This window comes from Bufo bufo, chromosome 2, assembly GCF_905171765.1.
Source record: "Bufo bufo chromosome 2, aBufBuf1.1, whole genome shotgun sequence".
Lineage (NCBI taxonomy): Eukaryota > Metazoa > Chordata > Amphibia > Anura > Bufonidae > Bufo > Bufo bufo.
The window spans coordinates 540,659,013-541,208,423 of record NC_053390.1 but is presented as its reverse complement, the minus strand read 5'-3'; the positions used below and the strand labels follow the sequence as shown (position 1 = coordinate 541,208,423).

At 43.4% G+C, this 549,411-nt stretch overlaps 5 protein-coding genes across 8 annotated transcripts; 2 read left to right on the top strand and 3 right to left on the bottom strand.

Annotated features, from left to right (window-relative positions):
- Window positions 1-69,826: 69,826 nt before the first annotated feature.
- On the bottom strand, window positions 69,827-143,328 carry LOC120991673 (protein regulator of cytokinesis 1-like). 3 transcript variants are annotated; one of them, XM_040420472.1, is made up of 14 exons: window positions 143,199-143,328; window positions 125,767-125,899; window positions 124,705-124,827; window positions 113,471-113,704; window positions 111,360-111,530; window positions 99,684-99,833; window positions 97,707-97,854; window positions 85,581-85,717; window positions 84,678-84,773; window positions 84,273-84,419; window positions 84,081-84,170; window positions 80,401-80,493; window positions 73,746-73,850; window positions 69,827-70,294 (listed from the first exon to the last, which is right to left on the bottom strand). In XM_040420472.1, exons 1-14 carry the CDS (start codon window positions 143,219-143,221, stop codon window positions 70,229-70,231), a joined length of 1,716 nt encoding a protein of 571 aa, XP_040276406.1. In that variant the 5' UTR covers window positions 143,222-143,328; the 3' UTR covers window positions 69,827-70,228. The 3 variants fall into 3 exon arrangements, 2 of the variants coding, with proteins under 2 accessions (XP_040276406.1, XP_040276407.1); XM_040420473.1 differs by lacking the exon at window positions 73,746-73,850; XR_005776756.1 differs by lacking the exons at window positions 69,827-70,294; window positions 73,746-73,850 and having other exon boundaries at window positions 84,269-84,419.
- An 8,534-nt stretch (window positions 143,329-151,862) lies between these two features.
- Window positions 151,863-401,163, top strand: IDUA (alpha-L-iduronidase). The gene is made up of 14 exons (XM_040418033.1): window positions 151,863-152,074; window positions 157,790-157,930; window positions 278,714-278,796; window positions 279,549-279,656; window positions 298,929-299,024; window positions 306,122-306,324; window positions 316,046-316,225; window positions 376,911-377,127; window positions 387,245-387,460; window positions 388,570-388,691; window positions 390,590-390,715; window positions 391,131-391,207; window positions 391,345-391,445; window positions 400,952-401,163. Exons 1-14 carry the CDS (start codon window positions 151,944-151,946, stop codon window positions 401,047-401,049), a joined length of 1,899 nt encoding a protein of 632 aa, XP_040273967.1. The 5' UTR covers window positions 151,863-151,943; the 3' UTR covers window positions 401,050-401,163.
- On the bottom strand, window positions 182,139-276,045 carry SLC26A1 (solute carrier family 26 member 1). Of its 2 annotated transcripts, XM_040418031.1 has the most exons (5): window positions 275,848-276,045; window positions 245,531-245,645; window positions 225,902-225,913; window positions 221,480-222,129; window positions 182,139-183,743 (listed from the first exon to the last, which is right to left on the bottom strand). In XM_040418031.1, the coding sequence occupies exons 4-5, from the start codon at window positions 222,098-222,100 to the stop codon at window positions 182,217-182,219; spliced, it is 2,148 nt and encodes a 715-aa protein (XP_040273965.1). In that variant the 5' UTR covers window positions 222,101-222,129; window positions 225,902-225,913; window positions 245,531-245,645; window positions 275,848-276,045; the 3' UTR covers window positions 182,139-182,216. The 2 variants fall into 2 exon arrangements, with proteins under 2 accessions (XP_040273965.1, XP_040273966.1); XM_040418032.1 differs by lacking the exons at window positions 225,902-225,913; window positions 245,531-245,645; window positions 275,848-276,045 and adding an exon at window positions 223,524-223,574 and having other exon boundaries at window positions 221,480-222,126.
- A 2,714-nt stretch (window positions 401,164-403,877) lies between the features above and the next one.
- LOC120991672 (purpurin-like) lies at window positions 403,878-434,170 on the bottom strand. The gene is made up of 6 exons (XM_040420470.1): window positions 434,093-434,170; window positions 424,249-424,366; window positions 419,758-419,894; window positions 419,509-419,621; window positions 406,856-407,068; window positions 403,878-404,778 (listed from the first exon to the last, which is right to left on the bottom strand). The coding sequence occupies exons 2-6, from the start codon at window positions 424,363-424,365 to the stop codon at window positions 404,768-404,770; spliced, it is 591 nt and encodes a 196-aa protein (XP_040276404.1). The 5' UTR covers window position 424,366; window positions 434,093-434,170; the 3' UTR covers window positions 403,878-404,767.
- Window positions 434,171-437,915: 3,745 nt separating this feature from the next.
- On the top strand, window positions 437,916-538,145 carry LOC120990963 (rod cGMP-specific 3',5'-cyclic phosphodiesterase subunit beta-like). The gene is made up of 22 exons (XM_040419854.1): window positions 437,916-438,395; window positions 449,208-449,360; window positions 456,022-456,111; window positions 462,286-462,426; window positions 467,601-467,675; window positions 468,668-468,732; window positions 470,826-470,892; window positions 473,832-473,879; window positions 476,200-476,349; window positions 478,566-478,709; window positions 480,471-480,536; window positions 491,220-491,366; window positions 497,932-498,039; window positions 498,221-498,330; window positions 505,658-505,745; window positions 507,269-507,369; window positions 519,219-519,326; window positions 519,536-519,599; window positions 524,812-524,886; window positions 527,075-527,158; window positions 530,440-530,596; window positions 538,096-538,145. Exons 1-22 carry the CDS (start codon window positions 437,925-437,927, stop codon window positions 538,143-538,145), a joined length of 2,562 nt encoding a protein of 853 aa, XP_040275788.1. The 5' UTR covers window positions 437,916-437,924.
- The last annotated feature ends 11,266 nt before the right edge of the window (window positions 538,146-549,411 follow it).

Here is a 549,411-nt window from a genome sequence, read left to right as displayed (position 1 = left end):
CGCCAAAACCAGAGAGGGGGAGGGGTCTGCCTTTATGTAAAGTCCTGTTTAAAGCCCACAGTCCGAGAAGATATAAGTGAGGGACATGAACATGTGGAGTCACTGTGGGTAGAAATACATGGAGGCAAAAACAATAATAAAATACTAATAGTAGTCTACTAAACTAGATAGACAAGGCGGCAAATCATAATGAGGTTGTTAATATGGGGGACTTCAACTACCCAGATATAGACTTGGCACCCGGGGCGGGTCCTTTCTCTGTCACCCTTCCCCCCCCCCCAATACTTGACCACATACCTCTTACATCCTGTCATGTAGACATTCTCTTTACTCTTCTCCTCCGTTAGACCGCCATGACAAATTCTTTCAGCGGCATCTCGTCTCTACAGAGTTTGTAACACAGACACGTTAGATTTCTCAATTTTTCCATTAACCTCCCCATCCTGGTGTCCCCACAGTGTCATCCTGCTGCCACCCCAATACTGTGCCCATTGTGCCCCCCAATGCCCCAGGTACTATACTGCTGAAAAAATAGTGACCCCAGTAGACATAATTGCGGTCATTTATCAAACTGGTGTAAAGTAGAACTGGATTCCCAAAAGAGCTGTCAAAAACGAAAGGTGGAATCTGATTGGCTGCTATGGGCAAGTTCTACTTTACACCAGTTTGATAAATTACCCTAAATGTCCCTATAGTGTCCACAGCAGTTATAATGTCCCCTAGAGTGCCCACAGTAATAATAACAACACCCTATATTGTGCTCCAGGTAATAATCCCTGTATAGTGTCCCTAGAATTGCCCCTACAGTGCCTCCCCAATAGCAACACCCCCCACAGTAATTTCCCACACACTGACTCCATATAGCAATTTCCCCCACACTGCCCCATATAGTAATTTGCCCCACACTGCCTCCATATAGTAATTTGCCCCACACTGCCCCATATAGTAATTTGCCCCACACTGCCCCCATATAGTAATTTGCCCCACACTGCCTCCATATAGTAATTTGCCCCACACTGCCCCATATAGTAATTTGCCCCACACTGCCACCATACAGTAGTTTCCCTCACACTGCCCCTCCACAGTAATTCCCCCCCACTGCCCCCATATAGTCATTTTCCCCACACTGCCCCATATAGTAATTTGCCCCACACTGCTCTGATACAGTAGTTTCCCCCACACTTCCCCCATACAGTAGTTTCCCCCACACTGCCCCCATACAGTAGTTTCCCCCACACTGCCCCCATACAGTAGTTAACCCTACACTGCCCCATACAGTAGTTTCCCTCACACTGCCCCCCACAGTAATTTCCCCCACACAGTAATTTCCCCCACACTGCCCCATATAGTAATTTCCCCCACTCTACCCCCATACAGTAATTTCCCCCACACTGCCCCCATATAGTAATTTCCCCCACACTGCCCCCATATAGTAATTTCCCCCACACTGCTCCCATACAGTAGTGTCCCCCACACTGCTCCCATACAGTATTTTCCCTCACACAGCTCCCATACAGTAGTGTCCCCCACACTGCCCCCAAACAGAAGTGTCCCCCACACAGTAGTTTCCCCCTGCCCACCTTATGGGAATAAAAGATTAAGGAACAAAAAAAACAACAATGTGGATAAATAGAAATGTAAAGAAAGCAATAAATGACAAAAAGAAAGCATTTAAATCACTAAAACAGGAGGGTGGCAAGGAAGCACTGAAAAACTAGGAAAAAAATAAAATATGTGAAAAACAAATAAAAGCAGCCAAACTAGAGACCGAGAGATTAATTGCCAAAAAGAGCAAAACTAACCCTAAAATGTTCTTCAATTATACAAACCGGATTCCAAAAAGTTGGGACACTAAACAAATTGTGAATAAAAACTGAATGCAATGATGTGGAGATGGCAAATGTCAATATTTCATTTGTAATAGAACGTAGATGACAGATCAAATGTTTAATCCGAGTAAATGTACCATTTTAAAGGAAAAATACGTTGATTCAAAATTTCACGGTGTCAACAAATCCCAAAAATGTTGGGACAAGTAGCAATAAGAGGCTGGAAAAAGTAAATTTGAGCATAACGAAGAGCTGGAAGACCAATTAACACTAATTAGGTCAATTGGCAACATGATTGGGTATAAAAAGAGCTTCTCAGAGTGGCAGTGTCTCTCAGAAGCCAAGATGGGTAGAGGATCACCAATTCCCACAATGTGCAGAAAGATAGTGGAGCAATATCAAAAAGGTGTTACCCAGCGAAAAATTGCATCAACTGTGCATAACATCATCCGAAGATTCAGAGAATCTGGAACAATCTCTGTGCGTAAGGGTCAAGGCCGTAAAACCATACTGGATGCCCGTGATCTCCGGGCCCTTAAACGACACTGCACCACAAACAGGAATGCTACTGTGAAGGAAATCACAGAATGGGCTCAGGAATACTTCCAGAAATCATTGTCAGTGAACACAATCCACCGTGCCATCCGCCGTTGCCAGCTGAAACTCTACAGTGCAAAGAAGAAGCCATTTCTAAGCAAGATCCACAAGCTCAGGCGTTTTCACTGGGCCAGGGATCATTTAAAATAGAGTGTGGCAAAATGGAAGACTGTTCTGTGGTCAGACGAGTCACGATTTGAAGTTCTTTTTGGAAATCTGGGACGCCATGTCATCCGAACCAAAGAGGACAAGGACAACCCAAGTTGTTATCAACGCTCAGTTCAGAAGCCTGCATCTCTGATGGTATGGGGTTGCATGAGTGCATGTGGCATGGGCAGCTTGCATGTCTGGAAAGGCACCATCAATGCAGAAAAATATATTCAGGTTCTAGAACAACATATGCTCCCATCCAGACGTCATCTCTTTCAGGGAAGACCCTGCATTTTTCAACAAGATAATGCCAGACCACATTCTGCATCAATCACAACATCATGGCTGCGTAGGAGAAGGATCCGGGTACTGAAATGGCCAGTCTGCAGTCCAGATCTTTCACCTATAGAGAACATTTGGCGCATCATAAAGAGGAAGGTGCAACAAAGAAGGCCCAAGACGATTGAACAGTTAGAGGCCTGTATTAGACAAGAATGGGAGAGCATTCCTATTTCTAAACTTGAGAAACTGGTCTCCTCGGTCCCCAGACGTCTGTTGAGTGTTGTAAGAAGAAGGGGAGATGCCACACAGTGGTGAAAATGGCCTTGTCCCAACTTTTTGGGGATTTGTTGACACCATGAAATTCTGATTCAACATATTTTTCCCTTAAAATGGTACATTTTCTCAGTTTAAACTTTTGTTCCGTGATTTATATTCTATTCTGAATAAAATATTAGAAGTTGGCACCTCCACATCATTGCATTCAGTTTTTATTCACGATTTGTATAGTGTCCCAACTTTTTTGGAATCCGGTTTGTATAAATGATAAAAAGTATAAATCTGAAGATGTCGTCCCTTTACAGGGTAATGAGGGGGGAGTTGCAGAGAGCGACGAGGAGAAAGCAAAGCTGTTAAATATTTTTTTCTCCAATGTATTCACTAAGGAAAATAAACTGTCAGATGACATGCAGAATGTAAAAGTAAATTCCCTATTAAAAGTGCCCTGTCTGACCCAGGAAGAAGTACAGAGGTATCTTAAAAAGATTAAAATAGACTAATCGCCAGGACCGGATGGCATACACCACTGTATTGTAAGAGAATTAACTAATGTCATAGCCAGACAATTATTTCTGATATTTAAGTACTCTATACTGAAAGGGAGTGTTCCACAGCAGTGGTCCCCAACCTTTTTGCACCAAGGACCGGATTCATGCAAGACAATTTTCCCAGGGATGGGGGGGGAATCTGGTCGGCACTGACTGATTCACGGGCATACAAAACACAGGATGCGTATTAAACTATATAACACTATGTATGAGGTGGCTGGGGCCAAGGTGACATTATACTGTAAGGGGCCACAAGGTGACATTATATTGCATGAGGCCACAAGGTGACATTATACTGTATGAGGTGGCTGGGGACAAGGTGACATTATACTGTACGAGGCGGCTGGGGACAAGGTGACATTATACTGTACGAGGCGGCTGGGGACAAGGTGACATTATACTGCATGGGGTCCTTAGTATAAATAATGACAAATAGTGACATTATAGTGACATTTTACTGCATGGGGCAACAATCCCCCCCCCCCCCCCCTCCCCCATACAATATCTATTCAGTGTCTGCATGGCATAAATAGCTGAGGGCTTGCTGGGCTTTGTAGTGCATTTAAGGTCATAGGTTGCTTCTTTAACTAACTTATTGTATGATGCAAACACAAAGCATCGCCTACCTCAGGCAGTGACAGTGACAACCCCATGACAGCAGCTAGGGCCCACACAGCACACAGGGCCGTGCACTGCAGGTAGTCACCAGCCCCAGTAATGTACAGCAAGCCACACTAACCTGAAAACACTACACTTCTGACTGTGGTAAGCCCCGCCCCAATCCATTTATTGCCAATCAGCATTTGTCTTACCACTAACTAATCAGTGGGCCTGTTATAGCTGCTCTCACATCAGGTGTACATGAAAGAAACACTGGGATTGGCTGGGAGCAGCTGACTGAGGGATTGTCATACTGGTATGGAGATTGCCAGCTCCAGCATTTCTCCTTGTCTGTATTGCTGCAGCCCGACAAACAATCATTCAGGGCCCGGTCCTGGGCCACGAACTGGTGGTTTGGGACCACTGTTCCACAGGATTGGCGCATAGCAAATGTGGTGCCAATATTCAAAAAGGGTCCAAAAACAGAGCCTGTAAACTATAGGCCGGTAAGTATAACATCTGTCGTGGGTAAACTGTTTGAAGGTTTTCCAATGCTATTTTGGAGTACCTTAATGAAAATAAGCAAATAACGCCATATCAGCATGGCTTTATGAGGGACCGGTCATGTCAAACTAATTTAATCAGTTTCTATGAGGAGGTAAGTTCTAGACTTGACAGCGGTGAATCAATGGATGTCGTATATCTGGACTTCTCCAAAGCATTTGACACTGTACCGCATGAAAGGTTAGTATATAAAATGAGAATGCTTGGACTGGGAGAAAACGTCTGTATGTGGGTAAGTAACTGGCTGAGTGATAGAAAACAGAGGGTGGTTATTAACGGTACACACTCAGATTGGGTCACTGTCACTAGTGGAGTACCACAGAAGTCAGTATTGGGCCCTATTCTCTTCAATATATTTATTAATGATCTTGTAGAAGGCTTGCACAGTAAAATATCAATTTTCGCAGATGACACTAAACTGTGTAAAGTAATTAACACTGAAGAGGACAGTATACTGCTACAGAGGGATCTGGATGGATTGGAGGCTTGGGCAGATAAGTGGCAGATGAGGTTTAACACTGACAAATGTAAGGTTATGCACATGGGAAGGAGTAAATTTCAAGTCACCCGTACATACTAAATGGTAAAACACTGGGTAACACTCACATGGAAAATTTAGTGAACAGCAACCTAAGCTGTAGAAACCAGTGTCAGGCAGCTGCTGCCAAGGCTAATAAGATAATAGGTTGCATCAAAAGGGGCATAGATGCCTGTGATGAGAACATAGTCCTGCCACTTTACAACTCACTAGTCAGACCACACATGGAGTACTGTGTACAGTTCTGGGCTCCTGTGAACAAGGCAGACAAAGCAGAGCTGGAGAGGGTTCAGAGGAGGGCAACGAAAGTAATAACTGGAATGGGGTGACTACAGTACCCTGAAATATTATCAAAATTAGGGTTATTCACTTTAGAAAAAAGACGGCTGAGGGAGATCTAATAACTATGTACAAATATATCAGTGGTCAGTACAGAGATCTCTCCCATCATCTATTTTTTCCCAGGACTGTGACAAGGGGACTAGTGATGGACGAACATCAGCCGGGATGATTCGCGAACGCGATCAAATGTTCACAAACCGAAAGTTTGCGGTGGGACGCATTCACTTTAATGGCAGGCGAACCTGAAAAACCTTCAGGTCATATTTGCAGCCACCAAATACTTACTAGAAGTGCACAAATCGGCCCACAACATGGACAGTGACATACCAGAGGGGGATCAATGGCAAAAATTTCCACAAAAAATATGTATTTTAATCAGGGGCCATTTTTATGCGTCTTAAAGGGAAACTCTCAAAAATGTGCCTTGCTGGAGCCTAGAATTTTTTTTATATTAGGCCACGGGAGTACAGGCCCCAAACATTAGGCATTCATCGGACAGAAAACATCAAGTGATTATGTGGCTGGAGGTATATTAGACGGTCATTGGATATCAATTTTAGTGCAGGCCAGTGGAGTACAGGCCCCAAACATTAGGCATTCATCGGACAGAAAACATCAAGTGATTATGTGGCTGGAGGTATATTAGACGGTCATTGGATATCAATTTTAGTGCAGGCCAGTGGAGTACAGGCCCCAAACATTAGGCACTCACTGGACAGAAAACATCAAGTGATTATGTGGCTGGAGATACATTAGGCGGTCACCGTATAACAATTTTACTGTTGGCCAATTACATTAAAGGCTCCAAAAATTATGCATTCAACGTACAGAAAAGATCAAGTCATTATGTGGCTGGAGGTATATTAGATGGTCCTTGTATATCAATTTTACTACAGGCCAGTGGAGTACAGGCCCCAAACATTAGGCACTCACTGGACAGAAAACATCAAGTGATTATGTGGCTGGAGATACATTAGGCGGTCACCGTATAACAATTTTACTGTTGGCCAATTACATTAAAGGCTCCAAAAATTATGCATTCAACGTACAGAAAAGATCAAGTCATTATGTGGCTGGAGGTATATTAGATGGTCATTGTATATCAATTTTACTACAGGCCAGTGGAGTACAGGCCCCAAACATTAGGCATTCACCGGACAGAAAACATCAAGTGATTATGTGGCTGGAGGTATATTAGACGGTCATTGGATATCAATTTTACTGCAGGCCAGTACAAATACATGTGAAATACATATGTTTAAAAGAACTAAAAATATAAAATTGGATTAAAAACATGGCTATCGAAATCCCACTCTTGAAAAAAACAATGGTAATAGGTAAAATTCAATTAAACGTGGTCGTCACAGGTGTTGAATTCCTCCGAGATCCATGCCTCATTCATTTTTAGAAATGTGAGGTAGTCCACACTGTCGTGAGCTAGGCGAGTGCGCTTATCGGTCACGATCCCCCCTTCTGCGCTAAACGTCCTTTCGGACAGGACACTCTACGAGGGGCAAGCCAAGAGTTCCATGGCAAATTTTGCCAGGTCTGGCCACAGGTCAAGCCTGCACACCCAGTAGTCAAGGGGTTCCTCGCTTCTCATAGCGTCCACATCGGCTGTTAACCCGATGTAGTCGGACACTTGTCGGTCTATGCGTTCCCTGAGGCTGGATCCGTAGGGCGGCTGTCAATGGGTTGGCTGCAAGAATGATCTCATATCTGAAGTGACCAACACATCTTCAAACCGCCCTCTTCTTGCATGCGCGGTAGGATTGGTACTCGCAACTGTTTCTCTGTGGGTGGAAATTCCTCTGCCAGCGCCTGCAACAGCAGAATGCAGCATCTCTCGAAGCAAGGCCTGGAAATGCTGCATTCTGACAGCATTTTGTGATGCTGGTAACATGTCTGCCATTTTGTGTTTGTACCGGGGGTCTAAGTACGTTGCCACCCAGTACTGGTCCTTGCGCCCTTTATGCTTTTTATACAGGGGTCCCTCTTCAAACACTGGAGCATTAAGGCCCCCATTTGCACTAAATTGGAAGCGGTAGAGCGGCCTGGCTCCTGCTCATCGCCCAGGAGAATGTCGTCCTTGGTCTCCTCCCCCCATCCACAGACAACACCAGTGAGCCCAGAAAAGTTTAAAGCCTGCTCTTCTTGCTCTTCCTCCCCCCAGGCAACATCCTCTTCTGACTCCTCTTCAGACTCCTGCTAACTCCCCCCCTGGGAATTCATTCAGCATTGCGACTTCCTCGTCTTCCAGCTCCTGCTCCTCGACGGCTTGATCAATGACACGACCAGAAAGAAGGCATAAGGTACGATGTCACTGATGGCGCCCTGGCTGCGACTGACCAGTTCGGTGATCTCATCAAATGGCCGCAGAAGTCTGCGTGCGTCGCGCATGAGCAGCCACTGGCGCGGTGAAAAAAATACAAGCTCCCCAGAATCTGTCCTGCCGCAGAGTTCGTACAAGTAGTCGTTAACGGCACGTTTCTGGTAGAGCAGCCTTTTAAGCATATACAAGGTGGAGTTCCAGCGCGTCGGGCAGTCACAAATCAGACGTCTGACGGGCAAGTGGTGTCGCCGCTGAACGTCAGCAAGGCGAGCCATGGCAGTGTAAGGTCTTCTAAAATGGCCAGAGATTTTCCTGGTCTGCCGCAAGACGTCCTGGACCCCAGGGTATTTGGCAACGAATCGCTGCACAACTAAGTTCAGGACGTGTGCCATGCATGGCACGTGTGTCATTTTGCCCTGTTTCAGCACACTCAGCAGATTGGCACCGTTGTTGCACACCACTTTACCAACTGTCAAATTGAGGGGGTTAGCCACTGATCGGCCTGTGACCGCAAAGCTGAAAGGAGTGCAGGACCGGTGAGGCTCTTGGCTTCCAGGCACAACAGCCGCAGCACAGCATGGCAACGTCTCATATGGCACGTCGAATAGGTTCTAGGGAGCTGGGGGGGTGCAGCGGAAGAGGCAGTAGCAGTGGAAAAGGAGGAGTCAGCAGAGGAGGAGACGGAGGATGGAGTAGGAGGAGGAGAAGAAGAGGCAGGCCTGCATCCAATCCGTGGCGGTAACACCAAATCCACACGGGTGACAAGGGTTGCATGCTTGACAGCTGTCAGAAGGTTCACCCAGTGGGCAGTAAAAGTTATGTACCTTCCCTGCCCGTGTTTGGTAGACCACATGTCTGGGGTCAGATGTATATTGGCACCGACACTATGTGCCAGAGATACATTCGCTTGCCGCTGAACATGGCTATATAGCTCTGGGATACCCTTCTGGGAGAAATATTTCCTTCCGGGGACCTTTCATTGCGGTGTGCCAATGGCTACAAATGGCAATGGCTCCGAGTCCACCAGTTTATATGGCAGTAGTTGGCGAGCTAACAGTTCTGACAAGCCGGTGGTCAGCTGTTGGGCAAGAGGGTTATCCGGCATCATCAACTTTTTACGTTCGAACATTTCGGCCACGGAAGCCTGCCTTTTGCCAGGTGAACGCAAAGACGGCACGGTGGAATGTGGAGTGGAGGACAAATGGGAGGAGAGAAGAGAAGCAGGATGCAGGACTTGGAGCGCCGGGAGTGTGGCTTTGTGGGTTCTGACGGTGTTGCTCCCATTGGGCTTGGTGATGGGAGGCCAGGTGCCTTCTTAAGGAGGTCGTCCCTACGTGAGTGTTGAGCTTACCGCGACTTATGCGTTGACAGCACAGGCTGCAGATGGCAACACTCTTGTCAGCAGCAGACACGTTAAAAAAAGCCCACACTGCGGAGCCTTGTGCCGGCGTCCTGGGAGCGGCAGATGTGACCATGCATGGTGGATGGCTCGCTCCAGATACATTTTCAGTCTGCTTTTTGCCTCCTGTGCACTGCGAGTTCTGCCTGCTTCTCCTACTTCTACCCCCTATCTGCTGCTCTGTCTCTCCCTCTGAACTCCCCTCCTCTTCCTCTCTTGTGGGCACCCACGTGACATCCATCGACACATCATCATCGTCACCTTCACCACCACTGACATTAGAGATCTCAGAGTAGGCAGCAACAGCGGGGACCTCCGTCCTTGGGCTGATCTGGGTATTGTCGTCAGACCGCTGGGTGGCGGCCGTTGCTACCTCCTCTCTCTCATCCGATGCCAAGAATGGCTGCGCATTGGTAAAGTCTGGGAATTGATGGGAAAATAATTCCTCTGACTCGAGTGGAGGGGCTATGGTGGTGGTGGTGTCTTTGGGGGTGCACACAGCAGAGAGTGAGGAGGGTGCAGATACAGAGAATGAGGAGGATGCAGAAGCGGAAAGCTGAGTGAGTCACTCAACCAACTCTGGTGCATCCTTTGACGCAATCGCACGGACCTTCTCCAACTTCCCACTTAGGCTCCGGCCTGGTGTACCTGCCCGACCCCTACCACCCCTGCAGAATGGCCTGCCTCTTCCTCTGCCTGTCATTTTCAAAATGACCCTGTGACAAAGTCCCTATAGAAGAGCAGTATTTGTGGAAGCAGGTATATAGAACCCCTAATGATTATTTGCTGGAAGCAGGTATATCAAACCCCTTAATCAGTTTTTTTAGGGGGCAACAGGTATATCACACCAGTTGCAATTAGTTATTCCAATAGCGTTTGTCCCTCTGTATAGCTGCAGTATCGCAGCAGAACCACACACAGTTGCAATTAGTTGTTCCAATAGCCTTTGTCCCTCTGTATAGCTGCGGTATCTCAGCAGAACCGCACACAACTGCTTCACAATACAAATGCACTATATAGAAAGTATATCATAGGTATATCACACCCCTTCCTCAATCAGTTTTTTTGGGAGGCAACTGGTATATCACACCAGTTGCAATTAGTTGTTACAATAGCGTTTGCCCCTCTGTATAGCTGTGGTATCTCAGCAGAACCGCACACAACTGCTGCACAATACAAATGCACTATATAGAAAGTATATTATAGGTATATCACACCTGACGTCAGAGCACTCACTGGCGTCACCCAGCTGCTAAGCAACGAGCACATTGCTCTTCCCTACCTCTCGGCCGCCCCACATGACCGGACACTGCGCTCCACTGACTGGTGCGCTGCGTTCCATGCGTTAGCTGCGCCCGCTGGTGGGGCGTGGTGTCTTGGTCACGTGACCGGACCATGTGACTCCGGGAGGCGGTCGGGAGATACAGGGCGTGCTTTTTGCTGTTAAAAACAGCGTCCATGCGGTCATTTGGCGTGCAGCTGAAGACATCATTTCGGCTGCCCCAGAGGTGCCCCCCAACAACTTGTGGGGTCTTCCACCTAATAGGACCATTGCTGTCCTGCTCCTTTGTACCCTTAAGATCCACTGATCTCAGGTATGTCGCTGTTTTGTCTCATCATAGTTCTCAGCTCGTGTGAACCTCTTTTTATGTTGTCTAGATCCACATGTTGACTATATTCTTCCTGCAGGATTGCCTTTTGCATATTTGGATTTTTCCCCTGATGATAGACCACTTGAAACGTGCCACGTCGGGAACTATCCTATAGGGCATAATAGGGATACCTCCCTATTTTAGGGTAAGGTATCCGGACAGGGCCGCCCCTTGCGGGGTAGGAACTCTGTATAGACAGGCAGGTGCACAATAGCAATGCCCCCATCCCCAATCAGGGATCACTAGGGATATTAGTTCCCTGCACTGTCTACATCTCCAAACAACCAACGACCACATCCAACAACCGGCACAGGTGTATTTCTTCCACCATGCTCGGTTGATCCCTATCAGGGTTGCGTCGGAATGGTAAGATTGTTCCATACTTTTTAAGCCATATCCTCATTATCTGTACGTGGCGCTTTTTCTCTTAAAAGGTATACTAGTGAAAGTTATATTTTATGCTCCCTCATATCCATGATTGTTTTTCAAATTGCTAGTGGGAGCACCCCTATCTAACCACCACTACCCTACACATGTTTTTTTCCTAATTGTTGAATAGCATGGCAGGCTTTCTATCGACAGGTTTCGACACCAACAATTGGTTGGTGGAGGCAAAATAAATTTTTTCAGAAAAACAATTTGAACAAAAGAAATATACTCCTTTTCAGGCAGCTTTTAAAGACCTCACCACAACATATAAAGACCAAATCACCTCTTGGTGGGAGGTACAAGGTTTAGAGAATTACCTGAAATACAAAATAGTGCCTCGGGGTCTCCGCATCCCAATACTACCGGCGCCATGTTTCAGGAATCCCGGATTCCTGACTAAGTGGGAAAAGGAGGCTACCGATAGTTCCCTGCGTTTAATGCAATTATTACTCATAGAGGAGAAAAACAGTCTAGAACAACATAATAAAAAGTTGAACGAGAACATAGAAATAGTTCAGACCTTCTCTCAGGAACCAGAATTTGTGAATAAAGAAAAACAATAGCAAAATACCCTTGAAAAGTTTCGATATCACTTAAAAGAAAGGAAGCACCGTCAGTTCGTTAGGGACCTAGCGGACTTTAAAGAGAATAGAATTTACACTTCAATAACCCAAAAGAATATCACTGGTGGCCTCACTGACCCGTCATCTACTGAGACTGATCTCTCATATTCAGACAAAGAAAGTGGATATAATACCCGCAGTAGATAAGGAGATAGAGGAGGGGTACCGGCCGAAGTCGTTATAGGGGCAGATACAGGCGTCAGGATTCTCGTTTTTTAGGCCCCAGCAATCAGGGCACAACCAATCTTGGCACCACCAACTAGGCCCCAGTGTATCCCCTGAGAAATCGCTCACAACCACCGAGACCCGCAAGTAGTGAACCTCTTTTCATGGCCTTTAGATCAGACTGAGATCCGAGTTCTAGAACTGGGCCTGTCCTTTGTGCCGACACCGAAGTTTAATAAATTCCACATAATGAAAGACATAAATCTATTCGTGCGGAAACTTCGGTGGCATAAACACTTTCGGCACCAAGACAGGAGGCAGTGTCGTGAACTCGGCATACCCTTTGATATTCTGTCTGATGTACGTCTTCTCTTTGATCTAGGTAACGAGCTTCCACTAAGTGAAGGCACTGGTCCCTTCTCTAACCTTAAACTCAAAAGCAACAAAATGCCTCCTCCCACCAGTGAGGTCTCCTGTATAGACGTATTTTTGGATTTGGTGACTACTCAGATTGGGGAGTTGACCTCTTCCAAACAGAGATCCAATTGTGATCGTGCCATGGCCATTGTATTCTCCAACCTGGAACATGATCTGTCGGTGGTAATCAAACCATCTGACAAGGGGGGCAATGTCGTGGTGATAGATAACGAACAATACCGACAGATGTGTGAATTAATACTGAGGGACCCTAACACCTATGAGATTTTATCTCGAGATCCCATTGAGGAATATAAACATGAGCTTAGGGACATCTTGGATGATGCCCTTAAATACAATCTGATTACAAGGGATGAATACAATTTCATGTTTCCTACATTTCCTAGGCAGGCAACATTCTATTGCTTGCCCAAGTTACATAAAGGGGTATCACCCCTTAAAGGGCACCCCATTGTATCAGGGGTAGGCAATTTGTGTCAGAATGTGGGCCTATACATAGATCAGATCTTGGCCCCTTTCGTTGTAGCTCTACCATCCTACACACGCGATACTACGGACCTATTAAAACGTCTGAAAGGGGTCCACGTCGACGCTAATGGCCTAAATGCCAGCATCGACGTGGAAGCGCTCTATTCTAGCATCCCTCACGATTTGGGTCTAAAAGCCGTACAATTTTTTTCTCCAAACTCGAGGTTGTCAGTACCATGCCCACAGTCACCTAATTCTTCAGCTGCTTGAATTCACTTTGACCAGAATTTTTTTTTCATTTAATGGGCGGATATACCACCAGCTCAGGGGCACTGTGATGGGGAGCCCATGCGCCCCATCGTACGCAAATCTGTTCCTGGGCTGGTCGGAAGCAACTCTGGTCTTCACAGATGATAGTGTCCTCCATACCGAGCCCATAGGACTGTGGGCACGGTATATTGCCAACATTTTTGTCATATGGCATGGCAGTAAGCGGTCCTTTGAGTCCTTCGTGAAGGACCATAACAAGAATGAGGTAGGGCTCCGTTTCACATACGAATCAGATGAATGGGCCCTCCCCTTTCTGGATGTCCTGATCACCAAGAACCAGATGGGTGAGTTGAATACATCTGTATATAGAAAACCTAACTCGACCAACTCACTCCTCTGATGGGAAAGCGAACACATCACTTAAGATGGAACTGTTCCAGTAAGAAAGAATTCTTACACCAAGCAGCTGATCTTCGCCAAAGATTCTTGGCAAGAGGCTATCCTGATCGTGTGCTTAAATCAGCATTTAAATCAGCCCTATTGGAAGAACGTTCTACTCTCCTCACCCCCAAACAGAAACCAGTACCATCTAACAAACTGATTCGCCTGATAACCTCGTATGATGGCGAAGCCAAGTCCATTAAAGGCATAATCAACCAACACTGGCACATCCTTTTGATGGATCCGGATCTGAAGGAGGTGCTGGGAGATTCTCCAAGCATATCCTACAGACGAGGAAGGAGCCTACGGGATCGATTGGTTCAAAGCCAATACACCCCACAACCATTGTCGGGCTGTGCCTGGCTCCAGAACCCGAACCGGGGCTGCTATCGTTGCAGCTGTTGCATTGCCTGCCCATACATTAAGACTGGCAAATAATTTATGAGTAATGTTACTGGTAGGGAGTTTGCCATTCGTGACTACATCAACTGTAAGACCTGCGGGGTTATCTACCGGATTGTCTGCCAGTGCGGAAAAGAATATATAGGCAAGACAATCCGGGAATTTCGTGGGAGAGTAGGGGAACACCTCAATGATGTGGCCAAATTCAAAGACACTCCTGTGGCAAAACACATCTACAACTCTCACAATGGCTATGGATGTCTTTCTTTCATGGCCATTGACAAAGTAAATCCACCATCAAGGGGTGGTGATTGGGATAAAATTATATTACAAAGGGAGGCCAGATGGATATATGATCTTAAGACCATGGCCCCCTCAGGTCTTAACGAGCAGTTACATTTTGGCTGTTTTTTATAATGGGCAACCTTCCCATTTGACCTCTATAGTTTCCCCACCAATCAATCACACTAGACACCCCGATATACCAGGGGGAACAATAGGGCATACATTTTTTCGAACCTAAACAGCTTAAGTACCCATTGAGGGAATCTTGCCTATAGCCCCTCTTCCTCCTCTCCTCCCCCCCCCCCATTATTTATTAATGTTCGCTACTCTTTTGTTCATGTCCATAAATATATTTGCTCTTCGGCATGCTAATATATGAGCATTTATGCCTCTTACCCTGACCGCCTGCATGAAATGCTTTCTAAATGTTTATACAAGCGTTGGCTATCATGCCCGCTCTGTTGCAGCAGGCACCTGACGTCATAGCACTCACTGGCGTCACCCAGCTGCTAAGCAACGAGCACATTGCTCTTCCCTACCTCTCGGCCGCCCCATGTGACCGGACGCTGCGCTCCACTGACTGGTGCGCTGCGTTCCATGCGTTAGCTGCGCCCGCTGGTGGGGCGTGGCGTCTTGGTCACGTGACCGGACCATGTGACTCCGGGAGGCGGTCGGGAGATACAGGGCGTGCTTTTTGCTGTTAAAAACAGCGTCCATACGGTCATTTGGTGTGCAGCTGAAGACATCATTTCAGCTGCCCCAGAGGTGCCCCCAACAACTTGTGGGGTCTTCCACCTAATAGGACCATTTCTGTCCTGCTCCTTTGTACCCTTAAGATCCACTGATCTCAGGTATGTCCCTGTTTTGTCTCTTCATAGTTCTCAGCTCATGTGAACCTCTTTTTATGTTGTCTAGATCCACATGTTGACTATATTCTTCCTGCAGGATTGCCTTTTGCATATTTTGGATTTTTCCCCTGATGATAAACCACTTGAAACGTGCCACGTCGGGAACTATCCTTTAGGGCATAATAGGGATACCTCCCTATTTTAGGGTAAGGTATCCGGACAGGGCCGCCCCTTGCGGGGTAGGAACTCTGTATAGACAGGCAGGTGCACAATAGCAATGCCCCATCCCCAATTAGAGATCACTAGGGATATTGGTTCACATCCAACGACCACATCCAACAACCGGCACAGGTGTATTTCTTCCACCATGCTCGGTTGATCCCTATCAGGGTTGCGTCGGAATGGTAAGATTGTTTCATACTTTTTAAGCCATAGCCTCATTATCTGTACGTGGCGCTTTTTCTCTTAAAAGGTATACTAGTAAAAGTTATATTTTAAGCTCCGTCATATCTATGACTGTTTTTCAAATTGCTAGTGGGAGCGCCCTTATGTAACTAACACTACCCTACACATGGTATATCACACCTCTGCCTCATTCAGTTTTTTGTGTGGGGCAACTTGAATATCACACCAGTTGCAAAAAGTTGTTCCAATAGCGTTTGTCCCTCTGTATAGCTGTGGTATCGCAGCAGAACCGCACACAACTGCTGCACAATACAAATGCACTATGATATACTTTCTATGTTAGAAAGTATATTATAGGTATATCACACCCCTGCCTCAATTAGTTTTTTGGGGGGCAACTGGTATATCACACCAGTTGCAATTAGTTATTCCAATAGCGTTTGTCCCTCTGTATAGCTGCAGTATCGCAGCAGAACCACACACAACTGCTGCACAATGCAAATGCACTATGATATGCTTTCTATGTTAGAAAGTATATTAGAAGTATATTACACCCCTCAGTATGTCACACCTATCGATAGCACACCTATACCAGTCCTTAAAAGGACTTTTGTGGCCCTATTAGCTAGCATTTGGTGTCCCTAACAGTCTGTCCCTGCTCCACACAGGAACCTCTCCCTACACTGGCAAAAGACTGAATGTAAAATGGCGGCCAGATAGGGTTTATTTATAGGGTAGGGGGTATGTCCATGTACTGAAGCGTCTCAATTGGCTGTCCTGTCCCACCTGATGGATGTGTCATGGGTCAAAGTTCGTCACAATGCAAAAGATTATGGCACCGGCGGACATCACCATATGTTCGCCTGTTCGGCGAACCGCGAACGAGCAAAGTTTGCCGCGAAACGACCGCAGGGCGAGCCGCAAGGCCATCTCTAGAGGGGACATCCTCTGCGTCCGGAGGAAAGAAAGTTTGCACACATACATAGAAGAGGATTCTTTATGGTAAGAGCAGTGAGACTATGGAACTCTCTGCCTGAGGAGGTGGTGATGGTGAGTTCACTAAAAGAGTTCAAGAGGGGCCTGGATGTATTTCTGGAGTGTAATAATATTATAGGCTATAGCTACTAGAGAGGGGTCATTGATCCAGGAAGTTATTCTGATTGCTTGATTGGAGTCGGGAAGGAATTTTTTTCCCCCTTAAGTGGGGAAAATTGGCTTTTACCTCACAGTTTTTTTTTTGCCTTCCTCTGGATCAACTTGCAGGATAACAGGCCGAACTGTAAGGGCAGATGTCTTTTTTCGGCACTTATTACCTATGTTACTATTATGTCACATTACAGGGATGATCTACTTAGCGATGTAACAGTACAGGAATTATACACAGTGATATCAAAGTACAAAGATAATGTACACAGTGATGTCACAGCACAAGGATAATTTAAACTGTGATGTCACAGTACAGGGATAATCTACTTAGTGATATAACAGTACCAGAATTAGGCCTCATGCACACGACCGTATTTTTTTGCGGTCCGCAAAACGGGGTTCCGTTTTTCTGTGATCCGTGACAGTTTTTTCGTCCGTGGGTCTTCCTTGATTTTTGGAGGATCCACGGACACGCCTGGCCAAACGGATCTTTCCTGAATTACAATGCAAGACAATGGGGACGGATCCGTTTGACGTTGACACAATATGGTGCAATTTCAAACGGATCCGTCCCCCATTGACTTTCAATGTAAAGTCAGGAGTTAATATACCATAGGATCGGAGTTTTCTCCAATCCGATGGTATATTTTAATTTGAAGCGTTCCCATCACCATGGGAACGCCTCTATGTTAGAATATACCGTCGGATTTGAGTTACATCGTGAAACTCAAATCCGACAGTATATTCTAACACAGAGGCGTTCCCATGGTGATGGGGACGCTTCAGGTTAGAATATACTAAAAGAACTGTGTACATGACTGCCCCCTGCTGCCCCTCCTGTAGTTAACACATTGGTGGCCAGTGTGGCCGGCCCCCCCCCTCCCTCCCCTGTAGTTAACTCATTGGTGACATGACCTGTCACTTACCAGTAGGAGGAGCTCCCGGCCGGACGCAGACATCGCAGCTCGCAGGCAAGTATAATGGTTCTACAAATTGCTAAGTAACCATGGCAACCGGGACTGCAGTAGCGTCCTGGTTGCCATTGTTACCGATCGGAGCCCCAGCGATTAAACTGGGACTCCGATCGGTACTCTCCGCTGCCACCAATGATAGGGGGGAGATTTTAATTAGGAGGGGAAGGGAGGGGAGAAGGCCCACTGGCCACCAACGAGTTAACTACAGGGGAGGGAGGGGGGGGCCCACTGGCCACCAACGAGTTAACTACAGGGGAGGGAGGGGGGGCCCAGTGGCCACCAACGAGTTAACTAGAGGGGAGGGAGGGGGGCCGGCCGCACTGGCCACCAATGAGTTAACTACAGGGGAGGGGGGGGCCCACTGGCCGCCAATGAGTTAACTACAAGGGAGGGAGGGGGGGGGGGGCGGCCGCACTGGCCACCAATGTGTTAACTACGGGGGGGGCTGCCCCCTGCTGCCTGGCAGCACCTGCCAGGCAGCAGGGGGCAGTCATGTACACAGTTCTTTTAGTATATTCTAACCTGAAGCGTCCCCATCACCATGGGAACGCCTCTGTGTTAGAATATACTGTCGGTTCTGAGTTTTCACGAAGTGAAAACTCAGCTCTGAAAAAGCTTTTATGCAGACGGATCTTCGGATCCGTCTGTATAAAAGTAACCTACGGCCACGGATCACGGACACGGATGCCAATCTTGTGTGCATCCGTGTTCTTTCACGGACCCATTGACTTGAATGGGTCCGTGAACCGTTGTCCGTCAAAAAAATAGGACAGGTCATATTTTTTTGACGGACAGGATACACGGATCACGGTCTCGGCTGCAAAACGGTGCATTTTCCGATTTTTCCACGGACCCATTGAAAGTCAATGGGTCCGGGGAAAAAAAACGGAAAACGGCACAACGGCCACGGATGCACACAACGGTCGTGTGCATGAGGCCTTATACTCAAAAATAAGTTCAGTGCGCCTGCAGAAACCAAATTTTTAGATTTATTACTTTGCTCAGTATTTACACATAATTTTCCATTACTCCAGCATTGTGAAATCATATGTTATTTCTCATATGAATTAAGTGACAACGTTTCGGCCACTCATTTGTGTGGAAGAAAGGAAAACTAGTAGAGAACAAGAAGATAGAATGGTACAGAGGGTAGAGTCAAGGACAGATAGTCAAAGACAAAGGTATAAATAAAGTAGAATGGAAATAATAAAGTAGTAGATCAATCAGTCCAATTTCTATAGAGAGGAAAGGAAGTATTTGGAGGAGACATGTATCCCAATAGAGAGTGGTTACAGTATATACGTGACAGGTAATCGAAGTAGAATATTGTTGTGTGTATATGGAATAGTATATGTGTGTATGTGTGTGTAAATGTATGTATGTATGCTAGATAGTATGTAGGTATGTGTGTGTGCCATAACATAAGTGTGAGATTATAGTATCTATGTCACATGTTATCACATCACTCCATTCTACATATCTAATTTCCCTCCCTTTCTATAAACCCACATATATAGACATACACATGTACACATAACGTTCTTTCCGTTATTACCTATCCATACATAAACAATACTACTCATTTACAGTGGGATACGAAAGTTTGGGCAACCTTGTTAATCGTCATGATTTTCCTGTATAAATCGTTGGTTGTTACGATAAAAAATGTCAGTTAAATATATCATATAGGAGACACACACAGTGATATTTGAGAAGTGAAATGAAGTTTATTGGATTTACAGAAAGTGTGCTATAATTGTTTAAACAAAATTAGGCAGGTGCATAAATTTGGGCACCACAAAAAAGAAATGAAATCAATATTTAGTAGATCCTCCTTTTGCAGGAATTACAGCCTCTAAACGCTTCCTGTAGGTTCCAATCAGAGTCTGGATTCTGGTTGAAGGTATTTTGGACCATTCCTCTTTACAAAACATCTTTAGTTCATTCAGGTTTGATGGCTTCCGAGCATGGACAGCTCTCTTTAAGTCACACCACAGATTTTCAATTATATTCAGGTCTGGGGACTGAGATGGCCATTCCAGAACGTTGTACTTGTTCCTCTGCATAAATGCCTTAGTGGATTTTGAGCAGTGTTTAGGGTCGTTGTCTTGTTGAAAGATCCAGCCCCGGCGCAGCTTCAGCTTTGTCACTGATTCCTGGACATTGGTCTCCAGAATCTGCTGATACTGAATGGAATCCATGCGTCCCTCAACTTTGACAAGATTCCCAGTCCCTGCACTGGCCACACAGTCCCACAGCATGATGGAACCACCACCATATTTTACTGTAGGTAGCAGGTGTTTTTCTTGGAATGCTGTGTTCTTTTTCCTCCATGCATAACGCCCCTTGTTATGGCCAAATAACTCAATTTTAGTTTCATCACTCCATAGCACCTTATTCCAAAATGAAGCTGGCTTGTCCAAATGTGCTTTAGCCCACCTCAAGCGGCACTTTTTGTGCTGTGGGCGGAGAAAAGGCTTCCTCTGCATCACTCTCGCATATAGCATCTCTTGTGTAAAGTGCGCCGAATGGTTGAACGATGCACAGTGACTCCATCTGCAGCAAGATGATGTTGTAGGTCTTTGGTGCTGGTCTGTGGGTTGACTCTGACTGTTCTCACCATTCGTCGCTTCTGTCTATCCGAGATTTTTCTTGGTCTGCCACTTCGAGCCTTAACTTGAACTGAGCCTGTGGTCTTCCATTTCCTCAATATGTTCCTAACTGTGGAAACAGACAGCTGAAATCTCTGAGACAGCTTTCTGTATCCTTCCCCTAAACCATGATGGTGAACAATCTTTGTCTTCAGGTCATTTGAGAGTTGTTTTGAGACCCCCATGTTGCTACTCTTCAGAGAAAATTAAAAGAGGAGGGAAACTTACAATTGACCCCCTTAAATACTCTTTCTCATAAGTGGATTCACCTGTGTATGTAGGTCAGGGGTCACTGAGCTTACCAAGCCAATTTGAGTTCCAATAATTAGTTCTAAAGGTTTTGAAATCAATAAAATGACAACAGTGCCCAAATTTATGCACCTGCCTAACAATTATAGCACACTTTCTGTAAATCCAATAAACTTCATTTCACTTCTCAAATATCACTGTGTGTGTCTCCTATATGATATATTTAACTGACATTTTTGTAACAACCAATGATTTATACAGGAAAATCATGACGATTAACAAGGTTGCCCAAACTTTCGCATCCCACTGTATATACAATTATCCTTCCATCGCATGTGACATAGATACTATAATCTCACACTTATGTTATGACCATATATTCCACCTGCACACACACATACCTACATAATATCTAGCATACATACATACATACATTTACACACTCATACACGCATACTATTCAATATACACACAACAATATTCTACTTGGATTATCTTTCACGTATATACTGTAACCACTCTCTATTGGGATACATTTCTCCTCCAAATACTTCCTTTCCTCTTTATAGAAATTGGACTGATTGACTTTATTATTACTACTTTATTATATTACTATATTATTTCCATTTCCATTCTCCTTTATTTACCTAAGTCTTTGACTACACCGCGCAACAATGATTTTGATACTGAGAGTAAAACATGTGATTTATACTAAAATGAGCGCGCTGATTCCAAATATGAACTCGGAATTTGCCTGACACGTCTAGATTTTAACCCCTTAAGGACCCTGGGATTTTCCATTTTTGCGTTTTCGTTTTTCACTCCCCGCCTTCCCATAGTCCTAACTTTTTATTTTTCCATTCACATAGCCTTATGAGGGCTTATTTTTTGCGGGACAAGTTGTACTTTCTAATGGCACCATTTACGGTTGTATACCATGTAGTAGAAAGCTGGAAAAAAATTCCAAATGGGGTAGAATTGGGAAAGAACGCAATTCTGATAAAGGTTTTAATTTTAATTTTTTTACACTGTACACTATGCGGCAAAATTTACCTGTTATCTTCATTCTCAGATCGTACGGTTACAACGATACCACACTTGTATAATTTTTCTTGCGTTTTAATACTGAAAAAATAATGAAATCCTTTGAGGGGAAAAAAAAATTTATAACCATATTCTGACCCCTATAACTGTTTTGTAGTTATGTGTACGGGGCTGTGTGAGGGCTCATTGTTTGCAGGACGATCTGTTCTTTTCAGTGATACCAATTTGAAGTGTGTGCAACTTTTTGATCACTTTTTATAAAACAATAATGAAGTGACAAAAATTGGCAGTTTTTATTTTTTTTTCCCGTTATGCCATTTGCCGTATGCCATTAATATTGTTATATTTTAATAGTATGGGCATTTTTGCATGCGGCGTTGCCCATGAGGTTTATTTTTTTTATTGTTTAAGTATTTTTCTTTTCTTTTTAAGGAAAGAGGGGTGATTTGAACTTTTTTTTTTTTTTTACTTTAAGTCACCTTGGGTGACAATAACTGGCAATCATTATATAAACACCATTGAACGCTTCATTTGCACTATACGAATACAATGCTGCCACCTAGTGGCCTGTATTGGTATAGTCATCTAATAGGCACCGAAGCCTGCTTGAGGCTTCAGCCTATTAGATCAATGTAACAGGTTCCCCGATCTCAGTCAGGGAACGCTGTTACCAAAGCAGAAGTGCGCAACTTTCGCTTCTGGACTGCGCAGATGCCGTGGTCACATTTGACCACGGCATCTGAAAGGCAAAATGTATGCGATCAGCCTTATAAAAATGTAAATGAACCCTCTTCCCCATTTTAGCATCGCTGCATCCCAAAATGCTATTAAAATATAAAACTGTTTATCCCTTAAATGGAAAAAAAAAATGGCCCATTTGCCATTTTTTGGTCACTTCATCTCCAAAATAGATTGAATAAAAAGTGATCATAAAATGTAACGATTTGAAATTATTATATTTTTTTTTAAGTATTAACAAGAAAAACTATAATAATTTGGTATTGCTGTAATCGTACTCACCTGCAGAATGAAATGAATGTGTCAGTTTTACTGTAGAAAGGGTGCTTTAAAAGGAAACCCATGTAACTATTGCAGAATTGTGTTTTTTCTTTTTCAATTCCCCCCAGTTATTTTTTTTCCAGCTTTTCATTACATCATACTCCATTATATGCAATATATAATGGGCAGGGGAAAAACCGGACTGCTAAGTCTGGGGATATTCCTGCAGATAGTTCCCTATGTGTATTTGGTTCCTCGCTTTTACAACACATCCCCACCCTCTCTGGCCATACATACATACATATGCAAATTTTTAGATGCCACAGTAGGACATTAAAAGGTATTATCCAAATGTTTAAAACATTTTTTTAATGATCCTCCCCCTTCATGTGATTAAGTACTTGACCAATGTTAATGTTGAAAATATTCCTACTGGGCTAGCGCTGTGCTTTCTGTGCTTCCCAGTGTAAATACGTTGCGGGCACTTCCTGGATTACATGCTGTACATTCAGCACATTATCGTAGCCTGGTTACAACCTGCGATGTATGGCCTTGGACACTGATTGCTCACAGAGCCTTAGGCTGCCTGACTGCGCAGATGCAACCTACGTACATCGCAGGTTGTAACTGCCGAATGTACAGCACGTGATCCATGAAGTGCCCGCAATGTAATTACACTGGGAATATTTTCAACATTTTCACTGTTAAAGTGCTTAATCACAAGAATGGGGGGAGCATTAAAACATTTTAAAAAATTGCCCTTTTAAAATGGCAATCGTACTGTCCAATAAGAGAAACAGGGTCCAACTCCTATAATAAGACCCCCCCCCCCCAATGCCTGGGCACCTCATATAGATTATACTTACCCCACCCCCTGGCACCTGCGTCGCTCTTGATGCCCCCACAGCCGCTGCATGTCCCCATCGCATGGATCATAACATCCGGAGATGGGGGGAATAGCCAATAGTAAGCCGCGATGGGAACAATCCTCTCTAGCATTGTGGGTGACGCTAGGGAGGCTCATTCCCATCGTGGCCTGCTATTGGCTGCCTTCCCCCATCGACGGATGATTTGATCTGCATCACAGGGAGATGCAGCGGCGGCCATGCAAGCATAAGGAGCAACGCAGGTGTCGGGGAGTGGGGTAAGTATAACCTGTATGAGGGGCCTGGGCTTTAGAGGGGGCATTATAGGGGTTTGATAACCCCTTTAAATGGTGCCTTGAGACGAGTAGAACCTTAGAGGGGGGTTCAGAGCAGAAGACATCTCTATGACATTTTTTATGCTTTAATAGGGCTCATGGACAAAACAGATAGTTGTCGTGAAACAACCCCTTTAATATCTGCCACCAGCCAACCCTAGTTCCCAGCCAGTTCCTCACTGTTTAATCTTTAGTTCTAAAGTACATAAAAAGCCTGGAGAACACAGATGTATTGAAAACAGGGAACTTAGAGGGTCAACTCTTTTACATCTGAGACTCTCCCTGCAGGTTATTGGGAGCTGTGCACAGTGAAAGGCACATTCTCGCACCTTTGTATGCAGATGTTATAGTCTATTACACTATATGTAATATTCAAAAACTGAGACATAAAGCATACGTTTCCTTCAACTAAATCTTCCTCTTAGAATTAGACTTTGCTGTCTATTAATGGCAGGAAAGTTAGGAGGATATAGCGTTTACATTTCTCGCCACTACAGATACTGGCTAAGAGATAATGGAGAATGAGAAGGGAAGTGTAACGGTGTGATGAATAAGTGTAGACATATCTGGGACACTCGTTGACTAAGCTGCTTTGGCCAACGGCGAAATGACTGCTTTGGTTGTATTTAAAGGAGAAAATAGTGAGATAATGCAATAATGCTTTCCCGGGCTGTGTACTGTAGAATTATATGAGTCTCTGTATGAATTCTCTGCATTTCACTTCTTTACCACCACCGTCAAATTTAAGGACAGTATATTTTTCTAAAGAAGCTGTCTTACGTGATTTAGCTTCCAACTCGTATTATTTCCCTTATTATAAGAGTCAACTATAACTTTTAATTTTGTATAGAAATACATTGCTTCTTTATGTGCGGCATAAAAGGGGGTGTCCCTCAATGGACTTCGCCTGCCAATTATGGGAAAACCCTTCTAATAAACCTGTGTTTTTTACAAGGTGCATTACTTTGGAGCTGATATGGTGTTTTTAAACATTTTCAGTGAGTAGATATACACTGACGAGCAAAAGGGTAACAACGTTTTGAACTTTTGACTTTCAGGCTCCATATCTCACCATCCACTACAGCTTCAAACATGAAACTACCATCATTTTATAGACAATCATCTTGGCTATTTCATACATAAACTTGACTATTTAGCATATGATTAGTTATGCAGATTCATGTAACTGCCTCGTTACTGTTTTACTCCTAAAATTCTAAATTTTTATTATTTTGTTAGTATTTTGTAAATCCACCTTTGGCTTTTAACACTGCCTGAATCCTTTTGGGCATGCTCTCGATCAGATTCAAGCATATCTCGACCGAAATCTGTTCCCAGGTCTCTTCTACACGTTCCCAATATTGGTGCATACTGGCCGACTCACTTGGGTACGAATACAGCTTTTTCTTCAACTCTACCCACAAGTGTTCAATTGGGTTGAGGTCTAGAGACTGTGGGGGCCAATCCAGCACTTCCACTTCATTGTAATTGAACCATTTCTTCAAAAATCTCGACGTATGATTCGGGTCCTTGTCCTGCTGGAACACTATGTAGTACTTTTCATACCCATATTACTTGAGTTTGTCGGAGACTCTTATATAGCTCAGCAATGAGACCACCATTGATCCTGGTCAAGTATCTAACCCCTTTGGCTGTGAAACAACCCGATATCATCAGGCTTCCTCCACTGAACCTAACAGTTCCTTCAATTTCTCAATCCGTTAGCCCCTTTTCTCTTGTTTCTTCCAGAAACACCCATCACTAGTGATGAGTGGACCGGTGGATGTTCAGGTTCGATGGATTCGGCCAAACCTTGTTTCAAAGTTCGGTTCGGGTTCAGAACTTGACCCCGAACACTGAACCCTATTAAAGTCAATGGGGACCCGAATTTGGGGCTAAAAAAAGGCTGTAAAAAAGTCATAGAAAGGGCTAGAGGGCTGCAAAGGGATCCAAAATGGGGGTAAGGGCAGTACAATTGCCCTGCAAACAAATGTAGATAGGGAAATGACTTAAAATAACATAAAATACATAAAAATAAAAAATAATAATCTTGAACCAGGAGGCGGAGGTCCAAGTGGAGTAGGAAGTTGAGTAGGCTGTGGATGTGGCAGTGTAGGTGGAAGAAGTGGAAGAGGCAGCCAACACTGTTTCTGTTTTGTTTTGGTTTTTTAAATGTGTCGGTCAATTCTGTGTGTGACCTTTAGCCATTTTTTTTTGGGTGTGGCTGGTATATTTCTCTACTCTGCAAGTATAAGACATAATAATCTTGAGAGAGGAGGTGGAGGTCCGAGTGGAGAAGGAGGGGATGTGGAGATATAGGTGGAAGAGGAGGATGAGGTGGGGGAGGAAGCCAACACTGTTTCTGTTTTGTTTTTTTCCATGTGTCCGTCAATTCTGTGTGCGAACTTCAGCCATTTTTTGGGGTGCGGCCGCTATACTTCTCTACTCTGCCAATATAAGCCATAATAATTTTGAGCCAGGAGGCAGAGGTCCAACGTGGAGTGCAGGCAGAAGAGGCGGAGGAAATAGCCAACAATTTTTTTTTATTATTATTATTTTTCTTTATTTTTCTTCCTTTTTTTGGTTTGTGGAGCCCTACCAATCATCCATCAGAGCCCAGTCTATACTTCTCTACTCTGCCAATATAAGCCATAATAATTTTGAGCCAGGAGGCAGAGGTCCAACGTGGAGTGCAGGCAGAAGAGGCGGAGGAAATAGCCAACAATTTTTTTTTATTATTATTATTTTTCTTTATTTTTCTTCCTTTTTTTGGTTTGTGGAGGCCCCAAAAATTGGGAAATGGCACATTGCCTGAAGAACTGCCACGCCATGGAACTCATTTGAGCTGGGTTTGGTGTGCTCTGTCCTTCGGCACGGTGGGCAGTAGCAGACATACTGGTTGGGGGCCGGACGCTCTGCTTTTGCACCCTGCTCCCTCTTTTGCTTTGTGACCGGCGCCCCCACCTCTTCCTCCAAACTGCACAAGTCACTCAGATGACCTGGATGCCATGTCAGGTCTAGGACCTCGTCATCCTCTACATCATCTTCCATCCACTCCTCACCCCTGCCCTCCTTGCCGGTTTGCACAGTGCATAAAGCAGCAGGAGTGGACACCTGTGTTTCGTCATTGTGGCGGAACCCGCCTCGCCACTGGGCATTGGAGAGGCCTGGCTGCCCGCCTCCTACCTGCTGACTATGGCCCCTGGTAAATTGGTACGTTTGAATGCAATATTTGGACATGTGGTATTTTATATTGCTGCTACTGGCCCTTTAATGGCCATCCGTGGACATATTATGACTTTTAGGAACAATGACCCTTTAAGACTGTGTAGCAGATTGCATTCAGGCTGTCTTAAATATTATGTGTGTTATTATGGGTTCGGTTAAATTGTATTGCTGTGTGTTGTGGACTGTATATATCTTGCCCTGGCTGTAAAGTTTGCTATGTTACAGGCATTGTTGTTCTGTGACTCTTCTCCTCCCCCTTTTTCCTGTCCCATTGTTTCTCCAGCAATGTGTTGTCGCAGGGACACCAGTTTAAACCAGCTGCTCTGTCCCTCCTCCATCTCCCATCAGCTCGTGCTATTGTCTGGCCCCCACCCTTCCTTGTACCAGAGTCCTCTAGGTACCCTATTGTATGTAAATGAGGCTGTTGGGTTTAAAGTAGGTGTGCTATGTCTAAATAAAGTCAGTTCCTGTTTTAACCCTCAAGATGAAGTGTCGTCTCATTCTTGGGGGAGGATTTATTGCATGCTGTCCCAGTTTGACTGCTAGGAGTGTAAACCTATTCGTATGGTTTCCTATTCAATTGTCTACAGCATTCATATGCTTGAAGAGGATTTATAGGCTTCTTCGGTTCGGTGATTGTGGTGTCTGCCAGAGGGCTTGGAAACCTCAGGAAACGCTAGGAGCATCCGTCAACGGAGGTACTCAGTCGGGGTGCCAGGTGATCCGTTACAGTCTTCATCATGAGAGACGTGCTGTGGTGGTCCTCTCACGTCCTCATTCTCAAACATAAGTGGTTGGGCATCAGTGCACTCAATCTTCTCCACTTCTGGGGCAGAGCTAGGTGGATGGTGTTATTAATAAAAAAAAATTGCTTTCTGTCATCAACACAATGAACAGACTGATTAAACCTCCTATAACAGTTAGACGGATGAAAATGCAGTGTTATTCATATAAAAAAAAATTGCTTTGTGTCACCGTATCACGGTAGGTAAGATAAGGGAAGGAAACAGAACAAGGCAAAGCAAACAAAACAACTGACTAGGCCCCTATGGAACAAAGGGGTCACCTCCTAGCAATCCCTAAAACACTTTCCCTAAGCTGCTATGCCCGTGTGCATATCTCGATGGTAGATATGCACATGCCCACGTACCTAAGACTATAACACACTGAACCAAACCCTCAGCTGTAGGGAAGAGGGAAAGAGGCACCCAGCTCCTTCAACAACCGCAGGAGCTAGCGTCACCCTAGAGGCCTAGTCAAAACAGACACAGAAGGAACAAGGGAAAAGGACTTATCTAGAGATGTGTTGGAGCAGACGATCCACCAAATTTCCAGAGCTCACACAAGGCAGAACTATAACCCGCAAAGGCTATAGGGAGAGGAAGGAATAAATAGCCTCACCAATTACCTAAAGAGCAACCCCTGGGATGAGGTGGGATTCTGCTCAAACCCACAACAAAACAAACTGTCAGATCGAGTCACGTGCAGCAACTCTGACTGATCTCCTCAGAACACCCACAGGGCAGGGCGTGACACACCGACACAGTTAACAGATGGATTAACTATTGTATTTCTGCGTCACAGAGGCAATTGAAGTGTTTTGCACCCATTAAAATAGCTATATGTCACCAACAAAATTAACAGACGGATTAACTATTGTATTTCCGTGCCACAGGGGCAATTGGAGTGTTTTGCACCCAAAAAAGTAGCTATGTGTCACCGACACAATTAACAGATGGATTAACTATTGTATATCCGTGTCACAGGGGCAATTAAAGTGGTTTGCACCTAAAAAAATAGCTATGTCACTGACACAATTAACAGATGGATTAACTATTGTATTTCCGTGTCACAGGGGCAATTGAAGTGTTTTGCACCCAAAAAGTAGCTATGTGTCACCGACACAATTAACAAACGCATTAACTATTGTATATCTGTGTCACAGGGGCAATTGAAGTGTTTTGCACCCAAAAAAATAGCTGTATGTCACCAACACAATTAACAGACAGATTAACTACTGTATTTCTGTGTCACAGGGGCAATTGAAGTGTTTTGCAAACGAAAAAAATAGCAATATGTCACCGACACAATTAACAGACAGATTAACTATTGTATTTCTGTGTCACTGGGGAAATTAAAGTTTTTTGCACCAAAAAAAAGGTATGTGTCATGACACAATTTACAGACTGATTAACTATTGTATTTCCATGTCACAAGGATAATTAAAGTGTTTTGCAGCCAAAAAAATAGCTATGTGTCACTGACACAATTAACAGACAGATTAACTATTGTATTTCCATGTCACAGGGACAATTGAAGTGTTTTGCACCCCAAAAAATGGCTATGTGTCACCGACAGAATTAACAGACAAATTAACTATTGTATTTCCATGTCACAGGGAAAATTGAAGTGTTTTGCACCCCAAAAAATGGCTATGTGTCACCGACACAATTAACAGAGTAATTTACTCTCCTATTATGGTTATACGGATGAAAATGCGATGTTATTAATTTAAAAATTTGCTTTGAGCCCCCGACACAATTAACAGACTAATTTACTCTCCGATTACAGTTAGACGAATAAAAAAATGCGGTGTTATTAATTTAAAAAAAATATTTGCTATGTGTCACTGACACAATTAACAGACTGATTAATTATAGTATTTCCATTTCACAGTGGCAATTGAAGTGTTTTGCACCCCAAAATATAACTATGTGTCACCGACACAATTAACAGACTGATTAACTATTGTATTTCCGTGTCACTGGGGCAATTTAAGTATTTTGCACCCCAAAAAATAGCTATGTTTCATGACACAACTAACAGATGGATTAACTATTGTATTTCCGTGTCACTGGTGCCAAAGAGTAGTATTGCACCGACCAAAAATGACTACAGGTCACCTTGACTTAAAAACACGATTAAGTATTGTATTTCTGTGTCACTGGTGCAAACGTGTTGTATTGCACCCACATAAATGTCTACAGATCACCTAACACTGTTCCTCAATGCAGCAGCGTCCTGTCCCTACACTAGTCAGAGCAGAATGGTGGCACACCATGTGATCCGCCCGAACACGAACACAGATTTTGCCGCCAATGTTTGCGTTCGGATACCCGGACACCATAATGTTCAGTACGAACCTGAACAGTGCAGTCCAGGTTCGCTCATCCCTACCAATCATCCATCAGAGCCCAGTCTATTGAATTTCATCTCATCGCTCCAAATCACCCGTTTCCAATCTTCTACTGTACACTGTTTGTACTTTTTTGCAAACTCAAGCTGACGCTTCTTCCTGATCACGTCTGTGATCTCACTATTACGAAGCATACAAGTCACCTCCACTGCCATGTTTGTTGCGCCAGAACTGATAGACCTTGCGATGAGCTAACTTGTTGACTCTGATATTTTGCCTGGACATCCACCTCTTGGCTTTGGAATGGATGGACGAACTTCATTTCATATTCTTACAACTGTCATGGCACTCACATGATGTAGTTTGGCAATGTTCTTGGTCAAGATACCGCTATCGATGAGCTGGATGATGCTGTTTCTCTTTTCTTGGGATATCTTCTTCATGGCTGCTCCTGGATTTGAACCAGTAACCTTTGACTTGGTAATCAACCTAGTAACACACTATTAAGGAATGTGAGAACAGGTTGTAATTTGCAGTATACAAGAAGAAAATATTGTTCCACCACCAGGAGCAAAAAAAACTGTAACAATGCAGTTACATGACAAGAATCTACATAACTAATCATATTGTAACGGATCTCCTGGCACCCCGACCGGGTACCTCCGTCGATGGATGCTCCTAGTGCTTCCTGAGGACTCCAAGCACTCCACTCGACACCATAACCGCCACAGACCCCACGAACCGCCGAAGCTTGGTTGAGGTATCGCCGTCTCCTACCCACCCTGGACCTATGACAAGGCTCCAGGCTCGAGTGGGTGAACCTCTCCTAAATCCAGAGAGCAGGAACAGCTCTTACAAGAGCTGTAGTTATAGCCAGGGGAGTATAGCAAATCTTCAGCGCATAGCAATCCCCAGTGTCGATCAGTTACCCAAACACCAGCCTCAACATGATAAAGGGTAAAACAGGAACTCCCTTTATTGAAGATCAACTCAGTATATATACAGTTCAAGAAGTCTAAAAACATAATGCAATCAACCATTAACAACATGCAAACAGACATCTTCACCCCCTCCATAATGAATGAATAGGAAGAGAGGAGACACATGTGATGGGATTGCCTCCTGAGTGTATCATAGGGTGATCTACTCATCTAGGAGTTGGCTGCTATTATAATCAACTATCTTAATCCCATCACTAACACAATCAGTGGGAGTCTCAGTGCAGAGTTAACCCTTTTTGTGTTGCTGAATCCACACCATGCCTTTTTAATGGGCAATAGGAAATATGTGGCATATAAATTACACACATAAATTAGGGTTCATAGTTCCTTGTAACCCCAAAAGGTCTTAGGGGGTCTCCATAGTTCTCGGTCCATAGTCTGTAGGAAGGAGGCTGGCCCTCAGGCTTCTCCAGCAGCCCCAGTGACGGTTCAGTCCGTCACACATATGATAAATAATTGCAAGTCCAATTTACAGTATCTCACAAAAGTAAGTACACCCCTCACATTTTTGTAAATATTTTATTATATCTTTTCATGGGACAACACTGAAGATATGACAGTTTGATACAATGTAAAGTAGTCAGTGTACAACTTGCATAACTGTAAATTCGGTGTGCCCTCAAAATAATTCAACACATAGCCATTAATGTCTAAACGGCTGGCAACAAAAGTGAGTATACCCCTAAGCGAAAATAGCCAAATTGTGCCCAAAGTGCCAATATTCTGTGTGGCTACCATTATTTTCCAGTGCTGCCTTAACTCGTTTGGGCATGGAGTTCACTAGAGCTGCACAGGTTGCCACTGGAATCCTCTTCCTCTCCTCTATGATGACATGTAGTGCCCTGGAGCAGGGGTACTTTGACGTTTGGACATTTGTGGACACTTGCCTATTTCCCCTTAGCAAATTTATAAACTTCTTACTTTATTTCACTTGAAATGGTTAACTTCCACTGTTTATTACTGTGTAACTGAATTTATATATATATGTTGTGAGATATATCCTGTTCATCTGCACTATATTTGTGAGGCTCTGTGGAAAAGGTTAATGAATTCTGAGACTTTTGGGACTTTGAATAAGAAGCTGGTCATTTTCTACAGCTGCCATAGGGTTTAAAGAAGAGTATATTTTGGAGGGAAAAATCCAGACTTGTTTACCACCAACACCAGACATACTGACCTTTTGAATGTCTGGTTTTAGCTCTGTTGTTATGTCTGGAAAAGTGTTTTGTCTGGAAAAAATGCTATGTCATTGCCATTGAATAACTTGAAGCTGTAATTTTAATCTATGTCAGACGGGAGTGGTAACTTTGTAATTGTTTGTGCTGAGTTTCTCCACTCCACCCCTCCCACTAGAAGGTTCCAGTCTAGTTAAAAACTGTATATAAGGAGAGGAGTCAGAGCCCCTAGGGTTCTTTATTTAGGGACCAGTGCTTGGAGAAGAAGACTCAATCTAGTCTGCATGAGTGACCAGAAGAAGACGCTGAGATGAGGAGTCTGAGCCACAGATCATAGGTCACCAACCCTGTGACGAAGGAGCAACCCAGACTACTGAGCTACAGACCATGGGCCTCCAGCCTTTGACCAGGGTACCAACCTTCTGAGAGAGAGGGGGACAGCTAGCTCATGCGTTTCCTCAGCATCAAATTCTTCTTTTGCCAGGGAGGAGACTGGAGAAGCCAGCCCTATGTCTCACCTGTATTGTTTTGCACCTGAATTCCAGTAAAGAAGCACACTGGTTTACTACAGACCCTGACTCTCTGGACTTATTTACCATTGGGGTGCACCACGTCTTACCAACCCTTCTGGAGAGCAGCAACACGTGGTGAAACCTAAACGGTGTCTGGGGGACCCAGCATAGGGTTGGGGCCACCCCAAACCTGGCCACTGCAGACATCATTGAGCTGGTGCATGTTAGAGACCTTGTGGTCCTCAACCTTCGGTTTGAGGATGCCTCACAGATGTTCCATAGGGTTTAGGTCTAGAGACATTCTTGGCCAGTCCAGCACCTCTATCCTCAGTTTCTTTAGCAAGGCAGTGGTCATCTTGGAGTTGTGTTTGGGGTCGTTATCATGTTGGAATACTGACCTGCAGCCCAGTTTCCAAAGGGGGGGGGATCATGCTCTGCTTCAGTATGTCACAGTGTATGTTGTCATTCATGGTTCCCTCAATGAACTGTAGCTCCCCATAACCGGCAACACTCATGCAGCCCCAAACCATGACACTCCCACCACCATGCTTGACTGTAGGCACGACACACTTGTCTTTGTACTCCTTACCTGTTGCCGTCACACACGCTTGACACCATCTGAACCAAATAAGTTTATCTTGGTCTCATCAGACCACAGGACATGGTCTCTCATCAGACCATAGGCCCCTGTCACCCAGGCACAGCAGGGGTTCATTCACGGCAAAAGGGGATTCATGTCACCCAGCAATAGAACAGAGGATTTTGAGAGATTTAGGCCCCTGTCACCCAGGCACAGCAGGGGTTCATTAACGGCAAAAGGGGGTTCTTGTCACCCAGCAATAGAACAGAGGATTTTGAGAGATTTAGGCCCCTGTCACCCAGGCACAGCAGGGGTTCATTCACGGCAAAAGGGGGTTCATGTACCCAGCAATAGAACAGACGATTTTGAGAGATTTAGGCCCCTGTCACCCAGGCACAGCAGGGGTTCATTCACGGCAAAAGGGGGTTCATGTCACCTAGCAATACAACAGAGGATTTTGAGAGATTTAGGCCCCTGTCACCCAGGCACAGCAGGGGTTCATTCACGGCAAAAGGGGGTTCATGTCACCTAGCAATACAACAGAGGATTTTGAGAGATTTAGGCCCCTGTCACCCAGGCACAGCAGGGGTTCATTCACGGCAAAAGGGGGTTCTTGTCACCCAGCAATAGAACAGAGGATTTTGAGAGATTTAGGCCCCTGTCACCCAGGCACAGCAGGGGTTCATTCACGGCAAAAGGGGGTTCTTGTCACCCAGCAATAGAACAGAGGATTTTGAGAGATTTAGGCCCCTGTCACCCAGGCACAGCAGGGGTTCATTCACGGCAAAAGGGGGTTCATGTCACCCAGCAATACAACAGAGGATTTTGAGAGATTTAGGCCCCTGTGACCCAGGCACAGCAGGGGTTTGTATACGCCAAAAATGGTAAAATGTCACCCGACAATTGAAAATAAGAATTTTTTCAATTTAGGGCACTAAAATTGGCACTTTTTTTTATTAAAATGGCTCTAAAATAGTCCTTGAAAAGGCTAGAGGGATGTAAAAGGCAGTAAAATGTGCTTAAGAGCATGGCAACTGCTCTGCAAACGAATGTGGATAGGGAAATAACTTAAAATGAAATAAAGTAACAAAAAATTATAAATTATTAACCTGCAACTCAGAGAAGGAGGTGGATATGGAGTCGGAGGTTGAGGAGGCGGTGAATGTGGTGTTGTAGGTGGAGGCAGCAATGGAGGAGGAGGAGGTAGCCAACAATGTTTTTTTTTATTTTTTATTGGTAGGTAGCCCCCAAAATATTGGGACAAATTGGGACAAATAAAAAAAAAGAAAACAAAGAATCATTGCACTTGACTTGAGTACAAGAATGTATGTTTGATGGTGGTATAAATGTCTATTCTGCACAAGGTACAGACAAGACTTGTGGGATCCAAGCTTGGTTCATTTTAATGAACGTGAGCTTGTCCACGTTGGCTCTGGACAGGCGGCTGCGTCTCTGTCTATAATGACGCCTCCTGCCGTGCTAAATACACGTTCAGAGAGTACACTGGCTGCAGGGCAGGCCAGCACCTCCAAGGCATACAGGGCAAGCTCTGGCCATGTGGACAATTTGAAGACTGTTGAATGGGGCAGAACCATCAGTCAGTACGTGTAGGCGTGTGCACAGGTACTGTTCCACCATGTTGTTTAAATGCTGCCTCCTGCTAACACGCTCCATATCAGCAGTTGGGGCCAGTTGTTGCGGCGAGGTGACAAAGCTTTTCCACATGTCGGCCATGCTAACCCTGCCTTCTGAGGTCTGGCGCTGACACAGCTGCATTGGCGACCTCTTCCTCCTCCCCTGCCTTCGCCTTGTGCTTCCACTTGTCCCCCGGGGCCAGTCGAAAATGCTCTCAGGAGCGCATCTTCCGATCACGCTCCAGTGATTAAGGACGGCACATTGTCTTTGTAACGCGGATCCAGCAGTAGTCAGCACACGTTAAAATGTGGGCAACTCTGCGCAGGCACTGCAACATGTAGTCGCTCATGTGTGCCAGGCTGCCCAGAGGTAAGGACAAGCTGTCCTCTGTGGGAGGCGTATCGTCTGCGTCCTCCGTATCCCCCCTGCCACGCACCAGTGATGGGCCCGAGCTGCGTTGGATACCACCCCGCTGTGAACATGCTTCATCCCCATACTCCTCCTCCTCATCCTCCAGTAGTGGCCAAATTTGTACCTGGCCTCTGTTGATGCAAAAATCCTCTTTCTGAGCCACTTCTAAAAGACTGGCCTGAAAGTGTTAGAGATGACCCCTCTTCCTCCTCCTCATCCTGGGCCACATCCTCTTCCATCATCGCCCTAAGTGTTTTCTCAAGGAGACATAGAAGTGGTATTGTAACGCTGATAACGGCGTCATCGCCACTGGCCATGTTGGTAAAGTACCCAAAACAGCGCAACAGGGCACACAGGTCTCGCATGGAGGCCCAGTCATTGGTGGTGAAGTGGTGCTGTTCTGCAGTGCGACTCAACCGTGCGTGCTGCAGCTGAAACTCCACTATGGCCTGCTGCTGCTCGCACAGTCTCTCCAGCATGTGCAAGGTGGGGTTCCACCTGGTGGGCACGTCGCATATGAGGCGGTGAGCAGGAAGGCTGAAGTTACGCTGTAGAGCAGACAGCCGATCGGCGGCAGGATGAGAACGCCGGAAGCGCACACAGACGGCCCGCACTTTATGCAGCAGCTCTGACATGTCGGGGTAGTTGTGAATGAATTTCTGCACCACCAAATTCAGCACATGTGCCAGGCAAGGGATGTGCGGTAAACCGGCTAGTCCCAGAGCTGCAACGAGATTTCGCCCATTATCGCACACCACCAGGCCAGGCAGAAACCACTCGTCGGTCTGTTGTTCTATACCCCGCCACAACTCCTGCGCGGTGTGGGGCCTGTCCCCCAAACACATCAGTTTCAGAACAGCCTGCTGATGTTTACCCCTGGCTGTGCTGAAGTTGGTGGTGAAGTTCTGTCGCTGACCGGATGAGGAGGTGGTAGAAGAGGAGGAGGAAACCGAGTAGGAAGAGGAGGCAATAGGAGGCAAAGAATGATGCCCTGCGATCCTTGGTGGCGGAAGGACGTGCGCCAAACAGCTCTCCGCCTGGGGCCCAGCCGCCACTACATTTACCCTGTGTGCAGTTAGGGAGATATAGCGTCCCTGGCCGTGCTTACTGGTCCACGTATCTGTGGTTAGGTGGACCTTGCCACAGATGGCGTTGCGCAGTGCACACTTGATTTTATCCGATACTTGGTTGTGCAGGAAGGGTACGGCTCTCCTGGAGAAGTAGTGACGGCTGGGAATGACGTACTGTGGGACAGCAAGCGACATGAGCTGTTTGAAGCTGTCCGTCTCCACCAACCTGAATGACAGCATTTCAAAGGCCAGTAGTTTAGAAATGCTGGCATTCAGGGCCAGGGATCGAGGGTGGCTAGGTGGGAACTTACGCTTTCTCTCAAAGGTTTGTGATATGGAGAGCTGAACGCTTCCGTGTGACATGGTGGAGATGGTTGGTGACGGAGGTGGTGTTGTTGGGGGCACATCCTCTGTTTGCTGGGCGGCAGCTGCCAACGTTCCTCCAGAGGCGGAGGAAGAGGCCGAGGCAGCAGCAGAAGAGGAAGCAGGAGGGGCCTGAGCCCTTTCTTGGTTTTGAAGGTACTTACTCCACTGCAGCTCTTGTCTCGCATGTAAAAGCATGGTCATGCAGGTTGTGCTAAGGTTCAGAACGTTAATGCCTCGCTTCAGGATCTGATGGCACAGCGTGAAAACCACTCGGGTCTTGTCGTCAGCACATTGTGTGAAGAAGTGCCATGCCAGGGAACTCCTTGAAGCTGCCTTTGGTGTGCTCGGTCCCTGTTGACGGTGGCCAGTAGCAGGCGAACTGTTTTGGCGACGGCTGCTCTGCTTTTGCACCCTGCTCCCGCTTTTGCTACGCTGTTGGCTCGGTCTCACCACTGCCTCTTCCTCCGAACTCTGAAAGTCAGTGGCACGACCTTCATTCCATGTGAGGTCTAGGACCTCATCATCCCCTGCATCGTCTTCCACCCAGTCTTCCTCCCTGACCTCCTTTTCGGTCTGCACACTGCAGAAAGATGCAGCAGTTGGCAACTGTGTTTCGTCATCATCAGAGACGTGCTGAGGTGGTATTCCCATGTCCTCATCAGGAAACATAAGTGGTTGTGCGTCAGTGCATTCTATGTCTTCCACCCCTGGGGAAGGGCTAGGTGGATGCCCTTGGGAAACCCTGCCAACAGAGTCTTCAAACAGCATAAGAGACTGCTGCATTACTTGAGGCTCAGACAGGTTCCCCGATATGCACAGGGGTGATGTGACAGACTGATGGGCATGGGTTTCAGGCGCCACCTGTGCGCTTTCTGCAGAAGACTGGGTGGGAGATAATGTGAACGTGCTGGATCCACTCGGCCACCCAATTGAATAGCGCCTGTACTTGCTCAGGCCTTACCATCCTTAGAACGGCATTAGGCCCGACCAAATATCGCTGTAGATTCTGGCGGCTACTGGGACCTGAGGTAGTAGGTTCAGTAGGACGTGTAGCTGTGGCAGAACGGCCACGTCCTCTCCCTGCACCAGAGGCTCCACCAACACCACCACCACGACCACGACCGCGTCCCTTATTAGATGTTTGCCTCATAGTTAGCGTTCACAAAGCAAAGTAAAAAGTGGTTAAGTATGTTAAAAATAATTAACCGCCAATATAAACCCTGATGTAGGGTATTGCACTCTATATTTATTTTTTTTACTCTATATGACAGCGGTATTTCTGGCCTAAATGTGACAGTCACTTATGCTTGTCTAATCCCAGATGTGCAGTATATTAGAGGGTTTTTTCACCCTAACCAAAAAGCTGTATTTCTGTCCTAAATGTGACAGTCACTTATGCACGTGTAATCCCAGATGTGCAGTATATCATAGGCTTTTTTCACCCCAGTATGCCAAAGCCGCATTTATGGCCTAAATGTGACAGTCACTTATGCATGTGTAATCCCAGATGAGCAGTATATTAGAGGGTTTTTTCACCCTAACCAAAAAGCTGTATTTCTGTCCTAAATGTGACAGTCACTTATGCTTGTCTAATCCCAAATGTGCAGTATATCAGAGGCTTTTTTCACCCCAGTATGCCAAAGCTGTATTTCTGGACTTGCAGATAGCCTGTGCTGGTGCACTATCGTTGCATAAAATGGCTGCCGATCATGTATTGATATTGACTAACTGAAGAAAAAAAAAGTACAAAAAAAAGTAACTGAGTACAAAAAACAGTTCTTGATAAGATTTCTCCCTGATCTCTCCCTGTACAGCAGCTGCAGCCTCTCCCTACACTAATCCGAGCAGAGTGACGGGCGGCGCTACGTGACTCCAGCTTAAATAGAGGCTGGGTCACATGCTGCAGTTGGCCAATCACAGCCATGCCAATAGTAGGCATGGCTGTGATGGCCTTTTGGGGCAAGTAGTATGACTCTTGTTGATTGGCTGCTGTGCAGCCTTTCAAAAAGCGCCATAAAAATCGCCAAACACCGAACCCGAACTTTTACGTAAATGTTCTGGTTCGGGTTCGGGTCTGGGTGCCGAAAACCCTAAAGTTCGGTCCGAACCCAAACTTTACAGTTCGGGTTCGCTCAACTCTAATCATATATTATAAACCACATCATACTGTATATGTGATACAGTAGATATCAACTGATAACAGCTACAGTTGCAAGAAAAAGTATGTGAACCCTTTGGAATGATATGGATTTCTGCACAAATTGGTCATAAAATGTGATCTGATCTTCATCTAAGTCACAACAATAGACAATCACAGTCTGCTTAAACTAATAACACACAAAGAATTAAATGTTACCATGTTTTTATTTAACACACCATGTAAACATTCACAATGCTGGTAGAAAAAGTATGTGAACCCCTAGACTAATGACATCTCCAAGAGCTAATTGGAGTGAGGTGTCAGCCTACTGGCGTCCAATCAATGAGATGAGATTGGAGGTGTTGGTTACAGCTGCCCTGCCCTATAAAAAACACACACCAGTTCTGGGTTTGCTTTTCACAAGAAGCATTGCCTGTTGTGAATGATGCCTCGCACAAAAGAGCTCTCAGAAGACCTACGATTAAGAATTGTTGACTTGCATAAAGCTGGAAAGGGTTATAAAAGTATCTCCAAAAGCCTTGCTGTTCATCAGTCCACGGTAAGACAAATTGTCTATAAATGGAGAAAGTTCAGCACTGCTGCTACTCTCCCTAGGAGTGGCCGTCCTGTAAAGATGACTGCAAGAGCACAGCGCAGACTGCTCAATGAGGTGAAGAAGAATCCTAGAGTGTCATCTAAAGACTTACAAAAGTCTCTGGCATATGCTAACATCCCTGTTAGCGAATCTGCGATACGTAAAACACTAAACAAGAATGGATTTCATGAGAGGATACCACAGAGGAAGCCACTGCTGTCCAAAAAAACCCATTGCTGCACGTTTACAGTTTGCACAAGAGCACCTGGATGTTTCACAGCAGTACTGGCAAAATATTCTGTGGACAGATGAAACCAAAGTTGAGTTGTTTGGAAGAAACACACAACACTATGTGTGGAGAAAAAGAGGCACAGTACACCAACATCAAAACCTCATCCCAACTGTGAAGTATGGTGGTGGGGGCATCATGGTTTTGGGCTGCTTTGCTGCGTCAGGGCCTGGACAGATTGCTATCATCGAAGGAAAAATGAATTCCCAAGTTTATCAAGACATTTTACAGGAGAACTTAAGGCCATCTGTCCACCAGCTGAAGCTCAACAGAAGATGGGTGTTGCAACAGGACAACGACCCAAAGCATAGAAGTAAATCAACAACAGAATGGCTTAAACAGAAGAAAATATGCCTTCTAGAGTGGCCCAGTCAGAGTTCTGACCTCAACCCAATTGAGTTGCTGTGGCATGACCTCAAGAAAGCGATTCACACCAGACATCCCAAGAATATTGCTGAACTGAAACAGTTCTGTAAAGAGTATTGGTCAAGGATTACTCCTGACCGTTGTGCACATCTGATCTGCAACTACAGGAAACGTTTGGTTGAAGTTATTGCTGCCAAAGAAAGTTCAACCAGATATTAAATCCAAGGGTTCACGTATGTTCACTTTTCCACCTGCACTATGAATGTTTACATGGTGTGTTCAATTAAAACATAGTAACATTTAATTATTTGTATGTTATTAGTTTAACCACTTAAGGACCACAGGTTTATACCCCCCTAGTGACCAGGCCCTTTTTTACAAATCGGCACTTCACAACTTTAACGGTTTATTGCTCGGTCATGCAACTTGGCACCCAAATGAATTTTACCTCATTTTCCTCTCACAAATACAGCTTTCTTTTGGTGGTATTTGATTGCTGCTGACATTTTTAGTTTTTCTGATATTAATCAAAATAGACCGCAATTTTCTCAAAAAAAGTGTATTTTTAAATTTTTCTGGTAAAATTGTTCAAATATAATTACATTTCTATACAAGTTTGTGTCAGAATTTATTGTGCTACATGTCTGATAAAAAAAAAATCCAATAAGTGTATATTTATTGGTTTGCGCAAAAAGTTATAGCGTTTACAAACTATGGTACAAAAATGTGAATTTCCGCATTTTGAAGCAGCTCTGACTTTCTGAGCACCTGTCATGTTTCTTGAGGTGCTAGAATGCCAGGATAGTATAAATACCCCCCAAATGACCCCATTTTAGAAAGAAGACACCCCAAAGTATTCGCGGAGGGGCATGGTGAGTTCATGTATGATTTAATTTTTTTTCACAAGTTAGCGGAAAATGGCACTTTCTGAGAAAAAAATAATAATAATAAAGTTTCCATTTCTGCTAACTTCTGGCAAAAAATTATTGCCCCTCAGTGAATACCTTGGGGTGTCTACTTTCCGAAATGGGGTCATTTGTGGGGTGTGTTTACTGTTCTGGCATTTTGGGCGGGGCTAAATTGTGAGCAACCCTGTAAAGCCTAAAGGTACTCGTTGGACTTTCGGCCCCTTTACGCACCTAGGCTGCAAAAAAGTGTCACACATGTGGTATCACCGTACTCAGAAGAAGTAGAACAATGTGTTTTGGGGTGTATTTTTACATATACCCATGCTGGGTGAGAGAAATATCTCTGTAAATTGACAACTTTGTATAAAAAAAATGTAAAAAGTTGTCATTTACAGAGATATTTCTCACACACAGTATGGGTATATGTAAAAATACACCCCAAAACACATTGCCCTACTTCTTCTGAGTACGGCGATACCACATGTGTGACACATTTCTGCAGCCTAGGTGCGCAAAGGGGCCCAAATTCCAATGAGTACCTTTAGGATTTCACAGGACATTTGGATTCCAAACTACTTCTCACGCTTTAGGGCCCCTAAAATGCCAGGGCAGTATAAATACCCCACAAGTGACCCCATTTTCGAAAGAAGACACCCCACGGTATTCCGTAAGGGGCATGTCGAGTTCATAGAAGTTTTTTTTTTTTGGCAAAAGTTAGCGGGAAATGATTTATTTATTTTTTTCTTACAAAGTCTCATATTCCACTAACTTGTGACAAAAATTTTTTTTTTTACATGAACTCGCCATGCCCCTCACAGAATACCTTGGGGTGTCTTCTTTCCAAAATGGGGTCACATGTGGGGTATTTATACTGCGCTGGCATTTTAGGGGCCCTAAAGCGTGAGAAGAAGTCTGGAATCCAAATGTCTAAAAATGCCCTCCTAAAAGGTACTCATTGGAATTTGGGCCCCTAAAGTGTCACACATGTGGTATCGCCGTACTCAGGAGAAGTAGGGCAATGTGTTTTGGGTGTTTTTTTACATATACCCATACTGTGTGTGAGAAATATCTCTGTAAATAACAACTTTTTCCATTTTTTTATACAAAGTTGTCAATTTACAGAGATATTTCTCTCACCCAGCATGGGTATATGTAAAAATACACCCCAAAACACATTGCCCTACTTCTTCTGAGTACAGCGATACCACATGTGTGACACTTTTTTGCAGCCAAGATGCGCAAAGGGGCCCAAATTCCAATGAGTACCTTTAGGATTTCACAGGACATTTGGATTCCAAACTACTTCTCACGCTTTAGGGCCCCTTACGCATTTGGATTCCGTGAGGGGTATGGTGAGTTCATGTAAGATTTTATTTTTTGTCACAAGTTAGTGGAATATGATTCTTTGCACGAAAAAACAAAAAAACTAAAATCTTCTATGAACGGCCAGTGCCCCTCAAAAGTGATCTTTATAGCGCCGCAGCGATTTTACGGTGTTTTTGCAGTAATCAGAAAAAAAAATATTCTGTCACTGCGGTGGGGCGGACTGAACGCAAGTGTGCGCACAAGATCAGGCCTGATCGGGCGAACACTGCGTTTTCTGTAGAGCCTATAGAACATGTCCTATTCTTGTCCGCAATTGCGGACAAGAAAAGGCATTTTCTATATAGTTCTGGCAATGTGCGAATCCGCAAAATGCGGAAAGCACATTGCCGGTGTCCGTGTTTTTTGCGGATCCGTGGATCTGCAAAACACATACGGACGTCTGAATGGAGCCTTACAGGGGGGTGATCAATGACAGGGGGGTGATCAGGGAGTCTATATGGGGTGATCAGGGGTTAATAAGGGGTTAATAAGTGACAGGGGGGGTGTAGTGTAGTGTGGTGATTGGTGCTACTTACAGAGCTGCCTGTGTCCTCTGGTGGTCGATCCAAGCAAAAGGGACTACCATAGGACCAGGTAGCAGGTATATCAGACGCTGTTAACAAAACAGCGTCTAATATACCTTTTTGGGGTTAAAAAAATCGCATCTACAGCCTGCCAGCGAATGATCGCTGCTGGCAGGCTGTAGATCAACTTCTCAGCTGCGCGTCACTGTGAACGCGTGCATGCGCGCGCGCGCTCACGCAAAATCTTGGGTCTCACGAGATGACGCCTTTCGGCGTTAGTGTGACCTGAGAGGGCCGCCGCACTCACGCCTTTCGGCGTTAGTGTGACAGCAAGCGGTTAAGGAGACTGTGATGGTCTATTGCTGTGAGTTAGATGAAGATCACATCACATTTTATGACCAATTTGTGCATAAATCCATATAATTCCAAAGGGTTCACATACTTTTTCTTGCAACTATATATACATAGCCATATATTGGACTTGAATGTGGAGAGAAGAAGGGACCAATTGGATCCAACATATATATACAACCATAAATGGAATGTTGATTCTAAATGTGATGTACCATTTTATTCCATTTTAAATTATTTAATTTTTTAATTAGTTTAAACTGGTTTTTGTTACACTGGTAATCTATTTTTAGGTATTGTGTAATAATAAATAATATTTTTATAATAGATACACTTGATGTCCCTGGGTGGTTCCAAATGAAGAGTGCCTGTCTATAGCATTATATCATTATTATATTATTATCTTTGATGGGGTGAGTCATAGTGATGAGCGGCAGGGGCAATATTCAAATTTGTGATATTTTGTGACTATTTGGGAGAATATTCCTTCGAGAATTCGCGATTATTTTCTTGATTGCGAAAACCGCCAATGTAATATTCATGTAATGCGCGCGCAATACAGGAGTGGGTCACTGTTGCTACATTTTTCAAGCTGCTAGAAGTTTCCTGAGACTGGAGAAAATGGTTGGCACGGCAGAACATTACAATAGCTTTATATGCAGATAGAGTGCTCTAATATATTCGCGATTGCGCAAATTGGCAATTAATGATGCGCCTATTTTTGCGCAATATGTGCAAGTTCACATTTTAGCAGGTATGACTACATATTACTGATTGGTGCACTAAGTATTGTTGTGAACTTGTCACATCACAGCACTATGTCTGTAGCATGTCTGTATGGACAGCAGAACCTATTACACTAACACCCTGCACTGGAAACTATCAGCTACACTATATCACGATCTAACCTACACTGACTATCTGCCACTAACTATCTGTATTATATACACTGCTCAAAAAAATGAAGGGAACACAAAAATAACACATCCTAGATCTGAGTTAATTAAATATTCTTCTGAAATACTTTGTTCTTTACATAGTTGAATGTGCTGACAACAAAATCACACAAAAATAAAAAAATGGAAATCAAATTTTTCAACCCATGGAGGTCTGGATTTGGAGTCACACTCAAAATTAAAGTGGAAAAACACACTACAGGCTGATCCAACTTTGATGTAATGTCCTTAAAACAAGTCAAAATGAGGCTCAGTAGTGTGTGTGGCCTCCACGTGCCTGTATGACCTCCCTACAACGCCTGTGCATGCTCCTGATGAGGTGGCGGATGGTCTCCTGAGGGATCTCCTCCCAGACCTGGACTAAAGCATCTGCCAACTCCTGGACAGTCTGTGGTGCAACGTGACGTTGGTGGATAGAGCGAGACATGATGTCCCAGATGTGCTCAATTGGATTCAGGTCTGGGGAACGGGCGAGCCAGTCCATAGCATCAATGCCTTCGTCTTACAGGAACTGCTGACACACTCCAGCCACATGAGGTCTAGCATTGTCTTGCATTAGGAGGAACCCAGGGCCAACCGCACCAGCATATGGTCTTACAAGGGGTCTGAGGATCTCATCTCGGTACCTAATGGCAGTCAGGCTACCTCTGGCGAGCACATAGAGGGCTGTGCGGCCCTCCAAAGAAATGCCACCCCACACCATTACTGACCCAATGCCAAACCGGTCATGCTGGAGGATGTTGCAGGCAGCAGAACGTTCTCCACGGCGTCTCCAGACTCTGTCACGTCTGTCACATGTGCTCGGTGTGAACTTGCTTTCATCTGTGAAGAGCACAGGGCGCCAGTGGCGAATTTGCCAATCTTGGAGTTCTCTGGCAAATGCCAAACGGCCTGCACGGTGTTGGGCTGTAAGCACAACCCCCACCTGTGGACGTTGGGCCCTCATATCACCCTCATGGAGTCTGTTTCTTACTGTTTGAGCAGACACATGCACATTTGTGGCCTGCTGGAGGTCATTTTGCAGGGCTCTGGCAGTGCTCCTCCTGTTCCTCCTTGCACAAAGGCGGAGGTAGCGGTCCTGCTGCTGGGTTGTTGCCCTCCTACGGCCTCCTCCACGTCTCCTGATGTACTGGCCTGTCTCCTGGTAGCGCCTCCATGCTCTGGACACTACGCTGACAGACACAGAAACCTTCTTGCCACAGCTCGCATTGATGTGCCATCCTGGATAAGCTGCACTACCTGAGCCACTTGTGTGGGTTGTAGACTCCGTCTCATGCTACCACTAGAGTGAAAGCACCACCAGCATTCAAAAGTGACCAAAACATCAGCCAGGAAGCATAGGAACTGAGAAGTGGTCTGTAGTCACCACCTGCAGAACCACGTCTTTATTGGGGGTGTCTTGCTAATTGCCTATAATTTCCATCTGTTGTCTATCCCATTTGCACAACAGCATGTGAAATTGATTGTCACTCAGTGTTGCTTCCTAAGTGGACAGTTTGATTTCACAGAAGTGTGATTGACTTGGAGTTACATTGTGTTGTTTAAGTGTTCCCTTTATTTTTTTGAGCAGTGTATATGAGCTAACTAACTATCTAATGTAATGACACAGCAAAGCACAGAGCACAGCAATGACACTGCTGTCTCTCTCAGAACTCCATAAAACAGCAGAAAATGGCTGCTGGGGTGGATCTTATATAGTAAGGGGTAGGCAACTTTCCTATTGGTTGCTAGGGATGTTGCTAAGCTCAGACAAAGATATTGCAGCCTTCTCATTGGCCCACAAGCAAGAAGGGAGGTTACTGCTGAAAAAAATTCTAGAATATTCGAAGATACGAATATATAGCATTATATTCTAAATCTTTGCAAATTCTCGAAGTGGCGATTTTCGCGATAAAAATTCGCGATTCGAATAGTCACGCCCAACACTAGTGAGTCATACAGACAGAGCACCTTTATTCAGAACAGCCAAAGTGGTGAGCCGCTAAAATATATTTATACAATATATTAGAGATAACTTTGATCGTTTAACCCCTCAGGCACCAGGGTCAATAGTGAAGAAGGGGACTCCCTCTGTATGCCCATAGTTATAAAATAGTCGAGAAATCGCGGAGTGTATAATAATTTCTGTGGTAGTCTTTTCCCGTGAAAAATAAATAAATAAAAAGGTGTATGTACCCTAAAATCGTACCAATAAAAACTACAGCTCGTCCCACAAAGTCATGAAAACAAAATTCACAAAAAAAATTGGCTGAATTATGGTTTTTCTATTTCACCCCACAAAGAATAGTTTATTTGTATTAATAAAGGATATATTACATTTAATGGTGCTATTAAAATACACAACTTGTCCAACAAAACAAGCCCTCATACATCTATGTGAGTGGAAAAGTAAAAAGGTTATGGTGCTTGGAAGGCAGGGAGGAAAAAAATCTAATTAAAAGACTAAAATTGTCCTGGTCCTTAACTAAATACACAGTTTGTATGCCACACTCATCTATGTAATGCCTCATTCACACAGTCAGTGTATGGTCAGTAATTTCCATTATTGATTTTGAGCCAAAACCAGGTGAGGCTTTAAACTCAGAACAGGTGCAGATCTTTCCCTTATACCTTAAAGGGATTCTGTCACCTCGTTTTAGCCTATAGAGCTGCGGACATGCACGGTTAGATCGCCGCTAACATGTTCGCAATATACTTGCCCCATATTTCTGTGTGCTTTTATTGTGTTTAAAAAATGATTTTATAGATATGTAAATGAGCCTGGTAAGGAGCCCGAAGGGGCTGTACTAACCTTCTTGGAGCCCAGCCACGCCCCCTGTGAAGGAGCTCAGCACCGCCTGCGTCCTCCGAATCTCCTCCTTGCTCACAAAGTTAGATTGCCGTAATCTCGCGATGCGCAGTTCCTTCCCTGAGGCTGATGCCAGCACAGGGAAGGAACACTATGCCGGGACTGCGCTTGCGCGAGCTCGCGCATCGCGAGATTACGGCAATCTAACTGTGAGCAAGGAGGAGATTCAGATGACGCAGGGGCCACATGGGCTCCAAGAAGGTTAGTACAGCCCCATGGGCTCATTACCAGGCTCATTTACATATCTATAAAATCATTTTTTAAACACAATAAAAGCACACAGAGATATGGGACAAGTATATTGCAGCTCTATAGGCTAAAACGAGGTGACAGAACCCCTTTTAGACTGTGGAGGCTCCAATCCTGGTTTTGGCTCACAATCACTGATGGAAATCACTGACCAGAACACTAACGTGTGAATGAGGCTTAAGCCTTAAGAAATACTTAACCGTGACTATATCTAGCTATATAGAGACTATGGGGGAAACTTACAGTTAAAATCAGAAGTTTACATACACTATATAAAAAGACACATATGCATGTTTTTCTCAATATCTGACATGAAATCAGAATCAACCTTTCCTGTTTTTGGTCAATTAGGATTACCATAATTATTATTATTTGCCAAATGCCAGAATAATGAGAGAGAGAATGTTTTAAGGCATTTTTATTACTTTCTGCAATGTCACAAGTTTACATACACTAAGAATACTATAGCTTTAAACAATTCTGGACTGCCCATATGATGATGTAATGTGTTTGGAAGCTTCTGTTAGGTTTGTTGGCAACATCTGAGTTAATTAGAGACACACCTGTGGATGTATTTTAATGCACGCCTGAAACCCACTGCTTCTTTCTGTAGTATCATGGGAAAGTCTAAAGAAATCAGCCAAGATATCAGGAAGAGAACTGTGGACTTGCACTAGTCTGGCTCAACCTTGGGTGCAATTTCAAGATACCTGAAGGTGCCTCGTTCATCTGTACAAACAATTATACGCAAGTACAAACAAGATGGGAATGTCCAGCCATCATACCACTCAGGAAGGAGATGGGTTCTATGTCCCAGAGATGAACATGCTTTGGTCCGACATGTGCATATCAACCCAAGAACAAAAGCAAAAGACCTTGTGAAGATGATGGCGGAAGCTGGTAAGATTGTGTCAATATCCACAGTGAAACGAGTACTGTATCAACATAGGCTGAAAGGCCACTCTGCCAGGAAGAAGCCATTACTCCAAAAGAAACATAAAAAAGCCAGATTAATGTTTGCAAATGCACACGAGAACAAAGACCTACATTTTTGGAGACATGTCCTGTGGTCTGACAAAACTAAAATTGAACTTTTTGGCCATAATGAACATCGTTACGTTTGGAGGAAAAAGGGAGAAACTTGGAAGTGCCACAAACCAGCGGGTGTGAACCCAATGTGTCATGTGTCCTACCTCCTCTTAGGGCTTTGTCTAAGTGAACCCCTCGATCTTCAAAGTACCCTTGATGGTGGGGATAGACTTTCCCGAGGGGAACACTAGGTCGCTACCTCTTGAGGAGGATAGGCACACGAGGCAGCTGGTCCAGGCGGACCAGGAGGTACCTGAGAAAGGTACCAGAGGTACAGGCGTTGTCAGCAGTCGTAACCAGGAGCAACAGGACCGAAGGATGAGGCAGAGGCGAAGTCAGACAGGCAATAGGTCAGGGCAGGTGGCACAGGTACAGGTCAGGCAATCCAGAGAGTCAAGGTGAGCAGGCAGGGATCAAACAGGTAGCAGAGTCCAGGAATACAAGTACGAGTCAGAAACACAGGAACACAAGCGGATATCAGGAACCTTAGCAGGACACAAGGACCTTGACACTGAGGCCTCTGGGAAGGGGGCTGAGCCACTTATATATGTGCAGGAGGGCTAGGATTGGTTGGCGAGGTCACATGATCCAACCCATAAAACACAGGAAGTGACACGCACTGACCCTTAAGGAAATTCTGCAGGAAACAAGCAGCAAGCATGCTGTGGCCAGGACTCAAAGGAAACACTGGCAGCAGATCATCGCTAAACACGGCGCCCGGGACCGCGTCAGTTAGCAGGCGGACAGCGGCGCACAGCAGCCACTGTTACATTAAGCCTAAGAACACCATCCTAACTGTGAAACATGGGGTTGGCAGCATCATGTTGTGGGGTTGTTTTGCTGCAGGAGGGATTGATGCACTTCACAAAATAGATGGCATCATGAGGAAAGAAGATTATGTGGAAATACTGAAGCAACATCTCAAGACATCAGCCAGGAAGTTAAAGCTTGGGCGGACATGGGTCTTTCAAATGGGCAATGACCGGAAGCATACTGCCAAACTGGTTACAAAGTGGCTTAAGGATAACAAAGTCAATGTTTTAGAGTGCCATCACAAAGCCCTGATCTCAATCCTATTGAAAATGTATGGGCAAAGCTGAAAAGTTAGGCGCGAGCAAGGCAACCATCAAACATGGCTCAGTTACACCAGTTTTGTCAGGAGAAGAGTTGAGCGGACACCTGGATGTTCGGGTTCGACGGGTTCGGCTGAACTTCACAAAAAAGTTCGAGTTCAGGACCAAACTTGACCCCGAACCCGAACACCATTGAAGTCAATGGGGACCGAACTTTGGAGCACTAAAATGGCTCTAAAAAAGTCATGGAAAGGGCTAGACGGCTGCAAAAGGCAGCAAAATGTGGTTAAAAGCATAGCAAGTGGATAGGGAAATGACTTCAAATAACAGAAAATACGTAAAAATAAAAATTATAATCTTGATCTAGGAGGAGGAGGTCCATATGGAGTAGTAGGAGGAGGCGGTGGAGGAGGAGGAGGTAGCCAACACTGGTTTTTAGTTTTGTTTTTTATTTTATTACTTTTTTTTATTTTTTTTATTTGGGTAGACCCCAAAACATTGGGAAATATAAAAAATAAAACAAAGAGAAAGTGCGCTGGATTACAACAATGGCTGGGTGAGGCCGGTATACATGTCTATTCTGCACAAGGTACGGACAAGTCCTGTGGGATCCCTGCCTGGTTCATTTTAATTAATGTGAGCTTGTCCACATTGGCTGTGGCCAGGCGGCTGAGCTTGTCTGTGATAACACCCTCCTGCAGTGCTAAACAAACGTTCAGAGAATACATTGGCTGCAGGGCAGGCCAGCACCTTCAAGGCGTAAAGGGCAAGCTCAGGCCATGTGCCCAATTTAGAGACCCAGAAGTTGAAGGGGGCAGACCCATCAGTCAGTACGTGTAGGCGTGTGCACACATACTGCTCCACCATGTCGCACATCCCCGTGCCGTCCACGATCCAATTGGATATCTTCACTATCAACTTTCGATGTTCTTTTATGCGCCTACCATGGTGATCACGGGTAACGGGGAATCAGAGTTCCATGCCGGAGAGGGAGCCTGAGAAAGGGATACCATATCCAAGGGAGGTCAATGGCTAAAATGTGATCGAGCGGAAATGTGGGACAAGTTATTGAAGCAGAAGCATCCAAGTAAAGGAGGGGGCGCACGGCAATTACCCACTCCCGACTCGGGAGGTAGTGACAATAAATAACAATAAAGGACTCTTAAGATGCCCTGTTATTGGAATGATTAATAAAAAATTACAGGGAATGTCACTGCAGTATTTTGGATTAGGAAACGTTAGACAGGAGAGGCCCTGCTGCCGCTTTGTTGACTCTAGATAACTTCTGCCTGATCGCACGTCCCTGTGACGTTCACGATCCAATTGGATATCTTCTCTATCAACTTTCGATGTTCTTTTATGCGCCTACCATGGTGATTACGGTTAACGGGGAATCAGGGTTCCATGCCGGAGAGGGAGCGTGAGACAGGCATACCACATCCAAGGGAGGTCAATGGCTGAAATGTGATTGGGCGGAAATGTGGAACAAGCGGAAGAATCGAATGAAAGGAGGGGGCACGCGTCAATTAAAGACGAATTTTAGAAATGGTAAAATGTCACCTGAGAATGTAACAGACGATTTTTAGAAATTTAGGTCCCTGTCACCTATGCAGAGCAGGGGTTTATTCACGGCAAAAATGGTAAAATGTCACCCAAGAATGTAACAGACGCTTTTGCACCCTGCTCCCGCTTTTGCTCCCGCTTTTGCTGTGCTGGTGCCTCTGTGCGACCACCGCCTCTTACTCCAAACTTTTCACGTCACTCGCATGACCTTGATTCCATGTGGGGTCTAGTACCTCATCATCCTCCACATCATCTTCCACCCACTCTTTACCCCTGCCCTTCTTGTCGGTCTGCAGACTGCAGAAAGCTGCAGCAGTTAGGCACCTGTGTTTCGTCATCATCAGAGACATGCTGCAGTGGTCTTCCCATGTCCTCATCCTGAAACATAAGTGGTTGGGCATCAGTGCACTCAATCTCTTCCACTTCTGGGGCAGGGCTATGTGGATGGCCCTGGGAAACTCTGCTAGCAGAGTCATTAAAAAACATAAGAGACTGCTGCATGACTTGGGGATCAGACTGCTTGGCTGATTTGCAAGGGGGTAAGGTGAAAGACTGATGGCCATGGGCTGCAGGTGCCAACAATTCGTAGAGCCGCATTTAACCTTACCAAATAACGCTGAAGGTTCTGTCGCCTACTCGCACCTGAGGAAGGTGTTTCACTTGTGCGTGTAGCTGGCACAGATCGACAACGTCCTCTCCCTGCAATAGGAACTCCACCAACACCAGCAGCACCACGACCAGGGCCACGTCCCTTATTTGACACTCTCCTCATTCTTTGCGTTCACCCACCAAACTAACAGATGGTTTATGTTAGGTGACAATGTAACCACCAAGAGGCAACAATTAAGTTCACTGACAGTAAGGCTGTGCCAGTGTCATAAAGAGAAAACATTTCTTGAGGTCACACAACAGTGTGACAAGCGAATTTTATATAATTACTTCACGGTCACAAAAAATGTGAATTTGTCAACCAACAATGTAACAGCAGTATTGACTGGTTGTATTGGGCTGTCAGAAATGCAGCAAAGTCTGCAAATGTAGTATCTAGCACAAAATAGGTGTTTTTAAAAAACTAAAAATATATAACAGCAGTATTTAACGGTTGTATTGGACTGTCAGAAATGCAGCAAAGGCCGCAAATGTAGTATCTAGCACAAAATGGTTGTTTTTTTCAAACCAAAAATTTTACAGCAGTATTTAACGCTTGTATTGGACTGTCAGAAATGCAGCAAAAGCCGCAAATGTAGTATCAAGCACAAAAGTTTTTTTTTTTAAAACCACGATATAACAGCGGTTTTTAACGGCTGTATTGGACTGGCAGAAATGCAGCAAAGGACGCAAATGTACTATCTAGCACAAAATGGGCGTTTTTTTAAAACCACAATATAACAGCAGTATTTAACGGTTGTATTGGACAGTCAGAAATGCAGCAAAGGCCGCAAATGTAGTATCTAGCACAAAAAGGGTGTTTTTTTCAAACAAAAATGTAACAGCAGTATTTAACGCTTGTATTGGACTGTCAGAAATGCAGCAAAGGCCGCAAATGTAGTGTCTTGCACAAAAATCATGTTTTTTTTAAAACCACAATATAACAGCAGTATTTAACGGTTGTATTGGACTGTCAGAAATGCAGCAAAGGCCACAAATGTACTATCTAGCACAAAAAGGGTATTTTTTTCAAACCACAATATAACAGCAGTATTTAATGGCTGTATTGGACTGTCAGAAATGCAGCAAAGGCCGCAAATGTACTATCTAGCACAAAATGGGTGTTTTAAAAATTAAAAATATAACAGCAGTATTTAACGGATGTATTGGACTGTCAGAAATGCAGCAAAGGCTGCAAATGTAGTATCTAGCACAAAATGGCAGTTTTTTTTAAAACCACAATATAACAGCAGTATTTAACGGTTTTATTGGACTGTCAGAAATGCAGCAAAGGCAGCAAATGTACTTTATGGAAAAAAATATATGATTTTTTCACCCACGGTGAAACAGATGGATTTACTGATTCTATTTCACTATCAGATTTGCAGTGCAGGCCGCAATGGTACTTTATGGGGAAAAAAATAAGATTTTTTCATCCACAATTAAACAGATGGATTTAACAAGTTTTTTTTCACTATCACAAATGCAGTGCAGGGCGCAAATGTACTTTTTAGCAAAAAAATATAAATTTGTCCCCCCAGAATCTAACAGATGGATTTACTGAATTGATTACACTCACATATGCAGCACAGGGGTACTTTACAGAAAAAAATGTGAATATGTCACCCTCTGGGTCCCTGAACTCACAGACAGATTAACTATACTATTTTCCCTTCCCTTGGCACATATGCAGTGCAGGTGCACTTAAAAAATGGGTATATGTTGCTCACTGAACTAAAAGAACAGGATTAAATTATTGTCCCTGGCATATATGCAGTGCTGGTGCACTGAACTTGCACAAAATGGCCGCCGACGCCCACCTAACTAACAGACGGATAAAATTTATTTTTCTGTGTCACTGGGCTCAGGGCAGGGTACAAAAATGTTGCATTGCACCCACACAAAAAAATCGCTGTAGATCGCAGAGTTAACAAGTTCTGATATCAGATAGATTCTTTCCTATTCTTCCTCTCACAGCAGCAGCATCCTATCCCTAAACTAGTAAGAGCAGAGTGACGTGCAGCGCTACGTGACTCCAGCTTATATAGAGGCTGGGTCACACGCTGCACTGGCTAATCACAGCCATGCCATTAGTAGGCATGGCTGTGATGGCTTCTAAGGGCACATGAGTTAAACACTTGTTGATTGGCTGCCATGCAGCCTTTCAAAAAGCGCCATTAAATTGCCGAACACCGAACTTGAACCCAAACTTTTACTGAAATGTTCGGGTTCGAGTTCGGGTCCGGGGTAAAAAAATTCTAAAGTTCGGTACGAACCCGAACTTTACAGTTTGGGTTTGCTCAACCCTAGTCAGGAGGAATGGGCCCAAATTTCGACCAACTATTGTGAGAAGCTTGTGAAAGGATATCTAAATGTTTGACCCAAGTCAGACAGTTTAAGGGCAATGGTATCAAATATTAATGAAATGTATGCCAACTTTTGACTTTGCAGAAAGTAATAAAAATGCCTCAAAACATTCTCTCTCCCTCATTATTCTGCCACTTGGCAAATAATAATAATTATGGTAATCCTAATTGATATTGAGAAAAACATGCATATGTGTCTTTTTATATAGTGTATGTAAACTTCTGATTTCAACTGTATCAAAACTGGTGTAAAGGAAAACTGGCTTAGTTTCCCATAGCAACCAGTCAGATTCCACCTTTCATTTTTCAGAGCTCCTTTTGGAAAATTAAAGCTATAATCTGATTGGTTGCTATCGGAAACTAAGCTAGTTTTCCTTTACACCAGTTTGATAAAGCTCTCCTTATGAGACTAAAGCTGCTCAGACAAGGTTTTTTTCTAGAATACATGCCTAAAAGTCTCTCAACAATTACTACTAGTAAAAGAAGTTGCATTTTGTACTCGCGTGATCATTTCTTGCCCTTGAGATAAGCAGTTCCAGAAGAGTGCGGCAGCCACTTATCTCCTGTCTTGATTGAACCTGGCCAGTTAAATCTATCATTAGAAGCTCTTTCAGACTTTAGGTTCTGCACTCCATACATTCTTGGATCCATTTCTTATGTCTGGCTGGTTAGTAAACACTAGCGCTTGATAAATGTTTGATAGCCGTTACTTGATGTTTGTGTATCTAGTTGCGGCAGTGGCTACCACGGTTTTTCTGATCAGTAACTCTACACGTAGCTTTTCACAATTCCCAGTAAAAGTACTTGGACTAGAGTTCAAAGGTCTGAGCTTATCGTTGACGATTTACCAAAAATAAAAGGCTGATTTAACTAATGGTGCCCCCTTTTCTCGTTCCGGTACTTACACAGTAATCAGATTTAGCCAGGGAAGGTAGATTTGTGCGGAAATCTTTACAGTAAACCTATTGTAATTTCAAAAGAATGAGAGATTATTTTACTGGAGTGGCAGATTGAAATTGACTTTCTTATTTTTAGTCTCCAAGATCTGTGGCCACAACATGACCTTGTGAGGCACCACATCAAAAGCTTCTCTTGTTAATAATTCAGTCCTTAAGTGCTGTGTCCAAATTGCTTTTCGCTATTTTAAGCATAGTAAATGTCAAAACTCCTAAGCCTAAGGGACAAAAGGGAATAAAGTCGACATGAGCATTTTTTACCGGCTTTTTTCACTATGTACCAGTCTTGCGGATTTAGAAATAAACATTTAGAAGGGATTGGCTTATGTAAAGGGGTCTCAGATATCTCCTGCTTTTAACTACACCATCTCCTTCTGACTTTTCTTGGCTAGCCAGATCCTTTCATGAAAGCTTAGTGACTGCAGCTGGATGGAAATTAATTTATTTGACAGTTTTATGGTTCGCTTGAAACAATTTAAATTGCCATCAATCAGGCTTCTTTTTTTTAAGTCAGCAGTCACGTTTGACTTAAAGCCACAAGAACAGAATATGAATTTTGTCATAATTAGAATATACTCAATTAGAAGATTATTCTTCCTGAAGTCAGACTTGGTTGGGCAGATTCATTACTGCTTCGCTAAAGGGCAGAAGATGCAGATTACCAATGTTCAGACAATATGTAGAAATGAGACAAGGATCCATTTGGATTGCCATAAGCAAGACATCAAATACATATAGATTACATATTGAATAAGATTATAATTAAAAGGTGACTTGGACTTATTCAAGATGTAATCTATATGTATTTGATGTCTTGTAAATTTTATTGTTATCTGATCTGCCGACGGGGATATAGTTCTTGTATTGCAGATCTCATGGCACATGTTACTTTATGCACATGCACTTTGTTTATTTTTAGCACATGGACCAGATGTATTTAATTTAACCATGATTGTAATTACACTGTGATTGGCCGGTCACTTATGATATGCCTATATATGCCCTCATTTTCACTGTTTCAATGCTTGAGGAAGGCTCTTGTGAGCCGAAACGTCGCAAGTTTGCCATATTATGGGTGAATAAAAGTTTTTGATTTTCACTACCACTCAGGAGTGCAGTCCCACTTCTTCGCTTTATGATATTGGGTATTGCCGCCACCCTTCGTTGGACTTTGCACCCACACCCTGGATGGTGCTCCCGCTGGACTTTTTTCTTCTATATATATATATATATATATATATATATATATTAGTGTTGAGCGAAGCAAAGCATTAAAAGAGGAATTCGGTCCAAAGTTTACGAAAACTTTGAATCTAAACTAATCAGAATTTTTTTGCATTTCGTAGTAACGAATCAGGTTTTCCTAAAATGGCAGCTGCACGTGTTACAAAGCGAAACTAAGTGTAGAGAAGACATGCCCAGGAAAGCAAGATCAGCCATAATGCTGTGCAGCCAGCCAATCCGCTGATAGCCATCCCCTGTCATGTCACAGTCCTATAAAACTCTCATCCCGCACAGTCTCTGCTATTGTCCTGTTAGCTGAGCATAGAGAGAGACGAGATAAATAAAGGGGAATGTGTTATCTATATTTTTATCTGCGGGTTACATAATTGTTAAGGTTTGAAAAAGACAAAAGTCCATCAAGTCCAACCTGTAATCCTGCTATTCTGATCCAGGGGAAGCAAAAATAAAAAATATAAAAAACCCTATGAGAGAAAAATACTTCTCCACTCCAGATGTGGCAATCTGAACAAATCCCTGGATCAATGTCCATCTTACTTTTAAGGAAGGGTTGAGCCAAAGGGAAAGGGTATATAGAGCATGATTTCTATACATTGTCATAAGCTTCAATGTTATTTTGAAATTAAGTCATCCATACCTTTTTTGAAGACATCTACTGTATTTGCTGTGACCAACTCTAGAGATTCACACTACTTACTGTAAAGAATGCTTGTTGCCTCTTATGACAATCTTTTTTCTCCAGCCGTAGGGAGTGGTCCCTTGTTTTTTGAGGGAGTTTAACATAGAGTAACTTCTCAATATTTTTGTATGGTCGGTTTCCATATTTGTACTGGTTAATCATGTCCCCCATTAGAAATCTTTTTTCAAAACTAAACAAATTACCGTAAGTTCTTTTAATCTTTTCTCATAGCCAAGATCTTCCAGGCCTTTTATGAGTTTAGTTGTGTTCTCCTTTGCCCTTTTTTTCCAACTCCAGAGCATCCTGAACTTGGTGCCCTGAACTGAACAGTGCATTCCAGGTGAGGCTGTACCAATGGTGGTTAACACCAGAAAGTGACACACATGCTTTTTTCTAAACTTTTTTTATTTTTATGATTGTTGATTTTTTATTTTATTTCCTGAACATTTTTTTTTATAGGGGCTGCCATCTTGCCTGAAATGTTAACAGCATTTACAGATACCATAGACACAATCATCTGTAGGAGACTCACTGACATCTATGGGAGAGTTTTCTAGGCATACTGTCATGGATGTTGTAGGGGAGAACACCAAAAGACAACAAGAAGGAAGGGAAAAGATACTAGGCCTCACCGCTAGGGAAGGAAAAGGGTCACCACCTATAAAACCCTGCTCCTGGCCCTAACTCCTATCCATATGGGCACCTCTCGATGGTAGAGATGCCCATACACAGGAACCTAGAAAACCCTGGTGGCCCTCAGATGCCCTAATGGTAATGACAGGGCAGAGACAACCCGCTCCTTCCCTGGTGAAGGAACTAGCGTCTGGCTGAGGCTTAGTAAACAACAAAGGTGGGGGGGGAATACAAAACGCAACAAGCGGAACATTTAACTTCTAAAGGCTGATGGACAAACAGGACTTCACCAAGAACCACACTCCAGATTTTCCCAAAACCAAATGAAGCTATCCAGAGCAAGGAGTGATGGGTAAAGTCAGACTAAATAGGGGGAGGTAAAGGTCACATGATCCACACCTGAACAGGAGGTGTGGACATACCAGCAACACACAGACAAAGTGAAACCAAAAGAGGCTGTCCGATCACAAATGTGCAGATAATCTTTCAGACCTTCTCAAACCTGTCACCGGAGTGACACATACTCTGTGACCTGTGCAGGTCAGGAGGGAATAGATAAGCTGTGATATCATCTATTGTGAATGCTAGACCGTGTGTTATCTGTCTATAGAGGTGTTAATTGTCTTTGTAAAACTGCCTATGATGATAAATGATGAAAAGTCATCTGCACAGACCAAGAAGTGGCACTTAATACACTTATTGACCAGTGCAAACAAACTGCAGAAATGTAGTCTTTTGTAAAAAATAAAGTAAAAAAAAACACCAAAAAAAACCACACCAAAAATTCTTTAAAATATGTTTAACATAAAAACTTTATTTTAAACAGTACAGGGTAGATAGGGACTGCCTAGTGGAGATGAGTGGTTGTTCAATCTATGGACTTTACTAGAATTTGGTGAGTGGAGTAGCATACAATATAAATTCTAAAATAGGCCGTATGGTCTCCCACGGCACACGCCACACTTGTGGTACACGCGACCGCGCGTTATCCAAATGATGGTAAATCACTGATTGTATTCCACTAGAACATATTTCCACGTGTTGTAAGGTGATTACACTGTTTCTCCTTAGAGTAGCACCAACACTTGATAATTGAGCTGATTCACTGGAGAATCATATCCCCAAGTCCATGACACATGTGCAAGTTGCGACACAGTAATGCAACATGTGCGCCTGCGATTTATGTTATTTATATATCAGCAGTCATATGCATTAGGTCACATATCCAGTTAGTGTCCTCCTATGTGTTATTTGCAGCTTCTCATCACATGCGTTGTATAACAAGATATAACCACACTTACTCTCCTCAGTATATAAACAGCACTCCGTGATCCAATCGCTGCACCCCAGTTAACATATATACAGTCAGGTCCATAAATATTGGGACATCGACACAATTCTAACATTATTGGCTCTATACACCACCACAATGGATTTGAAATGAAACGAACAAGATGTGCTTTAACTGCAGACTGTCAGCTTTAATTTGAGGGTATTTACATCCAAATCAGGTGAACGGTGTAGGAATTACAACAGTTTGCATATGTGCCTCCCACTTGTCAAGGGACCAAAAGTAATGGGACAATTGGCTTCTCAGCTGTTCCATGATCAGGTGTGTGTTATTCCCTCATTATCTCAATTACAATGAGCAGATAAAAGGTCCAGAGTTCATTTCAAGTGTGCTATTTGCATTTGGAATCTGTTGCTGTCAACTCTCAAGATGAAATCCAAAGAGCTGTCGCTATCAGTGAAGCAAGCCATCATTAGGCTGAAAAAACACAACAAACCCATCAGAGAGATAGCAAAAACATTAGGCGTGGCCGAAACAACTGTTTGGAACAGTCTTACCACCTCATCAGTGAAGCATGGTGGTGGTAGTGTCATGGTGTGGGCATGTATGGCTGCCAATGGAACTAGTTCTCTTGTATTTATTGATGATGTGACTGCTGACAAAAGCAGCAGGATGAATTCTGAAGTGTTTCGGGCAATGTTATCTGCTCATATTCAGCCAAATGCTTCAGAACTCATTGGACGACGCTTCACAAGGCAGATGGACAATGACCCAAAGCATACTGCGAAAGCAACCAAAGAGTTTTTTAAGGGAAAGAAGTGGAATGTTACGCAATGGCCAAGTCAATCACCTGACCTGAATCCGCATTTCACTTGCTGAAGACAAAACTGAAGGGAAAATGCCCCAAGAACAAGCAGGAACTGAAGACAGTTGCAGTAGAGGCCTGGCAGAGCATCACCAGGGATGAAACCCAGCGTCTGGTGATGTCTATGCGTTCCAGACTTCAGGCTGTAATTGACTGCAAAGGATTTGCAACCAAGTATTAAAAAAAGAAAGTTTGATTTATAATTATTATTATGTCCCATTACTTTTGGTCCCTTGACAAGTGGGAGGCACATATGCAAACTGTTGTAATTCCTACACCGTTCACCTGATTTAGATGTAAATACTCTCAAATTAAAGCTGACAGTCTGCAGTTAAAGCACATCTTGTTCATTTCATTTCAAATCCATTGTGGTGGTGTATAGAGCAAAAATGTTAGATTTGTGTCGATGTCCCAATATTTATGGACCTGGCTGTATATATATATATATATATTTTTTTGCATTGAATACCGTGTCACGTATGTGCAATATCGAGTGGTGCTTATTGTACCTATACAGTAGTATTCCACTTTGCAGATATTTTTTATAAATTTTTATGTTTCCAAATGTATGCTGAATACATTTTTCCTTCCTTTTTAATGGCTGATGTCTAATAAGACTATATATTCTTCCTCTAAGTATTTAAAGAGGACCTTTCATTACAATAAAAAATCTAAACTAAGTATGCTGACAATGGGAGCGGCGCCCAGGGATCTCCCTGCACTTACTATTATCCCTGGGCGCCTCTCCGTTCTCCCAGTATAGGCTCCGGTATCTTCAGATTTTTGGCTTAACTGGGAGGAGCCTGCTCTAGTTCTCCTGGGCGTCTCCTTCTCCCAGGCTGTAGCGCTGGCCAATCGCAGCGCTCAGCTCATAGCCTGAGAGGTTTTTTTCTGGGAGGAGATGCCCAGGAGAACTAGAGCAGGATCCTCCCAGTTGAGCCAAAAATCTGAAGATACCGGAGCCTATACCGGAAGAACGGAGCGGCGGAGGAGATCCCTGGGCGCCACTCTCCCTGTCAGCATACTTAGTTTCGATTTTTTATTGTAATGAAAGGTCCTCTTTAAGTCTATAAACAGAGGTAGGTCTGTTGATCAAGGATGCAGATAAACAGACATTTCAGAGTTACTAGTGGGTTCACAAATTGTCATCAAGATTTAGTTTTCTGGCAGAATCAAAAAGTTTCTGTCTCAGGTTTATTCCTATAATATTCTAATTATCTAATAATATCTGAGATGTTGTCCTTAGACTTGGTCACCCCCCCCCCCCCCCCCTAAATTATATTTTGGTACGTATCCTGTGGTGCTGTCATGAGGGATGAGCTGGACAATAGGAATTAAACTTACCAGTAATTCGGTTTCCAGAGATTCCCTTATAACCGCACCCGTACATTCCCTCCCTTACTAACTACTCTGTAAATATTGCATATAAGATTTTATTATGATTTTAATTGGTTGCATCCATCCTGGTGTAGTAATTTGAAAAAACACTGGAGGGTGGAGGAACCTTTTAACCTCTGTTTCCTGTCCAAAGGAGGTCAAAGGGGAACAACCTCCTGTCATGAGGGAATCTCTGAAAACCGAATTACCGGTAAGTCTAATTCCTATTTTCTACTCCACTATACTAAATTCTAGCATGAACTTTAATTGGAAAGCATTGCTCCATATGACTCTGTATAGATGATTTATTGACGCCCAACTGTGCTTTTGGGATATAGAAAATACAGTCACATTATGACCACTTCATACCATACTGCTGACATCAGCAGTGCATATCTCAGGCTACTTTCACACTAGTGAAATCCGTGGCCGTTGTGTGCATCCGTGGCCGTTGTGCCGTTTTTTCCGCGGACCCATTGACTTTCAATGGGTCCGTGCAAAAATCGGAAAGTGCACCGTTTTGCAGCCGAGACCGTGATCCGTGTATCCTGTCCGTCAAAAAAAATAAGACCTGTCCTATTTTTTTGACGGACAACGGTTCACGGACCCATTCAAGTCAATGGGTCCGTGAAAGAACACGGATGCACACAAGATTGGCCTCAGTGTCCGTGATCCGTGGCCGTAGGTTACTTTAATACAGACGGATCCGAAGATCCGTCTGCATAAAAGCTTTTTCAGAGATGAGTTTTCACTTCGTGAAAACTCAGATCCGACAGTATATTCTAACACAGAGGCGTTCCCATGGTGATGGGGACGCTTCAGGTTAGAATATACTAAAAGAACTGTGTACATGACTGCCCCCTGCTGCCTGGCAGGTGCTGCCAGGCAGCAGGGGGCAGCCCCCCCCTGTAGTTAACACATTGGTGGCCAGTGCGGCCGCCCCCCCCTCCCTCCCCTGTAGTTAACTCGTTGGTGGCCAGTGGGCCCCCCTCCCTCCCCTTTAGTTAACTCGTTGGTGGCCAGTGGGCCCTCTCCCCTCCTAATTAAAATCTCCCCCCCCTATCATTGGTGGCAGCGGAGAGTACCGATCGGAGTCCCAGTTTAATCGCTGGGGCTCCGATCGGTAACCATGGCAATCAGGACACTACTGCAGTCCCGGTTGCCATGGTTACTTAGCAATTTGTAGAAGCATTATACTTACCTGCGAGCTGCGATGTCTGTGTCCGGCCAGGAGCTCCTCCTACTGGTAAGTGACAGGTCATTAAGCAATGCGCCGCACAGACCTGTCACTTACCAGTAGGAGGAGCTCCCGGCCGGACACAGACATCGCAGCTCACAGGTAAGTATGATGCTTCTACAAATTGCTAAGTAACCATGGCAACCGGGACTGCAGTAGCGTCCTGGTTGCCATGGTTACCGATCGGAGCCCCAGCGATTAAACTGGGACTCCGATCGGTACTCTCCGCTGCCACCAATGATAGGGGGGGGAGAGGGCCCACTGGCCACCAACGAGTTAACTACAGGGGAGGGGGGCCCACTGGCTACCAACGAGTTAACTACAGGGGAGGGAGGGGGGCCCACTGGCCACCAACGAGTTAACTACAGGGGAGGGAGGGGGCCCACTGGCCACCAATGAGTTAACTACAGGGGAGGGAGGGGGGGGCGGCCGCACTGGCCACCAATGTGTTAACTACAGGGGGGGGGGGGCTGCCCCCTGCTGCCTGGCAGCACCTGCCAGGCAGCAGGGGGCAGTCATGTACACAGTTCTTTTAGTATATTCTAACCTGAAGCGTCCCCATCACCATGGGAACGCCTCTGTGTTAGAATATACTGTCGGATTTGAGTTTCAAGATGTAACTCAAATCCGATGGTATATTCTAACATAGAGGCGTTCCCATGGTGATGGGGACGCTTCAAGTTAAAATATACCATCGGATTGGAGAAAACTCCGATCCTATGGTATATTAACTCCTGACTTTACATTGAAAGTCAATGGGGGACGGATCCGTTTGAAATTGCACCATATTGTGTCAACGTCACACGGATCCGTCCCCATTGACTTGCATTGTAATTCAGGACGGATCCGTTTGGCTCCGCACGGCCAGGCGGACACCAAAACGACTTTTTTTTCATGTCCGTGGATCCTCCAAAAATCAAGGAAGACCCACGGACGAAAAAACGGTCACGGATCACGGAAAGACGGAACCCGTTTTTGCGGACCGCAAAAAAATACGGTCGTGTGCATGAGGCCTAATGCAGACGTTTGGATCCGTTCAGAACGGATCCGTCTGCATTATAGTTTAGAAAAAATTCTAAGTCTGAAAGTTGTTCAGACGGATCCGTCCAGACTTTACATTGAAATCTGTTTGAAAATTGAGCCATATTGTGTCAACTTCAAACGGATCCGTCCCCATTGACTTACATTGTAAGTCTGGACGGATCCATTTGCCTCCGCACAGCCAGGCGGACACCCGAACGCTGCAAGCAGCGTTTGGGTGTCCGCCTGCTGAGCGGAGCGGAGGCTGAACGCTGCCAGACTGATGCATTCTGAGTGAATCCGCATCCACTCAGAATGCATTGGTAGCTGGACGGATGCGTTCGGGGCCGCTTGTGAGAGCCTTCAAACGAAGCTCACAAGTGGAGCCCCGATGCTAGTGTGAAAGTAGCCTCATGCCATGAGATGGCTTGGTGGGTATATAAGATGTCCGATAGGCTGTCTGCACACATCTCTCTTTGCTGTCATGGGTAAAAGTATTGTCTAAGGACAACATCTCAGATATTATTAGATAATTAGAATATTATAGGAATAAACCTGAGACAGAAACTTTTTGATTCTGCCAGAAAACTAAATCTGGATGACAATTTGTGAACCCACTAGTAACTCTGAAATGTCTGTTTATCTGCATCCTTGATCAACAGACCTACCTCTGTTTATAGACTTAAAGAGGACCTTTCATCACAATACTTTTACCCATGACAATACTCTCCCCTCCTAATTAAAATCTCCCCCCCCTATCATTGGTGGCAGCGGAGAGTACCGATCGGAGTCCCAGTTTAATCGCTGGGGCTCCGATCGGTAACCATGGCAACCAGGACACTACTGCAGTCCCGGTTGCCATGGTTACTTAGCAATTTCTAGAAGCATTATACTTACCTGCGAGCTGCGATGTCTGTGTCCGGCCAGGAGCTCCTCCTACTGGTAAGTGACAGGTCATTAAGCAATGCGCCGCACAGACCTGTCACTTACCAGTAGGAGGAGCTCCCGGCCGGACACAGACATCGCAGCTCACAGGTAAGTATGATGCTTCTACAAATTGCTAAGTAACCATGGCAACCGGGACTGCAGTAGCGTCCTGGTTGCCATGGTTACCGATCGGAGCCCCAGCGATTAAACTGGGACTCTGATCGGTACTCTCCGCTGCCACCAATGATAGGGGGGGAGAGGGCCCACTGGCCACCAACGAGTTAACTACAGGGGAGGGGGGCCCACTGGCCACCAACGAGTTAACTACAGGGTAGGGAGGGGGGCCCACTGGCCACCAATGAGTTAACTACAGGGGAGGGAGGGGGGGCGGCCGCACTGGCCACCAATGTGTTAACTACAGGGGGGGGGCTGCCCCCTGCTGCCTGGCAGCACCTGCCAGGCAGCAGGGGGCAGTCATGTACACAGTTCTTTTAGTATATTCTAACCTGAAGCGTCCCCATCACCATGGGAACGCCTCTGTGTTAGAATATACTGTCGGATTTGAGTTTCAAGATGTAACTCAAATCCGATGGTATATTCTAACATAGAGGCGTTCCCATGGTGATGGGGACGCTTCAAGTTAAAATATACCATCGGATTGGAGAAAACTCCGATCCTATGGTATATTAACTCCTGACTTTACATTGAAAGTCAATGGGGACGGATCCGTTTGAAATTGCACCATATTGTGTCAACGTCAAACGGATCCGTCCCCATTGACTTGCATTGTAATTCAGTACGGATCCGTTTGGCTACGCACGGCCAGGCGGACACCAAAACGACTTTTTTTTTCATGTCCGTGGATCCTCCAAAAATCAAGGAAGACCCACGGACGAAAAAACGGTCACGGATCACGGAAAGACGGAACCCGTTTTTGCGGACCGCAAAAAAATACGGTCGTGTGCATGAGGCCTAATGCAGACGTTTGGATCCGTTCAGAACGGATCCGTCTGCATTATAGTTTAGAAAAAATTCTAAGTCTGAAAGTTGTTCAGACGGATCCGTCCAGACTTTACATTGAAATCTGTTTGAAAATTGAGCCATATTGTGTCAACTTCAAACGGATCCGTCCCCATTGACTTACATTGTAAGTCTGGACGGATCCATTTGCCTCCGCACGGCCAGGCGGACACCCGAACGCTGCAAGCAGCGTTTGGGTGTCCGCCTGCTGAGCGGAGGCTGAACGCTGCCAGACTGATGCATTCTGAGTGAATCCGCATCCACTCAGAATGCATTGGTAGCTGGACGGATGCGTTCGGGGCCGCTTGTGAGAGCCTTCAAACGGAGCTCACAAGTGGAGCCCCGACCCTAGTGTGAAAGTAGCCTCATGCCATGAGATGGCTTGGTGGGTATATAAGATGTCCGATAGGCTGTCTGCACACATCTCTCTTTGCTGTCATGGGTAAAAGTGTGAGTTAACAGAGTTGCAAAAAGGGATGGTTATTGGCTTTCGGGCTAAAGGTGGCAGTATTTCTGAAACTGCATTGTTTGTGAACTGCCTGCATGCTATTGTGGTGAAAGTGCACTGTGAGTAATCGACATGGAAACTGGAGCACCACATGTAATTGATGTGAGAGGTGAACGTCTGCTACAAAGGTGTACAAGTGCAGACTGATATGCTACAGTGGAGCAGCTCATTGCCAAAATGAACCAGAGGACTACCAGATGTGTGTCTAAAACAACTGTTTAGGGAACCCTACTGCCTATGGAGCTCCGAAGAGGGCAAACAGTCACTGCACCTCTGCTAATGAAGTTGCAGCTGCAGAAAGTGCTTCAATTTTTGTGTCAGTATACGTATTGGGCCTCCACTGATTGGCAAAGGGTTGCCTTCTAAGATGAGTCAAGTTTCTTCTTGATCGAACAGATGGATGTTGGCTCATCAGGTGAGAAATATCAGTGAAACAAACCCTTCAACCATTGCTGGCGTAACACAAGCTGGTGGTGGCAGCATTATGATCTGGGGAATGTTTTCATAACACTCATCCATTTGGAAGGCACTCAACTGATTTGGGTATAAGTCCATCCTTGCAGATCACATACATGCCGATTGTCTTCCTTGGGGCGGATGAGGTCTTCCAGCAAGACCATGCAACATGGCTAGAAATGTCTGACTTTGGTTGGAAGAGTATGCCCAAGGCTTCAAAGTGCTTCCCCGTCCCCTAATTCCCCAGACTTGAACCCAATTGTGGGACCCCAATCTGTTAAGACTACCTCAATCGTCATGTTCTCACTATGGATCCTCCCCACACACCGTCCTGTGGGATCACTGCAGTCAGCATTGCTCCAGATACCTGTGACAACCTACCAGGATCCTATCGAGTCACAATGTTCGTGTAGCTGCTGTCCGTTCTGCAGACTGCAGTTACTCTGGTACACACTGATAATAATAGTAATGTGACTCGACTGTGTATTTTATTCATTTGCAGAGTTTATTTCAGCCACGGTATTACAGAATGCAGAAAATGTGTCTGCCTGAGGAAATATTTTTGCTAAAGCGTATACATGGTTTTGGAGTCGCATTATTTCATAGTGATTAATAACTTTCATCCGGTCCCTTGCACACAGCCTGTAGGCTTACTGTTGCAATTTTGCTTTCTTATCCTTGAGGCAAGTTATTTTTTGTGACAAATAGGGCTTCATTTTCTTGTTTCATAAATAGCCTTTTTTCTTAGCGTTATTAGAGCTTAAGATGAGAATAGCTTTATAAATTAGAGCCGTTATTACGTCAAGCATCTTGAAAACCCAGTTCTGAACTACGTTAAAGAAAGGGGGTCAACTATAGCACTATGCCAGTTTTCTGGCATAAAAAAGGTTGCATATTTTGTGACAAAATTTGCAACTTTTCCCAACACCCTTGCCAGTATGCGAAAAAGTGGGCGGGAGCTCCACCCCCCATTTAACAACTGAGAACTGGTGGACATTATGCCAGAAATCTACTCCAGCTTCAGTTGTGGTGCATGGATCTTCCTCTAGTCAGGTTATTACTAGGACTGGCATGTGAAACATCATTCTCTAAGAAATCACCCCTAATGTCTGTTTTACATCCCAATCTAGTGTGTGGTTTATAGCATAGGAGATTGGGTTATAAATAAAATGTGATAATTTTACAAAAAAGTATTTTGCAGGCCTGGACTTTCAGCCACCTATACCGCAATGTTAAATTTCTTCTGCTTCAGTAACTTTTGGTAGACTGACATAAGGATAATAATCATGCTGCGAAACTCTTCAGTTCATGGTACAATACATCACATTCTCCACCGGACAGCCTTATATAAATAATAAGCCCATGATTCTGTGTCAGAAAATGCCTCCAAAATCAGGAAATTGACACCACTCTTCCACAGTTGGGATGATGAATTTATGTTGGCATTCTGTTTATTTTCTAATTCTCACATGTGAATTCAGTATTTTTTGTATCAAAGGAACACTGAAAAATGAAATGTGGAATTTGATTGGTTGCTATAGGAAACTAAGCCAGTTCCCATTGCACCAAATTTGATAATTAAAAAAAAGGGGGTAGATTTAACTAAATAATACATGATCTGAAAAATATGTTTTTCTATGAATTCTTGGGGACAGGACCAATGAGAAGATTTCTGCTTTGCTGTACAATTAGTTTGGTCCCGGTCCCAGCAAGGATTTTCAGCTGCAGCCCAGGAAACATTCAAATAAGTGTTGAGTCTTCTTGAACAACTTTAATAGGTGTGTGCATGGCCACAATTCATTTCTCCAACCATTGTACATTATGTCGCAGCACTCCTGTCTATGAAATGCCCCAGCCCCCTTTTTTTAATAGATTATTATAATGACTTTTTGGCTGTGTGTAATGTATTGTTAAAAGGAGGACAAGTAATGGTCAGGTCTAAGTTACTGGCACAAGACATTACTATATTACACACAGAAACACCCTCTGATATCTTATATAGCCCTTTTGTCCTGCAGCATCCTACCAAGGATTGTTTAGTCTCCTACACTTATGCTAAATCTGTGTTGAACACAATGTAAAATGCAATATATTCATGTAAAGACTTGGAAAACAGATTATTAAAAAGCGTGGCAAAGTCTAAAATGTATTTCAGATCTTCCAAACACAACTCCTCAGAATAATAAAGGCACTGTAAAATTCAGAGCTATAGGTTAGAAATTCCTTGGTAACAGACATTAGAAAGGATATGAGCAACAGACACAAGAAAGAGCAATGGTCTAGCTTATTTTTTCAGTTAAAACAAAGTACATAATAAAAAAGATGCATAAAAGAGCACACGGGGTGGAACCCTCATTTTTTAAAGTCTATGTACATCATTTCATGCGCTGAGCACGAGAGAACACTGTGGCCTAGTTAAGGCCAGCTTTTTAGAGATGCCCTCCCCAGTAACACCACACGTTCAGCTTCTTAATTTAGGACACATTGTACGTTAGAGTTGCCAGCTAATACACGTTAGCAATTCTCAAGAGTGCAAACTCAGCAAAACAAGAAAGGCCATAGACATTACTCAGACACATGAGTTGGCAATAAGAAATATGGTAGAAACAGATTTAGATCATACTGGGTAAAAAAAAAAATGGTATTTATTTAAACGAGCATCATTCCATTTATAATCCAAGAGATTGACACTAATGAGCTCAAGAATATATTTGGCAACAGTACAGGGGAAAGGTGATATTGGCCTACCTGTGCATGCAAATTGACCTAACAAACTTTTTTTTTCCCTACTTTTTTTGTATGAAAAATGGGTATGGCTGAAGTGCAATTTTAATATACAATAATAATTCATATACTATACAAACTAAAACTGTCTATGACGCAATCCTGATAGCATACAAATTCAGAAACGTGGGAATTTTGACAGCTCAGGTCTCACGATTTCCTTTTACATTTTAAAAAGCTCTCGTAGCATGCTCATAGTTAACTGAACCGTAAATGGTTAACAGAAAATTAACCAGGGAACAAGGAGTTAGTCACTTTATTTACAAAAACACGAAACGCATAATGCATTGGGCAATGACACCAATATATACAATGAGTTCCCCTCCAGCCATATACATATTAGCATGATAGCATATAAAAAGGCATTAAACATGAAAAAATGTGAGCATATTTACAATGGGGGCTGCATAAAGAATTACTTGCCAGAACGGAAGTAGTCTTTAAAGCGCAACAGCTGCCGTACACTAGAAAGGTAGCCATGTTGTACTTTGGTAAGAAATGCCCTTGGTTTCTAGTTGGTGGCAATATAATGAATATTGGCGAAATGTTATTATCTACAATGAGTTTAATAAAATCATTGGAAAAAGCAACCACTGACAGCACGACTAGAGTTCAGTTCAGGGAAGGTCTCAATGACGATATTTAGAGGTTCCCGTTGACTGTGGAATTAAATTTCGTATCCTTACTGGATTTCTTGGATATTTCCTCCTGTAAAGAAACGAAGCAAAAACATTTAACAGCTAGTCCATTATAGGGAACTGGTCATGTTGTACGTGGTGTGTGACGTACAGGCAGCATGTTCTAGAGCGTGAGGAGCTGAGCAGATTGATATTCACTGACTGACCTGTATAAATAGAAATACATACAGACAGTACCGCCCACTGGACTCCCAAGGGTTCTTTTACACGTGTCCCCATATAGTTCTATAGTTTGTCTGTAGCACATCCCTGTATATATGGGGTTCTGTGCTGATGAGAAAAAACTATTTTTTTAGGTGATGCATGAAAAATGTAATTACCTAAAAAAACAAGCACTTATCAGCTGATCACATTTTTTCATGCGGCATTGGTGTGGTGATCAACTTTAAATGGGGCAGTGGTCTGAAACAAGTGTTCATTCCCATAACTGCCCCAATCCTCAACCTGTGTAAATGGGGCTAGTTGTGGCTATACAGATATCAATCTGCTCAGCTCCTCCTGCTCTATCATATTCTGCCAGGTTCCCTTAAAGAGGACCTTTCACCCGAAGCCTGGCTATGAGCTGAGCGCTGCGATTGGCAAGCGCTACAGCATAGGAGAAGGAGACCGCAGCAGGCTCAACTGGGTGGAGCCTAACTGCAAACATACCGGAGGCTATAACCGGAGAACGGAGCGGCGCCCGGGGATAACAGTAAGTGCAGGGGGATCCCTGGGCGCCGCTCTACACGTCTTTATGGTGAGTTTACATACTTTCTTCGGGTGAAAGGTTCTCTTTAAGCCTCATTCACACGTCAGTGTTTTGGTCAGTGATTTCCATCAGTGATTGTGAACCAAAACCAGGATTGGAGCCTCCACAGACATAAGGTATAAGGGAAAGATCTGCACCTGTTCTGCGTTTAGAGCCGCACCTGGTTTTGGCTCAAAATCACTGACCAAAACAATGATGTGTGAATGAGGCTTTAAAGTGAAAGTAAACTCCCAATACACTGGTAAATTAAGGTACAGTTCAACAACAACCAACCTCAAGATACAAGTTGATCCAATATCAAGAGTTATTTTTATAAAATTGTCAAATGTGTGCATGTATTGCTTCATGGTCAATTATCAGAAATGGGGTGAAGGTTCTAGACATTGCCTGTTGTCAGTTTTGCACAAAAAAGGCCTAGTTTAGAGCTTTTCTGGTTACAACTACATTGTAAACATCCCCACAAACTTGCATCTAAAGGCCTGTTTACACTGAACAGTGGTTTGAAAAGTTAAAGGGAATCGGTCAGCAGTTTTGACCATGCTAAACTGCTGACATTAGGTAGGGGCTACATACCTTTTGTGGAGCTTTTATCCTCTACCTCTGCCCAATTAGGCCCCTCAAAGTGCTAGAGGTGGAGATTCACCGTGAAGTTCTCTACGCATTGTGTTGCTTTACAGCCTTTCCCCTCTTCATTGAGTGACAGCTGTAACATCCAACAAGGAGACCACTACATCTGTCAGAGCAGCATGGAGGGGCTGTGAAACAGCTCAATGCAGACAGCACTTCACAATGAAGCGCCAACTCAAGTGAACCCAAGTTGTAAAAGTCAAGGTTTATTCTCACCAAGGCCTCATGCACACAACCATATGTTTTAAGGTCTGCAAACTTCGTATCCGCAAAACACAGATACAGGGTGTGTGCAAGTCGCCATTTTCTTTTTCCCCCTTCTATAAAAATGTCCTATCCATGTCCGCAAAATGGACAAGTATGGGTCATGTATTTTTTTGTGGGACCGAGGTAGACCTACAGATGCGGGCAGCACATTGTGTGCTGTCCGCATTTAATGCAGATCGGATGAGGAACAAAAATACAATTGTGTGCATGAGGCCTAAGGGTCCATTCACGCGACTGTAGGCAGTCCGTATTGCGGACCGCAATCTGTGGTTGCGCAACATATGGGCACAGCCCATGTGAATCCCGTATTGACTTGAATGGGTCCACAAGCCTCAAGATATGGCACGAATTGGAAGCGCTTCCATGGGCTTTTTGGTCCGGGTGACATGTCCTATATATATATTGCGGACCCATTGAAGTGAATGTGTGAATCCTGTATAGCTGTGTGGACCCAGCCGGTGCCCATGCTGCAGTCCGTGGCTTATGTTCATGTGAATGTACCTTAATCCTGATAAAACCTCAACAAAGGATATGTTATACTACTCTCCCCAGCTCCTAACTAAAGCCGTCAGCAAACAGAATGGTCAAAACTGCTGACAGATTCTCTTTAAAGCCTCATTCACACATCAGTGTCTCACGGACGTGTGTTGTACGTGTTCTCCACGGACAGCACACGTCCCCATTAACTTTAATGTGTGTATTCAGACCGTGTTTTTAGCACTGATGCATTCTCTATTGTGTCCGTTCACGGATCCATCACGTCCATTATAGTCTATGGGTCCGTGAAAACCACTTTTGCAACACGGATGCCATCCGTGCTTCACGCATCATTAAGAGATGCTTTGAAAATTATTTTTCAGCTGTTCAGTGTCAGTGAAACACGGATGCAACATGGACAGCAAAAAACAGACACAGGGACCCAACACAGATCCTTCATGGACAGCTTCACAGATGCATCACTGACCACCTGCTCACGGATTTGAGCACAGACGTGTGGATGAGGCTCACGAGTTGCTGATAAACACTTTCCACCTGTAAAATCAATTGGGCAAAAATATCCCCCCTCCAGCGGATGAATACGTTTCTTTCCACCCTTTTCGACCCCCTTACTGAATATCTATAGCTGTTCTCATTAGAGCAGCTTACACCTACTGCAAAGATGCTGACCATAGCTCCACCAAGTGGCTGCTTCTGTGAGCCCAATAGCACTAACGGGGTGTCATGGCTGCCGGGGATCTAGCAAAAGTCCCCATGTACTGGAGGCTATACAGTCACGCAAATAGGCTGAATGTCTGTGTGAGACTGACCGCTATAATAGACTGAAAGTATTTCAGTGCATTATTAAAGTGATAGGAACGCTGGCTCAAGTTCCCTTGTGTAACTAATACACTGTGGTTTTTCCACACGGAAAAACCTTGGGTATTCTGCAGCGTGTGCAGGTGGCCCAACTATACATGCTGCATGTGGTGTCAAATTAAAGAGAACCCGAGGGTCGCCTTAAGACACCAGAGTTATGCTCCAACCATAATTACTAGAATAAGAAGTTCAGAATTACAGTTTTAAAAAAAAAAGTTACATTTCTTGGATGGTTTTTCCAATTTTTATATGACCATTAGGGGGTTAATCAGGGTCTGGACAGCTCCGCATACTAACACTACAGGGGAGTTTAGATGCTTAAAACACACACACACACATTTGTATGAGGACATCCCATTACAGGATGCTGTGAAACCGCCCTCTTGTGGCAGTTTGACTAACTGACGGAATACTAGAAAGCTGGAATTGCCCAAGTAGTAACTGTAGAAAAGCATGCATTTACCTTGAACTCTGAATAGCTGCCAGGCTGGCTGGAGAATGGCACTGTCTGTTTGTTATTGTCCTGCAATGGAGTTCTCACAGGGGTATCTCTAGTTTTCAAAGGGGTCTGCAAAGCAAACTACATGATTACACTCGCTCCAGGACTTCAGCTTTGCTGAGAGCAAAAGGACTGGCACATACTGTAATAGCCAATTTATAGGAAACGGTCGCATCACCACAAGAACGACACAAAATAACAGTGTAAGGAAGGCTATAAATGACAGCAACCTCTCTTCTCAACTACAAACTAGTGAGATTAGGGATAATCCTTTAATACCAACACAGCTGATCAACCAAATGGTTATATTTTATCCTGTCTGAGAGTTTCCAAGACTTATCTGCAAAGGACAGAAGTGGCCAGAAAATACAATGACATGATCTGTACAGAATCCAAAACTGTTCTCCATGTAAATGTTCCCAAATATTCTTAGGCTTCGTTCACATCAGCGGTCAGCCTTTCCGGAAAGGACGGATTCGGCATATAACTGAGCTGAACGGAGCCTACGGACCTCAGACTATAATGGGGTCCGTTAGGTTTCCGCTCAGATGCTAATTTTGGAGCAGGCTCCGTTCAGCTCAGTTATGTGCCAAATCCGTCTGTCCTTAAACGGAGCAGGAGAACGGTGAACGCAGCCTTACCTGAAATTATACTGTTTGTTTTTTTAGTCTGGTCAGGCAAAATTGTACATAATTCAAAGAAAAAAAAAGAATGTAGGAGCAATTAAAGAATAAAATAAATTTTATAAAAAGGAGACCCGGCTGATATAGTAGTTTTATGATGCACTTGTCTAAAGTTTCTTATACAGGAGGGGAGTTAAAGGGGTTGTGCCATAAAGTAGGTTTTCACTCTAAAGTTTATCTTCATCATTTCCTCTAGCTCCCACTCCTCCATGGATAGTTCCCCCCCCCCCCCCAAATTTACCTAGTTGCAGTTTTCTTAGCCCCCCCATGCTTGAATCTTACTCCCCGCTTTATGTTTCCACTGTCCCATCATACATTAGAGGAGGGAGATGTCTCCTGACATCAGCAGCTGTGATCTTGCCCCTTGTTCTTACGAATTATGCTTCCTATGTCCTACATTCCAAGGCTCCAATGCAGGACATAACCTACAGCAACTGAATATCAAAACAGATTTTCCACAGGGTGCAATGGTAACCTAATGACCTTAGAATAGGACAGTTTTAATAAATGGTGATTATTTGGGGGAAAACGGTGATCTATGTTGGGCAGGATACATTGATGTTGGTGGTATAACCCCTTTGAGGGACTCCTGACAGGCCCTATAAACATATTTAGTTATTCCTATGCAGTCATAGATCTATTAATGTATTCCAATGATATAAGAGTACCCCCTGTCCGCATTGTAAACCATGTAAAAACAACTTTATATTCATCTGTCAATCACATTTCTTTATGCCCAAGGGGCGTTTTTTCTCGTACCTTTGTGCCCAGCCGCGCCTCAACTGTCGATTCCTACCGCCGCCCAGCTCATTATTCACTGCGCTGGGCGGCTCTTACATTCCCCGATCCTGTCAGTTCCCGCGCATGCCCGATAGAGACTTATGGGCATCGGCCTCAAATCGGACCATCTGCGCATGCGCCGGCACCCTCCCAAGCCTGTAATTGAATTAGGGATCGACCGATATTGATTTTTTAGGGTCGATACTGATAATTTGTTAACTTTCAGGCCGATAGCCGATAATTTATACCGATATTCTGGGAATTTTCATTTTTGAGAAAGAAAAAAAATTCCTACACAAATCTGCTGAAAATTAATGTTTATTGTTAACGTGTATTTTTTTTTGTAAATCTTTTTCATTTATACTCACTGTCCCCGCTGCCCTGTGCACACAGCAGCATGGAGCTGAACAGGGCAGCCAGGGCTTCAATAGCGTCCTGGCTGCCACGGTAACCGATCGGAGGAGGAGGGGATCCTGTGTCCACTGCCACCAATGATTAATACTGGGGGGGGGGGCGCACTGCGCCACCAATGTTTTTACTATTGGGATGGGGGTGGGGGGCGCACTGCGCCACCAATGATTAATACTGGGGGGGCGCACTGCGCCACCAATGAAGATAAATCTCTCAATCATTCATATACAGGAGGCGGGAGCTGGCTGCAGAATCACATAGCCGGTTCCCGACCTCTATGAGCGGCAGCTGTGATCCGCGCCACCTGAGGGGTTAACTACCGCGGACCGCAGCTACCGCTCATAGAGGTCGGGAGCCGGCTATGTGATTCTGCAGCCAGCTCCCGCCTCCTATATATGAATTAATGAAAGACTTATCTTCATTGGTGGCACAGCGGCCACAGCCCCTCCCCTCCTCTTGTCTTCTCTCTTGTCATTGGCGGCAGCGGCATCACAGGGGGAGGGAGACACTGCTTCCTTCTCCCCTGTGCTGCTGAGGGAACACAGAGAGCGCTGAGAGCAGCGCTCTGTGTTCCCCATACGTTATCGGTATATCGGCAAAATAGATGCCGATAACGTTTAAAATCCTCAATATCGGCCGATAATATCGGTAAAACCGATAATCGGTCGATCCCTAAATTGAATCCAGAGCTCTTCTCTCGGGTGACAGGATCGGGGAATGTAAGAGCCGCCCAGCGCAGTGAATAATAATGAGCTGGGCGGCGGTAGGAATCGACAGTTGAGGCGCGGCTGGGCACGAAGGTAGGAGAAAAAACGCCCCTTGGGCATAAAGAAATGTGATTGACAGATGAATATAAAGTTGTTTTTACATGGTTTACAATGCGGACAGGGGGTACTCTTATATCATTGGAATACACTTTAATAGATCTATCACTGCATAGGAATAACTAAATATGTCTATAGGGCCTGTCAGTGTCCCTTTAAATATTAGTGAAATAAAGAAACTATTTTAAACTTAAAACAAATTTTATTGAGTCTAACATCACAATGGAGGAATTGAAATTTGATTTAAAATTAAAAAAAAGGGTTTTAACTGCTGGGACCCCCACAGACCCTGAGAACCAGCGCTCTGCTATTGCCATGGTCCCATAGAGAATAAATAGAGTGGCAGGGTGCATGCTCAGCCTATACAATGTATGGCGATGTACTTGGTGAGCTGTGAAGAGGCTGAAGCACTCACCAGAGCTCCACCACAGGTCAGATTATGAAGACCTATCCTGAGAATACATCAATATTGTACTCCCGGAAAACTATAGGCCATGTAAGGTCAGTGACCTAGCAGGGGTGAGATGGTTCCAGCTCCAGGAAATCCCACCAATCAGCTGTTTGAAGAGGCTTCCTAGGCCACTGACCTCACATGGCCTATCAGCAGCTGAGTCCCATTCAAGTGAATAGGCCTGAGCTGCAATACCAAGTACAGCCACTATACAATATATGGTGCTGTGCTTGGCGAGCTGTGAGGCACTTATCGTAGCTCCACAATCACTTCAAACAGCTGATCACTGGTGGTGCCAGGAATTAGACCCCTGCCGATCTGATATTGATGACCTATCCTGAGAATACATCACCAATATTATACTCCTAGAAAACCTCATAATACGATCAAATACTTTTATATTTGACATTTAACAATAGAGTGGCCATATCCTAGGGAAATTTATTATAAATGGAGTCAGGTTTTATTACGCTGGTTCAACTTTTTTTCAAATAGGATTTTGGTTAATGGGGTTATGTCCCTGCCTTTTCCGACACTAGGGGAACTAGGCCAGGATGTCCTATATCTCTGCTGCTTTTTGCATTAGGAATAGAGCAACTAGTGGTTTTAATTGGAGAAAAGAGGGCGAATAAAAAAAAAGGTATTCACAAAAGAAGTTTATGAAGAAAACAGCGCTATATGCAGTGGATGGTTTAAAGCTTGATTGTGACAAGACAGTCCACTAAATACAATATAAAATTAGTTTCACGTGGATATTACAGAAACCCGACCGTGTGGCCATACCACGTGGAAGGGTTTACCCCATTATTAACTGGATGTACAACTATTACTACCACAAATACTTTTTACATTGCAGAATTCCACAATTTGGATAAGTGAGTGTTTAGAATTAAAATTAAAAAGAGGTAAGAAATTACCTGTGAAGTAGTAAGGATTGTCCCTACAAAAATGGAGGGCATACATCTTTGAAACACAGATACAGCATTGTGGGATGAAAGTTTGTGGTTTTGGATAAAGGAATATTGGAATGTATACCCTATTACTGTATGAATGAGTCTGCAACCGTCCTGCAATTTTGCGGAACGGGTGCGGACCCATTCATTTCAATGGGGCCACAAAAGATGCGGACAGCACACCGTATAGGCATTTTCTATTATGGTTGCGGCCATGTGCTGTCCGCAAATTGCGGAACTCAAACGGCCGGTTTCCGTGTTTTGCGGAGCGGCAAAGCACTACAGCCGTCTGAATGGGCCCTAAGAAGCAAGCATTTACACAGGTCTTTGGTCCACACATCTGGGAGGAGAATGCATGGGTGCAACTCTCTCCTTTCACTTCAATGGGAGTTATGTAAACAGCTGAGGAGTTTTCTGCGGTTCCCTCCACCCCCATGGACACTGAATGGAGCAGCAGGGTGCATGCATGATCACTGACCAGTGGGGCCACAAACAGACAAGTGGTAAATGCCCTTTATGGGACAACCCCCGTAATAAGTGTAAGCAGGCTCCTGAGTAACGAAAAAAAAAAAAAAAAAAGACTAACAACTTGCACACTCCTCAGTTTCCATGGAAACTGCACTGCACCAAAAATTCAAAGGCAGGAAGCATTTTATAGAGCAGGAGAAGCTGAGCATATAGATATATAATCTTGTGGGAAAGGATTCAGTAAAATATATACCTTTAAATCTCTACTATTTCTAGTTTCATGATCACAGGGGAGGTGTTATATGTGACTGACAAGTATCTCTGTATACACACTTGTACGGAGAATACTATCATCACTGATAACACCTCCCCCCATGTACAACTATCAGTGACTGACAGCTATCTATGTATACACACATAGGGCTCATTCACACAACTGTGATTTGGTACCGCATCCCAGCCACATTTCTTGCAGCTCGGGTGCAGACCCATTCACTTCAATGGGGCCGCAAAAGATGCAGACAGCACTCAGAGTGCTGTACGCATCCGTTGCTCCGCATTTCTATAAAGGGCCGTCCATTACATTGATTGCGGAAGGCACATGGGCGGCATCAGTGTTTTGCGGATCCGCAATTTGCAAACCGCAAAATACGGCACGTTCGTGTGAACAAGCCCTTACATAGGGGAGATGTTATCAGTTAATGATTGCATTCTCTGTGTACAGCCATCAGTGACTGACAGCCATCTATGTATACACACTTACACAGAGAATACTATCAATCACTGATAACACCTCCCCTATGTACAACTATCACTGACTGACAGCTATGTATTTATATACACTTTGAAGAAAATGCCGTCAATCACTGATACCTCCCCTGTGTACAGCTATCTCTGTATACCTACTTACAGACAATGCTATCACTGATAACACCTCCCCTGTGTACAACTATCACCGATTGACAGGTACCTATGTATTCACACTTACACAGAGTGCCATCACTCACTGATAATACCTCCCCTGTGAATAATGAAGTCAGAAAGAGTAGAGCTTTAAATGGATAAATTACAAGTTTTACAGAATCTTTTCCGAAGAAAAAATAAATAAAAAATCTGCTCAGCTCCTCCTGCTCTATAACATGCTGTCTGCAGATTGCATTGTATTTTGTGGCGATTAGTCCTCTTTAAGCGATCTGGGTTGTTTATTGCTCAACTGCCCAGAAAGCATACACCAACTTCAGCATAGTCACATTTATTGGTTTCATGGAATATATTTAAAGGGGTCATCCCATGATTAGTACAAAAATGAGAAATCAGACTTCATATAGTGCATGACAATCTATTTCTGACAAAGCCAGCACCAGCCCTGAACCTCACATGGATCCTCTCGATTTCTTTCAAGCTGCCAGCTCAAGGGTTGCGTCCTTCCTGCTGCTCTCTCCCTTTAACTGCCACAGCTTCTAACAGTATCTAGGGCTGGTGGAAGTTGAAGGATGAAACTGAGCATGTGTGACCACCTTAGCAAGCTGGACAGAGAAAGAGGAACAGCAGGTGGCGCTACACAGATACATTTCATTGAATAACTCAGTGGCTATGCTGCATTTTTAATTACATGCAATTACAAAAGTATTCAGATCCAGGTGCTGGCTTTAAAAAAGTTAAGTATATTCTGTAGGGCAAACCCTTTAAGACTTCAAAGTTAAAGGTTAGTATGCGAGCATTTTCAATGGTGCAACACATGCCATTTTCAATGGTGCAATATTGGCTCAACTTGTATGTTAGGTCCTTATGTTAGTCATAAGTTACAGCAATAGACCATGGGACATGATAACCATTAGTCGTTAGTTAGTACAAGAGACATAATTTACAGATCCCCAATGGAAAACTCCCACCAAGTTACTTCATGTTGGTGACAGAATCAAGACTAAAATAGTAACCTTCACATGGAACTGGTTATATAAAGCTTTATCCTGTGGCCATCAATAACTGGTTATTCTGTGAACATGTACTACATTTTGTCTTTTTCGTGCTTAGGGACATTTTTCTTACCTTAACTGTAGCAAGCGGTACTTTTCCGGTCATCTGGCTTACAGAATGTGAGATGTGTGTGCGAGAGAAAATTGAATTGGTTGTTCCATTCAGCTGCAAAGAAAAAAAGCTGAAGTAACTAAACATTACACCAAAATGCTCTTAACCCCTTTGTGACCAGCCTGTTTTGGGCCTTACTGACCAAGCGGTTTTCTTCCTTTTTTCATCGCCGCGTTCTAAGAGGTATAACTCCCCCCCCACCCCCGTCTATATAGCTTTATAAGGGCTTATTTAATGGGACTAGTTGAAGTTTTTAATGGCACCATTTTGGGGTACACAACTTTCTGATTAACTTTTATTAACTCTTTCTGGCAGCGAGATGGGAAAAACAGCAATACTACCACTGCGTTTTTATGTTATAAATTTTACAGCGTTCATTTTTCGGTATAAATAATGTAATATCTTTATTCTCTGGGTCAGTACGATTACAATGATACCAAATACATATAGTTTTTTTAACGGTTTACTACTTTTTTTGCATTGCCATTTCCCAAGACCCATAACTTTTTTTTTTTTTATTTATATGGAGTTGTGTGAGGGCTTGATGTTTGGGGGACGACGTATTTTTCATTGGTATTATTTTGGAGTAAATGGCGCTTTTTGACATCTTATTACAATTTTTAGGTGGCAACAGACAGCTTTTGCTGATTGCTTTTAAAATGCAATGCACTATCCCTATAGTGCATTGCATTTTGATGGCAATGCTATTCTTGCCAGAGAGGCGCAGTCGGCTGGAAATTACTTAAGGCTGGTCTGGGGCCTACATCAGACCCCAGGCAGCCTTCACACACATCGGCACCCAGCGATTGCATTTGCCTTTGTCAGCACTTTACATGCGGCGGGCGCCATTGCCCGCGGCATGGAAAGTGTTAAATAGCCTGGATCGGCACTCCTGCCGGTCCGGGCTGTTAGAGCAGGGCTGCGAGAGCCGGGGTCCCCGTTTCCCGCAGGGCCCATGAAGCGCTTAGACTGGGCCGCCGTAAAAAAGCGGCGGCCCAGCCTAAGGCCCCTTAGTGACAGTCGTAAAAAGGCGTATGGGTGGTAACTAAGGGGTTAATATACAAAAAAACTAAATTGATTATTTTACAGGGCTAATTCTTCACCTTATTCAAAAAAAATACATGGCACATAAATGTTATCAGATGGGCAGAACCATAAATCATTTTATAGGACCTGTTACCCCTGATGACAGGTCTTAGTAAATACTTGCACGTCTCATGTAACAACAATTCTGGAATATCTTTTCTTATGCCTCTATGAAGTGACATTCCTTTATTATTCCTGCTAGAAGTTATGAATTGTTAAAAGTCTGCAATAAAGGTCCAGTTGGGGGGTGTCTGACATTATCCAATCAGCGTGGCAGTATCAGATTGTGCAGGGACACACCCAGCTGGACCTTTATTGCAGACTCTTGGCAATTCATTCATAAAGTCCAAGCAGCAATAACAGGAATGGCTCAACAGTATCATAATAGTAGATGCTCCTGAATTATTATATGCAAGTAGTTAGTATAAACAGACATGTCAGAAAAGGTGACCTTTAAAGGGGTTTTCCGCTTTACTCATCAATATCCGATCAGCAGGGGTCAACTAGCAGCACTGCATAATATTCTGCATGCATGATATAGTTTCTTCATCTACCTGCATCCCTCCACTTGTAGGAACGAGCTGGAAATTGCAAGTGTTTTCTATGGTTAACAGTAGCCATCTCTAACTTACTTTCGTTGAGCATCCTGAACTGTATCAACTAAATACTCCCATGGCTAGTGATTGCATCTGAAATGTGGTCCATTAGCACTTTTATTGCACATAAAAGGTGACCAAGTGGAAATGTGAACATTTACATTAACATACGGTTAAACAAAACAAAAACGATAACTGTTATTTTTTTATTTTTTTTTGCTAAAGTGTATGGCAAGTGATAGGCAACAATTTTGCAATAGACTTTAATTTAGCCAAAACGTTTTTTTTTGGTAGAAAACTGGGGCTGAAATGGTCCTTAGCAGCACTCTTCAAAAGAGCGTTGCTAAGGGCCCTCCGTCCATTAGAAAATACGGGTTGTGCAGATGCTGTGCTTCTGACTCGTGCTTCCCTGGGAGACAGAAGGCTGGGCACAGGAGTCTTAGGAGTTAAAATTCATGTAGCAGCCGGCTCACTGCGCACAGTGATTCTACTTCCGGCGGCTGATTCATAAATTATCATCACAGGGATCGCAGGTCAGTTAATGTAATGGAGCATTAGATTGCATAGAAAGGGGGAATATAAATGTAATTTTAACTCCTAAGACTCCTGTGCCCAGCCTTCTGTCTCCCAGGGAATTACGAGTCAGAAGCACAGCGTCTGCACAGCCCGTCTTTTCTAATGGACGGATGGCCCTTAGCAACGCTCTTTTGAAAAGTGCTGCTAAGGGCCATTTAAGCCCCAGTTTTCTACCAAAAATAAGCAGTTTGGCTAAATAAAGTCTATTGCAAAATTGTTACCCATCACTTGAACTACACTTTAGCAAAAAAAAAAAAAAAAAAAATATGACAGTTATCCTTTAACCACTTGCCAACCATCCGTTGACTATATACGTCCAGGTGGTAGGTACGCATATCCTCAAGAGTATTTTAAAACGCCCTTGCAGAGACCACAGCTGCAGGTTGCCCGCCATCAGTAACAGCAGGATAACCCCATACACCATTGAGAGTTTTTTTTTTTTTTTTTTTTTACAGTGCTTGCCTTCCCCATCAATGTATACATAGTGGTCAATAAGCGGTAATGCCACTTCCTGCTCCGTTCTGAGTGGTCATATGATCATCAGGAGCTGGGAGTCTGCGCGAACTGCTGGGTTTTGGCAGAACCAAATCAGCTCTGCAGTAAGGTTGTACAGGCCTGTACAAAATCTCTAGGAGCTTTATTACCCCTGTAACTGGGGCTAATGTCAGCCCCGGTTACAGGAGGAATCGGCAATAAAAATAAATTAAAAAAATAAACACAACCCATACATGTCATATCATAATGACTCATACGGAAAGGGACATAATGTTAAAAAATAAAAAAAATTTATAAAAAAATAAAAATCGGTTTCACATGGTGCGGCCTTTTTTTCTCTCCAAATTTTCGAGGCTATAAAAAGAAAACTAAAAATATGACCGAAAATAGAAATGACAAAAATAAAGCCCCATATATCACCGAAAAAGAGGCAAACATTTACATAACCTAATGAAAAAAAGTTATGACTTTCAAAGACGCATGTATTAGAAAAAAGGAAGATGCACGTGGTCAGGAAGGGGTTAAATGGTTCGGTCTTGAATTGTCAAAGGACAATTGTCACATTGAAAATATGGTCCAATCTGCAGGCAGCATGTTATAGAGTAGGAGGGGCTGAGCAGATTAATATATAGATCTGTGGGAAGAAATTGAGACCTCCTTGCATACATATCTGTACAGAGATAGCGGTCAGTCACTGAGTAGAACCAACCACTGGATGCCTAAGCATAGAACGTGCAGGAATTAAAATGGAAATAATACAAATAGTACTGAATATTGTCCCATAAAACTATAAATCTGCTCAGCTCCTCCTGCTCTATGAGATGTTCAATGTCATAGGTTGCCTTTTTATAATCACGGTACCAATAAATATTAATTTGGTGTACTTACCTTTCTATTTTTGCTACTTGGAGTAACCTGTGAACACTGTCCGGCCGGCCGCTTGACTGGCGTTTTAAACTGTGTGGTCTCTTCTTTTTTCTGTGCCCGTAAGAAACATGAAATCAGAGGCTGCAATGTAAAACTCTAGCTGAAGGGAACAGATGTGAAGGCAGAAGAGAGCAGTAGCGCTGGTGGACTTACCCGGTCTTGTTTCTCACGCTCCTTCTGCTGCTTCAACAGCTCCCACTGACTGGTAACATAATCCATAAATCGACTGCCTTTAATTAAAAATGGACGACCTTGCTCAGTCTCCCACAAGTCTATCCGGGACTTCAGCTCTTCCTCTAGCTAATGGTACAAAAAATACAAGGGGGGGGAGAGTTATCAAAACTGGTGTAAAGGAGAACTGGCTTAGTTGCCTATAGCAACCAGATTTCACCTTTCATTTTTCGAAGCGCCTTTGGAAAATGAAAGGTGGAATACGATTGGTTGCTATGGGCAAGGAAGCCAGTTTTTCTTTACACCAGTTTTGATAAATCTCCCCGAATTTCTTTTACGCTTTATACATGGCCATGAATAACATTTTGCGTGGCATGTTCCAATTACCTTTGATAACAACTTCTGAAGCTTTGCACGTTCTTTCTCCTCCTTAAGCAATGTTCCTCCACGGTTGGAGAATCTGTTGGGGTCACATGCCTTTATCTAAAAGGTAAAGAAGGCACATAAAGGAATAATGAATACAAGTACTTCAGTTAGGCCTGTCTTTATTTCCACTCCTGCCTGCCTGGTCTGCATTTAACTTGCAAGAATCTTCCTGAATGTCCATACAAAGCCTGCAGCTGCACCGGGACGCCGTACATTAGTGCATCACGAGATCAGGGGTCAGGGCTCCCCGAGCAGCAGTCATGCTATTGCTCCAATTAGCACTATGGACCTACTATGGTATCTCCAGCCGTGGCAGACACGCATGCGGATCTGCTGTTCCACCGAAATGGGGAGAACGGGCCCCTATTTTCCTGGTGGCCCCAGCATTCAGTCCCTCTCCCCAAGTGCAGATATTCAGTGCTAACATTGTCCAGTTTTGTGGGGTTTTTTGCAGACAATTCTGCAACAATTTTATTCATCTGAATACAGTTTGCAAAAATTCATGCATCTGCTACAGAAAGAATCCTATTCAGATGTAGGGAACTGATTTGCAGTCACAAATACCTGCAATCAATCTGCCACACTTGACTATATCCTTACAGAATTGCTGCTTGTAAAAAAATGAGAAAAAAAAAAAAAAAAAAACAACAACTCACAGAAGAGACCATGCTATAAGCAAGTCACTTTTGAAAACTTCATTGCTAAAAGTTAAAATTTTGCAGAAAGTCACCGATCCTAAACTAAAAAGTTCACCTTCTATAGTCCAGTGCGCAGGAATGCAGCAAGTTGCAAAATTTGTGCAAAGCAAGAGTCTGTGTAGTGCTAGTCAGAAAAATATACCGTAAATAGTATAAAATATGCCACCTCTAATATTACAAACTGGGTCCAGCTGGTTTCCCACTTTGCCACCGCTTCCAGAATGAACTTGCATTTTTCATAGAGCATTTTCATTTTGATAATCTCTTCATCATGCTTGCTTAAAAGATCTTCCGAATAGTCATCTGCAACACAAAAGACACCAGAACGGGTTTATCAGAACAGTTACATTACCATTACATTATCTGTAATAAACCTATTACTGAAATCACTACAGCGGTTAGCTATTACAGGGGCTTGTCCAGGAGCCAGCACAGACAGGCTTAGGCCTGGGCCATACGGAGACTTTTTGCTGATTTTAACTATTGGGCGACAGCTGCAGTCCACAAGATTGCATCAAAGCCAATGCATTCCTTTGGACAGCAGCTGTCGCTTCATAAATCAAATCAGTAGTACCACAAAAAGGCACAATGTAGCTCAAGGATAACTAAACTTACCACATCATTCCAGTGTACAGGATTAACCTGTTACTGACCAGACCTGAAAGGGACAGTATCAGAAAATGACCATCACATTTTTATAATTTAAAATATTTTAAGAATTGTTAATTTCCCATGTCAATATCTAGATTTAAACAAAACCCTGCAGATTTTGCACTAGCTTCTTAGTCTATACAGTTATCTGCTTATCTGTTTTACCTGCCTGTAATATCGCCTCTGTGTACAGATAAGACAGGATCCACCATTCACAATAGACTATTGTCAAAGCTTATCTATTCTTTCCTTGTACAATGACCCCTGCACAGATCCCAGAGCATGCCTAGAAAACTCTCCATAGAAGTCAGTGATGTCCCCTTCTGACCATTGTGTCTATGGCCCATGGGGCTGCCGCAAAGCAAAGGGGTATTCCGGTTACAATATAACTTATGTTTCAGACTAATTCATCATCAATAATTACCTAATATAATGTAAATATCACATTTTTAGTTATAAAAAGTAGTTTTCTTCTCTGCTACCCACTGTGTTTACACAAATTACCATGACACCGACCTGTAGTTCTGAGCCTCTGTGTGGTCGAGCATGCTCAGTGTGTTGCTATCAGTTCTCTAGCTAAATGTCTTGTGAAACAAAGGGCGCGTTAGTGTGCTGGTGATTGTACACGGGGCGTGACTGGACTGTATATCAGGCAGCCAATCAGTAAACAGCAACACTCAAACGAGCACAAACTCACAGCAGGAAAGCTAGGGATTGTGGGGATTAAAGTTTTGTGAGGGAAGATCAGGCGCCAAGATACTCTGTCTTGCAGGCTCACACAGGAGCTAGACAAATTGATTGCAAGGTAAAATGAAACTATGGTTATATGTATAGGTATGGCTTCTGGTTGGGTTACAGCTTGCAGCCTTAATGCAGTTTTTCATAAATAAAGTTACTTTACCGGAATAACCCTTTAATGTTGGTTAAAGGGGTTGTCTCACTTCAGCAAGTGGCATTTATCATGTAGAGAAAGTGAATATAAGACACTTACTAATGTATTGTGACTGTCCATACTGCCTCCTTTGCTGGCTGGATTCATTTTTCCATCACATTATGCACTGCTCATTTCCATGGTTATGACTAGAGATGTCGCGAACATAAAATTTTCAGTTCGCGAACGGCGAACGCGAATTTCTGCAAATGTTCGCGAACGGGCGAACCGCCATAGACTTCAATTGTTTCAAGGGGACTAACACCTGGACTGTGGCATGCCGGAGGGGGATCCATGGCAAAACTCCCATGGAAAATTACATAGTTGACGCAGAGTTGGATTTTAATCCATAAAGGGCATAAATCACCTAACAATCCAATATATTTTTTTTAACAACGTGGTTTAAAACATCCAGTGTGTGTATACACAAGGTATTTGAGTGAGTGACACCCTGTAACGGTATGAGTGGAGGCCTAGCCAGTGGCCACAATACAGTCTGTGTGGGCCTGACACACACTGGCTTGCAACTGTGATTATATCACAGAAAAAGATTAAATATATATTTTTTTTATCTGCGAGGTATTTTCTGTCACACCCTGTATGAATGGTGTGCACACAGTACTGTCTGTGACTGAGCCTGCAGCCTCTCACACACGGGCAGGCAACTGCAAATTATATATATCAGACTGATGTACCAGCCCTGAAAAGGGCTTTTTGGGGTGCTGTCAGGACGCTGTCCTTACAGCAGATGAGTCTGTGGACACAGAACACTGCCCTAGCTAACGCTTTCCCTATTGAATCATCATCAGCAGCACTGTCCCTCCTCTCACTGAGAATGCAGCTTCCGAATAAATCTAAAATGGATGCTGTCCAGGAGGTGGGAGGGTCTGGGAGGGAGGGTCTGCTGCTGATTGGCTGGAATGTGTCTGCTGACTGTGAGGTACAGGGTCAAAGTTTACTCAATGATGATGTATAGGGGGCGGACCGAACATCACATATGTTCGCCCGCCATCACTAGTTATGACCACCCTGCAATCCATCAGTGGTGGTCGTGCTTGCACACTATGGGAGCGGGCTACATGACGGCTGCATCAAATTGCAGGTCGCAGCCGTGAAGTGTTTCCCTTGCATCCAAGTAAGTATGATCAGCACCATGGGTGAGCTGCTCTGGGGTCTTTTATAACCCCTTTCAATGTTTGAAGGAAAAAGCTGCAGTTTTTATTGGTAACATTTTGCGATGGCTTTTTGGTCACTTTATTTAATATTTTGGAAGGTGAGGTGGCCAAAAAAAAACCTCAGGCTATGAGCTGAGCGCTGCGATTGGCCAGCGCTACAGCATAGGAGAAGAAGACGCCGGCAGGATCAAGTGGGTGGAGCCTAACTACTTACATACCGGAGGCTATAACCGGAGAACGGAGCGGCGCCCGGGGATAACAGTAAGTGCAGCGGGATCCCTGGGCGCCGCTCTACACTCCTGTATAGTCAGTTTAGAGGCTTTCTTCTGGGGAAAGGTCCTCTTTAACTGTTTATTTGCCGTTTTCTAATTCTAGTCCCTGAACATAATTATGGGGCAGCCATCTTGCCAGAGCGGTTCTTAGCATTTACATATGTGCTTTACAGCAGCTGCCATGGGCCCTAAACAAAATGGACAGGAGGGGACCTCATTGACTTCTATTGGAGAGTTTTTTAGGCATACCCTGACCTGTGCAGAGGACAGGAGGGAGTACATAGGATCCACCATTTACAATAGGTGATATCACAGCCAGTGTTCACATTTTATAGAGGGAGTCATTACACCCATATGTCATACCAATTGTGTAGTATACATCTCTTATTTTTGTGCAGTGGGCTAGATAAGGATGACTTTTCTTCACTTAAAATTAATATTTTTTTTTTTCTTAAAAAAAACAAACAAACATCCCACTAGGGTTTTGGAACTTACTGATCTTCTAATCACTGATAGGTACAATACAGTAGCATTGTAGTTGTCAGTATTAGGGCTCATGTACACGACTGTATTTTCAGTCTGCAACAGATCCACATTTGTTTGCAGATCGCATGCATACCCATTCATTTCAATGGGGCAGCAAAAAAGCCACGCAAAAAAGGAATAGTCTCAAATTAAAAGTTAAAACTAAGAAATCTAATATATAAAGCTGAGTGTATGTGTGTATGTTCGCTAAAGCAATCCGCATCGTCGCATTTACAATCACAAAATTTGGCACACAGGTACATCAGGTGTCCGGTAAGGTTTTAGACCAGGTCTCAGCTCTGTAGGATGTACAGAGATACTCCCAAAAAATGCATAACCCAATAGAAGCTGGGTCACATGACCCTTATCAGCCAAGAAGTTCGCAGGCGGTTAGCCTCCACATACAGTTTTACTTCAGGTTTCCATAACAACCCAGCCATTTTTCTTCACTGCTGTAGGTGAGCTTTAAAGGAAATATGTCACCAGGATAATCGGTATTGAAGTAAAGCCATGGCAGAATAGCTGTGGATAACACTGTTAGGCTCCATTCACACGTCCGCAATGTGTTTTGCGGATACACGGAGTCACGGATCCGCAAAACACGGAAAGCGGCAATGTGCGTTCCGCATTTTGCGGACCGCACATTGCCGACATAATAGAATATGCTTGTTCTTGTCCGCAATTGCGGACAAGAATAGGACATGTTCTATTTTTTTGCGGAAACGGAAGCACGGATGCGGAAGTGCGGATCCGCAAATGTGGATGCGGACAGCACATTCCGTCCCCATAGAGAATGAATGGGTCCGCACCCTTTCCGCAAAATTGCGGAAAGGATGCGGACACATTTTGCGGACGTGTGAATGGAGCCTTAAGGGAGCGGAGTGCTGTGGAGGTCACAGTTCAGGGGGCAGTTGGGTGGCCATTTAGGCCACCCTGAAAATAGACTTTTTTTATGGTATCGAAACCGAATAAAAAATTTGGTATCGCAACAACTCTAAAGGAATGACGTCAGGGCAAATGCAGTGAATAAATTAACTGGTAGGCGGTGCTGGGCTCCGGAACGATTGGCACAGCCGGGCTCCAATGGATCGTGGGACAACCCCTTGGGCTCCTTCTCAAGGTAATTTACATAGCAATAACATCGCTTTTTTGACAAATAAAAGACACACAGAGCAGTAAGAGTGGGACCATTTAATACAAAACAAGGAGACTGATGGCACATATGAATATCTCTGTAGGGTAAATCCTGGTGACAGAATCCCTTTAAAACCCCGCCCCCAAGACAGCACAGTGCTGCTGTCTGAGTGTGAGCTGTTCAAAAGGACACACCCCTGATCTGGTTAGACCACGCCCCCTCCCACTCCTCAGCCAACAGGGATTGAAAAATGAAGTTAAAAAATAACTAAATCTACTTCTAGGTACAGTGCTGCTGTCTGAGAGTGAGCTGTTCAAAAAGGACATCCATGTGTCAGTCCAGGCCCTGCGCCACACGGAGGACAGGGAGTCTGAAAGCTGGACTGTCCGGCCTAAAACTGGATCTCTGGCCACCCTAGGGGCAGGCTGCTGTGGAGGTCACAGTTAAGGGATGGTCCACTATGAAGGTCACTGTCAAGGGGGTGGTGTGCTGTAAAACTCACTGTTAAAGGGGCAGGTTGCTGTGAAGGTCAAAGTGCAGGGGGTAGGCTGCTGTGGAGGTCCCATTTTAAGGAGACGGGGCACTGTGGAGGTCACAGTTATAGTGGATACGGTCGATATCTGTAATTTGTATAAAGTACATTTTTGTGGCATGAAATTTGCCATTTATACTGTTCACACTTCACAGTAAATAACCTGTAAAATTCCTCAGTGTATACAGTCATGTGGACACATTTGCAGCTTTTGCATTTTTTGTGTAGTACATGTTCAATAAAATGTACAGTGCCTTGAAAAAGTATTCGTACCGCATTCATCTCAGTAGGCTCTTTTCAGTGCTCCTGTGAGGGAAATCATACCTACTCCATTTCGTTCCTCTCTCCTCACAACGGGCTCTTCCCCTCCTTTCTCATACTCTATTATTTTCATGCTGATGCTTGCATTGTTTTTCATAATATTAAGAATGTTCTAAATACAAAGGCCAAATGTCTTGTGTTTACTTCTGCGAGAAACGTTGTAATAATTTCACTCCTTTTTGGCATAAAGCCATTATGATATGCTGTTGGTATACATACACGCATGCTGAAATTAAACTGAAGGTCACTTTATGGAGCATACCGTCTGTGATGATCTTTCTCGAGCCGCTCAACTTAACTCTTAATTTGGCCCCATCACATCGTTAGAGCTGATTTCGCTCACACTCCCATAGGAATGAATGGACGTCGGCCGCACATGTGCGGCACGCCCTTCAGGACTTTTCCAGCTGCGTTCTACGTATAGACATTTGGCGCATATCCTAGTGATATGCCCCAATGTCAGGAGATTAAAGGGGTTGCACGATCTAACAGTCACATTCAAATTGGAAAAACACTAAAGAAAAAAAAAAAAGGGACATTTTTTAAATTGTAGCTTTTCAACCCCTTAAGGACTTGGCCATTTTTTGAAAATCTGACCAGTGTCACTTTAAGTGCTGATAACTTTAAAACGCTTTGACTTATCCAGGCCGTTCTGAGATTGTTTTTTCGTCACATATTGTACTTCATGACACTGCTAAAATTGGGTCAAAAAAGTAAATTTTTTTGCATAAAAAAATACCATATTTACCAAAAATTTTGAAAAATTTGCAAATTTCAAAGTTTCAGTTTCTCTACTTCTGTAATACATAGTAATACCCCCAAAAATTTTGATGACTTTACATTCCCCATATGTCTACTTCATGTTTGTAGCATTTTGGGATTGATATTTTATTTTTTGGGGATGTTACAAGGCTTAGAAGTTTAGAAGCAAATCTTGAAATTTTTCAGAAATTTACAAAAACCAAATTTTTAGGGACCACTACAGCTCTGAAGTCACTTTGCGAGGCTTACATAATAGAAACCGCCCAAAAATGACCCCATTCTATAAACTAAACCCCTCAAGGTATTCAAAACTGATTTTACAAGCTTCGTTAACCCTTTAGGTATTGCACAAGAGTTATTGGCAAATGGGGATGAAATTTGAGAATTTCATTTTTTTGCCTAATTTTCAATTTTAACCCATTTTTTCCACTAACAAAGCAAGGGTTAACAGCTAAACAAGACTGTATCTTTATTGCCCTGACTCTGCCGTTTACAGAAACACCCCATATGTGGCCGTAAACTACTGTACGGCCACACAGCGGGGCGTAGAGTGAAAGGTGTGCCGTTTGGTTTTTGGAAGGCAGATTTTGCTGGACTGTTTTTTTGACACCATGTCCCATTTGAAGCCCCCCTGATGCACCCCTAGAGTAGAAACTCCATAAAAGTGACCCCATCTAAGAAACTACACCCCTCAAGGTATTCAAAACTGATTTTACAAACTTTGTTAACCCTTTAGGTGTTGCACAAGATTTAATGGAAAATAGAGATACAATTTCAAAATTTAACTTTTTTGGCAGATTTTCTATTTTAATATTTTTTTTCCAGTTACAAAGCAAGGGTTAACAGCCAAACAAAACTCATTATTTATGGCCCTGATTCTGTAGTTTACAGAAACACCCCATATGTGTTCGTAAACCGCTGTACGGGCACACAGCAGGGCGCAGAAGGAAAGGAATGCCATACGGTTTTTGGAAGGCAGATTTTGCTGGACTGTTTTTTTTGACACCATGTCCCATTTGAAGCCCCCCTGATGCACCCCTAGAGTAGAAACCCCAAAAAAGTGACCCCATTTTAGAAACTACAGGTTAGGGTGGCAGTTTTGTTGGTACTAGTTTAGGGTACATATGATTTTTGGTTGCTCTATATTACACTTTTTGTGCGGCAAGGTAACAAGAAATAGCTTTTTTGGCACGTTTTATTTTTTTTGTTATTTACAACATTCATCTGACAGGTTAGATCATGTGGTAATTTTATAGAGCAGGTTGTCGCGGACGCGGCGATACCTAATATGTATACAATTTTTTTGATTTATGTAAGTTTTATACAATAACTTCATTTTTAAAACCAAAAAAAGTTTTAGAGTCTCCATAGTCTAAGAGCCATAGTTTTTTCAGTTTTTGGGCGATTATCTTGAGTAGGGTCTCATTTTTTGCGGGATGAGATGACGGTTTGATTGGCACTATTTTGGGGTGCATATGACTTTTTGATCGCTTGCTATTACACTTTTTGTGACGTAAGATGACAAAAAAATGGCTTTTTTTACACCGTTTTTATTTTTTATTTTTTACGGTGGTCACCTGAGGGGTTAGATCATGTGATATTCTTATAGAGCCGGTCGATACGGACGCGGCGATACCTAATATGTATACTTTATTTTTATTTATGTAAGTTTTACACAATGATTTCATTTTTGAAACAAAAAAAAAAATCATGTTTTAGTGTTTCTTTAGTCTGAGAGCCATAGTTTTTTCAGTTTTTGGGCGATTATCTTGGGTAGGGTATGATTTTTGCGGGATGAGATGACGGTTTGATTGGTACTATTTTGGCGTACATGTGACTTTTTTGATCACTTTTATTACCTTTTTTGGGAAGTAAGGTGGGCAAAATTTCAATTTTCTCATAGTTTTTATTTTTTTTATTTTTATGGTGTTCACCGTGCGGGGAAAGTAACATGACCGTTTTATAGATCAGGTCGTTACGGACACGGCGATACCTAATATGTGTAGTGTATTTTATTTTTTTAATTTTTATTCAGTGATGAATGTTTTTTTTTTTTATCTTAACTTTTTTCACTTTTTTTTGACCCAGACCCACTTGGTTCTGGAAGATCCAGTGGGTCTGATGTCTGTATAATACAGTACAGTACAATATATATTGTTCTGTACTGTGTTTTACACTTGTCTGAACAGATCTATGCTTTTAGCACAGATCTGTTCAGCACCATGGACAGCAGGACGCCTGAGCAGGCGTCCTGTTGCCATGGGAACCTTCCCCGTCTGCCACAACTTCGCAGACGGGGAAGGGTAAGCACAGGGCTGAGGGGGGCTCTCTCCCTCTCCATCGGGGGGCTGCAAAGGCACAGCAGCCCCCCGATGGTGAGGGAGGGAGCTCCCTGACCGATGACAGCTAACTTTTTCCATACAGCGGTCCGTACGGACCGCGGTATGGAAAGGGTTAAACGGCTGACATCTTCACAGATGTCAGCCGTTTATACCAGGGTGCCAGCAATGTGCTGGCACCCTGGTATACCCACTAGAAGCCAACGATCGTTCATGGGGAGGCGGGCGGGGGATCGCGATCCCGCCTGCCGCACCGCCCGCCTCCCGCAACGCCCCCACCGCATGCGACACCCCCCAGAAACTGCAAAAAGCGCAGCAAACCGCAGGTCTGAATTGACCTGCGGTTTGCTGCGATCGCCGACACGGGGGGGTCACATGACCCCCCCCGGCGTTGTCACAGGATGCCGGCTGAAGGATTTCAGCCGAAATCCCGTTCTGATTAACCCCTGGGGCGCCGGAATACTGATTTCAAGTTAGGACGTACCGGTACGCCCTGAGTCCTTAACCACTTCCCATCTGGGCCCTTTGCCCCCTTCCTGACCAGGCCAAATTTTGCAAAACTGACATATCTCACTTTATGTGGTAATAACTTTGGAACGCCTTTATTTATCCAAGTCATTCAGAGACTGTTTTCTCGTGACACATTGTACTTCATGATAGTCATAAATTTGAGTCAAAATATTTCACCTTTATTTATGAAAAAATCCCAAATTTACCCAAAAATTTGAAAAATTCGCAATTTTCTAAATTTCAATTTCTCTGCTTTTAAAACAGAAAGTGATACCTCATAAAATATTTATTATTTAACATTCCCCATATGTCTACTTTATGTTGGCATCATTTTGGAAATGTCATTTTATTTTTTTAGGACGTTAGAAGGCTTAGAAGTTTAGAAGGAATTCTTCAAATTTTTAAGAAAATTGCCAAAATCCACTTTATAAGGACCAGTTCAGGTCTGAAGTCACTTTGTGGGGCCTACATAGTGGATACCCCCATAAATGACCCCATTGTAGAAACTACACCCCTCAAGGTATTCAAAACCGATTTTACAAACTTTGTTAACCCTTTAGGCGTTCCACAAGAATTAAAGGAAAATGGAGATCAAATTTTAAAATTTCACTTTTTTGGCAGATTTTCCATTTTAATCAATTTTTTTCTTTAACACATCGATGGTTAACAGCCAAACAAAACTCAATATTTATTACCCAGATTCTGCGGTTTACAGAAACACCCCACATGTGGTCATAAAACTGCTGTATGGGCACACGGCAGGGCGCAGAAGAAAAGGAACTCCACATGGTTTTTAGATGCCATGTCCCATTTGAAGCGCCCTGATGCACCCTTACAGTAGAAACTCCCAAGAAGTGACCCCATTTTGGAAACTAGGGGATAAGGTGCCAGTTTTATTAGTACTATTTTTGGGTACATATGATTTTTTGATCATTCATTATAACACTTTATGGGGCAAGGTGACCAAAAAATTGGTTGTTTTAGCACAGTTTCTATTTATTTATTTTTACAGCGTTCACCTGAGGGGTTCAGTCAAGTGACATTTTTATAGAGCAGATTGTTACGGACGTGGCGATACCTAATATGTATACTTTTTCTCATTTATTAAAGTTTTATACAATAATAGCATTTTTGAAACCCAAAAATTATGTTTTAATGTGTCCATGTTCTGAGAGCTATAGTTTTTTTATTTTTTGAGAGATTTTCTTATGTAGGGGCTCATTTTTTGCGGGATGAGGTGACGGTTTTATTGGTACTATTTTGTGGGACATACGCATTTTTGATCACTTGGTGTTGCACCTTTTGTGATGCAAGGTGACAAAAATTGCTTGTTTTGACACAGTTTTTATTTTTTTATTTTTACGGTGTTCACCCGAGGGGTTAGGTCATCTGATATTTTTATAGAGCTGGTTTTTACGGACGCGGCAATACCTAATATGTATACTTTTTTTTTATTTGTTTCACTTTAACACAATAATAGCATTTTTGAAACCAAAAAAATGATGTTTTAGTGTCTCCATGTTCTAAGAGCTATAGTTTTTTTATTTTTTAAGAGATTTTCTTATGTAGGGGCTCATTTTTTGCGGGATGAGGTGACGGTTTTATTGGTACTATTTTGTGGGACATACGCGTTTTTGATCACTTGGTGTTGCACCTTTTGTGATGCAAGGTGACAAAAATTGCTTGTTTTGACAGTTTTTTTTTGTTTTTTTTTACGGTGTTCACCCGAGGGGTTAGGTCATGTGATACTTTTATAGAGCTGGTTTTTACGGACGCGGCGATACCTAATATGTCTATTTTATTTTAATTTTTCTATTTTTAATTTTTTTTTTTTATTCCTTACTTGGGAAACTTTTTTTTTTTACATGTGAAACTTTATTTTATTTTATTTTTTCAACCCTTTATTTTTTTTATTTTTTTTTACACTTTTCGTCCCCCATAAGGTCATACAAGACCTCTGGGGGACATTTACTTCACTTTTGATTTTTTTTTTCACAGTTGATTTCTCCTGTAACTGGGGCTGACATAGTAGCCCCAGTTACAGAACAAATGCACCCCTATAGAGGCTGTACAGCAGCAATCCTGCGCTGTACAGCCTCAGAGCAGGGCTGATCGAGGTCTCTGAGAGACCTCGCACAGCTCCTGCACACTCCGGTCACGGCGGTCACATGACCGCCGGACCGGAACAGGAAGCGCTGTGCGCTTCCTTCTCTGCAGACACAGCGCTCGGTGAGCGCTGTGTCTGCAGCGATCGTGGAGGCAGGGACACCTGGGCACTGTCCCTGCCTCCTCTCTGGGTTGCCCTGCTGTCACTGACAGCGGGCAACCCGATCAGCAGCTGCACGATTAGCGTGCAGCTGCTATTTCTGACAGGACGTTTTAAAACGTGCTGTCAGAAATAGACGTCCACCCATAGGACGTTTATATCCTATGGGCGGACGTGAGGCGGTTAAGGACTCGGGAAATAGGGCGTACCGATACGCCCTGCGTCCTTAATGGGTTAATAAGCGTCTGCGGTAAATCTTCTTGGTTCGCAACTCAGGGGACACAATTGCATTAACCTCTTAGTGACATAATAAACTTTCACTAGTCCTGACATTACCATATAAATACCTGGCAGTGTAGGGCATATTGAGGACATGCAATAGCTTATTTTTTATTTCTATGCACTGCACTGTCCCCCCCACCGTGCCCCCTGTTCTGGTTTCCTGTCCTGTATGAAAATACATACCATCGGTACAGGAAGGAGGACACTGCCATGTTTCTCAGGGGGCGTCTCCTTCTCCCTGGCTGGGAGCTGGCTAATCACAGCGGAGATGAGAGAGAGAAAAAAGAAAAGAAAAAAAAAAAGCGGGGATCGGAGCAGAATTGGAACGGCAGCCGCAGGGGATCAGCGAGTATCTGCTCTTCCATGTTTAAACCCCTCTAAGCCCACTGCAACTAAATATTATTGTCCTGGAAAACTCATTTAAGTTAGAGGTTTATAGAAAAATATGCAATGAACAGCACTGTTGACCTTAGGAACTGGCCAATAAACCTTTTTGCAAGTGGAGGCAAAAGCAATCATGCAAATAATGTGACTATCTGCTGTCACACACAGCTGCCATCATAGCAGAACATGGCTTATTTCAGAACTTACCACAATAGTATGGGGCAAATACTTTTCTTTGCTCAAGGGTATAGAAACACATATCCCAGTAGGCCTTTAGTTCTTCTCTTATTTTCAGGACCACTTGCTTAAGATTCACCATCTTTAGTTCTTCTAGTCGTCCTAGCTCATTTTGCCACTAAAATCAAAGAACAACTGTTCTCAGCTTTTCATGGTATTAAATTGTCCATTTCTTTACATCTCAACAAGACTGAACTCATATTTAAAAGGATTTTCTGGGTTATAGATGGATATTGTTGACCTAGCCTTACAATAGGTCATCAATATCACATCTGTGGGGGTCCAAAACTCAGCATTCCTCCCCCACAGCTTCATTCTCTGTGTAGTGGTTGTGTTGGGTTACAGCAGCTTAGCTCACTTCACTTGAATGGAGTTGGGCTATGGTAACCAGGCATGGCCAATTAGACAGCGGAACTGTGTCTCCGGATCCGTCCTGATACACCTGGCACCCACACTTATCAGCTGTTTGCGACCAGTGCAAGAAGTTAGACTCTCACCGATCTGATATTAAATGGCCTATCCTAAGGGCAAGTCATCGATACCTATATGCCAATGAAAATTAAATAAAATTATTCTTACCTGTAATTGCATTTTCCACAGCACAGAAGCACTAAGCAGGAGGGTCTCCCTGCCTCCCTGGGACGGGAAGCAACTTGGAATACAAAGTTTAAAAGGCTGCTCTTCATTATCTACTCTAGTTTTAATGACAGATCATTATAGATGCCATACATTTAACCCCTTTGACTTAGTATTTTCGTTTTTCAGAAAATGGTTAATTAAGATAATACACAAGATGTGGCTGGGGAAAAAAATAAAAAATAATAATTTAAAATGCCCCCAATACTCAACATCCTCTTTCGAAAAGGTGTACTTCCTTTTAAAGGCTCTGGAAATACCCAACCTCTTACCTGGTTCTTTCTATTCTCTAGCTAGGCAAATATATCCAGTGTGATATGGGGGGCAATAGTCTTGAAAAATCCCTTTAAGTGAAGATTTAGTCTCTGAAGGGTCACCCTAAATTATCCTCAGGGCAGTCTAATTGCTGGTCTGAGAGAACAGACAGGGACGAGACATAACAGGATGGTTGCCTTTCCAGGATCTGTAGATCTTCGAGGTTGTTCAGGGTGGACATTTTGATAGTGACTTGCACTGACGAGCACCAAAGCTGAAATACCTGACACTTATTTAGAAACAATCCACCCTCTCCCCACAGAAGGCTGACTCTGCGTCACCTCCAAACGCTGAACACCAGCATTCTGGTAACATGAGAAAATTCCTAGCGCCAACTCAGAAATCACTAAATGCACCAAAGCATTAGCATCGGATGCCAAATCAGCGCCGCCTAACGCTGTGACAGGAGGGCGAAAGAATAGAGCAACTTTCGATCCGGGAGTTCCTAGAAGTGGCACGAATCCTTATCTGGACTGAAATAAATTAAAGCCAGTTACAAAGGGGCAACGAGGCAGGAGATAGCAGTGCAGAGTTCCCCCACTGTCTGCACCAGCCCTCCAGTAACTAAACTAGGAAGCTTTAAAACTGGCTGGGCAAATCATAGCTTCCGCTGTGAATGAGCAGGAGGTCTTCCTTGCATCCCAAGGGCCAGGAAACAAATGTTGAAGGTGATGGGGAGGGTCTTTTCAACTTTGTTTCCTATCCCTGGGAGATCCTCCTGCTTAGTGCCGCTGTGGAAGTGTTAGGAAAAGGCCTTTAAAATATGCAAATGGGTCAAAACAATCTGACATGCCTCTGTTACTTGTGAGAAGATGTTGCTGAAGTCTGGGAGCTCAGACCACCACCGACTGTCAACATGAAAGGGCTTTATACAAAATGCTCAAACCCTATTTAAACTGGTCATAGACATTTGTTACTGGAAACATTAGGCAGATGAATGACTTTGCTTCCAATGTTGTGCTCTTATTCTGGAAATATGGTAACTGGTTGGCTTACCATTCTTAGTTCTTCAGAAATGGACATTCCAGAAATAACTTGACATTCTTCTCTCTCCTCCTGCACAACTTGCAGCAGATTCCACAAAGAAAGAACTTTTTCTTTAACTGCATTTAATGTGGACACAAGGGCTTCCTTTTTCAGTTCAAGCTGGAATAAATACAAACAACAACAACTAGTTATAGGGAACCTGTCATGTTAAATATGGTGCCCTATCTGCAGGCAGCAGGGTATGGAATTGGAGAAGCAGAGAAGACTGACCGTTTTATGGGAAAAGATTTCATATAACTGCTCATTCTACGGTGGTCCTACTCAGTGACTGACAGCTGTCTTGTATGCATAGTCACAAGAGGAAGGCTGTGAATAACTGAGTAAGGACGCGCGTTGGACTCCTAAACATAGAAATAGCAGAGGATGAAAGAATAAAGTAACCAAGTTATACTTCATCTTTTTTCACAGAGCGATATATCAATCTGCTCAGCTCCTTCTGCTCTATAACATGGTGCTTTCAGATTGCACTGCATTCTCATGGCAACAGGGTCTTTAACTTTAGATGAATGTGAGCACACTGTAAAAAGGATCAATTTATAGTTTAGAAATCCATAGTTGCTGGGATTAAAGTGGGTGTCCGGTTTCAGAAGGAAATTGGAAAACCCCTGGAATCCGTCTGAAATAAAGAACAGGTAAGCCCTTAGCACACAGATCCCATATCACCACTACAATTCTCCATATATCCAGCTAAAGAACACCTGACTGCTGCAGCCAGTTAAATGTAGGCTGTACTGGCAGTGTGGGATCTCTCAGGTAAGCACATACCTGTTCATTATTTCAGTTTGATGCAAGGGTTGCAGTGCTCAAGACTAAAAAAAAAAAAAATTACATTTTTAGTCGACAAATCGAAACAGAATCAAAATATTGATATCGTGACAACGCTACGCCGATCAGATCGGGGTAGGGTTGTTTCGATACCAAAATTTTGATTAGCTTTCCACACCATAAAAAAGTATTGTGATACTCAATACCACACCAAAAAAAAAAAAAAAAAGCCACGTGCATTCCGCTTCTTATGAAACGTTCGGCCCATAATAGAACAGTCCTATCCTATTTTTTGGGGTGACAAGGTGACTAAAAAACGGCTAATTGCATGGTTTTTATTTATTTTTGTTACGGTGCTCACCGCATAGGAGATATTTTTCAATAATTTAATAGTTTGGACTTTCGGACGCAGCGCTATGCAATATGTTTATTTATTGTGTAGATATTTTATATGTAAAATTAGGAAAGGGGGGGGGGATTTAAACTTAATATTTTAGAGTTTGTGTGTTTTTTTTTAAACTTACTATTAGCCCCCTTAGGGGCTGGAAACCCTTGTTCTATTCACCCTTATAGAGCTCTATCAGGGTGAATAGGACCTCACACTCTCCCTGCTGCCCTGGGCTTTGTGCACACGGCAGCAGAGAGCTTACTATAGTAGCCAGGGCTTCAGGAGCGTCCTGGCTGCCATGGTAACCGATCGGAGCCCCAGGATTACACTGCTGGGGCTCTGATCAGAACTGCCACTGCACCACCAATGAAGAGGAGGTGAGGGGACCCTGTGGCCACTGAACCAAAGACTATAACACTGTGCCACCAATGTTTATTATACTAGGTGTTAACTGCAGCAGATCGCAGCTCCCTGTCATAGAGGTCGGGTGCCGGCTATTTGATTCCTGCACCCGCCTCCTGTATTTGTATTAACAGGTCAGTTATCTTCATTGGTGGCGCGGTGGCGCGGTGGCGCAGTGGCCACAGCCCCTCCCCTCCTCCTCCTGTCTCTCTTCTTATTGGCGACGGCAGCAGCACAGAGGGGAGGGAGAGACTCCTTCTCCACTGCGCTGCTGAGAAGAACATCGACGGTGGGGTAGAGAACCATCATCTCCAGTGACCCGCGGCTGTATTCAACTGCAGAGCTGCGGCGGCGGGTCTAGTCGCAAATGCTTGAGTAAGGCTCTGTGTTTTGAGCAGAAACGTCGCCTCACTGTGCCACTGTGGTTGAATAAATCTTGATTTTTTTCTACTGGATGTGCTGTCCGTTTCCATCTACATACTTTGGGTAAGCAGTGACAACCCTGGACATAGCACCCACTACGTTTTTAGTGAATTGGTGCTGCCACACTTTTCTATATATACACACATATACACACACACACACACTAGGTATCGCCACGTCCGTAACAACCAGCTCTATAAAAATATCACATGACCTAACCCCTCAGGTGAACACCGTAAAAAAAAAAAAAAAAAAAAGCAATTTTTGTCACATTTTGATCACTTGCTGTTGCAATTTTTGTGATGTAAAGGCGTATGCCCCCCAAAATAGTACCAGACTGTCACCTCATCCCGCAATAAATGAGACCCTACCTAAAAGAATCGGTCAAAAAATAAAAAAGCTATGGCTCTCAGACTATGGAGACACTAAAATATTATTTCGGTTTCAAAAATGCTATTGTGTAAAACTTAAATAAGAAAAAAGTAGACATATTAGGTATTGCCACGTGCGCAACGATCTGCTTTATAAAAAAGTCACATGACCTAATCCCTCAGGTAAACGCTATAAATTTTTTTAATAAAAACGGTGCCAAAACATCCATTTTTTGGTTACCTTGCCTCACAAAAAGGAGATAGAAACATAGAATGTGTCGGCAGATAAGAACCATTTGGCCCATCTAGTCTGCCCAATATATCTGAATACTATGGATAGCCCCTGGCCCTATCTTATATGAAGGATAGCCATATGCCTATCCCATGCACGCTTAAACCCCTTCACTGTATTTGCAGCTACCACTTCTGCAGGAAGGCTATTCCATGCATCCACTACTCTCTCAGTAAAGTAATACTTCCTTATATTACTTTTAAACCTTTGCCCCTCTAATTTAAAACTGTGTCCTCTTGTGGTAGTTTTTCTTCTTTTAAATATGCTCTCCTCCTTTACCGAGTTGATTCCCTTTATGTATTTAAAAGTTTCTATCATATCCCCTCTGTCTCTTCTTTCTTCCAAGCTATACATGTTAAGGTCCTTTAACCTTTCCTGGTAAGTTTTATCCTGCAATCCATGTACTAGTTTAGTAGCTCTTCTCTGAACTCTCTCTAGAGTATCTATATCCTTCTGGAGATATGGCCTCCAGTACTGCGCACAATACTCCAAGTGAGGTCTCACCAGTGTTCTGTACAGCGGCATAAGCACTTCACTCTTTCTACTGCTTATACCTCTCCCTATACATCCAAGCATTCTGCTGGCATTTCGTGCTGCCCTATTACATTGTCTTCCCACCTTTAAGTCTTCTGAAATAATTACTCCTAAATCCCTTTCCTCAGATACTGAGGTCAGGACTGTGTCAAATATTCTATATTCTGCCCTTGGGTTTTTACGCCCTAGGTGCATTATCTTGCACTTATCCACATTAAATTTCAGTTGCCAGAGTTCTGACCATTCTTCTAGTTTTCCTAAATCCTTTTCCATTTGGCGTTTCCCTCCAGGAACATCAACCCTGTTACATATCTTTGTGTCATCAGCAAAAAGACAAACCTTACCATCGAGGCCTTTTGCAATATCACTTATGAAGATATTAAACAAAATTAGTCCCAGTACAGATCCCTGTGGAACCCCACTGGTAACATGACCTTGTTTTGAATGTACTCCATTGACTACAACCCTCTGTTGTCTGTCACTCAGCCACTGCCTAATCCACTCAACAATATGGGAGTCCATGCTCAATGACTGCAGTTTATTGATAAGTCTTCTATGTGGGACAGTGTCAAAAGCCTTACTAAAATCTAGATATGCGATGTCTACTGCACCTCCACTGTCTATTATTTTAGTCACCCAGTCAAAAAAATCTACAAGATTTGTTTGACATGATCTCCCTGAAGTAAACCCATGTTGTTTTTCATCTTGCAATCCATGGGATTTTAGATGTTCCACAATCCTATCCTTTAATAGGGTTTCCATTAATTTGCCTACTATTGATGTCAGACTCACATGAAGAGCGAGAAAGAGATTTTACTAGTAAGTTATACAAAAATCTCCTTTTCTCGCCCATATTCATTGGGGGACACAGGAACCCTGGGACGTCCAAAAGCAGTCCACAGGGAGGGAAAACCACAGATCCATGGAAGCAAGCGTCCCTGCAGGCAGCTAAGAAACTGCCGCCTGAAAAACCACGCGGCCCAAGGCAGCGTCCATTGATGCAAAGTATGCACCTGGTAAAATCTCGTAAATGTGTGTAAGGAGGACAAGTAGCCGCCTTACACGATTGTGCAGCCAAAGCGTGATTCCTCCGAGCCCAAGATGCGCCCACGCTCTGGTGGAGTGAGCCGTGACACCTAAAGGTGGAACCCTGCCCCGGGCGCAGTATGCGTCAGCAATTGCAGACCGAATCCAATGTGCGATTTCCACCTTGGAGGCTGCCAATCCCTTGCGAGGACCGGAGGCTGCTAAATAGATCTTCAGAGCTCTGACAACGTCCAAATGGTGTAACTCCTGTTCCTTAGGGTGTGAAGGAGATTGACACAGTGAGGGAAGGAATTTCCTCATTAATATGGAAGTCAGAGACCACCTTCGGAAGAAAATAAGGGACAGGCCGGAGAACCACTTGTCCCTATGAATAACCAGGAAGGGTTCTCTGGAAGAGAACGCCGCCAACTCGGGCACCCATCTAATGGATGTGATAGCAACCAGAAAAAACTACCTTCCAGGACAGGAGACTGAATGAAAACTCCCGCAAGGGCTCAGGGGAAAGCCTGGAGCACTGAGAGGACTAATTCAGATCCGAAGGCGTTAAAAGAGGCCGCCACGGAGGAACCGTATGTGCCACTCCCAGAAAGAAGGTTCTTACATGCCCCAGAGACCAAAGGTCCAACCCTGATTGAAGGAAGGACAGGAGCCTGGGGAGAGAAACAACGAAGTGGGGGAATGTTCCGGTTCCCCAGAAACCCAGGAAGACATCCAGGTCCTGTAATAGAACCCGGGAAATGCAGGCTTCCTGGCCTGAATCATAGTGCGGATGACATCTGCTAAAAAACCTCTTTGCGTCAGAATGGCGGTTGCAATAGCCACGCCGTCAAACGAAGAGACCTTAAATACTGATGGAAGACCGGACCCTGAAGAAGGTCATCTCTGAGCGGCAGCTACCAAGGGACATCTCCTAGGAGAACGAGGTAGGCGTATCACCCGCGACGGGGCCAAGCCGGAGCGACTAGGAATGTTGGAATGCCCTCTATCATGATCTTCTGTAGAACCCTGAATAGGAGGGGGAGGGGGAAAGCATGTAGAGGAGGGGGAACTCCTGCCAAGGGGAGAGCAGGATGTCTACGCCGCATGCTTCTGGATCTCTTGCTCGGGATAGAACGGTGGGAAGCTTCGTGTAGACACAGTAAGCACACCCAGGACCAATGGGAAGGATTCCCTGTAAAAGGGGAATGGAAGGCCACAACGAATACCCCGTGCAATGCAGATGAGGGAAGGCAGTAACATAGGAGCCACTAAGGCTTGCGGGGTGGCTATGAGCCTTAAAAACTCTACCTGGAAGGGCGCTGAACAGGAGCAACTGCCAAGCTAACGCTAGGGTAGGACCCCCACCTGAGGGGGATGCCACACTGCAGCGACCACGAACTCGAGCCTTCGCGTAAAATCTGTCCCTGTGGAGGAGAACTGGTTGTAGTAGCTAAACCAGAGTGCCAGCATAAGCACCTTCCCAATAAGGAGGAGTGGTGGATAGAGAATACAGTCAGTGAAAACACCCGACTCGGTGGAACGCACGCACCATATTAGTGCAATGGTGTACGCACTACGTATTCATGCAGACAAATTCATGACCGACTGGAACAGTGGAGGCTTATGGAGATGGGGGGTCTCTGGGAAACAAGTGTTGCTAGGGAACCCCCTGAAGGCAGAGGAAGTTATAATCATGCCCCAAACCAGCACCAAAAAGAAGAGTATACAATGTGGAATAGCCACCCTATCCATTGGCAGTACCCATATGCCACTAGATGAAGAGTACCGGGCACCCACTGGTACCAACTGGTGCCACGCCCCACTTGCGAAATAAAACAAGGCATCTAGCAAGCCAGGCAAGGGGTTATACAGTATTGGTAGCCCCCTACTCCAGCAGAGGTCACCGAAATTAGTACTAGAAGAATCCGCCACTTGCGAAGGAGCTTTGCAGTAAGCACCCCAGTATGTAGTTGTAAAGCAATTACCACTCCCACAGTAGTAGCCAGCACAGTAGTAGCCAGCACTTGCCCCTTCAGCGCAAAACTGAGGGGGAGGCCTGGGACTATCCCGTAGAAGCCATGGTTCAGTTGAATTCATGGTTCAGCGACATCCAAAGATGCTTATTATTCCCCCGCTAGTGGATCACTAGTGGAAGGGGGTAATGCAACAGGAAGCACGGTGATGTGCAACACTCCGCCTATGGAAGGGATAGCGCGACAGTCGGGACCGAATCCAATGGCAGTGAAATTACCCTACTTATGGAAGGTGGAATGCATACGGCAAGTACTTAAGCCAGTGGTAGGGAAAATACTCCACTACTCCATAGTGCATATGGCGAGTCCTGTACCCCGTGGGAGTGCAATTATTGCACCTAAGTAAGGGGTAATGCCTACAGCAGACGTTGCAACCAGTGATAATGTCATTGCGCCACCTATGGAAGGGGCTAATGCATACGTCAGGTACTGAACCCAGTGAAGACACAATTCCGCCACCTACAGAAGGGGGGGAAAAAAAAATACATCCAGCACTGAAAACCAGTGTTATCGTACTTGGTCCACCTAAGGAAGAGGACAAAATAAATAAATAAAAATAAATAAATATTATATATATATATATATATATATATATATATACACACACACACATATACACCCCTTTACCATCTGGCTCCCTCGATCCTCACTAGGAAAATATTTATCCTTTATCAATTAATTTTTTTTTGTTCGAAAAAGGTTAATACAAAAGGGATGCAAAAAAATATATTATGCACTTATAGCATAATATAAATTATTTTCCGCAGCGCTTTACAGACATTAGCGTCCCACTGTTCCCAATGGAGCTCACAATCTAAGTATCAGTATGTCTTTGGAGTGTGGGAGGAAACCCACACAAACACGGGCGGTGGCAGATCTAGATGTAACCTGATGCTTTTATACATCGGGTTACAGATAAAAGCCTACTGCCACAACGCATAAATTCGTGTAGCGGTAGGCAAAAGGTTAATATTAGCTGTTTGAAGGGGTTGTGGTAATGCGGCAGCTGCCACATCCCCCTCGTTATTTACCAGGCGCAGCCCGTTTGCCTGGCATTTTAACTCACTACAGCTACCCACCCAGCGCTAGAAATCAACAGGACTATTTTTTGTATGTATGTATGTATGTATGTATGTATGTATGTATGTATGTATGTATGTATATATATATATATATATATATATATATATATATATATATATAGTACTGTATCCCGTAGAAGTGCAATGACTCTGCATATGGAGGGGGGTAAGCATACAACAGTACTGCTGGCCACCGTAGATGCAATCTTGGGAGACTGCTACGGGTGCACGACAGAGTCTGAATTAGTGATCGCCCCCCCCCTTTGGACTGACCTTCTCCGGGGAGGGAAGGTATATCCGAGGAGCATGACCCAGGGAGGAAGGGTGGGGGGAGTGGAGATAGCCGCAGAGAAAGGATGTCCTACTGTGGTCCGCTTGCACATAATTCTACCTCTCAGAACCTCGCCCCTGGCAGTTGTGAACTGCGCAGGTGGGGGCTTATCAACCAAACTACCCAGAGGGTGGAATGGGAAGTCTAGAGGTCCATGCACTGGATTGCGCAGGCAATGCATTATCACCAAACAACCTCGGAGGGTGGATTGGGAAGTGCCAAAGGTCCTCCACTGGATTGCGCAGGTGGAGTATTATCAACCAAACGACACACCCAGGGGGTGGAATGGGAAGTCTAGAGGTCCTCCACTAGAAGGCGCAGGCAATGCATTATCAACCAAACGACCCCAGAGGGTGGATTGGGAAGTTCCAGAGGTCCTCAACTGTATTGCACCGGTGGAAAATAAATCAACCAAGCTACCCCGGAGGGTGGGTTGGGAACTGTCAGAGGTCCTCCACTTATCAAGCAAAAAGGCCCCAGAGGGCGGAGTGGGGGTTCTTCAGGTGTCCTTCACTGCATTGCGCAGGCGGGGGGTTATCAACAAAACAGCCGCGGAGGGCGGATTGGGAAACTATGAGAGGTCGTCACATGTCCGGAATAGGGCACGGGCCCAGTTTGGTGCCGCACAGTCAGAGTGGATTGTGACTAAGGGGAGTAGGGCCCGTATGATGTAAACATTTGTTTTTAGTTCTCTTTTTTTTTTAAACTGGCATGCCTAGCCTCAAGTGGATAAGAGGCAGGAAGGGGTTAACTGTCCAATATGAAGCAATTTTTAAAAGCCCATCTAACCCCTGATAATCCGGTGCCGGCCTAACAGAAGTGGACGGCCAGAAAGGGTTAAAAAAGGGACTTGAAGCCCAGGGGTGGTGCTGATGGGGGCGGGGGCAGCTAGGCGGGAAGAATTCGTGCCAGCCCGCCTCCCTCCCCCTCACATACTTGGGATGGGTTGCAGCCTAGTAGGCCGCGAAGCCAGGGCCTAAAGTTCCGATGCTCGGCCAACCGGGACCCACCCCCTCTGTACTGTGTGTCAGCCAGAGGGACCCAGAGCGGTGCGCGACATACACATTCCGGCCGGAGGTGCCGCCCCGCGGTCGGGATGACAACAGGGGAGGAAGAACCTGTTGGCCTCATTTGAAGCCGGGGCCTAAATTTTTGCGGCGCCCGGAAGTTCACCCCGCGGCCGGGAACTCGTGACAGCCGGAGTCGAATACCCCGTGCTCCCATGCAAAGTAAGTGCCTCACGGCGCGAGACTCCCGCAAGGGCTCAGGCGTCCGCGATCGGCCAGAGGCATTGACCCTTTCGGAGCAGCACGCTTGGCGCCCGCTCCCGAAATGGGAGGAATATGGTGGACACTGCCGCCTGAAATAGATGGGAGTGGGAGTCGCCCTGCGCTCCAGTCTTTCGCTGGAGGTGCCCGGGAAAAAGATACATTAACCCACTATGAGCCGGAAAGCCTAGAGGGGAAGTGAGAGAGGGGGGGCGCCAGTCGTTGGATTAGAATACTCGCCGGATTAACCCCTTCTCTTCTTAGGGGTCTAGTTTCTTAGTTAAATAAAGTCCCCTGACCATTAACCCTTGATATGTCATTAGGGCGACCCAGATCTTCAAAGAGGGAGGGAGGGAGGGGGGGGGAGAGGGCTTCATACTTACCTAGTCCCGTGTACTCACGTCATCTTCATCCTCTTCACCCTCCCTAAGTGGGCCTATAAGGTCACCTTCTCCAGCAGGGTCACCTCCTCAGCAGCTGGCACTGGAGTGGCAGGAGTCTGGTATGGCGGGAGGGTCTTCTCTTTGGCAGACCTAGGTGACCCCTTGGCTGGCGGGATGCAGGGGAGCAAGGCTGCCCTGGTCCCCCTGGTCTTCTGTGGGGGAGGCAGCAGTGCGGGTGACCGGAACTGGCGCAACTCAACCCCAGGAGAACAGGGAGGCGAGGCGTCCACTGTTTTCCCATCTGAAAAAGGAAGGAAAAAAAAAAAATAAAACTAAAAAAAAAATTAAAAAACTTCAGGAGCTTCCCTGCAGAGCAGGGAGGTCTTGCCTCCTATTGACACTAGAAAAAAACCTGAAGCTCTCTCTCCAGGCTGGAGGTGGTATAGCTGCCAGGGGAGGAGCTAACAGCTTTATCTAGTGTCAACGCCTCGTAGAGGACATAGCTATACCCACGGTTCCTGTGTCCCCCAATGAATATGGGCAAGAAAAACGTAATATAGAGCAATTAAAAATCATATGTACCCCAAAATAGTACCAATAAAACTGGCACCTTATCCCGTAGTTTCCACAATGTGGTCACTTTTTTGAGTTTCTACTGTAGGGGTGCTTCAAATGGGACATGGCATCTAAAAATCAGTTCAGCTAAATTTGCCTTCCAAAAACCATATGGCGGTCCTTTCCTACTGCGCCGTGTGTCCGTACAGCAGTTTATGATCACACGTGGAGTGTTTCTCTAAACCGCAGAATCATGGTAATAAATAGAGTTTTATTTGGCTGTTAACCCTTGCTTTGCTACTGGAAACAATGGATTAAAATGTAAAATCTACCAAAAAAAGTGAAATTCAGAAATTTCACCTCCATTTTCCATTAATTCTTGTGGAACATCTAAAGGGTTAACAGTTTATAAAATCAGTTTTGTATACCTTGAGGGGTGTCATTTCTAAATGGGGTCATTTTTGGGAGGTTTTTATTATGTAAGCCTCACAAAGTGACTTCAGACCTGAACTGGTCCTTAAAAAGTGGGTTTTGGAAATTTTCTGAAAAATTTCAAGATCTGCTTCCAAATTTCTAATCCTTCTAACGTCCTCAAAAAATAAAATGTAATTTTCTAAATGATCCAAAACATGAAGTAGACATATGGGGAATGTAAAGTAATTACTATTTTTGAAGGTATTACTTACTATCTATTATAAAAGTAGAGAAATTGAAATTTGGAAACTTGCAAATTTTTTAAAACTTTTGGTAAATTTTGTATTTTTTTTTAATGAATAAAAATGTTTTTACCACTGTCATGAAGTACGATATGTGACGAGAAAACAAAAACAATCTCAGAATGGCCTGTATAAGTAAAAGCATTTTAAAGTTATCACCACAAAGTGACATGTCAAATTTGCAAAAAATGGCCTGGGCAGGAAGGTGAAAACAGGCCCGGGGTTGAAGGGGTTAAAGCAAATCTGTCATCTAAAATCCACTCTCACTATTAGTACAGGTAATATTTTTAAATCTGGTGCACTGACCAATTCAATATATTTTAAAGGTGTTGTCCCACGAGTTATTCAAAAATATGTATCAGTATATCACCACCTGCTTCTGTTCATTCTTATTTCTTTGTCCTGCTCACCGAGAAGGCCGCACATGCTCAGTTTCATCTTTCAACTGCCTGAGCTGTGATAGGGAGAGCATGGACACGCCCCCTTAGCTGCACCCCCCCCCCCCCCCCTCCCCCCTTGAGCTGTCAGCTTGATATAAATCTAGCAGAGCAGTGAGATCTCTGAATCCATGTGAGGTACAGGGCTGGTTCTAGCTTTGTTAGGCTCCATTCACACGTCCGCAATTCTGTTCTGCATTTTGCGGAATGGAATTGCGGACCCATTCATTGCTATGGGGCCGCACAATGTACTGTCCGGATCCGGAAATGCGGATCCACACTTCCTTTCCCGCATAAAAATAGAATATGTCCTATTCTTGTTCGCAATTGCGGACAAGATTAGGCATTTTCTATTAAGTGCCGGCGATGTGAGGTTTGCAAAATGAGGAACGCACATTGCCGGTGTCCGTGTTTTGCGGATACGCAAAACACATACGGATGTGTGAATAGACCCATAGAAAGATTGTCATGTGCTATATGATGTCTGGTTTTCATTTTTTACAATAATCATGGGATATCCCTTTTAAGTGCTGAACCTAGTATAGAAATACTATATAGTTAACAATATCACTAATGACCAGAAACATGCAAAAAGAAAAACACACCAAAAAACCCAAACCTGTGCTTTTAGAACCGCAAGCGCTTTGATATTTTCCGGTGTAAGGAAAAATACATCTTCATCCTCACAAATGGCCTCTTGCTCTAGAGAATTTTCAGCCTGCCGCCCCATTTCACCTAAACACTGGCGGATTTCAGCTCTCAGCGTGGAAAAGACCTGAAGACGCTTTCTCTATCAAGTAAAATGAAAATATAAGCTGCAGGTTAAAAGGGGTTGTCTGGTTTAGAAATCCCATTTTCAAAAGCACTATTAGGAATACGGTAAGAAGTATTAGGGAGTATCTGGGTTACAGACAGATTCTCTCTGGACATTTGCAGCTGGTTTCACACAAAATACAGCAGAATACATCATGATCAACTGGGATTGCTCAACCAGGAAAAACTATTTAGGAAGCAAATTTAGAATAAAAATTAAAGTAAGTCTCAATCAAACACCAGTGTACCTTCTTTAGTTTTGTGGGGAAAGAGGTGGTGGAGTTTTGGGGTCTTGTATAAAAAATTTTTAAAAAAAGAAAAAAAGAAAAAAAAAGAAAAAGAAATTTTATTTTTTTAAATCTTGACATAACATTGCCATGTTAAAGAAAAATGTGTGCGCCTGCAGCCTGCCCCCCAGAAAAAAAATAAAAACAAACATGCAATAATGGTCAAGACCAGTTTTGAATTTGCCAAAATGGTAGTTTCAGGAACAGCACATATTACAACCCCTAGACGATGTCCCTAAAGTCCAGCCTAAGTATACTTTCACACTAGCGTTATTCTTTTCCGGTATTGAGTTCTGTCACAGGGGCTCAATACCGGAAAAACACTGATCAGTTTTATCCTAATGCATTCTGAATGGAGAGCAATCTGTTCAGTATGCATCAGGATGTCTTCAGTTCAGTCCCTCTTACGTTTTTTGGCCGGAGAAAATACCGCAGCATGCTGCAGTTTTCTCTCCGGCCAAAAATCCTGAACACTTGCCGGAATGCCGGATCCGGCATTCACTTCCATTGAAATGTATTAGTGCCGGATCCGGCATTAAAACTCCCACATTGACGGATCCGTCCTTCCGGTCCGCGCAGACCTTTAAATCTGTGGAAAAAAATAAACGGATCCGTTTTCCCGGATGACAACGGGAAAGACGGACCCGGTATTGCAATGCATTTGTCAGACGAATCCGCATCCGGATCAGTCTGACAAATGCATCAGTTTGCGTCCGGATTGCCGGATCCGGCATGCAGTTCCGGTGACGGAACTGCCTGCTGGAATCCTCTGCCGCAAGTGTGAAAGTACCCTTAGTTGTTGGAGGGTCAATGATTTAGCTAGTATTCTTATGTACACAGGGAAAAGATCTGGGTGTACTTAAAGATCCATAGACTAAATACCAGCATGCAATACCAATCAGTTGCCCCTAAGGCTACATGCACACGAACGTTGTTTGCGAGTTCCGTTTTTTTTTTTTGCGAATACGATGTGGACCCATTCATTTCAATGGGTCTGCAAAAAATGCGGACAGCACACAGTGTGCTGTCCGCATCAGTATGTCCGTTCCGTAGCTCCGCAAAAAAAAAAAAATATAGAACATGTCCTATTCTTGTCCGTTTCAAACATTCTTACAATAGAGCCGCAAAAAAATAAAAAACGTATGGCATACAGCGGTCATCCGATTTTTTTTTTGCGGATCCGCAATTTGCAGATCGCAAAACACATACAGTCGTATGCATGTAGCCTAAAGCTGAATTCACAGGTTGTGACTACGAGGAGGTTTTTGCTGAAGACTTTTTTTATACCAGGGTAGTGCAGAAGATAGAAGTAGTATAGTCCACAGATAAATCCATAGTAATGCTTCCCAAGGTCTACCCAAATGGACTAAACAGGGCAACAGGCATGTGACCTCAGGTATTCGATCATCACTGTCCGTTTGGAGAAAATAGGCTCAACCACCAGAAGTGACAAGACTTCTTCAGTAGAAGAGCTGTGAATCTGTTGAAATCACCTCAAAGGCTGGTCACAGCATCAGAAAAGGTTGAGATGAATGTGTTAGAAGATTAGTGCTTCAGTAAATGTGTAGAATACATTTGGTTTTTCATTAAATCCATTAATGGTGTCACCCGCTCATTCTGCCCTGCTTACCTTTTCTTCTGCTTGCACTTTGATGTGCTCCTTGAGTTCTTCTATCTGTACAAGACTGGGGATGCTTCCAGTTGGAATATAATATGGAGTAACACAGAGATCAGAACAAAGCTCTTGGTCTTTTTGCTGTAGTATCCTTAGTTCTTCCAGTCGTTCATTCTTCTGTTTTGTGAGAATGTCTAATCTTACTCTCAAGTCCTTCTCAATCTGAAGGATAGTCAAATTTTCATCCACCTGTAAAGTTACACGAGAGGAGCATTACCACATGCATTAAAAGAAATCGTGAGATGGGAACATTTTAATCTGAAAAAAATTGAAATTCTATTTTTTTTTATTCATATATCTATAGGGGTCAGAGCTCTGTTCTTCTAAGGCCTCATTCACATGAACATACGCCATCCGGGCTGCAGATCATAAATAGCGGTCCGCAATGCATGAGCACCGGCATGTGAATCCCGTATTGTGGCACAGACTTGAATGGGTCCGCAATATACAGAAAGAGATCGGATATGTTCTATCTTTTGCAGTGCGGAGTCACAGACCCCAAAGCCCACGGAAGAGCTTCTGACTTGTGCCTCTGCTCCGTATCTTGCAGATGCATTCAAGCCAAAGGGTCCACATCAGTGATACGGAATTCACACGGCTGGTGCCTATATATTTTGAGGGTCCACAATACTGGCACAGATGGCTTACTGTCATGTGAATGAGGCCTAATACAGAGCTTCAAATGCCTCTCTTCTCATCACACAGTTGTATCTAATAGTTGTAGGTTATAGTTATGTAAGGACATGTAAAACATTACTTAAAGGGGTTCTGCACACGGGACCCCCGCCGATCAGCTGTTTGAGAAGGCAGCGGCGCTCCCTTCTCACTATTTACCACTGGCCCAGTGATGTCACGACTAGCATCAACTGGCCTGGGCGCGGCTAAGCTCCGTTCACTTGAATGGAGCTTAGTCCCGCCCAGTTGATACTAGTCGGGACGTCACTGGGCCAGCGGTAAACAGTGAGATCGGCGGGGGGCCTGGGTGTTGGACCCCTGCCGATCAGATGCTGATGATCTATCCAGAGGATAGATAGTTAAGACAAACTGTACAACCCCTTTAAGATATACTGACAATTATAATCTTTTATGAGAAGCCAGAGTCCCAGAGGCGTCTTAGCAACAGATATTTACAGCAGTCACCGGCATACAGGGAAAGAGCCATTGACTAATATTGATGGGTGTGGAGTATGCTAAAGAGATTGTCTCATGACAGACCCTTATCCCCTAGCCACAGAAAAGGGGATACGTGTCACATCGGCAGTGGTTCACCTGGCGTGGCTCCCACTGATCACAAGAATGGGGGCACCCTGATAATTTTGCCGTTTGCCATATGGGATAAATATTTTTATATTTTAATAGTACAGGCGTTTTCACATACAGAGATACCCTTGATGTTTATTTTTTAAATAATGAATTACCATTTTAATTTTGGGGAAAGGTGGTGATTTCAATTTTTATATTGTTAATATTTTTAAAAGCTTTTTTTTTATATATTTTTTTTTAAACACTTTAATAATGATTAGATTGCTTTACTCAAACTCTAATGCATTGGAGTTTATGAGTAAAGCAAATCTAATCATTCCTAAAAAGTGTTTATATATATATATATATATATATATATATATACACACACATACATACATACATACACACACTGCTCAAAAAAATAAAGGGAACACTTAAACAACACAATGTAACTCCAAGTCAATCACACTTCTGTGAAATCAAACTGTCCACTTAGGAAGCAACACTGAGTGACAATCAATTTCACATGCTGTTGTGCAAATGGGATAGACAACAGGTGGAAATTATAGGCAATTAGCAAGACACCCCCAATAAAGAAGTGGTTCTGCAGGTGGTGATCACAGACCACTTCTCAGTTCCTATGCTTCCTGGCTGATGTTTTGGTCACTTGAATGCTGGCAGTGCTTTCACTCTAGTGGTAGCATGAGACGGAGTCTACAACCCACACAAGTGGCTCAGGTAGTGCAGCTTATCCAGGATGGCACATCAATGCGAGCTGTGGCAAGAAGGTTTGCTGTGTCTGTCAGCGTAGTGTCCAGAGCATGGAGGCGCTACCAGGAGACAGGCCAGTACATCAGGAGACGTGGAGGAGGCCGTAGGAGGGCAACAACCCAGCAGCAGGACCGCTACCTCCGCCTTTGTGCAAGGAGGAACAGGAGGAGCACTACCAGAGCCCTGCAAAAGGACCTCCAGCAGGCCACAAATGTGCATGTGTCTGCTCAAACGGTCAGAAACAGACTCCATGAGGGTGATATGAGGGCCCAATGTCCACAGGTGGGGGTTGTGCTTACAGCCCAACACCGTGCAGAACGTTTGGCATTTGCCTGAGAACACCAAGATTGGCAAATTCGCCATTGGCGCCCTGTGCTCTTCACAGATGAAAGCAGGTTCACACTGAGCACATGTGACAGACGTGACAGAGTCTGAAGACGCCGTGGAGAACGTTCTGCTGCCTGCAACATCCTCCAGCATGACCGGTTTGGCATTGGGTCAGTAATGGTGTGGGGTGGCATTTCTTTGGAAGGCCGCACAGCCCTCCATGTGCTCGCCAGAGGTAGCCTGACTGCTATTAGGTACCGAGATGAGATCCTCAGACCCCTTGTGAGACCATATGCTGGTGCGGTTGGCCCTGGGTTCCTCCTAATCCAAGACCTCATGTGGATGAAGTGTGTCAGCAGTTCGTGCAAGACGAAGGCATTGATGCTATGGACTGGCCCGCCCGTTCCCCAGACCTGAATCCAATTGAGCACATCTGGGACATCATGTCTCGCTCTATCCACCAACGTCACGTTGCACCACAGACTGTCCAGGAGTTGGCAGATGCTTTAGTCCAGGTCTGGGAGGAGATCCCTCAGGAGACCGTCCGCCACCTCATCAGGAGCATGCACAGGCGTTGTAGGGAGGTCATACAGGAACGTGGAGGCCACACACACACTACTGAGCCTCATTTTGACTTGTTTTAAAGGACATTACATCAAAGTTGGATCAGCCGGTAGTGTTTTTCCACTTTAATTTTGAGTGTGACTCCAAATCCAGACCTCCATGGGTTGAAAAATTTGATTTCCATTTTTAATTTTTGTGTGATTTTGTTGTCAGCACATTCCACTATGTAAAGAACAAAGTATTTCAGAAGAATATTTAATTAATTCAGATCTACGATGTGTTATTTTTGTGTTCCCTTTATTTTTTTGAGCAATATTATATATATATATATATATATATATATATATATATATATATATATATATATATTCACCAGAGACACAACGTTTCGGTTCGCACAATTAGGGATCGACAGATTATCGGTTTTACCGATATTATCGGCCGATATTGAGGATTTTGACAGTTATCGGTATCGGCATCTATTTTGCCGATATACCGATAACGTATTTGGAACACAGATCACGCTGCTGACAGCGCTCTCCGTGTTCCCTCAGCAGCACAGGGGAGAAGGAAGCAGTGTCTCCTCCCCCTGTGCTGCTGCTGCCGCCAATGAGAGGAGAGAAGATGAGGAGGGGAGGGGCTGTGGCCACCGCTCCACCAATGAAGATAAGTCTTTCATCAATTCATATACAGGAGGCGGGAGCTGGCTGCAGAATCACATAGCCGGCTCCCGACCTCTATGAGCGGTAGCTGCGGTCCGCGGTAGTTAACCCCTTAGGTGCCGCGGATCGCAGCTACCGCTCATAGAGGTCGGGAGCCGGCTATGTGATTCTGCAGCCAGCTCCCGCCTCCTGTATATGAATGATTGAGAGACTTATCTTCACTGATGGCGCAGTGCGCCCCCCCCCCCCCAAGCCCCCCAGTATTAATCATTGGTGGCGCAGTGCGCCCCCCACCCAAGCCCCCCCCCCCCCCAGTATTAATCATTGGTCCCCTCTCCCCTGCTCCTCCGATCGGAGCCCCAGCAGTGTAATCCTGGGGCTCTGATCGGTTACCATGGCAGCCAGGATGCTATTGAAGCCCTGGCTGCCATGTTCAGCTCCATGCTGCTGGGTGCACAAAGCACAGAGCAGCAGGGACAGTGTGAGCTCCTATTCACCCTGATAGAGATCTATCAGAGAGATCTATCAGGGTGAATAGGACAAGGGTTCTAGTCCCTAAGGGGGCTAAAAGTTAGTAAAAAAAAAAAAACAACAAAAAAAACACAAAATATTAAGTATAAATGAAAAAGATTTACAAAAAAAATAAAAAATACACGTTAACAATAAAAATGAATTTTCTGCAGATTTGTGTAGGAAATTTTTTTTTCCCTCAAAAATAAAAATACCCAGAATATCGGTATAAATTATCGGCTATCGGCCTGAAAGTTCACAAATTATCGGTATCGGCCCTAAAAAATCTATATTGGTCGATCCCTATGCACAATGGAACTTTTTCAAGCAGTGATGCGAAAGGGGAGTGCACATAACATATTTATAGCATGTTTCATATCAATCAGTAACATAATTAAGTGCAATAAATAACAATTCATTAAAGTACATGTCATGATTCAAAAATACATGATTAACCACCTCAGCCCCCAGTGCTTAAACACCCTGAAAGACCAGGCCACTTTTTACACTTCTGACCTACACTACTTTCACCGTTTATTGCTCGGTCATGCAACTTACCACCCAAATGAATTTTACCTCCTTTTCTTCTCACTAATAGAGCTTTCATTTGGTGGTATTTCATTGCTGCTGACATTTTTACTTTTTTTGTTATTAATCGAAATTTAACGATTTTTTTGCAAAAAAATGACATTTTTCACTTTCAGTTGTAAAATTTTGCAAAAAAAACGACATCCATATAGAAATTTTGCTCTAAATTTATAGTTCTACATGTCTTTGATAAAAAAAAAATGTTTGGGTAGAAAAAAAATGGTTTGGGTAAAAGTTATAGCGTTTACAAACTATGGTACAAAAATGTGAATTTCCGCTTTTTGAAGCAGCTCTGACTTTCTGAGCACCTGTCATGTTTCCTGAGGTTCTACAATGCCCAGACAGTACAAACACCCCACAAATGACCCCATTTCTGAAAGTACACACCCTAAGGTATTCGCTGATGGGCATAGTGAGTTCATAGAACTTTTTATTTTTTGTCACAAGTTAGCGGAAAATGATGATTTTTTTTTTTTTTTTTTTTCTTACAAAGTCTCATATTCCACTAACTTGTGACAAAAAATAAAAAGTTCTATGAACTCACTATGCCCATCAGCGAATACCTTGGGGTCTCTTCTTTCCAAAATGGGGTCACTTGTGGGGTAGTTATACTGCCCTGGCATTCTAGGGGCTCAAATGTGTGGTAAGGAGTTTGAAATCAAATTCAGTAAAAAATGACCTGTGAAATCCGAAAGGTGCTCTTTGGAATATGGGCCCCTTTGCCCACCTAGGCTGCAAAAAAGTGTCACACATCTGGTATCCCCGTACTCAGGAGAAGTTGAGGAATGTGTTTTGGGGTGTCTTTTTACATATACCCATGCTGGGTGAGATAAATATCTTGGTCAAATGCCAACTTTGTATAAAAAAATGGGAAAAGTTGTCATTTGCCAAGATATTTCTCTCACCCAGCATGGGTATATGTAAAATGACACCCCAAAACACATTCCCCACCTTCTCCTGAGTACGGCAATACCAGATGTGTGACACTTTTTTGCAGCCTAGGTGGGCAAAGGGGCCCATATTCCAAAGAGCACCTTTCGGATTTCACAGGTCATTTTTTACAGAATTTGATTTCAAACTCCTTACCACACATTTGGGCCCCTAGAATGCCAGGGCAGTATAACTACCCCACAAGTGACCCCATTTTGGAAAGAAGAGACCCCAAGGTATTCGCTGATGGGCATAGTGAGTTCATGGAAGTTTTTATTTTTTGTCACAAGTTAGTGGAATATGAGACTTTGTATAAAAAAAATAAAAATAAAAAAAAATAAAAATCAGCATTTTCCACTAACTTGTGACAAAAAATTAAAAATTCTAGGAACTCGCCATGCCCCTCACGGAATACCTTGGGGTGTCTTCTTTCCAAAATGGGGTCACTTGTGTGGTAGTTATACTGCCCTGGCATTTTCCAGGGGCCCTAATGTGTGGTAAGTAGGTAAATGACCTGTGAAATCCTAAAGGTGCTCTTTGGAATATGGGCCCCTTTGCCCACCTAGGCTGCAAAAAAGTGTCACACATGTGGTATCGTCGTATTCAGGAGAAGTTGGGGAATGTGTTTTGGGGTGTCATTTTACATATACCCTTGCTGGGTGAGAGAAATATCTTGGCAAAAGACAACTTTTCCCATTTTTTTATACAAAGTTGGCATTTGACCAAGATATTTCTCTCACCCAGCATGGGTATATGTAAAATGACACCCCAAAACACATTCCCCAACTTCTCCTGAGTACGGCGATACCAGATGTGTGACACTTTTTTGCAGCCTAGATGCGCAAAGGTGCCCAAATTCCTTTTAGGAGGGCATTTTTAGACATTTGGATACCAGACTTCTTCTCACGCTTTGGGGCCCCTAGAATGCCAGGGCAGTATAAATACCCCACATGTGACCCCATTTTGGAAAGAAGACACCCCAAGGTATTCAATGAGGGGCATGGCGAGTTCATAGAAATTTTTTTTTTTTGGCACAAGTTAGCGGAAATTGATATTTTTTATTTTTTTCTCACAAAGTCTCCCGTTCCGCTAACTTGGGACAAAAATTTCAATCTTTCATGGACTCAATATGCCCCTCACGGAATACCTGGGGGTGTCTTCTTTCCGAAATGGGGTCACATGTGGGGTATTTATACTGCCCTGGCATTCTAGGGGCCCTAAAGCGTGAGAAGAAGTCTGGAATATACATGTCTAAAAAATTTTACGCATTTGGATTCCGTGAGGGGTATGGTGAGTTCATGTGAGATTTTATTTTTTGACACAAGTTAGTGGAATATGAGACTTTGTAAGAAAAATAAATAAAAATTCTGCTAACTTGGGCCAAAAAAATGTCTGAATGGAGCCTTACAGGGGGGTGATCAATGACAGGGGGGTGATCAATGACAGGGGGGGTGATCAATGACAGGGGGTTGATCAATGACAGGGGGGTGATCAGGGAGTCTATATGGGGTGATAACCACAGTCATTGATCACGCCCGTGTAAGGCTTCATTCAGACGTCCGGATGCGTTTTGCGGATCCGATCCATCTATCAGTGGATCCGTAAAAATCATGCGGACGTCTGAATGGAGCTTTACAGGGGGGTAATCAATGACAGGGGGGTAATCAATGACAGGGGGGTGATCAGGGAGTCTATATGGGGTGATCACCACAGTCATTGATCATGCCCCTGTAAGGCTTCATTCAGACGTCCGGATGCGTTTTGCGGATCCGATCCATCTATCAGTGCATCCGTAAAAATCATGCGGACATCTGAATGGAGCTTTACAGGGGGGTAATCAATGACGGGGGTGATCAGGGAGTCTATATGGGGTGATCACCACAGTCATTGATCATGCCCCTGTAAGGCTTCATTCAGACGTCCGGATGCATTTTGCGGATCCGATCCATCTATCAGTGCATCCGTAAAAATCATGCGGACATCTGAATGGAGCTTTACAGGGGGGTGATCAGGGAGTCTATATGGGGTGATCACCACAGTCATTGATCATGCCCCTGTAAGGCTTCATTCAGACGTCCGGATGCGTTTTGCGGATCCGATCCATCTATCAGTGGATCCGTAAAAATCATGCGGACATCTGAATGGAGCTTTACAGGGGGTTGATCAATGACAGGGGGGTAATCAATGACAGGGGTGTGATCAGGGAGTCTATATGGGGTGATCACCACAGTCATTGATCACGCCCCTGTAAGGCTTCATTCAGACGCCCGTATGCGTTTTGCGGATCCGATCCATCCATCAGTGGATCCGTAAAAATCATGCGGACATCTGAATGGAGCTTTACAGGGGGTTGATCAATGACAGGGGTGTAATCAATGACAGGGGGGTGATCAGGGAGTCTATAAGGGGTGATCAGGGGCTAATAAGGGGTTAATAAGTGACGGGGGGGGGGGGGTGTAGTGTAGTGTAGTGGTGCTTGGTGGGACTTTACTGAGCTACCTGTGTCCTCTGGTGGTCGATCCAAACAAAGGGGACCACCAGAGGACCAGGTAGCAGGTATATTAGACGCTGTTATCAAAACAGCGTCTAATATACCTGTTAGGGGTTAAAAAAAACACATCTCCAGCCTGCCAGCGAACGATCGCCGCTGGCAGGCTGGAGATCAACTCTCTTACCTTCCGTTCCTGTGAGCGCGCGCGCCTGTGTGCGTGCGTTCACAGGAAATCTCGCGTCTCGCGAGAGGACGCGCCGGCGCGTCCACCCAGAAGAGCAGGGCCGCCGCAAAGACGCAATCCTGCGTACGGCGGTCCTGAGGAGGTTAAAAAGCAAGTGAAATTCATAATACACATTTAAATGACTTGGATATGTGTATCCAAGAGCCCGTGTTGGTTAAAGTGACTGTGAATCATATTTTATATAATTCCAACAATCAACAGTGCCCAGGTGATGTGCATAATTAACTTGATTAAAAATAACTGAGCATTCGTGACCTGATCGGGATCCAAGCGGCACACGGGGGTCTGGCGTGGTGCAAACCTAGTAACGGCAGTCTTCTGTGACCTGCAAGTCAGCTGATCGGAAGTTAGGAAGTCAGGTGATCGGGATCCTAAAGTCACGTGAGGCATATTAGTACAAGTTGCTACGACAACCATCACGTGACTAAGGTCCTGCATTCTAAGGCCTCATGCACACGGCCGTTATTTTTTTGCGGTCCGCAAAACGGATTTCCGTTTTTCCGTGACCGTTTTTTCTTCCGTGGGTCTTCCTTGATTTTTGGAGGATCCACGGACATGAAAAGTGAAAAACAAAACAAAAACGAAGTCAAGTTTCTATTGAAAATTATAGGAAAAACGGACACGGATGACTATCTTGTGTGCATCCGTGATTTTTCACGGACCCATTGACTTGAATGGGTCCGTGAAAAAAATAGGACAGGTCATATTTTTTTCACGGACTGGAAAAACGGATCACGGACGCGGAAGCCAAACGGTGCATTTTCCGACTTTTCCACGGACCCATTGAAAGTCAAAGGGTCAGCGAAAAAAAAAAAAAAAATGAAAATGGAACAACAGCCGCGGATGCACACAACGGTCGTGTGCATGAGGCCTAAAGGTCAAAATTCTGACCATTTCACTCTGGTAGCTACGTTCTTCCCAAAGTGTGAACGTCATCTGGAGTTCCGGATAGTGGAGACACCATCTCTATTTGAACTATCATTATTAAACAGGCATCAGGTGCAGATATAATTGCTCTACCTTTGGGGTCATCAACATCTGTTGAGATTGTTCAATCCCACCAGCTGTATCCGAGGGCAGCAAAGGCGACACTGCACTTGTCCCAAACGCAGCGTCTAGCCCTGCTCACCCCTCCCCCAATACAGTAGAATAGAAGTATCTTTGCAGGATAGAGTTGGCAGAGTTTTTTTTCATATTTCAACTCCATAGATGAGGATGTAAAGTTCACCATGACCCAATCAGATGAGAGGATGGTGTTCTTGGACACCTTGATCACTGTCCACAACAATGAGGTTGAGAGTGGGATACACATCAAGCAGATCACGGCTTGAAAAAGGTTCCAGTGTGCGAACCGAAACGTTGTATCACTTACGTTTTTACTGAAGGAAGTGCCGTGGATTTCCTGGATTTATATTATTTTTTGAAGCCCGGATTGCTTCATCAGCCGCTGGCCCCCGCCATCACAGATTAGTGTTGTGCCGTTCACAGTTGCTGAACACTTGCTATATATATATATATATATATATATATATATATATATATATATATATATATATATATATATATATATATATATATATGCGCGCCGAAACGCCGCGTCACTACTGGGTGAATAAACAGTTTTCTTTTTTCACTATACCGGAGTGCTGCTCTATTTTTTATTTTTATTATCCTGGGATGCTTTTCCTATTGGAGCTTGCACCCAATCTTCAAATCTAAAGGTTGGTGAGATATATATACACACACACCCCCTTCTCTATTCATTCAGGAGGACTGAGGTTGCAGTACATACCATCTGGCTCCCTCGATCCTCACTAGGAAAATATTTATCCTTTATCAATTTATTTTTTTTGTTCGAAAAAGGTTAATACAAAAGGGATGCAAAAAAATATATTATGCACTTATAGCATAATATAAGTTATTTTCCGCAGCGCTTTACAGACATTAGCGTCCCACTGTTCCCAATGGAGCTCACAATCTAAGTATCCGTATGTCTTTGGAGTGTGGGAGGAAACCGGAAACCCACACAAACACGGGCGGTGGCAGATCTAGATGTAACCTGATGTTTTTATACATCGGGTTACAGATAAAAGCCTACTGCCACAATGCATAAATTAGTGTAGCGGTAGGCAAAAGGTTAATATTAGCTGTTTGAAGGGGTTGTGGTAATGCAGCAGCTGCCACATCCCCCTCGTTATTTACCAGGCGCAGCCCGTTTGCCTGGCATTTTAACTCACTACAGCTACCCACCCAGCGCTAGAAATCAACAGGACTATTTTTTTCTTTCACAAATAACGGAAAAAAACTGAACTGTTATATGTCCCTATAGACCTAGATTAGGACGGAGCAAACCCACCCTAAGCTGTAATACCAGGCACCGCTGCTACTAAAAGTGCCTAGCAGTGTCTGGGAAACAATGAAGAGAAGCAGCACAGCCCGTGCAGCATCTGGGCTGAAAGTTAGGCTCCATTCACACGTCCGGAATGTGTTTTGCGGATACACGGAGTCACGGATCCGCAAAACACGGAAAGCGGCAATGTGCGTTCCGCATTTTGCGGACCGCACATTGCCGACATAGTAGAATATGCCTGTTCTTGTCCGCAATTGCGGACAAGAATAGGACATGTTCTATTTTTTTACGGATGCGGAAGTGCGGATCCGAAGAATGTGGATGCGGACAGCACATTCCGTCCCCATAGAGAATGAATAGGTCCGCACCCTTTCCGCAAAATTTCGGAAAGGATGCGGACACATTTTGCGGACGTGTGAATGGAGCCTTAGAGATCAGTTCCATTTTTGTTCAATTATGCAGTTATGACATCAGTATGGAAACTACAGTCCAGGTCAAAGAGCTCACCTTATAGTCCTCAAAAGATAACTCATGGCTGAGAGCTTTCAACTGCTTTTGGCAGAACTGAATACTTTTTTCAATTCTATCTTTCATTTCCCGTTCTTCATGTATCATATTGTTGAACAATTCCTACGAAGCAAAAAAAAAAAAAAAAATATATAAAAATTTAACATTGGCTAAAGAAGCACTATTCTCTGCGCTTAGAAAGGTGCATGATGTAAACTGTAGTGAAGAGATTTCTTACCAGTGACCATTTGTGAGTTATAACCTTCCTTCTGATCCTCAGCTGTGTCATGTGACCAACACTCTCCAAATAACACAGCAACTTATGTGACCAGGAAGCCAGTTACTGTAGTGGACAGGCTTTTGCATAGGGCAGTGATGGCTAACCTCTGGCACTCCACCTCTGGTGAAACTACAACTCCTAGCATGCTCCATTCATTTCTGTGGAGTTCTGAGAACAGCCAAGCAAGTGTGCATCTTGGGAGTCGCAGTTTTACCACAGCTGGAGTGCCGGAGGTTAGCCATCATAGGTAGGGATGAGCGCTACGTAGAGTATTAGAATGTATTGGCTCAGTTGAGCCGAATTTACTACTACTTCGTGAGACTTCACGTAATAATTTCATAAATTGATTTCTACTGTAAAAAACCATTTCCCCAAACTCTGGTTCGGTTCCGGAGGTACCACAGTAATGACCTCGGCTTATCAGAGCCAATACATTCTAATACTGTACGGAGCGCTCGCTCAGTACAGTATTGAAACAAAGTTTTATGCGAATCGACTTTGGATGTTTTATCTGAAGTCGATTTGCTCATCCCTAATCACAGGCATAGGGCATTCCCCTATGAGTCAGAGTTGGGAATCTCTACAAAAAGTGGCTCCTGCTCATCTAGACCTTATGTTACAAGGTTGCTCTATCTTCTGAATGGATACCATGCAATTACCTCTTGCAATAATGACTGACATTAGGTTGATTGAGAAGCTAGAGGCGCAGATATCAGCCGAATGCCAGACGACAAGAGGCCACCCATAATATAAGAAAATGCAAGGCAGTAAAAGCCATTCACCTCCATGTGCTTTCGCACTTCTTCAATCCTCTGCAAACGCATCTCTTCTTTGATACCTAATCCATCCCATATGTCCATAAGAGTTGCTAGGGCTTGGTTTGTGCTGGAGATGATCGAGGAAGCCAAGACCTCACTAGATTGTGGAGAAAAAAGTAATTTAGGATCAAAACAAAATATATCAAATATAAAAATAAACTCATTAAAGTATTTACCAACTACTCCGAGGATAGGTAATAAATACTGACAACTAGGACCACCAGTGATCCTGAGAACCAGGAACCCCAGGTCCCCTCTGAGTGCAGTAGTAGTGCGCCACTCTTATCACTGCTCCATTCTGTGGGACTGATGGTGCAGAACCCCTTTAACTGCTCTTTCATTTAACTGATGATCTATCCTCTGGATAGATCATCAGCTTCTGATCTGCGGGGGTCCGACACCTCCGCCGATCAGCTGTTTGAGAAGGCAGCAGCGCCGCGGCCTTCTCACTGTTTACCGCCGGCCCACTGACGTCACGAGTAGCATCAACTAGCGTGGGCGGGGCTAAGCTCTGTTCACTTGAATGGAGCTTAGCCCCGCCCATGCTAGTTGATACTAGTCGTGACGTCAGTGGGCCGGCAGTAAACAGTGAGAAGGCCGCGGCGCTGCTGGAGCGCCGCTGCCTTCTCAAACAGCTAATCGATCAGAAGCTGATGATCTATCCAGAGGATAGATCATCAGTTAAATGAAAGTGCAGAACCCCTTTAACAGCTATGGACATCTTTGGTGGCAATTTTTTTATCAATGCATTCTGCTCATTTTGGACATTTAGTCTTTATAAAAAAATTGTAACTGTTTTTACTTCATATCTTTTACTTTATCTGCAGACTGTTGGTCACTGCTTTACAGTAAATCCATCAGAGAGGCACTCTGACAGCTTGAGCTGTAGCCCTTCTCTGTACTTTCCTAAAGGGTTTACGCAGCCAGATTATCTGGAATGAACGTTCATACAAAATGACTACCCACAAACCATCGTAATAGTATGGCGCTCGATCAGTAGAGTCCTGGCTGACCCCTTGCTGTATCCGCTGGCATAGCTGAAAACGCAGATGCCAGCAGATTGAGCCCTTAGATGGTGTGCTCAATGCAGCATTTAAGAGGCTTTCAGAAGGAGGGAGCTCCCTCTGTCTTTCCATGGGCCCCCTGCGATGACAGGGGCAGATGGTTGCCGCAGAGGCCTATAAGTGTACAAAATAAATGTGTATGAGCTGTAAGGAGTTCAGTGTTAAAAGGCTACAGATAGAACTGCTCTGACAGACTTCTGGCGGGAGAACAGCCAATTTTTTTTATCACAGTAAGGCTAGTTTCACACTAGCGGCAGGCTGTTCTGGCGGGTGATCAGCCTGCCGGATCCGTGCTGCCAGAGGTCCATTCCGGCTCCATTGACTATAATGGGGCGGGCCGGAGTTCCTGAGGCAGCACGGTAAACAAGCATCTTTGCCGTGCTGCCTCCGAAACACCCCCATTATAGTCAATGGGGCCGGAGAGGACCTCCGGCAGCACGGATTCGGCAGGCTGATCACCCACCAGAACAGCCTGCCGCTAGTGTGAAACTAGCCTTTCTGTGATAAAAAAAATTGTCTGTAGATACACCAAAAGTTAAAAATATCTACTGAAAAATGAGCAGATTAGCCCCAAAGGTGTTGTCAATTTAAATGCTAACTGGGTGTTACTGTTGTCTTTATCAAAAGAGGGTGTCCTTATACAGTCAGACACTAGCAGCAATGACTGGACAGCGTCCGGCGGTGCAAGGAGACACCCCCCAATGGTAACATCCAGTTGTCAATTTATTTACTATTTTCTAGTAGGAAAAGCAGAGAAAAAATACAAGGCAGTTATTTGAAGAAGTCAAGTAGACCTGTCAACCCCCCTGTAATCTACACATTGAACATGGTGACTGATTTGCAGGCAGCAAGTTATAGCGCAGCCTCTTGTATGTTCTCTGCCTGTAATCTCAGCTGACTCACACGTGAAGAGACGGTTGCCGGATACAAGTGAGTGAGCGGTCACACGTACTTATTATGACCACATGCTAAGTTATATAGCATGTTTCCTGCACGCTACATGGGGCATAGTAACTTGCTCTAGTGAGAGAACTTAAAGCGAACCTGTCACCATGATTTTGCGCATAGAGCTGGGGACATGGGCTGCTAGATGGCCACTAGCTCATCTGCAGTACCCAGGTCCCACAGCTCTCCGCGCTTTTATTGTGTTAAAAAACTGTTTTGAGTGATATGCAAATTACGTGATACGAGTCCTGTAGCCGGAGATGAGTCAAGCGTCAAGGAGCCCAGCACCGCCCCGCGTCCTCCGAATATCCTCCTTGCCGGCTGACGTCAGAGCTGGAGCGCCGAAATCTCGCGATGCGCGAGCTGGCGCATGCGTAGTTCGTTCCCTGTGCTGATGCCAGCACAGGGAATGAACATGATGCCGACACTGCGCATGCGCTAGCTCGCGCATCGCGAGATTTCGGCGCTCCAGCTCTGTGACGTCAGCCGGCAAGGAGGAGAATCGGAGGACGCGGGGCGGTGCTGGGCTCCTTGACGCTTGACTCATCTCCGGCTACAGGACTCATATCACGTAATTTGCATATCACTCAAAACTGTTTTTTAACACAATAAAAGCGCGGAGAGCTGTGGGACCTGGGTACTGCAGATGAGCTAGCGGCCATCTAGCAGCCCATGTCCCCAGCTCTATGCGCAAAATCATGGTGACAGGTTCGCTTTAACCCCTTAGTAACCAGCCTGTTGTGGGCCTTGCTGACGAAGCGTTTTTCTTCCTCTTATCGTCGCGTTCCAAGAGCTATAACTTATTTTTCCGTCTATATAGCTTTATGAGGGCTTTTTTTTTGCGGGACAAGTTGTAGTTTTTAACGGCGCCATTTTGGGGTACACAACTTTCTGATTAACTTTTATTAACTCTTTCTGGGAGGGAGATGGGAAAAAACAGCAATACTACCACTGCGTTTTTATATTATAAATTTTACGGCATTAATTTTTCGGTATAAAGAACATGTCTTTATTCTCTGGGTCAGTAAGGTTACAGTTATACCAAAGACAGTTTTTTTTACGTTTTACAGCTTTTTTGCAATAAACCCCCCCACCCACTTTTTTTTTTTTTTTTAAAGAAATATTTTTTTTTTCTATTGCCGCTTCCCAAGACCCATAACTTTAAAATTTTTCTTTCTATAGAGTTGTGTGAAGGCTTGAATTCCGCAGCACGACGTATTTTTCATTAGTATAATTTGGGAGTAAATGGCGCTTTTTGATCACTTGTTATTAGGTTTTTTCGGTGGCAACTAAAAACAAATTAGCAATTCTGTCTTTTTTTTTTCACGGAGTTCACCATAGGTGATAATTTATGTAGTCCGGGTCGTTGCGGACGTGGCAATACCAAACATATGGGGGAGATTTTTTTTTGTTGCAATTATTTTCATTGAAAAGCGTATTTTCAATGGAAAAAAAAAGTGTAATTTGTTAAATTTAATAAATGTGTGTTTTTTTTTTTTAACCACTTAATAGTCCCACAAGGGGACTATAACGGACAGTAATTTGAATGCTTTTAAAATGCAATGCGTTATCCCTATAGTGCATTGCATTTTGCTATTGCTATTCTAAGGCTTGTCTGGGGCCTACATCAGAACCCTGCCAGCCTTCACACACATCGGCACTCCACGATCGCATTTGCGGGGTGCCGATGGGAGACAGAGGGAGTCAGCACTTTACATGCCAAGGGCATATAAAGTGTTAAACAGCCCGGATCAGCACTCCTGCAGGTCCGGGCTCTTAGAGCAAAGCCGCGGTCCTGGGGCGGGGCTGACTGATTCACGCGCATAACAAAACACAAGGTGCATATTAAAATATATAACACTATATAACGACTATATAAACTGACTATGGTCTCTGCTGCACTGGGTCCCTATGTCAGCCTCATGCCCGCCCCTCATGTCAGCCTCATGCCCGCCCCTCATGTCTGTGTAAGATGTCAAAAAAATAGGCACCCCATAAGAATAAACTAATATCTATATAATTTCTAGCTTCAACAATCCACAAGTATGACTGTATTATATTAAATTCATGACATTGCTATTAACCACCAGTAGATGGCAGCAGAGCGAAAGCTTGAATAGCAGAGCTACAAACAGCAAAGGGGAACTGAATAACGCAGATCTTGGTTTATGGGAGGACAGGATTTACTGCTACATTTCCTGTATCCCCATACTGAAGGTCATGTGTTTGTTCATTCCAGGTAAGGGAACACAAATTCAGAGCCATAAATAGGCTAAAATGATGTAAAACACATTCCTATAATCAGCTAAGGCTGCTGGTGATGCAGTGTGAGTATATCAAATATGCACAAGTGCTAGTGAAGTACAATGAGGTTTCACATGGTACTAATATGTAGTGACTGATTACTATAGAAGCTGATGTCACTCTATGATATTATACTGCACTATTGGTTTACTGTGATGCAGATTAAATAATCCAAGAGCAACTCTCATGTTAATGGTTTAATATCTTATAGGAAAGTTATACCTGTTATTGACAATGTATTATTGAATATAGAGATGTGTATTAATATAGGAGGACAGGATTTACTGCTACATTTCCTGTATCCCCATACTGAAGGTCATGTGTTTGTTCATTCCAGAACATGTTCAATAAAATCACTTCTGTCTTCACCCAGCCTGCTCCCTTCGCACGTTGGAATTATTGACCATTAGGGGTGCACCGAAATTCCGGCAGCCGAAAATATCGGCCGAAAATGTACCTAATCCATTTCGGCCGATATTGTTACATATCGGCCGAAAATATGGGGTGTGGGATTTGTCACCCACCAAGTAGCTCACCATCTGCGGGCGGGCGGTTTACTTTAAGTCACTGCATCTTTATTTTACCTTACAATCGTGACGCTCCAGTAACAACTCTGCAGGCAGAGCGGAGGGTGGCGTAACGTCACTTACTCACGTGACGCGCCTGCTCCGCCTCCTTCATTCATAAAGTGGGCGGAGCAGGTGCGTCACGTGAGTAAGTGACGTTACGGCGCCCTCCGCTCTGCCTGCACAGTTGTTACTGGAGCGTCACGATTGTAAGGTAAAATAAAGATGCAGTGAGAGTGATTAGTCTGCTGTGAGCAGCAGGGCCGGGGCTGTTATGGGTAGGGGGATCGGTCTATGGCACTGCTATGGGGAGGGGGGGATCTGTGCACTGTTCTGCCCATAACAGTGCACATATCCCCCCCTCCATAACAGCGCCACCCACAGATCCCCCTCTCCATAACAGAGCCACCCACAGATCACCCCCTCCATAACAGAGCCACCCACAGATCCCCCTCTCCATAACAGCGCCACCCACAGATCCCCCCCTCCATATATAATATGATTTATTAAATTCATGAAAAAGAATTATTAATAAAATCATTAAAAAAAAAAGTATTTTAAAAGTATTTGGGCAAAAAGGCAGTTTCGGTTTCCGGTCAAGGGCATCCAGAATTTTCGGTTTCGGACCAGAATTTTCATTTCGGTGCACCCCTATTGACCATACTTTCAGCATATGTGCAACATCTGCCCCTCATGTCTGCCAGGTCAGCCATCAACCCCTAGTGCAAATAAAAAATAAAAAAAAAACACTTACCTCTCCTGCTCCTGGTCACCATGGCGATCCTCTTCATTCTGTTGTCGGCTGGCTGTGTATAGCGGCGCACAGTGTGAGGTCACAGAGCGACCTCACGCTGTGCGCAGCCCTGCACAGCCGATAGCCGAGGACCAGGAAGTGGCGAGTACAGATCCTTCACCGCTTCCTGGTCCTTCTGTACTAATGAAGCGCTTCCATAATGGAAGCGCTTCATTAGTACAGAGTTAAAGACTGCCCTGATCACCGCAGCCCGGCGGTTGGGGACCGCTGCTCCATGGAACTCCCTGCTCCAGGTTCTCTAGTGACAACCACCACTTCAGTGTCTGACAAGTCTGGGCTGATAGCACTATACTGCTTTCCAGGTCCTCCATTTCTCCTGACCAGTTCCCCAAAATTTCCTCTTGGAGGGCTCTGTAATGGATCTGAGCCCATTGAACTGCTGGTATACAGGCGGTCAGAGTTCCCAGTACTGACACCCCCTTCCTTATGGATACACGGATTGTTTATCAGGGTGTGAACCACTGACCTTATTTTATGAATCTTTTCTGAGGTTAGGAAGTGTGGCGAAACCAACCTTGGCACTGGGTTTTGGAGAGGCCTGTTTACCAGCCTCTTGCCTCAGGATTATGGCCCATACTAACTTTAAAGGAGAAGACAGACACAGCTTAAATCTGTCTTTGGAATGGTATTTTGTTATGTGAGGGTACCCAGATAGCTAATTTTATTGTATTCGTGTATTCTGAGTGCCATTCACCTAATGATATGCACTCAGACTTTAGCTATCTGCGGCTATGTTAAATGTCTGTGTTTGCTGTGGGGGTGTGACATTGGGTGTTTGGGTGCTTATTTCTGTCCTGTTGTCTCCACATGTGTATTGGCGATTTCCCTTTGTCCTGAGAGATAATTGAATTGCTCCTCGGGTGTCTCCAGGGCAGAGGGGAGGAAACCATGATGCATTGTGGGGATGTGTTGTGTCTGTGTATCCTGAGTGCTACGTATCTGTCCTGTGTCACAGTCTTCCTTCTGGTCCCCTAGGGGCATGTACACCAGATGGGGACCTGCATAAATACGGGCGGGTAGCCCTCAATAAAGTGTTCCTGTTTTATACCTTCATGAAGTCTTGGCTCATGTTTGGGGGATGGAATAACTACACTCTTGGGGATTGCTATATCACAATACTCCCCTGAGTATAAGCTCTTGTAAGAGCTTGCTCCTGGTTCCTGTCTCTGGATTTAGGAGAGGTTCACCCACTGGAGCCTTGTCGTTGGTCCAGGGTGGGTAGGAGACGGCGAGACCTCCACCAAGCTTCGGCGGTTCGTGGGGTCTGCAGTGCTGACTGTGTCAAGTGGAGTGCTTGGAGTCCTCTGGAAGGCATCCATCGACGGAGGTACCCAGTCGGGGTGCTAGGCGTTCCGTTACAGGAAGGATCTCTGAGACACTGAATCCAGTAAGATTCCCAGGAACTGTTGTTTCTTTTCTGGAATCAGTCTCGATTTTTCTCTGTTTAGGATCCAGCCCAGGGTTGTCATGATTTCTACCACCTGCTGGACCTGAAATAAGCATCTCTGGTAAGACAGTGCGACAATCAGAAAGTCGTCCAAGTATGGGATAAACAGAATATCCATTTCCCTGATATGGGCTGCCATCTCAGAGATTAATTTTGTAAAAATCCTTGGCGCCATCGAGATTCCGAAAGGTAATACCTGGAATTGAAAATGCTTCAGCTCCCCCTGGAATCTTAAGGCCACTCTGAGATACTTCTGGTGCCCTGAAAAAAATCGGAAGGTGATAGTAGGCATCTTTGATGTCTAAAACTGCCATAAAACAGTCCTTTTAAAGAAGCTAAATTACTGTCTTTATAGTCTCCATTTTGAAGCGTTGGTATAACAGGTATTTGTTTAGAGACTTCAAGTTTATGATGGTCCTGTATTTTCCACTTGGTTTTCTTACTAAAAACAGAGTAGAATAATATCCTGCGCCCCTTTCTTCTTCCGGACACTGAATAAGTGCACCTTTTTGAATGAGCTTTGAAACCTCCTCTTCTAAGGCAGTCTGAGTTGAATGATCTACTCACGTAATTTTGAATCGTTTCGGAGGGAACTTTTTGAACTCTAGCCTGAATCCCTCTTCTAATGGACCAGGCTGGGAGAAAAGATTGTAATCTTCCTCCCACCCTGGCGTCATTGGGAGCTGTCTTTCTTAGAGGGGGACCCTGGATTGATTTTTGAACAGGAGCCCTTTGTACCTGGAGAATTTCCATCTGTCACTCCTATTTGCTGGACTCCTATTCCTATTTCCTCTGCCTCTCTGGGAGAAAAACGTTCCTGCTTACGAAATATGTCATCCGAGGAGGACTCAAACAAATATTTCCCCCCACAAGGGATACCACAATCGATTTTTTGAGGCCACATCTCCTGACCAATTCTTCAGCCAAATAGTCCTACGAGCAGAATTAGCCATGGATGAAGCCCTAGCGGACAACCTAACTGCATCCGCAGAGGCGTCTGCCAAAAAAATCGGCTGCTTTTCCAATAGCCTTGACCGATTCTAATAATTTATCTCTAGGAGTCTTATCCCGGATCTGCGTCTCCAGCCGTTTCATCCACAATTTTTGTGCCCTAGCCGTACAGGTGAAAGCTATATTAGGTTTAAAGGATGCACCTATGGATTCCCATGTTCTCCTTAAAAAGGTGTCAGCCTTTCTGTCCATCGGATCCTTAAGATTGCCCAAATCATCAAAGGGTAGGGATGACCTTCGAGACACTTTAGCTATGGGCACATCAATTTTGGGGGCCCTATCCCATAGAGAACATTCACCCTCTTCAAACGGATATTTTCTTTTGATTACTGATGGGATAAAGCTTCTTTTATCCGGATGTTTCCACTCTCTAATCATCATAGTCTCTACATTCTTGTGGATAAAAAAAAAGGCTTTTCTTTTCTTAGTCTGCAGGCCCCCAAACATGATATCCTGAATCGAGCGAACCTCTTTTGTATCTTCAAGATTCATAGTTGACCTCACTGCCTTGATTAATTGATCTACTTCCTGAACAGGAAAAAAAAGGTCTACCACTGCATTCCTCATCTGAAGAGGATGTAACGGACTCCCTTTCACCGCTTTCAAGTCCGTCCTCTGAACTAGAGGGGTCAGAATTTCCAATTGAAAAAGATGTGTTATCTTTGGCGCTCTTTACTTGACATAAGAGTTAACTCTTCTCTAATAATTTTCTTCATACATTTGACCATACTAGGGGATTCTTCCGCTATGGTACTCTCAATACACCCTTTACATAGGGGCTTAGTGTATGAAGTATCTAGTTTAGCCTTACAGATACCACATTCCTTATGATGTATTTTCGCAGTAGCTTTTTTGGGGGTTTCTCAGTTACACCCTGGATATTTAAACAAACAAAAAATCAGGATCTCTAGAGAAAGAAGTTAAATGTAGATCACTTACATTTCTTCAGGCCCATACCCATTCCTACCATAGGTGCAGGGGTAACTGGGTCCTTAGGGTTTTCTCCAGAACTCTCCATGTTGGAAATATCCCAATAGCTCTGGATCTGAAAGACCCCAGCAAAGATCACAGGGGAGACTGGCTGGATACTGGCTTTATCTTCAGAAACTGCACACGAAACGCCAGGCAGAAGCCTATGTGCCGCTCTGGACGCTCTGCGCTCCTTCCTTTTCAAATTTGCCGCCTTTCCCTTAAGCTCCGCCCCTTCTATGCGTCACTGGATCTTTCACTTCCTTGCTGTTTCCTCTGCCCTGTGCTCGCGCCGCGCATGTCCTCGTGCGGGATGCCCGATCTTGTTCAGGTACAGAGCGGGGAGGGTTGAAGTGAGAGTAGAGAGGACTTCAGTACCCGGTATTTAGCCGTCCGTCTCCTCTCCAAGGTGTGTGGAGCGGGGTCACCCGGGATCACCTTCTCCAGCCAGCCTGCAATGTTAAAAGGGAGAAACTACTCCCTAACGAAAATAACAAACACCTGTAGGTTGTCCTCCTAGGACAGGAAACCACTGAGGAGGAGGGGCGTCTGCGAAGATTTATACCTGTGGGTTTCCTGTCCTGGGAGGTGGATCCCTCTCTCCTGGTGCTGTCATAGGACGAAGTGATAAAATGCATATGGGTGGTCACTAAGGGGTTAAAGAGACCTTTAACCTCTTAAGGACACAGGGCGTATTTCCACACGGTGATCGGAACAAGGTGCCTGCTCAAATCAGCAGGCACCTTGGCTAAATGTGAGGGGGGGGGGTCCTGTGACCTGCGGTTTGCGGCTTTTACCTTGCCATTGGGTCCCCATGTGGCTGTAAGGGGGACCCGATGGCATGGAATGCAGCGATATGCCTTCCCTAGGCATTGGCGCTGCCTTCCGGTGCCGAGCCTTTGAAATCCAGCCCCCTGGATCTCACAGGCCGGAAGCTGTATGAGTAATACACACAGTATTACTCATACTGCCAATGCATTCCAATACAGAAATATTGGAATGCATTGTAAAAGGGATTAGACCCCCAAAAGTTGACGTCCCAAAGTGGGACAAAAAATAAAAGTAAAAAAAAAAAAAAATTTAAAAATAAAGTCCCCCCCCCCCCCCAAAAAAAAATAATTAAAAGTTTCAAGTAAAAATAAACAAACGTCATTTTCCCCAAATAAAGTAAAAAAAATAAGAGAAGTTGACATATTAGGTATCGACGCGTCCGTATCGACCAGCTCTATAAACATATCACATGACCTAACCCCTCAGATGAACACCGTAAAAAATAAAAACTGTGCTAAATAAACCATTTTTTTGTCACCTTACATCACAAAAAGTACAACAGTAAGCGATCAAAAAGGCGTATGCGCACCAAAATAGCACCTAACAGTCACCTCATCCCGAAAAAATTAGACCCTACCTAAGACAAAAAAAATTAAAAAAACTGGCTCAGAATATGGAGACACTAAAACATCATTTTTTTGTTTAAAAAAAGCTGTGTAAAACGGTCCGTATCAACTGGCTCTATAAAAATATCACATGACCTAACCCCTCAGGTGAACACCGTAAAAAAAAAAAAAAAAAAACTTTTTTGTCACCTTGCATCACAAAAAGTCATACACACCCCAAAATAGTGGCAAACAGTCATCTCATCCCGCAAAAATCATACCCTACCCAAGATAATTGCCCAAAAACTGAAAACTATGGCTCTCAGACTATGGAGACACTAAAACATTATTTATTTTTTTTGTTTCAAAAATGAAATTATTATGTAAAACTTACATAAATAAAAAAAAAAGTATACATATTAGGTATCGCCGCGTCCGTGACAACCTGCTCTATAAAAATACCACATGATCTAACCTGTCAGAGGAATGTTGTAAATAAAAAAAAACTGTGCCAAAACAGCTATTTCTTGTTACCTTGCCTCACAAAAAGTGTAATAGAGCAACCAAAAGTCATATGTACCCTAAACTAGTACCAACAAAACTTCCACCCTATCCCGTATTTTTTAAAATGGGGTCACTTTTTTTGGAGTTTCTACTCTAGGGGTGCATCAGGGGGGCTTCAAATGGGACATGGTGTCAAAAAAACAGTCCTGCAAAATCTGCCTTCCAAAAACCGTATGGCATTCCTTTCCTTCTGCGCCCTGCTGTGTGCCCGTACAACAGTTTACGACCACATATGGGGTGTTTCTGTAAACTACAGAATCAGGGCCATAAATATTGAGTTTTGTTTGGCTGCTAACCCTTGCTTTGTAACTGGAAAAAAAAAAAAAAAAAATGGAAAATCTGCCAAAAAAGTGAAATTTTGAAATTGTATCTCTATTTTCCATTAATTCTTGTGGAACACCTAAAGGGTTAACGACGTTTGTAAAATCAGTTTTGAATACCTTGAGGGGTGTAGTTTCTAGAATGGGGTCATTTTTGGGTGGTTTTATTATGTAAGCCTCACAAAGTGACTTCAGACCTGAACTGGTCCTTAAAAAGTTGTTTTTTGAAAATTTCAGAGAAATTTCAAGATTTACTTCTCAACTTCTAAGCCTTGTAACGTCGCCCAAAAATAAAAAGTCATTCCCAAAATGATCCAAACATAAAGTAGACATAAAGGGAATGTAAAGTAATAACTATTTTTGTAGGTATTACTATGTATTCTAGAAGTAGAGAAATTGAAACTTTGCAAATTTTTTCCAATTTTTGGCAAATTTGGTATTTTTTTTATAAATAAAAAATATATATATATTTTTTTTTTACTTCATTTTACCAGTGTCATGAAGTACAATATGTGACGAAAAAACGATCTCAGAATGGCCTGGATAAGTCAAAGCGTTTTAAAGTTATCACCACTTAACCCCTTTACCTTTAGGTTTTTTGCAAATCTGACCAGTGTCACTTTAAGTGCTGATAACTTTAAAATGCTTTGACTTATCCAGGCCATTCTGAGATAGTTTTTTCGGCACATATTGTACTTCATGACACTGGTAAAATGAAATAAAAAAAATTCATTTTTATTTATAAAAAAAATACCAAATTTACCAAAAATTTGTAAAAAATTGAACATTTCCAAGTTTCAATTTCTCTACTTCTAAAATACATAGTAATACCTTCAAAAATAGTTATTACTTCCCCCATATGTCTACTTCATGTTTGGATCATTTTGGGAATAATATTTTATTTTTTGGGGATGTTACAAGGCTTAGAAGTTTAGAAGCAAATCTTGAAATTTTTCAGAAATTTTCAAAAACCCAATTTTTAGGGACCAGTTCAGGTCTGAAGTCACTTTGCGAGGCTTACATAATAGAAACCACCCCAAAATGACCCCATTCTATAAACTACACCCCTCAAGGTATTAAAAACTGTTTTTACAAACATCGTTGACCCTTTAGGTGTTCCACAAGAATTAATGGAAAAGAGAGATACAATTTCAAAATTTCACTTTTTTGGCAGATTTTCCATTTAAATAATTTTTTTCCAGTTACAAAGCAAGGGTTAACAGCCAAACCAAACTCAATATTTATGGCCCTGATTCTGTAGTTTACAGAAACACCCCATATGTGGTCGTAAACCGCTGTACGGGCACACGGCAGGGCGCAGAATGAAAGGAATGCCATACGGTTTTTGGAAGGCAGGTTTTGCTGGACTGGTTTTTTGACACCATGTCCCATTTGAAGCCCCCCTGATGCACCCCTAGAGTAGAAACTCCAAAAAAGTGGCCCCATTTTAGAAACTACGGGATAGGGTGGCAGTATTGTTGGTACTAGTTTAGGGTACATATGATTTTTGGTTGCTCTATATTACACTTTTCGTGAGGCAAGATAACAAGAAATAGCTGTTTTGGCACAGTTTTTATTTTTTGTTATTTACAACATTCATCTGAGGGGTTAGGTCATGTGATATTTTTATAGAGCCGGTCGATACGGACGCGGCGATACCCAATATGTATACTTTTTTTTATTTATGTAAGTTTTACACAATAATATCATTTAAGAAACCAAAAAAAATCATGTTTTAGTGTCTCCATATTCTGAGAGCCATAGTTTTTTCAGTTTTTGGGCGATTATCTCAGGTAGGGTCTCATGAGGTGACGGGTTAGATTGGTACTATTTTGGTGGGCAAACGCCTTTTTGATCGCTTGCTGTTGTACTTTTTGTGATGTAAGGTGACAAAAAATGGTTTATTTAGCACAGTTTTTATTTTTTACGGTGTTCATCTGAGGGGTTAGGTCATGTGATATGTTTATAGAGCCGGTCGATACGGACGCGGCGATACCCAATATGTATACTTCCCCCATCCACCTATTTTTTACCAATTTTTTTTAAACTTTATTTGGGGAAAATGACGTTATTGTTTATTTTTACTTGAAACTTTAATTTTTTGGGGTGGGAAAACTATTTTTTCAACTTTTTTTTTCACTTTATTTTTTGTCCCACTTTGGGACTTGAACTTTGGGGGGTATATTCCTTTACAATGCATTCCAATACTTCTGTATTGGAATGCATTGGCTGTATGAGTAATACTGTGTGTATTACTCATACAGCTTCCTGCCTGCGAGATCCAGGGGGCTGGATCTCACAGGCTCGTCACCGGAAGGCAGCGCGATGCCTTCCTTAGACATCGCGCTGCCTTCCATGCCATCGGGTCCCCCCTACAGCCGCATGGGGAACCAATTGTACCGCCGACACCCGCCGCAAACGCAGGTAAAAGCCGCAAACAGCAGGTCTGAATTGACCTGCGGTTTGCGGCGATCGCCAACACGGGGGGGTCACATGACCTTCCCTGGCGTTGCGACAGGATGCCGGCTGAATGATTTCAGCCGGCATCCTGTTCGGATTAACCCCTGCGGCGCCGCAATCGCGATTTAAACTTAGGACGTACCGGTACGCCCCGAGTCCTTAAAGAGGACCTTTCACTACTGTACAAACTAAAAACTAACTATATCAGTGGGCAGAGCGGCGCCCAGGGGTCCCCCTGCACTTACTAGTATGTCTGGGCGCCGCTCCGTTCGCCCGGTATAGGCTCCGGTGTCTGCGCTCCCTCTGACTGATTTTTTGTATGAGGCGTGTCCCTTGCTGCAGCGCTGGCCAATCGCAGCGCACAGCTCATAGCCAGGCTATAGCTGTGCGCTGCGATTGGCCAGCGCTGCAGCAAGGGACACGCCTCATACAAAAAAATCAGTCAGAGGGAGCGCAGACACCGGAGCCTATACCGGGCGAAAGGAGCGGCGCCCAGACATACTAGTAAGTGCAGGGGGACCCCTGGGCGCCGCTCTGCCCACTGATATAGTTAGTTTTTAGTTTGTACATTAGTGAAAGGTCCTCTTTAAGGGGTTAAAGTGACACTGGTCAGATTTGCAAAAAATGGCCTGGTCCTTAAGGTGAAAATGAGCCCGGTCCCTAAGGGGTTAAACATGGACTGTGTATCACTACAGCTTGGTTATAACATTTTGTTAACAGTGGGGGTTTGACTGGGAGAACCCCGACATCACAAAAAAGGGACTGTGTTGCAACTCCTTCATAGTGTTACCATACACTCTGGTTGGGGCATGTCTAATACTGAACCCCTGCTTTCTCATCATTTGCTGGGTACCATTGAATGAACCCCATTGATCTCAAATTTGTCATTTTATTTATATAGCGCCTACATATTCTGCAGCACTGTACAGACATTGCCGTCTCTCACATAACTTATTGTTCCCAGTGGTCCCATTTTTTTGAGTGTGGGGGAACTGGAGTACGCGGAGGAAAACCACACAAATACGTGGGGTAACATTATGTTTGCCGACCCTCCTAGAATGTCCGAGAGGATTCACAGATAGGCAGGAAACTCTTGCCGCACCTTCCAGTGAGCTACCCTAAGTGTGTGTGGCACTGTTATGGAAGCCGGGTGCCTGGCTCGGTTACAGCGGCGGTGTTGTTATGGAAGCACTGTGTAAGGCTCCGTTATGGCGGCACTGTTGTGGAATTCCTGTGTATGGCTGTTATGGTGGTAGTGGTCTTATGTTTAGTGTATGTCAGATAAATAAAAAATTGTCTAAACTTGCTATTTATGCATGAACAGCAGTGTGTGTGTGTGTATATATTATGGATCGACCGATATTGATTTTTTAGGGCCGATACCGATAATTTGTGAACTTTCAGGCCGATAATTTATACCGATATTCTGTGAATTTTCATTTTTGAAAAAAAAATCCTACACAAATCTGCTGAGAATGAATATGTTTATTGTTAACGTGTATTTTTTTATTTTTTTTGTAAATCTTTCTTTTTCATTTATACTTAATATTTTGGTGTTTTTTTTTTTTTTTACTAACTTTTAGCCCCCTTAGGGACTAGAACCCTTGTCCTCTTCACCCTGATAGATCTCTATCAGGGTGAATAGGACTTCACACTGTCCCTGCTGCCCTGTGCTCTGTGCACACAGCAGCATGGAGCTTACCATGGCAGCCAGGGCTTCAGGAGCGTCCTGGCTGCCATGGTAACCGATCAGAGCCCCAGGATTACACTGCTGGGGCTCCGATCGGAGGGGACCCTGTGGCCACTGCCACCAATGATTAATACTGGGGGGGCGCCACCAATGTTTTTAATACTGGGGTGGGGGCGCACTGCACCACCAATGAAGATAAATCCCTCATTTATTCATATACAGGAGGCGGGAGCTGGCTGCAGAATCCCATAGCCGGCTCCCGACCTCTATGAGCGGTAGCTGCGATCCGCGGCACCTGAGGGGTTAACTACCGCAGATCGCAGCTACTTGTCATAGAGGTCGGGAGCCGGCTATGTGATTCTGCAGCCAGCTCCCGCCTCCTGTATATGAATTAATGAGAGAGGCATCTTCATTGGTGGCGCAGTGGCCACAGCCCCTCCCCTCCTCTTGTCCTCCCTCCTCTCATTGGCGGCAGCAGCAGCACAGGGGGGAGGGAGACACTGCTTCCTTCTCCCCTGTGCTGCTGAGGGAACACAGAGAGCGCTGAGAGCAGCGCGATCCTTGTTCCCAATACGTTATCGGAAAAATAGATACCGATAACGGGCAAAGTCCTGAATATCGGCAAAACCGATATATATATATATATATATATACACACACACACACACATACATACACACACACCTACATACTCGTGCAAATGACGCCGATACCTGATAGCCGTGCAGCGGCGTGTCCCAGCGGATCGGCATGGGGTCGGGACTTCTGTGCAGCGGCTCCCAAGTCACATGCGGTTGCCTAGCACTGAGAGGAAGTTAAAGCCACTTCCTCCGAGTATTCTGGTGCATCTCCATGGGAAGGATTGCAGCAGGCCAGGTGGGTATTGTTGGGGGGGGAGGGGAATGGGCATATAATAGCGATTCCCAAGCAGTGTGCCACCAGCTGTTGCAAAACTACACTGCCCAGCATTCTGTCCGGGCATGCTGGGAGTTGTAGTTTTGCAACAGCTGGAGGCACGCTGGTTGGGAATCGCTATTATATGGCCATTCTCTCCCTTCATATGCCCATTTCCCTACTTATATTATTAATCCATTGTACAAAGGAAAAGGGTCCCCTCCCCTCCATTGGTGGCAGTGGCAGATTACACTGCTAGGGCTCCGATCGGTTACCATGGCAGCCAGGACCCTACTGAAGCTCCTGGTGGGGCAGTCTCGCGTGAACTGGCCACGCTAGCCCCCCCATCCTGGCGGGGCAGTCTCGCGTGAACTGGCCACGCTAGCCCCCCCATCCTCTAGTGGGGCAGTCTCACGTGAACTGGCCACGCTAGCCCCCCCATCCTCTAGTGGGGCAGTCTCACGTGAACTGGCCACGCTAGCCCCCCCATCCTCTAGTGGGGCAGTCTCACGTGAACTGGCCACGCTAGCCCCCCCATCCTCTAGTGGGGCAGTCTCACGTGAACTGGCCACGCTAGCCTCCCATCCTCTAGTGGGGCAGTCTCGCGTGAACTGGCCACGCTAGCCCCCATCCTCTAGTGGGGCAGTCTCGCGTGAACTGGCCACGCTAGCCCCCATCCTCTAGTGGGGCAGTCTCACATGACATGTACACAGTAGACCCCCCCCCCCCCCCGTGGGGCATGAACTGGATATGCTAGCCCCCCTAGTGGGGCAGTCTCACATGAACTGGATATGCCAGCCTCCTCTAGTAGAGCAGTGGAATACAGTACACGGGAAGGACACGTCCATGCTGCCCATAAGACTGGATTACAGGGCGGTGTTTATATACTGCACCAGGCTGGCATTCCTCCTATCCTGCGGCACGCGGAACTGCTCAGGGAAGGGCTGGCGCCCGGTCCGGTGTCACACCCACCTTTTCCTCCTGTAACGTGACATCCTCGGGCTCCCTCGTCCCCTTACTTGTGTTCTGAACCAGCGCTGTCGGTGCGGCGGGACTGTGAACACCTAGGGCTGAACGGGACACTGTAAATTTTCAAACGTCGCTCCAACGTCTCAGAGAGGACTATGATTGGTTGAGCAAAGGAAGAGGCGGGGCCTTCCGGTTGATAGATCACATGACTTCAGTGTGTGCGCGAAAGACAAAGGGGAGCAGTCACGTGACGGGGTGTGACTGCGTGTGCAGGGGGCGTGGTTTGTTCGCTGTGTGGCGGCGTCCTGGTCTACGTGTGTGCAGAGTATTACTCCTCACTAGTCACTGCATGCCTGACGGTTATCATTTGTGGTGGTTTGGGGGTCAGTTTAAAGTTTTTGAAATGGTGCACAGTAATTATATATGTCACATAAGTGCAATGTTGCGTGGAGATGTGACTTTTACAACTTTTTAAAACCTTGCACTTTCACGGCTGCATTTTTGCTGGATAGGTCATGGATTCAGCAAAAACGCATCCTGCATATAATACAACAGTCTGCATCCCTTCAGAATTAGTGTTGAGCGAACTTTGTGTTTCAAGTTTGGCGTCCAAGTTTTGGGTTATCTAAGAATTCTGTTATGGAGTCCACTACCAGGGACCGTAAGTTAACCCGAACCTTGTACGCCGAACTTGAAACCACAAGTTCGCTCGACACTATTCGGAATGGATATGGTTGTATTATATCCCAAATGAACAACTAAGCACTAAATCCATTAAGTCATTGGGCGCCAGATCCGTTTTATTTAGTGTCGGATCGGTCTTGATCAGTATCCCATGACACACTCAAAAACGCTGCTTGCAGGATTTTTCTGTCCACGATGGGAACGCAACCAAACGGAATGGAATACATTCTGGTGCACTCTGCTCCGCTCAGTACAGTTTTGTCCCCATTCACAATGAATGGGGACAAAACTGAAGCGTTTTCCTCCGGTTTTGAGATCCTGTGACTGATGTAAAAGTAGTCTAAATGAGATTCCGTGTTCTAATCTATAATCCGGACATACTTTTAACTCCACTTCTAAAAGTGTCAAGTTTCACCAATTGTCGTATGTGGGTATCACCTGTGACATTTTTACCCCACAAAACTGGCGTAGCAGATTTGATTAAAGAGGACCTTTCACCACTCCTGACATGTCTGTTTTAATAGCTTCATGTATTCCCCATGTAATAACCATTCTGGAGCATCTATTCTTATGGCTCTATGTTTGTCACGGCTGTCATGGTCTGGTGGTAGTGGACTGTGGCACTTTTGCTGGTGGCAACATGTTGTTAGCATGATTTTACACTTCCCCTTTAAGGCTGGTGTTTGGGTTTATGTACGTGGTTAGGGTGTGCAAGGTGGTGCTGGGTGAGACCTCCTGGCTCTTCTTATGTTGAAGTTGTTAGTGTAACGGATCTCCTGGCACCCCGACTGGGTACCTCCGTTGATGGATGCTCCTAGTGCTTCCCGAGGGCTCCAAGCACTCCACTTAACACCGTAAGTACTGCAGACCCCACTAACCACCGCAGCTTGGTTGGGGTCTCGTCGCCTCCTACCCACCCTGGAGCTACGACAAAGCTCCAGTGGGTGAACCTCTCTTCCTTTAGCGAGCGAAGCAGGAACAAGCTCTTAAAAGAGCTCAGTGATTATAGCCAGCGGAGTATACAGCGTATAGCAATCCCCACTGTAGATATAGCCTTTCCCCCCACACATGAGACGAGGCTCTATGTTGAGGGTAAAACAGGAGCTCTTTAATGGGGCTACATGTAAGCCTTTTATGCCGGTCTTCCAGCAAGGGACACTCCCCCCAGGGACCTTGTGGACGACTGCAACAGTTTATACATTAGCCAATCAGATGCATTTACAGTATAGAAACACTCCCAGCAATTGTACACAAACCCCCCCTCTGCCTGTGATACAATTAGGGTCCATTCACACACCCGTGAGTGTTCTGCGGATCCGCAAAACACAGACAGCGGCAATGTGCGTTCCGCATTTTGCGGACCGCACATTGCCGGCACTAATAGAATAGGACATTGTGTAATGAAGTCAGGCGGCACAGCGTACTGGTTGAGGGGTGCTCGGTTTGTGTGGAGGTAATCCCAAAATCAGAAGAATGAAAGAAAACCGGCACTCCCAAAAATCTTTGCTGGTGATAGATTTATTGGTCACTCATATGACGCGCAGCGTTTCGGCACTCACAGGTGCCTTTTTCAAACAAGAAGTGAGCAGCAGTATGAGTGCTCATACTGCTGCTCACTTCTTGTTTGAAAAAGGCACCTGTGAGTGCCGAAACGCCGTGCGTCATATGAGTGACCAAGAATAGGACGTGTTCTATTTTTTTGCGGAACGGAAGTGCGGACCCGGAAGTGCGGATCCGCAATTCCGTGTCCGGGCTGCACATCGTGGGCATTGCCTGTGACACAATTAACAAAATACAATGGGCTCTGCCTGTGATACAATTAACAAACACAATTAACTTAATCACTCACAGGCAGAAAACACACAGTTTTCCCAAAACACAGATAACACCTCAAAACCCCACATATCCCCATAAATTTATGGGCTCTGATCTGGGTGAACAACATATCCAAAAATCACCCAGATCTGAGCAGGGGTTCCCAAATTCCATGGAAGTCATATTTGACCGACCGCAAGCATGGCTTTCCTGCCCAAAAACAGTTCCACAGATTTAGGCTACTTTCACACTTGCGGCAGAGTGATCCTGCAAGAAGTTCCGTCGTCGGACAGCAAACGGACAGCATTTGTAGACGAATACAGATGCGGATCCATCTTACAAATGCATTGCAAGAACGGATCAGTCTCTCCGGATGTCATCTGGAGAAAAGGATCCGTTATATATATTTTTCACATTTTTACCTGTCTGTGGATGCACAGACCGGAAGGACGGATCCGGCATTGCTGTATTTTTAATGCCGAATCCGGCACTAATACATTTCAATGTAAGTTAATGCCGGATCCGGCATTCCGCCAACTGATTCGGAATTTTGGACGGAGATAATACCGCTGCGGTATTTCCTCCGTCCAAAACGCTGTTCAGTGACTGAACTGAAGACATCCTGAACGGATTTCTCTCCATTCAGAATGCATGGGGATAACTGATCAGTTTTTTTCCGGTATTGAGCCCCTATCACGGAACTCAGTGCCGGAAAAGAAAACCGCTAGTGTGAAAGTACCCTTAGGCTGTGCGGCCGGTCTATTTTCTCCTTCAAAGTTAGTATATGGGCCATAATCCTGAGGCAAGAGGCTGGCAAACAGGACCCTCCAAAACCCAGTGGCGAGGTTATTTTTCATTCCAAGTGTTCTTGACCACAAGCACATCAGTGAAGCTTGAAGGAAAGCCTAATTCGAGTTATTTCAAGAAAGTATTGAGTCGGGAGACTTGAAAGGATGTTTCTTGTCCCCCCTTGTGTGACTGCTGATCCTGACTAAAAGAATATGGATTCTTATTGAGATAGTAAAAATAGGTTTCTGGGCTGGGGAAGAGGTGTGCAAAAGGAAGAACAAAGTTGTTACAGTTTGATACTTCTAGCCCAGTGACCCATTAATAGTATAGCCCAAAGACTCCCAGTATTGATAGTTCTTATGTTCACAATAATCAATGGCCAGGTCATAAATGCCCTAAAAGGGCTTACTTCCTATTCCTAAATTTTATCTTTAATTCTGCTATTCGCGTTAATTGTTTGTTGTGTCATCCCCTACATTAGGAGATTTTTGTTCAAAGTCATAGCTGAGGCTACCCCGGAGATGCTCATGGGAGACCTCCATAAGGATGGGAGAACTCCGTGAGGATGGGAGACAAGGTCCACTTCGTTCTGTTGGTCCCCCTCCTGCTTACGATGCCACCTGGAGATCATCGACCATAGGGACTGACATTTGACTTTCCCATGCTAAGTCCAGTGTCATGGAGGGCTATACACTAAGCTAGGTTGTCATGGAAGCTGGCGAAGAGGATTCGAAGCATGGGGACAGATGTGCTAGGCTTTCGTTAGGGAAAGAATGAGGTCCAAAGGGGGACTGATAGAGATGTGGACTACATTCTTTAAATTCAGCTAAGAAAGATCCCACATACTTTAGCTCTCAGACAACACCTTATCTTCTCCAGAGCACAAAGGTTCCATCCTACCCAAGAGAACACGCCTCCTTGCTACATCATATATGCTTTTTCTGCTGTTAGAGAACTCCATTACAAGATGGCACCAGTAGTTAGATATTTACATAGTTCACATACCACAGTTAGTAAAACAATGCACAATTGGCAGATACCATAGTTTAGCCAATGTAACAATGCCACATGCCTCAGGGGGAATGCCTCTCTGATGTCTATATAAACTGCTGAACTTCCTGTAATAAATAAGAATCTGCTTTGACCCCAGTGTGTGTGTCACAGTTATTTTCTTCCTTGCACGTAAAACCCTTGGGTTACTATAAATTTGGAGCGGTAGAGCAAACGTAATCAGCCCGATTGAGGGCATCTTTATCATGAGCATGAGGTCAGTTTGTCTGCCTTTGTAGGAGAAGGAGCTATGCTCCTCTCTGGATGTTTCACCTGTCCGTGATGGCCTCCTTGTGGAACATCAAGGTCTTTAGCGATGTCTCCCTATCTTCTCCACTCCCTGTTACGTTTGGTGTGGGTTTGTTTTGGGGATTTGTTATGTCTAGTTTGGTGTTCTATGTCTGGTATGTTAGGTGTAATGCCCGGCATGGTTGCTAGACATCCCCTTGTTTGTCTGTGCCTCCGAAAGGGGGTCTCAGGGTTTCCCGGAGGGGGAACCACTAGTCAGTGTGCAGCTCTGCTGGGGCTGCCATGCATCCTATCCGCTTGGGGATCCAGGGAGTTTCTAGTTTGCTGGATTCTGTGTTTGGGTTTTGTGCTGTGTCCTGTGAGGTGAACGGGTTCCAGTACATCTGCATGTGGTCCAGTCGTGGTTGCAGCGGCAGGTAAGTGCGTGTTGTTCAGGGCTCTTACCTGCCGATCCAGTAGCTGTGCACTGTTTGTCCCTTCCTTAGCAACTAGGCCAGCGACTGGGATAAGAGAGCAGGTCAACAAGCAGTCAGGATAAACCGCACCAAACACAGTGTCCATCTCAGACTCAGTTTACACTCAGGGCCGCTGCCAGCAAGCATTCCCCAACCAGCACACAGCCATTACACAAACACGGAATCCAGCAAACCAGGAACTGCCTGGACCCCCTTGCGGATAGGATGCATGGCTGCCCCAGCAATGCAGTACACTGACTAGTGGTTCCCCCTCCGGGGAACCCTGAGACCCCCTTCCGGAGGCACAGACAAACAAGGGAATGTCTAGCAACCATGCCGGGCATTACACCAAACATACCAGACATACATAGAATGCTATGTACAACATGTTTGTTGTCCTGAAAATGGTCACGTTAAATGAGGTGCAAACTGTATTTCTGGGAACAGTTTGCACGGTGGACGTCATTGTGTGGAAAAACGGAGGCGTGGACTGCACTACTGACGTGCATGGGTCTGTGTGCAGTCTGTTACACACAGACCCATGCACGTCAGTAGTGCAGTCCACGCCTCCGTTTTTCCACCCAATGACGTCCACCGTGCAAACTGTTCCCAGAACGATCTTCTGTCCATCTGGTTTCATTGAATATGTATGGGCAGGCTGGATGACTGTAACAGCCAAAATGGACTAAAGTGTGTATGGACCCTATTAGACCGCACAATTTTTGGCCCAATTATTGGGAATGAATGTGTATAGGAACTCTCATTCCCAATAATTGACCTGTATAATCAATTGGCTGATGAATGAGCAAACGCTCGGCTGATGTGAAAGACGCCTGATTATCAGCAGCATATCTCCCTGTATAATCAGGGACGTGCTTCCAATAATCCTTAGAACTGATTGAGGAAGGAACGACTGCAGTGACAATTGTTCCTCCCACATTCAGTATGCATCGGCCCGTGTAATCAGGTAAGTGCAATGAGCGCCAGTGGATGTGTTATCCATCGTGGCTCGCACTGCATGAACATCAGGCAGTGTAATAGGGTCTTTAGGCTATGTCTGTGAAACAAACGTTCACCAGATGATTGTTCAACTGTTGTTCAACCGTCACCCAACTTCTATCTAATGTGTATGGCCACCTTTACATACAGTATGGACATACATGTACGTGCTAGTGCAATGATTGGCTGTAATAAGTCGCTGTGGTGCACCTTTCTTAAAAGGGTTATCTGAGGCTGGAAACGGCCCCCCCATACGCCAGGGTCCCTCACACGGATTCTACTTACCTCCCTAGCGTCACCTGCGATGCTAGGGAGGCTCGTCCCAGTCCCCGCCTGCCATTGGCTCCTCCCCTCGACACCGGATATTTTCATCCGCACACGAGAAGCAGCTGCGGGGAGCCAGGTAAGTAAAATCAGTGTGATGGGCCCAGGCGTATGGGGGGCCATTTCCAGCCTCGGATAACCCTTTAAAGGGACTCCTATAAACCGTTATGGGGCTAGGGAGACTTTTCTGAACATATCCACGTTGAACAGCAGTCCGTTGTGTTTTTCCAGCAGGCACATGTCCTGCGATCTTCATGACAGCCCCTCCCATTTGGGCTTGATTGACATCTCTTTGCAGGGGACAGTGGATGACACAAGAGCCGTCAGACAACAATCAAGCCTAGGAAGGAGAGGGTGCCGCCATGTTCACACCCAAAACAATAAGCTGAAGGCCAGAAAAGTTATAAAATATAAAAAGAAGCAAAACTCAATTGATCAATCCCCCACCATAACAGTGCTGCTGCTCCTGGAGGTCTATCAGGTCTTTCTAGTGCTGCAGCCATGACATGCCAGACTACTCCACGTGACCACAGCAGCCAATCACTAGCCTCAGCGGTCACATGGGGAAGTCACTTTTTTACGTCATTTACATGCAGCAATCTCCTCCAGAGTATGGGGAGGAGTGATCGCTAATGCTATCGCTCTTCCCCATACTGTCTTGTTGGTTCCCGGCAGCAGATCGTGTTTACACAGGACAATCTGCCACTGGGAAACCATGATGCACAAAAGATCCAATTACCTGAGGAACGAGTGTTTCGTGGTGAATTTGCACCACCAGATCATCGCTAATGTGCATTACAAGTAACGCTCGTTAGCGATAATCGGTTCAAATATTGGCCTGTGTAAAAAGCCCGTAAGAACTGTGAAGCTGTGGAATAGTCTACCACAGGACGTGGTCACAGCAGGGACAGTGAGTAGTTTTATAAAGGGATTCGATTTCTACTTGGCATTGCATTAACTAAGGTCACTGACTGCTTGCTCTAATATTTATTTGCAGTTTATTCTTTTTTTCTTTGGACTTATCCTTAGGTGTTTGTTTTTTTACAGCGACCGTTTATTGCACACATGCAACCTTCCTTTCTCACCAGTCTGCGAGTTTTTACTATATTTACAGGAGACACATAGGACATATCGTGGTCCCCGCACATCTGCTTCTTCCCATGCATGGATAAAAACATCCTGTGTCGGGACGGGGGGACGGGGCCCTCCCTAGTATCGCGGGTGAAGCTAGGGAGGCTCTTCCCCGTCACCGCCTGCCATTGGCTGCTCATCCCAGACACCGGATGTTTTATCCGTGCATGGTGAGAAGCAGCTGCGGCCGTGCAGGGATAAGGAGCGTCGCGGAGAGCAAGGTCAGTAGGTTCATTGTGAGGGGCCCGGCATATGGGGGACATTTTATAGTCTTGGATAACCCCTTTAAAGGGGTTGTCCCATGACAACTACTCATCCCCATCCACAAGATAGGGATAAGTTCTTGACTGTCGAGGGTCCGACCTTTGGAGCCCCCACCAGTTACCAGAACGGGGGCTTCAGTACTTGTACTTGGCTATCTCTAGCAGTCCCATGGAGTTAGGCTACTTTCACACTAGCGTTCGGGTGTCCGCTTGTGAGTTCCGTTTGAAGGCTCTCACAAGCGGCCCCGAACGGATCCGTCCAGCCCTAATGCATTCTGAGTGGATGTGGATCCGCTCAGAATGCATCAGTCTGGCACCGTTTGTCCTCCGCTCCGCTCAGCAGACGGACACCTGAACGCAGCTTGCAGCGTTCGGGTGTCCGCCTGGCCGTGCGGAGGCAAACGGATCCGTCCAGACTTACAATGAATCCTCAGGCTACTTTCACACTAGCCACGGGCCCCTTTCTAGTGATCGACAGCTGTCTGAGTGGGTCCCCCACCTATCCTGTGGATATGGGACAACTTCCTTGAGAACTCCAACTTCTGCAAAGAATGGAAAGATAAGAAAGTTACGTGAAAGGCAGTGAGGAAAAACGAAAATGCTAAAAAAAATAATAATAATAAGTCTGGGGTTAAAATGAATCTCTGAAACTCTTCCAAATCTGTCATATTTCTTCACGTCTTCCCATCAGAGTCCATACGTCCCACCTAACACAAGGGCAGAGGAATTGTAGGGAGTACAGCAGTCCTCCTCATGTGCCTCCACTTCCTAAACTGTCTGCAGAGCTGGGCAGATTTGGAGCAAACCATTCAAGACAGGGGAGCCTTGTTCCTTTTCTGCCCTGTCATTGGCTGCATTTTTTAAACTGCTGTGACTCCCCCCCCCTGTGAATGATATAGGAAGTGGTTTTCTTTGAAGCAGCGTCCACAGAACTGCATGCAGATTCCTATCACAAGTCTTGTAAACTAGATTATATCCACTCACTGGATATGACTTTATTTAATTTCCTTCTCGCTGTGGGCTTAATGCCCGGCATAATGGCTGGAAGTTACTTCATTAATGTAGACCCAACAAAATCCAGAAAGGAAATGAAACATTTCTGGAAAAGCACAGGATTTTGGTAAGTGCTCAATAAGCTGTGCTGATATGCCCATTATTAATTGCGTTTACAGAGCATTCTCCATAAAATTACAATATTTAATAAAAATCCTTGAGTTGAATGCCAGTCGGTCAATTCTTAGTTTTATCTTCTCCTGGAAAAGCTGGGTGAGGAGGATTTTTCTCAGAAGTGCTGCCTAGTAAAGGCTTATTCACACGCAGGTGGTTGAATTCCATGTGTAGTCAGACATCCATTCTGTTTCCGCACAGAGGCGTCCACCGCTGATGTCCATTTTGTGGACAGGACCTGCCCATCCTATTCAGTAGGTCTGCACACAGGTGCTATCCGTATGTGGTGTATTTTTCACTGATTCATTGCAACAACAAAAAAACGTAACCACAGAAAAAAACACATACACTTCCTAAACTTTGTAGATACAAAATTGTCCAAGTTTTTGCATCCCAAAAAATGGGCTTGGATGTGTGAATAGGGCAGTGATAGCAGCTTTCCAGAATCTAATAAAACTAAGATTTGACTTTAAAGAATTCTCCATAATTGTGCAAAATTTGGAGGTGAAATGGGATACAGTAATAAAAAAGATAGCACTGACCTGGTAAATCACTGCCACTCCAGGGCCTCCATTCATGTGCATCACATTGACAACTAGCGGCAGTGCTAGAATGGCAGAGGAATTGATAGGTGAGTTCTGCTGGGGTCATTTATCAAACTGGTGGAGCGTAGAACTGGCTTAGGTGCCTATAGCAACCAATCAGATCCTACCTTTCATTTTTGACAGCTCCTTTGGAAAATGAAAGGTGGAATCTGATTGGTTGCTATGGGCAACTAAGGCCAGTTCTACTTTGCACCAGTTTGACAAATGACCCCGTACGTCTTTTATTATTTTATTCCAAACTCTGACCAATCCCCGAACACCCCTTTAACAGCATCTTAAAAATTAGACAAAGGGTAAAGTCAAGAGGGGCGGAATTTATCCAGGGGCGGACTGGGAACTTAAAGTAGCCCTGGAACAAAAAATACAAGTGGGCCCCATGTGGTAGGTGGGTCCAAATTAACAGGAGGCAGGACTAATACAAGTAAACGGGCCAGCAATACCATATTGTGGCACAAAATACCGCCCTAGCAGAGGGAAATACCTCAGTACAACGCAATAACCTGCCCCCAGCAGCATCAAAAACCACAGTACATCACAACGTAATAACCCAGCAAACAAAAATACCTCCTCAGAAGCTGCCCCTCTGTGGTGACCAGCGCCAGCTGCCACATTCTGCCCTCCTACTCCAGTTGCCCTGGGATGACAATACAGTTGAATTCAGGAATCAAGGTCAACTGTGGTCACCGGTCAGGTACATAACTTCTTGATGCCCCCAGTTTCAGTTAAGGCCTCATCCACAAGACCGTGGTGTGTTTTGCAGTACCCAAATCGTGGATCCGCAAAACACGGATGGTGTCCGTGCGCGTTCCGCAATTTGTGGAACGGCACAGACAGCCTTTACATATAACTGCCTATTCTTGTCCGCAAAGCGCGGACAAAAATAGGACATGTTATATTTTTTTTAGCCAGGCCACGGAAAGGAGCGACGGATGCGGACAGCACACAGAGTGCTGTCCGCATCTTTTGCGGCCTCATTGAAGTGAATGGGTCCGCATCCAAGCCGCCAAAATGGCGGCCCGGATGCGGACCAAAACAACGGCCGTGTGCATGAGGCCTATCTCTGGGAGCGACAGATCATTATTGGTAGCCATGAGGAGAGCTCAGGCGGCCCCCTGGGCATCTGCCCACTGGGAAGTTTCCCTGTAGAGTCTATGGCCAATCCCCCCTGAATTTATCACATCCTGCACCCCAGAATTCTGGCTTTAGAAAGTAGCGGAGTAGGGCTATTGCTCCGGTGGAGAGGCGGTGTGAAAAAACTGGTGAAGCATTTCTAGAGAAAAGTTTTAGGCTTAAAGATAAGGCAGATTTATCAAACACAATGCGATAGTTGATAGCTTTGCTGCTAAGTACGCAAACTCAAGCAAAATGAACTCATGATAAATTCCCCCTAAGAACTTTACAGAGGATTTTAGGTGTATATTCTTTAGTGTACTCTACAGCGCAAACCCAACAAAAATCTAACAGGATCACGGTATAAGGCCTCACACACACACGATCATATCCCTTCTGCAGTCCGCAAATCGCAGATCCGTAAAGTATGGATGTGGTCCATGTGCTGTCTGAATTTATTTTGCAGATCCATTGTTTTCAGTGGGTCCTTGGTCCGCATTTTGGAATGGACATATGTACTGATGCGGAAAGCACACATATACTCCGTATGCTTTCCGCACCTGTATGTCCATTCCGCAAAAGATAGAACATGTCCTGTTCTTGGGTGCAAAATGCGGACCACAGACCCATTGAACTCAATGGGTCCGCAAAAAAAACAGATACAGCATTGACATCATCGTATTTTGCGAACCGCAAAATACATACTGTCAAAGGCAGGAGGCCTAAGTCAATGTGATCAGTTAAAAAATGGATCTTTCATACTGGTACAGCTTCTTTATGGTATTCCATATGGTAGTCTGAACAGACACTTAATGGTCAACAGGTATAGACAATTTCTCACTTTCCGTATACTGGACATACTTTTCACTAGGTCCAGGAAGTGGATATCAGTGGAGACTGAAGCTATGTTGGAAAGGCAGCAGTAGGGAATGATATGTAAGTATGGCTTTTTTTTTACCCTCTGTGAGCCATATATAAATGTGATGAACAGTGAGTGTGGACCCACTGTGCCAACCAATCGGTTTGACTTTGGGCAAGTCCAGGGATCTGGCCTTCGCTGCAGGGGAACCACCAGGTTGTTACCTTTTGAAATAGTCCTGGTGTGGTTGGCTGCTGACCCACATACCTAATTTGCATATTTTAAAAAAGTATGACTCAGAATTAGAGCCTCAGATCATAAAAAGAACAGTGTTTTATTCAGGTGAATCACAGCTATGTGTCTATGCAAGCAATTGGATAGGGAGTCCACTAATGACAGATTCCCTTTAAGTGCACTGGAGGTGGGACCCAGCCAATTGGTAGTGCCTCGTCTAGTCTTTGCTAGCCACCCTCCCTTTAGCTTGATTGACAGGGCCAGGGTTCTTAATCTTCATCTCACCTGGCCCTGTCAATCATGTGGAAGGCGGATTGACTAGAAAATGAGAACAGTGGAGCTAGGGTGTACTGAGTGGCTTGGGCCCATCCTTGGTGCTCTCACACATCCGTATTTCTGGGTCCGCATCCGTTCCGCAATTTTGCATAACGGTGCGGACCCATACATTTCAATGTCCCTTGCCACAAAGCAAGGGAGGGAGTGGTTGGCTCAAGCTGAACTCTGATAGGGTATTAGTGATTTGCGAATCTGCAATTTGCGGACCGCAAAACACTTACAGACGTGTGAATGGAACCTTAAACTGGCTGACATGTTGCATGTGTGCTTGACAACTAAAGGCATCTGTGTTGGTCCTATGTTCACATGTGCCTGCATTCAGTGGCATAGCTATAGGGCATCGCAGTAGTCACAATTGCAACCGAGCCCCTAAGACGCTTTATAAGGCGCAGTGCTTCTTATAAGCGAATACTAGTGAGCGTTTCAGTATGGAAGCGCTCACTAGTCTGCGGGACGAGTGTGGAGTGATGCACTGAACTCACCCCTCCTCCCTTGTCTTCTCCGAGCGCTGCGCTGCACTGTCCTGACTGCCTACAGAGAAGACCGGGAGCTTAGAATGCAGGAAGAGAACGCCAGACCTGGAGAGCAGCGGCGGTGCAGGAGAGGGAAGTGAATTTATTTATTTTGGATCTGATGTGGGGTCTGAGGATATGATATGGGGGTCAGATCTGAGGTCTGATATAGGAGTCTCAGGATCTGATAAGGGAGTCTGAGGAACTGATTTGAGGTTCTGATCTGAGGTCTGATATGGGGGTCTGATCTGAGATTCTGATATGGGGGGCTGATCTCAGGTTCTGATATGGGGATCTTGTCTGACATGGAGGTCTAAACGAAGTCTGATCTGAGGTCTGCTACAGGGGTCTGATGATCTGATATGGGAGTCTGATCTGAGGATTTGATTTGGGGGTCTGATCTGAGGTCTATTATGGGGGTCTGATCTGATGTGTGATATAGGGGTCTAATCTGAGGATTTGATATGGGGGTCTGATCTGAACAAGGGGGTATTTTTTTGTACTAGCGCTCATTATAAGGGGGATTTTTATACTGGCACACATCATAAGGCTACATGCACACGACCGTATGTGTTTTACGGTCCTCAAATTGCGGATCCGCAAAAAAAAAATGGATGACATCATTTTTTTTGCGGATCCATTGTAACAATGCCTAAAACGGACAAGAATAGGACATGTTCTATTTTTTTTGCGGGCTATGGAACGGACATACTGATGCGGACAGCACACGGTGTGCTGTCCGCATTTTTTGCAGACCTATTGAAATCAATGGGTCCGCATCCTATCCGCAAAAAAAACGTAACGGACACGGAAATACACAACGTTCGTGTGCATGTAGCCCAAGGGGGCATTTTTTACTGGCACACATTATAAGGAGAATTATTACTACTGGGGAACTACGGGGAACATGACTACTAGTATGGGCACAATGAGGCATTATTACTATTGGGTGCACTGTTAACACTATGTGCACTTAGGCCAGATAATTATTGCTATTGGTGGGACTTTGGGGAGCACTATTACTGTGGGGGGCACTCTGGCACAGTGTCAGCTTAGCACAGTTATTTTTGGGGGACGTTATGGTTACACTATTAGTGTCAGTGACACTGTTTGCTGGGCGCAGTTATTTTTTAGGGCACTGTGTACCAATAATTATTGAAGGGAGCAGTATCTGTGTGGTGCTAGCATTTTCATGAGGACTGTTTCTGCAGTATAGTTTTGGGGAGCACAGTATTAGGAGTGGCAGGATGGAGTGTTGAGAAGCTGAGGAGGATGATGGAAAAGTAGGAAACTAAGATATCTTTTAGTCAAACTTTGCAGAGACAAGAGATGGCTGAAAGAAATCATCATGGTGGTCTGGCTCTGAATGGAGAAGATAAGGAAAGTCTACATCAGAGGAGACATCACTGGATGTAAGAGTTATGTGGTACTGTATTACCCTGTATGTTTTATAGTGCTGTATGTAATGTTTTTCAAGTATGTCTTTAAGAGGGCTGGAGAGAAGGATTTAGGTTGAGAATTTGGCATAGGGGGGGAGGAGTGCCGTTTCAATATTTGCCTCAGGCAGCAGAAAGGGTAGGTGCACCCCTGCCCCTTGCCACAAAGCACTGAGGGATGTGGGGTGGTCCCAAGCTGAACTCTTGCACCAAGGCCCATGAGCCTTTAGCTACGCTCCTACCTGCATTGCCGTTACACCTAGAGCCTCCGCTTTCTCTGCCACTTTCTCTGCAAGTTTCACGCTTTCTCCACTTTGATTGACAGGGCCTGGTGTGATAACGTTTTCACTGCCTGGTCCTGTCACTCAAAGTGGAGAGGGCACAGCAGTTGCAGAGAGAGCGGAGCCTTAGGTGTAATGGCAACGCCCTTGTTGCTCCTAGAGGCTCATTTGCATATATTTAAACATCATTTTTCTCAGCAATGCATTAGTAAATCGCTTATACATGATTATAAGAATCACTTATAATCACTTATGTATTGAAAATGCTAAGCATGCATTCATTGTATTTTTTCAGCCCTCCTTTACCACACGACCAGGCAGAAACATATTTTTTGGGAAGAGACCAGAGATTAAACCTGGCATACATATCGTCTGTTCCTCATGGTGGAATTGTGCAAATCCGAATTCACTGGTTATTGGACCTTATTAAAGTTTCGTAAGTATTTGTGTACATGCATTAGCACTAGGTCATGGGATAGCTGTTGGGTAACACATTATAAAATGTATAATGTAAAAATAAAAAGTCTAGCAATCCAAACTGTATAAAGAAAAAAATGTGTGGTGCCAGCAAAGCACGTAAAAGCATTTGCCGGGCAGCATATGAGATGATTGTGGATTTTGGGTTTCAACAGACTCATTGGGGGAGATTTATTATGACTGACTTACATATATGTAAGGAATACTTTCATTTACTTACTGCCGTAACCTGGTACAAATTAGTATAATTTAGTTAATATTCACAATATATCTGTTTCATGAATTTGGAATATGCATTGAAACTATATAATTTAATTTATTTGTGGTACATCAGTATTAGGCCTCTTTCACACAGGCGTGTGTGCCCCGTGGTTGTGCTGCGGCCCGCAAAATGCGGCCCGTAATGCACGAGCATAGTCCGTGGGGCAGCCGCAGCGGCAGTTCCGCAAAAAGATAGGACATGTTCTATCTTTTTGCGGAACGGAAGTACGGCATAAAACCCCACGGAAGCACTTCGTAGTGCTTCCGTAGGGTTCCGTTCCGTGGTTCCGTTCCGCATCTCCGGATTTGCGGACCCATTGAAGTGAATGGGTCCACGTCCGTGATGCGGAATGCTCACGGAACGGCGCCCGTGTATTGCGGATCCGCAAATGCGGTCCGCAATACAGCAACGGAGCGCACCCGCCCGTGGGAAAGAGGCCTTATCAGATGTTTTAGTGCTTTATATTGTATATGTAGCTAAATATACAAAAAGCTGCAAAGTAAGGCTACTTTCACACTCACATTTTGTGCGGATCCGTCTTGGACGGATCTGTTCAGATAATACAACTGTCTGCATCCGCTCAGAACAGATCCGTTTGTATTATCTGTAACATAGCCCAGACGGATCCGTCTTTAACACCATTGAAAGTAAATGGAGGACGGGTCCGTTTTCTATTGTGTCAGATTGTGTCATAGAGAACGGATCCGTCCCCATTGACTTACATTGTGTGCCAGGACGGACCCGTTTGGCTCAGTTTCGTCAAGAGGACAGCAAAGCGCAATCAGCGTCTTGGTGTCCGCCTCCAGAGCGGAATGGAGACGGAACGGAGGCAAACTGATGCATTCTGAGCGGATCCTTTTTCCATTCAGAATGCATTAGGGCAAAACTGATCCGTTTTGGACCGCTTGTGAGAGCCCTGAACGGATATCACAAACGGAAAGCCAAAACGCCAGTGTGAAAGTAGCCTAAGAATGCTTTCGAAAACAGAAGTGAATAAAGAAAAGAGAAATGTAAATCTAATCAGTATTTGGCGTGACCAGCCTTTCCCTTCAAAACAGCATCAATTCTTCTAGGTACCTGCACAAGTTTTTGAAGGAACTCTGCCAGGAGGTTTTCCACACGTCTTGGAGAGTTAGGCCTTTGGCACACGAATGTGCTGTGTTTTGTAGTCCGCAAATTGCGGATCCGCAGAACACGGATCCCGCCCGTGTGCCTTCCGCAATTTGCGGAATGGAACAGACGGCCCATTATAGAAATGCCTATTCTTGTCCGCAAAACGGACATGAATAGGACATGATCTATAATTTTTGCGGGGCCACAGAATGGAGCAACGGATGCGGACAACACACGGAGTGCTGTTCGCATCTTTTGCGGCCCCATTGAAGTGAATGAGTCCGCACCCGAACCGCATTTTTTGCGGAACCAAACCACGGACGTGTGCAAGAGGCCTTAACCACAGATCTTCTGTGGATGTAGGCTTGCCCAAATTCTTCTGTCTCTTTATGTAATCCCAGACAGACTCCATGATGTTAAGATCTGGTCTCTTTGGGGGTCATATCATCACTTTCAGGACTCCTTGTTTTTCTTTAGGCTACTTTCACACTCGCATTTGGTGCGGATCCGTCATGGATCTGTTCAGACGGATCCGCACCGATAATACAACAGCATGCATCCGTTCAGTACCGATCCGTTTGTATTATCTGTAACGTAGCCATGACGGATCCATCTCGAACACCATTGAAAGTCAATGGGGGGCGGATCCATTTTGACATTGTGTGTTAGGACGGATCCGTTTGCCTCTGCATCGTCAGGCGGACACCAAAACGCTGCAAGCAGCGTTTTGGTGTCCGCCTTCAGAGCGCAATGGCAAAACTGATGCATTCTGAGCGGATCCTTATCCATTCAGAATGCATTAGGGCAAAACTGATCCGTTTTGGACCGCTTGTGAGAGCCCTGAACGGATCTCAGAAACAGAAAGCCAAATTGCTAGTGTGAAAGTAGCCTTACGCTGAAGATAATTCTTATTGACAATGGCTGTATGTTTGGAGTCATTGTTCTGCTGCAGAATAAATTTGGAACCTCCCTGATGGTACTGCATGATGGATAGGTATCTGCCTGTATTTCTCAGGACTGAGGACATCAATAATCCTGAAGAGATAGAAGGATTTGAGCAAGCCTACATCCACATTTTTGTGGTTAGTTCTCCAACCTCCCTGACGAGTTCTTTCAAAACCTATGTTCAAGTGTACCGAGAAGAATTAAAGGGGGCGGTCACACCAAATATTGATATGATTTAGATTTCTCTTTGGTTCATTCACTTTGAATTTTGTTAAGTGACAAAAATAAACTGCAATGCATTGTTCTCAGGGCTTGTCCTACAGGATAGCTACCGGTAGGTGGCACTAGGGATTCAGGAATACATTCTGAAGTAATTTGGTGGCACACATCAGCTTTTTTTCAGCTCTGTAAAGCCTTTCGTACTGCAGATAGGCAAATATATGTAATGATGTACTGTACATTGCTCAGTAGTTACACGGATTATTGATAGTTCTTTTAACTTACACCACAGAATTTAATGGCTATAATATTGCATACATTGACACTCGATTAAAGGTTATGGTCACCTTTGGGGGCATTTTTTTTATTATTGCATTTTATCTTGATATAAACATCATTTGTCCGATTGGTCTTTATGCAGACTTTTCACCAGTGGTCTTTGCAGCTTTTGATTGATTGATTTTTAATGTTTTTCTCTTCGGTAAGAACTGAGAGCTGCTCTGACAGCTCGACCTGAAGGCCTTATCTCTTCACTCCTGAGAGCTCATAAACACTAATTTAAGCGAAATTCTTATGAGCAAGATAAGAATTTAACTTACAGAGAACCTGTCATAGCGTGTAGACAGCATGTTATAGAGCTGGAGTAGCTAATCAGAATGAGATATAGTTTTGTGGGAAAAGTTTCATAATTTATACATTTAAATCTCTGCTCTTTCTGAGCTCAGTTGTTATAACATAACAAAAACAAATACAGGTGCACTCTGCGGTCTTACTAACCCTCGTACTGGTGTAAAATTGAGAATTAGCCAACATATCCTACTTGGAGGACATGTCTGAGCCCGAGCACCGCGCCTGAGCTCAGTTGTTAACAAGGGCCATTTTATCAGTGATCTACAGTTCATCACAGTCAGCTCACCATCTCCCAGTCACGGATCATTAGTGTGTGGAACTCCCGGAGCAAGATCCATTTGTTAATATGAGAGAAGCGCAGCACCGCAGCTTGTTTAACCACTTCCCATCTGGGCCCTTTGCCCCCTTCCTGACCAGGCCAAATTTTGCAAAACTGACATATCTCACTTTATGTGGTAATAACTTTGGAACGCCTTTATTTATCCAAGTCATTCAGAGATTGTTTTCTCGTGACACATTGTACTTCATGATAGTCATAAATTTGAGTCAAAATATTTCACCTTTATTTATGAAAAAATCCCAAATTTACCCAAAAATTTGAAAAATTTGCAATTTTCTAAATTTCAATTTCTCTGCTTTTAAAACAGAAAGTGATACCTCATAAAATATTTATTATTTAACATTCCCCATATGTCTACTTTATGTTAGCATCATTTTGGAAATGTCATTTTATTTTTTTAGGACGTTAGAAGGCTTAGAAGTTTAGAAGGAATTCTTCAAATTTTTAAGAAAATTGCCAAAATCCACTTTATAAGGACCAGTTCAGGTCTGAGGTCACTTTGTGGGGCCTACATAGTGGATACCCCCATAAATGACCCCATTGTAGAAACTACACCCCTCAAGGTATTCAAAACAGATTTTACAAACTTTGTTAACCCTTTAGGCGTTCCACAAGAATTAAAGGAAAATGGAGATCAAATTTTTAAATTTCACTTTTTTGGCAGATTTTCCATTTTAATCAATTTTTTTCTTTAACACATCGATGGTTAACAGCCAAACAAAACTCAATATTTATTACCCAGATTCTGCGGTTTACAGAAACACCCCACATGTGGTCATAAACTGCTGTATGGGCACACGGCAGGGCGCAGAAGAAAAGGAACTCCACATGGTTTTTAGATGCCATGTCCCATTTGAAGCCCCCTGATGCACCCTTACAGTAGAAACTCCCAAGAAGTGACCCCATTTTGGAAACTAGGGGATAAGGTGCCAGTTTTATTAGTACTATTTTTGGGTACATATGATTTTTTGATCATTAATTATAACACTATGGGGCAAGGTGACAAAAAAATTGGTTGTTTTAGCACAGTTTCTATTTATTTATTTTTACGGCGTTCACCTGAGGGGTTCAGTCAAGTGACATTTTTGGGGCCTACATAGTGGATACCCCCATAAATGACCCCATTGTAGAAACTACACCCCTCAAGGTATTCAAAACAGATTTTACAAACTTTGTTAACCCTTTAGGCGTTCCACAAGAATTAAAGGAAAATGGAGATCAAATTTTTAAATTTCACTTTTTTGGCAGATTTTTCATTTTAATCAATTTTTTTCTTTAACACATCGATGGTTAACAGCCAAACAAAACTCAATATTTATTACCCAGATTCTGCGGTTTACAGAAACACCCCACATGTGGTCATAAACTGCTGTATGGGCACACGGCAGGGCGCAGAAGAAAAGGAACTCCACATGGTTTTTAGATGCCATGTCCCATTTGAAGCCCCCTGATGCACCCTTACAGTAGAAACTCCCAAGAAGTGACCCCATTTTGGAAACTAGGGGATAAGGTGCCAGTTTTATTAGTACTATTTTTGGGTACATATGATTTTTTGATCATTAATTATAACACTATGGGGCAAGGTGACAAAAAAATTGGTTGTTTTAGCACAGTTTCTATTTATTTATTTTTACAGCGTTCACCTGAGGGGTTCAGTCAAGTGACATTTTTATAGAGCAGATTGTTACGGACGTGGCGATACCTAACATGTATACTTTTTCTCATTTATTAAAGTTTTACACAATAATAGCATTTTTGAAACAAAAAAATTATGTTTTAATGTGTCCATGTTCTGAGAGCTATAGTTTTTTTATTTTTTGAGAGATTTTCTTATGTAGGGGCTCATTTTTTGCGGGATGAGGTGACGGTTTTATTGGTACTATTTTGTGGGACATACGCATTTTTGATCACTTGGTGTTGCACCTTTTGTGATGCAAGGTGACAAAAATTGCTTGTTTTGACACAGTTTTTTTTTTTTTTTTTTACGGTGTTCACCCGAGGGGTTAGGTCATCTGATATTTTTATAGAGCTGGTTTTTACGGACGCGGCGATACCTAATATGTATACTTTTTTTTATTTGTTTCACTTTAACACAATAATAGCATTTTTGAAACCAAAAAAATGATGTTTTAGTGTCTCCATGTTCTAAGAGCTATATTTTTTTTATTTTTTAAGAGATTTTCTTATGTAGGGGCTCATTTTTTGCGGGATGAGGTGACGGTTTTATTGGTACTATTTTGTGGGACATACGCGTTTTTGATCACTTGGTGTTGCACCTTTTGTGATGCAAGGTGACAAAAATTGCTTGTTTTAACAGTTTTTTTTTTTTACGGTGTTCACCCGAGGGGTTAGGTCATGTGATACTTTTATAGAGCTGGTTTTTACGGACGCGGCGATACCTAATATGTCTATTTTTTTTTATTTTTTCTATTTTTAATTTTTTTTTTTTATTCCTTACTTGGGAACTTTTTTTTTTTACATGTGAAACTTTATTTTATTTTATTTTTTCAACCCTTTATTTTTTTTTATTTTTTTTACACTTTTCGTCCCCCATAAGGTCATACAAGACCTCTGGGGGACATTTGCTTCACTTTTTCTTTTTTTTTTCACAGTTGATTTCTCCTGTAACTAGGGCTGACATAGTAGCCCCAGTTACAGGACAAATGCACCCCTATAGAGGCTGTACAGCAGCAATCCTGCGCTGTACAGCCTCACAGCAGGGCTGATCGAGGTCTCTCAGAGACCTCACACAGCTCCTGCACACTCCGGTCACGGCGGTCACATGACCGCCGGGCCGGAACAGGAAGCGCACAGCGCTTCCTTCTCTGCAGACACAGCGCTCGGTGAGCGCTGTGTCTGCAGCGATCGTGAAGGCAGGGACACCTGGGCACTGTCCCTGCCTTGTCTTAGGGTTGCCCTGCTGTCACTGACAGCGGGCAACCCGATCAGCAGCTGCACGATTAGCGTGCAGCTGCTATTTCTGACAGGACGTTCTAAAACGTGCTGTCAGAAATAGACGTCCACCCATAGGATGTTTATATCCTATGGGCGGACGTGAGGCGGTTAAATGTAACCTTTACTAAATCCAATATGTTTTCATTGCCAAAACAATAGTGCACCAAGAAGAAGTTGTTGGAATCAAATTAAACTTTGTATGTGTGAAGGTAATGATAATATATCTAAATGATTCCAGTATTAGGTCAAAAGGGTACGTTTATTGGGGAAAACTGTGCAATAGGAGGCTCTACTACCCTGCTGGGTCGCTTCTAGCCTTGATAGAAGATGAGATACAGTTAAAGGGGTTGGCCAATTTCTGGCTTCTTGTAACCACTGTGTTATGTAAGATATATATATATAGCATATACTAATGTAGCCTTTGTTCAGGGGGGTAGCTAGAACTGACGGCCCCGCAGCAATCCTGGCATTGCATGTGTGCCTATGTAAGAGTGGGTTCACATCACCTTTTTACCATCTGTTTGACATATACGTTGGAAAAAGGGATACAAAAACACAGCACACCACGCTTTTGTATCCCGCAGAGTCTGGCAAAAAAAGTGTACTTTCTTTTACAATGGAATCCTTATATATGTCACTGTATGACATCAATCTGAGTCATCTGTTAAGGTATATGTTAAACGCATGGCAAAAAGGTGATGTGAACCCAGCTTAAGTGTGCCAAAATAAGCATTAGTACACAGCGGATCAACATGGCAGAGAAGGGAGGCTGCCATGTACTGTAGGCTATATTACAAAAGGCTGGTCCTGGTGGTCAGTGGTGTAAACTGTGTGCTACAAGGCTCATTTACTTTACTGGGAAATACAGGCCACACTACAGCATAATATACTGGAATCTACAGTATACACTCTAAATATATTAGCCGTCTAACCAAATAATAACACCGCCATACAATGACTTGATAACGCCTACACACAGTGACCGGATGACGCTGCCATACAGTGACTGGATGACACCGCCATATTGGATAACAACGCCTTACAGTGACCGAATGACGCCACAATACAGTGACTGGATAACACCGCCATACAGTGACTGGATAACTCGCCATACAGTGACTGGATAACGCTGCCATAAAGTGACTGGATAACACCTTTATACAGTGACTGGATAACACCTCCATACAGTTACTGGATAATGCCTCCATACAGTGACTGGATAACGCTGCCATACAGTGATTGGATATAGGGTATAAGGGGGCACAGTATAGAGTATTAGAGGGCACAGTACAGGGTATGGTAAGGGGGCACAATGGAGGGTATAAGAGGGTATAGTACAGGGGAGGAGGCACATTATAGGGTATAAGGGGGTATAGTAGAGATTAGGAGGCACAGTACAGGTGTATCCCCTTATACCCTTGTACTGTGCTACCAACAGTGTATGTTAAGGGGGCACAGTCCAGTGTAGGGTGGGGCACAGTCCAGGGTATCAGACTCACCAAAGCTGGCAGAGAGTCTGAAGCAGGAGGTTCCTGGCTCTGGCTTGCAGGCAAGCAGCAGCGGTTCTCAGAGGTGGGTGCTGGGCGGCAATTCAAAGCTGCAGCTTGGCGGGAATACAAACGTGCGGCTGGCTGGGCGGCCATACAATATGGCTGGGTGGAAGGGCGGGCAGCCATTCAACCATGCAGGGTGGCTGAGCAAGAAGGCAGGCAGCCATACAAACGTGCCTCAGAAGTAGGAACCACCCCACCACCGTCAGGGAAAGATTGGAATAGCACCAGGGCTGTCTTTAATATTGTTTGGACCCTGGGCAACCCCACAGATATTACCCCCACCCCCCTTGGACTTGTTATGCGGATCCGCTCTGTACTTGCGAGCTGCACGGGCAAGAGTTCAGTCACTTCGGTGCGCAATCCCGTCCTGCGGCGCGTGATCCCGCGAGACCCGTGATTGCGTACTGAAGTGACTGAACTCATGCCTGCGCAGCCCGCAAGTACAGAGCGGATCAGCGGAACAAGTACAAGGGGGGTGGGGGGATGATCTGTGGGGTTGCCCAGGGTCCAATCAAGATTAAAGACGGCCCTGGAATAGCCAAATAAGAAAAATAAATGAAAATATTTAATAGGGCCCTGATGCCCCCCCCCCCGCTGCTGCTCCCGGGCCCCTCCTCAGTTCGGTCCCCGAAGCAGCCGCTTCCCTGATAGCTAAGCCACTGCCTTTGCTGATATTCTGTGTCGTTTGCTATATTTCATAAGCCATGGCCCCTTTATAGCAAATCTTCGGTGCTGTCCACATAGAGGTCCTGTCCATAAGGTGGCCGCTAATAGAAGGCCATGTGACCAAGAAAATCACCTCCATGTGATGGCTCCTGCATTCAAACACACTGCACCTGCACTAAACTCCCAACAATGCAAGTGCAGATGGCAGGTGCAGTGTATCTGAACAGACGAGAAATCATAGAGAGGCGATTTGACTGGTCACATGACCCTCCATCAACAGCCATTTTATGGACAAGACCTCTCTGTGGACAGCACAAAAAATCTGTGGATCGGGAGGGACAAGGAAGTGTTGCAATCTGGGAGAGACATTCTTGGGAAAGGACAAGTAAAGGGCTCCATGACACCAAATTTCCTTCCGCTAAGTGCCTGGAAATGGATCTGGCAAGGAAAGGGGTGTGTAATTAAGGTGCCACATGTATCTGGATGGTGTAACTGTTTGAGCTGTTTATGCTTGTCAGCAGAGCAAATAATCCTCTCACTGGTGGTCTGTCTTAACCATCCAGAGCCTGTTGGGGGTATGTGCAAGCTCTCATGTAACTACTGCTCCCAACACCTGCTAACAGCAAAGTCAGAAGGCCCTAGATGATGGGCAATTAGTCAAAACAACTATTTGGCTTCACTCAATCCAGTGATGCCGCCCCTCAAAGTCTTTTAACTGGGAAAAATGTTTTTGAGTGCATAGTAGAGACAAGTCTAGCAGTCAATGATCTCTCACTACGAGGTAGACTACACAAAGCTTTTTTATAGGGCAGCGGTGGAAGCACTTTGTCCTCTTGGCCCTCTTGTGGCAAGATCAAGTGTCTAATCCGACCAGACCTCCCTAAAGGGGTGTGGTAATCACTCATCATTGATTTTACATTACATGGAACAATTCAGAAAACAATATAATAGTTGTTAATTATATGTGATCAATTGGTCAGGGGCGGACTGGGAACTTAAAGTGGCCCTAGAGAAAAAACATCCTAAAAGTGGCCCCAAGTTGTAGGCAAGTCCAAATTGACAGAAAGCAGGGCCAACACAAGCCATGAGTAAGTAGGGAAAGCAGAAGTAGGTGGATAATTCTATAATGCAGCGCAAAATAACCCACCCCCCAGCAAAGCCAAATACCACAGTGCAACATAAAATACTGCCCTATCACCATACAGAGGACAGTGATATACTTAAATTCAGGAGGGCATCTAAAGCTAATTGTTAAGTACCTGGCGGCCCCATGGGCATCTGCCTACCAGGAGATTTCCCTGTAGGGAATATGGCCATTCTGCCCCTGCAATTGGTCATGTGATAAACAAGTGTTTTAAAAGGAAGGCTTTTTGGAGCATGTATTTAGGTTATGATTAGGCTCCTAACCTCAAAGGGGTTGTCCAGGAATGAGGAGGAGGGGGGGGGGGGTGGTTGTTGGAAAACTTCGCCTCTTGGCCAGACCTATGAAGAGAAGCTTACTTACCTGCTTCCCAGAGATGGCACCTGCGTCCCTTTTAAGATGAGATGAGTGTTTTGTGACGCCATTTGCAGTGAAGCAACAAGGGCACCGGGCCCCTTTCAGTGTTATAGTGGATGGTACCCAGATGTAGGAATGGCCAAGTGGTATAGGGTGGCCTATAATGTCCCTTAATGTTTTTTGTACGTGTCACGGTGCTCCTACCTGGATACACTTTAACCCCAGGTGTTGTCGTCCGAAGCAGACAAATAGAGGATAGTTTAATTAGAGGATGGAGAAATAAATTGAGTCCAGACCTTGTGATGAAGTTCAATAACAGCTTTACTTGAATAAACGTTTCTCCAACAGTTTCAGGCTTGTCTTGTCTTGGTTCCCAGCAGGCTTTAGCATTAACTCTGGCAGGCAAACAAACTCAACTTTGCTACATTTGTTGCTCTCTGGCTCTGCTGTGCTGATGTCACGGCGCGATGTGGATAGATAACTCTACACCTGTCACGACCCGTGGTTAGGTCGTGACTCTGTGTCTTCACATGCGGTTGCCTTTGGCAATGTGGTTTGCATGTGAGGCACTTTTCCTTGGATGTGGTGTTTCCCCATTTTGGTATGCACGGGGTTAAGGTGTGTCTGGTAGGTGTTGTGGGTGTGACCTCTGGCCTCCTTATATGTTGGTGTGGTTGAGCCTGAAGGTCAGTTTGATTTTGGTTGTCAGCTTGGTGTGGAGCTCTGCTCCTGGGCTGTTTGTGATTATGTCTGTGTGAGTCACCCTTATTTATTATTATGTCACGGCGGGGAGTGGGGAAAACCCCCCACCGTGGAATATCTGTGGCTGCAATGCCAGATAGCAAGGAACAGGTCACCTTCTAATGTAACCCTGAGCTCTCCCTAGACTCCTAGCGCATGAGCCGCCTCAGAAGGTAAGGGGGCTCATGCCCACCAACCTAGGACCCTGCTATCCCTGCTACGCCCTAGGGCGGATGCACAGGTATTCTCTGCCCTGTCATCAGGCCTAGGGCGTAGCAGGAATAGCAGGGTCCTAGGTTGGTGGGCATGAGCCCCCTTACCTTCTGAGGCGGCTCATGCGCTAGGAGTCTAGGGAGAGCTCAGGGTTACATTAGGAGGTGACCTGTTCCTTGCTATCTGGCATTGCAGCCACAGATATTCCACGGTGGGGGGTTTTCCCCACTCCCCGCCGTGACAACACCAACCACAAGAGGGAAGGGAAAAGGTACTAGGCCTGGAAACTAGGGAAAGGGAAAAAGGTCACCACCTAGTGAATCCCTAAACCGAGCCCTGACTACTATAAGTATGAACAGAGCTCATTGGTAGGAATGTTCATATGCTGGAACCTAGGGCCCTATCTGACCCTAAAGGGCCCTGGAAATAGTGTAAGGACAAGAGATGACCTGTTTCTTCCCAGCTGAAGGAACAGGAGACTCCCTCAGGCCTAATACCAAAAGGTAGGGGAAAACCAGCTAGTCTATTAGATCTTCTGTCCCCTGTCCCAGAGAGACTGTGACAGCTGACAGGTTGACTGAATAACTTTGCATTAGCTCTCTGCTGCAACTTCTCTCTTTGTAGTCTGACTCTAGCTTATTCCAGGGAACTTTTCTTCCTGGCTTTAGAGGCTCCAAGCTGTGGCCTCCATATCGAGCAGAGCTGAAGATGCTCTGGCTGGCTAAGGCAAGGCACACTGCTACACACTCTCCCTTGGCAGGGGGTAAACTCAACTGACCTCTAACTAACTAGTCCCCTCCCCTCCTTAGAGGGAGAGCTAGAATGGAAAGAAGGGTTCCATTCTATATAAATGTAGCTCTGCCATCTTCTGGTGAGCCAGGTAAATGACATGAACAAGAACAGTTACAAGAAATAAATATGCACAGTGTACAGGACCTGAAATAAATGCATAAGATGACATTGTATTAGACCATAGGAGATAGTAACGGGGTGCTGAGTGGTAATACCCGCACCCCGTTACATTCCCCCTTAGTTAAATCCCAAGCCGCCCTCGGCTTGTGCTTAGGGTGTGCTCTAAGGGTACCAAGAAAAAGTTAAAGTGCTGCGTAGGAACATGTATATAAAGACTGACATAAAGACAGCTACCAATAGGTTTCTGCCCTTGTGAGTAGGGTGTCTATTCGCTGTTTTCCCTCTCGGCATAAACCAGTAAACCAAAATGTCTGCACCAAGCACTCAAATACTCCCATTGTGGATACCGAGCTCTAGTACCACCGGAAGCATGGGGGTGTCATGTACTGTAATCCCTCCACAATGCTATGAGACGCCTGCAAATAGAAGGGTGGCTTCAACCTGTATTCCCTTCCTAGCACCAAGGTCTAATCATGCTTTACGCTTCGTCATCTTGATGTCTAAACAGGTAGCTACGAAATTTTCCTTGGCAATGCACAAGGCCTTAGAACATACACAAATTAGGAGGAGGAGGAGGCAGTGCTCTCCCATACCTCCAGGAGTACTAATACCTCCAAACACATATTAGCAGTAGCAGCGGGTCACCCTTGACGATGTTAGACCTGCTTGTGACTTACCACTTGGTTCCCCCTGTGCAGCAATAATACAATACCTAGGCTTTCTAGCTAACACAAGGTAACATAAGAACCATTAGTATTAACGTCCTCAAAGGGAGTTCATATGAGCAAAAGTAAGGTCGCTAGATATCTGGCTAACAGTATAAAGTGCACAGTCCAATTAAGGTGCATACTATCACATTGCGGCACCTGCAAAAGAATACACACAATGGGCACAATACTTTAACGTTGCTGAAAACTTTAAAAGGGTTAGTGCACATACAGTATATATATACTGCAATTAAATAATGCAAATAATTAATGCAATTAAATAATGCAATAAAATCACATAAGAGTCTCTTCTTTCATGTTGGCGGATGAAATGCACCAAACGGGAATTAAGTAGTGCAAAAAGTTCCTTTGTTAATCCATGGGAAATAACGTAACATCATTATTTGTAATCCAAATGAGGTAGTAATGTCTGCAGGAAACAAAAATCCACATAAGGCAATAATGGTATTTGTAATCCACATGGGTATAAAGTAGACACACAGGTCATGAGAACCTTTTTAGCAAACGGGGCTCCCAATTAACCTGAGAAGGGGGGAAAAAAGGAATTTTGGGTGCTGTTGAGCGCAACTGGGATTTTTTTTCAGATGGGGGAGTCCTAACTAAAGATGACCATCCGGGTGAGGACAAAAAAAAGGCAGCAAAAACATAAAAACGGAGCCAACATTTCCTCACCCTTCAGGAGTAGTCAACGCCGTGGCTCCCAGAAGTCCTTGTTTTTTTTTAAATGATGTTGTTGAAGACGAGCTCTTCAGAGGAAGGACCTCAGATCCTCATTGCTGCTGCTGCAGAAATGGATAAGAGGTTTGTCCTGCCTTTGATAATCCGTCCTGGCATTAATGGTGGCGTTCTGGCGACACCTACTGTCAGATCTTGGTAAGGTCCTGGTTGTCACACTCCTCATCGCCGCCGTGACTTTCTGCTTCACAGGGGCGAATGCTCCTGCCATCATGAAGGGGTCCAGTACCTCTGACTGCATGGGGGCTGGTAGTCCTCCTCTTTAGGTGGTCTCAGGGACAACTCCGGGACGACCTTCCTCATCAGTGGCTCTTTTTTCCAAGGCAGCTGGTATGCCACCACTGTGGGACTAAATGCGAAGGAGGCGCTGGACACACATCCCAAATGTTGAATTAATGTTGGGGGTACAGGCAGTCCCGGGATGAGAGGCTTTGGTTGGGGGGGTGTCTCGGAAGTGTAGCACTCCTCCTGCGGTTTCCTGCAGGCATCTGACATGTCCAGCAGCTGCTGGGTCCTCCTGCCAGTGCTCCGGTGATGACACTGGAACCAGGGGTTTCTCTTGGAGGGTCACGGCTACAGCGAATGGCCCCTGGAGGGACTCCATGGGGGTGTACTCCACAACGTCCCCCTTGTAGAGGCTGTGGCAGGCCTGAGGAAGATAAGGGCGCTTCACAGAGCGTCGGTTTACAAAAACTCCTGCCCGGTCTCTTCATCCCTTATGAAGCCTGTCCCTCGTTCTACAGAAAACCACACCACGCTCCTTTTTTTTATCTCTAGGATCAGGTCCCGGGGCTGGGGTCGGTCCCATACGCGGACCGCCCAATCTTTTAATCGCTCTGCGGTAATCCCACATATTGCTAGGGCAGGCTGTTACCTATTTGGGCACCATCGGATTTAGCCCTTCAAATATGCCATGCTTCTTGGGCGGCGGAGTGGGAACTCCGGCCGCCCGCGCTGCGCCAGCCAGCATGGGGAATGCTGCGGACCCCGGTCTTTCCGGACCAGTTGGGATACTTGGATCTCTGGTGCTTTTTTTAGCGACTCAGGTGTTTCGTCGCCATAATACATTTCTTCCCAGTTCGGCTGAGGGAGCGCCATCTTGTCTCCTTTTTCTCTAGCACAAACTGGTGACAAAGGGGGGGCTTTTGGGGAGGAGTCTCCACTTCCCTTCCCTGCACTGGGTTGACGTTCCCTGTGGACAGGGCTGTAGTTTCCTGCTCCAGCGGATTACTTTCCAGATTCTGGGCTGGTAGAAGAAGATACGCCATCACCACTAAAGATGGCTGATTAACCCCTCGGACGCCGGCACGCACAGTTCTGCGCCTGCTGTTCCGCAGAAAATTCTGTAAATTAATTTTTTGTATATCCTATAGGCCTTGTAGTAAGACACACAGATTCATCCTGTTTGTGACGCCAAATGCGACGCACGACAGCGGCAAGGGGTCCCTCTTAAGATGAGATAAGTGTTTTGTGATGCCCTTTCAGTGATATAGTGGATGGTACCCAGATGTAGGAATGTCCAAGTGATATAGGGTGGCCTATAATGTCTCTTAATGTTTTGTGCACGTGTAGCGGTGCTCCTACCCAGATACGCTGTAACCCCAGGCGTTGTTGTCCGAAGCAGACAAATAGAGGGTAGTTGAATTAGAGGATGGAGAAATAAATTAAGTCCAGACCTTGTGATGAAATTCAATAACAGCTTTACTTGAATAAACGTTTCTCCAACAGTTTCAGGCTTGGTTTTGGTTCCCAGCAGGCTTTAGCATTAACTCTGGCAGGCAAACAAACTCAACTCTGCTACAAAGAAACCAACGTAATAGATAGACCGCGCTGACTAAACAGTGTCAAATGATAGATGTCATAATAGGTAGCACATCAAATGATGTCCCCTACTATGTGTCCACTGTTATTGATTAAAATAGTGTCCGGTGTCAGTCCAAATTGATCAACCTGATGAGTGATCAACTTACATAGATAATTTGCAAGAGATGGTCACTTGCCTGTAACGGACTGACCTACGAAGTCCTCACTAATCTTCCTGGTACTCGTACTGGAGAATAACTGTGATGTCTGTGTCTTCAGGTTTCCTCTGCAAGCGTGCGCAGTCCCGGCCGGTGACTCGTGCGCGCGAGGGAAACCCTAGCTGGTGATCCACGAGGACTTTACTTCCGTGTGACGTCACACTAAGGATGGATGCCTCCTCAGACCAAAAAACCTCTAACGCGTTTCGAAATTAACGAATTTCTTCCCTGAGGTGTGCTGACAGGATGACTGAATAACTTTGCTTTAGCTGTCTGCTGCAACTTCTCTCTTTATAGTCTGACTCTAGCTTAATCCAGGGAACTTTTCCTCCTGGCTTCAGAGGTTCCAAGCTGTGGCCTCCACATCCAGCAGAGCTGAAGGTGCTCTGGCTGGCTTAGGCAAGGCACGTCCAGCAGGGACGTGCACCTGCTGCACACTGTACCTTGGTAGGGGGTAAACTGAACTGACCTCTAACTAACTAGTCCCCTCCACTCCTTAGAGGGAGAGTTAGAATGGAAAGAAGGGTTCTATTCTCTATAAATGTAGCTCTACCATGCTTGCTGCCACCTTCTGGTGAACCAGGTTAATTACATGAACAAGAACAGTTACAAGAAATAAATATGCACAGTGTACAGGACCTGAAATAAATGCATAAGGTGACATTGTATTAGACCATAGGAGACATTAGCGGGGTGCGGAGTGGTAATACCACTCTGGGGCGTTACACACCCCACTCCTTCTTCTCCCAGCCTGCAAGGCTTGCTTGGCCATGATGCACATGGAGGATATTTAAAGAGGACCTATCATTGGTTTCTAGTAAGTGAGATAAATATCTGTACCTGCGGGGTACCCCTCTCTGTGCTGCCACCCTGCCTGTTTTTTTTTTTAAATAGCGCTCCTGCGCCCCGTTATGGCTTCTTGCAAATTTTGCGCTCAGTATGCTAATACTGAGCATCAGAGCAATGGGGAGGAGATGCAGTCTTTCTCTGTGGGCGTCTCCTTCTCCCCTTGCTGTAGCGCTGTCCAATCGCAGCGCAGAGCGTCACAGCCAGGGAGAAAAAACCTGTGCAGAAGTCATTGTACAAGGAAAGAATAGATAAGCCTATTGTGATTGGTGGATCCCGTCTTATCTGCCATTCTAATCTTGCCTGTAATGATATCCCCTCTGTGTATACAGTTGCAAGAACAAATATGTGAACCCTTTAGAATGATATGGATTTCTGCACAAATTGGTTAAAAAAATGTGATCTGATCTTCATCTAAGTCACAACAACAGTCTGCTTAAACTAATAACACACAAAGAATTAAATGTTACCATGTTTTATTGAACACACCATGTAAACATTCACAGTGCAGGTGGAAAAAGTATGTGAACCCTTGGATTTAATAACTTGTTGAACCTCCTTTGGCAGCAATAACTTCAACCAAACGTTTCCTGTAGTTGAAGATCAGACGTGCACAACGGTCAGGAGTAATTCTTGACCATTCCTCTTTGCAGAACTGTTTCAGTAAGCAATATTCTTTGGATGTCTGGTGTGAATCGCTTTCTTGAGTTCATGCCACAGCATCTCAATCGGGTTGAGGACAGGACTCTGACTGAGCCACTCCAGAAGGCGTATTTTCTTCTGTTTAAGCCATTCTGTTGTTGATTTACTTCTATGCTTTGGGTCGTTGTCCTGTTGCAACACACATCTTCTGTTGAGCTTCAGCTGGTGGACAGATGGCCTTAAGTTCTCCTGCAAAATTTCTTGATAAACTTGGGAATTCATTTTTGCTTCGATGATAGCAATCCGTCCAGGCCCTGATGCAGCAAAGCTGCCCCAAACCATGATGCCCCCACCACCATACTTCACAGTTGGGATGAGGTTTTGATGTTGGTGTGCTGTGCCTCTTTTTCTCCACACATAGTGTTGTGTGTTTCTTCCAAACAACTCAACTTTGGTTTCATCTGTGCACAGAATATTTTGCCAGTACTGCTGTGGAACATCCAGGTGCTCTTGTGCAAACTGTAAACGTGCAGCAATGTTTTTTTTTGGACAGCAGTGGCTTCCTCTGTTGTATCCCCCCATGAAATCCATTCTTGTTTAGTGTTTTACATATCGTAGATTCGCTAACTGGGATGTTAGCATATGCCAGAGACTTTTGTAAGTCTTTAGCTGACACTCTAGGATTCTTCTTCACCTCATTGAGCAGTCTGTGCTGTGCTCTTGCAGTCATCTTTACAGGACGGCCACTCCTAGGGAGAGTAGCAGCAGTGCTGAACTTTCTCCATTTATAGACAATTTGTCTTACCGTGGACTGATGAACAGCAAGGCTTTTGGAGATACTTTTATAACCCTTTCCAGCTTTATGCAAGTCAACAATTCTTAATCATAAGTCTTCTGAGAGCTCTTTTGTGCGAGGCATCATTCACATCAGGCAATGCTTCTTGTGAAAAGCAAACCCAGAACTAGTGTGTTTTTTTTTTTTTATTGGGCAGGGCAGCTGTAACCAAGACACTCCAATCTCATCTCATTGATTGGACTCCAGTTGACTGACACCTCACTCCAATTAGCTCTTGGAGATGTCATTAGCTCTTGGAGATGTCATTAGTCTAGGGGTTCACATACTTTTTCCACCTGCACTGTGAATGTTTACATGGTGTGTTCAATAAAAACATGGTAACATTTAATTATTTGTGTGTTATTAGTTTAAGCAGACTGTGATTGTCTATTGTTGTGACTGAGATGAAGATCAGATCACATTTTATGACCAATTTGTGCAGAAATTCATATCATTCCAAAGGGTTCACATACTATTTCTTGCAACTGTAGATAAGCAGATAACTGCATTAAAGTGATTTGTACAGACCAAGAAGTGTTGCCTATTATTAGGCTTAATGGCCAGTGTGAAAACTGCTGGATTTTATGGTGTTTGTTTAACCACCTCCGGACCGCCTAACGCAGATTCGCGTTCCGGAGGTGGCAGCCCTGCGCAGAGTCACGCATATACGCTTCATCTCGCGCGAGCCGAGACTTCCTGTGAACGCGCGCACACAGGAACGGAAGGTAAGAGAGTTGATCTCCAGCCTGCCAGCGGCGATCGTTCGCTGGCAGGCTGGAGATGTGTTTTTTTTAACCCCTAACAGGTATATTAGACGCTGTTTTGATAACAGCGTCTAATATACCTGCTACCTGGTCCTCTGGTGGTCCCCTTTGTTTGGATCGACCACCAGAGGACACAGGTAGCTCAGTAAAGTACCACCAAGCACCACTACACTACACTACACCCCCCCGTCACTCATTAACCCCTTATTAGCCCCTGATCACCCCTGATCACCCCATATAGACTCCCTGATCACCCCCCTGTCATTGATTACCCCCCTGTCATTGATCAACCCCCTGTAAAGCTCCATTCAGATGTCCGCATGATTTTTACGGATCCACTGATACATGGATCGGATCCGCAAAACGCATACGGACGTCTGAATGAAGCCTTACAGGGGCGTGATCAATGACTGTGGTTATCACCCCATATAGACTCCCTGATCACCCCCCTGTCATTGATTACACCCCTGTCATTGATCAACCCCCTGTAAAGCTCCATTCAGATGTCCGCATGATTTTTACGGATCCACTGATAGATGGATCGGATCCGCAAAACGTATACGGACGTCTGAATGAAGCCTTACAGGGGCGTGATCAATGACTGTGGTGATCACCCCATATAGACTCCCTGATCACCCCCCTGTCATTGATTACACCCCTGTCATTGATCAACCCCCTGTAAAGCTCCATTCAGATGTCCGCATGATTTTTACGGATCCACTGATAGATGGATCGGATCCACAAAACGCATACGGACGTCTGAATGAAGCCTTACAGGGGCGTGATCAATGACTGTGGTTATCACCCCATATAGACTCCCTGATCACCCCCCTGTCATTGATTACACCCCTGTCATTGATCAACCCCCTGTAAAGCTCCATTCAGATGTCCGCATGATTTTTACGGATCCACTGATAGATGGATCGGATCCGCAAAACGCATACGGACGTCTGAATGAAGCCTTACAGGGGCGTGATCAATGACTGTGGTTATCACCCCATATAGACTCCCTGATCACCCCCCTGTCATTGATTACACCCCTGTCATTGATCAACCCCCTGTAAAGCTCCATTCAGATGTCCGCATGATTTTTACGGATCCACTGATAGATGGATCGGATCCGCAAAACACATACAGGCATCTCCCTGGAGCCTTCCAGGGGGGGTGATCACCCCATATAGACTCCCTGATCACCCCCCTGTCATTGATCACACCCCCCTGTCATTGATCACCCCCCCCTGTCATGCTGCATTCAGATGTCCGTATGATTTTTACGGATCCACGGATACATGGATCGGATCCGCAAAACACATACGGACATCTGAATGGAGCCTTACAGGGGGGTGATCAATGACAGGGGGGTGATCACCCCATATAGACTCTCTGATCACCCCCCTGTCATTGATCACTCCCCTGTCATTGATCACCCTCTGTATGGCTCCATTCAGACATTTTTTTGGCCCAAGTTAGCGGAATTATTATTTTTTTTTCTTACAAAGTCTCATATTCCACTAACTTGTGTCAAAAAATTAAATCTCACATGAACTCACCATACCCCTCACGGAATCCAAATGCGTAAATTTTTTTAGACATTTATATTCCAGACTTCTTCTCACGCTTTAGGGCCCCTAGAATGCCAGGGCAGTATAAATACCCCACATGTGACCCCATTTCGGAAAGAAGACACCCCCAGGTATTCCGTGAGGGGCATATTGAGTCCATGAAAGATTGAAATTTTTGTCCCAAGTTAGCGGAACGGGAGACTTTGTGAGAAAAAAATAAAAAATATCAATTTCCGCTAACTTGTGCCAAAAAAAAAAAAATTCTAGGAACTCGCCATGCCCCTCATTGAATACCTTGGGGTGTCTTCTTTCCAAAATGGGGTTACATGTGGGGTATTAATACTGCCCTGGCATTCTAGGGGCCCCAAAGCGTGAGAAGAAGTCTGGTATCCAAATGTCTAAAAATGCCCTCCTAAATGGAATTTGGGCACCTTTGCGCATCTAGGCTGCAAAAAAGTGTCAAACATCTGGTATCGCCGTAATCGGGAGAAGTTGGGGAATGTGTTTTGGGGTGTCATTTTACATATACCCATGCTGGGTGAGAGAAATATCTTGGTCAAATGCCAACTTTGTATAAAAAAATGGGAAAAGTTGTCTTTTGCCAAGATATTTCTCTCACCCAGCATGGGTATATGTAAAATGACACCCCAAAACACATTCCCCAACTTCTCCTGAATACGGCGATACCACATGTGTGACACTTTTTTGCAGCCTAGGTGGGCAAAGGGGCCCATATTCCAAAGAGCACCTTTAGGATTTCACAGGTCATTTACCTACTTACCACACATTAGGGCCCCTGGAAAATGCCAGGGCAGTATAACTACCCCACAAGTGACCCCATTTTGGAAAGAAGACACCCCAAGGTATGATGATTTTTTTTTTTTGATTTTTTTTTCATACAAAGTCTCATATTCCACTAACTTGTGACAAAAAATAAAAACTTCCATGAACTCACTATGCCCATCAGCGAATACCTTGGGGTCTCTTCTTTCCAAAATGGGGTCACTTGTGGGGTAGTTATACTGCCCTGGCATTCTAGGGGCCCAAATGTGTGGTAAGGAGTTTGAAATCAAATTCTGTAAAAAATGACCAGTGAAATCCGAAAGGTGCTCTTTGGAATATGGGCCCCTTTGCCCACCTAGGCTGCAAAAAAGTGTCACACATCTGGTATCGCCGTACTCAGGAGAAGTTGGGGAATGTGTTTTGGGGTGTCATTTTACATATACCCATGCTGGGTGAGAGAAATATCTTGGCAAAAGACAACTTTTCCCATTTTTTTATACAAAGTTGGCATTTGACCAAGATATTTATCTCACCCAGCATGGGTATATGTAAAAAGACACCCCAAAACACATTCCCCAACTTCTACTGAATACGGAGATACCAGATGTGTGACACTTTTTTGCAGCCTAGGTGGGCAAAGGGGCCCATATTCCAAAGAGCACCTTTCGGATTTCACTCGTCATTTTTTACAGAATTTGATTTCAAACTCCTTACCACACATTTGGGCCCCTAGAATGCCAGGGCAGTATAACTACCCCACAAGTGACCCCATTTTGGAAAGAAGAGACCCCAAGGTATTTCGTGATGGGCATAGTGAGTTCATGGAAGTTTTTATTTTTTGTCACAAGTTAGTGGAATATGAGACTTTGTAAGGAAAAAAAAAATTTAAAAAAAAATCATCATTTTCCGCTAACTTGTGACAAAAAATAAAAAGTTCTATGAACTCACTATGCCCATCAGCGAATACCTTAGGGTGTGTACTTTCCAAAATGGGGTCATTTGTGGGGTGTTTGTACTGTCTGGGCATTGTAGAACCTCAGGAAACATGACAGGTGCTCAGAAAGTCAGAGCTGCTTCAAAAAGCGGAAATTCACATTTTTGTACCATAGTTTGTAAACGCTATAACTTTTACCCAAACCATTTTTTTTTTTACCCAAAATTTTTTTTTTTATTAAAGACATGTAGAACAATAAATTTAGAGCACAATTTCTATATGGATCTCGTTTTTTTTGCAAAATTTTACAACTGAAAGTGAAAAATGTCATTTTTTTTTAAAAAAATCGTTAAATTTCGATTAATAACAAAAAAAGTAAAAATGTCAGCAGCAATGAAATACCACCAAATGAAAGCTCTATTAGTGAGAAGAAAAGGAGGTAAAATTCATTTGGGTGGTAAGTTGCATGACCGAGCAATAAACGGTGAAAGTAGTGTAGGTCAGAAGTGTAAAAAGTGGCCTGGTCTTTCAGGGTGTTTAAGCACTGGGGGCTGAGGTGGTTAAATACAGATATTGACATGGAAAATAAAAATAACATCATCAAAAATTCTTAAAAATATGTTAAACATAAAAACGGGATTTAAACAATAGGTCATTTTCTGATGACACATTTCCTTTAAGGCAGGAATGCCCAACCCGCGGCCCTCCAGCTGTTGCAAAACTACAACTCCCAGCATCCCCGGACAGCCTACAGCTATCAGCTGACAGCAGGGCATGATGGGAATTGTAGTTTTACAACAGCTGGAGGGCCGCAGGTAGAGCATCCCTGCTTTAAGGCATCTAGCTAAAAGATATATACCATGTTATATCTGTTCTGCACAGACATGTTTTTTTATATTGGATTCAATAAAATTACATTTTAACTGGATGCAGTGCTGGAATTATTCTTTCATATTTACTGACAGCTATCTGCAAATACATACATATAAGGAATGCTATCAGTCACTGATAACGACCCCTGAACAGATAGTGGTACATGCACAGTTGCGGCTATGGTAGGATCGGACCTCTGCTTGATTTCCATACTGACCCTGAGCTGCCTGCCATGACCTTGGACTACACTGGTCTCGGCCTATCCTTGGCTACACTTTTGCCTTATACCTCAGTGCTCTGCACTGGGGTCTTTTGAGTCCCGTGGGTAAGCTCTTACCTGAACAGTGACTACTTCAAGAGGTAGCAGCCTGGTGGTTCCCCTGCTCTGAAGTCCAGATCCTAGTACAGGGGTTAAAGAGTGAATACCCGGGGGGGGGGGGGGGTTCGGGGGCACTTACATAACGCCCTTAGGTGTAACCCCAAGCTATGTCTGTTCAAATGGCACAGCAGATCTATATCCACTTAGTAACAATCCATAATACACGATTAGCCTAGAAATATCTAAAACCTGCACCGTGTGTTATTCAGCTTTCTAGGTATTCTTCCTATTTAGCCAAGATCCAAATGATATTATTGAGGACTTCTCATGAGAAGTCATATTCACATTAGAGAGGGGTGCCTGGGGCACCTTTTCTGGGAGGCTACCCCTGTATTACATTCAGTAGAAATGCTACATTGTACCTGCAGTTCAAATGTCTGACAGTTAATTAAGGGAATAACCATAGCAAGAGAAAAGGGGTTCTGTGATCTTTCCACCAGATGAGAAGACCACCATTCAGACACTTGGATGCAGCTACTGCTGGCAATCTCGCCTGATGGAACTGAAATCATAAAAGTACCATCTAACGTTCATTAATTACCATTTAAAACCTAGATTCTCACTATTTTGGAGGCTTTGCTCTGTTTGTAACCATATGTATACTGTGAGCCTGTTTTGCCACCCCACCTAGCTGCTCACAGCTCCCATTACATTAGGTGTATAAGACTTGGGTGTTCTTCTTTGGCGAGATGTGGAGCACTTGGTTTTTATTTTCAATCCAGGATGGACAATTCTGTAGAATGCGTATGTTACCAACTCATCTACATGTTGGCATAGTCGGTATGCTATATCTGCAAGTGTCTGTGTTTTAAAAGAAAACCAAGTATATGTAAAATGTAGAGATATTACATAAAACAATTTATTTTTTGAAAACATCCTCATGTTTAGTGCAGTATTATTTCATCTTTGTAACAACTGAATAGATTTTTAGACAAGTGAAGATAAAAATCATTGTAATATATTACATATATTATCTATGTTAAGTGTAACCCACTTGTTCATAGTTTAGAAACATTCAAACGTCAAATATTGTTTTTTTACTGAATTTACGTTGAATTTGGCCTTGGCCAAACAGTGATCCCCAGTTCATCTACAGCTATACAGTAGAGTCTGTTGCTGCCAACTCTTTCTCTCTGGCAAACTGAACAGCATCATGTATACTATAAAAGAGCATGTTCTTGATATCCTTGTCTTCTTTTCCAAAGTAATCTGCCCTGCGTAGGGCATCGATGACTGATGTATTACAACAGGCCAAGAGGATGCTGATTTGAACCTCTTTGTAATCTTTCAGTACTGCCTTTAGAGTGTTGATACCAGACATATCTACAAATGCTATGGAAGAACAGTCCAATATAATAGTTTTAAAGTCATTTTTCTTATTTAAAAGTTCTATGTGGATATCATGGTTATCTGAGTTTTTCACGTGTTCTCCTTGTTTTTTTCCTTTCTGTGCCTTGTTAAGTTTTTTCTCCATTTTTTTCCGTCGAATTATTTCAAGGCTGGGATCCATACCTACTTTTTTGAACAGAGCCTTCTGGAAATAGTCTTTGTTTGCATAGTGGAGAGGACATTCAAAACGGAATATCTTGGTTTTGGGAATAGGGAGAAGGTTTTCATATCTGTCACCGTCCTCATAAAAGACAGTGTCTTGTATGTGACTAAGCATAGCCGTGTGAGGTACCTGAGTGCGAACAATAAGGCATAGCATGGAAAAGACTACTCCTACCATGAGGCCTATTTCTGTACTGATCAGTGCAGAAGAACACACAGTGGCGCTCCAGACCACTGCATCTACTTTGTTCAAGCGCCATAGAGCTGGCAAGTCTTTAAATTTCCTGAGAGCCCCTCTTAAACTCACAATTATTATACAGGCCAAGACACATTTTTGTAAGGAGTAAAATAATGGTGCAAAGAAGAGTAGGACCAAGAGCACCACAACTGCGCTCACAACACTGGAAGCCTGTGTCTTGCATCCCGTTGAGGTTTTCACTAGAGTCTTGGCTAGGGCAGCACTAGTAGCAAAACAATGGAAGAATGATGGAATAATATTGCAAAATCCAATGGCAAACATCTCCTGGTTGGCTTTCACAGTGTACGCATACTTCTTAGCAAACATTTCGGACAAAGAAATGGTGAATGCAAAGCTGACAACTGCAAGAGGAATAGCATCCACAGCAATTTTACCCATGAGTCCAAAATCGGGCACTTTTGGTGGTATGAACCCTGTCGGAATGACCCCAGAGACACTTGAGCCGTATACCTCATTTAGGTTGCAGTAGTGCGATACAAGTGTAGCCACTACAATCACAACCAGTTCTGTTGGAAGAGGGATCTTAATCTTGTCTTTGTAGCGGTCTCCCAGTTCTTTGGCAGCAACTAATACAGCAATGCATATTGCACTTGTCACCACATCGCAGATATTTGTAGTCTGAATATTTCTAAATATATTAATCCAAGTTGTCACCAGCATTCCTATACCTGGGCTCCGGGGGATCTTTATTCCCAAAAGATATTTCACTTGGGCTGTTAAAATTGTAAGTGAAGCACCTGTAGCAAATCCATCCAGCATGGGCTCTGATAAATATATAGACAGAAATCCTAGGCGGAATATGCCCATGAGAAGCTGGGAAAGAAACAGATAAGAGAAGTTAATACAGATTCTTGTTGCTTTTCATTTCCTAGGATGGTTTCACACACAGTCTTTTTTTTAAAAAAGAACACTGCCATTTTTAATGCCGTTTTATTGAGCCAAGCCAGAGGTGGACTAAAAAAGACCAATATAAAGGACGGATTTATGGATCCATTTATGGCTTTTTAATTTGTCGCATGCTGGCTTGAGGTGTTCCACAATTATTAAAGAGGTTGTGTCACCAATAAATGTTATAGTAATAGAATTCTGCATTTAATTTGTTATAAAAATGCTCCAGTAGTGAGCTATTTTTTTTTTTTACTTCGTTATAATGGCGCCCCCTAGTGTTTAATCTGTATGTCCACCTACTGTGGCGGTCGCACATGCTCAGTTCCATCTTTCAACTGTATCTAATGTTAGAAGCTGTAACAGTTACAGAGACAATGGGAAGGACACTCGCCTTGAGAAAGGACACGTCCCTCTGATCTGCCGACCTGAAGAGAATATCGCAGAGCAATTGAAGCAATGCTCTTGATTAGAGATGAGTGAATCAATCCTAAGCCTCTGCCCTTTGCTCTGCTAATTAGAGCAGTGGCGCAGGCAGGAAATTGTAAGGGCCGGGCTGAATGTCTGATCCTTCAGTGAGCTGTAGCCTGTCCTCACTGAAGACGAATCTGAGCAGTGTATTGAGAGTTAGTGAAGAGGGAGGGGAGTAGGAGAGGATCCTGATAAGAGAAGAGGGAAGCATCTTTCTCTGATAAGACATATTACTAAAGGGTGTATCAGACTGGCAGATAGTCTGCCAGATCATCGCTAACGAGCATTCGTAGTTACGCTAATCAGCGATGATCTGGCAGTATTGGGCTACTTTCACATCTGCGGCAGGCATCAGTAAAGCGCTTCCGTTATTATAATACAACCGGCTGCATCTGTTCTGAACGGACCCGATTGTATTAGCTCTAAAATAGCCATGACTGACACGGCACTAAAACCATTTTAAGTCAATGGGCGCTGAATCCATTTTCTTGTGTGTCTGAGAAACAGGATCCGGCACCATTGAATTTTTATTGTGTTTCATGTCAGATCTGTCTGTCTCCACATCCCATGCTGGACAGAAAAACGGTATAAGAATGCAACCAAACGGAACTGAATGCATTCTGGTGCACTCCATTCCGTTCAGTTTTGTCCCCATTGACAATTAATAGGGATAAAACTGAAGAGTTTTCTTCCAAGTACTTAATGTAGATCCCATGACGGATCTCAATACCAGAAAGGAAAACGCAGATGTGAAAGTAGCCTTCTACCGTCGCTGGTTACCCGATGAACGAGCAAACTCGTTCATTGGGCAATCCCAATATTTCAACAGGTTTAAAAATCATTGTTTGCTGGCGGCAGATCGTGCTGTCTAATCATGATGTGCTGCCGGCAAACAATGATTCAGCATGGGGATTATTGATGGCATTAGCGATCACTCCTCCCCATAGCATGTAATAGCCGCAGTCTCTTCCACTGACAAGCAGGCGATTGACGAGAAGGAACGCTTCCTTCACAACATAACCTGCATAATCCGCCTGTCTAATACAGCCTTAAGTTTCTTAGATTTGTTTGTACCAATCATTTATGAAAAAAATGAAATTACAGTTCCTCTTTATGGTTACATTTCCATGTGAACGGTGTAAATGATGTCAGTTTATTTGTTAATGAGATGCTCGCAGTGATGCTGTGGGAGTGCAGACAGTAATGGAGTGATAAGGGAAAGGCTGCAGAGGCTGTTAAATATTGTGAGACCCACAATACCATGTTCCTCTTTATTTTATAACATGACATATTTTAAAGTCACATATCACTTATAGGGGTTATCCCGGAATTGATGTTTTTCCTGAAACCTCTGCACTCTCCAAATTTGAGTTAAAACATTGTAACTTGCTGACAAAAACACTTGCTATATGTGTATTTTCTTTGTTTTTGTCCCTCACTTCCTCCATTCTGCTGAATTCCATGAGGAAACTGGGTGGTCCAGTAGAGCAGTGCACGTGACCATCCTTTCACAGTGCAACGCTACTTTTCCTACAAGCTGTGTGTCCCATATCCCATATCCAAAGTATACATTGATGGGGATACTACTATTGGGACCACAACCTATGAAGAGAGCGGCATGTCAGGCGTACGCACTGGCACTCCATTCATCTCTATTGGACCGTCAGAGATAGCCACGTGCAGCTCTCTTCCAGTTCCTGCAAGTCCCATAGAGATAAATGGAGCAACAGTGTGCATAAATGATCTGCCACTCCATTCATCTGGGTGGCCCATTCTCATGATCCTTGGGGGCCCCTAGTGGTAGTAGTTCGCTATGCGGTAAAACTGACCTGTTAAAATCATTCTACTGGTCAGTACGATTATACAACACCTTTTTTCCATGCACTGCAATATTCTGACCCAAAACTTTTAAATACTTATGTCTAAGGAGCTGTGTGAGGGCTCATTTTTTGCAGGGCGATCTGTATTTTTTATTGACACCTTGTGATATGTATGACTTTTTCATTGACACCTTTTGTATGACTTTTTGGCTGCTGTGACCATAGAAAGTCATTTACAGCTTCCAGCATCTTTTCCTGTTTTACTCATAGAGGTTATCCAACCCCTATAAGGCCCCCCAAAATGCCCGGGCTCCTAATACTGGTTATACTTACTCCAGTCCCCAGCACCAGTGTCACTTCTGATGCCCAGATGTTTTGAGCTGCAGGACGGGGAGAGGCAGCGACGGTTGTGCGGCTCAAAACATCCGGCATTGGGGTGGGCGAGGGGGTTGGGCGTACAGACAGTAGCATGCCGGAATGGGAACAAGCCTCCCTAGCATCACCCGCGATGCAGCGGCGGCCGAATGGTCAGAAGCGACATGGGTGCCGGGGAGCGTGGTAAGTATAACCAGTATGAGGTGCCCAGGCATTTTGCGTCTGCAGACAGTTTTGGCCTTAATGACCAAACCCCATTTTTCAAATCTGACATGTCTCACTTTATGTGGTAATAACTTTGGAATGCTTTTACTTATCTAAGGGTACTTTCACACTAGCGTTTTTCTTTTCCGGCATAGAGTTCCGTCACAGGGGCTCTATATCGGAAAAGAACTGATCAGTTATCCCCATGCATTCTGAATGGAGAGCAATCCGTTCAGGATGCATCAGGTGGTCTTCAGATCAGTTGTTTTGACTGATCAGGCAAAAGAGAAAACCGCAGCATGCTACGGTTTTATCTCCGGCGAAAAAAACAGACATGCCATTTTTTCCCATAGGAATGTATTCGTGCCGGATCCGTCCTTCCAGCCTGCGCTTGTGCAGACCGGTAAAAATGTGAAAAAAGATACAAGACGGATCCGTCTGTCCGCATGACAAGCGGAGAGACGGATCCGTCCTTGCAATGCATTTGTGAGACGGATCCGCATCCGGATCCGTCTCACAAATGCTTTCAGTCAGCGGCGGATCCGGCGGCCAGTTCCGACGACGGAACTGCCCGCCAGATCACACTGCCGCAAGTGTGAAAGTAGCCTAAGCCATTCTGAGAATGTTTTCTTGTGACAAATATTGTACTTGTATTATTATCTTGATTCTGCAGTTTACAGAAACACCTGATATGTGGTAGTAAACTGCTGTATGGGAACAACGCAGAGCTCAGATCAGGGGCGTAGCTAGAAATGCATGGGCCCCATAGCAAAAAAAATGTATGTCCCCCCCCCGTGCCATCCACAGATCCCCCTCCCCTAAACAGTGCCATCCACAGATCCCCCTCCCCTAAACAGTGCCATACACAGATCCCCCCTCCCCTAAATAGTGCCATCCACAGATCCCCCTCCCCTAAATAGTGGCATCCACAGATCCTCCTCCCCTAAATAGTGCCATCAACAGATCCCCCCTCCCCTAAATAGTGCCATACACAGATCCCCCTCCCCTAAATAGTGCCATCCACAGATCCCCCTCCCCTAAATAGTGCCATCCACAGATCCCCCTCCCCTAAATAGTGCCATCCACAGATCCCCCCTCCCCTAAATAGTGCCATACACAGATCCCCCTCCCCTAAATAGTGCCATCCACAGATCCCCCTCCCCTAAATAGTGCCATCCACAGATCCCCCTCCCCTAAATAGTGCCATCCACAGATCCCCCCTCCCCTAAATAGTGCCATACACAGATCCCCCTCCCCTAAATAGTGCCATCCACAGATCCCTCTCCCCTAAATAGTGCCATCCACAGATCCCCCTCCCCTAAATAGTGCCATCAACAGATCCCCCCTCCCCTAAATAGTGCCATACACAGATCCCCCTCCCCTAAATAGTGCCATCCACAGATCCCCCTCCCCTAAATAGTGCCATCCACAGATCCCCCTCCCCTAAATAGTGCCATCCACAGATCCCTCTCCCCTAAACAGTGCCATCCACAGATCCCCCTCCCCTAAATAGTGCCATCAACAGATCCCCCCTCCCCTAAATAGTGCCATACACAGATCCCCCTCCCCTAAATAGTGCCATACACAGATCCCCCTCCCCTAAATAGTGCCATACACAGATCCCCCTCCCCTAAATAGTGCCATCCACAGATCCCCCCTCCCCTAAATAGTGCCATCCACAGATCCCCCTCCCCTAAATAGTGCCATCCACAGATCCCCCTCCCCTAAATAGTGCCATCCACAGATCCCTCTCCCCTAAACAGTGCCATCCACAGATCCCCCTCCCCTAAATAGTGCCATCAACAGATCCCCCCCTCCCCTAAATAGTGCCATACACAGATCCCCCTCCCCTAAATAGTGCCATACACAGATCCCCCTCCCCTAAATAGTGCCATACACAGATCCCCCTCCCCTAAACAGTGCCATCCACAGTATCAGGTGCCTCCCCCCCCCCCATGTGCCAGTCAGTATCAGGTGCCAACCCCCACCACAGGTGCCAGTATCAGGTCAGGTACCAACCCCCCTCCCCCCATGTGCCAGTATTAAGTGCCCCCCCCCCCCCTTCCCCCACGGCAGTAACAGTGGGTATTAAAAAAAATAAAAATAAACACTTCTACTTACCTCCATGTCAGCGATGCAGGCAGCCTCTTCCTGTGTCCCTCCCTGTATGTCCATATATGGAGTCACTGCTTGTATTTCAGAAAAGGTTTCTGCTGGGATTCGAACCCACAACCATCTGTATCAGAGGCAGAGCACCTAACCACAAGACCATAAGAGAAACCTTGCTGCTGACTGAAAAATTATGAGACTTCAACTGTTATAGCTGGCTAAGTGTACATCTATACACATGACAGCTGCTCATATATTGAGATATAGCAGAGCTGAGTGTGCTGGGATAGCTGTCACATAGAGATATAGCAGTGCTGGGGCAGCTGTCATATGTATAGATGTACACTTAGCCAGCTAGAACAGTAGAAGTGTCAAATCAGTTGCAATGCCTCCTTTATGGTTGTGAGGGTAAATGCTTTGCCTCTGATACACTCATACATTGGAGGTTGTGGGTTCGAATCCCAGACACATCAGGAGACTTTAGAATACAGTAAGATTAGAGCACATTAGCAAGGGGGCCTGAACATTAAGACCGCAGCTGTGAAGGGGGCCCTGAACATTAAGACATCGATATTTAACCACTTAAGGACCACAGGTTTATACCCCCCTAAAGACCAGGCCCTTTTTTACAAATCGGCACTACACTACTTTCACCGTTTATTGCTCGGTCATGCAACTTACCACCCAAATGAATTTTACCTCCTTTTCTTCTCACTAATAGAGCTTTCATTTGGTGGTATTTCATTGCTGCTGTCATTTTTACTTTTTTTGTTATTAATCGAAATTTAACGATTTTTTTGCAAAAAAATGACATTTTTCACTTTCAGTTGTAAAATTTTGCAAAAAAAACGAGATCCATATAGAAATTTTGCTCTAAATTTATAGTTCTACATGTCTTTGATAAAAAAAAAATGTTTGGGTAAAAAAAAAATGGTTTGGGTAAAAGTTATAGCGTTTACAAACTATGGTACAAAAATGTGAATTTCCGCTTTTTGAAGCAGCTCTGACTTTCTGAGCACCTGTCATGTTTCCTGAGGTTCTACAATGGCCAGACAGTACAAACACCCCACAAATGACCCCATTTCGGAAAGTACACACCCTAAGGTATTCGCTGATGGGCATAGTGAGTTCATAGAACTTTTTATTTTTTGTCACAAGTTAGCGGAAAATGATGATTTTTATTTTTTATTTTATTTTTCTTACAAAGTCTCATATTCCACTAACTTGTGACAAAAAATAAAAACTTCTATGAACTCACTATGCCCATCACGAAATACCTTGGGGTCTCTTCTTTCCAAAATGGGGTCACTTGTGGGGTAGTTATACTGCCCTGGCATTCTAGGGGCCCAAATGTGTGGTAAGGAGTTTGAAATCAAATTCTGTAACAAATGACCTGTGAAATCCGAAAGGTGCTCTTTGGAATATGGGCCCCTTTGCCCACCTAGGCTGCAAAAAAGTGTCACACATCTGGTATCTCTGTATTCAGGAGAAGTTGAGGAATGTGTTTTGGGGTGTCTTTTTACATATACCGATGCTGGGTGGGATAAATATCTTGGTCAAATGCCAACTTTGTATAAAAAAATGGGAAAAGTTGTCTTTTGCCAAGATATTTCTCTCACCCAGCATGGGTATATGTAAAATGACACCCCAAAACACATTCCCCACCTTCTCCTGAGTACGGCAATACCAGATGTGTGACACTTTTTTGCAGCCTAGGTGGGCAAAGGGGCCCATATTCCAAAGAGCACCTTTCGGATTTCACAGGTCATTTGTTACAGAATTTGATTTCAAACTCCTTACCACACATTCGGGCCCCTAGAATGCCAGGGCAGTATAACTACCCCACAAGTGACCCCATTTTGGAAAGAAGACACCCCAAGGTATTCCGTGAGGGGCATGGCAAGTTCCTAGAATTTTTTATTTTTTGTCACAAGTTAGTGGAAAATGATGATTTTTTTTTTTTTTTTTTTTTTTCATACAAAGTCTCATATTCCACTAACTTGTGACAAAAAATAAAAACTTCCATGAACTCACTATGCCCATCAGCGAATACCTTGGGGTCTCTTCTTTCCAAAATGGGGTCACTTGTGGGGTAGTTATACTGCCCTGGCATTCTAGGGGCCCAAATGTGTGGTAAGGAGTTTGAAATCAAATTCTGCAAAAAATGACCAGTGAAATCCGAAAGGTGCTCTTTGGAATATGGGCCCCTTTGCCCACCTAGGCTGCAAAAAAGTGTCACACATATGGTATCTCTGTATTCAGGAGAAGTTGAGGAATGTGTTTTGGGGTGTCTTTTTACATATACCCATGCTGGGTGAGATAAATATCTTGGTCAAATGCCAACTTTGTATAAAAAAAATGGGAAAAGTTGTCTTTTGCCAAGATATTTCTCTCACCCAGCATGGGTATATGTAAAATGACACCCCAAAACACATTCCCCACCTTCTCCTGAGTACGGGGATACCAGATGTGTGACACGTTTTTGCAGCCTAGGTGGGCAAAGGGGCCCATATTCCAAAGAGCACCTTTCGGATTTCACAGGTCATTTTTTACAGAATTTGATTTCAAACTCCTTACCACACATTTGGGCCCCTAGAATGCCAGGGCAGTATAACTACCCCACAAGTGACCCCATTTTGGAAAGAAGAGACCCCAAGGTATTCGCTGATGGGCATAGTGAGTTCATGGAAGTTTTTATTTTTTGTCACAAGTTAGTGGAATATGAGACTTTGTATGAAAAAAAATAAATAAATAAATAAATAAAATTTTCCACTAACTTGTGACAAAAAATTCTAGGAACTCGCCATGCCCCTCACGGAATACCTTGGGGTGTCTTCTTTCCAAAATGGGGTCACTTGTTGGGTAGTTATACTGCCCTGGCATTTTCCAGGGGCCCTAATGTGTGGTAAGTAGGTAAATGACCTGTGAAATCCTAAAGGTGCTCTTTGGAATGTGGGCCCCTTTGCCCACCTAGGCTGCAAAAAAGTGTCACACATCTGGTATCGCCGTATTCAGGAGAAGTTGGGGAATGTGTTTTGGGGTGTCATTTTACATATACCCATGCTGGGTGAGAGAAATATCTTGGCAAAAGACAACTTTTCCCATTTTTTTATACAAAGTTGGCATTTGACCAAGATATTTCTCTCACCCAGCATGGGTATATGTAAAATGACACCCCAAAACACATTCCCCAACTTCTCCTGAGTACGGCGATACCAGATGTGTGACACTTTTTTGCAGCCTAGATGCGCAAAGGTGCCCAAATTCCTTTTAGGAGGGCATTTTTAGACATTTGGATACCAGACTTCTTCTCACGCTTTGGGGCCCCTAGAATGCCAGGGCAGTATAAATACCCCACATGTGACCCCATTTTGGAAAGAAGACACCCCAAGGTATTCAATGAGGGGCATGGCGAGTTCATAGAAATTTTTTTTTTTTGGCACAAGTTAGCGGAAATTGATATTTTTAATTTTTTTCTCACAAAGTCTCCCGTTCCGCTAACTTGGGACAAAAATTTCAATCTTTCATGGACTCAATATGCCCCTCACGGAATACCTGGGGGTGTCTTCTTTCCGAAATGGGGTCACATGTGGGGTATTTATACTGCCCTGGCATTCTAGGGGCCCTAAAGCGTGAGAAGAAGTCTGGAATATAAATGTCTAAAAAATTTTACGCATTTGGTTTCCGTAAGGGGTATGGTGAGTTCATGTGAGATTTTATTTTTTGACACAAGTTAGTGGAATATGAGACTTTGTAAGAAAAAAATAATAATAATTCCGCTAACTTGGGCCAAAAAAATGTCTGAATGGAGCCTTACAGAGGGGTGATCAATGACAGGGGGGGTGATCAATGACAGGGGGGTGATCAGGGAGTCTATATGGGGTGATCACCACAGTCATTGATCACGCCCCTGTAAGGCTTCATTCAGACGTCCGGATGCGTTTTGCGGATCCGATCCATCTATCAGTGGATCCGTAAAAATCATGCGGACGTCTGAATGGAGCTTTACAGGGGGGTAATCAATGACAGGGGGGTAATCAATGACAGGGGGGTGATCAGGGAGTCTATATGGGGTGATCACCACAGTCATTGATCACGCCCCTGTAAGGCTTCATTCAGACGTCCGTATGCGTTTTGCGGATCCGATCCATCTATCAGTGCATCCGTAAAAATCATGCGGACATCTGAATGGAGCTTTACAGGGGGGTAATCAATGACAGGGGGGTGATCAGGGAGTCTATATGGTGTGATCACCACAGTCATTGATCATGCCCCTGTAAGGCTTCATTCAGACGTCCAGATGCGTTTTGCGGATCCGATCCATCTATCAGTGGATCCGTAAAAATCATGCGGACGTCTGAATGGAGCTTTACAGGGGGGTAATCAATGACAGGGGGGTAATCAATGACAGGGGGGTGATCAGGGAGTCTATATGGGGTGATCACCACAGTCATTGATCACGCCCCTGTAAGGCTTCATTCAGACGTCCGGATGCGTTTTGCGGATCCGATCCATCTATCAGTGCATCCGTAAAAATCACGCGGACATCTGAATGGAGCTTTACAGGGGGGTAATCAATGACAGGGGGGTGATCAGGGAGTCTATATGGAGTGATCACCACAGTCATTGATCACGCCCCTGTAAGGCTTCATTCAGACGTCCGGATGCGTTTTGCGGATCCGATCCATCTATCAGTGCATCCGTAAAAATCATGCGGACATCTGAATGGAGCTTTACAGGGGGGTAATCACCACAGTCATTGATCATGCCCCTGTAAGGCTTCATTCAGACGTCCGGATGCGTTTTGCGGATCCGATCCATCTATCAGTGCATCCGTAAAAATCATGCGGACATCTGAATGGAGCTTTACAGGGGGGTGATCAGGGAGTCTATATGGGGTGATCACCACAGTCATTGATCATGCCCCTGTAAGGCTTCATTCAGACGTCCGGATGCGTTTTGCGGATCGGATCCATCTATCAGTGCATCCGTAAAAATCATGCGGACATCTGAATGGAGCTTTACAGGGGGGTAATCACCACAGTCATTGATCATGCCCCTGTAAGGCTTCATTCAGACGTCCGGATGCGTTTTGCGGATCCGATCCATCTATCAGTGCATCCGTAAAAATCATGCGGACATCTGAATGGAGCTTTACAGGGGGGTGATCAGGGAGTCTATATGGGGTGATCACCACAGTCATTGATCATGCCCCTGTAAGGCTTCATTCAGACGTCCGGATGCGTTTTGCGGATCGGATCCATCTATCAGTGCATCCGTAAAAATCATGCGGACATCTGAATGGAGCTTTACAGGGGGGTGATCAGGGAGTCTATATGGGGTGATCACCACAGTCATTGATCATGCCCCTGTAAGGCTTCATTCAGACGTCCGGATGCGTTTTGCGGATCGGATCCATCTATCAGTGCATCCGTAAAAATCATGCGGACGTCTGAATGGAGCTTTACAGGGGGGTGATCAATGACAGGGGTGTAATCAATGACAGGGGGGTGATCAGGGAGTCTATATGGGGTGATCACCACAGTCATTGATCACGCCCCTGTAAGGCTTCATTCAGACGTCCGGATGCGTTTTGCGGATCCGATCCATCTATCAGTGGATCCGTAAAAATCATGCGGACGTCTGAATGGAGCTTTACAGGGGGTTGATCAATGACAGGGGGGTGATCAATGACAGGGGGGTGATCAGGGAGTCTATATGGGGTGATCAGGGGTGATTAGGGGTGATCAGGGGCTAATAAGGGGTTAATAAGTGACGGGGGGGGGGTGTAGTGTAGTGTAGTGGTGCTTGGTGGGACTTTACTGAGCTACCTGTGTCCTCTGGTGGTCGATCCAAACAAAGGGGACCACCAGAGGACCAGGTAGCAGGTATATTAGACGCTGTTATCAAAACAGCGTCTAATATACCTGTTAGGGGTTAAAAAAAACACATCTCCAGCCTGCCAGCGAACGATCGCCGCTGGCAGGCTGGAGATCAACTCTCTTACCTTCCGTTCCTGTGAGCGCGCGCGCCTGTGTGCGCGCGTTCACAGGAAATCTCGGCTCACGCGAGATGACGCCTATTGGCGTTAGTGTGACCTGGGAGCGCCGCAGAAATGACGCCTTTCGGCGTTAGCGTGGCGGGAAGTGGTTAACTAACTTGAAAATAAACTGTCGGGCCCCGAAGCAGCTGCTTCCCCGGTAGTTACGCCACCTCCTGGCTGCCGCCTGTGTGTAGTGTCTGTGTGTGTTAAAAAAAATAAATAAATGAATGCGGTCGGACGGGCCCCCCAGTGGCGTAGGGCCCCATAGCGGTTGCTATGGCGATCCCTACGCCACTGGCTCAGATCAGAAGGCGCACAACATTGTTTTTGGAGGGCAGGCTTTGCTGGAATGGTTTTCAGGAACCATGTTGCATTTGAAGAGACCCTGAGATACTCCAACAGTGGAAACTCCCAAAAAGTGACCCCATTTTGGAAACTACACCCCTCAAGGAATTTATTGAGGGGGTCAGTGAGCAATATGACTCAACAAGTGTTTCAAACAATTTAAAAACACTTGGCTGTGAGAATTAAAACTTACATTTTTTACAATAAAATGTTGCTTTAACAAGAGGTAACAGGAGAAAAAGCACCCCACAATTTGTTATGCATTTTTTCCTGAATACAGCAACACCCTATATGTGCTCGTAGAGTACTGTTTGGGGACATGGCAGCCTTCAGAAGGGAGGGCGCTGTACCTGGATTTTCTAACATGGAATTTGCTGTAATACTTTTATGGGCCATAACTTTTTCAGTTTTTTGTTGACTGAGCTATGTGGGGGCTTGTTTTTTGTGGGACAAGATGTTTTTATTGGTACCATTTTGAGGGTACTTATCACTTTTTCATCTCTTTTTATACCATTTTTTTGGAGGTGAGGTGGACAAAAATTGCAATTCTGTCAGTGTTTTTTTTATTTTTTTATGGGGTTCTCCATGCGGTATCTATTATATGATAACTTGTTCTGTGGGTCAATACAGTTATGGCGATACCAAGTTTATATAATTTTTTCATGTTTTACTTGCAGGATGACAGGCCGAACTGGATGGACAAATGTCTTTTTTCGGCCTTATGTACTATGTTACTATGTTACTACTTTTGCAGCATAAAATTTTTTTTTAAAAATAAGGCCTCTTTCACACTTGCGTTGTCCGGATCCGGCGTGTACTCCACTTGCCGGAATTACACGCCGGATCCGGAAAAACGCAAGTGTACTGAAAGCATTTGAAGACGGAACCGTCTTCCAAATGCGTTCAGTGTTACTATGGCACCCAGGACGCTATTAAAGTCCTGGTTGCCATAGTAGGAGCGGGGAGCGGGGGAGCGGTATACTTACAGTCCGTGCGGCTCCCGGGGCGCTCCAGAATGACGTCAGAGCGCCCCATGCGCATGGATGACGTGATCCATGTGATCACATGATCCATGCGCTTGGGGCGCCCTGACGTCACTCTGGAGCGCCCGGGGAGCCGCACGGACGGTAAGTATACTGCTCCCCCGCTCCCCGCTACACTTTACCATGGCTGCCAGGACTTTAGCGTCCCGGCAGCCATGGTAACCACTCTGAAAAAGCTAAATGTCGGCTCCGGCAATGCGCCGAAACGACGTTTAGCTTAAGGCCGGATCCGGATCAATGCCTTTCAATGGGCATTAATTCCGGATCCGGCCTTGCGGCAAGTGTTCCGGATTTTTGGCCGGAGCAAAAAGCGCAGCATGCTGCGGTATTTTCTCCGGCCAAAAAACGTTCCGTTCCGGAACTGAAGACATCCTGATGCATCCTGATGCATCCTGAACGGATTTCTCTCCATTCAGAATGCATTAGGATAATCCTGATCAGGATTCTTCCGGCATAGAGCCCCGACGACGGAACTCTATGCCGGAAGACAAGAACGCAAGTGTGAAAGAGCCCTAAGTTATATAAGTTATATTTTGCATAGCCATATACAAACATTCATAATGTTTTTATTTTCCGCCAACGTAGTCATCTGAGGTGGGCTATAGTTTCTATTTGTACCATTTTGAAACATATATGACTTTATGAATTTTATTCTATTTTTTTGTGGGAGGTGAGATGACAAAAACAGTAATTTTGTCATAGTTTAAAAAAAACATTTTTTTTTTACGTTCACCACAGGGTAAAAGTAACATTATCATTTTGCAGGTCAGGTCGTTACAAACGTGGCAATTCCAATTATGTGTAGTTTACTTAATTTTTTTTCATTTTTTAAGCGGATATAAGAAAAAGCTATTTATATTTTTTTTATTGGAATTTTTATTTTATTTCTTTTATAATATACACTGCTCAAAAAAATAAAGGGAACACAAAAATAACACATCCTAGATCTGAGTTAATTAAATATTCTTCTGAAATACTTTGTTCTTTACATAGTTGAATGTGCTGACAACAAAATCACACAAAAATTTAAAAATGGAAATCAAATTTCTTTTACCCATGGAGGTCTGGATTTGGAGTCACACTCAAAATTTAAGTGGAAAAACACACTACAGGCTGATCCAACTTTGATGTAATGTCCTTAAAACAAGTCAAAATGAGGCTCAGTAGTGTGTGTGGCCTCCACGTGCCTATATGACCTCCCTACTACGCCTGTGCATGCTCCTGATGACGTGGCGGACGGTCTCCTGAGGGATCTCCTCCCAGACCTGGACTAAAGCATCTTCCAACTCCTGGACAGTCTGTGGTGCAACATGACGTTGGTGGATAGAGCGAGACATGATGTCCCAGATGTGCTCAATTGGATTCAGGTCTGGGGAATGGGCAGGCCAGTCCATAGCATCAATGCCTTCATCTTGCAGGAACTGCTGACACACTCCAGCCACATGAGGTCTAGCATTGTCTTGCATTAGGAGGAACCCAGGGCCAACCGCACCAGCATATGGTCTCACAAGGGGTCTGAGGATCTCATTTCGGTACCTAATGGCAGTCAGGCTACCTCTGGTGAGCACATGGAGGGCTGTGCGGCCCTCCAAAGAAATGCCACCCCACACCATTACTGACCCAATGCCAAAACGGTCATGCTGGCATTGCTGGAGGATGTTGCAGGCAGCAGAACGTTCTCCACGGCGTCTCCAGACTCTGTCACGTCTGTCACATGTGCTCAGTGTGAACCTGCTTTCATCTGTGAAGAGCACAGGGCTCCAGTGGCGAATTTGCCAATCTTGGTGTTCTCTGGCAAATGCCAAACGTCCTGCACGGTGTTGGGCTGTAAGCACAACCCCCACCTGTGGACGTCGGGCCCTCATATCACCCTCATGGAGTCTGTTTCTGACCGTTTGAGCAGACACATGCACATTTGTGGCCTGCTGGAGGTCATTTTGCAGGGCTCTGGCAGTGCTCCTCCTGTTCCTCCTTGCACAAAGGCGGAGGTAGCGGTCCTGCTGCTGGGTTGTTGCCCTCCTACGGCCTCCTCCACGTCTCCTGATGTACTGGCCTGTCTCCTGGTAGCGCCTCCATGCTCTGGACACTACGCTGACAGATACAGCAAACCTTCTTGCCACAGCTCGCATTGATGTGCCATCCTGGATAAGCTGCACTACCTGAGCCACTTGTGTGGGTTGTAGACTCCGTCTCATGCTACCATTAGAGTGAAAGCACCGCCAGCTTTCAAAAGTGACTAAAACATCAGCCAGGAAGCATAGGAATTGAGAAGTGGTCTGTGATCACCACCTGCAGAACCATTCCTTTATTGGGGGTGTCTTGCTAATTGCCTATAATTTCCACCTGTTGTCTATCCCATTTGCACAACAGCATGTGAAATTGATTGTCACTCAGTGTTGCTTCCTAAGTGGACAGTTTGATTTCACAGAAGTGTGATTGACTTAGAGTTACATTGTGTTGTTTAAGTGTTCCCTTTATTTTTTTGAGCAGTGTATATACGTATTTTTCACTTTATAAGACGCACCTGATAAGACACACCTAGGTTTTTGAGGAGGAAAATAAGAAAAATGAAATTTTGAACAAAAAGGTGTTCTTTTGGTGGGTTTTGAACTAATGGTGGTCTGTGGATGACACTATTATGGGGGATCTGTGGATGACACTGTTATGGAGGGGATCTGTGGATGATGCACTGTTATGGGGGCATCTGTGGATGACGCACTGTTATGGGGGCATCTGTGGATGACGCACTGTTATGGGGGCATCTGTGGATGACGCACTGTTATGGGGGCATCTGTGGATGACACACTGTTATGGGGGATCTGTGGATGACGCACTGTTATGGGGGATCTGTGGATGACACTGTTATGGGGATCTGTGGATGACACACTGATATGGTGGGAGCTGTGGATGACACTGTTATGGAGGGGATCTGTGGATGACGCACTGTTATAGGGGATCTGTGGATGACACTGTTATGGAGATCTGTAGATGACACACTGATATGGGGGAGCTGTGGATGATACTGTTATTGGGGATCTGTGGATGATACTGCTATGGGGATATCTGTGGATGACACTTATGGGGGGGATATGTGGATGACACAGAAGGTATATAGCATCTTATGCTGGTCCCCTCTGTGTCTTCTCATGTCCCTTTGTAAATAATGACCCTCATTACACCGGGCCCCGCTCACAGCAGTCTTCATATGTAAAGATTAATCATGTAATCCTCAACAAGTCGCTCTGCTTTGTTAAACTACTGTAATTGTCTGTACTAGTACTCACTATCAAACTAGCAGGCAGGCCGGCAGCGTAACGTCACTCAGTCCATCACGCTCCTGCTCCGCCAGCTTCATTAATGAAGTGGGAGGAGCATAACTGAGTGACGTTACGCTGCCGGCCTGCCTGCTAGCTTGATAGTGAGACTACTGTACTACATACGATTACAGTAGTTTAACAAAGCCACAGCTTACGGCTAGTAAGCTGAACAACCAATATTTTACAAATCACCCTGCTGCCTCTTTACCGCCATGACCAACTTTACCCACTCCTACTGTGTCCTTCTCCCATACCATGTAGATTGTAAGCCCCAGGGCCCTCCCTCCGTCTTTACCAGTATGTAACTCGTCTTGTTCATGCTTAGTGCAATTGTCTGTATTATGTATTTATACTCCTTTTCATATGTACAGCGCTATGGAATGAATGGCGCTTTGATAATAAATAATAATAATCCTTACCAACACCACTATATCAGGGCTCCAGATGGCGACTAAAATGGTCGCCAATGCGACTTAGAATTTACAAATGGCGACAAGACTTTTTAGTCTTGTCGCCATTTGCGACTAGACCCGACACGCAGCTCTGCAGTTGAATACAGCAGCCGGGCACAGGAGATGATAGTTCTCTGCCCCGCCGCCGATGTTCTTCTCAGCAGCACAGTGGAGGAGGAGTCTCTCCCTCCCCCTGTGCTGCTGCTGCCAGTAAGAAGAGAGACGGGAGGAGGAGGGGCTGTGGCCACTGCGCCACCAATGAAGATAACTGACCTTTAATATCAAATACAGGAGGCGGGTGCCGGAATCAAATAGCCGGCACCCGACCTTTGTGACAGGGAGCTGCGATCAGCTGCAGTTGAGTTAACCCTTCAGGTGCGGTACCTGAGGGGTAAACTGCCGCTGATCACAGCTCCCTGTCACAAAGGTCGGGTGCCACCTATTTGATTCCGGCACCCGCCTCCTGTACTTGTATAAGAAACATTGGTGGCACAGTGCGCCCCCCCCCCCCCAACACCCCAGTATAAGAAACATTGTGGCTCAGTGGGAAGTGCCAATAAGGGTTAAAAAATAATTAAAAAAATTAACTCACCTCCTCCAGTTGATCGCGTAGCTGCCGGTCTCCTGTTCTTTCTTCAGGACCTGTGGTGACGTCACTGAGCTCATCACATGGTCCATTACCATGGTGATGGATCATGTGATGTACCATGTGATGAGCACAGTGATGTCACCACAGGTCCTTTGACAGGTCCTGAAGAAAGAACAGGAGACGATCAATTGGAGGAGGTGAGTTAATTTTTTTTTTTTTTTTTTAACCCTCATTGGCACTGCCCACTGCGCCACCAATGTTTATTATACTGGGGTGTGGGGGGGTCGCACTGCGCCACCAATGTTTATTATATTGGGGGGGTGCACTGCGCCACCAATGTTTATTATACTGGGGTGTTGGGGGGGCGCACTGCGCCACCAATGTTTATTATACTGGGGTGTTGGGGGGGCGCACTGCGCCACCAATGTTTATTATATTGGGGGGGCGCACTGCGCCACCAATGTTTATTATATTGGGGGCGCACTGCGCCACCAATGTTTATTATATTGGGGGGGCGCACTGCGCCACCAATGTTTATTATACTGGGGTGTTAGGGGGGCGCACTGCGCCACCAATGTTTATTATATTGGGGGCGCACTGCGCCACCAATGTTTATTATATTGGGGGGGCGCACTGCGCCACCAATGTTTATTATACTGGGGTGTTAGGGGGGCGCACTGCGCCACCAATGTTTATTATATTGGGGGGGCGCACTGCGCCACCAATGTTTATTATACTGGGGTGTATATAATGTTTATTATATTGACCTTCTACTAAGCATTCTGTATTAAAGAGTGCTATTATTTTCCCTTATAACCATGTTATAAGGGAAAATAATACAGTGAATAGACTTTCATCCTAGCAACCATGTGTGAAAATCGCACCGCATCCGCACTTGCTTGCGATTTTCACGCAGCCCCATTAACTTCTATGGGGCCTGCGTTGCGTGAAAAACGCACAACATAGAGCATGCTGCGATTTTCACGCAACGCTCAAGTGATGCGTGAAAATCACCGCTCATGTGCACAGCCCCATAGAATTGAATGGGTCCGGATTTAGTGCGGGTGCATTACGGTATTCTGAATGCCGGATCTGGCACTAATACATTCCTATGGAGAAAAATGCTGGATCCGGCATTCAGGCAAATCTTCAGTTTTTTTCGCCGGAGATAAAACCGTAGCATGCTGCGGTTTTATCTTTTGCCTGATCAGTCAAAATGACTGAACTGAAGACATCCTGATGCATCCTGAACAATCCTTCATTCAGAATGCATGGGGATATGCCTGATCAGTTCTTTTCTGGTATAGAGCCCCTGTGACGGAACTCTATGCCGGAAAAGAAAAACGCTAATGTGAAAGTATCCTAAAATATTAAGTTTAAATCCCCCCTTTCCCAATTTTACATATAAAATATATAAACAATAAATAAATAAACATATTACATAGCGCTGTCCAAATTATTAAATTATTAAAAAATATCTCCTATGCGGTGAGCATTCGCCATTTTTTAGTCACCTTGTCACCCCAAAAAATAGGATAGGACTGTTCTATTATGGGCCGAATGTTTCATAAAATGCGAAATGCACGCGGCTTTTTTTGGTGTTTTTTTCTTGCGCGGTATTGAGTATCGCAATACTTTTTTATGGTGACGAAAGCGAATCAAAATTTTGGTATCAAAACAACCCTACGCCGATCTGATCGGCGTAGCGTTGTCACGATACCAAAATTTTGATTCGGTATCGATTTGGCGACTAAAAATTTGATTTGGCTCCTAAATTTTTTAGTTCAGGAGCCAATGGCTACTAGGTATTTTTTTTAGTCTGGAGCACTGTATATGCCGGACTTGCATCCTGCAAATCATCAGATAAATGGGACAAACCAGCATTTCAGAGACTGCAATCCAAAGCACAGCACTGGCATGCCTCCGTCGGTGAGCCACGTCCCTGCAGCAATGATGCCTGCTAGTGTTACAGACACTGACTTCATAGATGAGGTAATCGTCTGTATTAGTACTCACTATCAAGCTAGCAGGCAGGCCGGCAGTGTGACGTCACTCAGTCAGTCACGGTCCTGCTCTGCCAGCTACATTAATAAAGTGGAAGGAGCATGACTGATTGAGTGACGTTACGATTACGCTGCCAGCCTGCCTGCTAACTTGATAGTCAGTACTACTACAGACGATTACAGTAGTTTAACAAAGCAGAGCCACTGGTTGAGGATTACATGACTAATCTCTACATATGAAGACATATTACATATTGTGAGCGGGGCCCGGTGTAATGGAGTACAGGGACTGCACCAGGCCCCGCCGCAAGTGGAACAGCAGTTGCCGGCCTCCAGCCCCTCCTCCCACCCCACTTGATAGAGCTCTGATACATCGCAGGCCGTGCTGTGCAGAATAGCGGCCGGCGATATATCAGTGTCAGCAATGTAAAAATTGCAACCTTTTCTTTATAAGACGCACAGCCATTCCCCCCCCACTTTTTGGGGAAAAAAGTGTCTTATAAAGCGAAAAATACGGTGTATATATATATATATAGTCATTTTTACACTGACAGTAAATGATGCATTCACATGTCCGCATGAATGGGTCCACATCCGTTCCACACTTCCATTCTGCAGCCCCGCAAAAAAGATAGAGCATGTCCGATTCTCGTCCACAGCCACGGACAAGAATAGGCATTTCTATTATAGTACCGGCCATGTGCGGTCCGCAAAAGTGTCCGTGTTTTGCAGATCCGAAATTTTGGGACTGCAAAACACTTGCGGACATGAGAATGGATCTTAAGCCTGATCATCGGGGGCACAAAGGAGGCCATATCTTATTTCAGAGCCTGATCTCCAAAATGGTGATCATACCCTGAAATTGGCATTTTAACACTGTCTATGCTCCAATTGTTTAGTCTGTACAGACTAACCAATCAGAGCGATCGCAGCAAGTGACCAGTCTGATTGATTGGTCCCTTGCCGGCTTCTCCCGTGTTTTTGCTATCAGTGAGAGCGGAGACTCCACTGCTGTGATACTTTATAGTGTCACAGTCCTGGTTAACAGTTCGGGTGTAGCTGTACACTGCATGCAGAATTATTAGGCAAATGAGTATTTTGACCACATCATCCTCTTTATGCATGTTGTCTTACTCCAAGCTGTATAGGCTCGAAAGCCTACTACCAATTAAGCATATTTGGTGATGTGCATCTCTGTAATGAGAAGGGGTGTGGTCTAATGACATCACCACCCTATATTAGGTGTGCATAATTATTAGGCAACTCAGAAAAGTCAAAAATAGTGAGATATCTTGCAGAGGGATGCAGCACTCTTAAAATTGCAAAGCTTCTGAAGCGTGATCATCGAACAATCAAGCGTTTCATTCAAAATAGTCAACAGGGTCGCAAGAAGCGTGTGGAAAAACCAAGGCGCAAAATAACTGCCCATGAACTGAGAAAAGTCAAGCGTGCAGCTGCCAAGATGCCACTTGCCACCAGTTTGGCCATATTTCAAAGCTGCAACATCACTGGATTGCCCAAAAGCACAAGGTGTGCAATACTCAGAGACATGGCCAAGGTAAGAAAGACTGAAAGACGACCACCACTGAACAAGACACACAAGCTGAAACGTCAAGACTGGGCCAAGAAATATCTCAAGACTGATTTTTCTAAGGTTTTATGGACTGATGAAATAAGAGTGAGTCTTGATGGGCCAGATGGATGGGCCCGTGGTTGGATTGGTAAAGGGCAGAGAGCTCCAGTCCGACTCAGACGCCAGCAAGGTGGAGGTGGAGTACTGGTTTGGGCTGGTATCATCAAAGATGAGCTTGTGGGGCCTTTTCGGGTTGAGGATGGAGTCAAGCTCAACGCCCAGTCCTACTGCCAGTTTCTGGAAGACACCTTCTTCAAGCAGTGGTACAGGAAGAAGTCTGCATCCTTCAAGAAAAACATGATTTTCATGCAGGACAATGCTCCATCACACGCGTCCAAGTACTCCACAGCGTGGCTGGCAAGAAAGGGTATAAAAGAAGAAAATCTAATGACATGGCCTCCTTGTTCACCTGATCTGAACCCCATTGAGAACCTGTGGTCCATCATCAAATGTGAGATTTACAAGGAGGGAAAACAGTACACCTCTCTGAACAGTGTCTGGGAGGCTGTGGTTGCTGCTGCACGCAATGTTGATGGTGAACAGATCAAAACACTGACAGAATCCATGGATGGCAGGCTTTTGAGTGTCCTTGCAAAGAAAGGTGGCTATATTGGTCACTGATTTGTTTTTGTTTTGTTTTTGAATGTCAGAAATGTATATTTGTGAATGTTGAGATGTTATATTGGTTTCACTGGTAAAAATAAATAATTGAAATGGGTATATATTTGTTTTTTGTTAAGTTGCCTAATAATTATGCACAGTAATAGTCACCTGCACACACAGATATCCCCCTAAAATAGCTAAAACTAAAAACAAACTAAAAACTACTTCCAAAAATATTCAGCTTTGATATTAATGAGTTTTTTGGGTTCATTGAGAACATGGTTGTTGTTCAATAATAAAATTAATCCTCAAAAATACAACTTGCCTAATAATTCTGCACTCCCTGTATGTCCGCAAGTAACCTGCAATTTGCAGCAAGGGGTTAAAGGGGTTTTCTGAGACTTTAGGCCTCATGCACACGACCGTTTTTTTTGCGGTCCGCAAAACGGATTTCCGTTGTTCCGTGATCCGTGGCCGTTTTTTCTTCCGTGGGTCTTCCTTGATTTTTGGAGGATCCACGGACATGAAAAGTGAAAAAAAAACGAAGTCAAGTTTGCATTGAAAATTATAGGAAAAATGGATCACGGACACGGATCACGGACGCAGATGACTATCTTGTGTGCATCCGTGATTTTTCACGGACCCATTGACTTGAATGGGTCCGTGAACCGTTGACCGTGAAAAAAATAGGACAGGTCTTATTTTTTTCACGGACTGGAAAAACGGATCACGGACGCTGAAGCCAAACGGTGCATTTTACGATTTTTCCACGGACCCATTGAAAGTCAAAGGGTCCGCGAAAAAAAAACTGGAAAACGGAACAACGGCCGCGGATGCACACAACGGTCGTGTGCATGAGGCCTTATACTGATGACCTAGGACTAGGTCATCAGTATCTGATCGGTGAGGGTCTGCCACCTGTGACCCCCATCGATCAGCTGTTTGAGAAGGCAGTGGCTTTTTCTAGGTCAGTGACAACACATTTTTCGGTCACATTACCTAGGTGAAGCTCATCTCCAAAGAAGTGAGTGCGATACCAAGCATAGGCGCTTTACTGTGTGTGGCGCTGTGCTTGGTAAGGTGCTCACAGGAAAATAGCACATGATCTAACCTGCGAGATCAAAATTGTAAATAACAAAAAATAAAAACGGTGCCAAAACAGCTATTTTTTGTTACCTTGCGTCACAAAAAGTGTAATATAGAGCAAACTAAAATCATATGTACCCTAAACTAGTACCAACAATACTGCCACCCTATCCCGTAGTTTCCAAAATGGGGTCACTTTTTTGGAGTTTCTACTCTAGGGGTGCATCAGGGGGTCTTCAGATGTGACATGGCAGCTTAAAATGATCCCAGTGAAATATGCTTTCCAAAAACCATATGGCTTTTCTTTCCTTCTGCGCAATGCCGTGTGCCCGTACAGCAGTTTACGACCACATATGGGTGTTTCTGTAAACTACAGAATCAGGGCAATAAATATTAAGTTTTGTTTGGCTGTTAACCCTTGTTTTGTTAGTGAATTTTTTTTTAATTAAAATGGAAAATCTGACAAAAAAGTGAAATTCTGAAATGTCATCTCTATTTTCCATTAATTCTTGTGGAACACTTAGGCCTCTTTCACACGGGCGTTGCGGGAAAATGTGCGGGTGCGTTACGGGAACACCCGCGATTTTTCCGCGCGAGTGCAAAACATTGTAATGCGTTTTGCACTCGCGTGAGAAAAATCGCGCATGTTTGGTACCCAAACCCGAACTTCTTCACAGAAGTTCGGGCTCGGGATCGGTGTTCTGTAGATTGTATTATTTTCCCTTATAACATGGTTATAAGGGAAAATAATAGCATTCTGAATACAGAATGCATAGTAAAACAGCGCTGGAGGGGTTAAAAAATATATATAATAATTTAACTCACCTTAGTCCACTTGATCGCGTAGCCCGGCATCTCCTTCTGTCTCCTTTGTTGAACAGGACCTGTGGTGAGCATTAATTACAGGAACAGGACCTTTGATGACGTTACTCCGGTCATCACATGATCCATCACCATGGTAAAAGATCATGTGACGTACCATGTGATGACCGGAGTGACGTCATCAAAGGTCCTGTTCCTGTAATTAATGCTCCTTTCACACGGGTGAGTATTCGGCGCGGATGCGATGCGTGAGGTGAATGCATTGCACCCGCACTGAATACCGACCCATTCATTTCTATGGGGCTGTGCACACGAGCGGTGATTTTCACGCATCACTTTGCGTTGCGTGAAAATCGCAGCATGCTCTATATTCAGTGTTTTTCACGCAACGCAGGCTCCATAGAAGTGAATGGGGTTTGCGTGAAAATCGCAAGCATCCGCAAGCAAGTGTGGATGCGGTGCGATTTTCACGCACGGTTGCTAGGAGACGATCGAGATGGAGACCCGATCATTATTATTTTCCCTTATAACATGGTTATAAGAGAAAATAATAGCATTCTGAATACAGAATGCATAGTAAAACAGCGCTGGAGGGGTTAAAAAATATATATAATAATTTAACTCACCTTAGTCCACTTGATCGCGTAGCCCGGCATCTCTTCTGTCTTCTTTGTTGAACAGGACCTGTGGTGAGCATTAATTACAGGAACAGGACCTTTGATGACGTCACTCCGGTCATCACATGGTACGTCACATGATCTTTTTTCTGGGATGATATTTTTGGGCTTTGGAACAGTTTTCCTAGTTATGGACCCGAGTTATAATGGTTTCTTGTCCGGGAGCTAATTAATATTTTACCTTGATGGACCACTGTATAATGTTCTGGTTAGTGGTTCTAGAAAAGTTCTTATGCATAAGGTTCATAATGTGCCATGTAGAACCTCCTACTGCAAAAAATGTTAAAAAAAATATTTTCATAAAAAATTGCCTTACTTGTATTGGCACAAGAGACTGAGATCCAACTTGGCCACCTTTGCCCATACTCATTTGGGTACTGCACAGAATGGTCTGTGCTTGCAGTGCATGTACATTAGAAAGTAGTTAGAAGAACTCAGAAATGAATAATTACATGGATACTGGTGTTTCCCTTTAAGGGCAGTGTGCAGTAGCAATGTGTTTTTTCATAAACTCAGCCTGCTCATTAAAATGCAGTGTAAACTTTCCTAACCCATTTTATATTGTATGCCATTTATCCCTGTTTATACAGTCTCTAATAATAACGATTAAAAAAATCATAATTGGTACTGATAAGTTCCTGCTCTGTGAGTCTCTAATCTTTTACCTATTATCCATGTTGAGCGCAAATGATCTTATTTGTTCCATTTTCATGAAGTACCATAAAATATGAAATTGGCACATGGCTTTGAGGAGGTAAATTGAGATTGAGATGTAGCTCTCTTGTACCTCTGACTCATTTTCCAGTCATTAGATTTGAATGGTATGGATAATGTGACTTTTTAGTGCAATAAAATTGATTGTTGTATCTTATATCATGTGGGACCTCAATAAAACTGTTGTGAAGAATATCTATGGTACTCTTAGGCCCCTTTCACACGGGCGAGTATTCCGCGCGGATGCGATGCGTGAGGTGAACGCATTGCATCCGCACTGAATACCGACCCATTCATTTCTATGGGGCTGTTCACATGAGCGGTGATTTTCACGCATCACTTGTGCGTTACGTGAAAATCGCAGCATGCTCTATATTCTGCGTTTTTCACGCAACGCAGGCCCCATAGAAGTGAATGGGGTTGCGTGAAAATCGCAAGCATCCGCAAGCAAGTGCGGATGCGGTGCGATTTTCACGCATGGTTGCTAGGTGACAGTCTATTCATTGTATTATTTTCCCTTATAACATGGTTATAAGGGAAAATAATAGCATTCTGAATACAGAATGCATAGTAAAACAGCGCTGGAGGGGTTAAAAAAAAAAAAAAAATGAACTCACCTTCTCCTCTTGTTCGCGTAGTTCCCGGTCTTTACTTCTTTAATGATGAGTTGTGGGCTAAAGGACCTTTCGTGACGTCAGATCACATGCTCCAATCACATGGTCCATCACCCTAATCTGTTTGTTTTATTTTCATAGCATTGTCAGCATTTGGTTTAAACCTTAGAGGACCTTGCGATTTTCCGTTTTTTTGTTTTCCCCCCCCCCCCCCGCCTTCCCAGAGCCATAACTTTTTTTATTTTTCCATTCACATAGCCTTATGAGAGCTTATTTTTTGCAGGACAAGTTGTACTTTCTAATGACACTATTTAATATTGCATATGATGTAGTGGGAAGCTGGAAAAAAATCAAAAAGGGGTGGAATTGGGAAAAAAAACCTTAATTCTGCCACAGTTTTATGGAGGTTTTTTTTACGTTGTTTTCTATGCTCCAGGTCAGTACGATTACAATGACGCCACACTTGTATAGTTTTTCTTGCGTTTTAATACTGAAAAAAAAATAAAAACCTTGAAAAAAAATTCAAAAATTCTCTTCATCGCCATATTCTGACCCCTATAACTTTTATGTAGTAAAGTGTACAGAGCTGTGTGAGGGCTAATTTTTTGCAGAGCGATCTGTACTTTTCAGTACAGTGCGTGTGAAGATCACTTTTTATTACATTTTTCGGGGAGGTGAAGTGACAAAAAATGGCAAATTGGCCATTTTGAATTTTGTTTCCGTCACGCCATTCGCCGTATTAGGCTACTTTCACACTAGCGTTCGGAGCGGGTCCATCTGATGTTTCATCAGACGGATCCGCTCCTATAATGCAGACGTTTGCATCCGTTCAGAACGGATCCGTCTGCATTATAACTGTGACAAAAAATAAAAAGTTCTATGAACTCACTATGCCCATCACGAAATACCTTGGGGTCTCTTCTTTCCAAAATGGGGTCACTTGTGGGGTAGTTATACTGCCCTGGCATTCTAGGGGCCCAAATGTGTGGTAAGGAGTTTGAAATCAAATTCTGTAAAAAATGACCAGTGAAATCCGAAAGGTGCTCTTTGGAATATGGGCCCCTTTGCCCACCTAGGCTGCAAAAAAGTGTCACACATCTGGTATCTCTGTATTCAGGAGAAGTTGAGGAATGTGTTTTGGGGTGTCTTTTTACATATACCCATGCTGGGTGAGAGAAATATCTTGGTCAAATGCCAACATTGTATAAAAAAATGGGAAAAGTTGTCTTTTGCCAAGATATTTCTCTCACCCAGCATGGGTATATGTAAAATGACACCCCAAAACACATTCCCCAACTTCTCCTGAGTACGGAGATACCAGATGTGTGACACTTTTTTGCAGCCTAGGTGGGCAAAGGGGCCCATATTCCAAAGAGCACCTTTTGGATTTCACTGGTCATTTTTTACAGAATTTGATTTCAAACTCCTTACCACACATTTGGGCCCCTAGAATGCCAGGGCAGTATAACTACCCCACAAGTGACCCCATTTTGGAAAGAAGACACCCCAAGGTATTCGCTGATGGGCATAGTGAGTTCATGGAAGTTTTTATTTTTTGTCACAAGTTAGTGGAATATGAGACTTTGTAAGAAAAAAATAAATAAAAAAAAAATCATCATTTTCCACTAACTTGTGACAAAAAATAAAAAATTCTAGGAACTCGCCATGCCCCTCACGGAATACCTTGGGGTGTCTTCTTTCCAAAATGGGGTCACTTGTGGGGTAGTTATACTGCCCTGGCATTTTCCAGGGGCCCTAATGTGTGGTAAGTAGGTAAATGACCTGTGAAATCCGAAAGGTGCTCTTTGGAATGTGGGCCCCTTTGCCCACCTAGGCTGCAAAAAAGTGCCACACATGTGGTATCTCCGTACTCGGGAGAAGTTGGGGAATGTGTTTTGGGGTGTCATTTTACATATACCCATGCTGGGTGAGAGAAATATCTTGGCAAAAGACAACTTTTCCCATTTTTTTATACAAAGTTGGCATTTGACCAAGATATTTATCTCACCCAGCATGGGTATATGTAAAAAGACACCCCAAAACACATTCCTCAACTTCTCCTGAATACAGAGATACCAGATGTGTGACACTTTTTTGCAGCCTAGGTGGGCAAAGGGGCCCATATTCCAAAGAGCACCTTTCGGATTTCACTGGTCATTTTTTACAGAATTTGATTTCAAACTCCTTACCACACATTTGGGCCCCTAGAATGCCAGGGCAGTATAACTACCCCACAAGTGACCCCATTTTGGAAAGAAGACACCCCAAGGTATTCGCTGATGGGCATAGTGAGTTCATGGAAGTTTTTATTTTTTGTCACAAGTTAGTGGAATATGAGACTTTGTAAGAAAAAAAAAAATAAAAAAAAAATCATCATTTTCCACTAACTTGTGACAAAAAATAAAAAATTCTAGGAACTCGCCATGCCCCTCACGGAATACCTTGGGGTGTCTTCTTTCCAAAATGGGGTCACTTGTGGGGTAGTTATACTGCCCTGGCATTTTCCAGGGGCCCTAATGTGTGGTAAGTAGGTAAATGACCTGTGAAATCCGAAAGGTGCTCTTTGGAATGTGGGCCCCTTTGCCCACCTAGGCTGCAAAAAAGTGCCACACATGTGGTATCTCCGTACTCGGGAGAAGTTGGGGAATGTGTTTTGGGGTGTCATTTTACATATACCCATGCTGGGTGAGATAAATATCTTGGTCAAATGTCAACTTTGTATAAAAAAATGGGAAAAGTTGTCTTTTGCCAAGATATTTCTCTCACCCAGCATGGGTATATGTAAAATGACACCCCAAAACACATTCCCCAACTTCTCCTGAGTACGGCGATACCAGATGTGTGACACTTTTTTGCAGCCTAAATGCGCAAAGGGGCCCACATTCCTTTTATGAGGGCATTTTTAGACATTTGGATCCCAGACTTCTTCTCACGCTTTAGGGCCCCTAGAATGCCAGGGCAGTATAAATTCCCCACATGTGACCCCATTTTGGAAAGAAGACACCCCAAGGTATTCAATGAGGGGCATGGCGAGTTCATAGAATTTTTTTTTTTTTGGCACAAGTTAGCGGAAATTGATTTTATTTATTTTTTTCTCACAAAGTCTCCCTTTCCGCTAACTTGGGACAAAAATTTCAATCTTTCATGGACTCAATATGCCCCTCAAGGAATACCTGGGGGTGTCTTCTTTCCGAAATGGGGTCACATGTGGGGTATTTATACTGCCCTGGCATTCTAGGGGCCCTAAAGCGTGAGAAGAAGTCTGGAATATAAATGTCTAAAAATTTTTACGCATTTGGATTCCGTGAGGGGTATGGTGAGTTCATGTGAGATTTAATTTTTTGACACAAGTTAGTGGAATATGAGACTTTGTAAGAAAAAAAAAATAATTTCCGCTAACTTGGGCCAAAAAAATGTCTGAATGGAGCCTTACAGAGGGGTGATCAATGACAGGGGGGGTGATCAATGACAGGGGGGTGATCAATGACAGGGGGGTGATCAATGACAGGGGGGTGATCAGGGAGTCTATATGGGGTGATCACCACAGTCCTTGATCACGCCCCTGTAAGGCTCCATTCAGACGTCCGTGTGCGTTTTGCGGATCCGATCCATCTATCAGTGGATCCGTAAAAATCATGCGGACATCTGAATGGAGCTTTACAGGGGGGTGATCAATGACAGGGGGGTAATCAATGACAGGGGGGTGATCAGGGAGTCTATATGGGGTGATCACCACAGTCATTGATCATGCCCCTGTAAGGCTCCATTCAGACGTCCGTGTGCGTTTTGCGGATCCGATCCATCTATCAGTGGATCCGTAAAAATCATGCGGACGTCTGAATGGAGCTTTACAGGGGGGTGATCAATGACAGGGGGGTAATCAATGACGGGGGTGATCAGGGAGTCTATATGGGGTGATCACCACAGTCATTGATCATGCCCCTGTAAGGCTCCATTCAGACGTCCGTGTGCGTTTTGCGGATCCGATCCATCTATCAGTGGATCCGTAAAAATCATGCGGACGTCTGAATGGAGCTTTACAGGGGGGTGATCAATGACAGGGGTGTAATCAATGACAGGGGGGTGATCAGGGAGTCTATATGGGGTGATCACCACAGTCATTGATCATGCCCCTGTAAGGCTCCATTCAGACGTCCGTGTGCGTTTTGCGGATCCGATCCATCTATCAGTGGATCCGTAAAAATCATGCGGACGTCTGAATGGAGCTTTACAGGGGTGTGATCAATGACAGGGGTGTAATCAATGACAGGGGGGTGATCAGGGAGTCTATATGGGGTGATCAGGGGTGATCAAGGGTGAATAAGGGGTTAATAAGTGACGGGGGGGTGTAGTGTAGTGTGGTGCTTGGTGCAACATATTACTGAGCTACCTGTGTCCTCTGGTGGTCGATCCAAACAAAGGGGACCACCAGAGGACCAGGTAGCAGGTATATTAGACGCTGTTATCATAACAGCGTCTAATATACCTGTTAGGGGTTAAAAAAATCACATCTCCAGCCTGCCAGCGAACGATCGCCGCTGGCAGTCTGGAGATCCACTTTCTTACCTTCCGTTCCTGTGAGCGCGCGCGCCTGTGTGCGCGCGTTCACAGGAAATCTCGGCCATCGCGAGAGGACGCGCCGGCGCGTCCACTCGGAATGAATCAACCACCTCCAGGACGCGTCTGTGCGTACAGCGGTCCGGAGGTGGTTAAAGGGGTTGTCCTGGATTGGGGACATTGGTGTAATAGTACTAGAGTGACATACATATTACATACATGCATGTCCTACCTTTGTCACATATTTCTGAAGCCCCGTTTACATATAGGAAATTCTTAGCTGGAAGTGACTGTTTTCTTATACTCTGTGACGTACCAGGTCTCTTGCAGGCGAGCCGAAGCCTCTTCTTCCAGCTGCTCAGGGAGCCCGGTGACGTCACCTGCACTGATGGGCGGGCTTTAGCGCTGCCTTAGCCAGTAAAACGGCTAGGGCAGCTCTAAAGCCCGCCCATCAGAGCCGATGACCTCACCGAACACACTGCTGGGCGGAAGCCTCCGCCCGGCAGTGTGTTATTGTAAACAAAAGAGACGCGATTTAGCGTTGGGCAAAGGAGAGCATTGGAGCATGAACTGCTCCGAAGCTCAAGTCAGGGGGGCTGTCTGAGTGAAAATGAAGGTTTGTCCGGGTTCAGCTCTGAACCCGAACAACCCCTTCAAAGGGCCACTACTGCTGGATTGTAAGGTGGCTGTAACCATGGAAACGAGCAGTGGATAATGTGATGGAAAAATGAATCCAGCCAGCAAAGGAAGCAATATGGATAGAGTTGAGCGAACACCTGGATGTTCGGGTTCGAGAAGTTCGGCCGAACTTCCCGGAAATGTTCGGGTTCGGGATCCGAACCCGAACCGAACTTCGTCCCGAACCCGAACCCCATTGAAGTCAATGGGGACCCGAACTTTTGGGCACTAAAAAGGCTGTAAAACAGCCCAGGAAAGAGCTAGAGGCCTGCAAAAGGCAGCAACATGTAGGTAAATCCCCTGCAAATAAATGTGGATAGGGAAATGAATTCAAATAAAAATTAAAAAAATTAAAATTAACCAATATCAATTGGACAGAGGTCCCATAGCAGAGAATCTGGCTTCACGTCAGCAGAGAATCAGTCTCTTCATGCCATAGCAAAGAATCTGGCTTCATGTCAGCACAGAATCAGTCTCTTCATGCCATAGCAGAGAATCTGGCTTCATGTCAGCACAGAATCAGTCTTCATGTCATAGCAAAGAATCAGGCTTCACGTCACCCACCACTGGAACAGGCCACTGTCACACATTTAGGCCCCGGCACCCAGACAGAAGAGAGCGGTCCCGTAACAGAGAATCTGGCCTTATGTCAGCACAGAATCTGTCTTCATGTCATAGCAGAGAATCAGGCTTCACGTCACCCACCACTGGAACAGGCCACTGTCACACATTTAGGCCCCGGCACCCAGACAGAGGAGAGCGGTCCCGTAACAGAGAATCTGGCCTTATGTCAGCACAGAATCTGTCTTCATGTCATAGCAGAGAATCAGGCTTCACGTCACCCACCACTGGAACAGGCCACTGTCACACATTTAGGCCCAGGCACCCAGACAGAGGAGAGCGGTCCCGTAACAGAGAATCTGGCCTTATGTCAGCACAGAATCTGTCTTCATGTCATAGCAGAGAATCAGGCTTCACGTCACCCACCACTGGAACAGGCCACTGTCACACATTTAGGCCCCGGCACCCAGACAGAGGAGAGCGGTCCCGTAACAGAGAATCTGGCCTTATGTCAGCACAGAATCTGTCTTCATGTCATAGCAGAGAATCAGGCTTCACGTCACCCACCACTGGAAAGGGCCACTGTCACACATTTAGGCCCCGGCACCCAGACAGAGGAGAGCGGTCCCGTAACAGAGAATCTGGCCTTATGTCAGCGCAGAATCTGTCTTCATGTCATAGCAGAGAATCAGGCTTCACGTCACCCACCACTGGAACAGGCCACTGTCACACATTTAGGCCCCGGCACCCAGACAGAGGAGAGCGGTCCCGTAACAGAGAATCTGGCCTTATGTCAGCGCAGAATCTGTCTTCATGTCATAGCAGAGAATCAGGCTTCACGTCACCCACCACTGGAACAGGCCACTGTCACACATTTAGGCCCAGGCACCCAGGCAGAGGAGAGAGGTCCCGTAACAGAGAATCTGGCCTTATGTCAGCGCAGAATCTGTCTTCATGTCATAGCAGAGAATCAGGCTTCACGTCACCCACCACTGGAACAGGCCACTGTCACACATTTAGGCCCAGGCACCCAGGCAGAGGAGAGAGGTCCCGTAACAGAGAATCTGGCCTTATGTCAGCGCAGAATCTGTCTTCATGTCATAGCAGAGAATCAGGCTTCACGTCACCCACCACTGGAACAGGCCACTGTCACACATTTAGGCCCAGGCACCCAGGCAGAGGAGAGAGGTCCCGTAACAGAGAATCTGGCCTTATGTCAGCGCAGAATCTGTCTTCATGTCATAGCAGAGAATCAGGCTTCACGTCACCCACCACTGGAACAGGCCACTGTCACACATTTAGGCCCAGGCACCCAGGCAGAGGAGAGAGGTCCCGTAACAGAGAATCTGGCCTTATGTCAGCGCAGAATCTGTCTTCATGTCATAGCAGAGAATCAGGCTTCACGTCACCCACCACTGGAACAGGCCACTGTCACACATTTAGGCCCCGTCACCCAGACAGAGGAGAGGTTCATTCAACTTTGGGTTGCCCCGCAATATAATGGTAAAATGAAATTAAAAATAGTATTGAATGAGGAAGTGCCCTGTAGTAGAATAATATATTGTTAAGGGGAGGTAGTTAATATCTAATCTGCACAAGGGATGGACAGGTCCTGTGGGATCCATGCCTGGTTCATTTTTATGAACGTCAGCTTGTCCACATTGGCTGTAGACAGGCGGCTGCGTTTGTCTGTAATGACGCCCCCTGCCGTGCTGAATACACGTTCAGACAAAACGCTAGGCGGCCGGGCAGGCCAGCACCTCCAAGGCATAAAAGGCTAGCTCTGGCCACGTGGACAATTTGGAGACTCAGAAGTTGAATGGGGCCGAACCATCAGTCAGTACGTGGAGGGGTGTGCACAGGTACTGTTCCACCATGTTAGTGAAATGTTGCCTCCTGCTAACACGTTCCGTATCAGGTGGTGGTGCAGTTAGCTGTGGCGTGGCGACAAAACTTTTCCACATCTCTGCCATGCTAACCCTGCCCTCAGAGGAGCTGGCCGTGACACAGCTGCGTTGGCGACCTCTTGCTCCTCCTCTGCCTTCGCCTTGGGCTTCCACTGGTTCCCCTGTGACATTTGGGAATGCTCTCAGTAGCGCGTCTACCAACGTGCGCTTGTACTCGCGCATCTTCCTATCACGCTCCAGTGTAGGAAGTAAGGTGGGCACATTGTCTTTGTACCGGGGATCCAGCAGGGTGGCAACCCAGTATTCCGCACACGTTAAAATGTGGGCAACTCTGCTGTCGTTGCGCAGGCACTGCAGCATGTAGTCGCTCATGTGTGCCAGGCTGCCCAGAGGTAAGGACAAGCTGTCCTCTGTGGGAGGCGTATCGTCATCGTCCTGTGTTTCCCCCCAGCCACGCACCAGTGATGGGCCCGAGCTGCTTTGGGTGCCACCCCGCTGTGAACATGCTTCATCCTCATCCTCCTCCACCTCCTCCTCATCCTCGTCCTCCTCGTCCTCCAGTAGTGGGCCCTGTCTGGCCACATTTGTACCTGGCCTCTGGTGTTGCAAAAAACCTCCCTCTGAGTCACTTTGAAGAGACTGGCCTGAAAGTGCTAAAAATGACCCCTCTTCCTCCTCTTCCTCCTGGGCCACCTCCTCTTCCATCATCGCCCTAAGTGTTTTCTCAAGGAGACATAGAAGTGGTATTGTAACGCTGATAACGGCGTCATCGCCACTGGCCATGTTGGTGGAGTACTCGAAACAGCGCAACAGGGCACACAGGTCTCGCATGGAGGCCCAGTCATTGGTGGTGAAGTGTGTCTGATCCGCAGTGCGACTGACCCGTGCGTGCTGCAGCTGAAACTCCACTATGGCCTGCTGCTGCTCGCACAGTCTGTCCAGCATATGCAAGGTGGAGTTCCACCTGGTGGGTACGTCGCATATGAGGCGGTAAGCGGGAAGGCCGAAGTTACGCTGTAGCGCAGACAGGCGAGCAGCGGCAGGATGTGAACGCCGGAAGCGCGAACAGACGGCCCGCACTTTATGCAGCAGCTCTGACATGTCGGGGTAGTTGCGAATGAACTTCTGCACCACCAAATTCAGCACATGCGCCAGGCAAGGGATGTGCGTCAAACCGGCTAGTCCCAGAGCTGCAACGAGATTTCACCCATTATCGCACACCACCAGGCCGGGCTTGAGGCTCACCGGCAGCAACCACTCGTCGGTCTGTTGTTCTATACCCCGCCACAACTCCTGTGCGGTGTGGGGCCTGTCCCCCAAACATATGAGTTTCAGAATGGCCTGCTGACGTTTACCCCGTGCTGTGCTGAAGTTGGTGGTGAAGGTGTGTGGCTGACTGGATGAGCAGGTGGAAGAAGAGGAGGAGGAAGCTTAGTAGGAGGAGGAGGAGACAGGAGGCAAAGAATGTTGCCCTGCGATCCTTGGCGGCGGAAGGACGTACACCAAACAGCTCTCCGCCTGGGGCCCAGCCGCCACTACATTTACCCAGTGTGCAGTTAGGGAGATATAGCGTCCCTGGCCGTGCTTACTGGTCCACGTATCTGTGGTTAGGTGGACCTTGCCACAGATGGCGTTGCGCAGTGCACACTTGATTTTATCGGACACTTGTTTGTGCAGGGAGGGCACGGCTCTCTTGGAGAAGTAGTGGCGGCTGGGAACAACATACTGTGGGACAGCAAGCGACATGAGCTGTTTGAAGCTGTGTGTGTCCTCCAGCCTAAATGACAGCATTTCATAGGCCAGTAGTTTAGAAATGCTGGCATTCAGGGCCAGGGATCGAGGGTGGCTAGGTGGGAATTTACGCTTTCTCTCAAATGTTTGTGAGATGGAGAGCTAAACGCTGCCGTGTGACATGGTTGAGATGCTTGGTGACGCAGGTGGTGGTGTTGGTGGTACATCCCATGTTTGCTGGGCGGCAGGTGCCAACGTTCCTCCAGAGGCGGAGGAAGAGGCCGAGGCGGCGGCAGCAGCAGAAGAGGCCGAGGCAGCAGCAGCAGAAGAGGTAGCAGGGGGAGCCTGAGTGACTTCTTTGTTTTTAAGGTGTTTACTCCACTGCAGTTCATGCTTTGCATGCAGGTGCCTGGTCATGCAGGTTGTGCTAAGGTTCATAACGTTAATGCCTCGCTTCAGGCTCTGATGGCACAGCGTGCAAACCACTCGGGTCTTGTCGTCAGCACATTGTTTGAAGAAGTGCCATGCCAGGGAACTCCTTGAAGCTGCCTTTGGGGTGCTCGGTCCCAGATGGCGGCAGTCAGTAGCAGGCGGAGTCTCTTGGCGGCGGGTGTTCTGATTTTGCCCACTGCTCCCTCTTTTGCTACGCTGTTGGCTCGGTCTCACCACTGCCTCTTCCTCCGAACTGTGAAAGTCAGTGGCACGACCTTCATTCCATGTGGGGTCTAGGACCTCATCGTCCCCTGCATCGTCTTCCACCCAGTCTTGATCCCTGACCTCCTGTTCAGTCTGCACACTGCAGAAAGACGCAGCAGTTGGCACCTGTGTTTCGTCATCATCAGAGACGTGCTGAGGTGGTATTCTCATGTCCTCATCATCAGGAAAAATAAGTGGTTGTGCGTTAGTGCATTCTATCTCTTCCACCCCTGGGGAAGGGCTAGGTGGATGCCCTTGGGAAACCCTGGCAGCAGAGTCTTCAAACAGCATAAGAGACTGCTGCATAACTTGAGGCTCAGACAGTTTCCCTGATATGCATGGGGGTGATGTGACAGACCGATGGGCTTGGTTTTCATGCGCCATCTGTGCGCTTTCTGCAGAAGACTGGGTGGGAGATAATGTGAACGTGCTGGATCCACTGTCGGCCACCCAATTGACTAATGCCTGCACCTGCTCAGGCCTTACCAACCTTAGAACGGCATTGGGCCCCACCAAATATCGCTGTAAATTCTGCTGGCTACTGGGACCTGAGGTAGTTGGTTCACTAGGACGTGTGGCTGTGGCAGAACGGCCACGTCCTCTCCCAGCACCAGAGGGTCCACTAACACCACCACGACCATGTCCACGTCCGCGTCCCTTATTAGATGTTTTCCTCATTGTTCCCGTTCACCACAATTTTGAGAATGGCAAATTTGGGAATGGTTTTTCAACCCAGAAAAAAAAGTGTGCTTTTACGGTCACTACAAATAACTTGGCCAGCTAAAACAGTAGAGATTTGGTTAAATAGAGATGTGAGGCCTGTTTTTTTTTGCGCTGTGTGACAGGTATAGGTTTAATCACAGAATCAGACTTCTATCAGCACGCTAGCGTGTGTTTTAGGTTTTTCTGAATGACACTATCACTAGTTCAATGTAAGATATTCTTTTTGGGATAGATTTCAAGTAGGCCTCAAATACCAGAAACTAGTTATTTTGAGAATGGCAAATTTGGGAATGGTTTTTCAACCCAGAAAAAAAAGTGTGCTTTTACGGTCACTACAAATAACTTGACCAGCTAAAACAGTACAGATTTGGTTGAATAGAAATGTCAGGTCTATTTTTTAGGCGCTGGGTGACAGGCTCAACTTGCCCCTGATGTAATATATGGCCAAAAAATAATCAGACTGTCGATGGTTAAATGCACTTCGGTGACACAGGCTCAGCCTGCAGCTGATGTAGTATATGGCCAAAAAATAACCAGACTGTTGATGGTTAAATTCCCTTTCGGTGACACAGGCTCAGCCTGCAGCTGATGTAGGATATAGCACAAAATAACCACACTATCGATGGTTAAATACACTTGGTGATAGCTTGTGCTGGCGCACCACAAGTCACAAAATGGCCGCCGATCACCCCAGAAAAAAAGTGATCTAAAAACGCTCTGGGCAGCCTCAAAAAAGTGAGCAAGTCAATAATAGCACTTCAATGATCCACAGCTGCAGATCGATCACAGAATGAAGTCTTTTGGAGGAGTTAATCTGCCTAATCTTGCCCTAACGTCGCAGCTGTAACCTCTCCCTATACTGATCATAGCAGAGTGACGCGCGGCGCTACGTGACTCCAGATTAAATAGAGGCTGGGTCACATGCTGCACTGGCCAATCACAGCCATGCCAATAGTAGGCATGGCTGTGATGGCCTCTTGGGGCAAGTAGTATGACGCTTGTTGATTGGCTGCTTTGCAGCCTTTCAAAAAGCGCCAAGAAAGAGCCGAACACCGAACCCGAACCCGGACTTTTACGAAAATGTTCGGGTTCGGGTCCGTGTCACGGACACCCCAAAATTCGGTACGAACCCGAACTATACAGTTCGGGTTCGCTCCTCCCTAAATATGGACAATCCCAATATATTAGTAAGTGCCTCGTATTAACTTACTCTACATGATAAATGCCACTTACTGAAGTGACACAACCCCTTTAATGGAACTTATGTTTTACTTACATGTCTTATACTGTATGTTTTAAATGGTGATTTATGAATATTCATTGCTGGCTCCAACCTCATATAGCCAAAAATACATATTGTAAATAATGTACAGGGAATGACCCCAGGAGTTGTCAGCTCAAATGCTGGACAACAACTCTAATATTGGTGGTCTATCTTTAGGATAGACTGCCAATATTAGATCGGTGGGAGTCCGACTCCCAACACTCCCGCTAACCATCGGCTTAAAGAGGCTGTGGTGCTCCAGTGAGTGCTGCCACCTCTTATTGTTAACCAGGCACAGTGCTGTACATTTTATAGTGGCAGTGTGCGGTACTACAGCTACATCATCTTTAGGTGAATGGGACAAAGCTAGATGTAATGCCACGCAATCACTACATAATGTACAGCATAGTGCATGCTAATGAAGAGACCACAGTGTTCGTCCGACTGCTGCAGCCCCTTCAAACAGCTGATCGTGAGGGTGCTGAGAGTCAAACACCCCCGATCTGATATCAATGACCTATACTAATGACATCAGTAATAAAGTCGTGGAAAACCCAATTAAGGCTGTACGTTATGTCAGATTTTATATTAAAGTAATTAGAGTGGCAGAGCCATAGTGAATCTTACCTGGTATATTCCAGCCGTAAGTGTAAGTGCTGCTGCAACACTGATGGCGTAGCATTCCTTTCCACATTCCATGTTCAAAGGGCCAAGAGAAATGTTGACCGTTGTAATGTTCATGATAAAATCTGTTGCATTTCCATCTTTGATATCCTTGAAAACATCATCATCCAGGTCAAAACCTGCAAGCTGCACTTCTCTATCAACAACCTGCCCAACCATCAAGCTGAGTAAGCTGAAAATACCCACAGACACGTGTCGAGAGGTCCCCATTATGAAATAAATTAAGTTGGCAAAGAAGGATGTGTACAAGCTGTAGATGGGCTTCAGACCTGCTAAGAGGGAATAAGCAATAGCCTGAGGTACCAATATGATGCCTATAATTAAACCTGACATTACATCTCCCCATGTATTTTCCTTGAAGTCGTATTTTGGAAGCCATCGGATTACAGGAAAGAAGCCTGTAAAGGTCTTTTTGGCTTTTTTAGCACTACAAGTGCAACTGTTTCTTAATTTGGTTTTTAGAGACTTTGAGATGTTCACATGGTTATTTGTTCTTCTTGCCAGATGTATATGGTTGCATGTTGGTTGTTCCACGAATTGGGTTTCTTCGGTCTCACACCTCATTTTTCTTGAGCTTGTATCATTCAACACTAAAACATAATAACACACAGATGTCACATTGCTGTATATAACCTTCCTAAAGAGTATATAGAAAAATCGGTATGCAATTTGACTTCTGACTTCTTGTGTTCTAAAACTGTCCATACACCGCTTGTCTGACAACTGTCTCTCCCACGTCCTGCAACTGATCTTCATATATATTTTTTATTTCAGCAGAGAGAGATAGTCTGCTTGTAGACACTTCTAACATACCTAATTCCCTTTTTTGCCCTATACCCATTCATCTTTGCGAAATCCCATAAAAACCTAATGTATGTGACCATCTTCAACTCAAGCATTTTCCCCACCTTCCAAGGGATAACTTTTTGTTCCCTTTTTTTTTTTTTTTTGCAGGACAAATTGTATGTTTTGCCAGCACCATTTAATTTCCCATATCATGTATTGGGACAACAGGAAAAAATTATTTGTGTGGTTAAATTGAAAAAAAAAATTATGCCACAGTTTTTTGGGGGTTTGTTTTCATGGCATTCACTATGTGTTAAAAGGGACATGTTACCTTTATTTTTATTATTTTTTTGCATCTTTTTTAACCTGTATAGACAGTGACTTAAGTCCCAGCCCCTTACATGTTCGATCAGCAGCAGGGGCCTGGCTGTTATTGACTGCTGCATCTCCTGGCATTGGTGAAAACTCAGAAGCCAGCGTATTAAACCTTTAGATGCCATGGTCAATGCTGATCTTGCCATCTAAGGGGTCTGCAGAGTATCTCTGCTCCCTGTCTTGCCCCATTGGATCCCCATGCTGCGATGGCGGGGTCCCAATGGCTGCTATGGCAGCCCAATGCCTTATACTGCCAGCTATGGAACCCCTAGGCAAACTGTCAGTGCAATACTGACAGCCTCAATGCAGTACAATACAGCATATATTGTACTGCACTGAAACAGGGATCATGTCCTGAAAATGTCCCATAGTGGGACAAAAATTAAAAGTGGGCGAAAAAATCACCCCTTTCCTATATTCGTCCTTTTAAAATTGTAAAAAATATGGGGAAAAAATAAACATTTTAGGTCTCTCTACATCTGTAACAAGTACAACCAGCTCTGTAAAAATATCACATGATCTACCCTGTCAGCTGAACGCCGTAAAAAGAAATAAATAAAAGCTGTGCCAAAACAGACATTTTTTGGTCATCTTGCCTCACAAAAACATAATATCGAGCGATCAAAAACGTATATGTACCCCAAAATTGTACCAATGAAAGTGTCACCTCATCACACAAAAAAAAAATATAGTACCCACACAAGACCATCGGCAGAAAAATACCAAAAAATATGGCTTTTAGAAAATAGTGATTTTTTTTAAATGTGCTTTGTGTAAAAGTGGTAAAACATAAAAAGAAAATTTGTTTCTCTGTAATCGTATTGACCAGCAGAATAAAGATGATGCACACCACAATAACAGAACCCAAAAAGCAATGGCAGAATTTCTAGCTTTTCTTCATCCTGCTTCCCAAAAAATGGAATAAAATGTTATCAAAAAGTTGTATGTACCCCAAAATAAAAACCAATGATGATGGCAACAAATCCCACAAAAAATAAGCCCCCACACAACTCCTTCAAGAGAAAAATAAATGCATGATCGTCAGAAAATGGCTGTACTGGCATCCCAGAGGCTGTTCAAAAGCAACATGGTGCCTGTAATCAATCTACCAAAATCTGCGCTGCAAAAGCCAAACGGTGGTATTTCCCTTCTGATCCCTGCCGCATACCCAAACAGCAGTTTACGTCCACATTTATAGTATTTTCATACCCAGTAGTGTGTCTCACATAGCACAAGCTGAGCACAACATATTGGGCACTGAAATGCCACGTGTGGAAAACTAGCAATTTTCACTTTGCACCATCTGCTGTGAATTTTTAAACAACACACGTGGGGTCAAAATGCTCACTACACCCATAGGTAAATCCTGTGATGGGTGTGGTTTCTAAAATGGGGGTCACTTCTTGGGGGTTTCTTTTTTTTATTTAATCTCAGAGCCTCTGTAGTTGTCAGCCAGTGCTGTATAAATCACCAAACTAGGCCTCAAATGCACATAGTGCGCTTTCTCTTCTGAACCACACAGTGGGCCAATACAGCAGTTTACGACTACACATGGGTTGTTGCTGTGTTCACGGGAGATTGGGTAAAAAATTGTGAGGTGAATCTTTTCCTGTCATTCCTTGTGAAAATGAAAAATTTGGGGCTAAAGTGACATTTTCTTGTATAATATGTCAATTTGCATTTTCACGGCCAGGTGTTTATAAATTCTGTGAAACGCCTGTTGCACCTCTTTAAAAATCCTTTGGGGGGTGTAAATTCCAAAATGGGGTCACTTTTTGGAGACAGGAAAAAACGATTAAAATGGAAAATCTGAAAAAAAATGAAATTTAGAAATTTCACCTCCACTTTTCTTTAATTCTTGTGGGACACATAACAAGGTTTGTAAAACTTGTTTGAATAATTTGAGGGGTGCAGTTTCTAAAATGGGATCATTTATGGGTGGTTTCTGTTATGTAAACCCCTAAAACTCACTTTGTAACTGGTTCTTTAAAAAGTGGGTTTGGGAAATTTTCTTGAAAATTTTTAAAAATTGCTTCTAAAATTTTAAGCCTTTTAACATCCTAAAAAAAAAAAAAGGACATTTTCAAAATGATGCCAACATAAAGTAGACCTATGGGGAACTATTTTATGAGGTGTCACTATCTGTCTTAAAAGAAGAGAAATTCAAATCTATCAAGTTAAAAGCATTCCAAAGTTGCCACATAAAGTGACACATGACACATGTTTTACAACCTGATTTTTTTTTGTATGCCTTGTGTTGTAATGGTAACATTAATAACAATAATAACATTGGTACACAAAATGCCATTAAAAATGCAACACGCATTGCACATGCATTTTTTAAGCAAAAAAACAAACAAACAATGGGACAAGAAACACCAGGCAATGAGGGAAAAATGCCAGACCCAGATCATGCTTCAATTGGAAAAGAAATGCAATTGACCTCCCCCAAAAAACAAACAAAAAAAAAAACACACCTTGTTGGTGAAAAACCAGTACTGCAAAAAAAATAAATCACTTTTTATATATATATTTTTTTTTTTACTTGAATCGTGCTGTTGACCATGCATGATAATTATTATTATTTTTTTCCCATTAGAGGTCTTTAACATGTGAATGTTGGATTTCTTGTACCATAGATTAGTATTGCAGTCTATGGTAATTTTGATGTCTTCCTATTAAAGAGGTTCTCGGGGCTTTTAATATTGATGACCTATCCTCGGGATAGGTCATCAATATCTGTTCGGCGGGGGTCTAACACCTGAAATCCCCGCCGATTAGCTGTATGAAGGGTAGGCGCGTGCAGTGTGCACGTGCTGTCTCCTGTCTCCCTTCCTGTTCGCTGCTGCTTTGCCATAGACGGCAGCAGTGAGCAGGAAAGGAGACGACACGTGCACACTGCTCGCGCTGTCTCCTCATACTGCTGATTGGCGGGGGGGGGGGTGCCGGGTGTCAGACCCCCACTGATCTGATATTGATGACCTATCCTGAGGATAGGTCATCAATATTGATAGCCCAGAGAACCCCTTTAAGCCATGGCAGGGCTTTATAGAAAGATTACAACGACATTCCTGGGAACTTTCACAATGTTGGTATGACAACTGATCAGAGCCCACTATCTTGTCAGGAAGGGTCCATAATCAGGAGTCTCAGTGACTAACTTCTTAGATGCCACAGCATCTGAGGAGTTAAATGTCCATGATTGGAGTTTTCTCCTATCACAGACACTCTCTGCGAGTGTCAGTTGTTTAACACAGCCATCACCTGCTGGCTATGACATTTAGAATTTTTCTTCTCACCTTCCAATCGCCATAACCTTTTTCCATCAGTGGAGATGTGTGAGGACTCCTTAATTGCTGTGAGACTTGTAGTTTTTATTTGTATCATGTTGGAGAATATTCAACTTTTGGATAATTTTTATTCCATTTTTTATAAATAACATTGGACTTTTTGGGACGATACCAATTATGTATTTTTTTTATTGTTTTTTATTTTAACCACCTCAGCCCCCAGTGCTTAAACACCCTGAAAGACCAGGCCACTTTTTACACTTCTGACCTACACTACTTTCACCGTTTATTGCTCGGTCATGCAACTTACCACCCAAATGAATTTTACCTCCTTTTCTTCTCACTAATAGAGCTTTCATTTGGTGGTATTTCATTGCTGCTGACATTTTTACTTTTTTTGTTATTAATCGAAATTTAACGATTTTTTTGCAAAAAAATGACATTTTTCACTTTCAGTTGTAAAATTTTGCAAAAAAAACGACATCCATATATAAATTTTGCTCTAAATTTATTGTTCTAGATGTCTGTGATAAAAAAAAAATGTTTGGGTAAAAAAAAAATGGTTTGGGTAAAAGTTATAGCGTTTACAAACTATGGTACAAAAATGTGAATTTCCGCTTTTTGAAGCAGCTCTGACTTTCTGAGCACCTGTCATGTTTCCTGAGGTTCTACAATGGCCAGACAGTACAAACACCCCACAAATGACCCCATTTCGGAAAGTACACACCCTAAGGTATTCGCTGATGGGCATAGTGAGTTCATAGAACTTTTTATTTTTTGTCACAAGTTAGCGGAAAATGATGATGATTTTTTTCTTTTTTTTTTCTTACAAAGTCTCATATTCCACTAACTTGTGACAAAAAATAAAAAGTTCTATGAACTCACTATGCCCATCACGAAATACCTTGGGGTCTCTTCTTTCCAAAATGGGGTCACTTGTGGGGTAGTTATACTGCCCTGGCATTCTAGGGGCCCAAATGTGTGGTAAGGAGTTTGAAATCAAATTCTGTAAAAAATGACCAATGAAATCCGAAAGGTGCTCTTTGGAATATGGGCTCCTTTGCCCACCTAGGCTGCAAAAAAGTGTCACACATCTGGTATCTCTGTATTCAGGAGAAGTTGAGGAATGTGTTTTGGGGTGTCTTTTTACATATACCCATGCTGGGTGAGATAAATATCTTGGTCAAATGCCAACTTTGTATAAAAAAATGGGAAAAGTTGTCTTTTGCCAAGATATTTCTCTCACCCAGCATGGGTATATGTAAAATGACACCCCAAAACACATTCCCCAACTTCTTATGAGTACGGAGATACCAGATGTGTGACACTTTTTTGCAGCCTAGGTGGGCAAAGGGGCCCATATTCCAAAGAGCACCTTTCGGATTTCACTGGTCATTTTTTACAGAATTTGATTTCAAACTCCTTACCACACATTTGGGCCCCTAGAATGCCAGGGCAGTATAACTACCCCACAAGTGACCCCATTTTGGAAAGAAGAGACCCCAAGGTATTCGCTGATGGGCATAGTGAGTTCATGGAAGTTTTTATTTTTTGTCACAAGTTAGTGGAATATGAGACTTTGTATGAAAAAAAAATCAAAAAAAAAATCATCATTTTCCACTAACTTGTGACAAAAAATAAAAAATTCTAGGAACTCGCCATGCCCCTCACGGAATACCTTGGGGTGTCTTCTTTCCAAAATGGGGTCACTTGTGGGGTAGTTATACTGCCCTGGCATTTTCCAGGGGCCCTAATCTGTGGTAAGTAGGTAAATGACCTGTGAAATCCGAAAGGTGCTCTTTGGAATATGGGCCCCTTTGCCCACCTAGGCTGCAAAAAAGTGTCACACATCTGGTATCTCCGTACTCAGGAGAAGTTGGGGAATGTGTTTTTGGGTGTCTTTTTACATATACCCATGCTGGGTGAGATAAATATCTTGGTCAAATGCCAACTTTGTATAAAAAAATGGGAAAAGTTGTCTTTTGCCAAGATATTTCTCTCACCCAGCATGGGTATATGTAAAATGACACCCCAAAACACATTCCCCAACTTCTCCTGAGTACGGCGATACCAGATGTGTGACACTTTTTTGCAGCCTCGATGCGCAAAGGTGCCCAAATTCCTTTTAGGAGGGCATTTTTAGACATTTGGATACCAGACTTCTTCTCACGCTTTGGGGCCCCTAGAATGCCAGGGCAGTATAAATACCCCACATGTGACCCCATTTTGGAAAGAAGACACCCCAAGGTATTCAATGAGGGGCATGGCGAGTTCATAGAAATTTTTTTTTTTGGCACAAGTTAGCGGAAATTTATATTTTTTATTTTTTTCTCACAAAGTCTCCCTTTCCGCTAACTTGGGACAAAAATTTCAATCTTTCATGGACTCAATATGCCCCTCACGGAATACCTGGGGGTGTCTTCTTTCCGAAATGGGGTCACATGTGGGGTATTTATACTGCCCTGGCATTCTAGGGGCCCTAAAGCGTGAGAAGAAGTCTGGAATATAAATGTCTAAAAAATTTTACGCATTTGGATTCCGTGAGGGGTATGGTGAGTTCATGTGAGATTTTATTTTTTGACACAAGTTAGTGGAATATGAGACTTTGTAAGAAAAAAAATAAATAATTCCGCTAACTTGGGCCAAAAAAATGTCTGAATGGAGCCTTACAGAGGGTGATCAATGACAGGGGGGTGATCAATGACAGGGGTGGTGATCAATGACAGGGGTGGTGATCAGAGAGTCTATATGGGGTGATCACCCCCCTGTCATTGATCACCCCCCTGTAAGGCTCCATTCAGATGTCCGTATGTGTTTTGCGGATCCGATCCATGTATCCGTGGATCCGTAAAAATCATACGGACATCTGAATGCAGCATGACAGGGGGGGGGTGATCAATGACAGGGGGGGGGTGATCAATGACAGGGGGGGGTGATCAATGACAGGGGGGTGATCAGGGAGTCTATATGGGATGATCACCCCCCCTGGAAGGCTCCAGGGAGACGCCTGTATGTGTTTTGCGGATCCGATCCATCTATCAGTGGATCCGTAAAAATCATGCGGACATCTGAATGGAGCTTTACAGGGGGTTGATCAATGACAGGGGTGTAATCAATGACAGGGGGGTGATCAGGGAGTCTATATGGGGTGATAACCACAGTCATTGATCACGCCCCTGTAAGGCTTCATTCAGACGTCCGTATGCGTTTTGCGGATCCGATCCATCTATCAGTGGATCCGTAAAAATCATGCGGACATCTGAATGGAGCTTTACAGGGGGTTGATCAATGACAGGGGTGTAATCAATGACAGGGGGGTGATCAGGGAGTCTATATGGGGTGATAACCACAGTCATTGATCACGCCCCTGTAAGGCTTCATTCAGACGTCCGTATGCGTTTTGCGGATCCGATCCATCTATCAGTGGATCCGTAAAAATCATGCGGACATCTGAATGGAGCTTTACAGGGGGTTGATCAATGACAGGGGTGTAATCAATGACAGGGGGGTGATCAGGGAGTCTATATGGGGTGATAACCACAGTCATTGATCACGCCCCTGTAAGGCTTCATTCAGACGTCCGTATGCGTTTTGCGGATCCGATCCATCTATCAGTGGATCCGTAAAAATCATGCGGACATCTGAATGGAGCTTTACAGGGGGTTGATCAATGACAGGGATGTAATCAATGACAGGGGGGTGATCAGGGAGTCTATATGGGGTGATAACCACAGTCATTGATCACGCCCCTGTAAGGCTTCATTCAGACGTCCGTATGCGTTTTGCGTATCCGATCCATCTATCAGTGGATCCGTAAAAATCATGCGGACATCTGAATGGAGCTTTACAGGGGGTTGATCAATGACGGGTGTAATCAATGACAGGGGGGTGATCAGGGAGTCTATATGGGGTGATAACCACAGTCATTGATCACGCCCCTGTAAGGCTTCATTCAGACGTCCGTATGCGTTTTGCGGATCCGATCCATCTATCAGTGGATCCGTAAAAATCATGCGGACATCTGAATGGAGCTTTACAGGGGGTTGATCAATGACAGGGGGGTAATCAATGACAGGGGGGTGATCAGGGAGTCTATATGGGGTGATCAGGGGCTAATAAGGGGTTAATAAGTGACGGGGGGGTGTAGTGTAGTGTAGTGGTGCTTGGTGCTACTTTACTGAGCTACCTGTGTCCTCTGGTGGTCGATCCAAACAAAGGGGACCACCAGAGGACCAGGTAGCAGGTATATTAGACGCTGTTATCAAAACAGCGTCTAATATACCTGTTAGGGGTTAAAAAAAACACATCGCCAGCCTGCCAGCGAACGATCGCCGCTGGCAGGCTGGAGATCAACTCTCTTACCTTCCGTTCCTGTGAGCGCGCGCGCCTGTGTGCGCGCGTTCACAGGAAATCTCGCGTCTCGCGAGATGACGCGTATATGCGTGACTGTGCGCAGTGCTGCCACCTCCGGAACGCGATCCTGCGTTAGGCGGTCCGGAGGTGGTTAATGATATACATGGAGTTTTTTTAATTTTGAAAAAAATTTCCCCACATTTTTAGTGCCCTTTGGGGGCTTGAACATATGTACATATTGCAGAACCAAATACCACAGTGCAACACAAAGAAGTACCTGATGTTCCCATAATGGTGGGAGAGTAAAGTTGTTATGTACCAAGCTGGCAGCCACAAGGAGGGCTCGGGTGGCCCCTTAGACATCGGCCTACCTGGAAGTTTTTCTATAGGGTCTATGGCCATTCGGCACCCTGTGGGCTTTGTATGTAGTTTAAGCTGCACTGTAAACGGCACACAGACTCCCTTTATAATTGGAATCTCTCCTGTATGCCTTGAACAGCACAAATGGCTGGCATCTCTGAGGATGAGCTTAGAAGCATAAGATCTTAGATGGTCCAGTGCTGTATGGATGCAAACGATTTTCTTAGGCTTTGAAGTGTCAAAGCCTCGGTGACTTTTCACTTACAGGCAGTGTGGATGTGTACTGGCTATAGACACACTTCACAGTATTCAAGTCAAATGAGCAATGAAACAGAGCATTACCATATTTGTCCCTGTCATCACATCACATTATTTTCAAACTGCTGAAGCTGCATATATTACTGTACACTAAGTTGTTTACAGTCGATTCGCTCATCCCAAATTGTGAGCCACAACCAGTAGTGGAGGCTACACAGAGATAAGTTATAATGGAAAGATCTGCACCTGTCCTGTGTATGGAAAACACTGACCAAACACTGACTGTGTGAATAATGTTTTATACCTAACTTTTCCCCCATATATCAATTTGCTCAACTCCTAACTAAATGTATCCCTAATTTACAAATTGTAATATTATAAAGTTGAGTAACATCTATGACATGATACTCCACTTATATTTTTAAGAGAATTCAAGGCCTGATCCAAGATTTTAATCTGTGGGGTACATATTAGCTGCAGACTTTGTTATTGCTATAGCTTCATAGAACCATAAATTGTATCATGATAGCCACTTTGTATATATTGCCACACACTGTCAACCAAATACTACCAAATTTTGTCATCTTTTTCCCCACATTCGATTTTCTTGGACCGTTCTCCTCCCTTGGGTTACTATCGTATCCACTGTATTGCAGATATACAATAGCATCAGCAGCAGTGCATATATAACAATGCCTCTTGCAGTGTGTGTATATATATATATATATATATATCTAGCAAACAAAATAAAGCAGCAGCACACTACTAAATGCACTAAGACTGAGTGAACAGGTGAATGTGTGAACAGGGTCAAATACATGACGCCAATACTTACTAATAAGCAGTGAAGAAGCTCTTAGCGCATATTATTGATCAAAAATATGTCGGGCCCATCTACCAGACGACAAGGTAGCTTCTTATCAGATGGGACCTACTCTAACACGGAGTGTCCAGCTCCATTGTTACTCTGATTAAAAGCATATACAGTCAGGTCCATAAATATTGAGACATCGACACAATTCTAACATTTTTGGCTCTATACACCGCCACAATGGATTTGAAATGAAACAAACAAGATGTGCTTTAACTGCAGACTGTCAGCTTTAATTTGAGGGTATTTACATCCAAATCAGGTGAACGGTGTAGGAATTACGACAGTTTGCATATGTGCCTCCCACTTGTTAAGGGACCAAAAGTAATGGGAAAATTGGCTTCTCAGCTGTTCCATGACAGTTCTTCCCTCATTATGCCAATTACAATGAGCAGATAAAAGGTCCAGAGTTCATTTCAAGTGTGCTATTTGCATTTGGAATCTGTTGTTGTCAACTCTCAAGATGAGATCCAAAGAGCTGCCACTATCAGTGAAGCAAGCCATCATTAGGCTGAAAAAATAAAACAAACCCATCAGAGAGATAGCAAAAACATTAGGCGTGGCCAAAACAACTGTTTGGAACATTGTTAAAAAGAAGGAACGCACCAGTGAGCTCAGCAACACCAAAAGACCCGGAAGACCACGGAAAAAAACTGTGGTGGATGACCGAAAAATTCTTTCCCTGGTGAAGAAAACACCCTTCACAACAGTTGGCCAAATCAAGAACACTCTCCAGGAGGTAGGTTTATGTGTGTCAAAGTCAACAATCAAGAGAAGACTTCACCAGAGTGAATACAGAGGGTTCACCACAAGATCTAAACCATTGGTGAGCCTCAATAACAGGAAGGCCAGATTAGAGTTTGCCAAACGACATCTAAAAAAGCCTTCACAGTTTTGGAACAACATCCTATGGACAGATGAGACCAAGATCAACTTGTACCAGAGTCATGGGAAGAGAAGAGTATGTAGAAGGAAAGGAACTGCTCATGATCCTAAGCATACCACCTCATTAGTGAAGCATGGTGGTGGTAGTGTAATGGCCTGGGCATGTATGGCTGCCAATGGAACTGTTTCTCTTGTATTTATTAATGATGTGACTGCTGACAAAAGCAGCAGGATGAATTCTGAAGTGTTTCAGGCAATATTATCTGCTCATATTCAGCCAAATGCTTCAGAACTCATTGGACAGCGCTTCACAGTGCAAATGGACAATGACCCAAAGCATACTGCAAAAGCAACCAAAGAGTTTTTTAAGGGAAAGAAGTGGAATGTTATGCAATGGCCAAGTCAATCACTTGACCTGAATCCGATTGAGCATGCATTTCACTTGCTGAAGACAAAACTGAGGGGAAAATGTCCCAAGAACAAACAGGAACTGAAGACAGTTGCAGTAGAGCATCACCAGGGATGAAACCCAGCGTCTGGTGATGTCTATGCGTTCCAGACTTCAGGCTGTAATTGACTGCAAAGGATTTGCAACCAAGTATTAAAAAGTGAAAGTTTGATTTATGATTATTATTATGTCCCATTACTTTTGGTCCCTTAACAAGTGGGAGGCACATATGCAAACTGTTGTAATTCCTACACCGTTCACCTGATTTGGATGTAAATACCCTCAAATTAAAGCTGACAGTCTGCAGTTAAAGCACATCTTGTTCGTTTCATTTCAAATCCATTATGGTGGTGTATAGAGCCAAAAATGTTAGAATTGTGTCGATGTCCCAATATTTATGGACCTGACTGTAAACTGACCAAAAATATAAACGCAACACTTTCGGTTTTGCTCCCATTTTGCATGAGCTGAACTCAAAGATCTGAAGCATTTCCAGATCATCCCAAACATGCTCAATGGGTGACATGTCCGGTGAGTATGCTGGCCATGCAAGAACTGGAATGTTTTCAGCTTTCAGGAATTGTGTACAGATCCTTGCAATATGGGGCCGTGCACTATCATGCTGCAACATGAGGTGATGGTCGTGGATGAATGGCATAACAATGGGCCTCAGGATCTCATCACGGTAGCTCTGTGCATTCAAAATGCCATCAATAAAATGCACCTGTGTTCGTTGTCCATAACATATGCCTGCCCATACCATAACCCCACCGCCACCATGGGCCACTCGATCCACAACGTTGAGCAAACCACATCTGCCCTGAACAGTGAAAACAGGGACTCATCCGTGAACAGAATGCCTCTCCAACATGCCAGACGCCATCGAATGTGAGCATTTGCCCACTCAAGTCGGTTATGACGACGAACTGCAGTCAGATCCAGACCCCGATGAGGACGATGAGCATGCAGATGAGCTTCCCTGAGACGGTTTCTGACAGTTTGTGCAGAAATTCTTTGGTTATGCAAACCGATTGTTGCTGCAGCTGTCCGGATGGCCGGTCTCAGACGATCATTGAGGTGAACATGCTGGATGTGGAGGTCCTGGGCTGGTGTGGTTACACGTGGTCTGCGGTTGTGAGGCTGGTTGGATGTACTGCCAAATTCTCTGAACGCCTTTGGAGACGGCTTATGGTAGAGAAATGAACATTCATTGCACGGGCAACAGCTCTGGTAGACATTCCTGCAGTCAGTATGCCAATTGTACGCTCCCTCAAATGTTGTGACATCTGTGGCATTGTTCTGTGTGATGAAACTGCACATTTCAGAGTGGTCTATTATTGTGGCAGTCTAAGGCACACCTGTGCAATATTCATGCTGTCTAATCAGCACCTTGATATGCCGCACCTGTGAGATGGGATGGATTATCTTGGCAAAGTACAAATGCTCACTAACACAGATTTCTGGCTTTCGCGTTTTGGCTTTCCGTTTGTGAGATCAGCTCAGGGCTCTCACAAGCGGTCCAAAACGGATCAGTTTGAATTCTAATTCTAATGCATTCTGAATGGAAAATTATCCACTCAGAACATTGGCGTCGGTACAGGGGGCAAGGAGGGGCAATTGCCCCCCCCCCAGGTTATTCCTTGCCCCAATGCGTGTCCCCCTGTTGATTCCCCTTTAACGTGCTGGCCGTCGCCGCCGCACTGTAAATTAAAATGCCTGCGTGCTGCCGGCGAGCGGCGGCTAAATAATTCACATAGGGGGCGGCGGCAGCACGGCGAACATGCCGAGAGGCGGCCGGAATAAAACTACGACATGTACTACGGAGCAGTAGTCCTGGGGCACGCATGCACTAGCGGCAGCACGGATCCGACAGGCTGTTCACCCGCGGTAACAGCCTGCTGGAGTTCCTTGCTGCTAGTGTGAAACTAGCCTTAGCCTAACATTACCAATACATAATGCTTATATAATTGTTCCAGCAATAGTGCTTGTATAATGGTGCCCATCCTATAGCATATACAGTGTGACGGCGCTAACCAGATTTCCTGTATAACAGTTGCAACCATAGTGAATGTACTGTATATCAGTGCCACCTGCAGCATATAATACATTATTAACCATAGTGCATATATAACAGTACCAACTGTATCACTTATTACCATATTACTGTCTTCTTAGCTCCATAGCCACATGCTGCACCCATTTTACACTCATTGATACCGGATGGACTCCAGAGACAGGATAAGTTACTTACTTCTCAGGGCAGAGGTTTCACAATGCATCTACTACTCTTTTCCTTTAATTTTTAACATATATTGATTCATTAAATTGCTCCCCTGTGCCCTCCATAAATAAGTGATCTTATGATACATATTCCTCCATGTCCTTCACATTTGACTGGCAGCACTAACATATATACAGTAATCTGTAGTAGGATCTACGGATTACCACTGCTCCATGGGCTTAGCCATAGCCACAGCAGCCATAGCACTTGCTATGGGGCCCAGAGATTGAAGGGACCCAATCAGGTACAAGAACAGTGTATCTTTTTCCGGGGAATAAAAACATGGTTGCTTTTTGATATAATGTCAGCTTTCTGATATACAGTGAAATTATACATACTTTATCGCTACTTGTGCTGCTGCTTCAATTTTCTTCCATTGGAGGGGGCATCTGTGGGGCCCTATGGATTACAGTTCTGCTCCTGTACAGCTCCCTCTTTGAATTGCATATTGACATGCAGTGTACTCTTCCACCGGGCGCACCGCAGGGAAGCACATATTTGGTTTTATTGGGCACCTCTGACACAGTGAAAGTCTATATATGTGTGATAAGCACCACGTCCTCACCATTGCACGAAAGGGAAGTTCTCATCACACCCTGCCACTAAATCATTATGAGTACCTCATGAACAGTGCCCAGTTGGTTGCAAATTTTATTTATTTTGTAAAACCATCAATCCTGGGGTGGACTGGCCACGGACCCCACAGGGAAATTTCCAGGTGGGGCAATGCCCAGCCACCCAAGCACTCCTCATGGCCCCGGTTCAGGTACATAGCGATCTGATGTTCTCAGCATTCATTTACTTATGCACCTGGCTGGCAGAAGAAAATTACCCCCTCCATTAAACTGTATTGCTTTCCTCGGTGATAGGGTTGAATGATGCGGCAGTATTTTGTACTGCACTATAGTATTGCTCACCCCACCTACTTATATTGGCCCTGCCTACTTATATTGGCCATCCCTTTTGTCAATTTGGACCCTCCTGCAGCATATGGCCACTTTTAGTTCCTAGTCCGCCACTGGCAATGGCCCTCTAGACAGGCGCCCACTCTGCTTACCTACATCTGACCATGGTGCACTCTGTAGAAAAAGCACTTTGCTTTCTCAGTCTCTCCCATACTATACTTCAGAGGCAGACTGGGAACTTAAAGTGTCCCTGGAATAAAACCTAAAAGTGGCCCCATGTGGTAGGCGGGTCCAAATGGACAGAAGGTGGGGCAACAAAAGTAGGCAGCCCCAGCAGAACCATATACCACAGTGCAGTACAAAATACTGCCTACATTAATTATTGCTGAGAGCATCAGATCTTTATGTACCATTGGCCCACCGGGAAATTTCCCTGTAGGGTCTATGGCCTGTCCGCCCATGCTACACTCCCAATCAGCAAAGGCAGTCAAAATACAAAGGAGTCTTGCTCTAAATCCTTGTGGAGTGGTAAGTGTAGATGGCCCTCTACTGAGCGGCGACAAAATGTATGGATATAAAAAAATTAAAAAAAATGCAGTGCTTGTCTTTATTATTCCTTGCACACCCAATTTGACACTTCATCAGAGAAGCCGATGCTGCTGTAAATTCTGAGGTACTTTGCATTACTGCAAATTAAATGATAACTTTTGGGTACAGTCTAAAATCCTTACCTTGGGCACCAAGAAAAATTGTCCTGCCCCACGCTGCTTGTCTTGTCCTTTGAGTCTGAGAGACCCAATTTTCTATGCAAAAACATTTAAAGTTTTACCCTTGTTACTGGAAGGGTAACATTATGTAAATGATGTACCTTTTTACATGCCGTATTCTTGCAAAATGCATAGAAAAACCCAGAAAGATGACAGATCCTTGGTTAGTGGGCTTTATCACTTTTAAAACCCATGTTATAGCATCTAGAAGATGCCATAAAAAGCTGAAGATTGTGGGCATGCCTCCTCCATTTAAGAAACCAACATTTTGGACACAATATGGAAGAGAGGGGGATTTTTTTAGGCTTTTCAGTTTGTACAGCTGTGTTAAAGCAATACCGATCCTGGTTGGATAGGGGGTAGTAATCCACCATAGAGTAAAACACATTCTATTTCTTGAAGGCATAAAATGTGACTCCTGTGACGCTAAACCTGCAGTCTCATACTGCATGTTAGATTTCATTCAGATAACTAAAGTGATGATGCTGGCATTCCTATAGTGTATATAACTTAATAATCCATAATAAGTTAAGCTATGCATATCAGAGGTGCTTGCTGACTCATGCTGATGCTGCAACGCAGCACAGGTTATGTTCATCAAGAATTTAATGGGAAAACTTTTCTGACTTTTTGAAATTCCCTTGTTTAGTATTATTTTATTCCGTTTTCAGGCAGTTTGGCCTTTAAATGAGTCATACCTCAAAAAGTATAACTATGCAATGAATATGGCATTTCAAATGAAGTATTATTGTGATATACATGATATACATGCAATTCATTTTTTTGGTCCTTTTTTAATGTACATTACATTTTGCTCTTTTGGTAGTGCCCTCTGCTGTTTATCCTGCGGGTCCACCTTCTCAGCCCAGACACCTTTAGGCTGGGTTCACACTTGGGCGTTTTACAGCGCGTTCAAACGCGCTGTAAAACGCTCAACACATGAAAACCAATGCTTCCCTATGGCCCTGGTTCTCACTTGAGCGTTTTACAGCGCTGAAAAACGCGCTGTAAAACGCCCTACGCTCAAACAAGTACTTGAGCTTCTTTGGGGCGTTTTGACGCGCGTTTGTGGCCATAGGACATTGCAGTCAATCACACAAACGCGCGTCAAACGCGCGTTTACTATTGCCAAAAACGCTCGTCAAAAACGCGCGTCAAAAACGCGCGTTAAACGCGCATATCAAAGACGCTCAGGTCTGAACCCAGCCTTAGTTAATTTCTAAATTCTTAGAAGTATACAGCTACTGTATATCTCTCTCTACACAGTGGAGAAGGAAATTACATACCATATGTATCTCTGGGGGTATATGTGACTATTTTGTATAGGGGGAGGAAGGGGTTAACAGGCGCTAATTGCGATGCATCCTGGGAGATGCAGGGGCTTGATAAGCGGCTGCCAGTCCGAAGAAAGGAAAGAATTTCCTCCAGATAATTGAGTAAATGAGTTTTAAAAAGAGTTTTAAATTCATGGGATAACCGCTTTTAAAGGGGTTGTCCAAGATCATGGAATAAAGAAAAATCACCTTATACTATCCCTTTCTCTAGTGATATTTTCTGCGGCCTGATTCGACTGCAGCCGGGATGTGCTGGCATACAACATGTGACCGCTGCAGCCATTCATCGTCCTCAGCGGTTCTCAGAAATAAGATGATTTTATATTTTAAAGAGAATCTGTCAACTACGTTATCGCTATTTAAGTAGGGGAATTGCATAGTAGCACGTTACCTTGCTCACAAATGTACCTTTATTTCACCCATTGGTGGTTCCGATCTTCAGAAAAACCTTTGAAATGCAAAAGAGCCTGCAAAGTGCCCAGCAGGGCATTAATCTTGGCAGAAAGAGCCTACGCATGCCATTTGCCAGTGCCCAAGCCCACCTCCTCTCAACTTTGACATGACGCTCTCTGCTCTAATATGTATGTCCCCTCCACTGTGACGTCACATCCCAGCCCTAACTATGTCCACCCACCGAAGGCATTATATTCAATTCATCAACTGGGCATGCGCCTAGCCCAGTGATGTGTACAGCCTGTGCCAGCATGTGACCGAATACAGGAGGGCGAACTTAAGGCTGGGATGTGACGTGGTGGTGGAGGGGGCATCATATCAAAGTCGAGAGGAGGTGGGCTTGGGCACTGGCAAGAGACATGCCTGGCCTCCTTTCGCCGAGATCAACAGATTAACAGATTAAGAGATTGCAGGCTCATATGCATTTCAAACAAAGGGGCACATTTATTAATACCGACGTTTCAGATGCCGGTCTTACTAAAGCCCTAAGCTGGCGGCGGATCCACCGCAGTTATGAAGAGGCGCTGGCCTTTTCATAATTTCAACGGATCCTGTGTGAGTTCTAAATGTAAAACAGCTTCATAAACCTTTTTCTACACCTGAAACCGGCATACAAAATGGTAAATGAAATAGGCCTACCAACCTATCCCTGTCTACACCCACTTTTTTAGACCTGGCGTGAGTGAGAAGAAGTCGCAGATTGCTGCACAACTAACCATTGCGCCACAATCTGTGCCTGAAATACGCCTAATTTAGGCATATATCAGATTGTTAAATGACACCCAAAGTTTTCTGAAGATCGGAATCGCTAATGGTTGAAAGAAAGGTACATTTGTGAATAAGATGACGTGCTACTTTGCAATTCCCTTACTTAAAGGGGCTGTCTCACTTAGGCAACTGGCATTTATTATGTAGAGGAAGTAAATACAAGGCACTTACTACTGTATTGGGATTGTCCATATTGCCTCCTTTGCTGGTTTGAGTCATCACATTATACACTGCTCATTTCCATGGTTACGACCACCATGCAATCCATCAGTGGTGTTCATGCTTGCACACCATCAGAAAAAACACTAGCCTATGTGCGCTACCAAGGTCCCGGCCACCAAATAGACTGATGCTTTTTCATATAGTGTGCAAGCACGACCACCACTGATGGATTGAAGGGTGGTCGTAACCATGGAAATGAGTGTATAATGTAATGGAAAAATTTATCCAGCTAGTAAAAGAAGCAATATAGGTAATATATTAGTAAGTTGCTTGCATTTACTTCCTCTACATAATAAATGCTATTTGCTGAAGTGAGACAACCCCTTTAAGTAAGGGAATTGCAAAGTAGCATGTCACCTTATTCACAAAAGAACCCTAAGTTATTGCAGGGCTTGTCCGAGATCTTTAAATATCTATGACAACCTTTTTAATGACCAGGCCTGAAAAGGACTTAATGATCAGACTCTTTGTGCAATTTTGTGCATATGGCAGTTTAAACCGTACATGTACGGCGCTGGGCTGATCGGGCGACACGGACCTGGCAGTCACTGACAGCCGGGCCCCTGCTGCATACGCAAAACACCGGTGAAAACACTGATGCCGGCGTATTAACCCCTTGTATGCCGCGGCATGCAGAGGGTTGCGGAGGGTACTAGTGGCCTCCACATCTCCATCACGTCCCCGCACTGCAGTGACAGGGACCCGATGGCAGAGAAGGCAGCCCAATGCCTTCCATAGGCATCGGGGCTTGCCTTCTATGGAAGCCTGTGAGATCCAGCCCCTTAGGGATGTATTGTAATGCATTGCAGAGGGGATCAGACCCCAGAAGTTGAAGTCCCAGAGTGGGACAAAAATAAAAAGTAAAAAAAAGTGTTTTTCATAATTAAAAAAAATAAAGTTTCCAGTAAAAAAAAGCCCCTTTCCCAAAATAAAACACATAAAATTGTAAAAAAAAAAAATAGAAAAAAATTATTAAATCAGACTTATTGGGTATTGCCGCGTCCGTAACGACCGGCTCTATAAAAATATCACATGATCCACCCCCTCACCTGAAAGTCGTAGAAAAAATAAAATAAAAAATGCTAAAACAGTTAAACAGCTAAAAAGTAGACATATTAGGTATCTCCGTGTCTGTAACAACCAGGTCTATTAAAATATCACATGACCTAACCCCTCTGGTGAACACCATAAAAAAACTAAAATAAAAACGGTGTCAAAAAAGCCATTTTTTGTCACCTTACATCACAAAAAGTGCAATACCAAGCGATTAAAAATTCATATCCTGGAAAACAATATATGATGCAAACCTCAACTTTTTCCTGTGGACTGTTAGAAATTTTAAAGGTTTCTCTATAGAGTGGGTATTGATATTTACACACACAATGGGTTAAACTCTAGAATGGATCTGTACTTCTAGTGACCACATAATGTAGCAGGAAGAGGTAAACTACAGGATTCAGTTCCTGGAAGATTCAGGCTACAAGGCATTGTGTCACTTGACAGCTAGTGCAACACAAACTCCATCAGGTGTGGATTTTTGCGACTGCCACGTTGCAGCCGCAGCATGTCGCATGTCCCATTCCGACACCATTGACAATTATTAGATGTGATGTTGCGCTACTTTTATGTTGTTTAGCCTCAGCTTTATAGTGACATTGATATGTCAATATTTAGATAGTATCCTGGCTCTAGCTGAATTACAGGTTCTCCAGCATCCAATGTAATAGTCACACTATAAATATATTTATTTTACTTTCTTATATAGCGTTGATCTAATACGCAGCACTTTACAGATAGTAGTATCGTGCTGTGCACTTTACAGTAAATTCCCCATCAGTATGTCTGGAGTGTGGGAGGAAACCCATGCAACCACGGGGAGAACATACAAACTCTATGCAGATGTTGTCCTTGGTCAGATTGAAAGTGCTGCAAGGCACCTGTGCTTACCACCGAGCCACCATGCTTTTCATAAGATAGGAATCATTTCTGGGTTTTTTTCCAATTTTTTTTACCTGAAATACCAGCAGCATCCCATATAAACGGTACACATTTCAGTGCTTTTAGAGCACTGTTTCTAACAACTCAACACATTAAGTAACTCCATGAAATACATACACTTTGGGGGAGATTTATAAAGCTTCTACTTGGGGGAGATTTATAAAGCTTCTATATCCAAATGTGGATTGCGACCAAATTTATAACTTTTTAGCTTTTTCCGAAACACTCTCTTCTTTTCCAAATCTTTGTGCCCGACTCAATAACTTGTGCATCAGAAAACTGGTACACATTACACCAGATATCTACTCCAGCCTCTGTGCCGGCTGCACCTCAGTTAGTAAAAGGCATGCACCTCTTAATAATTGTGGCTCATCACACACCTGTGCAGGGCAAATTAAGACCACCGCATACAACACCAGTCTTAATAAATTCATGTGTTCCAGCCACACTTATTGCAAACATTTGCCTAAAGTCAAAGCACACAGTATGCAATTTCCATAGTCAAACATTGGTATTAGTATGGGTTGCAGTGAATATCACGGTGACTTTAAAAGTAGCACTGTCATATGGTGTCACCTTGCTACAAGTCAGTTTGTGAATTTTCTGACGGGGGATGTCTTTATGCTGTGAATTTTGTTTTGTGGAAGATGTGTGAGGACACCTTACAATGCCTTCAGATCAGCAACTAGCTTTTCCTCCCTCTTCAATGTCTATCCCTCTAAGGACCACTGCTGCATTAACAGTCTATGGGACTGTTCTCAGCTATCTCTGGCCATCCCATAGACCTGAATGGAGCAGGGGTCACACATGCACAAAACCCACTCCATTCTCTCATAAGGAACCTGACCCTCCTCCATCCTCATCCACCACTCCACTTTTATCAGACTGTAGTGTGCCAGCATGGGCTCCTTAGCACGTCTCCCAGTTCCCTGCTCTGTATTTTTCATGAGTGCCACTGTCGTTACCACTGCCCTTATCACCACCACCATGGCTTCAAGTGCAACTACTACCTCCGCCACAAATGCAGCTATACATGGGATTCATGGCAGTCCAACTGCTGACTGTTCTCACACAAGTCATCAACAGGGAGACTTTCTTGAGTATCTTCCATAGAACATGGATTTGTTGCTTCTTGTTATGAAAAAAGAAGGCGCCCACCAGGAGTGGGCAGTGAAGACAGAAAGGATGCAACTTAAAGGCTTGTTTGGTATTGCAAAGAGGAGGAGCAGGAGGAATGCTGTGAGCCCTGGCTCCAAGGCACGCTGTCAGACTCAGATGTGACTTTGAGGAAGAGTGAGCCACCGAGTCCACAATCTTATTCTCTTTGTCCTCAATAATAATCGGAAGGTAGGGAGAGCTGTTTCTTACTACTGCTACCCACATTTTGCTGTTAGATAATGAGGCATGGGTCTTTTGTTTTACACTCTTCTGTTTTCCATACATTTGATTATAAGGCATATAAGTCGAAAGTCTGGTAAAAGTTTGGTATGCAGATTATTAAATGATACTAGCAAAACTGCTAATGTTTTTATTTTTATTTAAAGGGGTTGCACCATCTCAGACAATGGGAGCATATCTCTAGGATGTGCCCCCAATATCTGATAGGTGCTGTTCCCCCCCTCGATTCATTCCTTTGGGAGCGCCGAAAATAGCCGAGCAGCATGGTCGGCTATTTTCAGAAGCCCCATTGAAATAATTTGGAGACTCACTGCGCAAGCGCAGCCACTGCTCAATTCACTTCTAGGGGTCTGAAGGAAATAGCCAAGCCAGCGCTTGCCTATTTTTGGCGCTCCCATAAGAATAAATGGGGACGGACGTGCATTCTCGATGTGCCCCCCCATGTGCATGCGCAATGTGCCAGCTCCATTCTAAGTATAAGTGCGGGTTTCCGAGGGACCCACACCTATCAGACATTGGGAGCATATGCTAGTGATATACCTCTAATGTCTGAGATGATACAACCCCTTTAAGGATAGAGGCACAATTAAATGTCACTACCCTTCTTCAAAAAACACTTCACACTAATATTGACAGCTGCTTTTTTAGTAAAATGTGTTTGAATTACACTGCATATTGCAGTAATAGAATTCTAACGGGTATAACTGCAATTTTTGCAGTAAATGTGTTTAAAGTATACAGTATCTTGCAGTAATACAACACCATTTTTTTCAGTAAAAATAAAATGTGTTCAATAATACGGGTATAAAAACGGCATTATTGCAATATTGATTTTACTTTAACTAACTATTAACATGCAGAAATATGTAATGCATTTATTAAAAGGGATATAAAACCAGCATTATTGCAGTATTGCTTTTGTTATAACTATCTATTATCTTGCAGTAATATAAAATGCATTTAATAGAACAGGCATAAAAATGGCATTATTGCAGTATTGCTTTTGTTGTGACTACCCATTATCGTGCAGTAATATAAAATGCATTTAATAACACAGGTATAAAAATGGTATTATCGCAGTATTGCTTTTGTTGTAACTACCCATTATCGTGCTGTAATACACAACATGTTTAATAACACAGGTATAAAAATGTTATTTCAGTATTGCTTTTGCTGTAACTACCCGTTATCTTGCAGTTTTATGCAAAGCATTCTGTTACACTGGTATAATGCACTGAAATGCCTAATTACAAATGGTAAATTTAAATTGTTTTTAAAAGGAAAAATGCACAATTGCTCAGCGTTTGTAGCAGAATGTAGTTTGCTATTGGGGTGCTGGAGTATGCCATTCATGCAATAAGCTTATGAACTGTAGAAACTTGATTTTTTTAAAGGCTGGTGACCAGTCTCTCACTCCCTCACTCTCTCTATATGCTTGTCCTGTTCAAAGTCTCTAAACTATACGAATTGTATCTTGTTCTCGCCCTTTACGTTTCTTATAGTGTTCCTGTCACATTACGTTAGTGGCTTGTGTCTATTATAGATTTTTGTCATACACTGCCACAAGATGTCTTTCCAGGTCACAAGCTGAACACAGAATTATGATTCTCCTTTCTAGCAGAAGGACCTGCCTGCCCACTGCCCCCTGGCTGGCTGATCTGGATGTCTTTCAGCCTCTTGGCTAATTAGGGCAAGCCTTCTTTCCCACTTCCTCCCCCTGATCCTCCATATTTTTCTTCCCTCCTGTTTTTTCACAGTTTGTATGTGATTTGTTTGGTGGTTGCATTTTTGTGAAATCCATAAAAAATCCGAATAGTTTAAAATCAATTCTCTCATCTCTAATATAAAGGCATTTTTGTCAATTATTCCAACTTTGTGGCCTGTGCAGACTATGCTCCTATAATGACCTGGTTTGATGAGTTTGGTACACAAAGTGAGTGACCCTCACAGAGCCCTGAACTGATCCTCATTAAACCAATTTTTGATGGATTAGCACACTGATTTCAAGCTAGATCTTCTAGTTCAACATCAGTGCCTGACTTAACAAATGAGAGGCTTTGAGGTGCTACTGAACCATTCTTTCCTCTGGAAAAATTCAGAAAGCTCTCCTTAAAACAAATTTTGTGAAAACAGCGTTTCATACATTTCACCCTCTGAAAGTATCTAATTTATATTATAATAAGTGTCTAAAGTGTACGAAAGAAGGTTGTATGTAGTAATAATCTGTAATGTCATCTTACCTAGGAGTCTCCTTTTCTCAAGTCTTCCACTGAATATGAGTTACCTTTATTGTGACTTGACTCGTGGGCTGGTCTACTTGTAGACACAGAATTCTTTCACAAATTGCCTTAGGTTACCTGTCTGTAAACATAACAGAATGGGAATGATATTGTATTGTACATAAGAGTTTGGGAAACAGTTGCTGTGTGTTTGCTGATGCATCTATCACCTGTCCGTGTTTTAATTGTAGAGAAATAATTGTGCTTCTTATTCCATGGACCTCAATGTGAGGGTTTTAAATAGAAGGTCATGCATTTCATGGGCCATATTTAGGTTTTGTTCACATCTACATTGTGTCTGCTGACAGAAACCAGAACACATTATCCAATCACTTGAATGACAAGCCCCATTGAGTTACAGTAGGGTCCATCAGGGTTCTGTCATGGTGTCCATTGTTTTGATGTTAAGAACAATGCTGCATGCTATCCTGTCCTTACTGAGCACCACTGTTCAGGGAAAGACTGTGGCTGGGTCAAAGTGCTGTGACTGCTTCATTTTCAGGACTAGTGGTTGTCCCAAAGGTCAGAATGTCATTGATAGTAAGGTAATAGTGTATCCTATGAATATGCTATCACTTTATGAGATGGAAATACTCCTTTAACCTCGTCTGGTCTTTAAACATGGTGCCCACACAGAAGCTAAGTGGGCACCCTAGCTGCCGGGTGCCTACTGATAGCACTGATCACAGAAATGTAACTCCTTAGATAACATGGTCAATCATCAACACGGCATCTGAGAGGACTTTTCCCAGGAGCTTTGAGATCGGGGGAGCCATTTAGTTGCCGTGGCAGCCTTGGGGCTTCTGAATGCTCTGAGGCCTGCCAGATTGATGTTCCTATGTAGGAACACAGCGAATCAGACAAACATATGTTGAAGTCCCCTTGGGGGACTTTTAAAAAGTGTAGCGTAAAAAATGTTCTAAAAATATTTAAAAAATATAAACATTCAAATCACCCCACTTTCCCGATATTAAAAATAAACAATGAAAAAAATAAAGATCCTAGGCACCGCCACATCTAAAATGCTTGTAGTACTAAAACAGAAATGTATTTATCCTGTACGTTAATGCTTGTAGTACTAAAACAGAAATGTATTTATCCTGTACGCTGAATGCTGTTAGGAAAAAAAAAATCTAAACGGCAAATATGTTTTTTTCGCGCTTCACCTCCCCAAAATTGGATAAATACTGGTTAAGACGTCATACACACTCCAAAATGGTATCAATAAAAATTACAGATCACCCCGCAAAAAATGAGGGTCAGGATATGGCAATGCAAAGAAAAAATCTTTTTTTTTTTCATAATTTCTTAAGTAACACAAAAAAATAACTATAAAAGTTTGGTATCACTCTAATCATATGGCGCCTGAGATTGAAGTTAACAGGTCAATTTTACCACATAGAGAACACCGTAATAACAAAATCCATAAAACTGTGGCAACGTTGCATTTTTCCAAGTCCACCCAATTAGTTTTTTTTCCAGCTTCCTACCACTTTGTATGCCATATAAGGCTACTTTCACACTAGCGTTCGGAGCGGATCCGTCTGATGTTTCATCAGACGGATCCGCTCCTATAATGCAGACGTTTGCATCCGTTCAGAATGGATCCGTCTGCATTATAACTTAGAAAATTTTCTAAGTCTGAAAGTAGCCTGAGCGGATCCGTTCAGACTTTACATTGAAAGTCAATCGGGAACGGATCCGCTTGAAGATTGAGCCATATGGTGTCATCTTCAAGCGGATCCGTCCCCATTGACTTTCATTATAAGTCTGGACGGATCCGCTCGCCTCCGCACGGCCAGGCGGACACCCGAACGCTGCAAGCAGCGTTCAGGTGTCCGCTCACTGAGCCTGAGCGCTGGCAGGCGGATGCATTCTCAGTGGATCCGCCTCCACTGAGAATGCATTGGGGCCGGACGGCTGCGTTCAGGACCGCTCGTGAGCCCCTTCAAACGGAGCTCACGAGCGGACACCTGAACGCAGGTGTGAAAGTAGCCTTAAATGGTTATATTAGAAAGTACAACTTATCCTGCAAAAACAAGCCCCTCATATGTCTATGTGTACAGAAAAACTTATGGCTTTGGGAAGGCAGGGAGTTAAAAACAAAAATGGAAAATCGCAAGGTCCTGAAAGGATTTATTTATGCTGGAGTAATTTTTCACGAGAATATAGCATTTCCTACTACAAAAAAAAATTGATTTGGCCATTTTAGTCATTGCCAGGTCAGACTAGTAAATTATGAGTGTTGTAATTTTATAGGAGCAAATGGTGTACGCATATAAATAATTTAGTGTGGCATTTCTGTTTTCATTGATTACATTCGAACATATAGTACATGGGAAAAAAAATCACATTATCTTAAAAATTGTGCCAGTTTTTGCTGCTGTAACATTGTGAGCAAAATTATGCTTTTTATAAATTAGCATTTTTTTTAAATAAGAAGTAGCATGAATTTGAACTTTTATTCTGCCAGGCACTGCTCTTGAAAATGCCTAGGAGGTGGAGCTTCACTTGGAAATGCTCACTGCATTGAGCTGCTTCAGATCCCCTGTGCTCTAAGTGACAGCTGTAGTGGTCCCCTGTTTGGATGCTACAAATGTCACTCAGACAAGAGAGGCAAAGTTGTGGGTTGTTGGTCAATGCAGAGATCACAAAACAGTGAAGCAACCCCAACTGGTTACTTGCAGGAGCAGAACCTAGCAGAAAAAAGTTTATATTATTCTTAATAATAAAAATGTCACGGTAGGTGTGTTATTCCTGCTCTCCACAGCTCCTGCCTAGCGCTGTTAGCAGCCTAGTATGTTCAGAACTGCTCACAGACTCTGTTAATGGGGTTCATCAATCATTGCTGTGTCAAAAATTGTAGATCGTGCATGAGAATAAAAATGCTATTAGTTCTTTACTCATATCTAAAATTGGTTCAGTGGGGGGGATACTTTGTATGTAAGTTCAGAACTGCTGACAGACTCTGGTAATGGGGTTCATCAGACATTGCTGTGGCAAAAATTGTAGATTGTGCAGGAGAGGAAAATGCAATTACTTCTTTACTCGTATCTCAGACATCCCAACCTGCAAAAACTCATTTCAGGGAGGTGCACTTCTCATTTCAGGGAGGTTTTCTTTTTTTTTTCTTTCACAAACTTTTTATTACATTTTCCAGACATATGCAGTATCTGCACACTTTGCTCTATGGTGCGGAGGACGGGGCTCATTACCCTGCCCCAAATTATCATATTTATGTATATGATTAAAGGGATTCTGTCACCACCTATAAGCCCTGTGAGCTAAACATATGCTCATGTCCAGGATAGCATTCTGATTTCTAAGGTGGCCTTATAAAAGCTATTTGTGGCTTTATTCTGCGGAAAAACAGGTTTTACTAACCTGTCAATCATTGAATTAAGGTGCCCAAGCAGGGGAGGTCTGTGGATGCATGGTGCCCGGCCGCACGCATCGGCGTTCGTGCCCAGCGCCGCCTCTCCCTCCCTCCCCCTGCTTTGAGATCCCGCGCGTGCGCACAGGCTCAGCCTGATGTGCCGTTGCGGACTGCTGGCATCGGCTTCTTCTTGCACTGTGCGCACGCGCCGAGAAGGGGACACTGCTACAGGTTGCCGGAAAGGTTTACTGCGAGTAAACTAGAGATGGGAAGTTCGGCTCTTTCACATGAATCGGTTCACTTAAATCAGTTCATTCAAATGAACCGAATCATGAATCGAATCTTCGGTTCATTCGCTGAGCTGACAAGAAGCAAGTGAACCCTGTGTGTAATTATCTACCCCACTGTAGGAAAAAAACAAGCATCCGGGGGGGGGGGGGATTTAACACTGGGGTAAATAATATAATTAAAATGGAGGGTTAATTGTGTAAATGTATTTAAAAAAAATACATCTCTCTCAATAGTTCTATAGCTACTGAATGAGACAGAAGAAGATGCCTTTAACATATACAGTACAGACCAAAAGTTTGGACACACCTTCTCATTCAAAGAGTTTTCTTTATTTTCATGACTATGAAAATTGTAGATTCACACTGAAGGCATCAAAACTATGAATTAACACATGTGGAATTATATACATAACAAACAAGTGTGAAACAACTGAAAATATGTCATATTCTACCTCTTGAAGCTCATCAAGAGAATGCCAAGAGTGTGCAAAGCAGTAATCAAAGCAAAAGGTGGCTACTTTGAAGAACCTAGAATATGACATATTTTCAGTTGTTTCACACTTGTTTGTTATGTATATAATTCCACATGTGTTAATTCATAGTTTTGATGCCTTCATAGTCATGAAAATAAAGAAAATTCTTTGAATGAGAAGGTGTGTCCAAACTTTTGGTCTGTACTGTATATCTCCTTGAGAAGCCAATTTGACCCTAAAGGGTTAATTCAACCTGTAATCTAAACTCTGTCCTGTCACTTCTCTTATCTCTCTGCTATCAGTAAACCTTTCCGGGATATATTGTTTCACATGTGGGTGTCAGGGAGCCGCTATCTAATTGCGGGAGACTCCCTGAACTTCAGGGAGACTTGAGATCCCTGGTATCTAAAATTGGTTCAGTGGGGGGGGGGGGGGGGTATATTTTAGACTTTGGATAACCCCTTTAATATGCAAACTAGGCCTTTGCTGCAATGAGGGTGTAACTACTAGTCTTGTAGCACCCCAGCTCCACTTCTTTCTGTGGCCAGCCTTTCCCTCTATCCTTTGCTACTGCCTGGTCCTGTCATTCAAAGCAGCGAGAGAGGTGCTGGCCAATGAAAGGAGGGGAGCATGGGGGCGCACCCTCATTGCACCATAGGCCTAATTTTATTAAGGAGAAGTATCATAAGTCAGGAACAGAGTCTTGGATCAACAAAAGAAAAAGTGTTTTATTAAGGAGAACCACTATGTGTTTATGCAAACAGTTGGGCAGGGGGGTCACTGGTGACTGACTTCCTTTAAGGTAAAATTTATTGTGGTAGACTCTCTATAATATATATATATTTATATATATATATATATATATATATATATATATAAAATGACAGACCAAGTGGAAAAGTTGTGGATGGAGTCTATATCTCTCCAAGATTTGTAGATTTATCTACCTGAGGCAACCCAGCTCCCAACTCCAGTTACTATTTTTGTGCTGGCTTATTAGGAGCCACCTTGGTGAGCTCTATAAAGGAAGAACAAGCCTGTCAGACAAGGTCAGCCCAGGGAAAAAGTGCAGGTGCTGTGAACCTGTGAGAACACGGACCTATGTATATTAGGTTGTACTTACTGCATTGCTGATGTTGTTTTGCATTTGGTTCCAGGTAGTAGACCGGTAATGTGTCAGTTAGGAATTTTGCATGTTTATTTGGCTTTAGATTTTTCTTTTGCTTGTTTTCTTTCTTTTATTTTGACTTTGCAATAAAACTGGCTGTGGTCAGTTTAAACCAAGCTGCGGTGTGAACTGTCACATGATTAATTGACTGCTATGGAGTGCCGTCTACCCCCAGAAGACTACTATCTCACTACCTAATCCCTTAATACATATACACTACTCACAAAAAGTTAGGGATTTTTGGCTTTTGGGGAAAATTTATGGAAAACTTAAAATGTTAACTCTTCAGTGATATTATATCATGAAAGTAGTGCATTTAAGTAGAAGCATGCAATTGTGATTTCCTCATCTCAAACAATTTATTGAAACAAAAGCCAACAACAGTGGGGGGTAAATCCTAACAAAAAATGTCAATGTCTCAAAAACTTGTCATGTGGCCTTGAGCTTCAATTACAGCTTGACAACGATGTCACATCGTGCTCAAAAGTCGACTTATTGTCTGCTGAGGCATGGCATCCCACTGTTCTTGAAGAGAGGCCCTCAGGTCATTGAGGTTCAGGGGTACGGAGTTACAATCCTCTACACGGCGACTCAGCTGATCCTATAAGTTTTCAATGGGATTCAGGTATGGAGAAAGTACAGGCCACTGCATTGGAGGCACCCCAGTCTCCAGCAGTCGTTCCCTAATGATGCAACCTCAATGAGCTGGCGCATTGTCCTCCATGAAGATGAAATTAGGCCTGTGTTGTTCATGCAGAGGCATAATGACTAGATTATTGATGTTATTCAAGTAGTATGGGCTTGTCACTGTATGATTCACAAAGTGTAGGGTAGTTCTGTATTGACTAGACACATCTTTCCACACTGTAACACCGCCACCACCAAAGGCAAACAGTGGCTAATGTATAGTGCTCTTCTTGACGTCTCCAACATCGTTGGTGGCCATAATTTCTGCTCAGTGTGAATCGACTTTTATCAAGGAACAGCACTGAGGCATACTGGTCCCTCATCCAGCATAGATACTCCCTGGCCCATGCAAGACAATGATGCCTGTGGACAGGTACCCTTGCAGGTCGTCTATCATGCAGATGTAAATGAATTTGAATGCTCTGACGTGACAATTGGGTGCCTCTCACCTCCCTTAAATGTGCCTGGTGTTGTGTGACATTCATCATCCAGTTCCGTAGGGCATTGTTCACAATGGAGCGGTCATCAGTGTGGTATGTGTCCAAAGGACGTCCACTTCTGTGCCTTTCTGTGACCCTCCCAGTCTTTATGTATCTCTGCTGCAACATGCTGATGACAATCTGTGACACTCTAAGCTCAGTGGCCACTTTCTTCTCATAACATCCTGCTTGAAGCCTCGCAATGGAGAGGTACTGTTGATCAATTGTCAGGTGTTGTCTTGGTCTCATAATGTCAAAATGTGAACAGCATGATGAGGAGGACTGTTTAAATACCAAATACCAGGAAATTTATTTGGCGATTCATGGATCAAACACCTGTTGTGAATTTTGCCGTTAAGCTCCTTGTTAGAGAACAGCAAGTTGTGCAAAAAGTACTAACACATTGAACAGTTGGACATGTGCATTCAAACATTTAGAGAAGGTCACCTGTAAAGGTTAGAGTGCATTTTAGGTTCATCCTGAAATTTCACCCAAAAGCCAAATATCCTTAACTTTTTGTGAGTATTGTATATTTAGCATACTTTCACACCTGCGTTGTGAAGATCCGGCAGGAAGTTCCGTCGCCGGAACTGCCTGCCGGATCCAGAAATCCGTGTGCAAACGGATAGCATTTGTAGACGGATCCGAATCCGTCTAACAAATGCATTGAAACACCGGATTCGTCTCTCCTGTGTCATCCGTAAAAAACGTATCCGGTATATATATGTTTTTTTGCATTTTTAAATGTCTGCGCATGCGCAGACCGGAAAACTGGATCCGTTTTGCCAGAACACTTAGTGTTGGATCTGGCATTAATGCATTTCAATGGAAAATAATGGCGGATCCGGCATTCCAGCAAGTGTTCTGGAATTTTGGACGGAGAAAATACTGCAGCATGCTGCGGTATTTTCTCCAGCCAAATACTGTAAGAGTGACAGAACTGAAGACATCCTGATGCATACTGAACGGATTGCTCTCCATTCAGAATGCATTAGTATAAGGGTCCATTCACACGTCCGTTATTTCTTTCCTGATCTGTTCCGTTTTTTTGCGGAACAGATCTGGACCAGATCTGGACCCATTCATTTTCAATGGGTCCTGAAAAAAATCGGACAGCTCAATGTCTGATTTTTTTTCAGGACCCATTGAAAATGAATGGGTCCAGATCTGGTCCAGATCTGTTCCGCAAAAAACGGAACAGATCAGGAAAGAAACAACGGACGTGTGAATGGACCCTTAAACTCAGTTTTTTTCCAGGTATTGAGCCCTTGTAAACGGTACTCAATACCGGAAAACTTTAACGCGAGTTTGAAAGTACCCTTATATACCGTAGATACCTCTTAATAAATTAGGCAAATCTGTGGTACTCTATGTCCTAGGAACTCAAGTTTACACCAGCTAAGAGCTGACGCAGACCTGAGCTATAACTTGTGCCAGTTTTTTCCGCAAATTATAGTAAATCCAGTGATCAATGTAAAGCGTGGCTCCTGCTGCTAAGTTTTGCCCCTCTAGAAGCCCCATAATCTGCAACTTTTTTACATCACCAGTGTGGCGTAAAGATGTTGATAAATGTACCCCAATGTGTGCACATGCACCACTGTGCAGGCAGCAAACAACACCATTCCCTGCTGCCATTTCTGAGCGTCCAACATCTTTACTACGAATTGACTTTGATCCAAATTTCAGGAAAAATTTGATTCGCCACGAAGCCGAATTCCCTCGCACTTCGTGGTAATGAATCTATTTTTTTTTTAAATGGTGGTCAAAAAAACATACTCACCTCATCCATTTGCTCATCAATCATTACTCTTGATTGAAGAAACTGCGCAAATTTTGGCCGCGGTGATGTGTGAGATCACCACGTCACCGCACTGGCCATACGAGGTGACGTCATCGGTGATGATGTCACTGCGCCCTACTAACTTGATGATGTGATGACGTCATCACCTCACCACGCAAGATTTTGCGCTGTGCAGCCAACCAATCCGCATCTATAAAACCCTCATCCCGCTGTCTCCACCATTGTCCTGTGAGCTGAGCATAAGGAGAAACATGGCAAGCGCTCATGCACTAGGGACAGTATTGCTGAAAACGATTAATAAAAGAATTTAATACCAATAAGATGGAAGCATTTATTTTCCAGTGCTCAGCGTGCCAACCAGTACCATCCATTCCGCACCCTTTAGAGGGGACATGTCTTAATGATGACAATCCTCATCTTTTGCTGGCTTTACTTCCTAGTAAAGTCAGCAAGATACAGAGAGAAGAGGAGCTGGATATTCCTGATGATATATTCTCATCGATATTAAATGATGTGGAAAAGGAGGAAAAAAAGATAGCAGAAGTAGGGCAGGAGAGCGCTGGGGTTGCAGAATTGGGCATGCCAGCATAACCAGCCAAACCAGCCAAACCCCATACCAGCAACAGTCCAGGTTTAAAGGTGCATTAAAGGTACTGTGCAGCCATTAACAATGAAGACGGACTATACAGTGTAACAATGAAGACGGACTACACTTGGCTGCGCGGTTCTTCACCACAGCATGGTGGTGTCCTGCCCGCAGCGTGGCCACTCCGTGTGGCCATACTCTAAGGCAGAGTGACCTGGGTATACCTGATTTATAGCTATTCATGATGAATTCATTCGTAACAAATCAAATTTCTTGGACTTCGTTGAAGCTACCAAAGTGAAGACCTGACAACCAGCCAAAGTGGTCTCCAAACGTGTGATTGCTGTGACAGCCTGTTAATGTAGCAGCATGTTAACAGCCTATTAAGTCAGAACGGCCTCTTTGCTAAGATCGTCTTGATGTTAGAGAGACCTGGTGACTATAAATTTAGCTTTGATTCTTCTATCATTGTAAAGTATTCCCTTCCTGCCCTTGCTATAGTTATTTGTTTAAGCAATAGTAAAGCAGACTACATACATACATACACACACACATTTCCCCCTCTTTTTCTTTGATAAAAAATAAAATATAATTAATAGCTTTAGCAATAGTATAATGTACTTTGTGTGTGTAAAATATACACACATACACACATTATTTTTTTCTTTCATAAAATTTGTTTCTAAATATAGGGATTTTACCTGTATTTAGTATCTTTTGTGTGCATGAAAAATACAAATGCACGTATATATATTTTTTCATTTATAAAAATAAACTTTAAATGTCCAAATTTGCCCAAGATGAATAGTCAGTTTGAAGGAGTTTCTAATCTTTTGGTACTGTACAACATCTGTTCTGGCAGTATGGTACCATAGAACCAGCAATAGAAAAATTGGCCTCCAAAATGTGCTTTCAAGCCTTGCAGTGAGCCTAAAATATACAGTATGTAAAAAGCAAATATAAGGCATTGCTGCAAATGGCAGGAGTACGAATGAACGTGTTGAAAATGTGTATTTTTTCAAAGTCACAAGATGAATGTGAAAATTAGATATTTTTTTTAATAATTTTCACAGTTTTTCCTTCAATGTATATTTTTTAAAACATATGTCATCTAATGGCACAGAAGAAAGGTTTAAGGTGTCTTGTGAAAAATAATATAAAAATGCATGTAGATTGGCATAGAAATTAAATAATTATTTGCAGTTAGATAGGCCCATTGCTAAAACTGAAAAATTGGCCTGATAACGAAGTGGTTAATATAATGCTCGCATTAGAGAGCTGCAAGAACTAATGTGAAACTCCACAGGCAGCAAAAGAGGAGACATGACCTTTTGATTATGTATATATAGTAATCTTGCTACACTAGTTGTTGATAATTTAGTAACAAGTTAGCCCACCTCTGAGTCTGTTGTAGTTCCTAAATTCGTCATTTCTTTTTTACCTCAATTCCAAAGTCCTTTAGTTACATATCAAACCTTAATTTCTAAAAATTTTTAATTTTTGCTTTTCTTGTTAACCTTCTATCCCAGCCAGCATACACTGTGGGTTAGTAATACTGTATGTTGTAATCTTTTACACATGGGTCTTGGTTGAAGGTTTGATTGCTTTCAACTTACTGTCTAACTTGAGTTTGTGTTTCATTTGTGTGTTTGTGTAGTTTTATTGTTAGCGTCTTGTCCATTGGCGACCTCCATTCGCTTACATTTCCTTACAGATGGGAACTAGTGCATGTGCAGTTCACCCCCAATATAATTGATTGGAGGCTGCCGATGGAGGGGACTAGTCACATGACCCTCCATCAATGGCCATTTTGGGAGGGTAGCAGCACGGAGCAGATGAGCAGACCTGTAAGCAAACATAAATTAGGTATAGTAAACTATCGGACATGGTTTAATAATGGTTATTAGGGTGCCTTCACACAGCAGATTTTGCTGCAGAAATTTTCTTCAACTAAAACCAGTTTTATTGATTTAAATAATGGCAAGCACATGGATTTCTGCATGCACCATTCAGGTGAGTCACATAAAATTTCTGCAACCAAATCTTCTGCTTATAAAGGTATCCTTACTAGCTTGCTTGTATGTACTGTTGCTACATATTCAGCTAGCAATAGACAGTTACCAAACCCTTAATAATGCGTCTTTTGGATCTTGGTGACCAAGCAATTTTTTCAAACTATTTATCGCCGCATAACCTTTTTTATTTTTCCATTGTCTGAGCATTTTTTTTTTTTTTTTTGCAGACATGTTTTTTTCAGTGGTATAATTGTGGGGTACATATGATTCATTCATTAGCTTTAGATTTGCTTGAAGCTTAAATTAATTGGGGGGACTTAAAAAATTTTCATCATAGTTTAGTTTTTTCCCCCATTTTTTTATTTTTTTTTATTTAAACTTTATTTTCATTTTGAAAAGCCATAAAAATTGATGCATAAAATTAATACATATTTTGAAAAAGTCATAAAATTAATACATAGGCCAATATTGAACTCATCGGTGAATATAAAGTGACAATCATAAGGTTATTACATAAGCCAATATTGGCACGTAAGTGTATATGAATTATTGATCATAAATATAATTATACCTACTGTGTCCTTCTCCCATACCATGTAGATTGTAAGCCCTCACGGGCAGGGCCCTCTCTCCTCTTGTACCAGTTTGTAACTTGTCTTGTTTATGATTAGTGCAATTGTCTGTATTATGTATGTGCACCGCTTATCACATGTACAGCGCTATGGAATGAATGGCGCTTTAATAATGAATAATAATAATAATAATACCCCCCCCCATTGGCTGTCATTCCCCTCGATTCGTTCGAGTGCAACATATGGTAAGTACATTAAATATAGCAAAAAATTCCTACGTGGCTCTGCGTGCAACTCTCCGATTCCTTCCAATATCCTCATAAATTTTTATTTGTTGGAGGTACAGACCCCACTCCCTTGAAGAGGGCTGGGAGACAGAACCCCAGTACCTGACCAGTATAGCTTTCGCTACCATCAATCCTCTCATCCAAATCCGTCTAACCCGGGGGGGACTTCCATTTCTGAGCCATAATCCCCAAAGATCACTATCAAGATCCCCGGGTTATAGTTCATTAAAGATTCCGTTTGTAGGGCATAGAAAACCTCATCCCAGTATTTCCTTATTTTACTGCAGCTCCAAAGCAAATGGACATAGTTCGCATTTACATATCCACATTTAGGGCAGCAACAGTCACGGTCCCTATTTTGGGGGAATTTTCCTTGGATTTTGGGCGTATAATACAGTCTATGAAGGATCTTAAATTGAATTAATCTATGTGCACTGGAAACTGTTGCCCTTCTCACATTCCTATAGATAGTGGGACACTATCATGCAGTAAATACACAGTCCAGCCACATTATTATGACCACTTGGTCATGGCCATTGCAATGGTACCAAATATATTTTCATTTTTAAGGTACACCATTGTAAAAATAATAAATAATAAAACCTTTTTTTTTTGATGGGGGGCTGTATTTTACCTTTTTAATGGAACTTTTTTAAACTTTTTTTCCCCACTTTTTTTGTCCTCCTTGGGAACTAGTTTTAAATACTAAAAATACAAAAGAATTATGAGAATTCTTAAATCATACATCAGATCTCAATAAACAAAAGATTGAAGTTGAAAGTCTTTACTGATATAAATTGTGTAATTTGTTGAAGAAAATTATGTGTCAGTAGAAACAAAAATCACCAACCAATTGAGGGCTGGATTTCAAATCACCTGAAAATCAAAGTAAAAAATTCAAGTCACAGGAGGGTCTAATTTGCTTGAATGCCAGCATGGCGTCTCATAATGTGAGCACATCAGTGTGCTCCTGGACATTCTGTGGTGCTACTTGGCAACTTCGAATGCACTGATACAGAATGTCCCAGAGGTTCTCAGTTGGATTCAGGTCTGGAAAATGTGAGGTACAGTTAATTGCATCAATGCCTTCATCATCCAGACCAGGAACTCTCTACCTAAAACCTGAGGCCAGGCAATGTCCTGCACCAAAGTAACTCAAGACCCACTGCACCAGCATAATATATCACAGTGACTTTAAGGACTTCTTCCTGATACATAACAGCAGTCAAGGTACTGTTAGCTTTTAAGGTTTTTATGACTATCCAAGGAAATGTCTCCTCAGACCATCATTGACCCACCACCAAACCGGTCATTCTGGATGATGTTACAGGCAGCATAATGCTCTCTACTGTGTCTCGAGACTCTTTTTATGTCTGTCACCTATGATCAGTGTGAGAATTTACTCTAAATCTATTAAGAGAACTGGTCACCAATGGTAGACCTACTGTACCAATTCTGGTGTTCTCTGGCAAGTTGAAATCATGCTACACAGTTCTGGGCTGTGAACACAGGTCCCATACAGGATATTGGGCCCTCATGCCACCTTCATGATGTTTGTTTCTGACAGTTTGGTCAGAAACCTTCAGACCAGTATCCTGCTGGAGGTCATTTTGTGGCACTCTGGCAGTGCTTCTCCTATTCCTCCTCACATAAAAAAGGAGATACTAGTCCTCATACTAGGTTGATCCCCTTCTATGGTGCTGTACAGATCTTCCAGTTACATGGTATCCTCTCCCTGCACTTAAGACTGGGAGAAAAAGCAAACCTTTTTGCAACGGCATGTATAAAAGTTCTAGAATTTTTGTGTTTTCTTTATACCATTTACTGTACAGTATAGTTGACATGCTTAGTTTCTTCTGTGGGTCGATACGTTCATTTATTTTGTGTATGTTTCCTTATTCTAAAGCCATATTGGTACCATTTTGTGGTACATACAACTCTTTGATCACATTTTATTTGATTTTTTTGCAAGGTAGATGGAACAAAAACACAATTTTTTAAATTTTTAAATTTTTGTACACCATTCCTCACTCAGTTTAGATGATATAACTTTATAGGATGGGTGGTTATGGATGGAACACATTTTGTGTAAGTTTTTTTGCAGGTTTTTTTTCTCATTGCATTTTTTAAAACTTTGATCACTTTGCTGTGAACTAATTGAGTGACACAGAGAAAGCCTCCTCCCTCTGTCCAACCAATTCGATGCCACAGTTGTTATTGAACGTGACATGTAGGGGACAAATTGGCTGGGATCCAAGCTAGCTCCAAACTTGGCTGTTTCTGGCTGCTAATGGTTTGGAAACAACTGCTGTTTTTGCACCATGCCCACAACATAACTGTACCTAGAGGTGCAGAAAGTTTACACTTATTAAGACGTACAGTTACATCCTGGTGTGGGAAAAGGTTAAAACATTCCTGAAAAAATTGAACAATATATTCTCTTCATTTATGCGCCATGTAATCTTTAAATTCATAAAATTTGAGTGCAGCCAAAGTCCTCATCTGTTGAAAAAGTGATATCTGATTCCCAACCCTAACAATAATTCAGCAATGCTTGTAAGCCAAGTAAACTAGGTGAGCCAAAGATGGCTCTACATAGAGATTAGAAAATTAACTATAGGGTTGCAATTTCAACCACTTCACCACTTAAGGTGTTTAGGTGTGTCGTCCATGAGTTGCATACTTTTGCAAGTTTAAAGCTGGCCATGCCCTTTCCATAGCTGTCAGCTGAATGCTTGTTGGGCTGACAGTGATTCCTCCTGACATCTCCATATGCAGTGAGCCCTAGTGGCTCTGATGATGTGTCACGTTGTACTCCCTCAGGCTGTTGCACCCTGGAGTTGATGCAATGAAGGAGGGGCATCCTCTGTTCCCTTGGGGCACTCTTTGTAGTTGTGAGGTTTCTGCCTGATGATAGTTTGGGGGTTCCCATGCAGTGCAGTGGCCAGCATGTGGTGTTAAGAGATTTAGAGACCAGGCCAGCTGAAACTTACATTCTCTCTTTACTATATGCAGGATTGAAGTTGTAGTACATCCAGTAGTAGTTTGTATATAATGCAAAGTCCTTTCAGAGTAGTAGCTGCAGTGTCCACTATTCTGGGGTGCATTGGTGTCTTAACTTGTTATTCCTCTGAAGCAGCAGGGTCTGGATTGCCTTAAAGAGAGTCTGTCACTTGGTTTATGCTACCCTCACTTTTAAATCCTAACAGCTCCAGTGCAGGACCAATGAATCCCCATATTCATGAGCTCACAGCTTTCCCCGCTCAACTACCTCTGACAGATTTTTTTCTAACTGATTCAGCAGCAGTTGGGCTGGGAAAACCAGAAGCTCATGAATATTTGGGACTCATGATTATGCACTGCACTGGAGGTGTTAAATACAAGATTTTAGCAAAACGGCTGGGTCAATTAAAGAAAGTGACCAAGCAGTTTGCTAAGGGAATCTTGTTTATTTTGTAAAGAGATGAAAATAGCAAAATGGGTGTGTGGTGTTTATTTTGTTTATTTTGCCCTTAGTTAAGGCAGCATAAAACTGGTGACAGATTCTCTTTAAGCTTGGTTACCTTGCTGTTTCTCTCTTGCTGTAGCCATGCAAATCCTCCACCAGTAGTTATTGTTTGCTTGCATCTCCTGGAGTTCATCAAGGCTCCTGGGCTTGGGAGAGGAGCACATGTAGACTTTCTTCTTCCCTCTCTACAGATACTCTCCTAGAATGCTCTGGAACAAAGGGTTGGGCCAGATTGTTAACTCTGCCCTTGCCTGGCTCATGCTGCAACTATTTTGTGCACAGTACATAGAATTAACATTACAAGCATTCCATAACAAATCAAAACTTTGCGGATACCTTCAGGTCTGGGGCACTGCGCATATGCAAGCTCGCTGAACTTGCATATAGTCTCAGTGGTAGGTGAGGTGAATAAGCTGCTGCCAAACACCTCTGAGGGTTTATACAAGTCTATGGAGAGGGGAGAGGGAAGGAGTGAGCAAGAGCTGAGGAGACAGGTTTATTCACATGAGTACTGGTCAGTACGTCTCTGTAATGTCCTCCGTGATCCTGGGGCTGCTTCTGAGTGAGAGAATGTTGTGAAGAAGATTCTACTCTACTTTCTGCAACACAATTAATCAGCTCACCACTCCAACTTGTCTACAAGCAGCCCATTTGTAGAGCATAAAGGAGGATGTCCAGCACCAAATTAAATCGTATAAAAATTTAAATCCACTTTATGTTCCAATTAGGGCTAAATCGATTACTCAAAACAATTACGTCTGTCGACACAAAAAAATCCTTGATGCAAATTTTGTTATCGAGGATTCATTTGTACCATGTGACCATGGAGCATGAGTGATATTACTCACTGCTCCGTGGTCTCCCGCTGGCACCACGCTGTAGTGCATGTAAGGTAAGTATTTGATTGGACTGGTGTTGACGACTGATGGTTAGGAGGGGGAGTGGGTGAACTGATGGCATGGGGGAGCTGATGGCTTTGGGGGGAAGCTGATGGCCTGGGGGAGGAACTGATGACACTGGGGGAGGAACTTATGACACTGGGGGAGGAACTGATGTCAATGGAGGAGGGGGAACTGATGGCACTGGGGGGTAACTGATGGCACTGGAGGAGGAGCTAATGGCATGGGGGGCTGATGGAATAGAGGGGGGCTTATGGCGGTGGGGACTGATGGCAGAGGTGACTCATAAATTTTTATGGAAAACTTTATTTTAATTTGTTTTTTCTTATTAGAGTACTCAATTAATCATTGGATTAATTAGTAGAATACTTGATTAGTAAATTAATCGATAGCTGCAGCCCTAGTCCCAATAAACTGTTGTGGTCAGCCAGTCAACGAGTTTCAGACTATAGCTTAATCCTTACTATATCCCGTTATGTGGCATTAAGATGTGATCACAATGAAGTAAGTTGATTGGTAGGGAAGGAAAGTATTTGAATTGCAACATGGTAATTTGCATATTCTGATTGTTTCTTTCCCTACTAATCTATTCCATCCTGCACTACTACAAAACATTCATGAATGTTCACTGTTTCTATCATCCTGTCTTCTCTTCATTTGAAACAGAACCTTTCAAAAAGTGAGCTCTTTGTGTTTCTGTGAGATGGGGAAACGGCTCTCCTTGTCTGAACACTGTTTGTGTAGATTAAATTAAATGATCTAGACTGACAATCTGCTGTTTGGCCACAAGATGCCACTGTTTCCTAAACACAGCTAACAGACTGCATATATTTCCATATTCATGAAAGGTGGATTTACACAGAGCCTGGAGAGGAAGAGAAAGAGAGCAGCCATCTTAGAGGGAGCTGAGACTGAGGAACTGTGTGAGCAGAGGATCCGACGGCATCCAGGTGTGAGGGCATCCCTCAGTGACTAGAGCTTCAGCTAAGTGAAGCTGATTGTGTCCAAGACCCTGATCCTGTCCAGATGAACGAGGATTGCTTCCAGGAACGCTGATGAGAGCTGAGGAGCAAAGCTACATACACTGCAGGACCGCATGCTTGTTGGAGAAGCATTTGTTCAGTTCTGAGTCACCAGCTGAGGCAGAGCAGACCCGGGTCGGTAAGATCGTGCACGCACCTGTAGTTAATTAGATAGGGTCTCTGTTTGTGTCAGGCCATAAGTGTTGTTGGCTGTTCATTGCAAGGACTCCATAACTTAAAGTGACATTTCACACTGGAGAGCTGATAAACTTCCCACAAACTCAAGCCAGGCTGGCGTTTTGCTCAGAAGGAATACTCAGGCACGTGCTACAGGACCAGTTATGGGAGGGGGAATACAGTAGAGCTTTGTAAGATTGTAAGCTGTTGTGCTCCACCGGTGGCCGCACCACACACCCATACAGTTATTCTTGTTTTTTAGGTTGTGGCAGTTTAGTCATGCCCGCCAGTAGGTAAATTACCCCTCTTTCCTCCTGTATCCATCAGAGGGCGCCGTGCTATGCAGCACAAGGGTCTCAGCCTTCGGGCTGGGTGTATGTAAATTTATTGTGTGTTCCTAGCATTTGTGGTTGTGTTCATTACCACGTTTAAGTAAAATTCTGTTTTGGCAAAAGCTGGTGGTGGAGTTGTTTTCCTTGTTCGTGACTTCGCTGTATCCTGGGGAGCCCACCCCGGTACATGGCTTACATTTCCACCATCTACTAACCTAAAGAAACCTTATATTTCAATCTTAGTTTGTGGCACTACCATAACTCCTAGGCAGCATGCTGTTGTGTTGGGGTTATGTTTGACTCAGATCTTTTTCTTCACCCCCTGCATCCCCCTGCTGCTGGTGCCTGAACTTTAGAAACATCTCAGAATCCACCCTGTACAGCAAAAACTCTTGTTGTGGCTCTGATCCATTCTCGTCTTGATTACTCTAAATCATTATTAATCCCTCTTCCCATCACATTTCACGGATCACATCACGTTTTTACCCTACGTTTAATGTATATGTTGGCAGGGAAAAATGGGATGCAAAAGTGTAGTACACTATGCGTTTCCATCCTGCACAGTCCAGCAAAAAATGAATACGTTAATGTATACGCTTTTTTTTTTTTTTTACAGTGGAACTCTATGGTGATGGATGCCATGGCATCTGTCTACGGCATCCTTCATAATCTCTAAGACTTCACTTGAACTGCACCAATTCTCTGGAATTCGCTACCCCAGACAACCAGGTTAACTCCCAACAACCACTATTTTAGGTGCTCCTTATAAATACATCTTTTTATTGTGGCCTTTCATATTCCCTAATCTAACTTTGCTCCATTTATTGTGTCTGAGGGTGATAAGCTGCCAAAATAAGTGTCTGGCAGCAGCTTTTTCCACTCTGCCCATTCAGAACGGGAAAAACAAGTTGAACATGCATGAGCTGAGCCGTACATGTATATGTACGGAGACAGAAGAGATAGCTTTCAGCTGCTTGAGAGTTAGGCTGACAGTTGTCTAAAGGGTATGGCCAGCTTTTTAAGCTAGTTGCTTTTATAATACTTTTGGAAACACAGAATATGCCTTTTGTACACACGCACCTACTGGTTTAGCCAAACCTTTAGGGTATGGCCACATAGGGTAGATTTTTCTGTGTTTCCGCAGCAGAATTTCCCGCCAAATATGTCTTGCAAAGGATGAAATCCTAAGTGGAAATTGATAAATATACACAGCATTAAGAGAAGATTCAGTTTTGCTGGTACTGTAAAGCGCTGTGGATTTTTCAGATGCAATTCTGCTGTGAAAAATGTGCAACATTTATGCCACATATGGCAGGTCCGCTATGAAAAAGCGAAAGTGGATTTGGAGAAAACTGCTACCACAAAAACTGGCCTAAATGGGTTGGTTTTATAACAGAATTGCTGCTGGGACCCCATCATTTCTTTTGCTGCTTTCAACCTTTGTATTGGAATGGTTGAAAACCTTGCAGTAACAATTGACCTGCAGAGCAAATCAGTTAATGCTGTGGGTTTTCCTTGAAGCATGTGGATAAGATTTCAAAAATCTCCTCCACTTTCCTTGTACTGTAAATACTGTAGATTTTCCCCATTGGAATATGGTTGTTTCTGCAGAATGTGTGTGGATTCCTGCAAACCCCATTCAGATGCACCTCCACTATTGATTGGCCTTGATCATTAAGCTGCATTCGCAATGTGTTATCGTACAGATGACGCAGGTGCTAATCATTTGGCATATAACATCAGTTAGTATATCTATGCTATTGGCATAGCTGTTGCTTTGCAATGACTGCTGCTCTATGGAAATAGTGTAGACACATTATAATAACTCTGTAGCACAATGTAGCAGTCAAGCTGGCATTTACTTCATCTGTAAATGCTACTATGAGTGCCAAAACAATCCTAACTGTACTGTACTAGATAGTACTATCTGGCCTACTCACCTTTCTTTTTATTTTTTTATATATGCTATTTAGATAAATGGGACAGGAGCGACAACCTCAATGGTTGTAACCAGTGCACAATTAAAATTAAACCAACTAACCTGTCCGCAAGTCATGTCGATACTACATTGCTGCCCCATTCCTGGTCACTTCCTGATCCTGCCTGACCAGAAGTTGCTTGGTCCTGTGATTGCTGTGGCCAGTCACTGGCCTCAATACTCACATGGGCTGGAACAACACTTCACTAGCATGTCACTGGCATGACATGCCGTTCTAGCATGTGTGCCACTGAGGTCAGTGATTGGCCACAACTGTCACGGGACCAGACCTCTTCCGGTCAGGCACAGAAATAGTGGAAGTGTGGGCAGATTCATTTTTTTGTTTTAATTGGGCACAGATTATGACCATTGGTTTTGTCAGCTCCTAGGTTGCACAACCCCTTTAATTCATCCTTATGGTATTTAGTAGAGACGATCCGGTCGGTTCGCCAAATTTTCCGAAAAGATTTGTTTCAATCCGAATTTATTTGTGGCCAATAGCTTTAAAAAACAGCTATTTCCTGGCTGCAGAGAGCCTGTATAGTGGTGTAGAACACTGTGCCTTGCAGTAACATGCATAGGGAGTCTGCTGTGGTATTGAAACAATACTGTGAGTCAGTATGACACGCACAAGACAGGCGTCGCTCTTAGAATCACTGCACATTTTCACTTATTTGGGCAATTACGGTGCAAAAACTGACCAAATAACTCAAGTGTGAACTCAGCCTAATAGGTCAATGTTAGCGTCAAGAAGAAGCGCACTCCTTTTACACTGTCGTCAGCTGATTCCACATAGATGTCTACAGAACCTGTTCTATTAAAAGCTTATACAAGTAAAGCCCCCCCGACAGAGTGGAGAGGATGTCAGCAGTAAGTTTGTGTTGACGTCACTGATTATTTTGCCCATCCTCTGATCCGTCAGAACAATAACTCTGAAAAACGGATCCTGTCTGTTGAGCATCAGCCTTCACTCGGTCAGCATTTGGTCAGTAATCCATCAGTATTGCAAAAGCCCAAAAAACAGGAGTGGATCCAAAACAGAGATGACACGTGAATAGAATATTTCCATGTCTTTTGTGTTTTGTACGCACTCCTGCTTTTGGCTACCAAATCATAAGCCAATTCTGATGGGACCATACAGGCCTTACAGCTGCTACATAGACAGGATCCATTGTGCGTCTCATTTTTCCTTCCTTCTGACACACCAAAAAGGCAAAATAGTGGCCCAGTCATGAAGTGGGGAGGGTGGGAACAGCATAAGAAGTCCTAAGAGTGTCCCAATGACATAGTGGTGAGGTGGCAGCAACATAAGGAGACCACAGAGTGGCCCAGTCACATAGTAGTGATGTGGCAGCAGCATGAGGAGACCACAGAGTGGTGAAGTGGCAGTAGGGCTGCAGCAAACGATTATTTTAGCAATCGAGTATTCTACCGATTATTCGAGTACTCTAATAAGAAAAAAATTATTAATAGACTGTTTTCCTTTATAAAAACTCATCAGACCCCCTGCCATCACCTTTCATTCCCACTTGTGCGATCAGCCCAAATGCATCAGTTCCCCCCAGTGCCATCAGCTCCACTATCCACCAGTGCCATCATCTCCCCCCCTGTACCATCAGCTCCGTTCCCCCAGTGCCTTTGGCTCTCCCCCACCCCAGTGCCTTCAGCTCCACTCCCCCAGCGCCGTCAGCCCCTCCATGCCATCCATTGCCATGTCCCCCAGTGCCTCCATGCCATCCATTGCCATGTGATTTCCCCCACTGCCATCAGATCAGCCCCTCCATGCCATGTCCCCCAATTCCCCCAGTGCCATCAGATCAGCCCCTCCATGCCATGTCCCTAACTCCCTCAGTGCCATCTGCCCCTCCATGCCATCCATTGCCATGTCCTCCTCCCCCAGTGCCTGCATGCCATCCATTGCCATGTCCCCATCCCCTAGTGCCTCCATTGCCATCTCCAGTGTCTCCATGCCATCCACCATGTCCCCCACTCCCCCAGTGCCATCAGATCAGCCCCTCCATGCCATGTCCCCATTCCCCCAGTGCCATATGCCCCTCCATGCCATCCATTGCCATGTCCTCCCCCCAGTGCCTCCATGCCATTCATTGCAATGTCCCCCTCCCCCAGTGCCTCCATTGCCATCTGTCCCCCTCCCCCAGTGCCTCCATGCCATCCACTATGTCTCCCACTCCCTCAGTGCCATGAGATCAGCCCCTCCATGCCATGTCCCCATTGCCATCTGCCATTCCATGCCATCCATTTCCATGTCCTCTTCCCCCAGTGCCATCATGCCATCCATTGGCATGTCCCCCAGCGCCATCAGCCCTTCTATGCCATTTCCATCCATGTTCCCCAGCGCCATCAGCTCCTCCATGCCATTTCCATCCAATACCTTTCCTGGCAGTGCGATGACATGGAGTCCGCAGGAGATGGACCGCATCTTCTTCCCACTTCCCGGCATGCACTGGGCGAGACCTGATGTCGCACACAGCATCAGCCAGCACACTGACGATGTGTGCACGTAAGGCCCTGGCCACGCAGTGCAGATGGGAGGCCACAGAGCGGTGAGTGAGAGGCTTCTCTTCACTCACGCTCCGTGTTCACGTGATTTAAATGAATCTCGAGGATTTTTTGCATTGATTACATCGATGAATCGTTGCAACCCTAGGAGGCAGCAGCATGAGGAGACCACAGAGTGGCTCAGAGACATAGTGTTGAGGTCGCAGCAGCATGAGGAGACCACAGAGTGGTGATGTGGCAGCAGCATGAAGAGACCACAGAGTGGCCCAGAGATATAGTGTTGAGGTGGCAGCAGCATGGGGAGACCACAGAGTGGAGAAGTGGCAGCAGTATGAGGAGTCCACAGAGTGGCCCAGTGACCTAGTGGTGATGTGGCAGCAGCATGAGGAGACCACAGAGTGGTGATGTGGCAGCAGCATGAGGAGACCACAGAGTGGACCAGTGACAGAGTGGGTAGGCGGGGGGCAATACCAGTGCCAGCTGAAGATGGTGGCTGACAGTAGGAGCACCTGGCAACAGGTGAGGAATAAGGTGGGTGGCAGCATCAGAATAGTAGCTGAAGCAGGTAGCCAGAAGAAACAGGTCTATTTTGACAAAGTGTTGGTGTGGCACCATGGATTGTCTAGTCTGATGCATCAGGCATTGGTGTTTGAAAATCCTGGCTGACGCCTGATTCATTTTCACAAATGTCAGTTCCTCTACATTTTGTCCAGGGCAAACTCGGCTGGTTGCGGACACAAATCGAGTTTGGCTGCCCAGTAGTCATGGGGATCTTTGATGTGGGGTGGCAGGGTGCACTCCAAGTATGCCACAACCTGATGGTTCAGGTTCTGCTCTATGTCTACCTGCTGCTGGTGAGTAGTTTCTTCAGTAGGTGGGTGAAGAAAACTGCTCATCAGCGACTCTAGATTAAAGTTGCTGCTGATGGAGCTGGTACTGCTCGTGCCCCCCCCCCCACTCCCCCCAGCAGCTATGGCAGTGGAACGTAAGCACAGAGGGCCCCTCGGTCAGACCTGCGTGAGGATGGGAGATGGCGCACAAAAGCAGCAGCCAACTGACTACATAGGATGTCTCGATAGCAGTTCAATTTGTCCTCCCTGTCAGCGGCTGTGAAAAAGGCCTCCATTTTGGACTGGGAGCGAGGGTCTAACATGATGGAGAGCCAGTAGTCATCCCTCTGGCGAATGGTGACAATTCGGCTGTCACTACGCAAGCAAGTGAGCATGCATCCGGCCATTTGCGCAGATGACTCAGAGGGACTCCCTGCCTCCATCTCCACTGCATAATTCCACGTTGTGTCTGGGTCCTCTGCCTCTTCTTCCTGATCACCCTGTAGCTCCTCTTGATGCTCCTGCTCCTCCTTTTCTGTCACCTGTGTAGATAAACCACCCATTTCTCTACACATTGCTTGTGCTTGAATGTCCTATCTCCTCCTCCTCCTGTAGTTCAGCCCCACAGGGCTCATGTGGCCGTGAGATGTAGTCGCCACATCTCCTGTCCCCTGTCCAGCCAGATTTAGCAGCATCTGTTCCAGGACATGAATCAGTGGAATGACGTTGTTCATCCGGTAGTCCTGGCGACTGACAAATAAAGTGGCCTCCTTAAAGGGCCCGAGCAAACGTCAAGTGTCACGCATGATCTGCCACTGGCTAAAATCAAAGTTACACAGGGGAGTACCTTTCTCCGCCTGTATCATCAAGAAATCGTTTATGGCCTTTCTCTTTTCAAATAGTCGGTCTAACATATGGAGGGTGTAATTCCAACGGGAGTAAAAGTCGCATATCAGCCTATGTTGGGGATGCTGTTCTGCCGCTGCAGCTCAAGGATGGTGTGCTTTGTGGTATACGAGTGGCTGAAGTGCATGCAAAGTTTCCTGGCTGTTTTCAGGATGTCTTGCAGATGGGCAGAAGACTTCAGGAACCGCTTTACAACCAGATTAAACAAGGTGCACCATGCAGGGCGCATGGCTCAGCCCTCCTTGACGCAGCGCCGACACCATGTTCTTCCTGTTGTCGGTCACCATGGTTCCGATTTAGAGCTTTCAAGGAGAAAGCAAGGATTCGATTTCTTGATGAAGGACACGGAGCAGTTCCTCCCCTGTGTGACTCTGTTCGCCGAGGCAAACTAGGTGCAGAACAGCGTGACACCGCCGTGCTCTGCACATGTGGTATGCTGGTGGGGCACTGTGAATTGTCCCTGCAGTGGAGGCTGTGGACACGGTGGAGGATGAGGAGGCAGAGGCGGACATTGTCGCAAGACTAACGGCGTGAGAACGTGGAGGCGGAAGCTGGGTTACCTGGCCAAGTTGCAGGTGTGGCTGGGCAGGAACCACATTTACCCAGTGGGCCGTAAAGGATATATATTGTCCTTGACCGTAGTTACAGCTTCACATGTCGGCGCTCCTGTGCACTTTGGCTTACACCGACAGGCTCAAGGACTGGCCCACCTTCTGTTCTACATATGTGTGCAGGGCTGGTACTGCCTTTTTGGCAAAGAAATGACGGCTTGTGACTCTTCACCTTAGCTCGGCAAAAGCCATAAGTTCTCTGAAAGGTGCAGAGTCCACCCCTTGGAAAGGGAGGGACTGCAGCACCAGCAATTTGGCCAGGAGCGCGTTCAGCTTCTACGCCGTTGGATTAGTGCACACATACTGTTGTCTCTTGGCTATCGCTTTGGTGATCAATTGCTGATGGAATGACTGATGAGGAGTAGGAAGAGGAGGAGCAGGAGCATCAGGACCAGCAGATGATGGGAAGGACAGACAGCTTCCTTCGGCTGAGGTGATGGAACCTTGACTGCATGAAATTGGGTGCGTGCCACTGGGTATTGCAGCAGTTGTTGCGGCAGGCTGGACTACCACATCGGAGCTACGGTTCTCCCAGGCCACTTTATGGTGACGCTGCATGTGTTGATGCAGGGCCGTGGTGCCAACATTGGCATCCTGGCCACGCTTCACCTTGTGCCCACAAATCCGGCAAATGGCCATGTTCACCGCCTCCGCCGGCCTAACAAAAAATTGCCACACCACTGAGTATGCCATTTTCCCACCAACCGTGCTGACTGCCTGCTACCGCTGCCTCCTTGAACCCCTGCACCGCTACTTTCTGGGACGGTAGGCTCCTGCGAAGTGGGTGGTCTACCGCAGGCACATTTGGCTCCCGACCTACCACTGCTGCCACCCTGCTGACTCACAGCCACGCTGCCATCTGCTGGCTCAGCCGCTGTCTCACGTGCAAGATGCCACCCTCTTCTCCTGATGATGATGATAATGATGAAGCCCCTTCTTCACCCGGTTCCCAAGTGCGATCGGCTACATCATCATCATCATCCGCTACTTTCTGCAAGTCACTGATGTCCCCCTCAACGGTCTCAGGGCCAGGAGCCTGACTGCTCGCAACACCTGCTTCCACGTGAGTCTCCTCATCACTACTTGTCTGCCTACCGGAGGAAGCGGCGGATGTCTCCTTCAGATCTTGGCTGGGCAGTAGCTGCTGACTGTCCTCTAGTAGCTCGTCCTTGCTGAAAAGTGGAGCCGAGCCTACGGCATATAATACTTCTCGCACTGAGGGAACTGAAAATGACAGAGGAAGCTTCAGGATAGGTGGGGGCACAGGACCTGTTCCTGGGCCATGCCAACTAAGCGTCGTGTCAGAGGAACCCACCGACTCTTGGCTGGGGGTGTCTGATGTCACTTACAACGAACTCAAAGACTGAGTCAACCATTCAAGCACCGCTGGGTTGCTGGTCAAGACACGACCGCTAGATGACACCGGGAGCTCAGGTCTTACACTGCTGCCACCCCCCCCTTCCTTCTTCTGCTGCCTGCGACAGAAACATTTTGGCCACTGCCCTTTCCCTTTGAAGGGCCTGTCGCCTGTTTGTCTGACATACTGTATGATAAAAGAATTAAATTAAAATAATACCCCCCCAAAAAGGCTGTAGTACAATGTCACTTCACCGCTGAACGGCAATTAAGACATATATATTTTTTCTGATTAATAAACTCCCCCCCGAAATAAAAAAATTCTCTGCAGAATGGCAATTAAGACATATTCTTTTTCATATTTTGACACCCCCCAAAAAAAAATATAACTATCACAATTCACCGCAGAACGGCTAATGGGACGTATGTATCTTTCCTATTAATACACCACGTAAATGGCTGTAGTACATATATATATTTGAATTTTTTTAATACACCCCCCAAAAAAAACGTAAAACAATGTAAAATCAACGCAGGATGGCTGATAGGACGTACGTATCTTACCTATTAATACACCCTGTAAATGGCTGTAGTACAATGTAACTTCATCGCTGAACAGAAATTATGACATTTTTTTCCCTTTTTTTTCCTAATAACAAACCCCCCACAAAAAAAAGTAAAACAATTCAAAATAAACGCAGAAAGGCTAATAGGACGTACGTATCTTTCCTATTAATACACCCCGTAAATGGCTGTATCACAAAACTTGCACCCCAATCACAAGCAAGGTTTGCTGGAATTAGTGATGTATAATATAGTGCAAACAACCTAAAAGCAAGGTGTAATAGAATCGCTCCTATTACCCAGGCTGTACACTCTTCTATTGCACCCTGTTCTCCTTTTATAGTGTGGATGATGCCTCCCTATCCTTTCCCTACACCCTGAACTTGTAAATCGTTTTTTTAGCACAATGAAGTCTTTCCTAGCACTGTCCCTAGCGCCTGCTGACATTTCTCCCTGCACTAAGCATACTGGAAAATGGCAGAATCCAAAATGGTTGAGGCTATTTATAGGGCTGTGACATCACAAGGCTTTCTGGCTGCTGATTGGCTGCATGCATGGCATTGTGGGTGATCCCTCATTCCCAGAGTTCTTTTCTCCATGTCCTAACATGTGCAGCAGCCATTTTAGGAAAAAATGCGATTCGTTACCACGAAGTGTGAGAAAATTCGGATTTGGTGCAAGTGGAATTTTTGCTAAAATTCGGATCGAATTCCACTTTGTCAACTTCGATTCGCTCATCTCTAATATTTATCTTTCCCTACTGTAGAGTGTATGGTGTAAAGATGATACAAGCTGAACAAGCATTGAACAAGCATTGAAGTAAATACAACTCTTAAAGGGATTTTTCCACAAGTAAAATATTGATGACTAGAGATGAGCGAACTTCTGTTTTAAGTTCGGCGTCTAAAGTTCGGCTTCCGGTTAGCGGAGGATCCCGATATGGATTCCGAATTCCGTTGTGGTCCGTGGTAGCGGAATCAATAATGGTCATTATTGATTCCGCTACCACGGACCACAACGGAATTCGGAATCCATATCGGGATCCTCCGCTAACCGGAAGCTGAACTTTAGACGCCGAACTTAAAACAGAAGTTCGCTCATCTCTATTGATGACCTATCCTCAGGATAGATAATCCATATCTGATCAGTGGGGGTCTAAGGCACAGCATCACCACAATCAGCTGTTTAAAAAGTCTGCACCGCTCCTCACAGCATACCAAGCGCAGCACCGTTCATTGTATAGTGGCTGTGCAGGGTATTGTGGCCCAGGGGGGAAGGGGGGGCACTGATCAGATATTGATGATCCTATCCTTAAGAAAGGTCATCAGTATTCTACTTCTGAAAAACTCCTTTAAATGTAATGCTAAGTGTAACACAGGTATACATTACAGTACAAGTAATTCAATGTATTTTCTATAAAATACTGAGTTCACATCTGCATCAGAGGCTCTGTTCTTGGGGCCTTGGTCACAGGTTTCATTTAAAATAGTGCAGAAAAAAGTCCTGCAAATTCCATATCCCTAAACCCAACCCATGGGCAGCATGGTGGCTCAGTGGTTAGCACTGGTATCTTGCAGTTCTGGGGTCCTGGGTTTGAATCCGACTAAGGACAACATCTACATGGAGTTTGTATGTTCTCCCCATGTCTGTGTGGGCTTCCTCCGGGCACTCTGGTTTTCTCCCACACTCCAAAGACATACTGATAGGGAACTTAGATTGTGAGCCCTATTGGAGACAGTGGGACGCTAATGTCTGTAAAGTGCTGCTTTAATAAATAAATACATTATAGTGAACAAGTTCTGTTCAGCATTGTCAGGGTCAACTGTGCAGAATCTGCCACTTCCTTTATATTCGTCCTGTTTCAAGCAGGGAGTAGAACGAAAATGAATAGCGTTGATGTGAACACCACCTAACTCTTTACTTTACTATACATTAGTTGTAAATGTGAACTGTAAAATGAGGCTCCTAGATAGATACACAGTTGAGTCACATTATAATGACCACTTCCTACTTTCAACATCAGCAGCGTGCAGCTCATGAAGGATGTCACGTATCGTTGCACACATATCCCTTGTTACTGTCATGGGTAAAAGGGGCAATTTATGAGAGTTGCAAAAAGCGATGATTATTGGCTTGTGGGCCAAGTTTGGCAGTATTTCTGAAACTGCGCAGTTAGTGAATGTTCGTGTGCCCCTGTGGGGAAAGTGTATTGTGAGTAGATAAATGGCATTATTGTGAGCAAACGACGTGGAAACTGCAGAGCATCATGTGCCATGATGTGAGAGGTGGACGTTTTCTACAAATGTGCGCGAGGGAAGACCAACACTCTATATTGGAGCAGCTCATAGCCAAAATGAACCAGGGGCCTACCAGATGTGTGTCTAAAACAACAGGTGGATGTTGGCATGTCAGACGAGAAACATCTGAGAACAAACACCCTGCAACAGAATGCAAGCTGGTGGTGGCAGCATTAAGGTCTGGGGAGTTTTTTGTGTGACATTCTCTGAGCCCACTCATCCATCTAGAAGACACTCTCAATAAATTTGGGTATGAATCCACCCTTGCAGATCACATACACTCATACATGTTGATTGTCCTCCCTGGGAAGGATGGGATCTTCCAGCAAGGCAATGTGACATATCACACAGCTAGAAATGTCCAACATTGGTTGGATCAGCATGACCAGGACTTCCAAGTACTACCCTGGCCCCTTAATTTCCCAGACTTGAACTCAATTGAGCATCTGTGGGACCACGTTGATCGTCATGTTCGCTGTACAGATCCCCCTCCTACACACCCTCCATCAGCTGTGGGATGCACTGCAGTCAGCATAGCTCCAGATACCTGTGACAGACTACCAGGACCTTATTGAGTGACTCCTAGCCCATCTAGCAGCTGTCCGTGCTGCACACATTAGTTACTCTGGATATTAACTGGTGGTCATAATAATGTGTCTATATGCTTTAGGTTTCAATCACACACTTATACATTATCCATTGTCTATATACCATGTCCATAAAGTGAATAAGAAAGTGTCTATCCTCAGATCTTCATAACCTGAAGATACGTTTAACCATACATTTAAACTATAGAGTGTGATTTTTTTTTTACAGGGAAGTCAGTTTTGCAGGAGTCTGCACTTCGCTAAAGTTGTCAAATGTCACACAGTGTTTGATACATTTTGTGCATCTTTAAGGCTTACACTTCTGTCTTGATGATAGTCCACTTTCTCCACCACATTTTACTGGAGTAAGGGTACAACATTTTTGCAACTTTTTAAAAAGCCTTGGTTTAATAAATCTGGAGTGAAACTCATTGCCATAGCTACCTATGCCCACTTTCCCACCCAATTTTGAAAACTGACATGAGTGGTATAAAAATGCAAGCTGTCACGAGATTTCTGCGCAAGTGACCACAAGAAGTCATAAAGTCTTATTTAGCTAATTTTTGAGGCCAGAATTCTACAGTGAAGGGGTTGATACATTTCCCCCATACTGTGTCTAGAGGCAATTTACAACCGAAAATCAACCATACTACTAAACATAGCCTAAACCAAGTGTGTGTTACAGTAAGAAGGGACATGTATGCTGCATGCCCCAAAAGACATTCTGCCAAATATCATGATGACCACATTCTAGTTAATAAACAAATACACCCAGGCTTTCTTTTTACCATATTCCTGCCTATCTTGTAATAAAATCAGTGGCTCTTGAATGCCACGCCACCTCACAATTCACAGCACTTGTATTAAAAAAAACCTTAAGATACATTTCATTGTGAATAATGAAAACATATGGAATTCAAAATCGTTGCACCTCTATGTACTTGATATGTTACACTTACCTTATGGCATTTCCTCTTGGTGGCAATACTAGTGGTCCTTGTAACTTATTAAGATCGATTACACCTCCATATTTCTGAGTTGTGTTGCTGCGTGTTACTTCAGAAGGTTTCACTAAGAGTCTGCTCATAGACATATATCAAACTATGAAGATGAGGTTCAAAGTACATATGTTTATTTAGCTGTGTTCCTATTACAGGAAGTGCTAGAGTATGTACATCATCCAAAGGAGCTGCATTTAACTGGGACCTGAGATTGCTTATTAACTGTACACGGGATGAAAATTGTGCTGAGGCAAACTCATAACTTTACTGAACTTTGAGTTCATTACTTAGGAACAGTTTTCTGTTGTCTTGGATGTCAAGTGATTGTTTCTTGAAATGTTAGATGACTATTGATTTGTAACCGTTCTAATCCAAATTAAGTAATAAAGAGTTAAGAATATTTGCTAAGATAAGGATTAAAGTTGAGCAACAAACCATAACACACAGTTTGTCGGCTTTTATAGTGTGATACGCACTCATTCACTGTGTTTTTCTTGCATCTGTTTTTCTTTGCACCTAAAATTAGCGGAAATGCAGCCAAATGCACAAGAATCCCAGTTAACGTAGACATTTTTTTTTATTGAAAAGGGCAGCACTCAATAAATAATACTATTCCCTATACATAGCATGACAGCACAACATCCAGCATAGACTAGCTTACACTGTACATCACTCTACATTTTTCACTACCATTACTATAGACTCAAATTTACCTAAGTCTAAAAACAAAGTAATGCAGACAAGCAAAATGGGATGGGGAGTGGGAAAAAGGGATAACGAGGTGAAGCACAAACAGGGGAGAGGGTTGAAGGAGAGGAATGTTAATCCTCAGCAGTGCAGGACACACATAGCCTGCCTCCTCAAAATGGGGTGATTCCTGGTTGGCTAAATAGGATCCTTATAACAGTTCATAAAGTACCAGGCTTCCTGGATTGCTCCAAAAGTATATATCCCAGGAAATAGTCCATAGAGCTTTAGGCTGTTCCTGGGCACAGAGTCTCTGAGTTCATGCTCCAAGGCATTCAGCAGACTCTGTGCAAAAGGGCAAAGATGTTTCCTTCATTAATGGGCACTTGGAGCAGTAGCAAAGTTTGCACAGGTTGCGAGTGTGCATACATGACCTGTGTGGCAGCCCCCCTTGGATAAACATTAATGACAACTTCCTGTGTCCATTAGTCAATCTCTCTAAAATAAAATTAGTTCATACAGTAACTAAGGTGTTATCAGAGAACTGTGCAATAGACTTCACCAAGTCCTTTGCTCTGATGAGCTTGTGGAGCATCTTGGGTTTCCACAGTTTAGGCTTCAGACTCTTTTTTTTTGGCTCGAAATCCATGCAGAAAAAACTCTTGCATAATCTGCACCATGTGCAGCCACCCTTAGTTTTGTATCCAGCTTTTTATTAACTTCACTAACTTCCTACCAGTAGATCATTCATAAGTATTGACAAAATTACAAAGGACTAATTCATAATTTTGCTAAATTAAAGTTTTATTGGATGTTCAATAGCAGAAAAGGTACAGAAATAAAGCAGTTTGCTCCAGGAAGTTACAGGAAACTAAATTGGTAAAGAACCTCAAAACAAGGATAGGGAATTGAAATATATTTGCGAATTTGGGTTCAATGTCTCACAATTTCGATCACGTATTGGTACAATTTAATATTTTGCATAGACTATATGTTACGCCCTTGTGGCTTAATAAACTTGGGTTAAGAGATAGCTCTAAGGCTGGGTTCACACCTGAGCGTATTCGATAAGCGCTGTTTACAGGCGTTTTTGAGGCGTATTTTGGGGCGTTTTTGTATTTTGGAAACGCGTGTCGTACGCGCGTTCTTGCTATTGACCACGGAGGCGTACAATGAAAAACAGAGGTGTTACGCGTGACAATACGCCCCAAAGAAGCTCCTGTACTTCTTGGGGCGTAGGGCGTTTTACAGCGCGTTCGTACGCGCTGTAAAACGCTCAGGTGAGAACCATGCCCATAGGGAAACATGGTTTTTGCCTGTTGAGCGTTTTACAGCACGTAGGAACGCGCTGTAAAACGCTCAGGTTTGAACCTAGCCTAAGTGTCCACGGTGTGATTCTCTTAAGGCTGATCATTTACATATGCTCTGGTCTTGTCCAGAATTAAAACAGTATTGGATTGTGATCCAAAATTTTGTTACTAATGAGTTAAGACTTCTGATTCCTTTTACGGTTGAATGTTAGATATTGAGTGATCTCTCCAAGGTAAAATGCCATAAATATAAAAAGATTCTCCTGAATAGAGTATTGTTCTTGGCCAGACTTTTGATCTCCCGAGTTTGGTTTTCACGAAATGTTCCAAATTTTAATAATTGGATAAATTTGGTCAATAGGGTTAAAAGCTATGAGTATTTCTTGTATAAGCAAAGAAATAGTCAGGAGAAATGGATTAAGATATGGGAGGCCTGGAGGTTTTAACCTCTTCCCTCCCCCAATTCTCCATGACACCTATTTCTCTTCTCCTAATTTTTATTTTTTATTTTCCTTTGTTCCTCTTTTTCTTACTTCCTGTATTTGAATGATAATGGGTCTTGAGACGCATCACAAGGGTAGGGAAGGTTGGGAGGAGGGTGGTTATGAGCAATGCTAAAATAATAATAATGTAGTATTGTATTATTGTATGAAAATTAGATGGTTTTTAGATATTTTTTGGTACGTTAATAATAAAAAAAAAGGATAGGGAATTGAAATGGAGAAAAGGGGAGTCTCAGCAGACAAAGAAATAGTTATAAACTATAGCGTCAGTATTTGGTTCCTCCTTTGTATGTTAAAGTAATTCAGTTGTTTTTCTTTCCTCAGGGTTATTAATGGAACAGCACATTACAACTTCACTAAATTGGATGAATTTATGGATCTTCTGGTAGACAATGGATTGGTGCCAGGTCAGGAAAACTTGATTCATTTTGACCTGTGGAACATATGCTGCATACTATGCCAATAAATACTATGGTAGTCATTTTTGTAAATGATTTACATTTTTTAACAGATACTTAACAGGTTTCCTAGCTCTAAATAATTGAAGTAAGGGGCACTAAATTCCACATTTTAAAGGCCTGTATACTGTGAACCTGGGGAGATTGGCACTTCTACATTAAGCTCCAATGAAAGCTCTTGCAAATTAACTGCGGCTCATACAGCGCAAGTTGCAACCGTTTGTCGGCTCCATAGGATCCATGGTATCCTCACAGACATCAATGTTTATAAGAGGCCTAAAGTGTACTTCAAAGGGGTTGTTCCAAAAAAAAATAGCCGAAGGATAGGTCATAAATGTACTAATGCTTGGGGCCCCGCTACTGGCCTCTAGTCCCCCCTTCATATTCATAATGTTGGAGGAGGTTAAATAGAGTTGTCATCATGCATACATTATACCACTCCATTCAATGTCTTGAAGACTAAAAGAGATAGGTTATAAATGTTTTTTTTTGTGGACTAGTGCCTTTAATTTTCAGTGGGATTTGACTCCTTAACTAGACAAAACCTACAGTGAAGAAATTGCATCCCCTTTCAGATTTTTCTCTGCTCTGTGCAGCTGTCAGTTGTGGATAGAACTTCACTTCCCCATTCTAGAAATCTATGGCTTGTGAGCTAGCCCTATGATGAGTAGAAGGAAAAATACTTTTATATCTCTTTAAAGGTTTCGAATTGATGGGAAGTCCATCAGGATATTTTACCAATTTTGAAGATAAAGCACAAGTGTTTGAATGGAGACAACTAATCTTCTTAACAGCAAAGCGTAACATTGGTAAGTGGCTGTTTATTATTTGTTGGCATATTGGTGAACTGATACATTGGTTGATTTAATCCAAAAAGTACAAAGTTGCTTTATGCTTTCATAAAACAAGTGAACCATATCCTGTTCTAAAAAATACTGGTAGTTGTAGAAGAATTTAATCCAAGCTTCATGGTGAAGGAAAGGAACTAGAGTTTGAAAATGAGCATCACACACAACTAAACCCTCTGGTGAACTAGGAATGCCAAATCTTTTACATAAAAATAATAAAATACTAAGTTTGCCTTTCAAAGCCCCTCTTGGTCGAATCTAAATGTGTGGCAAGCACTTAGGTCCCTTTTAAATAAACTATATCATGGACAGATTGTAAGAAGACTCACTTAAATATATCCAAATGCAGCACTTACTTAAAAACTTCAAAATTGGCTTTATTTTAAAAGATCTTTCTCTTACTGTGAGGTTTTAGGTGGCCCGTTCACCCTAACCTGGGTCAAGGCTCTAAGTTTTGCATATCTTTGAATGAGGTGTGAGGAATATGTATTATCATTTCATGGCAGCCATGTTCCCACACCAGCCATCAGCTGTCAGATAGCAAAAGTAGTGAACTCCACAGGAGGGCCCTGCTTCAAAGCCGCAGCCAGATAGCAGAAAGCTCCTAGTAGGCCACATTTGGTTACATTTCACACCTCCATTCAGACAGCACGGATCCGGCAGGAAAACCTCTCTGCAGGGAGTCTAAGCCATTCCCCATTTCAATCAAAATCTAGCAGACAGCATGGAACTGGCGATTTATAAGGAATTATGAATCGTCCGTCCATCCCAGGCATAATTCGGTTATCTTTTTGCGATCCTGGAGCATAGCCAAACATCCATGGGGTCCTGGCTTGATGCTAGGATGCCCGGGAGGGGAGATATACATATCTCCCCACAGAAACCAAATAACAGTACCATGTTTGGACTCTACTTGTAGCCGGAACCCAGGCGGATCTGTTGGTTCCAGAACCATCTCCCTATGACATTCTAGTCTGGAGCTATGAACCCTAAAGTGTTTTGTGGGTCATTTAATGCCAGCCCAGAAGAGGGGGGAGTGGACCCTCCCCAAAGGAGGGGCCGGCTACAGTTTAAAAGGCTTGTGCCAGCAAGCGGGCGTGTCTTTTTCTGAAAGGGGGTCACATCGTGCAAATGTGTTTGGAGAGACCTGGAAACCAGCTGACATCACTGCCCTCCATGTGAATACAGCAAAGGAACATTCATCTACCCGGTAACTGACTTGTACTCTGTCTAATCCTGTTTGTACCATATTTCCTGTATTTGTAACCTCAGACCACTGTATATATTCTGTGTGTATAGAGTTATATCTAGTGTGCCCTTAAGGCGATTAAATATATAATTTAATCTTGTGCTGTCTTGTATCTCGATCACGAAACCCCACTTCCGTGTTTCAGCCTAGTTATAAGCTACCGCGGGTTGGTTTCTCACCCTATATAATCCCGTTAGCGGACCGGGCTTATATCAAACGAGAAGCTGGTGGCAGATTACCCGGGCTGAGACAGCGCTGTTTTAGCTGCGGCAGTGAAAAGGCTCTCTCAGCTTGTTGCCTCTCTGTGCCCGCGTGGACAGGAGGTGTCTGTGTAAACTGTACCAAGCTGACCTTACATGCTCCTCTGGGAGAGCATAACGTCACGCCTTGGTAACCAGGGACCGTACCGCGTCTTGTGAGCTCGACGTAGTTGACGGCGAACGGGCACGAGGGGTGGTATCCATCACATATATCCAAGTACCTTCAAACGGATCAACTACAAATTACTTTAGTGCTATTACTATGGCCATTAATCTGCCCTTTTTATCCTATTGTTGGTATTCCCAGTTACTGTTTGGTTTCTTCTGAACACAGTATAACACATCTAAAATTGTATGCTTTATTACACCACATGAAAAATTGACTGTTCACATCTGTGTCCTGGCTGCCATTTACAGCAGATGCCATGATGCAGTGCGGATTCATCACACAGCAGATATAGTTGGTGCTCCATCGACCCCATTTAATTATAAGCAGTTCTGTTGGGGTCTGCTGTGGTGTGTCGTTTAGATGGGTCGCTTAGCGCTGCATTCAGAATCTGATGGACCCAATGACAGACGACTTGTATCTTGCATTAAAGCCTTCAAAACATACTGCATGTAAATGTAACCTAAACACTAGTGTTGATCGCGCACCAAAGTGCTCGTGATCTCTGGTGCTCGAGTAGAACACTTCCCGATGCTCAGGTGCTCTACAGAGCACCCGAGCACAATGGAAGTCAATGGGAGAACCCGAGCATTCAACCAGGCACCCCCTGCTCTGAAGAGGGGAGGGTGTCGGGACTCTAGTTCGGCTTAGGAGTCCCTGCTCTGACTCCATATATAGCTATGTCCATATATGGAGTCAGTGATTGGGGACACCCCAGTGTATTTACAGTGCTTTGTAAAAGTATTCACCCCACTTGACATTTTTCATGTTTTGGTGCCTCACAACCTGGAATTAACATGGATTGTTTGAGGATTTGCATAATTTAATTTACAGAACATGCTCACAACTTTTAGGATGTTTTTTTATTTATTGTGAAGCAAACAGCAAATAGGACAAAATAACAGAAAAAGTAAATGTGCATAACTATTCACCCTCCTAAAGTCAATACTTTATAGAGCCACCTTTTGCGACAATCGCAGCTCCAAGTCATTTTGGATAAGTCTCTATGAGCTTGCCACATCTTACCACTGGGATTTTTGCCCATTCCTCCCTGCAAAACTGCAATCTTTAAGTCTGACCACAAATTTTCTATTGGATTAAGATCTGGGCTTTGACTAGCCCATTCCAACACATTTACATGTTTCCCCTTAAACCACTCAAGTGTTGCTTTTGCAGTGTGTTTGGGGTCATTTTCCTGCTGGAAGGTGAACCTCCGTCCTAGCCTCAAATTACGCACAGAGTGGTACAGGTTTTGCTCAAGAATATCCCTGTATTTAGCACCATCCATCTTTCTCTTAACTCTGACCAGTTTCCCAGTCCCGGCTGCTGAAAAACATCCCCACAGCATGATGCTGCCACCACCATGTTTCATTGTGGGGATGGTGTTCTTTGAGTGATGTGATGTGTTGGGTTTGCGCCAGACATAACGTTTTCTTTGATGGCCGAAAAGTTCAATTTTAGTCTCATCAGACCAGAGCACCTTCCTCCATACATTTTGGGAGTCTCCCACATGCCTTTTCGCAAACTCGCAACGTGCCTTTTTGTTTTTTGCTGAAAGTAATGGCTTTCTTCAGGCCACTCTGCCATAAAGCCCAACTCTATGGAGCATACGGCTTATTGTCGTACTATGTACAGATACTCCAGTCTCTGCTGTGGAACTCTGCAGCTCCTCCAGGGTTACCTTAGGTCTCTGTGCTGCCTCTCGGATTAATGCCGTCCTTTCCCGGTCCATGAGTTTTGGTGGGCGGCCGTCTCTTGGCAAGTTTGCTGTTGTGCCATGTTCTTTCCATTTGGTTATGATAGATTTGATGGTGCTCCTGGGGATCATCAAAGATTTGGATATTTCTTTATAACCTAACCCTGACTTGTACTTCTCAACAACTTTGTCCCTTACTTGTTTGGAGAGTTCCTTGGTCTTCATGGCAGTGTTTGGTTAGTGATGCCTCTTGCTTAGGTGTTGCAGCCTCTGGGGCCTTTCAAAAAAGGTGTGTATATGTAATGACTGATCATGTGACACTTAGATTGCACACAGGTAGACATCATTTCACTAATTATGTGACTTCTGAAGTTAATTGGTTGCACCAGAGCTTTTTATGGGCTTTCTAACAAAGGGAGGAATATATACACACATGCATATTTTCTGTTTTCTATTTCTAAATAATAGTTTTATTTATATATTTTTCTCATTTCACTTCACCAACTTAGACTGTTCTGATGCATCACATAAAATTCAGATTAACAAAACATTGAACTTAAGGCTGTAATGTAACAAAGCACAATAAAAATCAAGGGGTGAATACTTTTGCAAGGCACTGTAAATCTAATTTAGCCTCTATTTCTGAAAGTTTCTGGTGGGATTTGAACTCACAACCTTCTACATTACAGCCAAGAATCTGTAACTGGCCATGCAGCTCTATAGTGTAGTGGTTAATATTCTTGGCTGTAATGTAGAAGGTTGTGAGTTTGAATCTCGTCAGAAACTTTTCAGAAATAGAGGCTAAATTTTATCATTAAGTTTTTAGCCATAATATATTTACATATATTATTATTTATTTAGAATATATAATATATTATAATATATGTAAATATATTATGGCTAAAACATCAGTAGTAGTTTCCCACATATTATGCATTCATATATATCAGAAGTATGATTATTTATATATATATATATATATATATTTTTTTTTTTTTTGTAATTACAAATTTTTTACAATTACTAAAAAAAATATAAAATATATAAATTTTATTTAGCCTCTATTTCTGAAATGTTTCTGCCGGGATTTAACTCACAACCTTCTACATTACAGCCAAGAACCTTAACCACTACACTATAGAACTGCATGACCAGTTGCAAAACATTTTTTAATGTGAGACTTCTGCTGTATAGGAATACTTACTACTAGTCTCACTAGTCTTACTAGAAGTCTCATATTTTATTTTTTTTAGTAACTGGCCATGCAGCTCTATGGTTTAGTGGTTTTCATAAATAGCTAAATTTGATTTTAATGCACTGGCTTGACTACACGCGATATTCGGCCAAACACCGCGATGTGCCGAGCATCGCGATGCTCGAGCCGAACTGGTGTTCGGCCGAGCATGCTCGATCAACACTACTAAACACTTATTAGAAATAAGAAGCTAAGATAAATTATAGCCCACCTATCCTAAATAGCAAACCATTGAAAGTACATTATGGGAGCTCAGAAATACAAATACAGCACAGCAGTTAGGACATGTCTGACAGCATAGCGGAGCTAAACTGCTGACTATTTCCAAGGGTGACTAGCAGAATAGTAAAAGTGGTAAATAACACCAGATCAATACCAAAATGGTGTAAAACAATGTCTTTACAAATGTACTAACATATTATGTAGATTTAAACCAAAATGTTACACCTACAAATAGATTTAAACTTCTTTGGTTAAAGAAAAGAGAAACTGTAGGTCATTGTTGGTTTGAGTTGAGTAGATACAGGAACAGTAGCTATAGAAGAAAAAAAAATGTTTTTATATATATTATCTTTGGTAAGTCGAAATATGAAAAGTAGTCGAGACATTTTGGTAGTACAATATAGAAAGAAAAGAGAACACCACAAAGATTTCTTCTGGTATTTTGTAAGCCTTATGAAATTATCAGTAAAAATATATTTCCACGCTTTGAGCCCTGGCAGCAGCAGACCGTTTGTAGTCACTATCTACCTTGGTGCATTGCTTGTCTATGCCTAAGGCTAAACGTCAATGACACCTACTCACTAGGCTTATTGTCTCTTTCTTTTGGTCAAAACCAAACCATTGTACAAGCAGTAATATTAGCAGATTTATTGAAAACAGCCTTTGTTGTACAAACAGTGGCTTGCTCTGTCTTCTGCTTAACACAGGGTGACCTAATGTAACACTGTAATTAATAGGCAGCGATCAGAGATGTGTATATAGCATTGTCACAGTGGGTCAGTATTGTCTCTATATCTGTTCACAGTAGCTACGTAGACGTTTATTTTAAGGCTCTGTGCACATCTGCGTAAAAGGCTACGTTAGGATTAGAGATGAGTGAATTTCATGTTTTGTTTGGTGGTAAAAGCAGATTTGCGTTATGGATTCTGTTACCACGGACCATAACGCAATTCTATGACGGAATGCATAACATAATGCCTTTAGAGGCATTACGTTATTCATTCCGTCATAATAGAAGTCTATGGGCTGCATAACGGATCCGTCCCATTTCCGTTATGCAGGGGAGTCGTGCAATTCTGCTTTTACCACCAAAACGAATTTCATAACATGAGTAAATGGGTAAGTTAAGTAAATTGGTCTGGGCTACAATACCAAGCATAGCCACTGGAATCTATGGGCTGTGCTTCATATGCTTTGAGGAGGCCGCAGTACTCACCTGATTGCCATGACCTCTTCAAACAGCTGATTGTTGGGGGTACTGGGGTCAGACTCCAACAGATCTGATATTAACCCCTTCAACCCCGGGCATGCTTTCACCTTCCTGCCCAGGCCATTTTTTGAAAATCTGACATGTGTGACTTTATGTGGTAATAACTTTAAAACACTTTTACTTATACAGGTGATTCTGAGATTGTTTTCTCGTCGCATATCGTACTTCATGACACTGGTGAAATGGAGTAAAAAAATATATTTTTTATTTATAAAAAAATACCAAATTTACCAAAAATTTAGAAAAATTAGCAAATTTCCAGATTTCGATTTTTCTACTTTTATAATAGATAGTAATACCTCCAAAAATAGTAATTACTTTACATTCCCCATATGTCTACTTCATGTTTGGATCATTTTGAAAGGTTAGAAGGCTTAGAAGTTTAGAAGCAAATCTTAACATTTTTACATTTCCAAAACCCAAATTTTTCAGGATCAGTTCAGTTATGAAGTCACTTTCTGAGGCTTACATATTAGAAACCACCCATAAATCACCCCATTTTAGAAACTACACCCCTCAAGGTATTCTAGAGTCAAACAGCTAAATATGGATTTTGCTGACCTGAATTGGCAGACATGGATTTTAGCTGCCATGTCACATTTAAAAAATTTCCAGAGGTCCCCAGAAATGAAAAATCCCAAAAAGTGACCCTATTTCGGAAAGAGCACCCACGTAAGAACATTTTAAGTGGTGGAAAGGGTACTTTTTATCAAACAGGTATCTCACAGAAGGCAGAATTACTTGAGACAAGCATTTCATAGCACACATTTGTAAAAATTACTAGCAGACCCCAATTTTTCACTTTCACAAGGGGTTAAAGGAGAAAATGCACCCCAGCATATGTTCCCCATTTTCTCCCCATTTTGCAAACACCCCATATGTGCTCATAGCCTGCTGTATTGGCGCACAGCAGGTCGCTACAGGTAAAGTACAAAATATGTTTTTTGCAGGCCTGAATTGGCAGACATGGATTTTAGCTGCCATGTCGCATTTAAAAAATTTCCAGAGGTTCCCAGAAATGAAAAACCCCAAGAAGTGACCCCATTTTGGAAAGAGCACCCCCGTACGGACATTTTAAGTGGTGTAAAGGGTACTTTTTACCAAACAGGTATCTCACAGAAGGCAGAATTACTTGAGACAATCATTTCATAGCACACATTTGTAAAAATTACTAGCAGACCCCAATTTTTCACTTTCACAAGGGGTTAAAGGAGAAAATGCAGTCAGTATATGTTCCCCATTTTCTCCCCATTTTGCAAACACCCCATATGTGCTCGTAGCCTGCTGTATTGGCGCACAGAAGGCCGCTACAGGCAAAGTACAATTTGCAGGCCTGAATTGGCAGACATGGATTTTAGCTGCCATGTCGCATTTAAAAAATTTCCAGAGGAAGAGCACCCCCGTACGGACATTTTAAGTGGTGGAAAGGGTACTTTTTACCGAACAGGTGTCTCACAGAATGGATTATGTAGTGGTTGTTGGAAAGTTGGTATGCAAGTGAGGTGGACTAAATCAGAGATATGGAAATATTACAGGGAGCATAAAGGATGAAATAAAAAATCCATGGATGAGTGGTAGGTTCGGAAGCATTCTTTTATGCAGAGGCCAGTTTTATCAGGGCAGGTGTCGCACTGATAAATGGTGTTCTTTCGTATTCCCTTTTGTAACAAACACGACATCTTTTTTGGGTCTTTCCCCTCTTTGCTGCTTGTGGGACTTCTTTTTTTTTTTAAAACTTTTATTATCTGTAATACAAAAAACATATACAATATCAGACCGTCCAAAAGGTCCGTATTACAATACTCAACCATATATTGATATTTTACCCCAAATACCCCCCCCCCACCCAGTTGGAGAGAGATAGAGAGGGGAAAGAAAAAAAAAGGAAAAAAAAAACAAAAACATAATATATATATATATATATATATATATATATATATATATATAAAATATATATATATATATAATAAAAATATAAAAAAAAATTCAAACACCTCGGCCCTGTTCAACCATTTCTTCCATATTTTATTAGTTTTTTCCGCTCTATCACTGTATCTCTCAGACGCCTGTTCCAGTTTAATCAGATTGAGCACTGCTTCCTGCCACTGTCCCACTGTGGGGGGATCTTTATTTACCCATTTCCGAAGTATTAGCAGTCTAGCCTGAAATAGTACTTTAATCAACACCGATTGTATCTCTCTGTTTAATTTAAGATGTGCAGTGGCCCCCAAAATACAGACTACGGGGTCTTCCAAAAGTTGAATGCCCAAAAATACTGATGTGATCTCTGCAATCTCTTTCCAATACCTTAACAGTTTAGGGCATCTCCAAAAACAATGTATAAGATCCGCCTTCTCACCCCTGCATTTTGGACACTTATCCGAGGTTCTAACCCCCATTTTCTTTAATGCCCAAGGAGATCGATGTAGCCTATGGACTATAAAAAACTGGGAAATTTTATGTGAAGCCCTTTCCAAAACCTTAATTTAACTTCTAAGGGCATCGTTCCATTTTTCTTCCGTGAAAGATAAAAGCTCTTTTTCCCACTTTCCTCTGGCTAGTATTATAATCCCTTCTTTTTTTGCCTCCATCAAAATTCCATATCTTTTTGCCGTAATTCCTTTTTTTTCCCCTCCATTAGTGAATTTATATATTCTATTTGATTGTTCTTTTCTATATTTATTTGAGTTAACTGGTATCCTAACGGCGTTTTTAAGCTGGAGATATTTATAGCTATCCTTTTAGTGGATCCCAAACTCCATTGCCAAGGTAGCAAAGTCCTTCAGTTTGTCTTCCTCAAATATTTGAGCTAGATATTTTACCCCCTTTTTTTCCCAATCTATATAAGGCCTAATCCTTTGCACTTCCTTTAAATTCATATTTTTCCAAATAGGTGTGTACTGCAGGTACCCTTTAATATCCAATATTTTTTTAAGTTCCACCCATATGTATTCCATTAAAGGGTTTCTATCACTTCGTTTCACCTATTTAGCTTTCAGACACTAGCGATCCACTAGTGTCTGCTTTATCTAACCATCCTAATATAAGAGCTTATTATCCTGCCGTTTAGCTAAAAAAAGAACTTATATAGATATGCAAATGAGCCTCTAGGTGCTATGGGGGCGTGATTAGCACCTAGAGGCTCCGTCTACCTTAACAAACTGCCGCCGCCCAGCACGTCTCTCCAGCCCGCCCATCTCCTCCGGATGCTCCTCGTATTCGGCACATGCGCAGTGAATGTCTGATCGCTTCCCTGCTCAGACATCTCCACTGCGCCTGCGCCGATGACGTCATAGTGCTCCGAGGAACAGGCGCAGTGGAGATGTCTGAGCAGGGAAGCGGTCAGACATTCACTGCGTATGAGCCGAATACAGACGCGCACAAGGAGCATCGCATTCCGGAGGAGATGGGCGGGCTGGAGGGACGTGCTGGGCGGCGGCAGTTTGTTAAGGTAGACGGAGCCTCTAGGTGCTAATCACGCCCCCATAGCACCTAGAGGCTCATTTGCATATCTATATAAGTTCTTTTTTTTAGCTAAACGGCAGGACAATAAGCTCTTATATTAGGATGGTTAGATAAAGCAAACACTAGCGGATTGCTAGTGTCTGAAAGCTAAATAGGTGAAACGAAGTGATAGAAACCCTTTAAGTTCATTATCCTATTTCCTGTGATATTTTTCCCCAGTGTTCCTGACTCTAACACCTCTAAATAATTTGTGTCCCTAGTCCACCCATTTTTTTATTAGTTCCTCCCTCCCCACCAATCCTTTTAAACTTCCTTTTATCTGACTGTATTGTGTTATTAAATAATAAAAAAAAACTGGTGGGAACTGCTAATCCACCTTCTCTTACTGGGAGCTGAAGAACTTCTCTCCTTAGCCTGGGAGTGTCACCTTTCCAGATAAAATCCCCCATTAAACTATCTAACAACCTAAAAAAAAATAATTGCCAACCACGTTGGGGCATTTTGTAGAACATATAATATTTTTGGAAGAAAAATAATTTTTATTAAATTCACCCGGCCCTGAATTGACATTGGCAATTTTTTCCAGATGTGTATTTTGGTTCTAAGTTCTTTTATTAAAGGGAGTACGTTCAACTTTTCATAATCTTGTATATTTCCAGAAATCTGTATACCTAAATAGTTAAAGCTCTCATGTTGCTCAAGCACGTGTGATACCCCCTTCCCTAATTCTGTGATACCCCCTTCCCTAATAACATCATATGGGATTTCCCCCAATTTATATTTAAACCAGGAAAAAAAAAAACATATCTATTATATCTATTACGCTATTAAACTCATCCCCGGTATTGTGCAAAAAATAAAATATCATCAGCATACATTATTAGTTTTTCATTTCCGTCCCTATATTGAAAGTCACTGCACTCCCTATTATTTCTTATCATACATGCCAAAGGTTCTATTGCGATAGCGAATAATAATGGAGAGAGAGGGCATCCCTGCCTAGTGCCCCTATGAAGGGCAAAAGGCAGGGACAAGCTCCCATCCACCATCACCCTGGACCTTGGATTTGAATATATGAGTTGAATCCATCTTATAAATCCCCCCCCATGCCAACCCTTTTTAGAACTGCCCATAAATACTCCCACTCGATGCAATCGAACGCCTTTTGAGCATCCAGTGAGAGTATAGCTTTTTCGACAGCTTCTGTTTTATTAGCTTCAATATTAAGGTACAGCCTTCTAATATTTGAATATATTGTTCTTCCGGGTATAAAACCTGTCTGATCTTCTTGAATTATACCTTTAATCGCCTTAGAAAGCATACCCGCCAAAACCATGCCAGAATCTTAACATCCGTGTTCAACAAGGATATTGGTCTATATGAGCCGGGATCTAGTTGTTCTTTACCCTTTTTTGGAATCAATCTAACTATTGCTTCTTTCATTGACTCTGGTAAATCACCTATTTTTTGGGCCTCACACAGTGTCGCTCTTAGTTCCGGTATTAACACCTGCGAAAAGGTCTTGTATATTTCAAAGGGGAGTCCATCGCACCCTGGTGATTTTAATGGTTTCACCTGACCCAGAACCTCTTCTATTTCTAAAATAGATATTTCTTTATCCAGGTATTCCTTTTGTGCTTTAGATATCTCGGGAATAGCAATCTGGTCTAAATAATGATCCAGGTCTTTTTTTTTGTATATTGTACCCTGGACTTATAGAGTTCCTCAAAATAGTCCACAAAGACCTTTTTAATTCCTTCAGGTGAAGTGACTATTTCATCTCTATTATCCCTGATTGCCCCTATCCATGATTTCCCTCTCTGATTTTTCACTATACCTGCAAAAAATTTTCCAACCTTTTCTCCCTCTGAAGCTAGCTGGAACCCTTGGAAGAACAATTCCTTCCTTGTTTTATCCATGTAATATGTTTTAAACTTTTCATGTTCCTCCACCCATTTCTTATTATTATTTCCGGTCGGATTCATTATACATATTAATCTTGCTTCTTCTAAGTTCTTTTCCAGTAATTTCCCCTTTTCTTTAGTAATTTTTTTACAATAATTCACCTTTTTGAACAGACATCCTCTTAAATATGCCTTAGCAGTGTCCCACACTATAAATCTATTAGCTGAACCGTTATTTTCCCCAAATTTATTTTTTTTAACTCCAGCACTATACTCTCTTTATCTGGGATAAGCGATAACCAATAAGGGTTAAACTTAAACAATGGCAAATTTTGCTTCCTGTTCAAGTCCAGATCCGTTACAACGGCACTGTGATTGGATAAAGCCATAGGCAAATATTTTATCTTAATCCTAACTTTGGGTCATTAAGTTTTTGTTTCCCAAAACCATATCTATTCTTGACCACGTTTGGTGTGTTTTAGAGCAACAGGAATACATTGTTTCTTCTGGATTTAAGTAACGCCAGACATCAATCCAGTTAAACTCCAAGGCCATTTTAAACAAATCTACGTTTTGTATTCTTCCCCCTCCGCTAGACATTCTGTCTCTGAGTGGATCCATTACGGCATTATAGTCTCCTGTCGCGATCATTATACATTCCTGTCTGTTCAACATAAATCTATGCAACTCGTACAACACATCTGACTTATATGGTGGAGGAATGTATATATTTGCAATTACCATTTTAACCCCTTCTACATTACAATGTAAAAAGAGGTACCTGCCACAGTCGTCCGCCTCACATGCAACACACTCAAATTTAATCTTTTTGTGTACCAAAATTGAAACCCCTCTAGAGTAGGTAGTATATACCGATTGGTACCCTTCCACTATCCATCCCTTCTCCATCCACATGAGGGAATATTTAACTAAGTGTGTCTCTTGGAGGCAGACGATGGCTGGCAAGAACCTCCTAATCCACTCAAAGACAGCGTATCTCTTTATCCTTTCCCGCAAACCTCTCACATTCAGCGAGACAAACCTAACCATCTAGCAGAGGAGGAAGAAAACAAGGAAGAAAAAAAAAAAGGAAACCCCCTCTCTTTCCCTTCTCCAAAATACCCCCTCTTCCCACCCCCCTTCTGAATAGCTCCCTCTCCGCTGGTCAGCAGATAAGGCAGCTCCATTACTCAGCATTATGGCTCCCCAACCCCCTCAGCTATCGATCCTATCCAACCATTCATTTGCATCTATTGGTGTCTGAAAGAATTCAACCTTTCCTTTATACTCCACCCTTAACTTTGCAGGAAAGAGTAGGCTATACTTCAAACCTACCTCCCTTAATCTCTTTTTTACACTGATAAACTCTTTCCTGCGTGCGTTAGTATCTGCCGAGTAATCTGGAAATAGTCTTATCTTTACCCCGTGTATCTTATATTTGTCAGAGACTCTTGCGTCCGACAGTATTGCGTCCCGGTCCTTAGAAAGTAAGCATTTCACCAACATATGTCTAGGATAATCCCCTGGGGCCCTCTTTTTCACAGGGACCCTATGTGCTCTTTCAATGGAAAACGTGGGCGAGAGAATACCCTCCTTACAATTCTCCTTTATCCACCGCTCCATAAAGTCTACACTGTTGTTTCTTTCTTCCCGTTCTGGGATCCCTACACATCTTATATTTGCTCTCCTCGATCTATCTTCTTGATTTATTATTTTTTGTTCCATCTTTATTATTTATCTCTTTTAAAGTTACAACCTCTTTCTCTAACTTCTCTACCGAATATTCCGAAGAAGGAATCCTTTTTTCCATCTCGTGTAATCGCTCTCTTATTTTCTCCATATCACCTCGTATTATACTGACATCAGTTTGTACTGCCCCAATCTGTGTCACTATGCTCCCCATTATATTTTCCATCCTAGACACGGTCTGAAATATATCCTTCATCATTTTTGCGTCCATCTCTGGAGCTAATTTGGGGGTTCCTAAATCCCCCGTGGTGCCTGCAATCCCGTTCTCCTGTGTCAGAGTATGTGCCTCTGTATATGCAGTTTTTTCTTTCTGTAAAGGGGTAGAGACTGGGGAATTTGGCGTCAAATATTTACTTAAACTATGCTGTTTTTGCCCAGTCTCTAGCCCTGTTATTGATCTCCTACTACTGGCGCTGATAGGGGCGCATTGTTCATCTTTTTTCTTTGGGGGCATCTTGTATTTTTGATGTTATTTTCCCTTTTCTCTGCTCCTACTCTCCTCTCTCCCTCCTCTGCTACTCTTCCCCCTCCCTTTCTCACAACTATTTCAATTGTTTTCAAGTGATTTCCAGCAGTTCTTACAGATTCTCTTATCACCAGCATAAAAACACTGTTTAAAATTATTAGTGCGTTATCAATGTTAATATATTATCAACAATTAGTCCAAGCGGTTAGTCCAACCAACCAAGCCCGTACATACGGCTTGGTTCCAAAAAAAAGAAAGGGAGGTTAATTAGAAAAACAGAGTATTGATAAAACAGGGGGGGGGGGGGTCAAGACCAGGAACATACTATAACAGTGATTATATCACAGTCCACCTATTTTATATAGGAAATGCTCCACTGTCATCAACATATCTTCACCCCTTATTCCTCATTTTCCCTCCTCTCTCCCTCGCTCTGCTTTCCACAGGGAATAAACTTATAGGTACACCGTACCGCACATACTGTCCGGCTGGCTCCAATTTTCACTGTCTAGCCCCACTCCTTCACCACATCTGCGGTAATAACACGGCTATAATGAGGCTTCTATACTGTGAAATGAACACCGCATACACCACCTTCTTAAATAAGCACGCCACAGACTAGCGATGCACCTGCAGCGGTCAGCAATCATAACACCCGATCGTTTCAACTTCTGCGGACACCGGACCCCAGACAGCGTTCACAGATCGGCCCCCATCAACACTGAGCGGTGATAGCACTCCACCGCTCCTCTGGCCATGGGATATCACCACCCCAGTATCGGCGTCCTCAGCTGGTCTCAATCATCAGCAACAAGCGTGGTGTCCTCCATTGACCGCCGTACACCAGACAGCAGCAACACACGAGCGGGCTAGAGGGGCGGAGGGGAGGGAAGGCGGAGCCTAGCGTCCTCGTTTGTGGGACTTCACCAAGGAAATGTTGTCCTGGTACAAAATGGGCACCATGACCTCCTGAAGTACTCGGGCCCTCCCCTTCCTGACTTTGGAAAATTAGGGCCTTGATTACCGCCTCTTGGAACTGAAGGAAAGTTCCTGTCTGGCCTGCAGTTCTATGTAAAATGTATGCATTGTACATTGCCATCTGTACAATGTATACGGCAAGCTTTTTGTACCACACCTTAGTTTTACACATAGCACTGTAGGGCTTCAGAACTTGATCGGACAGATCAACCCCTCCTATGTGCCTGTTGTAATCAAGGATGCAGTCAGGCTTGTTGACAGGGGTAGTGGTACCTCGCACTTGGGCAGGAGAACTGGTGTTTGTGTTAATGGTGGTTAGTACAAGGACATCCCTTTTGGCCTTGTACTTAACCGCCGGCATGTTCTCATGGAGGAGAGCCTTACTGTCACCTTTTCGGAGTAGTTGCCTTAGGAGGGATCTAGGGAGCCCTCTCAGATTTTTTTCGCACTGTGCCGCAAGCCACAGTACCTCGGGCTTTTAGGGACATGAATAGGGGTATGCTGGTGTAATAGTTATCTACATAGAGGGGATAACCATTATCCAGCAGTGGGTGCAGTAAGTCCCACACAATCTTGCCAGTAACTCCTAGGACGGGGAGGGCATTCAGGGGGTTGTATCCGGGAATCTTTCCCCTCATAAACCCGGAACCTGTAGGTGTACCCAGATGTACTCTCACACAGCTTGTACATTTTTATTCCGTACCGTGTCCGCTTGCTGGGCAGGTACTGGCGAAATTTAACCCTTCCTTTAAAATGTACAAGGGACTCGTCTATGCTAATTTCTTTTGCTGGGGTGAACACCTCTATCAATTTTGAGCTGAGGTGCTCCAGAAGGTGTCTTATTTTGAATAGACGGTCTAAATTTGGGTCATTTTTGGGAGGGCACTGTGCATTATCATTGTAATGTAGGAATTTCAAAATGGATTCAAATCTTGAGCGAGACATGGTCATATTGTAAATTGGAGTGTTGTACAAGACATCTGAACTCCAATATTGTCTCATTTCAGTTTTTTTTTTTACAAGGCCCATATGCAGCAACAGCCCCTAAAACTTCATAATGTCTGCTGCATTTACAGGGGTCCAACCTAGGGTTCTAGCATATGAGGATGTTGGGTTTTGAGAAATAAACTGCTGGGCGTACAAATTTGTTTGGGTCACGATCAAATTTATGAATTCGTCAGAGAAATTGATTTAGAAAAAATCTATTTCTGTGAAGCCCGTGCAGTCAATCTAGATTCCAGTGTTTCCCACAAACTCTAGAATTTGGGGCTCATAGTCCTCAGGCGGTGTGGACCATAGGGGATCACTGGGGGGGGGGCTACTTCATCTCTCCTGGGGAGTCTCCTTGAGGGTCCCTCATCACCGGATGATGATGAAGGAGTTGAGCAGTAGAGGAATGTGGCATCCTCTTCTCCCTCACTTGCAGACTCCGTTTCAGAGGCAAGGATGGCGTATGCCTCTTCAGCGGAGTACATTCTCTGGGATGAACTGGACATTTTTATTTTTATTGGTGTATGTAAAGTGAAAAGTGTCAGGGGGGTGTATGTAGTGATTTTACACGTGAGGGGACTTGTAATGAATGAATTAAAATAAAATTTATGATAAAGGAAAAAAAGAGAAAGAAAGAAAAGAGAAAAAGATAAGTGAAAGAATGGGGACAGGGAATGGGGATCTGAAACAGCTGCAGATGAGCCAAAGATCACTACAGCTGTTCCAGATGTTTTTTTTTTTTCTTCTTCTTCTTCAAAGCACTGAATGGAAAGCACTGATTTATGTGGTAGTACCACAAGTCCCAGCCAACAACGAGCAGCACAGAAGGGCACAGGTCCTCTCTGCAAGCAGTCACCAAGCTAGAATGGCTGCCTGCAGAGAGGCACCAACGGTTCTTTCTGCTGCATAGCGCTGCCATTAGCTGGAGCGTTGTTCCAGCCAATCGCATTGCTGGGAGGGGACATCAGTGTCCCTGACCTCGGAGGTGACATGGGCTGATGTAATCAGCCCCAATCACCTCCGTCCCAGCCACCAGCAGCACCACAGATTGGCTGATTGTTGTATAGCGCTGCCATAGGCTGGAGCGATGCTCCAGCCAATCGCAGCGCTGGGAAGGGACACCTGTGTCTGGTGTCCCCTCCCTGATCTAGGAGGAGACATGGGCTGATGTCATTAGCCCCCTCCCACCTCTAGCCGAGCCCCCCTGCAGCTCCATTCATTGCCGGGGCTGCGATGGGCTGGTCTTCACTAGCCAGCCAATCACAGCGGGGCTGCAGGGGGGTGGAAAAACTACTATTCTCCTTCAGCTAAGATGGCTGGCTGCCGATTAGTGCAGTCAGCTTACTCCGGTCACCGCGCGATTTGCCGCGGTTACCGGAGTTCTCCATGACATACTATTACGTCACGATGCGGTAAGTCACCGACTTTCATGACGTACTAGTACGTCCTGTGTCGGGAAGGGGTTAATGACCTGCCCTGAGAATTGGTCATCAATATTGTACTCCTAGAAAACCCCTTTAATGCTGCTGCTTCTGCTGATGCAGAGTTCTAATTAAAATTTGGTTGATCCAATCTCTTATATGTGTCAATGAATACAGATTTGACTTAAGGATGCAGAAGGAACTTTACCCAGGAGTAGAACACATGCAGCAGAGTCTATGAACCTAGTCCTATAAAGTTAAACTGCCATATAGTATGTGTAATATATTTAGTGCTATAGTAACAGGTTATAGATTCCATCCTCTGCACAACATAGTGTAGAATCCAAAAAAACTTTAGTAGCCTGTCATACTGTGGAGTAACATGCTTACTTTTTGACACTTTAATGTAACTAGTGTGGCTCTAGGTTCAACATTTTGCTGTCTGCATCTATATCTCCATTCTGCAAATTATAAAACATGTCTTATTCTGGTCCACAAAATGTGAACGACAAACCCATTTAAGGCCTCATGCACACGGCCGTTGTGCGGCCGTTTCGTGCATTGGGGACCGCAATTGTAGTCCCCAATGCACGGGCAACATCCGTGCAGCGAGCCGGACCCATTCAACTTGAATAGGTCCGTGGTCTGTCCGCACCGCAAAAAAAATGGCATATTTATTTGCGGTGCGGAACAATGGAAAGAAACACCATAGAAGCGCTCCATAGTGCTTCCGGTGTTCTGTTCCATGACTCTGTTCCGCATCTCCGGAATTGCGGACCCATTTAAGTGAATGGGTCCGCATCCGTGATGCGTGGTGCACATGGCTGGCGGCCGTGGATTGCCAACCCGCCGTTTGCGGGCCTCAATATGGCCGCGGCCGCCCAACCGCCGTGTGCATGAGGCCTAAGTTAATGGATCCGCAAAAAAACATTTGGACATTCAATGGGTTTTGCAGATCCATGGTTTGCAGACAGTAAAATACATACGGCCGCAAAAGAGAATTTTTATATGAGCTCTGCATGTAGTTTTGTAGCCATGAGAAATGGTCAGAACTATAGAATTTTGCTAGCTGTGGCACAGTGAGCTACTCTGTTTCTGCATCTCATAAGTTACTGGAACAGTGTAGCTAGCTGTGCCACGTTGTTTCTGTAACTACGATTCACTTGCATTCAAGGACAGCCTGTTTGGCTATTTCCATAGTCCCAATCACCTCTGGTCACTGTGTAGTACCCCAGACCTGGGGGTATTACAATTTTGTAAATAGTTTTGTATTGTTATGTATTTTGTGTTGTGTTCCATGGTTGTAATTACCAGAAGGTTTATGGATGGCAAGAGTTAACCAGGAACAGGGCTTACCACCCTGTCCCTCCTCTCTTGGTAGGAGTGGGCTGGTCCTGTTTCCTGCCAAGAGGGGAAGTTTCTGTCCAGAGACTGAACTGAAGACATCCTGATGCATCCTGAACGGATTACTCTCCATTCAGAATGCATTAGGATAAAACTGATCAGTTCTTTTCCGGTATTGAGCCCCTAGGATGGAACTCAATGCCGGAAAAGAATAACGCTGGTGTGAAAGTACCCTTAGTAACATAGTACAGAAGGCCGAAAAAATACATTTGTCCATCCAGTTCGCCCTGTTATCCTGCAAGTTGATCCAGAGGAAGGCAAAAAAAAAACTGTGAGGTAGAAGCCAATTTTCCCCACTTTAGGGGAATAAAAAATTCCATCCCGACTCCAATCAGGCAATCAGAATAACTCCCTGGATCAACGACCCCATCTCTAGTAGCTATATCCTGTAATATTATTACACTCCAGAAATACATCCAGGCCCCTCTTGAATTCCTTTTTAGTAAAAAAAAATAATAATTGTTACATTTAAATCTGGCCTCATTCTTCAAAACTACATTTCCACTGCACCGATCTTCTGAGGTAGTACACAGTGACACAACACTTCATCAGGGCCACTACCACTCCCATCCTCTGCAACGGCTCTTCCAGGGCTCGCTGCAACTGCACCCAGGTGGGAGGAAACTGAAGACACATCATGATTTGGGAATACCTCTTTAAGAGCATTTCTAAGAGTGTTTTATTTGGTTATTTGAAGGCTTCTATCTTTCTCAATATTTTAGTTCTTTTCTTTTACAGAAAAGTATGGTTTAGAACATGTCTCAGCCTGGAATTTTGAAACTTGGAATGAACCAGATAATCATGATTTTGACAATGTCTCCATCACAGTAACAGGTATTTGTCCATACTCAAACCCTCTTTTCGCTAGACTAATAGACCAATTCACATATTGGAACATTACCGTTGTTAAGCTTCTTTATTTTGGGCAGAAATAATCACTACTGCATCTATAAAAGTGCTGCAGTAAAAAAATACTGCAGTCTTATGTCTATCTGTAGCAACACCTATCAGCAGATTTGTACCTATGAAACATGTACCTATTCATATGTGCCCACATTGCTGAGAAAAATAATTTTTTTAATATATGCAAATGAGCCACTAGGAGCAATGGGGGGTTGCCATTACTCCTAGAGGTTCAGCTTTCTCTGCAACTGCAGCACACTCTACACTTTGATTGACAGGGCCAGGCAGTGTAAACATGATCACGCTGGCCCTCACTTCTCCTAGAGTCCCGTGCTGCACTGTGCAATTCAGTGTCCGGCACTGGCACAGTACAGGAAAGCGTTCTCTTCTGCATTTCGAGTCCCTTTAAAGAAACTTTCTAGCAGTGATTCTAATTGCTTTGCCATACAAGATGCAAAATTTGTAAACAATGTCAATTGGGAAAAAATACAGTACTGTGCACACAAACTCGGCATACTACAGGCTCTCCATAATGAGAAAGAGTACCCCGTAGACAACGCATATATATCGTTGAGAAACACACAGTTGTATATTAGGCTCTCTCTCTCCTCTCTCTCTTTGGTTCGCCTGAAATTAACCACCATAAATTTGGTTTCGTGTTAAGTTCGGACCAAATCACGAACTGGTAGAACCAGTTTGTTCATCTTTGTAGCGGATTTCACCCCCACTCATTGAACAAGTGAAATCTGTGGTTGAAATCCGCTAATGAAATTTCTAGGCATTTAGAGAGCTTGCAGGCAGGGAATAGAGATCTAGTCTGATGGAAGGTGCCATTTTCTCCTATATTACAAAGATCTATGCATTCATTTGTACTACTGATTACCATATCTATATATACAGAATATACACTGTATATAGCAAACGAACAAGGAGAAGCAAATGCACAGGTGCACGCTACCATGGATATGCAGACGCAGATGCTACATGTAGCAGCACTGTTCTCCAAGCGCTAAATCATATGCCAGCACTGAATCTGTGGATTAGGGTCCATTCACACGTCCGCAAATTATTTCCGGATCCGTTTCGGATTTTGCGGAACGGCTGCGGACCCATTAATTTTCAATGGGTCCGGAAAAGATGCTGACAGCACAATGTGTGCTGTCCGCATCCGTGATTCCGTTCCGCAAGTCCGCAAAAATATAAAGCTTGTCTTATTATTATCCTCAAATTGCAGTCCGTGGTGCAATACAAAGTCAATGGATCCGCAAAATGCGGAAAACATGCGGATGACAATCCGTATGTCATCTGCAATTGCGGATTCCGTTCCTGGAAATGAAGTCCTGCCCACAGAGACCAAAGTGCTAGGCCCTGGCAGAGCTGGATATAGACATCAACAGAGAAGTTGACCAGATTTCCGGATGTCCAAAATTTTGGACGTGGAGAAATTTATAGTCCTCATCCACGATCATCCAAATTTATGGGATAGTAGTAAGGACTCCTACCATGACCGGATAATGAAGGACAGGTCGTGGGAGGAGATCGGGAAAGAAAATTCTGGTTCTGATGAATGGGAGATGGCAGATGCAAAAAAGAAGCAAAGCATCAGTAAGTAAAGACATTATATTTTCAGTTTGTGTATGGCCACCTTTCATGTGAACACCATGTATTCAGGACTGGCCAATCTCTTGCTCTCCAATAGTTTAAAAACTACTACTCCCACCATGACTTGCTCTATGGAGTTGGAGTTTTGCAGCAGTTGGAGAGCAGCAGGTTGCCCATGCCTGCCATATTCCATGTATATACAGATGCTTATGTGTGCATATATTTTTGCTTTGCAAACGTTTTAACCCCTTGTAGCTAAAAATAAATACTTAGCAAACATTAGCATAGCAATGCATCTATATACAGCTGCATATGTGTGCCTATATGTTTGCTTTGCAAAAGTTTTAACCCCTTGCAGCAAAAAAATATACTTCGCAAACATTTGCATAGCAATGCATCTATATACAGCTGCATATGTGTGCTTATATGTTTGCTTTGCAAAAGTTTTAACCCCTTGCAGCAAAAAAATATACTTATCAAACATTTGCATAGCAATGCATCTACAGTACAGACCAAAAGTTTGGACACACCTTCTCATTCAAATAGTTTTCTTTATTTTCATGACTATGAAGGCATCAAAACTATGAATTAACACATGTGAAATTATATACATAACAAACAAGTGTGAAACCACTGAAAATATGTAATATTCTAGGTTCTTCAAAGTAGTCACCTTTTGCTTTGATTACTGCTTTGCACACTCTTGGCATTCTCTTGATGAGCTTCAAGAGGTAGTCACCTGAAATGGTCTTCCAACAGTCTTGAAGGAGTTCCCAGAGATGCTTAGCACTTGTTGGCCCTTTTGCCTTCACTCTGCGGTCCAGCTCACCCCAAACCATCTCGATTGGGTTCAGGACCGGTGACTGTGGAGGCCAGGTCACCTGGCACAGCACCCCATCACTCTCCTTCATGGTCAAATAGCCCTTACTTTCAAAGTTTTCCCAATTTTTCGGCTGACTGACTGACCTTCATTTCTTAAAGTAATGATGGCCACTCGTTTTTCTTTACTTAGCTGCTTTTTTCTTGCCATAATACAAATTCTAACAGTCTATTCAGTAGGAGTATCAGCTGTGTATCCACCTGACTTCTCCTCAACGCCACTGATGTTCCCAACCCCATTTATAAGGCAAGAAATCCCACTTATTAAACCTGACAGGGCACACCTGTGAAGTGAAAACCATTTCAGGGGTCTACCTCTTGAAGCTCATCAAGAGAATGCCAAGAGTGTGCAAAGCAGTAATCAAAGCAAAAGGTGGCTACTTTGAAGAACCTAGAATATTACATATTTTCAGTTGTTTCACACTTGTTTGTTATGTATATAATTCCACATGTGTTAATTCATAGTTTTGATGCCTTCATAGTCATGAAAATAAAGAAAACTCTTTGAATGAGAAGGTGTGTTCAAACTTTTGGTCTGTACTGTATATACAGCTGCATATGTGTGCATATATGTTTGCTTTGCCTTATCTATACACAGCACAATTGGAATTTTTAAAACCTATTATGGAAAACAGACCGTGAGTAATGTTAAAAATATAATAATTGTTATATTAATTGTAGAGTAGTGAAAGAATTTAAGCTACCGTATTTTTTGCCTTATTAGACACACTTTAATTCATCCAAAAAGGGGGGGGGCAGTGCATCTTATAAAGCGAATAGTGCACTCACTGATACATCGCCGAACGCTATGCTGTACAGCGCCGCCTGCAATGTATCGGCAGGGAGGAGGGGCCAGAGGCCGGCAACTGCTGTTTACATTGCTGTCATTGTTCTCTATTACACCAGGCCCCACTCACACCAATTTTCTTATCTAAACTGTAGTCATGTAATCCTTAATATCTTTATAACAAAATGATAAATTTATATTGTGAAATTGTGAGATTTTAAGTGAACGTACCCAGAAAGAATTCTAACACAATCCATAATATTTATGTGAAAGAGGCCTACATTGTTTCCTAATCTTTTACTATGCATGATCAACCTATTGGAATTTACAATTGATGTATATTATATAATGATATAAAAATAATTGAATAGGACTGTTGACAACCTGAGCGAAGAGGCAGAAGAATCCAACATTGAAGCTGCTGGAATTTCTATTCAACCTGCCGGAGAAAATCCAGAAGCACCTGCTCCTGAGTCATCGCAAGAACAGCTTGTAGAGCATGAAGAGCTGCCAGTAAATACATCTCGCCGTTCATCAGGCAGATGAAGGGGTCCTCCTCCCCACGATTCTGGTTTAGATACTAGAACCATCGTTGAATCACGTGTTCTTGACTATTTAAACCAGAATCGTGGTGAGAGTAATGAGGAAACTTTATTAAAAAGTTTGGCACCTTGTTTGAAACGTGTGCCAGATGAACGGCGATCAAGGTGTATAGGAGCTATGGTCATGATAATGGACCTATTTGCAGGTCCCCGAGAACCTAGTGATGTAGTTCACTATATGGAACAAGCGCGTGATGCCATGTTGAATTGGAGACCCTTTAGGCACACTAGTGTTTGCCCTAATCCTCCTCCTCATTATTACCAGTCTTCTGAAACATATTCTCAGGGGAGAGGGCAGTACATGGGCAATTACCAATCTACTTCTGAGGATAGTCGTCAACCCTCTACTAGTGCAGGACCTTTTACAAGGGAACTTTTCAATCTTAAAGTTTATTAATATTCTGATTTTGTTTTTTATATAATAAATGTTATAATGTATTATTATATAATGTATCTGAGTTTATTTTTTAAATAATTATAAATTTCTAGAACATTATATACAGCTAGTTTTCATGGTAAGAGACCACCCTGCAATCCATCATATATGGCCGTACTTACACAATATAGGAAAGAGCAGTAGCCTATGTACACACTCATTTTCTTGGCCACCGTAGAGGCTAATGGTTTTTCTGGTTGTGTGCAAGCACTACGACTGCTGATGGATTGCAGGGTGGTATGTTACCAGGAAAAGGAGCAGTGTATAAAGTATGAGAAAAGATGACAGCCAGCAAGGGAAGCAATATGGACTATATTTATAGAGTCAATAATGAGTATTCACCAAAAATATCTTTATTGATTATCTTTTATTAGGCCATTAAAAACTACCAAATTTTTTCTGTAACTTCTTTTTAAAAATGTAATTATTTTTTAAACACAGCACTCCTCTTTTCTCTATAGATGTAAGAAAAAGGTATCAACATAGTGCGTTTTTTTTTATGATTACTATTTTTTAAGATGTCATTTGTAATGAGGTATTTGAAGGTATTAAAACCAAATTCTAATAAAGTAATAAAAAAAAATCTTAATCACTATCAATATTATAAAATACTTCAGCCCGCAAGCCCACGTCAAGGATCCTCATTCTCTTGCGAGTCCCTAATTTAAACTAACAACAGGGAAACTAACTAAACTAAGAAAATTCTAATTTTTAATAATTTAAATACCAGAATCAAGCTGAAATCAACGACTTCCACGGATGGCTTCCATCTGCCACGGTAATGCCCCCTCTGGACTGCAGAACTAGTCGGCATAGACTTCCCGAACAGCTAGTCCAGCCGATCCAGGTCGTCCAGTCCGGCTCTGATCAAAAATGACAGAAGAAGTAATATTTTGAGCAATATCTGCTTCAGAACAGAAGTTGTGTAGCAGTACACAAGCCTGTATCACCAGGGTGGCATTGTCCGGATTCATCTGTATGGATGACATAAATACTCTGCACTTAGTGGACAGTATTTCAAAAGCGCACTCCACATACTGACGGGCGCGAGTCAATCGATAGTTGAAGATGCACTTCTGGTCATCCAGAGCGCGTCTAGGGAAGGGCCGCATCAGGTGGGGGAACAATGCGGATCCTTCATCTGCCATGATCACAAATGGAGCCGGCAGACCTGCAGATCCGGGTAGTCTTCCTGGGTCTGGCAGGGCAAGCTGGTTTTCACGAAGCCGTTCACCCATTCTGGAAACACTAAAGATGCGGCTGTCAGAAGTGCTCCCGTAGGCCCCGATATCCACAATTACAAACCTGTAATTACTGTCAGCCAAGGCCATCAGCACTACAGAAAAATATTGTTTGTAGTTGAAGTACTGGGACCCTGAGTGAGGCGGCTTCTTTACACAGATATGTTTTCCGTCCAGTGCCCCAATGCAGTTAGGAAACTTTATGACCATAGCTGCATATGTAACATCGCCTCTCCAAGACTGTGGTGTGGACCAACCTACTAGAGGGTCGGCCTCATCATTGTATATAGGAACCAGCTTGAATGTGGAAATCTCTGTTGAATTTCACTAACAGTATCGAGCTCCTGCTCCAAAATGCGATACGAGCTTCCTCCACCCTGTAACACAAAGCTTTGGATTGTTTCCATGGATACAATCCAATTCCTAACTGATTGATAAAATCCCTCGGTGATACGAAGCCAATTCTCCGCCTTGGAGGTGGGCATCACCGCTTCTCTGAGTCACTGCCATATGACTTTACACGTATGACAGACGATCCCAGAGATTGTTGAGATCCCAAGCAAAAACTCAAAGTGTAGTGATGAAAACGAATTTCCAGTTGCAAGGAATCTGTGAAACAAACAAAAATGTATTTAATATAGAATTTTTTTTAATTAACTTACCAAAATATACATTATTAATTTTTCTTACCTTAACGTGACTATAAGCCTTTGCTCGGCAGAGATGCTGCGCCGCATGCTCGTGTCCACGAAGTTCAGGTTGGGATGTAGAGATGACAACAGATTATCAAAGGACTCCATGGACATATGGCAGTAATTATGGAATTTGAAGGGGTCCTGACTCAGGTCATTATATATAGTGTTGAATTGATCCTTCTGATGACGCTGAGCGACAATGGGATGAATCCACTGTCTCCTCCTCCTCCTCCTCTCCGGTTTTTCATCCAGCATCGCTGCTTGCTATCCAAATAACTGAAATAGGAGCAAATGGAAAAGAACTCCATTTATATCCTTTGGTATGATATCGTTGTAGAGTTTGCAGTAAAAAAATGCCTATATCAAGCAAAATGGCGCCTGAGCTGTCACATGACTTGACTTTTATTCACTTTTTTTCACTTTTTAAATGATAGCCTAACAACTTTATTAGCATATAGAAATTTATAGATGTTTCAGTTTTTTTGGCGGATACGCAAAAAAATGGATGACATACGGAAACATTTTCAGGAACAATGGATCTGCAAAAAACGGACCGCAATTCGGGATATAGAAAAATACTGACATGTGAATGGACCCTTATTCTGAATTGCATTAATGCTTTATTCTGTATGGGTAGAAATTTGAAGCTCTTTGCACACATTTATATCAAATTGTGCGCATCCCCTTCAGACTCACCTGTCCAGGACCTGAGGCCCACAAAATTAAGTCAGGGCAGATAGTATCCAGCTACACTCTGCTGTAATGAAAATTTATTAAATTATGCAGGTTTTCAGAACTACTACGATGCCTGCTCCGAAGGACTGAAACAAGCAAGTCCACAGTTAAAATTTGGTGGCCCAGGAGATTCATGTCACTCACCTCCAAGGTCACCTATCTGTTGGAGTCTACTGAGTCATTGCCATAATGGTACCAATATCTTTACTGGGGAGATGGGAGTGAGACTGGACTACATTGCTCTGCATAAAAAGGTTTGTACTGTTTTAGATGCTGTAAATGTGTTTTATTCTGCCCTGTCCTTCAAGCCACACATCCAAACCCTTGCCACCACTTGCTGCTTTCAACTCGAGAATATCTCTCGTATATCTCAATCCTTTCTTAACCCTGGGTCAACTAAAATGCTAGTTCATGTCCTTATTATCTCCTGCCTTGACTACTGTAACATCCTCCCCTGTGACCTCCCATCTAGCACTCTCGCATTCCCTACATTCTATCCTCAACTTTGCTGCCCGACCAATCCACCTCTCCCCTTGTTGCTCCTCTGCCTTTCCCCTCTGCCAATCCATTGACTGGCTCCCCATTGCCCAGCGAATTCAGTTCATAATACTAATGACTACTTATAAAGCTCTCAATCTGTCCCCTCCTTTCATCTCTGACCTGCCTTCCAGATACATCCCCACACGTAATCTTCGATCCCCACAGTACCTCCTTTGTTCTCCTGTGGTCTGTTCCTTGCACAATCGTCTACAAGATTTCTCTTGTCCATTCCCTATACTCTGGAACTCACTACCCCAGCACATCAGACTCTCCCCCAACATCCAAACCTTCAAAAGCAACCTGAAAAACCCACCTATTCAGGAAAGCCTACTACTTACTTTAAAGGATAACTGTCACACTTAGACCCTAATTTCAATTTTCATATATCTAGTTACTAATAACATGATATTCCAGAATCAGTTACTATTAGACTGACTTACCCCATATTTAATAAGATTCAGCCCTTAGCAACCAGTCTGCATAAAACTGCAATTTCACTATTCAGTTAAGATGGCCGCCACTGCCCTCACCCTGAGGCTAATCCCGCCTGCCCTCACTAGCCAGTAACAATAGCCCCCCAAAAGTGTCAGTAACCAGAGCCCTCCCACTAAAGGGTTAATCTCCTGCAGCACAAAGGGGTCCTCTTACCACATGTTGCTTTCATTTATACACTGAGCAGATGGCAGATCTCCCTTCCCTGGTCTGCGCTGCACCAACTCTGCATTCTCCAGGTCTGCTGAGTGAGGGAGCATCTGCCAAGTGCAGGGACAGGGAGAAGTGCACACAGCCCAGGCACTGTTATCAGCTGCTGGGGAGGACCTGGCTTTAATCATTTACTTACAGTCGCTGGCTGTCAGTAATCTAACCCTGCACCCAGCGTGCTCCGTCCTTCAACAGATAGACGGACCATGCCTAGCAACCCTATTTTAAGCACAGGTAAAAGTAGGCAGTACAGGGGTCAAAAATGTGAAATTAAGGGGTAATTGAATACACAGTGAAAAGTTGAAATAGGGCCACCAAGGTGATATTAATCACCACAATCCAATACTCCAAAAAAAATAAAAAATACGACAGTTATACTTTAAGCACACAACTAGATCACCAGCTTTTACCTACTGTGTCTTTCCCTTTTTCCTATTGAACGTATGTACACCCACTCTTAGATGTACAGTGCCATGGAATTATTGGCACTTTCAAAAAAATTATAATAATAATTAGTTTATTAGGCTGGGTTCACATCGCGTTTTTGTCTTTCCACATATACAAAAAAGTATATGTTAAACGGATGCCTCTGGTGGATGTCATTCACTGGCATACATCCCCATAGGAATCCATTGTAAAAAAAACTAACAAAAAAAAAAATAAGGATATGTAGTACAGGTCAAACTCGAAAATTTTTAATATTGTGGTGCAAAGTTCAATTATTTCAGTAATGCAACTTAAAAGGTGAAACTAACATATGAGATAGACTCATTACATGCAAAGCGAGATATTTCAAGCCTTTATTTATAATAATTTGGATGATTATGGCTTATAGTTTATAAAACCCCAAAGTCACAATTTTGAGGTACCATTTGCTCAGGGGGTATAGATTAACCACCTCAGCCCCCAGTGCTTAAACACCCTGAAAGACCAGGCCACTTTTTACACTTCTGACCTACACTACTTTCACCGTTTATTGCTCGGTCATGCAACTTACCACCCAAATGAATTTTACCTCCTTTTCTTCTCACTAATAGAGCTTTCATTTGGTGGTATTTCATTGCTGCTGACATTTTTACTTTTTTTGTTATTAATCGAAATTTAACGATTTTTTTGCAAAAAAATGACATTTTTCACTTTCAGTTGTAAAATTTTGCAAAAAAAACGACATCCATATAGAAATTTTGCTCTAAATTTATAGTTCTACATGTCTTTGATAAAAAAAAAATGTTTGGGTAAAAAAAAAATGGTTTGGGTAAAAGTTATAGCGTTTACAAACTATGGTACACAAATGTGAATTTCCGCTTTTTGAAGCAGCTCTGACTTTCTGAGCACCTGTCATGTTTCCTGAGGTTCTACAATGGCCAGACAGTACAAACACCCCACAAATGACCCCATTTCTGAAAGTACACACCCTAAGGTATTCGCTGATGGGCATAGTGAGTTCATAGAACTTTTTATTTTTTGTCACAAGTTAGCGGAAAATGATGATTTTTTTTTTTTTTTCTTACAAAGTCTCATATTCCACTAACTTGTGACAAAAAATAAAAAGTTCTATGAACTCACTATGCCCATCAGCGAATACCTTGGGGTCTCTTCTTTCCAAAATGGGGTCACTTGTGGGGTAGTTATACTGCCCTGGCATTCTAGGGGCCCAAATGTGTGGTAAGGAGTTTGAAATCAAATTCAGTAAAAAATGACGAGTGAAATCCGAAAGGTGCTCTTTGGAATATGGGCCCCTTTGCCCACCTAGGCTGCAAAAAAGTGTCACACATCTGGTATCCCCGTATGCTGGGTGAGATAAATATCTTGGTCAAATGACAACTTTGTATAAAAAAATGGGAAAAGTTGTCTTTTGCCAAGATATTTCTCTCACCCAGCATGGGTATATATAAAATGACACCCCAAAACACATTCCCCACCTTCTCCTGAGTACGGAGATACCAGATGTGTGACACTTTTTTGCAGCTTAGGTGGGCAAAGGGGCCCATATTCCAAAGAGCACCTTTCGGATTTCACTCGTCATTTTTTACTGAATTTGATTTCAAACTCCTTACCACACATTTGGGCCCCTAGAATGCCAGGGCAGTATAACTACCCCACAAGTGACCCCATTTTGGAAAGAAGACACCCCAAGGTATTCCGTGAGGGGCATGGCGAGTTCCTAGAATTTTTTATTTTTTGTCACAAGTTAGTGGAAAATGATGATTTTTTTTTTTTTTTTTTTTTTTTCATACAAAGTCTCATATTCCACTAACTTGTGACAAAAAATAAAAACTTCCATGAACTCACTATGCCCATCAGCGAATACCTTGGGGTCTTTTCTTTCCAAAATGGGGTCACTTGTGGGGTAGTTATACTGCCCTGGCATTCTAGGGGCCCAAATGTGTGGTAAGGAGTTTGAAATCAAATTCAGTAAAAAATGACCTGTGAAATCCGAAAGGTGCTCTTTGGAATATGGGTCCCTTTGCCCACCTAGGCTGCAAAAAAGTGTCACACATCTGGTATCCCCGTACTCAGGAGAAGTTGAGGAATGTGTTTTGGGGTGTCTTTTTACATATACCCATGCTGGGTGAGATAAATATCTTGGTCAAATGACAACTTTGTATAAAAAAATGGGAAAAGTTGTATTTTGCCAAGATATTTCTCTCACCCAGCATGGGTATATATAAAATGACACCCCAAAACACATTCCCCACCTTCTCCTGAGTACGGAGATACCAGATGTGTGACACTTTTTTGCAGCCTAGGTGGGCAAAGGGGCCCATATTCCAAAGAGCACCTTTCGGATTTCACTCGTCATTTTTTACAGAATTTGATTTCAAACTCCTTACCACACATTTGGGCCCCTAGAATGCCAGGGCAGTATAACTACCCCACAAGTGACCCCATTTTGGAAAGAAGACACCCCAAGGTATTCCGTGAGGGGCATGGCGAGTTCCTAGAATTTTTTATTTTTTGTCACAAGTTAGTGGAAAATGATGATTTTTTTTTTTTTTTTTTTTCATACAAAGTCTCATATTCCACTAACTTGTGACAAAAAATAAAAACTTCCATGAACTCACTATGCCCATCAGCGAATACCTTGGGGTCTCTTCTTTCCAAAATGGGGTCACTTGTGGGGTAGTTATACTGCCCTGGCATTCTAGGGGCCCAAATGTGTGGTAAGGAGTTTGAAATCAAATTCAGTAAAAAATGACCTGTGAAATCCGAAAGGTGCTCTTTGGAATATGGGTCCCTTTGCCCACCTAGGCTGCAAAAAAGTGTCACACATCTGGTATCCCCGTACTCAGGAGAAGTTGAGGAATGTGTTTTGGGGTGTCTTTTTACATATACCCATGCTGGGTGAGATAAATATCTTGGTCAAATGACAACTTTGTATAAAAAAATGGGAAAAGTTGTATTTTGCCAAGATATTTCTCTCACCCAGCATGGGTATATATAAAATGACACCCCAAAACACATTCCCCACCTTCTCCTGAGTACGGAGATACCAGATGTGTGACACTTTTTTGCAGCCTAGGTGGGCAAAGGGGCCCATATTCCAAAGAGCACCTTTCGGATTTCACAGGTCATTTTTTACTGAATTTGATTTCAAACTCCTTACCACACATTTGGGCCCCTAGAATGCCAGGGCAGTATAACTACCCCACAAGTGACCCCATTTTGGAAAGAAGAGACCCCAAGGTATTCGCTGATGGGCATAGTGAGTTCATAGAACTTTTTATTTTTTGTCACAAGTTAGTGGAATATGAGACTTTGTATGAAAAAAAAAAAAAAATCATCATTTTCCACTAACTTGTGACAAAAAATAGAAAATTCTAGGAACTTGCCATGCCCCTCACGGAATACCTTGGGGTGTCTTCTTTCCAAAATGGGGTCACTTGTGGGGTAGTTATACTGCCCTGGCATTTTCCAGGGGCCCTAATGTGTGGTAAGTAGGTAAATGACCTGTGAAATCCGAAAGGTGCTCTTTGGAATGTGGGCCCCTTTGCCCACCTAGGCTGCAAAAAAGTGTCACACATCTTGTATCTCCATACTCAGGAGAAGGTGGGGAATGTGTTTTGGGGTGTCATTTTACATATACCCATGCTCGGTGAGAGAAATATCTTGGCAAAAGACAACTTTTCCCATTTTTTTATACAAAGTTGGCATTTGACCAAGATATTTATCTCACCCAGCATGGGCATTTTTAGACATTTGGATACCAGACTTCTTCTCACGCTTTGGGGCCCCTAAAATGCCAGGGCAGTATAAATACCCCACATGTGACCCCATTTTGGAAAGAAGACACCCCAAGGTATTCAATGAGGGGCATGGCGAGTTTATTGAAAAAAACATTTTTTGGCACAAGTTAGCGGAAATAGATTTTTTTGATTTTGTTCTCACAAAGTCTCCCTTTCCGCTAACTTGGGACAAAAATTTCAATCTTTCATGGACTCAATATGCCCCTCAGCGAATACCTTGGGGTGTCTTCTTTCCAAAATGGTGTTATTTGTGGGGTGTTTGTACTGCCCTGGCATTTGAGGGTCTCCGCAATCATTACATGTATGCCCAGCATTAGGAGTTTCTGCTATTCTCCTTATATAGAGCATACGGGTAATGAGATTTTTTTTTTCCGTTCAGCCTCTGGACTGAAAGAAAAAAATGAACGGCACAGATTTCTTCATTCGCATCGATCAATGTGGATGAAAAAATCTCTGCCAAAAAAAGAAAAAGGAGGGGAAAGGCGTCTGCCAGGACATAGGAGCTCCGCCCAACATCCATACCCACTTCAGCTCGTATGCCCTGGCAAACCAGATTTCTCCATTCACATCAATCGATGTGGATGAATAAATCATTGCCGGGATTTTTTTTTTTATATATACAAAGTGTTTGCCAAAGTATATGAACACCGCCACCTCCTCAGCTCATATGCCTCGGCAAACATATCTTTTACTGCAGAGGAGAAATCTCGTCTTGCAGCGCCGCATACACCGACTTGCGTGTAATCTGACAGCAGCGCAATGCTTCTGTCCGAATGCACATCAGTGCTGCAGCTGGTCGATCGGTTGGTCCACCTGAAAGGTAAAAAAAACAAAACAAAAAAGAAAAAACCAGGCCGCAAAGCAATAACTTTATTAACTTTAGAACAGAACATATTAACTTTTTTTTAAACTTTTTAAACTTTTTTACTTACCGGTAATTTTTTTTTTGTTTAGTTTTTTTTACCTTTATAGAACAAACCTCTCCTTCCCCATGGGACAATGTGCAAAGCGCAAATCGCCCAAAGATGTGGCGAAGTACGTTATGCACTTTATCCCAGGTGAAAGGAGAGGTTTGCAGCAGCTGAGAGTAAAAGGGCCCTAATAGCCCTGTGTGCCTGTCCTGTGAGATGCAATCCCTATGCTAGGTGTACCTGTGTGTGGTACTTCCGGAAACACTCACCAAAGCATAGGGCAGGGTGGTCAGGACAGTCAGGACAGAAATAGCGGGTGTCACGCCTTATTCCACTCCTGCTACAGACACGACATCTTTTTCGGGGTGACGGTTGGGTTGAGGTACCAGGAACGACACTGGGGAAATGTCGCTCGTGTAGACGGCTAACTACACTGGTGGATGGGGCCACGGAACCTCCTGGGTAAAGGAGGTTCTCGATGATCTCTTCCTGGAATTTGAGGAAAGATCGTGTTCTCCCAGCCTTACTGTAGAGAACAAAACTATTGTACAGCGCCAATTGAATTAAATATACAGACACCTTCTTATACCAGCGTCTGGTTCTGCGGGAAACTAAATACGGAGACAACATCTGGTCATTGAAGTCCACCCCTCCCATGAGCGCATTATAGTCGTGGACACAGAGGGGCTTTTCAATGACACGGGTTGCTCGCTCAATTTGGATTGTCGTGTCTGCGTGAATGGAGGAGAGCATGTAAACGTCACGCTTGTCTCTCCATTTCACCGCGAGCAGTTCTTCGTTACACAAGGCAGCCCTCTCCCCCCTTGCAAGACGGGTGGTTACAAGCCGTTGGGGGAAGCCCACGCGACTAGTTCGTGCGGTGCCACAGGCGCAAATCCGTTCTAGAAACAAATGCCTAAAGAGGGCCACACTTGTGTAAAAATTGTCCACATAAAGATGGTACCCCTTGCCGAATAAGGGTGACACCAAGTCCCAGACTGTCTTCCCACTGCTCCCCAGGTAGTCAGGGCAACCGACCGGCTCCAGGGTCTGATCTTTTCCCTCATAGATCCGAAATTTGTGGGTATAGCCTGTGGCCCTTTCACAGAGCTTATACAATTTGACCCCATACCGGGCACGCTTGCTTGGGATGTACTGTTTGAAGCCAAGGCGCCCGGTAAAATGTATTAGGGACTCGTCTACGCAGATGTTTTGCTCGGGGGTATACAAATCTGCAAATTTCTGGTTGAAATGGTCTATGAGGGGCCGAATTTTGTGGAGCCGGTCAAAAGCTGGGTGGCCTCTGGGACGGGAGGTGGTGTTGTCGCTAAAATGCAGGAAACGGAGGATGGCCTCAAATCGTGCCCTGGACATAGCAGCAGAGAACATGGGCATGTGATGAATCGGGTGCGTTGACCAATATGACCGCAATTCATGCTTTTTTGTCAGGCCCATGTTGAGGAGAAGGCCCAAAAAAAATTTAATTTCGGAAACTTGGACTGGTTTCCACCGGAAAGGCTGGGCATAAAAGCTTCCCGGGTTGGCGGATATAAATTGTGTGGCATACTGGTTGGTCTCTGCCACGACTAAGTCCAAGAGCTCCGCAGTCAAGAACAGCTCAAAAAATCCCAGGGCCGAACCGATTTGAGCCGTCTCAACCCGAACTCCAGACTGGGCGGTGAAAGGGGGAACTACAGGTGCGGCTGAAGTTGGTGACTGCCAATCAGGGTTTGCCAGCACCTCAGGGATTCTAGGGGCTCTACGGGCCTGTCTGCGCGGTGGCTGCGACGGGGTAACTAGTGCACGTGCCACCGTACCAGCTTCAACTGCCCTTCTGGTGCTCGCCACGTCACCATGTTGTACGGCAGTGCTGGTACTAGGTCCAGGGAGGGCTGCGCTGCTGGTGTATGCCTCACCACGTGATCCGGCAGCGACAGCCCCACTCTGCTGCTCTTGAAGCGGATCCTGCATAACCTGTGGTCTAGCGACACGGGGCCGGGTACGCCTGGTGCTGCCAGGGACCTCCACCTCCTCGTCCGAACTTTGGGTCAGAGAGCCACTGCTTTCCACAGGTTCATATTCTGACCCGCTAGATTCATCAAATGAGGGTTCCCACTACTCATCCGACTGGGTCAGAATCCTGTAGGCCTCTTCAGAAGAATACCCCCTGTTTGACATTTTGGACTACTAAATTTAGGGGTATTCCCTGAGACTACCCAAGAAAAAAAGCAAACCTGTCTTACAAAGGGGAGGCTAGCGAAGTACCGGAGGCTGCTGCGGTTGATAAAAAATATCAAAACTGATTTTTTTATCGCCGCAGTGCGTGTAAAATGAAAGTGCAGTGATCAAAAAAAATATATTTTTTGTCACTGCGGTGGGGCGGGCGTGGGTGAACGCACGTGTGGGCGACCGATCAGGCCTGATCGGGCAAACACTGCGTTTTGGGTGGAGGGCGAACTAAAGTGACACTAATACTATTATAGATCTGACCGTGATCAGTTTTGATCACTTACAGATACTATAAAAGTACAAATGCTGATTAGCAATACGCTATTCAGCGAATAAAAGTGACTGCGGTGCGGTGGGGTGGGCGCTAACTGACGCTAACTACCTAACCAAGGGGCCTAAACTATCCCTAAAACCTAACAGCCAATACCAGTGAAAAAAAAAAAGTGACAGTTTACACTGATCACTTTTTTTCCTTTCACTAGTGATTGACAGGGGCGATCAAAGGGGTGATCAAAGGGTTAATTGGGGTGCAGGTGGGTGATCTGGGGCTAAGGTGTAGTGTTGGTGTACTCACAGTTCAGTCTGCTTCTCTGCTGGATCCAACCGACGAAAAGGACCAGCAGAGGAGCAGAGAAGCCATATAACAGATCATATTTACTAATATGATCTGTTATATGACTTTTGATTGGATTTTTTAAAAATCGCCAGCCTGCCAGCCAATGATCGTTGCTGGCAGGCTGGTGACGAACTTCTTCTTTGAATTTTGCCGGCCCGCGATGCGCATGCGCGGGCCGGCTTGGAGCGAAATCTCGCGTCTCGCGAGATGACGCGTATATGCGTCATTGTGCGCAGCGCTGCCACCTCCGGAACGCGAATCTGCGTACAGCGGTCCGGAGGTGGTTAATTAGCTGACTAGAGTGTGACACTTTGAGCCTAGAATATTGAACCTTTTCGCAATATTCTAATTTTAAGTTGCATTAATGCAACTCCTTTTAAGTTGCATTACTGAAATAAATGAACTTTTGCACGATATTCAAATTTTTCGAGTTTCACCTGTATACTATGTATAAAAAAAAATTATGGACTCTGCAGGATGAAAAGGTGTGGTATATTGTTTTTGCTTTGTTTTTTATCAATATTCCATTAGAGGAATGTAAATAAACCTTTAATTTATACAATTTCATAAAGTTATACAATTTCATAAAGTTAGTCATACCATTTACTGTAGCTCGTAAGCTGCCCACACTTTACAGCCATGTAATACATGCCTTTATTTGATTGCCCTCTTGTGGTGCAAAGCTGACACTGCATTATCAATGGAAACAATCCAAAGCTTTGTGTTACAGGGTGGAGGAAGCTCATATCGGATTTTGGAGCAGGAGCTCGATACTGTTAGTGAAATTCAACAGCGATTTCCACGGTTCAAGCTGGTTCCTATATACAATGATGAGGCCGACCCTCTAGTAGGTTGGTCCACACCACAGTCTTGGAGAGGCGATGTTACATATGCAGCCATGGTCATAAAGGTATGAAATTGAGTGTCATATGCTTGTCATTATTATCATTATACCATGAGTAATAAAAGTAGTAGCACTCTCTTATGGCCCTAAAGTTTTCCTTGCTGGGGGCTCATTCAGTGCCATAGGGCTGCTCTAGTTTACTAATGTTGGAAAGTCTATTAGATGCCTAGACCGTATATCTTCACTTATCATGAAATAGAACTTTGCGCCAAATACATAACATTCTTTGCTATTTTTCATGGCGATATTATTCTGACCTCTGTTTTGTAAGGAAAAGAAATTAATTAGTAAGAAGATGATCCACCTTATATTAACAAATTGCTTGAACAACAATCCTGCTTGTCTCCCATCTGCAATGCTACCGTTACTTCACTTTAAAAGGGTTGTCCTGATCAAAAGTTTAAGACCACTTGAAAAATGGCAAAAAATCATATTTAGCATGGCTGGATCTTAACAAGGTTCCAAGTAGAGCTTCAACATGCAACAAGAAGAAATGGGAGTGAGACAAAACATTTTTTGAGCATTCAATTTAATGAAAACAACGAATAAACTGAAACAGGCTGTTTTTCAGCTGATCAAAAGTTTAGGACCACACCTCCAAAAAAAACTAAACCCCCCCAAAACAAAAATCCAACTTCCAAACATGAACTCAGTAATGAGTAGCTCTGCCGTTATTGTTGATCACTTCAAAAATTTGTTTCGGCATGCTTGATGCAAGCGTTTCCATGAGGTGAGTGGGAACATTTCTCCAAGTGGTGAAGATGGCCGCAAGAAGGCCATCTACTGTCTGGAACTGTTGTCCATTTTTGTAAACTTCCCTTGCCATCCATCCCCAAAGGTTCTCAATTGGATTTAGATCAGGGGAACACGCAGGATGGGCCAAAAGAGTGATGTTATTCTCCTGGAAGAAGTCCCTTGTCCTGTGGGCATTGTGTACTGTAGCGTTGTCCTGTTGAAAAACCCAGTCGAGAGCCCTCAGTCATGAGGAATGCTCTCTGCAACATCTGGACATAGCCAGCGGCCGTTTGACGTCCCTGCACTTCCTGAAGCTCCATTGTTCCACTGAAGGAAAAAGCACCCCAGACCATTATGGCACCCCCTCCACTGTGGCGCATAGAAAACATCTCAGGTGGGGTCTACTTGTCATGCCAGTAACGTTGGAAACCATCAGGACCATCACGTTTGGTGCTCTCTTGCAAAGTCCAAACGAGCAGTTCTGTGGCGTTCAAGGAGACGAGGTCTTTGAAGACGTTTTTTGTTTTTGAAGCCCTTCAGTTTCAGATGCCGTCTGATGGTTATGGCACTACAGTCAGCACCAGTAAGGGCCTTAATTTGGGTCGAGGATCATCCAGTGTCTTGACGGACAGCCAATTGGATCCTCCGGCTCAGTGCTGGTGAAATTTTTTTGGGTCTTCCACTTGACTTTTTTGTTCCTTAACCCTCAGGATCATTTAAGAAATTCCAAATGACTGTCTTACTGCGTCCCACCTCAGCAGCGATGGCGCCCTGTGAGAGACCCTGCTTATACAGTTCAACAACCCGACCACGTTCAAAAAGGGAGAGTTTTTTTGCCTTTGCCATCACAACGTGTGACTACCTGACAGAAAATGACAATGAATCCACATCTTTGCACAGATTTGGCCTTTTAAAGGCATGTGGTCCTAAACTTTTGATCAGCTGAAAAACAGCCTGTTTCAGTTTATTCGTTATTTTCAATTAATTGAATGCTCAAAAAATGTTTTGTCTCACTCCCATTTCTTCTTTTTGCATGTTGAAGCTCTTCTTGGAACCTTGTTAAAGGGTTTCTATCACTTCATATGACATAATTAGCTGGCAGACACTAGCGATCTGCTAGTGTCTGCTCTGGCCAACCATCCTACTATAATCACTTGTGGGGCAGCGGTTTTGCTAAAAAACTAACTTTTATAAATATGCTAATGAGCCTCTAGGTGCTATGTGGGCGTCATTAGCACCTAGAGGCTCCGTCTACCTTCATACACAGCGGCCGCCCAGCACGTCCCTCCAGCCCGCCCATGTCCTCCTCCGTGTGACGCAGCGGCCGAATTCTCGCGCATGCGCCGTGCGCGGCTGTATTCGGCGCATTAGAGATGTCTGAGCTCGGAGCGGTCAGACATTCAATGCGCATGCGCGGCTGTATTCGGCGCATGCGCATTGAATGTCTGACCGCTCCGAGCTCTGACATATCTAATGCGCCGAATACAGCCGCGCACGGCGCATGCGCGAGAATTCGGCCGCTGCGTCACACGGAGGAGGACATGGGCGGGCTGGAGGGACGTGCTGGGCGGCCGCTGTGTATGAAGGTAGACGGAGCCTCTAGGTGCTAATGACGCCCACATAGCACCTAGAGGCTCATTAGCATATTTATAAAAGTTAGTTTTTTAGCAAAACCGCTGCCCCACAAGTGATTATAGTAGGATGGTTGGCCAGAGCAGACACTAGCAGATCGCTAGTGTCTGCCAGCTAATTATGTCATATGAAGTGATAGAAACCCTTTAAGATCCAACAATGTAAAATATGATTTTTTTGCCATTTTTCAAGTGGTCTTAAACTTTTGATCAGGACTGTATTTAATATTTTTCAAACCAGCATTGGTATCTGAATACTTTTGTAATTGCATGTAATTAAAAATTTTGTATAGCCACTGAGTTATTCAATAAAATGTATCTGTATAGCGCCACCTTTGTACATATTCAGTTCCATCCTTCAACTGCCACCAGCCATATGTACTGAAGCTTTCATAGTTACAGGACACTCCACGTTGAGCAAGGTCATGCCCCCTGAGAATGGACACACTTCCTGAGCTGCCAGCTTAAAATAAATCTAGCAGATCAATTGAAGCAATGAATGAGGGGGAGATCTCTAGATCCATGTGATGTGCAGGGCTTGTTTTAGCTTTGTTAGAAAGAGACTGTACTATATGATGTTAGATTTTAATTTTTTACATCAATCGCATAACTTCTTTAATTTCAGGGTCTCATTCATCTAGACTCCAAAAATCCTTCTGTCTCATTTAGTGTGCAGCAGCCAGCCTTGTACACTATTGTGTTTGGTAATAGGCTGTTACAGGAAATAAAAAGGAATATGATGTATTGAGGAGGAGGGAACTGTCATGGTTAGGTTGTAGAGTTGCTAACAGTCCCAAATTTTTAGGAACTGTCCCTGATTTTCAGAGACGGTCCTTGCACATAAAGATTGTCCTGGGTCAAAAATAGGCAGGGCTTATGTAATCATGTGCAGTTTGGGGGGAATTCCCAGTGCGAGGTCTATTTGTCCCTAATTTATGAGTTGCAATGTTGGTAAGTATGAGGGTAGATTATGGTATCATTTTTTATTTACATTTAGCTTAAATAGGTTATCTGGTAGTTAATATCAGATCGGCAGGAGTCTGACACCTGGACCCCCAGTGATCAGCTGTTAGAAGAAGCCAGTGCTCCATGAGTACCGCTGACTCTACTTAGGCAATGTGACGTCACCATACATCCGTCACATGGCCTACTTACAGCTCAGCCTAGGGGTCAACTACACAGCACTGGCCCATGTGTAGCGTCCCATCCTTCACCTGTTTAACTCTGCCTACTATATAAAGGCAGTATAGGTAAATGGGCTTTAAATCGGCAGTTGGTTGTGTTTTCATATTGGCAATCCCAGATACAGAACATGATTGATTTCATAGCAATAGCTTGATCATAAGAGGGACAAGATTTACCAACTCCTGAGCTGAAGAGACTTCTTTGACTATAATGGAGTCAGGATGCTGCTTCTTTACTGGACAACAAAGTCTTGCATGCAGGGCTTTTTTGTTCAGTCTTGTTGACAGAATCTGTGACAGTGACCCAAACGCAGATGTTAATGTATAGTATTAGATCAAAGTATAGCACCAGATGCATGTTTAACACACAAATACAGTGCCAGAACAAAGATCACTACATACTGTCTGGATCTGTACTCGCAGTGGGGTTCGCAAAACAGATTTTCACTGAGACAGCAGGTTTCAAAGTCTAAGCCATTTGGTCACTTCAGCATAACAGATTTGCATCCAAGTTATAATGTCACTTGGTAAGGTGAAGTTACAGCACTACCATATAAAATAACATGAAACACTAAACCTGCCCATCTAGGCTCTAACTAGTACAGTAGATGATTCCTCTCTCACCTAAAGCGTCCTGTTCACACCAGGGGAGATCAGGCTTCACTCAGCCTAATGGTCAGCCAGTCTCCAGGCTCTGTCCACACAGTTCAGCTCTCCAGGCTTCATTCCCCCCAGCCTGCCATTTTCAGGTCCACTTTATTCCCCAGTGATGATCCCAGCAGGCCTCACCTGAGATCACCTTGAGTAAGGGGAAAATCCTGTACTGGAAGGGTGTAGACTGGGGGGGTCCCTCTGCCAATCCTACCTCTCAGTCCAAATAAAATCCAGGCAATGAAATCTAAACAAAACAGCTCCATCCAGCAAACTATGCTTTGCTTAAACAAGTAGAAATAAAATGAAAAAGGAGTTGAGCAAAAAAGTGCAGAAAGGCTAGGGGGGAGGGAGAGGAGGGAAGTGGGTACGAGGCGCCAAAGGATACCACAGTAAGATGGGTGAAAAAAAAAAAAAAAATATACACTGCTCAAAAAAATAAAGGGAACACAAAAATAACACATCCTAGATCTGAATTAATTAAATATTCTTCTGAAATACTTTGTTCTTTACATAGTTGAATGTGCTGACAACAAAATCACACAAAAATTAAAAAATGGAAATCAAATTTTTCAACCCATGGAGGTCTGGATTTGGGGTCACACTCAAAATTAAAGTGGAAAAACACACTACAGGCTGATCCAACTTTGATGTAATGTCCTTAAAACAAGTCAAAATGAGGCTCAGTAGTGTGTGTGGCCTCCACGTGCCTGTATGACCTCCCTACAACGCCTGTGCATGCTCCTGATGAGGTGGCGGACTGTTTCCTGAGGGATCTCCTCCCAGACCTGGACTAAAGCATCTGCCAACTCCTGGACAGTCTGTGGTGCAACGTGACGTTGGTGGATAGAGCGAGACATGATGTCCCAGATGTGCTCAATTGGATTCAGGTCTGGGGAACGGGCGGGCCAGTCCATAGCATCAATGCCTTCGTCTTGCAGGAACTGCTGACACACTCCAGCCACATGAGGTCTAGCATTGTCTTGCATTAGGAGGAACCCAGGGCCAACCGCACCAGCATATGGTCTCACAAGGGGTCTGAGGATCTCATCTCGGTACCTAATGGCAGTCAGGCTACCTCTGGCGAGCACATGGAGGGATGTGCGGCCCTCCAAAGAAATGCCACCCCACACCATTACTTACCCAATGCCAAACCGGTCATGCTGGAGGATGTTGCAGGCAGCAGAACGTTCTCCACGGCATCTCCAGACTCTGTCATGTCTGTCACATGTGCTCAGTGTGAACCTGCTTTCATCTGTGAAGAGCACAGGGCGCCAGTGGCGAATTTGCCAATCTTGGTGTTCTCTGGCAAATGCCAAACGTCCTGCACGGTGTTGGGCTGTAAGCACCACCTCATATCACCCTCATGGAGTCTGTTTCTGACCGTTTGAGCAGACACATGCACATTTGTGGCCTGCTGGAGGTCATTTTGCAGGGCTCTGGCAGTGCTCCTCCTGTTCCTCCTTGCACAAAGGCGGAGGTAGCTGTCCTGCTGCTGGGTTGTTGCCCTCCTACGGCCTCCTCCACATCTCCTGATGTACTGGCCTGTCTCCTGGTAGCGCCTCCATGCTCTGGACACTACGCTGACAGACACAGCAAACCTTCTTGCCACAGCTCGCATTGATGTGCCATCTTGGATAAGCTGCACTACCTGAGCCACTTGTGTGGGTTGTAGATTCCGTCTCATGCTACCACTAGAGTGAAAGCACCGCCAGCATTCAAAAGTGACCAAAACATCAGCCAGGAAGCATAGGAACTGAGAAGTGGTCTGTGGTTACCACCTGCAGAATCACTCCTTTATTGGGGGTGTCTTGCTAATTGCCTATAATTTCCACCTGTTGTCTATCCCATTTGCACAACAGCATGTGAAATTGATTGTCACTCAGAGTTGCTTCCTAAGTGGACAGTTTGATTTCACAGAAGTGTGATTGACTTGGAGTTACATTGCGTTGTTTAAGTGTTCCCTTTATTTTTTTGAGCAGTGTATATATATACACTGCTCAAAAAAATAAAGGGAACACTTAAACACCACAATGTAACTCCAAGTCAATCACACTTCCAAGACACCCCCAATAAAGAAGTGGTTCTGCAGGTGGTGATCACAGACCACTTCTCAGTTCCTATGCTTCCTGGCTGATGTTTTGGTCACTTTTGAATGCTGGCGGTGCTTTCACTCTAGTGGTAGCATGAGACGGAGTCTACAACCCACACAAGTGGCTCAGGTAGTTCAGCTTATCCAGGATGGCACATCAATGCGAGCTGTGGCAAGAAGGTTTGCTGTGTCTGTCAGCGTAGTTTCCAGAGCATGGAGGCGCTACCAGGAGACAGGCCAGTACATCAGGAGACGTGGAGAAGGCCGTAGGAGGGCAACAACCCAGCAGCCCGACCGCTACCTCCGCCTTTGTGCAAGGAGGAACTGGAGGAGCACTGCCAGAGCCCTGCAAAATGACCTCCAGCAGGCCACAAATGTGCATGTGTCTGCTCAAACGGTCAGAAACAGACTCCATGAGGGTGATATGAGGGCCCGACGTCCACAGGTGGGGGTTGTGCTTACAGCCCAACACCGTGCAGGACGTTTGGCATTTGCCAGAGAACACCAAGATTAGCAAATTCGCCACTGGCGCCCTGTGCTCTTCACAGATGAAAGCAGGTTCACACTGAGCACATGTGACAGACGTGACAGAGTCTGGAGACGCCGTGGAGAACGTTCTGCTGCCTGCAACATCCTCCAGCATGACCAGTTTGGCATTGGGTCAGTAATGGTGTGAGGTGGCATTTCTTTGGAGGGCCGCACAGCCCTCCATGTGCTCGCCAGAGGTAGCCTGACTGCCATTAGGTACCGAGAGGAGATCCTCAGACCCCTTGTGAGACCATATGCTGGTGCGGTTGGCCCTGGGTTCCTCCTAATGCAAGACAATGCTAGACCTCATGTGGCTGAAGTGTGTCAGCAGTTCCTGCAAGACGAAGGCATTGATGCTATAGACTGGCCCGCCTGTTCCCCAGACCTGAATCCAATTGAGCACATCTGGGACATCATGTCTCGCTCTATCCACCAACGTCACATTGCACCACAGACTGTCCAGGAGTTGGCAGATGCTTTAGTCCAGGTCTGGGAGAAGATCCCTCAGGAGACCGTCCGCCACCTCATCAGGAGCATGCACAGGCGTTGTAGGGAGGTCATACAGGCAAGTGGAGGCGACACACACTACTGAGCCTCATTTTGACTTGTTTTAAGGACATTACATCAAAGTTGGATCAGCCTGTAGTGTGTTTTTCCACTTTAATTTTGAGAGTGACTCCAAATCCAGACCTCCATGGGTTGAAAAATTTGATTTCCATTTTTTAATTTTTGTGTGATTTTGTTGTCAGCACATTCAACTATGTAAAGAACAAAGTATTTCAGAAAAATATTTAATTAATTCAGATCTAGGATGTGTTATTTTTGTGTTCCCTTTATTTTTTTGAGCAGTGTATATATGGAGGCAGCTCCACAAACCAAGAAATCAGTACACAACAGTGAACTGCCGTAATGATACAAGACGAAAAAGAAAAGGTGTACAGTGCTTACTCCCCTTACGTACTGGGAGTACCGTGGTAGCGCCAAAAGAATCGGACAGCAAGGATGGTGTAAATTTTATCAGAATGAATGAATCACCACTGTGTTGGTACACAGGAATGACGCAAGATTAGAGTGAAGTATATCGTAATGAAACAGTAAAACAATAAAGAATATATATACAGTATATATATATATATATATATATAGTAATCACAGGTCGGCACTGCTGTATATGGTCACGGTGCACGAGTCTATGGGATGGCGTCCCAATGTAGAATCAATAAAGAAGACCGGCACTCGCTGTGGATAATCTTCGTATTTATTCAGTCACATGTACAGGCAATAAGTGACGCGTTTCGGTGCTACCGCACCTTCCTCAGACTTATCATCATACAAAGAACATTTCATGTTTAAATAGAGCGCCCAAACACAGGGAAATGACATCACACAGAAAACCACACCCACCAATCAGTGTTAAAACGAAAACATATGAATTCCTTTAAATTCACTTTAGTTTGTTCCATACTTCTTTCTTCCTTCATTATGTTCGCTGTAAATAATATATAGAAAAAAATCCATTTATTTTCTTACAAAGGATATTTTTGTCCAAAAATTATTATTTTCATTATTTTATTTTTTATTTTTTGTTTTTATTTTTTGTTTTAAAGTTTTTTATTTATTTTTAATTGCACTATTGCAATACTCAAAAGTATAACATTATAGAAAAATTATTATCCTGGGAAAAATATTGTTATACCAAGGTGATCTATCAAAGGAAGCTTTGTACATTATACTCCCGGTTGAGTCCGTGGGGCTCAATCGTTCGTAATCGATGTATCCAATAAGCTTCCCTCTGCAGCAATAACTTGTTCCTATCTCCACCCCGACGTGGAAGGGGTACACTGTCTATAATCTGGTAACGCAACTGTGCCACTGTGTGTCTATGTGCATGGAAGTGGAATGGTACAGGAAATAATAAATTTTGCTTGCGGATGGTGGACTTGTGGTTACTAAGTCTGTCTTTCATCCTAGGGGAAGTCTCTCCCACGTACAATAGACCACAGGGGCACTTTAAAATATATATAACAAAACGACTGTCACAGGTGAAATTTTTTTTTATAGGTATGCGTTCGCCAGATTGTGGATGTGTAAAGTGTGTACCCTTGATTACACTAGAACAGTGTACACAATTTAAGCAGGGAAAAGTTCCCATTTTGAGAGTAGCCAGTACTCTCTGTATGGATCCAGCTTTGCTACTTCCAATGTCCGCCCGTACTATCTTATCACGTATATTTCTGGCTCTTTTGAAGCACATCATAGGTGGTAGTTTAAACTCCACTACTTGTGGGTACGACTTTGACACAACGTTCCAATGTTTATTTATTATCCCTCTCAATCTCTGAGACCATGGATGATACTGAATTACAAGTGGGATCCGTGGTTCTTTTAAGGGCTTATCCTGTTGTTTTATCTCGACTCGGTTCCTTTGTTCTTTTAATAAGTGATCGGGATAACCTCTCTCCTTAAATTTCTGGCTCATTTCGTCTAATCTTTCCTTACATAATTCAGCTTTGCCCACTATACGCTTAACTCTTTGAAATTGGGAAAAAGGGAGGGATTTTTTTGTGGCTGCTGGGTGGTTGCTAGTATACATGAGTAAGCTATTTCGATCTGTATTTTTTGTAAATAAATCCGTGTATAACCCACCTGTGTCTCCCTTAATTACCCACGTGTCTAGGAAAGAAATTTTTTGTACATCAAAATGCAGAGTGAATTTCAATTCAGGCCAGACAGAATTGAGGTGAAGAGTAAATTGTTGAAGGGATCGAACGTCGCCACGCCATACGCAAATAATATCATCGATAAAACGACGCCAGAATTTGCAGTGTTTTCTATAGAAATCATTAGTATAGACGAAATCCATCTCAAATTGTGCCATATAACAATTTGCGTACGGCGGTGCGACGTTCGATCCCATCGCGGTCCCACGCCGCTGCTGATAAAAAGAATCCTGAAATAAAAAGTAATTTTGTTCTAAAACAATCCTCAATAATGTCAAGAAAAATTCACATTCTGCATTGTTGTAATGACTTAATTGTAACAATGTATCGATTGCTTTCAGACCTTTCTCATGTGATATTGATGTGTATAAATTACATACATCAAAGGTAACAAGTAAATCATCTTTTTCTGAATGCAGAGTTTTAATTTCCTGCAAAAAATGCTCAGTGTCACGCAAGTATGATGGAGACGATTTGGTAAATGGCGTAAAGATTTTTTCTAGAAAAATTGCCAAAGGTGAGAGGATTGAGTCAGTAGATGCCACAATGGGACGGCCAGGCGGTTTAACAATAGACTTATGTACTTTTGGTAACGTATAAAAAACGGGAGTAATTGGATGTTGGTTGACCAAAAATCCGCCCAATGTGGCATCAATGACCCCCCTCCTCTATGGCAGCATTCACAACAATTTGTATCATTTCTTTGATGCGAAATACAGGATCATTCTGCAAAATCTGATATGTATCTGTATCATTTAGTTGCGACAAAATTTCTGAAACATAATATGCTTTATCAAGCACCACCAGAGCACCCCCTTTGTCCGCTGGTTTGAATACCAGAGACTTATCCTCCAACAATTGATCAAGTGCACGTTTTTCCTTTCAAGGTTGAAAGTATCAAGGCTTCCAGTGGGGCTAAATGACAGACCCTTTTGTAATAAGTTCATATCGGCCACACTCAGATTTTTAGAGGACAGCTACAAAGCGATCCAAGTTTCTTCGGGATACAGAGGATTATCTGCACCATCGAGTATACAGGTGGCAGGACGCAAAAGGTGTCGCGGTTCCATTCTCTCGTATGAGAGATCGGCGAGCGGTTTCGGCTTCTTACGGCTCTGGAAGCGACGTCTCTACTGGATATCGGGCGCCTTTTTTAGGCCGACGACCACGCAAGCCAAGACAAGGCGAGCCGGGCGCCATCATAGGCGAGGCAGACGCTCCACGGATCACGAGGTCCCAGGTAAGGACAAAAACTTAGTATTCAATCTGTCCTCTAAAAATCTGAGTGTGGCCGATATGAACTTATTACAAAAGGGTCTGTCATTTAGCCCCACTGGAAGCCTTGATACTTTCAACCTTGATACTGACTTACAACGGTTTTACCGTAATATACGTTTAAAGGCCCATTTTTCTTCGGAACACATGGTCCCTCAATCCGTTCATTCTGAGACTGGTACTGGTTCCCTAACAGCTAAAATGTTTAATCTGAAGATCAGGAGCACATTTTCACCTCCGCGTCTACATCATCCTATTGAAACTTTTATAAACCTAGTGCAACGTGATGTTGATACATTGTTGCAACAATGCAAGACTGGCAATATGCATTTACAATCCAATTTACCTTTGGAGGAAAAACGTGCACTTGATCAATTGTTGGAGGATAAGTCTCTGGTATTCAAACCAGCGGACAAAGGGGGTGCTCTGGTGGTGCTTGATAAAGCATATTATGTTTCAGAAATTTTGTCGCAACTAAATGATACAGATACATATCAGATTTTGCAGAATGATCCTGTATTTCGCATCAAAGAAATGATACAAATTGTTGTGAATGCTGCCATAGAGGAGGGGGTCATTGATGCCACATTGGGCGGATTTTTGGTCAACCAACATCCAATTACTCCCGTTTTTTATACGTTACCAAAAGTACATAAGTGTATTGTTAAACTGCCTGGCCGTCCCATTGTGGCATCTACTGACTCAATCCTCTCACCTTTGGCAATTTTTCTAGAAAAAATCTTTACGCCATTTACTAAATCGTCTCCATCATACTTGCGTGACACTGAGCATTTTTTGCAGGAAATTAAAACTCTGCATTCAGAAAAAGATGATTTACTTGTCACCTTTGATGTATGTAATTTATACACATCAATATCACATGAGAAAGGTCTGAAAGCAATCGATACATTGTTACAATTAAGTCATTACAACAATGCAGAATGTGAATTTTTCTTGACATTATTGAGGATTGTTTTAGAACAAAATTACTTTTTATTTCAGGATTCTTTTTATCAGCAGCGGCGTGGGACCGCGATGGGATCGAACGTCGCACCGCCGTACGCAAATTGTTATATGGCACAATTTGAGACGGATTTCGTCTATACTAATGATTTCTATAGAAAACACTACAAATTCTGGCGTAGTTTTATCGATGATATTATTTGCGTATGGCGTGGCGACGTTCGATCCCTTCAACAATTTACTCTTCACCTCAATTCTGTCTGGCCTGAATTGAAATTCACTCTGCATTTTGATGTACAAAAAATTTCTTTCCTAGACACGTGGGTAATTAAGGGAGACACAGGTGGGTTATACACGGATTTATTTACAAAAAATACAGATCGAAATAGCTTACTCATGTATACTAGCAACCACCCAGCAGCCACAAAAAAATCCCTCCCCTTTTCCCAATTTCAAAGGGTTAAGCGTATAGTGGGCAAAGCTGAATTATGTAAGGAAAGATTAGACGAAATGAGCCAGAAATTTAAGGAGAGAGGTTATCCCGATCACTTATTAAAAGAACAAAGGAACCGAGTCGAGATAAAACAACAGGATAAGCCCTTAAAAGAACCACGGATCCCACTTGTAATTCAGTATCATCCATGGTCTCAGAGATTGAGAGGGATAATAAATAAACATTGGAACGTTGTGTCAAAGTCGTACCCACAAGTAGTGGAGTTTAAACTACCACCTATGATGTGCTTCAAAAGAGCCAGAAATATACGTGATAAGATAGTACGGGCGGACATTGGAAGTAGCAAAACTGGATCCATACAGAGAGTACTGGCTACTCCCAAAATGGGAACTTTTCCCTGCTTAAATTGTGTACACTGTTCTAGTGTAATCAAGGGTACACACTTTACACATCCACAATCTGGCGAACGCATACCTATAAAAAAAAAATTCACCTGTGACAGTCGTTTTGTTATATATATTTTAAAGTGCCCCTGTGGTCTATTGTACGTGGGAGAGACTTCCACTAGGATGAAAGACAGACTTAGTAACCACAAGTCCACCATCCGCAAGCAAAATTTATTATTTCCTGTACCATTCCACTTCCATGCACATAGACACACAGTGGCACAGTTGCGTTACCAGATTATAGACAGTGTACCCCTTCAACGTCGGGGTGGAGATAGGAACAAGTTATTGCTGCAGAGGGAAGCTTATTGGATACATCGATTACGAACGATTGAGCCCCACGGACTCAACCGGGAGTATAATGTACAAAGCTTCCTTTGATAGATCACCTTGGTATAACAATATTTTTCCCAGGATAATAATTTTTCTATAATGTTATACTTTTGAGTATTGCAATAGTGCAATTAAAAATAAATAAAAAACTTTAAAACAAAAAATAAAAACAAAAAATAAAAAATAAAATAATGAAAATAATAATTTTTGGACAAAAATATCCTTTGTAAGAAAATAAATGGATTTTTTTCTATATATTATTTACAGCGAACATAATGAAGGAAGAAAGAAGTATGGAACAAACTAAAGTGAATTTAAAGGAATTCATATGTTTTCGTTTTAACACTGATTGGTGGGTGTGGTTTTCTGTGTGATGTCATTTCCCTGTGTTTGGGCGCTCTATTTAAACATGAAATGTTCTTTGTATGATGATAAGTCTGAGGAAGGTGCGGTAGCACCGAAACGCGTCACTTATTGCCTGTACATGTGACTGAATAAATACGAAGATTATCCACAGCGAGTGCCGGTCTTCTTTATTGATTATATATATATATATATATATATATATATATATATATATATATATATTTTTTTTTTTTTTCAGCATATAATTAAAAAGACCACATAATTTGACTGTTATTATGGTTGTTTCTGCAAAGGTAAAGGACTAGGATAAACTCAAGACACCTACAGTATACCTCCCCCGCTGAGGTCGCCTATCAGGTGTAAACGTGGCTTCTGTGTCCCCAATAGATGATACCGGGGCTCCAATGTATAACAGAAGTCTTTATTCGGTACACTAAGCTCGACGCGTTTCAGGATAGTACCCCTTTATCAAGAGCACAGATAAAATACATATATGACAGCATATATATATAGAGAAATCACACATGGTATAGCGAGGCTAATAAGCAGCAGCTGGAGACTAACCAGTTGCTGCTACAACATGTGATGGCTTTGCAGACAGCAGGAGCAACCCCAAGCGTCCACGATGCCCTGAAAGCAATCTGTGCCACGATTCCTAAGATGACCCCCGCAGATGACATCGAAACCTACCTGGCTACCCCGTGACCAGTGGGCTGCGGTTGTCTCTCCATTCCTGGCATCCGATTCCCAGCCGGACGATTAAGCGGCCGACTACCAAAAAGTAAAGGGTGAGATTTTGGCTAGACTTGGGGTGAATGTGTTGGTCCGGGCTCAGCGGGTACATCAGCGGGGGTTTAAGCCGGCTGAGCCTGCGAGGACCCAGTATTATGACTTCCTCCAACTCTTGCAAAAGTGGCTACAGCCTGATGTGCTGAGTCCCCCAGCCATGCTGGATAGACTATTAGCCGATATGTTCTGGAGGGCTTTGCCATACCCTCTTCAGCACTGGATCCGTCAGGTGTCTCCTGGCAATGACCTTGAGATGGTGGACCTGGTGGAATGCTATGAAGCTACCAGGAATCTAAAGGAGGGTTCTGTCGAGAGGGGGATCGACAAACCCCGGAAATCTTCTGGACTCAGGGAGTCTGGTGACCCTAGTAAGGGCTAACCTGGTGCGGTCCACTGAGTATACTAGCCGGAAAGTCGGTGTAATGTGCATCCACGGAGACTTAAAAGACTACCCCACCGTGCTGGTGTATCTAACCATGGTGGCCGGTAGATGGACCCACGAGTTGGCTGTGGCCACAAATCTACATTATGAACTCATAATAGGGAGAGACTTCCCGGCACTGTGGCCTGCTATGAGAGTGACTGATACCCATGAGACAGGGGTAACCCTAGCAGAGTGGCCCAGTTCAGGGGGGAGACCAGAACCCTGGGAACCTGAGACCGAAGGGCCAGCGGTAGGGGTGACCGCCACTTCGGTGGAAGACAACCCCGCTAAGTGTGATGGTGGGAGACATGGAGGACTTGCCGCTGGGTCCTGAATTGGCAGACCTTAATGTCTCCGGGGATAATTTTGGTACCGCCCAACGTCGGGACCCAACCCTATCCCACGCCTGGGAAAATGTGTTAATAGTAGATGGTGAACCACAACAACCTGGGACAGAGTCAATGTTTCCCAGTTTTGTGGTTCATCAAGATATGTTGCATCGGGTAAACCAACTACGGGGTGAGCCTATTGAACAGTTGTTGGTCCCCAAGGCTTATAGAAACATAGAATGTGTCGGCAGATAAGAACCATTTGGCCCATCTAGTCTGCCCAATATACTGAATACTATGAATAGCCTCTGGCCCTATCTTATATGAAGGATGGCCTTCTGCCTATCCCATGCATGCTTAAACTCCTTCACTGAATCTGCAGCTACCACTTCTGCAGGAAGGCTATTCCATGCATCCACTACTCTCTCAGTAAAGTAATACTTCCTGATATTACTTCTAAACCTTTTCCCCTCTAATTTAAAACTATTTCCTCTTGTAGCAGTTTTTCTTCTTTTAAATATTCTCTCCTCTTTTACCTTGTTGATTCCCTTTATGTATTTAAAAGTTTCTATCATATCCCCTCTGTCTCTTCTTTCTTTCAAGCTATACATGTTAAGGTCCTTTAATCTTTCCTGGTAAGTTTTATCCTGCAATCTATGTACTAGTTTAGTAGCTCTTCTTCGAACTCTCTCCAAAGTATCAAAATCCTTCTGGAGATATGGTCTCCAGTACTGCACACAATACTCCAAATGAGGTCTCACTAGTGCTCTGTAGAGCGACATGAGTACCTCCCTCTTTCTACTGTTAATGCCTCTTCCTATACACCCAAGCATTCTGCTAGCATTTCCTGCTGCTCTATGACATTGTCTGCCTACCTTTAAGTCTTCTTAAATAATGACCCCTAAATCCCTTTCCTCAGATACTGAGGTTAGGATTGTATCACTGATTTTATATTCTGCTCTTGGGTTTTTACCCCCCAGGTGCATTTTTTTGCACTTATCAACATTAAGCAACATCAGCAATAAGACACAACTTACCATCGAGGCCTTCGCAATTTCGCTAATAAAGATATTAAACAATATGGGTCCTAGAACAGATCCCTGAGGTACCCCACTGGTAACAAGACCATGGTCTGAAGATACTTCATTGACTACAACCCTCTGTTGTCTGTCCCTCAGCCACTGCCTAATCCATTCAACCGCTGCTTGTGTTAGATCTAGCCCACCAAAACGTTCTCGGGGGTCACCTGGGGCTGCAGAAAACATGGGATCGTATTCTACTACGGTTTTACTGGCCCAGCATATTCAAAGAAGTGGAAGAGTTTTGTAAGTCTTTCCCGACCTGCCAGATAACTAGCCCCCAGCCACATTTCCGTAGTCCCCTAGTACCTCTCCCAATTATCGAAGTACCGTTTGACCGAATAGATATGGACCTCATAGGCCCAGTACCGAAGTTCGCCAGAGGGCATCAACACATCTTAGTCATTCTAGACTACGCCACTCGGTACCCGGAGGCTATGCCACTGTGACATACCTCGGCCAAACTCATAGCTAAAGAGTTAATGGAGATGTTTTCCCGAGTAGGACTACCTAAAGAGGTTCTGACCGACCAAGGAACCCCCTTTATGTCCAAGGTGATGAGGGAACTCTGTAAGTTGCTGCACATAAAACAACTACGGATGTCCGTTTACCATTCGCAAACGGACGGTCTGGTAGAACGGTTTAACCAAACATTAAAAAATATGTTAAAAAAGATAGTGTCTAAAGATGGGAAGGACTTGGACCTCCTTCTGCCCTACCTCATGTTCGCAGTGCGAGAGGTACCCCAGGTACCCCACCTTTTGAACTGCTATAATGGCAGACACCCTCACGGTCTCTTGGACGTGGCCAAAGAGGCGTGGGAACAACAACCCACTCCACATAAATGTGTCATTGAGTACGTTACCCAGATGCAAGATCGGATAGAGACAGTGTTGCCTCTTGTTAGGGAGCATATGGAGGTAGATCAGCGAGCCCAGAGTCGGGTCTATAATCGTCAGGCTCGGGTCTGGATCTTTAACCCCTGTGATCTGGTTTTGGTTCTGGTGATGACCGTGGAGAGTAAGTTCCTGGCTAGGTGGCAAGGGCCCTACGAGGTACTCAAGAAAATTGGAGATGTAAACTACAAGGTACACCAGCCAGGGCGGCGAAAGCTGGAGCAGGTTTACCATGTGAATTTACTCAAACCGTGGAAAGATAGGGAAACCTGTACAGAAGACAGCCCACGGCCAGGTTTTCTAGGAGAAGAGGTACCGGACCCTCTGTCTGATGCAAGAGAGGCTGCTGCCACAGTAAATGTTGCTGACAGCCTCTCCTCTAAACAGACTCAGGAGGCCAGGGAGTTCGTTAGTCGGAACACGGATGTGTTCTCGGTCCTCCCTGGATGTACTTCCATAATCCAGCATGACATTGTCACTGAGCCTCAGGCAAAAGTCCGATTAAAACCATACAGGGTAACCAAGGCTCGGTGACTAGCCATATCGGATGAGGTGCAGCTAATGTTGCAGCTAGACGTCATTGAGGAGTCAAAAAGTGAGTGGGCCAGTCCTATAGTATTGATACCCAAGCCAGATGGGAGGTTGAGGTTTTATAACTACTTTTGAAAACTTAACGAGGTTTCCAAATTCGATGCGTATCCCATGCCCCAGGTGGATGAGCTCATCGAGAGATTAGGACAAGTCCGGTATTTTTCTGTTTTGGACCTCACGAAAGGGTACTGGCAGGTGCCCTTAACGGAGGCTGCCAAAGAGAATACTGCCTTCATCACGCCTGAGGGGCTGTATCAATATAAGGTCTTACCATTTGGTCTGCATGGCGCCCCCTCCACTTTTCAGTGACTAATGGACATTGTGCTTCGTCCACATCGTCGGTACGCTTCGGCTTACCTAGACGATATTGTCATCCACAGTACCGACTGGGAACGTCACCTACCCAAAGTGCAGGCTGTAGTGGACTCGCCTCGGAAAGCTGGCCTAACCGTTAACCCCAAAAAATGTGCGATAGGGTTGGAAGAAACTAAGTACTTGGGGTATGTCATTGGGCATGGAGTCCTCAAACCCCAAGTGAACAAAATAGAGGCGATACGGAATTGGCCCCGACCTGTCACCACTAGGGAAATAAAGTAATTCCTGGGAATGGTGGGCTATTACATGAAGTTTGTTCCCCACTTTGCTACTCTAGCCGCGCCCTTGATAGGACTCTTGAAGGGACACAAGTCAATGATGGTTCGCTGGGATGATCGGGTGGAAGAGGCTTTCTCCACTTTTAAGTCGGCCCTGTGTGGGTCCCCGGTTTTGGTGACACCCGACTTCAAAAGGGAGTTTAAAGTACAGACCGATGCCTCTGAAGTAGGCCTCGGTGCTGTACTGTCTCAGGAAGTCAACGGGGAGGAGCATCCAATTGTCTTCCTCAGCCGTAAGTTCACCCCAGCCGAGACCCGGTATAGTATAGTGGAGAGAGAGTGCCTGGCTATCTAGTGGGCACTGAAATTTCTCCGCTATTATTTATTGGGGAGAAAATCCCACCTGGTGACTGACCACTCCCTTCTCAAGTGGATGAGCCAGGCCAAGGACAGAAATGCAAGGGTCACCTGATGGTTTGTCTCCCTACAAAACTTTAAGTTTTCGGTGGAGCACAGGGCAGGCAGATTGCAGGGAAACGCAGATGCCCTGTCCCAGGTACACTGTCTGGCGTGTGTTCACCCCCTCAGGGTTGAACAAAAGGGGGGTTATGTGACACAGCCAGGTGAGATCAAATACCGGACCGGATTTTTAATGCCGGTCCGGGTTTTGGCAGCACCTGGCTTTCCTTAAATAGGCAGCTGGGCTCAGAAGCCATGTCTCTGTGTTGGGATCTGGGAATTAAATGTCCCCACATATCAGGTTTTGGGTAATGAGCTGGAATTGGCATGTTTATTATTGGAAGAGCTTGTGTGCCTGTGGGACTTACGAAAACTGCCTGCCACCAATAATCCTCTCCTCCATGGAACTGTATCGGTGCTTTGGACCCATTTATTTTACGCCCAGAGGTCAAATATCCTTCTCCAGTTTGGAATAGATTTAAAGGTCAGACTTTGGAATTCTTTCTCGAAGGCTTGATTAAACCTGGGGGTATACCACAGTCTAGCTTCTTCGATTCCTTGGCCAGTGACTTTTTAGACACTGCTGAAATTCTGTCCTCTGACCATATTACAGTGGGTTGACAAGGTGGATCAAATATGTCCCCTTGAGGAGTTGGCATGGTAGTAGGGGAGGAACAACCAGAGATATCTGAAATTGTGGGGTCCCTGGAAGCAATATCGCAGGTTGGGATCATCTTTTGTAGCAGTGCCCCCAAGGCTACTTTCACACTAGTGTTAATATTGTCCAGTATTGAGATCCGTCATAGTGTCTCAATACCGGAAAAAAACATTCAGTTTTGTCTCCAATTAATTGTCAATAGGGACAAAATGTAACTTAGCAGAACGGAATGCTCCAAAATGCATTCCGTTTCGTTCTCATACCAGAGAGCAAACCACAGCATACTGCGGTTTGCTTTCCGTCCTGGGATGCGGAGCAAGATGGATCCGTCATGACCCACAATGCAAGTCAATGGGGACGGATCCGTTTTCTCTGCCACAATCTGCCACAATAGAAAACGGATCCGAATTGAGTTCATGACGGATCTGTCTTGACTATTTTAAAGATAATCCAACCGGATCCGTTCATAACGGATGCAGATGGTTGTATTATCAGTAACAGAAGCGTTTTTGATGAACCCTGCCGGATCCAGTAAAAATGCTAGTGTGAAAGTAGCCCAAGTTTGCACTCCAGTACCTATACTGACTGTATTCTAAGGATCACTTATTCCAGCTTTACTGCCATGTATTTTCCCCACAGCCCCACCCACATCCTTTCCCTACCATTTCTCCTCATTTTCTTTTTCTTTGATTTGTGCTATATTGAGGTCTGTCTAAAGTTGTTTTATGTGGTGAAACATTGCACTACTGTATGAATAATATGTCTGCATAGTGACCTTTCACTTCGACTTATGTTCAGTATGATGTGTAATTAAGGATTGTATATATTGTGCCTATTATTTTGAAAGAAAAAGTTCAATACAGATACCATTTGAGTACTCAGGTCAGCCCTTGCCATATAAGCTTGTATGGTGTGAAACTACAGCTCCCCGTATGGCCTGAACAGAAGTAAAGGTATGCTGGGAGTTGTTGTTTCACAAAACAGCATGCTAACACCCATCATCAGCTGTGGACTATCCAGGTGACTACAGCACTCATCATACACAGTCAGTGGCAGAATAATAATTTCCATTTGCTGACTTACAGGTCACGTCTCCTCCTAAGTTCTTCTCTCTCTGGTTCAGGCCAGCAGGATAACATCTCCTGGCCACAATTTGGCTCTGCAGATTTTGCTGAGAACATGTCTTCAGCTTCTTGCTTTACCAACACATTGGCACCCTGCATACTAACACAAAATCATCTTAAAGCCACATGCCGTGCCCTGAATATAACAGTAGCATTAATGCTACACACAGGGCGCCCAGTGGTAGTGCCACATACTCTGTGCCTTCAGTATATAGTAGGGACCGACCGATATTGATTTTTTAGGGCCAATATCGATAATCTATGAACTTTCAGGCCGATAGCAGATAATTTATACCGATATTCTGTGAATTTTCATTAAAAAAAATTAAAATAATTTCCTACACAAATCTGCTGAAAATGAATATGTTTATTGTTAACGTGTAGGTTTTGTTTTTGTAAATCTTTCTTTTTCATTTATAATTAATATTTTGGTGTGTTTTTTTGTTTTTACATTTTTATTTTATTTTTTATTTTTTTACTATTAGCCCCCTTAGGGACTAGAGCCCTTGTCCTATTCACCCTGATAGATCTCTATCAGGGTGAATAGGACTTGAAACTCTCCCTGCTGCTCTGTGCTTTGCGCACACAGCAGCACGGAGCTTACCATGGCAGTCAGGGCTTCAATAGCGTCCTGGCTGCCATGGTAACCGATTGGAGCCCCAGGATTACACTGCTGGGGCACCGATCAGAACTTCCACTGATGAGGAGGGGAGAGAGGACTCTGTGGCCACTGCCACCAATGATTAATACTGGGGGGCTTGGGTGGGGGGGGCGCACTGCACCACCAATGATTAATACTGGGGGGGCGCTCTGCACCACTAATGATTAATACTGGGGTTGGGGGGGGCGCACTGCACCACCAATGATTAATACTTGGTTGGGGGGGGGGGCGGCGCACTGCGCCATCAATGAAGATACCTCTCTCATTAATTCATATACAGGAGGCGGGAGCTGGCTGCAGAATCACATAGCCGGCTCCCGACCTCTATGTGCGGCACCTGAGGGGTTAACTACCGCAGATCGCAGCTACTTGTCATGGAGGTTGGGAGCCGGCTATGTGATTCTGCAGCCAGCTCCCGCCTCCTGTATATGAATTAATGAGAGAGGCATCTTCATTGGTGGCGCAGTGGCCACAGCCCCTCCCCTCCTCTTGTCCTCCCTCCTCTCATTGGCGGCAGCAGCAGCACAGGGGGGAGGGAGACACTGCTTCCTTCTCCCCTGTGCTGCTGAGGGAACACAGAGAGCGCTGAGAGCAGCGCGATCCTTGTTCCCCATGCGTTATCGGTATCTATGCAAAATAGATGCCGATACCGATAACGTTCAAAATCCTGAATATCGGCCAAACCAATAATCGGTCGATCCCTAGTATATAGTGCCACATGATCTGTGCCCTCTGTATATAAGTCCTCTGTATATTGTGCCATAGGCCCTATGTCCTCTGTATATAGTGCCACACACTCTGTGGCTTCTGTATATAGTACCAAACACAGTGCCCCTAATGCTAGTGCCACATGCTCTGTGCCCCCTGAATGTAGTGCCACATGCTTGGTGCCCCTTTTAAATAGTGCTACTTATATGTGCCTCTTTTATGTATAGCAACTCTTAAATGTGCTCCCTGTATGTATAGTGCCCCTTATACATGCTTGCTTTATGTATAGTGGCTCTTATACAGTATGCGCCCCCTTTATGTATAGTGCCTCTTGTATGTCCCCATTTTATGTATAGTGCCTCTTATATTTGCCCCCATTTATGCATAGTGCCTCTTATATGTGTCCCGTTTATGTATAGTGCCTCTTATATTCGTACCCTTTATGTATAGTGCCTTTCATATGTGTCCCCTTTATGTATAGTAACTCTTGTATGTGCCCCTTTTATGTATACTGCTTCTTATATTTGCCACTATTTATGTATAGTGCCTATTTAATTTGTCCCCTTTATGTATAGTGCCTCTTATACACTCACCTAAAGAATTATTAGGGACACCATACTAATACGGTGTTGGACCCCCTTTTGCCTTCAGAACTGCCTTAATTCTACGTGGCATTGATTCAACAAGGTGCTGATAGCATTCTTTAGAAATGTTGGTCCATATTGATAGGATAGCATCTTGCAGTTGATGGAGATTTGAGGGATGCACATCCAGGGCTCCTGTTCCACCACATCCCAAAGATGCTCTATTGGGTTGAGATCTGGTAACTGTGGGGGCCATTTTAGTACAGTGAACTCATTGTCATGTTCAAGAAACCAATTTGAAATGATTCGAGCTTTGTGACATGGTGCATTATCCTGCTGGAAGTAGCCATCAGAGGATGGATACATGTTCTCATTCTGTTTACGCCAAATTCGGACTCTATCATTTGAATGTCTCAACAGAAATCGAGATTCATCAGACCAGGCAAAATTTTTCCAGTCTTCAACAGTCCAATTTTGGTGAGCTCGTGCAAATTGTAGCCTCTTTTTCCTATTTGTAGTGGAGATGAGTGGTACCCGGTGGGGTCTTCTGCTGTTGTAGCCCATCCGCCTCAAGGTTGTGCGTGTTGTGGCTTCACAAATGCTTTGCTGCATACCTCGGTTGTAACGAGTGGTTATTTCAGTCAACATTGCTCTTCTATCAGCTTGAATCAGTCCGCCCATTCTCCTCTGACCTCTAACATCCACAAGGCATTTTTGCCCACAGGACTGCCACATACTGGATGTTTTTCCCTTTTCACACCATTCTTTGTAAACCCTAGAAATGGTTGTGCGTGAAAATCCCAGTAACTAAGCAGATTGTGAAATACTCAGACCAGCCCGTCTGGCACCAACAACCATGCCACGCTCAAAATTGCTTAAATCACCTTTCTTTCCCATTCTGACATTCAGTTTGGAGTTCAGGAGATTGTCTTGACCAGGACCACACCCCTAAATGCATTGAAGCAACTGCCATGTGATTGGTTGACTAGATAATTGCATTAATGAGAAATAGAACAGGTGTTCCTAATAATACTTTAGGTGAGTGTATGTGCCTACTTTATGTATAATGCATCTTGTATGTCCCCCTTTTATGTATAGTGCCTCTTATATTTGCCCCGGTTTATGTATAGTGCCTCTTATATTTGCCCCCTTTATGGATAGTGCCACTTATATTTGCCCCCTTTATGGATAGTACCTCTAATATTTGTCCCCTTTTATGTATAGTGCCCCTTATATGAGCTTGCTTTATGCAGAGTGTCCTTTTATATTTCCCCCCATTATGTATAGTGCCTCTTATATGTGCCCCCTGTATGTACAGTACCTCCTATATGTGCCCTGTATGTATAGTACTTCTTATGTGTTCCCACTGTATGTATAGTGCCTCTTATATGTGCCCCCTATATGTATAGTGCCTCTTATATGTGCCCCCTTCATGTATAGTGCCTCTTATATATGCCCCTTTATGCATAGTACAGTCCTGATCAAAAGTTTAAGACCACTTGAAAAATGGCAAAAAATCATATTTTACATTGTTGGATCTTAATAAGGTTCCAAGTAGAGCTTCAACATGCAACACGAAGAAATGAGAGTGAGACAAAACATTTTTTGAGCATTCAATTAATTGAAAATAACGATTAAACTGAAACAGGCTGTTTTTCAGCTGATCCAAATTTTAGGACCACATGCCTTTAAAAGGCCAAATCTGTGCAAAGATGTGGATTCATTGTCATTTTCTGTCAGGTAGTCACACGTTGTGATGGCAAAGGCAAAAAAACTCTCCCTTTTTGAACGTAGTCGGGTTGTTGAACTGCATAAGCAGGGTCTCTCACAGCGCGCCATCGCTGCTGAGGTGGGACGCAGTAAGACAGTCATTTGGAATTTCTTAATGATCCTGAGGGTTATGGAACAAAAAAGTCAAGGGGAAGACCCCAAAAAATTTCACCAGCACTGAGCCGGAGGATCCAATTGGCTGTCCGTCAAGACACTGGACGATCCTCGACCCAAATTAAGGCCCTTACTGGTGCTGACTGCAGCCCCATAACCATCAGACGGCATCTGAGACTGAAGGGCTTCAAAAACAAAAAATGTCTTTAAAGACCTCGTCTCCTTGAACGCCACAGAACTGCTCGTTTGGACTTTGCAAGAGAGCACCAAACATGGGACATTCAAAGGTGGAAGAAAGTTTTATTCTCTGATGAGAATTTTTTTTACCTTGATGGTCCTGATGGTTTCCAACGTTACTGGCATGACAAGCAGATCCCACCTGAGATGTTTTCTACGCGCCACAGTGGAGGGGGCGCCATAATGGTCTGGGGTGCTTTTTCCTTCAGTGGAACAATAGAGCTTCAGGAAGTGCAGGGGCGTCAAAAGGCCGCTGGCTATGTCCAGATGTTACAGAGAGCATTCCTCATGACTGAGGGCCCTCGTCTGTGTGGTAATGACTGGGTTTTTCAACAGGACAATGCTACAGTACCCAAGCCCGCAGGACAAGGGACTTCTTCCAGGAGAACAACATCACTCTTTTGGCCCATCCTGCGTGTTCCCCTGATCTAAATCCAATTGAGAACCTTTGGGGATGGATGGCAAGGAAAGCTGACAAAAATGGACAACAGTTCCAGACAGTAGATGGCCTTCGTGCGGCCGTCTTCACCACTTGTGTTCCCACTCACCTCATGGAAACACTTGCATCAAGCATGCCGAAACAAATTTTTGAAGTGATAAACAATAATGGCGGAGCTACTCATTACTGAGTTCATGTTTGGAAGTTGGATTTCTGTTTTGGGGGGGTTTAGTTTTTTTTTGGAGGTGTGGTCCTAAACTTTTGATCAGCTGAAAAACAGCCTGTTTCAGTTTATTCGTTGTTTTCATTAGATTGAATGCTCAAAAAATGTTTTGTCTCACTCCCATTTCTTCTTGTTGCATGTTGAAGCTCTACTTGGAACCTTGTTAAGATCCAGCCATGCTAAATATGATTTTTTTGCTATTTTTTAAGTGGTCTTGATCAGGACTGTACCTCTTATTTGTGCCCTCTGTAAGTACAGTACCTCTTATATCTGCCCCTGTATGTATAGTACTTCTTATATGTTCCCACTGTATGTATAGTGCCTCTTATATGTGCCCCCTATATGTATGGTGCCTCTTATATGTGCCCCCTTCATGTATAGTGCCTCTTATATATGCCCCCTTTATGTATACAGTCATGGCCAAAAGTTTTGAGAATGACACAAATATTAGTTTTCACAAAGTTTTCTGCTAAACTGCTTTTAGATCTTTGTTTCAGTTGTTTCTGTGATGTAGTGAAATATAATTACACGCACTTCATACGTTTCAAAAGCTTTTATCGACAATTACATGACATTTATGCAAAGAGTCAGTATTTGCTGTGTTGGCCCTTCTTTTTCAGGACCTCTGCAATTCGACAGGCATGCTCTCAATCAACTTCTGGGCCAATTCCTGACTGATAGCAACACATTCTTTCATAATCACTTCTTGGAGTTTGTCAGAATTAGTGGGTTTTTGTTTGTCCACCCGCCTCTTGAGGATTGACCACAAGTTCTCAATGGGATTAAGATCTGGGGAGTTTCCAGGCCATGGACCCAAAATGTCAACGTTTTGGTCCCCAAGCCACTTAGTTATCACTTTTGCCTTATGGCACGGTGCTCCATCGTGCTGGAAAATGCATTGTTCTTCACCAAACTGTTGTTGGATTGTTGGAAGAAGTTGCTGTTTTGGTACCATTCTTTATTCATGGCTGTGTTTTTGGGCAAAATTGTGAGTGAGCCCACTCCCTTGGATGAGAAGCAACCCCACACATGAATGGTCTCAGGATGCTTTACTGTTGGCATGACACAGGACTGATGGTAGCGCTCACCTTTTCTTCTCCGGACAAGCCTTTTTCCAGATGCCCCAAACAATCGGAAAGAGGCTTCATCAGAGAATATGACTTTGCCCCAGTCCTCAGCAGTCCATTCACCATACTTTCTGCAGAAGATCAATCTGTCCCTGATGTTTTTTTTGGAGAGAAGTGGCTTCTTTGCTGGCCTTCTTGACACCAGGCCATCTTCCAAAAGTCTTCGCCTCACTGTGCGTGCAGATGCGCTCACACCTGCCTGCTGCCATTCCTGAGCAAGCTCTGCACTGGTGGCACTCCGATCCCGCAGCTGAATCCTCTTTAGGAGACTATCCTGGCCCTTGCTGGACTTTCTTGGACGCCCTGAAGCCTTCTTAACAAGAATTGAACCTCTTTCCTTGAAGTTCTTGATGATCCTATAAATTGTTGATTGAGGTGCAATCTTAGTAGCCACAATATCCTTGCCTGTGAAGCCATATTTATGCAATGCAGTGATGGCTGCACGCGTTTCTTTGCAGGTCACCATGGTTAACAATGAAAGAACAATGATTTCAAGCTTCACCCTCCTTTTAACATGTCAAGTCTGCCATTTTAACCCAATCAGCCTGACATAATGATCTCCTGCCTTGTGCTCGTCAACATTCTCACCTGAGTTAACAAGGCGATTACTGAAATGATCTCAGCAGGTCCTTTAATGACAGCAATGAAATGCAGTGGAAAGGTTTTTTTGGGATTAAGTTCATTTTCATGGCAAAGAAGGACTATGCAATTCATCTTATCACTCTTCATAACATTGTGGAGTATATGCAAATTGCTATTATAAAAACTTAAGCAACAACTTTTCCAATTTTCAATATTTATGTAATTCTCAAAACTTTTGGCCACGACTGTAGTACCTCTTATATGTGCCCTCTGTAAGTACAGTACCTCTTATATCTGCCCCTGTATCTATAGTACTTCTTATATGTTCCCCTGTATGTAAAGTCCCTCTTATGTGTCCCCTATATGTATAGTGTCTCTTATATGTGCCCTCTTCATGTATAGTGCCTCTTATATGTCCCCCTTTATGTATAGCACCTCTTATATGTGCCCCCCGTATGTATTGTACTTCTTATATGTCCCCCCTGTATGTGAAGTGCCTCTTACATGTTCCCCCTATATGTATAGTGCCTCTTATATGTGGCCCCTTTATGTATAGTGCCTCTTATATTTCCCCCCTTTATGTATTGGGCCTCTTATATGTGCCCCCTGTATGCACAGTATCTCTTATATGTGCCCCTGTATGTACATTACCTCTTATATGTGCCCCTGTATGTATATGCAATGTCCATACATGCGGCTAGGGTCCTTTTAAGATGTGTTAAATGTAATTTTTCGTGACGCCAGTTGCATTTCAGCAACAAGGGACTAAGTCCCCCTATGTAGAAGGTGATGGGGGAACCCAGGTGTAGGAATGCCAGAGTGGTGTAAGGGTTGCCTATAATGTCCCTTTAGGTGTTGTGGCTGTGCACTTGTCATGGTTCTCCTACCTGGATATCTGGGAACCCCAGGCGTTGCCGGACGAAGCAGAGCAAATAGGATGAATAGGTGGTGGAGAGGATGATGAAAGAAATGGATTCCAGACTTTGTACGAAGTTCAAGTGTAGGTTTACTTTGCATAAACGTTTCTTCAAACGGTTTACCGACTTGGTCTTGGTTTCCAGCAAGCTTTAGCATCAAAATGGCAGGCAAACCCTCTCGGCTCTGCTATGCTGACAGGATTAAATTGGAACTTTTCCTTTTGCTTTCTGCTGCAACTTCTCTCTATGTCTGACTCTATGGCAAGGCACAGGGCAACTTCTTCCTGGCTAATGAGACTTCTAGAAGTGGTCTCTCTGCTTCAGCAGAACTGAAGGTGTTCTGTCTGTGTGGGCAATTGTGATAGTCTTGCGGTTCGCCCGGCGGTCGGTTAGCGGCCAAACATGCAAACAGATGGCAATGTCTGCGTGCGCCATATTCTTTTGCATTGCGCCGAAAATAGTGATAGAGGTTTTCCATATACCTGTGTCCACAAAATACAGATTGCGGGTTTTGATATAACTGCTTCAACTAAAAACTGATTGAGGCCTGCCATATATCAGCTTCCACAAAATAGTGTGGAGATTAGCTGTACAAATGGTAGGCAGTCGGCAGGATTGGATGCAACATAAGGGTTTTATTGGAAAAAATACAACTCAAATTTGGTCCAACAGGATGGCTTGGCTTCAGCCCATCAAAGTTCAGTCACATAAAGCACTTATCTTCAGCCCTCATGTGTCATATAACAGTTCAATTGTTAAACAGGCAAAATACAGGAGTCACCTTTGTGCAGAATCTTGTCTTTTCCCTTCTCAGGAACACTGTGGAGAGCAGCAGCCTCAGTGACACATACTTACCATCAATAACCTCACCCTTTAGATGCTTACATATCCCCCCCCTCTGCCCAAGGCCAGGGGACTGGGCACTTGACCCTGATAGACAGTAAATCCTTGACAAGGCATCAGCATTAACATGAAGCTTCCCTGCCCTGTGCTCTACCACAAAATTAAAGTCCTGCAACTCCAGGAACCACCGTGTTACCCTTGCATTGTTTCCTTTATTTCGGCACATCCATTTTAAAGGGGCATAGTCAGATACCAAGCGGAACTTCCTACCTGCCAAATAGTACCTCAAAGCCACGAGGGCCCACTTTATTGCCAAACACTCCCTCTCCACTATTGAGTAGTTTCTCTCACAGGAGGTGAGTTTTCTACTCAAATATATGATGGGGTGTTCTTCCCCATTTACCTCTTGTGACATTACTGCCCCTAAACCAACCTCTGAGGCATCGGTCTGGACAATAAACTCTTTTGAGAAGTCTGGTGCGATCAGCACAGGCTGACTGCATAGGGCTTTTTTAAGGTCCTGAAACGCCTTTTCTGTCTCTTGAGACCACTGGACCATTACTGACTTTCTCCCTTTCGTGAGGTCTGTTAATGGTGCTGCAATGGAGGCAAAGTTCGGGACAAATCTGCGGTAATAGCCAACAATCCCCAAGAACGCCTTCACCTGTTTTTTTGTCCGAGGCTGTGGCCACTTCTGAATTGCCTCCACTTTGTTTACCTGTGGTCTTATTGTGCCCTTACCTACAATATACCCCAGATAGCGAGCCTCCTCTAACCCAATAGCGCACTTCTCCGGGTTAGCAGTAAAGCCAGCTTTCCTGAGGGAATCCAGTACGGCCTGTACCTTACCTAGATGGGATTCATATTAGTGCTTAGGCACTAATACAATGGGGCTGGACCACCCGCTTTTGGATTCCTCAATAACCTGCAGAGCTAACATACGCTTTACCTCCTCAGAGACCGCTTGTCTCCGAGCCTCAGGGATTCTGTATGGTTTAAGGTTTATCGTTACCTCGGGGTGAGTGACTATATCATGTTGAATGACATCTGTAGTGCCTGGCAGGTCCGTAAAAATATCCCTGTTCTGCTGTAGAAACTCCTTGGTTTCTTGTTTTTGGGGTTTGGACAGGGTGTCACCTATTGCAACCTTTTCAATATCTGTGCGACAATCCATTTGGGGTTTTGTGGCCGCTACCAGGGACTCTCTATCCTTCCAAGGTTTTATTAAATTGACGTGATAGAGTTGGATGGGCTTTCTTTTCCCAGGCTGATGTATTTTATAATTGACTTCTCCAACCCTTTCTACTACTTCAAAAGAACCCTGCCACTTGGCCAGAAATTTGCTTTCTACCGTGGGAACCAGCACTAGTACCCTGTCCCCAGGGTTGAACTGCCTCACCCGGGTCGCTCTATTGTACACCCTGCTCTGGGACTCTTGGGCCTTCTGCATGTGTTCCCTCACGATGGGCATAATACTGCTGATGCGATCTTGCATTTGGGCCACGTGTTCTATCACACTTCTGTAAGGGGTAGCCTCACTCTCCCAAGTCTCCTTGGCAATATCCAGCAATCCCCTGGGATGTCTCCCATATAATAACTCAAATGGAGAGAAGCCAGTGGAGGACTGGGGGACCTCTCGGATGGAGAACATGAGATATGGCAACAGACAATCCCAGTCCCTCCCGTCCTTTTCTACCACCCTTCTCAACATTCCCCTTTAAGGTTTTATTGAACCTCTCTACGAGGCCATCTGTTTGGGGATGATATACAGAGGTTCTTAGCTGCTTAATTTTCAGCAGGTTGCAAAGATCCTTCATAACTTTTGACATGAAAGGTGTACCCTGGTCAGTCAGTATTTCTTTTGGTAGGCCAGTTCTGGAAAATATATGAACCAACTCCCGAGCAATGCACTTGGAGGAGGTATTCCGCAACGGAATGGCTTCAGGATACCTGGTGGCATAGTCCAGCACTACCAAAATATACTGGTGGCCTCGGGCAGACCTAACTAACGGCCCCACCAAATCCATAGCTATTCTGTCAAATGGAATCTCAATTATTGGCAGGGGAACCAAGGGGCTCCGAAAGTGACTCACAGGAGCCGTTACTTGGCAGGTAGGGCAGGACCGGCAAAACCTTTCAACCTCTTGGTAACAACCTGGCCAATAGAACCTTTGCAGGATTCTTTCCTTTGTTTTGTCAGTCCCCAGATGACCCCCAAGTAAATGGGTGTGGGCCATATCAAGGACCATCCTTCTATAAGGTATGGGTACCACCAATTGCTCCACAATTTCATTACGCATCTTAGTAACACGATACAGTAAGTTATCACTGACAGCAAAATGAGGAAACCTTTGATCAGCATTAGGCTCCTGAGGTACCTCATTCAGTACAGTTCAATTGTTAAACAGGCAAAATACAGGAGTCACCTTTGTGCAGAATCTTGTCTTTTCCCTTCTCAGGAACACTGTGGAGAGGAACGCTCCTAAGTCCTCTGCAGACCAACACCAAACACATACTGACAGTGTGTCTTTTAAATTAGCTTCCAGCTGGGTGAGGTGGTAATACAGGAGATGGAGTATGGGAGTGACTTTCCCACCCAAACTCTTCAGTCACTCCTAAATCCCGGACCCAAATTCCAGCTACCACAAACTCAGCAATCTAACATCACTGGTTGCCATTTACCTCCGGGATTTACATCACTGAGAGCAGCAGCCTCAGTGACACATACTTACCATCAATAACCTCACCCTTTAGATGCTTACAATAGTAATAGAGGTTTTCCATATACCTGCTTCAACTAACAACTGATTGAGGCCTTCCATATAGCAGCTTCCACAAAATAGTGATAGAGGTTTTCCATATACCTGCGTCCACAAAATTACTGATTGAGGGTGATATACCAGCTTCAACTAACAACTGATTGAGGCCTTCCATATATCAGCTTCCACAAAATAGTGATAGAGGTTTTCCATATACCTGCGTCCACAAAATCACTGCTTGAGGGTTATATATCAGCTTCAACTAATAACTGATTGAGGCCTGCCATATATCAGCTTCCATAAAATAGTGATAGAGGTTTTCCATATACCTGCGTCCACAAAATTACTGTTTGAGGGTAATAAACCTGCTTCAACTAACAACTGATTGAGGCCTGCCATATCTCAGCTTCCACAAAATAGTGATCGAAGTTTTCCATATACCTGCGTCCACAAAATTACTGATTGAGGGTGATATTGTCACAGCTGAGGATGGGGAAAACCCTCAGCCGTGCGATGATCGAAGATGGTGGTCGCTGCTCGACCAGGAGGACAGATTTAGGGAGCAGGTCACCTCCTAATCGCATCCCTAATCTGACCCTGACTCCTAGCTGCATGAGCCGACCTTGATAGTAGGAGGGCTCATGCTCCGGAACCTTGTAGTCCCTGCTAGCCCTCAGGACGGCCCTAAACTAGGAGCAGGGTAAGACGACCTGTTCCTTCTGGACACGGAGGAACAGGAGTCTCACTGGCCAAGCGGCAGGGAAAAGGGGAACACAAACAGTCCTATGGATATGGCAGGTGAACTGAACTAGTTCCACCTACCTGCCACAGCCTTGCTGACTGGATCCCTGTGCTGGCAAGCTGATGTCCACACAACATTAAATGAACCCAGCAAACACACATCCACACACAGGAACCCAGATCCATAGCTGCACCAAATAACAAAAGGAAAATATCAACTGAACATCACATAGACATAAACTTATGACCACAAGGGTGGCCCTCACTGGCAGATGTTATATGTGACCAGGAGAGTGCCTCCAGCTTACTACAAGGCTGGAGTACCCCTCAGACATCAGGTCTTAACTGAGGCTTTATAGGCCCAAGTAGTCACACCCACACAAACACACCCAGTGTTCAGACACACAGGGAAGGAAGTTAACCCTTCCAACACCAGGGAGTGTAGTGGAACCACATAAAGGGGAATACACAAACTCTCACTGCAGCTGTTACCGTTGACAACGACATGCGTGGCAAACGTGTCCTAGGAGCCGGCCAAAAGGCCGAGACATTGCCACCACATGTACAAACACCAAACGTTGCCACGGGCAGCCACAGACGAAGGGAAAATGTCAGAGTGCATACAAAACATAAAACACAGTGCACACCAGACATTCAGAAGACACACCTAACGGACAGGTTGCCAGGTGCAACCGCATGCACATTGCAGCAAGCTGCCTAGCATCAGCTCAGGCTGCTATACTGCGACAATACAAAACAACTTGTTGCCCGCGGCAACCACAAGTGAGGCAACACACTAGCGGCCCTCACCTGTGGTTGAACACCCAAACCAAACCGCAGGCAACAGCATGCAGTTAAGAGTCACGACCATGACCTTGGCCGTGACAGATATACCTGCTTCAACTAACAACTGATTGAGGCCTTCCATATATCAGCTTCCACTAAAACTGCTCTTCTCTATGGACTTTGACACAGTGGGCGTAGAAACCGGAGGGGGATGGGGTGGACAGATCCCCCCCAGGAAATAATGCGGGGGGGACAGGTATGGTGAAATCCCCCCCAGCGGCAGCGCAGTGGGGCAATGTGTGCGGCGGCGGCGGGGCACTGAGATGAGCGCTTCCATTGTGGAAGCGCTCATCTCCATAGTGATCTGTTTGTATCGCCGTCCTCAGGACAGTGATACAAACAGAAGGTTGTGCGGAGGAGCAGGGGAGAGGTGTGTCCCTTTCCTGTTCCTCTGATAGGCTGCCGGCACTAGGCCAGCAGCCTATCAGAGGCCGGCTTAGGCGTCATCGCGCCGCCTGAGCCGTACAGCGCGGGACACAGGCCAGAAGAGGCATGAATCGCATCGCTCCAAAGAGGTAAGTACAGTTGCAAGAAAAAGTATGTGAATCCTTTGAAATTATATGGATTTCTGCACAAATTGGTCATAAAATGTGATCTGATCTTCATCTAAGTCACAACAATAGACAATCACAGTCTGCTTAAACTAATAACACACAAAGAATTAAATGTTACCATGTTTTTATTGAACACACCATGTAAACATTCACAGTGCATGTGGAAAAAGTATGTGAACCCCTAGACTAATGACATCTCCAAGAGCTAATTGGAGTGAGGTGTCAGCCAACTGGAGTCCAATCAATGAGATGAGATTGGTGGTGTTGGTTACAGCTGCCCTGCCCTATAAAAAACACACACCAGTTCTGGGTTTGCTTTTCACAAGAAGCATTGCCTGATGTGAATGATGCCTCGCACAAAAGAGCTCTCAGAAGATCTACGATTAAGAATTGTTGACTTGCATAAAGCTGGAAAGGGTTATAAAAGTATCTCCAAAAGCCTTGCTGTTCATCAGTCCACGGTAAGACAAATTCTCTATAAATGGAGAAAGTTCAGCACTGCTGCTACTCTTCCTATGAGTGGCCATCCTGTAAAGATGACTGCAAGAGCACAGCGCAGACTGCTCAATGAGGTGAAGAAGAATCCTAGAGTATCAGCTAAAGACTTACAAAAGTCTCTGGCATTTGCTAACATCCCTGTTAGTGAATCTACGATACGTAAAACACTAAACAAGAATGGATTTCATGGGAGGATACCACAGAGGAAGCCCCTGCTGTCCAAAAAAAACATTGCTGCGCGTTTACAGTTTGCACAAGAGCACCTGGATGTTCCACAGCAGTACTGGCAAAATATTCTGTGGACAGATGAAACCAAAGTTGAATTGTTTGGAAGAAACACACAACACTATGTGTGGAGAAAAAGAGGCACAGCACAACAACATCAAAACCTCATCCCAACTGTGAAGTATGGTGGTGGGGGCTTCATGGTTTGGGGCTGCCTTGATAAAATGAATTTCCAAGTTTATCAAGACATTTTGCAGGAGAACTTAAGGTCATCTGTCCACTAGCTGAAGCTCAACAGAAGATGGGTGTTGAAACAGGACAACGACCCAAAGAATAGAAGTAAATCAACAACAGAATGGCTTAAACAGAAGAAAATACGCCTTTTGGAGTGGCTTAGTCAGAGTCCTGACCTCAACCCGATTAAAATGCTGTGGCATGACGTCAAGAAAGCGATTCACACCAGACATCCTAAGAATATTTCTGAACTGAAACAGTTCTGTAAAGAGGAATGGTCAAGAATTACTCCTGACCGTTGTGCATGTCTGATCTGCAACTACAGGAAACATTTGGTTGAAGTTTTTGCTGCCAAAGGAGGTTCAACCAGTTATTAAATCCAAGGGTTCACATACTTTTTCCACCTGCACTGTGAATGTTTACATGGTGTGCTCAATAAAAACATGGTAACATTTAATTCTTCGTGTGTTATTAGTTTAAGCAGACTGTGATTGTCTATTGTTGTGACTTAGATGAAGATCAGATCACATTTTATGACCAATTTGTGCAGAAATCCATATCATTCCAAAGGGTTCACATACTTTTGCTTGCAACTGTATAAGTGTTAATTTAAAAATATATATATACAATACTTAGTTTTACTGGCACATAATGGGGGGGGGAGGGGGCCCTGTTATTACTGGCACATAACAGGCCCCCCCCATTATTACTAACACATGATGGGGGGGGGCTGTTATTACTGGCACATGATTGGGGGGGCCCTGTTATTACTGGCACATGAATGGGGGGCCTGTTATTACTGGCACATGATTGGGGGGGCTGCTATTACTAGCACATGATTGGGGGGGCTGTTATTACTGGCACATGATTGGGGGGGGCTGTTATTACTGGCACATGATTGGGGGGGCTGTTATTACTGGACATGATTGGGGGGGCTGTTATTACTGGCACATGATTGGGGGGCTGTTATTACTGGCACATGATTGGGGGGGCCCTGTTACTACTGGCACATGATTGGGGGGGCTGTTATTACTGGCACATGATTGGGGGGGCTGTTATTACTGGCACATGATTGGGGGGGCTGTTATTACTGGCACATGATTGGGGGGGCTGTTACTGGCACATGATTGGGGGGGCTGTTATTACTGGCACATGATTGGGGGGCTGTTATTACTGGCTAATGAGAGGCGCTGGGGGGGCTGATGAGAGGCACTGGGGGGCTGATGAGAGGCACTGGGGCTGCTGGAGAGAGAGGCACTGGGGGGCTGATGAGAGGCACTGAGGCTGCTGGAGAGACACTGGGGGCTGCTATGAGGCATGGGGCTCTTATCTGAGGTCTGATTGGGGGTCATTCATATTGGAGTCTGAGCTGAGGTGTGATCTGAGGTCTTATTAACATCGGGGATCTTATTGGGGCTGTCAACTGAGGTCTGATTAACATTGGGGGTCTGATTGGTGGTCTGACCTGAGGTGTAATGAAAAATATTTTTTTCTTATTGTGCCTACTTCCAGCCCGGAACCCAGCTGCCCAGAGCACTGATCCGGAGCAGCTTGGAGAAAAAGGCCTCACAGTCTCCCACACTCCTTCTGCCCGGCCAAGCCAGCCAGCACCCCTGAGGCCAAGCCAGCCAGCACCCCTGAGTCTTCAGAACTGTAGGTAAATTATATATAAGGGGAGATTATTGTTTCGGCGGGGGGGGGGGGTTTGGGGGGTGCCAGAGAAAGTACTGAAATATATTGGAATAACTGAAATATAATATATGCCAAATTTCTGTGACCTGATGAACAAAGAACTGTTCCTTTTGCATATTTTTTTTGTTGTGATATTTTTCACACACACACTTAAAATTTAACGATATAAACAACTCGCAGTTTACTGAATAAGAATATACCCGGCGAGCAATAATGCGGTCCCCCCCAGATTTTTGGGGGTTCCTACACCCATGGTGGTAGGGGTCGGGCAGGTGTGCACCAGGCTGGAGCCTAAGTGGAAGTTGGAGAAGGTGTGTGCGATTACGTCAAAGGACGCACCAGAGTTGGTTGAGTGGCTCACTCAGCCTTTCGCTTCTGCACCCTCCTCATCCTCTGTATCTGCACCCTCCTCACTCTCTGCTGTGTGCACCCCCAAAGACGCCACCACCATAGCCCCTCCACTCGAGTCAGAGGAATTACTTTCCCATCAATTCCTAGACCTTAACGATGCGCAGCCATGCTTGGCTTCGGATGAGGAAGAGGAGGTAGCAACGGTCGCCACCCAGCAGTCTAACGACAGTACCCAGATCAGCCCAAGGACGGCGGTCTCCACTGTTGCTGCCTACTCCGAGATCTCTAATGTCAGTGGTGGTGAAGATGACGATGATGACGTGTCGATGGACGTCACGTGGATGCCCACACGAGCGGAAGAGGGGATGAGTTCAGAGGGAGAGATGGAGCAGCAGATAAGGAGGAGAAGCAGGTAAAACAGGAGGCAAAAAGCAGACTGCAAATGTATCTGGAGCGAGCCATCCACCATGCACGGTCAGATCTTGTGTTCCCAGGATGCTGGCACATGGCTCCGCAGTGTGGGCTTTTTTTTAACTTGTCAGCTGCTGATAAAAGTGTTGCCATCTGCAGCCTGTGCTGTCAACGCATAAATCGTGGTAAGCCCAACACTCACCTAGGGACGACCGCCTTAAGAAAGGCACCTGGCCGCCCCTTAAACAGAGCCCAGTGGGAGCAACACCGTCAGAACCCACAAAGCCACACTTCTGGTGCTCCACGTCCTGCCTCTTCTCCTTCTCCTCTCTCCTCCTATTCGTCCTCCACTCCACCTTCTACTGTGCTGTCGTCGCGTTCATCTGGTACAAGGCAGGCTTCCGTGGCCCAAATGTTCCAGCGTAAAAAATCATGACGCCGAATAATCCTCTTGACCAACAGCTGACCACTGGCTTGTAGGAAATGCTAGCCCGCCAACTACTGCCATATAAATTGGTGGACTCGGAGGCCTTTAGAAAATTTGTGGCCATTGGCACACCACAATGGAAGGTCCCCGGAAGGAAATATTTTTCCCAAAAGTGCATCCCAGGGCTATATGGCCACGTTCACCGGCAAGTGAATGTTTCTCTGGCACACAGTGTTGGTGCCAAGATACATCTGACCACAGACACGTGATCTAGCAAACACGGGCAGGGAAGGTACATAACTTTTACTGCCCACTGGGTGAACCTTATGACGGCCGTCAAGCATGTAAACCGTGGCACCTGTGTGGATTTGGTGTTACCGCCACGGATTGCATGCAGGCCTGCCTCTTCTTCTACTCCCTCCTCCGTCTCCTCCTCGGCTGACTCCTCCTTTTCCGCTGCTACCGCCTCTTCCGCTGCACCACCCATGCTCCCCAGAACCTATTCGACGTGCCAGTTGAGACGTTGCCATGCTGTGCTGCGGCTGTTGTGCCTGGAAGCCAAGAGCCACACCGGTCCTGCACTGCTTTCAGCTCTCTGTTCACAGGTCGATCAGTGGCTAACCCAGCTCAATTTGACAGTTGTTAAAGTGGTGTGCGACAACGGTGCCAATCTGCTGAGCGCGCTGAAACAGGACAAAATGACACACGTGCCGTGCATGGCACACATCCTGAACTTAGTCCTGCAGCGATTCGTTGCCAAATACCCCGGGGTCCAGGACATCTTGAGGCAGGAGCAGGAATATCTCTGCCCATTTTAGAAGATCTTACACGGCCATGGCTCAGCTTGCTGATGTTCAGCGGCGACACCACTTGCTCTTCAGATGTCTGATTTGTGACTGCCCGACGCGCTTGAACTCCACCATGCTTGATAGGCTTCTCCAGTAGAAACATGCTATAAACAACTACCTGTACAAACTCTGCGGCAGGACAGGTTCTGGGAGCTTGTTTTTTTTTCACTGTGCCAGTGGATGCTCATGTGCGACACATGCAGACTTCTGCGGCTATTTGATGAGATCGCCAAACTGGTCAGTCGCAGCCAGGGCGCCATCAGTGACATCGTACCTTACTCCTTCTCTCTTGCATTGCGTTGTGTCATTGATCAAGCCGTGAAGGAGCAGGAGCAGGAAGATGAGGAAGTCGCAATTCCCGGGGGGGGGGGGCTACTCCATCTGAGACAATTCAGCAGGAGTCTGAAGAGGAGTCAGAGAAGGATGGTGCCTGGAAAGGGGGGGAGGAGGAGCAAGAAGAGCAGGCTTTAAACTTTTCTGGGATTCCTGGTGTTGTCCATGGATGGGGGGAGAAGACTGAGGACGACATTCTCCTTGGCGATGAGCCGCTCCACCGCTTCCAATTTAGTGAAAATGGGGGCCTTCATGCTCCAGTGTTTGAAGAGGGACCCCTGTATAAAAAGCATGAAGGGAAAGGACCAGTACTGGGTGGCAACGTACTTAGACCCCCGGTACAAACAGAAAATGGCGGACATGTTACCAGCATCACAGAGAGCTGTCAGAATGCAGAATTTCCAGGCCTTGCTGCGAGAGATGCTGCTCTCTGCTGTTGCGGGCGCTGGCAGAGGAATTTCCGCCCACAGCGAAACAGGTGCAGTTACCAATCCTACCGCGCCTGCAAGAAAAGGGCGGTTTGAAGATGTGTTGGTCACTTCGGATATGAGATCATTCTTGCAGCCAACCCATCGAGAGCTGACCTCCGGATCCAGCCTCAGGGAACGCTTAGACCGACAGGTGTCCGACTACATCGGGTTATCGGCCGATGTAGACACTCTGAGAAGCGAGGAACCCCTGGACTACTGGGTGTGCAGGCTTGACCTGGACAGAGCTGGCACAATTTGCCATGGACCTCTTGGCTTGCCCCTCGTCGAGTGTCCTGTCCGAAAAGAAGTTCAGCGCAGCAGGGGGGATCGTGACCGATAAGCGCACTCGCCTAGCTCACGACAGTGTGGACTACCTCACATTTTTAAAAATGAATGAGGCATGGATCTCGGAGGAATTCAATACTAGTGATGAGCGGCAGGGGCAATATTCGAATTCGCGATATTTTGCGAATATTTGGGAGAATATTCGCCATATATTTGCGAATTCGTGATCTCCAGGCATTGTTTTCTTGATTGCAAAAAATTCGCAAAAAATTCGCATAAACATTTTCACATGAACTGGTATTTAAAAAAAAAATTTAATATTCGCGATTACGAATATATTTTGCGATATTCTAAATATTCGCGAATTCTCGAAGTGCCGATATTCACGATTAAAATTCGCAATTCGGATATTCGTGATCTACACTATTCGACACCTGTGACGACCACGTTTAATTGAATTTCCTCATGACAGCCCACAAATATCTGCCACCACCCAGAACAAAGAATGGTCCTTATACAGCTGCATAAAAGGCCCTTTATGTCAGGTGAATGCCTAATTTTTGGGGCCGACAGTTACATATTTATCCTGTGACCGCCTAATGTACCTCCAGCCACAGAATCCAAAGTTCTTTGCTGTCAGGTGAATGTTTTTGACCTGGAGTGGACCCTTTTAAAAAATCGCTTTTATTAGTTTAATTTAAAAAAGCATAAATATAGACACCCTATGATAACCGGATATCCAAAACAAATACTAGGACAAGATGTTGCCCAGCTACCACCGTGAATTGGTTAAACAAAAAAGATAAATAGACAGATGTGCAAAGAATTCCCGTGGCATTAGTGACTTATTAGGCTTGGGGTCGGGTAGAGAGTAGGGCACATTGGTGTGGGTATTCGGGATGATTCTTTCCCTATACCCGCCCTACAGTAATCCTCTGCCCAGGGATGAACCCTGATGGTGGGATCACCCTGTCCCCGTGCCTACCCTGTCTAACCCTGTACAACCCTGTACAGTGGGAATTTATTACAGATGATGTCCGATAATTATATATGTATTTTTTACCCCGACGCTTTTCCCCACTTCTGGTTCGTCAGGGGGTCGGTTAAAGGATAAGAATTCTAATGGTTAACATCATGCAGGATGAAATACAATAGATAGTTAGATATAATTATAGTTACTGTGTCCTGATCGATGCCATGATAAGGCAGTCCGTTATGGAGGAACTGTGGATTCCCCAGACGAGGAAAAATCACATATAGATGTCCCCCTGCTGTTCTGACTGCCGCCTGCCGTGTCTGATGGGGCAGTAAGGCATCCTTGTGCTGGTGCTGTATATAGGGGACTGATTAGAAGGCGCCTTTTTCTGACAGGAGCCACGTGTCCGGTGAGTGGAACGCACGCTCCACTACTTCCGGTATCTTGGAACGCACACTCCACTACTTCCGGTGTCTTGGAACGCAGGCATCGCTTCCGGTCTGCTGAGGCGCAGATGTCATTTCCGGAATAGCGATGCCAGCGGAATAGTGATGCTCCTGTGTGATACATGTGTAGTTTAAGATAAAACCGTCTATGGCACCTGATTATTCCCCAGTGATTATTTTGATTATACACTACTGGGCATCTTAGAGGGGCTAAGGTATATATGATTATTTATTGGGGTACAATTCCTCTGCTAACTTTTTCTCTAGGCAAGTTTGATATGCCATGTAAAACAAATTGGGTGAAGCAAATTTGATAAAGCAAATCTGGTATGCCAGGTGAGGCAAACCTATGGGGTCGTTTGTACATAATCCCCAAATCCCCCGCAATGTAATAAAGGGCCCTCTAAATTAATATAAACAGCAACACAGTAGCAGGACCAAGTTCATTTCTGGGTTATAGCTGTTCTGATCGGTAGAAACGTGTGTAAAGTCAGCGTGATCACCCGATCAGACTACATAAAAATTGGTTAGTAGATAATTTAGCTGGGTGGGGCATGATATAGCACAGACCCTTCTGATAGCATATATTGGGTACTTCGTGTACCCATGACCAGTTTGAGACTATTATTTATTAATGAGGAATAGAGGTAGGTATCAGAGGGAAGAGATTCCCGAACCCTTCTAACTACTTTCTCAGATTCATGAGGAAACTCTACAAAAAGCAATTAAACGTCAAACGTTCATTAAGGCCAACAGGTGCTTGTGAGTGGCATCTGTAGATCCATTCTGCTTCTCTGCGCAGAACCTTGTTATCCCAGTCCCCCTTTCTCGGGGACATGGGCACAAGTTCTAATGCAGAGAAGCTGAGTGAGCGAGGGTCTCCTGAGTGGCATTCATGTACATGACTTGCCACCGGTGTGATTCTGTTGTTTCTAATGTCACCTATATGCTCGCCCACTCTTTTCCTTAATTCCCTCAGGGTCTTTCCAATATAGTCCTTGGGACAGGGGCAACGACAAATATAAATTACCCCTTTGCTTTTACAATTAATAAAATACCGGATTGTAAATACCTTTTGGGTGGCCGAACATGTGATCGATTTACCTGTAGTGATAAAGGGACAGATTTTACATGTCCCACATTTGAACATGCCGATGGGACGGCGGTCAGGTGAATGCCTATTGGCTAATTTTTGGGGCCTGTACTGGGCGACAGTTACATATTTATCCTGTGACCGCCTAATGTCCCTCCAGCCACAGAATCCAAAGTTCTTTGCTGTCAGTTGAATGCCTATTGGCTAAGTTTTGGGGCGTGTACTGGCCGACAGTTAATTTTTTTATCTCTAGCTACATAATCACACCCTTGTCTCACTCCTCTGCCTCTCATTATGGTGGCGTATGAACCACATTCACCATAAGGACCTTCTAATGTCACAGGGTCATGTGACTGTGCCCCCTAATACCCTGCATTGTGCTCTCTTACCACACCGTGTGCAGTGCCCCTAGTCATTCCCTGTACTGTGCCCTCTTATACCTTTTTATCCAGTCACAGTATGGCGGTGTTATCTGGTCACTGTACAGAGGTGTTATCCGGTCTATGTATGGCGGTGTTATCTAATAACCGGATGACCATAACTGTATCCCTTTCCCTGCCCACGCCATCCTTTTTTAGATCTGGCATGAGCGGGAAGAATATGCATATTGCGGTGCTAAGGACTTTTTCGCCACAATCGGTGTCAGGAATAAGCCTAACATAGACGTATTTCTATACAATAAATGACCACCTAATTGTATTATTATTCGGGGGTAGGGCTAATATCTTTATATTGTATAGATTCTAGTGTATTATACTGTGCCCTGTATTTCCCAGTAGAAAATGATCCTTGGGAAACACAGTCCTCATCCAGGACCACAGGACCAGGTAGCGCTCTGTCAGTACATGGCGGCCTCCCCTCTCCGCCACGCTGCTCCGCTGTTTACTGGTGCTTATTTCGACACTAGGGCTGGGTTCACATCCTATTTTTGCCATTCATTGCATACCAAAACTGTATGCGTTAACAGATGCCTTAGACTGATGCTGTACAGTGGCGTCCGTTCACCATACAGTTCCATGGTAGAAATTTTTTTTACGTTAACGTATGCATTTTTTTAATGGACTTTGCAGGATACAAAAATGTGTAGTGCTGCACATTTGTATACATCAAACTGAAATAAAATACTTCTTTCCCTTTAAGACACCTAAAAATGGCCCCTGATTAAAATACATATACATATTTATGTGGGAATTTTTGCCAATGATCCCCCTCTGGTATGTCACTGTCCATGTTGTGGGACTATTTGTGTACTTCTAGTAAGGGTATTTTCATACTAGCGGCAGGGGACTCCGGCAGGCTGTACTGCATGCAGTAATTTTAGTCCGACCGCCTCTCGGTGTGCGCTGCCATGCTGCCGTCGGAACTCCGCCCTCGCCCCCATTATAGTCAATGGGGACAGAGCGGCAGTCCGGGGGCACACGTGAACTAGCGGCAGGACGGAACCGACAGGCTGTTCACCCGCAGATAGCTCGATAACGGCATTGTGCCACCTACATCACATCAGTGCACCACGGGAACAGCCAGGCAGGGAACCAGTGGTTCCCTTGTCCCGACAGCGCTGCTGCAGGCTCAATTGTATCAGCTTCTAGTGGACACAGATATAATTGAGTTTAGGGGCCACAGCGGCCCTGGAAATCTACCGGTCCGGGGGCATGTGCCCTCCTGCCCCCTGGCCCAGCCCACTCTTGATGGATGCAGTATGTACAGATATATAGCATATACAGCAGTGTAATGATATGTCAGGTACAAGGTATAAAAGATGTAGTGTGTACCGATATATAGTATATACAGAAGTCTAATGATATACCTGTACCCACTACATGTTTTATACCTCGTACCTGACGGGGGTCATTTATCAAACTGGTGCAAAGTAGAACTGGCTTAGGCTACTTTCACACTAGCATTTTTGCGCTTCCCTTACAATAATACAAGCGCATGAATCCGTCATGAACGGATCCAGTTGTATTATGTCTTATACAGTCAGGTCCATAAATATTGGGACATCGACAAAATTATTACATTTTTGGCTCTATACACCACCACAATGGATTTGAAATGAAACAAACAAGATGTGCTTTAACTGCAGACTGTCAGCTTTAATTTAAGGGTATTTACATCCAAATCAGGTGAACGGTGTAGGAATTACAACAGTTTGCATATGTGCCTCCCACTTGTTAAGGGACCAAAAGTAATGGGACAATTGGCTTCTCAGCTGTTCCATGGCCAAGTATGTGTTATTCCCTCATTATCCCAATTACAATGAGCAGATAAAAGGTCCAGAGATCCTTTCAAGTGTGCTATTTGCATTTGGAATCTGTTGCTGTCAACTCTCAAGATGAGATCCAAAGAGGTGTCACTATCAGTGAAGCAAGCCATCATTAGGCTGAAAAAACAAAACAAACCCATCAGAGAGATGGCAAAAACATTAGGCGTGGCCAAAACAACTGTTTGGAACATTCTTAAAAAGAAGGAACGCACTGGTGAGCTCAGCAACACCAAAAGACCCGGAAGAGCACGGAAAACAACTGTGGTGGATGACTAAATAATTCTTTCCCTGGTGAAGAAAACACCCTTCACAACAGTTGGCTAGATCAAGAACACTCTCCAGGAGGTAGGTGTATGTGTGTCAAAGTCAACAATCAAGAGAAGACTTCACCAGACTGAATACAGAGGGTTCACCACAAGATGTAAACCATTGGGGAGCCTCAAAAACAGGAAGTCCAGATTAGAGTTTGCCAAACGACATCTAAAAAAGCCTTCACAGTTCTGGAACAACATCCTATGGACAGATGAGACCAAGATTAACTTGTACCAGAGTGATGGGAAGAGAAGAGTATGGAGAAGGAAAGGAACTGCTCATGATCCTAAGCATACCACCTCATCAGTGAAGCATGGTGGTGGTAGTGTCATGGCGTGGGTATGTATGGTTGCCAATGGAACTGGTTCTATTGTATTTATTGATGATGTGACTGCTGACAAAAGCAGCAGGGTGAATTCTGAAGTGTTTCGGGCAATATTATCTGCTCATATTCAGCTAAATGCTTCAGAACTCATTGGACGGCGCTTCACAGTGCAGATGGACAATGACCCAAAGCATACTGCAAAAGCAAGCAAAGAGTTTTTTAAGGGAAAGAAGTGGAATGTTATGCAATGGCCAAGTCAATCACCTGACCTGAATCCAATTGAGAATGCATTTCACTTGCTGAAGACAAAATGGAAGGGAAAATGCCCCAAGAACAAGCAGGAACTGAAGACAGTTGCAGTAGAGGCCTGGCAGAGCATCACCAGGGATGAAACCCAACATCTGGTGATGTCTATGCATTCCAGACTTCAGGCTGTAATTGACTGCAAAGGATTTGCAACCAAGTATTAAAAAGTGAAAGTTTGATTTATAATTATTATTCTGTCCCATTACTTTTGATCCCTTAACAAGTGGGAGGCACATATGCAAACTGTTGTAATTCCTACACCGTTCACCTGATTTGCATGTAAATACCCTCAAATTAAAGCTGACAGTCTGCAGTTAAAGTACATCTTGTTCATTTCATTTCAAATCCATTGTGGTGGTGTATAGAGACAAAAATGTTAGAATTGTGTCAATGTCCCAATATTTATGGACCTGACTGTATATCTATGACAGATCCATCTTTAACACCATTGAAAGTCAAAGGGGGACAGATCCGTTTTCTATTGTGTCAGAGAAAACTTATCCGTCCCCATTGACTTGCATTGTGCTTCAGGACGGATCCGTGTTGCTCCGCACCACATCGCAGACAGAAAAAATGCTGCTTGCAGCGTTATTCTGTCCGCAATGGGAGTGCAACCAAACAGAACGGAATGCATTTTGGTGCATTCCGTTTCGTTCAACTCAGTTTTGTCCCCATTGACAATACTGTTCCCTACAGTGCCCCCAACCGTGATAACGCTCCCCAAGAGTTCCTCCATTAGTAATACTGCCCCCTACAGTGCCCCAACCATAATAACATTCCCCAAGAGTGCCTCAATTAGTAGAAGAGCCCTCCAGTATTAATAATACCCTCACAGAGCCCCCAGTAGTAATAAGGCTCCCCCATTGTTCCCCCAATGGTAATAAAGCTCTCTACAGACCCCGTCAGTAGTAATATGGCCCCCCATAGTGCTCGGAAAAGTTCTGGTTCGAGTTCAGGCATTTAATAAAGCTTGTTGAAAGGCTGCAGGGCAACCAATCAACAAGCTTTTAAGCTGTTTGCCCTTAGAAGCCATCACAGCCATGCCTACTAATGGCATGGCTGTGATTGGCCGGTGCATAATGTGACCCATCCTCTATATAAGCTGGATCACATGTAGCACCGCCCATCAGCTCTCAGTAGTGAAGGCACAGAAAGCAGGCAGCTAAAGTGAGGGACAGTATACCCATTTATTGCGTGAAGTACACCTGCACTGCATACCTGACAGGGAAAATAATATAGTTGACCTCAAAGAATGAGGAGAGCATCAAATAAGAGACCTGGCCCTGGTCGTGGTGCTGATGTGGTTGGTGGAGCTCCTGTTGCAAGGAGAGGATATGGTCGATCTGTGCCAGCTACACACCCAAATGAAACACCTTCCTTAGGTGCACGTAGGTGTCAGAACATTCAGCGTTATTTTGTAGGCCCTAATGCCGGTATACGAATGGTGAGGCCAGAACAAGTAGAGGCGGTAGTAGATTGGGTGGCTGACACTGCCTCCAGTTCCTTCACATTGTCTCCCACCTGGTCCCCTGCTGAAAGCGCACAATTAGCACCTGCAGCCCATGGGCATCTGTCTTCCACCTTACCCCCTTGCAAATCAGCCAAGCAGTCTGAGCCACAAGTCATGCAGCAGTCTCTTATGCTTTTTGATGACTCTGCTGGCAGGGTTTCCGAGGGCAATCCACATAGCCCTGCTCCAGAAGTGGAAGAGATTGAGTGCACTGATGCATCAGGCCAGTCTTTCACAAGTAGCTCGGAGGGTGGGTTCCTGCACCAACAGAGGCCAGGTACACAATTGTCCAGCCACGGCACAGTTCTGGAGCACAGCTGGATTCCCGCTACAAGGACAACGTGCCGTCCCTCATTCTGTCACTGGAGCGTGATCGGGAGATGCGCAAGTACAAGTGCATGCTGGTAGACACGCTGCTGATGGCATTCCCATCTGACACCGGTGGCTCAGTGGAAGCACAAGGCGAAGGCAGAGGAGGAGGAAGTCGCCAACGCAGCTGGGGCACCGCCAGTACCTCAGAACGGAGGGTTAGCATGGCCGAAATGTGGAAAAGCTTTGTCAGCACGCCACAACAACCAGCACCATCAGCTGATACGGAACGTCTGAGCAGGAGGCAGCATTTCAGCAACATGGTGGAATAGTACGTGTGCACACATCTACACGTACTGACTGATGAGTGATATACCTGCTTCAACTAGCAAATGATTGAGGCCTTCCATATATCAGCTTCCACAAAATAGTAATATAGGTTTTCCATATACCTGCGTCCAAAAAATTACACGGCCACGTCCACCGCCTCCTCAACCTCCATAATTTTTTTAACTTTTTTTTAAATTCTATGTTATTTTGATTCATTTCCATATCCACATTTATTTGCAGGGCAATTGTCCTGCTCTTACCCCTATGTTGATCCTTTTGCAGCCCTCTAGCCCTTTCTTTGACTTTTTTAGAGCCATTTTAGTGCCCCACAGTTTGGGTTCCCATTGACTTCAATGGGGTTTGGGTTCGGGGTCAAGTTCGGGTCCCGAACCTGAACTTTGCAACGAAGTTCGGGCGAACCCGAACTTCCAGGTGTTCGCTCAACACTAGTCCTATATAAATAACATCTCTTCCTTAGTCTTCTATAACATACAGTTGTGGCCAAAAGTTTTGAGAATTACATAAATATTGGAAATTGGAAAAGTTGCTGCTTAAGTTTTTATAATAGCAATTTGCATATACTCCAGAATGTTATGAAGAGTGATCAAATGAATTGCATAGTCCTTCTTTGCCATGAAAATTAACTTAATCCCAAAAAAAACTTTCCACTGCATTTCATTGCTGTCATTAAAGGACCTGCTGAGATCATTTCCGTAATCGTCTTGTTAACTCAGGTGAGAATGTTGACGAGAACAAGGCTGGAGATCATTATGTCAGGCTGATTGGGTTAAAATGGTAGACTTGACATGTTAAAAGGAGGGTGATGCTTGAAATCATTGTTCTTCCATTGTTGACCATAGTGACCTGCAAAGAAAAGCGTGCAGCCATCATTGTGTTGCATAAAAATGGCTTCACAGGCAAGGATATTGTGGCTACTAAGATTGCACCTCAATCAACAATTTATAGGATCATCAAGAACTTCAAGGAAAGAGGTTCAATTCTTGTTAAGAAGGCTTCAGGGCATCCAAGAAAGTCCAGCAAACGCCAGGATCGTCTCCTAAAGAGGATTCAGCTGTGGGATCGGAGTGCCACCAATGCAGAGCTTGCTCAGGAATGGCAGCAGGCAGGTGTGAGCGCATCTGCACGCACAGTGAGGCGAAGACTTTTGGAAGATGGCCTGGTGTCAAGAAGGGCAGCAAAGAAGCCACTTCTCTCCAAAAAAAACATCAGGGACAGATTGATCTTCTGCAGAAAGTATGGTGAATGGACTGGTGAGGACTGGGGCAAAGTCATATTCTCTGATGAAGCCTCTTTCCCATTGTTTGGGGCATCTGGAAAAAGGCTTGTCCGGAGAAGAAAAGTTGAGCGCTACCATCAGTCCTGTGTCATGCCAACAGTAAAACATCCTGAGACCATTCATGTGTAGGGTTGCTTCTCATCCAAGGGAGTGGGCTCACTCACAATTTTGCCCAAAAACACAGCCATGAATAAAGAATGGTACCAGTACACCCTCCAACAGCAACTTCTTCCAACAATCCAACAACAGTTTGGTGAAGAACAATGCATTTTCCAGCACGATGGAGCACCGTGCCATAAGGCAAAAGTGATAACTAAGTGGTTCGGGGACCAAAACGTTGACATTTTGGGTCCATGGCCTGGAAACTCCCCAGATCTTAATCCCATTGAGAACTTGTGATCAATCCTCAAGAGGCGGGTGGACAAACAAAAACCCACTAATTCTGACAAACTCCAAGAAGTGATTATGAAAGAATGGTTTGCTATCAGTCAGGAATTGGCCCAGAAGTTGATTGAGAGCATGCCCAGTCGAATTGCAGAGGTCCTGAAAAAGAAGGGCCAACACTGCAAATACTGACTCTTTGCATAAATGTCATGTAATTGTCGATAAAAGCCTTTGAAACGTATGAAGTGCGTGTAATTATATTTCACTACATCACAGAAACAACTGAAACAAAGATCTAAAAGCAGTTTAGCAGCAAACTTTGTGAAAACTAATATTTGTGTCATTCTCAAAACTTTTGGCCACGACTGTACAGTCCCATGTATATAACATATTTTAACAATAAGGACCTAGACCTGGGTGAAGGTTCATTAACTACATAATTTATTAAAGCCAAAGGGAGGCTATCAACCTAACTTGACCCAGGTTTGGAGTGAAATTAAAATATCACTTTTATTAATACAGTTTAAAACGGCTGTGAGCCTGGACACATATCTAAAAAACTTGTTTGCCACTTCTGTGTATATCTGGACCGTCTGCCTTAAGAGTGGTGGAGATGTGCACTCTCTCCTGCCACTCTTCAGAAACCTACACAGTATTGCCTAGTAAGCCAGTTGAGTCACTAACCTCTAAACAGGTGGTGACCGATAATAGCTGACACTATGTCAATAGCTGTCAGACCTGAGACTACACTGCGTGCAGAATTATTAGGCAAATTAGTATTTTGACCATATCATCCTCTTTATGCATGTTGTCTTACTCCAAGCTGTATAGGCTCGAAAACCTACTACCAATTAAGCATATTAGGTGATGTGCATCTCTGTAATGAGAAGGGGTGTGGTCTAATGACATCAACACCCTATATTAGGTGTGCATAATTATTAGGCAACTTCCTTTCCTTTGGCAAAATGGGTCAAAAGAAGGACTTGACAGGCTCAGAAAAGTCAAAAATAGTGAGATATCTTGCAGAGGGATGCAGCACTCTTAAAATTGCAAAGCTTCTGAAGCATGATCATCGAACAATCAAGCGTTTCATTCAAAATAGTCAACAGGGTCGCAAGAAGCGTGTGGAAAAACCAAGGCGCAAAATAACTGCCCATGAACTGAGAAAAGTCAAGCGTGCAGCTGCCAAGATGCCACTTGCCACCAGTTTGGCCATATTTCAGAGCTGTAACATCACTGGAGTGCCCAAAAGCACAAGGTGTGCAATACTCAGAGACATGGCCAAGGTAAGAAAGGCTGAAAGACGACCACCACTGAACAAGACACACAAGCTGAAACGTCAAGACTGGGCCAAGAAATATCTCAAGACTGATTTTTCTAAGGTTTTATGGACTGATGAAATGAGAGTGAGTCTTGATGGGCCAGATGGATGGGCCTGTGGCTGGATTGGTTAAGGGCAGAGAGCTCCAGTCCGACTCAGACGCCAGCAAGGTGGAGGTGGAGTACTGGTTTGGGCTGGTATCATCAAAGATGAGCTTGTGGGGCCTTTTCGGGTTGAGGATGGAGTCAGGCTCAACTAACAGTCCTACTGCCAGTTTCTGGAAGACACCTTCTTCAAGCAGTGGTACAGGAAGAAGTCTGCATCCTTCAAGAAAAACATGATTTTCATGCAGGACAATGCTCCATCACACGCGTCCAAGTACTCCACAGCGTGGCTGGCAAGAAAGGGTATAAAAGAAGAAAATCTAATGACATGGCCTCCTTGTTCACCTGATCTGAAACCCATTGAGAACCTGTGGTCCATCATCAAATGTGAGATTTACAAGGAGGGAAAACAGTACACCTCTCTGAACAGTGTCTGGGAGGCTGTGGTTGCTGCTGCACGCAATGTTGATGGTGAACAGATCAAAACACTGACAGAATCCATGGATGGCAGGCTTTTGAGTGTCCTTGCAAAGAAAGGTGGCTATATTGGTCACTGATTTGTTTTTGTTTTGTTTTTGAATGTCAGAAATGTATATTTGTGAATGTTGAGATGTTATATTGGTTTCACTGGTAAAAATAAATAATTGAAATGGGTATATATTTGTTTTTTGTTAAGTTGCCTAATAATTATGCACAGTAATAGTCACCTGCACACACAGATATCCCCCTAAAATAGCTAAAACTAAAAACAAACTAAAAACTACTTCCAAAAATATTCAGCTTTGATATTAATGAGTTTTTTGGGTTCATTAAGAACATGGTTGTTGTTCAATAATAAAATTAATCCTCAAAAATACAACTTGCCTAATAATTCTGCACTCCCTGTATGAGTTAGTTAAAGCACTGACATTAAGATGGCTTAAATCAGCAGCACATCGAGTCTAGCATTATACTGCAAGCCGTCTGTTATACAATCGTGAATCAGTTGTTTCACTGGCATCCACATACAGTGAGGAACAGAAGTATTTGAACACCCTGCGATTTTGCAAGTTCTCCCTCTTAGAAATCATGGAGGGGTCTGAAATTCAAATTATAGATGCATTACCACTCTAAGATACAGAATTAAAAAAATAATAATCAGGAAATCACATTGTATGATTTTTAAAGAATTTATTTGTCTTGCACTGCTGAACATAAGTATTTGAACACCTGAGAAACAGCAAGAATTCTAGCTCTCAAAGACCTGTTACTGTGCCTTTAAAAAGTCCACCTCTACTACACTCATTAATCTAACTTAGTAGCACCTGTCTGAGCTCTTTAAAGACACCTGTCCACCCCACAGTTAGTCAGACGTAGAGTTGAGCGAACACCTGGATGTTCGGGTTCGAGAAGTTCGGCCGAACTTCCCGGAAATGTTCGGGTTCGGGATCCGAACCCGACCCGAACTTCGTCCCGAACCCGAACCCCATTGAAGTCAATGGGGACCCGAACTTTTCGGCACTAAAAAGGCTGTAAAACAGCCCAGGAATGAGCTAGAGGGCTGCAAAAGGCAGCAACATGTAGGTAAATCCCCTGCAAACAAATGTGGATAGGGAAATGAATAAAAAAAAATAAAAAATTAACCAATATCAATTGGACAGAGGTCCCATAGCAGAGAATCGGGCTTCACGTCAGCAGAGAATCAGTCTCTTCATGCCATAGCAGAGAATCTGGCTTCATGTCAGCAGAGAATCAGTCTTCATGTCATAGCAGAGAATCAGGCTTCACGTCACCCACCACTGGAACAGGCCACTGTCACACATTTGGGCCCTGGCACCCAGACAGAGGAGAGAGGTCCCGTAACAGAGAATCTGGCTTCATGTCAGCACAGAATCAGTCTTTATGTCATAGCAGAGAATCAGGCTTCACGTCACCCACCACTGGAACAGGCCACTGTCACATATTTAGGCCCAGGCACCCAGGCAGAGGAGAGAGGTCCCATAACAGAGATTCAGGCTTCATGTCAGCAGAGAATCAGTCTTCATGTCATAGCAGAGAATCAGGCTTCACGTCACCCACCACTGGAACAGGCCACTGTCACATATTTAGGCCCCGGCACCCAGACAGAGGAGAGAGGTCCCGTAACAGAGAATCTGGCTTCATGTCAGCACAGAATCAGTCTTCATGTCATAGCAGAGAATCAGGCTTCACGTCACCCACCACTGGAACAGGCCACTGTCACATATTTAGGCCCAGGCACCCAGGCAGAGGAGAGAGGTCCCATAACAGAGATTCAGGCTTCATGTCAGCAGAGAATCAGTCTTCATGTCATAGCAGAGAATCAGGCTTCACGTCACCCACCACTGGAACAGGCCACTGTCACATATTTAGGCCCAGGCACCCAGGCAGAGGAGAGAGGTCCCATAACAGAGATTCAGGCTTCATGTCAGCAGAGAATCAGTCTTCATGTCATAGCAGAGAATCAGGCTTCACGTCACCCACCACTGGAACAGGCCACTGTCACATATTTAGGCCCCGGCACCCAGACAGAGGAGAGAGGTCCCGTAACAGAGAATCTGGCTTCATGTCTCGCATGGAGGCCCAGTCATTGGTGGTGAAGTGGTGCTGTTCCGCGGTGCGACTGACCCGTGCGTGCTGCAGCTGAAACTCCACTATGGCCTGCTGCTGCTCGCACAGTCTGTCCAGCATGTGCAAGGTGGAGTTCCACCTGGTGGGCACATCGCATATGAGGCGGTGAGCGGGAAGGCCGAAGTTACGCTGTAGCGCAGACAGGCGTGCAGCAGCAGGGTGTGAACGCCGGAAGCGCGAACAGAAGGCCCGCACTTTATGCAGCAGCTCTGACATGTCGGGGTAGTTGCGAATGAACTTCTGCACCACCAAATTCAGCACATGCGCCAGGCAAGGGATGTGCGTCAAACCGGCTAGTCCCAGAGCTGCAACGAGATTTCGCCCATTATCGCACACCACCAGGCCGGGCTTGAGGCTCAACGGCAGCAACCACTCGTCGGTCTGTTGTTCTATACCCCGCCACAACTCCTGTGCGGTGTGGGGCCTGTCCCCCAAACATATAAGTTTCAGAACGGCCTGCTGACGTTTACCCCGGGCTGTGCTGAAGTTGGTGGTGAAGGTGTGTGGCTGACTGGATGAGCAGGTGGAAGAAGAGGAGGAGGAAGCTTAGTAGGAGGAGGAGGAGACAGGAGGCAAAGAATGTTGCCCTGCGATCCTTGGCGGCGGAAGGACGTGCGCCAAACAGCTCTCCGCCTTGGGGCCCAGCCGCCACTACATTTACCCAGTGTGCAGTTAGGGAGATATAGCGCCCCTGGCCGTGCTTACTGGTCCACGTATCTGTGGTTAGGTGGACCTTGCCACAGATGGCGTTGCGCAGTGCACACTTGATTTTATCGGACACTTGGTTGTGCAGGGAAGGCACGGCTCTCTTGGAGAAGTAGTGCCGGCTGGGAACAACATACTGTGGGACAGCAAGCGACATGAGCTGTTTGAAGCTGTCTGTGTCCACCAGCCTAAATGACAGCATTTCATAGGGCAGTAGTTTAGAAATGCTAGCATTCAGGGCCAGGGATCGAGGGTGGCTAGGTGGGAATTTACACTTTCTCTCAAATGTTTGTGAGATGGAGAGCTGAACGCTGCCGTGTGACATGGTTGAGATGCTTGGTGACGCAGGTGGTGGTGTTGGTGGTACATCCCATGTTTGCTGGGCGGCAGGTGCCAACGTTCCTCCAGAGGCGGAGGAAGAGGCCGAGGCGGCGGCAGCAGCAGAAGAGGCCGAGGCGGCAGCAGCAGAAGAGGTAGCAGGGGGAGCCTGAGTGACTTCTTTGTTTTTAAGGTGTTTACTCCACTGCAGTTCATGCTTTGCATGCAGGTGCCTGGTCATGCAGGTTGTGCTAAGGTTCAGAACGTTAATGCCTTGCTTCAGGCTCTGATGGCACAGCGTGCAAACCACTCGGGTCTTGTCGTCAGCACATTGTTTAAAGAAGTGCCATGCCAGGGAACTCCTTGAAGATGCTTTTGGGGTGCTCGGTCCCAGATGGCGGCGGTCAGTAGCAGGCGGAGTCTCTTGGCGGCGGGTGTTCTGATTTTGCCCACTGCTCCCTCTTTGTCTTTTGCTACGCTGTTGGCTCGGTCTCACCACTGCCTCTTCCTCCGAATTCTGAAAGTCAGTGGCACGACCTTCATTCCATGTGGGGTCTAGGACCTCATCGTCCCCTGCATCGTCTTCCACCCAGTCTTCCTCCCTGACCTCCTGTTCAGTCTGCACACTGCAGAAAGACGCAGCAGTTGACACCTGTGTTTCGTCATCATCAGAGACGTGCTGAGGTGGTATTCCCATGTCCTCATCATCAGGAAACATAAGTGGTTGTGCGTTAGTGCATTCTATCTCTTCCACCCCTGGGGAGGGGCTAGGTGGATGCCCTTGGGAAACCATGCCAGCAGAGTCTTCAAACAGCATAAGAGACTGCTGCATAACTTGAGGCTCAGACAGTTTCCCTGATATGCATGGGGGTGATGTGACAGACTGATGGGCTTGGTTTTCATGCGCCATCTGTGTGCTTTCTGCAGAAGACTGGGTGGGAGATAATGTGAACGTGCTGGATGCACTGTCGGCCACCCAATTGACTAATGCCTGTACCTGCTCAGGCCTTACCATCCTTAGAACGGCATTGGGCCCCACCAAATATCCCTGTAAATTCTGGCGGCTACTGGGACCTGAGGTAGTTGGTACACTAGGACGTGTGGCTGTGGCAGAACGGCCACGTCCTCTCCCAGCACCAGAGGGTCCACTAACACCACCACGACCATGTCCACGTCCGCGTCCCTTACTAGTTGTTTTCCTCATTGTTACCGTTCACCACAATAAGAAAAATATTATTCGAGCCAATGTATTGAATTAAAATTCAGGCCTTTTTTTACAGACACCTAACACTGTCTGGCTATCTATTTAGGTACCGTATTACACTAATACAGGCACACAAGTAATGACAGATTTGGTTGAATAGAAATGTGAGGCCTATTTTTTACGCGCTGTGTGACAGATATACCTTTAGGGCTCATTCAGACGGCCGTATGCTGTCCGCAAAAATACTGAATGCTATCCGTTTTTTTGCGGATCCGCAAAAAAACGGATCTGCAAAAAAACGGATAGCATTCAGTATTTTTGCGGACCCATAGACTTCAATGGGGCCATGTCCTGATTTTCACGGACAAGTATAGGACATGTTTCATTTTTTTTGCGGATCCGCAAAAAAACGGATAGCATTCAGTATTTTTGCGGACAGCATACGGCCGTCTGAATGAGCCCTAATCACAGAATTAGACTTGTATCTGCACGGTAGCGTGTGTGTTAAGTTTTTCAGAATGACACTATCAGCACCTTCAATCTAAGATATCCTTTTTGGTATAGATTTAAAGTAGGCCTGATATAGCAGAAACTACAAATTTTGAGAATGGAAAATTTGGGAATAGTTTTTCAACCCAGAACAAAAGCTGTGCTTTTACGGTCACTACAAATAACTTGACCAGCTAAAACAGTACTGATTTGGAGGAATATAAATGTCAGGTCTATTTTTTAGGCGCTGGGTGACAGGCTCAACTTGCCACTGATGTAGTATATGGCCAAAAAATAACCACACTATTGATGGTTAAATGCACTTGGGTTACACAGGCTCAGCCTGCACCTGATGTAGTATATGGCCAAAAAATAACCACACTGTTGATGGTTAAATGCACTTGGGTGACACAGGCTCAGCCTGCACCTGATGTAGTATATGGCCAAAAAATAACCACACTGTTGATGGTTAAATGCACTTGGGTGACACAGGCTCAGCTTGCACCTGATGTAGTATATGGCCAAAAAATAACCACACTGTTGATGGTTATATGCACTTCGGTGACACAGGCTAAGCCTGCAGCTGATGTAGGATATAGCAAAAAATAACCACACTATTGATGGTTAAATGCACTTGGTGGTAGCTTGTGCTGGCGCACCTCAAGCCACAAAATGGCCGCCGATCACCCCAGAAAAAAGTGATATAAAAACGATCTGGGCAGCCTAAAAAAAGTGAGCAATTCAATATTAGCACTTCAATGATCCACAGCTGGAGATCGATCACTGAATGAAGTCTTTTGGAGGAGTTAATCTGCCTAATCTCACCCTAACGTCGCAGCAGCAACCTCTCCCTACACTTGTATCAGCAGAGTGACGTGCAGCGCTACGTGACCCAAGCTTATATAGAGGCTGGGTCACATGCTGCACTGGCCAATCACAGCCATGCCAAAAGTAGGCAAGGATGTGATGGCCTCTTGGGGCAAGTAGTATGACGCTTGTTGATTGGCTACTTTGCAGCCTTTCAAAAAGCGCCAAGAAAGCGCCGAACACCGAACCCGAACCCGGACTTTTACGAAAATGTTCGGGTTTGGGTCCGTGTCACGGACACCCCAAAATTCAGTACGAACCCGAACTATACAGTTCGGGTTCGCTCATCCCTAGTCAGACGCCAACTACTACCATGGGCAATACCAAAGACACCAGAGACAAAATTGTGGACCTCCACAAGGCTGGAAAGGGCGACTGTCAGTCTCCCTCGGACTGGGGCTCCATGCAAGATCTCACCTTGTGGGGTATCACTGATGATAAGAAAGGTGAGGAATCAGCCCAAAACTACAAGGGAGGAGCTGGTAAATGACATGAGAGCTGGGACCACAGTTTCAAAGGTTACTCTCGGTAGAACACTTCGCCGTCATGGTTTCAAATCATGCATTGCACGGAAGGTTCCCCTGCTCAAGTCATCACATGTCCAGGCCCATATGAAGTTTGCCAATGACCATCTGGATGATCCAGAGGAGGCATGGGAGAAAGTCATGTGGTCAGATGAGACCAAAGTAGAAATTTTTGGTCTAAACTTTACTTGTCGTGTTTGGAGGAAAAAGAAGGATGAGTTGCATCCCAAGAACACCATCCCTACTGTGAAGCATGGGGGTGGTAACATCATGCTTTGGGGGTGCTTTTCTGCGAAGGGGACAGGACGACTGCACTGTATTAAGGAGAGGATGAATCGGGCCATTTATTGTGAGATTTTGAGCAACAACCTACTTCCCTCAGTCAGAGCATTGAAGATGGGTCGTGGCTGGGTCTTCCCACATGACAACGACCCAAAGCACACAGCCAGGATAACAAGAAGTGGCTTTGTAAGAAGCATATCAAGGTTCTGGAGAGGCTTAGCCAGTCTCCAGACCTAAATCCAATAGAACATCTTTGGAGGGAGCTGAAACTCTGTGTTGCTCAGCGACAGCCCCGAAACCTGACAGATCTACAGGAGATCTGTGTGGAGGAGTGGGCCAAAATCCCTGTTGCAGTGTGTGCCAACCTGGTCAAGAACTACAGGAAACGTTTGACCTCTGTAATTGAAAACAAAGGCTTCTGTACCAAATATTAACACAGATTTTCTCAGGTGTTCAAATACTTATGTTCAGCAGTGCAAGAACAATTAAATTCTTTAAAAATCATACAATGTGATTTCCTGATTTATTTTTTATTTTTATTCTGTCTCTCAGAGTGGGAATCCACCTACAGTCTGAATTTCAGACTCCTGCATAATTTCTATGTGGGAGAACTTGCAAAAACGCTGGGTGTTCAAATACTTCTGTTCCTCACTGTGCATCTGAGGCATAGCAATCTTGTCTGACTCTATGTCAATAGCTGTCAGAGCCACAGTCACATCAAATCAGTCACACTGCATACACTGCCCTGCCTAGCATTCTGCTCTGCTGGCTGACTAATTGTGAGCTGCACTAGGCTAACAGACTAATACTGTCACTGAGATGTGATGCTCTGTTACAATGTGATTGTTCACTACACATAGGCTGACTACACTGGAGTGGACAAACAAACATTAAAAGCTGTATCTGCCCCCTGACATGTTTCACCAGTAAGGCTACTTTCACACTTGCGTTCAGAGCGGGTCTGTCTGATGTCTTCACAGACGGATCCGCTCCTATAATGCAGACGTTTGGATCCGTACAGAACGGATCCGTCTGCATTATAGTTTAAAAAAATTCTAAGTGTGAAAGTAGCCTGAACGGATCCGTCCAGACTTTACATTGAAAGTCAATGGGGGACGGATCCGTTTGAAAATTGAGCCATATTGTGTCAAATTCAAACGGATCCGTCCCCATTGACTTACATTGTAAGTCTGGACGGATCCGTTTGCCTCCGCACGGCCAGGCGGACACCCGAACGCTGCAAGCAGCGTTCGGGTGTCGGCCTGCTGAGCGGAGCGGAGGCTGAACGCTGCCAGACTGATGCATTCTGAGCGGATCCGCATCCACTCAGAATGCATTGGTAGCTGGACAGATGCGTTCGGGGCCGCTTGTGAGACCCTTCAAACGGAGCTCACAAGCGGAGCCCCGACGCTAGTGTGAAAGTAGCCTAACCTGGCTTCTTCATGGGTTTGGACAGAATTGAGGCTAGGCAGGGCAGTGTATGCAGTGTGACTGATTTGGTGTGACTGTGGCTCTGACAGCTAATGACATAGTGTCAGAGAAGATTGCCATGCCTCAGATGTATGTGGATGCCAGTGAAACAACTAATTCACGATTGTATAACAGACAGCTTGCAGTATAATGCTAGACTTGATGTGCTGCTGATTTAAACCATCTTAATGTCAGTGCATTAACTGACTCATAGTCTCAGGTCTGACAGCTATTGACATAGTGTCAGCTATTGTGGGTCACCACCTGTTTAGAGGTGAGTGACTTAACTGGCTTACTAGACAATACTGTGTAGGTTTCTGTAGAGTGGCAGGAGAGGGTGCACATCTCCACCACTTATAAGGCAGACGGTCTAGATATACACAGGAGTGGCAAACAAGGTTTTTAAATCTGTGTCCAGGCTCACAGCCGTTTTAAACTGTATGTATATAACATCACTTCCCTCCCTTCAGCCCTTCCAATATATAGTTCCGTGTAAATAACACTATTTCCCTCCCTTCGCCATAGAGTCCCATGTAAATAACATCACACCATCCCTCCAGCCCCCTTCAATATGCAATCCCATGGAAATAACATCCCTCTCTATCTACAACCCTCTCCAAAATACAGTCCTAAGTAAATAACATCATCGCAGGTCCTTTTCAGCTACTGCGTTTAGCACTCATCACATGACCTGTGATGTCATAACAGGTCCTTCAGATCTTCCAGTGCATTAGATTCAATTGTATTGCCGCCCTGATGACAGCAATACAGTTGTATCTAGCTGGCAGGCAGGACATTTTGGGCCTGGGACAAAACATCAGGGGCCCAGGCCCCGAATGTTTTAACCTAGCAACGCCCCTGAGGTGCAGCATTCATGGAGCACCACAGTCTCTGCAAATAGCTGATCGGCAGGGATTCTGGGAGTTGGACCCTACCGATCAGATACTGAGGACCTATCCTAACATATTTTAATGTCATTTTAACAAAAATACTTATAAAATCATTGCAAAACGTGTCAAAATTACACAGGAAAGGTCACTTGTGAATTCAAAATGCATGAGTGCATGTGTATTCTGAATCAGGTGTGAACTGTAGGGTAAGAATTTTATCTCCTTAAGGAGAAGGCCAGTACCATAGTATTAAGATTATTTTCATCTGATTAGCAGACAAGTAATCCTACTAAAGGTTTAACAATAGTGGAGTTTAGTATCTATGGATAGCATCAGTTCATAGAATGCAGCAATACATATGAAAAATATAGTATGCCTGTACTGTACAGTATGCCACCATAGGCACAATTCATAGGCAAACTTCTGTAAGAAGCATTTACCCTTCTAATATACAGCATAACAGTACATATGGGTATTCTGGATTATTGGTTGATTGTAGAAAAGTGCCGAGAACATACTTCTAAGGGTCCATTCGCACGACCGTATTTTTGGTCCATATCTGAGCCACATTTTTTTGCAGATTGGATGTGGACCTATACATTTCAATGGGGCAAAAAATAGAACATGTCCTATTCTTGTCCATTTTGCGGACAAAAATAGGCATTTGTTCCATAGTGCGGGACCTGAGGAAGGGGAAAATGTAGGATGCACATGTATCTGTTGCAGACCTCAAAACGGATATGGTCGTGTGAATGTGGTTTGCTGTCCACATCTGTATGTCCGTTCCACAGCCCCACATTGTGTGTTTTGCATTTGTTACATAGCGTGGGACCTGCTGAAGGGGAAAATGCAGGATGCACATGGCCGGTACGATTTGCGGATCTCAAAATGGATATGGTTGTGTGAATACCCCCTAAGAGTAATAGGCTAATAGGTCTCATAATTGGTTCTCTGCTGAATCATCTGGCCCTGGTGTGGTGAAATTCAGAATGATAATGCAGCTTTGCAGTCAATATAGTTATTTAACATCCAATGGGAGTTATTCACTTGACACTTTTACACAATAAGTTAGGTGTTAATTAAATATCCTGTATTTTTTGCTTCTGCTCTGCTTTGACTCTATCATTTGCATCTAGATAATACATCAGCACCTGGATTTCATGAGTTCAGATGGAAACCTCACCATGAACTACAGCTTGCTAAGTAACGATAATGCCTTTATGAACTATTACCCTCACTACTTTACTCAGAGGACACTGACGTCAAGATTCCAGATGAACAACACTAAGCCCCCACATGTCCAGATGGTGAGAAAACCAGTGCTAACTGTAATGGGTTTGCTGGCGTTATTAGGTATGTTTGGGGTTAATTATTTACAAAAGATACTGTTGTCACCAGTTTATGTTAATCAAGTAAAGTAAATGTGAATATGGTATAAAGAATATTATGGGGCAGTGCACAAGTAAGGGTCAGTAATGTATTCAGCATGTACAGGAAATGTATCCTGTTGTCAGTGAATAGGTTGATGGGAAAGCTAAGTATCTCAGCAGCAGCCTGTACGCCGCTGCTCCATTCAGTTGTATTGGGCTGCCAGAGATAGCGGAGCACTCATGCTCAGCATTCCCATATAGTCCAATGGAGTGGCAGCTGCTCGATTCAAATGCCGCAGAACCTTAATACACATCTTATCTGCTACAGAACATCATAATACACACCTCAGTTTGCTGCAGAACGCCATAATGTGCAGCTCAGTTTGCCATTGAAGAACATAATTGTTATGTCCCGTGGGCCATCTTTCCTTTTACGGTGCCCAAAGAGTCCTCAAAAACCTCTTTAAAACGGTCCACGTTCTTGTGATTGGCAGGGGCCCCAGTGGTCGAACTCCTGTGGATAGGGGATAATTGTTAGTCATGGGACAACCCCTTTAAAGGGGCAAATCAGATCATAGGCAACAGACCTTCTTCAGGCCAAACATAATTTATTCTAAGTATAATGCATGCTATACAGAAACTTGTGACAAAAATATAATCATATGTGAGATATAATAAAACAGTAGGCATCCAAAATCCTGCTAGAATCTTAAAACAGTTGCACAAATGTATAGTGAATACAGGTATTTCAGTATCGAAACACAAAGCATCATGATGCTGCTGCAAAACACCATAATACACACTTCAGCTGCCGCAGAACCTTAATACACATCTTATCTGCTACAGAACATCATAATACACACCTCAGTTTGCTGCAGAACGCCATAATGTGCAGCCCAGTTTGCCATTGAAGAACATAATTGTTATGTCCCGTGGGCCATCTTTCCTTTTACGGTGCCCAAAGAGTCCTCAAAAACCTCTTTAAAACGTGACTTCAGGGATTCCACCCAATGGTCTACTTTAGAAAGCAATGTACATTGGGCAATGGTAAAAGGAGGCATGCCCAGGGCTTTGATCCAGTCCCTTCCATACAGCGGAGGACCTCCATTCCTTACAACATAAAGGCGTAGACTTTGACTGCGGTTGCCTAATGTAACAAGGGGTTTTTCATAACCCAAGGGCTGTAGTAGTTCCTTGCTGTAGGTTTGTAGTGTGAGCTTTGTAGGTTTTAGCGGCAGGGACAGACCCGATGCCTTTAAATCAGTCCATGAAATGACAGACACAGCTGCCCCTGTATCAACATCCATGGAGACAGGACAGCCATTGAGTGTGACATCCACTTTAATCGCAGGAGTACTCCCAGTTACTCGAAACAGTCCAACATGCTGGACACATGTCTCCTCATCAGAGCTAAAACCGTTATTGTCCATATCCACACGGAATGTCTGTTTACGTCTATCTTTTGTGGTAGCGTTCGGGGAGCGAGAGCTGCGGCAAACGCGCCCAATATGACCAGTCTTTCCACAGTGAAAACAAACGACATCCTTGAACTTGCAAGCCGGCGCACTGTGAGTAGTGTTACCACAACGGTAGCAAGTCGGGGTCCCAGAGACAGAAGAATTAGGGTGGCGAGGTTTAAGCTGAGTGGCAGGGGACGGGCGTCTCGAGCGTTGAGTGATAGCAGTGTGGAATATTTCCTCACCCTGGCTTGCAGGAGTTGTAGGTGGTGCCTTCAGTAGGGTGGCGTCCCGTGTTGCCAACTCCATGACCGTAGCAAGGTCAGTGGCTTTCGTCAGAGTCAAGTCGGGTTCTGTGAGTAAACGTTTCTGTATGGCTGGGTCGCAGAGTCCCATGACGAACATGTCACGGAGAGCCGTCTGTAGGTAGTCTCCAAACTGACAAGTGGCAGCTAGTTTACGTAAAGCAATGATATATGTCTTTATATCCTCCCCGGCCTGCTGCCTTCTACTGTAGAATTTAAACCGCTCTGCGATTTCTAACGGCTTCGGGTTGTAGTGTGTATGTAGCGTCTGAATTAACTCAGGCAGGGACTTAGAGGCTGGCTTGTCTGGAGAAACAAGGTCTCTGAGGGTTCCATATGCAGCTTGACCCAATGCAGTGAGAAAAACTGCAACTTTCTTTTCAACAGTCACATTATTTGCTTCCATATACTGTTCCAGCCTCTCCACCCAGGAGATCCATGACTCAGCTGCAGGATCAAATGGTTGAATAAACCCTATGAAGGCCATGTGTGCTAAAATCCACAATCCTCGTCGCCACTGTTATGTCCCCTGGACACTCTGTGTCTCTCATTTACTGCTGGCAATGCTGCCAGTATCTGCTCAGCAAGTTACACACACAGGCCGATGTACTACTTAACCAGAGCAAGGTTTATTACTCAGAACATTATGGCATTCTTACATGGAGGAGTCTTATTCCAAACAGCTTCTGTCCTTATCAGATGTAATCCCTTCTCAGCCTCATGTGTCTGCTTCCAGTTCCCCTCACACACCGTCTGACTTCCTGGTACAGCTCCTCCTCCCCCATCATGCATCAGGAGAAAGAGGCTAAAGGTCACAGTGATCTATCACAACATCACAATAATACATACCTCAGCTGCTGTAGAACATCATAATACACACCTCAGCTGCTTTAGAACATTATAATACACACCTCAGCTGCTGTAGAACATTATAATACATACCTCAGCTGCTGTAGAACATCATAATACACACTTCAGCTGCTGTTGAACATCATAATACATACCTCAGCTGCTGTAGAACATCATAATACACACCTCAGCTGCTGTAGAACATCATAATACACACTTCAGCTGCTGTAGAACATCATAATACATACCTCAGCTGCTGTAGAACATCATAATACACATATCAACTGCTTTAGAACATCTTGATACATACCTCAGCTGCTGTAGAACATCATAATACATACCTCAGCTGCTGTAGAACATCATAATACATACCTCAGCTGCTGTAGAACATTATAATACACACCTCAGCTGCTGTAGAACATCATAATACACACTTCAGCTGCTGTAGAACATCCTAATACATACCTCAGCTGCTGTAGAACATCATAATACACACTTCAGCTGCTGTAGAACATCATAATACACACCTCAGCTGCTGTAGAACATCATAATACATACATCAGCTGCTGTAGAACATCATAATACATACCTCAGCTGCTGTAGAACATCATAATACATACCTCAGCTGCTGTAGAACATCATAATACACACCTCAGCTGCTGTAGAACATCATAATACATACCTCAGCTGCTGTAGAACATTATAATACACACCTCAGCTGCTGTAGAACATTATAATACACACCTCAGCTGCTGTAGAACATCATAATACATACCTCAGCTGCTGTAGAACATCATAATACACACTTCAGCTGCTGTAGAACATCATAATACACACCTCAGCTGCTGTAGAACATCATAATACATACCTCAGCTGCTGTAGAACATCATAATACATACCTCAGCTGCTGTAGAACATCATAATACACACCTCAGCTGCTGTAGAACATCATAATACACACCTCAGCTGCTGTAGAACATCATAATACACACTTCAGCTGCTGTAGAACATCATAATACACACCTCAGCTGCTGTAGAACATCATAATACATACATCAGCTGCTGTAGAACATCATAATACATACCTCAGCTGCTGTAGAACATCATAATACATACCTCAGCTGCTGTAGAACATCATAATACACACCTCAGCTGCTGTAGAACATCATAATACACACCTCAGCTGCTGTAGAACATCATAATACATACTTCAGCTGCTGTAGAATATCATAATACACACCTCAGCTGCGGTACAATATCATAATACACACCTTAGCTGCTGTCCAACATTTCTAATACACTCGTGAAATGCTGCATAACCTCACAATACACACTTCAGCTGCTGCAGAACCTCATAATACACACCATAACTGCCAAAGAACCTCATAATACACACCTTGATTGCTGCAAAATATCATAATACACACATCAGCTGCTGCAGAACCTCATAATACACTCCTCAAATGCTGCAGAACACCATAATTTATACCTCAGTGGCTGCATCTCCACATGTTACGGAAAATATCAGTCACGGATTACGTCACAAATTCGACAGCAAAATGTTCATGTTTGCCCCGGATTTCACCCTAGTCACAAGTGTGAAATTCGCTCTAAAAATCTGCAAAACAATTGGCATGCTGCAGATTTAAAGTTCACATAATTTCCAAGTAATTATTTTTCCTTAATGTGTGGATGAGATTTGGTAAAATCTCATCCACTTTGCTACCACTGTAATATGTTGTGGTACGTTTGCACAGAGCCTAACTTTAAAAAGAGCTTCTGCAGCAGCTACTATAAAGAAAAGGAGAAAAGGATCATGCACTTTGAATTTTATTGCCCTATCCTTTTCCTTTCCAAGGAGATACAGTACCACAAGTGGTGTTTGGCAGTAGCTTTCTCCTGTATCCCCATTGAAAACATAATGATAGCTACTAAAAATACGTGGCTAACTTAACCCCTTAAGGACCTTGCCATTTTTCACCTTAAGGACCAGGCCATTTTTTTCAAATATGTGTCACTTTATGTGGTGATAACTTTAAAATGCTTTTACTTATCCAGGCCATTCTGAGATTGTTTTCTTGTCACATATTGTACTTCATGACAGTGGTAAATTTGAGTCAAAATATTTCATTTTTATTTATAAAAAAATACCAAATTTACCAAAAATGTGGAAAAATTTGCAATTTTCAAAAATTTCAATTTCTCTGTTTTTAAAACAGATAGTGATACCTCCTAAAATAGTTATTACTCTACATTTCCCATATGTCTACTTCATGTTTGGATCATTTTGTAAATGACATTTTCTTTTTTTTGGACGTTAGAAGACTTAGGCCCCTTGCAGATGAGCGTTCCTCCCACAGCGAGTCCGCATCACAGCACCTGGCCTTACCTCCCATCGCTGCCGGGAGTCACATAGCATTATATTGATTTATGCTATGTAACCCTTACAGTTCTGGAACGTATTGGATAACACTGGTATAATGCTGCCAGTGTTATTCAGTACATTCCAGAACTGTAAGGCTGGTTTCACACGGGCATTGTGGAAAAAGATGCGGGTGCGTTTCAGGAACATGCACGATTTTTCCGCGTGAGTGCAAAACATTGTAATGCGTTTTGCACGCGCGTGAGAAAAATCGGCATGTTTGGTACCCAAACCCGAACTTCTTCACAGAAGTTCGGGTTTGGGTTAGGTGTTGTGTAGATTGTACACTGCTCAAAAAAATAAAGGGAACACTTAAATAACACAATGTAACTCCAAGTCAATCACACTTCTGTGAAATCAAACTGTCCACTTAGGAAGAAAAACTGAGTGACAATCAATTTCACATGCAGTTGTGCAAATGGGATAGACAACAGGTGGAAATTATAGGCAATTAGCAAGACACCCCCAATAAAGGAGTGGTTATGCAGGTGGTGACCACAGACCACGTCTCAGTTCCTATGCTTCCTGGCTGATGCTTTGGTCACTTTTGAATGCTGGCGGTGCTTTCACTCTAGTGGTAGCATGAGATGGAGTCTACAACCCACACAAGTGGCTCAGGTAGTGCAGCTTATCCAGGATGGCACATCAATGCGAGCTGTGGCAAGAAGGTTTGCTATGTCTGTCAGTGTAGTGTCCAGAGCATAGAGGCGCTACCAGGAGACAGGCCAGTACATCAGGAGACGTGGAGGAGGCCGTAGGAGGGCAACAACCCAGCAGCAGGACCGCTACCTCCGCCTTTGTGCAAGGAGGAACAGGAGGAGCACTGCCAGAGCCCTGCAAAATGACCTCCAGCAGGCCACAAATGTGCATGTGTCTGCTCAAACGGTCAGAAACAGACTCCATGAGGGTGATATGAGGGCCCGCCGTCCACAGGTGGGGGTTGTGCTTACAGCCCAACACCGTGCAGGATGTTTGGCATTTGCCAGAGAACACCAAGATTGGCAAATTCGCCACTGGCGCCCTGTGCTCTTCACAGATGAAAGCAGGTTCACACTGAGCACAAGTGACAGACGTGACAGAGTCTGGAGACGCCGTGGAGAACGTTCTGCTGCCTGCAACATCCTCCAGCATGACCGGTTTGGCAATGGGTCAGTAATGGTGTGGGGTGGCATTTCTTTGGAGGGCCGCACAGCCCTCCATGTGCTCGCCAGAGGTAGCCTGACTGCCATTAGGTACCGAGATGAGATCCTCAGACCCCTTGTGAGACCATATGCTGGGGCGGTTGGCCCTGGGTTCCTCCTAATGCAAGACAATGCTAGACCTCATGTGGCTGGAGTGTGTCAGCAGTTCCTGCAAGACGAAGGCATTGATGCTAGGGACTGGCCCGCCCGTTGCCCAGACCTGAATCCAATTGAGCACATCTGGGACATCATGTCTCGCTCTATCCACCAACGTCACGTTGCACCACAGACTGTCCAGGAGTTGGCAGATGCTTTAGTCCAGGTCTGGGAGGAGATCCCTCAGGAGACCGTCCGCCACCTCATCAGGAGCATGCACAGGCGTTGTAGGGAGGTCATACAGGCACGTGGAGGCCACACACACTACTGAGCCTCATTTTGACTTGTTTTAAGGACATTACATCAAAGTTGGATCAGCCTGTAGTGTGTTTTTCCACTTTAATTTTGAGTGTGACTCCAAATCCAGACCTCCATGGGTTGAAAAATTTGATTTCCATTTTTTAATTCTTTTGTGATTTTGTTGTCAGCACATTCAACTATGTAAAGAACAAAGTATTTCAGAAGAATATTTAATTAACTCAGATCTAGGATGTGTTATTTTTGTGTTCTCTTTATTTTTTTTTGAGCAGTGTATTATTTTCCCTTATAACATGGTTATAAGGGAAAATAATAGCATTCTTAATACAGAATGCTTAGTACAATAGGGCTGGAGGGGTTAAAAAAAAATAAAAAATAATTTAACTCACCTTAATCCACTTGTTCGAGCATGCCCGGCTTCTCTTCTGTCTTCTTCTTTGAGGAATAGGACCTTTGATGACGTCACTGCGCTCATCACATGGTCCATCACATGATCTTTTACCATGGTGAGGGATCATGTGATGAGCGCAGTGATGTCATCAAAGGTCCTTTTCCTGTGCACAGCAAAGATGACAGAAGAGAAGCCGGGCTGCGCGAGCAAGTGGATTAAGGTGAGTTAAATTTTATTTTATTTTTTTAACCCCTCCAGCCCTATTGTACTATGCATTCTGTATTAAGAATGCTATTATTTTCCCTTGTAACCATGTTATAAGGGAAAATAATAATGATCGGGTCCCCATCCCGATCGTCTCCTAGCAACCGTGCGTGAAAATCGCACCGCATCCGCACTTGCTTGCGGATGCTTGCAATTTTCACGCAGCCCCATTCACTTCTATGAAGCCTGCGTTGCGTGAAAAACGCTGAATATAGAACATGCTGCGATTTTCACGCAACGCACAAGTGATGTGTGAAAACCAATGCTCATATGCACAGCCCCATTGAAATGAATGAGTCTGGATTCAGTGCGGGTGCAATGCGTTGCACGCATTGCACCCGCCCGGAAATCTCGCCCATGTGAAAGGGGCCTAAGGGTTAGGGTACTTTCACACTAGCGTTTATGTTTACCGGTATGGAGTTCCGTCCTAGGGGCTCAATACAGGGAAAAAAATGATCAGTTTTATCCTAATGCATTCTGAATGAGTATGCATCAGTCCCTCTGACGTTTTTTGGCCAGAGAAAATACTGCAGCATGCTGCAGTTTTCTCTCTAGCCAAAAATCATGAACACTTGCCGGAATGCCGAAATTTCCATTGAAATGCATTAATGCCGGATCCGGCCCCAAGAGATCCGGCAATACGGAACCGTTCTTTCCATCCACGCATGCGCAGACCATTAAATCTGTGAAAAAAATAAATACCGGATCCGTTTTTCCGGATGACAATCGGAAAGACTGATCCGGAATTGCAATGCATTTGTGAGACGGATCCGTCTCACAAATGCATCCGTTTTCCTGCTGGAATTCTCTGCCGCAAGTGTGAAAGTACCCTTAGGCCTCTTTCACACGACCGTATAGCTTTTTCAGTGTTTTGCAGTCCGTTTTTCATGGATCCGTTGTTCCGTTTTTTGTTTCCTTTGTGTTTCCATTTCTGTTCCGTTTTTCCATATGGCGCATACAGTAATTACATAGAAAAAATTGGGCTGGGCATACAATTTTCAATAGATGGTTCCACAAAAACGGAACGGATACGGAAGACATACGGAGTACTTTCCGTATGTGTTCCGTTTTTTTTTTGCGGACCCATTGACTTGAATGGAGCCACGGAACATGGTTTGCGGGCAATAATAGGACATGTTCTATCTTTCAGCGGAACGGAAAAATGGAAATACGGAAACGGAATGCATACGGAGTACATTCCGTTTTTTTTTTGCGGAACCATTGGAATGAATGGTTTCGTATACGGAACGCAAAAAATGGTTTGTAAATGGAAAAAAAAAAACGGTCGTGTGAAAGAGGCCTTACATAGCATCATAAATCAATATGCCTGGGGGCTGGGCCTCATAGGTCTCCGTACATGCCGGGCCCCAAGGCCTTGGAGTGGCTTGGGGCTGCCATGGCAACCATCGGGTCCCTGCCACTGCAGCGCGGGGACCCGATGGCTAAGGAGAGGGAGCGCAAAACTCCCACATGCCGCGGTCAGCGCTGACCGCGGTATATTTGAGGGGTTAATCCACTGGCATCGGCGGTATCACAGATGCTGGTGGATGCAGCAGGGATTCGGCTGTCAGTAACAGCCGTATCCGTGCTGTTGATTGCCAGACCGCACATGGGGGCGAGGAAGGACCGCAGAACGAGAATGCTCATCCTGGGGCGCAAAGTACCGGCCGTTTAGGACGAGCATTCTCGTCCTGGGTCCTTAAGGTGTTAAGCTGAATTTTCTAAAAAAGTTTGCTAAACGGCTCAGTCTTTTTGGGTTCCCCTATGTCTTCCTCAGCCATATTATTCCCTGTCAGCAGCACAGCTAGATGCATTTCACTCAGAAGCATGGGGTATCCCTTCTGTGAAATCTGCCAGCACTGTACTGCTTTGATGTACTTTCCCTTACTTTCCACTATGTTTGTTTTCACAGAACAGATAAGAAGGGGGAAATCACACAGACACACTGGAGGCTCCTATAATCTTCAAAAGCAGTGTAGAAGCAGTTCTTTTATCAGGCTCACAATCTCAGCTAGCTCTGACACTCCCCCATTTCTTGTGAGCCGTCTTTTGATCTGTGTTCCTAGGGATGGATCTTGCCTGACACCAAGCAGTGGACTGCAAATTAGGTGGAAGTGAGACCCCTAGTGGCCATGTTTTTTAGAGCTTTTTTCAGGTGGATGCAGGCAGATTTTTTAAATGAAGGGATTTAGAAATTTGCTAGTTACACCATTCTCTATTAAATGAAATGAAATTGTGTGAAAGTACAGTTACTCTTTTAAGAGTCCATTTAACTCCTTAAGGACTTAGGACGTACTGGTACGCCATGTTTGCCGAGTCCTTAAGGACCCAGGGCGTACTGGTACGTCCTAACTTTAAAATTACATTGTGGCGGGGGTTAATCGAAACAGGATGTTGGAATGCATTGTAAAAGGGATTAGACCCCCAAAAGTTGAAGTCCCAAAGTGGGACAAAAAATAAAGTAAAAAAAAAGTTGAAAAAATAAAGTTTCCCCCCCCCCAAAAAAATTTAAAGTTTCAAGTAAAAATAAACAAAAACATAATTTTCCCCAAATAAAGTTAAAAAAAATTGGTAAATAGTATACATAATCAAAAATACATAATGTCAAGGACACTAATACTGTATCTAGCGCAAGGTTCGTTTGTTCAACTCCATTTTAAACTAAAGTAAAATGTTGATGCAAGTTGTTTATATGTTATGTTTCATTTACTCTTTAGATATGTAACTTTACAGGAATTTAAGACTACATCTGAGGACCAATATTATAGTAAATAAATGTCTACCCATAGTAATAAAGGCATGTTTAATGTTTTACAGGAGAAACACAGGTTTCCACTTACATGGTTTGGGACTTGGATGCATCCAGCAACTACAGTACTGTTGGAGTCATAGCAAGTGTGCATGAACCAAAGAATAGAGATCAGACTGATAGCTGGCAGTCAACCATAGTCGTGTATGCTTCAGATGATAACAGAACGTCTACTGACATCAATTTAGTAACTTTAAATCTGACGAATTTTCCAAAGTCAAAAGGTGACAAAGAGCATTAAGGCTCTAGTAACAATAGAGAAAATGATCACAGACTAACTACATTATCCCCATTCCCGACCCGTAAAAGGGGTTTTCCAGTAATAATTGTTTGCAGCATACCCCTTGAAACAGAAGATTCATACTTGCCTGCTCCATGCTGCCTCCATCTTCCAGTCCTAGAACTGTTTGCTTCTGGATAGGCATGGTCTAATCCACTGGTCCAGCCAATGACTGGCTTCAGCGGTGATGTGGCCACATGCAGCATGTCACCGCTGAAGCCAGTCATTGTCTGGAGCAGTGCCCATGTCTAAAAGGATATAAACAGTGCAGGGACCATAAGATAGAGCTAGTTGGGACAGGGCATAAAACTGGGGCAGCGTGGAGCAGGTAAGTTTGAATTTAAAGGGGTATTCCAGGATTTTGATTGCTATCCTCAAGATAGGCTATCAGCATCTGATCAACGGGGTTCTGGCACCCAGCAGTCTTGCAGATCAGCTGTTTCTGAGTAGCTCTGGCGCTCAAACTACATAGCTCCATCCACTGTATAGTGGACAGAGCTGATTATTGCATTGCTTCTGCCATTCATATCAAACGGAGCAGCTCTACAGTAACCAGCTCTGTCCACTACCCAATGGAAGGAGCTGTGTAGTTCTGGTGTGACTTCCAGCACTACAACTGCTCGGAAACAGTGGATAAGAGGGGATGGGTCAAGGATTTTCCATGAATATCACAATCTTGGAACTCCTCCTTTTTTTTGTTAACTAAACTTCTACATTAATTCTATATTAACAAACCTATTTAAGTGAAATGATGAAGGCTACTCCCCTTGTTTAAGGAGTGATTTACTTCACACTCCAATACTGTTTAGCCAGTGCTGACGTCAGACTGTGGAGGCCCCCACCCAAGTTCCAGTTTATTCATACATTTCCTGGAGCAATGGCGCGTCAGAGAAAAGATAGTTCAGAATTCTTATTATGTAATGAGGAACACAAGTATTTACTAGAACATACAGAAGAGCAGACAGATCCTTGTTAGCGTTCTGGGGAATTTCTTTTTTGCTATGAGAAATCATTGATTTGGTTACCAGTCTGAAACCTTCCTCTGTTCCTCAGATCTTGTGTATGTAACATACTACATGGATAACATGTTAACAAACCCATTTTTGGAATGGCAAAAGACAGGAAGTCCAGATTTTCCTTCTGTTGAAGAATTTAAGCTCATACGTGATATGGAGGTAAAACCATTTAGAACAGCCTTTGTATGCTTCTATAAGACTATCTATAATAATGTTTTTAAAAGGGTATTCCGTTTCATGATATTGATGCCCTATCTTCAGGATAGGTCATCAATATCAAATCGGTGGGGAGTCTGATGCTCCAAGCAACCCCAAGGATCAGCTGTTTGAAGGGGACTTGGTGCTTGTGAAACCACTGCATCCTCTTCATTATTTGCCTGCATGCCATCTGCATTGCAATGGTGGGGCAATTTAATTACAGCTTCATGAAAAGCTGTAATTCCACTGCACTGCTGCGACTTGTAGATGGCGTGCACTGGTAAACATTGAAGAGGACACAGCGCTTGAATCAGTGCCAAGGTCCTCTAAAATAACTGATTGGTGGGGGTGCCAAGAGTCAGGCCCTCACCAATCTTATATTGTGAAACTGGAATACCCCTTTAAATGGTGCTTAACAAATATTCTCGTAGGTCTGGACTCACCTGATGTATCATTCTGAATAAAACTGGCTGCATTTGAAGGGTTTTCAGGGATTTTGATACTGATGACCTATACTGATAGAACATCAGTATCTGATCAGTGGGGATCCGACACCTGGTACCCCTGCCGATCAGCTGTTTGAGAAAGCATCGGCGCTCACAGCTTACCAAGCACAGCACCGTACATTGTATAGAGGCTCTGCTTGGTATCACGCTCAGGACCCCCACCGATAAGATACTGATGACCTATCCTGAGGATAGGTCATCAGTATTAAAATCCCAGAAATCCCCTTTAATATTTATCAGACTGGGACCTCAGTGTATGTGCACATAGCACTCATATATTTTTGTATAAAAAGTCCCTACCATAGTGACTAAGTCTCCTTGATCAATATAGTACATTGTGTAGGGAAACAGAGGGCAGTTAAAAAGGTACCTTGACATGAAAGCCTGATGGAGTAATGACATTTAAGGTAATAATAATGATATTTTTTCCTGTTAAGTCCTATGAGATGCAATCACATCTTCTGTGACCTCTAAGGCTACTTTCACACTAGTGTTTTAGTTTTCCGGTATTGAGTTCCGTCATAGGGGCTCAATGCCGGAAAAAAGGCTTCAGTTTTGTCCCCATTCATTGTCAATGGGGACAAAACTGAACAGAACGGAGAGCACCAAAATGCATTCCGTTTGGTTGCCTTCCCTTACCGGAGAGCAAACCGCAACATATTGTAGTTTGCTTTCCACCCTGAGATGCAGAGCAAGACAGATCCGGCATGACCCCCAATGCAATTCAATGAGGACGGATCCATTTTCTCTGCCACAATAGAAAACTGATCCGTCCGCCATTGACTTTTAATGGAGTTCATGACGGATCCGTCTTGGCAATGTTAAAGATAATACTGCCCTCCAGCCCGGCCTCCTGCCTGCTACGGAAGTTAGTAAGTACAGTAGTACAGGCTGCTGGAATGAAGATTAATTCTATAGTTAAACAATGCCTACACTTCGATAAGATTACTACAGTGAGCGGGGCCCGGTGCAATAGAATACAGTGACTGCATCGGGCCCCGCTGCCATTCCTTAACCAGATGCCGGCCTCCTGCCTCCTCCCTCCCTGCTGATACACCCTCCGGCTGCACTGTGCAGCATGCGGTCGGCGGTGTATCAGTGTAAACTGCAGCATTCGCCCCATAAGACGCACTGCAATTCCCCCCCCTCCACTTTTTTTTTGGGGTGGGGGGGAGTGCGTCTTATAGGGCAAAAAATACGGTACATATCTTTTTTCTGATCTCCCCCTTCCCAGCACTGTTGTCAGTTTTGTATTGTCAAAACTGCTGACAGACTTCTTTTAATGGATTGTGATGTATGATACATATTATGAATACATTTGTCCTTCCTTATGTCTCTTTACTTTGTTTTAAGGATCCAGTCATAAAAAGACCCGTTGCATTCCCTAAAGATGGTGATATGGTTCTGAAAGTAGAACTTTCAGTTCCTTCAGTGCTTCTTGTTCATATATGTGAACAGCCTCAATCTCCTCCTGGAAAGGTGAGAGTAACAGTTCCTGCCCCCCAAATATGGGTTCCTTTTTCAAAGTAAAACATTTGGTCAAGCAAGCTTTATATCATAAGATTGTTTACACTACCTTTTTATCTAGTTTACCATGTCTGTAAGAAAAATGTTTTGAAGTATTTTCATTGAATCAATGGTGCAAGCCTTCCTTCTATCCAACATTCTCAAACTGTAAGACCGCATATAAGGAACCCAAACCACATTACTGTTGTGTTCTGCTATTTTTACATAGTATCACTTTACCACTGCAATTGTGAGACCCTACTTTTATGACGTCCATGTGCCCTAATAAGATATATAGATAGAGGTTGACATGTACTGTATGGGGGAAGGGAGACAAGCATAAGAGAAAAGTGTTAAAGTATAACCAATCAATTTTTCTTCTTCTAAGGTTACTGGACTTAATATTATTCCTCTTTTTAGAGGACAAGTAACAGTTGTGTGGAGTGATGCATATGTAGTAACACGGTATGTACACATTTCAAATTATCAGAGAATCTTTTTTATTAACTTTATTAATATATTGCATGATTTAATATTTATATATAGTAAAAGAAGATAAATTATAACTTTTTGCACTTATTTTATTCTTGGTTCTTTTACAGATGTTTGAAGACATATGAAGTAGAGTTTTCGTGCGATGGCTTAAACTTTAGAAGAATAAACACAAAGAATATATTTTTTACTTTATTCACTTATAGTCCCGGTATGTCTTTTTAGGTTGTTTATAGTTCCATATATTGTTGTTAGCAGACTTTATAATAGGGTACAATATAACTATTTAACAGTTACATAGTTAATACGGTTGAAAAAAGACATAAGTCCATGAAGTTCAACCAAGGGATAGGTGGGAACATGAATCCCAGAAGGAAGTGAGACTCAGATTTCTACACATTTTCATAAGTATTAATGTCATTTAGGCTACTTTCACACTCGCGTTTTGGCTTTCTGTTTGTGAGATCCGTTCAGGGCTCTCACAAGCGGTCCAAAACGGATCAGTTTTGCCCTCATGCATTCTGAATGGAAAAGGATCCGCTCAGAATGCATCAGTTTGCCTCCGTTCCGTCTCCATTCCGCTTTGGAGGCCGACACCAAAATGCTGCTTGCAGCGTTTGGTGTCTGTCTAACGAAACTGAGCCAAACGGATCCGTCCTGACACACAATGTAAGTCAAAGGAGACAGATCCGTTTTCTATTACACAATAGAACACAGATCCATCCTCCATTGACTTTCAATGGTGTTCAAGACGGATCCGTCTTAGCCATGTTAAAGATAATACAAACGGATCCGTTCTGAACGAATGCAGATGTTTGTATTATCTGAACGGATTCGTCTGTGCAGATCCATGACGGATCCGCACCAAACGCGAGTGTGAAAGTAGCCTTACTTTTAAGAATTCATCTAAACCCTTTTTAAAACTGTTCCTGTTGTGACCACGTCCTCAGGAAGTCTATTCCACAGATTCACAGTTCTTACAGTAAAGAAGCTTTGTCGCTTCTGGAGACTGAACTTTTTCTTCCCCAGTCAGAGGCAGTGCCAACCTTGTCTTTTGAGGGCATTTCACATGGAACAGTCTTTCACCCTATTTTTTGTGTGGCCCATTTATATATTTGTATAGTTTAATCATGTCCCCCCTTAGACGTCTCTTTTTAAGACTAAATACATTTTATTCTTATCAGTTTAGTCGCTATGCTCTGTACTTTTTCCAGCTGCAGTGTATCCTTTCTATGGACTTTCTATGGACTGGTGCCCAGAACTAGACTGTGTATTCCAGATGAGGCAGCACCAACGTTTTGTAAAGTGGTAATATTACATCCCTGCCCCGCGAGTCCATGCCTCGTTTAATGCATGACAATATCCTGGTAGCCTTAGAAGCAGCTGATTGACATTGTATGCTGTTATTTTTATCTACCACTACCATCTACAATGACACCCAAATCCTTCTCTACAAGTGACTCCCCCAGTGTTACATCACCTAGGACATATGAAGCACGGAGATTATTACTACCAAGATGCATAACTTTACATTTATCCACATTGAACCTCATTTGCCAAGTTGATGCCAAATCAGCTTGTATTTTATGAACATCTCCCATAGACTGCACAGTACTACACAGCTTAGTGTCATCTGCAAAAATAGATATGGGCCTATTAATCCTGTCCTCGATATTAATAAATAAATTAAATAATAGAGTATCCAGCACTGAACCTTGGGGTACACCACTTATAACCTGGGACCATTCTGAATAGGAATCATTGACCACAACTCTCTGGACACGGTCCTTCAACCAGTTTTCAATCCAATTACAAACTATACTTTCCAAGTCTATAGACCTTACTTTACCTATTAAACGTCTATGAGGGACAGTATCAAAAGCCTTTGCAAAATCCAGAAATACTACATCCACAGCCGCCCCTCTGTCCAGGCTACTACTCACCTCCTCATAAAAACAAATCAGGTTAGTCTGACAAATTCTGTCCTTGGTAAACCCATGCTGGTTATCACTTATAATATTATTTATAGTCACATACTCCTGTATATAGTCCCTTCAAACATTTTTCCCACAACAGAAGTTAAACTAACTAGTCTATAATTACCTGTGGAGGACCTAGATCCTTTTTTGAATATGGGCACCATGTTTGCCTTGCGCCAATCACTTGGCACTGTACCAGTACCTAGAGAATCTTTAAAATTTATAAACAGGGTCACAGCAATGACTGAACTGAGCTCTTTAAGCACTCTTGGGTGTAATCCATCTGGACCCGGATCCTTGTTCATATTTACCTTATTTAACTGGTTTTGGACCATATCTACAGTTAGTCAATTGAGTATATTACTGGATGTACTAACAACCCCGGCGCCACAGATATCAGTTCCTTTCTCTTCTTTTGTATATACAGAACTAAAAAACATTTAGTAACTCCGCCTTTTCCTTATCGTCCGTGACTAACCCCCCAGTTAATACTTAACTAATTAAATATTCTAGATTAATGTATTATATTCAGTATCTGAACTTACAGTAGTAGACTTGATTGCTCTGATAAATAGCAGCTTTGGTTGGTGACTAAAAATGCATACAGAAATATTAAATGGTCTCTAACCTTTCAACAAACTTTGTTTAAATAGATAATACAGGCGACTATAAGAAACTATGTGATATATCTGATCAGAGACAAATGTCTCTTTCTCCACTTATCATGCTTCTTTCCTCCTCCTTCCTAAACTAACATTCACTCCGAATTCTCTGCTAAATTTGTGTTGAGAGACCAAGGCGGACTGTCAGCTCACTTAAATGTGTTGTCCCATCTTAGACACTGTTGGCATATTGCTAGGATACGCCATCAATGTCAGATAGGTGTGAGTCCTAGCCCTGGGACCTGCTTCTATCTGTAGAACGGGGTTCCCATAGTGAAGGATGCACATATGCGCGCTCTCCATTCATGACTAAGAAAGTTCCCAAAATAGCAGAGCAAGTTTGTTTGGCTATATACAGAAGTCCCACAGCGGTAAATGGAGTAAGCAGTGGGCAAGCATGGCCGCTCTCCATTCACTGCTATGGGACTGCTAGAAGTAGCCAAGCTGACGCTCGGCTATTTTTGGAACTCCCATTGAGGCCTCGTTCTGGAGGTAGTAGTGGGTTCCAGAGGTGGAACACTCACCTTTCTTAAATTTTTGGCATATCCTAGCAATATGCCATCAATGTCTAATATGAGACAACCCCCTTAAAGAGTCACTATGTTCACATAATTTCACTTAATAAAGAATGATGTAACAAGCACATTTCTAAATCACTTCATTTAAAAAAAAGTCTGCCTGCCACCATATCAAAACAAGCTATAAAGTCATGGTCACTAGGGTCTCACTTCCACCTAACTTGTCAGGCCAGATCTGTCCCTAGTAACAGACTCAGAAGACGGCTGAGAGGAAGTTATGGGTATGTCAGAACTAGCTTAGTCTACTTAGTTAACTCTTTAAAGAGAGACTTCACACACCTCTTTAAGAATAGTAAAATATCTAAGTAAATTTAAGGCAATAGTGATAATTAGGGAAATGTTTGCCCTTCTTTTAGTAAATTAAATACAAAAAATCAAAGACGTTCAAAGAATAAGTTTTAGATAAAACAACACATAATTACTAATTACATAATTACATTCACACTTCATCTAGAGTTCTGACTACATCCAGAATGAAAGTACTTACATCACAAATTGAGTTAACATCATCTGACAGTGACACATCCGCTGGGAAGTCCATTTCGGTGAAAGCAGTCTGAGACTTGATTGGGAAAACACCAATTTTCCTACACAGGGACGTCTCCCTCATAGGCAAACTTCAATGACTTGCTGTAACGATCCAACTTTTATACTGTTCTAACTTAAGAGGTTCACCCCCTAATGTAATGTAACCAGCTTATGCAATCTATAAGGCTCACTGTGTATAACTTGTTTATCTCTTATTAGTTGGGACCTTTGAGTGGCCAATTCCCAGATCCACAATAAATCAGAATCCCAAGATAACTTTGGCAGATTGTGTCTGAAAACGGATCCATCCCCATTGACTTACATTGTGTGCCAGGGCGGATCCGTTTGGCTCAGTTTCATCAGATGGACACCAAAATGCTGCAAGCAACGTTTTGGTGTCCGTCTCCAAAGTGGAGTGGAGACAGAACTGATGCAAACTGATACATTCTGAGCGAATCCTTTTCCATTCAGAATGCATTAGAATGCAAACTGATCAGTTTTGGACTGCTTGTGAGAGCCCTGAATGGATCTCCCAAATGGAAAGCCAAAACACGAGTGTGAAAGTAGACTTACACAGACACAGTTTAACTATTCAAGTACGAACAGTCCTTAGATAACATGGACACAGTTTAACTATTCAAATAAAAACATTGCCAAACAGTCTTCTGTTCATTCCCAGGTTATAATATTTATAACACACAAAATGGACTCCAAATGATCAGAGACTACATATTCACAGTTCAGCTTCCTAGACAGTACTGGCAGATTCAATAGAAAGGAGACACCTACTTCTTCTGAGTGAAATGCATCTGGTTTTGCAGCTGAAACAGTGAATAATATGGATGAAAGAAACTTTAACAGTTTTTTTTTAAACACCAGTCCCTTCACAGTTATGATTGGACAAAGAAGCATAGCCATTATGCAAACTTTTTTTGAAAACTCAGGTACGTTTTAAGGATAAGATTACAGCTGCCCATAGAAGTCTGTAGAGAGGGGAAGAGGGAGAAAGAGTGAGCTGCTGAGTGAGATAGAGTCCTAGTCACACCCACAGCCATGCTGTAGTAGTTAATAATATGTGTTTTATTTCATTTCAAGTGCGTTATTTACACTGCCTGTCCAAAAAAAAAAGTCACCACCTGGATTTAAGCAAATAGTTATGAGCCTCCTATTGGATAATTACTGCATGGGCGATTATCTTTCAGCTGGCAACAAGTTATTTAACCTCAACTGGTGCAATGAGTGGCTTCTCATTTCTTAAAAAACCATGTCGAAAGACACATCTTCATGGTCGTGGAAAAGATGTTAGTCTGTTTTGAGAAGGGTCAAATCATTGGCATGCATCAAGCAGAGAAAACATCTAAGGAGATTGTAGAAACTAATAAAATTGGGTTAAGAACTGTCCAACGCATTATTAAAAACTGTAAAGATATTAGGGACCCATCGTATTCGAGGAAGAAATTTGGCGGGGAAAAAATCTTGAATGATCATGATCGGCGAACACTTAAACGTTTGGTGAAATCCAATCGAAGAAAAACAACAGTAGAACTCAGGGCTATGTTTAATAGTGAAAGTAAGAGCATTTCCACACGCACAATGCGAAGGGAACTTAAGGGATTGGGACTGAACAGCTGTGTAGCCGTAAGAAAACCACTAATCAGTGAGGCAAACCAGAGAAAAAGGCTTCAATTTGCTAGGGAGCATAAAGATTGGACTCTGGAACAATGGAAGAAGGTCATGTGGTCTGATGAATCAATATTTAGCCTGTTCCAGAGTGATAGGCGCATCAGGGTAAGAAGAGAGGCAGGTGAAGTGATGCACCCATCATGCCTAGTGCCTACTGTACAAGCCTGTGGGGGCAGTGCTATGATCTGGGGTTGCTGCAGTTGGTCAGGTCTAGGTTCAGCAACAGTATGTGCTCCAAGAATGAGGTCAGCTGACTACCTGAACATACTGAATGACCAGGTTATTCCATCAATGGATTTTTTCTTCCCTGATGGCACGGGCATATTCCAAGATGACAATGCCAGCATTCATTGGGCTCAAATTGTGAAAGAGTGGTTCAGGGAGCATGAGACATCATTTTCACACATGGATTGGCCACCACAGAGTCCAGACCTTAACCCCATTGAGAATATTTGGGATGTGCTGGAGAAGGCTTTGCGCAGCAGTCAGACTCTACTATCATCAATGCAAGATCTTGGTGAAAAATGAATGCAACACTGGATGGAAATAAATCTTGTGACATTGTAGAAGCTTATCGAAACAATGCCACAGCGAATGTGTGCCGTAATCAAAGCTAAAGGCGGTCCAACGAAATATTTTTGGTGGCGACTTTTTTTTGGGACGGGCAGTGTACATTAATACTGTTCAATACTTCAATAGCCTCCATATAATTCTGATTCTCTGTATCTGAAAGATAGTGATAAGAGAGCAGAATTTTGTCTGCTTTCTGCATTTTGTATATGGGAGACATCAAAGCAGCTAGTCTCCACCCACTAGCTAAGGGAACACAAAAAATTTGAGATATAACCTCCAGAGAGGAAAACTGCTAAACATGCTGGATACAAGTCATCTAGTGGTCAAATATAGTATATCACTATATCTCTCATATGTACACACGCAGCATCTTATTCTGAAAAGTAACCTGAACGTTTTGGTACAATTTATTTTGTGACACCAATAACCTTCATTTCATACATAGATTAAGAAGTGAATAGCATTGTCTGGAAAAGTTTTGGGAAAGCAGTAATGCGGTAGACCTGTCAAATTGTTCTAAAGCATGTATTGAATGCGTACCTGCAGTTTGTATGCTCTTCCTGTGTGGGTTTCTTCTGGTACTCTGGTGTATTCTCTCAATCCAATAGTGGCTTCTGTAGTGCTATAATGTGTATAGATAAAATAGCAAAAATAGATTTTGGGCAAACTTGGGAAAAGGAAGCGATATGAATGGTAATCTCTGCACAGCGATGTGGAATATGTTGATGATGTTACCATGGTTTTTAACAGATATGCTCATGTAGTTGCTCACCTCGTGTGCATCTTCCCGATTCTTTTTCAACTTGGACTCTCCTGACCCATTTTCACCATGTAGACAAATAACTCTGGTTTATTTACATCCTGTATGTAGCACTTCCTGTTGCTCTGTCCAACCAAACCCATGATGCACGTCTCCTTTCTCTGCCATGGCTCCAGCACCGCCTCTAACAACATCCAGATAGTTTATAGCTCCTCCCACCCAGCTAGTTACATAGACACTCCCCTATCACTGCATCTGTTGCTGCTTTGACACACCCATGGACATAACATCACAGGAAATAAGAAAGAGTTGCACGGATATGGTCATGTGACCACAGCCAAGAACAGAAGATAGGAGCCATAAAGCTAATAGAAATACATTACAAAATCACAGCTAAATTTATAAATTATTATTTTAAAGGGAACCTGTCACCAGGAAAATGCAAAATAACCTGCAGGCAGCATGTTATAGAGCAAGTGTGCTGAGCAGACTGATATACTGAATCTTTTCCCATACAACTATATAACTTGTAATTTATATTCCTGCTCATTCTAAGATTTGAAGTCCAGGAGGCGGTCCTATCAGTGATTGACAGCTATCTCTATATACACAGCCATAAAGGGAAGGCTGTCAATCACTGATAGGGCCACCTGCTTGACTTCAAAGCACAGAATGAGCAAGGATATAAATGTATAAAATACAAGTTATACTGAATCTTTTCCCATACCACTATACAGTCAGGTCCATAAATATTGGGACATCGACACAATTCTAACATTTTTGGCTCTATACACCACCACAATGGATTTGAAATGAAACGAACAAGATGTGCTCTAACTGCAGACTGTCAGCTTTAATTTGGGGGTATTTACATCAAAATCAGGTGAACGGTGTAGGAATTACAACAGTTTGCATATGTGCCTCCCACTTGTTAAGGGACCTAAAGTAATGGGACAATTGGCTTCTCAGCTGTTCCATGGCCAGGTGTGTGTTACTCCCTCATTATCCCAATTACAATGAGCAGATAAAAGGTCCAGAGTTCATTTCAAGTGTGCTATTTGCATTTGGAATCTGTTGCTGTCAACTCTCAAGATGAGATCCAAAGAGCTGTCACTATCAGTGAAGCAAGCCATCATTAGGCTAAAAATACAAAACAAACCCATCAGAGAGATAGAAAAAAACATTAGGTGTGGCCAAAACAACTGTTTGGAACATTCCTAAAAAGAAGGAACGCACCAGTGAGCTCAGCAAAACCAAAAGACCCGGAAGACCACGGAAAACAACTGTGGTGGATGACCGAAGAATTCTTTCCCTGGTGAAGAAAACACCCTTCACAATAGTTGGCCAGATCAAGAACACTCTCCAGGAGGTAGGTGTATGTGTGTCAAAGTCAACAATCAAGAGAAGACTTCACCAGAGTGAATACAGAGGGTTCACCACAAGATGTAAACCACTGGTGAAACTCAAAAACAGGAAGGCCAGATTAGAGTTTGCCATGGCGGGGGCATGTATGGCTGCCAATGGAACAGGTTCTCTTGTATTTATTGATGATGTGACTGCTGACAAAAGCACCAGGATGAATTCTGAAGTGTTTTGGGCAATATTATCTGCTCATATTCAGCCAAATGCTTCAGAACTCATTGGACGGCGCTTCACAGTGCAGATGGACAATGACCCAAAGCATACTGCAAAAGCAACCAAAGAGTTTTTTAAGGGAAAGAAGTGGAATGTTATGCAATGGCCAAGTCAATCAACTGACCAGAATCCGATTGAGCATGCATTTCACTTGCTGAAGACAAAACTGAAGGGAACGTGCCTCAAGAACAAGCAGGAACTGAAGACAGTTGCAGTAGAGGCCTGGCAAAGCATCACCAGGGATGAAACCCAGCGTCTGGAGATGTCTATGCGTTCCAGACTTCAGGCTGTAATTGACTGCAAAGGATTTGCAACCAAGTATTAAAAAGTGAAAGTTTGATTTATGATTATTATTCTGTCCCATTACTTTAGGTCCCTTAACAAGTGGGAGGCACATATGCAAACTGTTGTAATTCCTACACCGTTCACCTGATTTAGATGTAAATACCCTCAAATTAAAGCTGACAGTCTGCAGTTAAAGCACATCTTGTTCGTTTCCTTTCAAATCCATTGTGGTGGTGTATAGAGCCAAAAATTTTAGAATTGTGTCGCTGTCCCAATATTTATGTGCCTGACTGTATATCAATCTGCTCAGCTCCTCCTGCTCTATAACATGCAGCCTGCTGCTCAGGGACAATGTTTAATGTGACTGGTTCCCTTTAAAGGGAGTCTGTCACCAGCGACCTTCCTATCCAACAATTTGCATAGATGCATACAATAGCTGCAGTTCACCTGATTTAAGTGCTGTTTTTCTTTTGTTGATCTGAGGCTGTGTTCCAGAGTAATGATAATCTTTTCCTAATATGCAAATTAGGTGTTTGCTGCAACAAGGGCGTCACCATTGCTCTCATTGCAGTGTTGATTGACAGTGCCAGGCAGTGGAAAGTCAGTGAGGGAGGTGCTGAGCACAGAAAGGAGTGGAGCTTGGGTGTGCTGAGATCAAGGGTGATGCCCCCATTGCCCCAAATGCCTAATATGCTTGTTAGGAAAAAGTACCATAAATTAGGAGCGAATCCTCAGATCAACAAAAGAAAAATCACTTCAGTCAGGTGAATTACAGCTATGCATCATTGCAAATAGTTGAATAGGAAGGTTGCTGGTGACAAACTACATTTAAAGGTTGTTGATACAAACCGGAAAATGCCATTCAATGTACCCCAAGGTAATGGATGAACACTGCAATCTAAATGTCTGATTATAGGAAAATATATGCTACAGTCATCTGTATAGCAAAACAGAGGCAGACCTTTGGTATAGTAAGTTTAAAGTGTCAAGATCATGTAACTAACAGTTTTTGTCTTTTCCTTTTGTTTTTTCAGAAAATTCCACAGTGTCTGGATTTTATAGAGTGCGTGCTATTAACTATTGGGATACTCCAGGGCCCTACAGTGCTCCAGAAGAGTATACAGATTTATAGTAGAAGTGTAATTGCCATTTTACTTTTATTTTTGTAATGTGTAGGGGCAGTGACACTGACCATTTTTGTAATATACTTTAATTACTGAAATCATACATTTATATTAGAAAAATAGCTGTAAAGTGGTCCACTTTGAGCCTTTGCAATGCTCCTCTGTATTTATTTAAATAAAACAGTCAATGCTGAGCAGGTCTCCACTGTTATGTAAACAGAAGACAGGAGGGTGTTGCTAAGGCTCAAAATAGACTACTTTAGAGCTATTTTTCTGATAGAAACTCATGATTTCAGTAATTAAAGTATATTACAAAAATGGTTAGTATCACTGCCCCTAGACATTACACAAATACAAATAGAATGGCAGGTACGCTTTAAGAAATCTGAATATCAGAAAAACAAGTACCCCAACACTTTTTGTGGTTGCCGTAGAATGTTATCTTAATTAAAATTTACCACACCGCCACATTATATGCAAGTGCTGACAGTCCCAGCAATGATTTATTTGAGCTTTAATGTAAGAAACGTAATGCAATGTACAGTCATGAAAAAAACTAAATACACTCTGTTTCAATGATATGGTTTTGTATATCAGGACATAATAAAAAATATCTGGTACTTTGAAGGCCTTAAAGATAAGAAAATACAACCTCAGATGAACAACCGCACATGATAATTTACAGTGTGTCCTTATTTATTACCAAAAATGAAGCTAAAATGGAAAAGCCATTCTATAAGTCAACAGCTTGTAGAACTACCTTTATTTTAGTAGCAATAGCTTGAAGTAACTGTTTTCTGTATGAATATCAGAATCTTACATTGTTCTGGAGTCCCACTCTTCTTTACAACATTGCTTCATGTCATTGAGGTCTGTGGACATTTATGCACAGCTCTCTCAAGGTCCCGCTATACCATTTAAATTCGGTTGAGTTGTTTCTTTATTATTTTCTTTTTTGGTCATTCTGTTGTAGATTTGCTGGTATGTTCAGGATCATTGTCCTATTGCATGACCCAGTTTCAGCTAATCTTTAGCTGTTGGATAGATGGCATCACATTTGACTCCAATATTTTTGCGTATGAAGAAGATCATGGTTGAATCAATGACTAAAAGGTACCCAGGTCCATGGAATGTTTGGTTTTCACCAAATTTGGCTATGTGCATTATGTGGAGATACATATCTCCACTTTGGTCTCATCTGTCCAAAGGACATTGTTCCAGAAGTCTTGTGGTTTGTTCAAATAAAACTTTGCAAAATTAAGCTGTGCTACCATGTTCTTTTTAGAAAAAAAGAGTCTTTCTCCTGGCAACCCTTCCAAACAAGCCATAGGGAACATTGAACATGCTAATTGAGGCCTGTAGAGTCTTAAATGTAGCTCTTGGGTTTTTGCAATTTCTCTGAGCATTACACCGTCTGATCTTGCGGTGAATTTCTGGGACATCCACGTCTGGGATGATTGTCAGCTGCCCTGAACATTTTCCACTTTTGAATGTTTCACACTCTAGAACAATGGAAATTACTCTATAACACATATAAGCCTTCCCAGATGGACAGCAACAATTGCTTCTCTTGGCATTGTGTTAACACACACCTGAATGCCAAAACTTCTGCCTTTATAGAGGTGGTCACACTTGCTGATGATCAATTAATCAAGAGCTTTTCATTAGCAGCATCCAGCAGCTTCTTACCCTTTTAATTCTTTGACTCTAGGATGCTGCCACACGTTTAGGCTTTTTTATGTTTTTGAAGCCCAAATCAGATTTAGATAATAACAAGAGAAAATATTAAGGACAGATACAATTTCTCCACTTATTACAATTCACTTTTGGTTTTCAAAGACCACATGAAAATTTTTCGCACAAAGCTTTAGAATTTTTGCCTAGTATTTGTTGACCCCCACCGATCAGATACTGATGACCTATCCAGAGAAATCTAGGAAAATTATTTTAAATAATGACACAATGTAATTTGTCACATGTTGCATCTAAAGTTATATTTATGTAATTTTAAGAGCTTTTAACAACCTGATTTTGTAAATGCAATAAGTTCAAAGTGAGTTAGGTATCAGCAAGATAAACCTTAATCCTCAAACACAAAAGGGAAAATGCCCCTTCCTAACATCACTGATGTTGTAGATGTATAGTATATGTGTACATTTGCATATACATTTGTTGACAGAAAAAATAGCTCCACATGAAGCTCCCAATGCAGATTTGGACAGAGCTTTAGTTTAACAAGTGATTTTGTACAATCTGAAAATTCCATGTATTTTTTTCTAACCCAATTTAACGCCACAGGCAAAAACAAATGTGCTGCATATTTTTGGAGTGTGCATGAGAAGTTGCCAAAATATGTCCCCTTCTGTGACATCGCCCGCTACTCTGCACCTATTGGTCAGAACTACCCCTGACAGACTTCCTGCTCTTCCCACCCTTTGCACATAACACTGGCAATACTGAAAGCTTTCATCTCCATTTCAGCCACTTCTTTCCTCAGGACGATGATGCTAAAAGGGAGAAGTAAACTCTCAGTATTACCAGTGTTATGTGCAGAGTGCATGCAGGGAGAGCAGGAGGTCTGTCAGGGGTAGAGTAAGAAGTGATATCAGAAAAGGGGGAATTATTTTAGTAACCGCATCTGTACTGCCCAGTAACATGCAGCCATCTTGTTACTTTATGTGGTATTAAAGGCTATGTACACCTTAGGAGGCAATTTTTTTATGATCGCATGTTACTCATTTTTGGCTAAAAATAATTTTTTCAATTGGCCTTTATTAAAAATACTGAGCTGTTCTGTCACAAAACGCTAACTGTTTTTCTAACTGTGTGACTGGTACTTTCACTTTCTCTATGTGCCGGTCATCTAATAAACATTTTCTCTAAACTACTAAGAGGTCAAGAACACTTAGTTAACCCACATTCTTATCAGTAAAATAAGAACTGAGCTATAAAGAGTGCTTAGGATGTTATAGAACAGAGATAAGGAGTCTGTCTGCTCCCCAGATAACCGAAAAGACAGAAAATCCAAAGGGTGCTTTTAGAGCATGTCAGCCTTGTACAGAAAAAAAGGGAGCCATATTTTTTATAAAGACCAATTTATAAAAAAAAAATTTTAGCTCAAAATGAGTACAATGCAATAATAATAAAAAAATAACCCCAAAGGTGTACATAGCCTTTAAGTATCTATTTTGTACAGAGCATCTTGAAAACTTACATTTCAGGGACCAGGGAGGAATAATTCACAGAAGTGGTACTGTATATTTAATGGCCCTAACGGCTACATTTTACAATGGAATTTTTTTCTACTTTGTGATATATATGTATTAACTCCATGTATTCACTAGAATAGAACCCAAAGACAACATTATTACAAATAGACAAAAGATTCTGAAATAACAGTTTATTACGACTTGAAAAATATTAAGTCAATATAACGTTGACGAAATAAGTTTACAAAAATTATAGATTTATTTTTATAGCACAGAGTCTGATCTAGAAAAATAACAAAAATGAGCTGATGCCTTAAAACTAATGAAAACCATGAAGGATGACCTGTTACATTCATTACATGACACAAGGTTTAACAGTTTCTAGAATGATGACATTTAAACATGTACTTTAATTGCACCAAGAAATAAAAATAAATAAAAAAAAGTTGTGCATCTTGTGATACTTTGTTTACTCAGTCAGGATGTGCCACTTCCATACTCGAAATTATGTTATATTTTAGCAAGCTCCTGCAGAAAAAAATAGAAAGTTAATACATTTATAATGGAGGAAGTAAAATAGCTTTTCACAAATTCTTTCTATAAACTAAACCTAGAGGAATAAACACATTTAGCATATACAGGTGAAACTCGAAAAATTTTAATATCGTGCAAAAGTCCATTTATTTCAGTAATGCAAATTAAAAGGAATTGCATTAATGCAGCTTAAAATTAGAGTTTTGTGAAAAGGTTTAATATTCTAGGTTCAAAGTGTCACACTCTAGTCAGCTAATTAATCCATATTCCCTGAGCAAAGGGTACCTCAAAATTGAGACTTTGGGGTTTCATAAGCTGTAAGCCATAATAATCCAAATTATAACATATAAAGGCTTGAAATATCTCGCTTTGCATGTAATGAGTCTATCTCATATATTAGTTTCACCTTTTAAGTTGCATTACTGAAATAAATGAACTTTGCACGATATTCTAATTTTTCGAGTTTCACCTGTAGTACATTTCTAGGTGTACTCTTCCTGATATACTGTCCTCGCTGGCCCTGTCAATCAAATGGAGGAGGGGGGCGTTTTTTCAAACAGAGGATGCGGCGGCTACCAGGAAGTCCGCCCAACTTGCTGGTAGTGAAGAAATTTACATATCATAAAAGTATGTTTTTTACTGTAATTACTGCACAGCCCGAGGTAAGTGGGTCATATATGGAATCTGCTTACAATAGCAAATATAATAAGTCAAAAACTTTGGGGGGTGACAGAAGCCCTTTAAGCCAGTACTCTTTGCTCTGCACTGATGAGGGGCAATCACCCTGAAACAGCTGTCTGCAGATGAGGTGCTGGCTTATTTAATATCCAAGTCATGTCTCAAGGCTTATTTTAAGAGCTGAACAATGACTTATAGGATAGCTGCCTTACATCTGGTGGCATTAGAGGCAGAGCATGTTAAGAGCTCATTTGCATCCCTTCCCTCCCATTAACATGAGTGATAATGCTCCTTGCCTCTCTGTGATCTTTTTCCTAAAAATCACAGTGAGATAAAGTTGTCACTGTGATTTTGTAGTAAAAAGGTCACAGAGAGGCAAAGAACATTATCAATGATGTTAATGCTCCGTGTCTCTGCTGTCCGGAATGGGGCTTGGCACTCTTTCACGCAGTGGATTCCACACATGGGATCCACTCGTGTGAAAGAGCCCTAAGAGTGTACTGCTACCACAGTTCCTGAAATCTGCAGGCGGATAAATTTTTTGGGAACAGTACTTAGTTTGTGTTAGGCCGGTGTCAAGATCCGAAGGAGCATTGTTTATTCATGGCAGTTTTTTTGCCAAGAATGAGTCTGAAAGTGGATTTGGTGTGTACTAGACTTTACTTGTATTGTCCACATGCAAACTCTGGAGTCCGCCTTTGCTAGAGAGAAACTGGGGTTGCTTACAATAGGAAATGAGGACCTGGAAGGCTATGAATAGTGAAGATGAAAGAGTGTATGGCATTTACAAAGTCGTTGGGGATGTTGCGACTCCAGCCAAGGCAGCATATGTCAAGATTAAAACGTTGTTTGCCAGGCACCAAAAGATTAGATGCTTTATTATGACTGTCATTAAAATGCCTGTTATGAATTTGTTAGGCACTGATAAAAATTGGAAAAAGGAATTTGAGCACCTGCAAAATGTACATGCATGGGAATATTTAATTACTAGACAACTTGATATCTAATCCAAATGTAGTAAATTTAACTATATAACTGCTATTAACATCTCCCCAGAAGTGGTCTGTTTGCCCAACAAGCCAGATACTTTGTGATGCCAGTACTGCTCTTCTAGTTAATTTAATACTTCATTGGACCCTGAGAATTGAATTTGCTGAGTAATAACGTTTGAACTTCTCTTTGCCTAGTTTACTCAGCTCAGATTATGGAGAACTACATTCCTCTTTACTGCTAGTAGAGAAATGGAAGTGACAACTGCTTGTACATTGGCTCTATGTACTGTAGCAATGGTCACTTTTAGTTTCCATTTTAATCTAAAACATATTTTAAAATTCATTGGGACCTTATTATGAATGTTATAATTTTCAAACTGAATTTGAAAGCTGCTACATACCAGACTGGAGAACAGGTTGAAACTGTCCAGCCAAGCAGATTTCCTCTTGTTTCTGGCGCACAAGCCTTGTAATAGCTGGAGAAAATCCACGTGGGTTGCGTGAGAATATAATAGAATAGCCATCATGACATGTTCCATCGTCTTTAAGACTGCGGCAAGCATAAGTGACAGCATAGTTGTCATAGTCTGTGTCAATCACCCAGTAGTTGTCACCTGTGAAAATACAAAATTGTTCACCATGTACTTTAAAAAAATGGTTTGAAAAACAGTAGCGTGCACTGATTAATAATGCCAGTTTTAACACTAGTGTGATATGACTGTGATGGCAAAACTTGCACGTAATCTATTAAAAGATATATCACCACTTTTGAAATTTGATGCGAAAGGAGAAGAGTCGCCAAAGAATTTCACAATAAAGGTCAAAAATTGGTGTTAATAGATGTACAAATGTGAACCACTGTCTATAGTTCAAACTCATAGGTGGTTTGAATCACATGAAAAATCCTACCATAACTGTAAAGTGAAAAAAAGACATTCCACTTTCTCTGGATGTCAACAGTACCTTTACATTATTAAAATTAAAGAAAGGAGAAGAGTCGCCAAAGAATTTCACAATAAAGGTCAAAAATTGGTGTTAATAGATGTACAAATGTGAACCACTGTCTATAGTTCAAACTCATAGGTGGTTTGAATCACATGAAAAATCCTACCATAACTGTAAAGTGAAAAAAAGACATTCCACTTTCTCTGGATGTCAACAGTACCTTTACATTATTAAAATTAAAGTAAAGGCATGCTGAAAGTCCTAAAAACTGGGCAAATGCAAACGTAAATATTGAGTAATATAAAATTGAGACCAAAGGATCAGGCATCACATCACAGTAATATATAATACCATTCATTATGTCTAGAGATGAGCGAAGTTATAAAAAATTCGATTCGCTCGGTTCGCCGAACTTTAAAAAAAAATTTGGTTCGATCCGAATTTATTTGCGGCACATCACGTTAAAAAACGGCTATTTCCTGGCTACAGAGAGCATTTATAGTGGTGTAGAACACTGTGCCTTGCAGTAACACGCATAGGGAGTCTGCTGTGGTAGTGAAATAATACTGAGTCAGTATAACATGCATATGACAGGCAGCACTCTTAGAATCACTGCACACTTCACTTATTTGGGCAGTCACGGGGCCAAAACTGACCAAATAACTCAAGTATGAACTCAGCCTTACAGGTCGACAGAGTGAAGAAAGTGTCAGCAGTAAGTTTGTGTTGACGTCACTGATTATTTTGCCCTTTCTCTGATCCGTCAGAACAATAACCCCCAAAAAATGATCCTGTCTGTTGAGCATCCACCTTCACTCGTCCAGCATTTAGTCAGTAATCCATCAGTATTGCTAATGCCAAAAAACAGGAGTGGATCCAAAACAGAGATGACACGTGAATGGAATATTTGCATGTCTTCTGTGTTTTGTACCCACTCCGGCTTTTGGCTACCAAATCACAAGCCAATTCTGATGGGACCATACAGGCCTTACAGCTGCTACACAAACAGGATCCGTTGTGTGTCTCATTTTTCCTTCCTTCTGACAGACCAAAAGAAGGGTCAAATAAATGATGATGTCAGCCAGCCCGAAAGGCAAAATAGTGGCCCAGTCATGAAGTGGGGAGGGTGGGAACAGCATGAGAAGTCCACAGAGTGGCCCTATGACATAGTGGTGTGGTGGAAGCAGCATGAGGAGACCACAGAGCGGCCCAATGACAGTGTGGGGGTGGCGGCAGCATCAGGAGGCCACAGAGTGGCAAGGTGACATAGTGTGGAGGTAGCGGCAGAAATCGGTCTCTTTTGTCAAAGTGTTGGTGTGGCACCATGAATGATCTAGTCTGATGCATCAGGCATTGGTGGGTGGAAATTCTGGCTGATCCACGTCTGATTCATCTTGACAAAGTCAGTCTCTCCACATTTTGGGTGGACAGGCGAGTTCTTCTTGGGGTAACTATTGCCCCCGCCGCACTAAACACCAGCTCTGATGCCACACTACTGGCCGGGCAGGAAAGCTTTTCCAGGGCAAACTCGGCCAGTTGCGGCCACAAATCCAGTTTGGCTGCCCAGTAGTCCAGTGGATCTTCAATGACGGCTGGCAGGGTGCGCTCCAAGTATGCCACCACCTGCTGGTTCAGGTTCTGCTCTATGTATAGCTGGTGATTAATAGTTTCTTCACTATGCGGATGAAAAAAGCTGCTCATCAGCGACTCTAGATTCAGGCTGCTGCTGATGGAGGCAGGGAGTCCCTCCGATCACTTGCACAAATGGCCCGATGGATGCTCGCTTGCATAGTGACACCCGAATTGTCACCATTCGGCAGAGGGATGACTTCTGGCTCTCCACCTTGTTGGACCCTCGCTCCGGGTACAAATTGGGGGGCCTTTTTTACACCCACTGAGAGGGAGGACAAACTGAACTAATATAGAGACATCCTATGTAGTCAGTTGGCCGCTGTCTATCTGCGCCATCGTCCATCCTCTCGTAGGTCCGACCAGGGGGGGCCTCTTCGCTCACGTTTCACTGCCACCCCAACCCTCCCTAGCAGCCGTGGAAGTGGAACGTGAGCGCAGAGGTCCCCCCCGGTCGGACCTGCGAGAAAATGGACGATGGCGCAGATAGACAGCGGCCAACTGACTACATAGGATGTCTCTATAGTAGTTCAGTTTGTCCTACCTCTCAGTGGGTGTAAAAATGGCCCCCCATTTTGTACCCGGAGCGAGGGTCCAACAAGGTGGATAGCCAGAAGTCATCCCTCTGCCGAATGGTGACAATTCGGCTGTCACTACGCAAGCAAGTGAGCATCCATCGGGCCATTTGTGCAAGTGATCGGAGGGACTCCCTGCCTCCATATCCACTGCATACTGCAACAGTGTGTCTGGGTCCTCTGCCTCGTCTTCCTCATCGCCCTGTAGCTCCTCTGGCTGGCCCTGCTCCTCTCCTGTCACCTGTGTGTAAAAACCACCCATTTCGCTACACATTGCTTGTGGTCCAATGTCCTCCTCCTCCAGTTCAGCCCTCACAGGGCTCATGTGGCCGTGAGATCTAGGCGCCACGTCTCCAGTTTCCTGACCAGCCATATTTACCAGCATCTGTTCCAGGACATAAAGCAGTGGAATGACATAGTTCATCCTGTAGTCCTGGTGACTGACAAATAATGTGGTCTCCTCAAAGGGCCTGAGCAAACGGCAGGTGGCACGCATGAGCTGCCACTGGCTGACATCGAAGTTACACAGGGGAGTACTCCTGTCCGCTTGATCATCAAGAAATCCTTTATGGCCTTTCTCTGTTCGTATAGTCGGTCCAACATATGGAGGGTGGAATTCCAACGGGTGGAAACGTCGCATATCAGCCTATGTTGGGCATGCAGTTCTGCTGCTGCAGCTCAAGGAGGGTGTGCTTTGCAGTGTACGAGTGGCTGAAGTGCATGCAAAGTTTCCTGGCCATGTTTAGGATGTCTTGCAGATGGGTGGAAGACTTCAGGAACCTCTTGACAACCAGATTGAACACGTGTGCTATGCAGGGAGCATGGTTCAGCCCTCCTTGACGCAGCGCCGACACCATGTTCTTCCCGTTGTCGGTCACCATGGTTCCGATTTTGAGTTGATGCAGAGAAAGCCAGGATTCGATTTCTTGATGAAGGACACGGAGCAGTTCCTCCCCTGTGTGACTCCATTCGCCCAGGCAAATGAGTTGCAGAACAGCGTGACACCGCCATGCCCTGCACATGTGGTATGCTGGAGGGGCACTGTGAATTGTCCCTGCAGTTGAGGCTGAGGAAACGGTGGAGGATGAGGAGGCAGAGGCGAACATTGTCGCAGGACCAACGGCTTGAGAACATGGAGACGGAAGCGGCGTCATCTGGCCAAGTTGCTGGTGTGGCTGTGCAGGAACCACATTCACCCAGTGGGCCGTAAAGAACATGTATTGTCCCTGACCGTAGTTAAAGCTCCACACGTCAGCACTGCCATGCACTTTGGCAGACACCGACAGGCTCAAGGACTGGCCCACCTTCTGTTCTACATGCGTGTGCAGGGCTGGTACTGCCTTTTTGGCAAAGAAATGACGGCTTAGGACTCCCCACCTCGGCACAAGCCATCAGTTCTCTGAAAGGTGCAGAGTCCACCACTTGGAAAGGGAGGGACTGCAGCACCAGCAACTTAGCCAGGAGCACGTTCAGCTTCTGCACCATTGGATGAGTGCACGCATACTGTTGTCTCTTGGCAATCGCTTCTGTGACTACCACATTGGAGCCACAGTTCTCCCAGGCCACTTTATGGTGACACTGCATATGTTGATGCAGGGCTGTGGTGCCAACATTGGCACCCTGGCCACGCTTCACCTTCTGCCCACAGATTCTACTGTTCACCTCCTCCGGTGGCTTAACAAAAAACTGCAACACCGCCAAGTAGGTGATTTTGCCCCCAATACTACGCACTGTCTGACTGCTACCACCGCTGCCTCCGTGAACCTCTGCACCACTACTTCCCGGGTAGGTAAGCTCCTGCAAATCTGGTGGTCTACCCCGGGCACGTTTGGCTACCGACCTCCCACTGCTGCCACCCTGCTGACTCCCGGCCACACTAGCGACTTGCTGGCTCCGCCGCTGCCTCACGGGCAAGCTGCCACCCTCTTCTCCCAATGATGATGAAGCCCCTTCGTCACCCGGCTCCCAAGTGCGATCAGCTACATCATCATCATTGAGTACTGTCTGCACGTCACTGAGGTCCTCCTCAACCGTCTCTGACCTCTCGCAACACCTGCTCCCATGCCACTCTCCTCATCACTACTTGCCCGCCTAGTGGAGGACGCGGCGGATGTCTCCTCCGCATCTTGGCTTGCCAGTAACTGCTGACTGTTTTCTAGTAGCTTGTCCTCACTGTGTAGTAGAGCTGAGCCCATAGCATACAATACTTATCTGGCTGAGGGAACAGAAAAGGACAGAGGCAGGTTGAGGACAGGTGAGGGCACAGGGCCTGCTCCCGGGACATGCCAACTAAGGGTTGTGTCTGACGAACCCACCGACTCTTGGGTGGGGGTGTCTGATGTCACTTAGGATCAAGTGGATGACTGAGTCAACCATTCAAGAACTGCTGGGTTGCTGGTCAAGACACGACCGCTTGCTGACACTGGGAGCTCAGGCCTCTCAAAGTAACCCCTGCTGCCACAGCCCCTTACTCTGCTGCAACCTGTGCCAGAAACATTTAGGCCTCTGCCACTCCCCTATGCAGGGCCTGCCACTTCTCTGTCTTACATACTGTTAGATCAAATAAATAAATAAATACTGTAAATGAAAAGAAAATTAAAACACCCAAAAAAAGTCTGTAATTTTCTCACTTCACCACACAACAGCTAATAAGCCTTTTTCCCCCACTAATACACACAAAAAAGGGTTTTAGAACATATAACTGCATCGCTGAATGGCAAATATATTTTTATTTTGCCACTATTACACGCCAAAATGGGCTTTAGAACATATAACTGCACCGCTGAATGGCAAATAGGCCCTTATTTTTTCCCCCTTTATACGCCACAGAAGGCTTTAGAACATATAACTGCACCGCTGAACGGCAAATATATTTTACTTTTGCCACTAATACACGACAAAAAGGACTTTAGAACATATAACTCCACCGCTGAACGGCAAATATATTTTTCTTTTTTTCACTTATACACTCCACAAAAGGGCTTTATAACAAATAATTGCACCGCTGAATGGCAAATAGGACCTCTCATTTTTTTCCCACTTATATACGAAACAAAAGGCTTTAGAACATATAACTGTACCGCTGAACGGCAAATATATATTTCTTTTTTCCACTTATACACTCCACAAAAGGCTTTAGAACATATAACTGCACTGCTGAACAGCAAATATATTTTTATTTTGCCACTATTACACGCCAAAAAGGGCTTTAGAACATATAACTGCACCGCTGAATGGCAAATAGGCCCTTATTTTTTCCCCCTTTACACGCCACAGGCTTTAGAACATATAACTGTACCGCTAAATGGCAAATATATTTTACTTTTGCCACTAATACACGACAAAAAAGACTTTAGAACATATAACTGCATCACTGAACGGCAAATATATTTTTATTTTGCCACTTATACATGACAAAAAGGGCTTTAGAACATATAACTGCATCGCTGAACAGCAAATATATTTTACTTTTGTCACTAATACACGCCAAAAAGGGCTTTAGAATATATAACTGCACCGCTGAACGGCAAATATATTTTTATTTTGCCACTATTACATGCCAAAAAGGGCTTTAGAACATATAATTGCACCGCTGAACGGCAACTAGACCCTTATTTTTTTCGACTTATACATGCCACAGAAGGCTTTAGAACATATAACTGCACCGCTGAACGGCAAATATATTTTACTTTTGCCACTAATACACGACAAAAGGGGCTTTAGAACATATAACTGTACTGCTGAACGGCAAATATATTTTACTTTTGCCACTATTACACGACAAAAAGGGCTTTAGAACATATAACTTCACCGCTGAATGGCAAATATATTTTACTTTTGCCACTAATACATGACAAAAGGGGCTTTAGAACATATAACTGCACCGCTGAATGGCAAATATATTTTTCTTTTTTTCACTTATACACTCCACAAAAGGGCTTTATAACAAATAATTGCACCGCTGAACGGCAAATAGGACCTCTCATTTTTTCCCCACTTATATACGAAACAAAAGGCTTTAGAACATATAACTGTACCGCTGAACGGCAAATATATATTTCTTTTTTCCACTTATACACTCCACAAAAGGCTTTAGAACATATAACTGAACTGCTGAACGGCAAATATATTTTCCTTTTGCCACTAATACACGACAAAAAGGGCTTTAGAACATATAACTTCACAGCTGAATGGAAAATATATTTTACTTTTGCCACTAATACACGACAAAAGGGGCTTTAGAACATATAACTGCACTGCTGAATGGCAACTAGGCCCTTATTTTTTTCTACTTATACATGCCATATAAGGATTTAGAACATATAACTTCACCACTGAACAGCAAATATATTTTACTTTTGCCACTAATACACGACAAAAAGGGCTTTAGAACATATAACTGCACCGCTGAACTGCAAATATATTTTCATTTTGCCACTAATATATGACAAAAAGGGCTTTAGAACATATAACTGCACTGCTGAACAGCAAATATATTTTACTTTTGCCACTAATACACGACAAAAAGGGCTTTGGAACATATAACTGCACTGCTGAACGGCAACTAAGCCCTTATTTTTTTCCACTTATACACGCCACAGAAGGCTTTAGAACATATAACTGCACCGCTGAACGGCAAAGATATTTTACTTTTTCTACTAATACACGACAAAAAGGGCTTTAGAACATATAACTGCACAGCTGAACAGAAAATATATTTAACTTTTGCCACTAATACACGAAAAAAGGGCTTGAGAACATTTAACTGCACCTCTGAACGGCAAATATATTTTACTTTTGCCACAAATAAACAACAAAAAGGGCTTTAGAACATATAGCTGCACCCCTGAACGGCAAATATATATTTATTTTGCCACTATTACATGCCAAAAAGGGCTTTAAAACATATAACTGCACCGCTGAACGGCAAATAGGCCCTGTGGCGAAACCGACCTCGCCACTGGGTTTTGGAGAGGACTGGCTGCTGGCCTCTTGCCCCAGGATTATGGCCCATACTAACTTTTAAACCCCTGAACCGATTCAAGTGAATTTTGGATAGGTTTGTCCCCACGTTATACTGTTTGAATTAATGTAAGTTATATGTATGGCCAATGTAAACTCACAAAGTTGTAACAATCTATAATAATTGTAACTTGTCAGCTTGGGAGGAAAATGCTGGGTGTGTTTCTATTGTGCCATTGTCCTATTGTGTGTTTAAATGGTGATGTCTGTCCTGTTGTATCTACATGTGTATTGGCGATCTCCCTTTGTTCTGAGAGATAATTGGATTGCTCCTCAGGTTGTCTCCAGACAGAGGGGAGGAGACCATGATGCATTGTGGGGATATGTTGTCCTATGTCCCAGTCTTCATTCTGGTCCTCTGGGGGCGTGAACGATTGGTTGCTGTAGTTACATTGTATGTGTTGTTAATTACTGATTGGTTGTATTTCAAACCCCTGTGGGCAGTACTATGTTTTTGGTTTGTGAATAAAAGAGGCTGTACGTGAAGTACAGTCAGTTCCTGTTTCACCTTCAACATAGAGCCTCGTCTCATGTGTGTGGGGATTGCTATACGTGTATACTCCCCTGGCTATAACTACTAGCTCTTTTAAGGGCTGTTCCTGATCTCTGGTTTTAGGAGAGGTCCACCCACTGGAGCCTGGAGCCTTGTCGTAGGTCCAGGGTGGGTAGGAGACGGTGAGACCTCAACCAAGCTTCGGCGGTTCGTGGGGTCTGCAGTGCGTACGGCGTCAAGTGGAGTGCTTGGAGTCCTCGGAAAGCACTAGGAGCATTCATTCAACGGAGGTACCCGGTCGGTGTACCAGGTGATCCGTTACATTGGTGGCAGCAGTGGGATGGCGTCCTAGTGTGAGGAGAAGCAGCTCGGAGACACCGTTCGTGGATTTACTAAATTGAGGGTAACGCTAGTATCCGTACAGCGCCCCTGGCTACAGCAGGATGGAATCGGCTAGTCTTCGAACAGCGTTCCACTACGAGGATGAGGATGACCCGGACTGGAGGGATGCAGTCCGGAAAGGCGTCTGGTATGATGCCCTGGAAAATGCCCAGCGGCGGCGGGGCGAGTGTCTCCCCAGTGAGGAACAGCAGTTGCGGATGCGAGTGGCCCTGCGAATGCCCCTTCTGGGAGAGAAACCCCTGAATGAGTGGGTGACAAAACTGGAGAGCCTGGTATGGAAGGAGCTTTGGCTAGATGACGCCTACCAGGCACTCTGGTGGTATGTGATTCGGCACTCCCCCTGGATGGCTGAGCACGACAGACCCGAGGGTGAGAATTATGATGGCCCTGGCCTGTTGTTTGAGGCCTTCGCAGAACCGGAGTTCGGAGATGCTAGAGGGTCCCGGTTCTGGGATATCTATGACTACAGGGAGGCTATGCATGATTGGGCTACAGCGAGAGAGGTGAGACAAGACCTGGCATCTCTAGTGACAAAGGAGTGGGAGCTGGAGCAGGACTACCAATACTTCTTCAGCTCAATTCGGTCCCAATATACACTGCCAGAGAGCTGGGTGGCAGTCCCAGACCTAAAACCCTACAGCTGGGAAGACCCGACTGAAGTATCCCCTGCTTCAGTACCAGCTACAGAGGTAGGAGTCCTCATAGACTGGTCCTGTGAGGAACCACAACAGGCAGGTGGAGACGGAACCGAGGTCTCTCCACCGGGATGCTGGGCAGCTGGCCCAGACCCTCAACAGCAGCCGGAGTTGCCAGGTGTGGACGCAGGTGGTCCTTACTCGCAAATGTTGAGGGACCTCACAGACTGGTCCTGGAAGGATCCACAGATGGCAGGTGGAGATGGGACCGAGGTCTCTCTACCAGTCCTACAGAGATGCTGGACGGTCGGTCCAGATCTCCAGCCATCTCCGCAGGGATACCAGGAGGAGGAGGTAAGCGAGCCCTCCCCTTCCCAGGTACTTCCCAACCGAGTTCTGGGGGCAGGGGATGAGCCTGCGATACCCACTGATCTCTCTCCCCAACCACAGGGGGACAGCACCCCTAACCCTGATGGTGCAGATGGGACCGTGGTCTCTGCACCAGGCCTACCGGGATGCTGGACGGCTGGTTCATATCCCCCACCAACCCTGCAGGAATGCCAGGAGGAGGAGGTAAGCGATTCCTCCTCTCCACAGCCGATCTGCAACAAGGTCCTCGGGATAGGATTCCCTGACCACATCCCAGCGGAAGAGCTGGCATCTGGGCAGAGCGCAGTCGGCCTCTGCCCTCCTATATCCTCTTCTCCAGAGGCTGACTTTCCACAGGCTACCCCAGTGGAAGCGCTGGCATCTGGGCAGAGCGCAGTCGGCCTCTGCCCTCCCCTATCCTCTTCTCCAGAGCCGGACTTCCCACAGGCTACCCCAGCGGAAGAGCTGGCATCTGGGCAGAGCGCAGTCGGCCTCTGCCCACCAAGTACCTACAGCTCCAAGCTGGAGAACCACAAGGAAGCGAGGAGTAGCAGATGCCCACTCAACAGCTGGGGACATACAGAACAGGCCCCAAGATTCAACAGGTCCAGTATTGGGTTGTGGTTGGACTGCCAGACTAACTCAGGTACTGACCGTGAGGTCAGGTATCTGGTTAGTCTTCCCTGGGAGGGGGAGATGTGTGGCGAAACCGACCTCGCCACTGGGTTTTGGAGAGGACTGGCTGCTGGCCTCTTGCCCCAGGATTATGGCCCATACTAACTTTTAAACCCCTGAACCGATTCAAGTGAATTTTGGATAGGTTTGTCCCCACGTTATACTGTTTGAATTAATGTAAGTTATATGTATGGCCAATGTAAACTCACAAAGTTGTAACAATCTATAATAATTGTAACTTGTCAGCTTGGGAGGAAAATGCTGGGTGTGTTTCTATTGTGCCATTGTCCTATTGTGTGTTTAAATGGTGATGTCTGTCCTGTTGTATCTACATGTGTATTGGCGATCTCCCTTTGTTCTGAGAGATAATTGGATTGCTCCTCAGGTTGTCTCCAGACAGAGGGGAGGAGACCATGATGCATTGTGGGGATATGTTGTCCTATGTCCCAGTCTTCATTCTGGTCCTCTGGGGGCGTGAACGATTGGTTGCTGTAGTTACATTGTATGTGTTGTTAATTACTGATTGGTTGTATTTCAAACCCCTGTGGGCAGTACTATGTTTTTGGTTTGTGAATAAAAGAGGCTGTACGTGAAGTACAGTCAGTTCCTGTTTCACCTTCAACATAGAGCCTCGTCTCATGTGTGTGGGGATTGCTATACGTGTATACTCCCCTGGCTATAACTACTAGCTCTTTTAAGGGCTGTTCCTGATCTCTGGTTTTAGGAGAGGTCCACCCACTGGAGCCTGGAGCCTTGTCGTAGGTCCAGGGTGGGTAGGAGACGGTGAGACCTCAACCAAGCTTCGGCGGTTCGTGGGGTCTGCAGTGCGTACGGCGTCAAGTGGAGTGCTTGGAGTCCTCGGAAAGCACTAGGAGCATTCATTCAACGGAGGTACCCGGTCGGTGTACCAGGTGATCCGTTACATTCGTTACAGGCCCCTAATTTTTTTCCACTTATACACGCCACAGAAGGCTTTAGAACATATAACTGTACTGCTGAACTGCAAATATATTTTCATTTTGCCACTAATATACGACAAAAAGGGCTTTAGAACATATAACTGCACCGCTGAACGGCAAATATATTTTATTTTACTTTTGCCACTAATACACGACAAAAAGGGCTTTAGAACATATAACTACATCGCTGAATGGCAAATATATTTTGCTTTTGCCACTAATACACAACAAAAAGGGCTTTAGAACATATAACTGCACCGCTGAACGGCAAATATATTTTACTTTTGCCACTAAAACACCAAAAAAAGGGCTTTAGAACATATAACTGCACCGCTGAGCGGCAAATATATTTTTCTTTTGCCACTAATACACAACAAAAAGGCCTGTAATTTTCGTACTTCACCACACGAAGTGTGGTTCTTTAGAACATATAACTGCACCGCACAAAGGCAAATAAGACATGGAAATATTTCCTTGTAATAAACTCTGTTAATGGCTGTATCAAACTGAACTTACACCCCAATAACAAGAACAGTTTGCTGTAATTACAGAGCTTTATAATGGCATTTGGGTCCCCACTCAGTGCAGCAAGGTGTAATAGGATTGTTCCTATTACTTAGGCTGTAAGCTCCCCTACAGAACCCTGTTCTACATAAATGCTGTGGAGTGATTTCTCCCTTTCCTTTCCCTACACCTTGAATAATCTTTCCCTGAACTTGCAAATAGTTTTTTTTAGCACAATGAAGTTTTTTCTAGCACTGTCCCTAGCGCCTGCTGACGTCTCTCCCTGCACTAAGTACTCTGGAAAATGGCAGAATCCAAGATGGCTGAGGCTAGTTATAGGGCTGTGACATCACAGGGCTGGCTGGCTGCTGATTGGCTGCATGCATGGCATTATGGTTGATCCCGCCTTCCCAGAGTTCCTTGCTCCATGTCCTCACATGTGCAGCAGCCATTTTAGGAAAAAATGCGATTTGTTACCACGAAGCGTGAGGAAATTCGGATTCGGTGTGAATCGAATAATTTGTGAAATTCGAATCGAATTCCACTTCGTCAGCTTTGATTCGATCATCTCTAATTATGTCATTTTCTAATTTACTTTAGTATTTAAAGAGGAAAATTTAACAATATTCACTGACAATACTACAAAGAATATACATTTAGGTCTTTTGCTAAGTTATAACATATTTATAGTATTAGATCTTTTTGGCTGTTTAGAACTATGGCTTTCTCAGAATCTTTTTTACCCTACCAACTGGGTTAAATGAGTTTACGCATGGCCTCCTCCCTTAAAACTCAATAGTCCATGGATTCAAGTAACTTTGCTTAGCAGAATGGATTTTAACTTACCTCCACTTGATAAGTAGCTAGCCAGTCCCTGGTAGGTCATATACATTTTGGCTGGTGTGGTTGGGTCTGGTACTGAATACTGAGCAGCCATATCTGCACAGATAAGCCAAAACCTAGAAATGAAATTATCAATACATTTTCAATAAATCAATTCTAAATGGTTATTTTTTCCCAATTATTTATTTTTTACTTATATTGTGGGTCGAGTGTGATTCACTGATTGTGAACTTTGTTAAAGGTATTTCTTACCCAAAAAGCTTAACTCTGCCTTTTGAAGATGCAGTCATTGTACCATCTTCATCTACTGTATACTCAGCAGAGATGTTATCCTGAAGGAAGAGGCCTTCTGGTTCTTTTTTTCCAACGGCATACCATTTTCCTCCATACTATATAGAAGGATGGAAAAATAACCATAAACCAAATGAATGATGTACAATCTACACTACTAGTATGATTGTGGGACATCTTACTGTATTTATGGACATTTTACTTGAAAAACCAACATCCTACTTGGATATTTTTGCTTTTATGAAGAGGCACACCTCGATTGAGTTACACCAGTTTCCCTTTCTTTGGCTGTTGGCCTGATACAATGATACTTTACTAAATGGCACAATCCAATTCTTTTCTGCCAATGATCTGATTTTGTAAAAAACTTTTTAGGGTGCTTTCACACACAGCTTTTTTGTGACATTTTTCTGCACCTGCTTCTTTCTGCTTCTTTTCAAAAATGCAGCATTCTATAGCAATTGCCATTTTGTTTAGCCATCACCTTCTCTAAAGGGGAAAAAATGCCACGAGGAAAATGCTAGTGGTAAGACATAGTGGTATACACTGTATACAAAAAGACATCATGTAGGTGCGAAAAACAACTTTAAGATGTTATTCTGCCATTTTCTTAGGGGTAAAGAAAAATTCCCGAATTTCATGTTTTTAAGGATCCTAAATGTGCAATATTTTCTTTTTTGGTAGAGGGAAAGTTTATGTAGTCTAAAAATGACCACTAATCACATGTTGTGGTCAAACCTTAGATTACAATATGTAGGACAAAAGTATTAAACAAAAAAATCAGGACTATAATTCCACATCCAAAGAAAAAAATAAAATAAAATTATTGTAGGAAAAAGAATTGTAGGATAGTAGAAGGCTAGAATTTTAGAAACTGTGCCCCTTAAATCATTCAAAGCTGAATTTTAAAACTTTATTGTTCCTTTAGGTGTTCCACATAAATTAAAATAAAATGAAGGTGAAGTTTTAAAATTTCAAATTTTTTGCACATTTTTCCATTTTAATTCATTTTTCCTGTAACGCAGCAAGTTTTGACAGCAATACAAACCTCAATATTTATTACTCTGATTCTGCAGTTTATAGAAATTTCCCATATGTGATCCCCAACTGTGCTAATTGACTCAAACATAGTCCACATAAATGAAGGTACACTTTATGGATTGTAGGGTCTTTATTTCATAAGGATGTTTTTCAGGCACTGTGTTAGTTTTGCAGAGGCCTTGAGCAGCAAAATCATTATAAACACCTCTGAAAGATCCCTCAAAGAAGCCGAAAGACCCCTCAAAACAAAGAGAAAATGTAAAATTACATTTTTTTCAAATAAAATGCTGCTTTAGCAGTAGTAATAGGAGAAAAACACCTCACAATTTGTTATACATTCTCTCCTGAATATGGCAACACTTAAAGGGAGTCTGTCACCACATTTCAGCATATTAGACCGATCAAATAGCCTTGTATGATACACCCAGAACTTAAAAACGTTACCTTTGTTGTCGAAAACGGACCTTTCTTTTACCAGAAAATGAACTTATAAAGTTATGTAAATGAGCCCTCTCAAGTGCCCAGGGCGGTCTCTCAATCCTCGGAGCCCCAGGCAGCACCTCCTCAACGGCTCATAACCCCGCCCTCCGTGTCCCTCTGCCCGCCCGTTTACTCCCCTCCCCTATCCTTTTCCACAGCGGCTGCGCGGTCAAAATCGTAGCGGGCGCATGCGCAATGCGATACCCGCTCCTGGCAGGGCATCGCAATACCTACTGCGCATGCGCCCGCTACGATTTGGACCGCACAGCCGCAGTGGAAAAGGACAGGGGAGGGGAGTAAACGGGCGGGCAGAGGGACACGGAGGGCGGGGTTATGAGCCGTTGAGGAGGTGCTGCCTGGGGCTCCGAGGATTGAGAGACCGCCCTGGGCACTTGAGAGGGCTCATTTACATAACTTTATAAGTTCATTTTCTGGTAAAAGAAAGGTCCGTTTTCGACAACAAAGGTAACGTTTTTAAGTTCTGGGTGTATCATACAAGGCTATTTGATCGGTCTAATATGCTGAAATGTGGTGACAGACTCCCTTTAATATTTGTTTGTAAACTGCTGTATGGCACATAAGGGCTCAGAAGGGAAGAAGAACTGTTTGGCCTCTGGGGGGCAGATTTTGCTGGAATGGCTTTTGGTGGATGTGTCACATTTTCAGAGACCTTAAAGTACTGATCTAATAAAACCCCCCCAATAAATTATCCCATTTTGGAATCAAACCCCCTTAGGGATGTACTGAGTGTTTTTTGACCCTACAGGTGTTTCAATGAACTTATTAACACTGGGTTGCGAAAATGAAAAATTTTATTTTTCCAATAAAACATTGCTTCAGCCCTACATTTTTCATTTTCACAACATTTAATAGAAGAAAAAGTAACCCACAATTTGTTATATGATTTCACCTGAATACAGAAATACCCAATTTATGGTCTTAAACGGCTGTATGGGCAAATGAGTGTAGAAGGGAATGAGTACTATTTGGCTTTTGGAGCGCAGATTTTTCTGGGGTTGTTTTTAGGTACTATGTCACGTTTGCAGAGAGCCTAAAGTACCCATAGAGTAGAAAACTCCAAAGTGACCCCATTTTGGAAACTAAAACTCTGAAGTAATTCACCTTGGGTTATAGTCATTGTTTTGAGCCCACATGTGTTTTTATTAAGATTAAGATTTGAAAAATTACATTTTATTTCAATTATATGTAGTTTTAAACCCATTTTTCTCACAAGTGGCAATCAGATAAAAAGCATGCCAAATGTTGTTATATAATAACACAAATATTAAAAATTCTAATAACCCCTTTCCCAATTTTACATCTAAAAATAAGTAAACAATAAAAAAGAAATATTATTGGCATCACTGTATCTAAAAATGGCCAAACTATTACATTTGGACTATTATAATGTATACTGCATAATGAGTTGTTATTTTCATTGGTGCCATGTTGGGGTACATATAATTTTTTGATTGCTTTTGATTTAGTTTTTAGGAAGCTGAATAAAGAAAACACAGCAATTCCAACACCAGGGAGCCAATGAGGTGTGAGAGAAAGACCCTTCCTCTGTAAATCACTTAGATGCGACAGCAGTGACTGCCTCTAAGGGTTTAAATGGCTGGGATTGGCAGTTACAGTGGGAGCCTTCTGCAATCATGCTGTGATTGTGTGAGCACAACTTCTGTGCCTGCTCAATCACTGTCCCATGTATGTACAACAGATGTGGGGAAGGGGTTAAATGACCAAACAGAAAAAATGCTATAGCTTTTGAAGATACATGTACTAAAAAAAGGAAAATGTGCCTGATCAGGAAGGCGAATATATGGGCCGGTTTGAACTGATTAACAAATGCACACACAAAAAATTTAGACCCAACCATACAAATCATGAAGTGTGAATAGATAAAATAACAGTTTTGTTAAAACTACAGAAAACTTAAATTGCAGACACTACTGTGATTAATCCCCAAAGTGCCCCTTACACCATCAGGGTACTGACAAAGGTACATGCTACTCAGATATAGGATGGTTGTTTGGTGGGATTCTCACACTGTAGACCAACAAGCTGTCCATTTACCTGTCTTTGATACCAAGAGAGCAATGTAGTCTCTTGTAATTTCCTTTATCTGAATAGCAAACAGTGGCTGAGCATGGCAAGAAGAAAACATTTTTGACACATTAACCCTGTAAAACTGTTATTATGTTTGTCATAAAACCTGGGTCATTCCATGTCGCTTCACCAAAACTGAATCACCGTTTTTTGAGAACTGCTGTATACTGACTAATGACACACTGCTATAATCAGGGAGTGCAGTTACTCAGATACGCAGTTACTCAAATATGGCAGCATAAACCTGGTGACAGAACCTCGTTAATGCATCAAAAGCTCCCAAATCTGCAATATTTTTACCACAACATTTCTGTTCTAAAACAAAAATGTACAATCCGACAGGACAGTCTTCTGGGCAATGCCAGGGTTACCTTTTTTTTATTTTACAAATTAATCCATTGGGCATATGTCTACGCAACTAGTCCCAGACAGATAGGAATCCTACTCTACTTGTCATGTGCATTTTTTTTTAAAAATAAATAACCCCATTAAGATCCATATGCAGTAGTTAAAAAAGTATATGGGAAGTGAGATAAAAGGTAGAAACGTCCATAAAATGCAATTATACAGAAAAAACAACTTTGCAGACAAATTAATAGAAAATAAGTGTATTAGACGAGGAATATATTGTGTTATGTTTTTAGATATATTTTTTAATTATAAGACATTTAGGCCATGATATTTTTACTATATTATTAGACTGCTGTTATGCAGTTTTAACTAATCGACTAGTAACATAGATCACAGACACTATACTATTGCTATACTTTTGCCTCCATATAATAAACTAACAAAACAATACATCTAGTCCTGTAATCTTACCCTTTTCACATCAAAGTCTTCTTTCACTTTTAGAGTATCAACCACACAAGATTGGGCCTTGCATTGCTCAATGATGGTGAGAAGTGCAGTAATAAAGACGTACTTGAAATTATTCATTCTGGAAGAAAGCAATTTTTTTTATCATTTAGCAATTCTTAGTGGTAGAGGTTAAATGGTGTGCAAGTCTGTTATCTAATAGATCGCTGCAAAAATCTGCAACATAGCTACAAGGTGTACAGAGGTTGCAGAGTCACCGCTTGGGCCTTGGTGTCTGAGGAAGCCCAAGGTACAAGATAACAGGTAATACATTTTTTGCATTTGGATTTCAAGCAACTACTCTGCTTAAGATGCTAAATAAATTATGCAAGATAGTTTAGATGTGCTTCTCATATGCCCTGTAGTTCTTTTATGCCTCATTATACTGGTATGATAGTTGTATGCATAAAAAAGCAACTTAATTGGTAAAAAAAACAATAAGACTTGGAAGGAAGAAGAGAAAGATGACAACCTCCAATGGTATGGGTAATGCAATCATAATTACTGTAAAAAGAAGATGGGATATTCACAAAAAAACACCTTATATAATGGTAACCTTCTCTATTGATCTAGTAAAGTGTATAAATAATATAATTGAATTGCTATCGAATAATTCTAATTACTTAGCAAAAATCGAATTCTTAATATTTAATTAGTACAGGATTAAATGTTGATCGCTATAATTTGTCTTCATCTTATCTAAAGAAGGTCATTGATTTCATTATCAAGGTGACTTCCAGAGTTGATATATTACAATACAAAATTTGTGAACGATAAAGTAGTTCACAGTTGACTCAGTGGTTAGCACTGTTGCCCTGCCCTGCAGCTTTGAGGTCCTGGGTTTGAATCTCGCCACGGGCAAAATCTGGATGAAGGTTGTAAGTTCTCCCTGTGTTTGTATGGATTTGTTCCAATTTCATCCCGCACTCCAAAAACTTTCCGATAGGCTAACTGAGCCTGCGGAATATGTTGGTGCTGTATAAATAACTAATAAAGTTTAAATGGTTTTACCCGCATATGCAATGAATCTATGTATGAATTTGGGGTACAGAAACAGGATGTTTTTGTGAATGTTCTGATTTAGCCATTCATTTTTAGGCATGGCTGTCTCATTCGGAACACACAAGGCATAACCAATTTATACTCAGATACAGATTTCAGGAGCTTTCTGTTCACAGTGCTTTCAGAGTCTCCATTGGGAGTTCCATTGGGTTTAACTAATGCTTTACTATCTATAGAAATAATGAAAACCTCAGCTGACCACATTAAAATTGATGAGGTCCATTGGGGACTCTTTCTGTCATATAATGGCATTATTTAGAATGTTCGTCAAATATATCTTTTTTAACGTACACATTAAATAGACCATTCTAAATCATGGAAACATTTTTCTGACATTTTAGTGATATCCCACCGTCCTCCCCAGTTCTCATTTTTATTGGACATGGCTGCAGTCTGATCATCGTGTACAAATATTCAGCAAATGTTCTTGCCACAAGCTCAGAGCATCAGGCTGCAGCAAAGGATCATGAGCATGTAAAGGTTTACTAAAAACTAGAGTTTTTGCTTTATTAATTGGAGGTTACCTTTAACCCCCAAATGCTTGTCATGGAATCCTTTGTCTAAAGGCTCCATGCTTCTATGTACATCACGGGATTGCAAGGGTTCAGCTTCTGCTGTCAATTACTCCTGGGACTTATGCTGTAAAGACTGGGATCAGAGGAACCTCCAATCTCTCATCCATTGAACCCATTAGTCAATAGCAATTTTGCCATCTAAGGTATTTGTCAGCCCATCTATGCCCTAATGCGGTACCAAGAAAAACTACAACTAAATCTGCAAAAAATAATCCCCCATACTGACTGACCAAAATAATTCCATAAAACATATTTTACTGTGCAATAGTAATCATCACAAAAGAGTAAACCTAAATAAATAAAAAAATACTGATATTTTGGATTATTGTATTAAAATGGACCGTTAGAAAATGGTTACAATGGCAGAATTGCAGGGTTTTGTTTTGCATACCACCCCTTGAAAGATTAATAAAAGTTATTCAATAAATGATATATACTCCAGAATTGAAAAATAAACTCAACCTGCAAAAAAATAACTTTTTATACAGCTACATTGACAGAAAAATAAGAAGTTATGGCTTCCTAATGAGCACTAATAACTTCCTGATCACCAATATTAATGTTAGAGACAAGGCCAGCGCCTCTCTACAGTATAGTATTGTACTACACATAATGTGCTGCTTTGTACCTCTGGTAAGATGAGATGGTCCGGTGGACACCAGGTTAGGGCAGCTATCTCTGACTGTTATATGTTAAAAATTATATGTTAAGGATGTTCTTTATCTGTATTAGTGATCTGCTTAGTTTCTTCCATCTTAATTATTTCTTATTTTGGACTTACACTATGTGGGCTTTAGAACCAAATACTAGTTTTTCATAGAGTTATGCTCTCAACACAACATTTTTAATGTACAGTGGTCATCCCAAAACAAAGTAAAATTGTAATATAAAATGAGAGACCACGATATAGAGCTACATTGCTTGTACTGTAAATAGTCTTTAAAAAGCCTACTGGACCACGAGAACCATGCATATTTTACCCAGAGCCACCGATAGACATGCTTCTCTTGTGCCTAATGGAAATTATGGCCCTAGCCAATATGTTAACCTATAACAATAATTTTAATAAAATATTAGGTGATAATACCTATAAACACAATGTATGATAATATACAAAAAAATGGGTCTTGTAGAATAAAACCAAACATGCCTACACATCAATGCTGCCTTCATTTTAGTGGACTTACCTGATCATCTATGGATGTGAAGTGAAGACTTTACAGATTAAAATAAACATCACTTTCTGCTTTAAATAATAAGCCCCCAGTCTACCTAAGTAGTTATTTTGGTCCATGGGGCACAGTAAGAAGCTTAACTTTAATCCATTACATAAAATCTATGTGTAATCCTTTTCTCTGATGTGTGCCTGTCTAATTGTGAGAGAACACACACATGAATTGGATGAAAAAAGAGTGTATTTAGAAACTGAGCACTTGAGTCGTCTACACATGAGTGCCGTCATAAGCTTTCACAGCAGTAATGGCCATGGGTTCATTTAATATACACGATGCCGCTGTAGGAAGATAATGCCTAAGGTTTCTGTGTCTAGTAAACGATGGAACGTACAGTACAGACCAAAAGTTTGGACACACCTTCTCATTCAAAGAGTTTTCTTTATTTTCATGACTATGAAAATTGTAGATTCACACTGAAGGCATCAAAACTATGAATTAACACATGTGGAATTATATACATAACAAACAAGTGTGAAACAACTAAAAATATGTCATATTCTAGGTTCTTCAAAGTAGCCATCTTTTGCTTTGATTACTGCTTTGCACACTCTTGGCATTCTCTTGATGAGCTTCAAGAGGTAGTCCCCTGAAATGGTTTTCACTTCACAGGTGTGCCCTGTCAGGTTTAATAAGTGGGATTTCTTGCCTTATAAATGGGGTTGGGACCATCAGTTGCGTTGAGGAGAAGTCAGGTGGATACACAGCTGATAGTCCTACTGAATAGACTGTTAGAATTTGTATTATGGCAAGAAAAAAGCAGCTAAGTAAAGAAAAACGAGTGGCCATCATTACTTTAAGAAATGAAGGTCAGTCAGTCAGCCGAAAAATTGGGAAAACTTTGAAAGTAAGGGCTATTTGACCTATTATCCTGCTGCTAAACGAAATACTGTGCTTAACCACTTCAGCCCCCCTAGCTTAAACACCCTTAATGACCAGGCCACTTTTTACACTTCTGACCTACCCTACGTTCATCGTTTATTGCTCGGTCATGCAACTTACCACCCAAATGAATTTTAGCTCCTTTTCTTCTCACTAATAGAGCTTTCATTTGGTGGTATTTCATTGTTGCTGACATTTTTACTTTTTTTGTTATTAATCGAAATTTAAAGATTTTTTTTGCAAAAAAATGACATTTTTCACTTTCAGTTGTAAAATTTTGCAAAAAAAACCGACATCCATATATAATTTTTTCTCTAAATGTATTGTTGTACATGTCTTTGATAAAAAAAAAATGTTTTGGTAAAAAAAAAATGGTTTGGGTAAAAGTTATAGCGTTTGCAAACTATGGTACAAAAATGTGAATTTCCGCTTTTTGAAGCAGCTCTGACTTTCTGAGCACCTGTCATGTTTCCTGAGGTTCTACAATGGCCAGACAGTACAAACACCCCACAAATGACCCCATTTCGGAAAGTAGACACCCTAAGGTATTCGCTGATGGGCATAGTGAGTTCATAGAACTTTTTATTTTTTGTCACAAGTTAGCGGAAAATGATGATTTTTTATTTTTTATTTTTTTATTACAAAGTCTCATATTCCACTAACTTGTGACAAAAAATAAAAACTTCTATGAACTCACTATGCCCATCAGCGAATACCTTGGGGTGTCTTCTTTCCAAAATGGGGTCACTTGTGGGGTAGTTATACTGCCCTGGCATTCTAGGGGCCCTAATGTGTGGTAAGTAGTTTGAAATCAAAATCTGTAAAAAATGGCCGGTGAAATCCGAAAGGTGCTCTTTGGAATGTGGGCCCCTTTGCCCACCTAGGCTGCAAAAAAGTGTCACACATGTGGTATCTCCGTACTCAGGAGAAGTTGAGCAATGTGTTTTGGGGTGTCATTTTACATATACCCATGCTGGGTGAGAGAAATATCTTGGTCAAATGCCAACTTTGTATAAAAAAATGGGAAAAGTTGTCTTTTGCCAAGATACAGTGGAGGAAATAATTATTTGACCCCTCACTGATTTTGTAAGTTTGTCCAATGACAAAGAAATGAAAAGTCTCAGAACAGTATCATTTCAATGGTAGGTTTATTGTAACAGTGGCAGATAGCACATCAAAAGGAAAATCGAAAAAATAACTTTAAATAAAAGATAGCAACTGATTTGCATTTCATTGAGTGAAATAAGTATTTGAACCCCTACCAACCATTAAGAGTTCTGGCTCCCACAGAGTGGTTAGACACTTCTACTCAATTAGTCACCCTCATTAAGGACACCTGTCTTAACTAGTCACCTGTATAAAAGACACCTGTCCACAGAATCAATCAATCAAGCAGACTCCAAACTCTCCAACATGGGAAAGACCAAAGAGCTGTCCAAGGATGTCAGAGACAAAATTGTAGACCTGCACAAGGCTGGAATGGGCTACAAAACCATTAGCAAGAAGCTGGGAGAGAAGGTGACAACTGTTGGTGCGATTGTTCGAAAATGGAAGGAGCACAAAATGACCATCAATCGACCTCGCTCTGGGGCTCCACGCAAGATCTCACCTCGTGGGGTGTCAATGGTTCTGAGAAAGGTGAAAAAGCATCCAAGAACTACACGGGAGGAGTTAGTTAATGACCTCAAATTAGCAGGGACCACAGTCACCAAGAAAACCATTGGAAACACATTACACCGCAATGGATTAAAATCCTGCAGGGCTCGCAAGGTCCCCCTGCTCAGGAAGGCACATGTGCAGGCCCGTCTGAAGTTTGCCAATGAACACCTGAATGATTCAGAGAGTGACTGGGAGAAGGTGCTGTGGTCTGATGAGACCAAAATAGAGCTCTTTGGCATTAACTCAACTCGCTGTGTTTGGAGGAAGAAAAATGCTGCCTATGACCCCCAAAACACCGTCCCCACCGTCAAGCATGGGGGTGGAAACATTTTCCTTTGGGGGTGTTTTTCTGCTAAGGGCACAGGACAACTTATTCGCATTAACGGGAAAATGGACGGAGCCATGTATCGTGAAATCCTGAGCGACAACCTCCTTCCCTCTGCCAGGAAACTGAAAATGGGTCGTGGATGGGTGTTCCAGCACGACAATGACCCAAAACATACAGCAAAGGCAACAAAGGAGTGGCTCAACAAGAAGCACATTAAGGTCATGGAGTGGCCTAGTCAGTCTCCGGACCTTAATCCAATCGAAAACCTATGGAGGGAGCTCAAGCTCAGAGTTGCACAGAGACAGCCTCGAAACCTTAGGGATTTAGAGATGATCTGCAAAGAGGAGTGGACCAACATTCCTCCTAAAATGTGCGCAAACTTGGTCATCAATTACAAGAAACGTTTGACCTCTGTGCTTGCAAACAAGGGTTTTTCCACCAAGTATTAAGTCTTTTTTTGTTAGAGGGTTCAAATACTTATTTCACTCAATGAAATGCAAATCAGTTGCTATCTTTTATTTAAAGTTATTTTTTCGATTTTCCTTTTGATGTGCTATCTGCCACTGTTACAATAAACCTACCATTGAAATGATACTGTTCTGAGACTTTTCATTTCTTTGTCATTGGACAAACTTACAAAATCAGTGAGGGGTCAAATAATTATTTCCTCCACTGTATTTCTCTCACCCAGCATGGGTATATGTAAAATGACACCCCAAAACACATTGCCCAACTTCTCCTGAGTACGGAGATACCACATGTGTGACACTTTTTTGCAGCCTAGGTGGGCAAAGGGGCCCACATTCCAAAGAGCACCTTTCGGATTTCACTGGCCATTTTTTACAGATTTTGATTTCAAACTACTTACCACACATTAGGGCCCCTAGAATGCCAGGGCAGTATAACTACCCCACAAGTGACCCCATTTTGGAAATAAGACACCCCAAGGTATTCCGTGAGGGGCATGGCGAGTTCCTAGAATTTTTTATTTTTTGTCACAAGTTAGCGGAAAATGATGATTTTTTTCTTTTTCTTACAAAGTCTCATATTCCACTAACTTGTGACAAAAAATAAAAACTTCCATGAACTCACTATGCCCATCACGAAATACCTTGGGGTGTCTTCTTTCCAAAATGGGGTCACTTGTGGGGTAGTTATACTGCCCTGGCATTTTAGGGGCCCAAATGCGTGCAAAGTAGTTTGAAATCAAAATCTGTAAAAAATGGCCGGTGAAATCCGAAAGGTGCTCTTTGGAATGTGGGCCCCTTTGCCCACCTAGGCTGCAAAAAAGTGTAACACATCTGGTATTGCCGTACTCAGGAGAAGTTGGGCAATGTGTTTTGGGGTGTCATTTTACATATACCCATGCTGGGTGAGAGAAATATCTCGGTCAAATGCCAACTTTGTATAAAAAAATGGGAAAAGTTTTCTTTTGCCAAGATATTTCTCTCACCCAGCATGGGTATATGTAAAAAGACACCCCAAAACACATTGCCCAACTTCTCCTGAGTACGGGGATACCAGATGTGTGACACTTTTTGGCAGCCTAGGTGGGCAAAGGGGCCCACATTCCAAAGAGCACCTTTCAGATTTCACCGGCCATTTTTTACAGATTTTGATTTCAAACCACTTCTCACGCATTCGGCCCCTAAAATGACAGGGCAGTATAACTACCCCACAAGTGACCCCATTTTGGAAAGAAAACACCCCCAGGTATTTCGTGATGGGCATAGTGAGTTCATTGAAGTTTTTATTTTTTGTCACAAGTTAGTGGAATATGAGACTTTGTAAGAAATTTTTTTTTTTTTTAAATCATCATTTTCCGCTAACTTGTGACAAAAAATAAAAAATTCTAGGAACTCGCCATGCCCCTCACAGAATACCTTGGGGTGTCTTCTTTCCAAAATGGGGTCACTTGTGGGGTAGTTATACTGCCCTGGCATTCTAGGGGCCCTAATGTGTGGTAAGTAGGTAAATGACCTGTGAAATCCGAAAGGTGCTCTTTGGAATGTGGGCCCCTTTGCCCACCTAGGCTGCAAAAAAGTGTCACACATGTCGGCAGTGTCACAAAGTTGGCATTTGACCAAGATATTTATCTCACCCAGCATGGGTATATGTAAAATGACACCACAAAACACATTGCCCAACTTCTCCTGAGTACGGCGATACCAGATGTGTGACACTTTTTTGCAGCCTAGATGCGCAAAGGGGCCCACATTCCTTTTATGAGGGCATTTTTAGACATTTGGATCCCAGACTTCTTCTCACGCTTTAGGGCCCCTAAAATGCCAGGGCAGTATAAATACCCCACATGTGACCCCATTTTGGAAAGAAGACACCCCAAGGTATTCAATGAGGGGCATGGCGAGTTCATAGAATTTTTTTTTTTTTGCCACAAGTTAGCGGAAATTTTTTATTTATTTTTTTCTCACAAAGTCTCCCTTTCCGCTAACTTGGGACAAAAATTTCAATCTTTCATGGACTCAATATGCCCCTCAGCGAATACCTTGGGGTGTCTTCTTTCCGAAATGGGGTCACATGTGGGGTATTTATACTGCCCTGGCATTCTAGGGGCCCTAAAGCGTGAGAAGAAGTCTGGAAAATAAATGTCAAAATTTTTTTACGCATTTGGATTCCGTGAGGGGTATGGTGAGTTCATGTGAGATTTTATTTTTTGACACAAGTTAGTGGAATATGAGACTTTGTAAGAAATAAAAAAAAAATTCCGCTAACTTGGGCCAAAAAAATGTCTGAATGGAGCCTTACAGGGGGGTGATCAATGACAGGGGGGTGATCAATGACAGGGGGGTGATCAGGGAGTCTATATGGGGTGATCACCCCCCTGTCATTGATCACCCCCCTATAAGGCTCCATTCAGATGTCCGTATGTGTTTTGCGGATCCGATCCATGTATCCGTGGATCCGTAAAAAACATACGGACATCTGAATGCAGCCTTACAGGGGGGTGATCAATGACAGGGGGGTGATCAATGACAGGGGGGTGATCAGGGAGTATATATGGGGTGATCACCCCCCTGTCATTGATCACCCCCCTGTCAGGCTCCATTCAGATGTCCGTATGTGTTTTGCGGATCCGATCCATGTATCCGTGGATCCGTAAAAAACCTACGGACATCTGAATACAGCCTTACAGGGGGGTGATCAATGACAGGGGGGTGATCAGGGAGTCTATATGGGGTGATCACCCCCCTGTCATTGATCACCCCCCTGTAAGGCTCCATTCAGACGTCCGTATGTGTTTTGCGGATCCGATCCATGTATCAGTGGATCCGTAAAAATCATACGGACATCTGAATGCAGCCTTACAGGGGGGTGATCAATGACAGGGGGGTGATCAATGACAGGGGGGTGATCAGGGAGTCTATATGGGGTGATCACCCCCCTGTAAGGCTCCATTCAGATGTCTGTATGTGTTTTGCGGATCCGATCCATGTATCCGTGGATCCGTAAAAAACATACGGACATCTGAATGCAGCCTTACAGGGGGGTGATCAATGACAGGGGGGTGATCAATGACAGGGGGTGAGGAGTCTATATGGGGTGATCACCCCCGTCATTGATCACCCCCCTGTAAGGCTCCATTCAGACGTCCGTATGTGTTTTGTGGATCCGATCCATGTATCAGTGGATCCGTAAAAATCATACGGACGTCTGAATGGAACCTTACAGGGGGGTGATCAATGACAGGGGGGTGATCAGGGAGTCTATATGGTGTGATCAGGGGTGATCAGGGGTGATCAGGGGTGAATAAGGGGTTAATAAGTTACGGGGGGGGGTGTAGTGTAGTGTGGTGCTTGGTGCTACTTATAACTGAGCTACCTGTGTCCTCTGGTGGTCGATCCAAACAAAAGGGACCACCAGAGGACCTGGTAGCAGGTATATTAGACGCTGTTATCAAAACAGCGTCTAATATACCTGTTAGGGGTTAAAAAAATCACATCTCCAGCCTGCCAGCGAACGATTGCCGCTGGCAGGCTGGAGATCCACTCGCTTACCTTCCGATCCTGTGAACGCGCGCGCCTGTGTGCTGTTATACTGTACATACATACCTCTTACATCCAGTGATGTCTCCTCTGATGTTCTCTTTACTCTTCTCCTCCCTTTGGACCAGACCACCTTGCCGCCATTTTTCACCCACATCTTGTAACTGCAGAGTTTACCACACAGACATCTTAGATTCATAACTTTTCTATCACCCTCCTCCTCCTTGTGCTCTAGACCTATTATCCTGCTGCTAAACGCAATACTGTGCTTAATGTGCTCCACAATGCCCCCAAATACTAAACTGCAAAAATAATAGTGCCATACAGATAGTACTGCCATAGTAAGTGCTCCCTAAAGTCCCACCAATAGTAATAATTTTCTCTCAAAGTGCCTTCATTAATAATAGTGCCCCCTGTAGAGCCCCAATATCAAGAATGGTCCCCAGGAGTGCCCACTTTAGTAGTAATGCCTCAATATTGTGCCCTATAATAATGCCCCCACAGTGACCCCAGTAGTAATAATACCCGCATAGCTCCCCTAGTAGAAATAAGGTCCACCTATTGTGCCCCAGCAGTAGCAAGGCCCCTCTGTAAGGCTCTTTTACAGCCCACAGTAATAATAAAGCCGATTTATAAGTCACCCCTCAGTTTCCACAGAGTATGTTTTTACATGTATCTGTATCAGTATCTCAATATTAGTATCCTAAATATCTGGATAGGAGTAGTAGTGCTCTTATCCTTACTACTATTGTTACTATTCATATCCAGATATTTAGGAAACTGGTGCTGATCTTATATATACAGAATAAGCAGATGTTGACACAAAAACACTTACAGGCTGCAGATTCTTCTGGGTGCCCCTAGGAGGAAGCTGGACAAAACATACCACGGGGTGGTTGCTCACCCCCTGGACCCTGGGTCTGTTTTCTACCATACATTTTTCATTATGTAGAAAGCTTGTATACAATTGTAGTAGGGATGCCTTCTTTTAGCCCCTGATATTATGTTGCACTGCATATGCAGATGTTGATGTTATTATTAATCTCTCACTCTTGGGATTTATGCATTTGAGTGAGAGTTTGTAAAGTTTGGTATTTTCCCCCCAATCTATTTATGAGCAAATCAACATTACTGAAGGGTTTCATTTTACCACTTGCCCTTAGTAGTTGGTTGGTGGATAATCAGACCTGGTGTCTGGGAGGTGGGGTTTTGACTATATTGTGACTATATTGTGAGTTCATACTGCATATTTGTAATGTTTTTAATCCAATTACATTTTATGATGAAATAAAGGATGTATTAATATCTAATGTGTGGGATTGTGTTTTTGGCGGTTTGCGCATTTTTACAGTAGTTATTTTTCTTTTTTTCGGTGTTTAGTTTCCAATATGTCCAATTGTGCTTTTTTTTCAAAGCAACTGTTGAAAATTTTATTACAAAGATTCTGTTTAGCACACACTAGTGTACCTAGAAGAAATCCCTGTATCAGAATCATGTGCCTGACACCACTTGGTACCCCGCCAATCAGCTGTTAGAAGAGGCCTTGAGCGCCCAGCCTCTTCCTAGGCCACTGACATAACTGTACATTTCCGGTACTGTAGAGTAGAACTCATTTCTATGTGAATGCATATTTGTTGACACAGTAACTGTATGTAGTTTTCAACTGCATCACAACTGAGGTGCATGCAACCATGGACATGAGGAGCAGCTGTTACAGCCAGGGACAGAGACACATCATCACAGCACTGAGGCCAGGTCCTACTGTATTGACACCTCCATGTTTGCTCCTGTCTGGTTTCCACATCAGGCGCTTAATCACCCTCCACATACATCTTAATGGACTTCTTCCCATTGCCAACAGAAACCGAGCAGAGTCCACTCCACCTCCCTTCTTTCATAGGAGTATTGTCATGTTGTCTTAAATGAGTCTTGGTGAGAGAAGCCACACATTGGATCAGTTGCTAATTTGCATCAAACAGCAAATTTCCCACTGACTGTCTCCCCGCCAACTACAGTTTAACAAGGTGGTCAGAGACAATGGCAGGAACATTGTGGCTGCTCTGCTTTTGGGTACAAATAACACATGCTCCCTGCATGGCACACATGCTAACTTTAGTGGTGCAGTGCTTTTTGAAAAAGTAACGTCGCTTGTAGAAGGTACTGGCCATGTCCAAAGGAGTGTGTGTGCATTTCAGCCCTATTTGTGGCTAAGAACACTCTCCTGGACTGAAAGGGAGGTAAAATTGCTGTATTACCAGGATACGTTCTGTCCGCAGCTTGCCAAGGCTTTCGCCAAGCAGACACCTGCTGCCCAAGTGTCTGACCAGGAGGCCCCTCTGTGCCCCCCACATCGACCTCTCACCATCTCTGCTACAGGTAGCAAAAGCTGCAGCAGCACCAACAGCAGCCAATTCGGTTTGATCAACATGATGAAGCAGTTTTTTCATCTGCTGCACCAGGCTGACACACCTCAGCTAACGGATATGTACCACCTGAACAACCAGGTTCAGTCTTACCTGGACTTAGAGCTTTCTCTGGCACATATCCTGTTCCCTGACCCTCTGGAGTTCTGGGCAGACATATTGGAATAGTGGCTGAAACTGGCCCAGTTTGCTAGAGTTGTACTACCTTAAATGAGGCCTGGATCCATGAGGATTTTCACACACCTCTGGCTGAGGCCAATGAAAAGATCTGCCTTTACTGAGGGCAGCTATTTATTAATGGCCTAATCTTGCTGCTACTGTCTGCCTGCCATCATGTTCCATATTGTATTTTTGCAGCTGCTAGTACCGCCACAGCTGCTACTGCCATTACTACTACCCCTACACAGCTGCATATCTGCTGCCTTGCCAATACTACTACTATTCCTACACAGCCGCACATCTCCTTCCTTATCTGTGGGGTTCCACATCCACACTGTACTGCTGCTGCTCCCAAAAAAGGTAGAATTTTTGGATGCTTGTTCAAGTTTATGCCACTGCTTCTTCTGACATTAACGTGTATTCATACAGACAGGCAGGCATCTGCCCCTGTTAAAGGCATAATTTTTTTCAAGTAGAATCAATTCAGACCTGAAAGGAATTTTTTGACCTATTTGTTGGAATTAAACCTGAAACTAATTTCAAGAAGCTCTCTCACCTCTATATAGGGGCAATGAAAAAAGTATTGTGTTCTGTTTAGAAGTTACTGATACATACTTCCTTCTTTGCAAACTGGTATATTCTCATCAAGAGAATGCATGCATATTCTAATATATTGTTTGCATCATAGAATATCAACACTATTTCGTTCAGTACATAATTAACCAGTAAAGTAATAATTACATTACATATAATTATACCTATGTAATGTACATTCATATTTAATAATGATATACACATTGCATATTATCATGTTAATATTGGAACTAGAAATATTCATACCAGTGAATGCAAATAACAGTCACATGTCTGCTGCAGATAATACCATCTGAGTGCCTGTTTAATTAAATCCTAAGTAGCTTGGTTTAAGATGCATTGCACAGACACATCTAATGAGTCCAACTATATGCACTGTATACTGTTCATGGTTAAAGTCACACCAAAGTGATACATGCTGTACTTTTTCATGTTTGGTTAATTAGAATTTTGTATCAAAATTTATAACAGAAGTGATAGAATATGACAGGTGAGTGAAAGATTTAGCGTGAGTCACCTGATCTTTTTGACTTGAGCAGATCTGTCCTCCCAAGGACTCACCTTCAGCATTATTAAGTATATGCTTTGCTGATTACAGTGAGATTAATACACACTTGACACATTCTCATGTTACTAACAGAGTGCCAGCCTGGGTCTCATCACCTAAACCACAATATTTTATACAAGAAAGATTCTTTGTAACTTTGGTGATATCTTTCAAAATGAGTCTTAAAAAGGAGGATGTGGTGGCATTTTTGGAAAAGAATCCGGCATTTACTGATAAATATTTCAAGAAGAAACTCAAGCCAGAGACTATAGCAACTGCGTTTGGCCGGAAAGGTCTGGCTGTTGATTTTGCTACATTCCGTGAACTTGTTCAGGTAGAAGAAAGCGAAATCCTCTTTGAACTTATAAAAGACATGCAAGAAAGTATAAACATGGAAAAAGTTGTATTTAAGACTCTAAGGAGAATCAGTTGTCTTATTCATGCAGATCGATGTAGTCTCTTCATGTACAGGCAAAGAAATGGTACTGCTGAGTTAGCCACAAGACTTTTCAATATCCAGATGGACAGTAAATTGGAAGATTGTCTGGTACCACCTGACAGCGAAATTGTGTTTCCTTTGGATATTGGCATTGTAGGACATGTTGCACACACAAAGAAAACCATTAACATCAGGGACGTTTCTGAGGTATGTCAAAAACTATACCTGTACTCTACTATGTCATTTGTTCAAATATAATGTTACAACTTCTACGTGTATAATGAGCTTCTAAAATTGGTTAAAAATGTTTTGGTTGGTCAAGAAATGTTATTCTATATGATATAATAATAATAATAATAATAATAATAATAGTAATCATTATCTTCATGTTCCTTGAGATTTTGTAATTGAATTACATCACTGCTGACTTTGCTATTTAGATGGTGGTAACTTGCAATCCACTAAAACAGTAAGAAAAAGAACCTAATGACATGGAAAAACAGCTGAATAAAGCTATATCAATAGTACAGTGTTTTATGTCACACAGTATAGCATGGACCATCCTTATTTCATTTTAGGAGTTTTGGATTGGTCTCTTTAATGTCACTATTTTGCATATAATTAATCAGAAGAAAGGTTCCTGCATCTGTATGATCCAAATATTCCAGGCCTTATTTTCAGGCTTCCATTAAAATCAAACACCAAATAACTACCACTTACACATTTTGTGCATGCTTGGTGCTCTTAGTCATAGCAAATGACAAGCGCACATTTTATACAGGTAGTAGACAATCAATGAACGGCATTAGAAATAGTGTGCCAACAACAGACATATAAATAGGTATACAAAATCTATATTTTGAAAATTAAAATGAGTTCTCTAATAATGGAAATGTAAAGATGGCATGCTGTATTGGAGCAACCTCCATATTAAACATTTTAATAGACAAACAGTTCTGTTTAGTCCTTAATATTTCCTAATTGGAGTGCTCTTTAATGTATTGATTGGGTGACATCAAGCAGCAAAGAGGAGTGCTAGACAGCAGGGCTGTATTTAGCACTAGGCACTAGAGGTCCAGTTCCTAGGGCAGCACTAGCTGTTAATATTAAAGATTACACATATTATTTTTTTACCACACCCTCTCTCCTCACCTCCACCATACTTACTATTAATATCTTTTCAGGTGGGGAAGGTGGGTTTCATACAAAAGTTGCATGGTAGTGAGTGGGGGAGAGAACAGGACTAAGACATTCAATGCTCCTCCCTGTTCTCTGCAGTGAGAAATGATCAGCGGAGGGAGCACAGTCTCACGTCTGAGGAAACAAGTCAGTAGCACATAGAAGTATCTTCCCGTCCCCAGATGTTGATCCCAACCCTCTGGAAGTTGCAGCTCCTATGTGTGTCCAACTGTGTTTAACTCCTGAAGCTCTGGTTTCAACCTCTCTTCTTCCCTCTCCTTCTGTGCCATGCAGGCAGTGTATGTGTAGCTCTCCTTGTGCCCTACTACGCATGCTCTGTCTCCTCCTATGCCACTCATTTACCAGCTTCAGCTCTTCCACTCCTCCCAGTATCCCCCCCCCCCCCGAACCCTATCCCTTCGTCATTCCTTGCATATGTGTACTATAGATTCAAGGGCTCTGTTTCCATCACATTCAGACCCTACATTTGATGTATGACCAGGAAAAGATCCCTGTGTACACACCAAACATATCCATGCAGCTCGAATCCCCCGACAGAGGCAAAAAAATTGTCCTTTTGGCCTTTGTTGGTCCAGTATGCAGTATGAATAGTTGACCAGGCTCTATTCCATACAATAAAAGTACATAGTCTAGTTTTTTGTGTATTTTACAATGGGAGCCTATCAGCTACATATCCTATTATATTCCTATGTCAGCGGTATTGTTACCAAGTTATGGTGTGGTCTTATCCGGTAACAGCATGGTGGTGTTACTAAAGGCCCCTTTACACTGAACAATTTAACGGGCGATTGTCAGAAAGGAAGCAATTCTTTCTGGCAATCGCCTGCTCGTCAGTGAAGGAGACCACTGCTATTACATGCAGCGATCTCCTCCACAGTATGAGAAGGAGCAATCGCTAATGCCATTGCTCGTCCCCCATACAGAATCATTGTTTTGACCTGCCCATATGAACAATTGGTTAACTGATAGTGATATTAAGTTTTACGTTTAAAGGATAGTAGAGATTAACCGCCTGAATAGAGAAAATGTTAAAATATAACTTTTGTTTCTGTGACTAAACCACAATGTAAATCAGTTTCAGGCTGGTTAGAGGATTAATATATATCACAGGAAGCATATGTTTGGTTCCTTTATGCTTCCTACCCACTAAACAGGGAATGATGTGGTTTCTTGTACGTACTAGCTGGAACAACCTGTTATGTACGGTCATCTAGCCTAAGAGCTAATGGGGTAGTATCCTACACAGAGGGACACCACTGTCAGATCTGATCATCTTCCCTGCGTATTATCGGACAGATAAACGCTCGCAGTGCTTCCTGTCCTTGGAGAAACACACCTAATTATAACACCTCTGTCAAAAAAGAGCTCACTGCCATTAGCCAAAAAAGCATAATCAGTTGCTGGAGATGGCTGCACTAGTTAAAGTCGCATGCAGGATCTCTACTCCTCTTCCAGCAATTTGCAGCATTCCACTTGACGCCTTTTTGCGCTGCTATAAGTCTATTGCAGCGCTTCATCAGGAGTGAGTGCCTTGTATTACACAGGTCAAGTAAAGAATGCTGCACGGTACTGATGGTGCGTGTGCAGTCTGTAGCCTCCGGCTCTATCACGGCCGATTTAGAATGCGGTTTAGCCACGGATTTTTTATAAGAAACGCAAAAGTTATATTTTAATGTTTACTCTATTCAGGAGGTTAATCTCTGTCCATATAAATGTAAACATAAATATATTTATCTGATGCTTCCCTTGCTGCATTTTCCCACTGTCCAATGTGTTTTTAATGGGCATTTTTTTAAAGCTACATTCATATCTCTGACACTTAAGTCGGGTAGTCTTTTCCAGAAGAGGAACAGACTACTGGAATTACCGTATCTGGCATAGCCTGGCACCAACGGATCCTTATTGACTATAATGGGATTCAACGGGGATCCAGCGGGTTTCCGGCATAAATGCCAGCGTTCTGCTGTGTGTGGTGGTGTCGGATATGGTAACTCCGGCAACCTGTTCATCTGAGGGAACAGACTACCAGAGTTAGGTGCCGCAGATGTGAACCTACCCTAACTTTCTTTGTCAGTTGTGTGTAAAATTCTAAATAATAACATTGCTATTGTTTTGTATTCAATTTGACTATTGTGCAGTATTTTGCTATTTAATAAGGAGTTGGTTGTATATTATTAATTGTGCCCCCAATGGTATTTTAAATGCTGTTCATAGATTGGCTATTACCTGTATAAAATGTGCACATATCTTAATCGCTTGAAATGCATAAGTGGTAGTTATTCCATGCTGGATTTTAATGGAAGACTGAAATAAAGCCTGGAATATTTTTATCTTGTGGATGCAGAAGTTTTTCTTCCAGTTGACTATTTGTTGCATCCCCCAACATCAGTGAGCTGGGCGGAGTACTAATTCCTTTTGCCTGGACTAGTGATTATTTAGAGCTCTCTATACACTGTATATTTCTGGTAACTAAGTTAACCACCTCACCCCCCATGGCTTAAACACCCTGAAAGACCAGGCCACTTTTTACACTTCTGACCTACACTACTTTCACCGTTTATTGCTCGGTCATGCAACTTACCACCCAAATGAATTTTACCTCCTTTTCTTCTCACTAATAGAGCTTTCATTTGGTGGTATTTCATTGCTGCTGACATTTTGACTTTTTTTGTTATTAATCGAAATTTAACGATTTTTTTTGCAAAAAAATGACATTTTTCACTTTCAGTTGTAAAATTTTGCAAAAAAAAGACATCCATATATAAATTTTGCTCTAAATTTATTGTTCTACATGTCTTTGATAAAAATAAAATGTTTGGGTAAAGAAAAAATGGTTTGGGTAAAAGTTATAGCGTTTACAAACTATGGTACAAAAATGTGAATTTCCGCTTTTTGAAGCAGCTCTGACTTTCTGAGCACCTGTCATGTTTCCTGAGGTTCTACAATGGCCAGACAGTACAAACACCCCACAAATGACCCCATTTCGGAAAGTAGACACCCTAAGGTATTCGCTGATGGGCATAGTGAGTTCATAGAACTTTTTATTTTTTGTCACAAGTTAGCGGAAAATGATGATTTTTTATTTTTTTTATTTTTTTCTTACAAAGTCTCATATTCCACTAACTTGTGACAAAAAATAAAAACTTCCATGAACTCACTATGCCCATCAGCGAATACCTTGGGATGTCTTCTTTCCAAAATGGGGTCACTTGTGGGGTAGTTATACTGCCCTGGCATTCTACGGGCCCAAATGTGTGGTAAGTAGTTTGAAATCAAATTCTGTAAAAAATGGCTGGTGAAATCCGAAAGTAGCTCTTTGGAATATGGGCCCCTTTGCCCACCTAGGCTGCAAAAAAGTGTCACACATGTGGTATCTCCGTACTCAGGAGAAGTAGGGGAATGTGTTTTGGGGTGTCATTTTACATATACCCATGCTGGGTGAGAGAAATATCTTGGCAAAAGACAACTTTGTATAAAAAAATGGTAAAAGTTGTCTTTTGCCAAGATATTTCTCTCACCCAGCATGGGTATATGTAAAATGACACCCCAAAACACATTCCCCAACTTCTCCTGAATACGGAGATACCACATGTGTGACACTTTTTTGCAGTCTAGGTGGGCAAAGGGGCCCACATTCCAAAGAGCACCTTTCGGATTTCACTGGTCATTTTTTACAGAATTTGATTTCAAACTCCTTACCACACATTTGGGCCCCTAGAATGCCAGGGCAGTATAACTACCCCACAAGTGACCCCATTTTGGAAAGAAGACACCCCAAGGTATTCGCTGATGGGCATAGTGAGTTCATGGAAGTTTTTATTTTTTGTCACAAGTTAGTGGAATATGAGACTTTGTAATAAAAAAAAAAAAAAAAAAATCATCATTTTCCACTAACTTGTGACAAAAAATAAAAAATTCTAGGAACTCGCCATGCCCCTCACGGAATACCTTGGGGTGTCTTCTTTCCAAAATGGGGTCACTTGTGGGGTAGTTATACTGCCCTGGCATTTTCCAGGGGCCCTAATGTGTGGTAAGTAGGTAAATGACCTGTGAAATCCTAAAGGTGCTCTTTGGAATATGGGCCCCTTTGCCCACCTAGGCTGCAAAAAAGTGTCACACATGTGGTATCACTGTATTCAGGAGAAGTTGGGGAATGTGTTTTGGGGTGTCTTTTTACATATACCCATGCTGGCTGGGTGAGAGAAATATCTTGGCAAAAGACAACTTTTCCCATTTTTTTATACAAAGTTGGCATTTGACCAAGATATTTCTCTCACCCAGCATGGGTATATGTAAAATGACACCCCAAAACACATTCCCCAACTTCTCCTGAGTACGGCGATACCAGATGTGTGACACTTTTTTGCAGCCTAAATGCGCAAAGGTGCCCAAATTCCTTTTAGGAGGGCATTTTTAGACATTTGGATACCAGACTTCTTCTCACGCTTTGGGGCCCCTAGAATGCCAGGGCAGTATAAATACCCCACATGTGACCCCATTTTGGAAAGAAGACACCCCAAGGTATTCAATGAGGGGCATGGCGAGTTCATAGAAATTTTTTTTTTTTGGCACAAGTTAGCGGAAATTGATATTTTTTATTTTTTTCTCACAAAGTCTCCCTTTCCGCTAACTTGGGACAAAAATTTCAATCTTTCATGGACTCAATATGCCCCTCACGGAATACCTGGGGGTGTCTTCTTTCCGAAAAGGGGTTCACATGTGGGGTATTTATACTGCCCTGGCATTCTAGGGGCCCTAAAGCGTGAGAAGAAGTCTGGAATATAAATGTCTAAAAAATTTGTCGCATTTGGATTCCGTGAGGGGTATGGTGAGTTCATGTGAGATTTAATTTTTTGACACAAGTTAGTGGAATATGAGACTTTGTAAGAAAAAAAAAATATTCCGCTAACTTGGGCCAAAAAAATGTCTGAATGGAGCCTTACAGAGGGTGATCAATGACAGGGGGGTGATCAATGACAGGGGGGGTGATCAATGACAGGGGTGGTGATCAATGACAGGGGGGTGATCAGAGAGTCTATATGGGGTGATCACCCCCCTGTCATTGATCACCCCCCTGTAAGGCTCCATTCAGATGTCCGTATGTGTTTTGCGGATCCGATCCATGTATCCGTGGATCCGTAAAAATCATACGGACATCTGAATGCAGCATGACAGGGGGGGTGATCAATGACAGGGGGGGGTGATCAATGACAGGGGGGTGATCAGGGAGTCTATATGGGGTGATCACCCCCCCTGGAAGGCTCCAGGGAGACGCCTGTATGTGTTTTGCGGATCCGATCCATCTATCAGTGGATCCGTAAAAATCATGCGGACATCTGAATGGAGCTTTACAGGGGGTTGATCAATGACAGGGGTGTAATCAATGACAGGGGGGTGATCAGGGAGTCTATATGGGGTGATAACCACAGTCATTGATCACGCCCCTGTAAGGCTTCATTCAGACGTCCGTATGCGTTTTGCGGATCCGATCCATCTATCAGTGGATCCGTAAAAATCATGCGGACATCTGAATGGAGCTTTACAGGGGTTGATCAATGACAGGGGGGTAATCAATGACAGGGGGGTGATCAGGGAGTCTATATGGGGTGATCAGGGGTGAATAAGGGGTTAATAAGTGACGGGGGGGGTGTAGTGTAGTGGTGCTTGGTGCAACATATTACTGAGCTACCTGTGTCCTCTGGTGGTCGATCCAAACAAAGGGGACCACCAGAGGACCAGGTAGCAGGTATATTAGACGCTGTTATCAAAACAGCGTCTAATATACCTGTTAGGGGTTAAAAAAAACACATCTCCAGCCTGCCAGCGAACGATCGCCGCTGGCAGGCTGGAGATCAACTTTCTTACCTTCCGTTCCTGTGAGCGCGCGCGCCTGTGTGCGCGCGTTCACAGGAAATCTCGCGTCTCGCGAGATGACGCACGGATGCGTCCAGGAGGAATGAATCAACCACCTTCTGGACGCATCCGTGCGTTAGGCGGTCGGGAGGTGGTTAATAATGTTCGAAACAGGGGTCTCAGGTATCTTTCGAATCCATGGAGTAGTTTTGTAGTTCCAGAATATTTGAAAGACAACAATATAAAAATGATAATTTCTATCATATTGCATCTACCTCAATCAGTCATGCTTGTTGATCTCCCATTCCATGTAGATGGTGCATTTGATAGACTTAACTTAGGTTATACAGGTTTATCTTCTTACAACCAGGCTGCCGTTTTCCATCCCAACATTCACTCCATTTTATTGCATTTGCTTGAGTTTATCTAAATTATAACAATATAAAATCTGCAGACAGCAAAGGGCATTTCATATGAAGATTACACCATACATGCCTACTTTTAAGAATCATCATGGAGGCTTGAGATGTGTCTCTAGGTAAATCCTGCTCACAAATACAGGTCAAGTGCCTTCATAGGGACCCCAAAACAGCGCCAGTAGAGTTCAATTAACCAACAATAGTGCTTGAAGGTGTTCTACAAAAAAACAATGCCAGAGCAGCAGCTCAGAAATGTTAACACTGTTACATATGTCCGGTAACAGTGCTGTCTTCTCATAATATATACTGTATTTTCATTATTTACATATATTACAGAGCTCTAAATCTTCTACTTTCACAAAGTCTTTATTGTCCTGAGGCATCTAAAAGGAGAAATCAATCAACTTTGCAACATAAATATGTCTGCAGCTCCCATATAGAACTATGCATTTCCACAGTAACAGACTACTAACAAAACCTGTGTAGCCTGATCCTGCAGGCATACTCCCCTTTATCTGTCCCATATTATTTGCAAAAATATGTTGAAATAACCCCAAATCTATTTTTGGCCTGACATACAGTACAGACCAAAAGTTTGGACACACCTTCTCATTCAAAGAGTTTTCTTTATTTTCATGACTATGAAAATTGTAGATTCACACTGAAGGCATCAAAACTATGAATTAACACATGTGGAATTATATACATAACAAACAAGTGTGAAACAACTGAAAATATATCATATTCTAGGTTCTTCAAAATAGCCACCTTTTGCTTTGATTACTGCTTTGCACACTCTTGGCATTCTCTTGATGAGCTTCAAGAGGTAGTCCCCTGAAATGGTTTTCACTTCACAGGTGTGCCCTGTCAGGTTTAATAAGTGGGATTTCTTGCCTTATAAATGGGGTTGGGACCGTCAGTGGCGTTGAGGGGAAGTCAGGTGGATACACAGCTGATAGTCCTACTGAATAGACTGTTAGAATTTGTATTATGACAAGAAAAAAGCAGCTAAGTAAAGAAAAACTAGTGGCCATCATTGCTTTAAGAAATGAAGGTCAGTCAGTCAGCCGAAAAATTGGGAAAATTTTGAAAGTAAGGGCTATTTGACCATGAAGGAGAGTGATGGGGTGCTGCGCCAGATGACCTGGCCTCCACAGTCACCGGACCTAAACCCAATCAAGATGGTTTGGGGTGAGCTGGACCGCAGAGTGAAGGCAAAAGGGCCAACAAGTGCTAAGCATCTCTGGGAACTCCTTCAAGACTGTTGGAAGACAATTTCAGGGGAATACCTCTTGAAGCTCATCAAGAGAATGCCAAGAGTGTGCAAAGCAGTAATCAAAGCAAAAGGTGGCTACTTTAAAGAACCTAGAATATGACATATTTTCAGTTGTTTCACACTTGTTTGTTATGTATATAATTCCACATGTGTTAATTCATAGTTTTGATGCCTTCATAGTCATGAAAATAAAGAAAACTCTTTGAATGAGAAGGTGTATCCAAACTTATGGTCTGTACTGTATATACAGTATGTATGTCACACCGTAACTTTCCCCACCATGCAGCAGAAGACCCCTGGATCCCCACCAGTACGCTGTGCAAAAACTACAATCTTCAGCTGCTGCGTCCATAGGGGCCAAGATGGCGATGACATAATTCACTAATGTCAGTGATTTCTGTGCCGTCCGTGGACGGATTATCTTCTGCACATGTGCTGAACAGTAAATGTACACATGCAAGTGCAAAAAAGGATCCATCCAGGAACACAGAAAGCAGTGAATCATGAATGGGTTTCTTTCAGGTTACCATGGAGACATATAAGCCTGCATGAGAGCTAGAGACACAAAACCATAGGAAACGTTTAATGAAGACTTATTGCAATGTTGCTTTATTCCATATTAGATGCATTGGAGCAACAACAAGCTGGTTGCAAAGTGGACATAGCCTTTAGTAAAATTCAGGCTTCCATCAGCATTTATAGTTATATAGCTCCCATTTAAGACAATTCGAGCCATATAAATACATAAAGACTTATTGAAGCTATATTCTTATCGGTTGACAAGAATTCAGCTATAATGAGTGTTTATGAGGTCAGGAGATCAGAGATAAGAGCTACATATGCATGTCAGAAAAACTGACAGCCAGCAATTTTTAACCGTATATCTCAGAAACGGCTTAACATTTTTAATAAAGACCTACTGATTTTTTTTTTTAAATCCCAAATGAGTAAAATGCTTTAAATAAATAGGCGTAAAGCTATAGAAGCAGTCCATGTATCTGCTATGGGATCCATGGAGAGGTAGCTTAGATCAGATTTTCCTCATATGCTTTCTTCTGTAATACTGTGGTTTCTCTTTCCATTTCTGCTGCCACAATAGCATACAAAGCAGGAAAAAATGGCCTCAGGCTCATGGTACCCTTCTCTACATTAAAGGATGCGAAAAAGGAGATTATTGGCCCTGGTTTCTTCTGTCTGGAGACTTGAATTTAGCATATACTAACACAAGGAGTGTCCCCCACTGATTTGTGCTATGGAGCCCCCCTCCACTATGTACACCACCGGCTTCCTACAATCCAATGTATAACATTTTACTTTAAGGGACCTAAGGAAACATAAAATGCACAAAAATGCACGCAACCTAAAAAAAAATAGCTCAGCACTCCCTCCTTTTATCTTCTCAATTCCAGTTCAGCCACGTGCCCCCTCTTCCTCTTCAGTGTCATTTGTCTGGCTGTAGATGACTGGGGCAGGAGCCTCCCTGTTGTACCCTGTATGCATTAGGCTAAAATAATCATTAAAGGGGATTTCCCATCTCAAAAATGGATGGTATATCACTATAATATGCCACCAATGTCAGATAGGTGCGAATTTCACCTCTGGGATCTGCACCTATCTCCACAAAGGGCCCCCCAAAGTGAAGGAAAGCTCACTATGCAAGCACGGCCACCCCATTCACCAATATGGGAGGTCTAAAAATGGCCACGTCCTGGCTTGTTTTCGGAAGTCCCATAGAGGTGAATGGAGAGGCAGCTATGCATGTTCGGTGTGCTTTCCATTCACTGCTATGGGACTTGTGAAAATAGCCAAGCGCACCTTCTTGGCTATTTTTGTAACTCCTATAGCAGTGAATGGAGAGCACCCACACATGTGAGCTTTCCTTCACTTTGGGGTCCCTGTTCTGAAGATACGAATGGGTCTCAGAGGTGGAACCTACATCAATCTGGCTTTGATGGCATATCCGAAGAATATGCCTCCACAGTCTAAGATAGGCCAACCCTTTAAGCCCCACTTCTCCTTCAGTCAGACATCATTCAAAGATGGAAGAGATCAGCGGGAGAGCTGCATGATTTCTATAAGACTGTTTCAGGATCAAGCAGAAACATACTACAGACTGACAAACAATGGGGGTAAGAATATCTCCTGTTTACTTTTATGATTTATTTCTAACTTTAGTGTTCCTTTAGCTACTCTATCACTAGGCCAGGTAGCTCATGACTTTATTTGTCAATGCTGTGTTTGACTAAAATATTTTCTTTCACTTCTACCTAGAATACAATATACAGCAAATTTGCAGATGAACTTACAGATTATGCTACAAAGAGTGTACTGGCTACACCTATTATGAATGGAAAAGATGTAGTGGCCGTTATTATGGCAGTCAACAAAACTGATGGTTCCTTCTTTACTAAAAAGGACGAAGATGTAAGTATGTTTTAACTGAAATTGATTCTACCTTTGTCTACTTCACACAGGTAGTTTTTAATGTGTGATTTTCAGTACTCTAGCTGCCATAGATACAGACTATTTTGGTGATATGAAGCCTGAGGAATGGGAGACAGGGTAGAGCTTATTCCATTTAACCCATTCTTCAGTTCTTCTAAGTAAATGTGACTAGAAATAATATTTTCCTTTATTTTTATTTGGTAAACATTTTAAAAAGAAATCCAATGATTCCAAAAAGAGTGAACACCTAAAATGTAGTTTTAATGAACTGTTGTGCCACTTACTATACTGCTGCCCGAGAACTTTGAGGGCATCTGTCAGCAGATTTGTACCTATGAAACCGGCTGACCTGTTACATGTGCGCTTGGCAGCTGAAGGCATCTGTGTTGGTCCCATGTTCATATGTGCCTGTATTGCAGAGAAAAATGAAGTTTTAATATATATGCAAATGAGTTTCTAGGAGCAATGGAGGTGTTGCCGTTACACCTGGATTCTCTGTTCTCTCTGCAACTGTGCCCTCTGCACTTTGATTGACAGGACCAGGTAGTATAAATGTGAACATGTTCATTCCCCCCTTCAAGCTGCTCCACTTCATCTATACATTAGCCTGTTTGTTTTTGGGAGCAAATGAACTGATCTAAATGGAATTACTCGTGTAGAATGTACTTGTGAGCTTAGTGATGTCTGGGTCAGAGCAATATGTCCATCTATGTATCTATCACTATAACTGAATTATCCTGAGCTCACTAAAGGGATTCTTGGAAGACAAGCCAATTATACCAATGAATTCATTGAGGCCAAGTCCATTTATTAGCAAAGTCAGTGGTCAAGAATAAAGCAGACAGATATCTGCCTTTTGATCTGGGTCAGACTGATTAGTGATGGATAGTGAAGTGTATATGTCCCAAATGCTTTATAAAATGCAAAGCACTTACAATCACAATCCTTTTTTCATTGTGCCGATGCATTTAACATGAAAAATAAAGTAACCGTCCCAAACTCAAGTGTCTCCATGGTACGAGACAACAAATAAACCCTGTACAGTCTGATTCTGCAGTCATATTTTCTACCGTCTGTTCCATAATTCCTGGTAACCTACAACATGTATATTAGTAACCTACTAAATGGATGTATTTGTTGTCTGTTACCATGGAGATGCATAGGTCTGCCTAGAGCTGTATACCCAAACCGTTATGAAAATGGTTGCAACGGTCGACATAGCATCTACTCTCTGAATGGGTAGCAGACATAGCAGCTTCTATGAGACTCACCATCACTGTGATGGAGCTTCGGAGTCAATAAACATGGTAGATGAAGGTTAAATGGCTTGTGCAGGCAACATATTTAGATGACCTATCCTCAGGCTAGGTAATCAATATCTGATCGACAGGGGTCCGACTTCCGGCACATCCGCCGATCAGCTATTTGAAGAGGAGGCGGTGCTCCATGAGAGCGCTACATCCTCTTCATTACACTCCTCGTCTTGGAAGGGCAGTGTAATCACAAGTACTCGCTCTATTCACTTGCAATTACACTGCGCAACTGCTGCAAGGTAGACGACACACAATGTAATGAAGAGGAAGCAGCGCTCGCATGGAGCGTCACCTCCTCTTCAAACAGTTGATCTGCAGAAGTGATAAGTATTGAACTCCTGCCGCTCAGATAGGTCATCAATACATACCACCTGCACAAAACCTTTTAAAAAAGTAGTAGTGTGAAGGAAAAGGCTCCAGTGGAAAATGGAATAAAAATGGGTAAAGACTATAATAATCCTAACCCCTTCAGGAAAAAGCCATTTTCCCCTTTCCCCTTTAGCAAATCTGACATATCACTTTATGTTGTAATAACTTTGGAACGCTATTACTTATCCAACTAATTCTAAAGATTCCGTTTTCTAGTGACACATTGTACTTCATCCAAAAATCGAACATTTACAGAAAAAAAACACTATTTTCTAAATTAGAATTTTTCTGCTTTTAAGACAGATTGTGATACTTCATTACTTTACATTCCACATATGTCTACTTTATGTTGGCATCATTTTGTAAATGTCAATTTATATTTTTAGGCTGTTAGAAGCTTTAGAACTTTAGAAGCAAGTTTTAAAACCTTTAAGAAAATTTCCAAAACCGATTTTTTTTTTAAGGCCCCTTGCAGACGAGCCTGTGTCACGCTGCGAGTCCGCAGCGTAGCTCCGAGCCTGAACTCCCAGCATTGCAGGGGTCACAGCTTTATATTGATTTATGATGGTATGTAACCCTTATGCCCCTTTCACACGGGCGAGTTTTCCACGCGGGTGCAATGTGTGAGGTGAACGTATTGCGCCCGCACTGAATCCGGACCCATTCATTTCTATGGGGCTGTGCACATCAGCGGTGATTTTCACGCATCACTTCTGCATTGCGGGAAAATTGCAGCAAGCTCTATTTTGTGCGTTTTTCACGCAACGCAGGCCCCATAGAAGTGAATGGGGCTGCGTGAAAATCGCAAGCATCTGCAAGCAAGTGCGGATGCGGTGCGATTTTCATTCATGGTTGCTAGGAGACGATAGGGATGGAGACCCGATCAATATTATTTTCCGTTATAACATGGTTATAAGGGAAAATAATAGCATTCTTAATACAGAATGCATAGTACAATAGGGCTGGAGGGGTTAAAAAAAAAAAAAAAAAATTTAACTCACCTTAAACCACTTGTTCGAGCAGCCCGGCTTCTCTTCTGTCTTCATCTTTGCTGTGCAGTAGGAAAAGGACCTGTGATGACGTCACTGCGCTCATCACATGGTCCGTCACATGATCCATCTCCATGGTGATGGATCATATGATGGACCATGTGCTGAGCGCAGTGACGTCATCAAAGGTCCTATTCCTACTGCACAGCAAAGATGAAGACAGAAGAGAAGCCGGGCTGCGCGAACAAGTGGATTAAGGTGAGTTAAATGTATTTATTTATTTTTAACCCCTCCAGCCCTATTGTAGTATGCATTCTGTATTAAGAATGCTATTATTTTCCCTTATAACCATGTTATAAGGGAAAATAATACAATCTACACAACACCTAACCCAAACCCGAACTTCTGTGAAGAAGTTCGGGTTTGGGTACCAAACATGCCGATTTTTCTCACGCACGTGCAAAACACATTAAAATGCTTTGCACTCGCGCGGAAAAATCGTGCATTTTACCGCGACGCACCCGCATCTTATCCGGGCCAAAAACATGACGCCCGTGTTAATGCTGTCAGTGTTATCCAATACATTCCAGAACTATAAGGCCCCTTTCACACGGGCGAGAATTCCGTGCGGGTGCAATGCGTGAGGTGAACACATTTCACCCGCACTGAATCCAGGCCCATTCACTTCAATGGGGCTGTTCAGATGAGCAGTGATTTTTCACACATCACTTGTGCGTTGCATGAAAATCGCAGCATGTTCTATATTCTGCGTTTTTCACGCAACGCAGGCCCCATAGAAATGAATGGGTCTGCGTGAAAATCGCAAGCATCCGCAAGCAAGTACAGTTGCGGTGCGATTTTCACACATGGTTGCTAGGAGATGATGTTAGTAAATTGATAAAAGTCAATTTACTGTATTATTTTCACCATATAACATAGTTATAAAGGAAAATAATAGCATTCTTAATACAGAATGCTTACTAAAATGTGGCTTGAGGGGTTAAAAAAAATAAATACAATTAACTCACTTCATCCTCTTGTTCGCGCAGCCGGCATGTCTTCTTTCTTCTTCTTTCAGGACCTGCAAAAGGACCTTTGATGGCGTAATCACGCTCACCACGTGGTGAGCACGGTGACGTCAACGCAGGTACTGCTGAATGAAGATAGAAGATTAGCGTTTTGAGTGATGCCGGCAGATGCAGCAGGGGACTGGTGATCAGGCTCCTGCACCCACTTGATCAACGTGCCGATCTTGTACAATGCGTGTCGGGAAGTCACTTCCCGCTGAGCCGTACATGTACAGTGCATTTCGGGAGGGGGTTAATCTTTCTGTGTCTTAGGACACATTTACGTGTGCCGACTTAGCAGGCAATTATCTGGAAAGGACGGTCCATTGCCAAAAAAATTCTGTTTGTCAGTGGAGGAAAGAGCTGCATTTACATTCAGCAATCACCTTCATTGTATGGGGATGAGAGATGGCTACTGCAATTGCTCATCCTCATGCATTTCCATTGTTTCTGAGTAGCAGATTCCTTTTTACACAGCACAATCTGCTGCCCAGAAATTAAGATTTAATGTTCTGAGTGGTTAATAATGGATACCATGGTTAATAATACTCACACACTGGGTGTACAGTGCTTCCCATAATTATTCATACCCCTGGCAAATGTTGACTTAAAGTTACTTTTATTCAACCAGCAAGTAATTTTTTGATGGGAAATGACATAGGTGTCTCCCAAAAGATAATGAGACGATGTACAAGAGGCATTATTGTGGGAAAAAAAACATTTCTCAGCTTTTATTTACATTTGAGCAAAAAATACAAGATGTTCCGCACTGTGGAAAATCTCAGAGGATGTGGTCGGAAGCCAAAAGTGACACCTGTGCTGGACAAGAGGATAGTTAGGTGAAAAAGAATCCAAGGATCACCACCAAGGCCATCCTGGTGAATCCGTCTCAAGGCAGACAATCCAACTGACACTGCACACTGCTGGGTTCTACGGATGCAGACCAAGGAAGACTCCACTTCAGATAAGGCACACAAAAAGCTCGCTTGGCCTTTGCAAAAGCTCATCTGGACAAAGAAGAAGACTCCTGGTCTTCTGTGTTATGGTCAGATGTGAAAAATTGAATTGTTTGGTCACAATGATGTTTCCTTCATTTGGCGTAAAAAAGGAGAAGCCTTCAACCCAAAGAACACCATCCCCACTGTCAAACATGGTGGTGGGAACCTAATGCTTTGGGGGTGTTTTTCAGCCAATGGACCAAGGTACCTAATCACAGTAAACGGCACCATGAAAAAAGAGCAATACATGAGGATTCTCAATGACAACATCAGGCAGTCTGCAGAGAAACTTGTCCTTGGGCACCAGTGGACATTTCAGCATGACAATGACCCAAAATACACAGCAAAAGTGGTGAAGAAATGGTTAGCAGACAACAACATTAACATTTTGGAGTGGCCCAGCCAGAGTCCAGACTTGAATCCAATTGAGAATCTGTGGAGGGAGCTAAAGATCAGGGTGATGGCAAGAAGACCCTCCAACCTGAAAGATTTGGAGCTTATTGCTAAAGATGAATGGGCAAAAATACCTGTGGAGACATGCAAAACGCTGGTCTGCAATTATAGGAAGCGTTTGATTGCTGTAATAGCCAATAAAGGCTTTTCTATTGATTATTGAGAAGGGTATGAATAATTTTGGACTGGACACTTTTTTGCTCAAATGGAAATAAAAGCTGAGAAATGTTTTTTTCCCACAATAATGCCTCTTGTACATCGTCTTATTAACTTTTGGGAGACACCTGTGTCATTTCCCGTCAAAGAATTACTTGCTGGTTGAATAAAAGTAACTTTAAGTCAAAATTTGCCAGGGGTATGAATAATTATGGGCAGCACTGTATGTGTCCAGAGTTTATACACATGCAGTACCCCAAACCTGTGGGTATTTGCAAATGTTTATCGTGCATAGTTATGTGTTTTTTACATCAAGCCTGTAACATAGTGGACACCTATATCCACAGGTGCCTGCAAGTGCCTTTAAACTGCCATCCAAACAGCCACTATACCTCATCATCTGATGCCAGAAACTGCTATTTGTCATAATTTGTAAAATTAGTAAAGTATTAGTTATTTTGTAAAAAAAAAAAAAAGTAAAGAGAAACTGTTATACGTTTACTTCTGGCCTGATTCTTTAAACTACCTTTCCACTTCACGATCCCCATGGCACAAAAGTCTGAGGGAGCACACTGTGACATAACCCCTCATCAGGGCCACTACAACTCCAGTCCTCTGCACAGGCCCCTCAGGTGCTCTCTGAACACACTATATATAGTATTTAAATATATAACAACAAAAATGCTCTCTCTTTCTAAGACAGGGCAGCAGGGGAACACCCCTCTATTACGTTGTTTTTTTTGCATTAATAGGACATACGGAAAGAGGTTGTCTTAGTGAAATAGCCACTTTAATACTTAAGTAAGGCCAAGTTCACACTTCACATTACCAACAATGTTTGCCCATATAATCGCACTGCCAATTATCCAATAAACTAGCACATGCTCATTTGACGAGCGATCTTTCATTCAAAATAAAAGGTGCTTGATTATCTGCAGCACATCTCCCTGTGTAATTAATAGAAACGAATGGGGAAGGACTGAGTGTAGCAGAAGACTAAAATTGATTACATTCTTTACATATTTATAAAGGAAAGAAGGAATCTGTATGTAAGTAATTTTTTTAAAACTATAGTTTTTATTGAAGATTAGGCATATTACAAATGTGTAAACAAAACACAATTTTAAATAATTAAGTAACATAACAATGTGAAAATAAAAATAAATAAGCTTTGCACTGACTAGTTCTATCAGTCTTGTTCTCCCTTCAACAAAATTTTCCTATGGAATAGAAGTAAAATGTGTAATGTTTGCTATATAAAGATACCATTATTATTATTTTTTATTTACTTGCAGATGTTTTTGAAGTACTTAAATTTTGCCTCATTAAATCTGAAAATTTATCACTTGAGCTATCTACATAACTGTGAAACACGACGAGGACAGGTAAAGTGGCTACACAATTTTATGTTTTGAACCAAATATATATCGCTATCTATCTTTCTGTCTATTCTTTTCACATCTGATTCTATTGATAAATTTGATCCAAATCGATAGTGCCCAGAATTGACCTGAAAAGTTATATACTACACTCTTAGGTCTCCTGGGACTGTATCCAGCCCCGCTTCAAGGTGTTTAATACCAAAGAAGGCATTAGTGATATCAAAGTATCAGTGGCTCTGGGTAAACCAATGGTAACCTGTGGTAACAAACAGCCTGCACTGTTGGATTTAAGCTGTATCTGTGTGCTTGTATAACTTTTTATTGTTAGCTAACTTTCATATTTTCTTTAGGGGTTTACAAGTTGGTACATTTATATTTTTCATTTAACGCTGATTGTGTGTTGTATTATCTTCTTTATTATATTGTGGGGCTCTAACCTGTATATTTATTTTGTATTACCAGGGGTGTATAGCATGATGGTGTACTAATATGATAAAATGGAGGAATATCTGAGGGTTTGGCTTATCACGGCCCGCCTCTCTGTGTGTAGTGTACTTTGTCTACTCTTTTATTGTGTATGTAACACGTTTAATAAATATTAATATTTTTTATATTGATCTGAGAAGTGCTCCCTGCATATACACACGTCTCTTGTGTTTTTCACTTTTATTGGTTAGTTTTGATTTTGTGGTCTGAGCACCTGATTATTTGTATAGTGCCTGGCACTGTCTGCCCATCTTTGTTGTTTTGCCCTGTTAGATTTGTTATTAATATACATTGTTTTTAATATTAAAAAAGTACAAAAATGATCTTTTTTTTGGTGGCAGATACCTGCCGGTATTTATACACACATGGTGGTATTGAAAGAAACAATGGCTTTTTAACAAGGTCCAAAATGATCCCTTTTTGGGGAGTTATAACAGGTATGGTGTTATTTTAAAGAAAACAAGAATACAATACTGTGCAAAAGTTTTAGGCAGATGTGGGGAAAATGCTGCAAAGTAAATGTTAAAGGTTTATTTTTTTAATCAATTAACAATATGCAAAGTGAATGAACAAAAAAAATAGAAGTCTAAATCAAATCAGTATTTGGAGTGAATAGCAGGGGCAGAACCACTGCCATAGCAGCCTAGGCCTTGCCTGCCAGTACACACACACGGTAATGATTACTGGCAGGTGAGGCCATAATGGATAACAGACACCGCAGCCAAACTCAGGCCTGAAATGCTGTCATTTATAAGGGCCTGGGCCTGGTTCCCTGGCCTATGCTCTCCACAGGTGGCGTGATAGCAAATACCAAATTTCCAACTCTATTTGCTGAAATGCAGCCCCAAACTTAATGCAGCAGATGAAAAGAAATATCTTGCTCACTTCTCTTCAAAATCAGAATTCAAAATCAGAATAGAACTGGCAGACTAGTGGAATCCAGGTATACCCATCTACTATTCCGAGAAGTATGGCCAGAAGTGCTCTTTATGAGATGTTGAAACAAGAGCCACAACTGCATGAAAACATAGGAACTGAAGTGCAGAAAATGGCAGTAGGTGCTGAGGACCGATGAGTCAATATGCAAAATATTTGACTAGTTTGTTTGCCAAAGGGCTGGAGAGCAGTACAATAATAAGTGTCTTCAGGCAACTATGAAGCATGATGGAGGGTCCTTTCAGGTTTGGGGTTGCATTTCAGTAAATGGAATTGGGGATTTGGTCAGGATAAATGGTGTCCTCAATATTTTTTCATCATGCCGTTCCACTTGGCAGGAGTCTAATTGCTCCAAATGTATTCTGCAGCAGTACAATAAACATACAGCCAATGTCATTAAGAACTATCTTCAGCATAAAGAAGAACTTGGAAGTGATGATATGGCCCCCACAGAGCCCTGACATCATCGAATCTGTCTTGGATTACATGAAGAAAGAGAAGGATTTCAGCAAGTCTGCATCCAAAGAAGATCTGTGGTTAGTTCTCCAAGATGTTTGGAAAAAACCTCCCTGCCGAGTTCCTTGCGCACTAATTGAAGAATTGATGCTGTTTTGAAGTCAAAACGTGGTTACACCAAATACTGATTTGATTTAGATTTCTCTTTTGTTCATTCACTTAGCATTTTGTTAATTGATACAAAAATACTATTAACACTTCGATTTTTGAAAGCATTCTAACATCGCAGCATTTTTTCCACAGCTGCCTAAAACTTTTGTACAGTACTGTATATTGTTGTGAAAAGTGAAGAAGCAATCGCTTTTTACAAAAGCTTTTAACAAAATTATCCCTATTTTTGAAGCAGTTTCAGGTTTGTTATACTGACAGGGTACAATTCCTAGCGACAGCTGTACAGTATAGAACATAATGGACAAGGCGGGAGATTACAGTAGTAGTAGTGGCAGCAGGGGTAGTACAGTACAGTAAGGAACATTATGAACAGCTAGACTGCATCAGTGGCATTTTTGGGCCAGTGATAAATAGCCAGTCCCCACAGTCAGCAAGGGCTGATGTTTTCAGGGGCATCAGCTAGAGGTATGTAAAAAATACTAACGGATCCATGCCAGATTTATTTTTTACAAATGTCATATTTTATATACTCGTGGAGGACTACTTTGTTCACCACCAGCTCAGCTGAATACCCTCTCTGACAATACACTGGACAGTTAAAAAGACAGCAAGGTGTTGTTCGATATGTGGAAACTGTTCTTCTTACATCATACCATATATTATTAGTGTGAGCATTTGTGCCAATATAAATGTTGGAGGATAACATAATTGATGCCACTATTGCCCCTTCTCACAAATCTAATGGACTCTTTGAAGGGCCTGAATATGTGGAACGCGTTTCTCATGAGCTGCCACTGCTTGAGCTCACAATAACACATGCTCCCTGCTGTGAAAGTCTGAGGTATGATGTAATCATTGACCTCTTTACACTGCTCATACAGATGGTCCAGTATATGCAAGGTGGAATTCCAGCGAGTTGGCATGTAACAGACCGTTCTGTAGCTGCAAGTTCAGGAGCATGTTCTTAGCCATACAAAAACAGGTGAAATGCACACAGACTCTCCTGGACATTGCCAGTGCTGTCTGCAAGCCACAATATGTTTTTTTTTAAATCTTGCACCACCAAATTTATGATGTGCCCCATGCAGAAGCTTGTGTTATATTCCCCAAATATCAGTACAGCTACAACTTTCCTTCCATTGTTGCTGACTAAATTGCCCTGTATAGTTGGTAGGAAGATATTCAGTGGGAAATGTACTGCTTGCTGCAGAATGGCAACTGATCTCCTATATGACTTCTCTCACCCAAACTCATCGGTTGTAAGACAAAAGGGTAATGCCACAGCTTACACATCAGGACAGAGAATGGATGCAATGCTCTGTCCTTTTTCTTTTGGGATGGGACGATGTCCATTGAGGAAGAAGTGGAGGCAGTAAATGAGCAATAGCTCTGGTAACCATACCTGCACAACCATAGAGGTATCAGTAGCGCCTGGCCTTGTTGTGGTGGCGCAGCATCACCACTGGAGTGCCAAACATTGACCCAGTAGGCTATGAAAGACATATAGTGTCACTGGCCGTAATTGATGCTGCAAGTGTCGATGGTGGTGTGCACCTTGCCGAACAGCGACAATTCCAAAGAGCAACCCATGTTCTCCGCATGATAGTATAAGCCAGGGGAGGCTTTTTAGATAAATAATGTTGGCTAGGTATCTATCGAGGCTCAGCACATACCATCAGTTGCATAAAGGCAGCTAGGTGGTACACTAGGTGGTACGACAGCAACTTGGCGAGGTGGGAGTTCAGTTGGCACACAAGCAGATTACTGGATGTCTATTGGTGATTCATGTCCACACATTCCATTATGGATGACTGATGTTGGAACCAAGGAGGAGCAGGAAGAGGAAAAGTTGGAGCAGGAGAAGTGTCAGCTGATGTTCTTAATAGTGATATTTGCAATGAGCATGTAGTGCTTGTGGATGTGGCCTGGTTAATGGTTAGTGAAATTATTTGCTATTGCTGGAGGGGTGAAAGGGAAGAGAAAATTCAGTGAACGGGAAACGAACCGAATTTCAAAAAGGATTGCTCATCTTTACTGCCAACCTCAATGAGTGTACAGTAACATAATGACAAGAGATGAGTGAATCGAAGTTGACAAAGTGGAATTTGATCCGAATTTTAGGAAATATTTGATTTGCACCGAATTCATGCATGCAGCATGCAGCCAATCAGCAGCCAGACAGCCCCTGTGATGTCACAGCCCTATAAATAGCCTCAGCCATCTTGGATTCTGCCATTTTCCAGTGTGCTTAGTGCAGGAGAGATGTCAGCAGGCGCTACGGACAGTGGTAGAAAAGACTTTATTGTGCTGAAAAAAAATATTTACAAGTTCAGGGAAAGATTATTCAAGGTGTAGGGAAAGCATAGGGAGGCATCATCCACGCTATAAAAGGAGAGCAGGGTGCAATAGGAGAGTGTAGAGCCTGTGTAGGAATAATTGTATTACACCTTGCTGCATTTATTGGGGATCCAAATTGCCATTATACTGTTTCTTTTAGGTTTGCACCAGATGATACCTCTGAATTTCCAGCAAGCCTTTCTTGTTATTGTTGTGCAAGTGCTGTGTGATACAGCCATTTGCAGGGTGTATTTATAGGAAATATACGTATGTCATATTAACCATTCTGCGGTGCAATTAAATTGTTCTACAGTTTTGGGGTGTATTAGTCTTATTTGCCGTTCTGCAGTGCAGTTACATTATGTGGACTTCTCATGCTGTTCCCACCCTCCCCACTCCATGACTGGGCCACTATTTTGCCTTTTTGGCCTGGTTGATATCATAATTTATTTGACCCTTCTTCTGATCTGTCAGAAGGAAGGAAAAATGAGATGCACAACAGATCCCGTCTGTGTAGCAGGTGTAAGGCCTGCATGGTCCCATCAGAATTGGCTTATGATTTGGTAGCCAAAAGCAGGAGTGGGTACAAAACACAGAAGGCATGCAAATATTCCATTAACGTGTCATCTCTGTTTTGGATCCACTCCTGTTTTTTTGTTGGCTTTAGCAATACTGATGGATTACTGACCAAATGCTGACCGAGTAAAGGCGGATGCTCAACAGACAGAATCCGTTTTTTGGGGGTTATTGTTCTGACGGATCAGAGGAAGGGCAAATTAATCAGTGACGTCAACACAAACTTACTGCTGACACCCTCTCCACTCTGTCTGGGGGCTCTACTTGTATAAGCGTTTAATAGAACAGATTCTGTAGACATCTATGTGGAATCAGCTGACGACGGTGTAAAAGGAGTGCGCTCTTTCACGCTCTAGTAGGATTTTGGGCCTCTGCACGGTTCTTTGTACCTGGCGCTAACATTGACCTTTATGGCTGAGTTCACAATTGAGTTATTTGGTCAGTTTTGGCCCCATAACTACCCAAATAAGTGAAGTGTGCAGTGATTCTAAGAGCAACGCCTGTCGTCTGCATGTCATACGGACTCACAGTATTCTTTCACTACCAAAGCAGACTCCCTATGTGTGTTACTGCAAGGCACAGTGTTCTACACCACTATACAGGCTCTCTGCAGCCAGGAAATAGCTGTTTTTTAACGCGATTAGCCACAAATAAATTCAGATCGAATCAAATCTTTTTGTAAAATTCAGCGAACCAACCAAATCAATTTTTTTTGAAATTCGCTCATCTCTAATAATGACAACTGACATTAATCTGTTATCTGTCTATCAATCTAAAACACAATCCACGAAAATCGGCACCAGAGACACTTGCCCACTGTGCCCGTGGTGAACATCTGGAATGTACAAGCGAACAAAAGATCACAGCATCACAGGCTCCAAATGTAGCTCCAAACCATTTAATCAGACAGTCATGTCCACCATGCAAAAATGTGACGATTCAGCAGTAAAACTATCTTTTTTCAAGCATGATTGAAAAAGGCAGCTGTACTACCAAAACTTTGCATTTTGTATGGTGGCCATGACAGTCCGAATAAACAGTTTGGAGCTACATTTGAAGCCTGCGGTGCTGTGGTCTTTAGTTTGCGTATCTATCTATCTATCTATCTATCTATCTATCTATCTATCTATCTATCTTTCTATCTATCATGGTAAAGCATTACTGCACAAACATGTAATTCAATATGAGGGACATTTTCCTGTATTCATTCCTCAGGTACTGTTATGGTCAGCAAACAAAGTGTTTGAAGAGCTTACAGATATTGAAAGACAATTCCACAAGGCCTTTTATACTGTCAGAGCATATCTAAACTGTGACAGGTATTCTGTTGGACTTTTGGACATGGCGAAAGATAAGGTATTGTATTAACCACAAGAAATGTATATTGTATTACATGCAGTCAGGGTTGTATTAAGGGTACCATGTACCCCGGTCTGTATAGGTAGTGTGGGCCTCCTCCAGCCCAGTATTTTAAAATGGATGCAGTACATACATCAATACATGCACCCTTAGTACACACACATAGGCTACATATTTATTACATACAGTACATAGTACATCCAGCTTTAGGCAGGTGTGGAAAAAATGCTGCAGAGTAAGAATACTCTTAAAAATAGATGTGTTAACAGTTTATTTTTATCAATTAACAAAATGCAAAGTGAATGAAGAAAAGAGAAATCTAAATCAAATCAGTATTTGGTGTAACCACCTTTTCCTTCAAAACAGCATCAGTTCTTCTAAGTACACTTGCACAAAGTCACAGATTTTGTAGGGTTATAGTCAGGTGTATTATTAACCAATTATACCAAACAGGTGGTAATGATCTTTATTTTCAGTAATGGAAACACAGTCATTAAAGAGGTATTCAGGTTGCATGAATTCATCCCTATAAACAGGATAAGGGAAAACTAATAGATTGGTGGGGTTACTATGACTGGCACCCACACAATCACCAGAAAGGAAAAACCTATTACCCACATTATATACATAGATTAATTAATCCTAAAATAACAACTTATGAAAAGAAGTGATAGACAAGTGATACAACTAATTTTGCCATTGTATTTTTGTATTATTGGATCATCAATCTTTTATGTATAATGTTCTTGTGGTGTAAAGGAGAAAAAGGAGTAACTGATGTCACAGCTCTGGGAATGAAACTGTTTCTCAATCTATTTATTTTTGTCTTAATGGCCCTGTATCTTTTGCCTGAAAAAAGAAGAACAAACAACCTGTGACCTTTGTTGGTTGAATGCTAAAAGGAGTTTTCCCGGATTTGAATACTGAAGACCTATCCTCAGGATAGGTCATCAATATCAGATCGTCGGGGGTCCGACACCCAGCACCCCCGCCGGTCAGCTGGCTGAAGAGAATGCCGCGCGCCATGGCAGCACAGCCTTCCCTTCATTGTTTACCTGCTCACCAATGACATTGCAGCGGTGGGCAGGTGTAATTACAAGAAGCCTTCCCATTCACTTCTATGGGACTGCTTTGCAATATACACTTGTATAGGATTCATTCACTTTGCATTTTGTTAATTCCTGCTCATTCTGGACTTTGAAGTCCCAGAAAAGGTCCTATCAGTGATTAGTGACAGCTATCTTTGTACAGTCGTGGCCAAAAGTTTTGAGAATTACATAAATATTGGAAATTGGAAAAGTTGCTGCTTAAGTTTTTATAATAGCAATTTGCATATACTCCAGAATGGTATGAAGAGTGATCAGATGATTGCATAGACCTTCTTTGCCATGAAAATTAACTTAATCCCAAAAAAAACTTTCCACTGCATTTCATTGCTGTCATTAAAGGACCTGCTGAGATCATTTCAGTAATCGTCTTGTTAACTCAGGTGAGAATGTTGACGAGCACAAGGCTGGAGATCATTAGGTCAGGCTGATTGGGTTAAAATGGCAGACTTGACATGTTTAAAGGAGGGTGATGCTTGAAATCATTCTTCTTCCATTGTTAACCATGGTGACCTGCAAAGAAACGCGTGCAGCCATCATTGCGTTGCATAAAAATGGCTTCACAGGCAAGGATATTGTGGCTACTAAGATTGCACCTCAATCAACAATTTCTAGGATCATCAAGAACTTCAAGGAAAGAGGTTCAATTCTTGTTAAGAAGGCTTCAGGGTGTCCAAGAAAGTCCAGCAAGCGCCAGGATCGTCTCCTAAAGAGGATTAAGCTGCGGGATCGGAGTGCCACCAGTGCAGAGCTTGCTCAGGAATGGCAGCAGGCAGGTGTGAGTGCATCTGCACGCACAGTGAGGCGAAGACTTTTGGAAGATGGCCTGGTGTCAAGAAGGGCAGCAAAGAAGCCACTTCTCTCCAAAAAAACCATCAGGGACAGATTGATCTTCTGCAGAAATTTTGGTGAATGGACTGCTGAGGACTGGGGCAAAGACATATTCTCCGATGAAGCCTCTTTCCGATTGTTTGGGACATCTGGAAAAAGGCTTGTCCGGAGAAGAAAAGGTGAGCGCTACCATCAGTCCTGTGTCATGCCAACAGTAAAGCATCCTGAGACCATTCATGTGTGGGGTTGGTTCTCATCCAAGGGAGTGGGCTCACTCACAATTTTGCCCAAAAACACAGCCATGAATAAAGAATGGTACCAAAACACCCTCCAACAGCAACTTCTTCCAACAATCCAACAACAGTTTGGTGAAGAACAATGCATTTTCCAGCACGATGGAGCACCGTGCCATAAGGCAAAAGTGATAACTGAGTGGCTCGGGGACCAAAACGTTGACATTTTGGGTCCTTGGCCTGGAAACTCCCCAGATCTTAATCCCATTGAGAACTTGTGATCAATCCTCAAGAGGCGGGTGGAGAAACAAAAACCCACTAATTCTGACAAACTTCAAGAAGTGATTATGAAAGAATGGGTTGCTATCAGTCAGGAATTGGCCCAGAAGTTGATTGAGAGCATGCCCAGTCGAATTGCAGAGGTCCTGAAAAAGAAGGGCCAACACTGCAAATACTGACTCTTTGCATAAATGTCATGTAATTGTCGATAAAAGCCTTTGAAACGTATGAAGTGTGTGTAATTATATTTCACTACATCACAGAAACAACTGAAACAAAGATCTAAAAGCAGTTTAGCAGCAAACTTTGTGAAAACTAATATTTGTGTCATTCTCAAAACTTTTGGCCACGACTGTATACACAGCCATACAGGAAATGCTGTCAGTCACTGAAATGCTCTGCCACCCTCCCACTCACTGTCTTTCCTCTGAGTGCCAATTGCAGATCTCTGGCTGTGTTCAGAAGCATCCAGCCCGCTTTGCAAAAGGTTTGTGGTTGTGGGAAGGACTTGCAACTATGGAATTCTGGAGCACTGCAGATAATGCACAGCGGGTGTACCAGCAGACTTAGACACCACAAGAATGGCCTTTCATTGGCTGGGTGTGTTAATGATGTCTCCTGAGCTTTGTTATAATGTTATATCTGTAAGGCAGCTATAAAATTCAGGGCCGAAGTCTAATGAGAGCAAACTTTCATGGGCCTCCCTGGAGCACTAGGCCCCAGCAGTAGCCCAGATTGCCCTCATTATAATCTGTCCCTTCATGCAATCACCTGATTTTTATGAGAACTTTCCAGCTTTACAGGCACATTTGTCGTAGTAAACCATTCCACATTAAATACAGTAGTTGTATAGTGACTATGTAAGTATATGTAACAAACACCGAACATGTCAGACTATGTAGAGACAAACTATTCACAAGGGGATGGTCAAATTATTCTTGCTTCAAAAATGTTCCTTGTAAAATGGATAGCTTCCATGTGTGTTGCCTTTTTCTCAGTTAATAGGAAGGTCTATTCTCATCTGCAAAAATGGGCAAGAATAGAATCTGCAGTGAGATTTTTCGATAAGGGTACAGAGATTCTTTTAAAAAAAAACGTGAGTGCATGCCCCTTTAAATTGTATGGGTCAGTGTGCTATGCATTGTCACAAAACAGAAATATGGTCATGTGCATGACCTCAAAAGCAGACATGTCAAGAGAGCAGACATGTGCTTTTTGAATTCCTCAGGATGGCATGGGGAGTTTTTGAAGTGCTCTTGTATAGTCATGAAGGGAGCTGAACATCTATCTCCCCCATACACATACATGTTCTGCTCGGCCGAATGTTTATGTGTGTATAGTGGGGAGAGGGAAAAAAAATTCTAACAGACACTGTTGGCGGCGGCTTATCTCCCAGGAGAATATAAGGATTGGGTGAAAATATTTACTTTCACAGATGTTTTTTGGGAAAGTCTGGAGCTCCGCACAAATACCAGTGATGGCTAAACTCGGGCACTCCAGCTGTGGTGAAACTACAACTCCCAGCATGCTCCATCCATTTCTATGAAGTTCTGAGAACAGCCAAGCAAGTATGCATCTTGGGAGTTGTTGTTTCATCACAGCTGGAGTGCCGGAGGTTAGCCATCACAGCACTAGACTGTCGGCCGAACCAACCGACCTCATGTGTAATGTGAATGGGGGCCTTTAGTGATATTGTTGGGTATTGTAAAACACTTGATGGCACTTGTCAATGGTTGGATAGGTTGGCTGAGGGGTGGTACTAGGTTTGGGTTTTGATTTTGACTTCTCCTTCTTTTCACCCTGGGAAACAAGCCACTGGAAGTGGGTAACTGCTAATGTACGAAAACATACAAGCATGTTGGAGTCTACTGGTGGCGCCTGGATTTGGGTGTACGTTGTACAAATACTTGGTGATGGAGATGCTTATGTGCTGCTGCCGGATGCTATGTAATGTAATATTTTTTTTACCTTGACATGTTAACAACCTGTATTTTATTCCTCTGACAGGGTACTGTTGTTTATATATAAAAAAAACAATTAACATACTTCAGAAAAACACTACAAAAATATACTAAAAGCTAAATTGGCCTCCTATTTTATAAAAATAAAAGTGTTAATTTCTCCTGAACACCAGCACTGACAATCAAAAGAAAGGTATCAATTTACTCCGCTTCATCAACCCTACAAGGTTATATGCCTGGTTGCATAGGGTTGATCCTGGTGACAGAGCCGCTTTAAGTTATCCCCTATCCTATTAGATCAGAGGGGGACCTACTACTGGTACCCCTATGATTACAAGAACGGAGGCCCCATACCCCACGGAAACCCCAGAATGAACCAGGAATGAAGTGGCCAGCTGCGCATGCGTTCAGCCGCTCCATTCATCTCAGTGGTCCCTGCTAGAAACAGTGGAGTGTTGTACTCGGCTATTGCTGGAACTACCATAGATATAAATGAAGCAGCCGGTTGCCCATGTCTAATCAGCAGCTTCATTCATTTTGGGGGAGGGAACTCCACAGGAAATAGGGCCCCTGTTCTCATGATCGGTGGGGATCCCAGCAGTAGGACCCCCACAGATCTAATAGTTATCCACAGGATAAGGGATAAATTTATATATCCGGAATGCCACTTTAATCTACACTACTATGTCAGAGAAATGGTAACTAAGGCTCTAGGCTATGTTTATTTCTAGCCATAAACTACATTTCCAACTTTTTTTTAGGAATTCTTTGACTTGTGGCCTGTTCTGATGGGAGAGGTTCCTCCCTATTCTGGACCACGTACACCAGATGGAAGGGTATGTTAACCATTAGTATGTGTTTTTTTAACTGTCATAAAACTTTCAAACATAAGGTAGGCAACATATCATACTCCATGGATCTATACGGTTGCCCTTTTTGTAAATATGAGAATCTTGTTTAACCTGTTGAAGACTGATCTACTTACCATTTCCCCTTCCAAAAAAGACACATTTTCTACCATTTTAGTACATGTGTCTTTAAAAGCTTTTTTGCAGCTTTTTTGTCTGTTTGGTTATGTAAATAGTTCTTGCTCCTTTTTTCAGTGATATAAGGGGCTTTATTTATATGTAATTTTTTATTTAGCATTTTTATGTTTTTATTTTTTATACCTGGGAAAACGTAAAAATAAAAACATTTCTTTCATTTTTTATAGCACAAAGTTTAAATAAAACTAGGTTTCCTTTCCATAATAGTTATATATATAGTTTTCTACACTTTGTGCCCCTCATAATGTTATACAAAATCTTTAGGGGTCTTTTGATATTACATTTCTTTTTTTATTGCTGATTTCTCCTGCAACTGGGACTGACATATTAGCCAGAGTTACAGGAGGAATACAGCCCCTAGAGAAATTCTACAGTCTAATCTGGGTCTGCTAAGACACAGTATCTCATTCAGATACCAGTCTCCCAGCGATAACATGATTTCTGGGACCGGAGCAGTAAGTGGTGTTGCCTGTTCCTGGTCTGTATATACAGCACTCATTGAGCTCTGTGTCTACAGCATTTGAGAAGGCAGGGACAGTAAAAAAAAAAAGAACCTTGCGTTTTTTTATGATGAACTCTGCCGTCACTGACAACAGGTTCTCCACTACTGCAGAATTTGAATCCCTGTGCAGCTGCTATCGCTGCATGGACAACCATTAACATTCTTGTGGCATTAAGTGTGGACCGCCCAAACATTTATAGTCAAGGAGCGATCCTGAAGTGATTAATCTAAACTATTGTATTTCTTTTAGTTTAACAACATAAATGCTTGTGTATTGTAGGAAATTGTATTCTACAAGGTTATTGATTACATCCTGCATGGAAAGGAAGACATCAAAGTTATTCCGTAAGTGTTAAATATCTGTACAGTTAGAATATAAAGGCAGGAATGTATTACTCCCTGAACTCTAGAATTTTGGCTTTAAAAAACAGGGCTTTTGCAACATTTGGGATCACTTTCACCAAAAAGTTTGTAACTGTTTGCAATTTTACACCACTCACTCCAGTTTTAAAAATGGGGTGTTAAAACATGTTTAGTTAACTATGTTCATTAGTTTCACTCCAGATTTATTAACTAAGACATTTTAACTAGACTCAAGGAAACTGGCTTTAAATATTAGGGCATATTTACACAAAAATGAAAAATGGCCATTTGATGGTTGCTTTTTTAACCCCGTCACACAGCCAGTTTCAGAACAATGGCAGTCTATGGTGTATTCACATGTCTGTATTTTTTATCGGACCGTGAATAATATTAACTAATAGCATATATTCTATTTTGCCCGTTTTCACAGCCCTCATACAAATGAATGGTTTTAATGGGCATTTTTCAGAAAGGCAATCCGTGAAAAAATGGCTGTGAAAAACTGACAGCTTAACCATCTTTAACAGCTCTTTTTTTTTCTTTGTTGTGTGAATTGCCCTCATGATAAATTTCCCCCATGGAGCCAATAGAAAGCATTTATTCCCTTATTAGCCCATTTTGTAACATATTGCAGTTAGGTTTACTATTAAGTTCAATATTTTCAGAGCCATAAGTTTTTTTATTTTTCTGTTTACATTGCTGTTTAGGGCTTGTTTTTTGCATGACAAGTTGTACTTTCTAATGGCACCATTTAATATTACATACAATGTAGTGGGAAGCTGGAATAAAATTCCAAATTGGGTAGAATTAGAAAAAATGCAATTCTGACGCAGTTTTATGAGTTTTGTATTTAAAGTGTTTCCTATGTGATAAAATTGACCTGTGCCCTTCATTCTCTGCAATCTCTTTGTTTTAATTTAAAAAAAATGGAATTTTTTTTCATTAAATTGCCTTATCCTGACCCCCCCCTATAAATTTTTTATATTTCTGTCTATGGAGCTGTGTGGGGGCTAATTTTTTGTGGGGAGAGCTGTACTTTTCAGTGATACCATTTTGAGGTATGACTTTTTGATCACTTTTTACTAAATTTTTGTGGAAGGTAGAGTGATGAAAAAATGGCAAATTGTTCATTTAGATTTTTTTTTTCATTACACCAGAGGCCATATTTACAGACCGGACTTCCGCCACACATGTACAGCGCGAGGTCCTGTAGGGGTTACAATGGAGAGACTCATGAAGGGTTCCAATTTATAGGCCCCTCAAATCCACTTAAGAACTGAATTAGCCCAACACCACACAACCACCAATTCTGAATATCAAGCTTGATGATTGCAGCATCATGCAATATAAGGTTTCTGAATACAGAAGGAATAATAAATGCTGCAAAGCACATGAAAATCTTTAAAGAATACCTTCTGTATAGAGCTGAAACTTGGAAAAATATATATTTTTACAGTAAAATCAATTTGCAGCTACGCAACAATGGCTTAAACAAAGCAATGTGTCTTGTAGTCAGTGTCCAAACCTCAGTGGCTGGAGTTATAAATACCTGTGCACTCATTGGTCCCTAAGCAATTTGACAAACCTTGAGATTATAAATGAGGGAAAATACAATGCCCACATATGCATACCCAGCAGACACCTATCCAGACACACTCAGGTTGATAATTACTGCCAAAGACTGTTGCTAAGTTGAAAGGGTGAATTTAATTATTTTATTAATAATTGAACTCAGTGTAGATCATTTGTACAGCTTTTCCTTTATATATTAAATGTTGAAAATGTTAACATTTTCCTGTCGACCAATGCCCAAAAAATAATGCAATTTACTGTGCTTCAATGATATTACAGAAGTCCTAGGGGTGCATAGTTTTAAAGCACAGTCTATTATAGTGCACATTTTATGTACATATTTGGCTTCTGTTAAAGACGATATAAAAACAATTGTTATACATAAAGTACATCCAAAATAAGTAATAATACAGTAAAATGAAATTTCATATCTTTGGTGTCTCATGAGTTTTGCAATGTTTTGTCGCATTAATATATATTATGTTGTTTTTTTTACCATCAAGAAACCCCCCTGCAGATCACTGGGCTCTGGTTAGTGGGCTCCCGACATTTGTTGCAGAGAGTGGATTTGTAAGTATATATAATATTATTTGGAATAGAATGCTTTTCTAGGATGTTAGCTTGGGTTTCTTACCAAATCTGCTGTTTTGTATTGATATAGTAATTGTATATTTTATATTACTTTCTTTAATGAACACACATTAACATATTCTAGTTTTTTTTAACCACAATGGCTGCTCATTAATTTTCATTAGACGTTCCGTCCACTCTGCTCACTGCCAGGGGTTACAACCACTGCTGCAGCGCAGATTTGAGGTGACGAGACGGGAGCTGCTACACATCTGTGCCTGTGTGCGCTCCCATGGTCTTGCAGAGGCCAGTGCTTTTTCCTACAGTGTGCAAGCATGGCCTCCATTGGTGCAGGATTGCATCGGAGGCCGTAACGCCTGGAAATGAGCAGTGTATATTGAGATGATTAATGCCATTTTCTGAGGTGAGACAATCCCTTTTAGGACAATGCCCATTTTGGTTTAAACAAACAAACATTCTCTCAAATCCCACCTCACAACATTTCACTGTTTGTCAGCAGCACAATCCCTGTTTACACAAATCAGTCTCCGTACAGTATTAGTATGTATGGGCTCCGATGAGCTGAAATAAGTTATTCGTGAAGTCATGCGTGACTTAGTTGAATAACCTCGGTAGTTGATTTTTAAAGTGGAAAACCACTTTAAAACTTGAAACCGAACTTGGCTTTGATTCTGACTAGTACTTCGGAATCGAAGCCAAGTTTGGTTTCAAGCTTTAAAGTGGTTGTCCACTTTAAAAATCAATTATCAAAGTTATTTAAGAAGTCACGTGCGACTTCGACTCATCAGAGCCCATACATTCTAATACTGTACAGAGACGAATCTCAGTACAGTATTATTCCGAACACTACTGCTGATTAGCCAATTTAAAGGGGCTTTAATAAGCTTCTGCTAGAAATATCATCTTCTGGTAAGTTTTATTGCATCTCATCATGGCTGCCAAATGTCCAGAAATTCCAGGATGGTCTGAATAAATAAGGCACATTTTTAATGCCCATGAAAAAAAATAGATGTGTATATTTGAGGCTTGAGCAGATCATTATGATTGCAATTATCATAATTTTATCGCTTACACTAAAGCTGGTAATGAGTTCATATCAATATATTGAGCTATAGACATGTATTACTCATAATCTTTATCATACATTGTGGTTTTACAATTTGTTTGTAAAAAATGGTGGATGTCTGTGAAGTTTTCAGGAGAAAAAAAGAAAAACTCAGGTTGGCTGCATCTTATTTCAGAGGTTGAATGAGAGCAGCACTGTCGGTGGGTGTTTGGGAGAGGGGGAGCTGCAAGCAGGCTGGTAGTTCTCATGTTTTACTTGGAGGAGAAGATGGGTGCTCATCTAGGACTGATCAGAACCCTCTGTTAGTTCAATGGACGCAGATATAGTTGGTTAGGGGAGAACAGTGTAGGAGAAAAACATACTATATATGGTATATGGACAAATGTATTGGGACATACTTAATCAGAATGAAAGAATGGGTTGTTCTAAAGAGCTCAGTAAATTCAAACATAGTACTGTAATAAGATGTCACCATTGCTACAAGTCAGCTTTTAACATTTCTTCCCTGCTAGATATCCCACGATCAACTATGAGTAGTATTATTGCTAAGTGGAAGCATTTAGGAGTCACAATGTGGCAGACCATGTAAAGTAATACAGCAGAGTCACCGAGTGCTGCATAAAAATCGCCAAAGTTCTGCTGACTCAAGAACTGTAGAGTTCCAAAATTCCTTAATATCAGCACAAAAACTGTGCACTGGGAGCTCCATGGCATGGGTTTCCATGGCCAGGCATCTGGATGCAAGCCTTACATCACCAAGCCCAATGCCAAACATCAGATGGAGTAATGTAAAGCATGCAGCCACTGGACTTTGGAGGAGTGGAAACGTGTTCTGTGGAGTTACGAATCACGCTATCAATCTGGCAGTTTGCTGGATAATTCTGGGTTTAGAGAGTGTCAGGAAAATGTTACCTGCCTGATTGACTTGTTCTAACTGTAAAGTTTGGTGGAGGAGAAATAAGGCTACGGGGTTGTTTTCAGGGGTTGGCCTAAGCCCGTTTCTTTCAGTGAAGGGAACTCTTAATACTAAAACATTTTGGGACAATTGTCTTTGTGGGAACAGTTTGGGTAAGGTCCTTTTCTGTTCCAGCAAAGTAAAGTCCATAAAGGCATGGTTGGGTGAGTTTGGTGTGGAAGAACTTGACTGGCTTGCACAGAGCCCTGACTTCAACCCTATCTGTCAGCTTTGGGATGAACTAGAATGGAGATTGTGAGCCAGACTGTCTTGTACAACTTCAGTGTCTTATCTCACAAATGTTCTTCTGGATGAATTGGCAAAAATTCCCATGACACATTCCAAAATCTTGTAGAAAAACCTTATCTAAAGATTAGAACTATGATATGTTGACTACTTTTGTGTTAATAAATTCAAGAGTATTATAAGAGTAATACCTTTATTGGCTAGGCAGAAAAATATCATATTGCAAGCTTTTAGAGCTCAAAGGCTCCTTCTCCAGGCAAACTTACAGAATACATTTGTACATTTGCCTGAAGTTTAGAAGCTATTTTAGCTGCAGAGGGAGGACCAACTCCATATTAATGCTTATGGATTTAGAGAGGGGGTCATAAAAGTACTGTGCAGGTGTCAAAATACTTTTGTCCATATAGTATAGTAACTATTGCCATGGCTCCTTCTAGAGCTGAGCAAAGTGGTAAAAATAACAAAGATGGAGCCTAGAGAGGGGGAAAACTACTTAAAAATGCATAGGTGACACTAGTGAGGAAAATTCAAGTACATACACAATGACTATGTATTCTGGTAATTTCGTTGATTGTTCGGTACACTTTAATGTGATCACGTAAACACTGAACAGAAAAGTAACATAAACCATATTATCATTACTCTTTGTAGATTTGCAACATTATGAATGCAGCTGCAGATGAAATGTTCAAATTTCAGGTAAAAATATATTCTATAAGTATTATAGTTCTTGTAGACAAAATGGACAGCACTACTTGCTTCATTTTGTTTCCTTTAATTTCACATGATCTGTCATTATTTTTAGTTGTTTGAAGGGAAAACATTTTAATGTGACCAAAATGGATTGACTTGATCAATTTTTGCCATGCTGTCGGATCAAGGGCTAGACAGCAATAATGGCTAATGCCTTTGATCTCTCTGATAAGATGAAAATTGGAAACACTGACTCTTACAAAAAGTACTCCTACAAAGTGAAGTACTGTTGCAACATTTGTTAAAGGAACAGCCATGGCATAGGCCTCCTTACTATTAGAACTAGTGAATATAGAATGTCATGGCGAACAGCTTTAATAAAGTAGTGCTGCATAGTCAGCTCAAAGTCTTTACTGACATCACTTTCATGCTCTGAAGCTATTGGCTGAAGTTGCAACTCACAGACTTCCTGTTCGACCCGCCCCTTGCCTTCACTCTGCAAATAATATTGGTAATACAGAGAGCGCTATGCTCCATTTTAGACACCTTTTCAGTCAAATGGGAGCAATTCCTGGACACAGTACTCATCCAAGAGAGGCTTCTATTGGGTGCACGTCCCTATTTAGGTCTCTCTCCATCCTCAGAACAACTTCAGACGGCACACCAGCTTTGCATTTTAAATATGCATATCTTTATTTTATTAAGCAATATGAGGTACAGTAGTCAGAAACATCAGCAACGTTTCGGGTCTACATTTGAAACAACCCTTTTTCAAGCTAGTAGCTGTGCTCCTCACGGCATGTGGCTGCCATGGCCATCTGAAGTTGTTCCTATGCAGACATATTGTTATTGACTGTGATGTTAAAGTGGGTTTCTGCTTTGGATAAAGTTTTTGTTAGAAGGATTATTTGGGAATAAGCAGATCGTGAAGCGTCCACTTGCTGGGTCCCCAGCATTCAACTGTTTTGTGGAGGAAAACCTGGCAGTAAGCGTTCAGCTTCCCTTTAGTGGACGGAGGAAATGAAGCATTAGCTAGTGCCCATGCAAATCAATAGGTTGCCTATTTAATGCAAGGCAGAGAGATCTTACAAAAGAGAGAGATGCTCTTGTAAGTGCTTTCCTGGAAAGCACTTACAATAAAAATAAATAAAAAAAAGTATAAAAAATAAGTATGGAAAAAGTCGTAGGCAATAAAATACTCAGTGTTGAAAGGCTTGCAGCCATGGTGTTTCCTGTGCAGATTCACAGGCAGCACATGACTTTGCCTCTCTGACAAGAGAGCGCCATACGGCTCAGAGAAGTCAATCTTTGTTTTAGCGACAGCAATGTGCTTCTTCAATATTTTATATTAATTATGGTTCAGAAATGCTTTGGAACTAAATAATCAATAAACATTTCTTACAGACACAGACGTAACAAACCTTAACTTGACATTAGTAACCTGATGCACTAAACCAGGAATGGCCAACCTGCGACTCACCAGCTGTTGCAAAACTACAACTCCCAGCATGCCTAGACTACTTACAGCTATCAGCCTACAGCAGGGCAAGGGGGGAATTGTAGTTTTACAACAGCTGGAGAGCCACAGGTTGGCAAGCCCTGCACTGAACATTGACATTTTTCAAGGCATGTAATGTGTTAAAAGTCATTTTCACAGTAGTACATGAATTCTCTTTCAAAGGGTATGGTGTCTGAAACAGTTACCCTTTAATAATCACACACTTCTACAGCTTAGGGTACTTTCACACTAGCGTTATTCTTTTCCGCTATTGAAATCCGGTAAAGGGTCTCAATAACGGCAAAAAACACTTCAGTTTTGTCCCAATGCATTCTGAATGGAGAGCAATCCGTTCAGTATGCATCTGGATGTCTTCCGTTCCGTCCCCTGTACGGTTTTTGACCGGACAAAATACCACACCATGCTGCAGTATTTTTTTTTGGCCAAAATCCCGGAACACTACCGCACTTGCCAGATCCGGCATTAATTTCCATTGAAATGTATTAATACCAAGTGTTCCGGAAATTGCCGCATCGCCGGATCTGGTTTTTCGGTCTGCGCATGCGCAGTTCTTTCTAGCTTTGAAAAAAAATTAAATACCGGATCCGTTATTCCGGATGATACCGGAAAGACGGATCCGGTATTTCAATGAATAAGTCTACTGTATCCGTATCCGGAAAAAAAAAGATATCTGTTTGCATACGGATTTCCGGATCCGGCAGGCAGTTCCAGCAACGGAATTACCTGCTGGATTCTTCTAACGCTGGTGTGAAAGTACCCTTACCCAGTTCTTTTCATCTTTGTAATTTATTCATTTATTTTTTAAAGAAAGAGCCATTGGACGAATCTGGCTGGCTTATTAAAAATGTTCTCTCAATGCCGATTGTAAACAAAAAGGAAGAAATTGTTGGCGTTGCCACCTTTTACAACAGGAAGGATGGAAAACCTTTCGATGAGATGGATGAAACTCTGATGGAGGTAAGCAACTCGTTTAGGTTACCATCATCATCCTACTGGTTAGACTGAATTCACTCATGGGTTAGGAGCAATAAATATGGTTTAGGTGTTTTGTGGTTAGTTAATACTTACCTGTGAAAAGTACAATATTTTTGTTTGTATGAATTTTTAGCTGCTGAATGTAAACAAGAGTGTTTCCTGGCTATGACAGCAAGCAGAGATTTTAAGGATATGTGCACCTTGTAACCCATATTTTTCTCATTGCTAAATTGCATCTATAATGTGATCCAACACTGCAGACAGTCTTAATTAAGAATAACAACAGCTTAAAGGGTAATTGTCATATTTTTTTTTATTTGCTACTTTATCAGAGCTAGGCATGTATACCTGAGTTAGTCTGTCAATGATTGTCAAAAGATCTGAAATTACCTTATAATAACAGCTTTCATTAATGTCCTCTGTCCCTTTCCACTGCTCCCTGAAAAGACCGTTGCTAGGGCTTGTCTGTCTTCCCTTTAGTGTAGACAGAAGACAGAGGGGCAGTCCCTCCACACTGCATGCCTGCATTAGGCTTCAGAGTGAGGAGGCGTGTCTCTCAGTAATCCAATCGGATTGGCTGGCAGGGAGCTGCTGGCTATAGGAAGTGTGTATGGGAAGTGAGAGAAAGCAGTTTTGGCCTCAGAGAACTGGCAGAGGAGCCATCTTGAGAAGGTCCTCATATCGCAAATGTTTAAACAGCCATAACTAAGCGAAAAACTCAAGGAAAAAAGTGGTATGTGAAGAAACTAAAGATTGCTTTATGCATAATGCTGCTGCAGCAGTAACATATGCTAAAATAGATTTTTTTAATGAAAACATGACAGTTACTTTTTAATAATCACACACTATCTTTCATGGTCTCTGTTTTAGAGGGAGCAGAGCACTTCTGTGAACACCCCTGCTCTTTGAACAAACCGTAACTAACAGCTCTGGTTCTTAGAGCAGCTTTTTGCTCTACAGCCAGGATCGGAGATATCTGCAAACCCAGCTGTAAACCCTTTGGTTGCTGCAGTCTGTGACCATGGCATGATCAAAGGTTATTTACCCCCTGGTTGGGTCCTAGTGATCTGATAATAGGCAGGCTAAGCCCGCTGCAATTATCCTGGATCCTGGGGGCCTAGAAAGGAGCCCAGGACTGTAAGGTCAGTAATCCTGATATAAGGTCACACTAGTGTTGCCCTAACCACAGCCTGTGCCATAGAGACTAAGAACATAGGGGGTCATTTATTAGGAACGGCGTTTTAGACACTAACCGTTGTGCCAAAATCTTCCTGACCTCTGCACAGGACACAGAGCATGCCTAGAAAAGCATGCTGTAAGGGCTCATGCACATGACCATATGTACTTTGCGGTCCGCAAAAAACGGATCCGCAAAAATTATGGATGACGTCCTTGTGCATTCCGTATACGGACATGCGTAAACGGCATGCACACGGATAACTTCTGTTTTTTTTTCCGGACTCATTGAAATGAATGGTTCTGCATACGGCAAAAAAAAACGGAATGGACACAGAAAGAAAGTACGTTCGTGTGCATGAGCCATAAAGCATATCTCTAAATGCTGTTAAGAACAGCTCAGGCAAGATAGCTGCCCCTATAATCATGTTCGGAAATAGAATAAAAAATCTGCAATCAGAAAATAAAAACAGATAAGCAATAAAGAATATAGTGTTGCTAGGTGGTTTTAACTGGCAGAAAAATAATTGGTGACACATTTCCTTTAAGTCTGAAGTTATGGTCACTTCTACAGTATCTTTTTGCCACAATACATTTAGTACAATGGGGTGACAAGAGAAGCAGACACATGGAAGAAGCTATGACTTCAAGATCAGACTACACACAGTTTATATGTAGTCTGTAACCTTGGAGACATAAAAGGTCTGTATAGGAACTGCAGACACAAAATAGTAGGAGATTTCAGACTATTTGTAAACTTGATGCATTTTTTCTTTCGATTTTCTTCAGATGCATTACAAAAGTAAAAGGAATAGGTATAAGGTGTACATACATACCCTTAAGATATATATGATATATTTAATTATACAATGATTAAGCTTCATTTTTACATATAGCAGGTAACATAATAGGGTTAACTGAGGCTGTATGTGTAATATATTTGTATACAAAAATACATTACTAGATAAAAAAAAGTGTTTAATTATGAATTAATTAATGCTTAAATCCTACCCCCTCTGCAGTCTTTGACACAGTTTCTGGGATGGTCTGTTCTAAACACTGATACTTATGACAAGATGAATAAGCTGGAAAACCGTAAAGACATTGCACAGGATATGGTGATGTACCACTTAAAGTGTAACAAGGACGAAATTCAAGATATTCTGGTAATTGGTATAGTTATGTATTTGTGTACATAAACTATCGCTAATTCTTCTCCACAATTGGTATATCTAGGACCACCACATATGCAAGTTTGCACTTGGTAAATTCGGAAAAAATAGGCTCTGCCTTCAGATTGCCCATAGTCAGTCCGTAGTCTAGCATAATCACTGCAGTCAGTCAGTCTATAGTCTAATATAAATGCTCAGGTCAGCCAGTACATAGTCTTGTGTAAATACTGCAGTCAGACAGTCCATAGTCTAGTGTAAATGCTGAGATCAGTCAGTCCATAGTCTAGTGAAAACGCTGTGGTCAGTCAGTTCATAATCTAGTGTAAATGCTGCAGTCAGTTGGTTCACAGTCTGGTGTAAACACTGCGGTCATTCATTCCATACTCTAGTGTAAACATTACAGTCAGTCAGTGTATAGTCTGGTGTAAATACTGCAATCAGTCATTCCATAGTCTAATGTAAACACTACAGTCAGTCCATAGTCCTGTGTAAAAGCTTCAGTCAGTACATAGTCTACTGTAAACGCTGCCAGTCAGGATTTTGTGTAGATAGAGAGGCAGGATATGGGTGCGAATAGGGGAAAAGGAACTGAAAGTGGTACAGATAACAGTGTCAGTGCAGAGGGTTGACCTTATTTGTTAGGGTCTCAGTGAGGAGGGGGGAGACATGATGGGGCTGAGCTGTGTGAGAAGTATTGGGGGAGCATGAAGGGTCCAGAATCTAGGGGGAGGGAACAGAAAGAACAGAAAGGGGAACTGGGAAGCACAGCCTGCTAGGGACTCTGTGAGGGGAGGGACAAAGGGAAGATGCCACTGAGAGGGTAAGCAGGGAGACAGTGGGTGCCAGGGGGCTACATGGGGGCATGTGAAAGACATCTCATTAGACACGTCATCACATAAGAGTGGACATCAGAGGCACTTGAGGGAGTAGAGGGCCACATAGAAATACATAATTCCACTGAATCTGCTGCCTTAACACAGAAGGGCACCAATATTTGGGGAACCCTGACCTCCCACCCATAGTCACACCAAATGAGAAGCATGTAGGAGACCCTCATGCAGCCGCTTCAAGATGTAGGGATGCACACTTCCTTCCTCTCCTTGTCTTCATACCTGATAGCAGCATGTGGAGCTCACTTCCTGTGTTACTTTTATACCAACAGGAAGCAGCATCACTGTGTAGTCCTGCCACCTACTGGCAATTGTGTCTCCTCTAAAACAGGAGATCATTATAGCGTTCCAAGCACTGCGCTTGCCCCTCTTCATTGTAGCCCTTGTACAGTGCTAGGAGTTAGCGGACTGCACGTAAAGCAGCTGCTCAACCCTATTTGCGTCTTAGTTCAGCTAAACCTTCATATCTGGTGGAGGCGCTACATTCTATGTAGTAGTCGACGTCTGGGGCACAAGCCCCAGGTGCTCTCCTTTTAAAGGGTGTCTGTCATCAGGAACATGGTTTTTAAACTGGCTGACTTTAGACATGTGCTAATGTCAGCTGAAGCTAACAGTCTTTGTCCCTTCTTCCTGTGCGCCTCTGTTTTTGTGAAAAATAAACAGAGAAACTCTTTAATCCGGCCTTAGGCCTAAGCATCTTGTAACTTCTGCAACTACTCGTTGATATAGAATGTTATTTTGGGATTTTTACAATATTTTGAAGTGTTAATGTGTTTCTTCCCAGAGGGACATCTGTTATTTTAGTTAATCTTGTTAATCTCCATTGATTGATTGACTAGGTTGCATTTTTGCTCTCCTTTTCCAGCCATCTCGAGAAAAACTTGGAAAAGAGCTTGAGCAATGTGATGACGATGAAATTGCACAACTACTGGTATGTATATACTATAGCAAACATTATACCTAGCACTATTGCTTTTAATGTTCAGGGAATTAGTGAAGTCACATTAGCCTGATTACAACCAATCCAACTGATAAAATAAAGAAAGAATGTAGGTACCCTACTACCACTAATATTACAAGAACAAGTGACAACTGCTGAGACTGCTACTATAGCCAATCTATAAGCACAACTGCCAGAAATCTACCAAACTATCTCTGAAGTAATACAGAAAACCAGAGGCACTCACCACTCAATTCTTGGTCACTCAATAAAAGGAATATTACCTGAGAAGCACACTAGTGGCCAGTGTCATAGTGAAGATATTTCTTGGATATTCCAGAGAGACAGTAGTAAAGAGGGTGGAAGCACTGTGGGAAGACGCTCTGGCTGGTGGTATCCCACATGGAGATTGTGCAAAAGAAATACTGTAATTTCACTAGTACAGTAGACAGTGTTAATAGAGACAAACATCTAAGTTTTTCTAACAATGTTCTTCCTCAGTAATAGGTTTGGCTATATATCTACATCCTCTGTCTACACTAGAAAATATGAAAAGTGCCTAGATCCAAAGTCTACAGTGTGTAAAACGTAGAAAGCACATATCTAAAGTTGCAGTACAAAACATCCAGGTTTTTAATTTATTTTTGTGAGATAGAACATGTAAAAGGGTGGAAAGAACTAGTAAAGAAATAAGTAAAACTGTTACATTTAAAAAAGGCAAAAATGCACCATAGAGCAAATACTGTAGCTTAGTGTCAAACCATGGTCGAATGAAGTAGAAGTACAGTAAAAATGCAACAACTGTCAATTCATCTAATATTTAAAGTTGAGTGTATGTGTGTATGTATATCTGCTAAAGGAATCCGCACCGTTGCATTGCCAATCACGAAATTTGGCACACAGGTACATCAGGTGTCCGGGAAGGCTCTCTAGCACGTATCATTCCTGAGATATTCCCAAAAAATGTATCAAGGTCACAAATCCCAGCGCCGTACCACTACGGCACTCTGATCAGGCAGGAGCAGGAGCTGCACTCACCCAATCAGCTGCAGTGGTGCAGCAGTCACAGATAGCTGGACTCCTGCTGTATTAACCCTTGCACTTCCACGGTCAGCGCTGACCGCGGCACGTGCGGTATCCTGTCGGGTGCGGGTTGGCTATCAGTTCCCCACGCTGCTGTGACGGGGACCCGATGGTAGGAAAGGCAGCACGAGGCCTTCCTTAGGCATCGTGGCTGCCTTCCGTGAGAGCCTGTGAGATCCAGCCCCCTGGATCTCACAGGTAGGAAGCTGTAAGTGTATTACAGTGAGTAATACACTTACAGCCAATGCATTACAATACAGAAGTATTGTAATGCATTGTAAAGGGGATCAGACCCCCAAAAGTTGAAGTCCCAGAGTGGGACAAAATGTAGAGTGAAAAATGAAGTTAAAAAAATAAAGTTTTGCAAAACAATTTAAAGTTTCAAGTAAAAAAGAAGCATCCTTTTCCCAAAATACAGTTAAAAAACATAGGGGAAAAAAGAAAAATAGACATATTAGGTATCGATGCGTCCGTATCGACCGACTCTATAAAAATATCACATGATCCACCCAGTCAGGTGAACGTCGTTAAAAAAAAAGGGTCTCTTCAAATACAAAATGGAGCCTAAAAACCATTCTAGCGAAATCTGCCTCCAAAATCCATATGGCGCTCCTTTCCTTCTGACCACTGCCACGTGCCCATAGAGCAGTTTACCGCCACATATGGGGTATTTCTGTAAACTGCAGAATCAGAGTAATATAGATTGAGGTTTATTTTGCTGTTAACCCTTGTTGTGTTGCAAGAAAAAAATTGATTAACATAAAAAATCTACCAAAATTTCATCTCCATTTTCCTTTAATTCTTGTGGAATACCTCAAGGGTTAAAAAAGTTTGTAACATCAGTTTTGAATAATTTGAGGGGTGTAGTTTCTAAAATGGGATCATTTATGGGTGGTTTCCATTACATAAGTCCTTCAAAATCACTTTATAACTGAATTGGCGCTTATAAAAATGGTTTTGGAAATTTTGTTGAAAGTTTGAAAAATATAAACTTCTAATCCTTCTAACGTCCTTAAAAAAATTAAATGACATTTACAAAATTATGCCAACATAAAGCAGATATATGGGAAATGTTGATTATTTTATAAATAATGGTGAAATATATTGACTCAAATTTACCACTGTCATGAAGTACAATGTGTCATGAGAAAACAATCTCAGAATGATTTGGATAAGTAAAAGCGTTCCAAAGTTATTACCACATAAAATGACATATGACAGATTTGCAAAAATCAGCCTGGGATTTAAGGTGAAAAGTGGCTTGGTACTGAAGGGGTTAATATGATGTATTGGGTAGCTAGAAAAATATTAGCAGGATGGAACAGAAAAAAAAAAGCAATTGTACCATTGTTTTACAAGTTTCGTTTTTATGGTGTTTTTTTTTTTTTGTTTTTTTTACAAAAATGGCAGCTACTAAGTGAAATTAAGAAGCCCAGGAATGTAATATGACCCATAATGATATGCAGCCAGACAATCAGCAGATGGCCATCCCCTGTGATGTCACAACCCTACAAAAAGCCTAATCTCACCCGGTCTCTGCTATTTCACTGTAATCTGAGCATAGGGTGTAGCCTTTAGGCTACTTTCACACTTGCGTTCAGAGTGGATCCGTCTGCTGTCTGCACAGACGGATCTGCTCCTATAATGCAGACGTTTGGATCCGTTCAGAACGGATCCGTCTGCATTATAGTTTAGAAAAAATTCTAAGTGTGAAAGTTGTTCAGACGGATCCGTCCAGACTTTACATTGAAAGTCAATGGGTGACGGATCAGTTTAAAAATTGAGCCATATGGTGTCAACTTCAAACGGATCCGTCCCCATTGACTTACATTGTAAGTCTGGACGGATCCGTTTGCCTCCGCACGGCCAGGCGGACACCCGAACGCTGCAAGCAGCGTTCGGGTGTCCGCCTGCTGAGCGGAGCGGAGGCCAAACGGTGCCAGACTGAGGCATTCTGAGCGGATCCGCATCCACTCAGAATGCATTAGGGCTGGACGGATGCGTTCGGGGCCGCTTGTGAGCCCCTTCAACCGGAGCTCACAAGCGGAGCCCCGATCGCTAGTGTGAAAGTAGCCTTAATTGTGGAATATTGGATTGGGAGACTGCAGGGACAGTGCAGAGACAATATTAGGGAGAACGTAGGTAGAGTTTTACACACTGTAGGGTGAGAATAGGGAGAGCATAAGGAGACTGCAGGGACAATGCTCTGTAATCTGATGCTGAAGGGATCCATAGGAGACAGCCCACTTTGCATCAATCCCTGGGTAGGGCAAAAGAGCTATCTAACTGAATAGTGTCCACCTAGTTTAATAGATAAGCAATTTCATTAGGCCTCGATTATGAAATTGGAGTTAATAAGCTGTATAATTTAACTGTTATTGGGGTGTCCAACTTGTTTATTAGATAAGCAATTCTATTACGCCTTGATTCTAAAATTGGTGTGAATAAGCTGTCTAATACTACTGTTATTGGGGTGCCCACCTTGTTAAATAGATAAGTAATTCTATGATGCCTAGATTCTCAAATTTGGGTGAATAAGCTGTTTAACCCCTTAAGGACTCAGCCCTATTTCACCTTAAAGACTCGGCCATTTTTTGCAAATCTGACCAGTGTCACTTTAAGTGGTCATAACTTTAAAACGCTTTGACTTATCCAGGCCATTCTGAGATAGTTTTTTCGTCACATATTGTACTTCATGACACTGGTAAAATGAAGTTAAAAAAAAATCATTTTTATTTATAAAAAAATACCAAATTTACCAAAAATTTGTAAAAAATTGCACATTTACAAGTTTCAATTTCTCTACTTCTATAATACATAGATAATACCTCCAAAAATAGTTATTACTTTACATTCCCCATATGTCTACTTCATGTTTGGCTCATTTTGGGAATGATATATTTTTTTTTTGGGGGATGTTACAAGGCTTAGATGTTTAGAAGCAAATCTTGAAATTTTTCAGAAATTTTCAAAAACCCAATTTTTAGGGACCAGTTCAGGTCTGAAGTCACGTTGCGAGGCTTACATAATAGAAATCACCCAAAAATGACCCCATTCTATAAACTACACCCCTCAAGGTATTCAAAACTGATTTTACAAACGTCGTTAACCCTTTAGGTGTTCCACAAGAATTAATGGAAAATAGAGATACAATTTCAAAATTTCACTTTTTTGGCAGATTTTCCATTTTAATAATTTTTTTCCAGTTACAAAGCAAGGGTTAACAGCCAAACCAAACTCAATATTTATGGCCCAAATTCTGTAGTTTACAGAAACACCCCATATGTGGTCAGAAACCGCTGTACAGGCACACGGCAGGGCACAGAAGGAAAGGAATGCCATACAGTTTTTGGAAGGCAGGTTTTGCTGGATTGTTTTTTTTTTTACACCATGTCCCATTTGAAGCATCCTGATACACCCCTAGAGTAGAAACTCCATAAAAGTGACCCCATCTAAGAAACTACACCCCTCAAGGTATTCAAAACTGATTTTACAAACGTCGTTAACCCTTTTGGTGTTCCACAAGAATTAATGGAAAACAGAGATACAATTTAAAAATTTCACTTTTTTGGCAGATTTTCCATTTTAATAATTTTTTTACAGTTACAAAGCAAGGGTTAACAGCCAAACCAAACTCAATATTTATGGCCCAGATTCTTTAGTTTACAGAAACACCCCATATGTGGTCGTAAACCACTGTACGGGCACACGGCAGGGCGCAGAAGGAAACAAATGCCATACGGTTTTTGGAAGGCAGATTTCGCTGGACTGTTTTTTTTTGACACTATGTCCCATTTGAAGCCCCCCTGATGCACTCCTAGAGTAGAAACTCCAAAAAAGTGTCCCCATTTTATAAACTACGGGATAGGGTGGCAGTATTGTTGGTACTAGTTTAGGGTACATATGATTTTTGGTTGCTCTATATTACACTTTTTGTGAGGCAAGATAACAAGAAATAGCTGTTTTGGCACCGTTTTTATTTTTTGTTATTTACAACATTCATCTGACAGGTTAGATCATGTGATATTTTTATAGACCAGGTTGTCACGGATGCGGTGATACCTAATATGTATCCTTTTTTTTTATTTATGTAAGTTTTACACAATGATTTCTTTTTTGAAGCCAAAAAAAACATGTTTTAGTGTTTCCATAGTCTGAAAGCCATAATCTTTTCAGTTTTTAGGCGATTGCCTTGGGTAGGGTATGGTTTTTGCGGGATGAGATGACGGTTTTATTGGCACTATTTTGGGGTGCGTGTGACTTTTTGATCGCTTGCTATTACACTTTTTGTGATGTAAGGTGACAAAAAATGGTTTATTTAGCACAGTTTTTATTTAAAAATTTTTACGGTGTTCATCTGAGGGGTTAGGTCATGTGATATTTTTATAGAGCCGGTCGATACGGATGCGGCGATACCTAATATGTATACTTTTTTTTATTTATGTAAGTTTTACACAATAATATCATTTTTGAAACAAAAAAAAAAATCATGTTTTAGTGTTTCCATAGTCTGAAAGCCATATTTTTTTCAGTTTTTGGGCGATTATCTTAGTTAGGGTCTAATTATTTGCAGGATGAGATGACGGTTTGATTCGCACTATTTTGGGGTGCATATGACTTTTTGATCGCTTGCTATTACACTTTTTGTGATGTAAGGTGACAAAAAAATGGTTTATTAAGCACAGTTTTTATTTTTAATTTTTTACGGTGTTCATCTGAGGGGTTAGCTCATGTGATGTGTTTATAGAGCCGGTCGATACAGGCGCGGTGATACCTAATATGTATACTTTTTTTTCCTATTTTTTACCTTTTTTTTTACTTTATTTGGGGAAAATGACGTTTTTGCTTGAAACTTTTAATTTTTTGGGGGGAAAACTTTATTTTTTAAACTTTTTTTTCACTTTATTTTTTGTCCCACTTTGGGACTTGAACTTTTGGGGGTCTAATCCTTTACAATGCATTCCAATACTTCTGTATTGAAATGCATTGGCTGTATGAGTAATACTGTGTGTATTACTCATACAGCTTCCGGCCTGTGAGATCCAGGGGGCTGGATCTCACAGGCTCGTCACTGGAAGGCAGCGCGCTGCCTTCCATGCCATTGGGTCCCCCCTACAGCCGCATGGGGACCCGATGGCACGCCCGATCACCGCCGCAACCGCAGGTAAAAGCCGCAAACCGCAGGCATTTAGCCAAGGTGCCTGCTCAGTGATTTGAGCAGGCACCGGGTTACGATCACTGCCCGCCGGGCGGCGGTGATCGGAACAACACATGACGTACCGGTACGTCATGGGTCCTTAAGGACTCGGGAACCATGCCGTATCGGTACGTCTCAAGTCCTTAAGGGGTTAATACTACTGTTATTGTGGTGTCAACCTTGTTTAATAGATAAGCAATTCTATTATGCTTTGATTCTCAAATTGGGGTAAATACGTTGTTTATTTTTGCTGTTATTTGGGTGCCCATCTTGTTTCCTAGATGAGAAATTGCATGAGGTTTTGATTGTCAAATTGGGGTGAATAAGCTGTCTATTTTTACTGTTATTGGGGTGTCCACCTTATTAAGTAGATAAGCAATTCTGTTAGGCCTTTATTCTCAAATTAGGGTGAATAAACTATCTATTTTTACTGTTATTGGGGTGATCACCTTGTTTCATAGATAAACAATTCCATTAGGCCTTGATTATAAAATTCAGATGAATAAGCTGTCTATTTTTTGTATTATTGGGGTGTCTGCCTTATGTAATAGATAAGCAATTCTCTTACACCTTGATTCTCAAATTGGTGTGAAAAAGCTGTCTATTTTTACTGTTATTGGGGTGTCCACCTTGTTTCATAGATAAGCAATTCCATTAGGTTTTGATTCTCAAATTGGGGTGAATAAGCTGTGTAATTTAACCGTTATTGGGTGTGTCCCTCTTGTTAAATAGATAACCAATTCTATTAAGCTTTGATTTTCAAACTGGGGCAAATTATCTGTCTAATACTACTGTTATTGGGGTGCCCACCTTGTTTCATAGATAAGCAATTCCATTAAGCCTGGATCGTCAAACTGGGGTGAGTAAACTGGCTATTTTTACTGTTATTGGGGTGTCCACTTTGTTTCATAGATAAGCAATTCCATTAGGCCTTAATTCTCAAATTGGGGAGAATAAGCTGTGCAATTTAACCGTTATTGGCTGTGTGCCCCTTATTAAATAGATAAGCAATTCTATTACGCCTTGATTCTCAAATTGGGTGAATAATCTGTCTAATACTACTGTTATTGGGGGTGTCCACCTTGTTTCATAGATAAGCAATTCCATTAGGCCTTGATTCTCAAATTGGGGTGAATAAGCTGTCTAATACTACTGTTATTTGTGTGTCCATATTGACATTGAATAACTTATTTTATATATACACTTACTATACAGTAAGTCCAATAAAGAGGTCCCATGGCAGTGCTAAAATGTTGCTGTAGCCAGCAGACATAGCTGAAGAAGAAGAAGGGGGGGAGGGGTTGCAGTCCGCGCAGCAACAGGCCAGAGCTTCCACTGTCATCCAGCCGTCGTGTTTTGATGACCAATCCCACTGTTCTGTTATGGTATACTTGGTCTTCAACATCATTCCAACTGACAGAGAACTGATGACTTGTGCCAAGCCAAGGTGGAGAATCCCAGGCCGTCACTATTTCTCTAAAAAAGCTGTACCAGCCCTGCATGCATATGTACAGCAGAAGGTGGGCCAGTCTTTGAGCCTGTTAGTGTCTGGTACAGTTCATGGTAGCGCTAACGTGTGGATCTGTAACTATGGTCAAGCACAATATATGTCCTTTACGGCCCACTGGCTAAATGTGGCTCCTGCCCAGGCACACCAGAAACTTGTCCAGGTTAATGCAATGCCACATCTGCGTCCTCATGCTGATTCCAGCTCCAATTTCCTCCTCATCCTCCACCTTGTCTTCAGCCTCGACTGTAAACACAGTTCTGAGTGGTCCTCCAGTTTCCACATATTGGAACTCTACCCTTCACATGTTGGACCAACTATATGAACAGAGGAAGGCCGTAAACGATTTCTGAATGATGCAGGCGGACAGGAGCACTCCCCTGTGTAACTTCAAAGTTAGCCAATGGCAGCTCATGCGTGTGACACCTGACGTTTGCTTAGGCCCTTTGAGGAGGCTACTTTATTTGTCAGTTACCAGGACTTCGGTATGAACAACGTAATTCCACTCCTTCACGTCCTGGAGTAGATGCTGATAAGTCTAGCTGAACAGGGGACAGGAGACGAGGCGCCTACATCTCACGGCCACCTGAGCCTTGTGGGGGCTGAACTGGCAGTGGAGGAGGATGAGGACGAGGAGGACATTCAAGCACAAGAAAAAGGTGGTTTATCTGCATAAGCAACAGAAGAGTAGCAGGAGGAGCATGAAAAGCTGGAGGGCAAAGACAAGGCAGGTGACCCAGACAGACAATGGCAGTATGCAGTGGAGATGAAGGCAGGGAATGTCGAGTTGCTTGAGTACTGCCAGCCTCATTATCACCATTCGGCAGGGGGATGACTACTGGCTTTACACGATGTAAGGCCTTCGCTACCCGGCCAAAATGGGGGCTTTTTTCCACCTGCTGAGAGGAATGATAAACTCAACTCCTATTGAGACATCCTATGTAGCCGGTTGGTGGCTGCCTACGCGTGCCATCACACATCCTCACGAATGTCTGACCAGGAGTACCTTCTGTGTTCACACTCCATTGCCATCACTGCTGGAGGGGGATAGGGGGGCAGAAGCAGCACCAGCTCCATCAGCAATAACTTGAGTCTCGAGTCTCTGATGAGCACGTTTCTGCATCTGCCAACTGAAGTAACCAGTCAGCAGCAGGACATGGAGCAGAACCTGAACCAGCAGGTGGTGGCATACTTGGACTACACCCTGCCACCCCAGATCCAAAATCTCCTGGACTACTATGCAGCCAAACTTGATTTTTGGCTGCAACTGGCCGAGTTTGCCATAAACAAGCTTTCCTGCCCAGCCTGTAGTGTGGCATCAGAGCGGGTGTTTAGTGCTGCTGGGGGGGGGGGGGGGCTTCACATAGTTACCCCAAAGAGAACTTTCCTTTCAACTGGAAATATGTAAAATAAATTCTGTGCATCACCACATTTTGACAACTGTAACTTTTTTATATCTCTGTCCACAGAGTTGGGTATGGTCTATTTTTGTTGGTCAAACTGTAATTTTCATTCATAGCATTGTGACTTTATGATCATACCATGTATGAATTTTTGATCCCTTTCTATTCAATTTTATTTCAAAGGTTGAGGTGACCAAAAAGAAAAGTCATTTGGCCATTTTGATTTTTTGTTCTGTTAAGGCAGCGATGTTGAACCTTGTAGAGACTGAGTGCCCAAACTGCAACCCAAAACCCACTTATTTATCGAAAAGTGCCAACACAGCAATTTAACCTGAATACCAATATAGTATATCTTCCATGTACTTTATCATCAAGCTATAATAGCCTGCCTACATTCAATGTGCTGCCTGCACCGTTCAAAGTACGTCCTGCGCTGATGAATGGCAGGAAAAGTCTAAGGCATATTGGTACACCTTACACTTTTTCCAGGGCGTAGGTGCCCACAGAGAGGGCTCAGAGTGCCACCTCTGGCATCCGTGCCATAGGTTCGCTACCACTGTGTTAGGGCATTCAACGTTTTGAATAAATACATTTATATTTTAATAGTTCTGGATGCGGAAATACCAATGATGTTTATTCTTTCAAGAATATGGAAAGGAGTGATTAGAATTTTTAAAAACGTTTTAAAACTTGTATTTTTAGCTTACCTAGGAGAACTGAACATTGGATAATTAAATCATTGGATAATATAAGTTTGCAGTCTATGGTAACAAGTATGGCTTCCTATTAAGCCCAGCCTAAGGCAGCTGCCACGGTTGTAATTGACCATGTTATCTGAGGGATTAAATGTTCACAATTGGAGTTTTCCCTGGTCACAGAAACTGCCAGTAGGTACCTGCTGTGTAAAGATGCAGCACACACAGACTCCTGAGCAGGCACCATCTTTAAATATGGGAAAGGGTTACTAACTTTGGCTCTGTTCAATCAATTTTTTAAGACAGATGTATGAAACACTGGTCTTAATAAATCTGCCTCTGAATTCTGACAGTTTGAGCTGCAAACTGCCACTTATAGTACAACGCATAAGAGCACATACCGAGAAAAAGACAGATTGTAGTCAGAACTGTAGAAAAACCAATCCAGCACTAAAAGCAGCCCAATAAAATCCACAGTTTATTTCTTGAAAAAAAATGCAAAAATTCATATGCAGTTCTGAAAACCTGATAGGAGTTACCATGCACAGTTATTGTGAAGAAAAAATGAGTGACCAGGATTTGTTTTTTGCCTTACTTTGTAGTCATTCAGGTTATAGTCGCACTATTAGAAATATGAGTTTCCTATGGAAAAACTAAAACATTTTTTCAAGACAATTTTTTTTTTTAAGGATATTCTTAAAACCATACTGCCATTTTGATAACGTTCATTAATTCCAAATTTATATATATATGTGTCTGAATGAATTGCTGCTATTTTTTTTTTTTCAGAAAAAACAATTGCCAGGACCTACCAAATTTGAAATATATGAATTCCGATTCTCTGATTTTGACTGCACTGAAATTGATCTTGTAAAATGTGGAATCCAAATGTACTATGAACTTGGTGTGGTAAAAAAGTTTCAAATTCCCCCTGAGGTAAGAAATTAAAGGTAAAATAGCCTCATAACATGGTTGTAAACCAGTACCACTACCCTCTATTGCATAGAATATAATATCATATGTAATAATATGTAAATTACAAATACAACCCCAATTCCAAAAAAGTAAATATAATTAAAACAGAAAACTGTGATTTTCAAATCTCATAGACCCATATTTTATTCACAATTGATCATAGAACACATATCAGATGTTTTACGGATTAGTGAAACATTTTACCATTCCTTGAAAGAAATGAACTAATTTAGTGTCCCTCTGGACCACCACCTCACCTCCTCTAAGGGCAAATAGCAATTCAAAGTCATGTTTGGTACAGAGTTACCAGCTCGACCCAAACCCCACTTCGGATTGCTATTTTAAAATCTTTTTAAAGACGCAGAGGTGATTACTGAATTAATTCACCGAAGTCTCATGCAACTTCGGGTGAAAGGAATTTTGCCTTTACAGAGGCAATACAGTTTAATACTGTACGGAAACAGCATAAAAACCAAAGTACTTGAAAGAATAGACTTTGGATCTCTGATCTGAAGCTCGATTTGCTCAACACTAAATGCAGCATTCCCTGAGGGCCCTTAAATCCCTAGCATCCAGTATTGACTGCCTGCTTTGTCCCTTGCACTCAATGACCCAATAGCATAGGATAGCTGTATTGTGTAAAATAATAAGATCTTCAAGATATAGTATAAAGTAGTATGGCCGGGCATTATTCACACATGGGGTATCGATTTTAGGTCCTGCTGTCTGTTAATCCTGACCTGAATGGTTTCCACACTGACAAAAGGTTGAATGCTAGATCAGGGGTGCACAACCTGCAGACTGGGGGCCACATGCGGCCCTTGATATCATTCTGTGCGGCCCCCAACCATCTGGTAACAGACACCTATGTCTTGTGGCTACTCACATATATTTTTTATGTATTCTCCCATTAGATGGGAGTACTAGAAATGTAACCAGACATTTATAGTATATACTATATGTACAATATGTACATAAATTACAGCATTTCAGTTGTTAATACCCTTTTAAGTTTTATTTTGGCCCTTGTCGTTGGTTCAGTCTGACAATGTGGCCCCCAACCAGAAAATGTTGTGCATCCCTGTACTAGACGGAACTTACGTATATTGCCAAAACTTAGCGCGTAGTTGTTTTTTTATATTTGCATAATTGTTTCTTACATAGATTTCTTACTGTAAATTAGTTTGACAGCAAAGTTATATATCCCTCCTCACTAAAAGCTCTAACCAAATTTAACCCCTTAACAACCACCAATATGTCTTTATGTGACGGCTGTTAAGAGGTCGTATGTCACAGTGCTTGTATTTACAGCATTGTTGCTTAAGCCCTGGGTCAGGTCAAGCAGGTGTTGGGGGTCTACTGAGACTAGAAAAAATAAGTTAAAAATGCTGAAAAGGTGTTTTGTCAAACAACAGTGCTTTTGCCTCTAAAGACCTTTATTTTGTAAAAATAAAATAAATAAAAACCTACACAAAAGAGCTGTACAAGTCTACTGTTTGTGAATCTTTTATAATCAGGAGTAGTGAAAATAGGAATTTTTGTTCTTCCAGATTCTGCTTCTTAAGTGCAATGGAGAAGACTTCACTGTGAGGTGTTGTCTGTTCTATGCATTGAGCTGTTCCACAACACCCCCACCACTCTACTCTGAGGACTGGATCTAACCAGGAGACCAATTCTGTTGTCACTCAGCAGAAGGGAGGGCTGTAAAGTATCTCAATGCAGAGAGCACTTCACAGTTACAGTCAGGTCCATAAATATTGGGACATCGACACAATTCTAAATTTTTTGTCTCAATACACCACCACAATGGATTTGAAATGAAACGAACAAGATGTGCTTTAACTGCAGACTGTCAGCTTTAATTTGAGGGTATTTACATCCAAATCAGATGAACGGTGTAGTAATTACAACAGTTTGCATATGTGCCTCCCACTTGTTAAGGGATCAAAAGTAATGGGACAATTGGCTTCTCAGCTGTTCCAGGGCCAGGTGTGTGTTATTCCCTCATTATCCCAATTACAATGAGCAGATAAAAGGTCCAGAGTTCATTTCAAGTGTGCTATTTGCATTTGGAATCTGTTGCTGTCAACTCTCAAGATGAGATCCAAAGAGTTGTCACTATCAGTGAAGCAAGCCATCATTAGGCTGAAAAAACTAAACAAACCCATCAGAGAGATAGCATTAGGCGTGGCCAAAACAACTGTTTGGAACATTCTTAAAAAGAAGGAATTCACCGGTGAGCTCAGCAACACCAAAAGACCCGGAAGACCACGGAAAACAACTGTGGTGGATGACCGAAGAATTCTTTCCCTGGTGAAGAAAACACCCTTCACAACAGTTGGCCAGATCAAGAACACTCTACAGGAGGTAGGTGTATGTGTGTTAAAGTCAACAATCAAGAGAAGACTTCACCAGAGTGAATACAGAGGGTTCACCACAAGATGTAAACCATTGGTGAGCCTCAAAAACAGGAAGGCCAGATTAGAGTTTGCCAAACGACATCTAAAAAAGCCTTCACAGTTCTGGAACAACATCCTATGGACAGATGAGACCAAGATCAACTTGTACCAGAGTGATGGGAAGAGAAGAGTATGGAGAGGGAAATGAACTGCTCATGATCCTAAGCATACCACCTCATCAGTGAAGCATGGTGGTGGTAGTGTCATGGCGTGGGCATGTATGGCTGCCAATGGAACTGGTTCTCTTGTATTTATTGATGATGTGACTGCTGACAAAAGCAGCAGGATGAATTCTGAAGTGTTTTGGGCAATATTATCTGCTCATATTCAGCCAAATGCTTCAAAACTCATTGGATGGCTCTTCCCAGTGCAGATGGACAATGAACCAAAGCATACTGCAAAAGCAACCAAAGAGTTTTTAAGGGGAAGAAGTGGAATGTTATGCAATGGCCAAGTCAATCACCTGACCTGAATCCGATTGAGCATGAATTTCACTTGCTGAAGACAAAACTGAAGGGAAAATGCCCCAAGAACAAGCAGGAACTGAAGACAGTTGCAGTAGAGGCCTGGCAGAGCATCACCAGGGATGGAACCCAACTTCAGGTGATGTCTATGCGTTCCAGACTTCAGGCTGTAATTGACTGCAAAGGATTTGCAACCAAGTATTAAAAAGTGAAAGTTTGATTTATGATAATTATTATGTCCCATTACTTTTGGTCCCTTAACAAGTGGGAGGCACATATGCAAACTGTTGTAATTCCTACACCATTCACCTGATTTGGATGTAAATACCCTCAAATTAAAGCTGACAGTCTGCATTTAAAGCACATCTTGTTCGTTTAATTTCAAATCCATTGTGGTGGTGTATAGAGCCAAAAATTTTAGAATTGTGTCGATGTCCCAATATTTATGGACCTGACTGTAAGTCCTGCCTCCAGTGCATTTAAGTAGCCGAACCTGGCAGAATAAAAGTTTAGATTCTCACTACTCCTGCACTCCCCCGTCCCGTACTTTTATCAATCAAATAAAACTCCCCTTCACAGTAAAGATCACTGCTAAGGCCTAACAAAGTATGATCACAGCAATTAAATAGGTAAGCAGATACATTTAAAACCAGGAACACACCACAGAATCCTCATTAGATATAAAACCCAATAAATAATATGCTCAGTATCAAAATACTGAGAATGAAAAATATGAATGAAGTGATAAAGTGCAGAAAGAATAATAAGAAAAAGTGCTATAATGCAAAAAGAGAATAAAAAGAAAATTCATTATGTGACATCCATTATGTGCAATAATACTAATATACAGGTGCGAAAACAACACTACAGTGGTACACAATCTGTCAGGACCCAAGGTTCCCCTTCATCAAAACAATATGTTTGAGGATATCACTGTGGAAGCTTTTTTGGCACCAGCTGAATGCTCCAAAAATGGTGTATATAAAAATGATGTTCCTTAAGTGTGAGTCAAACATACAAAAGAAGGGCTCCTTATATGGTGTCTTAGAGCTGAAATTGACAACTAACCTAGTGTGTCAGCTACCAACTACCGTACAACGGGACTATTCCAAGAGTTAGCACACTAGTGGCTCCCCTACAACGAAGACCAGATCCCTGTATAGGGGTTAAAAGATGAAAACTAGGGGTCCGCCAGGATAACGACCTCAGGTCTAGCCCAACATCAAACCTTTTAGTTGACACAGTGGTTCCACAACCATCGTCTCTAACACACTTGATGCAAAGGAAAATGTGATTCATCAGACAAGGGCACCTTCTTCTATTGCTCCAAGGTACAGTTCTAATGGTTACCTTCACATATCCATTATACAGTATATGCTTTCAGCAATGGACAGAGTCGGTATGGACATGGGCAAGTCTGTGGTTATACAGTCCCATACACAACAGACCATGATAGACTGTGTGTCCTGACATGTTGCTATCACAATCAGCAATAAATTTTTCAGCAATTTGCTCTACTGTTGCTCTTCTATGGGATCAGAAAGGCTAGCCTTTGCTTCCCATGTTCATCAATGTGCCTTAGGCATCCATAACCCTGTCACTGGTTCACCAATTGTCTTTCCTTAGACCTCTTTTGGTAGGCCCCTTAAGCAGTGTCGGACTGGGGTTCCTTGGGCCCATCAGAGGAAATTATTCCTCGGGCCCAACCCCCATATCATCAATAAAGTCTAATAGGTTTTGATTAAAAAACACAGACCCTAGTGGTAGGTGACTGGCTCAAAAGGCAACTCCAAATGTTTTTTTTTCTCTTCGACCTTTGGAGCCCACTATGGGATCAGAGTGTTGGCCCACCGGATGATCCTTTGGTACTCTGGTGAGTCAGTCTGACCATGCCCTTATAATGCATGCTAGGAATAACCCACAAGACCTGCTTGTTTGGGGATGCCCTAACCCAGTGGTCGGCAAACCGCGGCTCGCGAGCCACAAGCGGCTCTTTAGCCCCTTGAATGCGGCTCTTACAGGTGACCTGTGTGGCGGCGCTGCAAAATTTTCTAACTCCGCTACTGTCGTTACGCTAAGCGCAGCTGCGCATGGAGTCCTGGGCGGCGTGCGGTCCGGACTCATATGGAAAGGAGAGGGCCCCCGCCGGCGGCCGCTCTGAGCCCCGCTCTGCCTGCCTCTTTAAGAGACTCGATGAGCAGTGGCTGTGAGTGAGCGTGCCACGTCTGTCTGACGTTGCCACAGCTCCACCCCCAGAGCAGAGAAGAAGAACCAGCGGCAGCCAGCCACAGCCCACAGACTCTGCCAGGGAAGGCCCGCGACCCGCCGCCGCATACACACAGAAGACTCTTCTGAGACTGTGACAGGAGGCAGCCAAGTTCCAACAGTTACTGGTAGGTAGGTTGGTTAATTATAACAACTTAGTTACTGGATCCCATTCCCACAATCTCACCCATCCCAGTAGTGCTAGCCGGTGTACTGTAACTAGCCCGCCCTGGTTCTGTTTGGACTGGACTGGAGAAATGTGCATGGGGGGGAGTCATGAGAGAGATGTCTGTGCATGTGCTGGCACTGCTGGAGAAATGTGCCATGGGGCCGCCCTGGTTCTGTTTGAACTGGAGAAATGTGCATGGCGGGGCGAATGACTCAGAGTCATGAGAAAGATGTGCCAAACCAGGGTGGCCCCATGGCACTTTTCTCCAGCAGTGCCAGCACATGCACAGTCATCTCTCTCATGACTCCCCCCCCCCAATGCACATTTCTCCAGTCCAGTCCAAACAGAACCAGGGCGGCCGCGGCCCCATGGCACATTTCTCCAGCAGTGCCAGCACATGCACAGACATCTCTCTCATGACTCTGAGTCATTCGAACCCCCCCAATGCACATTTCTCTAGTCCAAACAGAACCAGGGCGGCCCCATGGCACATTTCTCCAGCAGTGCCAGCACATGCACAGACATTTCAGATTCATGAGAGAGATGTCTGTGCATGTGCTGGCACTGCTGGAGAAATGTGCCATGGGGCCGCAGCCGCCCTGGTTCTGTTTGGACTGGAGAAATGTGCATTGGGGGGGGGCCCTTATTGTTTTTCGCCCAGGGCCTCATTTCACCTAGAACCGGCCCTGCCTGTGGAATGCATTTGTGTTCCGCAAAGCTGGACAGGGCGTGTACATCTCATATCACCCATATTTCCTCCCACTATTATCATCACTCAGGAAGCCGGAGTAATCGAGGGTGTACACACCTCCTTCCAAACGTCGGAACATGCTGCGTCACAACAGGAAGTGATGAGGGTAGTGAAAGGTAGTGAAAAAAAATTTGGCTCTTAAAAGAAATTTCAATCGCGGTTTTGTTGATGTTTGGCTCAGTTGACTAAAAAGTTTGCACACCACTGCCCTAACCCAGTCATCTGTTCATTGCAGTTTAGCCTTTATCAAAGTCGCTCAGATACTTTCCCATTTTTTCTTCTTCAGATTCCATGACTGACATTTCTTATGCTGTGAAATAAATCAATGTTAATCACGTCTCCTGTCAGTGGTTTATGTTATGACTGATTGTCGTTTGTATGTGAGCTGGGCTTCTAATCATCTGCCTTTGTCATTTAGGCACTGGTGAGGTTTATGTATGCTATGAAGAAGGGATATAGAAAGGTTACCTATCACAACTGGCGTCATGGATTCAATGTTGCACAAACCATGTTCACACTTCTGATGGTATGTCTTAGCTGACCATGTATTTCATGGAAATGCATTTGTATATCTTGCACTGTAAAAACCTCTTGAAGGACTGAATAATTCTTCCAGCTCTGTTCAAACTAAGGATTGTCCTTAGTAAATTTCAGCAGTAGTGTCAAGAAATCCGACTCTTGTTTAACGCTTATTTCCTTATTTATAGACTGGGAAGCTAAAGCGCTATTATACAGAGCTAGAAGCCATGGCCATGGTTACTGCAGGGTTTTGCCATGATATAGATCACAGAGGAACTAATAATCTTTACCAGATGAAGTGAGTTTTACATTTATATCGTTTATTATGAATGCAACGGTTTCATCAAATGCATCAAACATTCAATTAATTTACGGATGATTCATGTCTGCTTGCCATAGCCATACCAATATTGTCACAGATACAGTATGGCTGATAATGAGTATTCGTACAATAATAATGTCTATGGCAAAAACTGTTAGGGTGCTATTACATGTGTATTAGCGAACACAGGTAACACTTGCGGTGTAATTGTATGCGGTATGTTGTATCATGCTAACATTTTTAGTCAACATTTTTTACTTTAGATGAGAATAAATAAATGTATGAACATGTGTTGCAAAAGTTTGTCATAGTTCTGATAGATATAGACATCAGATGTCAGGTAGTCACTAGTGTAATTTAATTATAATATAATCACAGAGTACCTTCACCAGTGTAAAATCTCTGGTTTAGCACTTTTCGCGGGTATCCTTTTTCTCGAAATCTCTGATATAGAATGGTGCCCTCTTTCTCAAAATCCTCATCCCTTGTACAGTTCCTCCGTATTCTGAGGAACTGTCCCTTTGGGATCCCCTTCTTTAGTGGGGTGAGATGAAAACTCCCCCACTGCAGAAAACTGTTAGTAGAGGTCTCTTTACAATGTAAGGTTGTCGACTTCCGGTCACGTGACTTCCGGTTTTCAGCGCGCGGGTATTTAGAGCGACGCTGACTGCATGTAGGTATGGACAGACACCGGACTTTCCATCTAGATGGCCACCACTGCATCACCAATGTAGCTGTGCTGACCCAGAATGACCTAATTATCATACCCTCTCCAGGCCTGGCAAGTCAGCTGGGATTAAGGGAAGTATAATACCACATTTTCCCCTCTATGCTACATCAATAGTTACTTTGATTAGCCTTTCCTACTGTGATTCCAATTTTACTTATACAGCCATATTAGTACTATTAGTAGTTAACTGGTCTGCTGTATACTTTAAAAGGGGCTTATTAGTATAAGCATTGTGGACATTAGGTGTGTGATGCAGATGCATGATATTTGGTCCCAAATTTGTGGGAAGCGTTATTCTTTTTGGCCATGAAAATTATCATATGGGCATTATCACAATAGTTTAATCTGATTCGCACACATATTATATCCCCCATTTTTGTATAGTTTGATTTGTGGGAGGAGCTGAGCGAGGAACAGAATAGGCATGCCTACGTACCGTCCTGACCTAACTGGCTGGAGTGTGCCCGACGCCAGTGACGAGGTAAGGCCTGAATAAGTGGGCCACCCAAGAGGAGAGTATGAAGAAGGGGATGGGAGGGAGGGGCAAGAACCGGCCGCCCTCCTGCTTGTAGGAGGGGGTTTAAATACGCTAAGTGCGCTCCTCCCACAATTACAGGCTGCAAGCAGCCTTCAATATTTGTGGGAGGAGCTGAGCGAGGAACAGAATAGGCATGCCTACGTACCATCCTGACCTAACTGGCTGGAGTGTGCCCGACGCCAGTGACGAGGTAAGGCCTGAATAAGTGGGCAAAAGAGAACTGGCACGTTGCAGGGTATGGAATATTTATTGAAGCATTGAGGCCTACAATGCCAAGGAACAAAAGGCTCTGGATATCTCAGCCTGTGGATTCGGAATGTACCTTGCAAAGCAGGACAACCTCCAATGGCCCATCTTGCGGATGATGTGCGCCGATACCTGGTGACTAGAAGCTGCGGACGCGGCCCCTATACAAAAGGAGTGCCCGGATATCGTGCTAGGGTTGGAACCCAACCCTGCGGCCAGGGTGCGGATGTTGGAGATGAACAGGGTTGAAGACAGGGGCTTACCGTTGACCGGGAGCAAGGGGTCGTCTAAAGCGGGAGATGGAGGGAGGCCAGGAGCTCCTGGAGCACCTTGATAGGACACCAACAGTTGGCCGTAGGGTAAAAATTCCACCTCCATGGGAGGACCGGCTTGATTGGTCTTGGAGGACGGAATGGACAGGATGAAGTGGTCGGAGTGCCAGGCGAGATGTCGCCTGAGCAGGGTTGCCCGGGAGATGGCGCTGCAGGTGAACTCCCCGGGTCTGAGGAACCCATAGAACCCGAGGTACATGGCCGCTTGTAATGATACTTGCTGATTGGCCAAAGGGAGACCGTCTAGGCCTACAGACAATCTGCGGAACCCGCCCGACACTGGTTGCCTAAGTACCCAGACCGCCGCGCTAACGCTGAGGGGCTTTGATGCCTCAAGCCTGGCAAAAAGCTGGAGCAACTAGCCCAGCCCGAGGGGACGCCCTGAGGTCCCCTGATCAGGAATCAGAGTGCAGACCGCCCAGGTGAGATTGAGCAAACCATGATGTAGCAAAGAACACAAGAATGCCGCTTGAGTGGGAGCAGAGTACAATACCTGATGTAACCATAGTTGTCGAGATAATGGGTGACCATGTCCAAACCCCCGTGATGACCCGGATCCAATGCAATCAGGGATTCAAAAATGCGGAACCCGAACCGGATAACAGAAACCACTGGATACTGCTGGAAAACCCAGAGCGTCTCAGGCAAATGTATCGGATCCCGAATGGGATGCGAACAGCCTGTGGGCAAAAAGACCTGAGCGATTCAGGGAATACGTAACCTGGGTGAATCAGGAAAACATACGACCTGGAAATACCGCCAACCTGAAAGAGACAGGAAAATACCGAACCTGAGTGATTCAGGGAATACGTAACCTGGGAAAATCAGGAAAACATACGACCTGGAAATACCGGCAACCTGAATGACAGAGGAAAAATACAAAACCTGAGCGATTCAGGGAAACCTAAACCTGAGCGATTCAGGAGAACACCTGACCTGAGCGATTCAGGGAAACACCTGACCTGAGTGAATCGGGGAAAACGTAGACCTGAGTGACCTGGGCACATACACAACCCGAACATGAACCTGGGCGACTCTGGAACATGAACCCGAGAGATCCAGGTAAAACATGGACCCGAGCGATTCAGGGAAATGCATGAACCCGAGCGATCCAGGAAACACGCAACCCGCGCGACTCCGGGGAATTTAGACCTGGGTGAAAGGGCAATACGTGAATTTTGAGCTAATCTGGGAAATACATGGACCATGTCCAAAACCCCGAACCTGAATCATAAGGGAACGGAATGAACATGGCATAGAAAGGATCGCAACCCAACCGAATCAACGGACAGCGCTGCCAACTCTCCGGTGATACCGGAGACCTAGGAATGGAGGTTTGTGATGAATGAAGGAAGGCTCTGAGCTGCGGAGGAGCGTCATGCCGCCACCCGGCTGGAACTTACCTGAAACCCGGCACCGTGGAGTGACCGGGCACGGAGGAGCGCTGCGACACAATTGAGGATGGATTGAAATTCCGGTGGCCTGAGGCCCTGCTTACATGAAAATAAGCTTGCGTTGGTACGAGACCCGGAGAGAGGTGCGATCTGGTGGCACTGGAAAGAGGCGACGGAGAACCAGGATGCAGCCTGGACGACCTGAGCGATTCAGGGAACACGCCGGACCTGAGCGATTCAGGGAACACGCCGGACCTGAGCGATTCAGGAACACCCCAGACCTGAGCGATTCAGGGGACACACCAGACCAGAGCGATTCAGGGAACACACCAGACCTGAGCGATTCAGGGAACACACCAGACCCGAGCGATCCAGGGAACATCACCCCTAAGTGACTAAGGGGAGGCAACCCAGCGATTCAGGGAACCTGACCCCTGAGCCACCCAGGGAAGACATGACACATGTGACTTTGGGAACATGACATCTGTGAATTGGAGAAAACATAACCTTGAGCGAATCAGGGAAGACATGCCACCTGCGATTCTTGGGTAGATGACACCTGCAATTTGGAGAAAAAACACGACGCCTGAGCGACTCAGGGAAGACAAACCTGACTGAATCAGGGAAGACATGACACCTGCGATTCCAGGAACATGACACCTGCGATTTGGGGAAAAACATGACACCTGCGTTTGAGGAAAACATGACACTTGATCGATTCAGGGATCCGGGAAGACATAACACCTGAGCGATTCAGGGAGACATTACACCTGAGCGATTCACGGGGACATTGCACCTGAGCGATTCACGGGGACATTGCACCTGAGCGATTCAGGGAGACATTGCACCTGAGCGATTCAGGGAGACATTGCACTTGAGCGATTCAGGGAGACATTGCACTTGAGCGATTCAGGGAGACATTGCACCTGAGCGATTCAGGGAGACATTGCACTTGAGCGATTCAGGGAGACATTGCACCTTAGCGATTCAGGGAGGCATTACATCTGAGCGAAACAGGGAGACTTTGCACCTGAGTGATTCAGGGAGACATCACACCAGAGCGAATCGGGGAGACATTGCCCCTGAGCGACTCCGGAAGACATACACTAGAGTGCTTCAGGAAAGACATTTTCCCTGGGTGGTACTGGGAACATTGCAAAGCGGATTGGGGACCTTATTTCATGGAGTGAATACGGGATTACTAGCGCCCGAGCACCTCAGGGAGCACGTCATGCCTGAGCGAAACGGGGATGACATCGCCCCTGAGCGAGTCAGAGGACAAATGACACCTAGTGGCTGCAGGGACTTAATTTATTATTAATTTTTCACCAGCATTGCGGGGGTTAACAGGTAGCAGGCCAACAGCCAGAACAAGCATGGTATTGAATAAAAGGTTCACTTTTTTTTTTTTTTTACAACAGCAGTGCGGGGGTTAACAGACAGCAGGCCAACAGCCAGACCCAGCCTGGCATCAAATTTTTTTCACAGCCGGCGATTCGTTCATAGGAGAGCTGCTGCTCTGCTAGTCCTGGCGCCCGGGACCCCGCACTGGGAAAATGGCAGGAAGACCGCATGGATGGTTGCATTGCTAACATTGACAAAATGGGAACTCCCCTGGCTTGAATGAACCATGGCCTGATGTGCATGCTTGTGGAGCCGTCCCCGCTTGCCCCCTTCACTCTTAGTGAGGCGCGCCGCCCCAACTTGCCGCGCATGCGCCGGAGGGCCCGGTACTTGGAGGGGGGAGGCGTCGCGATCTGCACGCTCCGGCAGCAGCCGCGACGGCGGGACCCAGTGGAGCTTCAGGTCGGCCCGGATCGGGGAACACGAGGTGCCGGTGGTAGGATTGTAGCATTTACCGGAGCAGTTGCGGCGGCGGGCAGTGCGGGGGTTTGACGGGCAGCTGCGCGCTGCCAACCCTGGACCCCCTGAACAGGGAACACGAGGTGCCGGTGGCGGCGCGTCCGACCAGGCCGCAGAGCGGCTATACCTATAACAAGAAACGCGGCGGGCAGCACGAACGGGCTGCGGGGAGATGCCCCGCCGGGAGACGCGACCGGAAGTGACGTCTGGCGCTGAAGCTGCTGGAGCAAGGACTGGCCGCCCTCCTGCTTGTAGGAGGGGGTTTAAATACGCTAAGTGCGCTCCTCCCACAATTACAGGCTGCAAGCAGCCTTCAATATTTGTGGAGTTTTTCTGCTATATGTGGTCCCCTGATGAACTGACCCCAGAGAATGGTTCAGAGAAATGTGTCGGGACAAAGTTTGCATTCCTGGGACATATGGTATGTGCTCCTTTTTACCACTGGTGATCATTTTTGGACGCCGCTGGTTTATTTGGGAGCATATATGTATTATGTGCGATTATTTATCTATGTTGTGACTTTATTATTATCTGATACATGCATTAACCAATGACATTACTGTTCGACTGTAGCCATAATAGGTCTCTTCTCGGGTGGGGGTATCTATCCCTTGTCAGGGACATATAGGGCCTATCAGGAGGTTCCTAACACGGGATGGCCCATATCGGGGCGGCCATTCCATTTTTGCTAGGCACGGCTTGTAGTTTGATAGGGCAAGAGTGAGGGTTAGATATTTTTCCTTTCCTTGTCCCGTCCAGCCTTATTGCCAATTACTTTTTATGGGCACAATCTGGGTGAGTTTTAATGATTATCAGTAAAGGTTACGTTTTACACATGTGTTGTAAAAGGACAGTCAAGCCTATAAGGAAATGTCTTGGAGGTATAACTAGCTATTGTATCTAATACTATGTGAAATTCTCAATAGATCTCATCATTATAGTTATCAGTGATGGCCAGATCGCCGTGTTCGCCCGCGAACACATGCGGGCTGCCATCTTAACTCACAAGTCCGGCGATGCACAGGTAAGTCCTTACCTGTACCTGTGCGCGAGCCGGTCTGAAACAAATGCGGTCACCGGGAGCAGGCAGTTCCGAGAACAGCCGCTGGGGGCCTTCATCGGGCTGTTCTCGGAACTGCCTGCTCCCGGTGACCGCATTTGTTTCAGACCGACTCGCGCACAGAGACAGGTAAGGACTTACCTGTGCATCGCCGGACTTGTGAGTTAAGATGGCAGCCCGCATGTGTTCGCGGGCAAACACGGACGAACTGGCCATCACTGGTAGTTATAAGCTGGCAGCAGTTAATTATCAAATTGCACCAATAGCAAAGTTTAGAATCTAAAATTAAAGGGGTTGTTTCATTACAGGCGATGTGGGCATATCGCTAGGATATGCCCCCATTGTCTTATAGGTGCAGGTCCGACCACTGGGACCCCCACCTATATCGAGAACGGAGCCGCCCTCCACTCATTTTCAATGGGGCCGCCCCATTTTCTATGGAGATGCTATTTCCGTCAAGCCCATAGAAGTGAATGGGAGAGGTGGTCGGTCATGCGCGGTGTCCTCCCATTCAGTTCTATGGGGAGCCAACTTGGTGGTGGCTGGTCCAGAGTCCTCCAGCCACCACTTTGCGGGGCTCTGTTTTTGATATAGGTTAGGTTCCTAGCAGTGGGACCCACACCTATAAGACAATGGGAGCATATCTCAGCAATATGTCCCCATTGTCTATGATGAGACAACCACTTTAAGGCCTCATGCACAGGACCATTGAAGTTAATGCAGTGTTAAGCTCTGCCTCTTTCCCAAACTTCTTGCCTGTCTGTGAGCTCATGCTAGTGCACAGAGTCACTCTCCAGCTGAAGATGAAAGGGAATTGAGAAATGAGACACTTCTCTGGCTGCTTTCTGTAGAGTTTGCAGATGTCCATGAAGAAAGAAATATTGACAAACTTTCCTGTTCAGGTTATGCTTCTTTTTTCTTGTATTTCAGGGCATAGTGTCTCTTTAAAGTGTCAAAAGGCATACTCAGCATGTTCCATTTCATACTGAAATACATACTAGTATACCAGTAAACCAGTATACTTTACATATTTAATATTATTCAAACTGTATCTAACATGAGAAACTTTCTAAGTAGAGAGGGTTACACTTTAAATTTACTTAGTCATATGTTGTTTTATTAACTATCTGCTTTCCACAGATCTCAACATCCTTTAGCAAAATTACATGGATCTTCAATTTTGGAAAGACATCACTTGGAGTTTGGAAAGTTTCTACTGGCAGATGAGGTGATAAGACACATAGGTTAAAGGGGAAATCCAGTAAAATAAAGCTTAAAGGGGTTGGATCAAAAGTTGTGATTGTCACTTGATGTCAGTGAATGGAAAAGTTCATGTTTTTATGTAATGGCTTAAAACCTTCGGAAAGCTTCAATTTACTTGCCAAGCCTTGAAATTTTGTCACTAAGACCTGACTAGGACAGGTTTCCACAATGGAAGTAAAAAAAAGTGAAATTGCAACTGACTATAAATCAAAATGTAGAAATATCAAGAAATTGAAACATAAACTGAAATACAATGTTGAATTATGTTTTTCATTATTGAATCATTAAAATGCTACCCAAAGTATATGTATGTTATCAAGCAGGAATAGATGAGCAGATTCATATTTTTTGTTTTGCCATGTAAATGATTCAATATAAGCGATAGCTGTTAATCATTGATAGGATTGCCCACTGGACCCCTAAGCAGAGTAAGAGCAGGAATTTAAATGAATAAAAGTATGTAGCAATCAACATGCTCAGTTTATCTTTCTCTGTTAGGCCTCTTTCACACTTGCGTTGTCCGGATCCGGCGTGTACTCCACTTGCCGGAATTACACGCTGGATCCGGAAAAACGCAAGTGTACTGAAAGCATTTGAAGACGGAACCGTCTTCCAAATGCTTTCAGTGTTACTATGGCACCCAGGACGCTATTAAAGTCCTGGTTGCCATAGTAGGAGCGGGGATCGGGGGAGCGGTATACTTACAGTCCGTGCGGCTCCCGGGGCGCTCCAGAATGACGTCAGAGCGCCCCATGCGTATGGATGACGTGATCCATGCGATCACATGATCCATGCGCTTGGGGCGCCCTGACGTCATTCTGGAGCGCCCGGGGAGCCGCACGGAAGGTAAGTATACTGCTCCCCCGCTCCCCGCTACACTTTACCATGGCTGCCAGGACTTTAGCGTCCCGGCAGCCATGGTAATCATTCAGAAAAAGCTAAATGTCGGGTCCGGCAATGCGCCGAAATGACGTTTAGCTTAAGGCCGGATCCGGATCAATGCCTTTCAATGGGCATTAATTCCGGATCCGGCCTTGCGGCAAGTGTTCCGGATTTTTGGCCGGAGCAAAAAGCGCAGCATGCTGCGGTATTTTCTCCGGCCAAAAAACGTTCCTTTCCGGAACTGAAGACATCCTGATGCATCCTGAACGGATTTCTCTCCATTCAGAATGCATTAGGATAATCCTGATCAGGATTCTTCCGGCATAGAGCCCCGACGACGGAACTCTATGCCGGAAGACAAGAACGCAGGTGTGAAAGAGCCCTAATATGATGCTGGCAGGTCAGGCACCATGCTCAATGTGACAGGTAAGCTTTAAATAAATAAGCCCTTTTAGGCTTTTACATGTTGAGAACATCCATTGTACTCTACCTGTATAGCTGTGCATGGACATTATTTCACTTGGGTTTCGGCTATTCACACTTTATGCACATATACTGTTCAAATATAATGTGTTTTCTCTCAAATATTCTACTTTTTTGTAACAGTCTATGAACATTTACCAGAATCTCAATAGAAGACAGCACGAACATGTCATTCACCTGATGGACATTGCAATCATAGCTACAGATTTGGCCCTTTATTTTAAGTGAGTAAAGAAGTCATCAGAGTACTGATTGTGTTCTAGTTTATGGTGCATGAGTTACTTTTTATTTTCGAGTTACTTATTTGTTTGGTAGAGTGGTTCACGGCTAACAATTGGCCCCACTGATCAATATATAACACATTTATTTGCCCTAAAAAATGACATTAAGGCCTCATGCACACGACCGTTTTTTTTTTTTACGGTCCGCAAAAACGGGGTCCGTAGGTCCGTGATCCGTGACCGTTTTTTCGTCCGTGGGTCTTCCTTGATTTTTGGAGGGTCCACGGACATGAAAAAAAAGTCGTTTCGGTGTCTGCCAGGCCGTGCGGAGCCAAACGGATCCGTCCTGAATTACAATGCAAGTCAATGGGGACGGATCCGTTTGACGTTGACACAATAAGGTGCAATTGCAAACGGATCCGTCCCCCATTGACTTTCAATGTAAAGTCAGGAGTCCCTTTTATACCATTGGATCTGAGTTTTCTCCAATCCGATGGTATATTTTAACTTGAAGCGTCCCCATCACCATGGGAACGCCTCTATGTTAGAATATACTGTCGGATATGAGTTAGATCGTGAAACTCAAATCCGACAGTATATTCTAACACAGAGGCGTTCCCATGGTGATGAGGACGCTTCAGGTTAGAATATACTAAAAGAACTGTGTACATGACTGCCCCTTGCTGCCTGGCAGGTGCTGCCAGGCAGCAGGGGCAGACCCCCCCCCTGTTTTTAACTCATTGGTGGCCAGTGCGGCTGGCCCCCCCTCCCCCCTGTAGTTAACTCTTTGTTGTCCAGTGCGGCCGGTCCCCCTCCCTCCCCTGTAGTTAACTCATTGGTGGCCAGTTGGCCCCCCCTCCCTCCCCTGTAGTTAACTCTTTGTTGTCCAGTGCGGCCGGCCCCCCCCTTCCCTCCCCTGTAGTTAACTCGTTGGTGGCCAGTGGGCCCCCCCTCCCTCCCCTGTAGTTAACTCTTTGTTGTCCAGTGCGGCCCGCCCCCCCTCCCTCCCCTGTAGTTAACTTGTTGGTGGCCAGTGGTCCCTCCCCCCTCCCTCCCCCTCCTAATTAAAATCTCCCCCCCGATCATTGGTGGCAGCGGAGAGTACCGATCGGAGTCCCAGTTTAATCGCTGGGGCTCCGATCGGTAACCATGGCAACCAGGACGCTACTGCAGTCCCGGTTGCCATGGTTACTTAGCAATTTGTAGAAGCATTATACTTACCTGCGAGCTGCGATGTCTGTGTCCGGCCGGGAGCTCCTCCTACTAGTAAGTGACAGGTCTGTGCGGCGCATTGCTTAATGATCTGTCACTTACCAGTAGGAGGAGCTCCCGGCCGGACACAGACATCGCAGCTCGCAGGTAAGTATAATGCTTCTACAAATTGCTAAGTAACCATGGCAACCGGGACTGCAGTAGCGTCCTGGTTGCCATGGTTACCGATCGGTGCCCCAGCGATTAAACTAGGACTCCGATCGGTACTCTCCGCTGCCACCAATGATAGGGGGGGAGAGTTTAATTAGGAGGGGGAGGGAGGGGGGAGGGCCCACTGGCCACCAACGAGTTAACTACAGGGGAGGGAGGGGGGCCCACTGGCCACCAATGAGTTAACTACAGGGGAGGGAGGGGGGGGCCGGCCGCACTAGCCACCAATGTGTTAACTACAGGGGGGGCCCTGCCCCCTGCTGCCTGGCAGCACCTGCCAGGCAGCAGGGGGCAGTCATGTACACAGTTCTTTTAGTATATTCTAACCTGAAGCGTCCCCATCACCATGGGAACGCCTCTGTGTTAGAATATACTGTCGGATCTGAGTTTTCACGAAGTAAAAACTCAGCTCTGAAAAAGCTTTTATGCAGACGGAGCCGTCTGTATAAAAGTAACCTACGGCCACGGATCACGGACACGGATGCCAATCTTGTGTGCATCCGTGTTCTTTCATGGACCCATTGACTTGAATGGGTCAGTGAACCGTTGTCCGTCAAAAAAATAGGACAGGTCATATTTTTTTGACGGACAGGATACACGGATCACGGTCTCGGCTGCAAAACGGTGCATTTTCCGATTTTTCCACTGACCCATTGAAAGTCAATGGGTCCGCGAAAAAAAACGGAAAACGGCACAACGGCCACGGATGCACACAATGGTCGTGTGCATGAGGCCTAAAGTGAATGAACTTGTAATTTTTTTTTAAAAAAGTTATCTTAAAGTTAAAACTTGGTATTAAAAGGCTCACCTAGGCAAAGATACTAGTGCACTACTCACTACTTTATTAATGCAAAACACAGTCTCCTAGGAATTTGCTCTCCAGAGTTAGTTTACTGGGGCTCACTCAGCATATGTTTAAAGGGATTGTCCCATGAAAAACATTCTACATTTTTCAAACCAGCACCTGGATCTGAACACTTTTGTAACTGCATGTAATTAAAAATGTAGTATATCTACTGAGTTATTCATTAAAATCTCTCTGTATAGTGCTACCCGCTGTTACTTCTGCTCTTTATTTCTTCGTCCGCTTCAGTTACATTACATCGCTGAGATGGACGCACATGCTCAGTTCCATCCTTCAACTGCCACCAGCCCTATCTACTGTTGGAAGCTGTGAGTGTTACAGGGAGAGAGCTGTAGCAAAAAGTACTAACTCCCTGAGAAATTAAATGTCCCCTGTGTTGCAGCAGAAAGGACAGCCCCTGAGCTGCCAGCTTGAAGAGAATCTAGCAAAGCAATTGGAGCAATGAATATGGGGGGGGGGTCTCTGGATCCATGTGGGGTACAGAACTGGTTCTAGATTTTTTACAATAACCCCTTAATGTACGTGTGCGGCGCTGGCGGGGTCTTTAAATATGGTGCCCGCACCTGAGAGCTGCGGACGCCATAGCTACGGGTGGCTGTCTGCTTCTCATAGCAGATACCCGCGACTCATGTCCGCAACTGGCAGTAATGCCGATCGTGGACATTTAACCCCTCAGATTCAATCCTGACCACAGCATCTGAGCTCTCTGAAAACCGAAAGCGCGCGCTTTTGGTTATGCTCCAGCTCCCCCGTGTGGCGATCGGAGGAGCCGGAGTGTGTATGCAGCAGCCCCTATCTTTGTGAATAGCAGGAGGCTGCTGCATAGTATTTCCTATGGAGCCCTTGCCTGTAATAGGGCTCTATAGAAAACTAGTAAAATCATCATAGGTTCCAATGCAAGTGCATTGGAGTCTATGATAATAGCAATCTAATAATTGAATGTTATAGTTCCCTATGGGAACTATAAAAAAAAGTGTAAAAAAAAGTTTTAAAAATGCAAAAAATCACCCCCCTTTTCCTAAAATAAATATAAAAGTAAAAAAAATAAAAAATACACATCATCAAATACACATATAAAAATATATTCCCCATACGGCAAACATGGCCAATTCATTTTGGTCGCTTCATTTTCTACAAAATAATTTAATAAAAAGTGATCAAAAAGTCATATACACCCCAGAATGGTATCAACGAAAAGTTCAGATCGCTCCGCAAAAAATGCCCTGTACACATAATTACAAAAAAGTTATAGGGGTCAAAATATGTCGACAATAAAAAATAAAACTGATTTTTTTTCCCACTTTTTAATTTTTTTATTACAACGCAAGAAAAACTATGCATATAAGGTATCACCGGGGTTGTACTGACCTGTAGAATAAAAGTAACTGGTCAGTTTTATCGCACATCGAATGTCGTAAATAAAAAACCTGTAAAACTGTGGTGAAGGTGTTGTTTTTTGCAATTTCACCCCATTTAGAATTTTCTTACTGCTTCCCACTACACGATATGCAATATTAAATGGTGGCATTGGAAAGTACAACTTGCCCTGCAAAAAACAAGCCCTCATATGGCTATGTGAACAGAAAAATAAAAAAAGTTATGGCTCTGGGAAGGCAGGGAGCGCTAAACAAAAATGCAAAAATAAATAAATAAAAACCTACGGGCCTGAAAGGGCTAATTAGAAGATAACCCCTTTAAAATTAAATGCGCTATGCAAATAACGCTAAAATAGTTATCTTATGTAACCAGAAGTCTTCTAAATGCCAGCATTATCTAATCCAAGAGGGTCTGCATGAAAAATGGTTCTTTACCCCTAAATATTCCTCCTTCTTGCTATTATCTACTGATCTACTTAGTATTAATTGTTGATTAGTGTTTTGCAAAATGAGAAAAAAAATAGTAAAAATTTTGAAAATGTATTGAAAAAAGCTTCACGTGTATCTGTCATCCCCTACCCCAAACTAATGTAAGTTATGCACAGGAGACATGTAGGTACAAGAATTTTCACCTAAACGTCCAAAGATTAGAGATGAGCAAATTAATTCTAAACAAATCATAGACATTACGAATAGGGATGAGCAAAGCGAGCTTCAGATCCTAGATCCAAAGTCGCTTCGCTCAAAACTTCAGATTAATGCTGTACGGAGACCCGTCTAGTTTTTCAAACGACAGTCGGCCGCAATGGCCAAAATCTGCTATTCCGGCTGACTTTAATCTTATCTGTATGGCCACCTTTAGTGCACACAGCAGGATAAATCACACTGCAAGTTAACCCTTCAAAGTGCAATAAAGTAGGAAGTTGATAGCTTTGCATAGGAGTAATAAAAGAAAATGCCCACAAATGTTCATAATCAAGAGTACCCTTGCTCCAGGGCACTACAATAGCAGTGTATTTTTCGTGGCACCCAGGGCACCCAATTTCACTTGTTTTCCCCCCATAAAACCTCAGAGAGAAAGGGATAAAAACATACAAAAAAACATAAAATAATAGAGAGAAAGACAAAAGAGGAAAAAAAAAGAGTCCTTAGAGACCTCAGAGTGTTGTATACCAATTTTCAGGCTAGTTGGAACACCTTTGATTTGGGTAAAATTATTTCGGACTAGAATTTAATTTTCTGACCGATTCGTTGGAATTGGACCCAAATTTTATTTCAAGAATTTTGCTCATCTCTACAAAGGATCCATCCTTATAGTCAATATTCACTACGTGTCATGCCCTGCTCAGACGATGTGCGGAGGTCTGCCAGATTAGCAGCACGTGTCTAATCATTTGTTTTGTTTTGGAGTCGTGCTAGATCCGCCTCCCTTCAGGGGCTCTGGGTGGGGTCATTGGCTTAAATTACTTTCACTCCCAGGGGGCCGTGCGGGTTATAGCTCAGTCAGTCTGTGGAAGTAAGGAGTGAAGGATTGGCTTTTCCGGCTCAGATAAGATAAGTTGGTTTCTTATTTCTTTGGTTTGCTGTCTTGGCTTTTGTGTGTCGTCTGTCCCCTCCTGGTTCTGAGGGAGCAGGCTGTCCCTTTTTCCCCTTTCCCCATCTCAGGGATTCTAGGGTATTCTCAGCCCAGGCACGAGGACACATTATTCCTACCTTCAAGGTCTGAATGTGGGCAAAGCAGAATAGGGAGAGCAGTTAGGGATTAGCTAGGAGGTGACCTTATCCCCAGCTTCTCGCCTAGAAAACTTGTTTTGTAATTTATGTACAAACCGGATTCCAAAAAAGTTGGGACACTATACAAATCGTGAATAAAAACTGAATGCGGAGGTGCCAACTTCTAATATTTTATTCAGAATAGAACATAAATCACGGAACAAAAGTTTAAACTGAGAAAATGTACCATTTTAAGGGAAAAATATGTTGAATCAGAATTTCATGGTGTCAACAAATCCCCAAAAAGTTGGGACAAGGCCATTTTCACCACTGTGTGGCATCGCCCCTTCTTCTTACAACACTCAACAGACGTCTGGGGACCGAGGAGACCAGTTTCTCAAGTTTAGAAATAGGAATGCTCTCCCATTCTTGTCTAATACAGGCCTCTAACTGTTCAATCGTCTTGGACCTTCTTTGTTGCACCTTCCTCTTTATGATGCGCCAAATGTTCTCTATAGGTGAAAGATCTGGACTGCAGACTGGCCATTTCAGTACCCGGATCCTTCTCCTACGCAGCCATGATGTTGTGATTGATGCAGAATGTGGTCTGGCATTATCTTGTTGAAAAATGCAGGGTCTTCCCTGAAAGAGATGACGTCTGGATGGGAGCATATGTTGTTCTAGAACCTGAATATATTTTTCTGCATTGATGGTGCCTTTCCAGACATGCAAGCTGCCCATGCCACACGCACTCATGCAACCCCATACCATCAGAGATGCAGGCTTCTGAACTGAGCATTGATAACAACTTGGGTTGTCCTTGTCCTCTTTGGTCCGGATGACATGGCGTCCCAGATTTCCAAAAAGAACTTTGAATCGTGACTCGTCTGACCACAGAACAGTCTTCCATTTTGCCACACTACATTTTAAATGATCCCTGGCCCAGTGAAAACGCCTGAGCTTGTGGATCTTGCTTAGAAATGGCTTCTTTTTTGCACTGTAGAGTTTCAGCTGGCAACGACGGATGGTACGGTGGATTGTGTTCACTGACAATGGTTTCTGGAAGTATTCCTGAGCCCATTCTGTGATTTCCTTTACAGTAGCATTCCTGTTTGTGGTGCAGTGTCGTTTAAGGGCCCGGAGATCACGGGCATCCAGTATGGTTTTACGGCCTTGACCCTTACGCACAGAGATTGTTCCAGATTCTCTAAATCTTAGGATGATGTTATGCACAGTTGATGATGATAGATGCAAAGTCTTTGCAATTTTTCGCTGGGTAACACCTTTCTGATATTGCTCCACTATCTTTCTGCGCAACATTGTGGGAATTGGTGATCCTCTACCCATCTTGGCTTCTGAGAGACACTGCCACTCTGAGAAGCTCTTTTTATACCCAATCATGTTGCTAATTGACCTAATTAGTGTTAATTGGTCTTCCAGCTCTTCGTTATGCTCAAATTTACTTTTTCCAGCCTCTTATTGCAACTTGTCCCAACTTTTTTGGGATTTGTTGACACCGTGAAATTTTGAATCAACGTATTTTTCCTTTAAAATAATACATTTACTCAGATTAAACGTTTGATCTGTCATCTACGTTCTATTACAAATAAAATATTGACATTTGCCATCTCCACATCATTGAATTCAGTTTTTATTCACAATTTGTTTAGTGTCCCAACTTTTTTGGAATCCGGTTTGTATCTTATATCCTGTCCGCCGTGACATTATAACCCGCCATACTGTGACTGCCATTACTCAGCGGTTTTGTGATGGCGTCAATTAATGCGCTAGTTGACCGCATGCAGGGATTATCCCTAGAGGTTGCAGATCTGCGTAGTTCGGTCACACGGTGTCAGAATGTTCGGGCATCAGGTGCAGGTCAAATTTGTGGGGAGCCTAAAGTCGCTCTTCCTGAGAGATTTACAGGGGGTGCGGATGATTTTATCCGCTTTAAAGAGTCATGTAAATTGTATTTTCGGCTGCGTCCATCTTCGTCAGGTGATGAAAGTCAGAGGGTTGGTATAATCATTTCTCTGCTTAATGGGGACGCACAATCCTGGGCCTTTTCTCTTCCGCCCGGTTTTCTGGCCCTCCGGTCGGTGGAAGAATTTTTCAAAGCCCTGGGATTAATTTACGATGACCCAGATCGGGTCTCGATGGCGGAATCTAAATTGCGTAATTTATTACAGGGTGAACATACTGCAGAGGTTTACTGCGTTGAGTTTAGGAGATGGGCTACAGAGTCAGAGTGGAATGACCCCGCGTTACGTAGTCAGTTTTGTCAAGGGTTATCTGAGAGGTTGAAAGATGCCCTGGCTTTTCATGAGTACCCGGATACTTTAGAGAATGCTATGTCTTTGGCAGTACGGTTAGATAGACGTATCAGAGAGAGGTGTAAGGCTCCCTCCGCGCAAGGGAGCCGTTCTGTGAGTGTCTTCGTCTCACCTGCTTCCCAGGGTGATATTACATATAGCTCTGGGGTAGGGGAGGAACCCATGCAGCTGGGTAAGATATCTTTCCGTTCTGGTAGTAGAGACTTTAGGAGATTGCATAAACTATGTTACTACTGTGGGAAAAGTGGTCATTTTGTTTTTGCTTGTCCTTTTGTTAAACCGCATGATGATAAGAAAGAGAAAAAGAAAACCGTCCTGACTCTTGGTAGTGTGAATGGAGTGGAGGAGCAAGAAGGTATGCAAGCTCCCTGTAATACTCGTTTTCTCCTTCCAGCTATGGTGGCGCTAAACTCAAGAATTTTTTTTGTTGAGGTATTCATTGACGGTGCTGGGGTAAACCTTATTGACTTTCTTTTTCTTCAAAATCTGGGTCTAAGTACTTGCACTTTAGAAAGAGAGATTCCGGTGTTTGCAATAGATTCTTCCCCTCTTTCTCAAAGGAGTCTCACTCATATTGCTCATGGTATTCAGTTAAGGGTGGGTGATTCACATGTTGAGATTATGTCTTGTTTTGTCATGAAGGATTTGCCCGCTCCTATAGTCTTAGGGTTACCGTGGTTGACAAAACATAATCCAATTATAGATTGGCAAGCAAGACAAATCTTGGTTGGGGTGAATTTTGTTCGGATAATTGTCTTGGCACATCTATCTCTGGTGTGTCCACTACGGTTCTACCTCAGTATCTCTCAGATTTTGCGGATGTCTTTTCGGAGGGTGGGGCTCAGGAATTGCCCCCTCATCTTGACTATGATTGTCCAGTTAATCTCATCCCTGGGGCTAAATTGCCAAAGTCTCGGCTTTACAATCTTTCTCAACCCGAAAGAGAGGTCATGCGCAAGTATATCGCCGAGAGTTTGGCAAAAGGCCATCTAAGTCTCCGGTGGCAGTAGGTTTATTCTTTGTAAAGAAAAAGGATGGTTCACTGAGACCTTGTTTGGATTTCCGGGAATTGAACTGTATTACGGTCCGGGATCCGTATCCCCTTCCTTTGATCTCCGACCTTTTTGATCAGATTGTTGGTGCCAAGGTGTTCTCCAAGTTGGATTTGAGAGGGGCCTACAATCCGATCAGAATCAAGGAAGGGGATGAGTGGAAAACAGCCTTCAATACGCACGAGGGTCATTTTGAGAATCTGGTGATGCCTTTTGGGTTGACGAACGCGCCAGCGGTATTTCAGCGATTCATCAATGACATTTTTCATCATTTGGTGGGGAGGTTCGTGGTAGTTTACTTGGATAACATTTTAATTTACTCTCCTGATCTGAAGACCCATCAGGATCATGTGAGACAGGTTTTGACGATCCTTCGGGAGAATAAATGATATGCCAAATTGGAGAAATGTGTGTTTTCTGTGCAGGAGCTTCCGTTTTTGGCATATCTGCTTTCTGACTCTGGTTTTCGTATGGACCCCGAAAAGGTCCGGGCGGTTCTGGAATGGGACAGACCAGAGAATCAGAAAGCTTTGATGCGGTTTTTGGGGTTTACTAATTATTATAGAAAATTTATTTTGAACTATTCTACCATTGTAAGACCTCTGACTGATATGACAAAGAATTCTCTGTTTGGTCGGATGAGACATTGCAGGCCTTTTTGACTATTAAGGAGTGTTTTGCGTCTGCTCCCATTCTGGTGCAGCCCGATGTGTCTCAGCCATTCGTGGTGGAGGTTGATGCATCAGAAGTGGGGGTTGGAGCGGTGCTGTCGCAGGGTTCATCTCCTGGCAAGTGGGTCCCGTGTGCTTTTTCTTCCAAGAAGCTCTCGGCCGCCGAGAAGAATTATGATGTGGGAGATAGAGAGTTGCTGGCCATCAAGTTGGCCTTTGAGGAATGGCGTCACTGGTTGGAGGGGGCGTCTCACTCCGTTACTGTATATACGGATCATAAGAATTTGGCTTACCTGCAATCTGCCAAGCTTCTGAACCCTAGACAGGCCTGATGGTCACTGTTTTTTACCAGGTTCAATTTTGTGGTTACTTTTCGCCCGGGGGTTAAAAACATCAAGGCAGATGCGTTGTCTCACAGTTTTCCTGGGGACGTGATTCAGAGGATCCTGCTCCGATTTTGGCTGATGGGGTGGTGGTCTCCGCTCTGTACCCCGAATTGGAGATGGAGATGTTGGGAGCCCAGGAGGGGGCTCCTGGTTCTTGTCCCCCAGGGAGGTTGTTTGTTCCCGAAGAACTGCGATACAAGGCATTCAAGGAACATCACGATACTGTCCTTGCTGGACATCCTGGTGGTAAGTACACCTGTGACCTTGTGTCCCGGAGGTTTTGGTGGCCCGGGTTATGTAAGAGCATTGAGGATTACGTGGCAGCTTGTGAAACCTGTGCACGATCTAAGGTTGCTCATACTCGACTGGCTGGTTCACTCCTTCCTTTGTCTATTCCGTCTCGTCCTTGGACGCACTTGTCTATGGACTTTATTACGGATCTGCCGAGTTCCTCCGGGAAAACAGTAATTTTGGTGGTAGTTGACCGTTTTAGCATGGCTCACTTTATATCGTTAACTAGTCTGCCTAATGCCAAGACTCTTGCACAGATTTTTGTTGATAATATCGTGAAATTGCATGGTATTCCTTCGGATGTGGTTTCTGATAGGGGCACGCAGTTTGTCTCCAGGTTTTGGAGGGCATTCTGCTCTCGGCTTGGCATTCAACTTTCGTTCTCTTCGGCTTTTTATCCGCAGTCGAATGGACAGACAGAGCGTACTAATCAAAACCTGGAGACCTACTTGAGGTGCTTTGTGGCGGAGAATCAGGAGGACTGGTCCTCATTCTTGTCCCTAGCAGAGTTTGCTTTGAATAACCGTAGGCAGGAGTCCACGGGTAAGTCACCATTTTTTGGCGCATATGGTTTTCATCCTCAGTTTGGTACCTTTTCTGGGACTAGTTCCTCTGGGATGCCAGAGGAGGAGAGATTTTCTTCTGCCTTGTCTTCTATCTGGCGGAGGATCCAAGTGAATTTGGAGACGATGGGTGAGAGGTATAAGCGAATGGCTGACAAGAGACGTGTGACTGGTCCGTACCTGTGTGTGGGTGATCTGGTGTGGTTGTCCACTAAAAATATTAAACTGAGAGTGCCATCTTGGAAACTGGGTCCAAGATTTATTGGCCCGTACAAAATATCTGCGGTGATCAATCCAGTAGCGTTTCGGCTGGATCTTCCGCAGACTTGGAGGATCCATGATGTATTCCATAGGTCTTTATTGAAAAAATATGTGAGACCGGTGGAACCATCACCATTGCCCCCACCTCCTGTTCTGGTCGATGGAAATTTAGAGTTCGAGATCTCCAGGGCTCTTGACTCTAGAGTTCTTCGGGGTTCCCTTCAGTACCTGGTACACTGGAGGGGATACGGCCCTGAGGAGAGGATGTGGGTTCCGGCGCTGGATGTCAGTGCCAGCCGACTGGTTAGGGCTTTTCACAGATCCCACCCGGATAAGGTTGGTCTGGGGTGTCTGGAGGTCACCCGTAGAAGGGGGGGTACTGTCATGCCCTGCTCAGACGATGTGATGTCCTCATTTTTCTGTAATTGTGTGAGCTGGCTTGGGAGGTCACGACACAGAGACACATGCAAAAGTGTGTTTCTCATAATGGCCTCTTTATTGCAATGAACAGTGCACGTATTTATACACAGACCGATACAATAGAAACTGTCCTATTGTACAGAAGCTTTTAGTTTCTATGTTTGGTTTCAGATAAGAAAAAGAATTGTCAGCTGTGGAATTTGTACTCTTGCCTCCCAAGGCTAAATCCCCCTCTTGTGTAAGTGCAGGTTAAACATAGATATAAAATGAATATGTATAGACGCAAAATAGACACCTTATAATTTCCCTCACATGAAAATAATATTTAATGTGTTACATTTTTTAATAAAGTTGCATTTCAGCTCCTTCCCCACCCTTTGTTAACCAGATGCAAAACAAAACATTATTTGTGAATTTCCAGTGTTTATTTCTACCAGTAATAATTTCTGATGTTAATGGCATAAATGTTAATTCTGGAGATATGTTTTCCTCCTCACAGGAAGAGAACAATGTTTCAGAAAATCGTTGATCAGTCTGAGACTTATGATGACCAGCAGAAGTGGACTGACTACTTGTCACTTGAAACAACAAGAAAAGAAATCATTATGTATGTATGCCTTCGTAATTAAATTCATCAACTCATGTTTTATGTTAATCAATGCATAGCTATAGTTTTTGTTTTTCAATCCACTTCAGAAGTAGAATGTTGTTTGAAGTCCATCAGTGTCGCCATTAATTCCCCAAAATTGGTATTGCTGCATAGATGATAGTATTACCACTATACAGTGAATAACAGCTATTATGTCTGTGCCATAGGGCTATGATGATGACAGCATGCGATTTATCTGCTATTACAAAACCATGGGAAGTCCAGAGCAAGGTCAGATATTTATTATTTTATGTTGTATTTTTGCACTGTATTTTAGATGGATCAATCATAATGGAATTGGTTGTTTTATATAGTCTTTATTTTACAGTGATCTGTGCATGCCGTACCTACAGTACACTGTAACTTGTGTAACCGCAGAGTATTTCTTTTACTTCTTTTATTTCTTTTACTGTATCTTAAAATCTAGTTGATTCACAAGTAACATAAACCAGTTTTAAAGGCGCTAGTGGTGTTATTTATTAACGGCATTTTAGATTTAATACCCCTTGCACTGGCGCATGATGTGGCTAAGTTATGTAGAGGCGCTGACCTCTACATAACTTAGGCGCATACACTGCCGGCCTAAATCTACGCCAGCTCCCTTGCTGGAGTAGATTTAGACAATTTTCTATGCCTAAAACAGGCGTAGAAAATTATAAATGAGATGGGCCGGCTGGCTCGCCCCCTTCCCCACCCACGCCATGTGTGAATTTGAAGGAGTTTCCACTTTAAATCAAATGTTATTTTTCAATTTAGTTCTACTTAGTTTCATGTGTTGCAGTTATTGATCAACATTTTTTATGAATGACATTGTTATATGTTTTTTTGACATTTATGACATCATCAGTAACATTCGAATTTAAAGTGTCACTGTACTGTCATAGCAACATATCAAAGGTTTAGAAAGATGGGGGTCTGATTGCTAAAATGAGAAGTGTTTGCATAGTGCATTGTCTCTATTTGCTACATGGACGGGCTGAATAGAAAGTCTATGGCCGTGGTCCATGTGCTAGCGGGCATTGATACGGCGCAGACAGTTTAATAAATTACCTGCCTCCTCCGGCTCTTCGTATGCCTAAATGAAATGAGACTTCAGTCATTATTTATGCCAGTTTATGGTATAAATAATTGTGAATTATCCAGGGCCTATGGTCCCACCCTTGCAATGTTCTCATTCCACCCTCACCATACCCTCTTTTCGCAGACTTAGCGAGGCCGGAAGAAATGAAGATTGTGACTAGAAAAGGCAAAAAAAGGCTTAAAGGGGTTGTGTCACTTCAGCAAATATCATTTATTATGTAGAGGAAGTTAATACAAGACACTTACTAATGTAATGTCATTATCCATATTGCTTCCTTCACTGGCTGGATTAATTTTTCCATCACATTATACACTGCTCGTTTCCAGGGCTATGACCACCCTGCAATCCAGCAGTGGTGGCCGTGCTTGCACACTATAGGAAAATGCACCAGCCTATGTGCGCTCCCGCGGTCTTGGCCATCAGAGAGGCTGGTACATTTTCCTTTAGTGTGCAGGCACGGCCACCACTGCTGGATTACAGGGTGGTCGTAATCATGGAAATGAGCATTGTATAATGTGATGGAAAAATAAATTCAGCCAGTGAAGTCAGCAATATGGATAATCACAATACAGTTAGGTCCATATATATTTGGACAGAGACAACATTTTTCTATTTTTTGTTCTGTACATTACCACAATGGATTTTGGAAATACAATTCAGATGCAGTTGAAGTTCAGACCTTCAGCTTTAATTCAGTGGTTAGAACAAAATGATTGCATAAAAATGTGAGGAACTAAATCAAATTAAATAATTGCAAATAAAATGTTGATTTCTAATACTGAAGTCTTGAACTCGTGGACATCACCAGACGCTGTGTTTCCTCCTTTTTAATGCTCTGCCAGGCCTTTACTGCAGAGGTTTTCAGTTGCTGTTTGTTTGTGGGCCTTTCTGTCTGAAGTTTAGTCTGTAACAAGTGAAATGCATGCTCTATTGCAGGGGTACTCAACTGGCGGACCGCGGTCCAAATACGGACCGCGGCCGCCAGTTGTCCGGACCCCGGCCATCGTTCAGAGCGCTGCTCCTCTCCTGCACACTGTGCCGTGCAGGAGGAGGAGCTTACCGGCGCACTTCCGCCTGTCCCACAGCGCAGTGAGACAGGGCTTCCTCCACATGTAGCGCTCCTCCTCCTGCACACTCTAGCAGCTCTGCTCAATACAGCGGCGGGCACAAGAGCTGATGATAGTTCTCAGCAGCGCAGGAGGAGTCTCTCCCTCCCCCCTGTGCTGCTGCTGTCCCCGCCGCTGCCAATAAGAAGAGGCAGGAGGAGGAGGGGAGGGGCTGTGGCCACTGCGCCACCAATGAAGAAAACTGACCTGTATTACAAATACAGGAGGTGGGTGCTGGAATCAAATAGCCGCCACCCGACCTCTATGACAGGGAGCTGCGATCAGCTGCAGTTGAGTTAACCCTTCAGGTGCGGTACCTGAGGGGTTAATTGTAGCTGATCGCAGCCCCCTGTCACAAAGGTCGGGTGCCGGCTATTTGATTCCGGCACCCGCCTCCTGTATTTGTATAAGAAACGTTGGTGGCACAGTGCGCCCCCCCCCTAGTATAAGAAACATTGGTGGCGCAGTGCGCCCCCCCCCCCCTTCCCCATTATAATAAACATTGGTGGCTCAGTGGGAAGTGCCAATGAGGGTTAAAAATAATAAAAGAAAATTAACTCACCTCCTCCAGTTGATCGCGTAACTGCCGGTCTCCAGTTCTTACTTCTTTCTTCAGGACCTGTGGTGACGTCACTGAGCTCATCACATGGCCCATTACCATGGTGATGGATCATGTGATGAGCTCAGTGATGTCACCACAGGTCCTGAAGAAAGAAGTAAGAACTGGAGACCGGCAGTTACGCGATCAACTGGAGGAGGTGAGTAAATTATTTTTTAACCCTCATTGGCACTGCCCACTGCGCCACCAATGTTTATTATACTGGGGTGATGGGGGGGCGCACTGCGCCACCAATGTTTATTATACTGGGGTGATGGGGGGGCGCACTGCGCCACCAATGTTTATTATACTGGGGTGATGGGGGGGCGCACTGCGCCACCAATGTTTATTATTTTGAGGGGGGGCGCACTGCGCCACCAATGTTTATTATTTTGAGGGGGGGCGCACTGCGCCACCAATGTTTATTATATTGAGGGGGCCGCCAGACGAAAAAGTCGGACATGTAGTACTTTTAGTCTGGCGGCCTCTCACCGTGCTGCGCCGTAACTCTGCCCCCATCCCCACTATAGTCGATGGGCACAGAGCAGCGGCACGGCGAAGTAGTGGCAAGATGGATCTGACAGGGTGAGCAGCCTGTCGGATCCATCCTGCTGCAAGTGTGAAAGTATCCTTACTAATGAGCGCTTCCATCATGGAACGCCCATTAGTACAGCCTTTACCTCCACCGCTACTTGTGCTAGTAAAAAAAAATATATATTACGGCAGTGTTTCCCAACCAGTGTGCCTCCAGCTGTTGCAAAACTACAACTCCCAGAATGCCTGGACAGCCTTTGGCTGTGCGGGCATGCTGGGAGTTGTAGTTTTGCAACAGCTGGAGGCACACTGGTTGGGAAACACTGTATTACGGTACCTCCACCTCCATTTGCTCACGCTGTGGAGAACACTCCCTGCTGACTAGAAGCTCAGGACAGGACCTACAAGACGCCATCACGTTAGAGCACCGGTCCTGAGCGTGCAGTCAGCAGCGAATGTTCACCGCAGCCAGGTGAATGCAAATTTTTTATTTTTTTTTGCAAAAGCAGAGAAGGGGGGCACTAATGGGGGCAATACTCTTACTGGGGGCACTAATGGGGACATTATTCTTACTGGGGCACTAATGTGGCCATTACTAATTCTGGGACTTACCCGGGGCGCTCCACTATAACGTCAGAGCGCCCCACGCGCATGTATCACATGATCGCATGGCATCTTTACTGTTGGCGTTCAGCTCGGACCTTCACCTGACTGCAGACCCTGGTATGTGGACCTTTAATAAAACTAGTTGAGTACCCCTGCTCTATTGGGTTCAGATCAGGTGACTGACTTGGCCATTCAAGAATATTCCACTTTGCTTTAATAAACTCTTGGGTTGCTTTGGCTTTATGTTTTGGGTCATTGTCCATCTGTATTATGAAACGCTGACCAATCAGTTTGGCTGGATTTGAGCACACAGTATGTCTCTGAAAACCCCAGAATTCATCCAGCTGCTTCTGTCCTGTGTCACATCATCAATAAACACTAGGGACCCAGTGCCACTGGCAGCCATGGATGCCCAAGCCATAACACTGCCTCCGCCGTGTTTTACAGATGATGTGATATGCTTTGGATCATGATCTGTACCATGCCTTCGACATTCTTTTTTCTTTCCATCATTCTGGTAGAGGTTGATCTTGGTTTCATCTGTCCAAAGAATGTTCTTCCAGAAGTTTGCTAGTTTTTTAAGATGGTTTTTTAGCAGTCCAATCTATCCTTCTTATTCTTTAGGCTTATGAGTGGCTTGCACTGTGCAGTGAACCCTCTGTATTTACTTTCATGCAGTCTTATCTTTATGGTAGATTTGGATATCCTGGAGAGTATTGTTCACTTGGTTGGCTGTTGTGAAGGGGCTTCTCTCATTTTGCCACTCCTAATATTGTAGCAATTGCTTGGATGTTTTTTTTTCTGTTTTCACAAATGAAAGATGGCTTGTTACACCTGCATGGGGAGCTCCCTTGATTGCATGTTTAATTCTCAGTAAAATCTTCAAAATGCAAGCAATTGGCTTTTATGTGCTTAATTGAGAATGAAATAATGAAGGAATTGCCCACAGCTGCCCATGAAACAGCCTTTGAGTCAATTCTCCAATTACTTTTGGTCCCTTTAAAAGCAGGGTGCTTACATGTAAAGGAGCTGAAACTCCTAAACCCTTAATCCAATTTTAATGTGGATACACTTTATGTCCATGACCATTATATAACTATAACTTGAATATGTTTTAGTGAACAGGTAATAAAAACATATATATGGACCTAATTGTATATTAGTAAGTGTCTTGTATTAACTTTTTCTACAAAATAAATGCAACTTGCTAAAGTGAGACAACCCCTTTAAGGGGAATAATGAATTTTCCCGTATGAGTCCATCTTGATTCTGTCTCCTGCAGTGAGGAGAAAGACCACTATGTGAGCGCTTCTCTCTCCTCGTTCTAGGGTGGGGATCTCAGCACTCAGGCCCCACTGATCAAAACATTTCATATGTCGCCATGACATATGAAAAGTGTTTTAAAGTGCAGGTACACTTTAAATATCTCTCTGTCTATCTTGTCCGGCAGTAAAAGTACCTTTGGGCATGGATTATAGAGTGTGCTTTCTGTTTCTTACGTTGTTTCTTATTTAAAAGGTTGCTCTTTTAGTTGCGGCTGAATTCTGGGAACAAGGTGACTTGGAGAGAACTGTGCTTCAGCAACAGCCTATTGTGAGTAACTGCATTGCATGAAGAATCATTACCCTAGAGACATGGCTACACGCACGTTACCACCAATCTCTCCCTTACTAAACAGATGCTAAATTACCATGTTTACAACTTGTGCCAATTCATTTACTGTATTTGCTATTAAATAGTGTTGAGCGAATCAAAGTTTACGAAATGGACTTCGATCCAAATTTCAGGAAAAATTTAATTTGCGTCAAAGTCGAATTTCCTCATGCTTCGTGGTAATAATTAAATTTTCCCTGAAATGGCGGTAAAAAAAAAAAAATCATGCTTACCTTATCCATTTGAGTGCAAAGAGGCTGCCAAGTCCATCTTGCTTGAAGATCCTAGACGAAATTTTGTGTGCCGAGCGAGATCTCATGCTGGATCTTCAAGCAAGATGGCCATAGCAGCCTCTTCGTGATCAAATTGATGAAGTAAGTACAATATTTTTTTATTGCAAACACTAAAATGCTTTAATTTAATTAATCTCAGATGTAGCATCTGAGGGGTTCAATGATGGGGGCAGCACAATAGCCATTTCCTGTTATTGCACCCGCTATTTACAAAGATATGCGCTTCGTGACAAAGTAATTAGTCACAAAGCGATTTTTTTTGTAAAATTTGGCAAAGCAACCGAATCTAATTTTAGAGAACTTTGCTCATCTCTACTATTAAACATGAAGTTAAGCATCAATATCAAAATCCTGGTCAGCCCCTTTAACATACAAAATACTGTAGGAAGAAAATTATATAAGTCTGAACTTGACATTTAATTCCTGGACCATATGTTGTAACTTCAAAATAAGAAATCTACTTTGGTATATGCACATACCTAGTACACATATCTAGATTTGTTGCATTACTGTGCCAAGGAATGGTGTGGTCTGGCAACAGTTTGCATTGGAGTACTTTGTTCTGAGTTTATCAAATGTCACTCGTTGTTTGTTAAATTTGATGCATCTTTATAGAGGAGCTGTTGCCTCTCCTGACATGTCTGTATTATTATTATTATTAATGACTTGCATTCCTCATGTAATGACAGCATGGTGGCTCACTGGTTAGCACTGGTGCCTTGCACTTGGTGTCCTGACCAAGGACAACATCTGCATGGAGTTTGTATGTTCTCCCCGTGTTTGCGTGGGTTTCCTCCGGTTTCTTCCCACACTCCAAAGACATACTGATAGAGACCTTAGATTGTGAGCTCCATTGGGGCAGTGTGATGCTAATGTCTGTAAAGGGCTGCGGAATATGTCAGCTCTATATAAGTAAGTATAATATTAATGATCTGTTCTTATGACTCTGTGCTGTGTCATTCCTGTATTATTGCAGCTAGAAGTTTACAATAAATTGCCAGCAGTCTGCAGTAAAGTTACTGCTGGGTGTTACCTGTAGCTATTATGCCTGACTCTGTCCAATCAGTGCTGCTGGTGTCAGACTGTGCAGAGACACGCCCCCAACTGGTAACACCCAGCTGTACCTTTACTGCAAGCTGCTGACAATGCATTCATAAACTTCTAGTAGAAATAACAGAGGAATGGCAGAACATAGAGTCATAAGAATAGATGCTTCAGAATTGTTAGTACATGGGGGATGCAAATGGTTACAAAACAGACATGTCAGGAGAGGTGACAGGTCCTCTTTAAATCTAACACTTTTGTCTAGAAATTCTACTCCAGAGTGAAACTACTTAACATAGCTAACCATAACCACTTTCAAACTGCAGTGAGTGGTGAAAAATGCAAAAGTTGCAAATTTTTTTCCAAGTTACCCAAAAAGTAGCAAAAGCGCTATTTTGCGACTTTTCAAAGCCAGAATTCTGGAGTGTGGAGCATCATTAATTCTCCTTTTATTTGTGTCAGCAACTATTAAACTGTACAACAGGAGAAGGTGAACTTTCCTGGCTATAAACTTATACTAGAAATTACATAGACATTATTGATATACCAGATTTAATCAGGTTATTAAAAAGTGCAAGACAGTCATATATAACCAACATCCACTAGGGCTTAATGTCCCTTAGCTTGCACAAGATACTCTTCAGGATAAATCAGAAGTCTTATGGTGCTTACTTTCAATAGAAAATTAGCATGCATTTATGAACAGAATTTCACTGACAAGCAATTCTTTTTAATATTATTCCAATGATGTCTGATTGTTTCCTAATATATAATTTGTTATTCGATTACAGCCAATGATGGACAGAAATAAATCTGCAGAACTGCCAAAACTCCAGTGCGGTTTCATTGACTTTGTCTGCACATTTGTATATAAAGTAAGCAATTAACATAAAAGAGAAACACATTTCTGAATGACGGCCATGTCTTTTTTTATGTTTGCCAGCTTAAAACTTTTAAACAGAATAGTCTGCATGGTATATTCTCTGATTAAAATCTAGCAATAACAGTAATGATAATTATTAGTTTATATATAGACCTGAGGTAAATGACAGCGGACTAGTTCATCACATAGTAACATGGTTTGTAAGGCTGAAGAAAACACAGATGTACATCCATTTCCAGCCTGTTATCATGCAAGGAAGGCAAAAAAAAAAGCACTTATGAGGAAGAAACCCGTTTTCCTCATCTTCTGAAAATAAAATATTTCCTGGATCCACGACCAGGGCCGTCTTTAATACTGATTGGACCCTGGGCAAGAATATACTTGGGCCCCCTTGATCCCGCCTTCCCACACCCTAGCATGCAATCACGCCCTCCACAACACACACACAGAAAAAAAATCCACACTCCTCGTAGAGAAGTAAACTTTAATAATGATGAGTGGCTACTAAAGGTGTTCCTTGGCAGTAATGTAATACTGCCTTTTTTTCTGAAAAGTCAGTATTTACATTAAAAAGCTTGCAGAGACAGGCTATAGACACCAGAACTACTACGTTTAGCTGTTGTGGTTCTGGTGACTATAGTGTCCCTTAATATAGAGAGAAAAAAAATAATCAGCACAAATGTATCAAATAAAATGGCTGTATCATTATTCTAAAAATAAAAAAAGGACAACTTCTGACACAAATATATAGTATTTTACAGATTACTTCTGTTATTACAATGTGTAGATAGTACTGTACTACTAACCCCTCCATCCACCCCTACATATAGGGTAATACAGCGCCACATACCTCTTACATCCAGTGACGTCTCTTTGATGTAGATGTTCTCTTTCCTCATCTTCTCCTTTCAGACCTTTAGACCAGACCACCATTTTTTTTGCCATTTCTCGTTTCTGCAGTTTGACAAACAAAATCTTAGTTTACTACTTTTCTATCATCCCCAATACTATACTGCAGAAACAGATAAACCCCCTGATAATAGTAGTACCATGCAGATAGTGCCCTTCAGAATTATAAAATAACTGCGCCGAGCAAATAGTGCCCCTGGCACTAATAGTGTAAACATAACGTCCCCCAAAAATAATTGTGGTAAGCTGATACTGTGCCAAGGTGCCCCCACAGTAATAGTGCTCCCAAAAGTCCTACCAATAGGAATAATTCTCTGCTAGAGCATACATGGTAGTAATAGTGCTCCTACAGTGCCCCCAACATGTCCCCACTGTGCCCTAGAAGTAATAGTGCTCCCATAGTGCCCATACTAGTAATCATGTTCCCCATATACCCCCAGTAGTAATAAAGCCCATCATAATGCCCCCAGTAGTAATAATTCTCCTTATAATGTGCCAGTGCAAAAAATACCCCCTTTTAATGCCCCCAGTTGAGCTAATGTCCCCATAGTGCCCCCATAATGTGCCAGTATAAAATACCCCTATATAGTGCCCCCAGTAAATGCCCCATAGTGCTCCTCTCCCCCTTCTTCCTAGTGCCCCCCATAATGTACTAGTATAAAATGCCCCATATATAGTGCCCCAGTAGATGTCCTCAGTGTCCCCATAATTTGCATAAAATACCCCTTCCTCATGCCCCCGTAGATGAGCCCATAGTACTCCTCTCCTCCCTTCCCCATAGTACCCCAGTATAAAATACCCCTATACAGAGCCCCCATATAAAATACCCCTTCTTTGTGGCCTCAGTAGAAGCCCCCATAGTGTTCCTCTCCCCCTTCCCCCATATAAAATACCCCTTCTTTGTGGCCTCAGCAGATGCTCCCGTAGTGCCCCCAATAATGAGCCAGTAAGAAATGCCCCCATAGATGCACCCCAATAATTTGCCAGTAACAAGTGCCCCCATAGATTCCCCCACAGTGGCCCAGTATAATGTGCCAGTAAGATGTGCCCCCATAGATGCCCCCCAATAATGTGCCAGTAACAAGTGCACCCATAGATGCCCCCCAATCATGTGCCAGTAACAGGTGCCCACATAGATGCCCCCAATAATGTGCCAGTAACAAGTGCCCCCATAGATGCCCCCAATAATGTGCCAGTAACAAGTGCCCCCATAGATGCCCCCACAGTGCCCCCCAATAATGTGCCACTAAGATGTGCCCCCATAGATGCCCCCAATAATGTGCCAGTAACAAGTGCCCCATAGATGCCCCCAATAATGTGCCAGTAACAAGTTCCCACATAGATGCCCCCCAATCATGTGCCAGTAACAAGTACCCCCATAGATGCCCCTCAATCATGTGCCAATAACAAGTGCCCCCAGGAGCAACTGGGCCGTTTGTCCCGCAGTAAAGATGGCTCTGTCAACGACCCTTCTCCAGAAATCTAGTAACTATAACCTGTAATATTATTATTACTGTCCAGAAATACATCCAGGCCCCTCTTGAACTCTTTTATTGTACTCACCATCACCACCTCCTCAGGCAGAGAGTTCCTTAGTCTCACTTCTCTTACGTAAAGAATCCTCTTCTATGTTTGTGTACAAACCTTCTTTCCTCCAGACGCAGAGGATGTCCCCTCGTCACAGTCATAGTCCTGGGGATAAATAGATGATGGGAGAGATCTCTGTACTGACCCCTGATATATTTATACATGGTTATTAGATCTCGTCTCAGTTGTCTTTTTTTCTAAAGTGAATAACCCTAATTTGATCATCTTTCTGGGTTCTTTAGTCCACCCATTCCTTATGTTTTAGTTGCCTGTTTTTGAACCTGATCAAGCTCTATTGTGTATTTTTTGTCCACTGGTGTCCAAAATTGTATATGTAGCCTTTGTCTCGGGTTCTGTCACATTTGCAATACTAATCTTGCCAGTAAACCATACTGAACCCTCACAAATCTCAAGTCATCTGTTACATAAGTCACCTGCCACCTCCAGCACCCATACCAATCAGCAGTGTGAAGCACATTGTGGCCACTTCACCGGCTACAGCGATATCCACAAACATATGGCTGTGTATAGTATGGTAGCTTGGATAATTCAGAACTGGGCTTAAAAGGTCTAACCTGTTGCACTAGTAATAGCTGGATCTTTACCGAAGAGAAGTCACTGCTACTGATTGGTGGGGGCCATCAATGTATTCAATGTATAATCCCAGAACACCACTTTAAGTAATATTTTGCAAACTAAAGTAGAAAATATGGAAACATTACATGAACACAATAACTTTTTTTTAGAAATGCTAAAGAATGATTTCACCATTTGTAGGAATTTTCTCGCTTCCATGTGGAAATACAGCCAATGTTGGATGGTTTGATGAATAACAAAAAAGAATGGAAAGCCCTGGCAGATGTGTATGAGGCCAATATGAAGGCAATTGAAGATGAAAAGAAGAAGAAAGAAGAAGAAATTGCTGCAAAGAAAGGTTGGTAATACAGTAGATAAAACATTCATTTATTACATGTATTGTTTTCCATAAAAATAATTGGAACACTACTGACAGCACGCTCCTTTCATAAATGGATACATCTACCATTGCTGAATATGAGATCATTGATTCTGAAAATGTATTGCTTTGCCCATGACAATTTCATGTACCTGATGTCCCTTCTTAAAGGAGTTAGAGCGGTTGTCTCACTTCAGCAAATGGCATTTGTAATGAAGATAAAAGTAAAAACAAGTCGCTTACTAATGCACTGTTATTGTCCATATTGTCTTCTTTGCTGGCTTGATTCATTCTTCCATCGCATTATATACTGCTCGTTTCCAGGGGTTACAGCCACCACTATAGCGCAAACGCCTATACACACTCCCATGATCCCGGTCACCAGAGAGGCCAGCGCTTTTTGCTATAGTATGCAAGCATGACCACCGCTGCTGGATTGTAGGGCGGTCATAACCTCTGGAGATTAGCAGTGTATGATGTGATGGAAAATGAATCCAGCCAGCAAAGGAAGCAATATGGAAAATCACAATACATTAGTAAGTGGCTTGTATTAACTTTCTCTATATAATAAATACCAGGGGAGTGAGCACTCACAACACTTGGACCATAGGATACAAGATGAATTTATTAATTAGAATAGGGCCTGTTGTGTCCATAAATAAAAATAATATACATAACATATACTAAAATACAATCAAATGGTATAAAATAGCAAATTGGTACCAATGAAAAAATACCCTGTTGGTGGGGTGAGTCGCTTAATGGCAAATACCGCACATAAATATTTCTTCAAGCACATATAACCGGCACTGTTCGTATTTGTTGTGCCACCATCCACAATTTCAGTATTTGATTCCCAAAGATGTTAAATGGATTATTGTTGTTGTTAACAGTTCACAGTTCAAATAGAAATGTCTAAAATGTCTGTGATAGATCAATCCAAGTACTAATTTAATAGCTGATTTGATAGTGCATACAAAGTTCCAGCGCTACAACACGGTAAATGTCTCCGTCGGTTCTCCTCTTACAGCTATGATTGTGACCGCCTAGACCGGTACACTTAGATCGCCACTATTCCAGATAGTAGTATAAGTTCCTACCAAAGCATTTAGCAGGTACGGGATAATACTGATACAAGTGTGATTATACAAGTGAGATCATTGTTAAACGGGTTATCCATATTTTTTTTTTAAAACATGGCCTATCCTTGACACCCCACCTATTAGCTTGTGTAAGAGATGTAGCTTCTTCATGGTTTACATAGGTCCATATTGCACAATAACTGTACTTCTTTGTAGAAACATTTGTTTTGTACTTTGTGTAAGAATAAGCCAGCAACATTGAAAAAAAATTCAGCAAATGGTATTTATTATATGAATTGGAATGGGTGATTGGCTCTCACCTAGTGAACTATGACAGGTGCTGCTAGCTCACAACTTGGGTGCCCGACCCAAAATGGTAAAGGGTATTGGAAAAGAAGGGGAGTGAGCACTCACAACACTTGGACCATAGGATACAAGATGAATTTACTAATTAGAATAGGGCCTGTTGTGTCCATTAAAAAAAAATATACATAACATATACTCCCTACAATATTATATAGAAGAAACCAAGATCCCAAAAGGACTACTAATTAATAAAAGCCCAGAGCAGGACCTTATTAATGATGAATTCACCAGGGAATGGAATAATCTATTGACTAATCAGTCGATTGCCCTGATGAATTTAATTATCAAAAGAAGAATAGAAATCCTGGGGGATCTGAATATAAAAATTGAGGGGGATATAATTAATAAAAAAAGTAAGAAACATACAAAAGTCTATAAAAATAAACAGCAAGAAAGATTTATAGAGACTCAGGAGGATGACAATAATCCCCATCAGGGAGTGACAGATATAGAACTAAGGAGCGAAGAAAGAATAAACACCTATAACGTACCAATTAATAACAGATACGAAGAATTGACAGAACAACATTTTTTAGATCTTACCCCGGCACATCACAGAACACGCACGAGACACAGAGATCGGACACCACCACGGCACAGATCACCATACAATTTGAGGCACAAGAACACCAGACACCAATACCCGACAGGAAAAAATTGTCAAACAAATTATCAAACACGGAACCCACACACATATTATCACAACAACACAAATCACCAACAACAGCACTACCCAGTAAGAGAAAGACGAGGAGGAGTAAGAGAAAGGGAGCCACGTCACCGGAGACACTCACAAACCCAGAGGTGGGATCAATAATTAATTTAAGTTCTAAAACCTCACTATTCCACAAATTAATTTACTTAATAAGGGGTTGAAGTTTGCCCCATCCAACACTATAGATAAATTCTCAACATATATAGGTGTTCAAAAATTTATTAGGAATCTTTGCCTTAGGAAATATTATATAAAAAATCCCATAATTAGAGAAATCCCGGACGGGAAACTGATAGTCATTCAAATATACCTCCCTAAAAAAGAAATCCAAAATGTTTCCACGGAATGAAATTAGCAGGGAAATTGCAACATTTCAAAAATGCGTGGAAGACGACCTTAGGAAGATTGCAATAAGGCCTCCTAATAATAACAATCTAACTAAACAAGAGATTCAGGCCATCAAATCACTGCAAAAAGATAATAAGATAACGATACGCCCGGCCGATAAGGGCGGGGCGACAGTGATTTTGGATACTGATCAATATAACAGGGAATGCCTGAGGCTGTTGACAGATCAAAAAACATACACGAAACTTAAGGGTGACCCAATACAAGGGTTTAACCAAGGTTTGGAGGACCTTTGTAAAAAAGGGTTGGAGCGGGGAATCCTTTTGAAACAGGAGGTTGAATTCATCTTGGGCACAGAGGGAAGATTGCCCACCTTCTACTGTTTGCCCAAGGTGCACAAGAGTTTGACGGATCCTCCGGGACGCCCTATAGTGTCCGGAATAGGATCCATCACCTCTAATCTATCGAGATACATAGATACCCAGCTCCAACCTTTGGTGAAAAATACTAGATCCTATTTAAGGGACACCACACAAATTATCCGGATTCTAGAAGGTCTGGTCATTGAACCGGGTTGGATTATAGGGACTCTAGACATCCAGTCCCTATATACAGTTATAGACCACCAACAGGGATTGGAGGCGGTTAAACAACAATTAAGAAAAAGTGGTACTTTTGAAGACCCCCAAATCCAATTAATACTGGAAGGGATCCAGTATATTTTAGAACATAATTATTTTTTCTTTGAAGGGGAGTACTATCTATAAGAGAAAAGAGACCCATAAAAACACATTTGGGTTCCTTTTTGAATCTTAAGGGGTTCTTTAAATGTGGACGTTGTATGGGGTGTAAAGTGAGCGTACAAGAAAGGAAGATAACCACAATACATTCAGCTCATAACTCCTTTACTTGGGAGATTAATGATTGCCTTACATGTAATTCATCTGGAGTCATTTATTTGATACAATGTCCATGCAAACGCCAATATATTGGCAGGACAAAAAGGCTGTTGAAAACCAGAATCAGTGAACATGTCAAACATTAAAAAGGGATACGCAAAACATTCACTCTCTAAACATTACGATGAGGTGCACAATAGGGATCCGTCCAAATTATTTTTTGTGGCGTTGGAAAAAATCAATAAACATTGGAGAGGGGGTGATTTCATCAAGAGGATGTCCAGAGCTGAATCCAAACATATCTATGAATTTGGCTGTATACTTCCTAAATTCGGACCTGGAGATCTTCGGCTTCCTGTAGGGCGGCTGTCCCGTCTCTGACGGAGGGTCCCAGGTTGGCCGTTCATCGACCCTGGGACCCCCCCCTCGAAGTCGGGATCACCGCTCCTTAAACCTCTTAATCCCACTATTTACTGCAAGCATAAATCCAGCCCCGCCTCATATGTATATACAGTCATGTGAAAAAATTAGGACACCCTTTGAAAGCATGTGGTTTTTTGTAACATTTTTAATAAATGGTTATTTCATCTCCGTTTCAACAATACAGAGAGATTAAAGTAATCCAACTAAACAAAGAAAACTGAAGAAAAGTCTTTTCAAGATCTTCTGTAAATGTCATTCTACAAAAATGCCTATTCTAACTGAGGAAAAAGATAGGACACCCTTGCCCCTAATAGCGAGTGTTACCTCCTTTGGCTGAAATAACTGCAGTGAGACGGTTCTTGTAGCCATCTACCAGTCTTCGACATCGGTCTGAGGAAATTTTACCCCACTCCTCAATGCAGAACTTTTTCAGCTGTGAGATGTTTGAGGGGTTTCTTGCACGTACAGCCCTTTTCAAGTCACCCCACAGCATCTCAATGGGATTCAAATCTGGACTTTGACTTGGCCATTCCAGGACTCTCCATTTCTTCTTTTTCAGCCAATCTTTGGTTGATTTACTAGTATGTTTTGGGTCATTGTCATGTTGCATGGTCCAGTTCCGCTTCAGCTTTAATTTTCTAACTGATGGTCTCACATGTTCTTCAAGCACCTTCTGATACACAGTAGAATTCATCGTGGATTCTATGATGGTGAGCTGACCAGGTCCTGCTGCAGCAAAGCAGCCCCAAACCATGACACTTCCACCTCCATGCTTCACAGTTGGTATGAGGTTCTTTTCTTGGAATGCTGTGTTTGGTTTACGCCAAACATGTCCTCTGCTGTTGTGTCCAAATAATTCAATTTTGGACTCATCTGTCCAAAGAACATTATTCCAGAAGTCCTGGTCTTTGTCAACTTTATCTCTGGCAAATGTCAGTCTGGCCTCGATGTTTCTCTTGGAAAGCAAAGGTTTCCTCCTTGCACACCTCCCATGCAAGTTAAACTTGTACAGTCTCTTTCTGATTGTAGAGGCATGTACTTCTACATCAACAGTAGCCAGAGCCTGCTGTAGTTCTCGAGATGACACTTTAGGGTTTTTGGAGACCTCTTTTAGCATCTTGCGGTCTGCTCTTGGGGTGAACTTGCTGGGGCGACCAGTCCTGGGCATGTTGGCAGTTGTTTTGAAAGCCCTCCACTTGTAGACTATCTTCCGGACAGTGGAATGGCTGATTTCAAAATCTTTTGAGATCTTTTTAAATCCCTTCCCAGACTCATAGGCTGCTACAATCTTTTTTCTGAAGTCCTCTGACAGCTCTTTTGCTCTCACCATGGTGCTCACTCTCACTTCAACAGTCAGGAGCACACCAAACTAAATGTCTGAGGTTTAAATAGGGCAAGCCTCATTCAACATGCAGAGTAACGATCTACTAATTATGTGCACCTGGTGTGAGATCTGAGCCAATTTAAGAGGGAATACATGTGAGGGTGTCCTATCTTTTTCCTCAGTTAGAATAGGCATTTTTGTAGAATGACATTTACAGAAGATCTTGAAAAGACTTTTCTTCAGTTTTCTTTGTTTAGTTGGATTACTTTAATCTCTCTGTATTGTTGAAACGGAGATGAAATAACCATTTATTAAAAATGTTACAAAAAACCACATGCTTTCAAAGGGTGTCCTAATTTTTTCACATGACTGTATATATATATATATATATATATATATATTTTTTTTTTTATATTTTGCAATGTCTCCCAGTAAGGATAAGGGCCTCTCAGCTTGTATTTTAAAACACACATATTTATTTTTTTAATGTAAATTATTTGTGTATTATTTATTAAATGTGATGTTATACTTTAGTATCCAAGTTGGCATAGGTTTTGTAATATACTAGTTGCAAAATTGGGAAAAACGCATCTTAATGAAAAAATCGCAATCATACCGCACCAAAAACCGCACTAAAACCAGAACGGAATGCTAGCACCCAAATGATCCAGAATCCAGAATTTCCTGAGTACTGAATGCGCTATAAAAGGTGGAGTGGGATGTTGAGCGCTTCAACCACTGAGAAAGGGGTGCAGAAACCCCGAAACGCGTCTGGTGATAGGATGAAGCGCCCACTTAACCTGCGGAACCTCTCTTAAAAAATTTCATGGCCATGCGATAAGAAAATCTTCAACTATAACCATCGCTCCATTATACAGCAACATACGCTACTACTAAGGCACTAGTCCTGTCGATCCAGCCCTGCGAGTGTGACGTCATCCAGTTGAGACGTGCGCGATGGGACGCCGAAGCACACACACCTCGTGGAAGGACTGACCGGCTGACACAGCAGCGGGACGCAGTGCCGGGACTCAGGTAGGAACTTATACTACTATCTGGAATAGTGGCGATCTAAGTGTACCGGTCTAGGCGGTCACAATCATAGCTGTAAGAGGAGAACCGACGGAGACATTTACCGTGTTGTAGCGCTGGAACTTTGTATGCACTATCAAATCAGCTATTAAATTAGTACTTGGATTGATCTATCACAGACATTTGGGACATTTCTATTTGAACTGTGAACTGTTAACAACAACAATAATCCATTTAACATCTTTGGGAATCAAATACTGAAATTGTGGATGGTGGCACAACAAATACGAACAGTGCCGGTTATATGTGCTTGAAGAAATATTTATGTACGGTATTTGCCATTAAGCGACTCACCCCACCAACAGGGTATTTTTTCATTGGTACCAATTTGCTATTTTATACCATTTGATTGTATTTTAGTATATGTTATGTATATTTTTTTTTTTTATGGACACAACAGGCCCTATTCTAATTAATAAATTCATCTTGTATCCTATGGTCCAAGTGTTGTGAGTGCTCACTCCCCTTCTTTTCCAATACCCTTTACCATTTTGGGTTGGGCACCCAAGTTGTGAGCTAGCAGCACCCGTCATAGTTCACTAGGTGAGAGCCAATCACCCATTCCAATTCATATAATAAATACCATTTGCTGAATTTTTTTTCAATGTTGCTGGCTTATTCTTACACAAAGTACAAAACAAATGTTTCTACAAAGAAGTACAGTTATTGTGCAATATGGACCTATGTAAACCATGAAGAAGCTACATCTCTTACACAAGCTAATAGGTGGGGTGTCAAGAGTCAGATCCCTACTGATACTAAGGATAGGCCATGTTTTTTAAAAAAAATTGGATAACCCGTTTAACAATGATCTCACTTGTATAATCACACTTGTATCAGTATTATCCTGTACCTGCTAAATGCTTTGGTTTCCCAGTTCCACAAAATATATTTAATGATATTAGCCTTAATCCATAATCTTCTAAATCCTCTTTTGCCAAAGTCACTTTAGTTATTCAATCAATTTATTTTCAGTTAGCTGTCCCTGACTGCCTGAGCCAGCATATTCTTCTGTAATGTAGCATATGACCTATGTGTTAAACACATGAACTATAATTGATAAAACAGTGGGTGGTAGAAAATTGGGTTAGGCTGACAACTTAATCCCAAACTGCATTTTAACAGTATGATCATGTAATGTGAAAAAAACAACAACTAAAAACAGAAAAAAAACTACCGTATATCTAATTGTTGTGTTCTGTCTCTTTTACTCATAGCTGCTGATGGAGCTGCTGCAGGTGGTGGCAATGGCAAATCTTCAACATGTTCAATCATATAATTTGCAAATTAATATAGCTTTTTAGAACCACAAGAGGAAAGAAGAGCTAAAATAATACAGTTTTATACACTTTCTTTGTCTTTTTCGTTTTTAAAATGATATCGTATTCTACAAAAATGGCTAGTAGATGTCATGGACTGAATATCATTAGGTCAAGTTCACATTTCGAGCCTGGAGATTTATAAAGGATATAGAATTATACTAACTGAACAGAAATTACCCCATAAACTTCACTTTTAGCAAGCATTACATGTAACCTTTCTGTTTTATGTAAGACGTTTACTTGTCCTATAAAAGAAGATTACAGTTCTACAGAAATGCCCAGAATAGATTTGACGTCATTTGGGCAGTATCTTGGCTCTAAAGAGTTGTTTTAAAAAGCTGAACGTAATTAGATAGGCTTGGACTTTGAAGTTTAATAACTTTGGTACCATGAGCAGATCTCATGCGATTGTAATGGGAAATGGGGACAACTGCTTGCTGAGTACATGCATAACAGGCTGCTACATAGAAACCATACACAGAGCCCATTTTTTTCTGCCCTTTCCATACTACATAAATGAGAACTACTTTGAACATATTGATTAATGCACACATCTTATACTTGAAGGGGTATTTCCATCTGGAACACACCTTTGGTGCCGTGTTATCCATTGTATAATACAACTGGCACCCACATGTCATTGATGGTACGAGTCTAGCTACTGATTCTGCACCATCACAGTTGAGTGTTAACTATGAAGGGGTTAAGGAACTTTTACACACCCAGATAATTTCCCAAACTAAATGCTGTATGGGCGATCATTCACTACTAATGACTGTTAGTGTGGCCATTCATTTCCGTTTATTGTTTGCAGGGGTAGATTGAGAAGTTAAAGTAGTCCTGGAAAAAAAAAACTAAAAGTGGCCCGTGTTGTAGGTGGGTTCAAACTGATAGAAGATGAGCCAAAACAAGTAGGCAGGGACAACTGAAGTTGGCGGGGCCTGCAATACTGTAGTATAGAATACCGCCCCAGCAGAACCAAATACCACAGGACAGCACAAAATACTGTTGCCCTCACCACAGTATTCAACTGTATCACCATCATGAGGACAATAATACAGTCAAGTTCAGGAGGGTACCTGTGGCCGTTGAGCATCATATCATTTTGTACCTGGCCTGTGGCCATCAAGAGGGCTTGAGTGGCTTCATGGGCATCGGCCCATCTGGAAATTTCCCTGTAGGGTCTATAGGCAATTCATCCATTTGTTGGGACCAATCTGGGGACAATCTGCTGCCAACAAGTGATCCTTTTTGCTTGTTCGTTTGCTCATTGCTTGGCACTTTTACATGGGGCAGTAATTAGCAATGAGCGGTCACAACTGCAGCTGTACACGCAGTCATCTGCCTAAAAGACTCAACCAAAGTAGAATAAATTGGATTTCCTTTAAATATATTCTCACAGAACCAGAATAAAGCCTCTCTAGATAGGCAAACAGACCAACTTCAGGCATAAGTGGGAATCGGAAACAGGACAGGCAAGAAGACTGCTTTTGTCAATTTTCACAGATAGCTCCTAAACTGTACCTATTTTATGAATCCACAAGATAGTGATGGAATAAACGCATGCTTATCCCTGCTGATCGCCACTTAACGTTCTGATTACTTCTCAGTTTGTCTTGGGATTTAAATCACATTCCTAAAACAGGATGCCCATAGTGTATTCTTACCATATTCAAATTTCAAAAGATCTGAACATAATACAAGAAAGAAAAATACATTCCTCACCCATACCATTCATGGACCAACATATGCACAAATCCTGCTGGCCATGCCATACCAATATAGTGTTTCTATTTGCTGCATCAGGACAGTATAGGGGAAGCTCTGACGAGAGCAAAGTGGCAGCTGAGAAACATACATCATGGGTCTAAACTAAAAGCAGTAAACTATGCATGTGTAGATATTTGCCATTCTAGAAGTGAAACCCCTTTTAACACTAGTATCCTAAGAAACTGTAATGTTAAGTGATGACTGAAGTTTCTCTGTGTGCAAACATAATCTTTGATATAAAGCATAACAGATAGAGGCAGGTTTGGCAAATTCAGATTGTACAGTATACCTAGTATATGTCATATCAGTAGTATGTTTATATAATTGCTACTGTATAATGTAAATCTATCACATTTTAAAAAGCTATGCAAAATGGATTAGGCAGTGTAAATGAAGTTTTTATTTCCAAAATAAATGTCTTTTATTATAAATTATTGTGTTTTCCGTGTATTTATTTGAACATTATTAGAAAATGTCTAGAAGCCATAAAACCAACCATAAGTTCTAAAACAAAGAACTGTAAAGATTGGTCGGTCACTTTGACATTGTCACCAAGCATTAACAAGTTAATCTTTGATGTTTTCAGTGGGTACATGGATAATTTTTTGAAGTCCAGAACAGTCATTTTGACATTGACGATACATTCATGGTAATCTGGGCATTAAAGGTCTGCATGTGATCAAGAAAAGGTTCTGTATTTTTACCACAAAACACATACGGACGTCTGAATGATCACCCCATATAGACTCCCTGATCACCCCCCTGTCATTGATCACCCCCCTGTAAGGCTCCATTCAGACGTCCGTATGTGTTTTGCGGATCCGCGGATCCACAAAACACGGACACGCGCGGATCCGCAAAACACAGACACCGGCAATGTGCTTTCCGCATTTTGCGGATCCGCACATTGCCAGAACTATATAGAAAATGCCTTTTCTTGTCCGCAATTGCGGACAAGAATAGGAAAAGTTCTATAGGCTCTACAAAAAACGCAGTGTTCGCCCGATCAGGCCTGATCTTGTGCGCACACTTGTGTTCAGTCCGCCCCACCGCAGTGACAGAAATTTTTTTTTTCTGACCACTGCAAAAACACCGTAAAATCGCTGCGGCGCTATAAAAAGATCACTTTTGAGGGGCATGGCGAGTTCATAGAAGATTTTTTATTTTTTTGTCACAAGTTAGCGGAAATTTTTTATTTTTTTGTTTTTTTTGTTTTTTCTTACAAAGTCTCATATTCCACTAACTTGTGACAAAAAATAAAATCTCACATGAACTTACCATACCCCTCACGGAATCCAAATGCGTAAATTTTTTTAGACATTTATATTCCAGACTTCTTCTCACGCTTTAGGGCCCCTAAAATGCCAGGCCAGTATAAATACCCCACAAGTGACCCCATTTCGGAAAGAAGACACCACAAGGTATTCGCTGAGGGGCATATTGAGTCCATGAAAGATTGAACTTTTTGTCACAAGTTAGCGGAAAGGCAGACTTTGAGAAAAAACAAAAAATAATCCATTTCCGCTAACTTGTGCCAAAAAAAAAAAAAAACTTCTATGAACTCTCCATGCCCCTCACGGAATACCTTGGGGTGTCTTCTTTCCAAAATGGGGTCATATGTGGGGTATTTATACTGCCCTGGCATTTTAGGGGCCCTAAAGTGTAAGAAGAAGTCTGGAATCCAAATGTCTAAAAATGCTCTCCTAAAAGGAATTTGGGCCCCTTTGCGCACCTAGGCTGCAAAAAAGTGTCACACATGTGGTATCACCGTACTCAGGAGAAGTAGGGCAATGTGTTTTGGGGTGTCTTTTTACATATACCCATGCTGGGTGAGATAAATATCTCTGTCAAATGACAACTTTGTATTATAAAATGGGAAAAGTTGTCTTTTAGAGAGATATTTCTCTCACCCAGCATGGGTATATGTAAAAAGACACTCCAAAACACATTGCCCTACTTCTCCTGAGTACGGCGATACCACATGTGTGACACTTTTTTGCAGCCTAGATGGGCAAAGGGGCCCAAATTCTAAAGAGCACCTTTAGGATTTCACTGGACATTTTTTACACATTTGAATTTCAAACTACTTCTCACGCATTAGGGCCCCTAAAATGCCAGGGCAGTATAACTACCCCACAAGTGACCCCATTTTGGAAAGAAGACACCCCAAGGTATTTCGTGATGGGCATAGTGAGTTCATGGAAGTTTTTATTTTTTGTCACAAGTTAGTGGAATATGAGACTTTGTAAGAAAAAAAAAAAAAATCATCATTTTCCACTAACTTGTGACAAAAAATAAAAAGTTCTATGAACTCACTATGCCCATCAGCGAATACCTCAGGGTGTCTACTTTCTGAAATGGGGTCATTTGTGGGGGTTTTCTACTGTCTGGGCATTGTAGAACCTCAGGAAACATGACAGGTGCTCAGAAAGTCAGAGCTGCTTCAAAAAGCGGAAATTCACATTTTTGTACCATAGTTTGTAAACGCTATAACTTTTACCCAAACCAATAAATATATATTTATTGCATTTTTTTTTTATCAAAGACATGTAGAACAATAAATTTAGAGAAACATTTATATAGAAATGTAGTTTTTTTTTGTGAAAAATTTTACAACTGAAAGTGAAAAGTCATTTTTTTGCAAAAAAAAAATCTGTAAATTTCGATTAATAACAAAAAAAGTAAAAATGTCAGCAGCAATGAAATACCACCAAATGAAAGCTCTATTAGTGAGAAGAAAAGGAGGTAAAATTTATTTGGGTGGTAAGTTGTATGACCGAGCAATAAACCGTGAAAGTAGTGTAGTGCAGAATTGTAAAAAGTGATCTGGTCATTAAGGGTGTTTAAGCTAGGGGAGCTGAGGTGGTTAAGACCAGCATCTAAAATGCCGGTCTTATTAAATGTGTCCCTATATCTTTCTTAGGTGTTGGGCTATTGATGTGATTTTGCAGCGTTTTTTTTTTTAATGGCCAGTGCAGTTTTTTTTTGGTAATCATATAGTTTTACCCTAAAACAGATTTTAAAAAAGCACATCACAAAGTGTATCAAAGATAAATAAATGCAAAGCAATGTACTGTTGGTTTTTGGTAGAAGGAAGACAAATGTAATGAGCATCATTGAAGGGTGAAAATATATAGATATGGAACATGTCTAGGTTGTTGTATTGACCAGAAGCATAATGGTATAGCACACCTCTATTTGTCTGAGATTTCAGATAAATTTATAGGTGGCAGTGAATCACCCTTTTGATAGAAAGAATTTATGTACTTACTTAGGCAATAGTGCCCTGAGCATCCTAAGAAGGAGTGGTGCAACCGATTTCAAGGTCACTCATCTTGGCGTTATAGGTGTCTTCACAGTGCTTTAAAGTGTAGATGATTTGCCATATGGTGCTGCAGGATATGAGCTTTGTGCATAACTTACAGTATGCATGTGATTTATTGCCCTTGTAGTGTGCTCACTAGTGAACAGGCTTACTGCTAAAGAGTGTTTTTACTGTGTAGTGTAACACTAACTTGATCACAGTCATGACCATATTTTTTACATCACTTTATAGGTTCTCCAAAAATATGCCCATAAAATTCCAACAACTGCATACACATGTCTATGGCAAATTCTAGCCTTTTTCTGGTCACTTCCAGAGCTTGGTCTGGGCACCTCCATGAAGTTCCTCCAGTTTCTCTTAGGTAATTTTAGTTACAATAAGTTGCCTAAAATGATCAGTAAAGAGACTGATGGTGATGGTAAATCCCTGACTCAAAAAGATAGATTTTTCAACACTCAGGAGGGGACAACCCCCAGTAGAGAAAACCTCTAGAGAACCGGGGGTGAAGTACTGCCCTTCCCTTGGGTAAGTGGTAAAAAGTCAACATGTGGTATGAAAAGGCTGCACCAGCATATTCACTTGTTCTGTGAATGGATCTGACGTCAGAAAATCTAATAAATGGTGAGAATAGATACTGAGTTCAGCCTCTGACTCTTAATTGAGCAGATGCCATATTTAATATTAAAAACAGAGACCGAGTTTGGAATCTGCCTTTTGATGCATCAGATAAAATATACTTTATTGCAGAAAGTGCTGTAAATGCCACATCCTGTGTTGGAATCAGAGACTGAGCCAGAAATCTTCCTCTCAATGTAGTAGATAATATATGTTATAGTGGAAAGTCTGGTAGCTATCATGTCCAGTACTGAGAACAGAAAATGAACTTGGAATCTGCCTCTTGCTGCAATAAATGTGTAGCACTGTCCAGATGGCTTTAGTTGTCTTCCCGGCACGCCACCCCTGATTTTTAACTTTAGGGTACATTCATACAAAATCCCTATAAAAACAGATAAACTGACAGTTTTTCCCGCCCATTTTGCTGTAGTGTGTGCATCTTTTTTCTGGCTGTCTATCCATTTTTAATGGCCATTTTTTATCCATTTTTAAAATATCAATTTTTAACGTGCCCATCGTGCCCCAAATAATGCCACTCTTAGTGCCACCAAGTATATATATTTGCTCCCCATTGTGCCCAAAGTATATATATTTGCTCCCTATTGGGGCTCCAGTATATATATATATATATATATATATATATATACATACACTCACCTAAAGAATTATTAGGAACACCATACTAATACGGTGTTGGACCCCCTTTTGCCTTCAGAACTGCCTCAATTCTACGTGGCATTGATTCAACAAGGTGCTGATAGCATTCTTTAGAAATGTTGGCCCATATTGATAGGATAGCATCTTGCAGTTGATGGAGATTTGAGGGATGCATATCCAGGGCACGAAGCTCCCGTTCCACCACATCCCAAAGATGCTCTATTGGGTTGAGATCTGGTGACTGTGGGGGCCATTTTAGTACAGTGAACTCATTGTCATGTTCAAGAAACCAATTTGAAATGATTCGAGCTTTGTGACATGGTGCATTTGTAACATCCCAGAGTATGTCACTAAACTCTTTTCCCCCTGCTACAACATGTTAGGTGTTTATGTATTGTCATCAGGTGTGATTTAACTGTGCATTTTTATCATATGTACTTTCCAGGCCTGGGAGAACTGGTGCATTTGAAAGCTATCTGGATATAGAAAGAGGAGATTTAGAAAATATAATCCCCATCCCAAAATTTATTATCATGAGAATGCTGATATAATCAATAAACACACAGTATGAATTGAAATAAACATACTTGGCTATACAAAAGTGAATGACAGCCCCCAGACAGAAAGGTGACACCACATGAGGTAAAGTAAACTGAGAAATATTCAAGAATAAAAAGAGGCCCGAACACAGTGAATAGAACTGAAAGTACTAAGACCGGACGCATGAGCAGTAATCACCCGTAGGACTCGCTCTAAGAGTGAGAGCAGGCGCAATACAACTTAATAATACCAGAAAGATTCAGAGTGTTCTGACATGCGCAGAGATGCGATACACTAGGAATCGCATCGGGGAATTTACCGGAATGAAGTGAAACCAGGAAGTAACCCCCAGACATGCGCGGTACATACGAGTGTAAAAAACACTAAGTACCAGCGCATCCTGCACGGCGCAGGTTGAAGCCCACTAAGATAAAGATATGGGAGGAGCTGTAACCTGCGTACAGCCAGTACAAGCATCGCTATTGGTCTAATGCTAAGCCCACAGCCAGAGAGAAATCCATTGGTCAATAAACTCATGACGAGAAAAGGGAGGTTTCATAAACCTGGCTCCGCCCCTAACATTCAGTCCTCTGCCCAAACCCCTGAAGACGCCTGGTTGGCGAAACATGTCGGGGGGCAGTTAGTGATGTTAGCGTTTTAGCCAGCAATAGCCTGGCCGTTATTCATGTCTGAGTGAGCCACAAGTACATGAGTCTAGTCCGTTAAAGTGGCTGGAGCCTACACGCTGTGGGAATAACAGCGTGCATTATATAAGCAGAGAGGCACCTGAATAATAAAGGACGTATGAAACAGGCTGCTGCAGATGCACAGAGCCACCTAGTGGACGGACTTGATAATCAGAGATCACATTGTAATAATTACCAACAGACAGGCAGGCTATGCTGATAATTTTAACTATAGAGTTAAGATAGAGTTCCCAGTTAGCTATTTTATGGATAAGCAATAAAAGCTATATTTTAGAATCACTAACACGTGTCAATCCAGGGACACTGATGGTCCTAGTGGCCAATTGTAAATAATATAAACGGAAAATGCAAATGTGATCGCACACTACATCCAGCACTCTGCCCTGCCTCCATGCTGGATGAGACATTGGTGTACATTTTAGCCAAAGCGTATTAAGCCACTCACCGCGTCAAGGTCGTCTCATTTGAGTGGTCCCTATCACTAGTTCCTACCTGTTCATGGGCCATGACAGCCACACAAAGTCCAGGGAATGCAGGTCAGCATGCAAGCCAAGCACACTCTGCTTTTAACCCCGTCCGGTGCCATTACAGCTTTCATCGGATCCAGGGATGCAAGTACCAACATGCATGCTGAGCCCACCATATACTTCTCCTGGAGCCAAATGGCCACTGGTAGGTTCCATATAAGCAGACTCAGTATTATACTGACTTTAAAACCAGCCTCCAGGACAGATTGACTGGTCAGGTGTGCATGACTCAAAGGAGATCGCCCCGCCTCCAATATATACTACAAAGAAAAAATGTGGGGGATTGGGTCAGCACAACCAGTATGTAGGTGCATATCACTATGGCGAAATACATATACAAACGGAAAATGCAAATGTGGTCGCATACTACATCCAGCACTCTGCCCTGCCTCCATGCTGGATGAGACATTGGTGTACATTTTGGCCAAAGCGTATTAAGCCACTCACCGCGTCAAGGTCGTCTCATTTGAGTGGTCCCTATCACTAGTTCCTACCTGTTCATGGGCCATGACAGCCACACAAAGTCCAGGGAATGCAGGTCAGCATGCAAGCCAAGCACACTCTGCTTTTAACCCCGTCCTGTGCCATTACAGCTTTCATCGGATCCAGGGATGCAAGTACCAACATGCATGATGAGCCCACCATATACTTCTCCTGGAGCCAAATGGCCACTGGTAGGTTCCATATAAGCAGACTCCGTTTTATACTGACTTTAAAACCAGCCTCCAGGACAGATTGACTGGTCAGGTGTGCATGACTCAAAGGAGATTGCCACGCCTCCAATAGATACTACAAAGAAAAAATGTGGGGGATTGGGTCAGCACAACCCGTATGTAGGTGCAGATCACTATGGCGAAATACATATACAAACGGAAAATGCAAATGTGATCGCACACTACATCCAGCACTCTGCCCTGCCTCCATGCTGGATGAGACATTGGTGTACATTTTGGCCAAAGCGTATTAAGCCACTCACCGCGTCAAGGTCGTCTCATTTGAGTGGTCCCTATCACTAGTTCCTACCTGTTCATGGGCCATGACAGCCACACAAAGTCCAGGGAATGCAGGTCAGCATGCAAGCCAAGCACACTCTGCTTTTAACCCCGTCCGGTGCCATTACAGCTTTCATCGGATCCAGGGATGCAAGTACCAACATGCATGCTGAGCCCACCATATACTTCTCCTGGAGCCAAATGGCCACTGGTAGGTTCCATATAAGCAGACTCAGTTTTATACTGACTTTAAAACCAGCCTCCAGGACAGATTGACTGGTCAGGTGTGCATGACTCAAAGGAGATCGCCACGCCTCCAATATATACTACAAAGAAAAAATGTGGGGGATTGGGGGATTGTAAATAATATAAGTTTAAAGTCCCAACACGTGCTAGGGGGATATGTATAAATCAATTCAGATTTAGGAAAGGGGGAAAACCCCTATTAAGGATTCCCCACAAACACGAATCTCAGAAAGAACGTATGAAGGTAGAATAAGAAGGATTATGGCTAGTTTCCTGTCCAATCAACCTGCCACAGCGGTCTATCTATCAGAGGCGAGTAGAGTGTTTTCTACCCAAAATCTACCTGTGAATGCCCTAGACATTAGCCTTGCATTTAAGGAATTAAACAAAACATATAAACAATATATTCGGTCAATTTGGGAAATAACTAGTTTGGAAACTTACCTGCAACAAAACCTGGTATATAGGGGGATTCGAATTAATATCAGACCAAACTCCCATCAGGATGACCCAGATTTCCTGAAAGGGTGGGAAGACCTGCTGACTGACTGCTCCCTGCGTATGCAGACATATCTCCTTGAATATGAAAAACAATCATTAAGTAAAATAGCTACACAGCTGGAACAGGAGATTACTGATATACAAACTTTCCGATCTCATACGGAATTCATAGATCTAGAGACCAAACTCCAAAAAAATATTGAACATTTGCAGAGTGAGGTGAAGGAAAGAAAACATCGGAAGTACAACAGGGACAAAAAGGACTTTGAAACTGGGAAAGTTTATAACAGAAATAGTCAGAGTAACTATCGCGGCAATTACAATCACAGCGAGTACACTGACATCTCAGAGTCAGACGTATCGGAACCTGAGAACTATACCTCTACGTACAAAAGAGGGTACCGATCGAGATCTAAACGAAGAGGTAACAATAGATCCAACTATAAACAAACTAACAATAGAGGATACCCACAAGATACGCAAAAATGCCCCAATACAGTACCAACAAATATGAGTGGAACAATGGGAGTAAGCGGGGGACAATCAGCTGTAGCACAATCATCTTCCTACTCATTATCTACTCAACCCACAGGGAACAGCCCAGTGGGAAATACTGGTCAGGCAGGAATTACTACCCAAACACTAATGTCCCATTTTTTAGTGCCCGGCATCCAGCTGAGGGACAGAGACAAGTGGGGGTACCGTCAGGGGACATAGTCGCAGCATCACCCCATGATGAAATGCGAATTATAAACCTCACAGAATTGATACTCACACCAGAACACGAGGCTCTGCTTAGTAAAGGCCTGTCATTTACACCACTACCCTACTTCGACTGCTTCAGCTGGGTCAAAGATGTGAACTTGTTCGCACGGAAATTGGCCCTGTTTAAGGAATATAAAAATTTAGAAAAAGACCCCACGAAGTTTAGTGGTAAGGAACTAGAAGCAGTACAAATTCTAGAAGACTTACAACGGGAACACCGAGGTGAGGTAGTACCATCTAGGGCACCTCATAGTACGTTAACACCACAATCTAGATATACCCCACCATTTACGAAGTATGGTAAAATAGATTCATTTGTGGATCTAGTGACAAAGGACCTTCAAAAAATAAGAACTAACAAAACATCTCTGGGGTCCAATCTTACCCCACAAGAGAAAGGGGCCTTAGACAGCTTGATAAAAAATGAAAATGTAGAGATCAAGCCGTCGGATAAAGGGGGAAACATAGTACTACTAGAGAAAGAGTACTATGTACGCATGGTAATGACCCTCCTTGAAGACATGAATACGTATCGACCACTTAGAGAAAATCCTACAGAAAAATTTAAACAGGAGTTG

Coding starts and splice junctions, on each gene's coding strand:
- LOC120991673 (XM_040420472.1), bottom strand. CDS start 143,221: ATGTCACGTTACAGGAGGAAAAG. Junction 84,171..84,272: donor AGCGTGAGAAACAAGACCGG/GTAAGTCCACCA, acceptor TTACGGGCACAG/AAAAAAGAAGAGACCACACA. Junction 70,295..73,745: donor GCAGCTATTCAGAGTTCAAG/GTAAATGCATGC, acceptor GTTTCTTTACAG/GAGGAAATATCCAAGAAATC.
- IDUA (XM_040418033.1), top strand. CDS start 151,944: ATGACTTTATTTAATTTCCTTCTCGCTGTGGGCTTAATGCCCGGCATA. Junction 157,931..278,713: donor TTGGACCTTATTAAAGTTTC/GTAAGTATTTGT, acceptor TTCTTTCCTCAG/GGTTATTAATGGAACAGCAC. Junction 391,208..391,344: donor GATGCATATGTAGTAACACG/GTATGTACACAT, acceptor GTTCTTTTACAG/ATGTTTGAAGACATATGAAG.
- SLC26A1 (XM_040418031.1), bottom strand. CDS start 222,100: ATGAGGTGTGAGACCGAAGAAACCCAATTCGTGGAACAACCAACATGC. Junction 183,744..221,479: donor TTACGGCTGGAATATACCAG/GTAAGATTCACT, acceptor TTTCTTTCCCAG/CTTCTCATGGGCATATTCCG.
- LOC120991672 (XM_040420470.1), bottom strand. CDS start 424,365: ATGAATAATTTCAAGTACGTCTTTATTACTGCACTTCTCACCATCATT. Junction 419,622..419,757: donor GGCAGAGTTAAGCTTTTTGG/GTAAGAAATACC, acceptor TTTCATTTCTAG/GTTTTGGCTTATCTGTGCAG. Junction 407,069..419,508: donor TAGCTACTTATCAAGTGGAG/GTAAGTTAAAAT, acceptor GTATTTTCACAG/GTGACAACTACTGGGTGATT.
- LOC120990963 (XM_040419854.1), top strand. CDS start 437,925: ATGAGTCTTAAAAAGGAGGATGTGGTGGCATTTTTGGAAAAGAATCCG. Junction 456,112..462,285: donor GTGAAACACGACGAGGACAG/GTAAAGTGGCTA, acceptor TTCATTCCTCAG/GTACTGTTATGGTCAGCAAA. Junction 527,159..530,439: donor TCTGCACATTTGTATATAAA/GTAAGCAATTAA, acceptor CACCATTTGTAG/GAATTTTCTCGCTTCCATGT.